At 38.1% G+C, this 511656-nt stretch overlaps 55 protein-coding genes, 4 long non-coding RNA genes, 1 other non-coding gene and 2 pseudogenes across 85 annotated transcripts; 29 read left to right on the top strand and 33 right to left on the bottom strand.

Annotated features, from left to right (window-relative positions):
- Window positions 1–5715: 5715 nt before the first annotated feature.
- Window positions 5716–8857, bottom strand: LOC145209211 (4-galactosyl-N-acetylglucosaminide 3-alpha-L-fucosyltransferase FUT6-like). The gene is made up of 4 exons (XM_080079483.1): window positions 8051–8857; window positions 7626–7808; window positions 6807–7032; window positions 5716–6676 (listed from the first exon to the last, which is right to left on the bottom strand). The coding sequence occupies exons 1-4, from the start codon at window positions 8209–8211 to the stop codon at window positions 6107–6109; spliced, it is 1140 nt and encodes a 379-aa protein (XP_079935609.1). The 5' UTR covers window positions 8212–8857; the 3' UTR covers window positions 5716–6106.
- A 1061-nt stretch (window positions 8858–9918) lies between these two features.
- Window positions 9919–13660, bottom strand: LOC145209212 (3-galactosyl-N-acetylglucosaminide 4-alpha-L-fucosyltransferase FUT3-like). The gene is made up of 4 exons (XM_080079484.1): window positions 13270–13660; window positions 11974–12156; window positions 11437–11662; window positions 9919–11102 (listed from the first exon to the last, which is right to left on the bottom strand). The coding sequence occupies exons 1-4, from the start codon at window positions 13407–13409 to the stop codon at window positions 10533–10535; spliced, it is 1119 nt and encodes a 372-aa protein (XP_079935610.1). The 5' UTR covers window positions 13410–13660; the 3' UTR covers window positions 9919–10532.
- Window positions 13661–15183: 1523 nt separating this feature from the next.
- LOC145209210 (4-hydroxyphenylpyruvate dioxygenase-like) lies at window positions 15184–20612 on the bottom strand. The gene is made up of 11 exons (XM_080079482.1): window positions 20527–20612; window positions 20412–20438; window positions 20282–20344; window positions 20121–20215; window positions 19920–20055; window positions 19476–19672; window positions 19340–19417; window positions 17803–18037; window positions 17038–17160; window positions 16384–16500; window positions 15184–15697 (listed from the first exon to the last, which is right to left on the bottom strand). Exons 1-11 carry the CDS (start codon window positions 20527–20529, stop codon window positions 15620–15622), a joined length of 1152 nt encoding a protein of 383 aa, XP_079935608.1. The 5' UTR covers window positions 20530–20612; the 3' UTR covers window positions 15184–15619.
- LOC145209209 (proton-coupled folate transporter-like) lies at window positions 20612–28478 on the bottom strand. 3 transcript variants are annotated; one of them, XM_080079480.1, is made up of 8 exons: window positions 28151–28478; window positions 26953–27293; window positions 26752–26870; window positions 26206–26394; window positions 25985–26151; window positions 25657–25897; window positions 25305–25450; window positions 20612–25092 (listed from the first exon to the last, which is right to left on the bottom strand). In XM_080079480.1, exons 1-7 carry the CDS (start codon window positions 28374–28376, stop codon window positions 25354–25356), a joined length of 1380 nt encoding a protein of 459 aa, XP_079935606.1. In that variant the 5' UTR covers window positions 28377–28478; the 3' UTR covers window positions 20612–25092; window positions 25305–25353. The 3 variants fall into 3 exon arrangements, with proteins under 3 accessions (XP_079935606.1, XP_079935605.1, XP_079935607.1); XM_080079479.1 differs by having other exon boundaries at window positions 20612–25450; XM_080079481.1 differs by having other exon boundaries at window positions 20612–25450; window positions 26087–26151.
- LOC145209215 (marginal zone B- and B1-cell-specific protein-like) lies at window positions 21492–22975 on the top strand. Its single transcript, XM_080079486.1, has 3 exons — window positions 21492–21979; window positions 22234–22445; window positions 22511–22975. Exons 1-3 carry the CDS (start codon window positions 21755–21757, stop codon window positions 22671–22673), a joined length of 600 nt encoding a protein of 199 aa, XP_079935612.1. The 5' UTR covers window positions 21492–21754; the 3' UTR covers window positions 22674–22975.
- Window positions 28479–28553: 75 nt separating the features above from the next.
- On the bottom strand, window positions 28554–32887 carry LOC145209208 (proton-coupled folate transporter-like). The gene is made up of 7 exons (XM_080079478.1): window positions 32112–32887; window positions 31216–31556; window positions 30920–31038; window positions 30668–30856; window positions 30437–30603; window positions 29927–30167; window positions 28554–29838 (listed from the first exon to the last, which is right to left on the bottom strand). Exons 1-7 carry the CDS (start codon window positions 32338–32340, stop codon window positions 29742–29744), a joined length of 1383 nt encoding a protein of 460 aa, XP_079935604.1. The 5' UTR covers window positions 32341–32887; the 3' UTR covers window positions 28554–29741.
- A 54-nt stretch (window positions 32888–32941) lies between these two features.
- On the bottom strand, window positions 32942–34961 carry LOC145209214 (glutathione S-transferase theta-1-like). The gene is made up of 5 exons (XM_080079485.1): window positions 34612–34961; window positions 34358–34445; window positions 34070–34186; window positions 33846–33982; window positions 32942–33500 (listed from the first exon to the last, which is right to left on the bottom strand). Exons 1-5 carry the CDS (start codon window positions 34721–34723, stop codon window positions 33301–33303), a joined length of 654 nt encoding a protein of 217 aa, XP_079935611.1. The 5' UTR covers window positions 34724–34961; the 3' UTR covers window positions 32942–33300.
- Window positions 34962–37250: 2289 nt separating this feature from the next.
- LOC145209207 (uncharacterized) lies at window positions 37251–42292 on the bottom strand. Its single transcript, XM_080079475.1, has 4 exons — window positions 41430–42292; window positions 41061–41173; window positions 39629–39810; window positions 37251–38241 (listed from the first exon to the last, which is right to left on the bottom strand). Exons 1-4 carry the CDS (start codon window positions 42110–42112, stop codon window positions 37636–37638), a joined length of 1584 nt encoding a protein of 527 aa, XP_079935601.1. The 5' UTR covers window positions 42113–42292; the 3' UTR covers window positions 37251–37635.
- Window positions 42293–47131: 4839 nt separating this feature from the next.
- On the top strand, window positions 47132–48403 carry LOC145209383 (catechol O-methyltransferase A-like). Its single transcript, XM_080079662.1, has one exon. It carries the CDS (start codon window positions 47309–47311, stop codon window positions 47951–47953), a length of 645 nt encoding a protein of 214 aa, XP_079935788.1. The 5' UTR covers window positions 47132–47308; the 3' UTR covers window positions 47954–48403.
- A 1786-nt stretch (window positions 48404–50189) lies between these two features.
- On the bottom strand, window positions 50190–54564 carry LOC145229583 (uncharacterized). 2 transcript variants are annotated; one of them, XM_080094936.1, is made up of 2 exons: window positions 50517–54564; window positions 50190–50454 (listed from the first exon to the last, which is right to left on the bottom strand). In XM_080094936.1, the coding sequence occupies exon 1, from the start codon at window positions 54522–54524 to the stop codon at window positions 51186–51188; it is 3339 nt and encodes a 1112-aa protein (XP_079951062.1). In that variant the 5' UTR covers window positions 54525–54564; the 3' UTR covers window positions 50190–50454; window positions 50517–51185. The 2 variants fall into 2 exon arrangements, with proteins under 2 accessions (XP_079951062.1, XP_079951057.1); XM_080094931.1 differs by having other exon boundaries at window positions 50190–50583; window positions 50646–54564.
- Window positions 54565–58357: 3793 nt separating this feature from the next.
- Window positions 58358–59000, bottom strand: LOC145229578 (uncharacterized). Its single transcript, XR_013860465.1, has 2 exons — window positions 58877–59000; window positions 58358–58528 (listed from the first exon to the last, which is right to left on the bottom strand). It is a non-coding gene; the product is annotated as an uncharacterized LOC145229578 (long non-coding RNA).
- A 5791-nt stretch (window positions 59001–64791) lies between these two features.
- On the top strand, window positions 64792–66824 carry LOC145208983 (catechol O-methyltransferase-like; annotated as a pseudogene).
- Window positions 66825–91571: 24747 nt separating this feature from the next.
- LOC145209398 (catechol O-methyltransferase pseudogene) lies at window positions 91572–93049 on the top strand (annotated as a pseudogene).
- Window positions 93050–93168: 119 nt separating this feature from the next.
- LOC145209400 (uncharacterized) lies at window positions 93169–94962 on the bottom strand. Its single transcript, XM_080079679.1, has 4 exons — window positions 94730–94962; window positions 94307–94453; window positions 93909–94013; window positions 93169–93723 (listed from the first exon to the last, which is right to left on the bottom strand). The coding sequence occupies exons 1-4, from the start codon at window positions 94827–94829 to the stop codon at window positions 93554–93556; spliced, it is 522 nt and encodes a 173-aa protein (XP_079935805.1). The 5' UTR covers window positions 94830–94962; the 3' UTR covers window positions 93169–93553.
- A 6596-nt stretch (window positions 94963–101558) lies between these two features.
- Window positions 101559–105670, top strand: LOC145204019 (uncharacterized). Its single transcript, XM_080076459.1, has 6 exons — window positions 101559–101574; window positions 101753–102409; window positions 102556–102699; window positions 102927–103034; window positions 103231–105393; window positions 105604–105670. The coding sequence occupies exons 1-5, from the start codon at window positions 101559–101561 to the stop codon at window positions 104592–104594; spliced, it is 2289 nt and encodes a 762-aa protein (XP_079932585.1). The 3' UTR covers window positions 104595–105393; window positions 105604–105670.
- Window positions 105671–107579: 1909 nt separating this feature from the next.
- LOC145223882 (vacuolar-sorting protein SNF8-like) lies at window positions 107580–109991 on the bottom strand. Of its 3 annotated transcripts, none has more exons than XM_080090298.1 (6): window positions 109873–109989; window positions 109565–109751; window positions 109235–109294; window positions 109010–109161; window positions 108672–108858; window positions 107580–108421 (listed from the first exon to the last, which is right to left on the bottom strand). In XM_080090298.1, the coding sequence occupies exons 2-6, from the start codon at window positions 109730–109732 to the stop codon at window positions 108236–108238; spliced, it is 753 nt and encodes a 250-aa protein (XP_079946424.1). In that variant the 5' UTR covers window positions 109733–109751; window positions 109873–109989; the 3' UTR covers window positions 107580–108235. The 3 variants fall into 3 exon arrangements, with proteins under 3 accessions (XP_079946424.1, XP_079946417.1, XP_079946433.1); XM_080090291.1 differs by having other exon boundaries at window positions 109899–109989; XM_080090307.1 differs by lacking the exon at window positions 107580–108421 and adding an exon at window positions 108428–108526 and having other exon boundaries at window positions 109899–109991.
- Window positions 109992–111085: 1094 nt separating this feature from the next.
- LOC145223861 (heparan-alpha-glucosaminide N-acetyltransferase-like) lies at window positions 111086–119037 on the bottom strand. Of its 3 annotated transcripts, none has more exons than XM_080090265.1 (15): window positions 118843–119037; window positions 118333–118520; window positions 118153–118268; window positions 116374–116501; window positions 115630–115754; window positions 115353–115465; window positions 114876–114952; window positions 114042–114218; window positions 113692–113817; window positions 113448–113580; window positions 113157–113289; window positions 112949–113053; window positions 112743–112888; window positions 112284–112396; window positions 111086–112119 (listed from the first exon to the last, which is right to left on the bottom strand). In XM_080090265.1, exons 1-15 carry the CDS (start codon window positions 118910–118912, stop codon window positions 111938–111940), a joined length of 1932 nt encoding a protein of 643 aa, XP_079946391.1. In that variant the 5' UTR covers window positions 118913–119037; the 3' UTR covers window positions 111086–111937. The 3 variants fall into 3 exon arrangements, with proteins under 3 accessions (XP_079946391.1, XP_079946398.1, XP_079946405.1); XM_080090272.1 differs by having other exon boundaries at window positions 115645–115754; window positions 118843–119036; XM_080090279.1 differs by lacking the exon at window positions 112743–112888 and having other exon boundaries at window positions 112054–112119.
- A 1164-nt stretch (window positions 119038–120201) lies between these two features.
- Window positions 120202–139403, bottom strand: LOC145219729 (RAS guanyl-releasing protein 2-B-like). Its single transcript, XM_080087053.1, has 18 exons — window positions 139168–139403; window positions 136872–137391; window positions 136406–136508; window positions 134921–134977; window positions 134404–134532; window positions 133061–133220; window positions 131348–131521; window positions 129704–129820; window positions 128836–128936; window positions 128529–128637; window positions 128129–128290; window positions 127776–127883; window positions 126744–126859; window positions 126179–126326; window positions 125055–125091; window positions 122550–122723; window positions 121226–121971; window positions 120202–121023 (listed from the first exon to the last, which is right to left on the bottom strand). The coding sequence occupies exons 1-18, from the start codon at window positions 139297–139299 to the stop codon at window positions 120889–120891; spliced, it is 3228 nt and encodes a 1075-aa protein (XP_079943179.1). The 5' UTR covers window positions 139300–139403; the 3' UTR covers window positions 120202–120888.
- Window positions 139404–152652: 13249 nt separating this feature from the next.
- On the bottom strand, window positions 152653–159696 carry LOC145234622 (plectin-like). 2 transcript variants are annotated; one of them, XM_080099335.1, is made up of 8 exons: window positions 159420–159482; window positions 156385–156749; window positions 156136–156195; window positions 155973–156052; window positions 155468–155900; window positions 155121–155398; window positions 153614–154949; window positions 152653–153293 (listed from the first exon to the last, which is right to left on the bottom strand). In XM_080099335.1, exons 2-8 carry the CDS (start codon window positions 156713–156715, stop codon window positions 153019–153021), a joined length of 2793 nt encoding a protein of 930 aa, XP_079955461.1. In that variant the 5' UTR covers window positions 156716–156749; window positions 159420–159482; the 3' UTR covers window positions 152653–153018. The 2 variants fall into 2 exon arrangements, with proteins under 2 accessions (XP_079955461.1, XP_079955468.1); XM_080099342.1 differs by lacking the exon at window positions 156385–156749 and having other exon boundaries at window positions 159420–159696.
- A 3025-nt stretch (window positions 159697–162721) lies between these two features.
- On the top strand, window positions 162722–174997 carry LOC145203934 (uncharacterized). The gene is made up of 27 exons (XM_080076346.1): window positions 162722–162954; window positions 163281–163509; window positions 163592–163766; window positions 163940–164052; window positions 164216–164359; window positions 164652–164866; window positions 165190–165368; window positions 165610–165742; window positions 166532–166715; window positions 166774–166881; window positions 166969–167149; window positions 167306–167472; window positions 167807–168020; window positions 168474–168589; window positions 168880–169107; window positions 169263–169506; window positions 169667–169868; window positions 170031–170086; window positions 170183–170350; window positions 170648–170911; window positions 171376–171596; window positions 171713–171910; window positions 172609–172809; window positions 173284–173472; window positions 173601–173698; window positions 173767–173917; window positions 174295–174997. The coding sequence occupies exons 1-27, from the start codon at window positions 162722–162724 to the stop codon at window positions 174625–174627; spliced, it is 4944 nt and encodes a 1647-aa protein (XP_079932472.1). The 3' UTR covers window positions 174628–174997.
- A 440-nt stretch (window positions 174998–175437) lies between these two features.
- On the bottom strand, window positions 175438–182838 carry LOC145230511 (double-strand break repair protein MRE11-like). Its single transcript, XM_080095958.1, has 17 exons — window positions 182700–182838; window positions 182582–182619; window positions 181844–181940; window positions 181434–181604; window positions 180966–181053; window positions 180756–180897; window positions 180575–180689; window positions 179947–180132; window positions 179257–179512; window positions 178572–178701; window positions 178014–178114; window positions 177736–177870; window positions 177287–177432; window positions 177071–177181; window positions 176528–176670; window positions 175954–176144; window positions 175438–175776 (listed from the first exon to the last, which is right to left on the bottom strand). Coding segments are annotated over exons 1-17 (2100 nt in total). The 5' UTR covers window positions 182702–182838; the 3' UTR covers window positions 175438–175728.
- A 1785-nt stretch (window positions 182839–184623) lies between these two features.
- LOC145215439 (rho GTPase-activating protein 5-like) lies at window positions 184624–211507 on the top strand. Its single transcript, XM_080084144.1, has 28 exons — window positions 184624–184799; window positions 185086–185253; window positions 185696–185821; window positions 186560–186718; window positions 187056–187304; window positions 187392–187563; window positions 187734–187926; window positions 188926–189148; window positions 190829–190936; window positions 191036–191160; window positions 191387–191657; window positions 191936–192099; window positions 192456–192576; window positions 192716–192983; window positions 193219–193481; window positions 197272–197531; window positions 197989–198097; window positions 198563–198734; window positions 198947–199014; window positions 199206–199313; window positions 199628–199857; window positions 200014–200221; window positions 200464–200619; window positions 203518–203704; window positions 204975–205052; window positions 207830–207967; window positions 208742–208847; window positions 210611–211507. Exons 1-28 carry the CDS (start codon window positions 184734–184736, stop codon window positions 210801–210803), a joined length of 4689 nt encoding a protein of 1562 aa, XP_079940270.1. The 5' UTR covers window positions 184624–184733; the 3' UTR covers window positions 210804–211507.
- On the bottom strand, window positions 211416–214470 carry LOC145215460 (sorbitol dehydrogenase-like). Its single transcript, XM_080084164.1, has 7 exons — window positions 214281–214470; window positions 213998–214031; window positions 212975–213302; window positions 212566–212750; window positions 212201–212388; window positions 212019–212140; window positions 211416–211673 (listed from the first exon to the last, which is right to left on the bottom strand). Exons 1-7 carry the CDS (start codon window positions 214329–214331, stop codon window positions 211523–211525), a joined length of 1059 nt encoding a protein of 352 aa, XP_079940290.1. The 5' UTR covers window positions 214332–214470; the 3' UTR covers window positions 211416–211522.
- A 1295-nt stretch (window positions 214471–215765) lies between these two features.
- LOC145215415 (uncharacterized) lies at window positions 215766–232917 on the bottom strand. Of its 3 annotated transcripts, none has more exons than XM_080084127.1 (24): window positions 232246–232916; window positions 231890–232021; window positions 231093–231249; window positions 227072–227226; window positions 226847–226930; window positions 226679–226783; window positions 225084–226566; window positions 224276–224417; window positions 223905–224160; window positions 223256–223351; window positions 223105–223186; window positions 222271–223039; window positions 221939–222208; window positions 221646–221861; window positions 220472–220669; window positions 220255–220402; window positions 220121–220183; window positions 219939–220055; window positions 219620–219796; window positions 219152–219319; window positions 218678–218779; window positions 216505–216553; window positions 216297–216403; window positions 215766–216002 (listed from the first exon to the last, which is right to left on the bottom strand). In XM_080084127.1, the coding sequence occupies exons 1-24, from the start codon at window positions 232558–232560 to the stop codon at window positions 215862–215864; spliced, it is 5532 nt and encodes a 1843-aa protein (XP_079940253.1). In that variant the 5' UTR covers window positions 232561–232916; the 3' UTR covers window positions 215766–215861. The 3 variants fall into 3 exon arrangements, with proteins under 3 accessions (XP_079940253.1, XP_079940248.1, XP_079940262.1); XM_080084122.1 differs by having other exon boundaries at window positions 221646–221864; window positions 232246–232915; XM_080084136.1 differs by lacking the exon at window positions 215766–216002 and having other exon boundaries at window positions 216339–216403; window positions 216505–216606; window positions 221646–221864; window positions 232246–232917.
- Trnas-gga (transfer RNA serine (anticodon GGA)) lies at window positions 224824–224897 on the top strand. Its single transcript has one exon. It is a non-coding gene; the product is annotated as a tRNA-Ser (tRNA).
- A 231-nt stretch (window positions 232918–233148) lies between the features above and the next one.
- On the top strand, window positions 233149–234475 carry LOC145215488 (DNA-directed RNA polymerase II subunit RPB7). 2 transcript variants are annotated; one of them, XM_080084202.1, is made up of 2 exons: window positions 233489–233556; window positions 233775–234475. In XM_080084202.1, exons 1-2 carry the CDS (start codon window positions 233553–233555, stop codon window positions 233945–233947), a joined length of 177 nt encoding a protein of 58 aa, XP_079940328.1. In that variant the 5' UTR covers window positions 233489–233552; the 3' UTR covers window positions 233948–234475. The 2 variants fall into 2 exon arrangements, with proteins under 2 accessions (XP_079940321.1, XP_079940328.1); XM_080084195.1 differs by having other exon boundaries at window positions 233149–234475.
- Window positions 234476–235526: 1051 nt separating this feature from the next.
- LOC145215480 (serine/arginine-rich splicing factor 5-like) lies at window positions 235527–237345 on the bottom strand. Its single transcript, XM_080084185.1, has 5 exons — window positions 237029–237345; window positions 236824–236949; window positions 236025–236105; window positions 235915–235968; window positions 235527–235855 (listed from the first exon to the last, which is right to left on the bottom strand). Exons 1-5 carry the CDS (start codon window positions 237238–237240, stop codon window positions 235762–235764), a joined length of 567 nt encoding a protein of 188 aa, XP_079940311.1. The 5' UTR covers window positions 237241–237345; the 3' UTR covers window positions 235527–235761.
- A 39-nt stretch (window positions 237346–237384) lies between these two features.
- Window positions 237385–238507, top strand: LOC145215506 (uncharacterized). Its single transcript, XR_013857318.1, has 2 exons — window positions 237385–238053; window positions 238110–238507. It is a non-coding gene; the product is annotated as an uncharacterized LOC145215506 (long non-coding RNA).
- A 6373-nt stretch (window positions 238508–244880) lies between these two features.
- Window positions 244881–247078, bottom strand: LOC145215471 (serine/threonine-protein phosphatase 6 catalytic subunit). The gene has a single exon (XM_080084173.1). The coding sequence runs from the start codon at window positions 247016–247018 to the stop codon at window positions 246101–246103; it is 918 nt and encodes a 305-aa protein (XP_079940299.1). The 5' UTR covers window positions 247019–247078; the 3' UTR covers window positions 244881–246100.
- Window positions 247079–248109: 1031 nt separating this feature from the next.
- Window positions 248110–256475, top strand: LOC145215385 (protein PAT1 homolog 1-like). Of its 5 annotated transcripts, none has more exons than XM_080084089.1 (21): window positions 248110–248282; window positions 248468–248555; window positions 248623–248694; window positions 248777–249011; window positions 249082–249178; window positions 249369–249488; window positions 249561–249655; window positions 250278–250464; window positions 250942–251169; window positions 251234–251433; window positions 251543–251671; window positions 251826–251970; window positions 252040–252157; window positions 252756–252853; window positions 252917–252985; window positions 253073–253149; window positions 254291–254456; window positions 254671–254745; window positions 254804–254923; window positions 255134–255216; window positions 255447–256475. In XM_080084089.1, exons 1-21 carry the CDS (start codon window positions 248244–248246, stop codon window positions 255706–255708), a joined length of 2703 nt encoding a protein of 900 aa, XP_079940215.1. In that variant the 5' UTR covers window positions 248110–248243; the 3' UTR covers window positions 255709–256475. The 5 variants fall into 5 exon arrangements, with proteins under 5 accessions (XP_079940215.1, XP_079940207.1, XP_079940237.1 ...); XM_080084081.1 differs by having other exon boundaries at window positions 248623–248700; XM_080084097.1 differs by having other exon boundaries at window positions 248114–248178; window positions 248623–248700.
- Window positions 256476–257068: 593 nt separating this feature from the next.
- LOC145234601 (uncharacterized) lies at window positions 257069–268419 on the bottom strand. Its single transcript, XM_080099314.1, has 18 exons — window positions 268233–268419; window positions 268055–268114; window positions 267441–267502; window positions 267152–267210; window positions 266920–267065; window positions 264886–266786; window positions 264598–264679; window positions 264459–264527; window positions 263978–264117; window positions 263321–263471; window positions 262814–262970; window positions 262315–262431; window positions 261174–261339; window positions 260294–260436; window positions 259557–259675; window positions 259206–259357; window positions 258725–258826; window positions 257069–258479 (listed from the first exon to the last, which is right to left on the bottom strand). Exons 1-18 carry the CDS (start codon window positions 268266–268268, stop codon window positions 258374–258376), a joined length of 3768 nt encoding a protein of 1255 aa, XP_079955440.1. The 5' UTR covers window positions 268269–268419; the 3' UTR covers window positions 257069–258373.
- Window positions 268420–270403: 1984 nt separating this feature from the next.
- LOC145203857 (ferroptosis suppressor protein 1-like) lies at window positions 270404–273395 on the top strand. Its single transcript, XM_080076233.1, has 8 exons — window positions 270404–270594; window positions 271389–271507; window positions 271635–271760; window positions 272101–272193; window positions 272263–272371; window positions 272438–272590; window positions 272658–272858; window positions 273223–273395. Exons 1-8 carry the CDS (start codon window positions 270411–270413, stop codon window positions 273378–273380), a joined length of 1143 nt encoding a protein of 380 aa, XP_079932359.1. The 5' UTR covers window positions 270404–270410; the 3' UTR covers window positions 273381–273395.
- Window positions 273396–274831: 1436 nt separating this feature from the next.
- On the top strand, window positions 274832–284184 carry LOC145203770 (ferroptosis suppressor protein 1-like). Its single transcript, XM_080076114.1, has 8 exons — window positions 274832–275009; window positions 275068–275183; window positions 275731–275853; window positions 276062–276154; window positions 276225–276333; window positions 276575–276727; window positions 276797–276997; window positions 283713–284184. The coding sequence occupies exons 1-8, from the start codon at window positions 274832–274834 to the stop codon at window positions 283868–283870; spliced, it is 1131 nt and encodes a 376-aa protein (XP_079932240.1). The 3' UTR covers window positions 283871–284184.
- LOC145236091 (apoptosis-resistant E3 ubiquitin protein ligase 1-like) lies at window positions 277512–281340 on the top strand. 4 transcript variants are annotated; one of them, XM_080099635.1, is made up of 10 exons: window positions 277512–278175; window positions 278416–279117; window positions 279193–279267; window positions 279343–279392; window positions 279523–279618; window positions 279716–280032; window positions 280180–280361; window positions 280438–280610; window positions 280822–280896; window positions 280957–281020. In XM_080099635.1, exons 1-9 carry the CDS (start codon window positions 278020–278022, stop codon window positions 280892–280894), a joined length of 1824 nt encoding a protein of 607 aa, XP_079955761.1. In that variant the 5' UTR covers window positions 277512–278019; the 3' UTR covers window positions 280895–280896; window positions 280957–281020. The 4 variants fall into 4 exon arrangements, with proteins under 4 accessions (XP_079955761.1, XP_079955758.1, XP_079955759.1 ...); XM_080099633.1 differs by having other exon boundaries at window positions 277910–278175; window positions 280673–280896; window positions 280957–281340; XM_080099634.1 differs by having other exon boundaries at window positions 277911–278175; window positions 278416–278493; window positions 278584–279117; window positions 280673–281340.
- Window positions 281336–282806, bottom strand: LOC145236137 (uncharacterized). Its single transcript, XM_080099636.1, has 3 exons — window positions 282712–282806; window positions 282502–282653; window positions 281336–282392 (listed from the first exon to the last, which is right to left on the bottom strand). Exons 1-3 carry the CDS (start codon window positions 282724–282726, stop codon window positions 281405–281407), a joined length of 1155 nt encoding a protein of 384 aa, XP_079955762.1. The 5' UTR covers window positions 282727–282806; the 3' UTR covers window positions 281336–281404.
- A 1630-nt stretch (window positions 284185–285814) lies between the features above and the next one.
- On the top strand, window positions 285815–290290 carry LOC145221983 (breast cancer metastasis-suppressor 1-like protein). Its single transcript, XM_080088066.1, has 8 exons — window positions 285815–286200; window positions 286771–286889; window positions 286945–287065; window positions 287192–287278; window positions 288804–289023; window positions 289317–289421; window positions 289691–289802; window positions 289979–290290. The coding sequence occupies exons 1-8, from the start codon at window positions 285886–285888 to the stop codon at window positions 290094–290096; spliced, it is 1197 nt and encodes a 398-aa protein (XP_079944192.1). The 5' UTR covers window positions 285815–285885; the 3' UTR covers window positions 290097–290290.
- A 2109-nt stretch (window positions 290291–292399) lies between these two features.
- Window positions 292400–296640, top strand: LOC145221967 (tryptophan--tRNA ligase, cytoplasmic-like). Its single transcript, XM_080088065.1, has 10 exons — window positions 292400–292565; window positions 292678–292795; window positions 293423–293542; window positions 293719–293901; window positions 293966–294066; window positions 294177–294289; window positions 294442–294615; window positions 294760–294900; window positions 294971–295069; window positions 296086–296640. The coding sequence occupies exons 1-10, from the start codon at window positions 292457–292459 to the stop codon at window positions 296257–296259; spliced, it is 1332 nt and encodes a 443-aa protein (XP_079944191.1). The 5' UTR covers window positions 292400–292456; the 3' UTR covers window positions 296260–296640.
- Window positions 296641–296915: 275 nt separating this feature from the next.
- LOC145221951 (GPI ethanolamine phosphate transferase 1-like) lies at window positions 296916–300697 on the bottom strand. Its single transcript, XM_080088064.1, has 10 exons — window positions 300415–300697; window positions 300242–300363; window positions 299896–299994; window positions 299596–299824; window positions 299315–299445; window positions 299117–299237; window positions 297679–299051; window positions 297433–297623; window positions 297244–297375; window positions 296916–297089 (listed from the first exon to the last, which is right to left on the bottom strand). Exons 1-10 carry the CDS (start codon window positions 300639–300641, stop codon window positions 296931–296933), a joined length of 2784 nt encoding a protein of 927 aa, XP_079944190.1. The 5' UTR covers window positions 300642–300697; the 3' UTR covers window positions 296916–296930.
- Window positions 300698–308022: 7325 nt separating this feature from the next.
- LOC145232538 (uncharacterized) lies at window positions 308023–320996 on the bottom strand. 3 transcript variants are annotated; one of them, XM_080097174.1, is made up of 5 exons: window positions 320586–320996; window positions 319452–319589; window positions 312646–312764; window positions 310253–310804; window positions 308023–310126 (listed from the first exon to the last, which is right to left on the bottom strand). In XM_080097174.1, the coding sequence occupies exons 1-5, from the start codon at window positions 320617–320619 to the stop codon at window positions 309203–309205; spliced, it is 1767 nt and encodes a 588-aa protein (XP_079953300.1). In that variant the 5' UTR covers window positions 320620–320996; the 3' UTR covers window positions 308023–309202. The 3 variants fall into 3 exon arrangements, with proteins under 3 accessions (XP_079953300.1, XP_079953308.1, XP_079953317.1); XM_080097182.1 differs by lacking the exon at window positions 312646–312764; XM_080097191.1 differs by lacking the exon at window positions 320586–320996 and having other exon boundaries at window positions 312646–312883; window positions 319452–319514.
- Window positions 320997–323328: 2332 nt separating this feature from the next.
- On the top strand, window positions 323329–346228 carry LOC145217745 (pleckstrin homology domain-containing family H member 1-like). 2 transcript variants are annotated; one of them, XM_080085093.1, is made up of 26 exons: window positions 323329–323668; window positions 330014–330076; window positions 330514–330663; window positions 332094–332177; window positions 332332–332413; window positions 332712–332899; window positions 333197–333916; window positions 334019–334097; window positions 334158–334216; window positions 335965–336006; window positions 337023–337245; window positions 340118–340449; window positions 340544–340706; window positions 340913–341085; window positions 341548–341742; window positions 341839–342108; window positions 342203–342388; window positions 342535–342632; window positions 342998–343175; window positions 343522–343677; window positions 344306–344503; window positions 344680–344867; window positions 345004–345133; window positions 345198–345284; window positions 345361–345486; window positions 345698–346228. In XM_080085093.1, the coding sequence occupies exons 1-26, from the start codon at window positions 323546–323548 to the stop codon at window positions 345785–345787; spliced, it is 4383 nt and encodes a 1460-aa protein (XP_079941219.1). In that variant the 5' UTR covers window positions 323329–323545; the 3' UTR covers window positions 345788–346228. The 2 variants fall into 2 exon arrangements, with proteins under 2 accessions (XP_079941219.1, XP_079941226.1); XM_080085100.1 differs by lacking the exon at window positions 323329–323668 and adding an exon at window positions 329766–329942.
- A 448-nt stretch (window positions 346229–346676) lies between these two features.
- On the bottom strand, window positions 346677–351001 carry LOC145203695 (corticotropin-releasing factor-binding protein-like). Its single transcript, XM_080076000.1, has 8 exons — window positions 350899–351001; window positions 350364–350611; window positions 348708–348792; window positions 348158–348318; window positions 347571–347790; window positions 347189–347316; window positions 346990–347098; window positions 346677–346813 (listed from the first exon to the last, which is right to left on the bottom strand). The coding sequence occupies exons 1-8, from the start codon at window positions 350999–351001 to the stop codon at window positions 346677–346679; spliced, it is 1191 nt and encodes a 396-aa protein (XP_079932126.1).
- A 1330-nt stretch (window positions 351002–352331) lies between these two features.
- On the bottom strand, window positions 352332–354728 carry LOC145232139 (uncharacterized). The gene has a single exon (XM_080096658.1). The coding sequence runs from the start codon at window positions 353915–353917 to the stop codon at window positions 352436–352438; it is 1482 nt and encodes a 493-aa protein (XP_079952784.1). The 5' UTR covers window positions 353918–354728; the 3' UTR covers window positions 352332–352435.
- Window positions 354729–356670: 1942 nt separating this feature from the next.
- On the top strand, window positions 356671–372595 carry LOC145221807 (uncharacterized). 2 transcript variants are annotated; one of them, XM_080088055.1, is made up of 19 exons: window positions 356671–357047; window positions 357214–357310; window positions 357817–357871; window positions 360335–360379; window positions 360586–360674; window positions 360809–360953; window positions 361087–361220; window positions 361506–361684; window positions 362174–362277; window positions 362585–363042; window positions 363127–363213; window positions 363512–364139; window positions 364282–364429; window positions 364528–364582; window positions 364867–365070; window positions 365388–365495; window positions 365589–365795; window positions 366072–368147; window positions 371267–372595. In XM_080088055.1, the coding sequence occupies exons 1-19, from the start codon at window positions 356882–356884 to the stop codon at window positions 372339–372341; spliced, it is 6060 nt and encodes a 2019-aa protein (XP_079944181.1). In that variant the 5' UTR covers window positions 356671–356881; the 3' UTR covers window positions 372342–372595. The 2 variants fall into 2 exon arrangements, with proteins under 2 accessions (XP_079944181.1, XP_079944180.1); XM_080088054.1 differs by having other exon boundaries at window positions 356672–357047; window positions 364864–365070.
- A 6578-nt stretch (window positions 372596–379173) lies between these two features.
- On the top strand, window positions 379174–385482 carry LOC145231563 (GTP-binding protein Rhes-like). Its single transcript, XM_080096348.1, has 4 exons — window positions 379174–379256; window positions 381216–381356; window positions 381854–381990; window positions 384324–385482. Coding segments are annotated over exons 1-4 (1176 nt in total). The 5' UTR covers window positions 379174–379254; the 3' UTR covers window positions 385220–385482.
- A 641-nt stretch (window positions 385483–386123) lies between these two features.
- On the bottom strand, window positions 386124–393194 carry LOC145233694 (dipeptidyl peptidase 4-like). The gene is made up of 18 exons (XM_080098471.1): window positions 393031–393194; window positions 392835–392927; window positions 392596–392690; window positions 391905–391982; window positions 391781–391836; window positions 391237–391348; window positions 390975–391126; window positions 390524–390695; window positions 390210–390354; window positions 389376–389557; window positions 389067–389205; window positions 388702–388839; window positions 388417–388515; window positions 387854–387988; window positions 387595–387728; window positions 387351–387472; window positions 386955–387093; window positions 386124–386523 (listed from the first exon to the last, which is right to left on the bottom strand). Exons 1-18 carry the CDS (start codon window positions 393173–393175, stop codon window positions 386260–386262), a joined length of 2400 nt encoding a protein of 799 aa, XP_079954597.1. The 5' UTR covers window positions 393176–393194; the 3' UTR covers window positions 386124–386259.
- Window positions 393195–411717: 18523 nt separating this feature from the next.
- On the top strand, window positions 411718–415896 carry LOC145207616 (uncharacterized). The gene is made up of 3 exons (XM_080078728.1): window positions 411718–412485; window positions 412732–412895; window positions 414484–415896. The coding sequence occupies exons 1-3, from the start codon at window positions 411898–411900 to the stop codon at window positions 415055–415057; spliced, it is 1326 nt and encodes a 441-aa protein (XP_079934854.1). The 5' UTR covers window positions 411718–411897; the 3' UTR covers window positions 415058–415896.
- Window positions 415897–420302: 4406 nt separating this feature from the next.
- Window positions 420303–422012, top strand: LOC145233086 (uncharacterized). Its single transcript, XR_013861015.1, has 2 exons — window positions 420303–420753; window positions 421200–422012. It is a non-coding gene; the product is annotated as an uncharacterized LOC145233086 (long non-coding RNA).
- An 11392-nt stretch (window positions 422013–433404) lies between these two features.
- Window positions 433405–438194, bottom strand: LOC145238205 (uncharacterized). 3 transcript variants are annotated; one of them, XM_080101308.1, is made up of 8 exons: window positions 438066–438194; window positions 437546–437661; window positions 436679–437060; window positions 436412–436516; window positions 436096–436182; window positions 435764–435937; window positions 435064–435222; window positions 433405–434998 (listed from the first exon to the last, which is right to left on the bottom strand). In XM_080101308.1, exons 1-8 carry the CDS (start codon window positions 438192–438194, stop codon window positions 434858–434860), a joined length of 1293 nt encoding a protein of 430 aa, XP_079957434.1. In that variant the 3' UTR covers window positions 433405–434857. The 3 variants fall into 3 exon arrangements, with proteins under 3 accessions (XP_079957434.1, XP_079957425.1, XP_079957443.1); XM_080101299.1 differs by having other exon boundaries at window positions 435102–435222; XM_080101317.1 differs by lacking the exon at window positions 438066–438194 and adding an exon at window positions 437381–437456 and having other exon boundaries at window positions 435102–435222; window positions 437546–437607.
- A 54-nt stretch (window positions 438195–438248) lies between these two features.
- On the bottom strand, window positions 438249–439231 carry LOC145238220 (baculoviral IAP repeat-containing protein 5.1-B-like). The gene has a single exon (XM_080101330.1). The coding sequence runs from the start codon at window positions 439161–439163 to the stop codon at window positions 438738–438740; it is 426 nt and encodes a 141-aa protein (XP_079957456.1). The 5' UTR covers window positions 439164–439231; the 3' UTR covers window positions 438249–438737.
- Window positions 439232–442064: 2833 nt separating this feature from the next.
- On the bottom strand, window positions 442065–446888 carry LOC145233077 (6-hydroxyhexanoate dehydrogenase-like). Its single transcript, XM_080097739.1, has 8 exons — window positions 446770–446888; window positions 446297–446465; window positions 445947–446085; window positions 445694–445854; window positions 445000–445109; window positions 444555–444743; window positions 444047–444196; window positions 442065–443377 (listed from the first exon to the last, which is right to left on the bottom strand). Exons 1-8 carry the CDS (start codon window positions 446860–446862, stop codon window positions 443270–443272), a joined length of 1119 nt encoding a protein of 372 aa, XP_079953865.1. The 5' UTR covers window positions 446863–446888; the 3' UTR covers window positions 442065–443269.
- A 4908-nt stretch (window positions 446889–451796) lies between these two features.
- LOC145203600 (6-hydroxyhexanoate dehydrogenase-like) lies at window positions 451797–454034 on the top strand. The gene is made up of 5 exons (XM_080075895.1): window positions 451797–451889; window positions 452124–452286; window positions 452681–452813; window positions 453753–453913; window positions 453964–454034. The coding sequence occupies exons 1-5, from the start codon at window positions 451797–451799 to the stop codon at window positions 454032–454034; spliced, it is 621 nt and encodes a 206-aa protein (XP_079932021.1).
- A 157-nt stretch (window positions 454035–454191) lies between these two features.
- LOC145209443 (6-hydroxyhexanoate dehydrogenase-like) lies at window positions 454192–455519 on the top strand. Its single transcript, XM_080079728.1, has 4 exons — window positions 454192–454296; window positions 454560–454748; window positions 454885–455034; window positions 455332–455519. Exons 1-4 carry the CDS (start codon window positions 454201–454203, stop codon window positions 455437–455439), a joined length of 543 nt encoding a protein of 180 aa, XP_079935854.1. The 5' UTR covers window positions 454192–454200; the 3' UTR covers window positions 455440–455519.
- Window positions 455520–456721: 1202 nt separating this feature from the next.
- On the top strand, window positions 456722–461005 carry LOC145203441 (6-hydroxyhexanoate dehydrogenase-like). Its single transcript, XM_080075862.1, has 9 exons — window positions 456722–456814; window positions 458128–458290; window positions 458558–458690; window positions 458797–458957; window positions 459020–459035; window positions 459255–459402; window positions 459493–459732; window positions 459955–460104; window positions 460853–461005. Exons 1-9 carry the CDS (start codon window positions 456722–456724, stop codon window positions 461003–461005), a joined length of 1257 nt encoding a protein of 418 aa, XP_079931988.1.
- A 1988-nt stretch (window positions 461006–462993) lies between these two features.
- On the top strand, window positions 462994–465692 carry LOC145203286 (6-hydroxyhexanoate dehydrogenase-like). The gene is made up of 8 exons (XM_080075848.1): window positions 462994–463162; window positions 463778–463949; window positions 464079–464211; window positions 464395–464555; window positions 464726–464835; window positions 464891–465076; window positions 465355–465504; window positions 465582–465692. Exons 1-8 carry the CDS (start codon window positions 463070–463072, stop codon window positions 465690–465692), a joined length of 1116 nt encoding a protein of 371 aa, XP_079931974.1. The 5' UTR covers window positions 462994–463069.
- Window positions 465693–466545: 853 nt separating this feature from the next.
- On the bottom strand, window positions 466546–467350 carry LOC145209598 (uncharacterized). The gene is made up of 2 exons (XR_013855127.1): window positions 467196–467350; window positions 466546–466727 (listed from the first exon to the last, which is right to left on the bottom strand). It is a non-coding gene; the product is annotated as an uncharacterized LOC145209598 (long non-coding RNA).
- A 2633-nt stretch (window positions 467351–469983) lies between these two features.
- Window positions 469984–471860, bottom strand: LOC145231172 (uncharacterized). The gene is made up of 3 exons (XM_080096326.1): window positions 471640–471860; window positions 471424–471577; window positions 469984–470198 (listed from the first exon to the last, which is right to left on the bottom strand). The coding sequence occupies exons 1-3, from the start codon at window positions 471843–471845 to the stop codon at window positions 470103–470105; spliced, it is 456 nt and encodes a 151-aa protein (XP_079952452.1). The 5' UTR covers window positions 471846–471860; the 3' UTR covers window positions 469984–470102.
- A 990-nt stretch (window positions 471861–472850) lies between these two features.
- LOC145231146 (GPN-loop GTPase 1-like) lies at window positions 472851–481006 on the top strand. 2 transcript variants are annotated; one of them, XM_080096324.1, is made up of 9 exons: window positions 472851–473029; window positions 473549–473749; window positions 475043–475159; window positions 476488–476628; window positions 476872–477018; window positions 477075–477157; window positions 478785–478873; window positions 480395–480481; window positions 480789–481006. In XM_080096324.1, exons 1-9 carry the CDS (start codon window positions 472922–472924, stop codon window positions 480860–480862), a joined length of 1047 nt encoding a protein of 348 aa, XP_079952450.1. In that variant the 5' UTR covers window positions 472851–472921; the 3' UTR covers window positions 480863–481006. The 2 variants fall into 2 exon arrangements, with proteins under 2 accessions (XP_079952450.1, XP_079952451.1); XM_080096325.1 differs by lacking the exon at window positions 475043–475159.
- A 3528-nt stretch (window positions 481007–484534) lies between these two features.
- On the top strand, window positions 484535–485863 carry LOC145208895 (uncharacterized). The gene is made up of 5 exons (XM_080079140.1): window positions 484535–484606; window positions 484690–484741; window positions 484806–484940; window positions 485062–485224; window positions 485345–485863. Exons 1-5 carry the CDS (start codon window positions 484580–484582, stop codon window positions 485592–485594), a joined length of 627 nt encoding a protein of 208 aa, XP_079935266.1. The 5' UTR covers window positions 484535–484579; the 3' UTR covers window positions 485595–485863.
- A 2855-nt stretch (window positions 485864–488718) lies between these two features.
- On the bottom strand, window positions 488719–491068 carry LOC145208991 (uncharacterized). Its single transcript, XM_080079244.1, has 6 exons — window positions 490600–491068; window positions 490468–490537; window positions 490241–490286; window positions 489837–489956; window positions 489349–489517; window positions 488719–489064 (listed from the first exon to the last, which is right to left on the bottom strand). The coding sequence occupies exons 1-6, from the start codon at window positions 490800–490802 to the stop codon at window positions 488806–488808; spliced, it is 867 nt and encodes a 288-aa protein (XP_079935370.1). The 5' UTR covers window positions 490803–491068; the 3' UTR covers window positions 488719–488805.
- LOC145208992 (uncharacterized) lies at window positions 491052–491947 on the top strand. Its single transcript, XM_080079245.1, has one exon. The coding sequence runs from the start codon at window positions 491052–491054 to the stop codon at window positions 491787–491789; it is 738 nt and encodes a 245-aa protein (XP_079935371.1). The 3' UTR covers window positions 491790–491947.
- A 3470-nt stretch (window positions 491948–495417) lies between these two features.
- LOC145224559 (uncharacterized) lies at window positions 495418–497806 on the top strand. Its single transcript, XM_080091094.1, has 6 exons — window positions 495418–495957; window positions 496085–496148; window positions 496369–496417; window positions 496494–496613; window positions 496686–496860; window positions 497044–497806. The coding sequence occupies exons 1-6, from the start codon at window positions 495752–495754 to the stop codon at window positions 497318–497320; spliced, it is 891 nt and encodes a 296-aa protein (XP_079947220.1). The 5' UTR covers window positions 495418–495751; the 3' UTR covers window positions 497321–497806.
- Window positions 497807–500722: 2916 nt separating this feature from the next.
- On the bottom strand, window positions 500723–509118 carry LOC145224549 (ATP-binding cassette subfamily G member 4-like). Its single transcript, XM_080091084.1, has 15 exons — window positions 508812–509118; window positions 508434–508554; window positions 507599–507716; window positions 506848–506980; window positions 505993–506195; window positions 505579–505702; window positions 504048–504162; window positions 503668–503765; window positions 503431–503559; window positions 503028–503135; window positions 502673–502841; window positions 502368–502468; window positions 501985–502143; window positions 501659–501851; window positions 500723–501280 (listed from the first exon to the last, which is right to left on the bottom strand). The coding sequence occupies exons 1-15, from the start codon at window positions 508995–508997 to the stop codon at window positions 501120–501122; spliced, it is 2118 nt and encodes a 705-aa protein (XP_079947210.1). The 5' UTR covers window positions 508998–509118; the 3' UTR covers window positions 500723–501119.
- Between the last annotated feature and the right edge of the window lie 2538 nt (window positions 509119–511656).

The following is a 511656-nucleotide window of genomic DNA, read 5'->3' as shown; positions in this document are numbered from 1 at the left end:
CGCGACGTCCCGGCCGTCCCGCCCATTCAGCGTTTTAGTGTCACCCCCCGCAATAACTAATTGTTAAAAAGCCGCATGCAGCCGAAAAGACGAGTTTGTGCGGCCGTCAACACGTTTATTAAAATACATGTACTGGCGGCCGTGACGTAAATAAAACTTAAACTAAATGAGTGTGTCCCATAAATTAAACAAACATTTACAGAAAATTATTTACAAATAAAAATTCATGTGTTATGAATAGAAATGATAGTAATTAGATCGTTCTTCAAAGCGTTAAGTTTCAGTCAAGGGTGGACAACCTGCGGCCGTACGGCCACATGCGGCCGCAGAGATTTTGTGCGGCCGTGAACCTGTTCATTAAACTGTATGCACTAGTGATGTAAAACTCCTTTTCCCAAAATTTTGATTTTCAAACTGCTCTTAACAGATTTTGTGTTACTGAAAAGAGTATTACCAGCCTCGAAGCCATATGCGACATACTTTTTATGTACCAAAAACGTCACAATGTAGATTATGACGTCGTAAACAGTTAAGACTGATCTTCACACTGTGCGGCTTAATCTGCGCATCAAGTTGGAAAATGATCTGGACTTTTGGGGCGTCAATAAATGATGTATGTATATGATATAAACCCAGTGGTGGGATTCAGCCGGTTCGCACTGGTTCTATAAAACCGTCTTACGAAATTTTATGAGTTCAGCGAACTGGTTAGCATTACTGGTTGCTGTCAATAGACTTTTAGTTACAGAACCGGCTAAAAATATGACTTTTGTGACAGAACTGACTGACAAAAAAAGTCGAATCCCACCACTGTAAAAACCTATTTCTTTATCTGTAATTTTGAAACAAAAACCAGCAGGTAATTGGCGGCTGTTGGTGAAATAAGGATCTGCAATGCGATCGTCGTAGCAAAAAGGTTGTTTAAGTGTGAAACTAGATTAAAAATCACAAGCGGCCCCGGGCATAAATTTCAAACTGCAATGTGGCCCACAAACCCCACGAGTTTGACACCCGGGCCCTGCCACCACTCACGACACACGTCGTCAGAACTACTCCAAGTCCACATAAAACACAAGTTGTCCAACCCATTATTAAGCGAAAGAGCCTCATGATGCCAATTTCCTACTTGCTACTTTTAATTCTACTCATCATCTACACAGCTTTATCAAAAGTTCAAAATCCAAATAAATTTTGGTTGTGCACTGAGCGACACCCCATAGTTCGTCATTATGACAAGCCTTGTTGCTGTTATCTCGCGTGTTCTTTATTACGCTGTTAAAACCAGGGAACCGGTTTGAGCGGTTAATTTCATTAAACCTAAACCGTAAAGTACATTTTTTTAAAAGCTGACAGGAAGTTGAACCTTATATTTTGTTTGGCGTTAAAATGGAACCGAACCAGCAAAAAAATGAACGCTTTATCACTTTTTGTGATCGCAACCACAACAATTATTGATTTCAACACAAAGTAGTGAAGATTAGTACGGAAGATAAGAGCGCGAGTCCCGGAAAGACTCCTGGTGTGGGTTCGGACTGGATCCGGCCTCTGGAGTATTTGGTTTCAATAGGCATCTAATGTATATCATGGATATATCTATAAAACTAAACCTTAAGTTAGCCGTGGGAATTCAATTTACTGCAAAAGTATTTCTGCAACAACATGTAGGATTAAGTTTACCTGGTTCCACAGAACGCTTAAAAATAATTTAAAGGCTGTTTGTTACATCATATATAATACTAAACGTATCAAAGCCTTCGTTATTGTGCGCGAACAAACGCCCTTCTATTGGTAATTGTGATAAAATAAATGAGTTTTGCCAGAAGAAGAGATTCTATAATTTGCAATAAAATTTACTATTCGACAGTAGCACTATCTAATTTTGAGATAGTACTCTTGCTGGTCCTGCAAAAGCGCTTAGCGGAAGAAAGTTTTAAAAACGGCGTTGTGTAAGGGCTTGAAACCTATGTGACCATTGCATTTTTAATTTTATTTGACCCGCCGTGAAAAAAAGTTTATTGACCCCTGATCTATATCTTAACACAAGATAACAGTTATAGGGCGTTTCGAAAATGGTAACTCAGCTTATAAAAATGTGTTTCAACCTGGGGGTCGCGAGCCTCAAAATGGGTCGCCAAGCACTTTTGACGGGGTTTGCGAAAACGCAACCCAACTCTGATTTTATCCGTATTAACAAAACTTCCTCCATTCTCAGTGACTTCAGTTTAGCATAGTATCTGACACGGCAGTTAATTTGGAATTTATCAACAGCATTTGCGATTATATATACTTCTGTATGATTGATGTTGGCTTTTTTACACAAAAAGCATGAAATGGTTCAAACGTTTTTGATGAGATAAGCCATAACCACAACTTTAAGAGTGGTTCTATGCGACCATTGTTAGTAAATGTATGAACATATTCTGGTGGAGGTCGAGCTGTGAAGAAAACCTCAAAAGAGGGTCGCAGAGTGAAAAAAGTTGAGAAACACTGGCTTATAAGGTGTCGCGCAGAGCACAGTCAAAATCCTTTTGGTAGTTTGATAGTGTGTTTAAAATGAGTAGAACTAAAAATAAACAGAAGAGAATTTAAACTGGTTTAAAAATAGCAAAACCAGAAAATATACATTTTTTAAACCTGAACCGAACTCGAACCCCTAAAAACAATAAAAAGTGATCACAAACCGAACCCGAACCCACATGTCAAGCAGTTCGACTCTCTGGTTAAAATCAATACTTTTGTAGCATAAATCGCCAAAAAATGCATGCGGCAGTTTTAATGGTTCGGTTTTTGTTCGGGTTGAACGCCAAACACAACCTAGGGCAGCGGTTCTCAAACTGGGGTCCGCGGTCCTTTAGGGGTCCGTGAGGCAATTTTTGGGGGGACCGCGAAGTGGTTGAAGTAATTCTAAAATCTTGTTTAGCGTCAGTTTGTGCCACTGAATAAGTTTAAATCAAATTAGAATAGAGAATCGACTGTCTCGATTGCTAAACAATAGCCTTTATTGAATGACAACTATCAAAAATGCTATTGTTCGCGCACAGTCGTAATGCTTTTTGTCTTGTCTGTCATGTCACAAGCTGTGTTTGGATCAGTGTAATTTTGCATAACTAGCTAAAATCCTGCAATCAAATTTCGTTTTTCTGAAATACACATTCCAGCTAAAGGACCGCGAAGGTTCAGGTTTTTAAGAAAATTTTGGTTCGGATGTACTGAATGAAACCAATAAAACCGATTTGTGGGTTCAGTTCCAGTTCGACCCCCTGATTTATCCAACTTTGTCTGTTGTGAGTTCTTATGTTTGTAGATCTACCACTTATAGGTCAGCCGTACATTTTACTAAATTTCTATGGAGCTTAAACGCCTTTTTTAAGCGGCGCATCTACAAAAAATGCTGACGGTAGGGCCTACTAGGGTTGGTATTAGGTATTATTAAAATAAATTTCACTTCTTAACCCTACCTCTCTTTAGCCGGTGAATTAATATTTCATCTCTTTGCGCCACCTATCGAATTTTGCTAAATGTGGGGCTGGCGTGAGGTTTCATATAAGGCCACGCTTGGCTCAATGGGCCGGTATATAACCAAAATTGTCTGAAAAATTATAAGCTGTAATCATTCTCGTGTAAAAACGATGATCTTTAAATTCCAAATCTTTCATATACCCTTCTTCGCTTGCATCGTACCTGCTGGTCATAGTCACAACTCACAAGCCTTTAAATAATATTGTCGATCAGGGTCTCTCCCACCTCGGATCTCTCCCATTTGCAATTAAAGTGACTGCAAAACGCAACAGATAAATTTTCAGTATGTATTCGACATGTGTGCAAGGTGCTTTTGCTCTGTTAGCTGCAAAATCGTCGCGAGCTCTGGATGATTTCTAAAAGTTGCAATTCCAATCGTTTTTTTCCAACTGGTGCGTACTGCGTTTGGCCTCTGCCTTGATGCGTCATGCTTTAGTTTAGGTAAGACAAGTTAAACTGTTCCCGGACCTCCGTGTTTACCCACAAATGCCCCACCCTTACTTTCTTATTATACGGTGTAGCTGCAGCGCGTTCAGCCCTTATCCACCAATTATGCTTTCCACTGTATTGCGCTCCGTAACGTTTTAAACTTGCGCAGCTATTTCCGGCTTGATGATTGTTTCACCGCTATTGTGTCGATGGTTACTTTGGTTAAGCGAACTCAACTCAACTTATTTGATCAGGTAAGATAGCCGAACCGTGCTTTAATTTGTGTTAAAAATCGTCTTTTGGCGCCCCCGAACGAGATGTTTAATCTTTAATGCGCGCCTGACTGTTTTGCTGAAAAGCTGCTGTAAATAAATTAGTTGACACGTACATTGTGGATACGGTAGAAATCATTTCCTCGATTGCTTACAAACTGCCGATAAGTTGCGAGAGAGCACAAAGTATGTACAGCACAAATAAAGTGGCACACTTTTTGGCGAGTTGTTCATGAAACGAAGACACAAAGGGAATTTGAATTTCAGACAATTAAGCTTGTTTAATATTTGTTGTTTGAAAAACTGATGTTGCCCCACCAAGACGATTCAAACGGTGTGCGTACAACATAATTAAATGCCAATGATCAGGAGAGTGCCCTTGTACATGTGATTTTTAGCGTCAATGCGCAATTTGCAAATCCCCTCGTCGAATCGATGAGTGTACAGTGTAGACTACACAATACAACATTCCGCAAGTACAATACCTAGGGATTTGCCCGGATCAACATCTGTATAACTTTCACTCTAAAAATGAAAAGAGCCCAAATTTTCTGACGTTATATTAGTTGACAGGATGTCTGCGAAACCGAGCCGAGTACAGAAGCTCAAGCTGTAGGAGTATACGAATATTCGCATGGGGAAATGAACGGCCATTACATTACTATTTCAAAAAGAAAATGCGATCGCATAAAACTGAAATGCATTACACCCAATTCGCTTGAAAGTCAAAGCGCACTTAGAACGGGTGTCAAAAGCCCTTCTTTTGAAATTTACATGTGAAAACAAAAAGCACGATTAAAACAGCTGGTTCCCATCACCAGAAGACGACATCGGCTATGTCGGTTCTCTGGTGCAGAGGCTGTGGAGTCACTAGGAGACATCGCACTTTCAGTGGAAATACTCAAGTGAGGATGCCGCCGCCCTGATTGACCTCATGCGCCTACTGATGCACAAACATTTCCAAGCAATAATATTCGTCGTTAATAAATACGGACAGTGTCGGCCAACGCGTAATACAAAACGACATTTAGTGAAGTTTGAGAATAAAATAGACTTACTATAGGCCCTAAGTGGACAAATTTTCCACGCACAACAAGTTAGTAAGTTATATGCATCTTTGCAGAGAAACAACAAACTTTTCCTTAAATTATTTTTTCAATTGTATTTATAAATCAATGAACTAATATCAAACCAAAGGAATAAAACATAAGATAAACACCGAAATAAATCGTATCAAACGAATTTACGAATAGGTGTATACATATTACATTACATTGTCAAACGAGGTAATGCCGATCTTTGCTGAAGAGAATTAATATTCGCCTGTAGTGCGGAAACTCGCGGACAATTTCCTTTTGCCAGTACGTATATTTCGTGGTAAATCTAAGGTTTTAGCATTCTGCCTGCTTTCAGCCTTGCATTTGCTTTGCTTAAATGAATCTACTTAATCCGAATCAACAAACCGCATACCATGACCAATTTAGCGTACTTAAGCTAAAGTTGTTACAATGATTTTTGATAAGCACCCTGTGCGCGCCTTAATCGTTTATCGTTTTAAAAGTTGCAATTATCAATAGTTTTTCTATGTAAGCTCGCACATACATTGACACGCAGTATAGCAATATTGTACATACAGATACCCAAGTTTCAAAAATGCGAATAAAAAGTCTGGAAAACGTCAAGTTGAACCAAACCCCTGAGTGCAATATTAAGAAAAACAACAAAAACCGCACAGCCTGACACAAAAAAAACAATCGTATCTGATACACTTGAACTGTGTGTACCCCTCACGCAAAATGAAATCAAACACAGGTAAATCTGGGACCAAAGCTGAACACTAAAATGAATACTACATGGCAAATTGAGCAACCAAATAGTCTGCCTTGTCAATGCAAACATTCGTCAAACTCTGTCGCATAAATGAATTCGGAAATTGAAGGAATGATTTTAGGCCGCGCGTCGAAATTTAGCTTATTACACAGCGCCACCTCACGGGCATTCTTGTAATTTTCAAACAGTTGCTTGGTCCTGCAGTCAGGTTTGCGCAGCCAGTCAAAGTACTTGCGATACTCGGCTTCGTTGTTATGCAAATGAAGCAGGTAGTCAACCAAAGCCTTTGGTGATTCAAAGTCCTCAGCGTGAATAAAGGACCTGGCGGGTGCCACTTTTTCCAGATCCTTTTTTGTAGGCCCCCAAACAACCGGCACCTGCGTCGCCGCAATAGCGTTGTCCCAGAACTTTTCGGTAATGAAATCCTTGCAGTGGTAGGAGCTCTCGAAAGCTAAATAAAACTTGTAGGTATCGCGACGTTCGGGTGAAAATCCGTCGATCTCCATCTTGTTGTTGAAACATCGGCCGTAGCGATGAACAGGCAAACCAGCTTCAACTAATTCTTCAACGAGTTTCATCCGAGCCTTCGCGGCGGTGGACGTACCACAGTTGCTTACCACCCATAGCTGCAAACAGAACACAGATGTTAATCAGCAGTAACTGCTTAATCAACAGTAGTAAAATTAACAACAGTTTTGGTAATCGTTGTTATATAGGTGTGACTTGTAACGCGAGGTGTAACGGAATAATACATACCGCCACTTCGTTTTTCATTGGCAAAACACGGTCAAGACGTTCCTGGGCGTTGAACAAAATATTCTGGAAAAGGTCGAGGTATGGATAATAAACGTCCGAGTCCAAACGATACGTCATGGTCCAATTGATGAAGCCATTGTCAAAGTTGGATAGACTTACTCGCTCCACGTTGCGCAAGTTACTTGGACTTTCAAGCGAAAAGTAAACAAAGAACTGCTCTGAATCCCTGTGAAAGTATTATAATAAACACTAGATCCGGGTTGTGTTGTTCTTGGTGCCCTATTGGACTTGTCGACATGACCTTTTAGGTATATTTAGGCAGTGTTTTTTTAAGGTGTTTTGGGGGACCGAAACGGTCCCCCCAATTTCTCCAGCGGTTTCCCAAAATTTGGATTTGGCTATTTTTTGGTATTTAAATGAAACACTTGCGGTCTCTTAAAACTACTTAGCGGTCACCCAAACCAAACCTTAAAAAACCTGTTTAGGCGTATTGTATTTTGGTGGCATATTAACTTAACAGTCATTTATTCTATTTTAAACTATTTCGACAGTGCTTCTTTTTGTTTTTAGATGATAAAAAACTCATGTTTTTGTACATGTGGCACATATGGTAGCTTAAAAAGTTTAGGCAACACTAAATAAATAAAGTATTTGCTGATGTGACTATATAGTACATTATAACGACTGTTTCTTGTAAAATACTTGTACATCTGTTTCACGTTGCTTGACGCTAATGTGTAAAAGTTAAAAAAATTAAGCGGTCTTGTTGACTATGCTGTCTGTTGTTTTATTTGTTAACAGCACCCTATTGTGACGTACCTATAGTGCTTCCAAGGCATTGACTCTTCATCTAGTGAAGTGTAATGAAATATTACGGCGCTTGCGTCATGGATTGCGTTTCTGTCGTAGGTGAAGTAGCAATTGTCTACCTGGGAACCGTCCTGCACTCCTTCGGTTAGACTTCCCCATGGATGTCGCCACACCAGAACCGTTTTCACTTCCCTTCAGTATATGCAAATCTCATAAAACAACACCAACAGCGCAGATTTTTTGTTAGCACTCCGAAAGACTATTATACCCAATTTCGTATACTTTAGAATTTATATCGTAGAGTAACTGACATCAATTTACGAATTGCTTTAGGTAAGATAGCTACGCCTATACCTAAATTTGGTCTGTATATAGGTCACTCGAGTTTAAGTAGGCCTACATGAAACTATTTATACCATCATATATGTCAATACCTCGCTTTTCGCGTAGCAATACTGTTACTTCTTGAAATATCAACTGTATTCTTTTCGGTGGTTTTGTGAAGCGACCAAACGATGATTATAACAACACAGCACAGAGCAGCCAACCTACGTCTGCCTACCCTAGCGCTCAGTCTTTGCAAAGATTGCAACATTATGACAAAGCCGCCTTTATAATCTAAGACGACATAGAATATGATTTTGCTAAGTACTTTACCCAAAGCGTTATTAGAGTATGGTCATACACGTTGAGCTATTTTCATCGTAGCTTAAACAAACTGCTGGTGTGCTTACCACAACTTTTCTTTTTTCTCCGTTAATTTAACCCGTCATGTAGACATGTTAAGGCGTCGGCTGGTACCGAACGCTTCACCGTAAGAGTACAGCGACATGCCCAGACAACATCTTTGTTGACTTTCCTTGGACGGTTGCGAACCGTATCTGAAAGCACTTTTGTTTGACATGGGTCGTTCTTTATCTAACGCTGAAACAAAAAAATGACCGGGCACAGGGTAAACAATTGGTGGGGGACGTTGGATTGTGATTAATCGTCCGGTTGGTATGTATGTAACCAAAACACACCCAACGCTTTTCTGTGTGTCAGAATACAAAAGCACACTCGGTGTTGTGTGATGTCCCATTTTGCTTTGCGCTCGAAAAATGTTATCCAGAATCCCTTATGAGTTAGAACTAATTTTTTAATGCTTTTCAACAATTTTAAAAAGCAAAGATTTATAGTCCCCACAGGCCGGGGTGTCAAACTCAAAGGCGCCCTATCGAAACATTTTTTACAGTGTAACATGACAACAAAAACATTGCATTATTATATAGTAAAATGTTCATGAAAGCATTACCTACATTAAAAACAATATTGTAATAAATAACAAACATATACACAGTGTAGCAGAGCCGGTAGAGCTACCAACACAGGAATTCACAGCACATACGGTTTGCTACATATCGATAGAGGGCGTAAAGAGCGCAGCTATTTTCAAAAAAAGTGAAACCGGGATATGGTTAGGGACTAAATTTAACATAAACAACTAGGTTTTTAGGTTAATTTTATTGTTATTATTAACACTATGAAACGTTGCATATACCACTAAAAAATCATTGTATCATCATGTAAAACTCACTATTCTGACAGGGTATCTCGCTTGAGTAAAACACATGACTTTTAAAAGTTTTTTCGCGGGCCGCACATAAACTTTCGAAGGTTCACATGCGCCCCGCGTTTGACACGCAGCCCCAAGGCTTATTTAGAAGGATAAACGACCAGTGTTATCAGAGGGGGCTTATTTTACGTTTGAGCAGGTAATTATACTGGAAGTTCGGACTCGACTCAAAATTATCAGCTGTACAAACTGGCCGACAATTTAAAAAAAAACGCGTTTGCAATAAACTGTTTTAGCCTATGTGCGCTTGCACATTATTGAAAATGAAAGTAAATTTTGGCCCGAATCTAGTCCGATGTTTTTAAACCTAAGCCCGAACGCAAAACCCTTTTGATTTTAGTTCCACTGTTATTTCCGTTTTGACAGTTTCGAAATACGTACCGTAAATAAACACGCCTTTATAACACCTATATTTTAAATAGATTTTATAGTAATTGTCATAAGTTTCATCACAATCCTTGTTCACTATGTAGCGAGCTGGCTTATTCCATCTTTTTTGCAGTACGGGTATTGCTCTGGAAGTAACATACCATTATTCGTGAGGTGTGTTCGAAAGTAATTAAATATTGATTTAGTTTAAGAAACTTTACGCGAGGGTCGGCAATCCAGCCCTCCATACTTGTGTGTCTTACACTTGCCAAGTGCCAACAATAAGGTCCAGATATGTCAATAAGGGCAAAGCAATAATTCGATGTGTCCTTATACAAATCAGTTTATCAGTTGGAACCAAACAATAGTGTAGTAAAAAACGCCAACAAATAAAACCGGGTCAACCGCTAAAAATAATCGAACGATGTTCCGAAGGCCCAACAACAAACAAAACGTTTTTGACGCTTTTTAACAAAAAAGTAACTAAAAGTTATATAGCGGCATAAATGAAAGTTCAGATAAAGGAAACGTACTGTGCTTTGTACTATATGGCTTTAAAAAAAAAACGTTCAACAAACAAACGTTTAGTGCAATTTTGACAGCTAACAATGGCGTTGTTAAAGAATGCGTTATGCGCCCAATTGCACATTTAACCACCCTGATAAAAATTAGGTATTTACTCCAAACTTGGTGTAAATTAAAATTTATAATGGTGAGAAAAACCACCTTTTTCTATAGCACCCTAAATGGTGGATCATTCCCCAATTTATTTTCCCACCCTTCAATTTCACCCTTTTGGATTTACAGTGAGGTAAACAGTATAGCATAAACAAGATTTCAGAAAACTAATGTAGTAAACAAAATCTTTGGTAATGATCTACAGTAGCACTTAAATAATTGTTTTATCATCGTAGAAAATACGTTATTGTTAATCATAACAGGCAATCCTTTACTTCGTTGTGAAAAATGTAACTTGTAATCGAGGAATACGTTTTGGGTTGTAAATCTGTTTTCAGTTTCCGGCACAAAGCCTGCTCATGTGCATCCTTAAAGCTGCGATACCGTAGCTTGGTTTCGCTGTCAGGAGTTTGTACCCATTTGAAGTAGGCCATGTATTCGTCATCGTGCTTGTCCAGATATTCCAAATAGTCCACCAAATCCTTGGGAGTCGCAAAATCTTCTGCGTGAATAAACGAATGTGGAGGTGCAACCTGCTCCACGTCGGATTTAGATGGACCCCAGACCACCGGAACCCTGCCAGCGTCAATTGCGTTGTACCAAAACTTTTCAGTAATATAATCTTTACAGTGGAGAGCGTTTTCAAAAGAAAGATAAAACTTATAGGCACGATGTTGTTTAAGTGTCCACGAATTGTATTCGTCGCTATTGTGGAAGCAGCGGCCATATCGATGCACCCGCAGGCCAGCCTTGATCAGTGTGTCCACGAACTCCATGCGACGCTTCGAGCCAAGTGAGAAATCACAGTTGCTTACAACCCATAACTAGCAAAAAATCAGCATAAGTCATTTCACAATTATATAATGAATCGCCGAATCACTAAGGTATTCTCAAAACCTCCACAAAACCCCTCAGTTCACTCGGTCTCACCACATTTCACAACTTATGTATACTTTATAGTTGTTATTTGCCAAACACCTAACCATTGCTGAAGTCTTATAAGGGTTTGTTTAAGAGGGGTTACGAACAAAAGTAATAGACAATAACAAAACCTTTTTGCGTAAAATGTAAACTAATGAAAAAAATATGTTTATCGTCCTTGCTGAATGTGGTTTCCATTTCTCGTTTGCAACTTATTAACGAACAACCAAAACTAACCGCCAACTCTTTTTTATCAGCAAGAAGTCTTGTCGTGTGATCTGTCGGTTTGTTAAACATATGTTCGTCATATCGTACGTAGGGGTAGTACACGTCAGCATCGCGTCGATACGTCATGGTCCAGTTAATGAAATGGTTGTCGAAGTTTTTTAGATCGCGTTTTTCGGCATGTCGGATGTAGCTCGGACTCTCGATCGAGTAAAAAACGAAAAACTGAGTGGGGTCGCTGTTATTACAAAGACGTAGTTAGCCAAAAGGGGTTTTTAACGTATATTATTTATTTTAATGTTGATGTTTATTAGAAGGGGTAATGTCATCTAAAACAAATAAAAAAACTTCCGTTTAAGAAAAAGCAACAGAAAAGTCTTCGCTTTACCTTTATTAAAATATGTGATGATGGGAAGGAATATGAAATTAATAATAACAAAACTAACAAGTTGAAAAATGAATTGATTTGAAAACCATATTCTGATTTTTGGTCAAACAGTGATCATTTCAACTTATGCCAACGATGTAACATTTCGTTTATTTTTTTACCGATAATGTTGCCAGGGTAGCTTTTCGTTGTCCAAGGACGAATAATGAAATACCACTGCATTCGCTTCCTTCAGTTTACTTCTATCATACGTGAATAGGCAATCATCGACTTTCAGACCGTCCTGTATCCCTTCTTTCTCTCTATCCCATGGGTGTGTCCACAATAACACGAAATGCTCCTGCCTGTAATGCAAAAATACCACGTGTACTACCGGCATACGGAAAATAGGTTATGCATAACAGTTCAGAGTTGTAAGTTGAGCCGGGTCGGTTGCGGGCTTTGTTTTTCACAAACAGGCTTGATCGATTGGGGCCTGATTCAAATTCTGTGTCTGTAATATTTTGTATATAATTCATATCTAACTAAGTAGCTAGTTGTTGGATATAACCTAATGACCGAAAACGCCTTGCTTGGGCCATTGTCTTTTATTTTCCATTGTGCATTTCATCTTTATTATAAGCCTGTCAATCACGCTTTAGGGGCTATTAAACGGGTTTCCTGCAAAAGCTTTGGGTTTGGGCTGAGCTTCTGGCTTATCCTTGGATTCGGGCTCGCTTACATTTCTGTAATACGCCTGCCATCAATAAAGCAATTTTCGTTGTTACTGTGAATAAACATATTGTGGCAAAAGAATGAACTACGTATAGTGTACAACAGGGTGGTCCGAACCCTGTGGGTCCCATGTGGCTCGTACATAGCTTTTGTGCAACCCACAAACAATTTGGCGACATAAACACTTTCTCTTTATTACTTTGTTACTTACAGAAACTTTAAAACAGTTGTAGCTGAGTGGTAGCGGATGTGCTTTGTGGTAATTATATTTAGGTCCTACAACATGTCAGTTAAAACAGAAAAGTCAGCCCTAGAATACAAGTGTTTCTCCTGTGCGGCCCATCAAGTCGTTGTTAAAGCCTAATACGGCCCTTTATTCTCTTAGTCTTGGACCAACCTAATCTAAAAGTTCATGATATTATATGATTTTGACTTTTGTCAACTGAAGTTAGCTGGTAGAGCTACTAATACAAGAACTTACAGGTCAGGTCTGCTAATTTCCAAAAGGTGAAGCAACGGAGCATAGGCTTATTCTATGGCAACAAAAGTCAGTAATTTGCTGAGTCAACAATTATTGCCATAGCAAAAGCCCATGCTCCGTTGCGCCATCTTTGGGAAAATAGTAGGCTTGACCTGTGAGCTCTTGTGTTAGTAGCTCCACCAAGTTAGCTTGCGTACCACCACTGTTTGGGAATTACTGTGCTACACAAAACTTCTTGGGCCGCAGTGTAAAATTTAGTTACCTTTTATTCCATTTTTGTGTGTGCTGTTCAAATCTTGATGGTATCGGTTGGGTCTTTTGCCATAAAAAATACAAGCAAATGAGAGCTATTCCGACAACCCCAACTTTCACAAAAATAGTTCTACGTAAATTAGCAAGCATAGCAAACGTACATATTCCACACCACTTAAAAAACAAAATAAGTTTTACTTTAAGCTAAACGCATAAACGTTAAACATTTACACAAAATACCTTCTCATTACACCTCTCATTTGGCCTAAAACTATTCCTTACAAGCTTAGTATGCAAATCTAGTGCCGCTTTTTGACTCAAGGGAATAATGAGAAGCATTGTATCACATGGACCATTTACCAATGCAACACAATTGTCATTTCAAGTTCCTAATTTGCTTCGTGTTTACTCTAGCGCTGATACATGTATCGAAATGCATTTCGTGAAAAAATCTTATGTAGGCTGTAACTATAAACATAGAAGCAAACCAATGATGTTTGACACTAAGCTCATACTTCATCGTGAACATTCCTGCAATTCTGCAAACAAGCAGTGTGCTGCGTCTGCGCTTATTGACTATGTTTGCTTGACTTGGTGAATGAAAACATAGCGACGCGTTCAAACCATCATCAAGCCGGAAATAGCAGGGCAACGTTAAAAACGCTATAGACCGCAAGACAGTGATTGGTACAACTGGTGAATAACGGCCGAACGCGCTGCAGCTGCACCGTTTTATAAGGCGTAATGTGACTTAGGTTCATATAAAAGAGGCTGGCGCAGAGTTGGTAAACAACACGTTGGTATTGTTTGATTCGCGGCGAATTCTCTAAATGTTGGGATCAATCTGAAACAATCTTTTTTTCGCTAACTTACAGCCTACAAACGTTTTTTGACCAAGGCATAGCTGCATACATCTTCCACATCTGCCTCATGTTGTGATAATGTGGTACCAGGTAATTTTGTAGCAGCATATCGCAAAACACTGCAGACCTACAGCAGTTAAAACAAACTGTTTGTCCAATTTGTATTGTATAGCCGGTACCTTTATTAACAGTCACAAAGTGGTATTTACACAAAGTGGGTAAACAAAAACTCTCTGTATAAAGGTCTACAGAGCAGGGGTCTGCCCACTGTTTATGCTGGCGCGACGACAAAAACTAGCCCCAACCCGTCGCGATGAAGCAACTAATTGAGTCTAATTTACTTTGACTTGTGAAAAGTGAAAATTTGAAGTTAAATAATGTCCCAGTCGAATTACGATACGCTACAATTTCAGTGCCAATATCTCTTTCTTTACTTGAAACTCAATAACCAGCACACATTACCAATCCTTAATACAGCTGTGACGTAAGAACAAACAAAAAACTCTGTAAAACAACGTCACGCAAACGAAGATAGAAAAGAAAACTAACAGATTCTTTTGGTGTATGCTGATTCTCAACGTTTGTGCTTACATTCTTATGCTAGCCAGAAACCTCAAAAATTCCCAGTGAATAAACACATGCAGATTTTGCCCAACCTTCCGTTACTGGCCAAAACTAGACGCACTAGCTCAGGCGTGTCGTGCTGCTCGATTGAACGCAAAAACATTGTCACAAGCGTATCATTGTTTATGGCAGTTATTTTAGTTTTGTCTTGCTGAAGTCTTTTTAACACAGGCAATCTAATCTAATTAAACGTTTGTTTGTACAAGAAAGGCGATTACTAGTTTATCAGCGACTAATATATCACGAGTGTACAACCGCGGCCCACTCCCTGTGCGCTGCTCTATTATTGTAACACTTTGTAACTTACTGACGATGGACAGCCATTTCCGTCTTGGTCTTCACGTTTATGGGCGTACCCCAATGTGTCAGGAAGTCTACGACGGATATGATCGCATACAAAGAGGCATTTCAACTGAACAAACAGTATCGCACAGACATGCTTGGTACGGTGTGTATTGACAGTGATTACATAAGCGCAGTTTGGTGGATTAAAAATATCAGATAAATTCTGAAAGCTCTAGGTTTAGTACGATCGTCGAATAAAAACTTTTGGACACGGCTTGCTCTCGGTGAACATTTAAACTGAACGAATAATCTCGAAATGTCAAAACCAAAGTCAAAAGGGAAAAAACAGGTATAACGGTAAAGTGCATGGGCAAGGAAAAAAACTTTTGTGACCCTAAATAGATCAAAATTCACACAAATTAGTGATGGTTTTATGAAAGTCCGAGAGTGTTTTTCCTTATTTGAAACAAATATGTTTTTCAAATCCACAAAACGTAAGGTATGCATACACAGTTACACATAAAATAAACACACACACACAGCATAAGGCTAATGTACATTTTTTTGTAATTTCATCTCTCCGTTTTGTTACACCAAGTTACCACGAGCTGCTTGGTCAATCTCAATTGATTCAAAAAGTGTCTTAAAGTTACCAGCACCAAAACCCTGCAATAAAAAGAAGCTTTTATATTTAAAACGACTTTTTTGGGTAATTTTTGGGTTAAATGTTTTCAACATTTTGACAAATTTTAATTTGAAATCCCAAGTTGACTTCATAAAACAGGTCCATTGCTGTAGAAAATTTATTGATTGTGAATTTTGTGAACAGCAGGGGGCGATTCCTATCCAACTGCCTGTTTGAAAGGCGAGAACAGACTTGGACAACTAGATTTTTTTGTCAGTTTTTCAAATTACATTAGAATTAGAATTACCATTTTCTTAAAAACTAGAAATTAAACTAGAATTCGAATGTACCATCCAACTTAAGTTTTGCACATTTTACACTATATCACAAATCTGGTCGCCATATCAACTAGTTCACTAGCAGCATTACTTCGAAAGTTGTCCATTATTTCGATCTGAGATTTTCGTGAGGCTCAATTTTTTTGACATGGCGGACAATCGCAATCGTTCAGCTCCCTTAGTTTTCACATTCCTGTATTCCCTGGATTCTTTGTACAAATACATAGAATACTGGTTTCTTGCTTACTCGATATTTCTAAATTAGATTAGAATTACCACCACTTTGCTCTAATTTGCCGAATTACATAACTACAATGATCTAGTTGTCCAAGTCTGGGCGAGAAACAACACAAGTATAAAAACCACTTAATGTAAGACGTGCTTATTACCTGGTGGTTATGGCGTTCTATGACTTCCAAGAAGAATGTGGGCCGGTCCTGCATGGGTTTCGTGAAAATCTGCAGCAGATAACCTTCTTCGTCAAAATCGATTAGAATGCGGTTTTTCTGAAATATACCGTGACGGAAACATGTTTCGGTATTTGTAAAACAAGGTTTATTATTTCATTTAAGCTTCTGTGACAGTTGTTATACACCAAGGATCAGCAAACACGCGTAATAGTTTAAGGGTTGGGTAAAACATTTACCATTTGCAACACCCTGTGGCCTGTATATGTAATACCTCAACTTCAAGAAACACTCCCACGATCTTTGCGTGAAGGCTGCAGCAAAAATATATCATATGTTGCTCAAAAACGGCGGTATGTTGTTTAGAACAGTGGTTGGCAACCGCCGGTCCGCGGCCCGGTACCGGTCCGCGAGCAGTTTGTTACCGGGCCGTAAAATTCAGGTTAAATGCTGTGAAACATTTTGCCCATGTATCCCGGGGGTGATAAACTAATTGAGCGTTTTTATTGCTAAATATTTGTAGTTTTTTTAAAGACCGGTCCGCGATAAAGTTTCCCTTTCAAAAACGGTCCGCAGTGCAAAAAAGGTTGCCGACCCTTGGTTTAGAACATGTTAATGCTGAAACTTGAAGCACACCTTAATCAGTTCCATGTCTTCCTTCACAACGGTTTTCGATTTTGATAAATTTTCTTGAAGTTTGTCGTAATAAACGTCAGGTATTGTCAGAAATTCCATGCCTCTGCTGCGGAGGTTGGTTATCTGCAGATAGTGGCGAAATGTTTACATATTGCACACTGACAGTTAAATAAGTTGAAAGCTTATTACATAAAAACGATGGACAGGTATTACAATGACGCGAGGAAACACAACTTGGATTAAAAACAAAAAAACGGAGATATTTTGTCAGCAACGGAAGTAATGCTGCAGCTTCTATATTTCTTCACGTTACAGGTTACAGCACATAACGCCAGGATGTCATATCAGTCAATCACTACAGGACATACAATATAAGATTGCGTAATACAATCGGAATCGCGATGTCGCAATCTAAAAGGCGTCAGCGAAATTCTCCGTAGCATGATTTCGAGTTTTGTTTGATTTTCAAATGTGGTGCGTGCTGTACACAACGAAACTATTTTTGGTTATCTAGCCAGCACAAGCTTTGAACGAATAATACTACTTGAGAAAGTCGCTTAAATAAAGATTTACCAAGCAGTTTTGCATTTAGCTACTTACAGACAAACTGCATCCTGGGCGGTACGGTAATTAAAACCATTCAAAAAGCAGCAACAAAAGGCATGCAACTAATGCAGTGCATTCATTTCCTTTACTCGCAAAACATTAGGCAAAAATAAACCATGCCTAAACTAATGCTTAATGACAATAACAAGTCAACCTTACTGCGGTTATAATATCATTCGTATTCAGTGCGATATGCTGTACACCGGGACCGTCGTTGTAATCACAGTACTCCTGGATTTGGCTTTTTCTTTTCCCATCAGCCGGCTCGTTGATTGGCATTTTAATTGTCTCCTGGTGGTTTGTAACTACCACTGAACGTAGTGCACTGTACTCGGTATGCATAAGGTTATCATCAATCGACCAAAACCGATGAAAAAGAAGGTTGTCCTCGTACCTTAATAAGTTCAAAACACTTTGTTTCTACGGATAATTTGGTTGGGACACAAATTACATATTGGGGCAGTTTATATGACATTAATTGAAGCACCAAACATTACTTAAATTTCATGGGTAATATTCAGGTATTTTTAATCAATTTCATGGGTTAGCACCTAAAACGAGACCTCATGAAATAATGTTATTGGGATCAGCGCATTAAAAATTACTCAGTAATAAGATGTATTTAACATTCTTTTCATAGCCAACCACAAATTAGGCTTTAGGTTTCCTTCACACAGTGTCTGAAACCATCATTTAAACCAGGGCTTCCCAAACTTTTTTGATCGCGACCCCTTTTAATCTCTTTAAATTTTTCGCGACCCTTCATGGATAATATGATAAACAATGCGAAAAAAACGTTTGTTGTATTTATTGAAACGCCGAATTCGAGCGAAAACTAAAAACAACCTACCGGTACTCGGAGTCTACTACTTTACACGTTCAAACACCGATAACTTTTACGTGCTTTAGCCTTAGTTTCTGACAGATTGTTTTGCAAATGGGCACTTGTCACAATTTCTTCGTGTGGTTTGAACGTTTGCTGTGCGTCGAGAACATACGCACGTTCGTAAAGGACGATTTACCGAGTCGGCAAGTTTCACAACGATTTAGGTTTTAAGTAATTTGTGAGGGCGGAAAATAAAGTAAAAGCAATACAAGTTTCAAATCGTGTATTGTTGACGCCTAAACTGAGCTCACCTTGAACCAAGTTTAGGCCGTTGCAGTGCTTTGAAAACAGATATTTAACACTGCTTGAAAATCGGAAATTTATTGCATATTTTTTTTCAGAGAAAGTTATTGCGCCAAACAATCCTTAAACGTTTGTAACTCTATATATCATGTTTATGCTGCATTAAAATGCCTGGGTATTTTAAAACAATTGCAATTGTTGCGTTTCAACCGACGTCTGTTCGATCAATAGCGTCAGTACAAGCGCGTTTGCGCTTGGCTGAAAACGTTTTAAAACCGACGTAACTTGAACAAAGATGCGATTTTGACGTTATACAAAGATAAAGGCCGGGGGTGTGCGGCACCCTCACACCCCCGTACTCCGCGCCAGTGTATTGATTACTTTTTGCAGAAATTGGTACAGCTCTCTGCGACCCCTCAAGTTTGTTAAGCGACCCCTTCCGGGGTCGCGACCCCCAGTTTGGGAAGCCCTGATTTAAACTACTGTTTCATTGGCAAACAAAAAATGTAATGATTGTAAAAGAAGTATTATCAACTTAACAAACTTGGTTATGTTTATGTAACTTACCATTGGACTGTGGGGGTCATTTGCAGGTCAGGTTGATTCCCAACAACATGATCAATAAAGTTTAGTCCGGCTTTGGGCCTAAAAATGAAGTAACCATTTAAAATTAAAATCCAAAAAAAGGCAAACAACAACTTACAAGGTCTTGTAAAATGGAATATCCAGGAGAGGTTTTTTGAAACCAGGTAGGAAAATGCCAGAATAATTTCCTCGTTCAACTAGTGTGTGCGTTGTGTCGCCATATGTTTGTACAGTTGCAAATGTAACTGATCCGTCATCATCACTCTCAGTCCATAAGTCCTTCACCACTTTAATACCTCTTTTGGTCTTTGTCACCTGTCCAACACCACACAAAAGAGTGTATTGTATAATTTTAAAAGAGTGTATTGTACACAATACTAATAAAGGGTAACATAAAACCTTTTTATGTCATACATATGTATGTATGTGTGTTTGTCTGCAAATCCGAACCCCTTTTCCTGTTTGGCACATAGTAACTGGGGCACTTTTTACCACAACTCACCAAATGGTGACAAAATATGACAAAATCTTGTTCATGTGACAACATAGGTATGATACTTACAGTCATTAAAGCTTCACAGTCTTCCACACTAAAGGCAACATCCTTGACAGCGTCACCATGCTTTTCCAAGTGATTCCCGAATTCCTTGTTACCAGGGTTTAAAGCCGATGAAAAAACAAAAATGATTTTCCCCTGCCTGTAATATGAGTATTTTGCTTTACATCTATTTCATTTTTGGAAACAAACAAACAATGTGCATACCTAACCACATGCGACACTATGTTTCGCTCACCAGTCTCCAACCCTTTGTAGGCAATGGGCTCAAATCCCATATGTGTGCAGTAGTAGTCTGCAGCCTAAATAATGGTTAAAAAATGTTGTTTTCTTTCATTTAACACATCCTTTTCTCATTTCAAGATCACCTGTTTAGCGTTTCCAACCCAAAATGTCACATGATCAAAAGATTTGAACTCTCCCTTTTCATGCTAAATCATTACAAGCAATTAAATACCATGAAATTATTGATACAACAACAAATAAAACAGTGGTTACCTTTCCACCCTTTGATTCATAGTATGTCTGTGAAAGAGTAACAAAAATAGATTCACATACAGAACAGTTCTATGAAGTAGTCCAATTCTTAACTAATTCAAAAATGACAACTTACCATTTTCTTTTAAATGTTGATACAACACAGATGTAATACAATGCAAAATATATATGTAAATAAGTATATGAAGTGATGTCTGAAACTTAAAAAAAAACTATTACAGTTACGAGTTACCAAGTGAACAACAGCTACAAATCACACCTCCTACCAAACATAATTGTAAAAACTATTCTAACAAACATTAAAATGTAACTTTAATAGTGATCTTTGCACAGTTTTTTATCAGTAAAATCATTTGTTGCATCGTGATGACGCAGATAGTTTCATTCGCTTCTGTGATCAAGTTTCGCCCAGCTCTATGCGTACATGTCGACCAGTGAGGAAAACATGTGCCTTTGGTGTGAACGTGATACGTCCCGGGCTTGCGGTCACCCGACAATCACGACTTAATCAGTTCTTCTGGCAACCCGCCATCTTATTGGTCAATGATCCAGACCCACCTCCAAAAATAGGGGCGTTTTCCATCGGAGGTACGACGCCCACAAACAATGCAACTTTTTAGCCACTGGAAACAAAGGTCTCAGAAAAAGATACATTAAGACACTATTAAAAATACCACTATATTTGAATCAAACTTAAAAATGGTTTAAAACCCAGAAGTTTTTAATACTCTTTGTGGCTTGTGCATCCCAAGGTACAGCTACTAACACCATAACGCAAATGACAACCAAAGTCGATTAGGGGGCGTAAAGAGCTGATTTTTTTATTTAGCGGCTATAAATGGGTTGGTTTGGGAAATAAGTTTTTAAATTTTTTACATTAGTTACTAATTTTTTGGGTAAGTTTTATTGAATTTTAAGTGCTAATACCTTACCCCGACCCTAATAGCCCTAACCGCGAGCATTTTTGGAGATATAACCAAATTGACTTTGGTTGTCATTTGCGTTATGGTGTTAGTAGCTCTACCGCATCCCAAACCTTGTTGCCTCGCTTGAGTAATTTAGTTCGCTACGACTGGCTGCACACAGATAATACCAATCGTTAGAAACAGCTGACTGACGCTGGTCCCATGGGAAGTGAAACATCGGGCGGCGGTGTTTGAATAGTTTGTTTGTACGCGACGTGTCCTTTTAAAACTTTAGTGCCTCATGTAAAAGTAGTTTTTGTTCGGAACACTACTTGCAACACAACAACGGCGTTCTCGTTTACTTGAATAAATTGCACCAAAACTGCGTTGAGAGTTTGAGACATACAAAACAAACACTAGATCAACTGAAGATACGATATGGAACGAAAATGTTTAATGTCAGCAGTATTGTTGTTGTACTGTTGGACGTGCAGTGGTCAAATGGGAAAACCAAGCGTTAGTAGCAACGACGGTACGTCAGGATCTATAAGTTTTGGACCGCCAGATTTATCAGACGAAGAAACTCAAGCCAATTACATGCCAACCAACCTACGATGTGATGCGTGCAAAGCTATTGCCAGTAGATTTTCTACAACGCTTCAGGTAAGGACATAGATTGTAATTTGTACCCCTTTACTTGCAAAATAGGCGTTTTGCAGTTCTCCAACACTCCAAGTACTAAGACCCTGTAACTATTATTCCTTCATAATGTACATGAACAGTTGTAAATACCCAACTATTCATACTTTTGTGTATTACAAGAATAACCCAAACTCAATTTCGTTGTAACTTTTTCCTCATTTACGTGCAAATACAAACTACCTACCTACCTACCTCAATTGCTTTTTTAACTTTAGGGTGTCATTGACAAATACAAGTCAGTTAAAGAAGGTAAAAAAGATCTTAGTGAAGATCGTATCCTGGAACTGTTTGAAACAATCTGTTCTGACAAGGACTGGAGCAGCTACGGGATAAAAGAAATTGACGGAGTAAAGCATCTTGCATACCCTGGTAGTGACTATGCTGATGTTCCAGGCATCATGCAGGGTGGTGGACCATGGCCTAGAAGGTAAAAACTTTTCATAAAAATACTTACTGAACCAAATTTAATATCTAAACTGCTTTATTATGCAGGTTATCAGATATGTGTTATGCTTACATTGAAAAACATGATGAGTACAAAATCTACAGAATGCAAAAGAAAGAAAACAGTTCTGGAGTCTACAAAATGATGTGCTCCACAGTGTGTAAAACTAAACATTCATCCCCGAAAAAGAAGCAAAAAAATGAACTTTAAATTCCTTGTGATTTTAAGAAATGAGATTGCCATCTCCAAAATTGTCATGTAGTTAAGAGCATTTATCACTCTATGCAACACAAATTTTATCTCGAGTTCAGCCACATCTTTAACATACACATCATTATCACCAAGTGATTCTCACATGCTGTTGCTGAATACAATCATATTACTGTTGTTAACCTAATGATCAAAAAGGTAGTGCATGAAATGTAAATCCTTATAAAAAGGTTGCGTTTTAACAGTTTGGGAAAATGTTGTGACAAAAAATATTGAAGTTACAATAAAATATTACATTTTTATTTCTGTTTTGTGAATCATTTAGATGGCTGAGATGCAGATTTTGAACTTATTTGTTGAAAAAATGTTACCAAACAAAAAAGACTGAAATGCATGTTTTGAATTGCTCAAAAGAAAATGAATACATATTCTACATTATGTAAAAACTATTGTGTTTAAACCTGTTGTAAATAGTATTTGAAATTATTTTAGCGTTTAACTGTGTAACCATACTTTACTACTCCAACCTGGACAATTATAATTTTATTTCAAGCAGTGTCAGCCTATATTTAGGTGTTAATTCAGTTTATATGGTATGCAATAGTTGACAGACAGGTTATAATGATAAGCATTCTGCAGTCTACTAATAATAAGGAAAACATTTGCAATTTTAAGGAGTTAAACATTTCCAACCATTGAGGGGCATTTTAGCAATAGACATTTAATAACCCATTCTCTGGTAAAAGTGGTTGTCAAAAATAAATCCATTGCAAGTTAAGTTTATCTAGATGTTTCTAACCTGGTCAGTATGCACAATAGTTTGTTAACATCATACTGTACATAAAATGCTTGTAATAAATTACTTGCATTTACATTTTTGTATTGCACGTCCATAAGCACCATTAGAACAAAAGAACATTTAGTCTTCACATAAATTTTTGGCACAATGAGATTTAAAATTATGATACTTGATCAGAAAATACATTTATGATATCATGGAGACAATACGCTTAAGCACATATATCCATTGCACATGCACTGTTACATATTTTGAAAAAAAACATATATTCACTATACATGGGTCTTATATTTGGAAATATTTTTTATAACTATGTTTGTTTCTGCAAGCAGAACCTAATGGGTCTCCACACATGCAAAGTAGTTAAATATGCAGCAGTAAGATTAATGCTTTTAAGTCAAACATAAAGGTAAACTAGAAGGGTGGCTTAGCACATATTGCCATTGCACATACATGTATATCATATATACCAACACTTCTTTTGTAATCGGTCCTATATTATCCACTGTCTTGTATAACCTCAGTTGTTTCTGCAAGCCAAAACTCATGGGTCCCACATACATGCAAAGTTGTAAATAACACATTTTACAAAATAACTATGATAAATTTTGGTGCTATGTTTAAACAGGGAGAAAAAAGTTTGCAGACATTATCATGTTATAGAAGGTACAAACTGCACAAGCCACATCTAATTCATTGATTGCAAAAATAAACCATTTTAGGGGCTAGTAAGGTGAAGGTGGGACTACAGGGCAAAACACATTGGATGATGTATTGTATTAACTATGTAATTTTCATTTAATTCAGACATTGTTTAAAAAAATTCACCCATTTTAGAGAGCAAGTCGGGTAAATGTTGGGGCTGCAGGGTGAAACAACAATCGATAATTATAAAATCAATCAAAACATTTTATGCCAGAAGTGCATGACTTCACAGGAGAAAAAGATGCGTCCCCTCAGGGAAGGGACACCACTATAATAAATATACATTGTTTACAAACTTAACACAATTTTGGGGAACAATGGAGTAACTGAAGGTGCTGTAGGTCAAAAGCAACATTCACAACAGAATAATATAGCGCATGAAAAGTCTGGGTTTAATCCAATTCCAACAATATAAAAAAGTTTGGCCACTTTCTGCTGCTCACAATGGTATAATCTACAAACAGTCTAAATTTCATCTAATTTAAGCAATGTTTAATAGTTTGACCAATTTAGGGGGTTGGCGGGGCTATAGCATAAACACAACAGTTGACACTTCAAAGTGGTATATTGTATAAACTGTCTGAATGTATCTAATTCAAATGCCATAAAACCATGATTCAATTTCACATTTACTTTAACATCACCCAAGATTTCCACATTCAACAAACTGTCTAAATTTTAACCATTTATAATGTAGTCTCAACTTCGAAAAAACGACGATCCAAACAACAATCCTGTGAAATTGTGTCAAAAACAATGTATGTTGTACAGTCTACCCAGCTGAGGTTTCCAGCAACAGTTGGGTAAGGTGATGATGACAGATATGGTTATCTACCACTTGTGAAAGTTTCATCCCCATCCAGTAAAAATTTCGTGGCAAAAGGGGGTGGGTGAAAAACAGTACAATGAAATACCCTGAGAGATAAAAGTTTTGTGTTAAAAACACTTTCCTCTCTAGAGCTAATAAGAAAAACAGTAAGCTACAGTATCTATCATAAAAATCAAAGTCAACACATCAATTACTCACAAGTTAAAAGATACATGAAAACAAGTTAAAAGATACATGAAAAAAACATTTTTTGTGAATAAAAAAGAAAAAAACATGATTTTTGTAAATGCAACCACACAATTTAGCTTGCAGTGATCCAACACCTACATACTGCATAAACTATGGACTTATGTGTTCACAGATATAGCATCTGGATTGATCAAACTGGAATTTTGCTCATCTGGTTTAGAAACTAGGTATGCACAGATTTTTCCATATGAAAACCTGAAAAACATGTGACCTGAAACAGTGACTATGATGCAAAAGATTGGATTTGACAAAAGTGGCACAAAGGTGTTAATTTTATACAATACAATATCACACAGCTACCAACAATCTCTACAATACTCTGTGAAACAAACTGCAAACAATGGTGAACAATACTTCTTACAAAAGAAAGCATATCTAAAAAACACAAGTAAAACCCTTACCAGAAAATGGCTAAAATCATGATGTCAATACCAACAGCCAAAAGCATAATGCTTGGGGAAAAAGTTCCAACAGTTGCTGCATACAACCCATTGAACATAAACGAGCTGGCTAGACCAGCAATTGCATCTGCACTTGCAATAAGTGAGAAAACTGAACCTTGTTCAGTGGTGTTTACCAATCTGGACATTAGACTTCTAAATATCACGGCTGAAACAGCTTGCAAGCATGATACACCAACACCTAAACACACAGAGCATTAAATTAAACTAAACAAAAACTGAAAAATCAACACTTTTATTAGGGTGAAAGCTTTAATCTCACACTTACCAACAAAAACAAGCCAAGTACATTTTGCAAAGGTTAAAACAAGCATGGAAGAAATACTTGAAAATACTGAAATTGCAACATTCCATTTTTCATCAATTCTACCTTGAGTAAGCTTAAGAAACACAATTCCAATAATAAAACCTCCTGAGAATAAAGCAGAGGAGTACCTATGAACATATGATTAGTATTTATCAACGTTAAGTGGTCATGCCATTTCTCACCCAACCAATGTATCACTGAAGCAAAATGGCGGTGAAAGTTCAAATACAGGAAGCGTATTACTAATTCCTTGATAAACACATATTTCCAGAAAGAAGCAGAGTAGCAAAGAAAGAACATATTTGGTTCGAACTACTTCAGCACGAAGCAAATTCCAAAAACCAACAAAAGGTTCAGGTGAACAAAGTTTTCTGAAATATAGAACATGAAGTCAAAAAACACCCAACCTGGATCCCAAACTTGAGTTAATAATTGGTAATATAAAGGTCTGACTGAAATATATTGCACTCCAACACAAACCTACAAAGTTGATTGTTTAAAAATAGTAACACATGGAAAAAAGAAACCTAAAAGGTGTGGAGCATCATTTTTGTCCTTGGTTCTTAAAATTAACATTTTTGAATTATGCGGCAGCATAACAGTGTAGTCAGCAGTTAAACTGTTGATTATTTGCACAGCCATCATGGTTTTAACATGTTAACAAACTTACCTAAAACATGTGTGTAAATGGTTCTTTACAAACAATATTAGCACTCATTTAAGCTTACTTTAACTTCCATGCTATAGAGTCGCATGAGGCATGAACTGACTCGGGTAATAAAAAAAGTATGTAAAAAATGGTGAAGCTTAATCCAGCAACGAGAATCCACATGGGTGTAACAAAGCCCTGCAGAAAATAGCCATTATATGTTTATGTATCTATTGATAATTTCTTATTTTAATTAAAACCTAGACAGTAAAGCACCCACCTGTGCATCAACCCAAACACCACTGATAAGACTTCCAGTCACACCTCCAACCGAAATAGAAACCTCCCCAACAGCGACACGAAAAGTTCTAGCTTTGTGTGTTGAAGTGTCTGACAAATAAGCAAAGCAGGAACCCAGAATTGCAGAGAAGTCACCACTTAGGCCACAGAAAAAACGACCCAACAACAGAATGTAAAGAGGCAGCTTAAAATGCATTGTCACCATATAAAATATCACCAACAGCAAAAGACCAGTGGTGGCAACAATCAGTGGAGGTTTTCGACCAACAACATCTCCCCATGAACCAGCAATGACTGTTGTAACAAGTGAGGGTAAAAATCCTACAGAAACAACATAATTTTGTGCTACATCCTATTGCATTTTGCATGAAAAAGATTACAATATGGGTGATTAAAATTTTTTTTACAAGTGAATGCAGTGCATTGTATACAATTCATATTACAGCAATCCAGTGGAAGATCAAATCTACTCCATAGAGGTGGAAAATGTTTTTTTGTGACAAATTTAAGTTTCTTAGAAGGCAACATTAAAAATTTTTCTTCAGGGACAAAAAACATTGTAACCTCTAGAAACCCAGCCTCTGGCAGCTGCACACACAATTTTTTTTTTAAATTACATGCCTTTAAAAATTCAATTGCCTTGCCTTGACATCTTTATCACTTGCTTTGCACAATGATTTATGAGTCAGGAACATTCATGGTCTGTGGGGCAACTTTGGGGGGACCATGAAAAGGTTCAAGTAATTCTATATTCTTATTTGGCGTCAGTGTGTGCCCCTAAATAAGTTTAAATCAAAGAAGAATTAAGAATGGACTTTCCCCATTGCTAAACAATAGCCTTTATTGCATAAAAACTAACAAAAATGCAATTGTTCGTGCACAATCGTAATGTTTTTTGTCTTGTCTGTGATGTCACATCCTGTCTTTGGGTCATTGTTGTGCGCAACTTTGCACAACTAGCTAAAGTCCTACAATCAACTTTCGTTTTTCTGAAATACAAATACAGGCTCAAGGACCGCGAGCCATCGAAATATCGGCAAAGGGTCCAATTTAAAAAATAATGAAAAAGTTTGAGAACCACTGCTGTACACCATGTATGTATCTTAGTTTTTGTCTGACCCATCCACAAAATAGTTAAAAATATAATTTGCTGTTAAATGTACAAAATATGAGCCAACCTGCAATATTTAAGTACAGGGTCCATTCACTTGCAGCAGCAGATACTTTTGCTTCTAGTTCTTTGATAGCAGGAGACATAGTTTCATTGCAGTAGTCTGACTTGTGGTTATGCAAGCCATAAGCATTTGCCCAGAAATTGTACAAATACTCTTTTGATATGATTGAATACATAACAACATCAAACATTGCAAAGAACATGATTGGTTCAACAGTTAACCTGTACATCTTTGGCACTTTATGATTCTATTATATTCTATTGCAAATACAGTTTAAACATAAATGGTACTAACAAACCACTAAAATTTTCTACAAAGCATATTGTTGCAAACCCTCTTATTGTCAAATAAGCATTATGTCGCAAGTATAAAATGTTACATTACAGAATGCAGACACACACACACACAAATTTCTGCCATATTTATTGTCTCGATTTTGGCCATACTTCTTAATGCACAAATACACATGACTTGGTAAAAATGTTACTAAACAAAAAAATGTTTGAATAAAACAATCAACTGAGAAAAAGTCATATTCATTTTGCTTGGTATTGTGCTGTTTAGCTCAGGACTAATTTTTGACAAAAAAAAACAAAAGAACTGAAAACTAAAAATACTTGGTCTAGAGTATTTTTTTCTTTTTAACACAACAAAAGTAACATAGAGAAAACATAAAAAAAATTTAGTTGGGTAAAGAAAACATACTTAAGTACTTATTTGAACGCCTGAGTCATGATTTATTAGATGACTCAGCTAAATCTTGGCTAACCTGAAAATCGTTTGCTTTTTTTATCATGGACATTGCTGCATGATTATATTTTGCTAATGATCAAAATTATGTAAAAGGATATTTTCATGAAAATTTGAAAGCTAAGTTTGGTGCGATATGAAGTTAGTCTTGCCATAGGTTTTAACAATTTAACATTATTTCATTGCTGCAAATACACTCTGTGAAATATGATGTAACAACACCCCAAAGCTGCATGCAAAAATTGAATTTTGTTTGCTGTTATAACCAAAAAATGCTAAAACAGTATTCTTTTGCAAGTAATACTATGTAAACAAAAAACAATAGGGCACTAAAAATGTTTGGGTCCATAATCTCAAATAAATTCATGTGTATTTGGTATGCTTCAGAAAGAGCACAAAATATGTGTTTACCGTGCATAATACATAGATATAATAGGGGAACAGCAGAAAAAAAAGGAATCAGAACAAATGGTAAAAACTTTTCATAAAACCCACCAAAAACTAAGTTAAGTGCACAGCGAAAAATAGGGTTACAACACTGGCATGTTTTTAAATGTATGTTTAACTCTTTAAAATATTTAAAAAAAAACAATGACAAGAAACCATATATGTAAATATTTTGCAACACAACATAATAAATACAATTAAAAACTCCAAGGTGGTGCATGCTAACAAAAAAATTTTGCCAAAAACTACTACACATTGGTAGAGGTATAAAAGCAGACAATAATCAACACAAAAACCATGAACCACAATTTTGAAATATTATTGTGCAAGCAGTTACAATGCAAACTTTTTATATGGTCCAATGCAATTGTGTAGTCAATAAACCAAAACAAACACTTCATGTTTCAACATTTTCATCCTCATCACTTATTAGATTCGAGTTTTGCTCATCCATTTTGGTCAATACATGCTGAGAAACTTTTCCATACATAAACCTGGAAAGAATGAATTACTTTTACCAATTCAGTTCATTTGTCATCAGTTTTTTTATAAAGAAATTAATTAGTAAAATAGCAATCTTACCAAAAGACAACAAGAATTACTACATCAATGCTAATAGCCAAAACCATAATACTGAAAGGAAATGTTGCCACAGTTGCTGCATACAATCCATTAAACATGAATGAGCTGGTTAGTCCAGCAATAGCCTCTGAACTAGCAATAAGTGAGAAAACTGAACCCTGCTCATTGCTTTCCACCAATTTTGACATCAAACTTCTAAAGATAACAGTAGCTGCACCCTGCAAGCAACCTATACCAATACCTGTGGAAAACAAGAAATGAAAGCAGGTTAGTTTATCTTCTTAGACCAGTGGTTTGCAAACTATGAGTTGCTGCCAAGTAACAATTTATTTATTAACGCAAAAAAGTTCATTTACCAGAACAAACTTGGTTTAGTTATCAATTATTTTGGATTATCTTGTTCAGAACACTATCTTTTTCAGAACATGGTAAAAGTTAGTTGTAAACACCATCGTCAGGCATTGCTGCCGATAAGGGGTAAACAAAGTTATATTACCAACAATGACTTACCAACAAACATAATCCAAATGCTTCTTGCAAATATTAACATCAGCATTGAAAGTATATTGGAAAAAACTGCAATGGTAACAATCCATTTTTCACTTATTCGACTTTTAGCAAGCTTAAGAAACAAAATTCCAAAAATAAATCCTCCAGTAAACAAAGCTACAGTGTACCTACAATTGCCATTTGTTTAATATTCATCCTTTGACCAAAACTTTCAATTTAAATGTAACATACCCAACCAAAGTATTACTGAAGCAAAATGGTGGAGAAAGCTGAAATGTGGTTAGTGATGTACCAATTCCATCAAATATGCAAATTTCAAGAAAAAAGCAAAAAAGTATTCCAAAAATGTATTTAGTTCGAAGAGTTTCTATTCGCAAAACATTCCATAAACCAACAAAAGGCTCTGGTGAACACAACTTCCTGTAAACAAATAGCTGCATAAAATCTTCAAAAATATCAATGATGCATTGAATGTATACTTACCTCAACTTCCATATAACAGAATCGACTTCTGGTAAATTCGATTCAGGCAACAGAAACACAGTGTATAACATGCATGAGCACAAACCCGCAACAAGTAGCCACAAAGGTGTAACATATCCCTAAAAGAAAAGACAAAACAAAGTTAAAATTTGCCACAAATCCTTAGTGGTTGTGTTTTTATTCAGTTACAATAGTTAGTGTCAAACAAGAACACACAGCGAAAAAATATGTCTTCACTTTCCTGCGTGGTAAAAGGAAAATGCCCATGACATAGTTTTACAAAAACTGGCACTAACCTGTGCATCAGCCCAGACACCACTAATAAGACTACCAGTGACACCGCCAATAGAAATTGACACTTCACCAATTGCAACTCGAAGTGTTCTAGTTCTGCGTGTTGAAGTGTCAGAGAGGTAGGCAAAACAAGAACCCAGGACAGCAGTATAGTCACCACAGAGGCCAGAAAATATTCGACCAAACAACAAAACATAAAGAGGAAGTTGGAAATGCATCGTCAACATGTAAATAATAACCAGTACCAAAAGTCCAAAGATGGACACACACAGTGGTGGTTTTCGTCCAACAACATCTCCCCATGAACCAGAAATTATTGTTATTACCAGTGATGGTAGACAACCTGCACAATTAAAATATTTTTAAAATAAATCAATCGTTACTGTGATATAATTTTATTGTGATGTGATATAATGTATGAAACTATTTTAATTGCTCTGGAATCTGGTCTAGTAGTTATGGGCAGCAATGTTAACCCTACCAAACAAACCCAAGAACCAGCCATATCGACATTAATTTTAGAGATTGTCTCCATAATTCTGCAAAATATTCATCATGAAGTCCATGCCACATGTACATTGTACACTGGTTTAATGTTTCACAGGTAACCCAACACCCTCAATGGCGCTGAGAAAAAAAGCCCTTACACCTGCACAAGTTAAGTCACGTGAAACATGAGGTCAAATTCATGTATGTCAACTAGGCATGTACTAAATGGATTTTATGTTAAAAAAAGTATCTTCATCCAAGCCAGGTATCTGGCTCAAGTGCCCCAATGCAAAATAACAATACATATATTTTAATGTAACTTTATTTTAATTGTACACTAGTTGCAATATATATTCCCAAAATACTTTCTGTCCATTTTTGAAAAATTCATGGCTAAAAAATGACCTACCTGCGATGTTTAAGTACAGTGTCCATTTACTGGATGCAGCAGATACCTTTGCTGACAACGCTTTCGTAGCTGGGGAAACACTTGTTGCATTGCAAGGATCTAAATTGTGATCATGCAGTCCATAAGAATTTGCCAAGGAATTATATACATATTCTTGGGATATGACTGAATACATTACAACACTAAGCATTCCAAAAAACAGTATCGGTTCCACGGTAACACGATACATGTCTTTTTAGTATTTATCCTAAAACATGTGGACCAAAAAAAAATTACACATCTAATAAAAACAATGTAGCTGGCGGCAAAATGCACCAATAGTTAAAAATTGTAATGCATTAGTAACGGAAAAATTCAGACAATAATATTTCAGAACATGATATTATAACCGTAACGTTTGTGCAAAACAATTATTATCCGGTTTGGTTTGCACGACCATGGTCGTTATATCCAAACCGCTAAATAGTGAAAACAAATCAAAAATAGGTCTGTTTTTGTTCCTAAGATCATTTTATAGTACTTTTTATCAGTACATATTAAAACAAATGAGCCTGACTCCCTTTATGATTACGCAAATGTGGTGAAAAAATATAACACCTCGGCAAATTCAAGTGTATCACATGTGCTCACTGCTGCACAGTGCACACTTCTTGGTCAAACAACAATTTTTGCTTGTATAACAATGACTCAGCAAAAGTTCCCAAACAACAGCTGTGCCGTCTCATGGTGAAATCTTTTTGCGATAATGTGAAGTAAATCCAGCGCTTGGCCGCCAGGTAAACGGCAAAACGCTTGTAAAACCCAACTCTTTTCTAGGAGCAACTCTAAAATACGCAAAATTAACTTTTATTGTACGCTGCTTTAAAGAAGAAAAAAAATTAAGATGACAGATCATATATTATTGCGTTCATAGCCATCAACTGGTTAATCCGCAGGTCGTTGAATTTTGTCCCATGTTTTTATTCAAGAAAAAGGAACAAATTTCAAACAAATAAATTTTTTATAAAATTGCACTGACATAGCCCTTCATTTCACCTTCACAGATGATGATGAGCATTTGCGGAAACGTTTGAAAAATAAACATAAAGCAGTGTCGATTTTTTGCCTCTGGTCCATTGTAATTTTGTGATTAAAAATTGCATAGTTAATTAAACAAGGACACTATTGGAAAATAATTAACACAACTTTATTAAAGTTTGTTTTTTATATATCTTCTTCTAACAGAGTACAGTACGGAATGTACATCATCAAAATGTGGGTTACTGTCTTTCCTTACTCGATCAAGCCAGCTTTGCAACTTTGGTCGGTCTTTAAATAAGTCTCTGCCGCTGATTGTGGTTTGAAGTAACTCACAAACTGCAAAGTGGTCCGCTACACTTACAGTTTCACCTGAAAAATTTTATAAAATGTATTCACAAAAACATGGCCTAACCGAAACAATCCAGCTGCTTTGTTTTTACCTTATTTACCTAATAACAAGAATGAAACAGTTTAAGTCCCAATTTAACATGTAATTGTAGTATTATGGATTTACATAAAGTACTTTGGAAAATTTTTGCAAGTTTTGCAGAAAAAAAGAAGGGCAACAAACTGTCTGTATTGACAAATCAACCCAGCTGAATGATATTAACTCCGCAGTACAACTAGCAATAATTTAGTTAAGTGCTTCTGCAGCATATAAGGGTCTGATATGAGTGCATTTTGTTAGTGTTTTGTTCAACAAAAAATATTTACCAGCGATAAAGTTTTTGTCCTTTAGAAACATTGACTCCACAGAATCTAACATTGCATTCATGTCATTGACAGCTTGTTCAATATTTATGGCACCAGGAAACAACACTTCGCCAAGAAATACTTTTGCAGCAAACATCCTGTAAAAACGGAAAAAAACTTGCATATTAAAAAAAATGAAAAAAAAAGTAAAAACTTGCATATTAAAAAAATGTGCAAAGACACACCTTGTGTTTGTGTGCTGCCATTCTAAGAACTCATCAACCTTAGCTCTTGCCCTTATACTTTTTGGATACAAGCAAGATGATCCATATTTTGTGTCAAGATATCGCAAGATTGCAATGCTAAATAGTTAAAAGTGTTTTATTAAATCACATTTAAACTTGAAACTATTAAAATTTTAATGAAAGTTAAAATGCATACAACTACATAAAATATTAATTTTGTGGCATTATTAAGCTTATGAAAAATCTCAATAAAATCACATACAATTGATAAAAACCATAATTGACAACCTTTCTGTCAAACATAATTCCTCATCTTTTAACACAGGCACCTTTCCAAGAGGATTCATGCTTAGAAACTCTGGTGTTTTATTTTCACCTGCAGATATGTTAGTGTTAATTTCATCTTAAGGTAAATCTTTTTCAAAACAGTAAAGATATGAACACATACACAATTTATGAAATGAGCAAAAGGCCAGTTTGCAAAATATGCCTGGCAACAACACTATATTCATACTTAAATAAATATCATTTTGATTTATTACCTTTTCTTAATGCTACAGTCTGTATATTGCAAGGCATTGCATTCATTTTAACAAATATCGCCAGGGCGCGACATGGCTGTGACATCAGATCAACAAAAAGTGTTGTAACCATGTTTCTTTTTTAAATTGCGCCAATAAAAGGCTTTTAAACTTAACGTAGTAAGTCAAGATATAGTCCAAGTAAGTGCAGATACTTGTGCGGTTATGTGCACAGTGCACACCAAAACCAATATCTTCACGCTTCAATGCATAGGGGGAATGTGCTGTTTGCAATCATTTTTGCTCCGTCAAATAAACGGAACTGTGGCTTGTCGGCTGTTTCTGCTTCTACTATTGACGTAAAAATGTGGTAACGACAAAATTAAAAATGATTGAAACTAAAGCACACAGCTAAGGTCCAATTAAACCTATCGTTCAAAGGACAAAAGGGGATTTGTTTTATTCTGATTAGCTGAACTTGGCATTTGCCATTCGTCCCGGTTTAGGGGGGACAGTCCCGGTTGGACGGCTCTGTCCCGAGTTTCCGCCCGGTCAGCAAAATATCACGTTTTTAAGGTCAGCCCACTGATCTCTTTTAACAATAGAGATGAGGCCAGCAGCCACTAAACTTTCAGTATGTTTCAGTATGCCCACTATAGTAGGCTACAGTACCCCATGGTTCCTAGTCTTTTTTTCCTTGCTGCACCCCTTTCAAATCACCCACCAATTTTCACACCCTATAGTTTTTATATTTATAAAGAATAGACCTAACCAACCTTAATGATTCAGCATCCGCACCCCCTAGGAACAGTTCTCGCACCCCTAGTTAAGAACCCCTGCACTAGTATATTTACGAGTAGGCTACAACCATGCCCAGTGTGTTGTTTTGCATAGTTTTAAATATAGGCCTAGGCTAACTAGTAGGCCTACTTTTAAAAGATGCTTAATATTAACTTACTTTTTAAAGTGAGTTCTTTCAAAGTGGTCGGAAGAGAATATAGCCTACCTTTGCATTCCATACAACTATTCGAGGTTGCATAAATTGCAAAATGATACCAGTTAGAGCACCAAGTTTTTCAAAAAAGTGTGCATAGTGTCAGAAAGACGTCTTTGTTCTAATTTATGCCGGATAAAAAATTGAAATTAATCCGGATAAGTTGAAAGGGAATGATGAATTTAAATTATGTCGGGTAAACGGAAAAAACAGAAAACGGTTAGGCTAAATCGTATTAATCGATAAAGTTTTTGGAACAAAGTAACGTTACAAAGTCTCGTGATTATTCGGATTCATTGTGGGAACGAATCTTTAATTTGGTTGAAAAAATTTGGTTTAAAAGAAAATCTAATTAAAGGAAACGTACTTGGAAATTTATATTGTTCAGTGTTTAATAAAAACGTGTGACGTAATAGATAATTTTGCCTATTCATTTTTAACCATTTGCTGGCAGTAGGCGAGGCCAAAGTAGCCTATGTATAAAACATACAGTGTTTTATATAGACTTTGGGCTAGGCTACAGTGCGAAATACCTACTCTTGAACTGTAGCCTATAAGTCAGAAATAATGCCTCTAACTCAGGGGTTCTTAAACTGGGGGGCGTGAAGGGTTCGCAAGGGGGCGCAGCACAATCTGGCTGCAAATTTTTCACTTGCAAACAATTGTAAAAGAATGCATTGGAATTATGTCGGCACTGATTTCGAAGTTATTGTTTAGTAAACGCTTCATTACTCTGAAATGGATGTCCCTGCAGTTGTACTAACCAAATTTTTCTACACTGCGGGCCGGATACGTTAATACTAATTCGCGCGTGCCGCATAGTTTACGTGCCGTCTTCTCAAGCTTAGCCCACGAGGCGAATTTTATAGGGGCGCAAAGATATATGGTCTTTCTAAAAAGCCTATTTAAAATCTGTTAAATTGTATAGTTAGTCTCTTCTTACAAGGAATGTTTGTATATTACGTCACAAGTAATACAATAAGGCAATTGTTTGCGCACAATTAACACTTTTTGTTTAGTCTGTGACGTAATAAACTGACTTTGGATCAATCCTGGGCGTTGCAATCCTATGAAAGTCGGTAATATTAATTTTACATGTCGTAACAGTAAACTTTCGTAAGGATTAGATTAATTTTTGACAGTAACAAAGTTATCAATACGTTTTGGCAAACTTAAAAAATGGGATCGCGGGCCGTAGTTTGGTGACCCCTGTACTATATAGTCGGCTGCACATTCTTTATTTGTTCGCAATTTCGCATTAGAGATTGCCTTGACTTTTAGTGCATCAACATTTTTTGGGCAACATATGCGTAGTTTACAAAAATACTGGCAACGTGGCTCTGTGCGCGCGCAAAAAAAAACTTTTTTTCGCAACTTATCAGTGTTGAAGTGGCTTTTTCTAACGATTGGAACTAACTTGACAGTAGCTTAAGGCGGACCTACCATGTATGTTGTTTTCAAAAAACAAGACAAGCATCATCAGTGCTAACCCTTTTTAGGGGGGCGTGAGAATAAATAAATAGTGTCAAGTGGGGCACGGCCCAAAAAGTTTAAGAACCCCTGCTCTAACTAATCAATACGTTTCTATTATAACACAGCCTATTGCTGTATTTTATTTCAGGAATATTTTTGGTATTGCTTTTAGTCATGAATGCAACCAAACAACCAGGGTAAAAAAAATCTTTATTTATGAAAAAGTTGCATTTAAAAAGTATCAGTCGAAAAAGCAAAACGCATTGACCGAAATTGTCAAAAAATGACTTTGTCATTTGTAATAACTCTGTAGGTACTTAACAAGAATATGGCTTCTAAAATAATAGCCTAAACTGTTAAAGTAAAGTTATAAACCAAAAAGGAATTGCCTATTTGCGAAAGTAAACCTTTGTCTTTGGCGCAACATTTTCATCAAAATAGACGCTAAATGACGCATAACTTTCTTCACACACTGACAACGCATTGCGGTTGCGGTTCAACTTCCACATCCATTTCAACCCAACTCCGATTTTATATGCCATGCAATTAAGTGGTTAATGTGTTTAAAAAAACAAGCATCACCTGTTGATGCCAAACGGAAACCCTGAGAAAATATTGTTTGGAGAGTTGTTCGTCGCACCTGGCCTATTTGGCCGCCGTTCGCATTGACAGTCTGGCGAACGTTGGTTCGGTTCCCCGTTTGTTATCATTTGGCAGGAATCGTCGCATGATATCGAATGGTCTATCAAACAACTGTGCAACGAACCGTAGTTGTATAAACGTCCATCCGACTCGCCGGGTGTTTTCAACCACACGCTGGCGTCGTGAGCAGACATAAACGTGCTTTTTGAAGCACAAGTCCTTAACTTTGACTGGAATGACCTGACAATCTGTGCTCCTTCGCTTACAGACTTCAATTGAACGCTGGGTTGCTGCGCCAGTGGAGGTGGGTTAGTGCTGTGAATTCTATGGCCGTATTGGGGGCGGCGCTGTGGCTGATTGGGCTGGTTGTAGGTTCTGGGCACTGGTGCAGGAGGTGGTGTAATAGGTGGTTCTTGTTGTTGGTTGTTCTGTTGGTCGTTTTGTACATTTGTACCACTAGAGCTGTATTGATGAATCCAACGTCTGCGCCTGTTCTTGCCGATCTGGTATTTGCTTCCCCACGACCAGCCTGGACGTTGGCCCTGTTGATCCATGTAATAGAGATATCGGTTTAATAAGCAGACATTATTTTCTTTCCTTATACTATACAGTACCAGTTAAAAAAAATGGAACAAAATGAGCATGTTATTGTAACGTTAACAATATGATTTTTCCATAACACCAAAATGCTTAAGAGTTGAATAATGTTTTAGTTTAGATATATATGCTCGAATATCGAGAAGAACTTTCAAGAAAAGTTAGACCACGTTTGCTATTTTTCAAGCATTATTGTGATCGGTTTTCACAACCGACAATCAGTGTTACGTTTTGCTTAATAGTGCTTGCGATTTAAATACTACAACTGCAAAAAAATCTCACTAAAGCGGATAGAAACTTTCGCCATACATTCATAAAAAGTAATGATAAACTGTTTCCGAGCAAATTGGCTTTACCACATATAAAAGCCAATTTTGGCGACGTCGCGAATAACCATCAGACACGTTTAATAGCAAGGTCGGGAAAGTAACATAATTTGCAATGTGGTCATTACACACCCTATCCAAATTTTTTCAAGCAATTGGAATGTGTTTTGCCGGTTGTCATGGATGTGGTCAACAATATGCAAATATATCTATTTTTGAAATGCCAATGCCATTTATTGCGCATAGTTTTCTTGGTCTGTACATTATTAAAAAAGTTAAATTAATAAAAATGTCCGTGTGTACTTTATTCCATCGACAATTTAATTTTTCGGTAAAGGAAGTCTACATAACTCGAGAGTTTATGCACAAAGTGCCCACAATTACCATCTTTTGTTTAAGGCGTTTTTATGCACAAAGTGTACCAACTGCAATGTGTTGTCAGGAGCAAGACAGAACAAACAATTACCGCGGCTGTGGTTCACCTTGATAAACGAGTTTGACCGCAGACGCCAAGAGAAGTGTTTTTTTTCTGCTGATTTTATAATTGCTCATTATCACGGAGCCGATAAAACAGCCATTGGTGCTAGCAAATTGACACATGCGTTTTGTTCAAACCTTTGTGGCAACCAAACCTCAGGCACGAAAACTTATGACTTAATTGCAGATTACAAAAAAACAAACGCACTGAAATTCAAGTTTCAATTACGAGCATTATAGGCTACAACACATGTACGTTCGTTTGGTCTTAGTAGTATTAAGCTCAGTGACAATTTATAAACCAACGTAACGCCCCGAAACGATTTTGTTACATTATAATATTTTTGTCAAGTGATTACATTAAAAACCCAGCACAAGACAACGCGAATGTGATTTACGTGTTTTCCCCTTAAACATTTTGGAGAATGTGGAATGTGTTTTTGTTTCAAACTATTTAACTAAATTCCCAGGGCACTCAATAATTTAGTGTGGAATAATATCTAGTGAATTTTTCAACTTAATAACCTACCGTGCGAACATTAGGTGGATCAAACAAACAATTTTCCATCTTGCTGAGTGACTGCATTGAAAACTGGCCACCGTTTCTACTGGTGTCAACTACGTAGTGAAGACCAGTTCTGCAGTGGATTCTCCTTGCCATAGCTTCGTTGTATGTTCGGTTCACAAAATGCATCGCGTTAATAGAAAAACCTGTGGAAATTTGCAGTGTTGATATTAGGAACAAACTTGCATAGGCTAAAAAATAATCAATAAAATTTTTTATCAACCTTTATTGTCAGATGTATATTTCTTGGGACCATATCAATATTTTGTAATTGTAGCCCAACTACCAACGTTTGACTAACTTGTTTCTACTAATAAAGGAGTAGTTTAGCGAGACCCAACTTACATTCACGCCTTGATAATTAGCGGATGAAACAAACACATAATCAATTCGCTTTGCCCCGAAGTGATGCCACCCAATAGCTTTCGCCGTTGTCAACGTGGTCACGAGGCATATGTTTGCGATCAAAACAAGGTCAATGTAAACAAAGTAACCGGAGGTGCATAATTATGGTTTCATAAGACGTAAAGCGCATCTCCGTTGGCTGCGGGCCACGAAAACACCTTTAAACCACAATTATTTTGGGAGGTGCGGTTAGTGTTAGTTGCGACCATTTAGTGTTTACTACGCCAGTTAACGACTTCCTTGTAACAGGATCAGAGCAAATACGTTGGGTTGTGTGAATACGACTGCAAAGAGGTTTATCACCGGACAAATGGCGGTTTACGGCTTGATTTCGTGGGTGTTACCGTACAGCAGACATTCTTTTTTCCGGATAGCACCTGGCTGTATTAGATCCGGCAAAAACATTACCCACCAACAACTGCAGTTCGTCGAAATTTTAAAACCACGCTCGCCGCAGGCCGCATCGCCAAATGTATTTGAATGGCGTTATATATAAGAAAACGTTAAAAATTCTACAATTGCCTCGTTTGGAGATCGAGCTTATTTGAGGGCGTTGCAAACAATTTCATTTGAATACCGTTGTAACAGTATATCGGTGGTCAAATAATCTTCTTTTCTCGGATTTAGCACGACCTGCCTGTCCACTTTACACACGTTGTGTTACGTAACCACAGACACGTTCGAAAATGCTATAATCCGATGTGTTGCTTATTGCATAAATTTCTCTAATCTCCGTGGTCTCGTTTTTCAAACGTCGACGTTGCCGCAGTGTTTACGTGTCTGCACTGTACCGAACACATCGGCGTGGAACACTGTGGCATCAATTATCTAGTGTTCGTACGTGGAAGCGCCAGGGTTGGTGTAATTAAAACGGGTTCTGAACATATTTTACAATTTTAAGAAATCCGATTTTCGTAAACATGAGTAGTAAGTTAGTTTATCGTTGTAAACTGTCATGGTTATCGAAGTTGTGTTGCTCTGTTGTACTCACCCCGTAAACCTGTCAAGCGATTTAGAGTTAAAGCCATTTGTTCGACATTTGCAAGCTTTGTCAGGTAAGCTGCGTTGCCAGCGTCCAAATAGATCCAAGACTTTTTTAATCGCCTGCAAAAAAAGTGTCACAATTTGACTTACAAATACAGGACGAAAAACTTATTTGAGAAAAAAAGTGACCAAAATGCGTCCGAAACATTTAATGTACAAGAATTGGTTTTTAACGCTAATAAACACAACTTAAAAATGTCTCATCAGAAATACAAGACATTTATATCCCGGAGGCACGCACGCATTTAATCGGGTTATCGTTTGATAGTTGGACTCAATTGCCAATTAACAACAAAGAAAATTGTCCGGCTCTTACTTGATGATGCGTTGCGCACGTTTTAGGAATTCCTCTTCGTACTTTGAGTTTAGCCACCTGTACTGTTGATTCGCGGTATCAAAGGCGTACATCAGAAGATCTGGTTCCAATATAACCAGTGATGGAATTGGCGTCAATCTTTTTAAAAACGATTCCAGCTTTCGGTCGTAGTCCTTCCAAGTCGCAATCGGAGACACCGGCTTGTAAAACTCCCAGTCCTTATTACCGTGGTGAATCTGCAGCCCTTCTTTAGGTCGCATTTTAATTACAATTACTGGAACTTGACCTTGACAGGCACTTATTTCTATTGAGTTTAGAGCCCCATTATCTTTTTCAAGTTCCCCTGTTAGCCAATAAGCGTTTCTAACGATGCGAAAGCCACTTTTAGCGCCAAGGGACTCTCTCGTTGCCAGTTTGCTTTGGCCGAGCTTGGCAACAAATTCCATCGGCGTCGATTTGGATTTCGACCACGCAATGCATTCAGCAGCTGTTTTTGGAAAACCGCCATTTCCCATTGCTTGATTATTATCCTCGTCGTAATCAGTTGGAATCGTCTCATAATCATCAATATTGCTCCCATTAGCATTTTTGTTCATGATCCACACAACAATCGCGACACCGCCACCAAGAGCCACAACTACAACAAGAAGCAGCAGCAAAAAACATCGCTTTGACATCGCCATTATCGTTTTACCATTTGTTAACCTGCAATATTTAAAAGTCGCCTGTTCATGGAGATACCTAAATTGGAGTCAAATAAAAATCACATATCCAATAGCATTTTATACGCCTACCTCGTCTGCCATTCCTTTCTGAACTGTAAATGTTTTTGACATACTTTTATATCCAGGATGTTCTATTTAAATTTGCTTCCACAACTTATATTTATCTTTTTTTAGTAATTACATCAACATTTTTGCGAGGCACCCTTGCTTTAACTAAAGACATCCGTAATGAATTTAACTTACATTTACCTCATATTTAATAACTGTAAACCAAACCACTACATGCAAATGTATATTTGGCGTGCCGTATCGTTTCATATAGCAGGAAGCGAGGTTAACGAATGGACCTGCTGAAACATTTTGTTGAGTCAACAAACAACTTTATCTCCGTGAAACGCCTAAAGTCAAAACCTACTCGCACAGCCAGCGCCCTGAGTTTTCTCCTTTAGCCAAGGGTAAGTTGACTGCATCAAACGCTTCAGTTCAGTCAGTCTGAAACAAAACTTTCTCAACTGACTTACAGCCATTATATAGCGCCCTGCACTTTTTCTATAGCACTACGATTCCCAGGTAACAGACAGCGCCAGGTCAAATATTACTACCGGGGGACAATGCAACTCACCTTTGCATGCACTGTGTTGTTAATTGTCCAGTTTCTAACAGTTACCCATTTAACTGCCGTCGGTTAATACCTACCCTGCTTAAGCATACACTGACAATACAAATGTAGGCAAATTATCTTTTGGATTTGACGTTTTGGTCAATTACCTTCAGTTTTTATAAAATGGTGAACAAAACATTGGCAATATTTACCTACATCACTCTTTGATCGCGAAGACGCATACATTAAGCTGAATCATAAGTAACGCGTTGTTACACAAACTTTCTCGCTAAGTCATGCTTTGCTTGAAAAATCTCACATATCCAAAGACAAAGTTGACGTCCGACCATTACACATTTGCTTCGGTGTTATCCTTCAAAGCGTGGGAAATTCTTTGCAAGACAGGTTTATTCCGAGTTTGTACGCAACAGCTTAACAACTGTGACATAAACGTCCTCAAACAATTTATTGCGCGACTGCCTAACTATGACCTGCATGCAAACCTTGACGCGTGCTACCATAAAACGAACATCTTGTTAATTATCGCGTAACTAATCATGTAGTAGCGCTTGTGAGCAAGTAGCCGGGCCAAATACCGTTCCGAGCACTTCACCTTTGGGGGTGCTTCGAAAACTACTAACTACTATTTCCTTGAAACTTTAAGCGGCCTAATTAGCCGATCCTCGACATTAGTTGACCAGTATGTTTCATCGCACACGGCGCCGTGGAATTAAGCCTTCGGCGAAATTCCTACGAGCAGTCTGATCAGTTTTTTGTTATTGTGACGATAACCAGGGTCAGTGCATGACAATCGGGGCATACGAAATAGAGAAGCGAAATATAAATTTAGGGATTCTGCGAAAAATTGGGCCAAAAATAATGCTAAACCTAAAAGTTTTGGCATATATTAAACGCTATATAACTTAACTGTGCACGGCTGGGACTGTTGCCCTTAATTTATATCATGATCGTCACAGTAAAAAAGTTTATTTTTCATTTTCGTAAATTTAAAATATTGTAATAATGATATGTAACGCAGTGATGATATTAACGATACTTATTTTTGTCATTCAAACGGACATAATGGAACATTACAAGTGAAAGTAAAAAGTTCGGTGCAGTGTTTTACAAATGCTGACTAATATTTTGTTTGTGTTATTTCAAGTAACAACAGGTTTTAAATAAGCTGTAGTTACAAAATAAACAAATCCATTAATAAAATAGTTCCCAAACCGTGAGTCGCGGCGCCTTTGTGCATCGTCATTTGAATTTCTCAAGAGAGTTGCGCAATCATTCGGTGGTCATACTCAGTAGACCTAAAGCTAAAAATAAATGATTTAAAAAGTGTTACTCTCTCCTGTCTGAAGTATTTGAAATCCATTATAACAATAGTTGCTATATAGATAGGCTAGGGTTGCCATTCGTCAGGATTTTCCCTGACATGTCAGGGAATTTAGTGTTTAAATCTGCGTCAGGGAGAAATGTTAAAATGTACTTAAAAGTCAGGAATTGAAGAAAAAATACATATATGTACTATTAAATTAATGTACCAACCAGTGGCGTAGCCAGGGAGGGGCCAAAGGGGCCATGGCCCCTCCCAAATTTTAAGAGTTGTTTATTGAGAAACCAAAATCCATGTTTTTTATACTTATGCAGACATGGAAAAAATCAGTAAATAAAGCATTTAGCTGTTCCGTCAAACCACAGTTTGGCAAGACACGTGTTTGGTAAAAGCATGCCTTACGCCGAGCGTTAGCAAAAAGTGGTTTCGAACAACAAATTATTTGGCCCCTCCCAAATTTTTTGGCTGCCTACGCCACTGGTACCAACGGAGAAAGTTTCTAGTAGTTGGCTACAACCGCGTCTATACCATGAAACGTAAAGAAGTAAACTGGTGGCGGGCAGTTTAACGTTACTGTTTGGTGTGTGTGCGCGCGTAACAATACCTGTTTGTTACTAGATGTTAATATGCGTTAAGTACACAAATAAAAATCAGCGTCTCAAGAAAACACAGCATTCGATGCTACATGAGAACGTGGGAAATTTCATTTCCTTAACTGTGTACCTAATATGCAGGGAACTAACTAACAACTAAAAGTCGAATGCGTGAGACATAAAAACATTTTTAAAGTGGCATTTTTCTTCAAATTTAAAAAGGTCCTTGTGACTCCCATTTACTAAACAGAAGCCTACGCAGAAAGTAATTGACAAGGATCAGAGTATAGTATGTAACGTTTTTCGTGTCGCCGTCCGTGTGACTTCCGAATATTCTAATTTATTCTGGAATAGAAGTGTTTGGATCGCAAAAATGGTTAACGCCGCGTTTCTCAAACTGGGGTCCGCGGTCCTTTAGGACATTTTGCGGGGATCTCGAAAAGGTGGAAGTAATTCTTATTTGGCGTTAGTTTGTGCAACTGGATAAGTTGAAATCAAAGTGAAAATCAACCGTCTCCATTGTTAAACAATAGGCTTTATTGCATGACAAATAACAAAAATGCAATTGTTCGCGCACAATTGTAATGTTTTTTTGTCTTGTCTGTGATGTCAGATTTGGATCATTGTTATGCGCAATTTTGCATAACTTGCTAAAATCCTGCAATCAACTTTCGTTTTTCTGAAATACACATTCAGACTTACGTTAACACATTTAGACTTTAAAGTTTGAGAAAAACTGGGTTAACGCAACCGAGATACATTTTGTCAGGGATTGTGTTTCATAAAATATGGCAACCCTAATATAGGCCTACATGGAAAATGCAAACGCCAAAAGCGTCGCAAAAGGTTATTAGTCTATGGCAGGGGTGGGCAACCTGCGGCCCGTGGGCAGAGACGCTTGGATTTCAAAAGTACCGGCAAACGAGTCCAATTATTACATATTTTTGAGCTGATTAATGCGCCTGCTGCTAGTTTTCTGCCATCTGACAAAATGTGGCTAGAATCAAATACGAATTTTACTTGTAGTTAAGCATATTTGGTAAGAAACAAAGCAAAATCACTTTCTGTGATGAACATGTGCGGCCCTCGATCCAATTTTGACATTTATAATTGGCCCTACAGTAACAAAGGTTGCCCACCCCTGGTCTATGGGCTATTTTCTTTCTCACGTTGGTCGCGGTGTAAAAGGAAAAAGTAATGCGGATGAAACAGTTTTATAAAATTTTGCAAATAAATGTAGACGCTTTTGAGAAACAAACAAACCACGCATCACATGTAATAATATTTCGATCTTCAGCTTCTAATGATAATAATATTTTGTGTCTTTATTTCGTTTTTTATGGTATGCGCTGGTGCGTGAATAGTCCAATTAACTTAAATGACTTTAATGTTATTTGATTCAATTGTAAAATAAAAAATGCTATTTGAAAGAATTACTTCCCAAATTACCACAAAATTATTCGCATTGTGCAAGTTCTTATTTGATGCATTTTTTAAAAATAATTACCACAAACGTAGCAAACCAATTTGCGGTTGTAGAGTTGGAAGCCGGAGAATTTGCGATGTCAACGTCAAAGTATTTAATATAATACCTGATGCCAGAGAGTCTTTTTATGTTTATGAATTAAATTTATAGTGTAATATGTTTAGCAACGAAGCGACCATACGATGATAAGTTTTGCAATTTAACGGTAGCCGTTTGATTACCAAATCAGCTTGTTCGACTATTCAGCACACAAACTGTGTAGCCTAAAACGTAATTCGTTCAAATGCGTTGCCGAATTATGTAGTGAACTGTGCAAATCATGTTGTGAACTATGCGATATTTCCTGTCGCACACCACAAAAATTTGGTGCGGCCAGAGTGAGAGGAATAAAATTCGCTTGTTTTACCCAGTCGTTTAAACCTGAGAAAAGTTTGAGTATTGTCAGCAAAGTTTAATGTACATCTTTAGGTTTTCGCACATAACTAGGTCATACCGTAATGTGATGACGTAAATGAGGCTAGTAAACAATACGAAACATCCTGCCAACCATAAGTGTTATGTGTTGTATTTGTTTGTTGGGGTGTAGGCTAAATGATTCCAAATTTACCTAGTTTACAGTAACAGGCAAACATTGGTTATGAATTGGCATTAAAAAACAATAAAAGCTTGGAATCGCAGTATGAACTCTTTTGATTTCTATGTCCCCGAAAAAAACCTTCGCTAAAAACTGGTAGAGCTACTAACACTAAACTTGGGCTGGCCCCCGGCCTAAGAACTTCTGGTAAGTGCCGCAACAGAGCATAGGCGTTTATTGTGCTGTTACAGCAATTTTGGTTTATGGTAAGAATAATTGCTGAGTCAGCACCATAAACGCCTATGCTCTTTTGCGCCACCTACCAGAAGTTCTTAGGCCCGGGGCCAGCCCATGAGCCCAAGCTCAGTGTTAGTAGCTCTACCCTAAAAACTAGTCATGCGTCTTACTGCTGACGCTGCACGACGCAGCACTATGTCACGCTTCAGATACCAGTCATTGTTTGCTTCAAACACGTATATTTGTGACTGATTGACTAGTGTTTTAGTCAGGATATTAAGAATTTTGAAACTGTGATTAATAACCGTCTAGCGCTAAAATATGGATCAAAAATCCATTCCACAGAAAATATTAGAACATGTACAGAAGCATGCAATTAAAGGCAATGTCAGTAACGTCATTGACACCATTGATAACTTCTGCTACAAATTTGAAAGAGAAGCAATAAACGTTGGTGATGAAAAAGGAAAATATTTGGATGAAATTGTAAAAAGTTGCAGCCCAAAGACTGCCCTAGAAATTGGTGCATATGCTGGATACAGTGCACTAAGAATTTCTCGAGCCTTACCGGCAGATGGCAAATTGTACAGCATTGAATACAATGAGCACCATGCAGAAGTGACAAGAAAAATGATTCAATATGCAGGAATGGATAACAAAGTGACTGTACTCTGTGGTAGTAGTCCTGATGTCATCAAGTCTCTTACAGTCTCTGGCTTTGATTTTGTGTTTCTTGATCACACTAAGGAATTGTACAAGCCTGATCTTTTACTTCTTGAAGAATGCAATTTGATTCACAGTGGAAGTGTAATTGCAGCTGACAACATTGTTTTTCCTGGATGTCCTGAGTATTTGGAGTATGTCAGAAATAGTCCCAAGTATGAATGTACAACATATATGAGCAAGTTGGAATATAGTGACAGGGAAGATGGAATTGAAAAGGCTGTGTATAAAAAGCAAACCTAAAGCTGCAATGCCTTGCTGATTAATTTTGTGTTCATATTGACATTTTAATTATCCATGTTGTCAATCAATCATGTATTTTCTTTTTTTATATTTAGCATGTTAATCTACTATATTGTTGCTTTGATATTCAGTTATGCATACATCATATTTCTGCTCAGGGTGCAAAAGTTCCACATGGTATCGCTTTTCAAACTAAAGTTCATTTTGCCCTTTTTAAAGATATTGATGTTCAATTTTAGATATTGATGTTCAATTTAGATTTTAAGTGCACCTCATGTTTTAAAAACTTCACCTTCTATTTAGCTTACAGTATTTTTAATTGTTGTGAGTTGTTTGATAATAATTTTACAGCTGTTTTTGTCTTGATTTTAAAAACTAACCTTCAATAACAACTTAGTATCCTTAACACAATTTTATTTTTCAATGGATTTTAAACATGTTGGTGTGTGAGTATAACTACATTTGAATTTGTAGCATTTTCTCAGTAAACATCAGTCACCACCAAATTCTGAATGATTTTAATAAAATTCAAATTGTAACAAAATGTTTTGTCAGCGCGGTGAAATCAGTGTTTCTGAAATATATTTGGCTCAGGTACTCTTCTATCTTTGAACGTTTAGACCAGTGGTTCGTAACCGGAGTTCGATCGAACCCCAGGGGTTCGGCAATGCCGAATCAGGGGTTTGACGAAGGTCTTTTTGAAGTACAATACAAATACTCGTTTTTGTCAAACTTTAGGGTCTATAGTGGCTAAAAACGGCAATTTGTATTTGCCAAATATCAAAACACTGGAAGGTTAAACTTAGGCAGGGGTGCTTTAAACTGCTCTAAACAGTTTTGGGGTACTAAAAAGAGTATTTCCAGCCTAATAACCAAATGTGTCAGACTTTTTGTACGCCTATTGTGTGCCAACAATGCGAACAAAACAGGTACCACAAGCATCACAATATACATTATGACATCATAAACACTTAAGACTGATCTCCTCGCTGTGTAGCTCAATCTGTGCACCGAGCTAGAAATTAATCTGGGCTTTTGGGGCGCTATTAGATGGTAAATACATGATATAATCAAACCAAGTATTTTTAAAACATAAATAAGCACGTAAACAGCGGCCGTTGGTGTGGTTGTGCACCCCTGCATTTAGGTTTTATTTTCTTTTTTTGACGTAACAAAGAGCATTGTTCGCGTTGTTCGTAAGCACAAACACAACGAAATTTTGTTGGTAGCAAAAACGTATTACTTCATCTTTTTCATGCTTGTGTACAGATGCTAAAAATATAATGCTTCATTTTGGTAAAAACTAAAAATTCAATCATGAAACAAGTTGTTTGTACTATTATGTCAGAATATAACAAAATGACAAACAGTAACTGTTGCCACCATAGAGCACTAATACTAGAGAGGTAACTGATTGTTCACTCAAGCGTGAAATCAATCATATCTTGTCTTGTTTAGCAAATATATCTATTTTTTAAAGCAATAAGATATTTAACAACTACATTCTGTGGAACACAGTTTTAGCTTTGCAAAAAAAATAGACAAACAAGGAATTGCGGCACTTTTTTCTGATCAACCTCTGCAGATTGGTCACGCTTGGATGCTCCGTTGCCACGTGACCATTTTCATTAGTTTTTGCTTCTAATAGCAAAGCACGTTTTAGCTTTTTTTCCAAGTTTGTACTAATAAATGAAAAGCCAAGCAGCCGGTATTTATTTTTTTGCTATGCAAAAAGTACTATAAGATGAATTTAGAAGAAGCAACATGCTTAAGGAGAAAAATCGACCTAATTGTTATTGAAATTGATCAAGAGACCAGGGCAACCAGTGTTGAATGTCCAGGAACAGCGTACATGTTGTCTCACTGCTACCAAGACCGATGTATCACCTCGAGAAGTGGAAGATATCTATTCTACTGCTGCAAAAATAGCTAAAAGTGTAACAGTAGATGTACCAGACGTTTGTACTGATGTCTGCAGCCGGCAGGTCATTCATGCAATCAACTATACAGCAATCTTTAATAAACAACAAACCAGAACTTTTGCACAAAAAATATGCGCAAATTCGCAAAAAGTGCATGTGAAGTTCTTGGAATGCAACAAGTTGTTTCTACTAATTTGTCCAACATTTATACTGCAGACAATTTGCAACACATATGTGCATGGGGACTCATTTGTTTTGTGTCAAATAACAACCTAAAAAATGGTTTGTGCCATGTTGTCCACCAGGAAATTTTATCATACCTGTAACGTCCCGTGAACGCGCCCCGGTTATAGCGCGGAACGTCACACGAGGAGAGAATTGAAACGCGATTCCTAATAGCCTCCAACAACCAGTCCACACAGATAGATGTTTTGCTGATCTTATTAGGCGAATTCTTTGAATGTAGGACGATGAAAACGAATAGGAAACGTATAGGAAACGTATCGGAATCGTTAGGAAACGTATCGGAATCGTTAGGAAACGTATCGGAATCGTTAGGAAACGTATCGGAATCGGTTTCTGCACAAAGCATGACATTAACACACTGCGCTTTAAATGCAGAAATATAGCACAAATCTTACCAACTGTTGTGGTAACCGGAGAGAGTAAATAGCACGGGTATTCAACTCGCATCAATTACTGGCACACCTAAACATTCAATTACATATATCACCACACTGCGCCTTTATGACGTCACACACAGTTCTTACCAAGCTATGTTGGGTGACAGTTCAGGATAAGTCACGCTTCACGTGAAGATAAAACAGAAATACTGCGTAAACAAAATGCAACTTAAGCACCTTGTCTAAACCCAATTACACGTACAGTACAACTATTACAAAGCGAATGACATATTAGGTCATTGCGGTTAAGTTCGCATTCATTACAATAATTCACATTTTGGAGTCATTAAACACATATGTACAAAGTGACTCACCAATAATCGTCAACACGACAATAAATAGCCTTTTCTAATTCAACCGACGCAGCACCGTGCTCCACGGAAGTCAGCAACAAAAAGAACTGAACCACGTTGTGTTATCACACAAAACTGGCAGCCGATTATTACGTCACACAACGCCATAGATTACAACACAAGTTGTACTGAGGAAATGCGGGAATCAATAGAAATCTGCAATTACTGGCAAATAAGATGTAACATACCCCCCCACAATGTACGAATCCAAGGAGTACATTTACAACACAACACACAAACATCGGCAGTAATTGCGAACACAATAAACACACAACTAATCACGCATCGCGTCGTCGCGGCATAGCAAGCACAATTTTGCAATTGGGCGTCTGAGTGCTCCAGTGTGAGTCTTGACGATCACCTGACGCACTACTCCCTTCCGATCAGGAAGCACATCGGTCACGCGACCCAGAAGCCATTTGCTCCTAGGCTGATTATCATCCGCTACAAGCACAATGTCGCCGACCGTGAAATTAGAATGTCCATTTGCCCACTTTGATCTGGGCATTAGCGTCGGCAGGTACTCGCGCGACCATCGCCGCCAAAATTGGTCGGCCAAGTATTGTACTTGGCGCCAACGGTTACGATGGAAACAGTCCTTCCCCGTAAACAGTCCAGGGGACATATTCGGCGCTGCACGTTGCAGCAGTAGGTGATTTGGTGTAAGGGGCTCCTCATCCTTCGAATCGAACGTCACCGGAACCAAGGGACGAGAGTTCAGGATGGCCTCGACCTCCACCATCAGCGTCATCAATTTCTCATCGGACAATGTCTGCTCCGAAAGCAGAGCGTTGAGAATTTTGCGCACAGAGCGTATCATTCGCTCCCAAACCCCACCCATGTGGCTGGCAGTGGGAAGATTGAAGCTCCACGCAATATCACGTTGTTGCAGATATTTGTAGATCTGCCTTTGATTCCACCTGTTCAGCTCTTCGCGCAGGATGCGCTCAGCTCCAACGAAGTTTGTGCCGTTGTCGCTGTAGATCTGGTCTGGTCGTCCTCGACGACCGATGAAACGTCGGAGAGCTCCGATAAAGGAGTCCGTAGACAGTGAATGCGCTATCTCGATGTGCGCGGCCCTGGTGGAGAAACAGCTAAAGATGCACCCGTACCTCTTTACCTCACTTCGTCCTTGCTTCACAAGGAAAGGTCCAAAGTAGTCGACACCGACCACTGAGAACGGCGGCTTATTGGCCTGCAGTCTCGCAGCAGGAAGGTCTGCCATCATCTGTTTGCCCAGAGAGCCATTTCTTCGTCGACAGGAAACACACTTGCCGAGAACACGACGAACCGCTACTCCTCCTTTGATGATCCAGTAGCGTTGCCTGAGAGACGACCATGTGTGTCCCATTCCAGAATGGCCAACCTCGTCATGCTGCTGCATAATCACCAGGTCTGTAAATCGATGGTCGTATGGAAGAATCATCGGATGCTTCACATCAAACTCGACACATGCACGCTCGAGCCTTCCACCAACTCTCATAACTCCATTGACAAGAATTGGGTTAAGCTTTCCAAGAGCCCTCTTTTTCTTTGGTAAACGAACAGGTTCGCCTTTGGCCTTTGACATCGCAGCCATAACGCCTGGGAAACTTCGTCTCTGCACATACTTTACAATCTCAAGCTCGGCAGCCTTGAGTTCAACAACGGTCAGTTGGCCAGTAGGTGCTTGATACTTGGCAGGAAACCTCCTTGACATCAACATCGATTTGAATCTGAGCAACCAGCTTACAGCCCTTTTCAGCCGATTGAGTGATGAGTATCTGGCAATGAGTCGATCCGTAGCGGATTCGCTGGCGACCAGACAAACGGTTTGAGTTTCTTTCTTTAACAAAAGAAATTCGATTGGCAATGACGACAAGTCCGGACAGGTAGGCCATCCATCTTCTTGCTCCCAGAGAAACTGGGGTCCAGTAAGCCATCGGCTGGACCTAAGGAATTTATTCACACTGAGTCCACGAGACGCCTCGTCCGCTGGATTTACTTTGGTGCTGACGTGTCTCCATTGACTAGGCCGGGAAACATCCTCGATTTTGGCCAAGCGATTTGCAACAAACACTGGAAAGCGCTTATTGCAGTTGCGAATACTTTGAAGAACCGCAGTCGAATCCGTCCAGAACACGGATTGGCATTCGTCCAGTTGCAGCTCCTTTCTTACAAGTTGATCCAACTTCGCTGCAACAACGGCCGCCGTCAACTCCAAGCGGGGAATCGAACATGTCTTCAGGGGGGCAACGCGTGCCTTGCCTATTACAAACGAGCAGTGAATGCGTCCTCGCTCGTCTACCAGCCTCAGATAGGTCACCGCACCGTAAGCTGTAGATGACGCATCTGCAAAATGGTGCAATTCCGTTTTTCGCACCTTACCAAAATCGTGGGGCTTCACGCATCTTGGCAGAACGACGTCTCCTAACCGCGGTAGTTGCTGCAACCATTTTGCCCACGATTCGGAGTCTTCATCGGAAAGAACGTCATCCCATCCCAGCTGCTTTCTGCAGAGATCTCTTTGCATAGTCTTGGCCACCACGATCACAGGCGCTGCAAAGCCAAGAGGATCGTATAAGGAACTTACCACCGACAGGATTGTCCTTCTGGTGTAGGCTGTAGGCTGCTTTACATCGACATTGAAACCGAACTCGTCCGACGAAACGTTCCATCGAACACCAAGTACCCTCTCGCAGGAGGAACCATCCACGTCCAGCTCCTTCACCGATTTAGCCCGTTCCTCTTCATCAATAGACGCGAGAACTCGCTCGCTGTTGCTAAGCCACTTGGTTAGCCGAAATCCCTTCTTCTTGAGAAGTGCACAAATACCTTTGACCAACTGAACTGCTTCTGCTTCAGTCGACACGGATTTTAAACAGTCGTCAACGTAGAAATTCTTTTCTACCGTCTCGACGACTTCATTTGGAAATTCGCTTCGCAAATCATCAGCGGCTTGTTTAAGACAAAAACTCGCACAGGAAGGGGAAGAAGTTGCTCCAAACAAATGAACGAGCATTCTGTGCGCGGTGGGCTTCTTTGACACATCGCCATCAGGCCACCACAAGAACCGAAGTGCATCGCAATCTGTCGGCTTCACACGTATCTGATGAAACATGGCCTCCACGTCGGCCACAAGAGCTACCTTTTCCATCCGAAACCTTGAAAGAACTCCTACTAAGGAATTGGTCAGATCCGGACCCTGGAGTAAAGCATCATTCAACGACTGGTCGCGGTATTTGGCAGCACAGTCAAAAACTACCCGTACTTTCCCGGGCTTGTGTGGATTTATAACAGGGTGATGCGGCAGGTACCATACTACCTCTGCAGACTGTTTCTCATCTGGAACTTCTTCGGCATAGCCCTTAGCTATGTAACCCTGTACCGTCTTTGTATACGCATCGCGTAGCACGGTGTCGCGTCTCATGCGACGTTCCAAAGAACCCAAACGATTTAGCGCCATGTCCCGGTTGCACCGAAGCGGTTGTGCGTTCGGGCGCCATGGCAACGGCAACTCATAATGACCTTGCTTGAATTGCACACTGGTTTTCATTTTATCTAAGACGTACCGGTCTTCACGCGACATAGGCATCGCGTCGGCGTTAGTATCTTGAAAGTCGGTCTTCCACATTCGCTCTAACTTCTCGTGCAGCGAATCATTGGCAACTTGAGTAAAGATGACGGAAAACAAATCAGTTGACTTGTTAGAGACAGGTCCTGCCAATGCCCATCCCAGTGGAACTCTAAATGCAACAGGTTGCTTCGGTTTTCCCTTTCGTACCTCTTGCACGAGAAAGGCCTCTGGAACGTCCAGCCCGATGAGCAGCAAAGCTTCACTGCAATCTACCTGTGGGAATGACAGGTCTCTGATATGTGGAAGCGCATCTAATTCCGCGTTTCTCGGAAACTTGTTGGCGGTAATAGGCAGACAATCAACAGCGAACACCTCGGGGAGTTCAACAGTTGTGGAGCCATCAAGCGAAGCAACAGATAAATTTACTCTTTTGCCCTCGCGCCTGCGACTGTCTCCGTTGACCGTTTTAAGCGTCACGTTGCTCGCTTCACCTCGTAGACCAAGCTTGTCTGTCAGTTTTTTGTCGCACAAAGTAATGCCCGAGCCAGTATCTAAAAGAGCGTAAGTATCAACAGTCCTACCGTTAGCACGGACTTTGACCGCAACCATCATCAAGTTGACGCTCTGTCTACCAGAGGAAGCATGACAGTCCTTTCCAATCGCCGACACAACCGAACAAACTGTCCGTTCCGGCGCAGGTCCTTTGACAGGAGACTCGTCCTCTCTCTTCTCTGGCGGATGCAATAAGGTGTGATGGGCTTCATTGCAGTCCCTGACGGTACACGCTTTGGGGCTGTTGCACTTAGTAGCAAAGTGCCCAAATCTGAAACAATTATCACAGAGTCTGCGGCGCCGGGTGACGCGCAGACGATCACGGTAACACCGGGATTTAAATTCCTCGCATTTAGCAAGCACGTGATTTCCCGAACAGCACTGACAGAGCGGGGCAGTGGGAAAATGAGAAGGTCCGGCACGAGCCTTAGGTCTAGATTCTTGTTCGCTTACAACAACATGACTGGAAGCCTTTACATGACTACTTTTACCTTTCGCCTTCTTAGCTTCGTTGCGATGCTCATCGAGCATGCGGCTGAACAACGAATTTGCAATCCGATCCTCAGTTTCCACAAAGTCCACAAGATGCTCAAACAAAGGTTCACGGCCAGTATCTCTGAGAATTTTCTCAACACGCCGTTTCCAAGCCTCTTGCATCTTGAACGGTAGACGATTCACAACAGCAATCAACGTAGGGTAATTATTCATCTCGGAATGCTCGTCAATGTCTGAAAGCGTAAGTAAACAATCGCGCAGCGACTGCGCAAGCTCGCTTAAACCAGCAGCATCGTTCGGTCGCAATTCTGGACCGTTGACAACACACCTTACACATGCATGAGCGATTATATGTGACTTGCCAAAGTGGTCGTACAGTAACTGCCTCGCTTGTTGGTACCCGTTTTCCTTTAGTCTAAAGCAGTGTTCAATCAATTTACGGGCCTTGCCATCACAATGCTGCGCCAAATACGACAATTTGGCACCATCGTCGTCGACCTTGTCGTCGATACGAGAATCAAAATTGCGGACAAACTTCCAATAGTCCATTGGATTGCCATCAAAAACGAGAACTTTAGGCTTCGGTCTGTTTATGTGCTTTACAAGTGATGCAATCTCATTGTCATGCACGCCAGTTGGCTTGACCGAATCATATGTACAAATACTATTTACAATTGGGTTTGTTGCTGTGAACGAACCTCTTTCGTCAAACGAAGATTTAATTTTGGGCGCATATTGGGACAGGGGCTCTGACGGAGCAACATAGTCAACCACATACCGCTGATCAGGAGGGCTTCGCTGCGACGTGACAGGCGGTGACGTGAACAATACGCGGCGTTGATCCCCGAGCGGCTCCTCCAGGGGAGGCGTGGTCGATTCACCAGAACCTTCCTTCACCGTCACGTACTCCGTGTTTCCTGACATCTCATCCCAAACTTTCTCCTCGACCTCTGCGGCTTGTAGCTGGTGCTGCAGTTCTAGCATTTCCATGCTGTCCTTTTGGCGCTGTTCTTCTTCAGCACGACGGATTTCTTCCTCGGCACGTCGCCTTTTCATTTCTTGCTGCTGTCTGGCCAGCTCCTGCTTCTGCGCAGTCTGCTGAATGGCAAGACGCGCGAGCTGTGTCGTTACTTTAACTCTAGTTCTACTATTAGTCGAAGAACTAGAGCGCCTACTTCGTCCGCAGAACGAGTCGTTGTCCTTTGGACTCTTATCACCGCTTCCACTCGGACTAGCTATGTTAACAGGTAAAACACTGGTAGATGGAGAATTTACCTCACGAACCCAGTGAGAGACTCGGTCATCGAATTCGGCCTTGTTTTTCCTTATGCTTGCTAGTTCGTCGGCAAGATCGGGATGCGCCTCGTAGGCAGCAACAGCATCGATAAAAAGATGTTCGAGCGCAACCAAAACCGTCTCGAGCACCTGCTTGTTGCGGTGGTCCTTCATCAGACACTCGGCGACTAGGTATTGTTCACTTAGGCGTCGACGACAATCAGCGACCGCTTCAGGAGTTGTAACGTTTGATTGGCTCATCTTGGACGGCTTAAATATTCAACAAACGGTTAAACTTGTCTTCAACACACAGTTGAAGCTTATTTCAAAAAGCAGTTGAAACTTGATTTCAACTGCAGATTGTGTTCAACACCCAGTTGAAACTTGATTTCAACTGTATTGTTCTGTTCAACTAACAGTTGAAACTTTCTTTCAGGAAGCAGTTGAAACTTGATTTCAACTGCAATTGTCTTCAACACACAGTTGAAACTTTCATGTAACGTCCCGTGAACGCGCCCCGGTTATAGCGCGGAACGTCACACGAGGAGAGAATTGAAACGCGATTCCTAATAGCCTCCAACAACCAGTCCACACAGATAGATGTTTTGCTGATCTTATTAGGCGAATTCTTTGAATGTAGGACGATGAAAACGAATAGGAAACGTATAGGAAACGTATCGGAATCGTTAGGAAACGTATCGGAATCGTTAGGAAACGTATCGGAATCGTTAGGAAACGTATCGGAATCGGTTTCTGCACAAAGCATGACATTAACACACTGCGCTTTAAATGCAGAAATATAGCACAAATCTTACCAACTGTTGTGGTAACCGGAGAGAGTAAATAGCACGGGTATTCAACTCGCATCAATTACTGGCACACCTAAACATTCAATTACATATATCACCACACTGCGCCTTTATGACGTCACACACAGTTCTTACCAAGCTATGTTGGGTGACAGTTCAGGATAAGTCACGCTTCACGTGAAGATAAAACAGAAATACTGCGTAAACAAAATGCAACTTAAGCACCTTGTCTAAACCCAATTACACGTACAGTACAACTATTACAAAGCGAATGACATATTAGGTCATTGCGGTTAAGTTCGCATTCATTACAATAATTCACATTTTGGAGTCATTAAACACATATGTACAAAGTGACTCACCAATAATCGTCAACACGACAATAAATAGCCTTTTCTAATTCAACCGACGCAGCACCGTGCTCCACGGAAGTCAGCAACAAAAAGAACTGAACCACGTTGCGTTATCACACAAAACTGGCAGCCGATTATTACGTCACACAACGCCATAGATTACAACACAAGTTGTACTGAGGAAATGCGGGAATCAATAGAAATCTGCAATTACTGGCAAATAAGATGTAACAATACCTCTTTGCCAAAATGGTATTCAGGATACATTTCTACTTGCACAATGGAGTTTAGACTTTAAATTTTTTTAATTCAACAAAAAGTGGTCTAAAAAGTCAACATCAAGCTCTATTTTATTTGAAACTTATTGGCCACCTTAATGTAACTGTCTTAAAACAACAAAAAAACATGTGCCCAAATAGTGTATATTTTTGGTGGCAATGTATACAAGTAAAATAAAAAATACTGCACTTCAAAAGCGAAATGATTTGTTTTCTATCTTCTTGTTCAATGTGAAATCCCTCCTTTGAAAACCTTTACTATACACATTTTGTTCATAATAGATTTGTTCTGGTGCACACTGCAAAAAAACCTTCACTGTAAATGTCATAACATTGGCAACAAATGTCAGTTGTTTGAAGAAAGTAGTACAGTAATTATTGGGGTTTGTAATTTTCTTGGGTTTAATAGGATTCTGAAAAACCATACAGTTTTTGCATGTCCTAGAGTAAAATGTGTCTCTTTTTGGAGTCTTGGGAGTAAATGCAGTGTGGATTTTGCACCGCCACCTGTCTTCAGCTATGCAATCATAGTTTAAATCACAAAAAAACTCCGATAAAAAAATGTCATGAGGAAAGGTACTAAAATTCAGTGAATTAAAAAAACAATGGTAGAACAGCTCTAAACAAAATAAATAACCACAACATACCTCTTACAGGGTTACAAAAGTAGAAAAGGTTCTTTGAAAACATCAGCCTTGAAATAATTGAGACAAATTTGGGACCAGAATTTACCAAATTTAAAACTTTGTCTTGGAAAGTACAATTATTTGGTTACTGCCAGTGCCAAGTGATTTTTATGTACATCCATATTGAAGTAAGCGGAACTCACGTTTCCGTATGTCACATTTTTAGTGGCTACCCGGTATGGCCAGTGTCTTGTAACCAGCTGTACTGATGAGACCTTACACGTAAAAACAGTGTGCACTATCTTCAACTTTGCCTTCATGATATTTTTTTCCAGATTGTGGTATTATAATACATATAACAGACATAAATAACCCTGACAAGTTAGTTTAATGACAATCAGGCACACGCGAGTGTCGTTTTAAGCTCACTACTTACAGCTTTTGGCCTTAAAACTGTAGTGTACATTGCTGGAAATCGGCGATTTTACCCGGAGCATCCAAGCGTGACCGATCTGCCGATATTTAGGAGTGTCGCCTCTAGTATTAGTGCTCTATGTTGCCAATACGTTTGAACAAAAACTAACTATAGTCCACCAAAGAAAATGGGTTTAAAACCTACGATGTAAATTTGGGGTTCGACCAAAGGCTGAAGAATATCGTAGGGGTTGGGCCGTTATAAAAAGGTTAAGAACTAGTGATGCACCGAACCCGACTAAAAAGGTTCGGGCCGAAACCGAATATTCGGCCATGAAGCCGAATAATTTAGGCCGAATCAGGCCGAACCTAAAATCCCCTTTCTTATGGATGTTTTCAACTAAACCTTGCGTTGTTTATTCGAGAGAACTCAATTTTGACAAACTAAAATCACTTTCACAATGTATAAGCTTTAGAAAACATCCAATATTTTGCAGACAACATGGCTCGTATTTTATAGATACAACAAGTAGTTAGTTCCTGATGTTTCGTATGGGCGAAAATGAAATTTAAGGCCTAAATTCAATGCAATAAAAAAGTTCGGTTTCGGCCGAATTTTTAAAAAAGTTCGGGCCGAAACCGAAACACTGGAAAACAGCGGATTCGGCCGAAATGTTTCGGCCAACCGAAACTTCGGTGCATCACTATTAAGAACCACTGGTTTAGACTCTAGTCTAGAATATAGACTAAGAGTATAAAAGCCAATTTAAACACAAAAGCATACATGTGATGAGAATTTAAGAAAATACTGCACGCAACTGTAGAAAACTTTTGTTTGTGATTGATTTTTTATCTTACAACAGCAGTGCAAGTGACTTGATCTACCCAAAATTGCTACTAAGAATGTAAATATTTGAATAAGTTGTCGGATGACCACTGACCAGACACCTTACAAACCAAAGCAGCAAGTTCAACTCAATTATTTGACCTCCTAAGACACGCAATCTAAATGGGGGAGCGCGAGTGGACGGGTATCATGTCTGTCCGTTTTGTTACAATACAAAACACATTTGACACCCATAAGAGCTACGGTACATACACTTTGTTTGAAGTGGTAGTGATTTGTGTATCTGCAAATATAGGGAGCACTTGTTACTAGTTTACTACGGCATGAACCGCCAACTGTCATCATAAGAAATTTACATTTTTAACATCCCATTCTTTAGAAGATGTGTTTCTGGCCTATGTCAAATACACAACGTAGGTGCGCAAAAACGGCAGCATGCGGTTTCCCACGAGGACGTCGTAACCCACCAGTGGCGTAGGCAGACGAAAATCTTGGGAGGGGCCAAATAGTTTGCTGTCTAATACAACTTTTTGCTAATGCTCGGCGTAAGGCGTGCTTTTACCAAACACGTGACTTGCCAAACTTTGGTTCGACGGGACAGCCAAACGCTTTATTGATTTATTCCATGTCTACATAAACATAAAAAGCATGGTTATCAGCTTACAACTTGGTGACAACAGTAATTTTTGTTAATTTATATATTCCTATGATAGTTGAAAGACGAAACCACAATGATGAGGGACAAAACTACACTAAATTAAAGTTTCGCAAGATACAACTTTGAAAATTTGGGAGGGGCCATGGCTACTCCACTGTAACCCACCCCCTACCATAAGCCTTCTTTTTTGAGGTTAGGTCCTGCTTCTGAACAAGAAGCAAGAATTGTCCTCGGAGGACAATCAAAATTGTTCAAACGTCCGCTTTGTGGAATGACCTGTATATGCTAACATGTAACTTAAATAATAAACATGTAACATTCTATATGTGTACCTCTATCAGAACCATAGCCTACTTACTTCTTTTAAACATATTCCCACAACAATTAATATATCGCAGAAGCGACTAAACATAAATTCAGGGATCATGCCCCAAAACTTGCCTCAGTTTGTAACCTGTGATGAAATAATCAGCACGGCAGACTGGTACGGCCCGAATAACAATTTTGCTCATTTGCTGGCAAAACCGGCGATGAGCAAGAGTATTTCATAAAAATTATACGTTCCTCTTTTTTTTAAAACAAACATTTCAAAATACATATGGGAGTTCTTTGATTGTTTTTTTTTTACTTTTTGGCACTGTTGAAACCACTGTTATAGAGATCAGTGGTTGAAACCAGACTGTTTACGTTGTACTAAATCTCCGGTGACAGAAAAGATTGAATCGAAAAGGCCTGTGTGCAAAAGGCAAAACTGATGCCTATCCGTTGCATTTAAAATACAGAATCTATTTGGCTTCATATGCATACGTTTTGTGCGCTGTTTTTATGCGTAATTATCAGGAGGTTGGTTTTCACAGGACGGAATTTAGCAATTAGTGTTGCACCAGGTACACAGTTTCTCGCATATATTTCAGCAATGAGCGTACGTGCCATAAGGCTGTTTATTATTTTGTCGAATGTTGGGCAAAAGTAAGTTTGTTTTACAAAATGAATAACCCACTGTATGCAAATAGTCATGTTCGAGTTTAACTGCAAAACAGCAAGAGTAGAAAGCTGCACAAAAGACTGGTATGTAGCCTTCTTGTAGGCCATATCGGCTATCTACGGTTTAAAATATAAAAATGCAAGGTAAAAGTCATTCCCTAATTTTAGATATAGCCCAAAGTTGCAAAAAATACTGTTAGCACGGAGTGGTAATTAAGCAGGTCAACATTTTTTTTCATAAAAAGCCTTTCGGCCCGGAGTAAAAAACACACACAAATGTGACCCTAAAAGGCCCAAACCCATCTGGCAAGCCTGGACAGACTTCAACTATGTATTGTCAAAGCGCAATGTGGTTATTAAGCCCAGCTAAAATTGACCTGGCTGAGTTTAAGGGTGATGACTTACTTTTAGGCATGTTTAGGTTGAAACTTTCTTTGAAGTAAAGTTTGCAGCAAGATTAGAACCATTTTGTCTGCGAGAATAGAGCGGTGATGGTTACCAAACTTTTTATTATTTTCATAACAGCTCTTTGCATTTTTCTCCTGCACTCGATGTTCAAACATGACATATTTTTGCCGAATACCATATTGAAGCGGTTTCCAACCTTTTTCGACGAATCGCTTCCTCAACAATTCAAAACATTTTCATTTATCCTCTCTAATTACACATAGTAGATGTTAAACCAGACCTGGGCATTGCACAGCCCGCGGCCACATCCGGCCCGTTGGCTGACCCTGTCCGGCCCGCGTGAGGTTTAAGTAAATTAAAACATCAATCCAATATAGGTTTATTTATGCCATGCATGAAATACGGCAATTTTGCTGTTATTTTGAAAAGCCATTTGTTATATATATTATTACGTAGTGATGCACGTGCGTAGGCGAACAGCTACGTGTGATGCTGGTCAAAATGGTTATAAAACACAAGTTGTTCAACCCATTGTTACGCGATAAAGCCTATAGTGCTCTTTTGTGTCAAAATAATACAGCAGGGATTGAGGAAAAACACATACATCTGATTTTTACAAACTGGAAAGCTTAAACGCGAATTTGATCAACCTAATTGAATTAAAACTTTGGGTTTTAACATTTCAGCGTAATATTGCAAGCTAACTGGTTATTTTTCATGTCAATTTGCCCGCTTATTTTTATGCAAACTATAAATATATGCATTATAACGCTCAAATGTAGAATAAAGTTTAACCAAGTTATCGTTGGTTTGGCCCTCGAACATAAGTCAGGTTTCTTATGTGGCCCCTTTTAAAAATTAATTGCCCACCCCTGTGTTAAACCATACAAGAATCATATAGATTTTTATAGACTTTACAGGTCGTATTTCCAGAGCCCAAGTGTCTATTTACAAACCACACGTAAAATGAGTAAATTCCTTCTCTCAAGTTTTAAATTTCAGTTCCTCCCCGGTTGGGAAGCACACAGCCTAATTGCAGAACGAAATCACGAGTATTTGCCAAAATTTAAAGGATTACACAAATAGTGCAGTTTATGTCATCACAGACAAAATAGAAAACACCAGTTATGCCCGAACAATCAGTTTGTTAGTTAGTTGCCTGGAATAAAGGAACATTGCTCGTTAATCGTTAATTGAAGAGTTGTAAGCATGCCCAAAAATGTTCGCCCCAACCAGAACGGACCTTACAGTACAAGCCCTAAACCCGAGAACCGCGATGGGGAGCTTTTTTTCGCACAAAGTACGCGAACTGTGCAAGAGTAAATATGTGCACATTTTTTAGAATGCCAAACGTATATGATGATCAGGATATATTTAGTTATTATTTTAACTTTACCCAAAGTTCTTGTTCCATAAACATGGAATGATATTATTAGTTGTAATTTGGGTATTTTCCTCCTTTTTTCGCGAATTGGCGTTTCGGTGTTGTTGGGGGAAAGTTGTAAAGAGGAAACGAAAACCAAAACGTCAACTGGGTCAGGCTACATCTTGGAAACTTTGATAAAAATATCTCGACTTTGAAGACAGTTCTCTGGTACGATTACCGACGTAACACCTAATGAACGTCGTTGGGAAGAATAGCTTTTTTTGTCACGAACATGTGTGACAATATCGCCACATGACGCAGCACATTGCAGCACGAGAAGCACATCTAGTTACGTTTTTAATTGAATTAAGTTTATTTCGTTTGGAGAAAAAAAGGAGGCACTATTGCATTAATACGAAGATGCACAACTTTTCCGATTCGAAGGCCCCAAAACAGACGCTTGTTTCACCAACGACCGCTTTTGTTTACAAATTACAGTAGCAAAGAAATAATCAGAATGTCCTGTCTCCTTGTGCCCAAATTAGATTTGGTTTTCTGACTTTGTATTAGATTTGTAACCGAAACGGATCACTCTTAACTGTTTATGACGTCACCATTTGTATTGTGCACATACTAAGACCATGTGTGTCCGTAGGAAAAAAATACAGGGGAGGGCAAAACTATCGTCACATCGCCGTACAAAAAACGTTATTTAAGAACAAAAATTGTCAGTGCTACTCACTATTGCCAATCCCAACCTAGCCAAATAATACTATAAACACAATATTAACTATCACTAAAGTATGTGGTACGTTAGCAAACGGAAGTGAGATTTACATATCAGACCTCATCAAATGTAACTCCAGACACAGCGAAGCTATCACATAATGGTTTTTTGACACATCCACCTATGACCCACCAATGTGGCACGTGCCTACCTCTCCTGTGAATGCCTATGACTCTGCCATACGTCCACTTTGCTTGTGATTGCAATAAATGTACCATCATATAGTTCTCAATAACCCACCCACAGCAGTTTAAAGGCAAAGCGTCCAACGGAAAAGTTTTAATTCGTATATGGATTGTATACACGTGTTTACACGGCCACCAAAACATATGTTTTAAGTTTTAACATACATGTAGTTGTACACGGCCGCAATATTCTGTTTTCGCGCCTGCAGTTTGTGCACCACTGCAACCCAAAGACGTAAAAAGATGCACAAGGTTGTACTTGTAACGTTATGGAGTGACAGAAAATCCAGTTAACAGACCATATATTTTTAGCAGGATACTTAGCATTTATGACGCTAAACGTAAATCAACAGAGAACCTACAATGAGTGAAAAAAGCGTTCCGCCTCGTATTTGGGAATATGTAAGCGGACATGCAACAAAAGGTGATGTAGACCAGTGGTTCTCAACCTTTTCAGTTTGCGGACCGGTAAACTTTCAAAACAAATTTTGCGGACCGGTGGAGTTTTAAAATCAAACCAAATTGTAATTATGACAAACATACGCAATTCAAAAGAAGCATGAAAAAATGAGAAGTTTGCTGCTCTGTTTGATATAACACGTGTGAAAAGCGGTTCGAATGAAGTTTCTGCAAGCCGAAGTGGAGTGTTGACTTCCACACGATTTCTCTGTTTGGTGTTGTAACGAGGAAAAGCTTTTCTCAGATAGGTAAATTGTACAAAAAATCAGCAATAATTTCATTGATTGGTCACCGCGCTCAAGATATTCGTTTTTAAGATAAATTCTTTAGCTTTCAGATACAACTGGTCTTGAATGAGTTGCACTTTAAACATTTTGACACCACACTTAACAGCATTGTGACGTACGACATCGTCCAAAGCAGACTCTGAACTTTGTCTTACGCCACAATGCTGCAAATTACGGAACGTGAGAAACTCTATCAGTTTAAAATGGGATATTTTATTTCTTTAATCAATGGACAAGCCTTCAACATCTTTCATTTTGCAATTGAGATATAAAATTGTAATATATTGGCGGACCGGCAGGAAAGTTGACACGGACCGGCGGTTGAGAACCACTGATGTAGACAACGTTATTGACACAATTGACCACTTCTGCTATAAATTTGAAAATCGAGCTTCAAACGTTGGTGATGTAAAAGGGAAATATTTGGATCAAATTGTAAGAAGTTGCAACCCAAAGACTGCCCTAGAAATAGGTGATTACGCTGGATACAGTGCACTAAGAATTTCTCGAGCCTTACCTGCAGATGGCAAGTTGTAGCCTACAGCATTGAAAATGACCAGTCATTTGTAGAAGTGACAAGAAAAATGATTACCTTTGCAGGAATGGATAATAAAGTAACTGTACTCAGTGGTTGTAGCCAAGATGTCATCAGGTCTTTAAAAATCTCTGGCTTTGATTTTGTGTTTCTTGATCACACTAAGGAATTGTACAAACCTGATCTTTTACTTCTTGAAGAATGCAATTTGATTCACAGTGGAAGTGTAATTGCAGCTGACAACATTGTTTTTCCTGGATGTCCTGAGTATTTGGAGTATGTAAGAAATAGTCCCAAGTATGAATGTACAACATTTATGAGCAAGTTGGAATATAGTGACAGGGAAGATGGAATTGAAAAGGCTGTGTATAAAAAGCAGGAGTGGTAATCTCCTTTTAAACCAATTAATTAGTGCTCATTTGTATTTTTTTATTGTTGTATGTAAAAAGTTAACTAAGTATATATTGGTTTTACTTTCAGTAGTTTCATCCTTATGTTAAATTTATTTGTTTTCTTCTTATAAGTGCCTTTTTATCTGCTGTTTTTTTAAAGAACTTTTCACTTTTTTATGCTTAAGCTATGTATATGTAAAAGATCAGATTTTTTCACATTTAAATCTCAATTTATGTGAGCTAAAAACATTTTCTAAAATGTGTGAAAATACTTTAACAAATTCCATTGAATACCATGCACTGTACTAATTGGTTTAACCATACTAGTAATTATTCTTTATGAAGTCGGTGTAACAAGGAATGTTAATTCAGTGTTGTACTGCATTGATGCTCTTGTGGTGCTTTGGTTATTTTAATGCATAATGTAATAAGAATATAAGAGACAAATAGAAGCGATAGTGTTATGATCAGTCAATTTAATAACATACCGATGTCATGTTTTTTTCCAGATCGAATTTTTGGACATGTGAGTCCAGTCTTCCATATTTTTTGCAAGGGTTACCCAAGTTGTTTGGAAGATATCTAACAATATTTGTTTGTATGTAATGTTATCGCCAGGTTATAGCATATTAAACTTTTTGCCACTATTACATTTGTACCATAAACAAATTATGACATAATCTGGCCGCACACAAAAAGTGGTGTACAACAGAACCACATCAGAAAATGTGTGCTCTATCCCTCTAGGCGTACCCCAAGGGTCTCAATTAGGTCCCCTATTGTTCATTATTTACATAAATGACTTTGCTAATTGTCTAAAATTTGGATCGCCATCAATGTTCGCTGATGACACAACCATCTTATTATCAGCTAAATCCAACAGCACACTACAGTGTATGGCGAACAAGGAAATGTCCAATATTAATAACTGGCTAACTGCTAATAAACTGACCCTCAACATTCCTAAAACTAAAACCATCCTCTTTCGTCAACAAAACCACAGCTGTCAACCGGTTCAAGTGAAAATCAAAGGCCATGTACTAGAGCAGGTAGATTCCATCAAATTTTTAGGGATAATTGTGGATGAAAGGCTATCCTGGAAGAAGCAGATTAACAAACTGATTTCGTCATGTAAAAGAAACTTGGCAATCGTTTACAAGATAAAACAATTTCTCAATAAAAAAGCCCTATTAAATCTGTATCATTGTTTAATTATTTCCCACATACGGTACTGCATAACCAATTGGCACCATGGGCAATCAAGATTAATTACTAAACTCCAGAATATATGTCATAAATTCCTAAAATGTGTATTTGGCTTAAAACATAAAAGTGATCTGACCAAAGTAATGGAGGAAAACTCTCTGCTTTCCATCAAGGAGCTATTCGAGCTTGAAACCTCCTTGTTCATGTATAAGTATAATAATAAAACACTTCCAGATGTATTCAACAATTTCATAAACGTTAACAACCTAACAATGCACACTCGTGCCAGCTCCTCTTTCTTAAAACCGTTTTACCGCACAATACAAAGTCAGCAGTCAATTAAATATGTGGGTCCGAAGATTTGGAATAATATCCCAGAAAAAATTAGAAATGCACCTAGCGCAAGAATGTTTGCAAATCACTTCACTTCATATCTTTTGCACAAACCTTAACAGCACCGATGTGAATTATGTAACTATCCTGTTACTATTATTATCATAACAACTGCACTTTGCTTCTAAAAGCTCCTAGTCGTAGGCACCCGAGGTCCGATACAGTGGCAAACAACCTGCATGTGTTTTGTGTTGTTGATGACTGTACAATGACCGCTTTTTAACATTATTCACTGTCACTATAGTATCACTTCTACTAACAAATTTTCCTGTTGTAAGTAACGCAAACTACAAATTCAACTGGTTGTTACCAGTAAAGTTTATCTAAACTTAACTGTTATTGCACTTCAGCGCGTGCGCGCGTATGTGTGTGTGTGGGTTTGTCTTTGCACGTCTTTGTTGTGGTGACTTGCACTTTATTTCACTTTGAAACTGTTTAAACTTATCATGCACCGCGTGCTGTGTGAACTAACCTAACTACTTGCAAGTGTGCTAATGTCTGGTAGTTGCATGAACAGATAATTTGCTGCAGTTGTTTCCACAGGCAGCTGCAACTGGCTAGGAAATGGACCACTCCTGAAGCCCTGAACCCCTCTCTGAGACGCGACAACTCATAGACTCATTTTTAATGTTATTTTACTTTGTTTATTTGTTATTTGTTTATTTATCTGTTTGTACTTTTTGTGCCAATTTTTTTTTTTTTTTTTTTAGTACTGTTTAAAATCGTCACTGAGTTTTGTGCTGCACCCTTTCTTCCGGCGCCTGAAACTATCCAACAGGGTTTCTTTGGGTGGTTTCTTTTCCTGTTGAACCCCACCCTCTTTCCCTAACACGGGTGGTTAGCTTTTAGGTCCCAACTTGACTGGTTCCACCAACGTTGCCCCCCCCAGTCTCGATGTCCAAATGCGCCAACCTCACCCTCTGATGTGAGTCCCCGTCAAATAACGCTTATAATAACGGTGTAGCTGCAGCGCGTCTTCCATCCCTCCACCAATTGTACCCTCATCTTTGTCGCGCTTTTTAACGTCTGAACGTTGCGCAGCTATTTCCGGCCTGGTGAATATTTTAGCCCAATTGTGCTGCTACGATTTTGCCCGGCGAAATAAACTCAACTCAACTCAACTCAACAGTCCTGATCTTGTCATACTGGAAACAAACTGCAACAGGAGAGCAGATATAAACAGAATGTAGACCAAAACGGTTAATTGCAATCCGCCTAATTAACAAATCCGGTTAATCGGGACAATTTCGACAATTTTAAACAGATTTCTATGTGCCAAAACAGTCCGGTTAAATACTTAACTCGGAAAAGTTTCTAATAGAGATGTACCGAATATTAGGTTTGCCGAATTTATTCGGCCGAATCAGCCATTTTTGCAAAGATTCGGTTTCGGCCGAATAATTTGGTGCGATTCGGCCGAAACCGAATCTTTTACGAGCACCCATTCAAAGCGTTAAACATGTCCTTTCTTCTTAGTACCAACGAAAATCGCGCCAATCACTATATTTTTTACCATATTGACGCTTTTCCCACTGCAGACAAAAAATCGGTAATTCATTGTCGGGTTGGCAATCATGCTTGAGACAATGTTAAACCCCACAGAACTAAGATGCAGACGAAACGCAACCATTCTGCACTAAGTGTCAAGTAAATAAACTTGTGTTTTCATGTCAAACGCGTAGCTTACGACCTTGCGTGACGTCATAAATGATTCGGTTGATTCGGCCGAATTTATTCGGCAAAACCGCCGAATATTAGGTTTCGGCCGAACCGAAATTTCGCCGATTCGGTACATCACTAGTTTCTAACATGTCATTTGTTAAGAAAATAATTCCAGATAAACAGAACGAAATTAGAAGATTATTTTGATCAACGTTGTGCTGATTTTTGTGTTAAAGTTCGCTGTTCAATGTTTTCAATAAAATATTGATCCAAAAACGTATTTACTGTTCAAAGACGCTGACACTAATGTATGTTCTCGTGTGTTTGATATGTTATTGTAGTTTCTGTGAGTTGGAAATGCCTCTAACAAAGGTTCCACAAAGATAGGTGTTGTAAATTTGTAAAAAGGTCAAATACAGAGGCGAAAGGAAACGCGTTTCAATTTCCCCTCGTGTGACGTTCCGCGCGCATATTTTCAAAATGTTTCCGAATTCGAACCACAGGGCTTTTTAAGCCAATCACAGCAGCGGAAATCTGCGGGTTGCCGTTACGTCACGTCTAGGTTGCTAAGCGGTTATTTTGACTTCAGTATTGTCGACGTTGCAAGTTTTATGTCAGTTTTGATTCAAAAAAACGTTTTTACAAGTCAGAACATGGTGAAGACTGATACATTTTGGATGTTTGAACTGAAGGTAATGTTTATTAGCTTATGTATAGCAGTAAATTATACACACATAATTTTTATTGAGTGTAAAATCACTTTTGTGCAATATATGCTTCATAAATGATAAATTATACACTCATACTTTTTATTAAGTCTGAAATAGATTTTGTGCAAAATATTTTCTATTATTAATGGTATGTGTTTGTTTAGGATAGCAACGCATCCCCTTCAATCAATCAATGTCAAAATTTTACTTTGTATATGATGAGCACTGCATGCAGGCAAGTTTGCATGGCATAAAATAGTGTATTATGCCTCATTGTCTCTAGTGCAAGCACCTATGATCAACGCAATTTAACACATTATGCATGCCATACCTTGGGATCAACAAACTGTTCCTAACCTACAGAAATGAATGGTTTAAAAAAAATAATGAATAATATTATTATTGTAATTATTATTGAAAAAAAATAATTGTACACAGTGCAGTTCTGACATAAGTGTACACTAGGCACACCATTTGCATAGTTGTTCCAAACAACTCCCAGTATTTTCAGTTTTGAATGTTGTTCTGTGCCACCAATGTATATGTTATTTTATTGTGCATGCTGGAATAAAACAGGTGATCGTGAAATAGCAAATTGAAGTAGTGTGCTTGAGAGCCAATGCAGGATTTAAAAAAAACGACTACAGTATAAAATAAATTATGAGAAGATTTACTTGTGCTAGCATATTTATTGTTTTTCTTGTGACATTGGAATGATAATAGTCCCAAAAAAATGTTGTACAGAATAGCTACCACCTAAAAACAGCTATGCAGCTGTGTCAGAAATTTATTTTCCTCATCTCACCTGATGTGAGCAGCTTTTTCTCAGTTATTTTATCTTTTCTTGTTTACACCAGTTTTTTTTTATTTGCAATCTCATGTATGAAACAAAACACCTTTTTACTTACAATGCTCTAAATTAGGGTTAGCAAGCTTGGCTATTGACAGCACTTTATATGACCAGTCTTATTTGTCAGCAAGTTAAATTAGTTTGTCTTGACCTTGCTACACAGGCTATTTATTTTCCTTCATGGTTTACATTAGTTTATTTATTTGCAACTCTTTATATGGAAGAAAACAGTTGTACCTAAATTAAAACATTATATCACTCATTTCAACAGTCCTACAAAAGTTTGTTTATTGTGCATGCAGTAACCACAGTTAAAAATAATCGGTCAACACAGTTCTATAAAGTAGATCCAATGATAATCTATTGGTATCACATTCTCCATGATAGTCAATATGTTTACTAGTACAATAACTTTAGTAATAGCTAAATGTCAAGCAAATGCCCTTTAACTTGGAGTGCTTGATGTCTCCGATCTGCCCTGCCTTTTCCTGTAGTCCATCCCTTCTCAAGGTTTTATTTGTTTTGGCAGCGCAACTGCTCTTCCTTGATTCCAGACTTACAGGCCTAAGCTCTGGTGGCTTAAGGCACACTAAGCTATAGGTAATCACTTTGGAGCATGGAAAAGTAAATTCTAATTGTTAAACAACAAATATAATTATGCATCCATGCAGGTTCTGGAATAGCAAATAGCCCAACCTACAATCCAATAAATTAATCAAAAGCCAATTGCCCCAATCTACAAACCAAATTAGGCAACAATAGTAAGCAATATGATATCTACCAGCAGTAACAATTTTATCCAAGACCATTTAACAATTTATACAAAAATGCATGGAAAAGCTGCAGGAAAAAAAGTAAAACACAAAAGGAAATGAATTTTTTGTACCAACCATACCAAGAAAATATATAATTTTAATGTCAGTACCAAAAAAAACAATGTATTTTGCTCCCAGCATTGCGGCTGCCAATTCCAAATGAATGAAGTGCTGATCTTATTTGTTTCTAATACTTTTTTAGTTTCCTTTTAATTAAAGTCACTAGAGTGCTTGGTCTTTATAAACTCAGAACACTATTAAATTTAAGAAAAGTTCTCTGCAGTGTAGTCCGGACATTCAGTCAATGGTTTATGTGATGGTCCAGCAATGCTATCAGATAATGAAGTGGTTGGATTGTTTTCCATGGCATTTGAACAGCCACCATGATCTTATGTAGATGTGTAGTGGCCAAATCACTAAAGAATTTCACAGATGGTGCATGCTCCTGCCCCAATGCAACGCCTGCATACATTTGCTTCTGAGGTGCTGATCCCTGATACATCCCCAATTGGACTACCACATCACAGGACTGTAAGTGAGACATTAGTCTGATCTAGATTGGTTGTAGAAGCCACAAACACTATGTCAGAAGATTGTAACATCATTTTGTGGATTCTTTCCATGATCGGCCTTACAATGGCACAAACATAACAAAGCGGATCTTAGCCTCAGATTCTTCAGCATACTTCTGTATAGCACAAAACAAATTTATACCACTTTATGCCCCAAAGTTACATTTACGCCAATGATCCCAGAGATGGTACACAGAGCAGGGTTTTGGATTATGGCAGTTATTAGTGACTGCATTTATTCCATCTGTAACAAGCAACTTTGTCTCATGGGTTTGTAATGTTTGAGACACTGACAATCATTGCCGAAAATACATGAAGAAAATCTTTTTTGTAGATTCACTGATCTTTAGCTAACCAAGGTTTCCGGCAGCTTTAAGCAAGTGATTGTGGTTAACTGCCAAACTTACTATACATGGATGAGTAGAAACCAACTTATGTGACGTTTAGTTGACTTGGTGTAAAGTTTGATCTTAACATCCGTAGACACAGGACACAAAGTGTTGAATTTGATACACCAGCTTCATTTTGGCAAAACTGATTAAGATGGCATTTAAAGGTTTCCCCAAAATATTTTAGGGTTGAGAAATGTTTTGTATACATTTCAGCTAGTAATAGAAACTACACAAAAAGACTTAAGCCACTCGTCCCATTCTTTTGCTGATTGTAAGGTCAATCTAAAAACCATTACTTTATTTCCTTTTGTTAATACTGTAATTTTTCTCCAAGTTCCACCATTTGCTGCAGGGAATCCACTTAACAATATCAGATGATTATTTACAAAAAAGCTTGTAATTAATTATTAAAAATGCCTTTTAAAATGCTTATATTTTAGTAATACAATGATAAAACCACGCACAACCTTAACTTTCAAATATTGTAACTCAAGGCAGATTGACTGGTTACTACGCAAGCTGTCGTCTGATTGGTTCAATAATTCGACTAGGCTGATTGGTTACAAATTCACATGACCCGGGAAAACCCGCCTTTGTGATTGGCTTAAAAAGCCCTGTGGTTCGAATTCGGAAACATTTTGGAAATATGCGTTCCGCGCCTACAACCGGAGCGCGTTAACGGGACGTTACATGAAATTTTGGAATCCGGAAGAAAACAACAACAAGGGTATACTCCCAGCAATTTCTGTCACACACCAAAGCTATGTTTGGAAACAGCATATGCGTAGCAGTCACTCTTCACGTGGAGTTATCGCATAAAAAACGCCTTTTGAATGCAACCGACGTTGCACAGTGCCTCATGCAAGCCAGAAACGAAAAAAACTAAACTACATTGCGGTTAATTGATTAAAACACATGTTGCAGTTAGGAAATAATAAAAATCAGCAATCACCGGCAAATAATATGGACAAATTATATTAGATAACCAATCTTACCTACCGTCTCGTAAGCGGAACGCCACACGCCTCCTATAGGTCTTGAACAAACTCTCCACACAGATAGGGGTTGTAATCGCAGAGACGATTGAAAACGTAAAATATGGTGTCTACATAAAAACATTGCAATAAACACTGCGCTTTAAATTTTGAAATGCAACCCAAAGCTCACCAAACGTTTTTGGAACCGGAAGAAAATGTACAAGACGGGCAGTCCTAGCAATCACTGTCACACACCTAAACATGCAATGCAATACAAGACCACAATGCGCTGTTATGACGTCACACAATCCTTACTGAAGCTTTGTTGGACGATTACAGTGTAGGTGTAGAATTCATGCTTCACGTTAGGACCTAACGAGCACTGCGTGAAGATATGCCACTTAAGCACTTTGGCTAAACTCTGCACGCTCAGGGCGACCATTGCAAAGCGGATGACATATACGGTCATCGCAGTTAAACATGCATTAATTATAGTTCACTAATTAGGTCATTCACGCTTAGCTAACGCATTAAGTAATGTTTATCTATCTTACAAAACCGTGGTTTAATTTGCTGTCTTTATGCAGGATCAAGCAGCCGAATAAATCGCCACAGGTCATTGTGACTGGCAACCGTAGCGGTATAAACGCACTGTGCTTTAGGCACGGTATTCTATCAACCCCGCCTCTATAACATATTAACCAAGTCAAAGCCAGAGTCTTTTGTGTCATTTGCCATTAGAAATTTGCCGACGAGTTTGTTTATTCTAAATTTCTGGTTAAATGTGCAAGATAGAACTCTAAAACATTCACTTCAAAACCAAAGGGAAAATATACATACATACAAATACATATATGGGCAATTATAAAATAACTGGGAAAAGCTCTGAAATAACCAACATACAAAATCGTTAAATTATTGTAAAAATCAAAGTACACAAGACTTGCAAGAGTCGTGGTACCAAATCAAACCGCACTTCCATGCATTTCCGTGTGGCAGGCGTAGGCTTCGCATATTGCATGCCTGACCTTCTATGATCTGTTAGAAATGACTCGGAACGTTTAAACTGCGGTACACTGTACACGCGTATAATGTAATAGTGTAATTGTTAATGTTAATGCAAAATATAGGCATCAAATATTTTTTTAAAACTCCCAATTATACGTTAATAAAACCACCAAATAAACTTGAGCTATAAGTTTAGTGATTAAATTCCACCGCTGCGCTGATGTTTGCCACAAGAATAAACTGATTTCTACTGTTGACCCCAACGTATTTTCCACTTTGTTTATGTTGCACAAATACGTTTTGGAACGTACTTATTCCGTGTATCGAAAAAGTAAACGCTGAGAGCGGACTATAAGTAATGGATTTCATTCGTAAAGAATTTCGGCTGGGATTTGCTTGGACCCATTTGGAAGTGTCTGGGTCTTGTAAGATACCTTCATTCCCTACTTCGCTGGTTAAAATAAAGTTCCATGTAGGTGCTGTCGTGTAAACATCCAAGAACAATGCATTTCTATTAGGACGCGGCCAGCAATATTCAGATGTGTAAGCTTTTTGAAGAATCCGCTTTTCTGCTGTCATGTTGCCAATTAATTCAGTAACAGCAGTTTTGTTTTCACAACACAGTAAAAATTGCCAAGGACGTCTTGCCCCTAGCGTTATATTGGTAGTTATTGCGGACATTTGATCAGGTTTGCCGACCGGATCAAGTGACTGCTCTTTTGCTCAAGTTTCTTGCTCGTCAGTACTTTTAGATGGTCGAGGCAATTTAATGTCGGACTCCACGTCGCTCATTTTTTTAATGTTTTTACCCGTAATCTAGACAGTGAATCTGAAAATTAAATACAGTTTTTCTATTATCTCAATGTGTTGCTGTATTGCAAGGTTACAGCGGTAAGTCAATACTAAGCAACTGATCATTTTTGCAGGTATACTGCTTCGCATAAATGTCATGTTTACAGCTTAATACGCAAAACTTCCTGACCTATGCACATAAAACCTTTGGATGCTGATCGTTTTTTTCTAATTACTGTTGCTTTCTACTGACGTTAATTCAAAACAGAGTATTTAATTTTCAGAGCTGTTGGTATCGGGCTTTTGTCATCTAAATGAAACACGCGAAACTCGGTTATGATGCAGCAATGACACTCCCACATTTCTTGTTGAAGTTACCTAATGCTTGCAAGGCAATCAATGCATTTTTCTTTAAGTTTGAAGTCGCTTAGCGAAAAAAAAAACTTTTACTGATATTTTGCTCAAACTTGTTTAGCTTATAGGGTTCAAAAGTTTTGTTTTTGACGTGACTTTCGTATGTGGGTCTGAAGCGGAAGAGAGCTATTACTTTATTTCTAAACCGAATTATCTTAATCGGATCAAATTCCCGGTTCAAAATGTATCAGAGTAGTGCACAGCAACAATGAGAGTGAAACATGTCTAACCAATAAGATGACGTTTACTTGCACGTGCATTTTAAGTGTTCTTGCTTTTCCAAGCCACTGAATTTTTTTAACTCATTTTTGTTGCATCTTATTTATTTTGAGTTGTGACTTTGTTTGCTGCTTAAGGTACAAACACAATACAGGAAGCACTGTAAGTCAAAAACAAGCAAACAGCTAGTAATAAAAATAGTCAGTGGCAAAATAAATGCACAGATTTATGATTTGTATGAATTTTTTAATTTGAGGTACAACTCAGTGAGGCTACTAAGACACTAACACAGGAACTCACAACACCAAGTTGGCCAAGTGGTTTAGCACCTTTTGATGACAAGGTCATGGGTTCTAATCCTATCTCGGTCGCTTTTGCTCCAACCCAGTGGTTCCCGATCCTCGACGGGTAGAACTAAATTGAAGTCACCAACTGCTCAAGTCAAAGAAATTAAATAAAAAGTGATCAACGGACTTGCAATAAAAAGCAGACAACTCGACGGGGGACTCATTGTGAGCGTACCGCGTTTGGGCGATGCCCGCCCTCAGCAATTTGCAATTTGCTGACCCAGCAATTATTGTCACCATAAACGCATATTTTCCGTTGTGCCACCTACCAGAAATACCCAAACCGGCGTGTTGTGAGTTCCTGTGTTAGTGGCTCTACCGTGCAACTAAAACAGCAATTTTGACGTTATAATTACTTCATAATTTTAAATACATGTGCCAAAGCATATTTCGAAACGGATAAATTTTGATATGCAGAACTAACGGTAACTAGTGCATACTAATGTATAAATAACACCAAATCGAAACTCTGTTCCATACATTTCCGTACGGCAAAACGCATTGGACTAGTCTCTTGCAGACCTAAAAGTGTTTCACACATTAATAACTAATGTCAAGCAAAAACCATGCCAGCGTATCAAAAAATCTAAACATGAACACATGTCATATTATTTAAATATGTTTGTGAATTTATTAACTCACACAGTCACCACTAACCATTATCTGATTAATCAAAGTTATCAATTTAATGATTGAATTCAACTCCTGCCTGGGCATTTGCCACAAGAATGAACTTATTGCTTCCATTTACCCCAAAGTATTTTCCGCTCTCTTTGTGTTGCACATATAACCCTGCGGATCTGTTTATCCCTTTTAATCAAGAAAACAAACGCCGATTTTGGATTACTTAAGAGTTTCATTTTCAGTGAATTTTTTCTTGAATTTGCCTTGATGTACTTGATTGTGCCTGGGTTGAATAGATAACCTTCATTTTTCCGATTGGTAAAAATAAAATTCCATTTAGGTGGTGTAATGTATGTGTCTAGAAACAACGCATTTCCACCATTCTTTCGCGGCCAGCAATATTCGGCAGTTTGAATTTTTTTAAGAACCCGTTGCTCTGTGGTGAAACGTTTAGGTAACTCAGAAGCACTTCTACTGTTTCTACAACAGAGTAAATATTGAAAAGGGTTTCTCCCTCTTGAAGAGGTAATTGCGATTCCTTTTCGTTCTTTTTCAACAGTTTCGCACGGCGGATCAGTAAACTGCTCTTCTGAAGATATTTCATAATCGTCAGTGACATTTGACGGTTGAGGCATTTCTTTGTTGGTTTGTACGACACTCATATTTCTTCAAGTGCTCTTATCCACACTTTAGGTAGTATAGATTACAAAAACTTACCTGTACTAGTTTCTTTATTCTATTAATCACAATTATCACACTCAAACAAACTGTAAGCCTCCGCAATGCAAAACTGCGCATAAAATCTTTTGTTTTAATACTGTAGTTTTCCAATCACAGTTCTGCTGTTTAATGGAAACAGCGGAACTAAAATCCAGAACCCTAAGTACCCGGCTTTAATTATCAGATACGCTTACAAAGCCCCTGTGTATTTACCACGTGCGTAGATTTTTGCGTAGAAAAGCAAAAAAAGCAGTGCAAGCAACGGCTTAAATTTGAAACAGCTGAAAATCAACAGGGAAATAGATACAAGGCTCATGATCAAACTAAACAATGAAAGCAATACATACATAATAAATTATAATCAACATTGCTTGGGAAAGCATGTTTTATGTAAGACTCACTTGGCTGACCATGCAAATCAATGCAGTGGCAATTTGAACACAGAAGTCACACAAATATATCGGTAGTACAAATCAATTAACAGTGCATTACCATTTTTAATCATACCAAAAATCTCTTTCGTACATTGCAAATTTATACAATATTTTTCTTCAACATTTTGTTCCGAAACCGAAACTTTATATATGAGCTCAAAGCAATGTAATACTATGGTTGCGGTAATGTGGCACCTCCGGGCACTTGTTCAGATAAGTGCATGGATTGGTACTTTATAGAAAAGAATGTGCTTGTTTTATTTATTCTTTTGTTGAAAACCCTTCTTGTCTCAATGAACTTCCGATTGTGAAGCGTGCGGTTTAATTCTGCACCTATTGGTCTTTTTACGCAACATCGTTGGATTTACGTTTTTAATAAAGTTTAAAAAAATATTAATTTGATAATTTTACATGCACATAATTCTGACGTTAAATTTAGAGTTTTTAGTAACGATTATCGACAGAAGTCACCAAACAAATTTCGATTTAAGATGTACTATTTACAGCTTATTTTGAAACTTAAAACATCCCTACCACCATTTTTTTTTAAATAATTAATGTTGCTTACAACCATACTGCTGTTAACATAAAGCTGAGAAATTTAGCTTCGGGGTCGTTGGTATTTTGATTTCGTTATTAGGCAAGCTTTAAATTTTCGCAAACATTTCGGGATGAGATAATAATATTAGCATTAAATACCTGTGGAGGACACATACCACCACGTACAGGTGCAATTCACATTGTTGGCCACAAAAATTATACTTCCACGGAATCAAGCACCCAAACCAGCATTTTCCGATATTTTTGGATTTACACCAACAAACTATATTTTGCGGCACAATTTGCAGGCTACGAAAACTTAAAATCGTTCAAAGAAGTTAATGTTTAATGTGCTGTAACGGACGACTGCTTTGATTTCAAATTAGAACACAATGAGGCTTTTGCTTGTCATGCACACTCGTCTTCAAGTCAGGTATTAAATACACAACGTGTTGAATTGTGCCAAAAATTGTTGCGGCATAATTTGACACTTTTCACAGCACACTGTTTGAAATTCTCAAAGAAAAAAACAGCGTCTATACTAATTCTAACCATGTCATGAACCAACTCTTGTGTCAACTCTTGTGTCGTGGTCAAAAAACAGATAATACAATCAATTAATGAAAAAAACATGGCATACTTTCTTCTTTTCGTTGGTATGCTTGCTATATAAAGCACACTTTTTGCTACTTGCGGTAATTGGCCCAACAGAGGTGGTTATTCAGATAAGTGCGTGACTGTGTGGTGAATTGGTTCTTCAAGTTTGGGCAAGCGCTTTTTCAAAACGCAATGTACACGCACAAATGACAGATTTGATTTGAGTATTTATTCTTTGCATGACATGTATAGTTGAGAGTTTGTGTCAATTTAATTGTCTTGTTATTTTTTATTATTTTAGGCAAATTTTTAGTCTTAGTTTCTCTTGTTTGTTTAATTGTCAAGATAACATCACTTTTTAATGTATTTGGTGTACAGTATTATGGTCACTGCAATTACACAACAGCAATGGTAAATTCCATAATTGAAGTTATCAACTGAAACGGCTTGAATCCTAAGCGATTGCTTTTGTGTATCTACCGGCAGGGATTTTTTAAGGTTTGGTTTGGGTGACCGCTAAGTAGTTTTAAGAGACCGCAAGTGTTTCATTTAAATACCAAAAACTGTAGTTGTAGTTGCAAGTCCAAATTTTGGGAAACCGCTGGAGAAATTTGGGGGACCGTTTCGGTAAGGTATTTTTCCCTCTGTCTCTGATCTTTCATTCTGATCCTCATCAGTTTGAAAAGTATTGTAGTCTATTGCAGGGCTTCTCAAACTGTGGGTCGCGACCCCAATTGGGGTCGCGTAATATAATTTTGGGGTCGCGAAACATTATGGGTTATTATGTGAGTCACAATAAATGGTATACGTGCGTATATTTATTGTTGAAACATCATTCCCATGTATTCAAACTAGTGATGTACCGAATCGGCGAAATTTCGATTCGGCCGAAACCGAATATTCGGCGGTTTTGCCGAATAAATTCGGCCGAATCAACCGAATCATTTATGACGTCACGCGAAGTCGTACGGTACGCGTATGACATGAAAACATAAGTTTATCTACCAGGCAATGAGTGCAGAATGGTTGTGTTTCGTCCTTATTTCAGTTCTGTGGGGTTTAACATTGCCTTAAGCATAATTTTCAACCCGGCAATGAATTACTATTTAGTTGTCTGCAGTGGGGAAAACGATAATGTGGTAAAAAATATAATAACTGACAGGATTTTCGTTGGTACTAAGCAGGAAAGACACGCTTGACGTTTCAAATGTGTGTTCATAAAAGATTCGGTTTCGGCCGAATCGCAACAAATTATTCGGCCGAAACCGAATCTTTGCAAAAGTGGCCGATTCGGCCGAATAAATTCGGCAAACCGAATATTCGGTACATCTCTAATTCAAACTGCTCTAAACACATTTTGTAGAACTTAAAAGAGTATTACCAGCCTAGTAGCCATATGCGCCAGACTTATTTATGCCTATTGTTCACAAACAATGCGAAAAAGCAGATACCGCAAGCGTCACAATATAGATTATGGCGTCATAAAAACTAAGACTGCCAATCTGTGTATCAAGTTAGAAATGAATTTAAGCTTTTCAGGCGACATAAGACGGTATATATATAAAATATAAGTATTTCTTTACATCATACCCATCAAGGGGTCGCGTAGAAATTTCTGTTTTAAAATGGGGTCGCAGAACAAGAAAGTTTGAGTAGCCCTGGTCTATTGGATGCCCACAATCCGAACCGTTAGACTTTTTTTAAAACAATTATTTCGGGGCACATATTTTATGCCATGTCCGGAAAATTATGGACATCTGGTAACCCAATCTGAATTGCCTTTTGCAATTGGGTTGCATTCAATGGTGCAAATTCTGTGCTTTAGACCTAAAAAATAATAACTTGCAAGTTGCCACCAGGTTAAAAAAGTCTCTTCTTTATGATTATACCACCTGCTAGTTGGCTAAAATGTATACCCAACATGTAGTTTGATTAACGTTTTTTGAAAGGTTTATTGTGGCTGGGCATTCGACGATTTTATGCCCTGCCGGTTGGCCAACAATATTTCCCCTTAGGTGCAATGCAGGTGGCTTCACACATTTCTAATTTCTATTTTCTTTTTGATATTTATGTTAAATTATTAAAAAAATATCGAGGAACTAATTACACAACTCGTTTTGGTCGGAAGAGATTTTAACAGCCTGTTCAAGAATCAAGACCATACGCTGTATACATCTATGGATTGGAATCCCGTCGTCAATAAATACTCAATCATTAAAATTACGGCGACATCGAAATAGGTCTGTATTGTAACATGTTTACACTGGATACCTGCTTTTGAGACATATATGTCTCTATAGATCCCTACCAAAGCTCTATTTATTTAATGCCCAACTGAGTGTGTTAAGTTCATGGTAACAAAAACTCAGTGCCATGATCGCACACAAAATAAGTGGAACCGTAATCCTGGAACCAGTGTTTTAAGCGGATCCCATTTTAAGCCCCAAACCGACCCAATCAGCCCAAACCCAACTATTTTAAAAGCAGCATGTGCGCAGACTTAGTTTAGGCCAGTGGTTCTCAACCAGTGGGCCATGGAAGCATTTTGATTGGGCCACAGACCAATCAAATAGAAAGCTTTTTTTAAGAATTTACTTTCATTTGTGTCACTACACTCAATTTTACAAGAGTAATGGCTTGGGGAGGAATTGAGAAGGAATGTTTTTGTTTTGTTTTTTGTTCTGAACCTATTTTATAGTTGTTTTCTTTCTATCTTAAAAATTTACTGGGCCACAGAATTTTTTTTGCAATGAAAGTGGGCCACGAAAGAAAAAAGGTTGAGAACCACTGGTTTAGGCAGACACAATTTGGTTGATAGGCCTACATTAACAACGAATGTATACGAAATGTTCGGTTGTAAGCAACATACACATATGCCTACATATTCGTGCTAAGAAAGAGATATTACGACGAAAATGTGTCAAAAACTTATGCTCAAGACCAGTGATTCTCAAATGCGACTCTCAGGGCCGCATGCGGCTCCCAACTACTTATTTTGCGGCTCGCACCAGACCTCAGAAAACCACCAAAGATTGCTATTTTAGCTTTCAAGGAAATAATCTTTAGTGATTTTCTGAGGTTTTCGTGTTTGCGGCTCCCTACACACTTAAAAAACTACCATTTGGCCCGACTATAAAAAGTTTGAGAACCACTGCTCAAGACCGTCCTTATTACAAAAACTTAAAACTTGAACCCGACTCAAATTGTCCGACCCAATCTCTAATCAGTTGACAAACAGCTCTGATCACATTCCAGAAAGTAGTTAATTTCTGCTGTAGTTCATTCGGCTAAAAGAGAGGGATTTAGTTGCACAAGCTCTAATGTTGGGCGTTTGATTATGTAAGATAGTATATTCCCCGTGAACCACTTGTAAATTTTTGTAAGGAATTTAATCCCCAATCTAAAGCTTTGGCGCAAAAATGCTCTGCAAATGTTAGATTTGTCGGAGAGTGGTATTTGTGCCCAGTCGTAACATCTAAAAAATGCTGATAACCTTGTTTATTATAAACAGGCAATTTCCACTTTAAAATGCAAGCTACAATAAGATCACCCAAAACAAGCATTAAATAACAAGCAACAGAGAAAATTTTCAAAACTACAACACAGGTACGGCTTTAAAATAGTGTCGGAAAATGATTACAGATTACATTTACCAGCATGTGTCAGAGATTTAAGTTTGCACAAAACGTCAACAAAATTGATGATGCATTACCTAGAAACTTATCCCAGCATACAAGAAACCACAACGCGCAAACACAATGTTGTTAAAGTAATATTTGCCAAAGAATGACATTTCACACCACACGGCCTTTGTTATGGTAGTCGATGATGTTGTAACCGGCATATGTGCAAGACCATACTGTTATAGAACACAAGGACTGCCTTAGCCGTAATACCACAGATTTGTATGTATTTCCGTGCGACGAAATACAGGCTCGATCTATATCGCTTTTGTAGGTTTGACGGACAATAATTTGATATAAATATACATATCACAAATAAAATCAAACACCAAAAATATTAAAACATAAACATATCGTCATATACTTGTCAAAATTTCTTATTTGTAGTTTAGTGGGCGAATCCAACCGCTGCGGTGACAGTGGCCACAAGAATAAACTTATTATTCTTATTTACCCCAAAGTACTTCCCGCTTGCCTTATGTTTCACATATGAGTTTGGGGACTTGTTTACCGCATTGATCGAAAAAACATGGTCGCTGTTTAGATTGGAAGTTTTATTCATTCTTATAGAATCATTACTTGAATTTGCTTTTATGTACTTTGACGTGTTGGGATCTTGGAGGTACCCTTCATTATTTGTTTTGTTGGTCAAAATGAAATTCCATTTTTTCGCGGTAGTGTATGTGCCCAGAAACACCCCATTTCCATTCGCTCCTGGCCAGCAATATTCGGAATTCGCAGCATTTTGAAGAGCCCGCTGTTCCGAAGAAAGTTGGACTTCCAATTCACGAGCATCTATACTATTATCACTGCACAGTTGGAACCGTCTGTACCAAGGTCGCCTTACCACTTGCGCTGTTTTAATGTTTGGTATTTCAGCAGTTTTACACGACGGATTAGGTGACTGCTCTTTTGAACAAGTTTCTTGCACGTCAGCTCCGTTTGATGGTTGACGAAGTTCATTGTTGGGTTCCATGTCGCTCATGTTTCTAAGAATGTTTTCAATTACACTCACAGGAGCAACAAGTTACAGTAATATACCTGCAATATATTATCGAATCATTTCATGTTAATGCCAAAGAGAATAGCAAATTTACTCTACAGTTAATATAAGCCTTCACGTTGTAATAAATGATTTCGAGCTGCAAGTGGAAAAAGTAAAGATTTCCGACAGAATTTACAATCTGGCGATATCTGACACATATGCACCTATTACACAGCACTTTTATTCTTGGGACATAAAACTTAAACTAATAGGTTACAAATCGGTGCAGCGTACAGACCGCACATAACACCTTTAACACTGAAATGGACTTACTTTAGTCACTGTCGCCTTTTAACTGCTGTACTAATATTCGTCTGAAACAGAGGAATTCCAACCATCAGATCCCTTGTTAACGAACGCTTGTTATCGGACACGCGTAAAGTCCCTGCAGTCTATTTATCTGGTACAGACGCCCTTACAGAATTGAATGGAAAAGCAGTACAATTAGTTAAAGGATAATGTTTCAGAATAATCCGAAAAACCACTTAAAATATATAACAACACAAGAACAAAATACGATGACAAGATCTTTTGAAGACCGGACGCATTGTTTAAACTTCGGCATGAAGCCGAAATCTAATATATGCGATTCTATGGTAGATACGCTTGCCATCACGAGTGGAATTCAACTACAAAACCGCTAGTATTCGGTATTTGTTACGAGATAACTGTATTTAGCTTGACGTGTTTTAGTTGGTAAGCAATTTATTTTGCAGCCTGCTTAGGTTTTATATAGGGGATTTAATTGACCACAGACGACAACACTCCGCAAATGTTAGGTTTGAAAAACTCACAACATTGCTCCGTATTTTATAATTTTATCCAATTTAAGAATCTCATTCAAGCGTCATGTTAGTCCATGCATTTCTGATCAAAATATTATCCTGTCAATTTTTATTCTAAATTTACCTAGATCTGTGTTGGACATAAATCACGCAACTTTTACTTGAAAGAATAAACCGCAACTAACTACAGTAGGCTATCCTTAATTAATTACGAATATAAAATAGTCTTTAGCAAAGTAAATGTACATGTACAAATTCGTGTCAAAATCCGTGTTTAAACAAAACAGTTGGTGTTGCAAAGACAGAGATGTAGATAGAAATGGCACTGCAAAACTAGACAGCATTACCTTTATTGCTTAAAACATATATTATATCTCACCATAAAACACACCGTGGAAGTACTAACATGTTAACGTATATTGTTTCTCCAACCAAATCATTTTCAAACAAACTACAATGCGTCAAAGTCCGATGTTGTTGCATTTGGTGATCTTGTATTTAAAAGCCGTTTAGCGTGAACATACACAACGTCCCGAAACATATTTTGTTACAAAGATCAACTCTCCAACAGCATGTAAACTCACAATAACGGCATATTCCTGTATATGAATAGCAGTGTGCCTGGCTATAGCATGGTAGCTTTTCATGCATTCCCTGCAGCAAAATAAAGGCGTGGTTTCTAAAGCTACAGGCGTACCAAGATTTGTCAAAATTGTTGATTAAAATGTTGAAATGATGTACTGTACATATTTAAGAGTTACCCATGCAATTGTCAATCTAAAAAACACTACGCAAAAGCCAAACTTAACATATCGTTCTGATGGTGGAAAAAATATTGATTGTTGTTCTAAATCTAAAGTAATAGTAGGTGCCAGGGGTCCCCGAGTTGGTAACAGTGAAGGGGTTACTGAAAAATAATTAGGCGATTGAGGGGAGATGACGATAATAAATCTGGGCCACAACACCTAGGAGAAATTAGTAATACCTCTTTGTTCGCCAAAAACAAGAAATTTAGTGAACTGAGTTTGATAAACTGGTGTTTTATTTATTGATAGGGCTTTTTGAAAAAGCTGAAAAAAATACGTGAAAAAAAAACTCTACTGAATTACGATAAAGCAAGCATTATTTGAATTTAGTGATTAAATTTAACCGCTGCCGTGATATTTGCAACAAGAATAAACTTGTTGCTTTCATCCACCCCAAAATACATTTTGCTTGTTTTGTGTTGTACATACACGTTTGTTTTCCTATTTACCCCACATATCGAGAAATTATACTGCGTTATATTTGGATTAGACGTTGATTTCATTTTCAAAGAGTTGTTGTTAGTATTTGCTTTGATGTACTTAGATGTGTCTGGGTCCTGAAGGAAACCTTCATTTGTTGTCTTGTTGGTAAAGACGAAATTCCATTTAGGCGGAGTATGGTATGTGTCCAGAAACAATGCATTTCCCCTCGGTCGCGGCCAGCAATATTCGGATGTGCCAGCTTTTTGAAGAACGCGTTGCTCTGTGGTGAGAAGTGATTCAGTAACAGACGTATTGTTTCCACCAAACGATGGAAAAGAACTACTTCCACCCTGTATCGTAATTGAGGTAACTTCAGCCAATCCAACAGTTTCGCACATTGAATCAAGGTTGCCAACCTCTTCTAAATTAGGATGAACTGGAGTACTGTTAACACTACACATGTCCCCATGTACAATATCTGGGCTTTCCATTTCAGCGCTTTTGCAGGCCGGATCAGGTGATTGCTGTTTTGGAATGTTAGAAGTTTCTTGCTCGTCAAACTCATTTGATGCTTGAGGCTTGTCCTTGTTGGTTTTTACGTCAGTCATATTTCTGAATGTTATTACCCTAAGTCTATGCAGTAATAAAATACAATAATTTTCTTGCCTTGTGTCGTTTGGTCTTCTGCACAGGTAAGGTAAGAGCGGTAAGTCAAATGCAGTCTAATTTTGTAGGGCCAATTTTGCAAAAGCGGGCAAAAATTGTACTACAGTTTAATGCTCTTTAAGTCAGGGGTCGGCAACCTTTTTTGCACTGCGGACCGTTTTTGAAAGTGAAAGTTTATCGCGGACCGGTCTTCAAAAAACTACAAATATTTAGCAATAAAAACGCTTAAAATAGTTTATCATCCCCGGGATACATGGGCAAAATGTTTTATAGCATTTAACCTGAAAAATTATACGGCCCGGTAACAAACTCCTCGCGGACCGGTACCGGGCCGCGGACCGGCGGTTGCCGACCACTGCTCTAAGTCACAAAACAAACATAACCTTAAACATTTCTCGCATATTACGCAAAAGTATTCTGAAAGTATACGTATGGATTTTAAACTCGTTAACCACAAATCAGTGCAATGTACAACTTCACGTAAACCTTTGGGCTTTGAAAACAGCCTTGCTTTAATTGCTCTCGCTTTTCAAACACTGTACTGAATTTCGTTAAAAACAGATTAATTCCAAACTAGAACCGTTGGTCTTTGGCTTTTGTAATTGGACACGTGTAAAGTCTATATGTCTTTTTTCTCGTAACGTACTCTTTTTACCCTAGACAAAACTCACAATCAAAGACTAATGGTAAAAAGCAACCGGGAAACAAAAATGTAATTTACTCAACATCACAAAAAATCAGATTAAAATAACAAGAAAAAAGAGCTTCTTTTCTATTTGTATCCAACCGTTATATGCTGCTAATTCATAAACGTTTGTTGGAAGTTTTTTACCAAATACTGTCAATATACATGAAAGGTGCAGCACTGCGGATGGGATGCCATGGTACCTTTTTGAGTAGAGACTACTTTCACTTGCGGTAACTGATTGACTTCATTTAAGCCAGCATCAAAAATTTAGTGTATGGATTCGAACCCAACCTAATCTCAGCCGAAACACAGCTCGAGAGGAATTTAGTTACACAAGCGCCAGTATTGGGCGTTTGATCTTGTAAGGACTGTATTTTGAGTGAACGAATTGTAGAATGTAAGGAATTTTGCTTTGACAGCGTAAACATATCACTGGATACTTCTCAAATGTTAGGTTTTTGGAAAAGTTGCAACCTGATATATAGGTTTTGTAATTGCGCCCTGTCGTTACATCTCATATTTGCTGTCAAACACATTTATTATTCACCACATAATTTCTAACTTACGTAAAATACAAATTACAACAACCTAACGCTAAACTATTTTTGGATAACAAGCACATGGAAATAATTTTTAACAAAACGCTATACAGCTTTAAATAGTCGGTAAGAAAATGACTGTACATTTACTAACACATGTCACAATCCCAGGTTTGCACAAAACAATTATTGTGAGGACAGAAATTGAAATTCACATGACTCTATTTATAACGTCTTTGCCGACCTGGCGGACTGGAATTTGCCAAAAATGCTTATTAATATTAGGTTTCTGCAGGTGTTAGAACTCATGATGTATATACAAGTAAATCTCACACCGAAAATATTAAATCATAAACCTGTCGTCATATACTTGTCAAAATATCTTCTTTGTAGTTTAGTGGTTGAATCCAACCGCATCGGTGACACAATTCACAAGAATAAACTTGTTCTTCTCTTTTACTCCAAAGTACTTTCCGCTTGACTGATGCTTGACATATGCGTTTGAGGACTTGTTTTCCACATTGATCGAAAAAATGTGGTCGCTGTTTAGTTTTTTCGGTGTTTCCATTTTCAAAGAATTATTATTAGAATTTGCTTTTATGTACTTAAACGTGCATGGGTCTTGGAGGTACCCTTTATTTTTTGCTTTGTTGGTCAAAATGAAATTCCATTTTTTCGCGGTAGTGTATGTGCCCAGAAACACCCCATTTCCATTCGCTCCTGGCCAGCAATATTCGGAATTCGCAGCATTTTGAAGAGCCCGCTGTTCCGAAGGAAGTTGGACTTCCAATTCACGAGCATCTATACTATTATCACAGCACAGTTGGAACCGTCTGTACCAAGGTCGCCTTACCACTTGCGCTGTTTTAATGTTTGGTATTTCAGCAGTTTTACACGACGGATTAGGTGACTGCTCTTTAGGACAAGTTTCCTGCACGTCAGCACCGTTTGATGGTTGACGCAGTTCATTGTTGGATTCCATGTCGCTTATATTTCTTGTGATGTTCTCAATTACACTCACAGGATCAACAAGTTACAGTAATATACCTGCAATATATTATTTTATTGTTTAATGTAATGGGAAGTGGTGATAAGTTTCTTTTTGTGAGAAGAATTTGCGGAAGAGCGATTTAAAAGTTTAAATTTCTAGTTTAAGATTTTTAAAGAGTCTGCTTTGTGTCCAAGTTATCAAAACACACATTTATTTTGTTTTCACATACGCTTTTCATATGTTGTTGTGTTCATGGTTGCTATTTTGAATTTACGGCTGATCAGTTGACTGTCCTTAAAAAATTTACTTGCAGTACTGTTGGGTTGAAAAGGCATAATAATGAAGGATGTAAAGTAGCAATTCACACTGCAAACGTATCACATAAACAACTTTTTAGACAAACGTACTGTTTACTTTGGAAGTAAAAACTTGCTGCGTATATATAGGCTACTGCACATAAAACCCCAACATTCTAAAAACTGTCTTGCTTGTATTCATGGGTGTCTGCAGGTGAAGACAAGATGGAAATGTTTCTATTATGTATGTTACAACAATCAAATATCCAATACAACAATCTTATCACTACAAACTCCCTCGCATCAAAAAACTTTTTCCGCCGAGACACATTCTTCAATTACTGTTACTAAACTGCTGCTGTTTGTGTGAAACAACAATTCCAGAGTCCTGTATTTGACTTATGTTACTGACAGGCGTAAAGCCCCAGTCCATTTATCCCGTACATACTGTACATTGATGGACATTGCTAAACAAGCAACAGTTCAAGTTTGTAAAAAATCAGAAATTAACAATGGAATACATACAACAATATACGACCAGATTATAGAATGAGAGCAATACCAACATGTCACACATGTATGCCTAATACCTTCTGAAGCTTGGGTGATGCACACGCTATAACCAAGGGCTTTTAGCAGCATGTGTTTTTATGACAACGAACGTAAATTCCCGCTTTAGCAAATCGAACACGATACGTCACACCATTCACTTTTCAGTACCGCATAACACAAAACATTTCGAATTCAGCAAATTCACAATACTTTACCAAAACATTGTATTGAACAACACATGTAGATGGTATGCTTGATATCTTTTCCTTTACTATTTCCAACCATATCACAAACCATTTTGTAAACAGCTTAGTTGAAAAACTCTTGTACCAAATGTTGTCACAAGACGGAAACAGAAACTTGTCATAGAAATAAAATGTGTCATACTTTCGCTGGTACTTGGCATGCTTGCTATCTTTTGAAGCACACACTTTTGCCACTTGCGGTGATGCGGCGCTTCAGGGCACTTGTTGAGATAAGTTCACAAGCAGGTTTTTCACCATAAACATTTTTGCATGTGTTTTATTGTTTCATTGAAAAGTGCTTGTTTACATGTTCGTCCCATGCCGCAACAGGCCTGGCACTTCCGCTTTGTGCTTTGGACTAAAGTTATGCAACAGCATTATTGTTCACATGTGAAACAATGCACGTGTGAACAACCGAAAACTTGTAACGTTCTTAGAGGGGATTGGCAATAATTAGTAATGCATTTTTGTGATTAGGTCGAAAGTTAGTCAATAGCTTGAAATGGCAGTCAACAGTACCCCAGCACTCTTACAGTATACAGGTAAAATTTAACCAGATTTATTTTGTGTAAAGATTGGTCATAAACCCTTTACCAATTGTTTCAACTTTTAATTGATATAATGCCTGTATTGCACTAAATATCTTGTAAATCGGGCTAACGTTTATTGTTTCATTTGAAAGGGCAACACAATCAGAAACGGCAATTTAATTCGTTAATATGCCAATAACGCAACAGATTAAATAAATTTAGCGTTGTTTTTATATTGACAGTAATATATCAGGTTTCGAGTTGTTTACAGTACAAATATTTGCCAAGACATAAACACCGCCCCAAAAGTATTTCCCTTAGGACATATTGTTTATCACGTGACTCATGTCAATACGATAATAACGTAAGAATTCTTCACATCAAAAAGTACATCTTTGCAGCTCGTTATTGCATTAGTAGGCCTATTCCTAGCTAGGTGTGTGTCACAGGTTATATACCAAGCATTTGTTATTGTTATTACGCAGATAAATGCATATGGCAGATTGTATGTTGGTGTTTGAACTTTAAGCCAGCTATTTACAGTGTGGAATAGAAAAAAAATATTAACTCGTTAAGAAATACTTTCGGTGAAGTCAAGTTGTTTGGGATTGTTAGGACTTCAGTTAATGTCCGACATTTATGTTCATTATCAAAGTTATTACCCTGTAACTTTCATTCGATGTTTTAACAAAATCAAATATAAAGGCTAAAAATATATATTAAATGCGTTTGTCTTTTTGAGAGCTACAAATAACAAGTTGCAGCAGAAAAGTTCTATAAGTTTGCCGAAAAAGTATTTCAAAACGCAAGATTTTCCACAGACTGCAACATTTCCGTACAAGAGATCGAAAAACAAAAACATGTTGTATTAAACACTTCCGTTGTGTTGCGTTCACAGATCACAAGCGTTCGTCGCGTAAACATTAGTTTTGCAATGGCCGATAAAGCAATTCCGCAACGAATACTCGAATATGTGCAGGCTAATGCTATCGAAGGCGATGTGACCAGCGTTATTGATACAATTGACTTCTGTTGCTACAACTTTGAAAAAGATGCTATAAATGTTGGTAAATCCAAAGGAAACCACTTGGAAAAAATTGTCAGGGATTGTCGACCACAGTTAGCATTGGAGCTTGGTGCTTACGCAGGATACAGTGCCTTAAGAATTGCAAGAGCTTTACCGAAAGATGGCAAGTTATTTAGCGTGGAAAGTGATAAATCAAATGTGGATGTCACAAGAAAAATGGTTGACTTTGCTGGAATGAAAAACCAAATAACTGTTCTTTATGGCAATAGTCAAGACGTCCTTCGTTCTCTATCAATAGCATTCGATTTTGTGTTTTTAGACCACTTGAAGACAATATATAAGCAAGACCTTTTGGTCTTGGAAGAACAAAAGTTAATTCACAATGGCAGCGTGATTGTAGCAGATAACGTCATTAACCCTGGAAGCCCGGGTTATTTGGAATACGTAAGAAATAATCCAAAGTATGAGTGCACCACGTTTTTTGGCAATTTGTGTTACGGCGATTTGGAGGATGGAATTGAAAAATCGGTGTACAGAGAATAAATTCTCGGATGTGATTTTGCTTTTTTTGTCGTGATACTTTTAAAACAATGTGTTAAAACCACAAGGTACGTATATAGGCAGTGATCTTTCTTTTCACATGTGTCCTTTGTGTGTATAACGTATAGCATAGCAGCCGTGTAACAAATTTATTCATGCGTATAGTGTATAATGTGGTGTGCATATAGTACGTTGTTTACTTGTATGCCCAAACTAAATATTTTTGTGCATTTCATAAACACTCGTTATACATTTAAAGCAATGTGTAAAAAGTAATATGTGCACATATATATAAGCAATCATTTTCCTTTGCACAAGCGTGGATTTTATAAATATTCGTTACGCATTTAATGTCATATGTGTAAGTAGTTATTTTTCTTTGCCCCAGTGTCCATTGTGTGTAACGTTGTATAGTAACCGAGTCGTGCGAATCTTGCAGCAATTTCTGATAATCCGGATGTTATTATACTGCCCCCGATTTGTTTTGTGTATGTTAAGATACATTCTGTTCTCATGCGATTTTCCGATGCTGCTGCACCAGGTGTTTGGTGACTTTTAAAATCAGTCTTTGTCATCATTGACGCAAAAAATGACACTCAATGAAATTACACTCGATATTGCTTTTGCTAATTATTCTTATTATAATTTATGCAAATCGGGTGCCTGTACTTTGTTCTCTAGCTTTATGACCACAGAAATAATTGCCATGTAAGCTTAATCCATTGTTTGCTAAGAATCAAGTCAGAACAATTGTTTTAAATAAAGTTTTCTATTCCAAGTGAAATTTACCTGCTGATCGACGTTTTACTTGCACGGACACAAACGTTTTTTAACTGTACCTTTGATAGTATAGCGATAGGTCTTTGCAAGCTCATCGAATTCTCGCAAACCGACACAACTACATAGATGTAAAAAATCTATATTTTAATGTGATTAATGTGAAAGTTTCAGGTGTAACGTGGTGTACAAGGGATAGTTATTCTTGTGCAACATTAGTGAGATAAGAAGACAAGCGACAAAAGTCAAGGTCAGATTAGCTAATGAATTTTGTAAAACGTTGAATCTGAGGTATGTGTTGTAAAATGGCAGGTGTGGTTACAAAATTGAATGCACAGTAACTGGCGGATATATTAATGTACGTGCTGTATATACAATCGGTACCCATGCGTTCGTACCCTTTTTGTACTTTCCGTGAGTACAAGCGGCATGACCAATACGGGTGTTGGCGCAGGGTCAGGCAACACATGCCAAATAAAGTTCGAAGCATAGAAAATAATATAAATTACAGTCAAGCAAATGCAGCGAATGCTAAGCACGTAATTGTGACGACAACAAATCCAACTTGATTTCTTCTTCCACCACTTGTCGTTGACGGGGCGGCGGTCGTTGTGATCTGGTTTGGTGTGAAAAATGATCGTGTCGTTGTTGTTGAAGGTTGAGCGACGTTGTTACATCCATCTGATTACGTGCCAGAAAACAAGGTATATCAACTTGAAACAACTTACCCATAACTTTTTTTTCCTAAACCAAATTATATCAACAGAAAAAGTGTTAAAGAAGCATTATTAGTTTGTGTTGAACTTGTAGATTGACAGTGTACTTTGTTACTTCACATAAATCTGACACAAAATATTGGTGCTTACCTGTAGTACACGAACAGGCCTGTGTGGCGCCACTGTCAACACACCGCGCCGTTCTGTTTGAACTGAGACACTGGCGCCGAATGGTAAGAAAACTGGACGGACCAGCTGTAAAATAAATAAAGTTAATACTTTCAACCAGCTCAAAGTTCCAAAAATGAAAATACTGACTTCAGACCGGAAGATTTAAAAAATACATTAAAAGAGTTTCACAGAAGCAAAAATACAGAATGCCACTCAAACCCGTTTTAATAACTTGAAGGGTCAGGAAATACAATTAGACACAAAAACTATGACTTTTCTTTGCCCTTGTTCACAATTTATTTTAGGCTATTGTTTTTATATAAGATCACAAACATTTCCACGCTAGGTTTACACGTACATCTAAGTTTTTTCTATACCTGATACAGTGTGAAATACTGCAGCACATTTGTCTGAACTTGGTGTGCAGTCCGTCAGGTGACTTGCGTCTACAATTGGACCACGACAAGTTGATCCACTCCCTGTGAACTGATTGTACTCGCACACATAACATTTGATGGAACTACCTACAAGCACATCAATCACACCAATAAAACATCAAAGATTAATCATTTCTGGTATTTTGTTGCAATTAAAAAATAGGGTAAAAACACTTAAATCGTTACTTAACACAAAAATAATAAATATAAATTTAGTCACTGTTATTTCCTCTGATACTACTTTCAATTAGATCAGAGGTTAGTTTTTGCTAGTACACATATGTTTTTTGTCACAATATTATTTAAATTTGTTTAAAGATTACTCCTATACGTAAAAAAAATATTTAATTCAAATCTATTTACCTGATGCCACCATTAACAACAAGAGACAAGAAATTCTTGCAAGTCCGTACATTTTGCAACGGTGTCTGGTCCCACTGATAACGCGATGTGATTGATGCATTCAAATAAAATGAGACTCAATTGTGGTTGGCAGGATTTATGTGCAGCAAGAAAAGGACGTATGACGTGTATGTGATCACATCGGGATGAGATGACGACGATCTCACGCTTAGTGCGCCGTTGTCACGAATTTGTGACATGCATCGGCGCCGAGTTTGCCGAAAACCGAAGTTGGCGTAACACGTCAACAGGCAATGTATTGTGACATCACTCACCAGCATTTTTGAAGTAAACCGTTTGAAATAGGTGTTTGTGCTCTTTCTGCCACCTGTCAAAATGTATTTAAATGTGCGGCTTACGTGAGTGATGGTATTAGTAGACTTTCCGAACTATTGCTATCGATATACATTATAACACAGCTATGTTGCTTATAACAAAAACCGAGGACTGTAAACGGTGGTTTTAAAAATGCCACAAAATAGAAGTTCCATACATTAAAAACATATTATTTAAACCAACGTTTTTCTTTTTCGTTGTTAACTTTGTCGGTGCATAACTTAACTAAGACCGAGCTTTTTTAGGACCATTAAGCACGAGTTCCGCTAAAACGACCCGGGCTGTGTCCTTTCGGACAGCGTCACGCAGGGCAATCTGTAAAAACCCGTTTCTGAAAAGGCAACGAATTTTCGAACCGTCATTGGCAGTCTCCGCACAAAATGAAATGTTACATCGTAACACGCTTAACCAAACCTTTTTTGGCCCCGGCATGTGCCAAGTCAGTGATCATGCATATTGGGCACGTATATAGTAGTACAGTCAGGCACATACCATATATTACTACAACTTTGTGATCTAGAAGAATTCCCCCAACTGTTAGAGATGTTTAAGGGTCTTTTTTCCAGGAAGTTAGACTTTTTTCGTGTTAAAGACTTTCCTCTCATGCCAAAATCGTTATTTTATAACCGACTATATCTGTGCAGTGTCTGGAAGGAAAACGCAGTGCATGCATTAAGCCCAAATGGCAAAGAAATCATCTCTCTTCCTAATTTGCCTGTGTTTATTTACATCAGACCTTCTCCTTCTCAGTCTTGTCATATTTCTGCAACACTGAATGTGTATTTGTCGGCTAGCCTTTGTAAATTAGTAACTAAACAGTTAGTTCAACCAATGCAATGATTGTTACTCAAGGCTTAGTTTGTAAATAGACAATTTGAAATGTCATCATCAATTTGAACCAACATTTTGGCAACCAGATATCATCAACTCTTGCCTTGCTGTTTCGTTGGAAAATTCGTTCAAAGAAAAGACTTTGCATAGCTTCTGATGTCAACCTTCTTCGAAAGCAAACTTTTACAGTCTTACATTTTCACGGCGGTCTTGATTAATGAATCCAATTTCAGTGTAACTTTGTAATCCTTTATTTGAACCGTATTTGACCACATATTTGGTATTAAGTGACTACCAATTCTATATTTAATTCCTGGTGGAAATAAGGTCGCTTTTGTCAATGGCTCTGAAACATTAAACATGAAAATACAAAATTGATTCATTTTATCACAACGGGTATTAGTTTTTTGTGGTTGTGATGGTTAATCATAACTAATTAACACCAGTATAACATTTTTCGACTCGTATTACAAATTTGCACGTTATGGGCGCCACGATGACTTTTTTTTTTTTGGTGCCTCGTATTAACTTGTACGTTATGCGCACAAGAACAACAACGACAAAACCTTGAACACCGTGTCCCTCTCAGGGATTAAATCACGTGGCACTAAAATAATATGTGCATCGTGACGTAAATGCAGAAAGTTTCCGATGACATCACGCTTGCAATAACAGGTGGTTCTCCGTGCACTTGAATACATTGTGTTGTTTTTTTAACCATGCGTTCGTGCGCAATCAAGTACTGTTGAGTTGCTTACCAACGATCAAACGTTGTGCAACGTACACGAGTCGGGTTTGCTATTAACCAAACCAACACCACGGTTTCGGTGTGTACGAAGTGTGGGGCGCCTATATAAAAAATAAAATGTATTTCGTAATTAATGCACTACTTTGGATAGGAGTTTGCCGCTTTTCGAACCGCGACAGTTGATTATCGTCAAATGCGAATTTAAACCAACATACGTAGTTGATAATATAAAAGAAAAAATGATAATATTTGAACGTGGTGTTGTTCCTTTGCTACAGAACAAATTTATGCGAGATACAGTTAAAGTTGGTAGAAAGCAGTATGAACTGGACGGAACGGAATTTTTTGCTATTTCTGCTACTAATGTTATTTAAACAAGGTAAAATTTAATTTTAGTACCACATTCTTCACACTAAATTCGATAACACAATGCTTTTGAAAAATAGGTGTTTTTTCGAAAAAATAACAATTTAAGTAAACGATATTTTTGTAACTTAAGTAAGTTGATTTACAAATAACACATTTTTTCACTTTGATTTTTAGGTTCTGCAATACGCTGTTACAACTGCCAGTACCAGTCAGAAACAGAGGAATCGTCAGCTTGTATTAATCCTGTTGCAAACAACCAACTTCCAATCGAATGTAGTGACGAACATAAGCAGTGTGGAGTTGAAAAGTCTTACTCTGGTAAATGTATCACAACCAAATGTAAAAAGTGGCCATTCTAAGTTTCTCAAATTGTGCTTTTTTGTATACAGAGGATGGAAGTTTGAAGTCAATATACAGGTTCTGCGGAAATTTCGTCACTTTGGAGGGATGCGAAACTAGTGGCAATTCCACTACTTTATGCTGGTGCAGCACAGGTAAAATCAATTTGAAAGCACACGTTTTAAAACTTGGACCTAGGCATTCGCATTTCAAAACGCACAATGACAGGTGTCAATTGGTTCCTGCCCATTTCTGTATACAAGATAATATTACCACCAACGTCATGATTTGACGAAAAATGGCGACACAAACCCTAAGCGTTTGATTGATTAGGCTAATACTAACAAATAATGTCGTCATTAGGTTGAAAATGTTACAGGACTAATCGTTTACAGTTTCTCCAATAAAACGCTACTAAAACGTCGACTTTACAAACGACTGGATTTTCTTTTACATATGTTAGTTCAAAAAACGTGTTCCAATTTTTTTACTGTAGACGCTTGCCGAGCTTTTGACAACTTACAATCTAACTCAAATGTTACCGAAAGTAACAACGAGTCAGCAAACGAGGAAACTGTTTCAACACAAGCTGAGCCTGACGTTTCACCGGGAGAAGAAGAACAAACACAATCTGAACCGACATCACCTGAATTTAGCCCACCAATAGCCCCGACACAAAATGATGAAGTTACGCCGCCAAACAATAATAATAATGAAACCCAAAACAGGGACACTGATGATCCTGCAGACCCCGCACCGGCAACGGGGGATTTAGGTGGTGAAGGCGACACCATGGAAACACAAGGGACCAACATCAGCCCAATAAGTCCTATGAATAGCACAGCGACCGGCTTACCCCCAAACGGGTCGTTTGGATCAAATGACTCCAACGGCGATGAAGCTGGGAATGATGTTTTTGTTGACGATCCATCCTTGCCCGAAACTTCTAGCAATCAAACAGAAAATCCAATCGAAGCTACGCCTGCTACAGCAAATGAAAATGATGACATCATGGAAACACCACAGACCGATATTAATCCGATCACTCCCCCCAACAATACCAACATTAGCCCAACTAGTCCTGATAACGAAACCTCGCATAATAATGAGAATACATCGTCGAGTCCCAGTGGTGACGAGTATACTACAGAAGGCACAGTGGAGAATGATATGGCCCCATCTGAGTCTCCATTGGACCCTACTCCCACCACCACAGATGCAGATGAAACAGATGATCTAATGGAAACGCAAGGAACTGACATAAGTCCAAACAGTCCCTTAAACAGCACCTCAACTACACCTTTCACCAACAGAGGTAATATGACAGAAATCCCAACAGAAGAGACAGAAGAAAGCGAAATTCCACCACAGGAAGCAGAAACGACCCCTGGTGACGTTCCTAATGCTCTTGATACACGTCATAATCAACAACCAGAAAACGAAAACACAAATGGTACTGTACCTGCAACCACCGCAAATGATCCATATACGCCGCCCAGCGAAGAAGCCAGTAATGACGACGAGCCACCTCTTGACGAACCAATCGGAGAAGAAAATCCAGCTTCACAAGAAAACGGACCAGAAAGTGATGAGTTAGCTGAGGCTCCCACCAATTCAACGCTAATAGATATGCCTGACCAATCTGACGACATCAATCAAGGAAATGGCACTGACTGGGTAGACGTCGATAACTACGAGGAAGGTAATGTTTGAAAGCTTTTTCCTAACGTACACAATTTAATAAACAGTTTTGTTTTGTTTTGTTGCAACGAACCAAAATTTATTTTTTTACAGAGGAACCAATCAGTTGCTATGTTTGCATGTTTGATTCAACCAATTCCGAAACTGGGGGCTGCATGGGCCCTCAACTGGATGCAAAGTACTTGAAAAAATGTGAACCTTACGAAACTCACTGCGCAGTATCAGGACCGACAAAAGGTATGTATTCACTATTTTAGAAGCTACATACCTTTTCAATAAAAATAGTAAAAATATGCTTTCCAGCAACTAACACATTTCATTAAGCAAGATTAACTACAACTTTTGTTAATGACGAGTTAAATCCAAAGCAAAAACACGAGTCTAGGCGTTACGTATGATCAAAAAAATATTTGGAAAGAAATTCGACATTAGCACCTGGTAAAATGTATTTTTTATTACAGCCCCAGAGAATGGAGATGTCTACTCAGTTTCAAGATTTTGCTACTTTGAAGCGACGGAAACTGGATGTCAGGAAAATGGCGACACTAGCACGTGTTGGTGTGCAAAAAGTAAGATTTACGTAAATGTGTCCTTTTTGCAGTTTTGGTATTATGTTCCAACTGAACCAGTTGCAACAACCATTGCACTGGCACAAGCGACTGTGCTATGAGGCGGCTGATATAAAATTGTTTGTCATTTGGGTGATTTTATTCATAACGAGGCAGTGTGTGACTAATCAATAAATTTGATCATCTTTGCTGCAGACGGATGCAACTCCTTCAACACGGCAAATGTTGATAACAAGGAAACAACTTCTAATACTAGCACGACTGGCAATGGTGATCAACAGCTCTCCAACACCGATTCGCCGTCAGAAAATAGCACACAGTCTACTAGAAACGACACTCTATCGCCACCGCGCGACAATTCAAATCCCACTCGAAACAACATTACTGCTGCACGACCTGGAAGTAACGACACTTCGTCCCAAAATGGACAAGAGCAACTGGATGCTTCACTCCTACCAGTGACAGCCGCAAACACAACGGATGTTATGCCAAGAAATAATAGAACTGGTCCCACCGAGAATCCCACTGATACTCAATTAACCAACAACAGTACGTTATCTCCTGGAGGTCTCAATGAAACGCCATCGGACATTACTGAACCACCGACTGATGACTCTACAACTCCTCGCAACAATGTCACAAACACCGACATCCCACCAACAGATGCAACAAATACTGATGATGACGACGAAGCACCCCTTGAAATCCCAACGATCGAAAACGAAACTAATGCTGCAGAAAATGGAACACAAAGTGCTCCTTCAGAGTCTCCTACAAATTCATCCGACATATTTGATGACACAGACCAAGGAAACGGCACAGACTGGATAGAAGATGGTGATTACGTTGAAGGTAATTTATATAAAGCTACTCAACCTACTTGAACCGCAAACCAAACTTGTTGTCATACAAAAACATGAGTAATATAGAGAAGGGTACATTTATTGTCAAGTTAGTTGCAAGTTGCAACACACAAAATTGATGCTCATTTTTTACAGAAGAGCCAATCAGTTGCTATGTTTGCATGTTTGATTCAACCAATTCCGAAACTGCGGGTTGCATGGGCCCTCGACTGGATGCAAAGTACTTGAAGAAATGTGAACCTTACGAAACTCACTGCGCGGTATCAGGACCGACAAACGGTAATCATTATTATTAAAGCTACACAACAAAAATATCAAAAAGATGCAGTCGAACTAATACGTTTCATCAGGCAAGTTTAAATGTAAACTTTGTTAATGACAAGCTAAATCAAAATCGACATCCAAAGCAAAAACACGGGTCACAGCGTTAAGGATAAAATAAGAATTTGTTTGAAAATCCTAAAAATTTCACATAAGCACCTGGTAAAATGTATTTTATATTTCAGCCCCAGAAAATGGAGATGTCTACTCAATTTCAAGATTTTGCTACTTTGAAGCGACCGAAACTGCATGTCAGGAAAACGGCGACACCACCACGTGTTGGTGTGCGAAAAGTAAGATTTACGTAACTGTGCCCTTTTGCTTTTTTGGTATAATGTTCCTACTGAACCAATTGCAACAACCATTGCTCTGGGCACAAACGACTGTGCTATGACGCGGCTGATATAAAATTGTTTGTCATTTGGGTCAGAGTTGCAAGCGGGCCCAAAATCTGAGCCCGAACCCGGCCCGAACCCGAAAGTATAAGCCCGAAGCCCGGCCCGAACCCGAAACGTTTTTGAGAAGCCCGTTTAGGCCCGAAAGTTTGATTAACAGGCCTATCCACGAAAGCCTTGCAACAAAGGATAAAGAAAAAAGAGAAAGACAACAAACACAATGAACAATAGTAGACAATGGCGTTAACAATATTTTTAAAGTAGGGTGGGCATTAGGTCAAAGCCAGAGTTACTTAGCTGAGTGATTTTATTAAAAAAATGACGGACACAGAACGTAAAGTCAGTCCCGTTCTAAGCCCGTTTTCTCGCAAATACCTAAGCCCGAACCCGGCCCGAACCCGAACCTAGTCCGAAAAGCCCGGCCCGACTTGCAACTTTGATTTGGGTGGTTTTATTCATAATGAGGAAGCGTGTGTCGCACTAATCAATAAATTTGATCATCTTTGCTGCAGACGGATGTAACACATTCAACACGTCGAATGTTGATAACAAGGAAACAACTTCTAATACTAACACGACTGGCACTGGTGACCAACAGCTCTCCAACACCGATTCGCCGTCAGAAAATAGCACACAGTCTACCGGAAACGACACTCTATCGTCTCCGCGCGACAATTCAAATCCCACTCAAAACAACATTACTGCTGCACAACCTGGAAGGAACGACACTTCGTCCCAAAATGGACAAGAGCAACAGGATGCTTCACTCCTACCAGTGCCAGCCGCAAACACAACGGGTGTTATGCCAAGGAATAATAGAACTGGTCCAACCGAGAATGCCACTGATACTCAATTAACCAACAACACTACATTATCTCCTGGAGGTCTCAATGAAACGCCATCGGACATTACTGAACCACCGACTGATGACTCTACAACTCCTCGCAATAATGTCACAAACACCGATAGCCCACCAACAGACGCAACAAATACTGATGATAACGACGAAGCACCCCTTGAAATCCCAATGACCGAAAACGAAACTACTGCTGCAGCAAATGGAACACAAAGTGCTCCTTCAGAGTCTCCTACAAATTCAACCGACCAATTTGATGACACAAACCAAGGAAACGGCACTGACTGGATAGAAGATGATGATTATGTTGAAGGTAGATTATAAAAAACTATTTAACCTACTAGAACCGCAAACCAAACTTGTTGTCATACAAAAACATGAGTAATATAGAGAAGGGTACATTTATTGTCAAGTTAGTTGCAAGTTGCAACACACAAAATTGATGCTCATTTTTTACAGAGGAACCAATCAGTTGCTATGTTTGCATGTTTGATTCAACCAATTCCGAAACTGCGGGTTGCATGGGCCCTCGACTGGATGCAAAGTACTTGAAAAAATGTGAACCTTACGAAACTCACTGCGCGGTATCAGGACCGACAAACGGTAATCATTATTATTAAAGCTACACAACAAAAATATCAAAAAGGTGCAGTCGAACTAATACGTTTCATCAGGCAAGTTTAAATGCAAACTTTGTTAATGACAAGCTAAATCAAAATCGACATCCAAAGCAAAAACACGGGTCACAGCGTTAAGGATAAAATAAGAATTTGTTTGAAAATCCTAAAAAATTCACATAAGCACCTGGTAAAATGTATTTTATATTTCAGCCCCAGAAAATGGAGATGTCTACTCAATTTCAAGATTTTGCTACTTTGAAGCGACCGAAACAGGATGTCAGGAAGATGGCGACACCACCACGTGTTGGTGTGCGAAAAGTAAGATTTACGTAACTGTGTCCTTTTGCTGTTTTGGCACAATGTTGCAACAGAACCAATTGCAACAACCATTGCTCTGGGCGCAAGGGACTATGCTATGAAGCAGCTAATACAAAATTGTTTGTCATTTCGGTTATTTTATTCCTAATAATGCAAAGTGTGCACTATTCAAGAATTTTGATCATCTTTGCTGCAGACGGATGCAACACTTTCAACAGTTTTAACAGCTCCACACCTAAGTCCGATGATGAAACGGTAAATGTTGATGACAAGGAAACAACTTCTAATACGAACACGACTGGCAATGGTGGCCAACAGCTCTCCAACACCGATTCGCCGTCAGAAAATAGCACACAGTCTACTAGAAATGACACTTTATCATCACCGCGCGACAATTCAAATCCAACTCAAAACAACATCAGTGCTGCACAACCTGGAAGGAACGACACTTCGTCCGAAAATGGACAAGAGCAACAGCACGCTTCACTCATATCAGTGCCAGCCGCAAACACAACGGGTTTAATGCCAAGAAATAATAGAACTGGTTCCACCGAAAATCCCACTGATACTCAATTAACCAACCACAGTACGTTATCTCCTGGAGGTCTCAATAAAACGCCATCGGACATTACTGAACCACCGACCGGGGACGCCACAGCTCCTCCCACCAACGTAACAAACACCGCTATCTCACCAACAGACGCAACAAATACTGGTACTGGTGATGACGAAGCACCCCTTGAAATGCCAACGACCGAAAACGAAACAACTGCTGCAGAAAACGGAACACAAAGTGCTTCTTTGCCAAAATCAAATTCCACGGAATCTCCAAAAACCGACACCAACGGAACTCAGTCACCAACAACTGAAACTGCGGCCTCATCACCAACGGAAGGTTCAGGGTTATCCAACAGAAGCTCGCCTCTCAATTCAACATCACCAAAACCTACGGAAAGTCCACCCGCAGTTGTTTCTGCTGATCCTGTAGGGACCAACCAATCGCCAACCAACAACGCAACTCAGCCTTTTACACCATCAAACAATACTGAAGTAACGTTTACAGAGCCAGAACCGATTTTCCCTTTTCCAGAGATCAACAACAACAACACAGACAGAAATACTACAAGTGAAGATGAAGGACGTCCAACTCCACTAAGCGATTTTGACTGGTCGGCGCCGTTTCTTCCACCTGAAAATAGCACATACCCTCCTGAATACAATAATCCTTCGGGCAATAACACGGTGCCTATGGAATTTGAAACGAATCCTGAAATTATAAACGCAACTGAAGCCCCAAAAGAAGGCAATAATGAAAACATCACAACACAAACGACACAAAACCCAGGAAGGAACACGAGTGGTACATATAATGGGCAAAATTCCGTTTCTTCGACTATATCTCCTACTGAAGGAAGTATAGACATACAGCAGACAAATGCTTCCAACGTTGCAGATGTGAGTGACGAAATAACACCAGCAGACCCATATTTCGTTTTAAAAATTGCCGCTGTGACAGCTCTCATTTTCGGTGTCCCGTTGGTGATGCTTTGTCAACTTTAAACTTGTTATATTTTGCCAACCAGTGCACTTTGTAGATCCAGTGTCGTTTTCGAGTCATGTCGAGCATTAATCGCGGTGGCTTAATTTTACGTAGTGGTGGGGGAATGAATGCGTAACAGTGCAAAAATAACTGTTTAGACTTGGTTGAACACTTCAAACAGCCAAATAAGTTGTCGGAGAACAGTATTAAAGACGCAATTTTGTTAATTTATACGAGTAAAAAGGGTTTAGATAAGCTATAGGTTACGATATATGTCAACCGTCACAGTCTATACAACGTCCTATATACATATTATATCAATACATCAGAAACCATTGGATCGTACAGACAAAGTGTGAATAAACAACAGAAAATCAACTTAAAGCACAAAACTGTAAATCAAACCCTGCGGATTTGTAAACATTAAGGCAAAAGGCAGAACCAGAAAGTAACAACGGTGTGTTTTGGTAAGAGCTTATTAGTCAATACAGCCGTACAATGTCGGGTTAAAAGACCTGAACGAGTTGCCAGCAGTGACCCATTGTCCTGTCACAAGAGGTCTAGGCGTACTCGGTAAAACCGTCAACGATTGAATTTGTTTGGGAGAGCCTTTCTCTCTCCGTGTTGTGTATCGCCTGACAGAGCTGAACTAGAAAATCAACAGTGATATTGGGTTTTGCAGTCACCTTTTCGTAAAACAGGAACTCTGCAGTTTTAGACGTGTTTGTCAGGCTTAAAAAGCTTTTGTGGAATCGAAATATACTGGAGGTATGAAGTTTTTGGTACTGGGATTATTCCTGTTGGAGCTAGCGATGCCATGTAAGTTATCCTTCTTTCAACCATTAGTGGTGAAACTGTGTGTTCAAATGCTTTGATTGGACAGTGTCTTTAAAAGTTTGATTGTAAAGTGTGTGAGAATAGCAGCAGACCAACCGGAATGGTATATAGTTCTTACCAGATGTTAACAAATTGACACCGTTTATTGAACCCTACCAGTGATGTTTTACAATATAAATTAAATGTTTTCAGGTTTGGCAATACAATGCTATCAATGCACTTATAACTCGGAGACAAATCAGAACGAACTATGTAAAGGACCTATGGTGGATCAATCCTTGTTAATAGATTGTCCGTCAAGCACAAGTTGTATGAAGACATCTGTTACGATTTCAGGTAATTACGTTTAATCCGGATTCATGAATATTTTATGAATACAAATATTTTAGTGGCGTTTCTATTTCAACTGCCCTTGTAATGGCCGTTTTTGAGTAGCACAGCAGTAACAGGAAAACAAGCCACCCGAAAAAAAGTGAGGAAAACTTTTAATTGTACACAAGTGTATACTTTATTTTCTTTCAAAGACTCCGCCGATATCTCTACTGTACCCAATAGGAAATATGAAACACTTTTAAAATTTATCATATTTACAGATCTTGCCACATCTGTTTCTCGATCCTGCAGTCCTTTTGTCTCCACCTCAGGTTGCCAAGCTGACGATGTTAGCAGTACATGCTACTGCGAATCCGGTAGGTCTGTGGTTTACAAATGGTTAAGCATATCGATTGGCAAACAAATTTAAACTGCCCTCGGTGTAATACATGTTGCCCAGCAGCTTTTGAAAATCCATATCAAAGCAAGTTACAAATACGAATCGCATTTTAAGTAGGCCTATGTTTTATTTTTTGAACAAAAAGTGACACATAATCACACTGCTGCTGTTGGATTTTTTGATGGACCAGGTTCTTACAGCACATTTTGTTCGTGTTAACTCGTGACACAAAGTTTCGTAAGTTGAGCAGGATTGGCATATTCTTACAAATATCTGTTGATATTTAGACCATTGGTATCGCACTTCTGTAAAAAGCGCGATATGCTATAGCAGGGGTGGCCAACTTGTTAGTCGTTAAGATCGACGAAAATTTTCTTAATTGCACACGATCGACTGATCAGTAGTAATTTAGGCTACCACTTACACAAAGCAATAACGCAAATTTCTGCATGAGATTTGATTGACAATTACCACATGTTTATATTCATGAGTTTTATTATAAAGCATCACCTAGTTCTTGCAACAATAAAACGTCGCATATGTACATATTTTTCAAACTTTTAAATCTCCTCAATCAATTGCAACTGCTTCGTTAACGCAAACATTAAAGTTGTGACGACAAACGAAAATCACAATTGTTACCCAACAAAGAGAGTGACATTTACATTATTATTGTCTCATTGCACATTTGTGGGTTGTGTCAAAATGTCAGAAGTGCTGTTTTATATTATTTAATTTGTTTTTCAATTGATAAGCTTTTGATTAGTAATGGAGAATTTAGTGCGATCGACCAGTCAAAAGCAGACGATCGACCAGTCGATCGCGATCGACGTGTTGGCCACACCTGTGCTATAGTATGTGATACTCTGATATTTGTTTTGTACTCGACTTAATGTTGGAAAATGTTTTACAGATGGGTGTAATTCATCTAACATGGCAGTACCCACCGTCGTTCTTATTTTGAGTGTGCTTCTGGCAATTATTAACTTCTTGTACGAGTAATGTGTGTTGGATTTACTCTGGAAGGAATCATATGTAGAAACTTTGCCAGCACTCGAAACTTTACCCACTGTTTGTGCAGTTTGTCATTTTTTGTAATGTAATTTAGGGATGAATTCACCCCTGTTTCCACACATGAAAAATTGTATTGTAAATAGGCTAAATCTGATAAAATCGTAATATTATTGAAAATGACTTAAGCTTCTGTCGAAACGTTTGGGAATAAAGCATGACACTTTTTTACGTTTGGGTCATCATAAGATTATTAGCAGACAAGTGTATAATGTATGAAAGTATAGGTTACAGGCAATTAACATGGTAGTCAGTGTGTTAAAGAGTTGGTAGCTAAACTCCTTCGTCAAGTCCAAGCAAGCGAATTTCATGGGAAATAGGCTGAACTATTCAAATATTCTACATCACCAACGTTTCGAAAATACAGTGCTCATTGCACAGTTCATACAAGTGCAATTCGTTTACTACAGCTTACATCGGGAAAGCAACATACAACATTTATTGAAACACCATCAATTCAACAAAAAGTTCCGTAAAATCGTGTGGGGAATGTATCCGTCACGTATGACATTGTTCAGACCAGTCCGCAACAGCCACAGCGTCACGTGACTTTACCAAAAACAGGTCTCCTCATTGGATAAGGCGTTCTTGGGCAGATAAGAAAAACGACATTTGTATCACTACACAAAACACTCAGCAACAGATGTTTGACTAGATGGTATGTGCAATCACGTTGGTATGTGGTCGATGTATTCGAGATTCTTATATTTTATTGACACAACAATATTTTTTTCAACATTTAGAACCAAAACGTTTCACACAATTCGGCTTCAACAATACAGGATCAGACAATTTCCACAAAGATTTCTTAGCGCAGCGCGGAATGTAAATCATCATTTACTATAGAATGGTTTGAATTTGACTTAAAAAGGAACAACGAAAGTATTCAAACACAACATAAATAGTGAGTCAGTTATTGTCCATATACGAGCAGCGTAAAGACTCTGCAGTGGCCACAAATCGCTGAAATGCTTGCAAGATAGGCCGCATGGAAGGTTAAACAATACTATATTGCACAAAACAGAACAACGAGTTTTTTTGTCAAGATTTGAGCTTACGATCAGAATTAAAAAGTGCTGGAAACCAATACAATCTCTGTTTATCTTTTGCTTGGTCATCCGCCCATGCCATGCCTTCTCGTGTTAAGTGCTCTAGCACTTGCTGTGTGCGCTCTGGTGACCACAACAGGGCTGACTGAACTTGTGAAGCAGAAACTTTGCCATTGGTCTGTGGTTATAAAATGTTTTTTGACATTACAGTTTGGTATGCAGTGTTACTTGAAGAGCAATTACAGTAGCTTAGACAGTGTGTGACCATATTGTAACAGATCAACTGTAGAACATTTTTCATCCATATGTATGTATTCATTAATTTTTTTTGACAGAGGGTAAGTTACTTAAACAAACACTATGACTTTTACAATATAAATTTGCACACTGCAGCAGTAAGACAGTTCTATGCAAAAACATGTACTTACTTGTTGGGCAAGATCCAATATGGCTGTGTGATCCATGTTGAGCTCTCCAGGGACTGATTGAATAATCTGTTTACTAGCCGAGCCAAGTAATGCAAAACCTGTTCCCAGTACCTTCAATTTTTTTATAGCTGTCCTGATGTCCTCTTGTGTAATATCTTGTCCATACCTTCCCCGTGTTTTCATAAGTCTTAAAAGATGTGATACATGTTAAATTTAAACACATTAATGTAGTTCAGGAAAGTAAACAAGTCAAACTGCAGACATTTTGAGCAGCCTAAGACAAAACAAATATGTCCTTTGCATGAACGCAAGCCTCACAGGTTTGCACATGAACTAACCTTTTATGCAACTCATCCATTGTCAAGATTCCTCCATTTTGTGATCGTGTTGCGATACAAATTTCAACTGCCTGAACACCAAGTTCATAATAAAAATCTCCAACACCAAGCATTTCCGACCAAAATCCTTTTCCAGATGCTAATGGGTCAACCTTTATTATAGATATGCTAGATACTATCAAGAGTTTAGATCAAATAATTGTCAAAAACATTGGGTATACATACTCCTATTGATGCACACATTTGCTGGAATTGGTGCCGGAACTGCGGATCTTTTCTAATTTCCTACAAAAATAATTATAATACAAATTCAATACATAGAAACCGTAAATCGTCAACTTGACTCCAGCCGAAGTTGCCAGATACACATTGATTTGAGTATTAACTTAGTTTGGCCTGAGTAAGTTATATTTACAGTTCTGTGAACATAGACTTACATTGTAATAATCTTACTATGAATGTTAAATTCAATAACAAATAATAAATGTTGGTTGTACATAAAGTAAAAAAACGTGAAATTTTAAAGCTAAAGCTCAACCAAACTCAAAAACTTACATTCTTGTGCTTGGCAGCAAATTCTTCCAAGTTAGTGTGAAAAGTTTCTAATTGACTGCTTAATTGTTCCAACTGTTGTGCAGCCAACTCAGTACCACGTTCTTTGTAGCGGGCACTTTCAAGCTTCTTTTTTGTTACAGCACTTGCTCCGACACCACGCCGCCTCATCACGTTTTATCAGCAGGACCTACCGATACAAGCAAACAGACAAGTTGCAATGGCAGCTAATAAAACCAGACATAAAACAATGGAATCAAGGCCCATATTTTCATTCGTGTGTTTCATTCGTTAAAACAGCATACGTTTACCGTGCGAGTCAGTTCATTATTCATACCGCGTTAATCAGCAATGCGCAGCCAAACGTGAGACCTATCATTTCTTAATTTTTCTACGAACGTGCCTACTGTGCTCACTCAACGTGTAACAAAATAATAATTTATTTGCGACAAGCAAAAGTTCTGAAGCAGAACGGAACGTAGAAGCAATTCACACTGGTTCACCACTAAAAAATTGACATGAGCAATCATAATCTATGGAGCAATAGGTTCAAAAAACTTATTTTAAAAGAATGTCTAAAAAAGATAAAATTAAATACCAATAAATACATTCTTATCGTAACCAATTACGTTATTCTTGTAAAAAAAACAACTCAACATAAAGTTTTCACATGTTAGAGAATTCCCCCAAACACGGCCCAGGAAAATTAAAATAATATGTCATGTGTGAGTGATTCCCAGTTCTCACAATAAATAACAAGGCCTTGTGACTCTTGGTCTGTTGGAAGTGTTCTCTTGAGTCAGCTGAGTCTCTTGAGTTGTATTATTCTTTACTTGGAAAATTGTTTGCTTCTTCTCAGCCCACATGATCCACAAAAGATCAATTTAGTTAATGTTTTCATTCTGGTTAGGCAACACACACCATTTTCATTTTATCTCAATATACTAATAGAACGAAGAGAAAAGAAAGATCAACGACAAAACATTGGCTTTTATAAACCGATGCTCCTTTTTCTTGTGATCATTGCGAAACATTACCTTTCCTCACAGCAAATATCAGTTTGTTTTAGTGAAAAACTTGCAAAATATTAAGCACAAAATAAATGCTCTAATGGTTTGCATGGCTATTTCGAAACAACCTGGTGTAACAAAATCGACTCTAAATCAACATATTAGTGATGTCCTTAAAGTAAGGTTCATAGAACCAATGTATTTTTCATGTCACATGCTTATTAGTTTTAACGACAAGTAGTTATTGCAACTTGCAATTTTGAAAATTTGACTTCTTCGTCCAAGCAATACAATCTGTAACTGACTGTAGTAAGTGGGGTAGATGACTAATGCGATCACAGAAATTTAAGACCACTGTTCAGTTAAGACAGTTTGTAGAAAATAACCTCACTGGCTGTGACATACATCTATCATTTTATGAAGAAGGAAAACATTGAATAGAGGTTTTAAGGCAGATAAGAGAATAAAGTCAGTCGAATCGTACTGCATATACGAAATAAACTGTGGGGCAGTCTTCATTTTTCTGTGTTTAACATTTTTATTGACATTTCAAAGCTATTTGCAGAAAAGAGTAGTTAGTCTGTGCAGAAGTTTTAATGTTTTGATTTGAAAATCAGAACGATTCCCTATGTTTTTAAAATTGTTTAGTAGAAAAAATCAATCAGCTCTTTCAAAAAAAGAAAACAAAGTTCAACAATGCAAAGTTCAGATATAAAATCCAAAACTGACAAATACCAATTCTAAAGTAATGTTAATGTTTGCAGTCAAACACAACAAATAATGGAGATATGAATGATAAATTTCAAAATTTAACAAACGGTAATGGCACAAAAAACAAGAAAAATAAGAGTTGATTGCACTTAGAAATTGTTGATACAGCAATACAATCAGTTGGAATGATAGCACTTGGAGTCATACTATAATCAACAAAAATATAAAAGACATACTGAACATAAAAATGCCAAAAATATTTGTTTGGTAACAATTGAGGGAAGAACATAATGTGCATGAGTTAAAAAAAATTGCTACACTGTATAAACTTTAAATTATTTAGGAAGGTAGCTCACACACAAAAAACTTTGTTTAAACCAGGGCTCTTCAGTTGACAACTCAAATCCCCTCGACATTAATATTGATCATTTTGCAAATAATTTGTCGCAATCAAAGTTAAAGTGTTACACAATCCAAAGTGGTTTGCAACGTAAAAAAATATCATTTATTTTATGTACATAACTTAGCATGCCATGCACATAAGAAGAAATCATCCAAGTAATTTATAACAGTCGAGTCGCCTTGGTCTTAACAGATGCAGATTTGTCGCCTTGGTCTTAACAGATGCAGATTGAATGTTGGTATTTGTGCAGAATTATATTTTAAGGAAAAACTTTTGCCTAAAACACCAGTAGGCAATCAACACCCACAAGGTTACTCCAAACAGATTCATGAAAAGCCATTCTCCATGAGTTGAAAATTCCGTTAAACCCCAACTGAATGGAACATAAGACTGAAATGTTTCATGTCCTACATAAAGCAATATGCTGTTCATGCCTGAAACAAATAAACAATATTGTGATCCCTTTATCAACTTGTGAACTTTACTCGAGGGTGCGCAACTTTGTGTTTTACAGTCAAAATAGTTTTTGAAAAGCTTATTCAAATGTGTAAATTGATGCACACGAGGTTAAGTGTGTACTTAACCACCAAAATCATACCAACAAAGTCCAACGGTGAACCAGAAAGCCACTTCCATACATCAACAACCAAATAAAAAGCCATGATAAGAAAAAATGCCATACTGGATAATGCCGTTAAAAATGTAGGTGTCCTGAAAAAAAGGATTGTCCCATCACAAAGCAGTGACAGAACACTGCTTTATTGAGGCTAAATAAAACGTATCTCTTTTTAGTTTGAAAAATACCCTTTGCTTAATTTTACCGATATATCATGTGTACGCTTTTAAAATTGGGGAAGTTAATATGTAATGTCCCCACCAGTGTTTTTTTAAGGTGTTTTGTAAATGTCCCCACCAGTGTTTTTTTTAAGGAAATTTCTCCAGCGGTTTCCCAAAATTTGGACTTTGGATATTTTGGTATTTAAATGAAACACTCGCGGTGTCTTAAAACTACTTAGCGGTCACCCAAACCAAACCTTAAAAAAAACCTGGTCCCCACCATAAATTTTTGTTCACAGGAATCCAACCATGGTTTGCTGATGCCTTGGTCAAAATTAGTGTAATAGTAGCCAAACCAACAGCCCATATAATCCAACGGATGCACCGATCTTTTGGGGTTTTATAATAAAGGAATATTTTACCGACCTGATAAAAAGAAATAAAAGGTCACCACAATCAACCACAAAACTGCTATAAACGTCATACCTGACTTCCTAAGAATACAATAATACAGCCATTAATTGAACCAAGAACCCCTTCTGGATCAAATGGAACCTTTTGTCCATTTTCAAGATATGGATAGTATATGGGCTAAAAACAAGTTAGAGAATTTGTTAGTTAACCAACAAGTTTTTAATTTTATCACCAGTTCAAAGGCTTTGATTACAGTAAAACACTGTTATGTAACACATACCAGGCAAGTGGGGTGCCCATACATATGTTTTTCACCAAAAAGCCATCGGTCAATGTGCCCAGCAGCCCCACCAACACAAGTATTGTTTATATATTTTCCACCATTTGCAAGCCCCCCAGGACCAAGATAACCTCTAAAAAGTATTGATTAATGTAAGCATTTTTCACATAAGTACACCTAACAAATTAATAAAGCAATGTGCACAAATCGACAAAACACTAACATAATAAAATAAGGGTTTTATTGTACTCTACTATCAATGTAAATGTTTCCAGATGCAGATACACTCACGTTGGGCATCCAGGAACAGGCAGTAAAAATGTCAGTAGAAACCAAAGGAGTTGGAATAGGGCTACAATCAACCATTGAGGCCAATATGGAATAATATCACGGAATGTGTGCTGCCACAAGTATTGACCATCCTCTTTATAAAAAAAGTATGAACAGTAAAAAATACAGCATTCTTCAGTAAGCTACTTTTAAAGTCTGTGCGTAGTGTACCCATCATAAAATGATTTAATTTCAACATTACTACCTGTTTTGTATTTGTTGTTTATGTGAGTCGTTGATTTGTGGAAAACAAGTTGGATTGAAAAGGCAAAGAGGTATGCAATAGCAAAACGCTGCAGTACACCTGGCACACGCAATGTTGACCAAGCACCTGTGCATGTTGAGCTATGGTAAATAATAGGGCAAGAAACCTTACATATTTAGTGGGAAGACAGAACTGCAAAGCTAAACACAAATTGCAGATTTGATTAAATATTAACATTGAGTTGCACAATTATATATTGTTTGGGAGCCTGTATCACCATTTCACATCAGAAGACTTGTACAAACAGATGGTACTCAGACATGAATCATGTAATTTCCTAATTCACTTACTGTTATGATTAATGATAAATACACCTAACCCAAAGAGTATGATAGTTCGTTTCAAAAGCTTCAGTAATATATCTTTTAAAGGTGTGTTTTTGCTTAACAAGCTGTCCACAGAAAGAGTGATGTTTATTCCCATGATGAACATGAACCAAGGAAAAACAAGATCTGCTACAGTCAAACCTGTCAAAAGTGTGGATTAGTGAAAAAACAGAAGTAAAACATTAAGCATCAAATAAACACATATTGATTACTAACAACATAAAATTATATAATATTCACATCACATTCACACAAGTATATATTTGAGCACAATTGCTTGGTAATCATGACCTTAACTTGGTGAAGTCAAAAATCAAACACTATTAAATCATATTCATTTGAAACTTCAAAAGATCACACAGTATTGAAAGAGAATCAGTATAAAACAAAAAAATATTGCAAGAGCATTTTAGAACACAAATCAAGGGTGAATTGGCATTATTTATGAACCAAAAAATTAGCAGATTATGCTGTGATTGCTAACAAGACTTCTCATACCATTCCAAGCACTGTGGCTTAAATACCAAAAAGATCCCCCACCATAGTTCACAAATATCATGATCACTATGCTCAGTCTAAACATTAGACACAAAAATACAACACACTTTAACATACAAACATAAAATGTCAATTCAAGCATACATGTCAATCACAACATTACCAAAGAACTAACAAATTTCAACTGATGCATAATATACAGAAAATTGATAATCATGAAACTTTGTTGTTTTCAAAAATGTTGTGATTGCATGAATGACATACAACTTGTATGTAGATAGCACATTTTGATTTTCCTACCATGCCAAGATGAGTGACGGAAGAACCAGTAATAGCCTCCCTTGTAATTTACAAATATCATGATAACTATGCTGAGTCTGTAAAACAGTCACTTTATTTGTGGGGAAACTGAGTTTTAGCATGTGTAGATTGAAAGTGCAAAACACAATTTGCCCAATCCACAACTCAAAAGCCAAGAGGTGTGTCACATTTTTTTGGTGAAAAATCATTTTTATGAGCTGTTTAGCATTGTAACAGGGGTCTCAAACATAAAAAACACCATGGACCTTTTTGAAGCAGAAAACCCTGAAGTAACCTGTACAGATTTAAACTTTCATGCAAAACAATTGCTTTGACAGGGATGTTTATGTCCAAAGTATTTTTGAAACAGTTACAACAATACAAACTCAAAAGTAGACCCCTGACATAAAACGAGTGTAATGCAGAATCAAAATGCTATACTAATGCACTGAAGAAAAAAAAATGAAATGTATTTACCCTCTAAAAACATCAATTGATTTTATTCTTTCTCTTTTTATTGGGACAACAATGCTTTGGTTTTCTTCAGCCCTGGTTTCACCAGTTGATTGATTAGAAGGATCACCCAAATCCTAGAAATATATTAAGATCCATGTTTTCAAATGGTTTTACAACTACAGGACACAAACAAATATTTTTTATGTGTACAATTATTTTGAAGCAATCATTGCCTTGGCCAAAAACACATGTCTCAAATCGCAACACTCTCACTGCGTGTTGCAAACAGAGGCCATACCTGTAGGGCACTTACATTAGTAACAAGTGCTGTAGTGCTTTCTGGCATAAATTTCTTGTAAATGAATGTTGCAATTGAATAGAGCACAGCTAATCCAAGAAGCACCAAAACTGCCCACAAAATTGCTGTCCAGAAAGAATTTGAATACAATATTAAAAACATGTATTAGACATAACAACATCATTTGTTTTGTTTAAGTCAGGGGTTCCCAACCGGTGGTACGCGTACCACTAGTGGTACGCGAAGGGTTTTCAGGTGGTACGCGAGTAGCTTCTGTTTTGTTCACAAAAACCTCAATTTGCAACTTTATATTTTGTTTGTCTGGTTTTGTTAACAAAAAAACAGTCCCCAGGCCTATTGTCATTGTTACGTAACTATTCCTGTTGTTTCGTATCATTACCATCTTCAAAATACAGGTCATGTCAATTCTCAACAAAAAGCATAGTTGCTACTTGCTATGAAAAGCCGAACAACGCTGCGGCACAGTGGGCGTTAATTATGTCAAATGATTGCTCTTGATAGATATATCTACTGTTTTGGTGCTTAAGATAGCGTTGAATGAAATATGATTCAAACAAATTAGTTGTTCTGCAAGAAGTGGTACCATAGAGCACTGTAGAGTGTAGATCACATTAGTGCTCTATGGTGGTACGCGTGGCAGTGCAGAGCGTCCAGGTGGTACGGGATCGTCAAAAGGTTGGGAACCCCTGGTTTAAGTGAACAAGGAATTTTATTTCAACTTACGTAGATTGCTGTTCCATGGTTTTGTTTGGACAATGACTTTGGAAACACTGCATCCCTGTTTTTCAGATTTCGGAATAAATGTTACAGCATAATCACCCCGTTCTCCAAAATGGTAATCAAACTTTGCACTGATAATGAAACAAAAAAACATATATTAAACCATATTGTGAAACTAGAAAAGTGGCTTTCTGATATACTTCCATTTTATATATTCTATACGATATTTACCAATTTACTACACTATACACAATTTTATCTACACACATGATTGTTTTTGCAAGCAAAAACGAATGGGTCCCCACACGCGTGTTTATGCGGATTTACAGTAAACCTATATGGCGGTTATTTTTATATTCTTAAGGACAATTTTTTCACAAAGCATAAACTTAACTTTAAAAGTTCCTTTCCGTATTCTTTTAGCATCATTATTGTCATACAATTACAAAAAATCGGTGAAAAAAGAACGGGGAAAATACATTCAATTTAATCTCTTGCTTTGACCTTGATATTGTGGTTCAAGTTCAGTTTTTAAACACAAATATTCCTAGAAAGCCTTAACTGTTGTATTAGACACTATATAAAAAAGTCGTTTGCTACAAAGGTATACATAACAACTTGTTTTTCACTTAACTTTGTTTCGCAAAAACGACCGTTTAATGACCTTTTGACACTGTCTTTAATAGCATGCAGTCCTTAGTGTTCAACAATACCGTTCAGCCTAATTTATACATGACTTAAGTACTGATTCTTGAATTGATTTGTCAAAAATAAAGAAGATACGTTATGACAAAAAATTCGTAACGGTGTTGTAATGCCTACAAGTTGACCTTTAGTGACCCGTGGTTATGAGACGGCCAAGCTGACAACGAACATTTAAAGACCTTTTATCGCGGCGTTCGAAAAAGTTAAGTTTATTAAATTTCATATTAATGTTGATCAACGATGTTTTGCCTGACATAAACGAAACCGAAGTACGTTTATCGAGTTCGAATTACGTCTTAGGTGTAAAACCTGCGCCAAAACTGAAAATGCGCGTGATAACTCAATAAAACGACACAGCATTACTGCACAAAAAAACAGCTGATTAATAATGACCAAAACGACTGTCTGGTAAAACGTCTGTCCAGACGTCAAGCTGAGCACTCCCGCTCTGCTGCCTTAATCGTAAACCAGTGAATTCCTCCCTTGGGACTTATATCTGACTGATAGCGTACACATATTATGGGTTGTAAAGGTAACTGGCAAAATTTTAAATACTAAACGAATACCCTGCTTAAACAATTGTTAACTTTTTCAAATATTTCTGCACCATAGGGCATGTATTTCTGCCTTAAAACTAAAACCGATTATTTCGGGGTTTAAAGGGTAAAAAATGGGTGAATCCGAAAAAAAGGAACAAAATTCTTTAAAAAACTTTACATTGCTCCAAACAACAAAGCATGAAACTCCTAGATGCTGTACTTTAGTCAGTACAGCCGTTTCAAAAATTTTACATTTTGGGGGCCTGTGGGTGAACCGCTGGGTCAATCAGGGTCAAACTTTAGGGGGATCAAATTTGGATTATTAACTAACATCTCTGTAAATTTGAATAAATTTGGAGCACTCTTTCTTGACCAAACGCGTCTCACAAGCCAGCGTTAGACAGAAAAAAGAAAAAAAACGGACAAAAACAATATGTGTCCCCTTCAGGGAAGGGGACCCATAACTACACAATCATTTTCATTTAACATAAAACATGGTGTAAAAAACTTTATTTAACTAAAAGCTAATTATAGCTACCTGCAGTTTTTGTCATTGCTGGGCTCTAAAATAACTTGTGTGGGCCACCTAGTGTCTATGAGATATGTCGTGTTAGAAATTTTCTCTTCAATTGATCCTGTCATTAAGTCAGCACACTATAGACAAAAGAAAAATTGTAGGTAAAAGAAATAGGTGTACACGCAAATAATGACTTTGTACCTCAAAACAGTGGTGTGAATTCGTGAATATGCTAAGAACGTATTCCACGCTACTTGCATTTTTTATCACTGTAAACTTAGCGGTATCAATTTTAAACTGGATGTCTTCAGAGGCTTGTGTCTTTGGTATTTCACTTTGTGGTAGTGTTGCAGCACTCATGTCAACTAGTATGTATTGATGTGCTTTCACTGCAAAAACAAAATTAAAACACTGGTTAGCAGGACTATATTACAATGCACCGTTCAAAATCCTAAAAACCACATTGAAACCAAAACATGGAGCAAATATTACATTTGCACAAAAAACTCATACTAAAATATAAAATAGCACAGTAAAGAAAAACTAAAACGGTGTGCACAAATTGTTTTATTATACTTCTAAAGTATAATTTTTTTTGACTTCTAAAGAAAACAAAAAAACCTAAAGATAATCTTTTGTTCCGTTTAGGTTCAGGTTCTCTTAAAATTATGTACTTTTCTACTATGAAATCAAGCAATAAATCATACATACCTGCCAATAACGCTGAAAGGACTATTGCCCAGTTCACAAAAGAAGTTCTTTCATTTGCAAACAAAGGCATTTCGTAATTAGATGTTGCACAAGTTCGTTGAATCTTAGAAATGTTTACAACGGCTTAAAAAACAAAACAGCCAAACGTTCACAAGACAGCAATCAGCAAGTAAACAAATACACTAAGCAGTCAGCCGCGACGCTTTGCATGCACCACTGATTTCGACTCGCCAAACACATCGCCGGTAAAGTTTTGTTTCAAACAAGACTACCGGCATTTGACAATAAATTGACCTAACCGTAGAGTAATTACTCAAATGATATTTTCACATGAATCAAACCAATACAGGGGAAATGTTTCTGCGCTCTTTTCAGTCATAAGTTTGGCACATTCTTGGTGGCAGAAATACTTGCCTTGTAGATCGGAAGTGGTCCAAAGTTTCAACATCCGATATCGTCTGGAAACACATGTCACCGGCTCGCTTTCCAGTTTCTACATTTACTGGTCAGTGTTAACTTGCTTGCTATAGAATTAAAATTATTAGCCAACAACAATTAAGGCGGCTTTTATTTAACGTAGGCCCCATCTTAAATCTCTAATAAACGTGTAAAGACTACGGTAGGCCTATATATTTTGGAGATCTCTCGCGTGCGATTTAAGCAACCTGAACTTTTTTTAGATCTCTCGCGTGCGATTTACGCAACTTGAACTACTGTTAATTAAATTTAACCAATTGAGAAGTTGTTTTGGCGAGAACAACATTTAAAATCTTCTCATATTCGAACTTTTTGATTCGTTGAGCCCTTGGACGTTAAGTCTAGATACGTTCTCTTTGGGGCTGGGGTCGGCAAACTTTTGCCTGGACCAAGGCCAAGATTACCCAAGTCGCAGCGGGCCTTAGGCCTACTATTTTTCTTTGAGCTAAGATTTGCCTACACTGCGAAAAAAAATCGCTCAGTTTAATACTAAAACCCGCCGAAGTCCTAGCCTACAGGGATTTGTCAATCATTACTTTGTGAAACCTATAGGCTAACACCGTGCTCCAATTTCAGGCCCATTTACAACTCTGCTTGAAACATAGACAAAGTTACCCAAAAAGCACAGTAAATAAAGCTTTTTCCATCCATAAAGTGTGTTTTTTAGCTTATACTCTTTGAGTTGAGGACCGCGAGGCGGATAACTCTGCTTGGCGGTTAGGATGCGGCCAGCGGTCCGTAGGTTCCGATGAAACAACTTGTAACGACCTGTGTCAATAGCTTAGAACGGATGCAAATTTATTCGCAGGCTGTCGAATTTGACTTCGGTATAGGTAACACTGCACTTGGTAACTTCGGTCGACAAGATAACAAGGTAAGCTATTAAAGTCTTCCCAAATTTATTTGTGCGAACAATGATGAGGGTGACGTTTCTTCGTCGAACAAGGGTGGCATGCTGATACGACACATCAGGCTTGTGAAAACAGAAAAGCAGAAATTATACGTTGGTGGTGGTGATGAGGTAATGCAGAAAAAGGTGACAAAACAAAAGATGTGGTCTCGTGGAACGTGAATCCAAACTGTGCTAAGAATTCCATTAAAATTGTTTTGCAGTGAAAAAACAAAATGCTTTGATTGATAGGTTTTGGAAAACTTGAAATAAAAGGTAGACCTATTCAAACTTATTTAGTGGTAAAATCGTTGTAAAGGATATAGGAAGTAGCGTTTAGGCAGCTTGTGCATAAGTGTTGCTGAAGCTATTAGAAACGATTGAAAGGCGCATGACGATAAAAAACACACAACTATTGCTCAAAACCACAAATGCACCATAGAAGGCGTTTTCCCGTCATCGGGAGCGCTGAAGAAGTAAAGAATCGTAAATTTGCGTGGTGATCAGAAATTATGTGAGTGTGGATGGGTAGGTCAAAATAACGAAAATGGTAGACTAACAACAATAAAAACGCATGATACTGAATCAATTACAAAAGTTTGGACGTTTAAAAAAGGTAATATCGAATGTAAACTGAACTCAGTGAGAAAGTCTATACGGCCTGCCGGGCATTGCTGTTGTTACGTGGCCGGCGAGGTAGCAGCGAGGGAGAGTTGTGTTTGCAAGTTGATTATCAATTGCTTCGCATTGGAGAGCTCCTCACGCAACTGCTCGTTCTCCTTCCGCAGCCGGGCATTTTCGGATGCAAGGGAAAGCTGAAAAGATATACACAAAGTTTAATTTTGATTTCATCATGCCGCATTTTACGATTACAAAATATTTAGTCACAAGCAAGATACATTTGAAAGGCATTGTAAGAAATGGCAGTATTATAACAAAAGCATTTATGATTTGCAAAATTATTTAGGAAAATCCACAAACAACACTGAAAAAATTCATCACTTTTTTAATACTTACGTTGTTGTTAGCTTTAACTGCTTCAGAATCATTGTTAGCCTGCAGCGGAGAAACGCTGGATGGGTATGAAAACTGGGTATTTCCCGGGGTATTGCTTTCCATGGCTTGGGGCGTCACTGGTGTTGATGTGCTTGTAGACGCCACAGTCAAACAACTGCAACCACTCAAACCGCTGTCTCGTCGTTCGGCCGGACTACGATCCAGAAGCAGTTCTGTGTGACGTTCATGAGACGTCATCCGTGTGACGTCGTTGCTAGCGGGAGGTGGAGAAGAATCTTCGTCGGAAGGCCGCTCATCACTTAGTTCTTCGCCAGTGCTGTCGAGGCGGTCCTTTTTAGTTGTGGCTTGTTTCACGATCGGCGCCTTGCCGTACAGAAATGAAGATACGGGAGTTACTTCGGCCTCGGCTTCTGGGATGGCACCTGGCGTCTGTGTACCAGCGTCGTTAACCAATCTCTTGACAGACGTACGTTTCTTAGATATCATGAAGTTGTGCATCTTCCGCTGCAACGAAATGTTGCTTGAAAGGATGGGCGACGAGGCTTTGCGGACAGGCGGAGGAGTCTTCGACGCCATTCTGGAGTGTCGGTGTTCCCCTGGATCTAACTTGACTCTGGTGGAAAGTACGTCCGCGGCAGCGAGCGACGTCGACCGTTTCATTTGCGAAGTCTTGCTTGTTTTGAGGTCGCTGGGGATTTCGAAAGCCTCGTCTTCTATCACAGCTGTTATTACGTTGTTTACCAAATCTGCGTCAAAAGTAAAACATTACATTCGAACATTTCGTCACACACAAAATCACTGGTCTAGTGTTATCGAATATGCAACACTAATAAGTTACTTGCAAAGCTGCGGTAGACATCGGGCAAGCAGATTTATTTAGCAAACATAGAACTATCAAAGCGGGGCGAGCACTTGAATGTATTAGTTTTCTTGTCATCTTTAATCGCACGCAAGAGATCTCAAAACGTCCCAGTGGAAAATAGTGGCGGAAACAAATGTTGGCACAGAGACAGAAGACCTATGGCTCGTGGACTGCTTGCGCTATGAAAGCCATGACGCAATTGCCCGGGGAAATTAGAAACACATGTAATGTTACTACAGCAAAACTTTTGTAGCCTAGTCATCCGATATCGCATGTAAGTGTTAAACACATGTAGCTTAAAAAAGAAACTGTATTTTTCGTTGCCGAAGGCGAACACACTCATTAATATTGTGAAGAGGGAAGAATTACAACAAGGGGTGTCATCTAATGCTTAGTTGAACCACCAACAAATAGCCAGGTATTAGTAACTTGTGTGTGAATGTAAATTGACCCCGTACTTACCACCATTTGCTGACATGTCAGATTCCGACGAAACAGAAGATTTGTCACGTAGCTTGTCGCCCTTTTTGAGCACCTGAGAGGCGGTTGCCACGCTACCGTTGCGCGACGATGCCTTTGGACGACACTCTTGCACTATTCGGCCCTTGCAATGCTTATGACAGTTGATACCACAATCTATAACGCAAAAACAAAGACTTTAGTTGTGTGTTTTAGCTTACAATCATTAGATCCTAATTTTGTATACGTTGATGCTAAGAATCCTTTGAAGAAATGGTACCCATTCAGTTGTCAATATAACAACATCTAGTCTGTAAACAGCGGACCTCTGCATAACGTACCGCAATTGTTAACGATTGTTGGCAAGCCAAATGTTGCAAGATTATTATACAAAAAGACTCAGACTGACTTTTGCCATAAACATCAATATATCTGTCTATCTGGTATTACTTCCTTTAATTCCACTCTTGCAAGCTATTTACAAACAAGCTTATGCCAAAGGCCTTGTATGACATAACATGACAAACAGAACGCCCTCAAAACACACCCTGACTGATATATAACACTGAAGAGTAATGATCTCCTTAAGGGAGTCGCATGTTCGGTTGCCATCTGCGTTCTAATGGAAAAATAACAAAAACTCGATCTTGTGTTTGCCAAGCACGATCTCGCACCATGGTCAATAACACACAGCTTTACGATGTCACAAACACATGGGCTGCCAAGAAAACCTTCATTAAAGGCGCTTGTCCGACATCGCTATATTTTGGGCACCACAAAAGATAGTTTAGATAACACAATGTGCAGGAAAGCTAGCTTTTTACGCCAAAACATTGGTGAAGTGTGCTATCATATACACTATGTCAGACGCACAAATCTAACACTAGCTGAGTTCTCTAGTTCCTACGACCACCTCAAAACTTACATCAACAAAACACTTTGCCCAAGTTGCTAAATTCAGTCACTATGCCGAAACGGAGGCTGTTCATGGCTTGACAGTAAATTATAAAATGAGCCAGGACTCGACGGAAACTGTCCGGGGAAAAAGTAAACGTGACATGCATTATAGGGCACGTTAAGACAATGAGTTAATGACGTTAGAGCGCGCTCGTGATGTCATCAGGAAGTCAATGCCCCGGCAAACGTGGAAAGCCGATTTCAGGTGTAAGCTGATTAGTATAAAGGGCAATGGGGTCATTTAAAACTTAATAATCCCATAAGGGCTGTAACTGAGCGTGTTTGTTCGAAATCCCCTGTTAAATGAGTAATAAGCTTTGACAAAAATAGCACCGAAGGGATAATGCGGAATGACGCAAGGCAATGGCGTCACAGTTTGAAATATTTTAGAATATACTACGCTTTTTATTTGCACTTAAAATGGTTTATGTAAAAAAAAAACTATTTTATGCTTTATTTAACACGTTTCTGGCCTCAGCTGCATTTTTTACAGAATGGCTAACCTGAGTGAAATTAACAAGTAAACTTAACACTAGCATCTACTTTAACCTAATTGCCCTCGAATCTACAGCCAAATAAGTCCCTGTTCAAACAAGAGAATCACCACATATGTAACAACTCAACAAACAGTAAATGAGCATGAGGTTATAAACGGACAAAACTGGTCTGAAATGCGCATCTTGTTTGTGAGACCGACAAAAGGCCTTGGGCGACAGCGGGTCAAGGTGATGAAATAAACCTTGTACGTCACGAACGCTTACCATAAAATTGTCAAGCATGTTGTTAAGATATAAAACTAAGAGGAGACACGAGACCACATACTTTCAGTGGTTACGTCAGTTCACTGAACACGCTTTCTATTTGAACACTGTTTCGTGTTTTTGGTCACCACAAGCGGCGCTATTGCACTAGTGTTTTGTGTCGTAAGCAAAATCAGTTATTCTGGGCAGGAACTTGGCCGAATGGTCTGGCGCGCCTGACCCATATACAGACAAAAAAAACGATCGGGATTCGTCCCCGGGAGAGTCCTGGGTTTGAACCCCGTGAAAAAAAAAATCAGTTATTCTGACTCAAAACTACAATATAAATCACAATCGTAGCAGTTCTGAAGACGAGAAACTTAAAATTTTACTACATTTCATACCAACTCTTATGATCTTATAGCCCAGAGATGGCGAACCACTGACCCGCGGGTCATGAAGTGACCCACCACGTGAATTCCAGTGACCCACTTGTAGTTTCATAAAATGTATACTGATTACTAAAGGTAGGGTTACCAAACTTATAAGAGAATCGTCTCAGCTCAGACACGACTGCTGCGTGTATTAAACTGAAAACTAACTAGGATTGCAAGACTTGCAGAGAAGATGAAGCAACAAGCTTCTCAGCATTGAAATTGATATATGTGACCCGCTTTGTTTTCTTTCCGAATTTTAATCTCATGTTTGACCCACTTAACTAAAAAGGTTCGCTATCCCTGTTATAGCCCATGTTAAAACTTTATTTAATTTCCCTATTTAATTCGAGACATCAAGTAAACAAATGGCTTACCTTTGCACTTCCATCCTTGCTTGACTAATCCCCAAAGCTGCAAAACAAACGGCCAAATATTCATACCAAATAAAAAAAAACAGTCGCGACCTACACAAGCTCGGAATTAATTTAAATCCTAGGTTATAACATAGGACTTCTTCCGACAGCTAATAAGCCTAAGAGCATACAATCACGCTGCGCCGACTCTGGGCAAATACGCTCTAATAACAGCTTATGCAGTAGTGGATTATGGTAGGCAAACGGTTTTTGCAGCAATTTGCAATTCGATACGTTAGTCTATTCTGGGAGCTACCCAAACGGTTGCGGCTTTTTATGGATCGCCCACGACCACATCTGCATACACGCGACCCCAAAGCGTACAGGTTCTGTTATTTCTGAAATTTATTGTTTACATCTTAACATGCGGAACCCATAATTATAGCGCTAGGGTTTTAGGACGCTTCGACAGGAATAAAACATGGATTGTTTATTTTGTCAGCGATTTTATTCTTGTATCAAGTGATACAATAGTACACTGAGGTGTTTCAGTCAAGTCTGCTATTGGTAAAATAAATTCAAATCAAGCAGGAGATTTGCAGTTGGAACTATTTATTTGTTTTTATACATATTGGACACGGGCCGTAACATAAAACAGACTGGGTATCCAATTGGGCTTCACCTAAATGGCTGCAGAATATACATGCCTAACATCGATTCAAACAGAACATTATCTATATGATGCCGTGCGACCATTGCAGCCGCCATGCATAATTAATGGCTGTTATTCATCATCCAACTCGTATTTAAAGCGGTTGCTCGAATAATGATATGCATGTGCGTTCATGTCACACACCCGAATATTATTTTAGAATGTCATGACCTTTTGCTGACGTAACGTAATGGTTAAAAGTGAGGTGCGTAGTACGATATGATCCAAGTTTAGCACTTTTGGTCTTAGGTTTGTCAGCACATGCTTAAGTGAACCTAGACTGATTTGTCAAATAACGGAATTATATAATCTTGTTTACATGTTAAAGTGCGTATTTTAACATAGGCATATCGTTTTTTGCACTTCGTTCTGTACTTGAATAAATGAACGCGACAAATTTGCATCTAACAACACCAAACCCAAATCAACTCACCAGCTTCTCGCATTCCTCACAGAAAGTTGGATGAAAGTAACTTGTCTCAACAAAATCGTGCTTGAAACTCTGTGTAAACTCATTCCGTCGAGTTGAGCTGATCTTGAGAAAGTAATCAAGCATCTCTGGCATACTGATTCGCCCGTCTCTGATACACAAAAATATAAAAATTAGAACTGTGTACAGCAAAACCAGCCAAACATTTAACTTTTCTTTAGACCCTTAATATAAAACTTATCTCAGAAGTTTTATTTCCTACTGGTTTTGCAAGATAAACGTAGGTAATAACATAGATTATATTTGAATATTGTATTGAAAAAAGCGTTTAAAACGAAACTGAGAGCAAAATGTTTTGTCTTGATGCATTGTTGAAAATTTAAATGCCGCCCAAAAAGACCGGAACAATCCAACTTCTATTGTTACCACGTAACAATGTTATTTGGCGTAATAAAAAAATACATTTTTCTACAAACTCCCCATAGCCAGGCGTCCAAAGACGGTAGTGGATGAGAAAGACAATAACACCACGACCGAAAGTGGGAAATACAGCAAAGATATGACTCACTGGTCTTTGTCAACAGTTGCGAAGGAGTCAAGGCCCGGGAAATTCTGAATAAAAGACTCGAATTCCGCTTCAGAAATGAATCCGTCTGCGTTGAGGTCGTACGCTTTGAAAACGCTCTGTGCAAAAGCATAAGAGATCAAAGCAATGGAAAAATCCCTTCGGTTTTTAATGAAATGTCGTGTGGTCTGATTTCGTATGGGCCTGTTCTCATCGTGGCAGGACCATTTAAATTTAACGGGCTTGACTTTAACAGATACTGGTGTCACAGGAAGAAGAAAAATACCCATTTATGATTTTATGAAGTGAAAAATATTGGGTCGATAAAGTTCGTAACCTTGAGTTTCTTGAGACAATGGAGCATGTAAGTATTTTTACCCCTCTTATTTCAGTTAAAAAAGACTAAAACTATTTGACCATTATTTCAATATAGAAGACAACTTCGATTTTTAATCCAGTTTTATGATATCATAATTGGCTTTACAACTCAAATTTTCGTTGCTTTAAGCTAATTGCAATGGAGGGTTGAATTAGGGCGAGCGCCAGGTATAATGAACGGTACGCACACTGCGGGAATTTTACAGTCAATCGATCATGAGTGTCAATTTGGATGGTCAGAACGGTTGTTCGGACTGACACGTCATACCCGCAAATTCCATGACTTGACTAATAGTAACTGGAAAGGATGTTGCAAGCCTTTGTCGCCCAACGTATTAAACTACGAAAATCATTTTTGTCCAAAAAATCATAACAACGCATTTCATTATGCCTGGTAACAATAGGTTTAACGCAAATACACGAACTTGATATATGATACCAATGTGTATGATATTAAATCGATGTTGGGCTAATTTTACTTTTTTGTAAAAACTTATTTGTGACATTGTTATTCAATTAGTAAGTCTACAAACAGTGACGAATCATTTCATAAACAATTGAAATAAAAGATATGATTGGTTTTCGCACGTCCTGAAAAATGTATTTTAGCCTGAACTTGGTAAACTAAGCAACTTTAAGGTAGTATTTGAAGCTTACCTGAACCATTGCGTTCACGTGTTGTTTGATGGTTTCTCTGTCGAGCTGACACGTATATCTTGCGAATTCGGCAAAACCCATGTTTACGAATCGAGATGGTGATGTACCCTATAGACATAAGAAACTTCATTGCATAAACCTGAACTGTAATGATTTTGCACATTTTCTATAGTCAGTAACAGTTACTACAATCTAGCATTTTTAAATAGCAAGTCACACTATGAGACATGGTTGGAAATTATTTCAACGCCAATCCAATCCTACTTCCTTGTTTTTCTCAACCGAAACTGTAAGATCCGTGTAAAATACGGTTCTTGCGCAAAACGACTCATTTTTCGTGCACAGACTCTTACGTTTCCCGATGTGCTGTGCTTTACATCGCGAGGTTCTCGAACGACAGAAAGTTGATAAATTTCCTCTTCACTGTAGTTGAGATACAGTGACACTCGCAAGGTGTTCACCAAATCCCTGTTTACTTCGTACGGGAATGCAGTCCTCTGAAGTCCTGTGAGCTCCTGTAAGTATAAAGTTTATTGAGGGTGTAGCATACAAAACAAAAAGCTAAATGTCACACTCGAAATTAAAAAAAACTTAATCCCCCCATAAATATAGGAATCACGATAATTACAACTACAAAGTCAATTTTGGCAAAGCTATGCTGAAAGTGATGAAACTCAAACGTATGTTCTATGGAAATTACACCGTTGCTTGGCATTTGTAAGTGCCTTGTTCATTGGTTTTGATGATGATTACCTGAAATATTGATCCAATCATCATCATTTTTCGCACGTTGATTAGTTCGTCACCCACCCGGTCTGGATACGCAGCATGTAGAGCTATTAGATCCTTCATTAAAATTCCACTGCAACAAAATCACTAAATAACACCCAAATACGACGTGCTGCATTAGGTATCAACCAAAATGTTAAGGTATATTTTAGATATATAGTTTTTAATACTCTTCATATATTTTATTAGTCAACCGTTAAACCGTTCAAGTTACTTAACCTAACCATAGCGACGATAAAATCTAATTTATTTTTTTGTTTTGTTTACTCACATGACGGGAATTTTGAATTCGTTGGTGATTTGGCCATAAGCTCGTCTGTACGCGCAGTAGTTTGCCTTCGAATCGAGCAACTCAACCAGCTCGTCCAGTGTCTGAAACAGCAGACATTCAGCCATTAATCACGTGATCGTGATACGTAAAATGCAAAAAATGGTTGGTGTCAATGCCAGATATTAAAGCACTCGATGTGTGATGCTTTGGATGAAAAATGCACATATTTTGCAAATCATTCTTTTCCATTACGTTGCGTAACGTACGGTACCAAATGCAGTCCTGGACAATTTAATTTTTGGTGAATTTTCCAGCAATAAAACTGTGTCAGATGGTACGTGGTGAAACGACGGTTGCACTGACGTGTGAACAAGGCTAAAGTGGTGCGACGAGCAGGTCTCAAACAGCGAAAATCGATCGCTTCTCAGATAAACGTCGCATGTTCAAAGTCGACGACGAATTTGGCGACAACCCTGCTCACACTGCCACATGCACCCCGAGCCGCAGTGACGTCACTACGCGACGTAAATCAATCACGTGCCGTTCTACGTGCGTCACCGCAACACGTGAACCAATATCGGTACGGTTGACGTCAAATAACCCCCCGGTTGTGTACGCTTCCGGTTAGGGTCGTAACAATAACACTGCCAGTAAGATAGTCACAATTAGGGCTATATAGCATGTAGCGTTAAACCAACTTTCACTATACGGACACCCATATAGTTACATCCTGGCTGATATGCAAATTATAACAAATGCTTCACACTCAAGTAGCACCGAATTCCATTTAGCACTCAAAGTCATCGACGCTGACGAACTTTCTAATTATGATTCTATACAGTGATTCAATATTACAATTGTTCCTTACCTTGAGCGTATCTTTTGGCACAAAGCTCATGGTTTTTTTCATCCGTGCAATAGCGGTGTGTGTAAGAGCTCCGACGATTGCCATCAGTGTATTGAAGTTGCGCATGGCGTGCAGTTTCTGCGAACAAAAGCAAGAATCTTCAGGTCGTGATGAGGTGACTGACAAATGTGACTGTACCGTGCCGAAGCAAATTAAGGCGTTAGCACGATTTTGGGCGTTCCAAAAATTGCAGACGCCCCTGTTAATATTAAAATGTGAACAACAAGTTGGTATTTTGCATTCACGTTGGTAGAATGCACGTTTGAAATGATTAATAAAACACGAACGGAAATTAAAATTTGTATGCATATCGTATTCATACATGTGGTTGAGCTTATAACGGTGGATAATGTATTTTTATAGGTACATTAGGCTTTGTGGACTGGTAAACAAATATTGCTGCATCTGTGACTTGCCTACGCAGTGTTGTGATTCTAGGTTTCTGTATCGCAGTAAAGCTTTTTGCCAACGTGGGCCGATAAATTGCATTCCCAGCATGCAAAATGTATGCACATTAGGTCAGGTTAACTCCACATAGCGTTTTTTAGCAGCTTTGGTATTGTCTGCAACTCATAATAAGATTTGTAACGCCCAACGTGTATTCCCACATAGTACTGGTGTTGCTTTGTACACCTGTTATACAGCATTTTGGTCGTAATATGGTCCTGTCTGTGAAAACAAGCTGGTGAGCCCACACTTGTTGGCAAAAAAACGTGTTGTGATTGTGGTTTTTGTTCGAAGTTCTTCTAAGGAAGAGGTTACGAAAAGTTCTAGACTGCCACATTTAGCAACATCGTGCTCAAAAGACGCACCCAGAAGCCTTTAACTATTGGCACCTTAACGCTGATGGTAAATTCAGAAACGTTCCAAGAAGAAGGCTACAATTGCCATATATAGTGACGGTACCGTGCACAGACGCGGTTTTAATTCAACAAATTTAAATGTAGCACCATATGTTGATAAGAGATGTATTGTCACGAAATTTGTTTTAACATTATTACGGGAAAAAATAAGGGGAAAGGAGCCTGCATATGGACAAGGTCTTATAGGAAGTATTAGAAGCCTGGCTGCGACAAGTAAACTCGTTTAACCGACGGGTATTTGCTGTTTAGAGTGACTTGCGCAGGCAACGACCCATATTTAGCAAAACAAGATTTGAATGGTTGGGCTGAGGGCGAAACGGGAGCCGAAATTAATAGCACCGCTTTTCGACGAATAGGTGTGAGAAACAAAAACCCAACTTCGGCGAAACGCTGAACAAACGTGCGTTCCGATAAATGGACCAAACTTTGGCACAGTATGCTTTAACAAACAAGAACCATATAGGGATACTTATTTTGTTGTTGACAAGCTTTTTAGGCGTTCTTTTAAATGCCCGAAAGTACTAAATTTCTGAAAAAGGTCTTACTGCCTGTTTGAATTAAACTTGTTTGCAACACACAAAACGTGACTCACAAATCGCAAAAAAGTTAAAGAGAAAAGAGGATTACAACATAAATAAATTATTTTACATCTTTTGGGTTTTGCCCTTTCGCACGTCAAAACACATGATACAAAGCGTATCAGCCACTTTTTGTCAACCTAAAATTACAAATAACAACAAACCTTTGCGATCTCGACGAATTTCACAACAGCCACTGCCCGCTCCTGTGGTTTGACATGATCCAGGACCATACACTGAACCCAGTGTGTGATGTTGTTAAAAAGGAAAACAGCACGCTCCAATTTCAGGTTGTCCTTGATCACACCGTGCACTGCGTAGTTGTGGAAATCGGTCAGCTGCAAAAACACGCGCGGGGTGTTATTACGATTGTATATGATTTTAAGCCCTTCGCTGCAGCTTGCCGTGTTTAAAATGCCATGTCAGCAATTCACTTCGGTTATATTATTTACCGTTAGAGGTTTGATACACTAATCTTTGAGACAAATACCAGTTCACTTGTGCTGCAAATTTAAGCAAATGCAGTTTAGGTCAAGAGATACAGGTTAGACATTACCACTTGTTTTTTAGGAAATTAGTCACACACAAAAAACGCTTTGTAAAAGTTACACAGTCACGTTCACAGCCCTTATATCGACCAGTGACAACTCAACAAGCGTGCTTAGTGCACTTTGATTAGCTAACGAACAAATGCGAATTTAACGGCCCAAATACATGTCGTTAACATAATTTCACATAATTTTGGAGGTGAAAATTAAATCGATAATAAAATCGGAAAATACTTGACGTGTCCTTCAAATCCCTTGAGTACACAACATGAAATCGGCAAAGAAAATACAACAAGGGCCACGCCTGTTGCGCAGCAAGTAACAGCTCGCGACATATATCACCAACTTGTTTTGCCCATTTAAAGTCTATATTTAGCTGGGTGGGTTTTATCAGCAACAGTGGCAATCGTCCTGTCATCGCTCTCACTGTTTTTGTTGTGCCCAGCAGTCCACCAAAGCTTGGCCACAGCATCACAAGCTTATGCATAAGCATCGCTAGATTTCTCAACATTACGCAATGACTCCGTTCAACTTGTCATGGGACTTTAGATTTGTTGTGATGCACAAGTTCGGAAGTTTTTGCGTTCTTGATGTTGTTTACAGTTTTAGTTCGAGTGACACGCCTTCAATGGTTTCGAAACAAATAGAATTTGTGCAGACATGCGCTGTAACTAAATTGGAATGTTCATTTTTGTTCTAAATTTGGAAATTGTTATTTTATAGCAGCAAGACTTTACAACGTTTATCTAAAAAGCGGAAACGTGTGAAGCATGTTTATTACTTTATCAGAAATTTTTATGCTTATGTATTACCGTTGCATTTAATAACAACAAAAAATGTGGTCAACACAGATGGCGCGAACGCGTGTACTAAAGTATAATAGGTGGATCGAATTACGTGTTAGCAGCTTGCACGTTAACTCTCGCGGACAGGAAGACCTGCATTTGTTCTGCGTCTTTAGAAAACGTAGCCTAAAGTAACTAAATGCAGCAAACCCGCTGGGAGATCGATTAGGGCGGGGGGCATCGATTTTTTATGTTTGGCCAAGTAGAAGAACAAATGTCAACGCACCGATTAGGCCTTTTCTGTCTGGACCTTTTTTGATGACAAATTTGGTTTAAATAGAATTACATTTTTAAGACCATGGTTTACAACACTGTTTCATTTTCGCAAAATACCACAACCATTTGTTTAAAATCCAGAATATTTAACACAATTTTCAACAACATTCTAATTGTGGAATTAAAAACAACAAACCGCAGCCAAAAAACTTTAAAGTAATTGCATAACAACATCGCAACATAAATAAAAGACTTTTTAACTACCCACCGTAAGTCTTCTAAAACTCTTGTACTCAAGGTAGGAGATGTGTATTGCCAGTTCCTCTGGTTCGAGATGGGTAAAGACAAGCGATACCTTCCTTCGTTTGCGGTTCACCTGATTGGGTCGGATTGACAGGTGTGCGTCGGACATCCATTTGTAGGAACCCCTGCGACCAAACAAGCAAGCTTATTACATTTACAAGACACTAAACTTTACAGTAGCTGTCTTGATTAAGTTCTAACCCCTAAGGGTCCAAGTAACGAAGTTAGCTCTACCTAAAGGTCTTTTCCAGTCGTTTCATCGTTTCTCTCTTCCTTACAATGAACAAGACTGTACTTGTTGGATCCACAAAGCGTTGACAACTGCGTGCAGCTGTACTTTGCTCGTCCTTATAAATAAAACTATTTCGGCTTGGAGATTATATCGTGAGCGCAGAGTAATCAACGCGGCACGAAATGGCGCAAGTTGCTGTTTGCAAGCCACCCAGCACAATCCAGGGGAAAAAGGCAAGTTGGATAGTTCCAGACTGGCTTCGCGGAAAAAGCAGCGACCAATGCAAATGTTGTTGTCTTTTCTTGCAGTCAGCAAACATGCGCCATCCGTTAAGGGAACGGCCCAAACACTGCCACCGTGACGAAAAAATGCAAACTAAATCCGCAAATACCATTGTTTTCGAGAACTTTTTTTAAAAATAGAAGGCGTACCAAGAACTTAAATGTTGGCGTTGATGACGACCGAAAATTTATAATCAGATCAAGTTTCGTCGTTATGACCATATGTGTAAAACTTTTAACAAGCCCTTTTTCAAACAGCTGTGGAAACTGAAAATCTTCAAACTTTGCTTCAAATCACTTACTTCGTTTAATTTTATCGCATTTTTGCATGCTTACACAAATAACTGTGTCACCACAAGAAAAAGAAATATCTGTACGGTAAATGTCAAAACATTTTAACAAACAAATAACACGTGTTAATTTGTACCAATTGCTGTTTCTTTGCTTAGCGTTATGCTGACGGCGCAAAGTACAAAACCAACAACTCATAAAATAAATATTTAAAGTAGCAGTTAATTGTTAATTTTGACTGCTTAGCAAACTAAATTTCGCAACCAAACACTAGTGATATTTATTTTCATTTGAAGAAACTATGTAAGGTTTATCTACAGGTTAACTTGTTCATGCGTTTGGTGAAAAACAAAAAAACATTGTCATCCGACGAAAAGATTAAGGAAAAGATTGGCCTAGAAAATCCGGGGGCGCCCAGAATGTGAGAAAAAACAACAGTCGTCAAAAGCTGCCAGGTTCAGGAGTTTAAAAATGTTAAATGAAATCTTTTTATAGTGGACCTACTTGTTGCGGAGGTCAATAGTGGTTGTATCTACATCTGGATCGTCAAGCGACATTTCCTGCAGCTCCTGTAAACCTCGAACCAGGTTGTGATCAAGGTCAAACATGTGAGGAAATTCGTGCAACCAAAACCTATAAACAAAGATAAAACCCGCTCAATAATATGTCACTTTAAAAATGCCCAGGCAACAAGTGGTTCGAATACAAATTAGGAACCTTTATAAGAACAAACGCGTGTTCGGAATGGAAGCCAAGAATTAAATCACTCAATTGACCAACCCCGCTAATTATAAGTTTAATCCTCGCACAAACTTAATTGGTACAAATAGGTGGCCACCTTCACCAACACAACACGAAGCAAGTAAGTTTTGATTTTAAGTGCCTTTGTGCGAAGTATTTCCCTAATTGTCTTTTTGAAAATCCCAGCAATAGATCAATAGGGATTCTACGCTACTTGCGTAAAATCCAAATAACCAGCACATTTATTATCATAACCGCAGCACTTTGTCGTATAAATTACCTGATTGCGAAAAAGACAGACTTCTTCATTTCATATGAGGTACTTTCCTCTTCATACGTGGATCGCAACAAAGAAAGTCAAGGAACAAAACATTTCTACTGATATGTGAATCATCACACAAACACAGTTCCGCATACGTTACCCATTGTATACAGCGCAGAACGTGAGGTCGTTTGTTTTTGCACAACAACTTTATTGAACGCAACGCATTCATTTTTTTAAGCGAACAAGATCCCTTTACTTAAACGTGACCACCTAAATTTGCTTGATCAAGCTTTAGCGAAAACCAGGCGTAAACCACATGTGAAATGAAAATCCTATCAGGAACAATAGCGAAAGTATACGTGATAAAAATCAACCTCGCTACATCCTCAAAATGCACCTAGATGGCGTTTCGTTTGTATTTCAATCACCATGCTAACTCGAAACCGAATTTATGAAAACGGCGGCGAAATGAAGGAGTTAGTATTCACGGAAGCGGGAAAATAGGGTCGTGGTTTCCATTTAGAAATATTCCCCGTGTGGATGAGCAAAAACAAAAATTCCCGACGTTGCAAAACGCGTTTGCTTTTAATGGTTCGTGATTAAGCGTGGATTGCATCAATATCCTGCACAGAATTTATTCGTGCCGATTTGCTCTATCTTGGAATTTGTTTCGCATTTTAGCTGAAGCAATATATTTGTGCTCGTGCACTTAGTACATATACATCAGGATTAGTTTTCCTCATGTGGTAAAATATTCTTACAAGGGGTTGGGTTTTGCAAAGTTAAAGGTCAAAAGTCTACCATAGGATGTGGGACAAAAATCAGAAATTTGGGGACACACCTCTTTCGTGCTATTTTTGGCGACAAGACGTACAAACTCGTCAAACAAAACAGGTAAGATAATCGTTAGATTTGTTGTTGCAATGAACAGAAACGGCTTTTCAACGATTTTTTTGCAGTCAACGCTTGCCAATTTATTACGATAGTCGATTTAGCGCACTGTGCATTGGACGTTGTTGTTATGTGGCGTGTTCATATCCGAAAAGGGCTATTGAACGATCAAAACTTTTTTTTAAGTTTCGTAATGCTGGGACTGTGGAGTTATGAACGTTCACAAAGGGACGAAACTAAGCTAAAAAGTTTCGGTTTCCCTCCGAATAATCCTAGCAACTTCCACGCGCGTTGCAACCGCATTATACTAATTCACGCTTTAACTAACGAAATGATTGCCTTATAGTGTAAGTCTTCCAAAATTTATGGTGAGTTTTAACGATATGAAACGCAATTCTGCTGAAATTGGAGAAAAAAAGGAAGCGGTTATTTTAAAGTTTAAACTGAACGTATGTGGGGACAGATATTACTAATAACATACGAAATACAAAGATCTATCTACACATAAACGTTAACTGGGCAAAAGGCTCGATAGGCCTCTGAAACCAGCGGTTCAAGTTTCCGGGTTTTTATCCGTTCAACTGCTTTTAATTGCGTTAAAAAGGATATAATTGAGTAAATAAAACAATCAGCTGTTCTGACGTCATAAACCAGAGGTGGGTGAGAAGCAAAACTCGCGGGAAATCCTCATTACGGCAGTTTCCTTCGGGATCTGTGGGTGACATCAGGTATTTTTAGAACTCCAAAATAAACATTTAAAGATCTGTAAAGGTTGTCTAGGCGACGCCGAATCGAAACTACAAGTCCAATGCGTTTAACCAATGCAATAGTTGTTTTTTTTTAAATACATTGTAAGCATATTTTTATCATTTATGTTTATACATGCTGCTTTTTTACAAGCCAATTGGGTGAAAAAATAAATTTACCTAATGTATACAAGGTAACCATCACAACTTAATTTTGAGACATTAGTTACACGTGCACATTCCGTGCAAAACGATCCAGTGTATAAACATTAAATGTGTAAGTGACTCAAAAAGTATTTACAAACCAACGAAAAAAGCAAACTTCTCACCAAAACACTCGGCGCATCTTCGTACCAAAGACTCAACACTTGCAGGATGATTGTCCTCCTCACGGGAATGTCCGTTCTCAGTAGTTATTTCACCGTTTGCGGATTGCCGATGACCGACACAATTCGAAGTTTGCCTGGCCACTGGGGCGGACGTTTCACGCAAACGTCTGTAGCCCGGGTACGACATAGCTCCTGTGGAGCTGGTTGTAGCTTTACGTGGTTGTACGTAACTCGGCTTATAGTTTGTGCTCCGGCGCCGCAATATGCTAAGGACGGTATCTTTAAAGCGATGTCGCCCTTTGTTGCTTGATGCGACGGAGAAGGAATGACTTCGGCTTGAACGCACCGACGATTCCGATTCGCTTCGGAAGCGACCAGCTCGTATTTCTGGAATGTGTTCGAGCGACCCGTCGAGAGACGTGCGTGGATATGATCTACGGTGAAGCTTGGTTGTGTGATCCGAGTTTTGTCTTGATGTTATGAAGGAAACGCGCTGCGCGAGTGGCGAACCGGTGCAACTCTGGGTAAGAAATACAAAAAGGAAATTTGTTTGTAAAAAGTGTTGCGAAATGCAACAACATAGTATTTCTTGGACGGCGCAAAAATCTCCAATCTCACAAATACCATTTGCTTTGACGTGCAACAAACTAATCCAATATCCAATAAAGCACGAGCGTCGGAGCAGCAATGACGACATTACCACGCGGTTTTTACTTATTTGTCCACCATTAAGTCAAGCTCTTCAGTCGTTTGGATCGATTCAAGACACCCGGTCAATATTCGGGTGGAGCGGTCCCGCTCGAAATAAGATAACATCACGCCCACAATACAAGACTAACTATCATGGAAAAACGAGAATATGTGCATGAATTCTAAATGATGTGCAAGGGCTTCGATTTTTCAGATTTTTACAGCATGTGTTATGCAATCTTTCGTTAATTTGAAATGATTGAGCACAACCACGCAGGCATAGGCGCCGAGTTTTACAAAAATGCAAGGTGGCGGACGTAAATTATGACGTCACTTTTTGTGACGTAACTAAAGCGTGCAACCACACGAGCTCCAACTCAAAGCAGAAAATTTTTTTTAAAGAATGCAACGTTCGTTAAAGTCTTAAAAAAAATTATTACTGATGTTCATTTGAAACACTTTGCTTTAACGTTTTGATTGGTTTAGCAACGCTCAGAAAATGTTTCGTCAAGATGTTGCTCTTGTATCACCTAAATAACCTTTTATTACAGTACAATATAATGGCCATACATTCACTGCCAACAATTGTGTGTTTGACGTCATAAAGAAAGCACTGACCAAAACAGGTTGCAGTTTCGACACGTTTTGTTGCTTTTATGTCAGCATGCTTGTGTAAAAGCAAAATTATTGCTAAATTTCCTCAGATTTTACGATGTTTCGTATTATACCGCTACAGACAAATCAAAATATCCACGGTGGCCGCCACCGTGCTTTACAATCCCAAGGTGGCGGCGCCACCCCGCCACCGCCCACTCGGCGCCTATGCACGCAGGTATTTGTCACACGAGGCTCATTACATTTCCAAACGAAAATCAATTTTTTAGAGGCATGGCATAAACACCCACATTTGTTTTTTTCAGTATGAGGTGTAATTTTAATAGCGGGTGTTTCCATTTTTTGTCTACAATCAAACCCATTCACCAAGAAAACCCAATTTTCCCGCTCGGACAGAAGGCCAATACTGTATTACCGAAAACACTTCCTGGAAATGCGCGTCTTTTAAATCCGTCAAGCGCAAAATAACAAAAAAATTGGATGAAGGGCAGGTAACATACATATCTTACACCACAAAAGGAACCAAATCTACTTTCGTTTTTACAACATTTTCGTTTATCAGTGTACTAAAACCAGTGATAAAAGAACTCTTGTAACGATTTACAACCACAGACAATAGCGTAAATAGAACGCCTTTATCTTGTCGCAAATTCTTCGTCCAAAAACATATGGTAACGCAGATTAGAGATTGTTTCTAAAAACAGCGCACTTAAATGATAATTATACATCACTGCACAACCGATACAAAACGAATCGACTTGGTTACCATATACATTTAAATATTACCTTCATCAGCAAGTTTGTATTACCAAAAACTTTGTATGCAAAAAAACATTAGTTGGACAAACCGCACATTTAAATATAACATCTAAAGGAAGGAGGCCGTCGTATATACAGCGGTCGGGTAGTTTTTTTTATTATTACGTCCCCTGACAACGATGTTAAACCGATTTCATTGATTGTTGTTTGCAGTCTTATTTACATCACTTACAGGGATTGGACGTTGGTTGATCATCGATGAACGCCAGGACTTATCCATGGCCTGTCGTTGATAAACTGTGCATTCGTGAGGCGAGGTGTCAGTGCCAGTCCGCGAAAGGTACTGAGTTAGGTTGTACGGCATAATGACACAACAAATCCAGATGTGTTTTTCACAGTGGCTTTTCGCGCCACATGTATGAATAAATTGTATGTGCTAATGTAACAACCTATAGCATCTGCGTTCAACACCAACGTTATAACACACTATCAAAGTCACATAAACTTTTCGCTGAACTGTACTCTAATGGTGGGACATATGCGCCGTGTTTACCATCCAATCTTTCAATCAAATGCACCTGATATCAATCATTCAGTTACCTTTACGTCTTTTTCGCATTTCACAGGTACTAAACCTACTACTTAAATGTACTTTAACCTTTGTGTTGTGACCCAACATCTCTGTACAAAATTAACTTGCTGACTAAACTGACACAACAACAAGCTGGTCGCACGTGAACGACGCCAGCAGTGACCGTGACTTGATAATAGGTTGTGACATGAATTACTGAACGTAGCTTTAACCTCTCTGCATTAGTGCACTGCGCGACAACAGGTTGACCTGGGCACAGGGTAAGTGCAACACGCCGAACATCTGGCGTTGATTCGCTCCCTTTCTTTCTACCCCTTTTGCCCCTAGTATTAACATGTTCAGGTCAACGCGACTATTCAGATGTTTCTGGACTGTCTGTACATTATTGGCTTTCTTTGTTGCCACTCGCCCATTGGCATCAAGCTAACTACATTACGGTTTACAGCAAGCAAGCTATAGTCTGAATGAATCTCGTTACAGCGAGGCAGCAGAACCACAGACATTCATGATATATGTCTACACGGTCCAAAGCTTCCTTGTTCTGGCAACAAAAGCGGCAACCTGTCGGGAAGGCGAAATAGCAATCGATGCTCCCGATAGAGCAGTAAGCCGCAAGTAAATGTGATACACCCTTGCTGTTCCTCTTATCCTGTGCTTAATGGATCTTGCAACAGCATTTCACACTATAACTGCTTTGTGACTTGCGACTGTGCAACATAGCTTGAAAACAACAGTTTGAAAAAAGCACCGCCGCCTACACCTCGAGCCTTTCAGTCCACAGGAAACGCGTTCCACCACCGTTGCGGCAAACACAGTCCTGCTTGCAGCATAATATCATGTGCGATAGTTTTGATTACATAATTTGCTGTGGAGAAGGCGTGATGCATTTCTCTTTCAAAAGCTACGATGTGGCTGACAAGTATTACAGTTAGTACCCAAATTTGGATTTAAAGTTCAAATTGATTAACGTTTATTCAGTTATATCTGAAAAGGTCTGATCTGCCCTTAATGACATTGCTTCATATTAGGTGAAACAATGAACACAATGTCCCTGCATACATTATCACCAATATTGCTGTCTGTCATTTAGTACTTTTCGGTAAGTGATCAATAGTCACATCAACGATCAAAACATTGCGACGTACATGCGCTGTTCAGCATGCACACCATGAGTAACTCTTGCGGCCGTGTCACACAAGTTTCCGGCCATACAGAGAGTGTTGTCCGTCCTGTCACAACCGTATCACTGGTCATGCCTGCCCACAGTGTCGCAAGCTGGTGATTTGTGCCTGTTACCTGGTCCCAGTCGGTAAACATGCACCGATGACGCGTCAAGGGCGCCCGAAATGGAAAACTAATTATAGCCCGAAAATTTACGTCCCGGCCCGGCTATTGTTGCTAGCTATTGGAGACATGTTGACACCAAACACTTACTGGTGACAATTTTAGAATTACATCACTTTTTTGAAACGCTATGGGTTAGTGCCACTGTGATCAGCTGTTTCGATTATCGTAAGGTCATCAATTACGAGACTATATAACAAGTTACGTTTTTTAAGCCAATACTTTCTTTTAATACATGTTTTTAACATGTGGTTCCAAATTAAAAATTACAACGTTCAAAGTCGATTTTTGATACAATTTTGATAAAATCTAACGCTTCCTTTAAGCCTCTGCTCATTTATCACCTTTATCGGTATATTTTATCTGCTTTCTTTGCTTTTTGCCTCAAACATTTTCCACATTGAGCTTATCTTCGACCTGGGACTTATAGCTCGTTAGAAATTTTGCCTCGGACCAGAAAACTTCAAATTTAAATTGCCGGCAAACTAGCGTGATAAAATCTTAAATTTCCTTTCCTCTGAGAAACCTGTTATCGGTTGATAAAGATTTTATATAATGGTCATCAAAGATCACTATATCTAGGTTATGGATTTTGCTTACTGTAAGTTACTGGAATACATTGGCTGATCACAATGAGTGTTGACTGTTGACAGAGCAAGGAGAGCAACTTAAAACATCAGTTTGACACTCACTTATCTGTTGAGCGTTGTTCAATTATTATCCACCACGTTAGACCCTTTAGCCGTACATACCATCAAACTACTCTAGTTGGCCTTATAGCCAGTATCAGCGTTCTAGCAATACAAAGTCTACAACGACATACGTTTCTCTTGGCACAATTTGGGCCATTTTTAATTATTCATGGCTGGGGCAAACGGAGTCCAAACTAACACGTGTGCACACAGCGCATATACAACGTTGCTAACATCTCAAAGTGGCATAAGGTCAATGAGGGCAGAATGAAGACATACGACTGTGTATGTAACTGCTGACGAATACAAAAGACGTGTTTCCTTCGGGCCCACATTGAGCTAAAGCATCTTCACTAATTGTCTAATTCTGACTGACACAAAAATCACTTAATAGTTCTGACATTAATGCTATAGTTACTGGCTAACACTATTATCGCTAAGTTGTACACACCATTTTTTTTTTAAATTGAAGTTACGCCTGAATCTTGATTTTAGTTCTATACCAACAATCGCAAATAAGAAGCTATAGATCAATACAGGCGTTGCGTATGATCGCACGCTTAGTCTAAGCACATTATTTGCCACATCGGTCTTTAGCGTGACCAGTATGACGGTGTCTTGGGCGACCATAGTAAATTAGGCTTCCGGTCTGCGCGACCCTAATAAATTTGCTGGTCGAGGCCTTTCGGGGAGTTCCATGAACAAATCGTGCCATGTGCATGCGCTGTTGGACTGTAACTGTTCGTGAAAAATATACAATACGCAAAAGAATTCAAAGGCCGAGTTTGCGATACGTATGCGGCCTTTTGAGAAGAAATGCCAAACGGATATCAGCATTGACGTCACAGATTGTACGAATGACGTTGCGTAACGTCTAGTTCACCCAGGTTTACGTGACTAGAGTTAGTTGAAAAATTGTTTCAAAGATTATTCCATAAAATGACCTGACCTTAGGCGATTAATACGAAGTTAAAGCTGGTAATTCGAAGTGTTTTTGTTTCTTTTAATCAGTTTGGAAATTTGCATATTTCACACTACATGCTAATCTTTACCACGATGTATTTATCTAATACAATAATACGTGCATCTAAACATGCGCGGTTAGCAATTTGGTTGTACGTTTCCATAGTTTGTAGTATATTAAGTTTAAAGAAACGTTTCCAACAGTAATATATTTGAAAATGCTGAACAGGCGTTTTCGTCCACCAGGTTGCATATTTAACAAAAATATCGTTCAACTGGTGTAATGTTAAACAAAAATACTAGTTGTTTTTGTCCATAACTTGAATCTGATATTACAAGTGAAACTCCATCAAAGTGTATGACCTAAAAACAGTATGAAATGCTTACTTTTGCTCAAGAAACGGCTTTGAAATGGGTAATTCATGCTCAAAAATGCATGCACCGTATTTTTGTGTAGCAGCGACACCTAACGATCAGTGTAATTAATACACAGTGCCACTGGACGTTGTAGCAAGCTGCAGTGGCGCTCAAACACTTACGTTCGTTTCATGTGACGGAAGAAATGCTTCGTTTACCTCAAATAAAATCAGGAACGCCCAACACTTGACTTAGTGACTAACACAAATAAACTCGGTATGGGTGGAAGGGCGAGTCGAAAACTACTGCCCTAAACTCAGCATTTTTTGCAAAAATCCTGGTAATGTCGTATTGCCAATTTACTATCATAATCCTGATTTCTTAATTTTGCACTGCACATTTTCGGCGTAATTGTATTTCCAGTATTTTTTTACTTTTTAATACAACATGTACAATTTTGCAGCATTTTGATATAATTTAGGATATACGCATTACAAAAAAACGTTGCTTCTGAGGAGCTTTACTTACATTGCTGAAGCCTTGTCCGTGGAGGCGTTATGTTGCGAAGTGGGTCGTAAATCCGTTGACGCTTTGCACCAAACGACGTCACAGAATTTTACAGCATCATTAAATCACCACGCTAAAACGCCAGCATTATTATTGCTTGACAATGTTCGCGTCCTGCAAACAAAAAGTAACGGTGTAAAAGCATAACGTAAACTGTTACAAACGTTCCTTGGGAAATACTGATTATAGCTATCAGTATGTGTGACGTCATACCAGACCGACATATTCAAAATACTTTTCCCTCTGGTTTGCTCAAAAACTAGTTCTCGTTCGAAAGACCAAAATACCGGTATCCATTTTTAAACGCCCTTGCTAAAACTGTGTTGTTCTATTTAAAAGCCCATTAGTTTAAAGTAACAGGCATCGCCCTGTTGTTACCCTTTGAAGGCTATCCGGACAAAAACAACCACGTCTATTTCGGGCTCAGGTGTGACACACATGTCTGTAATTTGTTGACTAATACGACTTAAATTTCAAAACAGCAATTTTCCCTGTTTTCTAAGCTTTCCCCAGTAAGAAAGGCTATAAAACTCAATAACTTAAAAAACGAAACGATCTTCTGCTTAGCACAAAACTGCAAACATACTTTCAACCTCCACCAAACAATAACTACAAAAACAACAACAGTATATGTCGTAATTGATCCTAAATAAAGTGACAAGCTGCAAGATTTATACCATAGCTGACTGTTCAAAAGTAAACAACACTGACACAGAAATTCACCCGGTTTTCTTTTGTATCTTTACTAGTTTATTTGTCGATGTTGGCGCCGCGCAAACAACCCCTGGCAACCAGATCGTCACTGCACTTGTCGTGCATTATTTATAAATTGAAAACGATCAGTGTGACTATAAATCATTGGAAATGTCACAACACTTTGACCTTGAACGTCCAACATCCGCTTTTAGCTTGTGGTGGACCCGATTAAAATATCCGTATACAGCACTAACCGAAAGGTACAGTAGTTAAAAAAGTATGACTAAAAGTATGGCTGTATATTCTGACTGCGGGGCAACGTTGTATCTAAAGTTCAACAGACTCTCCTTTCAATATCAGTAGTTTTCCTTTTTCGACAAGCTTAACTTTTTGACAGATATGCTAACGCTCTACACTTGTATTTTCCATGTCCATACCGTGTGCAGATATCAATTACCCTCTACAGCAGTATGTAGAGGAACGACTGAATCGCTACAGGCGATTGCGGAGTTTTAAGACTTGAAAGCGAACATATCTTATGTTTACAGTCGACCAACACAGGCGGGCCTGCTTCTGTGCGAGCAGACGAAAAGGCGCAGATAAAACATCCATTGCTTGCCGAAAAGAGCACCAGGTTGTTGACTTACAAGCTTGTTTACCATGGTACAACTGGAAGTAACTATAACTTGGTGCTGGCATCGGAATGTCAAAAATGAAAGTTAAGACTGCAATTCAGAAATAAATAACATGAAAATCTTTGTTGAAAAGGCAGAAATGCGCAATTAACCCTGTAAAGAAACTATGCCTGCGTTTTTCTATGTTTCGTGTTTGTGACCGAAAGCCTGTTAATAAATTAGTGGTTAAGCGGATTATCTACGCACGGAGCGTTGGTCGTACAGGAAAATTGTTTCTAGGCGCCAGATATTTTAAGTTCACTACCATTACAGGCGCAATAGACGATTACGCAAACCAAAAAAAGGCTTTTGTAATCTATTTTACTACCTACCTCATATAAAATTTCGTTCTGTTTCGAAGTACGCTTTGGAAATTCCAAGTACCCCTAAGTTACAAGTACCTAACTTGAGCCCTTGCTACCAACAGGTTGTTTCCACATTATGTGCTGTTTAGATTGATGGTTTACAACAGTGACGTCTGGTTGCCCACATGAGTGTTTACTACGTGTGTCGTAATGTCGAAGAAGCTGTGTCACCTGGTGTACACGTACTTGTAATTTAACAAGTAACCTCTACTCTACGGTCACCAAAGTTTCAAACGAACTCTTGTAACCTCCAATGGTAATGATGAGTTGTATGACACGTTATGCTAGGAAAGGACATACATAACACGTCTAGTTAAACGGGGGCAACTTATTCGTCCAAATCACTGAAGCATGAATCAAATTCTAACCGCCAGAAAAATAGCAATTTTTCTGCAAATATACATGCATATTGAACTTTTCACAAAAGGTCAAAACATCTTGAACTGTAAAGTCAAGCAATGCTGTGAATAAGTGAAACAAAACAACATATCATACGACCGCTAATGTTTAAACACCACAATTCACCACCCCAAACACCCATTAGCTTTCATCGTAACTACAAGCAAGGGCTTTATGTGGGGTCTTCGCCCACCTATTTGAAATCACATGATACGTAAAAGCTTAATCTCTTTTTCGACTTCTTGTAATGGCTGAATTCTAAAATCACCGGAAGGTCAAAATGCGACTTCAAGTCATGCCTGTCTGCCTTAACAACTCACTGTTTCAAACCAACGACCGGACAAACATAGTCACTCCGCCATCTGCACTGTGAACTTCAACGTCGCCGCAATAAACAGTCGAATGGCAGCGTTTGGGCGACGGTCCGACAAAGGTCGGAAACAATACTTACGTTCTGTAGCGTGTAATGAATTGTGACGTCAGGCGCCCTGTGAGACCGAGGAACAAGCGCAAATCTTAAGAAAAAAAAATCGGGTTGTCTTGCGAGTCGGTACAGCGCTGTTTTGGTCCACTGAAGAGCTGCGGAAAGCTATTAATTCCCGCGAGTGCGCGTGGGTAATTTCCGCGCATTTTTGCATTAATTTTTATGTCACGAAAAATGGACTATGGTTGTGTTACCCAATACCAATATTCTTTGCTTTTAGTGAAGTAACACATTTACAGCTAAATTTGGCATTGGCAAGAAACAACTAGCTACATTTTGCATGGTTTAACTTCCATATATCATGTTTACAAACGCCCAAGGTCTGTATTGTAAGCAGAAGGTGTTTAAGGTATGAACATCTAACAAAATGAAAAATAAAGTGCTACTGAACTTTCCTGTAACACTTCCATATATAGCTCAGAAGACGCCATGCTCTGTTCAGACTCAACTAATTATGCTCCTGTTTCTACAAGAAAAAACCTCTATACGTAACTTCCGCGTTTTCAGCATAAATGCATTGTGCACTCTTTTTTCGTTTCGATTTTCTGCGAAACTGGGACCATGAGCGTAATCGAATTCTATATGATCTCCCCGCAACCTTATTAATAAACCGCAGCCAAGCCAAACGGCTCAGCACGGTTACCAGCATCCGTCTTTTGACAAGATGATTAAGGTGGCGGTGCGACGAGAGACCCATGTTCCCCTTTGGGAGGTGGAAATTTACGAGAGGCAACCTTGGCAACGCACAACACAACAACGATGAGATCAGGAAACAAGTCACCTCGGTATGATTCAGACGGGTCGACAGCGGAACAAAGCCAACTTACAAATTGTGTCAAGCCTGACTTGTCATTCTCAATCTCTCTGGCTGGTGCGACTTCCTTTTGTAACCAAACATTGATATGAAAAGAGGCACGTTATCTGTGCTTAAATGTGCAACAGCATATTTCTTTGACAATCGAACTGACAGAATGTCTGAACCACAAACAAGTATTCTGCGCATGCTTGCAAAAAAGAATGAGGACATGCCCCTGCAGGAAAATATCATTCGTGGTCAAACTAAATATTTCTTGGAAAAATCCGGCCGGTTATGAGTCAACCCCAGTGCAATGTCTTTAAACACGAAAACATAGTGCTTACTTCTCTCACCTAGCCCTGCCTTGGTTTAACTTGAACATTTACTGAAATAACTAGAATAGTGGTTTTCCTATATATTGCCAGTTTATATATACTACATCATATTTAACGATGTATCACATACACCACTTAATATATTTACAATGGATATATATTTGGCACCTACATTTCATTGGGTCCCGATGTTTTTCCTGGCACTTTATACCATAATTGTTTCTGCAAGCATAATCTAATGCAGTGGTTCCCAACCTTTTTTGTTGCATTCCTCCCTTTGCCCATTTTCGAACTATTCATTCCTCCCAATAAGACGAAAAACAAATATAACATAAAAAATTATAGCAATTTGAAATAGACCTTATAATAAGGGATGTCCATTTCAGAATCCTTTACAACCGGTTTCAAATGTGAACCGGGTCCAAATTATAATGAACATAATAATGTATATACAAAAATATTCTGTAACATTTCCAATGTTAATTTTTTTACAGTTTTTATGAAATTCCTCCCCTGAACTCATAAAATTCCTCCCTAGGGAGGAATTCCTCCCCGGTTGGGAACCACTGATCTAATGGATCCCCACACATGTGCATATGCGATTTTGTAACAGTAAAAAAAGGGCACAATCATTGTTAAATTGGAATAGTGGTTTTCCTATATATTCAATTTTACAGAAACTGTGACATATTTACGCACCATTCATTATAATTGTACGGGATATATATTTGATGGATACATTCAGTATAGTACCAATACTTTTGTGGCCTGTTATAACATAATTGTTTTTGCTAGCAAAAACCAATGGGTCCCCCCACACACACACATATAGGCCTATTTTGAATTCGTAACAGGATGAATGGCGCATGCATATGCTAGGTAAGAATTTGAATTGCACAGATGACATTTGTCGTATTAAAGAAATAATAATAAACTTTTGTTTTGTAACAGTCACAGCCCTTTGTTTGTTGAAGTATGATTTTTAATCCGCACATAGCGTTCCCTGGCGCGGTTAAGTTTCTACATACCAACAATACTTAGCTGGGCTTTTTATGTCCAAAACCTGTTCTGAAACAGTTTTATTAACGCTTTCAGTTTGAGAAGTCACTTTACACAGGTGTAACAAATCGTGCTGCGTTGTCGCTCTGCGTTTCGAAACACGAATAAGTTGACCTACATTAACGTTTTCAGCGCAATATAACTAACATCGTAACATCGTTATTTCAACCAGTGAAAAAATGGTCAAGTGACGACCGCGTTCATGCATGAAGCAGAGGCATTTTTTCCATGCGCCACTATCATCAATCACTCCCATTGCGTCAGCTGTGCACTGAGCAACAGGCAAATACAGTCATGACGTCATACACATCGCCTGGCCCTGCCGTGACCCCGCAGCGTTAACGTTTACAGTGCAATATCACTAACATCGTAACATCTTAATTCCAAAAAAGTAAGAAAATGGTCAAGTGACGACTGCGTTCATGCGTGAAGCAGAGGCATTTTTTCCATGCGCCACTATCGTTAATCACTCGCATTGCATCAGCTGTGCACTGAGCGAGCACAAATTTGACAAAAGACAACATATAAAAACATATTTTTACTATTACTGAGCCGATTGCACTGAAATTTTTAACAGCCAACAAGGAGAACCCTATACACAGCTGTTTAAAATTTCAACAGGTTAAGTCTTGTATTTCTGACCTCATTAACATGATAACAAACAAAAAGAAAAAAAAATATAGACAAAAACAATATGTGTCCCCTTCAGGGAAGGGGACCCATAATAAAACTATTACATTAATGTAAGAACGCAGACCACCCAAGAGTAGAACGTGAAACAATTCTGATGTGCAGATGTGTTTCGTTTTGAAGGCAGCGGTGACAGAAAAAAGGTCTTGGACATTGGGCACAAGCTATCTGGAGTTAAATCTATTTTTATCATCCCAGGTCTGTGATTCCTTTGTCATTCTCTGTGGAATTATGTCTGAGAATCAAACAAGGGTGCTTTGGAAAAAACATTTAGTTTTAAGTTTTACTCGAATATTTTGTTTGTCGCTTTGTATGAGTTTAAATCTGTGAATTGTGCATATAAGTCCACTCTTGTTGTATCTGATTACATCTTGTTTGAAAAGTTTAGTAGACAGGTACACACCGTGGTGGTATGTCGAAAACTACAATAACATTTAATTAAGGTACGCACCAAACTCTAAAGCACCACATACCGGACTTCTGATAGTCAGGTTACTTTCAATGAGTTAAAAGAACAAATGTATGTGCAAGATATAGGCCTTCACCAAAAGTTGATTCGAAACCATGGGTGTATGCAGCAAAAAACGTGAATTTTGCGAAAAAGGGACATTGGATTAATATCGTTAATACGTCAGCTATTAAGGAAGTTAGCAATCGCAGCCGGCAATGTCACAATTTTTGCAAAATATTGCATATAGCTACAGTTCCAACATGTAGCAAATCACGTATTCTTAACGCATGTAATCGAGTCGTGCTTCAAATTCAAAAATCGGGCACATGTCAGATCAGACTGCAGATGACAAAGTTGTTGCTACGTCGATTCTGCATAAATGGCAAGGTTGCTATGTGGGCAAAATTTTAGTAAAAATTTAGTACTATACGGTATCATAGCATTTTAGGGAGATAATAAATTGTCCTTTGTGAGGCTACTGACTTTTTAGCCCGAGCTATGGTCATTTCGAACCCCACATACTGAACAGCAAACACTTTCGTCACTATAGGCTAGCCAAAATATACGTTTTCGTTTTGTATTCGTTCATCTGCGTCAAACGTGAATTCTGCTGGAGATCGTAATGGTTTGCGTAAAAGGTTATAAGATTACAACTTCTTTCTGTTTGTGTTGTTTTACGCGTCATATCGAACTACGGTACACAAGTGTGGCTACGGATGTGGAATTTGTAGACATCCGATGTATAAGACTGGGCGTGAAATTAATCATCCCACCGTCACATTGCTTTACGTAGTGTGTCAATGTTTCGCACAATGTTAGGTTACTAAATAATAATATGTGAATACATTGTGTTATTGGTGATACAAATTACTTTCTAAACATGTCCTTAACCTCGTACTGTCAGTCAGTGTTTTTTTAAGGTGTTTTGGGGGACCGTTTCGGTCCCAAATTTCTCCAGCGGTTTCCCAAAATTAAATACGGCTATTTTTTGGTATTTAAATGAAACACTTGCGGTCTCTTAAAACTACTTAGCGGTCACCCAAACCAAACCTTAAAAAAACCTGCTGTCAGTTATAGTTAATAAGTTGACAAAGGTTAAGAACCAACATATTAATCAATGAACACATTAGTCAACGCTAAATAGACAAGCGCTAGCACTTTGAATACTGTTACGCCATGACCTTTCTTAGGCATGTGACCGAAATAGCATGTTCAGATTAGCATCTGGTATTTATGGATACGGGAAAGGCTTCCATATGGGTTCTTGCCCTTCACTGTCGTCGCGACGTTAACTGTCTTTTAAGTCAATCCCCGGCGAAAAGAAACCACATACTGACTGATCGGGTTTGCTTACTAAGGTGAAACTAAACACAGCTATATATTTCCTAGACGCCACATTAAAAGCACATGTCAATGTCCTCATTGCTGCTTCGTCGATATATACGTTCCGCAAAACCGCAGTTTTTATTAGTCACGCTGTCAATTTAATATTCCACGAACTGAAAGAGCTAAGAATAGGAAAATATATGTTACATTCCACTGACAGAAACATAAATGCAAAATGATCGAATACAAATGGATCAATATCGCGATGAGCCACGTTTACGAATCTGCTTCCGGCCTTTAACCCTGATTTCGATAACATGACTGGTCAAAACATTTATAACGTGAAATAAGTACTGAAACGTATTTCGACAAACATATCTAACATTAAAAAAAATTGAACTACAAATCGTCTATACAGTATTATGCAACATTACGAGCCAAAGCCGTACTTACTCTTAGACAGCATTTGTACCCGCTCAAAATTAGTTTTTTAAACAGGTTGGCATTCTATGACGTGGTAGATTTGTTTCCGGAACACAAAGCGAAAGCTATAAACTGTTTGTCGGAGCCAAGCACCAATCGACCTGGGAGCAAGATACTCTCAAGTAGCAAACGCCTGTCGCAAGCACCCGACCTTTTGTACACCATTCTTTCAAAGCAATACAAGGGCTCGAGAACCGGACGCAGCAGTTGTTTTAAATGTAGCTCATTTGGTATGCAAGGGAAAAAGACACATTAACACACCAAACAAACTATTTTCCACATTTAGTGATCGGTTTATTGACGTTCACATCAAACTAGGTAAGTTTGCTCATCAAAACAAAGCCATATCTTAGTGGTTTACTTTCAAGTTCGACACAATCCATTAATAAAATACCTCACTGCTTAGTTAACTAGGTTACTACTTGGTTAACTAAACAAGCTACTACATGCTGTAACTTGCAGGTATTTGCACTTGTGTGCGTAACCTAAATCAATCCTCCGCACCACATTAGTTTCACTTCATCTAAACGACTGGAACATGCACTCGCAGTCAGATCACACGCCAAATGACACAGCTTGTGTTACGTCACAGTTCGAACGTTAAGTGAAACACTTCGCCCTGTCAGATCGTTGGTCAATTGATACACCACTTCAAAGAAAAAGAAAGATTTTAATTAAATATAAACACAAACACGTAATAACTCATGTTATTATATTGGTGGATTTATGTTTTTGTTTTGTTTTTGTGTGTTCGACCATTAGGGAACACCATTACTTCTAATATTACAATGTTATTGTTTTTCAGGAAACCGAGCTAAAAACTTCCAAATCTGTAATATACTAAATGTGATATTTTCCGTGACAATAAGGCAAGAACATACACAGTTAGTCGTGAACATTTAATCATATACCGACTACCGAGTTTACCTAACAGCTTTTGTAATTCACTTGACATTTTAACAATGCTCGCAAACAAATCTTGATCGAAACGGGAAAAAAGCTATTGGCACCCGAATAGTTTAACAGTAGTGATGAAATGTTTGCTTCCAGTTTCTTGCCCTGAACAGTTCAGTCCTGCAGCTATTGTTCGATTAACTTTAACTGCATCGACTAACTAAAACAATAACCCTAATGTCTCGAATCCGAAGGGCCTTAGGGCAGCCTTTGTTTAACACCTGCTCGCATAAAACAATGGACTACGGTGGTTACCAGTAGCACTAAATAGCCTTACTGCAAACGAGAAATCAGGCTTGCGTTCTATGAAACGGGTGCTGTTGCCTTATCGTGCATGACGCTTACTCTGAAGTCTGAACTGCTTCATCCTGACATCGAAATGCATTGAACCGTGCAGGCCCCACGACTACGCAGGTTTGACCTTTTTTCAGAACCGAAAGTGCAGATTTTTTGCAGCTGCTTTCCACATTACCTAATGTAATACCTGTCGTTTTAATGCATTGGATTGGTGGTTTATTTGCATTTACAAGTTCGCAAATATGGAAAAAGTTTAAAGCAACTTTACATTTGAAACTTTTGTATCATTTTTATGATCAATGGCTGGAAAGTAGTCCGTATCAAATTAAACCACAAAAAATGATCTGATTTGAAAGAGGATAAACAGTCAACTAATTCGTGTTTTTTGGATTAGAAAGGTTGTATTGCATTACATAGTTTACTAGCTAGTAGCTACAACTGGCACATTTGAAATTGACAATTTAGTACGACGTGGAACTCATCAGTTGTACTTTCTGCAGTGCAACCAAATAAAGTTGGGACGTAAAGCACATTAGCATCGTCTAGCGAACAAAAACATTCACGTATAGCTTCGTTCACTCCAAACACCTTCACTCTTTGACAGTTCATTGGCAGTATCACGGTCTATGACATTCGCCGATACGGCTTGATCCACTGAGAGGTGACGGTTTGTCAAAGGATCAGTTACCATCACTTTTCGATGGCGGTAAGCACCCTTGTGCATTGCAGCAGCCATTGGGGCTTGGTCTTTCACCGGAAGAAGTAACATGTTTCCACGTTTACGCTTCTTTTTTACGCAGCGTTTCATCAACTCAGCGTAGGTATTGTTTTCACCTGGCAAAATGAATTTATCTTTTAGTTTTGCTGAACGATTTATGCGAAGTATAGGCGTATTACTTTTTTGGTATACTATCAAATAATGTTTTGTGTACTAGTAAGTTATTTAAATCGTGTAAGCCAGATAGCTATATTTGTTCATTCCAAATTACATGCTAGGTCTTCGCAAAACTTTATTGCTACCTGCAATTCGATACACCGCCCCTGGCGGTTGAGCCTGGGGTATTATGGAGATAAAATATTTGATAACGACTCGGCTAAGTTTATTGTGTTCAAAACAGCCAAACTGCAAACAGTTTTGTTTTTTGCAAAATTACCTGTATTTGGATTGTAGTACCCCTTTAAGTCAGTGTTACTGGTGGTAAGGATATCAGCCATACGGTAATCAAAAAGCCCTCTTTCCAAAGCAACAGTAGTTGGGATGCGGTATCCAGCTTCTGGGTCGATTAGTCCGCCTGTAGCTAACTGTGCTTCCAACATTCGGATCCCATGGATCTCAATCACCATGCCTTTTTTCATGGCTTCAAATAGCGATATTAATCGTTTCGTTCCCGGCTCTAAGAATCCATGTACAGCCTGTTCGGCGTTGTGAAGGGCACTTGCGTATTCCTTGTCGACAATGCCTGCGCTTACCGCCCTGTCAACTGACATCTTTTTTCCTGTAAATGGATCAATAATGCTTCCAGTGGCAGCCTGCGCTTCAAGCAATTCAAGCGCAGTTCCACGACGCAGCAGGCCGCTTTTTACAGCCTGGGAGATGGTCATAACTTGGTGGTTAGTTTTGTTTAAGACGCCAGCTATGGCATCCTCGCCGACCAGGAAAGGCTGCAAAATATCGCGAAGCTCTTCTTTGTTGATCTTTCCTGCGCGAAAGGCATCCAAAATTGGGTCTTCCACCAGTCCAGCGTCGATAAGCTCCTGAAGCGTTACCTTTTTTCTGAACGCGCTTCGAAAGGTCAAAAGATCAGGCTGGTAGCGAAGGTCTGTTACTCGTGGTTTTTCTTCTATGTACAAAAACTTCAACCCGGTATCAAGGTCGCGAATACACTTGCTTAGCAAATCAGCGTAGTTAAGTTTCATTCGAGTAGTAGGATCAAAAAAGTCCATTAACTCAGCAGGTGTCCTCAATGCGTGAGCGGTTTCGGCGTCGACCAAACCTTTTTCCTGTGCCACATCCAATGAAAATCTGGCTCCTGTCCACGGATCGATCACTCCTCCAGTTGCGACTTGGGCCTCGAGCAAGCGCATTCCTTGGGCTTTTGGAAATATCCCTCTGTTCATAGCCTGGCTTAAGCACACAGTCTCAGTGGTTCGTGGATCCAAGTATCCATAGTAAGCTCCCTCGGCGGCAACAAGCGTTTGTTTGTAGTGTTCATCGATTATACCAAGATCTATCGCTCCTTGAACGGAAAACTTAACACCGTTTCTTGGGTTAACCACACACCCTGTTGCAGCCTGAGCTTCGAGTAGCAAAAGAGCGGTCTTCTTTGGTATGAGACCTTTGTTCATTGCTTGGCATATAGTGAGTTTTTCTCCTGATGTGACGTTTATAACTCCAGCCACTGCATCTTCCGAGATCGCCATCTCGTCTGAGCCGTCATCTGAAGGAAGAGACGATGGACGAAATAGGGCGCTATTTAAGTTGTCTGATTTCTGTAAAACAGTATAGCATTTGCTGTTTTTTTTTCATAATTACTTTTTAATAGAAAAAGAGTTCATGATTGTACTTTAAATTTACCTCATTAATCCCGCAACAAAATCATTCCATATTTAATCCAACGGTTATCGAATTGACCTTTTACAAATTGAAACAAATGGACCAACCTTTCTGTTGGCAACGTCAAACACATCATCATATTTTGAAGGAGTTTCATATCTTCGAATCACTTCAATTCCGTCGCTACGTTGGCTGGCGATTCTTCTCAGTTGTTCATCTGATTCGTCCGAGGACGACACCGCACAGTCGTTTCCCCGATCAAGAGCTCTACCATTTACTGTTACTTTGGGAGCCGCCTCGGAACCTCTTTCTATCCTGAGAGACAAGGTTATTCCACCACCGACATCTATGGACGGAACACGAGAGGCTTGCGAAGGATTCCTCTCTGCCAAGACAAGAGGAGTAATAAATTAATGTGATAATGTTGGCTCTGTAAACGTAAACATTTTAGTACCTATAGATATGGGAGGTGAAATTTCTTCCACAACATCTTGTGGTTCATTCACAGCCACTGGTTCTTTTTCTGCTTCTTCAGGTTGATCCTCCAATACTACATTCTCTTCCACCTTAATCTCGGGATTGTCTTCTTTTTCTGAATCACTCGATGAGGAGGAGGACTCACTTAAAGAACTGCGTCTTGACAAGACCGGAGGGGCCTCCATTTGCGGTTCAACCTCTACTTTCTCAACTACAACTTCTGTAACCGGCTCCTCCTCGACTTCTTCCGGTTCGGAGGACGAGTCCCGGATGTCCTGCTCAGACTTGGTATCCTCCTCTTCTTCCTCATCTGATGATTCGTCTTCAGAGGACTCTTCTTCCGACGAGGATGAGCTGTCAGGTTCTGTATCACATTCCGATGGTGGAGATTTTACTTCAGGAGAAGGTTCCTAAATAAATCACATTTTGCAAAATCGAAATGCAGAGCACCTATAAGGAGTTTAAGTTTGTTTTCTATGTACCTCCTGTTTTTCTGGCACCAAATCGGTTTGACTCTCTGCGTCTGTTTGTGTTTCACTTTCAATCACGCAACTGTCCTTGTCTGAAACAAAATCACCAAATACCACATTTTGACAAAATTGCAAAAAATAATCACACACTCAGGTACTCAGATTTAGAACTTACCTTTTGGTTCGTTGTTTGGCCCATATGTACCAGATGGTATCTCGCTCTTGTTTCTGGGACCTACAGAAAAAATAACACTTAAATGAGTTTAGACTTAGAAAGGTGCGAAACTAAAATCGTTTGCAGGATAATTAAAGGTACTTTTACAGCTCTGTGTTTTCGCAACAACCGTTTAAACGAGCGACGAAGCAAAAAATGTATTTGTACAGACAAAAAAAATGACTTTCATGTTTCAGCATTCATGGCTACCTTTTTTGTATTGGGCATTTAACTTTCGTTGCAAGTTGTTGAGTTTTGTCAAGGTTCTTTCGTGCTTCAAGGTTAACTGTCTGAGGTCACGTTGTAATCTAGTCTTCTCACGGGCCTCGTTTCGACTGCGTTGCGTGAGCCACTTAAGATTCTGTTCAATGGTCGCGTCAACTAGACTGACCAGTCGTCGAGCGACCACGTCACGAATGTTGTGATGTAAACGCCCTGTCACTGGTCCAAGAGACAAGGTATCCAACATCGCTGCGTGAAGGCGCAGTCTCCATTCTCTTCTGTCTTGTGTACGATCTCCTTTTAACCAAACTTTACTCATGCTCTCTCACAGTTTCATCTTTTTTGTGGTGCAACTTTTAATTGCAAATGTATGAATGACAAAGCTCGTTTTTTGTCAAAACAGACTACTTCGAGTAAAACTTGTGTCCTTGCAACAAATCAATACTTGAAGATTGATAATTTTAAGCGACATTTACTGATACTCGACATTTACTAATGTAGCAATAAATCTTCGTGTTTTAAACTTTAAGGAAACATGCAATTCAGTGATAATAACAAATAAACCCGGTTTTAAGACTGTGACTACTGATCTGCAATCTAAAAACGTTCACTGCTGAGAAAATTCAATTTGTTCCACTGCCCAAGGCAAAACCAGCTGCAATTTGACGCCAAGTGCAAGAAACCTTTCAGATATTTTTTGAAGCTCTGCCAAGTTGAATTTCAAAAACGATTGTTGATCTAATTTGAAAGCCTAATGTTTTTCAATTAAGTTACATTTTTCTTTCCCGTTTTGCTGCCACCCAAGCATTTGCATTACAGGCGTTAATCGCCTGAAGCGAACGTTATCGCAGCATCAAAGAAATTCTGGTAAACTCACAAAATGACTGCCACCATGTCGAAACTAAATTGATAATAACCTTAAAGGTACTTCTGGTTAGATAAGAAACAACAACATTGCACCAAAAACCGAAAAATGAAAAATGCACGTTTAAATGTTATTGCATATTAATGTAACAATCTATGAACTTAGTTTTATCATGAGTATATTAAATGAATAAACATTGTGAAAATGGTAAGTAAATAACAGTTTTGTTACGAGCCTTAAAACTTTTTAAAATTGACTAATAAAATTATCTTTGATGTCCGTGAAATGCGCAAATTTTGCAAAACAACGATAACAATAACTCGGTAGTGCCATCTAGCGATTAGTTTAAAAAAAACACTTTTTTAAATTTATTTAGCCTGTAAGGTTAATCGAAGAGGCCGAAGGTAGGGTACCTGAAGGGATGGATGGAAATAAGGCTCATTGCTTATATTTTTAATGTACGAGAAAAAAAGTTGACGTTCTTATCTTATTTGAAAATATAAGCGTAGTCGATCCACAATGATTTACAAAGTTTTGAATCTGTTAGTTCTGTATGATGGTTGCTACCTACGACCAAAACTTTAAAACTGTTCATTACGACTTTTTATAATTGAAAGGTGACTGGTATGGAAAATGTTTTCTCGATTTCTTAGAGAGATAAAAATACAAATAGTAGGTTTTTGGAATGCGATGTTTCATTTAGTTTTTATTTGGTTTCTAGACCTTCTAGACTAGATTCAAGCATAAAAATGTTGGGCTTGTTAACAGCATAGTTATGTATTATTAAGAACCAAATTTGTATTTTTTTAACAGTCTACCTACAAAAACGAAACTTGCAAACTTCCGAAAGGTCTAGTGCTTGTTTACTATTAATTTCTGCAACCATCATATCAAGTTTGATCTGAAACTCTTTGACGATTTTTTAGTTGTAGCTTTTTAAGGGTCTTGCTACCTGCAGGTTCATTGTTTGTTGAAATGTGTTCACCGCGGTGATATTACAAATAATTTAAATTTTTTTAGTGAGACAATAACTACTTTTTTAAAGAACTTTTAAAGTTTTGTTCAAATCCTTGCAGGACTCCTAATAGCGAGAATTTAATTGATTGCGAATCGCGCTGACAATTAGGGATTATCTTGTATACATGACACCTCCATCGGGACGTAATTATGACGTTGAAGGGTTGACGTTGTTTTGATAAATGACAGGGCTATTGACAATGCCACGTTATACTTTAAGATCGTCATTTGCCCACGTCCATTGCCACAACACAATATTTACGTTGCTATTAAATAAGGAATAATGCGAATTAATTACAGTGAATCGTGACAGTTTGAACAACGTAATTTCCTTCCTTGAGTTCGCCAAACACAACTCAGCACATAACAAGTACCTTTGGTCTGTATCAAGCAATTTAAATGTTTTCAACACAAGAAAAAACACGTGTACTTGTCCTTACACAGAAAGTCTGATTTTAACAATCTTGTAGACGTAAATTTTTAATGAAGTAAAACACAATAACATTTTGTTCGAAGACATTGTGTTGCGGTGCGTGGGTTACACACAAGTTTATTGTCTAGTGGGCGTTTCTTGCCATGCATATCTCTTGGAAACGCCTGTAATTTCGGCCACTTTAGAACGATGTCTCGTTTACCTCCGCCATCGTGAAATTAATCTAATCGTAAAGGATCTATACCAGCACAATTACCATTACCTTTCATGACGGGAATACTTTTACAAAACGGTTACCACGTTGTCTGTATAATGCCTAGTATGTTTATTTGTGAAAGGTTGTGTTAGGAATGTGAGCTTTTAGATTTGGAATGTAAGCTTTAGATGTCTCCAGGCAGTTACTAACATAAACTTTGTACTTTAAACGTCGTGAACTTTTCTCAATGTGATTCCATACATTTCCATTTAGTCAATAAAAAATGAGCACTTTAAAACACTTCAATGACAAAATCTCTTTCACTGTTTTATATATAATTAGGAGCCGAATTTGCTGTTTGTCAATCCAATGGTATTTTTGGGGGGTCTCCCAATAAAACGTAAATATAAAAGACTTATCAACTGTTACAAAACGACAAAACAAAACATTCTGCAGACGTTCAGGACATTTATAATTACTTTAAGATAACATCAAAATTAAAATCAACTTACCACCATGCCTTCTCCATAGCAAGTACCCGATCACAAAAATGATGACGACCAGCTCAACTGCTAGAATGCAAACCGCCGCTAATATCCCAGGCGACATTGGAAGCGCCATTTTATGCCGATGTTTTGTGTACTACTTTCAAAAATACTTGGAAACAAGGGAAAAGTATCTTCTCACAGATTTGATTACAAATGCATATTTCAGCAACTTAAGTTAATGTTTTCAAGCAAAACTTAACTTTCAACCCTGTAAAATATAAACGACGACTCAAGTTAAATTTCACATGAAAACTAGGCCTTACTGCACTTGTTTTTCTACACATTGCTAAAACGTTTTAGCGCAAAATATGACTGATTGCGATTTCTCGTGCAAGAAATCTCAAAGACTGCTCTACTGCAACAACTGGCACAAAACTCATTCATTAAAGAAGATAAAGACAGGTCACTCAACTACATCACTTCAAATACGGGCTTTACCCATGAGTTAGAACCAACGTCCGTAAGTAACAGAAAGGAAACACTTTATGCGCCACGGGTAGTAATCATTTGCCGTTGCCGTGGGCGAACTTGTCGTTTTCGTGGCAAGCACGATGTATTGTATATGTCTTGCACTGGAAAAAAACGACTCAACTGCTATAATTTAAACAAGTGCTGCTTGGCGGTAATACAATCCCACTGATTATATGCAAACATACATACTATTGGTTAAATACCTGGACAAGGTTTGAATTACTTTGCAACTAGCACTGTGTTATCCTTGAGATTCTACTCTCACCTGTCTGCCTTTTCCCGAAAATAGCAAATGATTGATTTTGTTTTACTCACTATGCCCAAAATGTGTTAACCAAATCATATCAAGATTTTTCGTCTGCGGATTATCACTGGTAAACCAGTAGTGTTATAAACCTATTCGATTTTATCCAGCAGACACGGGCCCTTAGGCCGATGAAAGACTTGCGAACCGGCTCGGTGACTTTGCCTGATTTCATGAGCTGTTCGTGACCGCAAAAACTAACAAACGGCTGTGATTATAATTGGCAGCCACCACAAAATTCTATCTTACTGCTCGCGCTGCACCTATCGTTGCTCTTAGGTTAGTTCTGTATTGTTACATGCAAAGTTTTTGAGAAAAACATCACAACATCGTCATCTTGTACTAACGGTATACTGCATGTGCATAACTAATTTCCTTTTTTCGCAACGTTGTCAATGTATTGTCTCAGATTTTGGGGTTTAACACTAACATTGTGACGTCACAGAAAGCATCTACTTGATGCAAAACACCCCCTCATGCATGTACACAAGAACGATAACTTATGCGTCGGCACCAAATGACAGTAAAATTTTCAGAGTTTCCTCTGTTGCGGAAAATCTAGGCGTTATGTTTTCCCCATCGGCACACGTCAATTTACGATGGGAACTGACTACTGCCGGTACCGTTGGTCGACAACCGAGCACGATTGAGAAATTACTGGCTTTCGTCGGTCGTGGCTTGCCAAGTTCTTACCGCCGGCGAAGGATTAATTGCTTTATTAAGACAAATCAACGCATCTTTTTATGGCGTTATAAGCGTGTAGTAAAGCTGGCAAATTCATTGTTAAAAATGAAATCTAATTTAAACTAATTACAGTGCATTGATATGAAACGTTTTGTGGTAAGCTACTTTTACTTTATGTTTTAAAAAAAAATGATTTGTTTACTACATTATTTGGTATATTTTAACTTTTTCTAGTCTTTCAATGTTCATACGAACAGTGTTAACCGGAACGAAATAAACAACCTTGACGGAAACAGAAACATATATACTGGAAAACAAGGAACTGCAAAAACTTGTTTACCAATGAGTACATGACGTAACATTCATGATATTGTGTTGCGTCTAATTTTGATTCTTAAGAAACATCTGATACCGAATTATTATTTTTATTTTTATTTTTACATCTTTTATTGCCTAAATAACTTTATTTTATTTTATTTCTTGCTTAGAACTGAGGATGCCATTATATCGGCGAAATCGATATTATTTATTTACAATACATTGCAACACGAAAAACACGGATTGATTTAGGTGTACTGAAAGCTTCAGTTTACTAAGTTCTGATACCGAATGATAGTTTTTTGATTGAAAACTTTAAGATAAAAAACGCTGTCTCAAATTCGTTTTGGTCAAACAACGTTTTATTACAAACAGACAAGTCGGTTAAAATGTCGAACTACCAAGCTACGTCATTATCGGGCCATGAATTGTTTTCTTCTTGTTCACTGTTCTCCAACGTAGGATCGAGTTTTTATCCATGTTTCACTGGAAGTTGCAGCGTTTTTGGACATCTAACGAGCTACGTTTTTGCTTGTTCTTTTTTTTGGTTGTAAAAGAAGATGAAAATCGTAAACAATTTAAAAAAAAATTGGTGATAAGCAGACAATTATAAATCATAGCTTTTTATTTGCATGCTAAATAGTTAGTCGGCATAGATTGTAACCATACACCACTGGTGCTAAACACGCTGTAACCGCAGCAATAAGTATCAATCAAACCTGGATATAAATAAATACACCGTTACCCCGCTACAGGACGATAAGTTTTGGCTTCCATTGTGCCATGTTGTAATATGTTGCATTGTATAGTCGCTTACAATCCCTCCTGTATCTTAGCGACAGTGACGTCACAGTTTAATGAACTCGAAAATGTCACGGTCAAAGTGTAGCAGTAGTAGGCACTTTTATAACTGCGAACAAGTGCACATAATGCAACTTATTTCTCAGGTTAGTCGGTTGTAGATAGATTTGTTAGATCGTCGCAAGAAGGTGTTTATTTATGTGGTTTTGTAGGTGGCTTTTGGTTGCGGTTTTAATAAGGTGTTCATTTGTTTTGTTGAAGCAATGTCACATAAGTTTAGCGTTCTTCCTGCTGAGAAAAAGAAAAGATTGCGCAAGCAAATATAGCTGTTGAAAAAAATATAGCTGTTGTTGCAAAAATTATCCGTGACACACTTATAATACTTGCCAATCTGTCCCATTTAAACCCAATAAGGCGTTTAAACTTTTCAGTAGTCACAAGTGGTCGTACATAATTGAATTACCTTGAGTACGAAACCCGTTTAACATCAAAAGCCAAACCGTTTTAGTTTCCTTTCAGAAACCCTGACCATTATGATGGCGCAAGCAACATGGAGTTGCGCATAAATGTGGTCCTGGATATAAATTCGCACCTGTAACAACAAATGGTCTGCTTTCCCGAGCTGACTTAATTCCGTTAATTGTTAAACAATAGTCGATCGCGTGCCAAAGTTATTGCTGAAGAAAACATGCGCCGGGCAACAAAAGCAACCGAACAGGCCCAACTTATTCACACCACAACTGCTAGATGCGAGGGAATGTCGTCCTCAAGTGATAGTGGTTCCGATCGAGCTTCCAGTCGGAGGCGAAAAGGCTGGCGGCCGTTTGAGAAGAAATCGTCTGCGGAGCCAAACCGTCCAGTGACATTGACCGAATACACAAAGTTTTCCACTAACGACGACCCGATTTATGAATATGATGCGTAAGTACAAGTTAGGTGTAATGAGTAGGATTAGGAAGAGGTAATTTTTGGACGTGCCTCCGTATTTTTATGTTTTAAATGATACATATGTTCTGTCAATGGTATCTATTCTGTTACGGTGCACTAAAAGTGAAGTGATGAGATGGGACATTAACAATTCCTTTAGTTTAAATCATTCAATGATTAAAACTAACATTCGTATTGCACAATGTCAAAAAAATATGTCACACAGTTCAATCAAAAATCCTGTGTATTGCGACAAGAAAAAATTGACAAGTATGCATTTGCCGAATATATCTGTTGTTGTTTGTAACCCGTTGTTGCAGTGGGTCAAGACCGTCAACCGCCGGCAAGCAATCGAACGAAGTCTCGTTCTCAATCCCGAAACGGAAAGTTGAGTTTCCTCCTCAGGGTGACGGAGAAGTAGGTTACAGCCAGATTTCCGATTTTGCTCGGGACCCAAGGCGGAGGAAAAGTCAGTGGGACGAATACTTAAACACATCAAACTTACAAGCTTCGATACAATCGGGGGTGTTCAAAGTCACTTTGCATCAGGTAAAGTGGCGCTTTTTGCATTTTCCAAGTTTGTAAAATCACCAGTTAAACAAATTTGAATTTAATAGCCGCTTCTTTTAAGCTTGCACGAGATGGAGAAGCGGAAACACTCAACTCAATGTTAGATGCCGTTCCGGAGCAGCAAAGAAGACGGATTCTCAACACATCTACAGACGAGGAAGGAATCACTGCTCTTCATCTGGCAGCAAGACACAACCACTACGATGTCTGCAAACTGCTTATCGGATACGGATCAAGTAAGATTAAAAATTTTGTCAAAATTCTTTTTAGAATTCATTTGTTCGGAAAAAACGAAGTATTTCCATCATCTGCAAAGTGTATAGGTTTTTGGGTTATAAAGAAGGTTTTTTATTGGCATCATGTTAAATATACTTTTCGTTTTTGCGATGCAGATTGTCATTGTTTTCAGATGTTAACGCGAAAACGGAGAGTCGCGCCACGCCAATGCATTACGCCGCAAGATACAAGCCAAAGCGGCATGCAATCACTAATTATGAAAACATTGCTAATGAATCAGCCTACGTAAACGATTCGCAGGTAAGTGGGAATGGGAACTTGTCGATGTGAAAATTAGATGTTATTTCAACGCTAGTCAGGCACCTAAAACACACACACTTTCAGTCCCCCTTTGGGGTAAATGATTGAAATGCCGGTCCTTCAAAGTTGTCCTTATTTGATTTTGCAGGCCGTCATTGCATTATTGTCCGACAGTGGAGCTCATGTAAATTACCAGGATATTGAGGGACAAACACCTTTACATGCAGCAAGCATTAAAGGCAATGATGATGCCGTGAAACAGCTTCTCAAGTGCCGCGGAGTTTCAATTGAGGTAATTTAATGTAGACATTGTTAAATATCTAAATACTGTTTGTTCAATTTTAGTGTAAGTGTAAACTAAACAGTGGCCAACACACTGACCTTTGAAAAGGTACCATTTTGTTTTGAGATAAGTCTATCGTTTATATACGTATAGTTAAGCGATTACTGTGCAGGGATTATTCTTTTTAAACTTTAATAAAATGACGCTTTTAATTTAACTTATTTCATAAATGTCGCAAAATAATAATTATCAATGTGCAGAGTATTGAACTAGAATCTAAAACGCTGTATCTTGTTGACAGTGTATCGATCTTCAAGGCATGACTGCTTTGCATATGGCAGCAACTCATGGACATGAGAATATTGTAAAATATCTTATTGAAGCTGGAACTGATCTTCACAGCAGTGATAATGACTTGATGACTCCTCTTCACTTTTCCTGCTCGGAAGGCAGCATCCCAATCGTTAAGATGATTCTGGAGGAAGGAGAGAGACAAGGAACGATTGAAAGAGTCAAGTAAGACTTAGTAACTTTAACAACTGTAAGGCAGACCTGTTGAACGAAATATGCAACGATAAAAAATGAACTGTTTATCCATTACCAAGAAAACATTTCTTTTTGTTGTTGTAGCTTATTACATTGGCTAACATTTAACGTTTGTTGACGTCTTAAAAAGCATGTCAGATTAACCATTTTTAGTATGAACGGTCCAATTTCAATACTGCCTTAATTTATACTCTTTGCTTTATGTAACTTGTGAAAAAGGCCGGCAGTCAAAACGCCTATAGTCTGATATGTCTAGCGATAACTAAACAAAGTTTGACAAGATTTATGTGCAGAAAGATGATGACACGAGTGGACGCGGGAGGAAACACTTGTCTTCATGTTAGTGTGAGCAAAGGTCATCTTGAAATGGTGAAGTATCTGCTGAGCTGGAGCGGTACGAATGAGATTGTCCGGTTTGTGAATATGGCGCGATCTCACAACGATACGGCTCTTCACATCGCCGCCTCGCAAGGTATTAAAATTTCATTGACAGTACAGCAGGGTGTCATGAAACTTTTTAGCATGAGAGCTATTTATAAATGTAGCCATCGTAAAATACAAAACACACATTTATTTTCAAACATATTGAGGATTATTTAAATGGACAATGTGTGTTGATGCATCTTGCATAATCGTTTTTCGGGTCCCTATCATTTTAAAATCCACCATTACTTCACAAAACAAATTTGTTAGAACAAGCTGTTTTTATTCAGGCCATCTGGAAATTGCTCAAAAATTGATTGACAGCGGAGCAAATGTGAATAGACGAAACGACAGCTTGCAAACTCCATTGTTGCTTGCCGCCCAACACAACAACTTCATAATTGTCGAACTGCTCCTGCAAAAGTAAATCAAAATATTAAAATTATTTTAGATTAAATGTCGGGTAATTCGTTTGGTTTCTAAACCACATGTCTTAAAATAGGTTAGTAAAAAAGTTTACCACTTTCGTATACACTAGCGTATTTAGGGGGGGGGGGACAAGGTGCCATGGCCCCCCCCTCAAGAAATTTTGGCCGGCTGTTTTAGTATTAAATCTTGTAATTTCAGACAAAACTGTGAATAGCAATGTGCGCTATTTTGTTTAATGTGCGTAACGCATTGATGCTCGTCACACATCTCAATAAACAATGAATGCCAATCCAGGCCACTTGGCGTCCAACTGCGCGTATGACGTTACAATGGATTTTATAATAAGTTTGTTACGTCACACTCATACAAGTGAAGATAATTCACAATATGATTAAGAGGCAACCACTGTTAGAAACAACTGTGTCGAGAGTTAAAAAGTGTTACATGAACACGATCGAATCGTGACTATAACGTTCGTTACTTACAACAAGAGTAAGGGCTTCACAGGGCCTTAGGCTAACCAGCATTTAGTTGATATTGCGAGTTTAATAGGCACAACAGGTGCTAACAGAGAGGTCTACACAGTCTACCGCAAGGTGGCGCACTTATCGCCGCAAGGTGGCGCACTTGTCACCGCAAGGTGGCGTAATATATTTTATGCTGTTGGCCCCCCCCTAAAACCGATCCTAGATACGCCACTGTTCGTATAGCTTCTCCTTGTTTATAAGTTTTTTTGAATTCAATTTGCCAAATTCGTTAATGATTTTTCGCATAACTTGACAGAAATGCTGAATTGGAAATTCGCGACAAGGACAATCTTACACCTTTGCTGGTTGTGACCAAATATGGTCATCTGGAGACGATTTCTTGGTTGATTGAAAACGGTGCTGACATTTCGGCGACGGACAAGAATGATAAAAACTGCTTGCTTCTGGCGGTAGAGGAGAAGCGAACCTATGCTGTTTCGGTAATTATTTACACACTTTTTAATCAAGGGTAATTTGTAATGAGGCATCTGTTTGCAGGAATTGTTAAATTACGACTCAGTGCGAAGACTGCTGACGGAAACCGACAAAAACGCCAACTCCGTTCTTCATATTGCAGCCAGAAAGGGATACATTCCTATTATTAGGGTACGAACAGATATACCCTGTAATACCAAATAAGTACAGCTTATGCAAACTTCGAATGCGTTTGGTCACTAACATGTCCGTTTCCAGATTTTGCTTGAGAACGGTGCAAAGATCGACCCGAAGAACGAAGATGAAGCAACGCCAGTCCACATAGCTGCTATGTATGGGCAGCACGTTGCACTCAAAGAGCTGCTCGATCACGACAAGACTATGCTTAACAGCTTGGATGAGAACGCAAATACTGCTTTGCACCTTGCTGCCATCGAAGGTAACGCTATATAATGAGCTAGCAACGCAAGCGTAGATAAAAGAAGCAAGATTGAATGGAAGACAAAAGTGTAAATAATAAGCATATGTAATACTGTTTAGCATTTTTTTCAGTTTGGTCAATTTTGTTTTGTGTTAATACTATCTCTGCATATAGGTCACACCAAGAGCATTCAAGTTCTTTTGGAGCACGGTGCAAATGTGGGACTGAGAAACACCAAACAGTGGACAGCACTGGACTGCGCGTGTGCGAAAGGATGGGAAACGGCTGTTGTTGAACTTTTGCATGCTCAATCACTGATCAATCCTCCACGGGGATCGAGGGTAACGCAATGCTATGTATGGCTTTTATATCCTTATCTGAAATCACATGTGTGGGGACCATATACCCAAAATATGTTCGTGATACGTTTTCGAGATTTCAATTTGCTATTTTCAATGTAATTCATAAAATATTTTTAAGCGTAAGTCGGGGTTTTGTTTGGAAGTAATTACGAAATATTTAAACGGTTTCACAGCAGCTTTCAGCTTTTCGACTGGCGGGTTATACAATGTGCGTAAAAATCAGAAGAACAGCGAATAAATGCGCTTGGGGGTAGAATACATTTCTCATTCGTCAGGACCTTGTAAACTTAAACACTCCTCAACCTGTGCACAGACTACACCACTTCACGAAGCTTGCATCAACGGTCACGTGCAAGTGGTCAAAATTCTGTTGGATTGGAAAGCAGACGTAGGAGCGAATATCGCTGATGGAAGGAATCCGTTAGATTGTGCGATTGACAGTGACAACAGGGAATGTGTGCAGAGTATTCTGACTCATACCACTTGGAATGTCGCACTGCGAAACTCTTATGTGGATCCAATGTCAGGTACACCATATTCCTAACCTGGAGTGTGGTTTAAGTCGGTGCAAAAGCATGTTTTGGGGGATTTTGAAATGTTAAAGAAACACAGTAAACTTCGGTTAAACCGGATCTTTGCCTAAAATTCGGACAAAACCTAAGGAACAATACAAAAATTTACTTTACATAAGGAACAAATATGGTTTGTAATGTGGTAAGGCCTGAATCAATCGACATCAGTTAATTCGGATCTTCGCCTAATTAAGGACAAAAATGTTTTTATTTAAACGGGCCCGGATTAACCAAGGTTTACTGTATGATAAAAAACACACAAATATAACTAAACCATGCAACACAATAAACTATTTAGCTGCATCTGTTCGCATCGATAACTGCAAAACCTGTTACACACTTAAAAACGTATACCACACCGTAGGAGTTGGTTAGTTGGTAAACGTATTCTTTAACTTTATGTTACAGATCACGTGACAACGCCGACTCGTAAACTGATCATCAAAATGCCAGACATGGCAGAGCTAGCATTCAGCAGATGCATTACCAACAACATGAAACCACCCGATGATCCTAAATTGGAGGTACAGTGTAAGAAGAAGTAACATAAAGCATTAAAGAACAAAATTCCGAGAACAAAAATAAAAACTTATATGTCCACATCAATGCTTTATTGGCAGTAAACTATCGCGTAGAACATAAACTAGAATACGCGCATCTAACACCTTTAAACTTAATGATACCCATTGCTAAAACCAATTACAACACACTACCGAACAATATGTGGTGCGCTTTTTCTGGGTTATGCTGCCACAACGGCATGTCAGCACTCAATTTAAACGTGACATGTCCCTAATTTTATTGCAATGTGCAGGTTACACTCGATTACGAGTTTCTTGACGACATGTACACGATATTGGAATGGGGACACCAAAAAGATTTCGTGGACGAAAAGATTCCAGAAGTCAGTACAAAAAAGACTCGACTTTGGAGCAATGCTGGTTACGAAGCGTTCAATGATCAGGGTCATCTTACCAAAAATGCGGTAACCTATGCCGAAGACACTGGTGTTTTGCGACACAATCATCCTCTCAGCATCATGGTAGGTTATAGGATGTAGATTGAAGTGACATTTTTTTCTGTTAAACTTAATGTTACTGGACACAACTTCTTCGGCGCTGAAGGTATTAAAAAGTTGTTTTTTAGCAGTTAATGTACGATGGGCAAATCAATTTACAAGCAAACACATTTTTACAGGTCAATCGCAAACGCGAGGGCTTGCTTCAACACCCAGTGGTTACCGCCCTTCTCCAGTACAAATGGAACAAGTACGGAGGATTGGTTTACTACAGTTCCCTCATCTTTCTCCTCTTTTTCGTGGCACTCCTCAACTGCTACTTGTTGCTCATTCCACCTCCTTACGCCGTTGATTTCCTCAAGTCTCTTGCCAACCGACGATTCTACACTGAGTTCCATTCCCAACACATCGTCAACTACACCGGTACATACGTTGAGAATTTTAGGTCATCGTAGTTTAATGCTTGCAAAACGCAATGGTATTAACAGTTAAGGTAATCAAAGACTGCTCAAGATTTAAGCGTCAACTGCAATGTTCACTAACACGCAATCCGTTGTTTATGTACACTAATCTATATTTACAGCCCCGGAAACTTGCTACAGCTTGATACAATCTGGAGCCGAATACCGAGGTTTTGAAAACACGTCGGAAAGTGAAAAGCCATGTTTGCCGTGGGATTCAACCAGTACCAACTCCCAGTTGTTTCCTGATGCCGGACTTGATTCGAACTATTGTCGCAACCCTGGAACGCAGAGGAGCAAGCCTTGGTGCTATACCAACTACAGGTAACCACGTTTCCCAGAAACATATGCAATGAATTTTTACAGTGGTTAAACTATAAATGTTTTAGTTTACTTGTGTTATTTTCTTTTAATGTTTAGCGGGCAAAATCCGATACTATAGGGCCGTATAGTTTAACTGAATTTACGTGATATCATTTTACGCAGTGACACTGATGCGGCCATGAGAGTAAGAGAAGAATGCAATGTTACTGCATGCAAAAGTAAGTTTGTCGTTACCTGTTTAAGTTCTTTATTATTGACCACTTCACCCATCGAAAGTCAAGAGAGTGTGTTTAAGCATCGTTTTGTCTTTGCAGTTTATGTTCATGGAAACAACGTCCCACTGGGAACAACCTGTCAGTTCCCATTCCTGTTTCAAGGAGCTGAGTTTTCCAAATGTCTTGTCCACACAGAAGGCTGGTTGTGGTGCGCGTACACCTACGATTTTGACAACGACAACGAAAAATGGGGAGAGTGCTCTGAACGTATGTTTAAAGTTTCAGTTTCGAAAACTAAAAAATAATTGACCGCTCTACAACTATTAGCTACATAAATCAAATGTCCAAGACAAATCTTAAACATGCTATACTTTTACCAGTCGTTCGACAAATACTTGAATGTTTATTATAATTAACATTATAACGTGACAAACGTGTGCAACCGTTAATGGTAAATGACTCAAAAGTTACGCTCGTCTTAGCCTGCCGAACAATTTATTGCTCGTCCAAGTGAAATTTTACTACCACTGTAAACCTCACATGATTTGTTAAAACCTTTTGCAGAGGATTCTTTGTGCAATGTTGAGCAAGAACAGAAAAAACCGTGTGGAGCTCCGGGTACAGATCAGCTCAACTGCGAAGCACGTGACTGCTGCTTCGTTACACATGACGTAGGCAAGCCAACCGAATGGAACGAATGCTTTCAAAAGCTTGACCCGTGTAGTGACCGCAGCACTTACTGTCCAGTTTTCAAACAGAGTGGTCTCTGCATCCTAAATCCAACCCAGATGGAAACCAGATGTGCACGAACTTGTGGGTTTTGTAATGGTGAGTGTGTAGGGTAAACCAAGAATGCTGTTCAAAGCAATCACCCAACAGGAAGGGTTGTTGTGACGTATTAAACGAACATCAAATATTTCTCGAATGTTTTTTCGGCATAACACGCGAAACACCAAAATGTCAGAACTAAAATAGGAACGACAAGAAGCAAAGCCCAAAAGACTATGATCTAACGTTTTTCTCAAGTGGACGTCTAACAAAGTAACATGCGCCAAATGGACCAATTTATTTGTTTGTTTTTAATTTAACACTTCAAACCACAAATTGTTTGATTTCAACACTTTTAAGCGTAAACTACAAAAAATGCGAACCACCCTCTACATTTACCAAAAGCCCCAAATTAGCAAGTTTGTTCATGAACCAAATTATAGAGTAAAGACGTCTGATTAAAAACCATGGGATAATAACGTTTTGTATATATTGGCCAATTAATGATGTTTTATTTTGCTCAGTATCTGAAGAGCGGGAGGAGGATTCAGAAAACAAACGGTTTCTCTACCTGATGTCAATCTATCCTGAGAACACGTTTGATCCTCGTTGGAAGCCCGGATGTTACTATGTGAGAGGGGGAGCTCAGCAAAAGTGGGGTGATCAGTGCATGTACAAACAATCCTGGCAGGATCCGATCCGAATTACCTTGATAGCAATGTGTGCAATAAACCTGGCCCTACTGGTAAGAATTGCACATTTTAGCGATTGTTTTGGTTTTTGTTATGAATCATTGGTTCATCGTATTTAGAAAACATATAAAAATGAATCCAAATGTGATCTTAATCTTATATTTTGTAGCTCCTTCAAATCTGGAACTATCAATGGGAAGCATTTCAGCCAATCTTCTTTCTTGAAACTGTCCTCTTTCTACTTTGTCTTTTCCTTGCCATCGACTTCATGCAATTTGATCTCTCTTACACTCGCGAGATGGAGTCGGAGAGACCTTCCTACGAACCACTTATTGAGACCTTTCAAACTGAAACTGGACTGCGCCAGGTAAAATTGTCAGTTATATCTGCATGCAAACCCTTGCCTTTTGTTGAATATCTAGCTGAATAAGCTGGTCGCTATTTTAGTAACCTTTTCATGATTTGTCAAAGGTCTAACTTACTTGTAAGGTAGCCTACATAAACCAGAAACCCGATCGAACCCAAACGCGTTTAACATGCAAATGCAATCTAAAGCCCCCTTGGAGTGCAAAATTTAATCAAAATTTTAATTAGTCGACATTTTTTCGGTTAATGCGCTCCGACACAATACAAATTATGGTTATATTACGAACAGAAAAATTCAACCATTGTTGTTTCATGTGCAATACACCTTAACACACTGATCAAATTACGATAAACGGTAAATTACAAAATACAACATAATTACGAGAACCAATAAAGTTTTATGCTTTCCAATGCAGAGATCAATTAAAGTTGTTTAGGGTTGAAAATTATGGCGGGTAATTTAATTACTCCTCTTTTGTTCCTAAATTCGGAATGACGTAGCAATTTGACACATTGACTTCAAAGGTACATTCAACGAAAACTAATCTAGTTTTATATTTACGTGTTGACCAACAATAAAGCTCACGTGTTCCTCTGACTCGTTACCCTGAGTTTCTCCCAGTGCTCGAAGCGATAACATAAACGACATATCTGTATAAGTTACTGTTGGGTTTTATGTTTTACATTTTGTGGTTTCAGAATTGGCAGTGGCAGTGTGGAGTGATGGCACTCTTCCTCTCATGGATGGATCTCCTTCTCTACATCCGGAAGATACCATATCTCGGAATTTATGTGGTGATGTTCAACGATGTGTTCAAAACTTTCGTAAAGTTTTCGCTTGTCTTTCTACTTTTCATTCTGTCGTTTGCCTTCACATACCATACATTGCTACAAAACCAGGTAAGACTTGATGCTCAAAGCTTTTCAATATTTGTACGTTCCCAATTCGTTAACAAAAGAAAACAAAAACGAGGTGTGTGTAAACACTATTCAACCCCTTGGACCAATCTGTCGCATTCAGAACAGGGTCACTAACTACGTTTTAATATAATCGACAGCAATTTTACAGAGTTTTTCTATAAAAGAGTCGTATGCCACAAGCTTAAAAAGATTCGGAACAAATAATTTGCAGCCTTAAACAAAAGCGGCCAAGTGATAACAAAAGATTGCCACAGCGGTCACAAAGTTATTTCCAAATGAGTGATGAAATTATTGTTTTTATTAGATAGAGGTGATGTAAGAGCACAAGTGTAGGATATTTCCGTATTTTGTCCCACAAAACGATACAACCACTTTATATTTATCACTAATATTAACTGCTTTCGGCAATTAGACCAAAAGAAACTTAACATGTTTCTATGTGTCAATGAATAGGCACAGTTCGAGCAGCCATTCAGTGCTATCCTGAAAACCACGGTGATGATGGTTGGTGAAATCGACTTCGGTGGAATTTTCTTCAACAGTGTGAAGCAATATAACCACGACGTGAATTACGAAATCGTCACTTATGTCATCTTCAGCTCGTTTATTATCGTGATGATGATCATTGTTATGAACTTGCTGGTAAGTTCGAATCTTCTGCATTAAAGGCCCAAGATACGTGTGCTAATTTCATTTGACGAATTTTAGTTCGTAAAGTGAATCAAAATACCGAAAAAATTTAAATCAATGAATGTGTAATTCAATAATAGGTTGGTTTGGCTGTCGGAGACATCATTGAAGTAAAGGAACACGCTACTTTGGAACGTTTGAAAATGCAAGTGGAACTTGCTTTGGAAGTTGAATTCAGGTGCATATTGACTTGTGGAAAGTTATCACAACTATCACCAAGTCATATATTTTCGTTATCTTTCACAGCGTACCGAACTTTCTGCGCAAGCGGTTTGTCCGAAAAACTGAGGTGATTTTCCCGAATCGATACCGCAAGAGCAATGCCCTTACACGTGCGTTGTTTCAAAACAGCAGCCTTTCGTCAAAGAACATTGTGAATGCCATGAACCCGAATAAAGTAAGCGTGCATGTGCTCTAAAAAACAATTATATTAAGCTACAAGAATCTTGCAACAGAGTTGTAAGTCGGTGTTTTCACTTTGACTTCGGGCCAAAAATAAGGATTTATTCGGCCCCGATCGAAACTCTTTCATATTTGTTTCTGTTTTACCTCTTTTTGATGTGCATATGCACAAGATTTGTATTAATTTGTAGCGTATAGCCGTACATATTATACATCTTTATTGGGATCGAGTTCAGACTTATATTAATTGCCGCAGATTAAAATAATAAACCTAACCTAAAACTCTGTTTTAAGATAGTGGCATATTGCTTTGACGTATTTGCTACACAAGCCATACAATATGCTGATAACTTTATGATATCTTCATTTTAGTCGGAGACAGAAGAAATTCGAGAAAACGTTTCCCAGCTGAGCCACTCAGTGCGCACGATCCGCAACAAGACCGGCGACGTCGACCAGATGATGCGAGAGATGATAGGAGAGATGAGGGAGATGAAAGTTTCCATGGAGACAATGGCATCGACTTCCACCGCTCGACTTGACGGCACTGATCCCACCATGAGACGAAGTCTGAGAGGTTCCTCCAGACGGAAAGAGAAGGAAGTTTCACCTGAGAGTCTTCACGTGCCGCCACCGATCGTTCCTCAGTTTCTGGAGGTTGATAACGGTTCACGACCTTACGAACTTGATGACATCACGGCGTGATTTACACGTCGGAAACATAAAAATACTTTTATTTATTTGATTGTAGCAACAGTCTAACACGAAGAGAAGACAACTGCGTTCGGACGTCTTGAGCGCAGTTGTTTGTACAGATTTCAAACCCATTTTTTTTAATTACTAAGTTACATGAAATTATATCGCTTACTTTGACATAACTTATGCTGACTGCAGTACATCCAAAACATCACATTTTATTTAAATTTTATCCAAGTCTTAAAAATATAGCTTACATTTCGTTTATTTTGGCCTGTAGACCTAGGTTTGGTAAAAACGTTATATTTTTAATAATAGCCAATATTCTTTCACACAAAGCACACAACAGTACGATTTTTTTATTGTGCAACGTTTTTAATCATGTATATTGTAACATTTTTGTGCAATAAAATATACATATTGTAATGTTGAAATCTTCTTTTATCGCTACCCTCAAACGGGTTAGAGCAGACGAAGATTTACCAGACAAGTGCATTGCTGATCTTATTTTGTTCAATCTGATGTCAAAGCAAAATAGCAGTGTAATTCTTCTCCCATAAATGAACTTAGTAGTTCCAAAACTTTAGGTCGTCGATACTTTCATAAATTGGGTAAGTATAATACTCTTGAAGTTTAACACCAATTTAACGGCGATTTTTAATGGCAGGCAAACATCTTTTAGTTGCACAGCCTAGTTGGTTTTGGAAAGCTTTATTTCTGTTTTGTTTCCCCCGTAATTTATACAGACTTAACATATTGTGAGTATGACTTTCTATCTGTGCCCCTGAAACTAACTTTCAATAAAATCCAGATATCTGGTTATCAAAGCAAAAGCGAAAATTGTATTTAATTCTACAATGGAACGAAATACACACGCTCAGAGAAACACTGCCCAGAATTGCACCTTAATATTTTCAAGCAGTAATTTTTAGTTCGACGCTACTTTGACACAATAATAAGGCAAGGCACAGATTCACATTCGGTATTAGATATGGCATAGCAAAAACAATAGGGCAGTATAGTTACATCGATCTCAAAACCTTAGGAGATTGGCAACACAGTTGAAGAATTACGACACAAACTAGACATTATGTGATTGCCTGTTTGGTATCACCTCCTCCTCTTGGAACTTAACTGGCTAAAGGGATTGCTCTCCTCCTGAAAATCATGTTGGTTAGGTGTGGTAACAAAATAACAGTAAACATAAAAAAACTTTCTGTCAAATAGCAAAACATGCTTCAATACTTACATCCCTAAAACATAATCTTGATTTCCAGAAATAAACCTAAAAATCATCAATGCGACTCCACAGCCAAAGGCTCAAAAACAACTTACATCCGACGATGAAACGTAGTTGACTCCTTTTCCCCTGGAGCGCTTCGTGGACAAACTTGGTCTAGTTTGGTTTGGTGCGCTCTTTCGCGATGTTGCCCCGTTTGTCGAGTCGTCATCCAACATTATGACATCATCTTCAGGTATTTGTTGGGTCCTTTGCGAATGCTGGGCCTGTGACTGTCTCTGGAACGCTACAAAATGCATTACTTGACACTTAGGGGTGTTCGTAAAGATGTGCGTTGGTATTTTGCGATTGTTCCACTGACAAATTACAAGAATGCCATCTAAAAGCCAACGCTTGGACTAACCCAAGGTCTCTGAAACCAAACTTTAGTAAAACTAAAAATACTTTTACAGTATATTTATTTTATCTCCTAAAGCATGTTTACGCTCTCTGGATGCCTCTTGAACAAAGAAAGGAAAACCTACGCATGTATACAAACCGTTCTATAATAATCCAATAACCTATTCAATTATTTTACTTTAGGCTACACTTTGCCATTGGATCATGTAGTATCGCTACCATTTTAGACAGATACGAGTTCAGAAAACCTAATAAAAAGTGGTGTCACACCCGACATTATAGTGTTTCCTTGTCCGAAGAAACTGTTGTTTGAATTTGAACTTCGTGACGTTGTGGTAACTGGAGCTTTTTTGCCTCTAGCTCCACCTCGTGAGCCACGCCCACCACGAGAACCACGCCCCTTTCCTCGACCACTGTAACAACGTGCTGTTTGGGTTAGAAACAATTTTTTCATAAACTTTCAAATTTAAACAGTTGTTAAATCAAAGTACATGTACGAAAATACATCGTTTATTTACAAAACATATATTTTGTTGTTGGATGTTTCGGTTTTTATTTGGGAAATTCAGTCACTGGCTTATAATGAAAAAACGCCACATATAAATTTTAGCCATCGTGCAACATGAACACAAGCCACGCATGTCGCTACGTTAAATTTCGTGATGTCAAACATTTGGTTTTTAACACCAGCATCATTCGATTATCTCCAAGTCATCTGGCAGAACAAATTACTTATTAACGACAGACTGCTGGTATTTATCCCAATAGAATAAGGAACAATGCTTGGCCATATGAATCAAGTAAAGCACTTACCGCTTAGCAGTGGAGGTCACAGTGGGTCCCGTTATGTCATTTTCATCAACACTAATTTGTTCCTCGTCTGACGAAACCGTTGGTTCCTCCTCACCACGTTGTCTGCGTTCTCTGTAAAAAAGTATCGCGAATTAATGACGACAAATAGATTGCATGGTTATTACACGCTGATCAGTAGTTATAGAAAGGTTCAAAACTATTTTTATGAAGACCTACTCTTTTGCTCGCTCCAGAATAGCTCTTAGTTCCTCTGCCTCATCCGACTGATGTAAGCTTGATTTCTCCTGAGTGATTCGTTCTTTCTCTTCGTGATATCGGCTTATTTCCAATGTGATGTCGTTCTTACTTAGACTAGGTTGACTCTGTAAAACACTTTTTTGTTGACATTTGGTTAAGAAACGTCATCTTTTGAATCGGCTTCAACGGCAATTCTTGATAACAGTTACTTGTTTTTCATCGCTAAGTGAAAAGTTACGCGGAACAGTGGATTTTTTCGCATACTGATAGAATGAGCATGTATCAATTTATATCCGCACAAAAAGAAATGCACAAAAACAGTGAAAGTGCCGTGAAACAACTCAAATGCCCCTTTAAAGTCACCCACTAACGGTAAAAACTAATCGAGAGAAAAAAAAACTATCAGTTAGTAACTGACAGTTACTTACTTCTTCGATGTGTTGTTTAGTTTTATTGATTTGATGATTACACAATTGTAGTATTGCGTCTTTCTCCTGTTTGTTCACATATTCACTGACAGCTTGACTTACACCACGAGCTGTCAGCAATGCCATTTGATCTTTCTACAAACAAACAATGCATACAGTTTACCGAAACAAGCCATAGATGTATAAGAAGGACTGTATCTGTACATTAAAAAGAAACTGTGACAACCAATACAAAACCTGTGTACAAAAAGTTTTATATTCGAGTTTGTTTGTCAAACCTTTTCTTTTGTGTTGAGATATTCTTGCACCAAATCCTCCATTTTGACTTTCTCCACGACCTCAGCTCCAATCATGTCATCCATGTCTTTTACATCCATCCCTATTAACGGAAACGATGAAGAGAAACCTTTAAGTGATTTTAACGAAACCCCAATCAGGCCTGAACCCGAATTGAAACAGGAAAGCCTAAAGCAGGCCAGAAAGATGCAGAAATTGCACAAATGATGCCGAATGCAAAGTGAGGGCTGAACTAATCCCGGTTCATTTAACTTATCGTGAACTGGGCCCCGACTTACAACTATGCTAGAAACGGTAAAGACAGAAACATTTTTTTTGTCAACTAAATTGAAAACTTTTGCATGTCTACGTCAGAAAATCCCCTGAGCGCTCGGCCAAATGATTCCGAGACTTATTTTATATAGTCACTGTACAAAGTTTAGAATTTTAAAGCATAGTTGTATTTGCAGCACTAAAGTACGTGATACAGATACGTCAGTATCCCTGCTTCACACTACATACCAGATTTAAAACAGACACAAAACTACATGAAAGTTCACCTGATCCATTTTCTCGCTTCACAGATTTCTTTAGAAAGTGAACGATGTTTTCTGGGTTCGCGACCCTTTCAGCAAATTTTCCACCAAACCGATGTTGGCTGAATGTTGAAAACCCGCCGCTGTAGTCAATCTAAAACAGAAACGTAGGACACGTAAAAAGCTGTCTTTTCGCTCAATTTTACATAGGACTTAGTTTGCAGCGTGATACAGAATATGTTATTGTATTATAAAGCAATGAATGAATGACGTTCAGGTGCCGTTTGAAAGCAAAATTCCAAACACTATCATCTGATTGCAAGTGTGGGTCAAAATATAAGTAATGTAGAGTACCAAACTTATTAGAACAGAAACAATATCAATTTATGCAACAAAATACTGTATATTTTAAAACATTGACAGAGGTTTGTTTGTTTCATTTTTATTCCCGGTGAACAGGCAACGTCTGGATGCGTCGAGCTGCCTATTAAGTAAGTTGAATCATCCATTTTTGTTGTTTTCGGCTTAGGCAATTGGTGACTTTAATTTAGTTCAACCCATCGGGCTCCAGTGAGTTGGTACAACGCCGCTCAGGTTTGTAGCTCAAAGGAAACACCACCGAAGACAAGTCGCTTGCTCTAACCACACAGCCATCTTGCCAGTTACAGGGTCTAAACTACGATTTAGAAGTTACAAAATTAAAACCCACCCGCAATCTTATCAAAGGCTTCAAAGGTTGTTTGGGATGACCTGATCTCTCGTCCTCAGCCAACATTAGAAGTTGCTCCACTCTTTCCTCGCATAGAGCTCTTGCCTGCTCCTCCAGGTCTTCATCGGATGCTACTCCTTTAGTGGAAATTCGATCTGAAAGTTTTATTGTCTCTACATACATTTGGCGCGGAGTTCGTAGTGGAATAATCTCATGTTTCATCTCACGGCCGCGAATTTTCAACACAGCAATGTGCCTGAAAACAAAAGCAAAGTTTTCATCAAATTTATATAGCACCAGTCCAGCGATTGTTCAAAAAAGAAATTTGGCAAAGAAAAAGTACAATTGCTTATTTTAAATATAAGCCTTCTTTACACAAGCAACATAAGCTTAATTCAACAGGCCTAATTCCCCCCCAAAAAAATAAACTTATAAGTTAACATTTCTAATAGAAGACGTTAGGTAAACCAATAAAATTCTGAATTTTTTTTTTTAAATCTCAAATTGTTGACAGATAAACACTGATCCCGCAATATCATACATTTTTCTTGGATCATAACAAATGGATGACCCACTGGCAACCCCTAAAGACATTGTTTTATTGACATGCATCTAAATTGTAATGTTTGTCGAAAAAAAACATGAAGCACACAATGCACCCTAGAATCTAATACGAATTTAAAAACTTACTTTGGTTTTGATTCTCCTTCACATAATGAAGTGGCTACTGAACTTCCTGGTTGCATGACAAAAAAGTTTTTTATGCTGTTCCACTCGGGTGTAATCCTACATTCATGTTCATGTCCCCAGATAATCAAATCGAAAAATTCGTCAAGAAACTGTTCAGGTATGTAGTTCGTTGGGCCATGCTTTGCTCTGCACAATGATATGATGTCAAAAGTACAATATAAGGTAGGTTTCCAAGTGAGAACAAGTCTGATTTATTTTGTGTTGTATGCTAACATAAGTTAATTTCAAAACAATTGTAGTCATATATTGTATAACAAAGAAAACTGTGCCAGAAGTAAGCTGTAGAGTGGGTTACATTTTCTGACATGGCATTCAAAATATCTGATTCCAACCACTTGATCTGTAAAACTGACTTAACAAAAACAAATGACAATTTCAGGTAATTGCCTTATTTACAGTCAATTTGTCCTACTAAAATGGTCTAAAACTTTGTAATCTTTGAAAACAAGTTTCTGAGTTGCCATTATACAGTTCATCACTGTTTTTATAATTATTTAACTTTGAATCCACTGACTCTACAACCTGAAGAAGAAGTTTCAAAAGTAGTAATTTTGAATAGTGTACAAACCTGTTCTGGTGAATAACAAACATGTTGAACCAATCATCCTTGTCTTCTTTTGGTCTCAGCATTGTGACAAGTCGTTTAGTAAACAATCTGTTCAGTCTCTCATCTCGAATCGATCCTTATGAGTTTACAAAAATTGCATTTTGAATACAAAATAGTTTTATAATTTATGTACTATACCTACCAAGTCCAAACAAGGCCAGTTTGGTTGACCCTTTTCTCAACAGAACTGGAGAAATGTTGATTGCATCTAGCTTTGTTTGTTTGCCAAAGTGATTTAGTAAGCCAGAGACACTAAGAATATCAATAGCACTAAGTTCTCCAGCCTGGAAAAACAAACAATATGTTGTCAACTGAAGGTTGCACTCTTTTCAGAAAACAAAACCATACTCACTCCTGTTGGATCATCATGATTGCCATGAATGCTAAAAACTGGCAACCCAATGTTCATGTTTGGGTCTTCGTAGTTTACTGATGTGATGCTAAAAAATGCAAATGTTTATCTTACAAAACATGTTATGTTGAATTACATGTATTTGTTTCTCTATTATTTCCAGACATACATAACATTGACAGTCAAAACACATATGAGGTTTATTTGACCCTGACTAAACATAATTTAGTACACCACACCTAGTTTTAAATTAGATATTGTGTGGGGGCCTTTTGTTTGTTTTATGTGTAACAAATTACTGAAAAGCAATCAAACAATAGCTATGGTTGTCCTCAAAAAATAAAAATATGCAATGCAAATCTCATGTATAAAGCAGTTCTTGAGAGAACATGAAACAGTGAAAACTCAGTTTGTGATTCAGTATGCAATAAAACAGAAGTTGGTACAAACTAAATCATCTGCACTTACGAGCTTGAGGTGTGACCAAAATTTACAGATTGATCACTAACTACTTCAACTTTGCATGGTCGATCACCTAGGCAATATTTTCGGAACAATTCCATGGTTCTGTGCAGTGTTTTTCTCGATGGTTTGTTTTCATGAAAAAGATCTCCTCCCAAAAGTAGAAAATCTACTTTTCTAAAAAGTAATTCATATTTTTAGGGATTTGTTTTAGTTTGTAACTATGTTGCAAACACAGCAAGTTAAATACACAACACATAACTATCTTGGAAACGAAGATAAAAAAATTTAGACAGTTTAATACCAGATACGGTAAACTCATGTTACACTACAAAGCAGCAAATTACTGTGATCTGTGACTTCTAATTATTTTATACATTTCCATGTTATTTCAAATCGAAAATTAGAACTAGTACTCGTGTTTGGCTGTCTTTAGTATTTCTTCCAAAGCAATGAATGAGTCATCTCCTCTTTCACTGCTTTTTTCCATGTAGCCCACATGGATATCAGTGGCTATATGAAACAAAAAATATAAACCTTTGTTTGCAAACAAGGTTTTTAATGTTTTTATTTTAATTGCATGATTTTTGTAAAACAAGAAACATGACTTTCCAACATTTTGCAAATTTATACTACACCCTATTTATTCGGTGGTACTAAATACAGCATGTTATATGACATGTGACCGCATGGTATACCACAGGTTATCATGCAACAGGAAGTTGTGAAGAACTTGAATATGCTTTTACGAAAATTTAATTTTGCGGACTTTTGAAAGCGTTAACGGTTAGAGCTATTTGGGTTACTAAAGGTTTGTAAATAAAATTGACACTATAATCTGGTATATTTTACCCTTGTTGGGCTTGTATTCCCACATTTCACATACAATGCAGTATTTTGAGCGGAATATCATGCGGTAGTAGTACCACCCCGATTTATTGATTGACCACAGTACTTCACAAATAATTTGCTTAAATTACATCAGATATATATTTGTTACTTAATTTTATTTTATTGCCTATTTTTATTTAACAACTTATTTGTTTCTGCATGGTAACTGCAAGCAGGTTATAGGCAAGAAAAGAGAAACGAAAGTGTATGTAATTTTGCAAAACAATTTTGTTTAATAGACCAAAAAATTCACACTTGCTTACCCACAAGAATGGACATAACATTTTCGTCTTCGTCATCCCTGCACAAATAACACAACATTAAATACTTTTAACTGCTTAATTTTTTTTTATTTCCCCAATAGATGTTTTGTATGCTTACATGTATACGTTTAGCAGAAATTCGTGTGTGCTTGTGAAGTTACTGATATGCTAATACAATACCAAACCTATCCTAGTAAGCTGCGGTAGACCAAATAAAAATGCACATTGTTGACAAAAACCCCATGACAAAACAAAACATGTACAGGAAACAAACATTACGATCGTAACACCACAAATTGACAATTCGCAGTTATCGATTTTGGGGATTACCCAACAAATGAATTGTGTCACTAGGGGAAGTAAAGTACAAGAAATTTGTTGTCGGAAAAATTTAATTAAAACATGATATTGTCTGAAAACAATTTCGAGGAACAGAATGATGTTTGAGTTTCAGTGCTCGCTGTGTAATTGCCTATAACAATTTTCGGTGTTTAAATGATAAATTTGGATTATTTAAAACTAATAAAAAAAATATTTGTTTTGAAAGCCAATATAGTTTTTGACCTGCCAAATAGTGCTTTCTTAGTTTTTTTTGACAACATACCACAGTCCTTACGTACGTTTATGTATGTAAAGACTATGAAGTATAAATAGGTTAAAAATATATGTTGAAACACCTGAGGCGTTACGTACTTGGTCACATTACATTGCGCAAACACAGAGTAAAGAACATGTTCACATCACATGCAACAACGTTTGCGACTTGCGTTTGCCAATTCCACCTGTAAAAATGCTGACTGCGAAATAAGTTTACGAAGTATGTTTTTGCTTACAAGTTGCTAAGTAGCGGCGTTTTAAACCGCAAACGTAGGTAGGTAACGGGCTTACTGCCAAGCATCAGTATAATGTATTATGTATATGTTGCAAGAAAGGCTGGCTGCTGGCATCACATCACACAGTTTTGTATTGTGCTGCGCCTTTCCGATGTGCATATGGGCTGTCAAATTAAAAATGTGTGTGAAAACATTTTGTAAATTCTAGTACTTAGAGACAGACCATAAAATGTTAGTGCTTAGTGTAAAAAATGTTGGATTTTGAAACAGTTTCTTAAATTTCAGGAAAATCATTTTTTTATTTCTGTTAAAAATGAAATTGTGCACAAATTTAAACCACTAAGAAACTTCTGTTGTGTGTTACCAAGCCATATTTTTTTGGAAAAAAATGTAATACTTTTAATAGACAGCAGCATTATAGACTATGGAGTCAAGCACCATCTTTAAAATGCTTGTGCATCGACATTCGACAATATTTCTGTGTCTCATTTTTTAAATGTGTGTCAATTTAAATACTCAAAATTATAAATTGCTTTACTGTTGTGATTTGTTATTGACTTTGTTGGATAAATTTACACAAAAAGTCTGCTTCAACTAAAGATGACTGAAGTTCAATCATTATTTAATATCCTGTTTATTAGTAAACTTAATAAACAATGTCACTTAAATGTAAAAAACAGTGATTCGTTATTTTTTTTAATTCTTATTCGTTAGTAAATGAATTTTTAGCATCAAATGTTTATTGTTACAGTCTGAATTGTATGAAATATATATATAAATATATTTACAGTACTAATTACCAAATAAATGCTGCACAGTTTTTGTTCATGTTTGTTTAGAAAGGCAGTTGGTGATAATCAGCAATTGTTGTTTTGTCATTTACGGTGCAAATACAAATCAATCAAACTGTGCATCCACCCCTCAAACAGGGAATGATTTATGGCTTGGTGAACTGTGGGAGAATTGTGAGCCAAATGCAACAGCAATAATAATAATATGTAGAAGATTGCAATGTTTGTTTGACATGATGTCTGTTTCTCCAAACACTATTTTACACATATAGACACTTGGGACACCCTGTATGTAACATATGTGTTAAGCTGCGTTTATTAACATACATACAGTTATAGAAGAGCTCTACAAACTTGATGTACTTTATGTGTGTAATATACATACCAACATACCTACAAAGGAACAATTTAATCAATAAAATTCTGTTGTTTCTGCAGGGTTTGTGGCTTAAATGTTAGGTGTTTAGACTACAATGGATGAATAGTTGTACAGTTTCAGAACATCTGTGGTGAATTATTTGTGAAAGCATGTCCAAGGAAAAGAGAAAATCGGTGTTCAATATTGCTGTGGTTGGTCTTTCTGGAACAGAACAGGTTGATATAAACATCTTAACAATGGATTGGTCTTTTCTTTGATATCTTGTTCTTTTTGGAGTGAATTTTGGGAAAACTGTTTTTACCAAACATATAACCAAATTTCATCTCATGATCTCTTTTTGATCATTAGGCTAACAAATCAAAATTTTATTTCAAAAGTCTTTCAATGTGCTATTGGCCCTACTGTTAATGCAGTTAAAAAACTGTCGGAGCATAGGGCACAATTTGGGATTACCTTATCAGATATGTGTTTCTATATTGTTTAACTTTTTTTTATTTTCAGTACAAGGGGAGCTGTGGTGTTGGCAAATCATGTCTATGCAACCGATTTGTTCGTGAACAAGCTGACAATTACTACTTGGACCACACTTCTGTTTTAAGTCAATCTGATTTTGGTGGCCGAGTGGTCAATAATGACCATTTTCTTTACTGGGGTGAAGTGAACAAACAGGTAAGTGTTACTAAGTCAACATTTACTGATTGTGTAACTACTTAGTTTTACCCAACCCATTAAATTTGAAAGCTAAATAAACCTAGTATAATTGTTTTGCCAAAAATTTTACAAACACTTTCTTGGTATTTATTGGGAGGGAAATTACTAGGTGTAATGAACCATAAATAGTTCAACATCTAGACATCACTGGGGTTTTGGTTTTTCCAGTAAACACAGCTTTTTTCCCAAATTAGGTTTTTTTAAAGGTAGACAAAATCGTACAGGTGATTCATCCTGCAGATCATTACACCAGCTTGATATTCTACACCTGAAAAGCAAATATCAGTGACCCTATGTCTTGTGACATGTTGGTTTTGTCTGACCATGAGTCTTTTTGTTGCCACATTGTCCCGGTTTACGGCTATCTGATTTTTGAGTCATCACTTGTAAACAATTTCAGGATGACAGCGGTTTGGACTACAAGTTTAATGTTATCGAACAGACTGAGTTTATTGATGATCAGACATATGAAGCTCACAGAACCTCTTCCAACTTACTTTATCACAAAAGATGTGCTCAAACCAAGGTATAGCTTCTGACATTTATAAAATTTAAATTTAAGCACAAGACAATTTAAACATTGTGGTTTATTTCTGATAATCTAATAGTTCTTCATGGAACTAAATTTTCCATTCAGGTAGCTTACCTACAATGACAATGGTAAATGTCCAAATATAGTAATATTTTGAGATATTGTGTTGTGTTTTTTGTTGATAATATTTAAAACTGTGGGTTGTGTACATATATTTCTCTTTTGTCAGCAAAAGTAAAATCTGATTTAGTAAATTCAAAAAAATAAGGTAGCAGTGGAATTGTGTTTTACATGATTAAAAATGAAAGTGGATTTCAGAGACAAACATTTGTCTGCAAACATGCCAATTACCCAACTACTTATTTATTTTTCCTCTCAAAATCACATTAAAAGAAGAAGATAGATCAGTTTATCACTGCCTATTGTGGTGAGGTTCTGTCCACAAGTGTTGTCATCAAATGCCTCCAAACATAGCAATAAACCTGGGAATGGAATGTGTGGCATGTCCAAATTAATTTCCTGGCCATGCCTAAAACTTTAATTATGGATAAATTGCACACAATATAGCCTGAATTGTTTGTTTGTATTCATGTATTTTTATACTGTTCCTTGTGATAATTTTATTGACAAAGAAAAATTGGCTTCATTGGCAAAGGTCGTAACTAAGACAAATTGTTGTGGTCTTGCATTGTCTAACACGCACTATAATCAACCTTTTGCGATACTTGTTAGGTTTCTTCTGCTGAAAAGATGATGTACATATGCACTGATCAACTTGGAATTGAATCAGATTTTGAAATAAAACCTATGCCTGATGGCAAGTTAGCAATTGATGGTTTTCTTCTCTGCATTGATGTCAGTCTAGTGGCCAACCGAACTATTGATGACCAGGTAAAATTAAAAACTTTTACTGTATTATTTTTGAAACAATATTTTGGTGTTTATGTGGTTGACATTGTTCTAACCTTCATGACATTGCCTTTCAGCAAAGAATATTAGTTTCCTTGTTTGCACAACTGCTTTTTGTTTACTTTCCCACATTTATAATCTGACAATCTATTGTGTGCAGTAGCACTTTAAAGCGAAACTTAACAATGGAATTCTCACAATGGAAACTCCGCGTTCTCTATTGTTTTGTTATATTGGCGTTTTCTCCACAGATGTGACGATATAACTTCCAAAAATCAGTAATATGACTTTTTGTATAACATGCTCTTTATTTTTTTAGATACGGTTTGTGCAAACTTGTCATCATTATGTTGCCAAGACTAAAAAGCCAGTTGTTTTGGCGTTAACGAAATGTGACGAGGCAGTAACTGCTTTTATTACTGTGGCTGAAAAATTTGCCTGCTCGCCACAAGGAAAGAAAAGCAGTGCTCTGCCAGTAATCGAAACATCTGCATCAGAAAATATCAATGTCACCCTGGCTTTTGTGTATCTGGCTCAGTTAATCGATAAAAGTCGCTCCAAGTCGAAGGTAAAGTCACATGTTTCTCATGAAAAAATTTCAAAATGTAGCATTTACTTGTCATACAAAAAGGTAACCATTTATCTGATTAAACAGATCATATCGTTTGACGATGCTGCTCAGGTAAGAAAAAATATACTTAAAGCTGCAAAGGAACAGTTGGAGAAACTATTGGAGGACAAAGTGGAAGATTATCATGAGTCATGGCAAACTGCCCGACAGAAGTTGGAAAATGAAACACAATATCGTCAATTTGTTGAACTAGAAGGTATTACAATTGGACAATTTCAGGTTGACTGGGGATCTACAAAGAATGAGGGTGCTTTATGTATTGAAGTTGCAAAGTGTATTGTTTTAAGTTTTTTTCCAGCCTTTTATTTTATGAGGATGTTGTTTCAGTCTGCAATTATACAATTCCAACATATTTTTGTTTTTTAGGCAAGAATGCTGCTTCCAAAATCTTTCGGAAACATGTAAATCACTTGAAGAACAACTATTGTTTGGAGTTGCAGGGAAAATATCTCAGTTACCTGCCACGAGCTTTGAAAATTATATTGCCTGATGCCCCAGCAATTAGAAACACGTGGAATGACACTGTCAGTGCCATGTCGAGGAGTCCGAAGTTCGAGAGGTAGGCAAATAGCTAATCAGTATACTTTCTGTCGTAATTCTATGACATGATTACAAAATACTGCTTATCACACATATTGCAATTTTCTAAGCTTTCATTGTATTGCAAAATATTCTTGTAATGATTTTCTGCAAACAAGAGGGTATAGTGACAAATATCAGCTTTTATCTATCACAGCTTATGGTTGCTAAAGCAGTATGCATGTGGAGCAAGTATGTTTATCATTGCATTGTGGCCACACAATAACATGGCAATATTGCTAACTTTAATTTGAACAGACTTTAAGCTGGTAATAATATAGCTTGCCTAGGGGCAATTGTGGCCTCCTGCTTGGTGACTTTATACTACCATTGTTAGTTTATAAATATGACCCATGGCAGACATATTACAGGTCTAGACTGAAACTGCCATTTTTGCATGTTTTTTACTGCATAATTAGGATTCAGTGGTTTTATATAGTGAACAAACCCACATGACACAATGAAAGAGTGACATAATGTAAATAGGCTTGCAAGGTGATAACAACCGGTTTTCCATCTTATCGTACTACTTTCAAAAATTAGCCTTTGCTGCCAAGTTACACCTGCTCCAAGCTGTCAATCATACTCATGAATGTATGCTGCCATACTTGTATTTATGGGCTATTAGAACTTACAATAGTCTTTACCCTTTATTGCTGTTTTTTCTGGTCAGGTGTGGTTTTGTTTTTCAACCTATGTTTTATTTATTTGGTTTATTAGCTATGTACATTTGCTATGCGCAAACTAATGTCTTATCCACTTGCCTAACACAATGACAAGTTTAACCACACAACATTAAGGTGACAACACATAAAATTTGATGACAGATTAGAAAAATGCGAAACTTAATTCTTTACTTTAGCTACATACATGTGCTTTTTAAAAAAATAGACAATATTTTACAATTGAACGATATGTTTGCAAAAAAAATTTTTTTTTTTAATTTTTTTTTTTTAAGAAAATTCTTTTGCATCTGCAGTTGGATTATACCTTCAGAAGAGCTCCACATCTATGGAACAGGCTTACCATGGTATGAAACTGAGCACATGTCCTCTCTGGAGGATAGGAGAATCCCTTTCGAATTGCTTCAGACAGCCGAGGCAGAAAGGATGTTTGACATTCATCGTAAGGAGCTGGAAGCAAAACAACACAGGTTGGAATTAAAGAAACAGTTCCGAGACCTTTTGGTGGAATCTCCTCAGGTAACTTTTTGATAATACTGAATTTGCAATTTGTGCTGTAGTTGCTGCACTGAAGGTTTTGCAAATACTTGCATTGATTAATATCTACATTAAAAAAAGTTTTAAATATAGTGCTCCGTCAAAAGTTTTCGAAAAAAAGTGTGGTAGCAGTATTTTCATTGTATTTCGTCAGTGATTTTATAGAGGCTTTAAAGTAGACAGGACAATGCTCAATAATTGAAACAATTAACAAAAGCTCACACTAAGCACATGTTTGAGTACTTGTGAGCGGCACTGAAAGTGTTAAAGTATACTTGCAGTAAAACCAAAAAAAAAACGTACTCCAATAGTCTTATTTGCTTTCCAAGCAGACAAAAGCTCAATACCTCTTTAAACTTGCTATGCTGCTGCTCTCCAAAAACATGCAAGCATAGCAATAATTCTGCTCAATGCTTTTATTGTTGTTCCATACAGGAACTATGATTCAAATTTTGGCATGTTGAAAAAGCAGAATGTCTGCAATCACAACCTATTGACAACTGATCACTTTTATGAGTCATAACTGATATGATAAAAGTTGCATTGGCCAAATACTGATATTATGTACCATTTTCTTGTTGTTATGCTAAAGTTTGAGCTATAGAGTGTATGTGTCAAATGGTTCACCTTTATGAAATGTTTGTGTTTGTGATTTTTCGCCCATGATGGTTATCTAAACTCAAAGAAACTGTAGCATGTTTTCGAGCTGCTTTCATTGAAGGCATTTTCATTAAATTTATTTAGTAAAGGTGTGATAAGGTTTATTATATTAACTGAGGACCTAAAGTTTAGTGACACAATGCAATGGTAAAACCATATTAGGAAATGTGTAAGAAGTTTCCTAATTGTCACAGTTAACAAGCAATAACACATGGATTTATCTGACGAAAATTCATGAAATCATTTTAATTTTTAACCATTGCAGAGCATTTTGTTGTGTAAAGTATAGTAAAGGTGAGTTACTGTTGCAAGTTTGGTCACATGACCCATTTTAGTTTTTTGTTCATTTTTTTTGTTTGCTTGGTATTTTATTCCTTTTTGTTTCAGTCTATGTTCATTTTTGCCATTTTTGTTGATGGTTATGGGTGATATTTTTAGACAGTTTTATTGATTTACCCCTTGTTTAAAAAGGTTGATGATATATAAAAATCTTTGATAAAATTTGTTTTAAGGAAAGAATATCCTGTAAAGTGCTTGTTGATTAGGTTGGTTTTACAGGTTTTATATCTGATTGAAGCATTGTTATTTGTCCCTTTTTAATATTTTTAAAATTTGTTTTTGTTGGGAATGAAATATGTGCTGAATTGAAAAAAATAATGCATTTGTGCTTCTGCCCAAGTGGTTTAAAAATGTATTGAAAAAGTATACTTTTAACCCAAAATTTAGCCATTTAATTTTGTTTTACCATGATTAAACAAAACATCAGTAATCTCAAATTCAATTTTAACAACAAAAAATAAGATAGATTTCCGAAATACTGATACTATAGTCTAATTAATCATTATGTTAGCTTAAATTTGTCTTATGTGTGAATTTTACAAGTTAGTAGCAACAGACAAGTGACATTTTAAACGATCATTGCTGATCTAATAATTCTACACTAGCATTACATTTTACCATTTTAAAATGTCAGTTAAGCATTTGATTTTTTTTGATACACAGGTCACACCAGGTAGAGAATGGGGTGATGTTGTAAAATTCTTCAAACAATACGAGTTTCTGTCAGAAATAACAGAAACTGAACTATCGTCAATTTATGAACAATTCCAGGTAGTGATCTATTTTTGTTGTGTCACTAAAAACAAAAATATCTGTGTATTTTTATGGTACCATTACCTGGACTTTTCGCAATTTTGTTTTGTTTCTAAGGCGGAAATTATGGAAAAGGCTAAAGAAGATTTTCAAGAGCTTTTGTTTGAAAAGTCAGAAATATTTGTTTCCACTGTCAATACAACGAGAGTTGGAATAAATGATGCTTTAAAAGAAGACCCAAGGTAAATGTCATGTTTCTGACTGATTAAAAAATTTTCGAAAGTCTATGTAATATATTTTAAATCTCAGTGAGCATATGTGATACTGTGCGGCAAATAAATCTCTAAGTGTTCAAGGAGCTTGTGTGAATGCACATCCACATGTACTTCACATAAAAAGCAGTCAAAATTTAAAAATCTTTAAATATTGCTTTCACACAATTTACCAACATTATTTGGTACATTGCAGATACATTAATATGGCAAAGCTACAAAAGGAGCGAGAGGAGATTCTGACTCGCCACATCACAGAGGCACTTTACCCCCCAACAGACAACTGGGGGCCAAGGTGTTTAGGAAAGGCACTTAATGCTCAACGGGCCTTAAAACCATGCAAAAATACAGAGGATCAGCTGTTTCCACCTGCCCTTAGATGGCAGCTAAAACCTGACTCGAAGACATTAAACATTGTCCTTTTGGGAGCAGATGGACTGTCACAAGATCTTGCTAATGAGATAACGGTAGGTTGAGAATTATGTTTAAGTTTTTAGGCAAAAATCTCAAAGGGTGTCTTATCTGTAAAATTGGTTTGGAGCATGGCAAGAACTTGCTGACATAAAACCTGTTTAGTCAAACTTCTGTCAGTTATAATGTGTTTCTATGGAATGATGATATCCTAGTCTGACTGCATCTTAATTGGGTGGTAAAAAAAATAGGAAAAACATGCATTTTCCGCATTTTTTAAGGCAAGAACATGAATCAAAATACCGAAAACATTTCTACTTGAAATTTTTTACAGGTTGGACCATTGTCTAATGAAGAGTACAAATTAGATGGTTGTGTTCATGATTTAAGTCTCAGGCCCATTTGTGGGGATGTTACTCTTCCATCCAACACATTCCAAACGTTGTCATTCTCCCCGCATGGATGCATTGCCGTTTATTCAACCATAAAATCTCTGCGGTAAGTACATGGCCAGGGAAGGGATTATGGGTGCTTGCCTAAAAGCCATTGTTTTTCTTTGGAACATTCTGTAACAACTGTTTATATATGTTTAAAAAGGTCTTTTGTAACATGAAGTTGCATTAAAAAAGTTCATGTTGCTGAAACAATCAATAATTTTTTGTTTTTATGTAAATACAAGTAGTGCATTTGATATATACTATGGTTTATTGTCTGTAGTGAGCACATGTTGGTTTTTGGCGATTTCTGTAAAAGCACAGTTTGATATATGCTACATTTCAAATAAAATTTTTGTGTTTTTGTGTGAACCAAAAATGTTACTCTTCATGTTTCCTCCATATTTTTGTCTACTTTAGATACATTGAAGAGAGCTTAGAGAAGATGGTTGTGCCAAGTCTCGAGTCAAATCACACACCACCATTTCAAGGCCTGCCCATATCAATATTGCTTGCATGCTATGCAGATAGTGATAAACAGGTAAACCATATTGCTACAAAAGTAGTAATACTTTTAGTCAGAGCAGATTTTACACAAAATCTTTCCTTCTTTTGTAAAAAGTCCAATATTGTTTGCCACGACTTAGTGCATATTGATTTAACCCTTACATTTATTTCAGACCCACCAATTAAGAGATGCTGGAGAGCGACTTGCTTCTCGCATTGGGTGTCCTTTTATTGATGTGCTGGAACCTGAATATGCCTACAACCGTCGTTTCCATGACTCCCAGATCATCATGGCAATGCGATCACTGATCGAGGGAATCAAGGAGAGGGCTGGAAGTGGAAGAAATAGTTTTGCTGATCTGGAACAAGCTGGTGGAGGCTTAGGGATAGATCCTGGGATGGAATCTCCGGATCTTCGCATCATTATGTGCACTCGTCAAGGTAATTTTGGTTTATTCCAACCATATAAAATGTTTTTGTCGACTCTTGACCATAATTGCAAAGATTTTGTTGGATTTAGCCAACTTGACCCAAACAGATGAACTGTAACACCATGTTCAATAAGAAAACTAAACACTAAAGACTAATGTCTTTGTGCAAGTAGTTTTTGGAAGGTGTCCTATTTATAAAGTAACTGATAACTGATCTTGACTAACTGATTCCTTATATTTTACAGATGATCTACCAACTGCAGAGGTAGCTTTGGCCCCTCTTTTAAATCACTCTTCATTTCACGATGCTGGGCAAGAAATTATTGAAGGTGAAGAAACCGAGGATGCAATTGTCGTGGTGACCTACCTGGGAACAAAAAGAAGGAGAATTGCCATTACATTGACATCTTATCAAAGTGCTAGGAATCTAATGAGCCAAGGAAATCCCATACATGGATTCATCTTGGTTTATGATACACAACGGAAGAGCTCTCTGTCTGTTATGAAGGTAAACCAAACTTTTACTTAAACTAGAAGAGTGGCTTTCTGATATACTTCCATTTTATATATTCTATACGATATTTACCAATTTACTATACACATCATTTGATCTACACATATGATTGTTTTTGTAAACAAAAACAAATGGGTCCCCACACGTGCGTTTGTGCAGATTTACAGTAAACAAATGTTGCGGTGATTTTTAGATTCTTAAGGACAAATTTTTAGAAAGCATTAACCCAACAAAAAAATTGTTCGTATTCTTTTTGCACTCTTATTGTCATGTAATTACAAAAACATTAAAAAACGTAACAAATACTTTAATCTAATCTCTTGCTTTGACCCAGATATTGTCGTCCAAGGTCGGATTTTGAACACATTTTTTTTAGAAAGCTGTAACAGTTGTGTTACAGACACTTTAAATTAAAAAGCAATTTGCTACAAGTGTATACATAACAAATTGTTTTTCAGTTAACTTTGTTTTGCAAAACAAGTACCATTGACCTGTAGTAACCTCTCAGTGTGCACACGCCAAACGACTGTTTGACTTTTGACACCGTTTTCAATAGCACGCCGTCCTTGGTGTTCAACAATACTGTTAAGCCTAATTTATACATGAGTATTGACTCCTAAATTGATTGTCAAAAAAACGCTACGTTATGACGAAAGAAAGGTCTGAACTGTGTTTGTAATACCTACTAGTTGACCTTAAGTAACCCGTGATCATGCGGCGGCCAACCTGACAACGAGCATTTAAAAAAACATTTATTTGGCAAAAAAGTCAAGTTAACTTTTTCATCTTTACTTCGATTAACAAAGTTTTTCTTGACATATACAAAACCGAAGCACGGTTATTAGGTTTAAATCACGTCATAGGTGTAAAACCTTCGCCAAAACTAAAAACGTGAGTGATAACTTAATAAAATGACATAGCATTGCTGTGCACAACAGCTGATTTCTAATCACTGAAACGACGTCTCGTAAAACGTCTGTCCGACGTCAAGCTGAGCCCTCCCGCTATCGTAAACCAGTGAGTTACTCTCGTGGTACTTCTGCCTACAGTGTCTTTCTTGACCAAACGAGCGTTAGACACATTTACGTTTCGGGGGCCTGTGGGTGAACCGCTGGGTCATTCGGGGTCAAACTTCTAGAGAATCAAGTTCAGATTGATAACTAAGATATGTCCAAATTTGAATCAATTTGAAGTACTTTTTCTTTACCAAACCAGCGTTAAAAAATGTACGTTTCGGGGGCCTGTGGGTGAACCGCTGGGTCAATCGGGGTCAAACTTCAGATGGACCAAGTTTGGATTAATATCTAACATGTGTCCAAATTTCAATAAATTTAAAGCACTTTTTCTTGACCAAACGAGCGTTACAAACGAGCGTTAAAAATTTTACGTTTCGGGGGCCTGTGGGTGAACCGCTGGGTAATTTGGGGTCAAACTTCAGGTGGACCAAGTTTGGATTAATATCTAACATATGTCCAAATTTCAATAAATTTCAAGCACTTTTTCTTGACCAAACGGGTCTCACAAGCCAGCGTTAGACAGAAAAAAGAAAAAAAGAAAAAAAGAAAAAAGAAAAAAAAATACGGACAAAAACAATATGTGGCCCCTTCAGGGAAGGGGACCCATAATAATTGTACTGTTATTAACAAATATGTAGCTCTTGCAGCAATTTTTATTATGGGTCCCCTTCCCTGAAGGCAGACTTGGACAACTAGATTTTTTTTCGGTTTTTCAAATTAGATTAGAATTAAAATTAGAGCATCTCCTTTTTTTGCAAATTAGATTAGAATTAGAATTAGAAGTTTCTCAAAATCTAGAAATTAAACTAGAATTAGATTTAAGCCAACCAACTTTAGTTTGTTTCAAATTTTAACTTGTAGATTTGCACATTTAAAACAATACAATTCAGTGCATCTGAAAGAGGGATGTTCAAGGTAGAATAACGAATCCTTTGGATTCGAATCCAGTTAGATTCGAATCCATTTTTGCCGTTTATATCGGGTAATTGGAACCGATATAAATATGTGCCAAATTTCACTGATAAATGTGTTTCAGTGATGTAGTTTGGTCTTGTTAATTGCATGGTTTTGTGCGCTTTGGTTAAAAAATGCATGCTCAGATCACATGCCTAAAAGTGCCGTTGGACAAACTAGCGATTTTGGGAAAACTGTGAATTAGATTAGAATTAGAATTAGAGCTTACTCGATAATTCTAAATTAGATTAGAACTAGAATTACCGCCATTTTGCTCTAATTTGCCCAACTAGACAACTAGAATTATCTAGTTGTCCAAGTCTGCCTGAAGGGGACACATCTTGATTTTACTCGATTTTTTTTTTTTTTTTTCTTTCCTCCCTGAAGTTTGTCCACCCTCTTTTGCCATGAAATGTTTGATGGATTTGGATGAAACTTTCACAGATGGTAGATATAGTTATGTAGATGTGCCATCTGCTTCGTTTGTCGTGATAACCCCAGTATTTACCCCGCTAGCCCCCAAAATGTAAAATGTTGTTGGTGCGCACCACAAACGTTAGTGTGATGTTATAAAGGCAACCAGACATATGTTACTTGTGTTTGTGGGTTGTTTGGTGGATGTTTTTGCAGTTGACAGTTAGAGGGGTGTTAACAGCCTTATGACGTCAGAAGAATTGACGAATGTTGCTAATAACACCTCTAGTGGTCAAAATTTTAAACATTGTCAGAATTGGGTAAAATTTTACATGACTGGTGAATGGGTGTGATTTCATATTTTATACTTTTGGGTGTTGAACCCCATCAGTTACCCCACTAACCCCTAAAATGGGTGAGTTTTTTAAACGATGTCGGAATTAGATGAAATTTTGACAGCTTGTATAATTTGTCATTTTTAGGTTTCAATTGTTGTGTTTAACCCTGTAGCCCCAATATTTACCCCTCTAGCCCCCTAAAAGGGTGAATTTGTTAAACATTGTCCGAATTGGATGAAATTTGGACAGCTTATAGAGTGTGCTACTTATAGTTGTTTTTTGTTATGTTCAACTTTGTCGCCCCAGCATTTACCCCACTAGCCCCCCAAAATGGGTCAATTTTTCAAACTATGTCTGAATTAAATGAAATTTGGACAGCTTGTACAGTGCACCATTTATAGGTGTTAATTCTTGTGTTTAGCCCTGTAGCTCTATTATTTACTCCACTAGCCCCCAACAGTCATGTGCAATATGCACTGATTTGTGTTATAGGAGCTTTTCTCACTATTTACCACTTTTTTTCTCAGATAGACCATAAAATAGAAAAACCTTCAAAAATGTATGAATGGACTGAATTTAATTAGTTTGTACTCCATATAGCATATTTATTTATGCACAGTACTGATCACTGTGTTTTACCTTACAACACCTGACTTTCTCATGGTTATCTCTTGAAATGTATTATTTACAACTTTGCATGTGTGGGGGACCCATGAGTTTTTGCTTGCAGAAACAACCAAGGTTATAAAAGACAATGGATGATATGGGACCCAATACAAAATAAGTGTAGAAAATATGTGTTATAGTGTATATGCAAGGGCAATATGTGCTAAGCCACCCTTCTAGATATAACAAGTAGATGTTTAGACGTTACATGTCAGACATCTTCACCAGGGTGATAACATAAATTAAAACACAAAGTTGTTATCAAGCAACAAAGGCAATAAAGCAGACACAAAAATAGCAGTTGTACTGTTATGTTTTGAAATGTTGTTATCAGCTAAAAAAAATATTAAAACGCAGTGTTATTTCGCTAAACTTAACATACACCATATTATGCAGGTCTTTGCCACCAACACAGCCAGTGCATATCCATCACTGATACTTTGTGTTTCACCAAATGAAGAGCAACCAGCAGCTGCTGCCTTCTTTCGTCAAGACACTGAAGCAAGACAGTTGGTTGTCGCTGGCAACGCTCTTGCTGATGAACTTCAAGCCAAGTTTGTAAGTGCCTCTTCGCGCCACAAGAGGCAGACAGAGGTTTACAGCACTTTCTTCAAAGATGCTTGGGAACACAAGGAAAATACCGAGGCGATACACAGGTAAACAACATGCCTGTGAGGACAGTTACTAAGTAGGCACCAGTATTAAATGTGTGCATATAGGGGCAGATTCCCATGAAATCGCAGGTGTTTGCTCTTTATTAAGCAAACATTGGCATAAGGCAGTAAGCAATGGTGGTCATGTAGAAATAAGACTACCCAATGTTTGACCATGACTTTTAACCACGGTTGAACTAGATTCATTGAAAACGTTATGCTTCGTTTGTGTAAATGTAAAATGTACGAAGTAATTTTACTACTATGCTGGGCTGCTTAAGTCAAATTTATGTGTTTTTAGACTAACAAAAGCTTTAGCACAAAACTCATGAAATTATCATTGTTTTATGTTCTTTGTAGAAAAAGGATTTTGTCAATAAATTTACCATCACACCATGCAGAAATGCCCCCTTAATGAAGTCTCAACATACTCTGTTAAAGACACACTTTTTCATTATAGGATCAGTCGAATTATTGTGGAGGAGGACCAGGAGTTAAAAGAAATGGATGAGGAATCAATTCTTCCCATACCTGCTCCAAGATCACGTTCAAGAGTTAGTGAAACAAAGGTAAATATATAATTTTATTTCAATCAAGTTTACATGAGAAAAAAACTGTGGGGTATATTTTGATAAACAGGGACACTGGCCCACCTGGCGTGGTTTTGTTATTGTATTACTATTTTCACAAGTTTGTCAATTTCATGTAGCCTTTAGTGGGGCTGTAAAATGAAACACACCAAAATAAACAGTCAACTATTTGCTACCAAAAGACTTTCACTTTGTTATAAACTGCATGTATTCGTCTAAACTGCATATGTTGTGTAGTGATAAAGTTCCGATTTTAGAATCATAAAAATCAATTCCTTTTGTGTTGGGTAAAAGGTAACAACCACAATTTTGACAATACAAATGCCCACCAACCCTATTTAAACACTGTTTATTTTCCCACCTTGTGATGAAATCATCTTTACAACCAATAATGAAAGTTAATATTTAACATTTCCTAATAACACAAGTTCTTTACTTTTATAGTCCAGCAGCGTTGAGAATCTCCCTGTCAAGTCTATGTATGAGGCACCTCGCACTGAAAACATCGTTACACCACCAAGCACTTTGCGTTTCAACATTTCATCACAGAGCAGCTATACAGAAAGCCAGGGAATTTCTGATCCAGGTCACGCCACTCCGGCCTCAACTTGGTCAAGTGAGTTGTTACATGAAAGTAAAATCAATTGTTTTGGGGTTAAGATATTGTGAACTATACTCAGGCAGTAGGTAACTGTTTTTGAAAAGGAAGAAAAAATGTAGTTAAAGATTGAAACTCATATTATTGAGGTAAAACTTTGCTTTTTAAGAACAATTAGAATGAAAGTATTCTTAGCACAGTATTGTGGGTTGAAACTGTTTTATGTTTAGCTGGAAGTGACGAATACAAACCTGAAACTCCAAGAACAAGTCCAACTGCAGGCCTGCTTGATAATGAGGTAAGTTACATTTATTGTCTGCATTTTTCAGGAGTATCCAGTCAGGCTTTGTATTTACCAAGTTGAAAATTATTTTTTTGAGTTGTTTTTGATAGATACACTATGACCATGCATATTTGCTTTTTGTAATTCAAGTCTGTACAACACTATTTTGCAATTACTTGCAGAAATTTCAAACTTTATTTGTTTAGCAAATGCCTGACTATGAATTTGACTCTGCATTGCGAACCACACCTAAACCAGGAAAATTGAGGCCAGAACTTCTGCATGCAGTTGAAGTTGGAATTAAAAAGAAACCTGTGAGACATTTTTTTTGTTTTAAGACCACATTGGAGCATACCTGACTTTAAATTTGTGTTGACAGCAATGTTAGGTTTGAATCATATGCTGTAGCAAAAGGGGTATGAAAGTTAATTTAAGAAATGCCCTGTAAAAACTAAATAAAAACCTATATAAAAGATGTAGTAAATACAGTTTTTTATTCAATACTTTCTGTAAAATTCACATCTGACATGTGTCAAGCTAACAAAAAATGCATGATAACTATTCCCTAGTTTTCTAACTTTTGATCCATTCGTAGCTTTTTAAAAGATCATTTCAAAAATCTTTTCAGGTGAAACATGCAGGACTTATGCATCAGAGCAGCTTGCAGGATCTTCAGTCTTCAAGCAAACATAGTGACAAATTCCCAAAACAAAATTTGGAGTATTTCGACATGCCCAGACCTGACCCAACACATTTGGGCCTCAAAGTGCTTCCTGTGGGACCGGAAGCGTTCCAGACAAAGTCTAACACTGTCACAACACCTACTGCAAATGGAGTAAAGATTGCATTGCAGCCTGGGTAAGTTTTGCACCATTATTAGGTAAATCCGTTTGTTGAGGTTATTTTCTTGTGAAAACTATTTGGATGTCAATTAGGTGACAAAGGTTAACTCTTACATTCTTAGTTTAGATATTTGCATTCTTGGTGAAAGTTTGAATCTTTTTGTCACAACAGGAGCTCTGGTCAGAAGCAGCTTCCACGCTCATCTGCAATCACATCCTCAGGACTTGGGCGAAAATTCACTAAAAATGGAAAGCGCCAACCATTAAAAAGTGTAGACATTGATTCGACCCCAACTTTTGCCCAAACACCCCCACCAACTTTGCGACCATCTCGTCATTCAACTGCTGACCTTTTGGCCATTGTTCCAAATGAGAATATTGTAAGCCACTTTGAATATTTACTACTGATCTAAAGTGTGTTAAGTTTCATGTAAACTGCATACAAATGTTACAAGTGTTAGATGGCATGTGTTTTTTACATGCCACAGTACTGTGTTGCCTTATTTTTAAATTTTGCAGTTTCAATTAGTTTTCTAAACACTACTGTTACAAATATTCAAACACTACTATAACTATATGCTGTTAAAACATTTTTATTGGGTATTGTTTTTGTTGTTTCCAGGGTGCCATGAAACGTGGCCTTGCTTCAAGTCATGAAGATTTACTTCATTTAAGTCCTTCTGTCCCGTCATCTATGCCAAGTTACCATGGCAACACACCCAAGGAAGAAAAGCGACATAAGCAAAAGGAGGAAGAAAAACGCAAAAAAGAAGGAAAAGTAAGTTTTTTGTCTACAATGGAAATGTTTCTGACAAAACCTTTGCTTGCTTCCTTGATTTACCAACTGACTTCAGAACATAACTTTTGTAGTATTTTACATATCACTGTGGCACCTGTTTTATCTAACTATTAATCAACGCACTTTTAAGGACTTTTGCTATGTACTTACTAAGTGCTATTTCAAAGTGTGCGTCATGTCAGTGTTACCCGACTTGCAGCTTAGAACATGACGCAGTGCCACCCCATAGCAGGTGACATCATAACTGAAGCAGTCCAGTTGTGTGTGAATTACTATGGACTAATTTTGTCGTCTTGACGTGGATTTAGTGGGGAAGTCGTATGAGGCGATTGCTTCCTACACAGTAGGTCATTTTGCAAGGGCCAATGTGAGCCTTTTTCGATTGTGCTGCCTAGGCAAAAATCCTTAATGATGTTTTAGCTTAGTTGGCAAATTCAAAACAATAAATCAGTTTTATTGTGCCATGAGGAGGATAAGAATAGCCAAGGTTTTATTGTTGTTGTCATCAGGATAAAATTAGTATTTAATTTAATAGTGATAGACCGAGGTATGGAACAGGTCAATAGTGATTAAATTTGTCACGGTGTCGTGTTTCTGATACAATGTGTTTTCCTATTTTCTGTTCCCGAATGAATACGATTGTCTCTAAAGCAGTCAGGCCGGGTCCAGCTAATATCACAACTGCGAGGTAACCAGAGGCTTGCAATAACCCACCGACATCCTGCCATTGTTACGTTTTTGTTGGCTTGTCTGTTATGCTTGTCGCCTATAAGGTTTAGTGCAGCCATATGCGTAGGTGCAGTAGTTTGGTGGTATCAGGCAAAGCTTGGTAGACAGTCGCTTCATGTCCTTTCTTTTAATTATGATTTCCTACATGTGTCGACATCTCATTTGTCATCAAGTCAGTAAGTCTGTGTGCATTAACGCAACTTTCAGTCTGCTTGCTAGTAGTAAGCCTCTGACAGTTTTTTAGCTTTGTCGGATTTTAACAAACCAAGGTTTTGTTGTTACAGTAAAACAATTGTAGGTGTTAATTTATTTGCTTGTCCAATATAGACAAGCGCTAAAAAGTATAAATGCTTATCAAGTCAATCATGTATGACTCAAGCGAAATGAAACATATGCAGATTCTCGTGAACTATGTTTATCTGCAGGTAAGTTAACATAATTAAGATCAGAACATGAAGGTTCGCAAGTTAAGCTTCTACACAAGTTTCAGTTTGTTAACTGTTTGTCAATCTTTAAAGTGTCATACAGTTTATACTTTTTTTTTTTTTTTGGTGGGGGTATGGGAAAAACTGCTGTTTTTTTCAGGTTTTTAAAAACTGACACTTCAACTGTTTTATTCTATAAATATGTAAATTTATTATAGGTACTGCAACTGTTCAATATTATACATGTAAATATAAATTTTACTTCAGAATGCGAAAGTGTCATTACAAGTGGTACTTGCCACATAAGTTTGCAACTTTCAGTCTTGAAATATCTCAACTTTCTTTTCCTAAGTGTTTAAAGATGTTTGCAGGTAATGCTCAGAGAAGGACTAGAATTTATGCATGTAGATTATGATTAAAAATAATTCATGAAATTAGACATGTCAAGTAAAACAGAAAAATCAAAATCATGTGTCAGGTAACAGCATACATTGACAATTTGTTGCACCCATGATGGACACATCAGTCAACCTATGTAAATGATTCACTTCCATACACTGTCTTATGTTACTGGGGCTAAACAGTTGTGTGATTGACTCAGACATCTTTCACTCTTTAAACTATTTCTCCCCAAAGTTCAGAACGGTTAGCTGTCTTCACTTGTCCCAAGGGAAATTAATATTTGTTTAGGCAGTTGTGAATGAGGCTTGGGTCTCTTGAGGGTTTTGTGAAAGAATGTGGTTAAGATTAGCAAAAGTATGTTTTTAAAATAACAAAACAATTGGATTGACTAAAACAGCATAAAAGGTTGGCAAACAATAACCATAAGTAAGATAAGAAATCTGAGAATAAACGACATGGAATTTTGCTTTTGTGGTATCTTTTCTCTTTAGGTGAGATGAAGTGTCTGTGCACCTAATGGTGTGTGAATGTCTATGTATCATTTCTTCACTTGCCATTGATTTATTGCCCCAAGGCCAGAGAACAAATCAGGTGTCTAGATTTTGGGGGCAAGCCAACTAACCTAGTTCACAGTTTTATGGGGGAAGATCTGTGCTCATTTCTGTTGCATAAAAGCGGAGGTCAGTCAATTCACTGGAAGGTTACAAGTCCACATGCGCACTTTTGTTTAAGTGTATGTGAGTTTTATGTCAAATAATTGAGGTTTAGTTTAGCAGATCTGATTCAATGCACTATTTATTTAGAGCTATTTAGACAAATTATGCAGAGATTTAAATGAGTGTGTTCCAAACAGATAGACAGATGATATTGTGTGTATTGATCAAATTATAAAATTTATTGGAATGACGTGGACATTTCAACCAACTCAAATGCATGCACAGATTACAGTGAGTAGCATAAAACAAGCAAAAAATACTTATGACGATCTTACACATTTGTTTTCAAATTTGTTACCCCACAAACAGTTGTTTTAGAATCATTTCTATCACACTTGGCACATTTATGAGTTGTTTTGTTGAAAAACAAGCTATTGCACAAGTCTGCAACATGCCCATTGGTATGATTCATACCGCATGAAACGTTTTTGCATTTAATATTTGATTGTGTTACTAATAAATTGTTTACCCTGGGATTTTCTAATTAGACAAAGATTTGTATTTTAACTCTCATGTTCTAAAATGTGTATTTTTGCACTATATGCTTTACAGTACCGTAATATACACTCATTGTGGTTTTGTTTTCACCACTGCGTTTTTTGCAGGAAAAAGAACAGAAAATGCGAATGAAAATGAAAGGGAAAAATCGACCTCCACCTACATCACAGGCCACTGGCAACAAACATACACTGTCGGATTATTTCAACAAGAGATTGGACGACACCATTCAAGGCCTCAATCATATGATACCGCTCTTTGTCGAAAAGTGCATCCGATTTATTGAGAACTACGGTGAGTCAGCGCGTCTGTGTCGGCGTGTGAGACCAGACAAGGGGAATAAGTGACTGATAACGGTCAATGTTGTTTTCTTAATGAGACTGTACATCGAAGAGAAATGGCTTAAAGATCTTTGATAGACTGTGGTAAGCTTGATCGAAGTTTGCGTCTTTGTTAAATACCTAAAAAGACCATTATTTTGAAATGATTTCTTCAAAATAACGTTAGATTGCATAAACAACTTATGTTAGCATTGTAGCGAGTGTGCTAGGCAAAAAAATATCACCCGGCGTATGTTTGTTTCCAAAGTTCCTAAAACTTTTGGTTGCGAGGTTTTGTTGCAATATGCCTGTGGTTGTGGTTTCCTTGCGGTATTAAAGCTGGTTTATACGTCTGAGTTGGCCTTTTGGCTCTCCGACGTTTTGTAGAACCTGGACACGTGGTTCCCTTTTCAAAGCAGTTTTTGGATTAGACCAGCAGTGGTCAACGAAGCGTTTGCTACTTTTGGATCAAATAAACTGTTACATTTTCATGTTCGTAAAAATCGTAGAGCAGTATGCGTTGGTCAACGTATTAAAAAGTGGGGTTTAGCACACCTTTTGTGTGCAGCAACAACAGTAAATTTAACAGATAGAAAAAGTGGATGGCAAAATCAACCAAAACTTCCAAACAGTATCGTTTGAACAGAAATGTTTGGTCTTACAACCCAAAACCCAGGCAAAAAAACTTTCCCCAAGAAATTCATGATTGACATTATTGACGTCACGACTTCCGTTCGCTAGTGCGTGACCGCTTTTCGAGCGCATCGGCCATTCTTTGCGCCTCACTTGTAACCCATTGTTGACACTTGATGCGAGCAATTGTTGCGTCTGCGCTCGTTTGTGACGTAGAAGCCGCAGTGAAGGTTTTTCCTAATATGTTCGTAACGCGGTTGCTCTACGTCATTTACCGCCACGAGTGTTAACGAAAAACGCTGCCATTGTTGCGCCAAAGTTGCGTTTTACCAGATTTTGTAGGGGATCACGTGCTTGTGTAATAAGGATTTCGACTTTGGGACTTCCTATTTCTGATTGAGTGCGAAACCTACATCAACCAATTTAATGTTAACATAAAAACTATGACAATAAAAACCTGTTTAGAAATACAATTTAGTAGTTACGATACCTTTTGCCAGAAATGCACAGTATGTTTTGTATTGGTTTGTGGCCAAAAATTTTAAGTTAAATCAAACTGCGCATGTCCACACGAATTTTTCAAAAATGAATAGTTTCTTTTTTATCTGAAGGTCTCTGCACCGAAGGATTATATCGAATACCGGCCAACTCCAAAGAACGGGAAATGCTCATCAAGAAGTTTGATGAAGGTAAAACGTTTTTTAGCGTTTTTTACTAGAAAATTTTAGTTAGCACAATTGTTGTCCTGCATATTTTGGGCAATCCAAAATACTAAAGACTTTAGTTAATATTTTTGATCGTTTTTGACTGTATGTGGATCAAGCACACTGTGGACATGTATGTTTTGGTACAATAGTTGTCTGATGGTGTCATGAAAAATCCCTGACCGTTTTGGTTCATAAGGTGAAGGTGCTAATGCACGTTCTTATTTTTTTTCATTGTTAAGACGTGCTGTCAGTAAGTAATGGTCAATGAACGTAGGAACATTGGCGCATGTATCTCCACAGTGCAGAAATTATATATCAGCGCGCCACACTTAAAATGACATTTTCCCCCCAAACGGCGTATAACCTGTGTAATTGGCAGTGCATCAAATTCGTGAACAAGCTTCGTTAGGTTAATTCACACAACTACAGCTCTTACCCTCTCGTTGTGTATTCTTGTCACATAACGCTGAAAGTTTCAACAGATGATGTATATGTCACCATACAACAGTAGTGTAAGTGACTATTTCTGTCTACTTATGACAAATTCAAAGCGGCTACGGCAAAAACGATGTTACACCTACAATAAACAATGAGTTCGAGCGAAACTTGGCCGAATGGTCTGGCGCGCATGACCCATGTACAAAACCTGATCCGGTTTCGTCCCCGGGAGTATCCTGGGTTCGAATCCCGTGAACGACAAAGGGCAATTTTCAGTTCTCGGACTGCCGCCTGATTGTCGAAAAATACAATAAACATAAACAATGAGTTACACCAGGGGTCACCAAACTTTTTTCACTGCGGGCCGGATAAGTTTAATAATAGTTTAATAATAATTCGTGCGGGCCGGATAGTTTACATGCCCTAGCGCCGTCTTTGCGAACTTAGACCGCAAGGCGATTTTGATAGCGGCGCCAAGATATGGTCTTTCTATAATCTCATTAAAATCTGGTGATGCGACTATTAAATTGCATAGTTAGTCTCATCTTACAAGCAACGCTTGTATATTACGTCACAAGTGACCAAAGAAAGCAATGGTTTGCGCACAATTAACACTTTTAGTCTTGTTTGTGACGTAACAAACTGGCTTTGGGTCAATCCTGGGTGTTGTAATCCCATAAAACAAGGTAATATCAATTCTACATGTCGCGACAGGAAAACTTTCGTAAGAAGTAGATCAATTTTTAAATGTTACAAAGTTATCAATGCGATTTGACAAACCAAAAAATGTGGTCGCGGGCCGGATGAAATGACCTCGCGGGCCGTAGTTTGGTGACCCCTGAGTTACACTAACAACGCTTGAACCTATAGCAATGGTTCCTAAAAAGGTCCGAAAACACCTTGCATTTAAACAGCGGACGGCATCCAAAGTGTGTTTCGGCAACTATGCAAATACAAGTTTGCCCCTAATCCAACCGCCAGGGAACCGCATGACACCGGTTTAGCTACAGTTTCTTTGAGAAAATTTGCATTTGCACATAACTGTATGTAAATGCCCTGCGACTGCATGTTGCCGTTTAGTGAACTTTAAGTTTCAGTTGCGTTGTTTAAACAATAGTGTTAAATATAAATATACCAGGAATAGGATTGTGCTACTAAAATAGACTTGTGAATGAACATTGCGTGGTGAGCCAAAGACTATTGTGTGATGTATTTATCATAAGAAGTGCCTGCGCAATAATCTGAAAACAACTTTCTTAATGTTTTATTTTTAAAAACACTCCGTTATATCCATATACCCCACCTTTTAATAGGACATTTACCACATCCGCCAACTGATTTGCGCTTATGCGGGTTTATGTGAAATCTTTTTTGTGACAATTCATGCGACCCTCAGCTGTTGTCACGTAGTTTTGTCCCTATGCTTTGGAACTCTGTTTCATTAGCATTAAAAGCATTGGAAGGTCATCACCACACCAGCTTGAGAGTTACACAAACCATGGGCATAGTTTTGAAGCAATGCAAAATTTACTCTCAAATGTTCGACTTTCCACTTTTCGATATTCAAGAATTTTGCAGATAAATGCTTATGTGTTAAAAATGAATTGCTTCAAAATTATCCCCATGTTTGTGCAACCTTTATCAACCATCACAATTAGCACCGCACTGTAAACACAAATCAACTTGTATATGTGTTAAAAAAAATTTATCGGAGCAGTTTTGCTTGTTGAGACTAGCTTGACTTTTCGTCACACAAATTGCCACAAGTCTTTAAGATAATCGCAATGTTGTGATGATCAGTTCTGTTGGTGCACATTATGCAGAAATCCCACCCACTTGTGCTTTGACACGGAAACGTGGGTTTGTGTTTTCCGTTTGGCTTTAAAAATCCTACGTTGTCTTCTGTTGAACGGTCTCACTGCCACTCTGTATATGCGTTGGTTTTATGTGAGACAACCGTTATGTCCGGGTTTGTGGGCGAACAGAAGCTTAAAATGTAACCTTGGAAGGGATTGAGCTTGTTTGTTGCATATTTGGGTTTATGTCATTTTGATTAAGGACATCTGGCTGAACCGAAATAGAAACATACGGGTGTGTTTGGCATAACAATTTAGCCAACCGAAACCTTGTGTTTGGGTGCGTCACTAACACGAAATCAGAGCAAGAAGGTTTATCGAAATATAGCGCTTTTCACATTTGAATTCTCAGGCTGTTTTGTGCTTCACCTTGTCTGACTTAAAATAATGGTTCTGATGATTGAGTTAGATACCTTGTTTTTGTAACATTTGATGGTACTTTATGGCGTAAATTTTTCCTTTCAGATAACAATTACGAGTTCGTGCCTTCGGAGGTATCAGTGTCAACTGTAGCAGGCTGTGTCACGTGGTTCTTCGGACACAAGAACTTGCCGGACCCGCTTATTCCTTATCAACTCCACGACGAGTTGGAGGAAGCTATCAGTAAGTTATAACATACAGTTAAAACCACTAGAATTAGTCATTTAACACACGCAAGTTTCCATGGTTACGTTTTAGATTCGCCTCACTGCATATATCCAGGAGTACATTTTCCTAATTAAATCATGCACGTATAGGGTCATAATGTCCTATAGCAGATAAATGGGCCGCATATTCATTGAAATCACTTTTTTACTTGACTCATCAACAAAGAAGTGACGTAGAATATGACAACACAAACTACGTCATCTCATCAAAGTGTAGTGCCAAGTTCCGCAAATGCGTCATTGTTGTGAGTCTGGATCAGTTTCTGTTGTCGTTAGCGTGCACTCGTCTTTAAATGCATATTACAAAAATAGACTGTCTCCAAACGAAAGAATGTATTTCCATGGCATGTCTTTCTGTTGTTTAGCCTACCCCGCGTGGGAATATTGTTGTGTGAGAAAAGATAAAAATACATGATATGTTCTTATTTGGTAATTGGAAATACCTATATTTTCAAGCCCAGTCAGACTTTTAAAATGCAAAATTAACCAATTTGGTAACAAGTTTGCACGAGGATGTAGGGAATGTACGACGCATGAAGTTACCACGCACCATAGTATAAAATATAAAATTCGGAAAAGCAAACGGGACGCCAGATGTATCGAAAAACCCAACCCAACTAAAAGAAAACAAATCCGAACAACCAGTCTGACCCAGAACTCTTTTTTGCCTACATTCTTAAAAACATATTAACAGTTAGTTTATGGAAATAACCAAGTATCTTTTTTACAGAAATGCCTGATCGTTCCCTGCAACTATGTTCAGTGCGTGGTGTCGTCCGCAAACTTCCTTACTCCAATTACGCCACATTCAAATTCCTCTGTGCCCACCTCAAGCAGTAAGTGTTTTAGAGCTATTTTTATTAAAATGCTTTGCATTACGTTCATAACATTTTTTATCACTGCAGTGACCCAAGGGTACCAACAATTTAGGCGTAATTTATTGTGACTTATTTGCCATAGCCTAAGCATATGAGGTATTCAGTACATTGGTTTGAAAAGGGGCGCGCCGGTCCATCCCACTTATTCACTAAAAGTAAGGCATTCCACAACAGTGCATGTGTTTTATGATCATTCAGTTCTGCCAAACTTTTACCAGTTTTATAGACCTCGTACATTGTCGTAACCTCTAAAGCCAGCTTAATCTTCACAACCAATTTAATGTGACATTTTTACAAAGAATTACTCGCCATGTGCACTGGCAGTGAATGACATTTCTTGAATATTAATTTGACCTGTAATGCTGCGATATTTCACGAAACCTTCCAAAGCGCAGGTTTAGGTAACAATCGCCTCGCGTGACAGTTGACTAGGTGCCAAGTTTTGCAAGTGCGTATTTGGCAGGGTAGCTACATGATCGGAAATAGTTGTGTAGGAATCCTGGAGCGACAACCCGTGCCCCCATTTCATCGCTGCCAGTGTTGTGACTTAATTGCGATTGAAGTTGTTCAAACAACTATCCGATATCCTTTCCTGGACAAGTCCCAGGAAGTCGAAAAGGAAAAAAAATGTACAAAGTGACCACTTTATAAGGCTGCAGTGGATTTACGTTTCAAATATTGACCCTTTCTCCATACCTTCTGACATGCAAGGCTTTCGTCAAAATAAATTATTGTAAACGGCTAAATTATTGTTATCAAAAAAATTAACAAACGTCCCCAAGCACAAGGCATGAACAGAAAACATTTTCAAAGCTACACATTCAATACAAACTTAGTATTAAAAACATAACAATTGGTGTGGATAAGAATTACTATAAGTTCGACACTGATGTTGCGTTTAATATATACGTTACAAGCAAAAAGAATAAACTATTCAACGTATCACATTTGGTATTTGTGGATTTTGATTCAATGGAGGCGGTCATAGCGGGCGAGGATGCGATGTTGCAGTGGTAGTGAAAATAGTAGGATGTTATTTTTCAGCCTCGCTCACGTGCCAGTAAACTCGCATAACACAACCCACATCCGACATGAATGATCGTGACGTGCGCGGGACATTTTTGGGAAAACGCGAGACGCGTTAATCGATCCTTTTGGCTAAAAAATGGTTCACAAAATTTGCAGACGCTTGATTGTTCAATTGCCCTGACATTATCGGAGCACCCTTTAGTTAAATGATTGATTGTCGTACAGACGTCACCATAAAAGAAACATTTTAATAATTCATTACCAGCATTATCAAATATGTAAAATAGAATTTAGACGCATATGAATACTTTTTTTTGATTAAGATGCGTTTTAGAGATATGTCTAAAAACGTTTTGTTATGACAAAAATGCTTGCTAACTTGCTCACCAGGCATCAGCAAGATTTCTGGCGTTAGATCGTGTATTTCGGTTTTAAGCCATGGGACGACTGCTGGGCAATTGCAATATTTAAATGAGAGCATTAACACCTGCCAAGTTCTATTATTATGAATCATGTATTGTTTTGTTACATTTCACTAACGTTTATATCCGTGGGAATTGGGAACGAATGCCAACTTTAACGTTAAGGTTCCTACTGTTTTATTGAGTCAAAGCAGAAATGCACTGAAATGTTAGTAAAAAATTAAGAAAAATGCTTCTTTACTTTAATTTCCTTAATGCGATTTTTTGCAGTGTCGGCGAAAATGAGACCAAAAACAAAATGTCGATTGAAAATCTAGCAATCTGTTGGTGGCCAACACTCTTTCGTCCGGAAGTGGACAGCGCCAACGCAATGGCGGGAATCACAAAAACCTGTCACAGGGACGTCCTGCACACCTGCATAGAACAGCACGCATTCATATTCTGCGGCCAACAAGAGGTGTGAGACATTGAACGAAGAAATATGTTAGGCTATTCCCTACTTCGCAAGGGTACGACGCAGTAGCGCGGCGAATTTGCGTCGAACGGACGGTGCTTGTGGCTTTGGATCAGCGCACTGGGCGCTATTGTTTTGTTCAAAATTTCCTTGGTTGAATATCAGTATCTTTTGGGGTGTTTTTCTCTAATTTGTTTCAGACTGTTTCTTTTTGATTTAGAAATTGATGTGACGTTTATTACGCACATTTTTTTCGATCTCTGACGTCACGCTTAGTTTTGGTATGATGATTCCGACTTTTCCAAGTTCATTAACAAGCGTTACTGATTCATTCCTTTTAATCACTCGATCTAAAATATACGGACTGTGGCTGGCTTTTATGACGTCCGAATTTTGCTGTAGTGTGGTTTCAACGTTTTGCAAAAAATTTGCTATTGAAAAGCCAGTGGTAGTAATTTTGGGTCCCCAATAATTAATCTGTATGTGTAGTGGGTTGATTCCGGCTTGTCGCATTGTAATTCACATAGCCGCATCATCAGTCTCTCAATTAACTTTACCTAAGCAACGAGGAAACGCGTATTGAGCATAGTGCGTAGTGGCTATAGTTCGTGCTTCGTGCAATTCTTGTTCACAATCAAAACTTTTATTTGCGATTGTTCCCCCTCTTCTCTTTGACGCCATTCGCACTAACGCCAATAAAAACATGCAAATTATCGACATGACTTTATTCAGCAGCGGATCATGACCTTGATTGCCCTTTGGTGGGGATCACTCGCAGTGAGAAAGGCTTCGTTTGCAGATTCCAAATCAAAACGGTGAGTAATCAGACGTTGTACGTCTATTGCTTTAGACGACACGAGTTCAATTGCCTCTGGATATCTGTTGAATGTAGGCTATACAATGAGAGGTAAACAAAAACGTGGTTTTCAAACTTTTTTGACGCAAGGCGTTTTCCCGCGCCCCATGGATATGCCGAATTACATTTTTATCTGTAAGACGCGAAAGCCTTTTTAAAATTTAAGTTTCACGAAAACTACTATGCCAGTTTCGGCCGAATTGTTCGGTCCTGTGACCAAACTTACCGATTTGGCCTTAATGCACTTTCAGAAAAAAAGGCTACGATGCCTTTGTTGCAAAAACAGACCACCCCCCAACAAAATGTAGGGCCTGCCTACATTGTAGGCACAAAAGTACTCTCGGTTAGCTGGTATAGTTATAGATTACGTGTTTGCGTAACGAAATATGCCCTTGATGTCGATCTCGAATGTTCCAGCTTTAACCATAGGAAGTGGAACCTCCGCTGATCCTCTTCCCACTAACAACACAGATGCACCAGGCCGACAAACCTACACAAACACTATTTTTTAGAACTCCTTAATGCAAACAAAAAAAGCAAAATTACTCACGTGGACCGCTGTTTTGAGACTAATATCAGCACCACTGCACTCAAGAGCAGCATGACAACCGTCGTCGTTGGCAATGGTTTGCAGTTCTGTGGCAAGAACTGCCACATCTTGTAAAGACTTATCAACGCAGTAGGTCAGGTCGGCAGCACCAAACTCAGAGGCGATTTTTAAGCGATGAGAATCAATATCTGGGTAAAATATGTTTAAAAAGGGCACATTTAAAATTGTTGTTAATGCAAACTGGATACATATAAACGAAGTTTAGGATCGACTCGACTAGGGTCACACGAGACAAGATTTCTAGCAAACCTAATTATTTAAATCACCAAATTAGTAAACCAGATTAAATTTTACCGGACATTTACCTACTGTCAGCACTTGTGTGGCTCCTCGTTGCTTTGCAACCAGCCCACAAAGTATTCCAATAGGTCCGGCTCCAAATATAATCACGTGACTTCCTTTTGAGATATTAGCTCTTCTGCAAGTGTGAATGGCCACACTCAGGGGCTCAAGCATTGCACCTTCTTCGTCGGATATATTTTCAGGCATTCTGAATTCAAAAAGTCAGCTATTCTTTTAAAATAAGGAAACTTCGCAACGGGTATATACGGGCTTTGAAAGTAGGCCTACATCATTTACTTTTTACGACTGGTTTGGTTACATAAAGCTATTTTCATGGGTTTAACCCTTACAAATAGACATACAGTTCAAACGTTCTATAATGGATCAGCCACCCCAAAAAACGAAAAGGTTAAAAGAACCCTTAAAACCTACTTAAAACAGAAGTCCGCATCGTGAACGTAATACTGGCACAGATTTCCATGAACTGGTGGGGTTGCACAAAACCTCATCTTTTTACACAAGTTGTATCTTTTTGATATACAGTGATCACACTGTTTGCACGATATACCAGGTTCAATTGCAACCCTGTCGCCAACAGCCAGCGTTTTTACGTTTTGGCCAACTTCCTCAATAACACCAGCAGCCTCATGCCCAATCACCATGGGAACCCCGTCCAAACTGAACCTTCCGCATTTCCCGTAAGCCCAATACTTAAGGTCAGATCCACAAATTCCCACCGCTGACACAGCTATTAAAACGTCTGTAATACGCAAAATTTTAATTTTTTTTGTCATAGTCTTTTCACTGTCAGTGTCAAAAATGCTAACGTGGTTTACTTGATACAAATACAACATCATAAAAACCAGTTTTATCTTTTTGGTTGCATTGCCCAGACAATGCTTTATGGAAATCTTGCGCAACATACAATAAACAGGAGTTGTTTTAAAATAAAGCTTAATTCTGATTATCACATTAGGCTATATGCAGAAATCATCAGTTCAATAACTTGTTTATTTGTGTACTTTCATCTGCAATTTGCTTTTATGTTACACTAACCCAGGGGTTCCCAACCTTTTACTATCTCGTAGGCCTACTACTTGGACGCTCTGTAGGCCTACTGCCACGCGTACCACTTCTTGCGGAACAACTAATTTGATCAAACCATAGTTTATTCTAAAGAATAATATTGACCTACTCAAACAACACTAAAGCACCACAACTAATTTTAATGAGGTTCTGTGTTTGTTTACTGTCCACCAATCGATCGATGCGCGGTGTAAATTTGCTAACAGCGCATCGACAGTCATTTCGGGGCGCATCTAGTTTTTGTGAAAATAACGGAAGCTACTCGCGTACCACCTGAAAACCTACGCGTACCACAGGTTGGGAACCCCTGCATTAACCTAACGGGAAAACACTGACAAAACCCAACTTCAACCAAACTGGACATCTTACCATTAGGTCCAAGTTCGGGAATTTTCCAATTCTCCTAAAGCAAAATAAAGCTTTGTTAGACGTTTAGCCTAGCCTACCTATCCCAAGCGTAACACGAGAACGTAGGCAGAGTTCCTCTCAATATAGGCTATTGTTACCGGACTGAGTAGGCTAACTCGTTTCCCATTACAGCTTTAACCTTTTGCATATAATTAATCAAATTTATAAACATCAGCTTATTTGAATCATAAATGTTATATTAAATTACAGTGCATATATGTTTAGTATACTAAACAAAACTTACCAAATCGATGGTCTTGTTGCCTCGGACGATTGCAGCCACGTTTTTAGACATCACCAGCTTTGGCTTTAAACCCAAATGTTTCTTTTAGATGCATCCCATGTCTTGTGGCACTTTGGCAAGTTAATTATTTACACTTAATTACACACTGATTCAATTAAACACAGTGCCTGTGGATTCAAGAGTTTTGTGTGTTATAGTTCGTAAACATACCAGTTTACCAAGTATCATTTTTGTTGTTATATAGTCTTGGGTTTAGGTACTGTCTGTGCAAAAGTTAAACGTAGGCCTACGTATCCCATAGCCTATTATGACGCACAAGCTGTTTTCTGGGACCTAAAACGTGATTCCCAAACATAGGCCTATCAGGTAGGCTAACGGTTTAATTCATTTGTAGGCAACGTAAATGAATTGTTAGTTTGTTTCATTTTTTTCGGGGGAGCGAAACAATAGGCTAATCTAAGCGTTCTGCTAACAATATCGAGCTACTACAAATCTTCAGATAGAATATACCGGATCAACTACTAGACATTTTCCCAACTTTGGGTATTGGTGACTTTTTTAGCTTTTTAGATTCGGTGTGAAAAACTTCGTCGCTACAATTCGGTAACCACCATTCAAAGTTTCGACTAGCAGGACAACGAAACTTGCTAAAAGTCAAATCATCGTTTTGCTTACACTTATGAGGACACATGCAGTCCTTGGTCATCTCAATAGCCTATACCTCACAGTACACCAGTATTCCACGATTGGACAAACATTATTTTAATGCACTCTGGAAAGTCATCAGAGCGTTCCGCGGAAAAATACAGTGAATGAAAGAGGTCTTTGTGTCAATATGTGGAGATTTCCAGGTTGAACATTTCTGGCAATGTTAAAACATTCTTCGGTGATATGTGTTGTATAACCTAGCCTCTATTATATTTGCTGCGTCGGACTTGGTAACGTCATTTTTATTTAACATAACAGTCATTAGTTCCACTTCCGTTTTTGTAATGATTGGCACCAACTAAAGCCGATTTTGTTTCCGCCCAACTGCAAAGAACCAAACTGAATGGTCTAGCAACACTGGTAAGTGGATGTTTTCTCCTGGATTTCAAACTTTCACTTAGCTTATCAACGTGTCGCCTTCCACCCAAGATCGGCTCTACAGCCTACGTGGCCACTTTGCAATTTTTTTGCACCGTTTGCTTTTTAATTGCTTGCGTTAACTGGAAACCTATTATTTTAAGCCACTTTAACGCTGCGTCGCCTTAAAGCAAGCCAAGCAACAAAAAACGATACTTGCGTCGCAACGCCGCGATTATTCTGCACCACATGTTGCCAAGCGCATGTAAAAATCGCACATAATTTTCGACTAAAGCGTCAATTATTTAAGCGACAAAATAACGACAGTTTGGCGTTTGGAAAATATCCTAATCCGCTGTTTTACACATAAAATATTGGCCGCATCGCAAGTTCCTGGGACACAGTTGTTTCAGTTTCTCATCACACGTGAACGAACAAAGTTTACTGTACACTGGTTCACAAGAAACAGAAATTGAAATAAACAAAGCAAAGTATACATGTGAGCAGCGTGTAGGTTTATATAAACTTGGTCCGGTTTAAAGCACGGGTAGCGTGTGTATCGTCCATCATGCGTGACCAGTCAGTTTGACCGACGACAAAACCAACATCGCGCATCCGTTGCTGGGTTTTTCTTTCGTTAAGATCCGCCCAACGAACCTGTGCAAAGAAAGCGGCATTTTGACAAAAAGTTTCACGGCTAACACAGGCTAATATTATTAGGAAATCCAAAGTTGGTTTCCGATCATACCAAATCCAAATTCGTTTGATTCCGTTGATAGTTGATAACTTGGACGAAAAGCGATTTAAAACTAGAAACGCTCGCGCGGAAATACAAAATTTAGCGTAAGAAATAAGTTAAGTGCTCCGTAACGTTAGAAAACGCAAGCAACCGAGTTATTATCACGCTGAGCTGCATCGACCACAACAAAAATCCAGAAAAAACGCAGGTACCCGTTTTTTTCCAGGAGCCGACTCTCTCGACTCATAGTCGTCCGGCAAACTGAGAAAGTCCTCCATGCTACGTTTGACTGATTTCTTCGCGATTCCGTCAAGTTTGTCTATGATCCAACGAACGAAACAAATTGTGGGGTTAGGTCGCGAATTTTTGTACTGACATACGTTCTGTGTGTAGGTTAGTTAGGTATGTTATGAAACCTACCTAATCTGGCAGCAGTCGATTCACTTTCCCACTTGCTTTTCTGGATTGCCTGAGAAAGGGTTCAGGATTGAATATAGGCGATATTTTCACTTCTACAAAAAACTTCCAAAGCACTGTTGATTAACTTGTTAGTATTTAGCTAGAATATAGAGTAATATTTGTACACAGGAAAGGTCTGAGTAAAATGGTGCCAATGTCTAATAGCAGGCCCACCAAATTTGTCTTGTGTTATGGGCCACATTTACAAGTAGCAAATTATTAAAGAGCACACATTATTTTACCAGTTAAATATTAAAAGTTTATCCTTTATGTTTGTTTATGCCTTTAGTCTATTTACGAACATAATATCTATCATATTTCAATCATGAATTTTCACATTATGTACATAAAAAATCAAGGCGCAAAACACCACTTGACTTTTTTCTAAACTCAAGAATTTAAACACAACTTTCAAACAAAATAGGGGTCAAGCAAAATTTTTGCTTGATACAACAAACAGACACAAAAGATCTAAATTGATTTTTACATGCTTTTTATAAAAAAACATACGTTCACAACTATATGCTACGAAGTAGTGAGATTATGATTTCCAAATTTTTTTAATATGGGTAATTTACAAAATTCGAAAAACATTTAATAGCAACTATGATTTTGTTTCAATCCAACAAAACAATTTCGATCAACAAAAATGTTGGAAAATTTGCTTTAGAACTCGACATACAGGGCAGTTCAAGAGACAGCAACCAACAAAGCAGTTTTTCATAAAAATGTTGGTAAACTTTTGGTTGTAGTTTGTTTGTATTCATCCACTAACAAAACCATGTGGTTTAAATAGTTGAAAATATTGTCAAATCAATCAAGTGGCAAATCAATCACACATTCTTAAATAGTTTTCATGAGCTAAATTTTACGAATACAATAAAGTTAATTTGCTTTTACAGTAAAAAGCAAATAATAACTTTGTATTTCTCAAATTTGTGTGACCAGTTGTCAGTAAATTTGCTGTTTTAGCATGCAAATTTGCAAACAACCACCAAAAGAACAATGACTTGAAAAAAAGATTTTGAAGACATTGACCATCAAAGAGAAGAAACCATAATTATTTCATATGAATTTGGAACACTTCCTTTGGACAAAATTGAAAACAACTTGTTTGATTTCTTTTTTTTTCGCTTAAATCTGATGCACTTTCAAACAGTTTTTCATTGTTTTATTTTTAGGTTCCTGCCAACTTTTGAAATTTATACTTTTCAAATATTTAACAACTAAATCTTTTGTAATAAGATTACATGAAAAACCTGAAAATATTGTCCATATGCTACATTGTTGTGGGCTATATATGGTACATTAGTCAGATGCAGTCCACTAAGTGGATTTGCAGCCTGTACACATCTTACACATTTTTTGATAATTTTAACAACTCTTTTGGTGTTTTTTTGATTTAAGTTTAGTTTTTTTCTGGAAAACATTTATTATAAGTATCAAAATTGTTTTATTTGTGCATACATTTAATTTCAAAAAAGTTGGCTTGGTTAGTGGCATGTATGCTGTGTAATCTCGTTGTGTGCACAACATAACAAATAGTTTGAATTTGTCTTTCTGTTGCTGAATAATTAAACTCCAGAGGTTAAACCAGTTATACCAAAAAATAGCTGTGACATCGATTTAATTTCCACACAAAATATTTGAAACCTATTACCTTATGTTGAAATACTTTTGCCACTCAATATGCTCACATACTTTAACCACCATACTTCAATTTGTTAAATATTGTACAAATATTATTTAGGTTTGTAAAACAGTTTGTTGCAATTGGTGCAAGAAGCAAGAAAATTGTGAGTTGCAACACAACATTACACATTGCAAACAATCTAAAAGTTTTGTGTCACTTTTCAAAATCAGTCATAAGAACATTTATCTGCAAGTTGCACTAAAGTGCCTCTAAAACATTATTAGGGCTGGGCAAACACCCAAATACTCGGTACTAAACAACACAATTGTTTATGTCGAGATCTATGAATGTTCAGTGCTTCACTGAATCTGCTGAATGTCATGTGAAGACAAATAACAAAAAAATAGTTAGCTACAAACCAACAGATTTTACTTACCTTAAGTTGCTCTGACACCACTTGGTTGTACAATAAAATACAAAATACCTGAGCAGAATACTTACTGCCTCATCCTTCTCTACATCTTGAGATGACGATTCTTCTTTCAATTCGTCCTCATCATCAGGTTTATCTGTTTCTTCCTCAGAAGCATCACCCATCTCAACCTAATTTAATTTTTTATAACACAAGGATTAACAAAAAGCCGCATCAAGACAAAAAGCATCTTAAATAAATTTTAAGTTTATATCAATTTCTTGACCAAAGCATGAAAACAAGGCTGTGTTTGACATAAAAAAAATAATTAGTTTTAAAATTAGTAAAAAAATAATTAGAATAAAAACTTGTGATGGAATGTATGTATCTTTAGAAACTGCATGTTTAATATCATAACTCAGTCAAATCTGTTAACAGTGCAAGGTTGTAATTGTGAAACATAGGCCTGGGTAGACATTACTGCAATCTGCAACAGTTGTTTTGTTTTGTTTAGTGGATTCTAAACACACACACTTATTATTTAACAAACTAGATTGAAATACCTCCTGGATTTCTGAGTCTTGCACCATTAGTCTCAAATCCAGTTTGTTCATGTGAATGGCAGTTTCCTCCCAAGCCTTATTGATTTTCTGAATCTCAGCCAGCGTTCGTTTGTGAATGTTTCGCCGTGCACACACATGAGGGTCACACTTTATTTCAGCGATGTACGCCTAACAAATAAGATATTAATGGTTGTTGTTTGGTAATCAAACTGTTTTCTTTCATTCTTTTTGCAGCTACTAATTAAATTTCTATTTTGGGTATGCTAACATGCAAAATATTAAAACAAAAATAGTTAACAACTGTTTTGGTTTCTGAGTTGATACATAAAAGAAAGTAAACCAACAATTCCAGTAATTTACTTTTCATAAAAAACATATGTGTTTGATTACATTTTATAAAATATGTTTCATGCCCAAGTCAACAACTAATAACTTGGGTTGATAAACTAAGATCCAAATTAAACACACCTCAAATCCTTGGTTCTTAGCAGCATCATAAAATTCAGAAAAGTGTAGAACATTTTCATTCACAGCATCAACAATGATAAAAGAGAAAAACCCATCATCAAGTGTCTTTTTAAATGAGCGAAACAGATTTGAGCGATACGAAGCTTCCATTTCCGGTTCATACTCATATTCAAACACCTGCGGTCATACAATTCAAAGTTTTTATAGCAGCTGACAAAAATGTACAATGATAAAAACAACACAAGCCACGTACAAAACAAATGTACCCTGTGAAAAAAGTGAACTCTTTTGAAAAAAATATTTTGGTGATTTATTTTACCTTCTTCTTAACTTTTTTGCCAGTGTCAGGGTCTTTTTCTAGTTTCTCTACTTCAGCCATAAAGTAATCATCCAGACCTAACACACGAGGTTTAACACCAAATGTTGTCTCCTTTTCCTGCAGGTAATTTAGGTAAGTAAGGATCATAGGATGACGCACAACACAAAAAATATATAGCATACTCTTATCATTTTGGCAATGTGTGTCTTCCCACTACCTGGCAACCCTCTCAGAATTACAACAATCTGAAATAAAATCAAATAAGTACTTTAGTTTTTTGTCACAGTAACAATCATTTCTAATTTCAAAAAACTACCTTTGCAGGTCTTCTCATTCTGCCAGGCATATCAATCAGATCAGCTATATTTACAAAAGCTGGAGCCAGAAGTTTCCTTTTAATGCTAGCAGCAATTTCAGCAATTGGTGTTCCAGTGTTTGAGGGGGTGCCTCTGCCACTTGATGATCTGACATTAAAAATTAAAGCATTTAAATTTTGAATTGTGAATAATACACACAATACACTGCATATATACTGTGCTGGACTTGGTGGAAAAGGTCGGTCCCTGACATGGGGTGGAAAGGGTCGATCTCGGTTTCTTCCATATTGTTGATTGTGGTCCTGTTTAGGAGATCTTTCTCTGAGGTTCAAATCACGACCAAATGGATCTGGGCCTCGCTTTATGGGGACATCCCTTCCAAATCTATCTCTGTTACCCCTCATTGGAGGTGACCTAGCACATATTCACAATACATTTGTGCATAAACATTAACATATTTGTTTGATTAGTGATTATTTGATGAAGCATCACAGCACATAAGGAGCATAATAGTGATGGACGGATATGAACTGTTTAAGGCCAATACCAATTATCGGTAGTAGGCCGATAACTGATATTTAAAGCCGATATATTATTTGTTTGCAATAAAAGGCCTTAATTTGTATCCATAGGCGCCGAGTAGGCGGTGGCTTTGCCACCTGGGGTTTGTACAGCACAGTGGCGCCACCATGGATATTTTGGTTTGTTTGTAGCAGTATCGTACAGAACATCATAAAATCTGAAGAAATTAGAAAACTGCAACCTGTTTGGGTTAGTGCCTTGTTTATGACGCCAAACACACATGGTCATTATTGTGTGCAATGCGAATGTGTTGTAATAAATAGTTATCCCCGGTATGCTATGGGAAGTTTGTTGGGCTTCTAGTTTGAGCTTTCGTTACACGCACGCATTAGTGACGTAACATTTTGTGACGTCATACTTCACGTTCGCCACCTTGCGTTTTGTAAAATTTATATGTCTGTACCCTTTTAACAGCAAACAAAAACTTTGTTTGAAATGCGAAAGTTGGGTGATTGTTTGTACAAAGTAACAAAAAAAATGTAGTTCAGAGGTCGTGCTTCGCTATAGGTACCTAGCCATGTAAAAACGAAACTATCGAAAGTCAGGTCAGAGATTTGAAGCTTTTGACGTCAATTTTCCTTGATACCAATCAGTGACTGGGAATGCTTAAGGCAAGACACAGTTGTGTCAAGCAAAAATGACATATCTACAAACATGCCGTTTTTTGGGGTCCGATGACAAAAAGACCGATGCCGTGGCGAATATCGGCGCCCACAATCGGTCTATCTATAGTGCATAATAGTTAACCGATTTAGAAGAACTTGATCAAATTTTCCCAGGCAGCAAAAGGTAGCCTAGAAAAACGAACCTTGAACGACTTCTTGATCGATGAATAGATCGAGGTGGTGTTCTTCGCTCAAATCTTCGTTCTTGCCGTCTGGGTGAAAGCCTTCCAGACACCCTCTCCCGTTTGGGTGATGACCTTTCCCGGAAAGGTGATCGGTTTATCCGTCGTGGTGGTGATACTCGCTCATTGTCAAATTCACGATCTTCAACCCTCCAATCCATTGGTGGTGAGTTTCTCCTGCTAAAGAACGAATACCATATTTGCACTCCATATGTTACTACATACATTTCAGAAAACCAATGGACACAACTTACTTGTGGGGTGAGACCGAACGACGATAAACCTCTCTATGATGTGGTGGTGAGACAGTTCTAAATGCTGGCCCGCGTGGTTCATATCTTGGTCTTCTATCATGGTGTTCAAACTCCTCATCAGGGGGACCACGGAAAGGACCACGAGCATCAGGGTGTCGTCTTCGTGCATCATCAAACTCACGACCGCGGCTGTCTGATCTCTTGTCAGGGTGATCATACCGGGGAGGAGATCCAAGGCCTGATGGCATTCTGCGCTCATCGAACGGAGATCTAGAAGATAAACGCACAATGTGAAAACTTGGTCACGAGTTTATTAGGTAACACAAGCCAACCTTCGCCGTCCTTCCATCAGCCTATCATCCTCAAGCGGCCGCCGTTCATCCCTTTCACGATAGTCATGCCTGCCCGGTGAATATCGACGTCTTGCCATTTGAAGCTCCCTCTCCCTTTCCAGCAACAATTGTTCACGTTTTCGCAGGTCGTCTTCAATTGCCCTTAATCGCTCCAAACTTCTTTCACGTTGTTCACTTCTCTCTTGGTGTTCTTTCTCATATCGCTCTCGACCAAGAATTTCTTGATGACGTTTCAGTGTTTCAAGGTCATCATGTAAGGCTTGTCGACCACGTTCTATCGAATCGCGTTGACGACTTCTGCCCCTTTCGCTTGGTGATCTATCCTGAGACTTTCGATCACGATTTTCGGAGTTTTCACGTGAGTGTTTGTCATCCACGGAGCGACGATCACCCGCTGGTTTATCCTCCACATCTCGCTCCCTATCCTTACCCAACTCTCTGCCATCAATGTCAAACAACTTCTCTTCTTCAGGTGGTGGTGAAGGTCCTCGTGGGCCAAATGGGCGCGTGGGATGCCTCATTGGTGACCAACCTGGACCAAATGGGGGGCCTGGACCCATAAACGGGCCGCCAGGGCCCATTGGGGGTCCAGGGCCCAGTGGACGACCACCTGGCCCAATTGGTGGACCACCAGGTCCAATCATACGCATATCTGGTCCAAATGGTGGACGTCCAGGGCCCATGTATGGTGGACCTCGTGGTCCCATTGGATGCCAAGGTCCAGGTGGGCCAAAAACGTCAAAGGGTCCTAACAGTTTTTACAAATTACAATCCCATATTCAACAGGTTAACACAGACAAAACAAAAACCTACGAGCAGCTAAAGCACTCATCTCTAACAGATGCCTCTCTTCCGCTCTTCGTTCTTCAGCCCACTGCATTTCAAGAGTCTGATTCTGAATACCATTGGTGTAAAATTTAGCTAGTGTTTTCAATCCTAATTTTATGTTGAGCTAAACACTCACATATGATGGATCCAATCGCTGAGCCTCCTCCAACAATTCACGGTCCCTTATTGCCCTAAGCAACAGCTCACGTTCAAGCTGAGGATCCAGCTTCATCTGCAAGTAATGTAATGATAAGTATTAGGAAAAGATTTAGTTAAATACGTCAAGCAGAAACTTTTACTGCAATCGGAAATGTTTATCTGCATATAAGTTCACAAAACTTGTTTTTTAGTGAACATTAACATGCATGTGCATTTGTATGGATAACAAAATTTTCGGGGTAAATTTAACAAGCATGTATGGTTTACATTAAATCAGTGGTTCCCAACCGGGGAGGAATTCCTCCCTAAGGAGGAATTTTGTGAGTTCAGGGGAGGAATTTCATAAAAACTGCAAAAAAATTTTACATTGGAAATATTACAGAATATTTTTGTGTATACATTATTATGTCCATTATAATTTGGGCCGGTTTACATTTGGAACCGGTTGTAAAGGATTCTTAATTGGGCATCCCTAATTATAAGGTCTATTTCAAATTGCTATATTTTTTATGTTATATTTGTTTTCCGTCTTATGGGGAGGAATGAATAGTTCGAAAATAGGCAAAGGGAGGAATGTAACAAAAAAAGGTTGGGAACCACTGCATTAAATCAAATCAATAACTTACATATTCTTGCATCAACAGATCATCCTTGATTCCTGCCAGTTCCAGTAATGTGTCACGACTACTGGTTGCTTCCAACAAAGGATCAGCAGTCGGATTATCAATAGCTGCTTTGGCAAGTTTTGGGTCCAAGCCCAGTCGTTGAAGAAGTGCTGCTTCAATTGCCTCCTTGTCCAATGTATTGGAATCTGCACCGCTGCTAGTTCCGGGTTGGTCTGCTTTGTCAGTTAAATCTTTTCTTTCAATGTCAGATGTTTCACTTTGCAACAAATTTTTTACAGTGCTTAAATTCATAAACCTTTGATAACACACAAAACTGTGCCTGTGAAGTACAATTTTTTACTATGGTATGCAACATACAACACAAACCTTACCTAGGTGACGGTTGCTTTTCCTTTACAGTTTTTACAGCAGACAAGATATTTTGCAAGTCCAAATTGCTCAGCTTTTTTGCCCGATCAAGTATTGCATCACGGTCTACTTGTGGCTCACGAGCTGATGCCTCCTGTGTTCCATCTATACAAGGCAAACAAAATAGTGAGAACGACAAGTTGCAAAAACACAACCAATTGAGACAAAAATTTGCATGCTATATTTTTTTTATTTGTTTGAATCATGGGCCTCCATTACAATATTTAGGTAATTTTTGGAATCCAATCATTACCAGTTTAAGGCAAAAAAGAATTTAGTGACATGTAATTTCTATTAAGATGAACATAAATTCATAACTGGGATCAGCCCTGAAGCGTCGATGCAGACCAGCGATCACGGCACACTCATATGAGTGATCCCAGTTATGAATTTATGTTCATCTTAACTGATACTGGTCAATCTGGCGATCCCCTACTACAAAGCTGACATGTGCAGCATACGAGGCAGGCAACGGTGCTTGTGATTCGACTTTCGGCGGATTCTCCACTGAGCCTGCGTAGCTCAGTTGGTAGAGCGCGAGTCCCGGAAAGACTCCTGTCGTGGGTTCGAATCCCACCGCAGGCTAGATTTTTCTAGCCTACGCCTTGCCATATGGTGGTGAATGCTTGGTGACCGGCTGATTCGGTATGACGCATTTAATGGGCCTGGCGTACTGTGATGTAATTTCTATATTGTTTAAACTTTTTTGTAGCATTAGTTTAAATACATCACACAACCACATTAATGTTGTAGTAACATCAAATTATTTACCTTGTACAGTTTCCCTTTTTCCCTTTATAGCTTCGAGATTTTGTTGTAACTTTTTTAAATTATCTCCTTTGAAAAGTGGATTGTTTGCCAAAATATGTGGTAGGCTGATTTTGCTTCCTGTCTCAGATGTTGCATCTGGAGAAGTTTGTGTTTTAAAATCATGTGCTTGAGATTGCTGGTCATCACCACCAGAAGATGTTGAACCCTGTTTTAAAAGATTTGGTCGCTCTTTGAACTGAGCTTGCCCTGGATCAATTTTAGACTCTGGATCTTCCAACACAGGCCTCTTCACAGATGAGGTCTCAAAACTACCATCACCAAATTCAATGTCATCTTCCTTAAAATTTGGTTCATTTCCAACTGGAGCCGAAAACCGAGAACCCTGTTGAGAGGTGGGTGGAGGAAACCTTTGTCTCATTGGTGATTCATCAGGAAATTGTGGTCGCATTGGTCTACCAAATCTTTTTTCATTGCTGCCGGGAAACCTTGGTCTAGGACCCCTAACTGGCATTTGATTGTGTGTTGGAGTTTCATCATAATTCTCTGGATGTTCGTCGAAATGTTCCTCATAATTGTCAGAAGGTGACTGGTGATGTCCTTGATATCGAGGACCTTTAGGTCTAAATGGCATTCGTCCTTTAGACTGGCCCGAAAAGCGTGGTCGTGGACGTCGATGTCGAGCCGACATATTTCCCCTTTTGTTATTTTCATGTGCTTCAAAGTTTGAATCAAAAAACTCCTGGTCTTCATTACGATATTCCTCTCCTTCTGGAAACCTCGGTCTTTGTTGGTTAGGCAAAAAACGAGGCCTTGGCTGACCTGGGAATCTGGGACCATGCTGATTTTGAGCACCAGGAGCTCGAAATCTTTGATTTGGTGGCATTCGTGGTCGAGGACCATTGTTGTTTTGACCCATTGCATCATGTGCATAGCTATCAATATTTTGCTGGTTAAATTCATTAGTATCATTTGGGTTTATCCCTTCAACGTGTTCGGCAAATCCCATTCTTGGTTGTTGCCTATTATTCTGACCTGGTCTGGCTTGCCTATCATTCACAAAGTTATCTTGTTGCATTTGTCCATGTTCAAAAGGTGGACGATTAAATCTGGGCCCCTGTTGATCAAAATGTGGGCGCTGGGGCCTAAACTCATTTGCACCTGGAGTATTAAACTGCATTTGGTTTGAATTTTGCTGCTGAAACTGGGAAGTTGGTGTTCTCGGTCTCTGTTGATTCTCTTGAGCCATACCAGGATTGATATGCCTGAAATCAGGTTGTGTCTGTGAAAATTGCTGTTGATTACCTCCTGGGATGTTGGGGCGAAGAATATTTGTTTGAGATGTTGGGGTTTGAAATCGAGCAGAGTTTTGAGATAATTTTTGTGAAAGGTGATGCTGAATCTTGTGGATGTTACCACGAAGCCTCTCTATATTGGCTTGGTTTTGTGTCTTCTGCTTTACCATTTGATCTTGCCAAGTAACCCACTGATAAAACAAAGAAAGAAATTTGCAACAACATATTTTTAAGGGAAAAACATATATTTTACAAAGTACAAGAGACAAATAAACAATTTATTATTGTTTTGAAAGTCCGTACCTGTTTTTCATACTGAGCAAACTGGGACTTATTAGGATGGTCCTTATGCTTTTTCTTCCAGTCATCAAACTGCTTATGCCAGTCATTGTATTGTTTCAGAAACACCTAAAGCAAATTATGCTGCTTAACCAAAAAAAAAATTTTTTTTGGCAGATGTGATATTGGCACCTGCTCTTGTTGTGTAAGTTTTAAAAGTTGTTGCTGATATTGTGCAAGGCATATTTGTGGATCTTCTTTGTCACTTGATACCCACTGGCAAACAATAAAGCATAGCAAAATTAAACACAAGCATAGTTCAAAAATTTTTGATTAAAAAAGGGTTGTTAAAATCGAAATAAGCATCAGTTTACAAATGAGGTTTGAGTGTTTAAACCTATTAAACCATCTCACAACCTCTGTGACTGGTGGTGGAGCACTTGGAATATCAGAACCACTTGGCTGTGACATATCAGATGGTTTCGAGGTTGGATTAGTGAGGGTTTGGGGTGCTGCTATTTCTTTTTTCTTCACAGCGGGCACAAACTCCTTTTTTATTTGCTTCGCAGTTTCTGCAAGTAAAATTCTGTGTTGTGTTTTCATGTACACATAACTAATGCTGTTCTGAGTGTACCAAATAAGCCCTACTAGGGTTGAATTATCCGGATATCGGATAACCGGTTAACCGATTAACCGAAGGATTTTTTGTTATCCGATATCCGGATATTTTTGTGTCGGTTAACCGGATAACAAACGAATAGTGCCGCGTCAGCGTTTTATGCATTTTAACATAATTTTAGAAAACACGCAGTTAATGTGCAGTGGTGGATGCAACGAACGACTTTATGTTTATCCTACATATTCCCTAATGTTCAAATTCACAAGAAAATTTACGTCACACTAATGAAACGGTAAATACATCTATTGTAAGGTGATTGGCTCGGAAGGATAAATTTTTAGATGCGAAAAAAAATGTTCGTTTAGTAACAATGCATTGTGGGACATCTCCATACATTTTGATATGAATTTCCCACAATGCACCGGGTAACTTGCAACGAAACATAGCTAACTTGCAACGCAAGTAACTAAGTTGCCGCAAGTTAGCTATCTTGCAAGTTTTTTGTTTGTTTTCAAAACGGCGTCCCATACTGCTTAAGCAGTAAATGCGTAAATTTAATATATGCTGGACAATTATGAACACTAAAACGAAATCGGCGCCACAATTGAATGATGTTGGAATAGACTTATTATTATCCGGTTAAACGGATAGCTAAATTCAAAATATCCGTATATATCCGTTATCCGGATAGTGGAAATTATTGATATCCGAACCAACCCTAAGCCCTACACATCAGTGTGATTTGTTTTTATAATTTACAATGAAGTAGCAAACTATACATGTATGGGTCGCGACCCCAAGTGGGGTCGCCTAAACTTTTTGTGGGGTCGCAATAAGTCGTCGAATTTAATTTATTGCATTTTAAAATTGATAACAGCAAATGAAACTAATATTATGTTCTTTTAGATCGCAACTTTTGCTCTTGTTTTGTAGTACAGCTTGCTACCTCCTGTTGCAATTAAATTGTGGTAGTGAAAAAACAGAAAATGCCTTTATCGCGTAACAATGGGTTTGGACAATGTGTATTATGACTCAACACTATAAGGTTGTCTTATTTAAGGTGACACCAGAACGAGTGAATAGTTATTTATGCAAGGTACCCAACTATGCCAAATTTTTCGAATCCCGTTTTTAACCATGTGGCTGTGTGAAGCAGGATTTAGTGCAATGAGTGTATTAAAAACGAAACATCGTAATCGATTGGGAGTGGAGCATAACATGCGGTTAAGCTTGTGCAAAGTCAAGCCGCAGCTTTAAAAATTTGTGGACAGTATACAGGCGCAACCATTTCACTAACAGTGCAAACTAAATGTTGAACAATTTGACAAGTTTGTGTTCCAAAAATTGGGTTTATGTCTTTAATGAAACGCCTTAAAAACTTTTTTCGTAATACTTTCGTATCGCCATATTTGTTGGTAATTATGGGTCCCCTTCCCTGAAGGGGACGCATATTGATTTCACTCAGTTTTTTTTTTTCTTTTTTTTTTCTTTTTTCCGCCGAAGTTTGTCCATGCACTTTTGGCATCAAATCGTTGATGGATTTGGATGAAACTTTCACAGATGGTAGATATGGTCATGTAGATGTGTCCTCTGTTTCATTTGACTTGATAACCCCAGTATTTACCCCGCTAGACCCCAAAATGTAAAACGTTTTTGTATGTTGCTGCGCACCACAAACGAAAGATTTGTGTGGTGTAATGGTATAATAAAGGCACCAGTACACGTGGTACTTGTGTTTGTGCATAACTTGGTGGACGTTTTCACACATGCCCAGTCAGAGGGGCACTAACAGCCTGATGACGTCAGAAGTGTTGAGGAACGTTGCTAATAACACCTCCAGTGGTCAGAATTTTAAACATTGTTGGATTTGGATAACATTTTACATGACTGTTAGATGGGTCATTGTGGTTTCATATTTTATACTTTTGAGTGTTAAACCCCATCAGTTACCCCACTGACCCCCTAAAATGGGTGAGTTTTTTAAACGGTGTCGGAATTTAGTGAAATTTAAAAAGCTTGCAGAATTTGTCATTTATAGGTGTCAATTGTTGTGTTTAACCCTGTAACCCCAATATTTACCCCTTTAGCCCCCTAAAAAGGGTGATTTTTAAAACATTGTCCGAATTTAATAAAATTTGGACAGCTTATAGAGTGTGCTATTTATGGTTGTTGTTTGTTATGTTTAACCCTGTCGTCCCAACATTAACCCCACTAGCCCCCCAAAATGGGTCCATTTTGTAAACAATGTCAGAGTTGAATGAAATTTACATAGCTTGTAGAGTGTGCCATTTATAGGTGTAGAACGTTGTATTTAACCCTGTTGCCCCGACATTTACCCCACTACCCCCCAAAATGGTTTAATTTTTTAAACAATGTATGAATTAATTGAAACTTGGACAGTTTGTAGAGTGTACCATTTGTTGGTGTTGGTTGTTGTATTAAACTCTGTAGTACCTATTATTTACTCCACTAGACCCCCTACATTCAAGTGCAATTCACCATTAATAGCAGCTGATTTTTGTGTTTTGGCCTGTTTTGTCACTATTTAACACTTTTTTCTCAGATAGCCATAAAAGAGAAAAACCTTAATAAATGTATGAATGGAATAAATTTAAATAGTTTGTACTCCATATAGCATATTTATTTGTGCACAGTACCGATCACTGTGTTTGACGTTACAATGCCAAACTTTCTCAATGTTATCTCTTGAAATGCATTATTTACAACTTTGCATGTGTGGGGACCCATGAGTTTCTGCTTGCAGAAACAACTAAGGTTATAAAAGACAGTGACTGATATGGGACCCACTGGCGTAGAGTACGGGGGTGCGGGGGTGCCGCGCACCCCCGGCCTTAACCTTTATATAACGTCAAAATCGCATCTTTGTTCAAGTTACGTAGCTTAATTAAAACGTGTTTCCAACTAAACAAATGCGCTTGCATTCACGCCATTGATCGAACAGACATCGGTTGAAACGTAACAATTGTAATTGTTTCCCAATAAATGAGCATTTTATTGCAACATAAACATGACTTATAGACTAACGTTTTAGTATTATTTGTCGCAATAACTCTCTGCAATAAAAAATAAATATAAAAATTGTTAATATATTGCTTCCTAAGCCGAGTTTAATGTCCGTTTGCAAAGCTCTGCAACGGCCTAAACTTGTTCCAAGGTGGCCTAAGTTTAGGCGTCAACAATACATAGTCGCCTATATTTAAAACGTGAATTGCTTTGCTTTATTCCCCGCCGTAACACGTTACTTTAATCGTTGTTAAAATTGCTGATTCGGCAAATCGTCCTTTCGTTACATCAGACGTTATTAAACGCACAGCAAACGTTCCAATCGAACCCACAGAAATTGCGCCAAGTGACTATTTGCAAATTAATGTGATAGAAACTACATGCTAAAGCAGGTAACAGGTGGACCGTTATTTGGTCTTATGTGGAACAGGCATCGTTTTTTGAAGATCAAACGGCGCACCCCCGGTATTTTTTAAAACTCTACGCCTATGATGGGACCCAATATAAAATAAGTGTCGGATGTAAATATATGTTAAGAAATAGGTCACAGTGTATGTGCAATGACAATATGTGCTAAGCCACCCTTCTAGTTATGTACAGTTTGTGTAATAGTTCTTTCCGTTCAGCATTACTTAAAATATTTTTTCTCAGTGTTGAAAAAAATGGGGTCGCATGTAAATTCTGATTTCATTTTCCCTTAAATTGGGGTCGCCTATAAAAAAGGTTGAAGACCACTGTCTTAGGTAATACCTATGCTTGGGCATGCATGGTTAATTAAGATAACCATAAAAGTACCTGTTGTCTTTTTTTGCTTAGACACCAGTTGAAGCTTGTGTTGCCAGCATTCAACTTGCTGTTCTTTGTTTAACCCAAGAAACCATGCCTCCTTGGTCAACCTCTCCAGTTTTGCTTTGTCACCAGCATTCAATTTTACCAGTTCGTCCACCCACCACTGAAAAACATTTCATTTGACAGGTGTAAAATAGGAATAGGATTAAAATTACATTTTACTGTGTCATAAAAGAAGGGTAAACTGATTAAAAAAAAACTTTTGGTTCAAAATAGTACAATTTGATTTTTCTAGATCAGTGTTTCCCAACCAAAGTTGGGTCGCCAGTTTTTGTGACAATTAGAGCATCTACATTTCGTAGCGTTATTTTGTTATTTCCCAAGGCTATGAATTGTTTCCCAATAACAATTTCATGGCTATTTGGCGTGATAGTGAATTTTTCTGTTTGTGATGTCATAATGTTTGTGTGAGATCGCTGTTAAGCGTTGTCTGGCTCATAATGCTTTGAACCAGCTCTAAAGTTGGCGGAAAAACGAATAATTTTTGTTTGATGTTTTTTATTTTTCAAACTAGCGTAGTAATTTTTGAAAAACCTTCCTGATTTACAAACAAAATACAACCCAAATAGTAAGAATGCATCCATGGGTCGCGAGAAGCCACAAAACAAAATTTTGGTAAGTATTTGGGTCGCGACAAAAAAGGTTGGGGACCACTGTTCTTTGATCATTGTTTTGTTAACAATGCATGGACAGATGTCAAGGTCTGTCAAGAGAAAAAGGGCTGGTAATGCAATGGTAACTACCTTATCCTCCGCTTCAGGAGGAGGAGGCTTGGGAGGAGCTGGTTTATCTTCACTTGGTGGTGGAGGTGGAGGAACAGGGGCAGGTGGAGGTGGCTGTTTTGGGGGAGGAACATCAGGAGGTTGTACAGGACCCTGTATTGATAAAAATAAGTAAAACAAAGTATAAAGTTATTACCAATTAGACAGAAATAATACTTAATTATTGTTAGCCTACTAAGCCTGGTTATCTGACATAATAATTTAATTTTAATTACAAACCCTCAAACACAATAGCCCTACTTGTAGGGGCTTAATGGGCTGGGCAGAGGCAAATCAGATCTACAGCGAGTGTAGTTTTACACATTACTGCAAAATACCTGCTGGTTGTTCATTTGATATGCTGCCATCATCTGTTGCTGATACATATTTTGTTGCTGAGGCACAAATTGTTGATGGTACATGTTTGGCTGGTTCATCATTGGTCCCATGTCTCCTTGAGCGTTCTGCATCATTTGCTGCTCAGGGTTTTGGTTGTGCATCATTGGGTTGAAGTTGCCCCCTGCCATGTGTGCCATGCCCTGCATTTGGCCATGGAAGTTTCCATGCATCCATTGCTGGTTGTGATGTTGGTTTTCACCACCAGACTGTGAAGGTAGTCTCTGCTGCCTTATTTGGTTCCATCCAGGCAACATTTTGAAATAGCTACAACAGCTTTACATACCCATTAGGGAATGTTACTAGGGTTTACAGATACCTTTTGTATCCTTTGCTTTGTAGTTTTTTGGTTAGTAATAAGAAAAAGTAAAATATTGGGTAGGAAATAACACAATGGTGATATTTTTCACATTAGCAAAAACAGCTTGGCTTTATTTGAATCCAATGTAATTATTCCTTGTACTACAGGGGTAAGAGTCAACTCAAGACAGTCTTCATTTAACTATAATATAGTATGGCTATCCTTTCACAAACCAAGAACAAAAACGATACAAGCTAACAAATGCAACCAGTGGTCTGACAGTTCGCTTTACGGGCTATAACAGCTACCACAACTTTTAGTCAGCTGTCATTAACGAAAGTGAGAATGAGAACCTGGCCTGCTTTCTTCCGCGGCTCCGCGGCGTTCTATCGATCCCGTGTGTGCAAGGCGCGGGCGTTTATTTCGCGCTCATCCATTCAGTCCTCATGGTGTGTGCCACTGTGCCACGATCTTGAACACTACAGACGCAAACCAGCCCTTTTAGTATATAAACACATTTTTTGTGTATTTTTGGTAAATTTATTAACAAACAATGCTACATGTTTAATGTTTAATGGCTACTATTGCAAAGGAAAGATACTTTTTCTCGGATGACTCCAACGCTGATTCCAGACTAAGCTGTAAATTAAACTAGTATACTATAAGCGTTTATAAGCGTGTTTTCTGTTTTGTTATGGTTTTGTGTTTGTTCTGGGCCAGAATGATGTTGATATGAACCTTTGGCAAGCAGTTCATGTGTGTTTTCAAACCGTCTTTAATTTCAGCAACCGTTACTCGAAAACTTTAAATAACCATATGTAATCATGTTTTATCACATTTCATTGGAGCACGAAATCTTACTTCATCCAAGATATTTTGGTCCCAATTTGCTGGAAACTGTGAAACAGAAGCTTTTTACCGAAGTGGAAGGAACATGCACCGGAAAACATGGGTTTGTCATTGCAGTCACAACTATAGACAACATTGGGGATGGTGTTATACAGCCCAGCCGAGGCTTTGTTTTATACCCAATCAAGTACAGAGCAATTGTTTTTAGGCCCTTTAAGGGTGAAGTTGTTGATGCAGTTGTTACGCAAGTTAACAAAGTAGGACTATTTACGGAAATTGGACCTATGTCATGCTTTATATCACGTCATTCCATTCCTGCAGATATGAAGTTTGATCCAGAATCCCATCCCCCTTGTTATAAAACTGATGATGAAGACATTGTAATACAACAAGATGATGAGATACGACTTAAAATTGTTGGAACCCGTGTGGATGCTAATGACATTTTTGCTATTGGTTCATTAATGGATGACTATCTTGGGCTTATTAGTTAAAAATGAATATAGGTGGTTCAGTTAAAATCAATCTATTTTGAACTGTTTTTGCACGTGTATAGTGTGAGTTTAAAAGTGATGATTTGGCTAATCTGAGATATATACTCTTTTTTGGTTCTATATGTGACAGGCATACATTTTTAAGGTTTAACTCACTGCCAAGTGTCATCTACATTGCTTCGAATTGATTTGACATGCAATTTGCAAAGTATTGTACTTTAAAGCACATATTGTTCTAAACCATGCTACGATTCTTGTTCAGTCATGGCACCAACTTAAGCAAAATGGACAATCTGAAAGACATTTCTATGTGAAGCTTCATTTACAAATTTGTAGTCTTCAGGAAAATCTTTTAAAAACTGTTTTTTTTCTTGCAATAGAAGTGCTGTGTACAGCAAACCATTACCTAAATTCATGCACGTAATCTTAACTACAGTGGTGTTTGTGGCAAGGATCACCACTTTACAAGCTTGTAAGCCAGATGTGGCACAACATTCTGCCACAAAATACAAATATTTACAAATGAAAGTTTATTTATATCAGTAAACCAGTCCACTGCAGGCTGAAACATTATAGGTAACAAATTTAAAAAGAATGTATTTTGGGAAGCAAGAGTTTCACATTGAAGCAGAGTTAGAAGCGGGTCTGAAGTTTGACCCATCCCGAAAGTTGTTAAAATAATGCTGAATGTTAAAAGTCTTTACCTGACTAACAACTCATTCTGCATTGAAGATCATCATGCTTGTTATATTGAGTATTCTTTGTACAGACCAGCTTTGGTACGAACATTCCAAAGCAAGGGTGCAGAACTCACGTGCGGTTGCATGCCAAACTTTCTCAGGCGTCGAAGTCACACCATGTTCAGGTGATTGCTGGCACCATCTTGGATTAAACAAAACCACAATCATTTGCTTCATGGGAGTAAACAGACTGACAAATGACAGTAGGGCACTAAGTATATGAACTAAAAAATCATAGCAACTGAAAACACTTTACACTAATTGATACCAAATTTAGCCTCCTGTCTAAAGCTAAACACACTGATAAATGGCAGATGGGCATGAAATTTATAAACTGTTCAGTCATAGTAACTGAAAACACTTTAAACCAGGGGTGGGCAACCTGCAGCCCGCGGGCCAAATGTGGCCCTTGATTAAAGGTTGTGCGGCCCAGAGAGACCCTTGGATTTTAAGTGTCCTGGCAAACGAGTCCAACTATTATATACTTTTGAGCAAATTAATGCGCATGGTGCTATTTTAATGCGACCTGGCAATATGTGGCTAGAATCAAATGCGAATACAACTTGTAATTAAGCATATTTGCTAAGCAACACAGAAAAATCACCTTGTGTTATACACAGGTGCGTCCCGGGATCGAATTTTGGCTATTGTATTTGGCCCCACAGTAACAAAGGTCGCCCAACCCTGCTTTAAACCAATTGACAAATTTGGCCTTGTGTTTCTGTTATGCACCCCTGTCCAATGATTTGTAGAAGGATTTCATTGGTTTTAAGACAACTGCAATCTTTATGAAGTAGTTCTTCATGGCAAACATTTTTGCAAAACACCAGGTACTCACATAAAATCAGATGTTTTGTATTTAGCGATACATCAGAGCTGCAAAAGCTGTGTGGCTGTACAAATAGTAAAAAACATTTGACAAAGGTCAACTACCAATTGGAATAGTAACATAACTCCAATACTTGTAAACTCTTTAGCCCTGTTTGTATCTCGGTGTATGTATAAGAAATATAGTACAGTCAAAACCATCTGTACAGACTGCCCAATTAGTCAACATTAACCAGCAACAGTGCTTCATGATCGGCTTCTGCTTCTACTATCTCTTCCATTAATGGGACTTGGACTTCGGCTTCGGCTTATCGAGTGCTTACGCACTGGAGACAATGACCTTTGAAGTTAAGGGGAAAATTAGCCTTTTTCTAAAAAATAGAAAGATAAATATATTACCTTCTTGGACTGACACTGTGATCTCTTCCATAAGGTGATCTACTGCCACTTTTGCTGCGAAAGAAAATAATGCTAATATCTTACATGAAAAAAATTAAATGGTATTTTACCTTCTGCGATTACGGCGGGGTGAGCGACTGTAACTTCTCGAGTATCTTTCCCTGTTTCGACGAGGGCTTCTAGACCTTGACCTACAATAAAAAGTAGCCTTAGTATAGCAATAGCATTACCCAAGAATAATGATCTCATTATTTAAAAAATTTAAACGTGCTTTAATCATCCTTTGAGATATTGCAAAGTTCACTGGAAATTAGTAAAAATGTAAATTTTGTAAACAGCTTTCTTGGCAAACAACACATTTTTGCAATTGATCTGTAAATCAGAAATTAATTTACATTCCATGTACACAAAAAGCATAGACAAATCGGGGGCAGCACCATACTTTGATGTAAGTCAGATAAGGTGTTTATGTCTAACATGGTGAATCCAGGACCAAAATTGCTTCGATGTATATACTAAAGTGGGGTGCTGTGCGATGCAGTGTTGGTAAGAGGATCGTTGATGCCAAAACTGCTCAGTTGCCGATGCATTACGAGGTTGGGTCTAGTAGTTATAGTTGATTGTAGAAGACAGGTTGTGTGCGAAGAGGCGGAGTTTTATATAACACAAATAAGCGTTGGTATATGATGCGGTGTGGCAACGAAAGTAGAGTAGAGCCTGAGAAAATGGTTCAGAGAGTTAATGTCTCAAAATTTGTCAAAAGTAGACAACATTACAAGATAAACCTGATAGAAGTAGCATTCCACCACAATAAAGGCTAAGGGATATTAAACATGTTAACGACGTTCAAATCAAAATCAATAGGTAATAGTAAAGATCTTTATGGTAAGATTTGGAGAACAGGCCTACCTGTCATAACGACGACGTCGATCATCATGATCATCTCTACGACCCCCACCGCGTCCACCACGTTCATTACCACGCCTGGTCATACCATTGGACATCTCCACTCTGGCTCGAACTCCACAGATCGTTCTACAATCCAAAAACATGTATCATTAAAATTACCCTCTTTAGATGTGGCTTAATTTTTCCGTCACCGCTTACGACTTACCTTCCATCAAGAGCACGAACTGCGTCTTCCGCATCTCGATTGTCTTCAAATTCAACAAATGCAAACCCGGGTGGATTGCGGGCGACCCAAACGTTTTTCAGTTGCCCATAATAACCAAACACCCTTTCAAGTTCACTTTTACTCCCTTGGCTGCCAAGATTTCCCACGTATACTTTGCAATCAAGAGGTCCAGAATTTCTAAACGACGCCATATTTTCTTTTCAAACCGTTTGTCTTTTCAGTTGTAAGAACAGCAACGTAACCAGCAAAACGCTCGACGCAACTTATCGAAATGCTTGACAAGCGCATTTCTGCCGATGGCAACCGCGCATGCGCAATAAGCGGATTGACATCAAATTTGTATTCTTCCGACTTGTTCTTCTTTTTGTTAAAGGGCCCCGGCAGCGGCGATGTGACTTTTTCTACATTTTAGATATTTAGAATTGCCAAAAATCAGGGATTCCGAATCACTAATTTTTTTTGTCCTATGATTTGTCGTTTTCGAGATATTCAATCAAACAACGAGCTCTCGAGCGACACCTTGGTTTGATATGTAGCAGCGATTGTTACGTCACCTCGTACCAACTTCTAACAGTGGCGTTGGTCAGCTGTTGTTTTTATTGCTTGTTTTAGCTTTGATGCGTACATTTTTCTATTGTTTACAACTGATAAAATTAACGTAGATACTTAGTTGACAGTTAAGCAATAAATAACAACTGTTTGCTTAAAAAGGTAGGTGTTTTGTTGTTGACAAAAGGTATTTTCCACGTAACAGAATTATTGTAGGTGTTTATGTACTAACTATGTGATAATGGAGGAGTGAAAATCATGCGTTTGCTGCCATGAAATTAGTAAGTGCAACAGCAGTTAGCCAAGTTCAACGAATATTCTGAGTCGAATCTGCTTTGTATAAAAGCATATCCTGGATTTGAATCTATATGTCTCAACGTGTATTAGAAGCAGCATGTTATCGATTTAAACGTCAATTGGGAAATCATGATGAGGGTAATTAACACCCGTCACGAGTAAGTTTTACTGTACTAACTACTAACATGCAACTAGCAACCTCTATACGTTACAGATATACTGCCTACTAAAATTTGTTGAATGGTGCTGGGGAAGACTTCAGAGTTACGTTGCCAGACTGACAGCCACTTGTCAACTAATATATAAGTTGTGAATTCCCTTGTGATGTTGCTGCACAACAATACATGTGGTTGCATATGCTTTTCACCCAAGGTCCCAACTCTTTGCAATAGGCTTTGTTAGAAAGTGCTGTCAGTTTCTTTTGGATTTCTGAATTGAAAACCATAAACACAAATATAGTGGTGTATGCTCATCTTTTATTTCTATCATACTTGTAGCTACATGCCAAACATAATGTTTTGTTTCTGACGATTCTTCACTAATGTATTTAATGATTTGTGGATGCCTGTCAGTCACAAAGGCTTTAATAAACAATCATTTGCTTGTGATGTTTTCAATGCATCCCAAGAATCCTTCTTTTTCCATATCATTGCTGTTTGCCACTTCATTGCTCTAGAAAATATTATGAAATTCAAAGATCCATCATTCATCATTGTGTATGTACCAAATTTGTGTCCAGGGAAATCTGCAGTTAATTTACTTCTGGTACACCATTTAAGAGGTAAAGAAGTTTTCCTTTACACACAATGTATTTTGGTTCATAGCTTAGATTGGGTGGTTCCCAAATGAAAATATATTGATATTATCACACCTTTTTTCATAACCACACTTTTTTGTTATTACCAAGTAAATGGCATGACAATAAACTAAATTAGTATGACATAATGGTAATATTAAAGACTATCATGTTAAATGAGATTATGTCAGAAAACAATTAATTAAAGCATACCATATGCTACTTTTCTTACAACTGCTCTCAATGCCATTTCTTGCTGAAGAAGACTGTTCTAATGAATACATGGAATGGCATTTGGCTTTAACACCAGAACTTTTGCCATACTCCTGTCTGCTGCATTTTATTTGTGAAACATTCATCTGTGAAATGTAGGCTACAAAGAACACTGTATTTCGTTGGTCCCTTTTTTTCACGTTAACAAATTTAATCCAAGCTGACCGCAATCGCTTTATATTTGGAAAGCGAAAAAGTGTCAAATTGCTGGCCTTTTGATTTCCTCTTGAATTGCAACCATAGAAAGAACACACTGCAGGCATTTTTGCACACTTGAGTATAAAAATGAAAACATTTAAACACCAAAATACCTAAACTGACTAACGTAATTGGCGTCGCAGAACGTTAACAACCACCGACTACAAACAAGCTCCAAACCAAGTTGGTACGAGGTGACGTCACATGGCGTTTGAGCTCAGTGACAAAATATCCGCAAGGTGTCAGTGTTTTTAGATTTAAAACGTAAATATTTGACTAGTAACTTCGATTTTTGTGGTTTTAAATCTGAAATCGTGTTTATAAAAATACGACAAACAACATATTAAAAAATAATTTTCCGGTGCCGGGGCTCTTTAAAGGAAGCCTTTATCGCCACAGTTAAAAGGTAATACATATTCCACGTAGGGGCAAGAGGGGGCACTTGCCCCCCTTGGAATTTCAGTGTGCCTCAATTTAACATATTTAGCAGCAAACCTAATTAAAGTGGCAGCGTGGGGATTTGTGACATCGTTCAATGCTTTAACATTTAAGCAACTCAATTGTGAAGTACACGATTTATGGCTTCATATGTAACAAATTCTTGATGCGGTAAAGTATCAGCCAAAATTTGCCCCTCTTAAAAAAAATTCTGCCGGCGCCCATGATTACCAACCTTAAAAAATCGCACCACTTTTAATAAAACCAATTCCAAATCTGTAAAAATCGAAATCTGGAAATATTTTTCTAAAACACTTCACATGTACGGAATTTTAGGGTCTACTGGACAAAGGTGGCAAATCCCTCATTAGGCTAAAATAGGGGTGGCCAACCCGAGGCTCGCGAGCCGCATGCGGCTCTTCGCCTGGTTTAATGCGGCTCTTAAGTTGTTGTCGAAGTTTGGGGTCATTGTGTATATTTGGGTTAGTATGTGCATGGCGATCTGGTACAAAAATCGTTAAATTTAAAGTAAAGCTTTAACCATTTTGCTTTTGAACAAACTTATTATCGGTATGGCCACAAACCTTGCCTTAAAACTGCAACTTTATGGCTTGGTTATGATGGCATATATTTAATTGTGAACAATGAATGATTGCTCATTGTTGCGTACATTGCGAATGAGACACGAAGCAACAGCAATATTTACAACAAATGTGTTCCAAAGTAAATAATGCTTCAATCCGTTGTTTTTCGGGTTATGACGAACGTTATTGTTTCAAAAACTTGTATTTGCTGACGTTTCGCCCACCAGAACGGTAGGGCTTCTTCAGAGCAATAAACGAATAATACAGCGGGCACAGAGGCGAAAGTGTACAAAAAAAGCGGGATACGATGAAGAATAATTACATTAGGACAGCGCTTCCCAACCGGTGGGCCGCGGCCCACTGGTGGTCCGCAACGTACTTTCTGGTGGACCGTGAAGCTTTTCAAACTATTACCATACCAATATAGAAGTTAAAAAAAGTTACACAGTTTGTGTGAACGTACTTTCAAATTTAACCTTTTTTCGCAAAAATATGATATTATTCACTAAGCCGCATAGGATTTCACGTTAAACAAAGCTTTATTACGCAAACAAACTGCAATTGTCGCGACAGTTGTACTAGTTGTAAAATCTTGCTGTAACTGTCATTGTTAGCTTTATTTGGTCTTTGCGTAGCTACAAAATGAATAGTTTTTTCCCCAGAAAGTAGTAGTGAGCTCATAAATCATATCAAATCAGCAAGCTCAGGCTTCACATTAACAGAAGTATTGCTTGTGCGGTTATTATTTTTTTGTCAATTTTAGTTCTTTTCCATTGTGGTTTTGTCGCAATATTAAACGGTGGTCCGCCAAAAAAAAATTTTTTTTAAATGGGCCGCGAGCTGGAAAAGGTTGGGAAGCACTGCATTAGGACAAAGGCTTTCCGTGAAAAGTTTCCGTGAAGAGTACAAAATGACAGGGCGTAACTAATGTCCGATATTTGATGGGAAAATCGGACGCAAAATGTCGCGGAAAACTGGGCTCAGGTTTTTACCATCGTTACGATTTAAAACATTTGAATTATATGGGAAAGTTTTTGTGTTTAGCTTCGTAATGACCTTTCAAGTTACTTGTTTTTGTTATGATTGACCGAAGCTGGACAAACAAGACACAACAGGTTTACCTCCATTATCAATGAATGAAAACTCCTCCTCCCATTCTGTTGTAAAAGTTATATTTTCCTGTTTATCATTCTTTTTTTACAGTTATTTCTCAACAACGTTTTTTTGGGTAGACTTTGCAGTTATTGCATGTGTAACATTAAAGAGTCGCAGTCAAAGGCTCAAAGAGCCTGTACTGACCCTTAATGGGTAGACAGTTGAACTTGAAACACTACCGTATATCTGAGTGTTTCCCAACCTATGGGTCGCGACCCAAAGTTGGGTCGCCTGAACATCCTGGGGCGCTTGTTTTAGTGACAATTAGAGCGTCTACTGTTTGACGCCTCGTAGCGTTGTTTTTATATTTCCAAGGGTTTTAAATTGTGGCCCAATAATAACTTCAACTTGTGGTGATAATGGTTAAAACTGTTTGTGACGTCATAAAGTGATGTGTTAGCTCACAGTTGAGCGTTGTCTGGCTAATATTGCTTCCATTCAGCTCCAAGTTCGGGCTAAATGGAAATGTTTGGTCGTAAAAAACAACAGTGTTTGCTCGTTATAAGTTTATTGATTTGCTAAACTGGCGTAGTAATTTTCAAAAAGCTTTCCTATAATTAACAGACAAAATACAACTAAAATAGCATGACCATGGGTCGCGAGAAACCACTAAACAAAATTTTGGTATGTATTTGGGTCGCGTTAAAAAAGGTTGGGAACCACTGGATATCTGACTCCTATAAACAAACTAACCGCTGTTTAACTAAATTACTAAACCTATAAGACGCCAAACTGCAATTACATTCCCAAATCTGTATTTCGACAAAGCATTTCACAACAGCGCCACTTTACGGTTAGACACGCAACACAAATGCCAGAACGCCAACGTGAGAGCTATCAACTGCTCTGTTATGCCCATGTACCTTGTTATACACCAACGCACTATTATGGTCTGATTTTAAGCCTAAAATACGCTGATTATATAGCGTTCAGGTCACATATTGTTATGCGAGCATAGTTGTAAAAACCAGTGTTTCATACCGGAACGGAACGGAACGTTATACCGGAACGAAATAAATAATTTTTGGTCCAAATACCGGAACGAAATACCGAAATAAAAAATATTCAAAATACCGGAACGGAACGAAATACCGTTATTTTTTATTTCGGTATTTCGTTCTAAAAAAATCCAGGATAGTTGCTTCAAATGCTTCGTTCATCAATTAAAAATCATCGTTTTTATTTGTTTTAATACAATCACAGTCAAATCACTATGACATCTCTTTTGTCATACATGTTATGTGACGTAATAACCACCAGACAACCATCTTTGTTTGTTGCAACTAGCTTATACTCCGTTTGGTTGACTTATTTTAGTGTTGGTAAGCAATGAGCATTGATATTTAACGTCATTAGATATTTTAGCCTGTGTGTGGAACTGTCTTTAGAAGACTTTTGTAGGTTTAAGTAGTGGAATAAGTGCGGGTTATGATTGGTAACATAACAGTGATACATGTTACGATTTTCGTTTTTATATTATTGCCAGGATATTTTAGATTAAGGGATGGGTCGAAAAAGAACAAACCAAGCGTGGAATTTTTTTACTGAAGTAAAGAAGAAGCAGAAAGTTGAAATAAAATGCAGGCATTGCGAATTTGTTTTTGAAGGGATGGCTCATGGCGGAAACATGTTAAAACACATAAAAAATGTCCATGCTGATGAATGGATTGACTTTCAAAGAAAAAAAAGTGCCATCGCAAATAAGAAAGCTGAGAAACTTGCCAAACAAAAAAACTTTTTTAAACCAAACAACAGCCAGCAGGCCGACAAAATATCTGTAAATGTCCAATTTCAAGCATGTCCAGAAGACATTAAGCAATATGCTATAGAAGCGGTCACCAAAAATGGTCTCCCTCTTTCAGTGTTTGAAGCGTCTGGTGTCAAAAAAATGTTAAACCCTCTTCTAAAGTCAGCAGATCTCACACTTGGCCGCAACAAGATGAGAGATTTGACGATCGAGGCAGCTCAACACAAACGAGAAAACTTAACCGAGCAAATGAAAGGTAAACTGGTTTCTTTGAAAATTGATTTGGCTACGCGCATGGAACGCCATTTTATGGGGATTAATGTTCAGTTTGTCAACGGGAGTGAACTTGTTTTAGCAACATTATCCGTTCAAGAGATGACAACTCGTGCCAGAGCAGTTGATTTAGTTCCGGTTATAATTCAAACTTTGTCGTTGTTTGGTGTCCACATGTCGCAAGTTTATACACTAACCACTGATAATGGCAGCAATATGATAAAAAGCGGTTGTTTGCTACGTGATCTTGAAGAAGATGAACAGAACAGCAGTGACGAAGAAAATGATGACAGTGATTGGCAAAGTCCCGGAACCGACAGACAATTGCTTCAAGAAATAGAAATGTGTTTGTTACAAACAGATACGTCTAGAGGTGGGCCAATTTCGGTGAGATGTGCTGTGCATACGCTACAGTTAGCTATTTTAGACGCCTTGAAAGATTCTGTTGCAAACAACACGATTGTTAAGGTAAGGGCTGTGGCTAAAATTCTCCGAAAACCAAATGTTCGTTTGGCTCTCAGACACAGAAAGCAAAAAATGGCTGTTCTTGATGTTGAAACACGGTGGGGCTCGACATACATGATGTTTCGTGGTGTCCTAGACTTGCGAGACACAATTGACGAAATAAACACGCAAGGTGTTCCTGTTGCAGGACTTTGCTTGTCAGAATCGGAATGGAACAATGTACGTCGCATTGTTGATGCATTGAAACCGGTGTTCGACGTAACCAAGATTTTACAAACCCGAAATATTGCTGGAGGGGAGTTCTATGCCCACTGGATTAAACTAAAGACACAATTATCTGATTATGATAATCCTCTTGCAAGAAGTATTGCCAACAATCTGAGAAGCAGGGAAAAGTGTTTGCTTGGCAACGCAGCTCTACTTGCTTCAGTATATGTTGATCCGAGGTACCGTTGTCTTCTCTCAGCTTCCGAAAAGGGCGTCGCAAGAGCACAGCTGCACGAGATGTGGTTAAAACTAAAAAAAGTTACAGACGACAGTCAACTTGAAACGAGTCCAGTCGCCAGCACTTCCAGTGAGCAAAACAGTCCGGAAGGATACCAAAGAGCTGGGAATAGAGGATTTGATTCAGAAGATGACCTAATTGAAAAGTTGTTGAAAGCAAAAGATTTGGAGCAAAATACTTACGGAAACCTTCCCAAGGCGACCGAGTTCAATGACGCCCTCGACGTGTACGAACAGTCCAAGCGGGTTGACAAAAAGGAAGATCTTTTTCAGTATTGGAACAACAGCTCTTCTATAATGAAAGCAGTAGCACAAGTGGCAGCGGGGCTACCAGTTACACAGGTTTCGGTAGAGAGATCATTTTCTGGGCTTAAACTGATTCTGGAAGCCAAACGCAACCGCATGAAAGGGGACATCACTGAAGCAATTATGTTGTTGCGAAATAATGTGTGATATTAGTGGCAATAATAAATTCAACTTCACTCTCCTTCACTCCGTGTTTGTGCGGTTTGTTTTTGGTAGAAAAAGCACAAGGACCGAAATACCGAAAAATACCGTTATAATTTTATTTCGGTCAGACCGGAACGAAATGAAAATATCGGTCCAGAACGAAATAACGAAATAAATAAATTCCTCAGAACGAATAACGTTATTATGTTTCGTTCCGTTCCGGTATGAAACACTGGTAAAAACGTACGCCCGAGAAGAATAACTAAGTTCTAAACCGTAATTATTCATTAAATTGATTATAATTTTCGTTTCTGTATACAGAAACGTCCAATCTAACATGGCTGGAAGCCGTTTAAGACGTGGTTCTCGCTAACACGTAAATTAGCGATACAGCAATAGCCTTAAGCCGGTGTATGACCAGTGCGGTGATTAGAAAACAGTTTTAAACAGGTTTAATAGCCAGTCAAGCTTTTGTGTACAAAAAAGGCATTGAATAAAATGTTTGAATCTCAAGTTCAAAGTCCGATACAAGCCGCAGTTTGGCCACCCTGTCCTGGAAGCTTTTGTTCGGTAATGCGGAGCTCTGTAAAAAAAATCAACAAAAACCTCTTTATGTTTATTAGGCGTTTAAACTAATGGCAGAGTAGGGACCATGAATCTTGAATTGCAGGTCCCTGCTACAAAAAATGGTATCTGGACAACAGGAAAAGGCATTTTGGGGACAAATAGGAATGTGAACCATAGTGTTTAGCATAGAACTCTAAATATTTTCAGATCATGTTCATAACTTTGAACATACAATCAGTTTTTCAACCGTTTTTCAGTGCAATTTTCTGAGAGAAGGTATTCTGAATGGGATATTAAAATAATAGTGCAAAGATTACATTTGCCTAAAGAGCTAGAAGTTTACAAAGTTAATAAATAATGATCTTACTTAAGTCAAAATTTAAAATTGACCGGTTTTATCATTGATATATACTCAGTCCATACATAATCGTCATTCCAGATTAAAATATTTAGGAAACACATGCAAATAAGATGCAAGACCACATACATGAATTTTTGCATCATTCTGTCCAGAATTAACAAAGCCTACGTAACCCAACAGTAATATGAGGAAAAACAGTTGACATTTTTAAAACTTCAAACACAATTTATCAATGGAACAGGAACTGGGGTAACCACAAAAAACTAGCATAATAAACACAGGTGACAAGTTGACAACAGGTAAAAATGCAAAATAAAATGTCTCTGAACGAAGAATCAGAACATGGTTTGAAATACACAGTGGAACATATTTGTTCAAACTCATTTCAAATAAATCACAGAAAATAGGGAGTTGTGTTTCTCTCTGGAATAACTCTCATGTTGTCAGGAACAGCATGAAACAACTTGGCCTCTTTTTCATCTTTTTCCTTGATGACAAGAATAGCAGCAATGTTTCCACACCGGTAACAGTAATTTGGTGCAGACCACACAGTAACAAGTTTCTCATCAAACATGTACTTAAATCCTTCATGGACCAGCTGATGTGCCCTGCATATCAACGACAGACCATTCAAATGTACGAACTCATTTGTAACCTTGGCTCCAAACAACCATCCAGCACCACGAGGTGAAACTGCCCACGTTTCAACATCTTCAGGATCAGACCACACTAAATCACAAAAGGCACCCTTGTGAGGAATTTCCTGTTGGCGGTCAATGGTGCGAATTTGATCGAGAGTTTTGATATCTGGGGAGAGTCCACCATGAACGCAAAGTATGGTTGAATCTATTATTGCTGCAATGGTTAGCAGATCAAAAACCTTTGTACAATAGCGCCAGGCATTTGCATTTCCATATTTGGTTTGGCATTCATCATAAAATCCATATACTTGGGTGATCTGTCGACTTTCATGATTTCCTCTCAAAAGCGTAATTTTGTTTGACCACTTTGCCTTCAGTGTAAGTAAGTAAGTGAAGGTTTCCAAACTGTAGTACCCACGATCAACAAAATCTCCCATAAACACATAATTTGTCTCAGGTATTTCACCACCATTTTTGAAAAGTTCCAACAAATCATAAAATTGTCCATGAATGTCACCACACACAGTCACAGGTGTGCTAACTGGTTGAACATTTGACTCCTCAAGTAACAGATCACAAACGTAATCACATAGTCTCTTTAAATCATATTCTGGTAGGTATTTGCATTCTTTTGCAATCTCAATCATTTTATCAAGGTCAAATGGAACCATGTTGTCCTACGTTCATAAACAAGCTTATGGACACATACCTGCAAGATTGTAATTAATCTTTAGTCATATGCTAAACGTTCAGTATCCACACCAATCTTTTTTTAACATTGGTTGTTACAATTAACAAAATCCAGTAAATCATGCAGGGATTTATTTGAGCAATATTTTGAATCATAGACTTTTAGAAGTCGTTAATTACAAACTCCCGAGAAATAAACACGACCAATCAGCATTCACAATTCTATTCTTTGTGGTATATTATGTGTCAATTGCAAACAAATATGCTACAGCTACACGCAAAGCACAATCACATAAACATGTCTGATAACTACTAAATCTCAGGAATTTTAAAATATCAGTTTTGTGCCTTTACTCTTTAGTAAATGTGTTGTATACGATTTTCCTTAAAATTATACACTACAGCAGCTAAAACAATAATTTTGCTACACATTACACAAACAATTAAATCAATGGTGAGTCCATCAAAATGTGCTTATCTTACGTTATTGATTTTGTGTATATAATTTTTAATATTTTGTCATTTACTTTCCGTAACATCCACTCCCTTGGACAACTTGCAAGGTTAACTCAAACTGAAATCCTTGATGTTTTTGCACGGTTCAATGACTGTTGGCGGTACCAGAGGTCAGAAAAAAATGAACATTTATTTTTTTGTTTTTAGTTGGGTTGAACAAATATTGAAAATTTACACCAATATTTAAAGATCTAAAGAAACAAATTTGTTTGTTGTAGAATATTAAAATAACACAATCCTTTTCACTTTCTTTTGAATTTTAATCAGTAAAAATGGAGGAGAGCAAGTGCAGAGCGAAAAGGGAACACTGGTTGGCTGGTGATAAATTTCGCTAGTCAACTGGTAGACCAAGACCATATATGACTAAGTTCTGAGTTGAGTGTAGAGTTAGAGTAGACTGTGGAATGTAGATCAGTGGAAGGACGATAGTGAAGAATATGAACCTTTGAACTTTTAATGTATTGAATAGTTTAAGAGATGAACACAAAATATTGTGTCATATTTTATCGTGATCCACTGATCCGTATCTTAATCTTTCTATTACTATATACCGCACTCTTCTCTTCCAGATTTTTAGGATAGGTGGTAAATTATTCTCAATTTAAACAGGCCTATGTGCAGAAAGGTAATTTTACTATTAAATTTACACTTTTTGAGAAATGAAACTACACCTCAAAGTACTCCATAGAAATGAGCAATGTTTATCTACATTTGGACCCATCATTGCGGGTTCGTATTTTTTTCTGATGTTAATGAATAGTTTCCTGTATTTTCCACAAATAGAAATTAATAATTTGTTACAAGCAGGTTTCTGGTAGCAAATTGTTTTTTTCCAATAGAATCTTGTTGGTTAAATCATTATAACACAGTATTGGCCTGAACAATTGATTGATTTTGAATCTCTTATGTTTTAGGAACAGAAAATCCTAGCACCGAGTGAGGAAGATGGTAAGCTAGACATTGACATTCATAATGAGGATACGTTTGGATCAGGAGCAGTAGGTATGATACAGAATGATTTTTGTTGATTCCTGAACATGGGTCTTATTTTGCCATGCTTTTCTTGCAGAGGAAGATTGGGAATGTGATCACAATCAACTAGTTCAGTTGGATTTTCCAAAACTGGACATTAAAGCACAAAGTGCAGGCAACATTCTTAGATTCTGCTATTCCAAGCCTTCAATTACAAATACTTGAACCTGCAATGAATTTCATATTTGTAGAGAAACCTGTTCCCAATGGTCATGGAAAGGATATGGATGCCTTCACATTTGGTCCCTTGCTTTCACCATCCCAGCTTAATGATGAGGATATTGAATTATCAAATCAACAACTTGCTGCAGCAGTTGAAGAACTTGTCCTCAACAGTGATCTGGACCAGGATTCAATTGATCCAGCTATTGTCAGTTTAAGAAAACAGTCTCTGCCTTCCCCTAGTGCTATCCCAGGAACTTCACAGTAAATTCATTTTATCTGCAAAAGTTAATCACTTTTTGCAATTTTACTAAAACATTAAATTATGTTGCAGGCATATGGCTTTTCCGGGTTTACCTCAAAGATTTTCTAACCCCAATGTAACAGCATTGTTTGGAAATCCTCCAACTCTGTTTGATTCGGACAAAATGGTGAGTATATGTGTTTAGACAAAAAGGTTGTGATCTGTTTTGGTAATCGTAGGTTGATGGACTTTTTTGTACTTGGATAATTTTGTAAATTCCCATGTTCAATTCACTTCTGTTAAACGTGTTTTTGTTATTAAAATGCTGGTCTACTTTATGTGCAGTTTTTTTTGGCCTTATTTTATTTTTCTTGTAGCACCACATTTGGAATGAAACTTTTCAGCAAAATTCACAACAGGCTTTCCAGCAACAGCAACACCTTCAAAAGTTGTTTCCACAAGCACACAATTCTAATGATCAAATGAAATTTTCACAGGTGCATTTTAATCACATTTTCTAAAATCTGGTTTGTTTTGTCAAGTAAATCTAATTTAAATTCAATTTGCAGGTCAATTCACCTGATCATTCTCGAGCTAATGTGTCAACACCAATAATTTTGAAAGCAGAAGATTTGGAAAGAGAAATGCAAGCATCACCACCAAGGTGTGAATTTTACAGTTTGCTTTTTACAGCTGTGCTAAATGCTTAAAATAAGGAAAAACGGAGTTTTTGTAGCACTGTGCATAGTTTGTTAACTCACATAATATATAACAGCTTTTAAAGAAACAAACTATTGTTGGATGTAATCAGACTTGTTTTAATTCTTGCTTAAACGGAATTTGTTTATTAAGAACCAAACATAAAAGTACTAGACCAGTGGTTCCCAACCGGGGAGGAGAGTTCAGGGTAGGAATTTAATAAACACAGTAAAATTAATTTTACATTGAAAATGTTACAGAATATTTTTGTTTTTACATTATTATGCCCATTCTGATTTGGATCCGGTTCACATTTGGAACCGGTTGTAAAGGATTCTGAAATGGACATCCCTAATTATGAGGTCTATTTCAAATTGCTATAATTTTTCATGTTATATTTGTTTTTCATCTTATGGGGAGGAATGAATAGTTTGAAAATGGGCAAAGGGAGGAATGTAACAAAAAAGGTTGGGAACCACTGTACTAGACTAAGCTTTACACAAAAGTCAATTTTGTAACAGACGGAGGGCAGTTAAAAAATTGGTCAAGAAATGTCTCCTTACAAATGATTTTTTATTTTTTCACAGAGTTCCATCACCACTTTTTGGTGTAAGTATACCAAAAAGGGAGAATGGGGATTTTGAGGATATGCAAGATCGTTCTTTGCCAGCCAGATCAATATCACCAGTATTTGGAAGCCCCAAGCCAAACTACATGCCAATTGGAACTCCTCCCAAACATATGATTATGGATATGATGCACCAACTTGAACAGGTGAGATTTTTATAAATCGTCCAAACTTACTCTACAACTTGATTTTTAACATAATGACTTTTAATTGTATGGTCATAAATCCTAGTAAATTGATTTTGAAAATCTGTTTTTAGCCTGGAAATAACTGTTTCCTCACTTGTGATTTATTGTATGGTTGTCAAATCTTTGTTGTTTTGTTACTTTTAATTGTTTTGGCCCCACTCACAACAAATAATTTTAGTGTGTCAGTCAATAAATTTGTTCAAAAAAATTGTTTATTACATGTGTTTGTAACAGATAACATTTTAATGCGATAGTTAGGAACATTTACAGTAGCATATACAGTATTTTCAAGATATTTTGTGTAATTTCATATTTTCGTCATTGTATTCCTATTTTAGGTACGAAGCTTTGCTTGTTTAAATATGCTACAAACATCAATACATGATTAATGAAACATAAATAAAACTTTCAAACGCAACTGCGACAATCTTTTAGAAATCCAAAGACCCAACATCACCAGGTTCAAGTCCTCATCTTTTTGGAGGCTCCGGGCAACTTCAGCGGCCTCCACCTCCTCCAGGCATTCCTCCGCATCAATTACCCTTCTTTTTGCAAGCTCCGCCTCCCACAGGTGCACGACTTCCTGGGCACATGCCACTTGGTGTGCCTCCCGGTGCTATTCGCATGATGCCCCCAAGAGCTGGAATGCCTTTTCTGTCACCGGTAAGTTGACTTTTGAACTTTGTTTTGATGAAGCATCTGATGTATTTTCCTTTTTTTCTTCAAGGACATTATGCATCGCTTGGGGCTAAGACCTCAACACCCTGCAGTACATAGTCCTATTGGCTCGCCAAGACACTTTCCATCACCACCAGCCCACATATTAGGACACGGACCTACAGGTCCACCTGTAAGGATGCCACCAGCAGGGCTAATTCGCCCTGGAATGCATCGACCAATTGTTGGATTTGGCCACAACAGACCCAGGTGCAAGAAATTGTTCTGCTATTTGTTCGTCATTTTCTGCTTTTTATTGAATGATGGCCAAGTTCATATTTAAAGAGTAGATGTGTATGTAATATGTTTGTTGCAACAGGATGCCAGGAATGGATCATCCTATGCGACTCGGTCCAGGTCACTTGCATCCTGAGCACAGCAAATATGTAAGATTAAGGGAACAGAGGCGAGGTAGAATGGACAGAAGAGGTTACAACAATCAACAGAGGTAGGTATAGGCTGCAGCATTTGTATGCATTTTGTGCTATTTTTTCATCATTGATTTTCTTCGTGGATAATGCACCAAAGTGCAGACCATAAAATATTGTTCAGGAAGACAACCTTTAAAAACATGTTTTCTAGTTGTTTTGTTTGTTTCATAGAATGCGTCCTAGAGAAGGCATGATTGGTGTGCCGGGTGATCCCTATGCTAACATCATGTCACAGAAAGAAAAAGATTGGGTGATAAAGATACAGATGATGGCGCTACAGAGCGATCGACCAGAAATTGATGACTACTATTACCAGGTATAGTATATATGCCTCACAATTCACTTACATTATTACTGCAAATTATAATTATTCTTGTAATTTTAGAACTATATCGAGCATCGCCTACAAGATGGAAAGCTGAACTTGGATGATTCAGGCAAAGTCACCAAGCGACTTATAACTCCTACAAAACCTAATCTTGACAACAGAAAATATGTACCAGGTTCGGTATTTGCTGTTGCTACTAGGGATGGGCCGAGCCGAGCCAGAACCCGAGTACTCGGTACCGAGCATCGCTGTTTTTAAGGCTCGGTGCTCGGCCGAGCAGTTGCACAAGCATACGTAACTAGCGTTCTAAAGGGTGTCTATTAACAAAAACGAAAGATTTTTCAAATGTACTAGATGGTGGAAAACACGAACTTTGTGGACATGTACAGCTTAATAAAACACCGCCCCGGTGACGTAAGAGACCTTGTAGAGCTAAAACGTAGAAAGGGGATTTTTTTGTGACGTCACAATGCACCGAGCGTGCTCGGCCGAGCACCGAGCATTAAAGTGAGATGCTCGGTGCTCGACCAAACAGAACATTTGCAGTTTTGGCACATCCCTAGTTGCTACCATGGCAAATTGCCAATGCATAAGAATTTACCTTTAGCATTTAGTTTATTCAAGGTTTTTCTGCATAAAATAGTTTAAAAGATATATATTCAATTCAATGATATGAAAAAATACAGACATAAACACCAACACCAGTTGTCTGGCTTTTTAGTCTGATGGTTATTTAACACAGTTGTGTAATGACATACTTTATACTTTTGCAGTGCAATTTACAAACTCACTCGGAAAACTGACTGCTTCTAGTGTTTACAATCCTCGACAAATCATTGACATTGCACCAAGCCAGGAAGAGGAGACTGCAGTAAGATGGCTCTTTGTTATGTTGTGATTATCATGTTTATATTTATGCTTTGCTTATTTTCAGAATCAGGAAACACCCGAGAGCAGGCAGACCTTAAGTAAACGTTTGGTAATTTACAAAACAATAGAAAAGGTTAGTCTGCACCGGCTAATAATATATTTTTTGAAAATATTTCCTTTGAAACCGTGAATTGTTTGCTTGACACATCATGATTTTTAGGCATATGTATTGGTGATATCTTTGGAGGAAATTGGTTTTCAGTTGCTTGCATTTAATGAAATGGATGATGCTGAAAGGTATACTGAAATGTAATTTACTTAAGCTTCAAATCATTGTTTGAAGTTAGCATATATACCCGTTACATAATGTATGATCATGAAGGTTGGTAGTAGATCAGAATCCACTTTTGTACTTACCTTGTTTCCTTGGAACAGTTACATGAAAACTTCTGCTTTGTCTACCAGCTATTAGGGCCAGCCAAAACTCGGTACTGGAGCGTCTGGCCGAGCATTTGCACAAACTGACTCAAGCATTAAATTTTCATATTTATGCCTTGCTAACATATTAAACTAGTGTTCATAAGGGTTTCCAAGTAAATTAGATGGTGGAAAACGCAAACTTATGGGGCCTTGGAAAGCTACGAAAATAGAGTTGAATTGGGAATATTTGTGACGTCACAATGCATCACGCGTGCTCGGCTGAACACCGAGCATTAACGTGAGATGCTCGGTGATCAAACAAAACATTTGCATTTTTGGCCCAACCGTACCAGCTATGGTCACAAACAAGCGATATTTTATGAAATGTTTGAGGCTTCAAATGGTAAATACTGAACAAGCGTTTCATCCACCAGGTAGCATATTTAATAGGGATGGGCCGAGCCGAGCCAGAACCCGAGTACTCGGTACCGAGCATCGCTGTTTTTAATGCTCGGTGCTCGGCCGAGCAGTTGCACAAACTGACCCGAGCGTTAAATTTGCATATTTATGCCCTGCTAGCATACGTAACTAGCGTTCTAAAGGGTGTCTATTAACAAAAACGAAAGATTTTTCAAATGTACTAGATGGTGGAAAACAATAAAACAATTTAATAAAACACCGCCCCGGTGACGTAAGAGACCTTGTAGAGCTAAAACGTAGAAAGGGGATTTTTTTGTGACGTCACAATGCACCGAGCGTGCTCGGCCGAGCACCGAGCATTAAAGTGAGATGCTCGGTGCTCGACCAAACAGAACATTTGCAGTTTTGGCACATCCCTAATATTTAACAAATTTGTCGTTCAACTGGTGTAATGCTAAACAAAATACTAGTTTCAAATACTGTTACCAACACCACTGTTCATAAATTGTGGTCTTATATACATGTATATGTAGTTGAAATGCCCACTTTTAAAACATGAAGAATGTTTAACACTTTATATCGATTTTCCAATTTACAGAGAATTATTGGAACTTGAAATTAAGTCCAAAACTGAAACACTGGAGGAAGTCTTAGGTTTCAATGAAAACAGTCGTTTTAGAGTCCATGATGACCCAGTCTTCCAAGTTGTGAAAATCAGGAAAGGGAAAAAACTTATCACCCGAGCTATGAATTTTCTCAAGCAAGTATGTACCATTTTTAACTGAAAGGCATCTAACTTTTGTATTTATTACTTCTTTTGGCACTTAACTTTTTTCATTTTCAGTAGGTGTAACAGTACTATTTTGTTAGAAAATGTTAGCTGTTAGTAAGGATCTTGTTTTGTTTGTTAATGCATGTTTCTCCATGTAAAGCTCTTCTAAATCATCAAAAACCAACAGATTACATTATTTATTTCAGGATCATGCAATTCTCGTGGTACAGTCTGTTTTTTCACATCTTGCCATATTGATTAAACGAGATTCAAGAGATGGGGTAAAATGTAAACTATAAACCCTTTATTGACCCACAAAAACCATATTTTAATTTTCAGGTGTTACATGAAATGTATGCCCCCATAAGCAGAATCTTGTCATCATTGGACTTTAATCAGATTGTATCTCTATGTTCTATGCTTTCAACTTTTACTTTGACTGCAGCTGTCAGGGATCAGGTCTGTTATGTGATGTTCACCCTTTAGCTACCAACTAAAACATTTTAATTTTAAAATTTAATTTTCCAGTAAAATTTAGCAAAAAAGTTAAAATAAAGTTGTTAAAAGCTTAAATTTTGTAAACAAAGTTTTCTTCATAAAGTTCACTGAACCAGAAATGTGAAATTTACACAAAGCTTTGTCAAAAGAGTTTTCAATATTTTGTTGCAGTTTGGCGTGTCATTAATATGCAAACTTCTGTACTGTGGTAAACAGCAACAAGGGTTTGATGTATCAGAAAAGAATGAGCAGTGGTAAGTTTTCTGATGAAAGTCATTGACAATGTTGTTGTTGATTAAAAAGTCAGAACACAGTGCAAGCAAACTCGGACATTGCAAACATTCTACTGGTATAACAAATAAATAGTTACAATGTATTGGTCTTGTCAACCTAAACCTGCGTTTTGCGTCATGGGACATCTGCTTTTTGACATCAGACGAAAAGCTTAGTATGATTTCATAAAACAGCTATTTTTTACCCCCAGGCTAAAATTCGTCAACGGGGTATCGGAGGTTATGCTGTCGGTGACCAACCCCAAGGGAACACGACAAGTTCGCCCCAATATACCCTCACCCCTGTTGGAAGATTTTCCTATCGACGTTTTTGAGATCCTGGCAACCGACTCTTCGCCAACCACACCAAGCGACAAACTCAGAACGTCCTTTGACCAGTTAATCGCCAATAAAGACAACACCGGGCTGGAAGGCGTTACTCAGCTGGAAGCGGAGCTTAACAGGAGGCCATGAAGTGCTTTTAGTAACTTAAGCCAAATTACCTTAAGATAATTCGTAGGTGCACTGCTGAAACTAACGCGTTTTTGTTTGCCTTTATTCGCTATCCAAATCCAATTCAAGAACAGCAGGGTAATACACAAAGGGTTTATACCGACTGAAAATGACAACTGATTCCCTGCATAACGAGATTTGTTTACCTTGAATCTTTTGCGTCCACATCAAATTCGAAAACATGAAATGTCAAGTTATATCTGTTTCACGTTGGGTCGCATTGGCCTTGACCCACTTTGTACATATTTGCTTTGTCTTGGTTATCCGTAAGACATTTGTGCACCCCACTTTGACTATCACTTTCACGTTGTTAGAAGCGTTTAGTTTTTTACGTAATGTGATATTTATGTTATTACCCGATTTAGGAAGAATGTTGTCAACTCGTGTTGATTTTGATGAGTTTCATTGTTTTTGTGAACCTTGCGGTAATTGCAAGCCCTGCCGGTTAAATTCTTTCGTGTTTCAACTTGTAGATAAAACTATGTCCACTCCTTATGCGAAGTTATTTGCCTTTTTTGATGTTTGTACATGAAAACGAGTTTTGACGCGGGTTTTCGCCGGAAAGTCTTCACCGATTTACCGCGGAAGTGAAATAAGTTATGCTTCCTGGATGCCCGCGTCAGTAACTCGTTTTTTGAGCACCAAATTTGTTGACTAACCTGTGCGTTGATAGCACTTTGTTTCAGCCAAAAATTTTGCTACAGTAATAAAAGGTTAATTGATGATGATTTGGTGCTGGATTGAATTGATTACATTCAGAAACAAACCAGCAAAAGTTGCTTGAAATGCTCAGAGAAGACATGGTGTGAACAATCCTCCGGTACTACATAGGTGTTGATCAAAAATGCTTATAAAGCTTCACAAATATTGTATGTCTTGCCGTTTGAAAGAAAACTCGTTGCTGCACAAATTGCTCAATCGTCATTAAAATCTAAATGTTTTTAAACGCAGTTGTGTATCACTAAACGTGGGTTTTCAATTGATACATTTAAATTGGTTCGGGGTTGATTTTCTGAGTAAACTTACTTCATTTTGGACTTCTGGTCAAGTTTGCACATCAGACAAAGTCGTGAAACATTTAAGATACATTTTTTGTACATTGGTCTGGATTTGTAAAAACTATTTTTAAGAAATGTTTTGCACACCAAATTAAAAGATAAATCTAAAGTAATTTTGGCCAGTTTTAACAGGTTCCGCAAAGAAAAAACTTTTTATCTACATTGTTACCGTAAGTAAAAATAATAGCACATGTCAGCAATCTCATCCGTTTGACAGTATAATTTTCCTAATGTAACTCACAGCTTGTGCCGTCGAGACCAGAAAATGTCGTTTGTGTTTTATTAAACAAAACACGGCGTTCGCATTTCAAACACGGAAAGAAACACACCTTGCTGATTTAGCATTTCAAAGGTAGGTGCAAAATTCTTTCACTAAAATACATAAATAGAAGCATACATGCCATCCATGCAACCTGCGACACACTAACGATGTTGAAAACGTGCTAGGATTGTGTGGGTGCAAACATACGTGGTGGGGACTTTACAGAACTATATGTAAAACGTAATCACAAAACCTAAACGTTGCCTTTTGTTTGGCCTAAATCATAAGTAAAAATAGCAGCGCTAAGGTACATTGCTTCACATTAATAAAAAAAATACTTATTGGGCAGAATCAAGTTTTTGGTACACTAAACTTCGTTTCATTATAGATTTCTACATTGATATGCCATTCATACGTAAACAAGTGACAAATGTATTTCTATACCAGTGCTCTTCAACCTTTTTTGGTCTGGCGAACCCTTAAAGTTGTTGTGATAAACTTATGCGCCATGTTTCCTTAAAATCAAAACTTTTGACGTAAACATTTTTGATCAAAAACTTTTGCCGTTAATTAATGTGAATCTGCACTGTGCGCAAAGCGTCTTTTGAAGTAGATATTCCTCGACTGCACTGAAAGTGTTAGACATCAACATTTTAAAAAAAGAAAAGGTTCATTTATATATCAATTAAAACCTACACCCTATTATCCTGATGGTCAAAGATTAATGGTTCATTAAAAGTTTGTGATGCACCCTTGTATACCCTTTCGTACTGGTGCACCCCATGCATATTTTGGTGCACCGTGCACACCGGTTGAAGAGCACTGTTCTATACTCAGGAACATTTGGGACCATCACATTGAGCAACTGCTATCATCATGTTATCATGGTGAAAAGGGTAAAGCTACTACGGTGTTTTTTCACTTTGTTAACGAGGGCCGAGTATAATGTACATGTTTGGGGAAAAATGAATTGTTATATATTTCTTCAGCACGTAAACACATAACGCGTTTTTCTGTAGTGCAAAAAAAAACAACAAAAATGGACAAAAAAAAAACAAACAAATATGTGAATAAAACTTTGGCAAGGCATCCGAACGGTAAATAGAACGAGAAAGCGTAAAAATACAAATACCAGCCCTGCATCGCCACGCTTTAGTTCAGTATATGATTTTGGAACACTGTTGGCCAGAAGGGAAGATGATTTGCACATGCACCCCATTAGACATCCGCAGGATCAACCCCTTGGCGGGATCATCGAAAGCAGTTGACTCGTTGACATAGGATTTGCTACAGAACGTTATTTTTTCTAGCCCTTGTTCCTGATGATATTTAGTACAGCATTGACCAGCTCACTGAAGTAATGTACTGATGTAGGCGGCACGTCGTTGAGCGCTTGATCGATTGCCTGGCGACTAAACAATTATATTGTATGTGTTGTGATCAAAATCATTGAGACGCTATTGAGCTTTTTCATATTCCTTGAATTGTTATTTAAATATTTACCATCAGTGTTGTAGGTCACATTATTTCACCTACTTTCCAAAATGACTTGCTTTTATATTATTGTCAAAAAAACACGTCTTCGTCATATGTTACACACAGTTGGGTACAAATTTGGGTCTCACTTTAAAATAGGCCTATTATCCCCAAAACTTACTCCAATTTGCCAAACCAGGATGGAGAATCATGGAAGTGAAAACTGATTGGATGAAACGAGGCAGTTGCATCACTGTTCGCGAACACGAATTCAACTTGGAAACTGATAAGAAACACATATTCGACTTGTAAAAATAGGTTTTCACCTCATGTTAACTGCTAACGGCGTAACATAGCAACAAAGTTGGTTCATTGTGTTTGTATTCACATTTTCGTTTGAGTCACCACAATTAGGACTAGGGATGGGCCGAGCCGAGCCAGAACCCGAGTACTCGGTACCGAGCATCGCTGTTTTTGATGCTCGGTGCTCGACCGAACAGCACATTTACAGTTTTGACACATCCCTAATAATTACCAATGCTTTTGCGCCACCCATCGGTACATACTAAAGTTGTCCGATGTGAGTTCTTATGTATATAGCTCCACCCATACAGTGAGGTCAAACATATTTAGTTCAGGGCAGAATTAACACGCTGACCCACCTGCAGAAGTTCGGTTGGTCGCCGTCAAAATCAGCCACGATTGAATTTTCGTTGAACATTAAACCGACGTTGCCATACATTGACTGCACCTGATCTATTTGCTTCAGCAAGCGTTTTGCTTTCACCGCATGGATTGACACAAAGTTAATTGCCTGTAAAGTGAAGTTATGTTAAGTCCTTTTTATATGGTGTTTTTTGTTTGTATGTGTAACTGGACAAAAATAAAATATGTAAGTAATAATGAATTTTAAGGCAGCCAAATCCTTTTCTGGTGAAAACCACCAAAATACGCTGTGCTTTTTCAACAATAAAAAATGTGTTGCGAGTTTAAGTACTTTAATTGATACTTACTCTGGTAACATCAGTTTTATTAGGGCCTTTATCCAGTAGCACAGTGGGAGTGACGATGCGCATCATCAGCGATATCACAAACCTGTAGTTTGTTTTCTGTCTGCGTGACAATCTTGCACCTGTTTATGTAAAACATATCCCCGTTATTTGATATTATTGCGCAATGTATACATTGTCAAAATCAGACGATACTTTTTTTCAAAGCAAACCACGATTGGGGCGGTTAAAATGTTTTCCTCAGTAGTAAGTCGGGAGTCACGACAAGCTCTTTGTCCACATCGGCGTGATGGGGTATTTTACTGGGCCACGCAGAAACAATAGATTCAAAGTACAAAATGCAGATTTCAATAACTACTATCACTTTTACTCTTATGTGCCAAAACATTACCATGCAACATACTAACAGCGTCAAGACGATTGAATAAACACATCGTCATTTTATTAAAGCAAAAAAGTACGCAAAATATTGCCAGAAATTACAGTGGTATTTCGTTCAAGAAAGTATTCGTTTTATGAAAGGTGATTGCCATAAAACTGACACTAGATTTGGCTTCGAGAACCACAAGCCACAGCCTTTTATTCCATAAACAACTATAAGATAAAGCAAAAAAACTATTTTCCCTGATTTTTTTACAATTGGGTTATTCAGTTGGTGGATAAAACGAGTAACGTGGTATCATTTTGACGTGTTATGTATCGGGGTCGGAAAAATTGGGAGGGATGAGCTACTTATTCACCTGCTAGGTTCTCCAATATTTCGTATTTTTCAACCTTATTCGGGTCACTCGTTGAGTGAGAAGCTCGAACGAGGAGACTGTTTCGGAGAAATGAAAACTCGGCCTTGTGTTGGTATTTCCCCGTAAGTTTCCACTGCGAAATTCTAAAACAATATTGTGTTATCTCAACACATTTTCTTTGATAGTGAGGACCATTATAACAATTGACAGACTAACATAAACGTAAGTGAATATTTCTACAACCCCCTTTCAAAACATTGCATGCATGCACAACTAAGAGCTAACGTATTCTCCTTGACTGGGACAGCATATTTCTAAAACCAGTTAACAATTCCAAAAGAATGTCAAACACGTGAGTTTCGGGCAATACTAGGAATTATTAAGTTAGTTGCGTCAGTTAAGTTGCAGTTCATGATCAGACTTGAATTAGATATAGCAGAAAGCTACCCGGCGTATCATCTTAAAGTTCCGTTGTATCACAGGTTCAGAACCACAGCTTCGAAGGAAAGCGGACAAGAAATAAATCTACTGTTTCCCCAGATTTATAAGAAAAAAACTCCATCCCCGAGCTTAACGCATTTCACGACTGTGCCAGAACCCTGCCTTAAAACCCGCAGAAGTATTGTTTGTCACAATTATGGGCTAATGTTTGTGCGTGTTGGTACATAAAAATGTTATGTTGTTCGGAATTGATCGGTTAAACGACGTTGAGAAAGAAATCTAAAGCAATAGACGGCAAGCCAGTTGGATTACTAAATCCGATTAACGTTCTTTTATCATAAACTGTCAATGAAGTTCTTTTTAGTGTAGGACAAAACTAAGACGACGACTTTCTGGAACTGTACAAACTCTGTTAATGAAGATACATGTGACTTCTTACTTTTGATGAAGTTTTATATCTTCTTTAGCTGTTTTGTTTCTTTCCCCCAAGGTCGACTCCCTTCGAACCCGCTCATCAATTGAATCCCACAGACGATCCAACTTCTCTTTTAAATCCTTTTTCCTTTTCTCAATATCAGCTTTTTCTTGTTTAGCGGTTTTGATTTCTGTTCAATGGACAGTACAGAGTTGGGTTAGATGAGTGATAAGAGTAACTCCACTCACAGGGAGTTTGTGCTTGGGAAAGTTGGATAAAAGTCTTTAAGGTAAATAATAACCCGTGACACAGAAAATACATTTGGCACGAAACAGGAATTGCTAAGCAGATTACTAAACTGGCTAAACTTTTAAACAACAAACAGGAACACCATTGCTGAAATTGTAACAATAAAATTCGAAGTGTATTCATTTACTTTGTGATGCACCAACCAACAAAATATAAAAGAACCGAAAGTGAAGTTTGTATAGACATTTTAAAAAGTGCCATGTCTTAGTAGAGGGCATGTGAAACACATCAACGGGGTTAGAGGTAGTGATGTACCGAATCGGCTAAATTTCGATTCGGCCGAAACCGAATATTCGGTGGTTTTGCCGAATAAATTCGACCGAATCAACCGAATCATTTATGACGTCACGCGTTTGACACGAAAAAATGTTTATCTACCAAGCAACTAGTGCAGGAAAGTTGTGTTTCGTTCTCATTTCAGTTCTATGGGGTTTAAAATTGCCTCATGCATGATTGGCAACCTGCCAATGAATTAATATTTTTTATTACAGTGGGAAAAACGATAATGTGTTGAAAAAGATCAACATTGACGCGATTTTCGTTATGTTTGTGCTTAATTATGTTTGTGCAAAATTGCGTGGTACCTTAATAATCAGAAAAGACACGTTTAACGCTTTAAATTTGTGTTCGTAAAAGATTCGGTTTCGGCCGAATCGCAACAAATTATTCGGCCGAAACCGAATCTTTGCAAAAATGACCGATTCGGCCGAATAAATTCGGTAAACCGAATATTCGGTACATCTCTAGTTAGAGGTTACAGTGTATGGCTTCAGTTTCATAAAAGTCTAATCCACTATGCAAGAGCATGAAACAAACATCAGACAGTAAAATCAAAAGCAGTAAGCCATCAACTCACTTTGCATGAGATCGTTTATCTCTTTTTCCTGTTTCTGAAAACATGCGATTTGGTCTGCTGTAGGGAGTTCCCCTCTCTCATGGTGGATTTGCAATTCTTGTTCCGCAATTGAATTGGCTGAAAAAAGTAAAACAAATTGCAATTTTTCAAACCATCATAAACTGCATGATAGTACAAAAAACAAGTGCTAGTTTTTATGCTTGTGAAAGGAAAATAAAAGTCTTAACGTTACGTAAAAAAACACCGTTAAAAAAAGTTCATCTCTTGCCAGGCAATTGTGCAGTAGTATAAGCGTGGAAAGGGTTTAATTTTTTTTTTTTTGCTGAAAGCGAAACTATCCAAAGTAATAGTCAAATACTTATTTGTTGTAATATATACATTTTCAGCACAGAATGATGCTTATCTGGCAAAGGATAATCCGGATGTCAGGTAGATAAATAGGCAATAATCAAATAAGTACTAGAATTTGCATAAGTCTTTTCACATTGTAGTGGGTTACCTGCTTCCAAATCTTCAACAGCTGTCCTCATTAAATCTTCAATTTTGCCATATTGGTTTATCTGGTTGACAATGGGTTCAAGATGGTTGGTGTATGTCTCTTCTTTTATATTGGCAAGTGCCTTGTTTAATTTTCCCTTGTCACGCTTCCACTCAGCCTGGGATAATACAACAAAAATTTACGACAACTTTAATAGCAGTTGTCTAAGCTGTAAAGTCATATAAAGAAAAATTAAAGTACACAGTATGTTAAGAAACTAGAAAACCCTTGACAACAACCAAGTAGCTATAAACAGTTTCAGAAGCTAAAATAGTAAAGGGTTTCAAAGCAACAGTACAAATTTCATATTCTAAAATTCAACTAAACATGTGCCAAAAAAAGGGCAGTACGATTTTTTTTACTTTGTTTACATAGTATGTAGAAACTAGTTTTAATGGTGTTTAAAGTTTTTTTAAATGTTTTAGGAAGGCATAGTCATTTTTTGAACTTTATTTTATTCTGTCTTACTTTGGCAAGTTGTTTACACCTCGATGCAAGACTCTCCACCTCAGTCCTTAAAGCTTCACTTTCTTCTTCTGATCCGAATCGAATGCTTCTCATAACTTCAGTGTTGTTAGCCTGAATCTGTTGCTCCATTAATTCCACATCTTTTGAAAGACTAAACAAAACAAAAAAGAAAATCTGTTTAGATAAGTTCTTTAAATCACATGATTATGTTTCACAAATAAGGGAAAAAGGGCATTTCAAAATTTTTGCACAGCTCAGAACACCAATTAGAAATAAACTTCAGGCTAAAATTATCCCAGCAGTACTACATCTTTTATCACTGACATAAAACAGCATAACTTTTCTATTTCTATAAAAGAAGTTTTGTTGGCTTTTTAAGCTAGTGGTGCTCACAAACAGAAGTACGCGTTAGAAAACTTAAAGAAGCTTTTTTCTATGTGATGTTGAAATTGGTAGCAAAATGAAAAAATCAATTGAAATGCAAAATATTGCACCAAAGGAGTACTTGACTGGGATTTCTTGACAAAGCTTATCTCACTCGAGAGGGATACTAATGCATGGGCTTAATTCCCAATAACTCAGAAAAAATATTTTTTTAATTCCAGTCAATAGATATAACAGGCCTTTGTTGGCAACAATTTGAACTTAAACACAAACCTCTCCATTTTCTGTTGCATCGAGTTCAGAAATTGGGTGTAAATGGGAATGCTTCGAGCATGAACAAAAACAGCCGTTGCCAACTCGTCCAGTGTCTCTGGTTTCTTGTGAGGCACTAAGCTTTGATGTCGCTTGTCTCTCTAATGAACAAAATTTTGCTGTTTACTCACCAATGGACTGTTCTCGTGGGATACTAAGTGGTAACTAAATTTGTTCCAAAATAACCATTAAATTGTTGATTTTTGCAAAGGCTTCAATACCAAGACAAAACTGACATACAGAAAGTTGCATCTGAAAAAACAACCTTTGAAAACCAGAACAAAACATTACACTTTTAAGTTCCTTAAGAATTTTAACAGGTCTGTTGCAAGTTGTCTGCAAAAAAAGATGCAAATGTATTGGATCAGTGATTGCACATTATGAGTGGACATAGAAGTTTCTAAATTTATCAATGACCACCGAGAAATTTAAACCAATATACCTTGATGTAGGAACCCAAGCGTATGTCAGTGTAGTTTTGCAAAAAATCTTGTATTCCAATACTGTCCGGCTGCAAAAAAGTAACCACAATGTTACAATGGCCATACGTCATAAACTAACCCTATTTGTGGGTGACTTACTAAGTCCTTTTGTAGTTCCGTCATAGATGTGAGCATGAACAATGCATCTTGTGTGGAGGATATTTCTTGCGAAGAGGATTCACTGTAGACAATTTTGCAAAACATAATTATTCACAACTTTGACAAACTTCTTTTCAATGTTTTGATTCAACTGATTTTGCGTTTAGGCAAAAATCAACCTACAAAATAAACTTGTATCACATGTTTATAGATGAAGACCAATTATAAACATGCTTTATTACATTAAAAATATAAACCAAACAAAATTTTAAATCCAAAAATCCTAACCTTTCTCTAGGCTTGGTGGTTGGTTCAAGCTCTTCACTCGTGCCACACTCCTCCACCGAAGCCACATTATCAGAAATATCAAGACACAGCTTCTTACTTATGTCAGAATCAAGATCCTCATCTTGGTTGTCTTTATTTAACTCAGATATGGACCTTTTTTCCACTTTTGATGTTGAACCATAAACGGGACTGTTCTCAAACAGTTCACATTTTTTGTCTTCACAAGTTTCAAGTGGTGAAAATTTAAACATGTTTTCCTCATTCTTGGACTCCAAGATCGAATGTGAAGAACACTCTTGCTCTTCATCATAGCACTCCTCAGTCAGAATTTCTTCAGATGCAACCAAGTCATTCATGTCATCTTCAGCAACCATGCTAGACGACAGCATTCTATCAGTGTACTTCTCTGGTGATTGTAGTGACACAAGTTCATGTTCCTTTGGGGAGTGGTAAAACGGTGGACTGGAACTAGCAGAAGCTGAAAGGTTAAAACTTTCATTGTCATTGTTTTGGTTAAAATGACTTGTATCTAAAGTCCTGCCGAAATTCTGAGACGACTGTATTATGTTGCGCTTATACAATCCCATTGAATTTCTTGCCTTGGACAGCTTCCTGAAATGCGTTGACACTTCCTGGTCTGCACCATTACCTGAGGAGCCCATTGTGTCTGTGTCGCTTTTCTCATTATTGTCCACAGTAGCATCTCTACTTTTTTGGCTGCTTACATATAGTGTATCAGTTGCGATTACCCTGTTTTCTGGTGATAACTCTACAATGCTTGATTCACCCTCTTTTGGATCAAGTGCCAGAAACTTGGCTATTTCATTGCCTGCATTTGGATGAGTGTCTGGAAATGTGGACTGTGTCATGGTAAATTCCATAGAATCATTTGTAGCAGCAGCATTTTCACTAAATGCATTTGATGACAGAAGTGGTGGGTTATCATCTGGATCCAAAGAATCACCTGCAATGTTTGTGCCTGACTTCGTGATTACACAAGTAAACTCCATGTCATTTTTGTCAGTACATACTGAGGTACGGGATTGGGTCAAACCACTTTTAAGCACAGCAGTGTGAGAATCAGATATTTTTTCTGAACATGTATCAGAAGGTGTTGTCACATGTTGCTGTATTACTGATGTGATTTTACAGGTAATCTCCATATTTTCACAATTGTAATCACCAGTTTCATTTTCTATGCTCTGTTTTAACCCACTTCTCAGTGATCGATTTAATCCTTTTGCTTCCTGTAACCATGAAGGTCCTGCAAATGAGTGATCATTATTTGCCAGTAGACTAGATGTTGAGGGAATTTGTCTTGTCAAATCCACAGTTTCATCAAGAAAAACTGTGTTGTTTAGTTCCTGGTCTTCATTACTGCTTTGCAACATGAATGTTGACAAAACTGAATTGTTGACAGGTGTTTGAGCACCAGTATGCCTTGCTGTCAGTGGAGGAAGTGATTTGTTTGGCATACTATCTGTCAAACCAATGCTCGAGTGCAAGGTGCTGTATCCTTCACTTTCACAAACTTTCAAAGGACTGGACTGTGATAAAAGTGGCATTGTAGCAGCTCTGTTGTTTGAGCCTCCTTGAGTAGTTGTGTGCAAAAATGCAGGTAGTGGGGCATTATCGAAGGTCTCTGTAATGCCATCATCATCATCTTCATTCATGTAATTCAATGGAAAGCCAGGCTCTTCCTCATTAATTTCTTCTTTTACCATATATGTTGGCACTACAGGTGGTTGTTGTAAGGATATCATAGAGTCGCCATTAAAAGGAACTTCCTTTCCAGATGCAGAATTTATGTCACTTGAATCTGAAATCATGGATTGTGGATGGCTCAATGCAGTAGAAGTCACCATAGTCAAATCCGTGTTTGATCCAGTTGTTTCATTTAGCTGCAACAAAAAAGCTTAAGATATTGAGGAACAACTTATTTAGTTTTGATAATGTTCAGGAGTCATCAGGACATGTTGTGTAACAATCAACAAGCAAGTTTTATTACTAAAACTTAGTGCTAAAATGGCATACTGCATTTGAGCTTGACGCTGGACATGTTTGCTGCACTAATGGTGCCAGAAGAAGTGATGACAGACTGCTTGCATCTGGTTCTCCAGACGGTTTCTTGGTGGGAACAGCGCAACTTAGCTTTGATGCATCACTAATGTTGGTTGTATCTTGTAAACAATGAAATCATGTCAGTAACAGTATAATGTATAATGTATATTATATATGTTATAAGGTTGTTGTTGTTTTTCCTTACCAACATGGGAGGTTGGATCAGGCCACTTCTCAGCTATATCAGCAACCCTAGAAATTTCCCTAAAATGAACAAGAAATAACTATTACAAAAGGAACATAACATCAAAAATACAGATAAAAAACAAATGTATCGAAATTGTAAAAACATTTCTACAATATAGTAATTTTTTTATCCCTAATTTATCATTGCAGGCAGTGAGTTAATGCTTGATAGATAATTTAAACCTTTTGAAGTTAAAAACAACATTTTTACATGACATTTAAACATTGGTTGTCAGGTAATAACTTACTTGACTTGGTAGGTGTTGGCAAAGCTCACTCTACGCTTTAAACCTTTTCGGTCTTCTTCAGTCTGTAAAAAATTAAACACAAATAAATACTGCACCATTTATAAGGATTTGAAATTAATACTCAATAAAAAAGTTGTAGTTGTTATGTTGCTGCCGAAAATGTTGTAGCACATGTTTACCTCAAAGTCCAGGTGGGTGGTATAAGTAAGGTTTTTTACTGATTTAGGAAAAATCTTTTTTGAGAAAACATGGGAACATTTTATGATGTAATTGTGTCTCAAAATTCATCTTTAGTAGGTTTTGTAATGAGAATGTGTAAAGTTCAAAAGATTTTATTGCAGCCCTGTCAGGTGGTTGTTTGATTTCCTTTTTATTTTGGGGGACTAAATCATTTATATATATTTAAACTTAGGTCAGCACAATGGCTCTAATTTAAGTGGTGCATGCATCTTGTGCAACAAAAATATACATTTTAGAACAGTAAAATTGTTCAGGCAAACTGGAACCAAACAGGATTGAGAGGGTCTGGAGAAATCGGGTTTCTAGTATAAGCACCACACTTCCTGTCACAGAGTTGGGTTTAATTTAAGAAAAGAGGTTTAATTTAAGCTCACCATGCTTATGTCAACAGCATTAGAGTCAACATCAGCTAGAGATTTCCGACTTTTTAATATCTGTGAAAACAAAGGCTTAAGATGCAGCAATCAGAACAAGAACTATTACAGACAAACATTATAACAAAAACATGGTCTTGGTCAAGTGAATGCTGTAATTTATGAAAGAATGCTGTACCGATGATCTTCGTTTCTTTTTATGCCTTGATTCCATAGTCTAATGGGCCCTCCAACAAGTAAGCCACTTAGCTGCATCCAATAAAGTATTTTGTAGTTGTTGTGCAACAGAACAAAATCACACATAAGAAAATAGTTTTTTGATAAAAATTACAAAATGCAACTTAAATTCAAGGAAACAAACAAAACAGTAACTTTACAGTAAAACTGTGTGGATTATTTTATCACCATCAATGCATAGCAGACACAAGTATTTATATTTACACGCATTTTATTACTTTGATCCAAAACCAAATTATATTCCGTCGCAATTTGTTCGCTACCCGAACCCGACGTTAATTCAAAAAATGCTCGAAATTTTGTAAAACTAGAGAGTTCGTTTTCACAACTTTTTATCTCCAACTCAATCCAATTGGATTTATGCTAAACCTGCTAATCCTGGCGGCTGGAGCCAAGCCAAATCCTGAACTAAAACTTGATTGTTGACAACCACAAGAGGAACAAGAAAACAAATAAACTTGAAATGCGAAACAGCATCTTACAAGTTACAACCACTAATTTGTTCGAATGTTTCAAATTTTATTTTAATCTCAAACTGCAACTCTGTGGTAACGTGTCATACTGTTAAATAGTTCCTAAAAATAGTTTCAAGACCTCGAAAAACATTCAAATTAATACTTTTGTACTAATCGTTGTGACTTTTTTTGCACAACTTATTTTGAGAAAAAACTCCCGCTTTATACGCTCATGTTTAACGTCCGAATTATTTCTACCAACTGGGGAAAAACCTAAAAATTATTTTTTGATCTCACCAATTCTTCTATTTAATGTGTGAATACTGGTTACGTTGGGGACCAAAAACTTAAGACAATAGATTTCGTAACTAAATTGCTTTTTTAACTTCATCAAGCTGATGCTGATTGTGATTTTAAGGGAAATAAAATTTTAAATACGTTGCACTGGCAGTAAGTTTTCATGTCAGTTACATGTATATGTCGCTAATGCTTAAGGGTAAAAGTTATCCAAAGTTTTATCAAAAAACTCGTTGCAAACTGATTGGAATGCATAAGTTTTGCTCCTCGGACTGTAAAAGTCAGAAGTTACAAATCGAGATTGGCAATCAGCGTGAAAACATAGGCCGATCAACTTTAAACTGAGTTTGTGTATAATTTTCCGTAGTTGCCTCAACTGAAATAAAAAAAAACATACCAAAGCAGGAGGGTTTAATCATTAACCCCATTTTACGAGGTCTGATGGGGGTTAAATCTGAGAAAAAGATACTGTTGGTACTTCTAATTCGTTTGTCCCGAAGGAATGTTAGATTACACAGACGCAGACAAACAGCAGTGTCAGCAGAGCATCGGCTATCGTTAAACAGCTCCCAAGTGTGATGATAGTCTTGGCTAGCTACTTGTTTAGCCTACACCCAGTTAGATAGCCTTTTCATGCCGTGATCATTGCAATGGTTGCTGTATGGGTAAAAGAAGTTATTTAGCCTACATCACTGCTAATTAAGCTAAACATGGTATTGTTTCTTTGCATTAGTTCGCTTGAACAAGAATTCAGAGTAGCCTAGGCCTAATCGATAGAGTTGGGCAAAGTATCTGCAGTGTCACCTGTCAACACGTTCCGCCGTGCACTTAGTACTTGTTCAAAGTGTTTTCCAAAACCAAAGTGTGTTACTAAACCATGCAGCAAAGTTCAATGCTGCGAATATCTTTAACATTTTTAAAATTGCAAACGCCTTAATTACGGTTTGGCTCGAGGCGGTAGTTTTGTGGTATAGGCTACTAAAGCAAAAAAATCGCTTTTGCGGTACAAACCTCAATTCATGCAAAAATGTCCACCGAAATAGATAATGTGTTGCATCCTACACTGGAAAAGTAACAAATCCTACTTAGCACAAGGTTTACTTTAAGCTTATGTAGGCTAGGTAGCCTACTGGCAGGGCTAAATAGTTTTTTTTTATAACTTTAGCGCACTTAGGATGAAGCCTGACTGTCAGATAGACGTTTGTACTGCAAATATTTTGAAATGTTTTACACAATCGTTTGAACAAAGATTTACAGACAGTGTGTAACATTGCACGGGGCAGACACTATATACTGCACAGTGAATTTTAATGTGTGTGTTTTTCATAGTTTCTTTTAGTCTGACAAATTTGCACTCTGAAAACGGAATGGGTGCCGTTACTTCCGTCCCGTTTCAAGACGACATGCACGTGGTAATAGTAGGAGGAGGCTACGGCGGAGCATATCTTACCACCCTACTCAGGAATAAGAACTTCTGTAAAGTAACCGTAATTGATCCCAAAGATTCCATGATTCACTGTGTCGCTGCTTTACGAGCTTGTGTCCAGAAAGGTAAAATCGACACATGAGATGTTGCGACCTATTTTGCTTTTTATAGACATCTAATGTTTTAGCAATATCAGCTAGTAATTGAATCCTGTTTAATTAACACGCTAAACATAAGGTTGCACGTGAGTTTTATTTTGTTGTCTAACCTGAATTAAAGTAGAACGCCACTGCATTTGTATGATTACAATTATGTTATTATGAAACTATGACAGAATTAAGCCAATGTATTAATATAAACACACGAAGTACAGGGATTTTAACGGTAAAGCGAAATGCACAGTGGAGCTTCCTACTCCAAAATTGTTCACTTTATATTTACTGAAGACGAGTCAGCAATATTTAAAGAGAGAACGACATTTATTCAAAAGAAGATCTGGTCAGTTTACACCCGACTTGGCATTGTTAATGGGGCCAAGCTAACAGTTCTAAAATATGCGTGCATAGCAATTACGGGCTTGTCCACCAACATGGCGCTACCAATAAAGTTTACAATTACGAAATCGCGTGTTAAAGACGTTGATCTAAAAACAGAGATTACCCAAAAGACCATTTACCCAGAGTAGATCAGTTTGGACAAATGCAATTGATGGATGTTAACTGGATGTTTGTGTGACCGAATTCTTGTCACAAATTCAAATGTTCTATTGACAGACAAACCGTGTTATGTGACGTACAACCATGTCTACAATCGTAAAATCCGTGTTACGAATGTTTGACTTGAACATTTGACTTGAATTTTTGACTTGAACATTTTGCCAACCGCTATTTCTTAAGACTTCATTGCGATTTCATTGCAGGATATGCTAAAAAGGTGTTCGTCCCTTTGAAAGAAATCGCAGGCGATTCATTTGTTCGGGGAAAAGCTGCGAAAATTGATCACGAAAATAAAACGGTCATACTTGAAAGTGGCGTGAAGGTTGGTAAATATACAACGTAGCTTTTATAACAGCGTGAGTGCATGGTTATGTTTTTCATATCAGTTGTGTAAACAAACGTTACGATATTGTATCCCTGTTGTTGATCATCCGTTTCCTAATGTGCAGATTACCTACACTCATTTGGTCATAGCTACGGGTACAGTTTCGCCATTTCCCGGAAAAATTGTTTCAACTCATCCGAACGTATCTATTGAGGAAGGTATAAAAGTGTACGACGACTTTGTTGACGAGGTAATTCATTTTGACAAAAAAACTAAAACTGTAAATGTTTTTGAAAGTTTATTAAACTAATCAGTCATTTTTGTTTTCAAAAAATGCCACAAAAAGAAAAAAAATGGCTCCACCATCCTTGGACATATTTCACATTATCGCAAAATTGAATAACTTTAATTAATGGAATCGTTGCTGATGATAGTTGAGTAAGCCTGCTTTACGTCCTGGTTGATTAGATTGTTTAGTAATTAAATTGGCCAAAATACAGTAGGCTATGATCATCATCATGATCATCATCATATTTGTTGATTGTTTACAGCGGTAGAAATACATTTTACGGTCTTTTCTGGTTTTGCAGATTGCAAAGTCGAATCATGTAGTCTGCGTCGGCGGAGGACCAGTTGGCGTGGAATTAGCTGGCGAAATAAAAACCGAATTTCCTACACACGAGGTAAACGGTTCAAAACAACCTCTACCTCAAGTTTTGTGAACGAGACTGATGGCTACTTTTTCTTTGTAGGTTACGCTAATTCAGTCAAAGAACTACTTGGGATCAGAAAAGCTGAAAACGGATGTAAAGGAAGCAATAGTAACTGGGCTTGAAGAACTAGGAGTTAAGATTATGTTTGGTTAGTAGTAACAACCAAAATATCACTACAAATCAAAAGCTCTCGGTTATATGCCTATACTTGCAGGTGAACACGTACAAAACATGAACGAGCTCAGTTTGAACAAGTCGATGCAGGGTCAAGTTGTAAAGACAGAGAGTGGAAAAGGCATCGTTGCCGATTTGGTAATATCATGCGTAGGAAACCGTACCAACACCGATTTTTGCAAGGACGTATTTGGTAAGCTAATGCATTTCCAACGTAGCATTTTTTAACATCAAAAACTCTGTAATAACTTTCACTGCAGGTTCATCGTTAACGGATTCCGGCCAACTCCAAGTCGATGAATTTTTTCAAGTCAAAGGTCAAGAAGGCGTGTATGCAATCGGTGACGTCACAAACATCGTGGAAGAAAAATTGTGTTACGTCGCAAAATACCACGCCGAATACTTGACTGAAAACTGGATTGCCGATGCGTCAGACTCTAAAAGAAAACCTTATGTTCCAGGTAGGCTTTTAAGTTTATTATTTCCACTTGGGTACACATCGCTGGTAAAACTAAAAACGACATAAATTTGAAAACGACCAGGATTTTTATCAAATGGCTTCTGACTCAAGGGTGTTTACAAAGCTATGACATTTTTGGCCTGCTTATAATTATTTTCTTGTTCCAATATGGCGGGGCTAATACGACTAATTTTCAGTAGAAATGTAAACAAGTAAGAATGACCACATTTCACGTCTTCTTTATAAGGCAACGCTTGTAAAGCTGAAGATGTTATCCAACATTTTCTACTATAAGTAAGTGTAGCCTAATTTAAACGTGTTTACAAACCTTTCACTGGCGTGTACTAAGGATATTTTTCATACAGGTGATTTTATGATGTTGGTTCCGTTGGGTCGTAATGGCGGAACGGGGCAAGTAAAAGGATTTACTCTTGGAAACGTGATGGTGAAATATCTGAAAAGCAAAGATCTTTTTTCGTCCAAGGTCTGGGGAGATGTGGGTTTAAAACCACCAAAGACTTAAACAGCGCATAGTTGACTACATTTTACGTTGATGTATCATCCTGCTACGCCACTGAGATTTTAATATGTATCAAACTTTCCCCCTTTTTTTAATGTTTTTGGTTGAAGTTATAGAGAAGCAACGTAGCTTTAAGTCATCGTGTTGTTTCACGACGTATGTCCTCCGTTACTCATGTCACCTTACTAAAGATACTACGTTTTAATAACATAAACTAACAACGAAACCCAACAACAGGCAGAAAATTCCACTAACTTTTAGTAATGTCGTATGTTTCGTTCTTTCCAATCGTGAGTTCTTTCAGCAAAAACAAGCTTCAATTAAGATTAAAAAAATTTCGATTCGCATTAAAGTACTGCCTAACAGCGGGTAAATGAACGAAGAAAGAATACCATGATAAATGAAGTATTATTTAAAATCAGATTTTAATATAAACTGTGTGTAGTATATTATAAATCACGAGTCACCAGAGACTCAGTACGACAGATGGAGACAACGGTCGCATATAATAACAGACTGAAAACTTTGACAAGTCTGAAGTCGTCCACCGTTTTAAGTATAATTACTCAGGTGAAATATGTATGTCTAAATAAAACGGTGGACGACTTCAGACTTGTCAAAGTTTTCAGTCTGAGATTTTAATATAGGCCGAATGTTAATATTTACTGCAGGAGTCAAACTGCACAATCGAAGTTACTCCTATTTAAGCGAAAACCCCGCATTATGTTTCTTTTCTGTCTTGGCCTGCAACTCATTTTAGTTTTTTTGTGAAAACGAGGGTCGTGAGAGGTAAAATTTTAAAACTATGTAAAATTATCTTAATGTTTGTGCGTGTCAAAAAGAACTGTGTGTGTGGTTTTAATTCCGCGTTAAAACCACATCAGCCAAGACAGACGCTCGACTTTTGAAACTTATACGATGCTTTTATTACCACAAACACATATCACATTTCGAGTCCTTTGTACGCATATGTCGAATACCCGGTTTGTTTTTATGGCTGGCATTGTCAAGAAAGGTCGCTCATTGGCTTGAAGTGCCAACTCAAGCAAGCAACTTAAGTGGCCCCGCTGCCTACGCGAAATGGCTGTGTAATCTTGATAGAAGGCCTACAAAGTCATTGTGACCGAGTGCTTGGAAAAACTAACTTACTTGCTGAATATAGATTAGGAAAATATAGATTCTGGTGCTGATATCTCTAAAACAATACATTTCTAGGCATTTATAGAAAGTACAGCTGACAAGCAACATCATCAAAGACAGATTTTAAGCCAGATCTTAGCTAAAGTAATGGTGGTCTCTCTTCCTTTTGTATATGGTATCTGAATCTGCATAAAGTTCTTAATTTTTCAGGCATAACTCTTCATGTTTTACAATAGCTTACTTTTAAATCTCCAACAAAGTCAGGCCTAAAAAAGAAACAAGTTTATTTCTTCTCTATAACTCACACCGGTATCATGGGTTTTGGTAATTCCAAGCCTAAAGTCCCGCACGTTCTGATAGTTGGTGGTGGCTACAGTGGGACGCGTCTGGCATTCCTGTTACAAAAAGAAACCGTTTGTAAAACAACTTTAATTGATCCGGGAGAATGTATGCAGCACAATGTGGCATCTGCTCGTTCAATAGTGGAACCGGGTAAGTGTGAATACAGTTCACGTAAGAAAAATATTATTTTCAATTTTATACTTTGCAGAGTTTGACAAAAACATGTTTATCCCGTTTAACAAGATTATATCCAACCACATAAGACAACGAGTGACTGCGATTAAAAAAGACAAGAATGTTGTTATGTTGCAAAATGGAAAAAAAGTGAGTGTCAGCGTCTCATCCTGTACCGCTGCAGTTAAAAAAAACGTTTGTTGTTGTAATGTTTTTTTACAACTCAAATATTATGGCAAACAAATTAAAGCCAAATGCCACATTTCGTATAAAATTTAGCCCGCGTATCAAAGCATGTAGTGGTTAGGCCGGAACATTGACAACATTTAGCATTGCTATTTCGCTAAAATCCGCTAATGTTTGGTGCTGTGCCTTGCCGTGCTATAATCTTGATTCCCCATTAATTGCTCTGCACATTCTACGTAGCTTGATATCATAGCAAAGTGCATTTGCACCATCACTTTTTCGAGCTTGTAACAATAAAATCATATCGTTTCGGAGTGCATTGGCCATAAGAAATCTTTATTAATTTAAATATATGGGGCCTCTAATAAGTTTATGAGCAAAAAAAACGTGGATATGCCTATAGCAAATAACTGGAGTCGAATCCAATCTCTATTACCTGATGCTACCACAACTAAGTTTTATAGAGTTATTAAAGGTGTTTAAAAAAAGAACTTCTGAAAACATTTTTCAGGTCGCCTACGACTACTTGGTAATAGCCGCTGGAGCGTCTCAACCATTTCCTGCAAAGTACGAAAACAAACAAGATGCCACAATGGAGGGGGCAAAACACTTGTACAAAGAGTTTACAGAAACGGTAAAGAACATACGCTGTTATGTAAAATGAAAGCACTTCCGTGTTGTATGGAGTTGCATTTCACCTTGGCTAAACTAACTTTCCGGCTTAAATAGGACTTTATTTTTAAAAGCGGGTTAGGTCGGTTTTGGGGTTGTACTTTCGGATTCGGGTCCCGTTTTGAGCTTGCTCACAGATCTGCAATAAACTCAAATACATAATTGCATAGATGAAAAAAGCGCACCGCATTGCCTGCATCGGGGGAAACACCTTTGCTTGTGAGCTAGCTGGAGAAATTAAGACGGATTATCCTGACAAACAGGCAAGTGGATGTTGATTACCAGTGATTGTAATGGATACATGCTGGTGTGTTATTGTGTGTTAATTTACAGGTTATCATCATTCATCACAAAAAGAATCTGACATCACCACACGTAAATCAAGAGTTTCAAGACGAGTTAAATGAAAAACTGCAACGAAAAGACGTTGATCTGATGCTAGGTCGGTTGGTGTGGTTCAAACTGATATTTGCGGTTATTATTTTTTTCATTGATTGTAATCATGACTTAAAAAGTGCAATGTTTCGGGGATTTGAGTGCTACGTTTTACGTTCCAGCAAACTTTACTTTTATGATAAGGGAAGTGGCGTTTTACTTATGCCGCAAAAGATATTTAAACAGCTTATACTTTTTAGCAAAAAAAGTGTTTGTACAGTGGAAACTAACTTGCCAATTGCAAACAGATCAAAGTGTCACCAATACAGATGATTTAAAGTTTAACGAACTTCTGGAAAACCAAAAAGTAAAAACATCGAATGGCAAAGAAGTTGAAGTGGACCTAATTGTTCCTTGTGACCAATATACGATTTCCAGCGATTTCTGCAAACCGGCACTAGGTAAAAAATTCACATCATGCACATAATAGATGCATGATCAAAAGTTTGCACGGAGTTGTTTTGCTTCAGAAAATGCGCTGCTAGATTCGGGAGCCATCAAGGTTGAGGCCAACTTACAAGTTCAAGGTTGCAGCAATATTTTTGCTATTGGTCATGTAAATAATTGTGATGTGGAGAAAACGCCGCATACAGGACAACAGCAAGCTGATTTGGTGGCAGCGAATATTAAAGCGTCAATAGAGGGAGGCAAGCTGGAAGAATACAAAAAAGGTAAGATTTAACAATACAGTTGAACTACTTTCACGTAAAACCTTATACTAATCATATATATGGCGGCCGCATCACAGATGCTTAATTATTTCACCAACAGCCAAGAAATTGATTTACATATTTTACACATGTATGTATAAACATCAAATGTCGCCCCAAAGGCCCAGAATAAATTTTAACTTGATGCACAAATTACACTGACCAGTGTTGCGATTCGTCTTAACTGTTTATGACGTCACCATTTCTCCAGTGACGCTTGAGGTGTCTGGGTTTTCGCATTGTTAGTACACAATAGATTATGGGGCGCCGTTTGTAAAAATATTTGTTGTCATTTCCATTCAGATTTACCTAAATCAAAACGGAAATGCCATTCCGCTTTAGTTAAATCAGAACGGGAATAACATTTTCATTCCGATTTAGCTAAATCAGAAAGGGAATGTCATTCCGATTTAGCTAAATCAGAACGGGAATAACATTTTCATTCCGATTTAGCTAAATCAGAACGGGAATGCCATTCCGATTTAGCTAAATCAGAACGAGAGTCACATTTTCATTCCGATTTAGCTATATCAGAAAGGGAATGCCATTCCAATTTAGCTAAATCAGAACAGAAATAACATTTCCATTCCGATTTAACTAAATCATTACGATTTAGCTAAATCAGAACGGGAATGCCATTCCGATTTAGCACTGAACCATGACGAACTAAGTGATGGACCGAACCATTATAATCAACAGGGTGTTGGGGCTTAAATTACATGCTACGTTTCTGATTTCGTTCAGAAATCAGCTGTTCATTGACAACTGTACCATTTTATAAAAAATATAACCAAACAGGTTAGGACTGATAGTGACAAATACGGTTAAACATCAGCAATGCAGCGAACGAACGGCGTGAAAAATCTCGGTTCCAAAACCAGAAAAAAAATATTTTTATGTGAACTCCCGGTGGGTGTAACATAGAAGGTACTCGTTATCACGTAGGATTTGTTTCAGTTCGTTTTTTTGGGCGAAACGATAATATGGATGCAAACCTGCAAGAGCACATAAAAAAAGCTGTAGGTGACTTTGCTGCAGCAATTATTGGTACTGTAACCAACAATTCGGATTCTCCAACATGCTCTTCCACAACTGATAAAATTGGACCAGTGACACCCAACCATGAACAACCATCAAAAGTAAACTAAATTTCAATTCTGCCATTTGATTTACATTAGGTAACACCCATACAAAAATAAGTTATCTTTAGGCCAAACATTTTTACACTCCCAAATGGTTCTTGTTGGATTAATATCATTCAGTATTTGACACCTTAAAAATTAAAACAAATAAAAACTTTGTGCCCTGTAGGTATTTTTTGCATTTAAATGTATATAATCACTAGCATTATCATTTAAACATGTTGTACTTTAAATTAGGTGACAAGGCCTGGTGGAAATGAAGCAACAAAGCTGTTGTTTATAGAATCTGACAGTGATGATGACGATTTTAGAAAGGTAGTTTTGTATATGACAGTTAGTGTTTTTCATTCGGTTAATTCGGCTATTTGGGTTGGTTTTGTTGAAAAAAATAAAAATGTTTGGCAGGATTACAAACATTCACTACCCTCGTGCACAAAACAAAGAGGATCTAGGTATGTGCCAACCGCAGTAAAAGGAGGTAGAAGACGAACAAAACCAAAAACAATGTATTACACCCGAACTATAATTTGCATACCTGCAAATATAATGGAGCAAGTACAAAACAACTCGCACAACATTGCGTTTAAAATACCAAGAGGAAAAAACAGAAGTGAACTTGCTGCTATTGGGTTAGTTGCAAAGATTTCAATAAGTAACAGCTGGTCTGAACAGGAAGTAAGAAGAGAGATTTCAGATGTTTTCAAAAGTCAATTTACTCCATTTCAAACACCATTATTGTCAAAAGATTTACTACAGTTTGATTATCTCAGCAATTTGCCTGGTTTGAAAGTACTTGTTAAGCCAAAAGTAAGTGAATCATTTAGATGGGATGCTGCTGCAGTGCTTTCACTCGGTAAAAGCATTATTTACGTCACTGTACAAAAAGAACACCAACTTTTGAAATCCTCCATGAATCTTTTGACAGAAAAAACTGTTGAGGTAATATGAGTATGTAAATGTCAAATTAACAATCATAAAACAATAGGGAATGACAATTTTATAAATTTATTGCAGAAAGGTGACAAAACATGTTCAAACATTTCTTTGCATAAATATAATTCAGTTTTAGATGAAGATTTCAAGTGTGGGGTGAGCAAAACTTTCTAGTTAGATTTTCTAACATTTCAAATTATTTTTTATTGCAAAAATATTTTGTGTTTACAGGAGTGCTCAAATACCAAACCTGGCACATGTCAGACACCTTCTTTGTACATGTAAGTGGACACTTAAATTTATCTCTTAATTTTTTGTGGTTATTTGTAATTACTAAAATTGACTTGCACACAACAAAATAACTTCAGGTATGTTTGTGTATTGGTTACCAAATTGCACTTATGTTGTTAGGGATTATGTAAACTTGATATCTGAGGAAATTGATGAGGACACTCTGATTCAAGAGGCAATTGAGGCTTCATTGCTAGAAACCCCAAACAAAGATAGGTACATGTTTCAGTGTTAGTTTTTTCGATGAGTTTGGAATTTGACACATGGTAGCAATATTTGGTACAAAGAAGGTTAATTAACTGTGTTTCTGAAGGTGCCAAGTTGAGGAATTATCTGCTCATGAGTCTATAAGGTGTATTAGAGACAGCATCGATGAAAGTCAAGTAAACTTCTTTAATGTCAATCGCCAAAATGTTCTGGACTGTGCTGTCCGTGCCATAAAGCGAAAAAGTTTTTGTGCTAATGCAAGAATGAGTGTGAAATTTAGTGATGATATTGGCCAGTCTGAGGGTGCTGTAGATGCAGGTGGACCTACCAGAGAATTTTTAAGATTAGTAATGCAAGCTGTGGCAAACAGCATAATATTTGAAGGAAATGAAACAGCAAAAATTCTCACAAGAAATGAAACAGGTACATAATAGTACATTAGATATACCTTAGTTCTACAGTTTGTTGATTAGCAAACAACTTTGTAAAATGTGTACTTTTGTTACGGTATATTGAAGCAAATTAAGAATGAAAAATACTACCAAATTAATAGTTGTGTTTATTTTATAGCAATTGCCAAGGACCTGTATTATGTGTATGGGTGTATTATCTCCCTTTCAATCATTCATGGTGGGCCTGCTCCACGCTTTTTTTCCCAGTTATTGTATGATCAAGTTCTTGATAGATCAAGAAATTTTTTGGACGCTCTTGCAACTATAAATGACCCTGTCTTGTTTTCCAAGTTAACAAAAGTAAGCGCTAATTCAATTGTATAGTATTTGTATGTTAAACTGTCAACTTTGTAAGATAAATTCAACTTGTCAACAGATCAAAAATACTGATACAGTAGAGGAATTAAATGTGGCATTGTCAGATATGGATGATTTCTTGTCTATTTGTGGTTCCATTACATTTGTGAAGGACCTGTCATGCAAAAATGACATTGTTGAAAAAGCAATTAAATTTTATACAGAGGATCGCCTTACCGAGTTATTGGCCAGGTATGGCTTAAAAGCAATGATTTATATTACTGAGACAGTAAGAGGTTTTTGTTTATTTCAAGGTTTAGACTTGGTCTAATGACACATAATTTGCTACATAAGGCAAAATTGGCACCAAATGGATTTGAGGATATTTTTCTGTGGCAAAACAATAAACCATTGAGTGGCATAGAAATTGTTGACTCAATTTTCATCAATTTAAATCTATCAGAACCTGGAAGCAACGAAAGATGCCAGGAAAATCGGGCGGTTTCCTTCTGGAGGGATTACATACTGGATGTTGAAGGTATTCACATTCAGCACATTAGCATACAACACATGACTTGTGTTTTGACTTTCATTTCAGATGGGGAATCTTTATGTTCAATAAAAGAAATTTTAATATTTGCAACTGGGGCAGATCAAGTGCCTCCTCTTGGTTTTTCTCCAACTCCATCCATTGAGTTCTCGAACGAGTCTATGTACCCTTTGGCAAACACTTGTGCGAACATATTGACTGTACCCACAAGATACAGCAAGTATGAAAACTTCAAAGAAGCAATGGATTTTGCAATCCTGAATTCCCCCGGATTTGGTGTTGCTTAACTGAAATATAACACAAATCTACCCTGATATTTTGGATCCTTTGAAATGGCTAGTTGGGTGTTCTTTTGTTTTTGATCTTTTTTAGCCAGTGCTTTTCTGGTCACTACCTGGATTTAAACCCGAAATAAATGACATCTTGCTGGCACATTTTTGTGTTGTTTTCAAAACATGCAAATCAAAAAACTGTTACATTAGTTCATGCATCAAATTTACACTACCAAAGCATTGTGTTGTGTCCGGATTAAATATTCCAACGTTTTATTGACTGCATTTTTATACAAAATAATTCCATCTAGATTAGAGTTTTGCTGCAATAGGTCCTGTAGCTCACTCACACATTCATGTGGTAAATGGGGAATAGCGTCTACTTCAACAGAACTTGTACCTGGGCATACAATATCCTCACTATCTATTTTACCAGTATCGTTTAAAGTTTGCAGTTGAAGTAAATGTAAGTTAAGATGAAACAACTGTTCAGGAGTGCAATTTTTTTCAGTGGAAAGACTGTGCTTGTTCCAAGCATTAACAAACTCCTGGATTCGCTTATTAATGATGTGGCAAAACACAAAATGTAAACAAAACAAATCTGTATCATTTGTTGGGTCAAGCAAATTACTTTCTTCAAGAAAGAAAAAGTCATTGTAAAATTTATTTACAACTTGTGTGTTTATATCACGGTTGAACCTTTCAATGCGCTGGTTATGGACAGAGCTTCCAGTAATAACTGCATGATAGTTCTGATGCTTTTCTAGCATGTAATTCCACACTTGCACATTTTCTCCTCCATAGTCGGATCGAACATGTAATGGTAAACCATATTTTGCTTCAGCTTCCTTAAACAATTTTAACACTACAGATGATCTGTTATTGGTTGAACAGTGGCAGAATGTAATGAGACGACTAAAGCCATCCATAGCTGCATGTATGACAAATTTCCATCTTATGAGCTTATGTGTTCCATCTATGTGCCAAATATAATTAGGACACGGAACAGTGTAGGTCCTTCTGCTTATTGTAGTCAGCTGTCTTGCATGGATCCCCTCGCCATCAACTCGGTGAAGACTCTGACGCAATCTTTTTCTTTGGATACGTATACCCTGTGATTGAAGATGACCCTTCATCATTGCCTCTCCAGCTGCTGGGTGGTTTTGTTTTATGTTGCGGACTACATCATCCAACTCATTATTGGTCAACGAACTGCAAAATAAATACCCGACCTTGAGAAAATGTACTTTTTGAACCTGTGTATACACATTGATCAGATACAGTATACTCATTTAGAACCAAAACAAAGTTCATGATATACCTGTACTGATTAATATCCACATCGTTTTCTCTCATAACCCTTTTTAGGGTTGGTCGGGAAATTTCCAAGATTTTTGCAATTTTTGTAATTGAGACTTTAAGTTGCAAAAGTTCCAACAACCTGTCCATCGGAACTTGCTTTTTTGGCCTTCCCTTGAAGTAGAATAAAGAAAATAAAAAAATGCTCTTGCATGGATGTTACCAAACTAACCATAATAAAACACATGCAGGTCCGCCTCTACGACGTCCACGTTCCATATTTCTGGTTTTGGAACCGAGATTATCCACACCGTTCGTTCATTGCATTGCTAATGTTTAACTGTATTTAATTGATTACAATTAATTGATTGCAATTTAATTGATTGCAATTAAATAATATGTTACAGTTGTCAACTAACAGCAGATTTCTGACCGGTTGCGAATTAGACAAACCCCGAAACGTTGCATGTAATTTAAGTCCTTACACCCCGTTGGTTATTATGGTCCGGTCCATCACTCAGTTCGTCATGGTTCAGTGCTAAATCGGAATGGCATTCCCGTTCTGATTTAGCTAAATCGGAATGGCATTCCCGTTCTGATTTAGCTAAATCGGAACGGAAATTTTATTCCTCTTCTGATTTAGCTAAATCGGAATGGCATTCCCGTTCTGAAATAGCTAAAACGGAACGGAAATGTTATTCCCGTTCTGATTTAACTAAATCGAAATGAAAATGACATTCCCGTTCTGATATAGCTAAATCGGAATGGAACTGTTATTCCCGTTCTGATATAGCTAAATCGGAATGGCATTCCCATTCTGATATAGCTAAATCAAAATGACGTGGTTCTTTACACATGCATATTTTTACAAAGGGCTTCATTATTTGGGCAAAAAAGGCTTTTTAGAAATGTCATTGATATTTTTACAAACGGCGCCCCATAATAGATGTACAAAAAGTCTGACACATGTGGATATTTAGACTGGAAATGTTCCCCACAAAATTCATTCAGAGCGGTTTAAAAATCTAAAGAGAGTTTTAGAATTTTTTTACCAAAGAGTTTTATTTGCGTCACTGCCGTCACCTTTATTTTAATTTACATGTTCACGGCCGCAGGTTGTGCACCCCTGCTACAGGCTAACTCAAAATTTGTGTTAGCTTTTGTTGTATTGTCGACATCTTAAGTTGGTTCGCTTTTAATTTTTAGCGCTGACAGACGTTTAACTTGTGGCAGGTGACTTGCATTTCATTGTAACTGTTGGTCGTTACGATGGAGTAGGCACGTTTGGGCAAGGAAAACTTCTTGATGAAGATGAATGCAGAGAAAGCAAAAGCGAAGATCTGTTATCAAAACAGATTTGGAACCAAAGGGGCCTTGAACTTCCTGATTAACACAAGTGCCAGCGCCAATGCAGTTGTTGGCATTTTCAGTTACAGTTTGCCCAAACGACCTGCTCAGGGAACGAAAACATTGCATCGAAACTATATGCGCAAGTATTTCCTTAAAAAAATGCTTTAAAGTACAACGTTAGTTTTTAAACACTTTCATCAAACTGTTGCGTGCTGATCCAGTGTTTTCGTGTCGGTGTCGATCACTTTATATTCGATTTTTAATTTCTATGAAATGCGTCATTTGTATTTTTGCCGCTGATGCACCCAACCGTGTCGAATTTGTAAATCCTAACAGCGAAGAAATTGCTCAGATTCAGAATTAGGGTTCCTCTATTTCCCGGATTTTTTAATTCCCGGGAATCGGGAAATATTTTTTTCATTTCCCGGGATTCCCGGGAATTCCCGACTGAAAAATGTGCCGATTTTTTGTGGGTAATTAAGTCATTGCAATCGCAAAATTAGTTTATTTTCGCTGGAGGCATCTAATTAGCCATGATTTTGTCGATGAAACTATATTTGCAATCTTGTTTGAAGGTAAACAAGATTCAGAAATTACGAAAAATAAATTTGCTTTTTCTAGTACCGCTGGGTGGCGCATTTTCGCGAAAATAATTCGCCACCTCGTATAAAAACGCTTACTTACTTTATCATTAAAATTACAACACGCCGTATTTTCGTAACAGCTAGCAGAAATTTAAACATTTCCGTTATTTTTTTACAAAATTAACACGTTTTTGCTTGTTTGTCTGTTTCCCGGGAATTGAAAACAAATTTCCCGGGATTCGGGAACGTAATTTTGCCGGGAAATCCCGGGAATTTCCCGTCGAGACATTCCCGGGAAGGAACCCTATTCAGAATAGAAAGAGAGATGTAGGTCAGCAGAGCAGACACAGTTACAATTTAGATTAACTTTATTACATAAACTCTGTTCATTAAACTACACATTTTGTCATGTTTGAAACACGTGTCAATGTAATATGATGACAAAAGTCAAATAATATGCAACTAAAATTGTCAAAGAAAATATTCTAGAGGGTTTTTTGAATAAATATCTTCAAAGTAACTGAATGGAGAGCCTGACTATAGGAATTTTTGTTACAATGATAACTGGCGATACCATGAAAACTAAAAATGCTTAAAAAAAGCTTAAATTGGGTATTTTATGTGTGCCATCAACATAACATAAAAACATGTAAAAAATGCACCCTAAAAACAGAAATACATGTAAGCAAAGTTTAAGAACCAACTGTGTTATATTACTATATTTGAATCCAATGGCATGCTTGTGTCTTGTGTCAAGTGTGGAATGTCTGCACACTGCACAGACAGCACATGTTATAAACTGCAGTTATATGTTTACATACATATGTTTCTGATTTGGTCTTGCTTAGAGTTCCTTCTCGAGAAATATCGAGTCTCGATTCTCGAGAAATAAATAAAAATTTCTCGAGAAAAATTTTTTAGCGTGCGTTGCCGCTAAACTTTCACCTTTCCCAGGCAGTAGTCACGCCTGGTTGCGTTACTTGCGTAAGATCTATAACAGTCGCTTCGGTTTTTGCTGGTTTGCTAGCGAATCACTACTTGCGATCACTACTAGAAGCGAAAAAACGTACAATCGGAAATTTTTTTGTTTGTTTTTGTTAGAAAATCGGCTTAAATAAAAATTTCGAGACTCTCCACATTCTCGAGAAATGGATTTTTAATTTCTCGTTTCTCAAGAAACGAAAAAGTCGAGAAATAGAGGAACCCTAGTCTTGCTTAACTGGTTGCAGTTTTTTATGTGAAAAAGTTTTTTTAACATAAAATATTATATCTGTTTACTTTACTGTTGCCCAAATGCATCAATTCAATTTGAGCACAGGGAGAAGATTTACTTAAACTATAATTTTTGAAGTAAATACTGAACTGACAGTTGCAACATATTGTTGATGTTACAACCATGTAAAGTGACAAATTACCCTTTTTGAGTTACAGGTTTTTGTGGTATTTGTAAACGTATTTACTTAACTAAAGAAATGGATGCAGAAAACTCCAATAAAGCATTAAATAAAGATGAACTTAAGAATAAAAGTTCATCTTACCAGTCCGAAACAGAGGCTAGCAAGGAGAAATCAGCCACAGAAGAAGTGTCACAAATTCTTACAACATTTTCCGCCTCAGTTTCTGATTTTGGGACAGCATCGAAGTCTTTTGAGATGACTTCTAGCACACACAATGTGATTAAGTCTCATACAGAAAACATGCTGGCTGATGAGCAGACAGACCAAGGTTGCCATGAGCATTCTTCTCCACCAATCTCTTCATCTTCTTCGTCATCTTCTGATGAAGATGTAAGTTGATGTAAACAAACTAACATATGCCAAAATTTAATAGCTTTGCTAAAAATTATTGTGGCCATGAATCCATCAGATACATTTTTAACTGCAAGTTTGGTGTACACAATGCTTTGCTGTTGTCAACAACATGACATGTTTTTGTGAATATGTAAAGGTTTGTGTACAAAGCTTCTACATGGCCAACCAATTGCACAGAAGAAATAATAGTATCTTAAAACTAATTAAAAAGTGTGTTTTTTCGTGACAGAATTTGGTTGTAAAAATTTATTGCATCTGCAATTGAAAACTGTATCCAATCATTGCTTGATAAAAATTTCTTGGATAATTGCTACAGCATTTACTTTAGGATACCATAATGATAGAAAAGTGTGGCTTATTAAACTTATCAGACAGAAATATACAAACCTTAACGTGTTACAAAGCAAACTTGTGCAATGAAATGTTGTCAGTAGCAAACAAAATTTGAAAGTTGTCCATTTTATGTCAATACTTTCACATAACTATGACCTCTTTTTTATTTTTATTTCAATGGCCCTTTATAATGCTTGAATGCATGTCATGTAGGAAGATGAATCAGAAGCAGAAAGCTCTGAACTTGATGAAGAGGAATGCAATAGAAGAAGATCACAATGCATAGGAGAGATGACTACAATAGAAAAGCAGTTCATGGACATCCGTGACCAGTAAGATCTCCTTTTTATCAGCATTGTGCTGTCCTAATATTTGAAATTTGTACAGGCTCTACAGGGAACGACACACACAGATTACTAAAAAACTCAATGAAGTAAATTCTGGCACAGCTCCAGAATATTTGCAACAGGTTCAGGCCTTAGAGAAAAGCAAACAAATTAGATTACAGGTATAAAACACTAGATTTTTCGAGGGCATTTTTTGTCACCAAGTTCAGAAAGTAATCTTGTTGGTGGTAAAATAACATGAAAGACTTGACTAAGCTGAAAAGAAAATTCGTTGTGTATTTTTTTAGGTTTCTGATTTACAACGAAGATTAAGGGTGGAATCCTTGCAAACTGTGCTGGAAGCTGACAAAAAAGCAAACACACAACATCTCAATGTATGTACAAAAATGCTACAGTAATATTTATGGGTCCCCTTCCATGAAGGGGACACATATTGTTTTTGTCCGTATTTTTTTTTCTTTTTTCTGTCTAACGCTGGTTAGAAAGAGTGCTTTAAATTTATTCAAATTTTGACATATGTTAGTTATTAATCCAAACTTGATCCTTTAGAAGTTTGACCCTGAATTACCCTGCGGTTCACCCACAGGACCCCGAAATGTACATTTTTTAATGCTGGTTTTGTAACGCTCGTTTGGTAAAGAAAGAGTGTGTCAAATTTATTCAAATTTGGACACATGTTAGTTATTAATCCAAACTTGATCCTCCAGAAGTTTGACCCCGAATTACCAAGCGGTTCACCCACAGGCCCCCGAAACGTAAATGTGTCTAATGCTCGTTTGGTCAAGAAAGACACTGTAGGCAGAAGTCCCAAGAGAGTAACTCACTGGTTTACGATAGCAGGAGGGCTCAGCTTGACGTCGGACAGACGTTTTACGAGACGCCGTTTCGGTGATTAGAAATCAGCTGTTTTGCACTGCAATGCTATTTCGTTTTATTAAGTTATTACTCACAATTTAAGTTTTGGTTTCACACCTATGACATGTTAAGGTTTCACACCTATGACATGATTTAAACCTAGTAAGCGTGCTTCGGTTTCGTATATGTCCAGCAAAACTTTGTTAATCAAAATAAAGATGAAAAAATAAACTTGACATTTTTGCAAGATAAATGTTTTTTTAAATGCTCGTCAGGTTGGCTGCCGCATGACCACGGGTTACTTAAGGTCAACTAGTAGGTATTACTAACACAGTTCAGAACTTTCTTTCATCATAACGTAGCGTTTTTTTGCAATCAATTTAGGAATCAATACTCAAGGCATGTATAAATTAGGTTAAACGGTGTTGTTGAACACTAAGGACGGCGTGCTATTGAAAACGGTGTTGAAAGGTCAAACAGTCGTTTGGCATGTGCACCCTGAGAGGTTACCACAGGTCAATGGTGCTCGTTTTGCGAAACAAAGTTAAATGAAAAACAATTTGTTATGTATACACTTGTAGCAAATTGCTTTTTAATTCAAAGTGTCTGTAACACAACTGTTACAGCTTTCTAGAAAAAAAAATGTGTTTAAAACCTGACCTTGGACGACAATATCTGGGTCAAAGCAAGAGAATCAATTGAAATTATTTTGTTCGTTCTTTTTTAATGTTTTTGTAATTATATGACAATAATAGTGCAAAAAGAATACGAACAAAAATTTTCATTGTTGGGTTAATGCTTTCTAAAAATTTGTCCTTAAAAATCTAAAAATCACCGCAACGTTTGTTTACCGTAAATCCGCACAAACACGCGTGTGGGGACCCATTCGTTTTTGTTTACAAAAACAATCATATGTGTAGATCAAATGATGTGTATAGTAACTTGGCAAATATCATATAGAATATATAAAATGGAAGTATATCAGAAAGCCACCATTCTAGTTGTAATTCAAACACCAAAATACCAAATTAAACATGTTTGTAGAATGAGAAAAAAATGCTGACTGAGCAAATTCAGTCAGAGTTTGATGAGAAAATCCATCGACTTGAGGAGGATCGCAACAACGTTGATCTTTCCACTGAACTATTTGCCATTGAGGACTTTGATATAAAAATGGGCAAGAAACTGAAAAGGAAAGAAGAAAGTGAACAAGTGTTTAGTTTTGGACCCACAAAGAGAAGAAAAAAACCTGTCACTGTTACAGATATCCTTTTTGTTGTCAGGAATCAAATTTTAACTATTGCATATAAAATAAATCTGTTGACATGTGTATAAACTAAACAGAGTAAATCTGTCATTTTAATAAAATCTGTTGACATGTATAATATATTCAATTAGATGTATTTCATAATAATGTTGTTTAAAGACAATATTGTTTAACATGTGTGTTTTTCTGTGTATCTAGTTACCAACTTGATAAACAACATAGTAAATCTACTCCAATTTTAAGGTTTTTCATGGGATTGTTAAGTTGTTTCCTTGACAACCTAAATTTACGCCCCTATATTGTTTACATGCTCAAAGATGCAGATATTGTGGATGACTGGACAGCTATTAAAATGGCATTAAGTATGAGTCAACGACACAAAAACACATCAAAAGGTATATATAATTGACTAGTTATTTCGCGTTCTTTTTATGCTTTGGCTTGAAGTGTTTTCATTAGAAAATGGAAGTAAATGCATTTTGTTTTTGACACTACTTGAAAAGCACTATTCAAATTTGTTTAGCTACTTTTACTTAAGGTACAGCTACATGATGTCTAATTGACTTCATAAAACATTTGTGGTAGCTCGCAATATTTTTGCAAATATGCTTACAGTGTGTATTTACCCTACTTTCACTAAGTTTCATTTGTCATCACCAAACAGGGTTTAAAAAACGTCTACCTTGCCGATATGAAGATGGCAAATTGATTTATGCTGGCAAGCATTTCCAACAAGGACAGTTGGTAGCAATAAAAAATGGAGACACAACTACAAGGTTAACAACAAGATTCATCAATAACAGTTTTGTCACCTAAGCTCTTTCTGGCTAAAACACCTAAAGTTAATTTGTATCATTAGTGTGATGGGTGATCTGTTTTAAAAAGATGAATGAACTAAACTATATTGCACAAAATGGATTAATTTTGGTCTAAAAATATAATTATTTTTCAGGGGAACAATTGTTGGTATCAGCCACAGTGATGTTTTAGTGAAACAGACCAATGGCACAAAATCCAAACTCCATTTTCACCAGTTGCAACGAGGAAAATATTCTCTGCAACACAGGTGATTGGGGAGTATCTTAACACGAAAAGCGTGGGAAGTTGCCAATGCTAATTGTAGGGCAGATCAAGGAAGAGATGAGCCTGGGGGCGGAAGAGGGTGCTGCACAAAAGAGCGTTATACTTGTTTTAAAGTGGCAGATGTTGATTTGCTGCATTCTTTCACATTTGTTGCTTACAATAAAACACACTCATCATGGAATGCTTTTCTTTTTAGGTACTGTCAACTTTAAAAAAACACTGGCTATACGCAGTCTTTGTGCGACAGCAGAGACCTGCTGCTGATTCGCATAGTAAAACTGAACGTTCCCAAAAAAGTAAACATGCCGAATTCCAACCGTCTGGTGTAAATTCCGCTTTGCGAAAGTTCAAAGTGAGCTTCTCAATCTCCGCGTGTGAAACCCAACCGGAATCTCAGACCAGCTTGTGTCTTAAGAAACAATTAAAGTCATTGTATAGCTGGCGATTTGGATTCGTTCGCAATGTTGCGACATCCTAATCACAGCTAATGAATGTTGTAAAAGCGGAAAATTTGGTAGCAGGATCTGAGTTTGTGGCTTTTTCCAAACCAGGCCTTCAGGCTACGCAACGTTTAATGCAAAGCAACCAACACACCATAGCAAGATAACGTTTGATGCTCTACAGCAGTGGTGGGCAACCTGCGGTCCTTCTTTAAAGGTTGTGCGGCCCGCAGAGACGCTTGGATTCTAAAAGTACTGGCAAACGAGTCCAATTATTAACTATTTTTGAGCGGATTAATGCGCCTGTTGCTAGTTTTCTGCGACCTGGCAAAATGTGGCGAGAATCAATTACGAATTATACGTGTAGTTTAGTATATTTGGTAAGCAAGTTGAAGCAACAAAGCAAAATTACTTTTGTGTTATACACAGGTGCGGCCCGCGACCCAACTTTGACATTTGTAATTGGCCCCACAGTAACAAAGGTTGCCCACACCTGCTCTACAGTCTAATTAGTAACGACATGTAGCCATAGTCTTTACATACCCTGAAAAGACTTGATGTTGTTTTTTGATATTTTCGTGTCGACACTCGACACCTGCCTATCTTTGATCAACGAAGCGTGACGTGGGCCATGTGTGTGTGTGTCGGCACGTGTAGTGTTCGTCTGTGTTATGAGGTGTCCAGCTGTTATTAGCTCAATTATTTGTTAATTAGTGGTGAACAAAGTATCGGGTAGGGTTTGGGTTAAGTTTTACGATCAGATCGAGGATAGTATGATTTATAGTTTTATACTTAGTATTATGTACGTTTAAAAACGAAACGATATCGTATTTCAGGATCACTTTCCGGAACTAAAATTAGAACTTTCGTTGTTGGATGAATTGGTCGTGCACCCTAAAAGCGAATAGAATGCCATTTGTAATGTTTCGTCATCCTAAAAGGTTACTGAATAATATGTAAACATAGTATTATCTGTCACAGACGGCTGGTGTACGAGTTACACTCCTCAATAACCAGTAAGGATAATAGTCAGTAGTCACCAAGTATACTGTTAAACAAAGTAACAAACTATAGATCGGTGAATACATTGCAACTGAAATGTTAAATATATTTTACTAAAAGTGCACAGTAAACTTCTACTTATGTTATGTCAAGTTAATATGATATCTTTTGCAGAGGCCAGCGCCAGTATACACATGAAAGAAGTGTTTTGAAATGAATGTATATTCGATACAGGAATCAGCCCAAAAAGAATTTTAGTTCTACCAGCACAAAAAGTCTTGGGAGTTTTTGCGTTATTCATTTAAATTTGTAATATTTTGTAGGTTAGATTGCAAAAAGTTGTCCATATTCTCCAGTCTGCTGAGTGTGGCAGCTGCACGCGCGATTTTTTTTTGAAAAAAAATTTTTGCACGCCAAGTTTTGGGGTTTGCACGCGAAAGTTTTGCACCAAAGGCATTTAATTGGGCTGTCTTGACCTCTTTTACTTGCTTTGCGCCTGCTGAAATTGGTCTTGCATGTGAACTTACGGGTTGTGCACGCGCGCATGCGGGACATGTAGGTCCTGCACACACGAGATCTCGTCGGGAACTGCCATGTTCTGCAGACTGGCATATTCTTATAGTGTAAACCGGTCTTTGATACTCTTACTCGGTATCAAAAACTGAGGTCAAATATTTCGATACCGAGTACGAGTATCGATACTACTGAAATTGTTCGATACCGAGTACCGGGTACTCATCCCATCACTAATGACAAACGACTTTATGTAGATGCCTTGGCTGTATCATTTTTATGGGTACTATCCATCATGGCAATTACTGCATAATAAAATTAGGTTTTTGGCTTTTAACAGTTGTTTTTTTTTGCAGATTTTGTGCATTGCTTTGATTTAATGTTACATAATAATGACAGAAAATGATAAATCGAGTCAACCTAAAGTTGAGCAAGATGTTGTAAATCCATGGGAAGTTCAATCATCAAGTGACAAGGGTGTTGATTATGACAAGTTAATTGGTATGAACCACACAAACATTTAAATGTTTAAAATGCAGTGTATAAATGACTGTATTTGTCCATTGCCCATTTAAGAGATTTGCAAATTGCATGATCATAACTTTGTATTTAGAGCGTTTTGGATCATCTAAAATCGATGATGCTGTATTGGCGCGATTTGAGAAGATTGTCACTGCTAGAGGCAAAAAAGTGCATCCGTTTTTGAAACGAGGCATCTTCTTTTCTCACAGGTCAGCAGGTTAACAATTGTTGTTGTGTAATGTCATCCATATTAATATACTTTTTAAATGTACACATTGCATTGAAACCTGTGAGGTAGTATGCAATGATGTGTAAAAGAAAACCTTTAGGGCCGATAATAATTATGTCCCACCACCCATTACCTTGTCAGTAGCAGTTTTTACTTCACATTTAAATTTTTAAATAATGAGGAAACCATTTGTTTAACGGAGTAGGTATTAGTGGTTGTTGGTAGAACCATTTGTTTTGAACATAGGAAACATTAGTGGTTAGTGGTAGTTACTGTGTGTTTATTTTGAAAATGCCAGTTGACTGTGCTATTTACTGGCTTTGTTTATCATTCAATTATCTAATCTGACTGCACTATTTGCAGCAACTCTGTTTTTTGAAACGTTGAAACTATTGCAACGTATGCAGTTTGATTTGATCTGCCTAGAAATGAAACCACAATTGGAATAGCTCGCAGCTCTACATCCCACAGTTAAAAGCACCTCACATGAATTAAAATTCATATCATCCCCATACGCCCCACAACCCTTTTTCAGTGGACCATAGTAGCCTGTGGGCTGCAGGTTGCACAAAGCTGCAAAACTATCATATTGTGTGTTAATCCTCAGACAGCTTGATGAAATCCTGACACTTTATGAGCAAAACAAACCATTTTATCTCTACACTGGAAGAGGTCCTTCATCACAGGCAATGCATCTTGGTCATCTCATTCCGTTTGTTATGACTCAGTAAGGGTTTTGTACATTTGTACTTATTTTGTGAATAATACAACAGAATTTTAATTTAATTTGATAGTAAGGTATTATTTGCAGCATTCAGTTTGCTGTCTTATTCAGTTGTCATTTGTCAAACAGTAATGCAAAATCCTGTATAGCAAAATTCCAATTTGTTTTACTTTTGGTAGATATTTGCAGGAAACATTTGATGTCCCTCTCGTGATTCAGCTTACAGATGATGAAAAGTTTTTGTGGAAAGACCTAACACTTGAAGAGTGTGAATCGCTTTCTTGGGAAAATACCAAAGACATCATTGCCTGTGGATTTAACCCTGAAAAAACTTTCATATTTTCTGACCTAAACTACATTGGGTTTGTTTAAATACTTTGTTGAAAGGGTTTAGTTCTACTTTTGTGATTTATTTCTAAACTTCAGGTCAAGCAAAGAATTTTACTGGAACATGAAGAGAATTGAAAAATGTGTCACCTTTAACCAAGTGAAGGGAATTTTCGGATTTGGAGACAGCGATTGCATTGGTAAGAATGGTGATTGTTGTTTAAATTCAACAGGAACTGTTGGAAATGTATTTGTGAGATGCATCTTTTCGTTGATGTTTACAAGCGTCATGTATTTTATATTCCAACAGGAAAAATAAGTTTTCCAGCAATTCAAGCAGCACCCTCCTTTTCATCCAGTTTTCCACATATATTTAATGGAAGAAAAGACATCGCTTGTCTAATTCCATGTGCAATAGACCAAGTAAATTGCTAGTTTTACGAAGCTATTCATAGTTGTAACAACGCTCTACCAATAGTTACATATTTTGTATGCTTAGCTGTGCAGTGGTTTTATAAACACATTTTAATTGAAAAAAAAAGAGAAACGATTAAATAACTTCTTGCTGCTTTTAGGATCCATACTTTAGGATGACCAGGGATGTGGCTCCACGCTTGCATTACAGAAAACCTGCTCTGTTACATTCTGTTTTCTTTCCTGCACTACAAGGGGCACAAACAAAGATGAGTGCAAGTGATCCCAACACATCAATTTTTTTAACTGACACTGCAGCACAAATTAAGAAAAAGGTAATAAAATAAAGCCTAATCCACTTTTAGAGTGTACATTTCAACAAAATTATCTTGGAGCTTGTGTATATCTTTTAAAACATAGGCTACTTAAGCTATTTGCTAAATCATAGTATTTGCATTGGGTTGGTGATTGTTGTTCAGATAAATAAATATGCCTACTCTGGTGGGCGAGATACGATTGAAGAACATCGTCAGTATGGTGGAAACTGTGATGTGGATGTTTCATTCCAATACCTAGAATTCTTTCTTGAAGATGATGAGGAGTTGGAACAAATCAGAAAAGTAAACTTCAAATAATGTTTGCAAAAAAATGTGTTGGCTTTCCAAAAGGTAACATTGTTTTTTTTTTAAGGATTATTCATCAGGAAAAATGTTAACTGGTGAATTAAAGCAAAGGCTAATCAAAGTTCTTCAAGATCTTGTAGCTTTACACCAAGAATGCAGAGCCAAGGTAATTTCCTTTACCTAATTCAAAACACTTGAATCTGCCCATTAAGTTCTAATTTGTATTAGGACAAGAAATGTGTGTTGCAGTATTGGTAAGCACAACTGATATGCTTTTCCGAGTACACTGGTGTCAAGCCTGTAGAATGAGTTTGTGATGTTGACTATTTTGAGGCATCCTCTGCTGCGCTGTCTAAGACGGTGGTTCTCAACCTTTTAAGTTTGCGGACCAGTAAACTTTCAAAATAAATTTGGCGGACCGGTGGGCTTTCAAAATCAACCCAAAATGTAATTAAAACAAAAATATGCAATTCAAAAGAAGTAAAAATTCAGAGAGGTTTGCTGCTGTCTGTTTAATATCATACATGGTAAACGCGGTTCTAATAAATTTTCTGCAAGGCGTAGTAGAGCGTTGACTTCCACCCTATTCCTCTGTTTGGTCTTGATAAGAGATAACAACGAAAAGCTTTTCTCAGATAAGTAAATTGTAAAAAAATCAGCAGCAAATTCATTGCTTTGTTACTGCAGTGTATTCGTTTTTAAGCGAAATCCAAAATTGTGACAAAGTCTTTATGCCTGGACAGTTTTTTGTTTAAAGAACTTGATAATACTTTGTCGTTTACTCTGCTTAACTTAATTTTGCTAAATTTCGTTGAAAAGTTTTTAGCTTTCACATACAACTGGACTTAAATGAGTTGCACTTTTAAACGTTTTGGCACCACACTTACAGCAGTATGACGTACGACATCGTCCAAAGTAGACTCTGAACTTTGTCTTTTGTCACAATGCTGCAAATTACGGAACATGAGAAATTCTAAATCGGTTTAAAATTGGATGTTGTATTTCTTAGGACAAGCCTTCACTATTTCGCATTTTGTAATGGAGACGTAAAATTGTAATATATTTAGTGGACCGGCAGGAAAGTTGACGCGGACCGGTGGTTGAGAACCACTGACCTAAGAGACATTCAAACTTTCCGTGTTTCTTTTTAGAGTAAGAAAGTAAACTGGCTTTATTTTCCAGGTGGACAAAGCCGTGATTGATCAGTTTACAAGGCTGGATAGATACAAATGCTGTGAAGATTTCCCACCATTACCACAATCCTCTGGTAAAAAAAAGAAAAAGGGAGATAAAAAGCAACTTTCGGAGTCGGTACAAGAAATGAAAGTTGGTGATTGTGCCAATGGGAAATCATAAATTCTTTTTTTTTTCAACTCTTCTAGCTTCTTTGGTTTTAGATTTAATTTATTCATAAGGGTGGCAATGTTGTAGATGAAGGTTGGAGTTTTATTATTTGTCAATATTTTCTCTTTGCAGTCTACAAATATACACAAAACTACATTAATTTTTAAGGGTCCTTTGTGTGTTGCAGTGTAATTACTTGATCACACTCTAAAAACGTTTGTGTTCTGTAGTATGAAAAAAGAACAAGCCATTTTGTTACGTCATCATCCTCGCAATTTTTTTACTGTGGTTTTTTGAACTCAGTACATTGCACTTGAAAAAGTTGGGGTGGTCACCCCAGAGTACTGTTGTTGTGGAATGATTTGTGTTAATAAACAAATCTTTGCTATTGGATAGTATGTGAAAAAACTACTTGGATGGACATACAGAACATTCCTGTTAAATTCAACAAAATAGTTTGTGTGAAAGGACAGGCGATACTGGTTTAAATTAAAAATCAATAATGATAAACATATGTTTTACAAACCCTCTCTATTTTAAATGACTTGATTCATTACATTTTTATACAGCCATAATGTGTGTACTAATTGTTATTATTTGCTTTTCTCATGGTTTGTTACAATTTGGTGTATTTGCCTAGGGTTGCACCTAAATCAAAACCCTGTACATAACAGACATGCAATTTATTTATTACTAAACGCTAAGTAACAGTGGTTGATTTTAAAACTTGTTAAAAACTTTGCTCCTGCCAAAAAGAAAAGAATGGAGATGATCATGGTCATGGTAATAATGTAATGACTGATGCTAGTACCAATGTCCAACCAAGAACCTTCATCTTGCACCTGTTAAGAAGTTTGGTTTAAAAAATATGTAAACAACCAGGTTTTATTATGCACATACAAGCAATAGGTTTTATCATGCACATTTTTCTCTAACACAATGATGCTAATTTAAAACAATGCCAACTGTAAATATATGGATATAATTACTACTTACCAAATAGAAAAAATGTATGCTCATTAAATCACTGATCATCAAAACGAAGCAGCACAACTGTGTAAAGTGAGTTTTTGTTGCCACTGCAATGCTGCAAAATGTACATACAACCAAAAAGTAGGGAAGCAATACCTAGAAGCAAAAGAATGAATTAAAACTTTGATGGTTTCCTTTATCAAAGACTAATACTTTGTAAGCAAGCAGAGCTCCCATTATGGTATGGTTGAACACAGTGATAAAAGGAAGTACGACACTGTTGTCAAAACTGTTGATACTGGCTATGTTCCCCACTCCAAAAAATGACAGTACAGCAAAAAACAAGAGCATATAACAACGCCTGGTTGTATGAAATGAAAGTTCCTGGTGTTCAGTACTGTCACCTAAAAAACAAGCTTGAATTACTTTTTAACAAAGTTTGTTTGGGAACAGCCTTACCTAATTCCAAAGTATTTTGTGTAAAGTCTAATTCATCCAATTTTGACATTTTTTGTCCAGACCCCACTTCTGATATCTCAAATTCCACACGAGTCCACAGAGCAAGCAGGATACATAGGGTAATACAGAACAACCCATCATAGGAAAGACTGATTAAAAGATAAGTGGAACAATGACAAACGTAAATGCATAGCATACGGTGCCACAATTTTGTTGATTGAAAAATAGGGATGAACCAACCACCCAACAAAGTTACCCAGCTGACAACATGTATCAACATTGAAACTTCCCCATACACTGAAGACATGTATAGCGCAAGTGGAGACATAATTCCACAGGTAAAAGGAAGAATGGACAGCAAGGAAAGGGCCCTGCTGCTGATTCTTCGACTTGAAATGTAACATAGCAATGCGCCCAAACCACCAGCACACACAAGAAGTGCGGCATTTGGACTTCTGCCCACAACAGGCAACATAGGAAATAATGATAAAATAAAACACATCACAGCTGCATAATATTTCACTGAAGTGACTTTCAGTTTGACGAACAGAAATGCAAAAACAAGAAGCTCAGCACTTAATATGTGTCTGTAGAAAAAACTTAACACCAAACTCCATGTGCCCATCAGGCCAATACATGCATAAATAAAAATTCCTTTTAGTACTGGCTTGTTGCCTTTCAATATTGTCCAACAAACCTGAAAAACAGTTTGTTGTGTTACGATGTAATACCAGATAGGTAAAGGAAGCAAGCAATATAAATAACTAGATAATGGAACTTGTGACATGTAAAGATTCACACATATGCAGATACCAAACACAACAAATGCATAGAATAAAGAAGATGGGTGGCTTTTCTTTCCGGTAGGCTTCATTTTTTCGACTTGGCTTTGAATGAAACTAACTTGCTGTAAAACTGTGCAAAGAGACACAGCCATCCAGCCGAGAAAGCTTAATGCTACAGATAATGAGAGTATCAGTCTGTGATATGTGTGATAGTACTGCAGACCTTGTAAAGAAAGGTTAATCAACTTATATGACAAGGTCAAAGCCTGGTCATACTTCTTGGCAGAAATAAAATCTATAATTTTGCGTGTCATATCAGTTACTTCACTGTCACTAAGACCCAAAAATGGTGAAAAAAATAATGACTTCTGTTTGGTCATCTTCAATTTTACAATAAATTGTTCAGCTATTTGCTGGGCATTAGCCAAGAGGAGCTTGCATTTGGATTCCAAGTCTACTGAAAGATAGTGGACGGGCAAGACTCCTACAGAATTTACAGGGACAGGTAACCCCAAAAGCAATGACATTAGAGGGGCAATGTCTGCTTGGTTTACATCAACCTGGTAAGTTGGATCCAACCCCCAGGACCTGCAAAGATACATAAAATTTACTTATTACAGTCACTGCATTAATAAAAGTATTCGCTGTCATACCTGGTCAAATCGATATCTGATTGTTCCAATTTTGCATTGTATTGCACATGTTTTGTTGCACCTGAACCCCACACAACCAGGGGTGTAAGAGTTTCAGATGGCAAACCTGCTCCATGCGATCCTATACAGTAAACAACAAATTTATAGTAAACATCTGATCACTTATATAAGTAGTTAAGAAACGAAAAATTTATCCACCCCAGTCAGTCATTCCATGATCAGAAGTAAAGACATAACTTGTTTGTCCATCACCCTTGTAAAAGTCTTCAATAATCTGAACAATCCTTTTGACTCCCTCATCTACTAATCGAATGTTCGACAAATACTCTCTGTGGATAACCAACTGTACATAAATTTACAGAAAAAAATTTTGGACCTGTTTTTCAAGAACTTTACTTGTGGTGATCAATCATTGTTGGTTTTGTGCTTTCAATGATGGAAATTTTAACCACAAAACTTTAGCGACAAACTTTACCTACTTTGACATTGGTTTGTGACTGTGTCCATTTGTATCAATGCCTAACAAGTGAAGAAAAAACACTATTTTCTCATCTGACAACTGCTGTTTTAGGGTTTCGTTTTCTTTAGCTGATTCGAAGAATTTGTCAACTTCATCAAATACCCAAGTATCAAGAAGTGAGGAATCATTTCCAGCAAAGTTGACAATTTCCGGAGAAAAACAATTTATGTGGACATGTGGACCAGCTCCTGATTAAAGCAATGCAATGAAATGTTTACCTCATGCTTTTTATGTATACAGACCTTGTAATCAAAAATACCTTCTGAGAACATTGGAAGAATATCTGCACTTCCCCAAGAATATGTAGATTTGCTCTTATTGAAAACACTGTCAAATTCAACAGGATTCTTTTTCCAGCCTGATAGAAGCAAGCATTATGATACCCTTACATAAGTTATAAAGTATTAACACTGCAGTTTGTATGTTACATTCATAACTAAAGCATACTTCTGGTTAATATATAAAGAGTATTGCTGACTTTAACTGATGTTCTTAGGAACTTTATACACAAACTTAAAAAGTAATGTAATTATAAACACAACTGCCAGACATGTATTCTATATACCTAGTACTCTGGCAGTTATGTTTTTTTAAACTGACATTACCTTTCAAAATTGCACTGACATCTTCATAAAAGCCAGCAATAAGTGCAACATGGCCTGGCCGGGATTCAGTCGGAACACGTGTATGTGACACACCCCATGTTCCTTCCTTTTCAATAATATTCCTGCAAAAATGGATGCTGCAAATAGGTTGGTATACTTATCAAAACACTTACCTTAAATATGGCGCTCTTGTTTTCCCGTTTTCGTCTAGTTCAAAAAACTTGTCAGCGCGAAGGCCATCTCCAACAAAAAGTACAAGTCGTGAAGAAGGAGGTTTAACCGAAGGAAGGTATTCTTGCATTCCGTGAACCAACGGCGATTTAAAGTATATGTCGAATATTGAAGCAAAAAGTATCACGTGGACAACGATGCTTAAACCAATAAATAACCAAAACTTCATTTTTGATGCTGCTGAGTTTTCAAAAAAGAGCACAAAACTTGAAATTGAAATTCAACAGTTTGTGTTGAATTGAGCTTACTGAACCGTGCTAGGTCATACACGAGTAAGCACGGGATTCCAAAAAAGAATCAAACAAAACATATTGTTACGGTAGGTATTTTTTTGATTTCAGACCAAAACTGAACTTCAAAAATTAATGTAATTTTTATGAAATGAAATAAATGTAATTCTTTTCCATGCCGCGTCGATGTCGCACACCGTGCAGCTACTAGGCTAGGTAGGCAGTGGTGGGATTCTAGGTAGGCTATCTCAAAAGTCATATTTTTCTGCCGGTTCTGTTACAAAAAGTCCATTGACAGTAACCAGTCATGCTAACCGGTTCGCTGATCTCATAAAATTTCGTGAGACGGCTCTATAGAACCGGTGCGAACCGGCTGAATCCCACCACCGCATGTAGGCCTATGCAACAATTTAATTACAAAAATTTACCCCGTTTTGTCGGAAAAGATAAAAAGAAAAAAAGCAAATGAGGTAAATTACCGCATAAATTTTGAAAAATTAACCCGAGTAAATTTGGTGGGTAAATTTCAAAAACACACCGGGTAAGTTTTACCGGAAGCTCTTCTAACAACGTTTGTGACTTCGCGTGCGCAATGTGTTTTGAAAACTTGTTGGTAGAAACTTGACTGTTGATGAAAGGCGTAAGCTACATAAAAGAAGAACGTAGTCCAGGAAGCTGTTACACCTAAGCGACGGTAATTTGAATCCCGGGATATGTTTTATTACTTTAAAAATCCCGGGATGTGCTTTATTACTTTTCAGGGTAGCCTAAATTTTTCTTCATGTGAACAGAGGGCATTTTAGAGTAGGCTATAACTTTTACCCTGAATGTGACGCCAGAAACTGAAATTTGACGTAAATTTGGAAATTTACCTGCCCATGTGAACAGGCTCTATGGCGCAGCTTATGTAGGCCTAACTTTCGCTATAAAAAACCATCGACAGTAGGCTACATGCAGATATCTTACGTTTTTCTGTTATGATTAGGCACAGCGAATGTCAATTATCAATGGGTTGATCGTATGTTGTGTAAACTAATGTTGTTCGAGATCTTTCGTCAACAACAAAAATGGATACCGCAGCAAAAAGATTAGAGGCAGGCGACCTCTTTAAGTTCATTCAGTATTATGTTTTTGGTTTGTGTTGCGTTGTTTAAGTTTGCTTACAATTTATGATTTTGTAAGACTGTTGCTGAATTTGTAATGTTTAATGATGCAATTTTGTAGTTCGAAAAAAAATATGTGCAAAACATTATTCACGGGCTTTGAAAGTTTTAAGTTATTTATGCAATTGCTTGTGTGACAGATATTACAAGATCTGAGATCAATCTTTATTGGGTGGTTAGGGTAAACTATGCTGGATTTTTGCCGGTTTAAAACCACCTACATGGTGATTGTATCCGAAAAATCTAAACGCAAATTATTTGCAGCTTATATCGCCCAATTAGTAGCTAAATCAAGTAATGGTCGAAACATATTTAACCTTAAATGTTTGAAGTGGTCGATAATTTTTGTTATATTTGTCCGCGTGGTGGCACTGTTGAACAACGTTTTAAATTATAACCGCAGTTAAGATTTTACTTCACAGCTGTTGTGATTGTGATGGATGCTGATTGTAAGCGATATCTTGATCAGTGCTAAAATCGTGTCATGATGACTTTGGCATTTTCAGGACACATAACAGCCTAGAGCAATTCTCTCATATCCCTAACCAATGTCGCAAATATTTTTGTTTTATCATTAGTAAAGTTTAATTTATGTTAAAAAAAATTGGTGCATTTTATTTTTGTATTGTGTGAAACTTTAAAGGTCGGTTTCAATAAGTCGTCTATTAACGTCTAAAAAGATATTTTATATTGTTTACAATTTTATTGGTCAAATTGTAACGTAGGATTTGTGGGCTACTGTGCAACAAAAGCAACAAACTCCACCAAACAACGTTGTTGTTGTTGTTGTTTTTACTCTGGAGAATAACTCAATTTGTTTGTCTGCATGTGGGGAAAAATCCATCCATAATATTTGTGGAGAAACAATCTGGCCTTGGAAAAACCGTGGTCGTCCAGTGGGTCGCCGCGAGCCATTTCTCCGCAGGCGTTGCACACGAACCCTCAGCAAGCAGCACCCGGCACTGGCGTTTGACCGCATTTGCGTGTTTGCTCTACCTCTATTTGTGGAAAGCCGCTTTTGTTGGCTCACGCAAGCTCAATAGGGCGGGACGACGTAATAAAAGAAACAGGAGCAGTCACGAGAAAGGTGCACAAAGTGCGTACGTACTCGCTCTTTTGTTCAAGGCTCAAGCGCATTGTTGGTTCGAGTTCGCTGCCCCGTGGACGTCACTCTATTCAACCGTTACAAGGTGTTTGCTAAACTGTTTTTGCACCAGGGAGAAATAGGCATTGCTTTGCTGAGCAGAAAATAACCTGGTTTTAAAATAAAATAGTTTGAAGAAACGGTTTCACAAAAGATGGGAAAACGTACAAAGCTGTAAATTTCATCTCGTTCAATACAATATTTAGTTAATAATTTTTTTTCGTTCAACTGGTGTAATGCTAAACAAAACACTAGTTGCTGTTTTCAAGAACTTGTATTTTAGTTGACGTTTCGCCCACCAGAACGGTAGGGCTTCTTCAGAGCAATGAATGATAATACAGCGGGCACAGAGGCGAAAATGTACAAAAACAGCGGGATACGATGGAAAATAATTACTTAAGGACAAAGGCTTTCCGTGAAGAGTTGGGTGTGCTAGAGCAGGGCTACTCAAACTTTCTTGCTCTGCGACCCCATTTCAAAACAAAAATTTCTACGCGACCCCTTGATGGGTATAGCCCAGTGGTGCACAAGCTTTTCGCTATGACAGCCGCATCACAGATCTTTATTTCACAAATGGCCGCTAAATGCCTGCTTGCTTTGGTTTTAAAATTACTGATTAAAGAAATACTTATATTATATATGTATATATACACCAACTAATGGCGCCTAAAAAAGACTTGACACACAGATTGACAATCTGAGCTTTTATGACGTCATAATCTATATTGTGACGTTTGTGGTATCTGCTTTTTCGCATTGTTTGCACACAATACACTTAAATCAGTCAGGCGCATATGGCTACTAGGCTGGTAATACTCTTTTAAGTTCCACAAAATGTGTTTAGAGCAGTTTAAAAATCAAAATATTTTGAGTTTTTATTGACGTCACTGTCGCCAGTGCATGTATTCTAATAAACATGTCCACGGCCGCACAAACTCGTCTCTGCCGCCAATAAATGTACGCACATATACCATTTATTGTGACTGACATAATAACGCATAATGTTGCACGACCCCAAAATTATATTCCGCGACCCCATTCGGGGTCGCGACCCACAGTTTAATAAGCCCTGTGCTAGAGAATATTTAGTGTCGAATTAAATATAAAAGTACCAGGTGTTTTGTTAATGAACATCATTTTTCGTTTTGTCCAAACGAACTTGAGATTTTCCCAGCTTACTTTGGATCTCACAAATACATTTTCATAAATGTAGATGTCATTATTACAACGCAAATTTCCACAAATTTTTACATATGCGAACAATGTAGCCTACGCATGGCGTTGCGAGGAGTAGTGCTTAGCCAAGGTTAATCCCAGCATTTGTTTGTCTCGGTCTCAGGCACGGACAAAGTTAGCAATCCCTAGCCCGCAATAAAGATGCAAATTTAATTTGATTATGCACCAACCGCAACTTAATGTATCAACACTTTAAACGTTTTGAAATATATCCCTGGCAACAACATTATTTAATTTGCTGTTAAAAACACGAAGTGTCTGCAAAAATAATAAACAAAGGAGATTTTTAAAGTTATTAGAAAAATTTTGCGGTTTGAAAAAAACAAACATTCTTTTTAATGTATGTGAGGTTTTTATGAGGTGCCAAAATTTCCTATTTTTAAATTTCCAAACTTTTTTTCGTTTTTACTTTACAGGGTAAGTATTAAGTAATGTTTATCATGATGTCCAGACAGAATATTGCTTCGGTTTGAATCCTGTAAACTTATTTTTTAAATGTAATTTATTATTCCATGTTGCCTTTTAACGTTCTTATTTCCAGTGTTTCGTTTTTGATAATATTTAAAATGATTCTGTTTTCTTGAACATGTAATTTATTACCTTCGCTAATTGCCCACAACCGGATGCCGAATCATAAAAGGTGCGGTTTCAAAATTCGGTTATTCACCGCTCATATATTGCTGACTCATCGAAGAGAAATTGCGTGGGGGTTTAAAGGTCGTGGGTGTGACGATTGCCCCCAGGGGCTTCAAAATAAACAACTTTTCGGATAAATGCCAGGAATTCGTAGAATACACCTTTTTCAATGCCACAAAGCAATATGTTGTGTATGCTGACTTTTGGAGAAATTCTCCCGGCGTGAGCTTGACAACAGCTTGAACGAGAAGCTTACACATATTTACCCGTGCAAAACGACTACAGTGCACACAATGGAATTGGTTTAGCTTCAGCCTTTTTCTCTCGAGCATAACCCAGTCAATATGTACCGTCCTTTTGCTTCGAGTTGCGTAAGAAGTGCCTATTGAGCTTTGGTCCGCTACGTCACAAACAACCTGTTTGTTGTGTGACGTTTATTTTCTAACAGTCTGGCAATCTTCACATGGTCAGCAAGTTGTTTGCGTTCAAGTAATAATCGCCTTTTCAGGAAATGAATTAGCGGGAATATTGGCTTGCGTGTGAAATCTGTGTCAACTTTAGGTGTTCATTAACTTTTGGGGTTTTTGGTCATCCATTAACATATATGTGTTCAACGCAACTTTTATGTGCAACAAATGTGCCAGTTCGTAAAAAACGACTAAAATGGTCACGTTTAACAATGTATGAGCATAATTTTATTAAAGTCATACCATTACTTTTAGGAAGAAACAATACTAAAGCATTTTTTTGGTAAAGTTGATTACATGTCAATACATTTCTTCAACCTATACTTCCTGTATCGCTTTACGCCACTTGCACCGAGTTTACGCAATAGACCGCAATCGATGTGATGAATTGATTTGTGCAGCTCTGGTGTGTTGGCTTGTCGTTGAAAAACTGCTTGATATGCCGATTGCGACGTTGTTACTCACAAGCTTGTGCAAACACTATCTACGGAAATGCCCTTCGCAGTTTCTAAAAGGCCTCGTAGTTTCGCTTGATACACATTCCTTTACAGGAGCTTTTGTTATAAGGAAACGAAACTCTTTAGAGCTTTAAAGTTAAACGATCCAATGTTGTGGTATGCAAAATTCTCTTAAGCCCTTTAGATATATGTTGTCAAGAGTTTTTTGACTGTAGATTGTATAGGACAGTTGTTCTCAACCTTTTGTGGACTGTGTCCCCTAAAAGTAACTTTTGGGCATCGTGGTCCCCTTCATGTAACCCTGTAAGACCTGTGGTCCCTTTAAAAAAAGTAAATGACAAACTCGTGTCGGAATTCGGTACTAATTTCGGCTTGAAATATGTCGAATAGAGTACACAAGAATCCGTAATCATAAAAACCTCAATATAGACAAATATTATGTGAAATAGTCGATTAAATGAGGGAATAAAGTTATTAGCAACACACACTTAATTATGCACATTAAAAAAATAAAATAGCTTTTAGTGAGTGTTTCTGGTGAACCTACACCCTTCCACTCACCCCCCGGAACATAGCCCGTGCCTCCCTGGGGGACCATGCTCCCTGGTTGAGACCCTGGTATAAGATATAGTAGAAAATAAAATAGAACATGATGTATACGATATTACCCAGTTAAATTTTTCATCAAAGTTCATTTCTGTATTTGACACTTTTAATCTCAGTTTTTCACTTACTGAGTAATATATGTATCGCAATGTATTAATGCTCACAGTCGTGGCAAATCTATCGAAGTCCGATGTTTTACAGATTTATCTCTTATTCAATGCAACGTCGTAAACAGACTTTAATGATAATAAGTTGTGTATTTTTAAATTCAGTGACGTTGTTCGTCAGTGAAGCCTGGCACAAGAGCAAGGTCGCGGTACACTCTGCGTTGTTCAAATTTCGTAAGAACTATACTAGAAAGTCCTTCCCCGAAATGCGAATGCGCCCAGGGCAAGGTTTATTCATTGTTTCCAGCCTACGTAGTGACAAACGTTGTAGCCAAAGGCTCATAACAATTTATGTTAGTTTAAAAACGTGCTTTTAACTATTTTTAGATCATGCTTGGTACATCTCGCAAATTTATTGAAATTGTGTTTCCTGATTCGACAAAGTGCGGAGATGTGTACAGTGACGTACTAGGCTGTTACGTCACGTCAAATTTGCCGTGCCCGACGTGGCAAGTTTTACATAATCTCACCGCCGTTCTGATTTTGCTGACAAGTCAGAAATTGGTGTGTCTTCTTCGAAACGTTTAAACTCAGACAAGTCACTTTTTTCTTAGTTTTATGCCACACAAAACTCCAATAATAAGTGAAACAGGGATTTTTGTTTTTACTAAATGTTTAAATTAGTGATTTCACTCTTCCCGACCGGCAGGCGTTTCGTCTACGTTACTCACTTTTATTTGACTCGTACCCACCGCTAATACCAATAAGCGTTGAGCCGTCTTTTCGTAAAATGTCCAAACCATCCTTAAAATACTAAAGTCATGCACGTTTAGTAGTCTTTTGTACCACTGCTTTGGTAATATCAGCATGCACGGGTTAACGACACTTGAAAACACGACGGGCGTGAGTTCTGCACGTCACAACCGAGGTTACGCGTCACGGTTCGACGAACACAGCTTGTTTTGAACCTGAGAAATTGTCACGAGTTAGAATTCAAACCGCGTTGGAAAGTACTGCGCTCTATAAGAGATGATGGTCTTCTGATTTCGTGCGTTACCAGGTTATAGCTAAAGGTCCTTTTAACCTAATTATCGGGCGGAAAGGTTTGTGTCGCTTTAGACGTCGGGCAAATTCTCCTCACCCTTGTTTACACGGGGCTCGTGTTACAAATAACTGGTTAAATGCGACGCAAACAAAGGAGCTGTTTTGGATCTAAAAACACACCTTTGATACGCACCCAAGAAAAATCATGTGGACGACGTCAATAAACTGTAGAAATTCGATACCTAGCAGATGGACAATATCTGGTTGCCTGTATTAATAACAAACTCCATTTGGAATGAACATCACAATACAAATAAACGCCATCGCCCCAAAAACAGGTTTCCAAACTTAATCCCTTTTTATAGTAGCTGAAGCTGGAAAACAAACTTGGGTCGCGCTGTTATAAAACCATGAACGCTGTGTACCTGCCCGACCCCTACCACGAAAACACGTAAGCGATTTTACATAAATAGTTGCGTGTATTGACACCATTTGGTAGGAAGAAAAACAGGTCTCAGAACAAAGAAAGTAAACAGGCAGAAAAGCATAAAACGACTCGTGTGTCCGAATAAAAATAAATAAACACGGATTGGTTTGTGCATACAAACGTTTAACCGACAAAAACATTTGTGGTCAGTTTTACAGATGTTTTTTTATGTACTGGAGTTTTACAGTGTAAAAAATATTTGAAAAATTCTCGTAATGTTTGAGGGGCATGATCGTGTCAATCGACACCATGTCCACCCGATACTCACGTGATGTCACGTGACGCAGTGATGACGTAACCACTTCACCCTTAACAATGTTTTGTTTGAGAATTCTCAAGTGGTTTATTTGATTTAGCCTATGTTAAGGATCAAAAGGGTGTAAAACATTGTAAAAAGACAATTCTATTTTCTTTGTGGATTTTCGCTCACAGAAATTTAACAGATGTTCGAGAGTGCTTTCTCCTAAGTGTGTCGCGTCAAGCGGCCAGATAAGGTGGCGATAACTTGGTATTCGATCACTGCGTACGATCAAATAACGCTTTTCAAAAATGTTTTTGTTTAATTGTTGCTACGCCATGGTTAGTTGCGGGATGTACAAATGTGGTTTGTCTTGCGACAGAATTTCAACACAAATAACGTAAAAAACGTGCAAGACATTAAAAATCTGCATGGAACGGTTTGACGAATTTCGTTGTCGGCAATGAGAACGGCAATAAATAAAGTTGGACTGGCAAGAGTGATTTTGAAAAGAACACCCATTATGCAGCAGTTAAACTGTGGATACTCAATTAGGGAAATAAACATATTACACGTGGGAAAACGCACAGAAAAGATAAGTAACTTGAAAATGTACACCTTAACATCATATTGTGTCAGCACAGTATTTTTTCGCACGTTACAGACGTCAACCTTAAACAAAGAGTAGTAGCATTACATCATGACTTTTGTAGTGAGCATAGGCAAAGCGAATACAGCACTGGGGGTGTTATAGCACTCAATAGGCAATGCGAAGCTTAACCAATCATTTCAACTGCCTTAAAACGACTTCGTGAATAATACAAAAAAAACGACGCTTGGTCATTGCATGGACATTCTCAATTGCGAACGTCCTGAAATAAATGTTCAAATAAAATTGTCTTGTCCCGAGCTGTTTAAAGCGCAAGGAGCTTTGGTGACTGCACCGAGTCTGGGCTCTGGTGGCTCTCGCTGGACGAACTTCGTCTGTGTGCCGCCGCACAAGTGTAAGGCTGTTGCTGGTGGCCTTGCAGTGCAGAAAAGGTCATACTAGCTGTGTAGGATGGAGTAGGTGGATGTCTGGGTGGGTAATCCTGCATCGAGGAACTAAACTGGAAGTTGGTGTCAGTGGTCGCCGTGCTGCTGTTCATGCCCGGTGTACTGGGAAAGGTAAATACCCCGGTACTCACAGACGGGGTGGCGAGGGTGCAAACAGGGGTGTTAAGGGGGCCATCGTTGAGGGTATCTAGCGTATCCAACGTCATATTGGCGTAGCGATTGCTCCTTGTTGACGCGGGAAAAGCCTGGCCGTGCTGAGAAAGGTCGGTTGGATTTGGATTGCTGACGAGGGACTGGCTGCTGGCGCTGACGTCAAAACAAGGCTCGTTGTGTCGTGAGACTGGGGGAGCTGCGGTGATGACGGAAACCGCGGCGGCATGAGCTTGTTCTTGCTGGCGCGCTTCATGCATCGAAAAGTAGGAACCGTGGTGTGGCGCATCGTCCATCACCTCTGGCGGCGCAACAAGGGATAGTTCTGGCATCGATGGTACGGAAGAGGAATCTTGCATCATACCATGGTCTTCATGTTGTATCATGCTGACATCGGGAACGATTCCAGCCTTGCAGTTTGATGAGTGAGCTGCCAAGATGAATTCGAGGTGTTCCTTCTCTTGCTGCAGGGTCATGATTTCTTGGTGCAGAATATTCTGGCTTTCCTCCAACTGGTCGGTTTCTCCCTGAAGACGGTCAGTAAGCTCACGTCGACGATTTCTGCACTTGGCTGCGGCCACCTTGTTTCTCTCGCGACGAATGTGACGTTTTGTAGCTTCGGCAGGTGATAACTAAACCAAAACAAGTAAAAGTTAGATTGATTGTCATCTATAGCATTTTTTTATTTATTTTAAGTCATTCAGACAAAACATCGTAATTGTGCCACATAGAAAATTCAAAGTCCATATTTAACTTACATCGTGGTCAGGGACTTTTCGTTTGCGTCCAGGTGTTCCTTTCGGCTTTGGCTGTCCAGTGGCAGTTGTAGCGCCCCTCTTTTGCATACGTTGCAGTGGAGGTGGTTCCTGGACACCCTGGAACCTCGGGTGCATTTGGTGATGCGAGATGGTGGCCAATGACGTGGAGTTGTCATCGATCATGTGATGTCCGATTTGGTGGGGGGAAGAGGGTTGGTTGTGATACAGAGGGGGAAGACCCACGTGTGGTGACGACACCGTGCTCGGTGGGGTCAAGGTTCGAATGTCTACGTTACTGGTTGTGACGAGCCACTGAAGATCGGGACGGCTGATCACTGATGGAAGGTCGTGAGGATGAGGAACGGGCATTTGAGCTTGGTTTTGCGGTTCACCGTATGCTCCTTGGACCCCGACCATTTGCTGGTGCTGCTGCTGTTGTTGTAGATGGCGAATGTCGCCCGAGCTTCCGAAATCGCCCGGCGACGATGACGAAAACTGATGAGTTGAAATATTGGCTTCCGGAACTCCTTCGTACGGGTAAGATCGGTAGCCCTGCGCAAACAAAAAATAGATAATGATTAGCTTGTTGTTTACATGTAAAGTTTGGTTTGAGTCAGTTAACCAACATCAAGACATAAGTCGTAAAACTTTAGCGAGAAGATATATTTATTTAGCAGTTTTTCGTGAGAAAATTACGCCACGGACTTTGTGTCAGGTTTCACCGGCGATACGCAAAACAAAATAGCACCAGCGTGACTAATCACATTCCAACGTACGCGAGGAAGTCATTCATGAAATGCATGGGGCGTAAAACAAAACTTATACTTCCGCATTCCAAAAGTGGAAAGTTCACAGCTCTAAACGTTACAAGGGCGGTCACCCTAATTCCACACGCGAGTTGCGTAATCGCCTTCCCAGAAGTTCACTAGCTGTCTACAGCTAAGGGCCAATAACAAGCTTGGGCGCAGCGTGAACTCGAAGAGCCTCGTGCGCGATTACAGCGACGTAATTACAGCCTTTGTGACGTCAATACCTTTTCAACAATGCAAAAGAGAAAGGTGGTGCGCCCTCATTGAGGGTCCCACTGTACGGATATAAACCGTGATTTGGATTATTTTGTGGCTCCTCGTGAAACTTTGAATTCCATTTTTCTCCTTTTTACCATAATTATTTTCTGTAACTGGCGGCTCGCCCCCATTGACAAAGTTGTTAATTTACACGTGATTACAATGTCAATTGTACGGCTTGATGACCGGACAAAACAATCGACGGGGCTATATCGCAAGTACACTCGTACCAACGGTTCAAGGACCTGACCTGGTTTCCTGAAAAGGGGGGCTTTTGCAATCATTGAGACAAACTACAACTCTAGTATCGCCTTAAGCCTAAACGCAATTCGACTTGTCGCAATAATATGTCCGCGAGTTTTAGCGCACAAAACAACACCTCAGTTCGCCGTACACATAGTCCTCCTGAATTGCGCAACTGGCCTTTTACGAACAAAATACCTCGTGACCTAACCTACTAAAACAGTTTTTTTATCTTTTCGCCATGACGTCATGGGAAAGCACCGCAAAACGATCCAATTAGTGCGTCAAGGGATTTCAAAACTCCGAAACGCTGACTTGAGTGAAATCTACCTTTGAAGTGTGTTCTTCTATCGGTTGTTTCAATTTGCGGTAAAATTTCCTCTTACTGTAAAGGGCCGATCGATTGTCGATCTTTTAATCCACTTGCGTTGATACGGCGGGTGACAAACAACTTCACGAAGTATAAAAGTCGTAAACAAGCTCTCTTAACCTCTCTGGTCGAGCAATACTGCTACTCTGCCTAAACGTATGCTCTGGAAGAGTGTTTATGGGCTAGCGCGTGGGGAAAAAGGTAGACGAGAGAATTTGACGAAAAACATCTTCTCGCGGAACGTTCGAGGCGGAGTCACGTGCCAAATATCGAGTGCCTAAAATGTTTTTCCTCAACGTATTTGTTCTTTGTTTATGATGAGAATTGATAACTGGCGATAGTTGATCTCGCTTTAAATAATGTAGGCGGACATCTTCACTTTCGGGGACCAAAAAAATCGAAGACACTTTTGCCCACCCACTATATTTATATTTGAGATGATTTTGCAAAAAAATAAATCATCGGAAATCCTTTTCGTGGGAGAAAAGAACTTTTTTTGACAACGAATTTCGTCAGACAGTTCTTATACTTGAAAATGGACCCTAGAAGTCACGTAAACTACCTACTAATGACGAAGTCCTATTGAAGTGCACTCCTAATGCTTATACTTCATGTTGGGTACGCTAGGTCGTAATTAAACAAACTTAACGTCTCGAAAAGAAAATTTTGACCTCTAGAATTGTTTGAAATTCGCCCATTCCAAGTTTGCCTACCTGATTAACATTGTATCCTGCCTGGGTCTGAAATCCTTCATCGCTTTCGAAGCTTTGTTGGTGAGTGGTCGGGCAGTTCTCGCCATAGACCTGGCTCAGTTCTTGAAACATACCAACGCCTATCATGAAACAATCACGTGTTTTGCTCGGAATAAACAATTTTTGCCTCAGATCAGTATTGCAAACAGATCAGTATTGCAAATGTACAGTATATCAGAAATCAAGTAAATATTTGGTCCTGCGAAAATAAGAATATCCGGTTGAAAAACAAATGCTTTTAAATCCATGACACAGCGTTTTATGGTAATGTCCCACTGTGACGTAACAACTCTTATACTATCTGCTCTCTAGCTCCACCTGCCAGCATTCCGGTAAAATCCTATCCTCCTACGCAGTAACGTACATCCGCTTAACGTATGACTCATCCTTGAGCTATGGACCTGTATTGACACTTGAACAACTGACGAAGGCTCCGGCGCACCTTTATATAAGACGTCGAAGTTTTCAGGTGCGTTTTTCTCGTGCGCTCTCGAATTCGGTGACGCACACGACGGCGCTCTTTACGCAGTGTAGAAAACCAAGCACGTCACTGTTCTGCGAGAGAACATCGGACCATTTTCTCCATACCGGCGCAAAACGAGACGCACGCCCTCGTTTCGTAGCAACGTCCACACAAGCGCCGTAAGTTTTTTGTTCAGAACAATTGCGACGATGTCGCTTTTCGAGTGTCTGAATGTCTGGCGGTGCAAAAAAGTTTGCAGGATGCTAAAAATACCAACTGACATCAACTATGGAAATTTTTCCAAACGCCGATAATATTGTTTAATCGTCCGTGAGTAAATGTCGATCTGATAACCCTACTGTGGTAAACGAGCAAAGATAAACAAACTAATCCAAATTATTACCAAATAAAATTACTGCAGTTTTATTTGGTAATTATGTGGATTGACAAGTGAGTGTATCATATGTTGTCAACTAATAGCCATGTATATACAACTGATAAATAATTTAGTTTTTTTTTTGAAAACAAAACAATCGAGACAAAAATGAATTTCCATCACAATAAAATTTTATTTGTTTTTATCACCAACAATATGCAAATATCTATTTTGATGGCTCCAAAGAAATCTAATATTAAACAATCGGGTCAAGTTATAAAAAGTCGAATCGCTCGCGAAAATGGACGAGGCGCGTGCGTCGCATCGATACCAGCGTGCGTAAGACCTTTGGAGAACAAGCAGAGCGTGGCGACGTATTTGCGTCAACGTCATTACGCACTTACGTAAGTGCCCCGTGGGAGAAATAATGAGGAGTAGGAACAGGGAAGAGCTGGAGTGGGAAAACGAAGTCCTCACTCGCCTCAATGCGTTTTTGCTCGACGATAATTTCGTAGGCCCACATTAGAGCCAATTGTTGCATTTTATGGCATTTAAAAATCATCTTTGGATTAGCTGTTTTCTTGTTTCCGTTATGTGCCGAATATTTTGGTCGATTTGATGTTAGGATTATTGTGCAAAATATCTATTACACTCCAAGTTGTTGACGCAATTTATTCAATGAAAAATACATATTTATCTTTAACGAAAACCTACCGGGGGAAAATGGTCATTCAGGATTAAACAAAAAAACATCAATAACTTTCGTTTATTTGCGCTTTTTTTTACTTTGCACCCTTTCCAGGTCAATTTAACCAAGACAATTTTTTTAGGATATAAACGGCTTCAATAACCGCATTTTCAATGTTTTAAATGAGGCGAGGAAAAGGTCAACCCCGTGTAATAATAGTACACAAACGAGTCTACTCCCGAAATACACAGGCAATTATGTTAAACTGTTAGGCAAATCACATGGTTCAAAGAAGTAAGTTGCAATCATGAAGTGTTAAAGGCGTGTTCACTTGACTTTTTTGGCGGTTTCGTTTTTATATTCTTTATAGTGGAGAATATATTTCCAATACAAGAATTTTGCATCGTCATGCTGTGGTCAGGTTGTCTTAAAAAAGTATGGCCTGGCTCGTTTTGGTAACGTTACCACAGCAGGGATTTGTGGTCGAAAATCGACAATCAAGTTATAGGATTGAGATATAAATAGTTTTTAACTGTACACTGCGACGAAAAGCAATATTTGGTTATTAAAGGTGATGTGACATTTGCGACTTCCTGCGTAAACGCGGCCGGATGCCAAATGCCATTGCCAAAATGTCAAGGCAAACTGGTCGCTGCGTTACCCCTATCTGGCCTCATGTCTACTGATGTTACGAACTGCATGCACGTCGATGTTTTAGCTGTTTAATTATGTATGAACGGGAGAAAACGACGTTCTGCGAAATTCTACGTGCGAAGTATCCATTCTACATGCGAGGTATCCAGCGGATTGCAAGCAAAGTTACCCGATTTGGCTGTTTGTTTACTCATCCGCCTATATAGTTAGCTACAAATATGACCCAAAAGCGGACAACGCGACAAAAATCCCCATCAATTACAAAGTAACTAAAAAAACATTTTAGCTAAATTTAGGGCCGATTAAAAAGATTTTCTCTTAAAAATGCAACTGCGTATCACAAATACGCCTTCCCAGCGTCATAACTTGTTTTCCCGCATTCTACGCACGTAACCTTAACGTTTGCGTCGCATCGCCGCAGGCTTGCATTGTCTGCGTCAAAACCACCGACACAAGCCATGCATGACGACGCACGTGCGTCAACGTCACTATGCTGTGCGACGACGAGGGGAAGCCCCTGGTTGAAGAGAAAGTTCGCGGCGCTGAGAGTGTCTGGGTCGCGGTTTCTGCACTCTGATCGTGGGTGACGTATTACGTGACATCACAGGCTGGTTTTGTTACCGGGAATTTTATTTGTTATCAAAGTGTTTTTGTTAATTGTTGTAAAAAATTTGCAGTTGTAAACAGCGTTCACCTACATTTGCACTTGAAAACAAAGTTTATTCATTTTTAGGATTGAAGTATTGCTTACTTCAAAATTTAAAGCTTTGCAAACTATTTGTGAATTATCGTGGAGGTACACATAATCCCTATGAAACAACTTGTTAGCGTCATCACGTTGTACAAAACGAACGAATATATTTCTTGCCTGTACATCTTTTATTTTAGTTGTTTTATCAGAACTTACTGTAGCAAAAACATGTTTTGATAAAATGTCCTTATGCAAGTGCATACACAGATGGCCTTTTCTGTTTTGTGATACCAGCAGTTATGTTAAAAAATGCCGAAAACTGAAAAAAAAATCGTTTTTGGTACTAGGAGTCTGGAATGACCTTGCAGGTTTATGAAACGTCATGTGCCTTCGAAGCTGAGTTATTTTGGCGCAATTTGTAGGCACCTGCGGTATGTGACAATAGCTTACAAGCGTATATGATCGTGTAGCACGACAAACGCCCGAGGCTGTGAACTTAGACGAAGCGTCAACGCCATTTGCGTCCTCACGCATTTGCGTCAAGTTCAGTACGCGGGCAGGTCGTTGGTGCAACCTAGAATAGCAGCAACGACAGCGGCAAACGCAAGCATAAAGGTTAGCAGTCAGTTTCTTGCGCCAGGTCTTTGGTTTTAATTTAGGAGAAAACAGGTGTATTTTGGCACGGGTTTGGTTTTTATGATGTAACAGTTTGACACAAGTGTTACATAAGGCAAAGTCCTTTTTTGAAAGAGCCTTATGTAACACTTTTGTCAAACTGTTACATAAGGCTCTTTTAAAAAAAGGACTTGTTGTACGGTTTACCAGAGTAAAAATTACTGGAAACACGTGGTGAAATACGCAACAACGACCTGTTGTCCGTATGTCATGTTATATTTCGGGTAAACTTTTATTTGTGTGCATACAGCGGCTTTATCGTAGTGTCAGTTCCCTTGGTGCGTATAGGCGGGCGGATTAACGCGCAGTGCAAACTTCTTGTTTATTTAATGTCGACCGGCACCAGGCAAAGTAAATATTACGTAAATATCAAACCCAAGTCACGCAGGGAAGACGAAACTGAGTTGGTCGAACTCGTAAATTCGATGCGGTTGGTATTTGTGGTTTTGTTTCCACGTGTGAAGTGATGCAATGCTAGCGGTAAGAGGAAGCAATTGATTTTGCTGATTTTGAAGTCACCACTATACAATTAACACAACAGAGATAAAAAAACTAACAATTTAAAAAATAAATTCAGTGCTATGATTGTCGAATATTTTTAACGACCATTTTTCTACAACATTCGGCAAACATATTTACTATTTTTCACTAGTTCTGTTTTCCAGTGTCAAGTTTGAGGGAGTTCTAATCAAAACCAACAAAACAACAATTTAGTTAAAAACAAGTGTAGAATTTGCTTAGTAAGCCGCTTCCACCTGTGATTAACCGCATAGTTCATTTTGTATTCTGGTCTAAATCTTTATTTAGGCCACTTTGCTTGGCTGCTGACGAAGCTACAAAATCCGATACATACGCGCGTAGTTCGATCGTTTAGTCGTTGAGCTGATGTCAGTTGCGCATAAGTCTGTTCACAAATATGTCATAAAGTGGTTGCTCATACGCCATACAAGCCTCGGGTGTTATATTAACGTCAACTCTTACCGCAACATGAGCCAGAAAAACTGACTACCAATTTTATCTTCCCGCTTATGTAGCGATTATCTGAAATGTATGTTTGTCTGCAGTTTTGGATTTTTGTTGCTGTCTTTGTGCTCGGCTAATACAAGTTCAACGAGTTGAAAATACATTGTCCAAGCCCTTTTGTTTTGTTCGTTCAATTTGATGTCTTGGGCAGCAGTGCCGTGTTTGTTTGGTACAGAAAAATGTAGAAAAATTTAGCGCCAAAACATTTTACTGTCAAAAAGCTAAACATTATTGCCTAAATTTGAATTTCTGTTCCCATGATACCACAATTTTGAAAGCACATCTGCCATTTTAACTCCCCTAGCAGAAACATCCGTTTATAATTCAAGCAATTATGTTAACCAAAAAGCCATCATGGCAAACGCATGAGATAACGGCGATCTAAATTCACCAGGGATGCAATAACGTACGCTTTGATCTGTATTGTGCAAGTGATTGTAGCCTAAATCTGTCTCCGAGCGCAGGAAATTTCTGTTTTCCCGTAGCTATATGACCGGACAAACATATGGTGTAATGCTTTAATAGTGTGTATGGTAACGTGTAAACACTAGAAAAATCGGCACTACTTCGACAGCTGACTTGCCGAACTTGGATATTTCGTCAACGCTGCTGGTGAACTATTTTTGGCATGAAAAGTTGACACGGCAAACTTAATCAGCTGATTCCATTGTGACGTTTAGCCATTGTACACACAGCACGTGACACGCCGCAGGTACGTGTGTGGCTCTGTCATATAGCACACAAAGGACTGTGTCAAGTTACTTTTGTCCACAAATCACCTCACGCACTGGTGGGACATGGAGACGAGGGTAACGGCAGAAATCAAACAACAAACAACTTTGACGTTTTGCGTAACGAAAGTGGGTCTGTTTTGGATTTGTTGTGGAAATCACAAGACCACCCGTCGTGAAGTTTAAGGAAAAGTTTCCATATTATTACAGGTTTACCATATTACAATCGGGAGAGACTACTGTGTGGTTGGTCGGGAACGCAATTTTTCCCTTGTAATGAACTGCGTCACGTGGAAAACTTTTCATCTTGGTTACGCGGGAGTTTTAACATTTTTCGTTCAACACCCCAGTAATGTTATTTTAGCAAACCCCGCTTGTGCAAAGTCCGAATTAGGCAGTTATATGTTTATCGAATATACCAATTTGGAAGACAGACCCTCAAAACAATCTAAAAGTCCACGGAATTTGCGATTGGATGCAGGGAATCAATACCAATTTTAACAATATCAATCCCTATGCGCATGCTATTTCGGGCGTGGTAAGTGAAATTACTAATGCGATAGATTTGAAGTTGAAAGCCAAAATAACACGATTATTTAAAACTTAGGTCAAAAATTGGCAGGAATTAAATCTGAATCTTAAATACAAAACAAGTGGTGCAATTAAATAAACATATCACTCCAATCACCAATATTAACAATCAATTTTTATAGTCCTCCCTCAAATAACCAATTCTAATATGACGGAGCAACCATTATGCCCACAACGCAAATTATCTCTTTAAACCGTGTGCTTCGTCTAAAACGCACATCAGACCAAAGGCAGCCTGTTGTTTCTCATTAGTTACATTTTCCAGGCTTCTACAAAAGGTCATTGACACACAGGACGGCAATGAAATGGCGGTTTTTGTAAAGTCGCATCGCGAAAGGTCTCTTTTCTACGAATGTGCTGGGGAGGTCGAAAATTTCTAAGAAAATTCTATAAAATTGTCATGAATCATGCTTTTCTCTTGCTTGTGATCTGCGTGTGGATTAAGAATATCTCGGAATGGGAATTTGTCAGGCAGATTGGCCCACGGGTTCAACATTGGATAAACAAGTTTAAATGTAGTAGAATTATAATTATTATACAATCATAATAAAATGTGTTATTTTACTCTGTGATGTATAAGAGAGTTCTAAAAAAATCGAAATACTTACAAATTGAAATGTGTGCGCATTGCAGCAAATAATTTATTGACAAATATTTTGTGTAAACTTCTAGGCAAATCTTACTATAAGTTTTCGTTACTTAATATCGCAACATTTTATACTCTTCAAACTAAGCTGTTTTCTGTCGAGCTGACATAACCTGACTCAAGGGCGACACCTATCAGCAACGCGCGATTCTGTACAACGTCTCGTCTGATTTACTCCTAAAGTGAGTGAACAAATATACGATACTCTACATCTACAACGTTGACCCACCTCTGGGTGGCGCATATCTGATAAGTGATGATGCAATTTCCGCCTCCCGTTGCCGAGTGATCCTTGACAAATCCATGACGTCAGTTTGGCTGGCAAAGGCGAGCCTGTGGGCAAGATAATGATCCTCATCCCCAGTAACTGAAAAAAGTCAACAAACGCTAGTCAAGTTTGCTTTTTCACATTGCTACTGTTTATGGTGTAGTTTTGGTGTTCATGTAGAACAGATCGGGGCAAAAAAACAAAAAACAAACACACCATGGTGGCAAGTTTGTTTGCGTGTGCTTCTGCAACCGTAAACACTCCACAGTTATTCATTGTTTTGTGTGAGTCACTGCGCAACGAGCTCGCAGAACTGCGCCGCTGGCCGTGTATACCTACAAGTGTTGATGTACACAGTTCGTTTCCGGTTGCTCTGCCCCATAGTTGCGACTGTTTAGTTTCTGTTTATATCTAGCCGTCGATTTGTTTTGTTGCTCTTTGTACCGCAATAAAATGTCGAAATCGCATAAAATGGTGCGTTTTTTTTCTGCCGCATACAAAGAAAACTAAAACCGTTTGAAAAGTGAGCATCGAAACGAAATTACTGACCAATACAATTTGCAAGATTTATAACCGTTGCACAAAACGTTTACTACCTTAACAGCAGCGAAAATACACTAATTTGTTTTCATGGATGTGTTTAAAAATACCTATACTATATGTTCAATCCACAAAGTGGTCAAATTTGACTTTCACTTTTTTGCTTAAAAATCTCATCCAGGTGTCGAATTTTAATTTTGTGTTCCTCAATAACTAAGAAAATTAACGCATAAACTAATATTAATTACGGGAAAATCCTTTCATTTAAAGAAAGCGTTTTTGAGATTACACCGTTAAATTAAATATTTACTGGATGCTTCTTTCAGGTCAAGCATTTTAAAGTCCATACTCCATAACTTAAGAGCCATTACGTAAAGTCGCTCGTTTTTATTTTGTGGGGAAAGTAGCACGCTCCTTTTGTATGTCGAAAATAAAAGCAAAACGATTTGTTCTATTGATTTGACCACCATGTTTGGTAATACCGCAATAACATTTACAAATATTAATCATCCGAAAATTGTAGACTAAGGAGAAATGTTAGTAACATCCACCAACCTCCTGTTCCGTATATGCTATGATAAAATGCCATTCGTCAAGCTCCACCTGTCTTACGGGTGCTTCTATGATTCGTCGTGTGTCTTATTTCACACCGCTGGGATCGTGACTCAATCCGCTGTACTCTCACTGCAAATCGACGATTTCGCTCAAAAACTTCCCGCAGCCTTACGACGAACCGATGAGTCTGACTGTAGTGCTCACCCAGATAACATATTGCGTCACTGCAGAACTGCTGCACAGGTGTTTCAGCTATGACTCTACCTTTGTTCCGACTGAATGTATAAACGTACTGTGATTCTGCGGCTACGCAACGGCCTTTAGGAAACGAACTACCGAACACCGGGCTGCTTTGATGGCACAATTAACTCGCCGTGCATGCGACGAACGAGCATTGTGCGTTTCCTCGTAATAACGGAATTGTAATCGCGCGTAAAATGCACACACGCTGCCTGCTGAAGAGCTTTATTTGTTTGCACCTCTGCTGGTGTTATTATACGGCGACGTCAAGGCTCTAAAGAGTTGGTAATTGAAAAATATTAGGCGGACAAAAAAAAGACAATTCCTAGAATTTACCCGTTTTTAAAGATGTTTTCCAAGACATTTCTTAGGCTAGAATTGAACAGATTTTTCCAACAAATCATCAACAAAATGCTGAACGTGAATGATTAGATTACCGCTTTTTGTGCAGTGGCCTTACATTTTCATTGTGGGCTAGATAAACTCCGATTGGTTTGCACACCTGATTGGCCAATTTTAAGTATATGTTGTCAGGACACAAATTGTTTATTTTCCTTGTTTTTGATCCAAATCAAAAATGTACCATACACAAATCACGCATGGTTATGGCATATGTGACTCAACGCCGACATTTAAGTGTGAAAATCGAACTTTGGATGTGTTTCGCCGTTAAAACGCCGGTGCCGGCGGATATGATGTAACTCGAAGCCGGACGCAAAGCGTGCTGAAAGTGTGCGAACACGATTATTCGAGCTCACGCGGCTATTGTTTTAACTCTATTATAGCGACTTACATCACACATCAATGGCTAATCGGCCCATTGTTTTACTTGGCTACAATTTCCATTAGGAAATCCGAAATTTAGGTATCTTTTTCAATGCGCGATGCCAGTTTGCTGTATCGCCTTTGGCTTTGTACTTTTTTAATTCTTGATTGCAAAGACGAAAACGTTTGACGACGATATAAAAGGATTTTTCACACAGATCTATAACAGTGATACGCCTATAAGGACTTTTTTTCATTAAACCTGAACCGACCCCAACTGCAAATTACATTTTCTTAAAAACCTGCACTGCGTGGAGTTGAACTCACTACAACGGCCGACGTTGAGGCAACGTAAAAGAGGAAAATTCCGTCGCCAGAGATAAGCAAAAAAATGGACGAGGCCTATTAGGCTACATTTTGGAAATATGCGAAACAGAACCAAACCAGTGGAGAATTCATGTATTGTTCCATGCAATTACCGCCACCAAAGTTATTAGTATAGAACAACATATTTGGTTTATGTTAAAATAGTAATGAATGCTAAAACTTTTTATCGGCGATGAATTTCTCCGAGTAGATTAATGCGGTTGCGTTGTCAGCCACGTAAAGGTTTCTAGAGTTGCCAACAAGTGCAAATAAACATTTTTTATGAAATCGCGCTTTTATAATTGAAGTCACCAACTGCCTAAAATTGAAAAAATCAAATAAAAAATTATCAACGGACTTGCAATAAAAACAGGAGCTCGACGGCGGACTCATTGTGAGCATAACGCATTCAGGCGTTGCCCGCCCAACGAGGATAAAAATGAAACAAACAAACAAACAAATATAGGCCTAGGCTACAAATATTTTTCCCCACAAACATATAGGCTAGGCCTACACTTCATGTGGAAAGTGAGATATTAACCATTTATATGTATAAACTGCTTTCAGTGGACTTAAATCGACTCAAAAACTGCAAACCCGTTCGGGTTGGGTATTTTGCCCAAACTGCACAAGATCCGAACCTGAAAACATGTTTTTGTAAAAACTAAACTGAATCAGAACCTAGCCTAGGCTACATGTCAAGCATCAGGGTTGGACTCCCTTGTTGGGCTATATTTGACTCTACACTATTTAAAAAACAACGAAAGTATATAACTTATGTGTTGAGAAATGCTGTTACCTTTGAGAAATTGCTGTAATAAATCATCTTTTCTATTGCTTTTTACAACCAACATTTCCCAAAATGTAACAACATTTTATACAGGAGAAACCGTTATCCTTTAAAGACAATTGTCTGTTAAAGTCAACGCTAATGAAAGCACACCTTTAAGCCGATTGTGGTATTCTTTATTTAGGAATCCGAAAATAAACCTGCTAAAAGGATTTTATAATTTTACGAAGCCGTATATTGCGTTAAGTTTCCAACATAAATATGACCGGTGACGAGAAAATATATTTAATTTTCTGTAGAATAGCGTCCTCTAGTAACAATTAAAATTGTTTTTACTTCCAGATGGTGTCGCTTACGAAACGCATTTGTGTTGTCGGTTTTCTTTTTTCTCTTTTGGTCTGATTCCTACAAACCAAATCACAACGTTAAAGTGGTCGTCGTTGATGAAAGTCTGATGCCGGCTTGTTTTAGGTTCGGCGTTTGCTTGAAAGGAAACTTGATATCTTCACGCGGCTTAGCTACTCATGTGTTGTTGTGATGTGTTGAAGTATGTCTTAATTTGTTCATAAAATAGGCGTCAACAAGAGTATACATTTTGCAGATTGTTGATAAAAAACTAATAAAAGTACAACTGTAGTTTGCTGTAAGTTTTACTGGCCAAACAAGAAATACACTTTGCGAATCAGCAAATATGTATATTGGTTAGGGAATGAGCACATTTACATGCAGTTTTAACAGTGTACAAAACCTGGCTGGATTTTTTTGATTGTGTCTCTGGGATTTCTTTTGCCAATGCAATATGGAGAGCAGGGATTCACCACTCACTGCGATGGAGTGGAAAAAGATGTATCTGCAGATGGAAGGAAAACTAAAACAGTTTCGTATCCAAGCAACAAACATCAAGTTGAAGCTTTCACAAAAGGTTGGTGATTTGTTCCGATTTAAAAATGTTCATCAAATCCAAACTTTATTAGAGTGCAGTAAAATCATTCTGCCCAATATTTTATGATGGTTTGATTAGTAGAAAAGCTTTGCAACTAGGTGTTTTTTTGGAAAATAAAGAGATTTTTATTCGACATGTATAAGTGAAAACAAGCTTTTCCATTGTGGTGAAGAATGATTTATTTTTAACAACACACAGCCAACAAAACATTCCATGTTACAATATTAAACATTTATAGTTAAAATTAATAATATGAAACATGTGTGAGACTTTTCTTGCAGCAGATAAAGGTATTTCAGGCATTCTTGAAATGTTTGCTTATCCATTTAACAAAGTAAACATTAAATAGACAGTGGCCACTGTCAATTTTTAGACTGCTTGGTTGCCAACATATTTACTTATCTGAAAAAAGATTTTTGCATGAGTTGTAAGCCTTAATTTTGATTTTCTTGCATTGGTACAAACTGTGACTTGTGTGCCTATATCATTTTATTTGCTTTGTTTATGCAAACATTTGGATGTCCACCGTCCCTAGTTAAACAGACACATGGCCTTGCATCAGGTTTCAGAAAACTAAAAACAGCAATGGTTAAAAGTTTTTGACATGGCTGCAATGTTAGGAAGTCCAAAGTAAAATAGGTATTTTATTGGTCAGACTAAGACATCCATACATATGGTAGATGCTAAAGAGCACGTTGTGTCAGCCGGAAAGGGAAAAATCAACAAACCGTGACATTCTTACATCCCAACCAATGTCACGTGACGCCACAAGGAAGCGCGGATTAATTTAATGTGCACCGCTTGTCGACCCTGTAAGTCTGCCACGATCTTGCCGGTTTCCTGTTAGATGCGCAATCGCTATATACCACTATACCTGTCGTACAGCACCTTTAGTGGTTCAGGCTGCTACATGGAACCAGCACAACTAGGTGAAGCATTGGTTTTTTGAAAATAAAATTTGCCCTTTCGCCGTTTTGTGCAGCCAAAGACACGTCGATTTGTTCGCTGAAGGCCCCTATGATGGTCAACGTGTAACTGTATGTCAGCGTCTTAGAAGCTTACAATTGTCGGATTAAGTTTGGCCATCTGTCATTTTCTTACAACGAGAAGGATTTCTTTTATTGATCTGGGCCCCTTCCACCCTGGCAATTGACCGTTCGTTAGAGTCTCGTCGAATGTTTGTAACCGTTGCGCCCCACGGGGATAAACATCAAACGTCTTGTCTTTCCTGACCAGCTTTATTTTAGCCGTGAAACACTGATATTGGATTTCGGATGTTTTTTTTCTTTTTACCAATGTGCTAAAATTTAACAACTTTTCACTTAGAATTCGTTAGAGCCAAAACAAACGTGTCAAAAGAAACTTTGCCGTCTAAGTTTATGACAGTAAAATTTTCACCATGCGTTTGGGCCCGCAGTTGTTACACTTTGTGGCAAAACAGCTGCCTTTTTAGTTGTAGGCCAAAGCGCAGTTGGCAACAACAAAGCGAACTAACTTCAGCTGTCCGTGCAGCTTTGCGCCCACTCTATGTATCAGATATCGCACGTTGGAAAGAAACTCTTGTCAGCAAGAACCCAAGGCCATAACCTCACAGGGAGCTCGGCCGTCATGCCCCTTTGCATGTCCGTCACCTGTTAAAAGCATGATTGCCACCGCCGCACATTCAAGTGCCTATATTCTACCCCAAGCGTGAACTGTTCCATTAGTAGCGAAGTAGTTTGTCGCATGTCTAAGGCATTTCGGCGAACGGTGTTGAAACAGTTGCTAGTTGGGTATTATGCTACTGCATAGTCAGTTTACTTGGTGCAGATGGGCAATTAGTTTCATCAAACTGTTGTCATTGGTCAGGCTGTTCATTTGCAATCAGTGAAACTCATACAGATCACCTGGCAAATTTCGTCTTTGTTTTTATCGCGACAATTGGCTTTATCTAAAGCGTCACTTAGGATTAGCCAGGGCAAGCCCTTCGTCGTATCTTCCAGCTGTGTCATTAGTTCAAGTGTCTCCCTTTGGTTCTGGGGAAATTATCATTTAGTGACAGTTAAAGGATGTCTGACATTTAATACATCAGCATTCTAGTGTAGTCAATTTTCTAGCAGCCTTAATTGTCCGAAATGACCACGACCGAAACAGACAGGTCTTAGTATGTTTCCTATTTGTCTACAGGTGCTCTGTTCATTGCTTTAGGTGTTTAGTTTGCCTTGGGTCGGTCGTGCCGCTGTCACCACCCGCCGCGATTGTATTTATCTAATTGATTTATGTTTGTTTAGAAAGCGCCTTCCAAATCGCCTGCTCCGGTTTGTGCGGCCGATCCTAGTATTTGGTTCCCACCAGCGAGATTACATTATAAATTCAGATTTTCGCCAATACGAAAAGCGTTGGACTTGTTGTGAATCATCCAACATAAACATAGGGCTTATATCACCACACAAATCTTTGTGCTTTGACGAACTTGCGTTTCTTGTTTGGTCAACAAGTTTAGTTCTCTTTACAACACCCACGCACTTCAGGCAGAAAATCTGTTTAAAATGTTGGGTTTCCACACAAGGCAATCCCTAAGGTTCTAAATCCACCGATTTTATTTCGCAGAAAGCGTGGGAATAAACCCAACCCTGATCGACTAACAATACAAGTTTATACCACGTTAGTATTTCTACTCTAAATCACAGATTTCCCGAAGGCGTTCAGTATTTTAGCCGCAGAATCAAGGCTTGAATTTTCACAGGAAAGTTGCACTTTCCCACACACTTTGACCGGGCAAGTCTGCCAAATTTGTAGATCGCGTCACTCTGCGGCTAACCTAAAATGCAGGGCAAGTCCCACTAGTATCATCGTGTTTGCCACCATCGCAAGAATTTGTTACTTTGATGATTTAAATTCCACCTCTATGTACCTATTTCTAAGTATGCGGGTTCTCCTGTTTTACATGTGTTGTCATTGTTGACAACATATCTATCAGCATCCCTATACAAGCGTTAGTTGTTTACTAATCTACGATTTCTACGATTTTGTTAAAGTTAATTTTCAATACAAGCAACCCAAATTGATTGTTATGGTCCATTTTTTTAATTTCGCGTTTGTGTAGTTGTGTTAGCATAAACATGTTACACAGTGCAGAACCGAGTTGCTCAGAACAACTTTTTACGCCCTTTAGGCAACAATGGAGCTCCCCGGCCCTTGCGCGTCATTAGCACTTGACTGTGAAGCAATTTCCAAGGCGACCAGGCGGTGAGACGCACTCCACAGCACGATCAACTCCTTTGCGGTCCGAGTTTCGGATATTTGCCGAAGAGAGCCGTGTAAACATTCAATAGTGAACTGCCGTGGATTTGATTTCGGCTAATATGCGAAACGTGAAATCGAAACGGCAACACTCAAGTACACTTTTTGGCACTAGATTACCTTGCAGTTGATTTTTTTAATTCATCGGTGCGTGTGGTTAAGGACTCCCACTCTTGGCAAAAAACGGCAGCTTTAGCTTTTATTGACATGATGTAGTGTGGCGCGTCAAAAACGATAACAGTCAAGTAAGGTTTCAGAAAAAGGGCCTATGCATGAACTAATACCGCGAAAAACAAACGTCTACAGATGACGAGGGTTCCTGGAGACTTTTACCTGTAACTTTACAAGCTTAAAATCTTTTTGGGGAAAGGGCAGCAACATGTAGTCACCTCGCGTTTTATGTTTATCGGAGCTTGCATCGTAAGCTAGCGACTCCACGAAACACGTTATCCGTTCGTCGCCGCGACAAGGTTTATGGTGACGCTCTTTTGCCTTTGTTCCCATTATCTGTGTCGCGCGTCGGTGCTCGACGTTGGTGGCTTACCCCTGTGTACTCCGCACGTCCTGTTTGTGGTGGCTTCGCGCTGTAGAACAAGGGATTCGGTGTTAAACAAGCGCACGAAGTGACTTCGATAACGTTGAGAAATTTACTCTGCGACACAATGTTTGTCGTTATTGTTGCGTGAGCAAGGTGGTGACGTAATTTAACTCAGTTATTTTTCCCAATACACGACGAGCGAAGAGACAATCGTTGTTGTGTTTTGTGTTGTTGCCCTGTTTTGCGTATTGCAACCGCGCTGGATAGAATGACGATGATTTTCAGAGTTAAATGTCATGGAAGTTGATAAATTTGTTCGCATTGCGTAGCGTCTGTGATTTATCACGGCACTCCATTGTTTTGTTTTTTCGAAATTTCAACTGCTTTTTTTGTAAACCAACAAACAGACACCCCTGTTGACTGTTAAGATGGCAATATCGAAAGAAATTTTGGGCATCAATTCCATTACGACTTTTTGAGTAGCATTTAAATTTGGTATATAAAATAACCGAAACTCATCATAGCCTCACTTTCTTTAATAAAGATATTACCGCGCTATAAGTATTATGTCCTGCATTTGTCTTTTCGTCCCTTTATTTTGGTGTACAAGCGTAGACCGTTACTTGACGTGATGTGTGGGTTTGTAAATGCTCGCAGACTTGCAATCCCCAGTTCCCACGCCTCGTCACGTTTCGACTCTCGCCTGTCGTGCGTTTGTGAAGTGCGCCTCGGACAATAGCCCTCAGCTGCCCTTCCTGCTGTCCAGTTTGGTCTGACCCCTTGACCTGTTACGGTTTGCCGAGAAGGCTCTTTACAATTGGACTGCTGCTGGATTGGTTTATGGACCAGTTTTAGTGCATGGCAATTCAAATCAAAATTTTCACACATTGTAGGAATGCGGAACATATTTAAATGGTTGTAATATGTTTAAAACACTTTTTCTGAGAAAACTCGCAAACTTGTTAAGACGTCCATAAGACGACGAGAGAGCATATGCTAGTAGTTGCGGTTTATTACACTGTAATTTGCTTCACCTGTCGCAAAAACACACCGCAGATGACGACATTCAGTGGCCGATGATGTAATGCAAAAACTATAAATGGGTGTCAAAGCTACAAACCCTATGAGACTACATCAGCAGGCGCTGTTTACTTCAGTCTCGGGATCGATGTTTTGCACAACTCGACTTGTTTTCCCGCTGGTGAATCCAGGCGACCTTGTCGACAGCCTTGGCTATCGTAAATCAACGCTTCGTTTAGTTTGGGCCAGTTACTGTTGATGGTCGGTCGGCCAGTTGGCGAGTGTGATGTGTTGGCAATAAATGTGTCGCCGCTCTTTTTCCCGTATGTTTACAGTTCCATGACTGTGCGACGTTTTTAGTCTGAAAGTGGTTCCTAACTTCGAATAAACCGTGCTTGAACACAAATATGTTTTTGTCTCCTTTTTTGCTTCATCTCACAATATTTTGAGATATATCATTCCAAAACTTGAAAGAATACATCAGATTCACGCACGTGTTTGCACAAACAAAACGACTTTCTTAGTTTTTTGGCTTCGGGGAGTTAGACTATTAGGCTTGAAATTTTAATACAGTTGTACGTGGCAAGTTTCGCCTAAAGATTACTACGAAATCCACTTTGATTGTGCTTTGAACAACAGCAACCTCACGTGCCCAAAACATCGTACACGCTTCATAGGTTACGGTTGTATTTCATTGGCACTGGCAATTGTTTAGCTGTTTGTTTAGCAACGAGCAAATCGAACTTCACAAGCTGTATTCACAAACAACATGGCAGGTCTATTGGGTTAATCTGATTTTCCGCGTTCCTGGCAAATGAGTTGAGTCATACAAACCGGTTTTAATTTGTTCGCAAGGCGGCTACTTTACGTGCAAAATGTCACCACAGGCCGGAGAAAGCGAAACAACATTTAAGTTTAGTCGGATCTAATCTTTGAAGTGCGTGTCAATGTATTTGCAAAGTGTAAAACTGTAAGTACTTTAACATACCCATCGGCGAACATAGTATTTTCTTGCAAAATTTTGATCCTTTTTTGTTTAGGTTTTGAAATACACCTAGCAAATGTATTGAATATATTATTTGTGTGTGCAATTTGCATCTGCGCTTAAACGCCCGACTCATCAGGGATTTACAGAAAATTCCATGAGCGACACTTCTTTAATGGCAATTGCGTTGTATTGATTTTTCGCAGGTTTATAGATCAAGTTTTTCTGAAACGAAACTGTTTAGTTGTATTTTATACCCCCATCCAGATTTCCATGAGCATCTTAGTACCTAATATTTGTAAACACCTTTAAAAGCAATTGTCCACCTAACTATCACTTCAGCCGCTGCTGACTTAAGCGCACAAGGCTTTTAATCACCTCATAATCAGTACCTAGTAACCGTCGTTACGAGACAAGGTCACTGGGAGGTAACGATGGCAAGTTGTTGTATAGAACTGCTGACAACATCTGTTCAAGGATGTTTGCTTTGTATTTGTAGATGGAAGAGCTCACAGTAAAATGCGAGCAGGCTGAGGCCAAAGCTGAAGATGCTGAATATCAGGTATGTGCATGTTGCAATCTTGTCAAGGGAAAAGTATTAAAAGGACATAAATTTTAGCCCGGAATTACACTGTATTTATTGCCATACAATGATAATAATTGCATTCTCTTTGTTTGCCTTGTCTATAACCCATTTTTCTGTAAATGTGTTGCGAAAATGCTTAAATAACACCCATGGACCTGATTGGACAATGTGAAATTATATTTTGTAATATCACAGCATTTAATTCGCCATATATATCCGGTATTATTACCATTCACACATAGCCATTTCCCGTAATATATGCCAATGATTTCCGTTGCTAAATTACCAACCTGCACAAGGGGCATGCAATATTCAAATCCATAAGCATCGTCCCCCGATGTCACCTCATTTAAATTTTCTCCATTCTGACCAAAACCAGTGCATTACAGTAATAGTGTCTTCTCTTGGTGTAGTTAAACTTGTTGCGAGAGAGTCTGGCCGGAATCCCTGGTGCTGCGGATCAAGAAGAACGCTTTTGCCGAGAGAAGATGGCTGAGATGGAGCGGGCTTGCCTTGAAATGCAGGAGCGTAATGCCGTGCTGGAAAAAGAACTTGAAAATGAGGTAAAGATGAGCATCATTGCAATGACTATACAACGGTAACGAGAGAAATGTCCGAAATCTTGAGGCCTGTGCTTTTAAATTGTGCCTTGCCTATCCCTAAAACATGAAAAAGGCTTGGAATTATGACATAATTCATTGCTACTTGTCCTATAACAGATAACAAGTTGTTTAACACGAATAATTGTATATGATAGGCAGCGCAAGTAAAGATACAGGAACAAAAAACACGTTATAGTCCAGATACAACAGATGTTCATGCTAAACGTCATACACAACCAGAACATACGGAACTTACTGTATGCGGGTGTTGGTCACTGATGATCTGTAAAGGTGAAATCCAAAAATCAATATGCTTTGTCGGGTCGTTTCCTCTGTAAGCCAGAAGGCACAGATTTCACCTTTACGACGCCGACTAATCGATTCACTTTGATGAACACGAACTTCCTTTTATTGGAGAAACCACAGTTCCAGTATGAACATTCACCACAAACAATAGAACGATGTTTGTCGTAAAACCAGGGACAAATTCGTGTACTTTGACATGTTTTTGCCAGTTTTACAAAAAAAACTTCTAGGACGTAGAGCAGTGGTTCTTAAACTTTTTGAGCACGACCCAAATCTGAGTCTTATGTACATCTTGCGACCCAAGACTCAAACAACAAAAAATGTATTTTTTATTTCTTGTACTCATCTTTGAACGCTAACTGTTACATTCCAAGATCACCTCCTATCATTGCCCGTGCCTTGTGCGTAACAGTAAATTTGAAGGCTATTGTCTGTATGTTGTAATGATCGGTTCATTTTGCTGAACAACGTGGTCGAGTGAGGCTGTATTTGGCTATGGTAGTAGTACTATAGCTGTGTGCCATCTAAACTCTCAAAAAACCACTTACTTGTGATGCAATACTCCAAGGTTACGAAGATAAAGCCAAATAAAATGCCTATGATACAATAGTTCAGTCATGACAGAGAATTGAATCAACAGCGCGACCCATTTTTTGACCCTGCACGACCCATGTTTGGGTCGCGACCCATACTTTGAGAACCACTGACGTAGAGCAAGTGAATTGCAATGCTGTTTAGCGCATGTGTTGTAACGATTGAGCTTCTTTCATCATTCGCAAGTGCCAATCTTACAATAAAGCAAAACAAAGTTTATGTTCTATTGACATACCCTTTTTCACATCTTACGTGTTGCTTGATCCATCACAATGCATGGACAGACTTCCTTTTTATTAATCGGCGCTATCATTTCGTTTAAACGAGTTTAAATGTACAAGGAAGCGTCTCGCCTTAATAAGCGACTTACGGTCGTCGTTGACGTTGTTGTGCTTGTCGTAAGCCTGCATCGATGCATAATCAGCGCATTGAACTCAGCTTATGGTCAAAAATCCTATCGAATCCTGCATGAGTGTATGTTGTGTCGACAGAAATACTTACGCAAGTTGGACAAGGAGACACTACACGAGAAAGCTGTGCGGATCAAGGAGTGGGTTAGCCGGGCACTCGGAACAGTGAGTTTTTGAAATACTGCAAATTTTGTTGTTACACTTTTTAGTAACTTTCGCCCCTTCTGTCATGTGTTATGTGTGCCAGGGTTGTTTTGTCCTGAAATATGTGCTCGTTTTGCTTTTTAAATTTCGTTTCAATTAACTAAATTAATTGTAGGCCGAAAAAGAGAAAAAAGAACTGCAGGAATCTAATGAGCGACTTACAACCGCTGTTCATGCGATGCAACAACGTATCACTGGTACCTCTGCCCACTTTTTATATCATTGATTTTCAAATACTGTGAAGATTTGCGAACTTGAAAAAAATAGTTTTAAAAATTTGCTTTTGCTTTTTAATTCTATATTGTCAAAAACGCCAAAGTCATTTGTTTTCCGCGTTGTGTTTTGTATTGGACTCTAAATTCCCTTTTCCAAATGTTTCTAAATGTCTTCACATAAAATCATATGCATAAAATTGGTAATGCTGTAATGACAGACGCACCCATTTTTACCCAGTATTATATGCCATTATTCATACTTTTTCATTTTACTTTGCAGAACTTCTAGAAAGTTCTTCGTCCCCTTCAGCCAAGCGACGTAGCGATCCTCCGTCACCTGACAGGTACGCTGTACCCACTATACGCTCCGGTGCGTCCGGTCACGTGACACCACCGCCTGTCGCCGATGACGCTCTTTGCTCTCCTGGGATCAAAAGCTGGCATACGAATCCCCTATTTGGAGACTCGGTAAGAATAAGGTTGACCACAATGTTCTGCTGAATGGAACTTCTTGAAGCGTGGATCCTTTGTTACCACTCTTTTGACAAAACAACGCATTTTTCGCTTTGTACCCATGATGCTTGTTTTTCCACCTCTGAACACTGCCATATCACGATTCGTCAGTTTTCATTATTTGTAAAAGGACTAAAAGTTGATTGTTGAAAACAAGTTTATGTATTGTAGACTTACATGCTGTTTTAACACTCCAGTCAAGTAACATCTATCGAACCACTGGGGCGACGAAAACCATTTGTTTGTTTGTAGGCGAGTGACGATCTTCCAGACGAAAGTCACACCACCACACCGCTACAATCCCCCTCTCCCCTGTTCATGGAGCTCGACCACTGTGACCCTGAAAATCCGAATCCCTCCAATTCCTCGCCAAGCACTGAATCCGTTGCCATGGAAACAAAGCCGCGCGCTGTATCGGTAAAAGTAGCTGTCGACCTCTCGCCTGGCGCTAATAGCGATATAAAGAAGAAGTCCTCGACTCTTCCAATGACGAAAACGCACGTTACGTCCTCTCCTACGTCACCACCATCTTCACGCAGTACGCCCGGCAGCGGACACACCCACAATATTATGGGAACGTTTGGGAGTATACGGAGGAGGTTTAAGGGACTTACCGATCACCACCAGAGACATAGGAGCCATGAGGAGACTCCGCTCCCATCTAGTAGAGGAAGAGAGAAGAGGGAGAAGCAAAGGTCAAAGTCTAAGAGCCCGGCTCCTCGGAGCAACTCCTCCTCCCGACTCCGCTCCTCGCCAACCTCAGTTCCTGGAATAAGTACAGACTCAGGAGCAAACTCTCCCTCGCTTCCAGCTATACTTCAAGAGGAGGAGGATATGGTAATTGACCCACCTCTTCCACCGCAAGCTCCCTTGTTTTCTTCCTCACTTCCCGCCAACTCTTCAACTTGGAAGGGTTTACATAACAACAACAGACCGCCAACTCCACCTCTACATCACCGTCTTCCTAGTTGGGTAAGTACGTTTTACAACACCGGTCAATAAAATTCTTTGCAATTGTATGCTATTGAAATTAATAGGAAATTCGATCAATTTTAACTTGGTGTGTTTTTGTAGGAGAGCAAAATCTACGACATGACGAAAACTGGATTTCGAATTCCCACCAACGTCTTCGGCAGAACCTCCTCGCATAAGCGTAAGACCTAAATAAGTGGTGATTGTTTGTTCAACCTAAATAGCAAACTTTGTTTCATAGATTCCCCGAATATCAACTTTAGCTCAGAAACCGGCGAATTTGTGCATGTCGTCTACAAGGTTGGTATAAGCGCAAAATTTTTGACCGTGTGGCTCATGTGGAATACTTAGGATCAAAGTTTCAGTGGTGTTTCGCCAGTATAATGTCAGAACTAATCTGACTTCCTCATGCAAGCTTCGTTGCGCAAAAAACATATGGGAGTTTAAAAATATCATGATCACGTCTATGTATTTGCTAACTTACGATCTTTTTGTTGCAAAGAACGTATAAAATAGAAACTGAAACTAGTTGTGCATGTAACGTAGAACAATCTGAAACCACTGTTTTAGATTCTCACCAAAGCGCAGAAAGCCCAAATTTCAAAAGCATTAAAATCGACGCGCCCTTCCACGTCTGGCAACTTACAATTTGTCATTTTAACAGCTTACAACGAGCGTTTTGGTGGGTAATTCGCGATTCGAGATCATTGTGCGGCGCAACCCGATCGTGTCGTGTTTGTTTTGCATCGACACGCAATCGGGACGGAAGTTCTCGACCCGGCGTGTTGTCTTCCTCAAATTATTCGCTTCCAGCTATATACCTCGCGCAAAATGCGACCACTCGAATCGAACCGCAACGCGGACCAACTCCTGCCTTTCATGCAGGTGTTAGCGGATCCGATTGAATGATGCCGTTGCCACAACTTTTGCAATGAACAAATGTTAAGCTTGCTGCATAAGCTGGTTTGCATTCGTCAATGCTTAAGTTTAATATATTCCATTTAACGAATAACGCAGGCTTTTGCACAACCGTATTAGACACTGGTTTTGCCCATTTTCTATTGTGATGTTTGACTCCATTGCAAGTTTATGGCTGATTCTAAATGATAGGTTTCTTATATTTTAAAAATAAATAAGTAAACTAAAAAAAACATATTTTTACCATCGGTGGTAACTTTTTAATAACTACAACATTTTCGTTGCCACGTGGGGCCATTACGTCAGCGCTATCGTTGAAGCGTGTCAGATATCATCGTGGCATCTGGCAAGTTGCGTTCACGAGAACAACAGTAGCTTTATATTTCACCATCCTCCCCGACTGTCCGGTTTCCGCCAACAATCAATGGTTACTGACCCGTGACGGGGATCATGACCTTCCATGTGCTAGGGGTACTTGGAATCTCGGCGAAGCGACTCAATTCGTAGAAGTTTTAAGCACTGTTTTGGGTTGCTAATGTCAGTTATTAATCGAAATCGTATATGAGTCGTGGTCGATGTTACCCCTTTTTGACTTTACGTGGTGAATCTCTAATTGAAACTAAATTCGGTTTGGAAAGGGTATTGGGTCTACAGCAACTTAGGAACATCATATATAAACTGTTTTGTAGATTTATGACAAACGGATTGTCTTTTTACACATCGACATGCTGTTTGCTAAAAGTTGACAAGATGCCAACACCCTTTTCATGAAAAATCAAGATGTTTTGTCATTTGAACCTTTTTAAACAACCAAACAAACAACGTTAAGTAATATTCCAGCAACATAAAAAAGTAAGAAAAAGGCGTTTCCATCCGCGAACCAGTATTTTTTGTCAAACCCACCCATTCTCATTCAACAGAAAAGCATTTTATCAAACAATATTGCCTACTTGGTTGATCTATCGACCATCGACGCCGTATTGTGATACAAGTAGGGGTGTGGCGGTAATATCACCTTTGTACTTCGTTCTTTTGTGTTCCCGCTATTATTCGGTTCTTGTGGTAACTACACAGACATGACGACCAACAAAGTCTCATCTGTATTAACCGACTTTTTTGTGTTGTTGTAGGTCCAACCTTTAACCGTGCCTGTTTACACGAAGATTAAAGGGGTAAGTCTGTGTTTTTCTACCTTGTCTTATAACCACCCATGCAGATTTTATTTAAAATACACTTAATCAAAGGATTTATGCCGAAAGTTCTTTTTCAAACGATTGCTTTGGTTTTTAAACCTCTTCAGATTTTTTTTCGTAAGAATCGATAAAATTGGAAAATGTTGTCACTAGGACACTTCGTTTCATATAATTATGACCACCCGTTTTTTTTCCTTGTTAATTACCGTGCTTTGTGGGTAGCCGATAGACGCCCATACGTTGTAAGTATAAGGTGCTTTTATATCACCTTTGACTTCAGGAAAATAGAGTATATTGTCTGGATTAATGTCCATCCGCTACCGAAACACAAACAGTTTTTGTGTGTGTGTGATTCTTATGTACCATATGTAAACCTTATGCACAACAATGAGTTTAACAAAGCACACAGTGTTACATGTTTAGTAGGCCTTTACATAGCAAATAATACAAAGCCTCACCTTCCATCTCCCAACATTCAGCATAAGTTTCATATCAACATTTTGGCTGTCGCAATAAAGAGATTGTCTGTTCTCATCCTGTCATTTCAAGAACCGATCAATCTAAATAGCAGCCAAGTAGCATTCAACCATTGATAACATTTTACAACTCTCCTGTCCAATGGAATGCAGTGCAAGTGGTCGGTTTTGTTTGTTCGCGAATGTTTGTAAATACTTGTTCCCATTTCGACCTTTCCACTCCGGTTGTACACAGCTTGGAGGTTGGCCAGTTAGAACAACAAGCTATGCTGGGTTGACTTTTCCTGTGCATTCGAGGGCTGTTGCAATTGGAGCATAAAAAGTGATTGGACCTTTCAAACAGAATATGTCGTGGACCCGTGTTACCTTTTTGTTATTAGTCTCATTTTTTGTTTTTTTAAAAGATTATGAAAGGTTTTTAAGGGCTAAAAATTGCACACAGGAATACTCTTTCTCGCCATGCATTGTTATATATCAAAACTTTTTAAACTTGAGGTTAAATTTACTTTTTTTGAACAGAAAGCAACTCAAATTCGGCCCATGCCTTTCACTGACGCGTCTGACTCATCCGATGACGACAGAACGCATCGTCCCATCCCACGTCATCTTTCACCACGTCATCACCACCAACGTCCTTCCAGGAGTCTTACAACATCAGGAGAGATCGTCCTCTCACCAACATCCGCAGCAATCCAGCAGCGGAAAAACGGCAGTCCTGGACTTACTCGAGCATTTAAAAGAGGTTGGTGATTGGTATAATATTGGAATAATCAAAAATGTTTTGCACTATTACGCTGTTGCTGTTGTTAACACATTTATAATAGAATATGCTGAAAATGGCGCAATTTTTTTTAAAAGCTGAAGGAAATACTACTTTTTGGATTTATAAGATTAACGGCCTATAATTTTAAGTTTAAATACTTTCATGATTGATGGTGTATAAATCGTTTTCTTTGACCCCCAAACAACAACAACTTCTTGCGTGGGATCCAAGGCCAAGAAAAACACAACCAATAATACAAGCGCACCTTTTAGTAGTTTCTTTTCATCACAATGAAAAAAGAACGTAAAAAATCTCCATGTGGGGTCCAGCTGGTAACACGACACACTTCAACGTGAACTCTGCATCACCCACGACAATCGTAAACCGAATTTTCCCTTGACCCTGGATTTGCACAACACAGACTTGAACTTGGCCATAACCGTCTCGCTTACATGCATTGATTTGCACGCGATTTGGTCGAGCAACAAAGAAAGCATTGTGGCTTATTAGGCCGCATGTTCGGCTTGCTGTGTTTGTCGGAACCCGATTTAGCTGCTGCGGTTGCTGGGAAAGCGGATAATTGGAACAAGGCTATGCGCCGTCGCCTGTTTCTTCTCCCAGATTCTCCGTTGGTTATTAATCGCCTCGATACAGTATCGTACATTCGTTGTGTGTTTGAGGACAGTTACCAATGACAGGGCTTTTATTGGGAGTCCAGGTAAAAAAAAGGTCGATTGCTCGGCTTGTATTCATGTCGTTAATTTATGGTTTGCTATCCACAAAGGCATTTATATTTACCAACTTGTCAGTCAAATCAATTCTTTGCCCCGGAAGGTTTACAAAAGCAACACAATCATGTGGGTTAGAAAAAACGTTTCTTTACCTTGTATTCATTAGGACGGCACAATGCATGTGTTGAAAACATACTCACGCTTTTGAACTTAATATCCTCAACAGTCGGAATGTCGCTATGGAAAATCCCTCGAGCAGGTATTTTTTATGAAAAGGTGTTTATCGCTGTGGTGTAAAACTAGCAAATCAAACTTTCAATCGACCAAACCCCACATGGAAATTCCAAGAAGAAAATTTTTGGGGCTTCAATCTTTCCATGCTCTTCCAATATCGATTGAACAAGCTTTAAATATAAACGTGTTGAATAAAAACTATATATTGGCGTTTAAACCCGATCCAAAATGACAAAAAGCATGTTTTATTCGCATAAACCTCAATGAAAATCTTTTTATAAAACTCGCTTTGATGGTGTATGACAAGCGCTTCTGTTTTGCTACATGGCCAATTTTAGAATGACAATATTGCATTTACAAGGCATTGCGCACAACATTTTTAAGCACTTGTTGATTTATCCGACGCCGACAGTTACTATCAGTAACCATGGCAACCTCGACCGTTTGCTGGTGGTCACACAATGTTTTCCCATGCAGAGAAAACTGTTTATTTTTCGGCGATATCTCTTCAGGACATCGGTTGCTTTCATCGTGTGGGACTCTATACGTCATACGCGTCGCTTGTTGCCTTTCAATGAGCTGATTGTCATCTCATCACAATGGACACGTTCCTTGTGTCGAGCCAGGCACCGGTGGTTGTTGGCGAGTGCTGTTAGCGATTTTTACATAAGCCGGGAATTTTTGTAGGCGGGCAAACAAAGCGTCGGGGGCCTGGAGGATTGTTTTTGCGATGCGGATCGCCACTGTTGTTATGGCAACGATTAGAGCGCCGAAACGTTAAGTCAACAGTAATTGGCGTAAACATTTTCTAAAACAATCAGAAAAACAACTTTTGCACTGGGCATGCTCATCCACCAATCCGCTTCTATAGCCTGTTTTTATTTGTAAGTAGTTCAATATGCCAAATGTAATATATAACGCAGTAAAGTTTTTGCAGGTATATGTTAAAATATAACCTTTTTAATCACAAACATTACTGCCAAGGTAGGAATACATCGTTTAGACGTTTCGACAATCTCTTTTGTCATCATCAGTGCACTGAATAAACTACTTTTTAAGTCCGTGTATAGTGTTCCTAAGTATAACCTTTTTGTTTGGGGACATGCAACTGGCAAGGTGTTTGCTACTTACTGTGTTGTTTTTAACCAGTTGACATTATTAAATGATTCAAAAACGTATGTGTTTCAGTGACTTTAAGTAAAGTCCTTCAAAATATCTTAACGATAAAACTCATAACCAACCCTAATTAGTCCTAAAACAATGCAAGCTTAGGCGACACTATGGGTTAATCCCCACTACAGCCAGTCTGCAGTTGATACCCAACAGTCAATGGGTAGAGCCGCGCCCTGTTAAAGGAATGATGGACGAGAGTGGGACGCAGTTTAAGTCGACGCTTGTAACCAAATGTTGAAGCAAACATCAGTTGACCGATCTCTGTTGCTTCCACGGCATTGTTGCCGCGCACTAAATAGTTCTGTGCATTAATGCGTGAACCTCCGTGCTTCCCTGTGTGCATGTGGTTGCGCGGCGGTTTACGATTCCCCTAAGCTGTTTTTAGATTGTGGTTTAGAATTCGCTGCCGAATGCCCACAGTCGCCGCTTTCGTCGTTACCGATAAGACGTTTTACTTTATTCTTGCACTTCTAACTTATCAGGGATTTGATCTATATACCATGTTTTAGCCATCATCGCAAGATTAGGATCACATTTTCAAATTCTGTTTTATTGTAGTCACTATAATTCGAATTCTTTTCCGCAATTGAAATTGAAATTCTTTACTCTACAATGGAATTTTGCAATTAAAGTTTTTTTATTGTTTGGTCTACAATGGAATGTTTGAAAACTGCTTTATCGAACTCGTGAACATTTGCAAAATTCTTCTACAGCCAATTCCCAGCAATCCATGGCAAGCTCCGAGGGTGATTACGCAATTCCTCCTGATGCTCAATTTCCCTGTGCGGCTTCACTCGCCGCAAGTGATAGTTCTGAGCCAGGCCACAAACTTCTTAAGACTTCCAAGCACCAATCTACATCGTCAATTCCGAGAACGAGCCCAACGAGTCCGAAACCGCCGGCTTGTGAAGCTGAAGTTCCGGCAACGGAGTTCAATGGCGGTCCAAAGTGCGGTTACCTGACAAAGCTCGGTGGACGGGTTCGTACTTGGAAGAAACGTTGGTTTATGATGAAAAATGGAACACTGTACTATTACAAATCTCCGGTAAGTTTAAGGGCCAGACTTTTCACTGTCGTTGTTGTACATTGCTGTATTTTTACAGTGTCAATAGAGTGTAGCTATCAAAATATTTTTGCAGAATGATCTAAACCGGAAACCTCAAGGTCAGATTCCCCTGACCGGAAGTAGTGACGTTAAAGTGACGCAAGACGAAAACGATTGCACGTTTCAGTTGACCTGTGGCAAGAAAACGTATTACCTCACAGCTGATTCATCCAACTGCGCACGTGACTGGGTCAAAGGTCATTAGTAACTCATTATGTTTTAACAATGTGTTTGTTCTCTCCAAATTTTAGGACATTAAAAAACATTACCATTAAGAAAAACAAGAAATGACGTCGATAAAAATGTATTTCTTATCAACTCGATACTAATGAAACAAACGAATATTAAAACTATTAAATGCATTGTGAACAAGCAAAAATAATTTTATTTTGCTAAATTTTAGCTGTTCGTGGTGTCTTGACGTCAGGGCATACTGTTAGCTCATCGGATTCTGGCGGTGACACGTGTTCGGTCACTGGGTGGCTCACTCGCACAAGCGGTGGGAGCAGTTGTCACGTGTGGGCGGTGATGCGTGACGGCAAGTTAGAATTCTTCGAAAACGATGGTGGAGACGAGGTATTAGTTTGTTGTCAATAACAGCAAGGTTTGTTGTTATAAAGTAGCATCAATTCGTCGCAAATGGTTTTTGAGTGATTGGAACAGAACAGCACATTTGGCTATAAGCTAAAGTCAAACAAAAAAAACTGATTCGCCACGTAGGAAACAAACTGAGCTTAATTGCGACATCGAGTGGTAATAATGAATACACTGTCTAATGGTGTCAATAACCGATTTTATTGATTTATTGGAGCAAATTGTGTGTGTATATTTTAAAAGATATTCTTGTTTGTATGTGTTGTTTCAAAATTGCTCATAAACATCAGAATAATTAATTTTCCCCGACGCTGTATATAAGCAGTTATATGATTATCTCCACGAAAGTTTGAACGATTCAGTTTCGTTGGGCAAATATATTTGCTTTCCACAAAAGATTTTAAATGCGCCTTTTTAAGCATTTTTTATCTTTCAACTTTTCAGATGCCGATTGCGCGCTTGTCATTGGTTGGTTGTACTGTGGAAGCTACTCGTCTTAACATTCAAGCAATGATTGGTCTCGGTCACGCTCGACCGCACTCGCCTCCGCCTGCCCCAAATCACGTGATCGTGGTTCGACCAAGCAGCAACCGCGAAGGCAATGACGTGTTTCTGTCGTTCGAAACAGAACCAGAAAAGGTGGAAAAAACAAAAACGCGTCCTTAGTATCTGTGTCACCATTGATTTGATTGCGACCAATATCATGAGCTCACAATTACATTTTTTTTGTTTCAGGCCAACTGGCTTCGAGCGCTGACGTCAGCGGCTCGTACGTCATCACACAGCGCGTTGCGCAAACATGATTCGTTTGAATCCACCATGGGTTCGGACTTCGAACGGCTACTTGTAAAATTGGTTCAAGCGGACACGAAACCAGGTCAGGGCGGGGCCGCGGAAGCTGTTTGGCGCCACCCAGTGCTGTCCTACTCAAAGCAGGGCATCGGCCGAGCTTTGACCTCACTGTCTTCTGACGCTTTACGCACTGAAGCGATAAAGATTTCTAAGGTTGGTTGAAACAGTGTTGAAATTTGAACTGAATACTGAACATTGCTACCCTGTGGTTCATTTAGGGCTTTTTTTACTTTGTACTTTTTTGCAGTCGATACAATTATTCTCGAACGTTTCCCTTGACGCGGCGTCGGCAGACTATCACGTGACTTTGGCTCAGGGAATCGCCCAGTCGTGTCTTGCTCACGTTGAATTAAGGGACGAGTTGTTTGCTCAACTCATTAAACTTACAAACCGCAGGGAATCGAACGATAGTTGGGACCCTTCACTACTGCAGGTAACTAATATGAACAAATCCATATACATTGCGAATGAAAAATTTATGGGTTTTCCACGTGTACTGTACTAGGGTCAAAACAATTACGTTTTAAGTGTAAATAGTGGATTTGCTATATGTAAGGCTTTAATGTTTTGTTCTCACAGTCATGGAAACTAATTTCGCTGCTTCTGCCTCTATTCTTGCCACGTGACAAATTGCTGCTAGTCCTTCGTTCTCATCTCCAACGTCACTCCAAGTCAAAGTATGTAGTGTTTGTTACAACAGGCACAAAGGTGCTGACTCTTGGTTGGATGCTTGTCGTATGGCGATCATTAGCTCCTGTTGTTGTTATTTTAAAATTAGTGTAAAGTTACAACAAACAGTACAATAAATTGCATTTACTTTACTGGAGCTTTCAACAAAAAAACAAACATACATTTTAATAGGCACGACAGCAAAAATTGACCATTTTATTAGTTTGTTGAGCTGTTCAACCATTGTATGTATTGAATTGTTAGTGTTTGGCTACAAAGTCATAATATTACTAAAATTGCATATTATCAACATGCAAAAAATATATTACCAGGCACCTTTATTGATTTTATAATTTACTTTATTGTTTTGCAGGACTGAAGTGGGTCAGTATGTAGTCTACTGTCAACGTGCGATGGACAGGACAAGTTTACTGGGTGAAAGGTCAGCGGTTCCATCCCGCACCGAAGCTCTTCCCATTCTGCTACAAAACCCTTACCAACATTCACGACCCTTCAGTGTACCTGTGCATTTTGCCGACGGCTCCTACCAGGTATAACACCTGCAAAATGTATCACCACCTTTCTTTTAGTATTGGTTCGTCACTCTTAGTGTAAAAAAATACAGCTAGGAATGTTAGCAACTATAAAGTCACAAGTCAGTAACAAACTGACATAAAATTCCTTTGTCGCAACGTACGCCTACCGTTGTTGACATTTTCGTGAAATTGACAAAATAGATTGGATAAGGCAACGTAAATTAGACTAGTTTAAGTCGAGTCCAACCGTGCTACTTAAAACCGTAACTTGATTAAACTTAAAATCGATCGGTTTAAACACTGAATAAATTATTTTGAAAAAAATTACGAATAATTACGTAGCAACTTTGACGTCACACAGGTGGTGAGCTTCGACGGATCAAGCACTGTCAGTGACTTCACGCGCCGCGTCACCATTCTTGGCGAACTACGTCATCACACTACGTCAGGATTTGCACTGTGCGTGGATGACCCTGATTCCGTCACAGCTGAGCATTATATCGAACCCTCAGCGAAGGTAACGACATGAAGGTTACATGTTTTACGGTTGAAATCGATTAAATAACTGCCATTTATCGATTCTGTGGAATGTACGTTGCTTGTGGTTTTATGGGTCTATTTATAAACTGGATTTTAAGTTGGATGATGTTGGTTTCGCTGGAAAATTATCTAAAAATTTAAAAATTGCCCTGTTTGGACAAAATTGAGCTAGAGATTATGATCAAGATGAATTTGTACAAGCTTTTCTTATCAAACTTTTTATTTGGATTAGGTTTCTGTACTTTTGTGATTGCGGGATATGCACAAGGATTTATGTGCCCACATTGGTTTAAATAAACCTTTAACGTTATATGTACAACACATTATTGTTCTCTGTTTTTTCACCATGCCGAACGCATACAATTGTGTTTAAGGCGAAGAAGTCCATTAACACATGTGTGACTGTCTCTCCAAGCCTGGCTTTGTAAATAAATCTATTTAGCTTATACACCACACTTTTGACATTTTTATGCAGAACTGTGAATGTTGTGAACTGCTACCACATAAAGTGTTTTTACAGAAACCTTAACACAAACTTTCATACAACTGTTGCGCGTTGTATGTAATACCCGGTACCTAGGCTAAATACACCTAACTTTGCACAGATATGTGATGTCATATCAACTTGGGAGAGTCAATCTCGGCAGAGCGCAGTGACGAACAAGGGTATATCACCACAACCACACGATGGCGCTGGTGAGCAAGTCAGAGCGACTGCTCGCTTTTCTTTCCGACGGCGTCTTACCTTTAAGGCATACAGACGCACGGAAACGGAGAAAGAAAAAATGCTGCTGGTTTATCAGGTGAATGGTATAAATAGAATATTAAACTTTCCCAAGTTAATGGGTTACATTACGTAGTAGGTACATCGTAAAAGAGACGTTTTACGTCACCAATCATAAGGCTGAATCGGTGAAGACGGTAACACCGTGTGGATATACACATTGCGCCCTGCTAAATGTTTTTTTTTACTTTTTAGATCGCTGATGACATATCACGTGACCGATTTCCGCTGTCACGTGACCTCGCTGTGGAAATGACGTCACTCGCTGCTCAGGTTCACTTCGGTGACGTATCGCGAGCACCACAAAGTGACAGCTTTGCCTACCTAATAAAACGTTTTCTTCCTGCTCGCTACCGTGAATCGGCAAGCAAACATCAGTTGAAGTGAGTTCAAACTTTTAATTGTTTATTGTCCATAAACTGAGAAAAATACAAAATATTTTTTTTGTTTTGCTCATAAAAAGCCTCGTGTTTTAAACAAAAATGGTTCATACCCATAGTTTTTTTTTTAATTTTTAAGACAACTTCGCGAAAGGATAAGTGAGCGGTGGGTGGCGCTAGAGGGAACCTCAAAGTCTGACGCCGCTAGAATTTTTCTCAACACAGCTCGAAAATGGCCGTTATGTGGAGCTGTTCTGTTCCTTGCCAAGGTTTGTCCGCGAAATCTTACAAACCTTTGCCAACAATTTTAAACATGTTTTATTTCCACTTTAGGTTGAAACAAGCGGCAAACACAAGGGCGACACCGTGTGGCTGGCCGTGTCCGAAGATTGCTTGAGTGTCCTCAACCAGAAAACAATGGTGGGTTTATTTAATAAATCTAACAGTTGTGGTTTGCATAGGTTTGTAAGCATGGTCCATTGTTGTGTTTTTGCAGGAAGTTGCGGATAAATGCGAATATGCAGACGTTGTGACTTTTGGAGGTTGCAAAGACTTCTTTATGGTAGTTGCTGAAATGGCAGGAGTCGCAAGAAAACTGTTTTTTGCTCTGCCTAAAGTCCAGGTACAGTTTTTGTAAAACTGGTGCTTTAATACTTTTTGAATAAAGGGTTTGACCTGTTTTAGTTTTTTGAATCAAACCTAATAATGCTTAATTCTCAATTGATAAACCTAAACCATTGAGGAACCATCGTGCAAGAACCTAAAAACCATCTGGAAAGTAAAATATCATTATGTGTCTCCAATAAATTTTCACACATCCTTGTGCTTTTTAGATGTTTGAACTTGTCCGCTTGATGGCAGACTACATGAATGCCTCCCCTAGCTTCGGCGCAAAGCTCCGACCGCGCAAGGCGTCATCGTGATGTCACAAAGCATAACGTCACTGTCAAGTTTTCAGCCCCTATTCCATCTAAAGAATCAGCTTACACTAACAATAACTGAGATTAAATCTTTTCAGTTGAAAAATATTTCCATTGCTGTTTTTTCCACACAAGGTGCTTTTGCTCAGGAGCGACTTTTGTGCTGTTTTACCCGAAATAAAGCTTTGTCAGTAAATTAAAAAATATATTTGAGCCCCTAAAGATTACCCAACAAGGCGTTTTCCGAAAACCGACAATTTCGGGACGTAGTAAATTATAAAAATGTTTGAAGCAAAGTAAACCATTGTTGGAATTTATTGTGTCGATGTGGTGCAACTTATTTGTGCAACAAGAAATCTCCCATCACCTCAACAAAACCGGCCGTTGCTGTCGTTTGTCATGCAGTAGCTTTCTATTCGTTCAAATAAACGTCCCTTGCTCGTTTGTTTTGAGGGTAAATTTTGACTGCTGCTGAAGAAATACAAGTTTACTAGAAACTCTCGACGGTTTTTAGCGAAATCCGCAGTCCTTTCTAACACACTGCTTTTTGCAGATGTGTAAAATGAAACACAACTGTAAACAAAAGCTTGACTCGGTATGTGAATCCACCTAACTCTTGACTTTGATACATTTTAGCCTTTTTAAATGACATTTGAAAAAAAAACTAAATTGTAATTAACAACGCATCTCTGTTTATTGATCCTTGTTCAAAAGCAAAGGTAATATCAGTTAGAACAGGTTTATTTACAAGGTTCGATCCTTACAAGCTGTCATCAGTAAACAAACAATTATGATGGCATTTATTTGCGGCCTTATAAGCGTGTTATCGCACCTTAAAGAACAAAATGACACTGAAATAATTTTATTCACTGTACAACCCGTCACACAAGGGTCACGTGCAAAGTTCGGCCTTCAGAGCTTCTTCGTCAGCCAACCTTGAATAGGCGAAGCGAATGAAGTTGCCACTGTGACCTGGTGACGTCATACGCACTGCGGCGTGAACTTTGTCAAGTATCAATTTCCTTTCAGCTGCAAAGAACAATTCTAGTTGTAAATTTAAATGTGCGAAACGGTTTTGCGCTTTCAATCGGCATAAAAATGCCATTTTAACGCTTGATTTGTTGTAAAAGTAAAACTAGTTGTCCATAACTAAAACAGTGGTTACTTCATTAACATTAATAAAACCAGCTTGGAAAAAATCTAACCGTTTTCGTGGATTGGAGCTTCAAATTTTTGCACCAACGTCATGGCAGAAGGATCAAGCGAGTCTCCTTTCAAAACTTCGACTGTACCTTTATTCGATTGTAAATTATCCTAAAAATATTACAAAAATCTGCATGAAAGTTGAATTATAAAATCTAATTAAATCTTTGTTGATTGTGTTTTAATGTTAACTATACCAACTTGTGACAATTTAATTTCTTTGATGATGAGAACCGATGCCTGTAAAATCGAAAATGTGCAATTCTTTTCCACGTTGGATGTCATTTTATATTCTCCCTCATCGTCAGGTGTCAATATGTTGCACTGTTCTGCAACAGGTCATAAAAATTGTTGTAATATCTCTTATACGTTAGCTGCAGACACTGCACAGTGTTTGGACCTAAACAGTCTCATCAGTGCAGCTGGTGACAATACATTTGGCGTGTATGATAGTGTAGCCACGTAACAGCACCTAAGTTGCATAACAAAACAACATTTCACTGCATTTGCTACATTACACTCTGTTGGTCAAACAAAGTAGAAGTTGTAAGGCGCTGGTGAACTTTCAAATACATTTACCCACCATTTGTCGACTTAAGTCTACGAAACCGAATAGACAGTCGGCTTCCTGCTAATAGACGAAACTGAACGAGAGCAAAATTCTGCATTGATGTGAACTGCCAGGGAGCGTTTTGGTGTGCTCTCTGGTGGCTGCAATAGTCTTTTAGTCTGGTGTTTAGGGAATGCTCATGATCCTCCTCGCTAGGAAGGAAACGGTCACGCGCCATCCATCCATCGAATATCTGAATTGGACACAAGCAGCTGAAACAGTTTTGTTATTAAACGAATCTCCCGCAGACAATAAAATGTATAAAAAAAAGAAAGATTCTTGCTTCTGATCAGGATAATATTGGACTGTTTCATAAAAACAGATAAAAAGCATAAATCGTTTCTTCTAATAACAAGCAGATTGTAGTTTGAACTTATTTGTTTTAGGATATGTTAGTACAATTAGAAGTGCAATTCATTGTTAGTGAAAAAGTGCCCAATGCAAAAATGATGAAATCACTCAACACACCTAATAACGTATTCATTTTCTCTTCAAACATCCATTAAATGAGGAAATTTTTTTATATAGGTATTAATCCATAGATTTTCACAAACTCCTACTTCAACAAATTCTCCCTGGTCGCAGTTAATGTCGACACCGTGAACTTCCAACGAGAGAAGTTCGTCAGCATCGCCGATAAAGTAAGCACCACACAGAACGCGTGCTTCTTCCTCTTGCTCAAAATTCAAATCCGAATTGACTTTTATCATGTCGATGCATTCTGCATATACCGTTGACAAACAAAAGTCAGAGACAAATAGAGAAAGAATTTATTAACTAATGTTTATACAGGAAAGCAGTTGCAGCAGAAGAGAAAAAACAGGTTATATTAAGAAAATGAAGTTATTTTTTCGTGGTTTGTTAAGTTCAAAATCACTCAAATCATATGTAAGTTAAGAACTGCGTATAACAAGACGCATATAACAGTGTTCAATGTCATCCAGTTAGTTAGTACCGAACACAATGCTGAACGCCATTTGAACACGCGCAACCTAATTATCATTTAAACAAATATGCAAGTAATTTATAAGATTTTAGTTTTCTGACAACTGTTTGAAGACCCACCAGACGAATTTAAAGTTTTATAAGACAAAACAGACAACAACTCACCCAACTCACGAACGTCTACGAATCCAGGAACTGTTACAAGAGATGGTCCGGGCAGTGTAAGATAGTTTGAATCACTCAAAACATTCTAAAAGAAAACCAAAATCTTCAACTACGGCATTCCAAAGGTTACAATTGTAACGTTAACGTAGCGAATAAGCCAACACTTTCCGCTTGTAAAAGTCTAAACCAATTTTAAAAGTTACATTTTACTTACGTCGGCTCCAACTGCCGTTTTCCAAACGAGTATAAATAAAACTGTAATTTGAATCATTTTGTCACGAAACTTGTAAGTATAAAACCGGTGGGAACAGAAGATAAAACGATGTACACTCTCCAATGAAACTCCTCGAATGCCACTACTCCATTCTAAAAGTTTGCAGGTGAAATTTGCGGCTGACGGGTGGTTGCAAAATACGTTTCAATAAATATGTGCAATTTTCCGCCCCACTATGATCCCATTCACGCCCACGTCTTCCACCAATCAGCTCATAGTTCTTTTTGCAAGTGACCTTGATCCCGTTTCAAGGATATGCACAAAAAGCGTAAACAAAACCGGATTCCATGCTTTTGTAAAGCAAACATTCCCAACTTTGTTTAAGTGGTTGAGACTACAAACAACTTTAAAGCATGTATCGATAAAAAATAATCACGTTTTTTGTGTAACTTTTTTTTACCAACATTAGCACCTGCCTTTTGCGTAATATTCTTTTTTGTTGTATTTTGGTTTCAGGATGATTTATCACATAAAAAAATGCCATTTATACACAAATTTCAATTGAATTGCGCTTCATTAACGATCATAAAGTCACTTCGATAAGATTAATTCAGCCAGCATTTAATAGTGATTTGTTTAAAGTTGGGCTTGTCGTTATCGTGCAGAAACGAGGTGTGGTTACTCAATATCAAAACAGACTGGGTAAACACATCATCAAAAACGTACAAACACATTTTAAAAAACGGTAACACATCACTCGTTTTTTGCCTCTGTGGTATCCAACAGAAATTCTAATGTTTGAAGGTATGTAGTGTAGATCAGTGGTTCTCAAATGGATGCATATAATGCAATAAGAAAAAAACCTTGTCCGAGTTATAGGCTATTTGTTTGTTAGCTGTTAGTTGTTTGATATCACTTCCCCATACTTCTAAAATTGATGTTTGATGTCAATTTTTTATTGAAGGAATATGTTTTAAGCCAATATGCTTGTGGATGCTTTCCTTGTCCTTACTTAACAATGGACTGGGCCACAATATTCATTTATTCGAACTGGTGATCCATGACCTGAAACGGGTTGGAACCACTGGTGTAGATGGATATTCCATGGATAAGCCTTTCTGTTCACTCTTTCATCTTCCGATTACCCATCGGACAATCGTAGCATTGTGTGCGAACCAGTCCTGCCTGAATTGTGGGCGCCTGTATTCATGAGGCTAATCCGCCGGATGTTTTGCCCGGAGCGTCGAATGTTTGCCAAACGCAAACCACAGAGGGATGATGAGCCGCACATATATTTACATGGCAGTAAATTGTAGGCTGCCCGGCGACCTGCTGATGGTGGGCTTTCAGGATTTAACTTTTTTCTGGGTAAGGTGTTCCGCGGTCGACCGTGCGTGATAGGTTTCTCCTGCACAGGCGGTTTTACTGCAATTAGGGCAGACCGGGTCTGTGTCTTGTCGTTGATGGATGGGAAGAGGCATTCCGCGTATCTCTAGGGCATGACCACAAGTATTTGAGCTGGGCCGCTTGGGCTTGGTTCCGTCGTTGCCTAAAAGGGTAAAATGCCGGCAGTCTGGGAGCTGATAATCGTCACCGGTGGCCAAAACTAGTTCAGCTGTTGTATTTGCTCGAAGCAAAATCTCTACTGTGTAGTCGTTAGTTAGTAAGTATTGGCCATTTCTGGCATTAGCTAGATGAGAAAGATTCACTTAGTAGAGAAAGCATGGGCATTGAAGTTTGTAAGGTTTGAATCGTCCTAACCATTTTGGATTTTTATAAGTTTCTTAGGAAATCTTAACTAATGGAATATTGGTGGAAAACAAGTAGGTCGTGCTGAGTAACAAGCCATTCCGGACACACAGCCTGAATTTATGGAATTAGGCAAGCACTACTTGGTGCTCGTTCTGCTTTTGTCGATACTTATTCAAGCAAACAGCAAACCCGCTCAAAGTGACGCGTCCAGCATGAAACACTTACTTAAAAAGTTAAGAAGCGTAAGATTGCAACAGGAAATGACAAATTCCACAACGCATGAACGACCTTTGTCACTGAATATTCCAGTTGAACATTTGTCAGCCATGTTGAGGCACGCAAGTCAAAAAGACAAAGAAAGACAGGACCAATCACAAACCAGGCGAAGGAGACATCGACATCGTGTAAGAACGCACAGAAGGCGAAATTCTTCTTGAGTTAAAATTACTGGCAAAGAACCAAAGTTATAAACCATTGGTCCCGAATTCTTGGAAGGCCAGTGATTCATCACAAACCAGTTTATCAACGACGGGTGTTTCACATCACGTGACTGACATATCGATGACCATTTCAGTTTTTATTACTCTTATTTGTTGAGCATTTGCAAGATGTATTTTCAGCATATGTGCCATCACACACAATTCAAGTGTTTTGCATGTACACGATGTATCAGCATATGTGACATTTTTATTTTTTGCGCTTCTTTATGCTCACTTTTCTCACGATTTATTCCTCTCCACAAAATACATCAAACAAAAACGAAACGTTTGTAGGAAGAAGTTAACTTAAACAATGGAGTAACTATGTAAGAGTATGTACCGATTCGGGCAGGATAAATAATAGCCTACTTTTTTATAGGTCATGTTATTTGCGACAAACACATAATTGATGCAAATGTAGAAAGGTTAGCTCGGTCTTCAACAAGTTTAATTCGAATTTTGTAAATAAAAAGACCGTTTATGCAAATAGCGATTCTTTGCAAATTACAAACCAGATAATAATGCAATCAGGTGTATTAGCTGTACCAATACATTAAAAAAGGCCAAAACTGCTTTGAACTCCCAATGTGATCGCACCGTGACCAGTGGCAACTAAACTTTGTTTACATCACGCAAAATTACTGCACAACACTTGGCACCAGTTTATTTTTCGTCTGTTGCCCAGTTGCCAAGCAACGGGAAGTATCATCGAAATTATGACCACCGAAAATCGATAAACTGCTCATATCGCCCAAGTGTACCTATATCACTTCGTGTGCGCACGCCAGCTCAACCGCAACGGCGCATTGGCAAGGTCAAGGGCCATTTGCTCAAGGCCGAGTGCATTTTCTTCTATTGAACTGCCGTCTCGAAAGTGCTTGTGCGTAATATTTCGCTGTATCTTATTTGCGCAAGTCGTGGCAGATTTCTGAAAAGACCTACGAAGTCTATGCACTGACGTTTTATTTCTCGTGCTAAACGTATAGATTTTTGTATTTCCAAATGGTTGAATTAAGTACAACTACACTCCTGCAGTGGGTTCTTGCAGTTGTTCATGTTCAAGGAGCAAATGTCGTTGCATAGATCCATAACAAATTCACGATTTAAACTTATATTGGGTAACTGATTGTACTTACAATCTGACTAAAACTGACTCTGACTTAAAAAACAGACTCAAACTCTCGAAAACAATCTTTATTAGGCTATATATGTGTCTGTATAGCGGTCAGTACTTTTTCAGATGCCTTTACAAGGTAGAAAAGCAAACATTAACGATAAATCCATTACTTAAAATTATTTAAGGACTCCGATAATGGCGGTAGATATTTGTTATACGCCCGCCTTCGTGGAGAAACGTTATGGGTAGCGTTTTGTGATGATTTCCCGTTTAAGTCGTTTCCAATATTGCCAAATACATGTTCACTTTTGGTCTTCTCGTCACCACCGACTGTACCAGAATACAAAGACGAGGAGTTTCTTGCTTGTTGCGTTTCTTTGGCCGCGTCAAAATTTTCCCCTTGCCCTTCGTGACGTCGCCGCGAACGCTTTTTGTGGCGCTTGGGTGACGTAAAAATATCTACGCTTACGTCATCTCCGCTCGTTTCATCATTCTGCTGTTGTGTTCCCCTGACTTTTTCCAAATGGGAGTTCCGCAATGCTCCCAGCAATCGGGAATTTACATCGGGTCGTGTGGCTCCCGTAAAAGTTGGGTCATATGCGTCACCTGACACTGTACTCATGACGTCAGAAGCGGCCCGATCAGTCAACTTATCTAGAACTGACTCGGTATTTTGTAAACGGTTCTGCCTCCGTCTTGGCTTTCTCAGTCGAGTCAAGTCATACTCTGTGTCGTGCGTATGCAGATTGGACTTTGTTAATTCTTGGTTGTCTGCAAGCGGACTCAACTTTGACGGTTTCGATGTCAGGGCGTTTTTTTGCGGTATAATTTCCACAGTCGGTTTACCATGGATTTTGTTCTCGCCACAACTTAAGGTGGAATCGAATGCAAGTGATCGTTGTCTTCCAGTCACATTAGGGGAACACCGATCGCGCAGGGTTAGCTTTTCGATTGGTGAAACTACTGCAGGACTGTTTCGACCCCGTCGTGTTAAACGGCGTCGGGAAGTTTTTGAGCCCCCAGTAGACTGCTCTGGAGCATTTAAAAAGGAATCAACCGCTTTTGGAATCCCATCGATGTCTGAGCTGAAATTCTTGGTATTATTTAGACTTCTTCTGCTGTTGCGTCCTCTGGTTCGTTTTTCAAACCCAAGTTCGTCCGACATATCAGAAAAAATGGACGCGTCGTCGGTATTTTTGCGTTGTCTGCTGATGTTAAGTTTTTCTTGTAGTCCATTCTTTACAGGACTGTCGTCTTTGATAATCTGCTTTTCTGTTGTTGACTCTTTGGTAAAAGTTGGGCATCGTTCCAATTGGTCCAGTCTTTTTCGTCTGGAAACACGCTGTTGTTGACCATTATCGTTGTTCGTTTTATTCATTGAGTCGCCTGTGAAATCTTCCAATGCCTCTCCTTCAAAAAGTCTATTTGCATGTGACTTTTCACTCGCTAAAATTGCAGGCAGTGGTTTCAAAGAAGAACCTTGGTTAATAACCGGGTCCCGTAACGCAGTCAACAGCTCTTGTGTCGATCTCTCTAGTTCAGTATCACCTGTTCCAAGCCTCGTACGACGACGCTTTTGTGCTTTCACTCTTAAATTGGGTGACAGCAAGTCGGGCGACTGCGACGAGCCAAAAACGTTTTTCGACATACTGTAAGTCTCTGAAGGTAGCAACAACAATGACGGCTTAACGTATGCTCACAGGTTAATGCATTATTTAGTAGCCCTAGAGAAAAAGAAAAGCTATGCGTTGTCGATTAAATGCCATGGCACGGTTTGGGTTTCATAAAATATGAATAACGTCTCGTAGCCTACTGCTGGCATTGCAAAACTTGGCTGCTTAAAATGTGAAAAAAAAACAACGTTCAACAACGCTTGCCTATCTACCCTTAACTTTGCGTTACTGGGTATAAATTTTGGACATAACCAATCTTCTACTTTTTAATGTTAACATGCAACTATATCAGCCTAGGCTAGAAACTTTTCTTTTAAAGCTGTGATATGTTTAAACCTCCTAAAACTCGTGCAAACGTAGCAAGCAAACACTGATGAAAACAAAGAATTACTCACATAGCTATTAAACGCAGCCACTGCACTTTTAGTAAATAACCTTTTCAGCCTTGAGCGACGGTTTGTGCATGACCATTGATCCATTACAACTTTCCTGTCACAGCTCTTTAGCCAAGCGTGATTTAAACGAACGCAGTTCGAGCGCGTTGCCTGGCACTGGCGATCGAAAAGTAGCAAAACGCGATTAGACAAAAAGGTAGAGTGCCAGTGCGCGGATAAAAGGATCATTCTGTGGGAGTAGCAACCCTGGGGCCACTGTTAATGCTCGGCAGTACGCTTTCGAGGGCCCTCGTAGTTTCTCCAGCGCGTTAAAAACGCACAGACTCAGTCGCGATCCCAAGTCGAAGAGATGTCGCATTGGACGGCCGCTCTTCAAACAATGTGAATTTTTGCCATTCACTTAACTGTCCGGTCCAGGTCCAAAACAACAATCGTCATATTTCAAAACGCCGAGTGTTTTTCGTTTCGTCAGCCGGTGTCCACTCTGTGCATTTTCTGGGCCTCTGTGTTTGTCAAAGCTCTCGTATCCGCTTAAGCGTGCAAACAAAAGTGGCCAGCACACAAATAGCACAAGCGGGGTTAAAATTATTGATTAAAAATGTATGTTGTCTTAAAAGCAACAACGTTGCGATTTTTTTTAAACAACACGATGATTGATGTTGTCATTTGATATGGACGAGTCATGCAGATGGATTCCGTTTTTGTTGATTCAATTTAGGATATGTTTATGTGACTTGGTTCAAAGTTGATTTGTAGACATGCAGTACGACAAAAATGCGCTATAAACTACACATGTTGCCACACTAACAGAAAATGGCCCTCAAACTTTATAGGTTTCTGACACAAATTTTGCAGCCCCCGAAAAAAAAGTTGTAACTTGTTTAAAAGCTGAATGTGTACATCAGAAAAAAAGGAAAGCTTAGGTCACAAATGAAAGTTTACTTTTCCATTTTCCCCCCAAACAAGCAGAAATACTTCCAGTCAGTAGGATTGTGCACGAAGCATGACGTTTTATTTGTAACTGGTGATAAAAAATAGGAGCAATGGTAATCCATATATTCTTAACGCGACGAATATTACTTCAAATACAACACAGAAATTTTTTCACGTTTTACAACAGTTATTTTTCAACCGAAAATTATCGATTTTGTTAAAATCACAATATCGTTAATGGAACATCGGTTGTTTTAGACACCAGTTGTTTTCCAACCTTGGTTTAAATCTGGATCGTTTTTTTCACTTTTCATTCCACATTAGCAATTTTCTATTTTGGGCGCATTTTTGAGATACGTAGTATAGGTGCACAACTTAAAAAATCATAGGCTAAATTACACATTTTCAGTTATTTAAAATAGGATTCCACGTATACGTATATCCTCAATTTAACCTAATGCATGGTTTTCAAAATTCGGGCATAAAGGCTTTTTTAGGCAACAGAACTATTTGAATTATAATTTATAAACTGATTTAAGTTATTACGTTTTCATAGTGGTTAAAAAAAGCTTTTGCACTCTTCAGCTGAACGTATATTTCCAAAGTTTTCAGCTTACAGAAACAATAAACGAACTGAAATGCATCTTAAAAGCGCTACATATGGCTCCACGTTTGTACATTTTTTGTTTAAGTATACGCCGTTTATGTGGGCCATTTTTAACCAATAGAGATCCAAATTTGACCCATGGACCCTTTGTTGTACATCCCTGTAGCAGTTGATCACTTTAGAGTTTAATTCCAACATAAACATTTTCCCGACACTTTCCACTGGAAGTTTTTCAGACCAAAAGTTTTCAGTTTCTCTAAATGCCGCAAACCATTAGAGCTGACAGAAGACTAAATGTTTGTTTTGTCCAAAAAACAACACATGCAGCAATGTGAACGATAAAATTTGCATTGCATAACTTCCTTATTAACTTTTCAATGTTTTTCGATTCTATTGGCAAACGAGGCTGCTGATGGTCAAGAACAAATTGTAAAAAGCTTTCCGAAGACAAAATGTAATGAAAAACGGCTGGCTTGACATATGTCAGTATCAAACAGACTTCAAAACTTCTGCCTAAACTGATTTTGCACAAGTTGTCACAACAGCATCTTCCGTACAAACTGATTGTTGCTGCAAATATCGCTGATGAAATCATCAAGATCACAATCAAGTTGACAAAAGTAACTGCCTTTTTGTTAGAGCAATTAAGCATTGTTTAATCTAAGAAAGGCATTCAGTACTTTGAGATAAAATAAAGTTCAATTTTTCAATTTTCCTTCTTATAATGAACAAGAATCGCTGTTGTGACGTAACTTTTCACAACTTACGGCTGTTGCGAGACTAAAACTAGCGGTAGCATCACGTGACTAGTAATGTCCACGGCCACGCTCGGTGGAAATTTGCTGTTAAATAAAAATGCTGTCATTTTTTGTCTGAGTGTTGCCTTGACACCAACCATTTAAAAGAGTTGATTTGTTCTGTGACTACCGAAAAGAAATTACAGAACTGACAAAAAACTTTCGATCTTCTTCGATTGGAAGGTGACGGAACAGAGGTGAAGAAAAATGTCGGCGATTCATTACAAATTTTCAAGCAGCAATGAATACAAAAATATTACTTTTGATGGCATTACAATTTCGCTTCTTGATTTGAAACGTGCTGTCATGGAAAAACAGAAACTGAAGAGCACTGAATTGGATCTGCACATAACAAATGCTCAAACATTGCAAGGTATGAATAAAATGAAATATAGACTTGTTTTTTTTGTAACATTACAATGTTTGAAAGTCCTGTTTTATTATTTCTTGTTTTTTAAATTCCTAATTGAACTATTGTTGATGGTATTGTGTATTCTACTGTGTGTATATTTTTTACAGTGTATTATAATATTTTACAGTGTACAAAGATGAATCTACATTAATTCCAAAAAACACAGCAGTATTGGTTAGAAGAATTCCACTTGGACCAGTGCGTGATTCTAAAGTGTACATTGTGTAAGTAAGAATACATATATTTTTAGATGTTTTTACAGTGTGCAGCTATTTCTTGGAAATTTTTTAGGGGCTACTCTAAAATACGCAATCTACTAAAAAAAACTAACTAAGATGTTGACGGTTAGGGCTATTAGGGTCTGGGTGAGGGTTTATAACTAAAATAACTATATAATTTAATCTCAGATACCTTTGGGGCTTAATTTTCTTACAAGTGTTAACATGCGGCACCATACGGTATTTAGTACCACTCTCAACACACATGTGAATATTAAGCCTAAACTGGGCATCTAAAACTAAACTATAGTGTTATTTTTATTATAAACCCTCACCCAGACCCTAAAAGCCCTAACCGTCAACATTTTTAAAAGTTGCATACGTTTTATAAGTAGATTGCGTAGCTTGCATATTTTAGAGGAGCCCATTTTTTAGTGTATTTGTGTGACTTTTGAAATACTGTTTTTTTTCATAAAGCGAAATCAACTTAACTGTTTTATTTGTTGCCATAGAAAAAGACATGACAGCAGTTCACAGGCAGTTCACACCAGCACCAAGGTTGTTCAAGTATGTAGAAACATTTTTTTACATTTTATGCCAAAAGCCTTTTTTTCATTGTGATGTTTTTCAGTGAATGCTGCTAACTTTGTTTGTTCATGTTATTGTGAAATCAGAATAAATTGCAGTTAACAATTTGAATTAGTAATGCATGTTGTAGTGCTACTTTGCTATTAATGTATTGTAAAATGTGTTTCTTGTTTTTGCTTCCAAGTGGAAACTAAAATTAAAGTTGTATTTTTTATGGTTTTTCTTGTAAACAGTTTTTTAAAATAGCCTGTCCACTGTTTGTGAAAGTTTTTACATTGTTATTTGTTTCCATGTTTATTAATTACTTCTTCTATGTGCTTTTCTAATTACACATGGCAAAATCATAAATGTTATGGACTTTTACTTGTTCTCTTCTGCGTCGGTGGTTGTTTTTGTTGATTTGGGCATTGTACTATACTCTGTCTTTACCCAACAATGAGGAAACCCTGTCTGGGTGATTCTTGGAGCTCTGGTTGGGCAATCTTGATTTCTGCACATGCATATGTGTAGTGGAGTTAGAACATGGTTGTACTGCCATAATACCGTGTGACAATGCAATGCTTGTGAACGCAGTTGCACAAAAATGTTGCAGGTGTTTGGCATGTAAGTTGTGACAGTTATAAACTTTTGTATCGGATATATTTTTGTGTTTCTTGTGCATTTGGACATATTCATTGTGCTGAGGATTTTCATTTGGAATAAACTTTTGTGGGCAACAAAGTGTGAGTTGCATAATGCCCAGGCTTACATTGCTTCAAAAATAGTACATTATAAAAAAATAGTTCGTAAATTTACGCTGTCAATTTAAAAATCTAATTTGTTTATTGCTAATTTAATATATATATGTACGTACTTAATTTGTCATGTAGTGTTTTTACATTGGCAGACAGGATGGTGCTAAACTTTGTATATTAAGCTTGTTTAATAAGATTGGAATAAATATCCTTTTTTGTACTATTTTTTAGTTAGTTGTGGTGTTAATTGGAATGGGACTCAAAGCCCTACTTTTTTTCTTGATAGCATCCGTCTGTCTTGCCACCTTCACGGTTTCTTTTGTTGCAACTGGACTGAGTTTTTGAATGTTTTACATTTATAATAAGTTGTAAGGTTTACAATGATCAACCTATCATGTGATTTTAAATAGAAAATCACGCTTTTTGGCACAAGATTAATAGGCCTTTTTTACTTCTTTTAATAACTAATTTTGACTCCTAATTAGACCTATAGGTGGCCACACAATGCGGGTTATATTTTTTTCCAAAAGTTAAACACAATAGACAATTTGCATAAAGAATTTTATTTTAACCTGTAGATTTAATAGTTTTTTTCTTCATTTGGGTGTTGCTTTAAATCAGGGGTGGGGAACCTAATTAGTACTGCGGGCCGCGTGAATTGCACGACATTTTCGGGCGGGCCATTTTTTTTAAATTTTGTTTAAAAATAACCTGGATACAAGTGGTTTTACATTTCATCGCTTCAGATTTGATTTTTTCTTTGCTGTCACATGTTTGCAACAAACAAGACATACGGGCTTATCACTTATATTCGACTAAAAATAAGAGTTTGTCAATTCCTTCTTAAACACCCTAGCTCCATTATACCGATCTGTATTTTTTCCAAGAATATATTTTAAATAACAATATAAGGATCCACGCTAATAGCTCTAAAACCAATTTAAAACTAACACCACATGGCAAATGATTTGTTACTGCAAGTAGAGGCAATCGAGTGACTGTTACGTCACAAATATAGCAAGTGGTTGAAAGTGTGGCATTTTTTATAAGTTTGGCGTCATAATGTGGGATGGGGAGATTACCAGTAATGTCGAAGTAAATTTGTACATGAACATTTTATTTTTTTGCTATGTTACATACTGTACTTTACAAAATTGTGGCAAGGGCCATATTAAAAAGGCAAGCGGGCCGCAGGTTCCCCACCCCTGCTTTAAATAATGACATGTTTAGTTGTATGGTGCACATTATATATTTTTTTAAAAACTTCACAAACAGGTACATTATGTTGCTGTTTTGGTGAAGTAAAAAGCACATGGGTCAAAACTGACTCTTTAGTAATTGTGCAATACCATAAGATATAATTCAGTACCACATGAGCCTAACTATACACAACCCTGACTAGAATCCACAAAAAAGATCAGATAGGTATGACTTATCACAACACAAACAGGTCAAAACAAATCATAAACAATCATTTATAAAAAGAAAGCAAAGTCATCCATTCCGGGGAAGTTCCAATGATGTTCGAAGCCGAAGCAAGGATTGTCCATTAAAGTTAACATCTTTGCAGTATACTTTGTTGCAGACAGTTATATCTTCATTTATAAAACCCGTTTCATGTTTTTTATGTGTTGTTGGTGTTTTGGGTTGTAAAAAGTGTCAATGTAAACGTTTCTTTTGTACATCGCAATCTTTGTTTTTAATTAAGGAACCAGAAGCTCAACCAAAATTGTCTTTTGATGAACTTACCAAGGTAAATTTAAATTTACCACATTTGTTTCTGTGTTGACTGAGTTTTCCATGATAGTTGTATAGCAAAAGTTACATGAAATGTTGTAATACTACATTACTTTTGAAAGCAGCATTGTTTTATTTGCAAAACCCATCAATTGTGTTTAATAATTTATCGCTTCTGTTAATTGACAACAAAATTGACCAAAAACTTTTAATCATTCCAAGGCAAGCAATTTGGCTGAGGCAAATGCTTCTGAAGAGGACAAAATAAAAGCAGCAATTCACCAATCGACAAATGAGTATGACCCATCAAAGTAAGTTTGCAACCTTGAAATAAGTGTTTTTGTACTTTTTTTTGTCTGGATATATTGTTGACAGTATTTTGTTTAAATTTGTTTAACAAACGAGTGTACTAATTATATAATTTCTAAAAATATTTCTTTTATAGCTTTTATCGTCCACCCAAGTATGGGTCTTACAAGTACAATGTCTCATCAACAAGTACTGCTTCCACTGCCGCAACACCAAGCTATGTACGATGTTATCGGTGCAACCAGCATGGCCATTATTCCATGCACTGTCCCCTGCCAAAGGTAATACATTTTTGCAAACTAATAGACAAAAGGCTTTTCATACAACAGAAGTGTTGGTAAAATCATTGAACAGATGATAAACGTAGGCTGTTAGTGCAATTAATAAAGATTGATATTGTGTTTTTTAAACCAGACTGAAGTTGAAAAAGTCAAAACTATGCGGCTTGCAACTGGCATACCTCGTAGTCACATGGTTGAAGTGAACAAGGAGGCCAAGGGTGCTATGCTCACATCAGATGGGCGGTATGTTGTTCCTGTAATGGACAAGTAAGTGACATGTTATGTGCAAACCCCTAATGTAAATATACGATATTTTACGTTTTTGTGTATATATATCATGTATTTCATAAAATTAAATGAAAGGTTCTAACAACAATAAAGAGATCTGAATTATCAGTAAAAATAATAAGACTGTCTTATCTTTGACCAGCTGCTTGCCAAAGGTTGCCATTCTCCTTTTTGAATGGAGCTGTTTTTATATCATTCAGTGTCTCAAATCTATATACACCAATTTAAAACATGTAGGTGTCAAGCAAATTCTTTACTTTTCAGAAAAGGATATGACATAGGAAAGAAAGAGAAACCTCCATTTATTCCGGAAACAGTGAAACCAGTTGAAGAAGAGGAAGAAGATGAACCGATCCCTGATGAGCTGATCTGTTTATTATGCAAGGATCTCTTGGTGGATGCTGTTGTCATACCATGTTGTGGAAATAGTTACTGTGATGACTGTGAGTTTTATTCAAAAAAATTCGTATGCACATGCTTGTTTTTTTTATTGTTGTTTGTTTTCAAGCTTTTTCTCAAACTATCGCATTCTCTTACAAACTTCAGTACTTCGGTTCAAGATAAATTTATTATTAGTGCTATGTCAGGAAAACAAAAACTTAAGTTAATCATCCAAATATTCATTTATGTTTGCGAACTATTCACTCGTACATGATATATGAACAGTTACAGTTTATCACATCAAAAAAAACAACAACATCAAAATGTCTAGTTTGTTATCTATGATACAGTTACATTACATGTTTATGACATAGTAACATGTAAATTAAATGCAAAATTAGAAAATCAACAAATACTTGGTACCAAACATTCGGGAACTTACACGGCTAAACTCATCCTGCTTGACTTAATAAGATGCTATTGTTTCGTAAATAAAATGATATTTTTTAATATAACCTACTGGAGTAATTTTCAATGTAGTAAATATTTAGGCATCCGAAATGCGCTGTTGGATTCAGAGACACATCAGTGTCCAACCTGTCATAAAGAAAATATTTCCCCAGATTCACTGATCGCCAACAAATTTCTCCGACAGGTGAGCCTTGGATTCATCTTTGTTTTAAGTTTATTCAAACACTGATAAAGATTCACCAATTGTAAACACAAATAAAATTTTACAAACTCAAAAATAATTTAATTTAAGTGGAATGGGTGTAACAATTGTTGATGTATTTAATAAACATTCCAAGCCAAATCCACTAAACATTCACTGTGTACAATAGAGATAATATTAAGTCGAAAGTAGTATGGAATAAATACTGTGTTGGAAAATTTATAAATCTCTATATTTGGAGTTACTGTGTACCTTGAAAATACTCGAAACGCCTTTTTCATGTTTTAAGGCTGTAAACAAGTTCAAAAACGACACAGGAATTGCTAAGAAGAAATCAAATGCCCCTGTGTGGCCTCGGCCTGCACCTTCTGACAAACCTAAAACCAAACCGACCTCTGCACCACCTACCAAAGTTTCATATGGACCTCCTCAGTCAAGAACTGAAAGTCGCCTGCCTGGACACCTGGGTGCTTATGTAGTCAAGGCAAAGGCTGAGCAAATTGTCAGCAGACCTTACACTGTTGCTAAGAGACAGATGGAGGGTGGCTCATCTCCACATGACCCAACACAGCCAATCAGAATTAAACTGGCTCCAAATGAGAACAGCAGTGATAAGGTTGAAACCACACCAGGCCTAAAAGAGCCAAATGCCCAATCAACGCCAATTGATGCTCAAACACTGCCAAGTACAACTCCACAAAGTGACAGCTATACTTTCAACTCAACACCTGATACTGGTGAAGAAAAGTAAGTTTGGTTGAGCTTACCTAAGCATGAATTTACTGTGATTTTGTGATTGTTATTTATTCCAAATTTGATTTTTTTGTTAAGACCTAAGCCTGTCCCTGTGGAGCCACTTCCACCAGGAATTTCACCACCTACTGCCAAAGTTGTCAGATCACTGATTGAGAACGCAATGTAAGTTTTTGTCTGCTTTGCAACTACAGTACAACCTTTTGTTATAGCCCTATACCAAGTGGTCCCTGTAAGTTTGTAATTTTAAAGAAAGTTTTAAACTTCTTTTTAGTAATGCCATACCTATCTTTTAAGCATTTGTCAAAGCAGCTTTTCTGTGTATGTAATTACATGTCATTAGGCTTAATGCAAACATTCTGTCATGCCATCTGTTTTGTCTATACTTTTCTAAGACACTTTGTAAACTAAAAGTTTATTCTCTGTGACTAATTACCTCAAGTTAACAAAACTTGCTGTTTAGTAAAATGGAACCAGCAACCACCACTGCATCATCTCTTACTGGAATTCACCCACTTTCTGAGTCTCATCCTCCTAAATCATCCAGCCCAGCACTATTAACAACAGCTGATTCAGGATCTTATACACCTGAAGACAACTCCTCATTGAATAGCACTTACAATGAACCTGAAGGTCCAGAAGCTGTCAACAGCTCTGTCAGTAACATCACATCCATGGGTCAAGACCAGGCAGCTCAAAATGCCCTTACACCAAATGATAACCTTGCAGACTCACAAGGCTCTAGCCAAAGTGCTGTCGCGTCTTTGCCCTCGATGCCACCAGCTCTTGAGGTGAAACCTGTACAAGTAAACCCTCCCAACTCTGAGGGCTTAGGATTGTTAGGAACCGCACCATCATCAGCTTTGTCCACTGTTGTATTGTCTGACAGCAAGCGGCCATCTGCTAATGTGTCACCAGCCCTTCAGCCCCCAGTGAGTCGACCACCCTTACAACAACCACAAGCACCCACACCATTACCAACACCAGCTCCAAATTTAACAAAGCCACCACCAGTTCCGATGTCTTTGCCACCACCTCCCTTGATTCCACCAGTCCTACCTCCAGGTTTAGCCAACATACCACCTCCAAATGTAAGTAGGTTTAATCATAGTTACCTTTTAAGCATATGCAAATTTCTTTTTCATAAAAAGGGGTTAAAAAGTTTGTGTTCACTTTCGCACTACTATGTGTTTAAGTATTGGATTAATTTGTTCAAGCAACAATTCTCTGCAGATTCCCACATCAGGGGTGAACATCTTTCAACATCCACCCCCTCCATTTCCATTCAATCTCCTTCTTCCTCCACCATCAACATCTCAACCTCCACCTGGTTTTCCTCCTGGATTAGCAATTCCTTCTCTTGGTTCTGCTCCACCCCCTGGTAAGTTTAATTGCACCATATTACTTATGTCTTTGTGATTCTTCTGTTTCATTTTTAGGGTAGGCATGCATGTAATTGAAATGATCTTTTTCACACAGGCCTTCCCTTGCCACCAGGAACTGAAACTAAATCAGTTGGATTTCAACCTATCAGGTACAAGTTTGTTGTTTGTATACTTTGTAACACTCCACTCCATTTTAAATCTTAATGCTCAGCTTGTTGTAGCGGTAAGAACTGTAATTAGTCATTCGTGTGTATGACATTCGTATATACCAACCTGTAACGGTTATCTGCATCATGCATTATGGTAATGAAAAAAAAGCACCAACTCAAATAAATGAATTACAAAACCACAATACATTACAGTTTTTATGCGGTTTAAATACTAGTGAGCTTAAGTGTTGTATTGGTGGTTAAGGTTGTTTTTTTTGTAGCAGTAGCAGTAGACAAACTGACCACCATTCGCGACTTCCACCGGCTAGGCACGTTCGAAGTCCGGTAAAAAAACGCTCATCTACACGATCTCCAAGAAGGCGACAAGATCGTGGATCAAGAAAATCAAAACTGGACATTATGTCAGATGAATTCGCGGAGAAAATGTCGAAAAAGCGAACTAGTGACAGGAAACGTGGTCGTCGCAGGTAACGCAATCATTTTGTTGTGCGCCATTATAATTCACTCTATCGTTCGGTTACCCGTGTATATTGTTGGCAACTTACTTCTACTCTCAACTCGCTCTAAAGCTGTGGGTTTATTGCTGAAGGAATAGAAATACAGATTTCAAATAGTGAGTTCTAGGATAAGTGGTTGTCCTTCCTCGGCCAAAAAGCACTTTTATTGTTATCGTCTGGACCTTGTTGTTTGGATCAATGCATTCATATTCTTGTGTCGTATTTTATTTCAAACCAACAATGAATATCGTCTGTTTGATTAATAACACCGTTTAATGCAATTGTAGATCCCGTTCAAGATCTGCGAGTGTAACTTCTGGATCATCTTACTCCTCATCTAGTTATTCCTCCTCTCGCTCATCAAGCTCCTACTCCTCCTACACTGGATCATCCTGGTAAGACTCATATTTATTTAGAGCTTTTATTGGATACTTACAAAGCTTTCGTTAGGTCAAAAATATTTCTAGAGCAAATGAAATTATGTACAGGTCTAGCAGTTCGTTTTCGGAGAGTGTCTCGCGATCGCCTTCTCCACGTCACCGTCGCAAAAACAAAGCTAAGAAGAACCGCGGAAGACGTCGATCCAAGTCATGGTCGTCCCCGGTAAAAAACAAGTCGAAACCTCGCAGACGTCGCAGCGTAACTCCGAAGAGAAACGACTCCCGTCGCAGGCGTCGATCTGCATCGAAAGAGAGGTATGGACAGTTAGTGATGTGAATGTATTAATTTTTTGTTGATAATTTGGTTATTTAGGTAACACGTGCCCAAACATGTTAAGCTGTGTACGAAATAGCCATACGACACGCCACATTTTTTTTGTAATCTAACACGTTTTCTACATTACTAAAATGCCTTCAAACAACGTAACGCCGCAGTTTGATGGTTAACGCATTTAAGTTGGTGATTTTAAACAACGGTACTTACCCTTAGTTCTGACAATTTTGTGTTTAATACGGTATTTAATTTTGCAGAAAACGAAACCGCAGCAGTTTTACTCCACCTCCAACTAGACGGGATCGGCGACGTTCACCGCGTCGTGGCGCTAGAGATCGGTCTCGAACTCCACCTCAGCAACCGAACATGCGACCAAGTCGACGGGATGTCCCTGGTCAAGGCTTTCCTGCAATCCCTGTGATCAGCACCAATCAAGCGCAGCTGATACCTGGTTTGCCTTCAAAGGAACAAGCGGATTACGAGCGAGACCAGGCGCTCTACGCACACTACAGGCAAGCTTACGAGCGAGATTGGTACGAACGAGGTATCATGCCTCCACCTCCATACAATCGCTTCATACAGCCAAGATTCTCCCGATCCCCGTCGCCACCTGGTACTGGAAATCGAATCCTGCCACCCCCAGGTACAGAACCAGTCGCTCCGGACTCTTGGAATACACAGAACCGGCTTATCACACCAAGCGGCCTTCCAGCTTCTGAATTATATGAGCTCCAGAGCCACATCCTACGTGAAGAACAATACTATGACGATGTACAGGCCAGGTTGCGTGCTATGGCTGGAGGAGGTTACGTTGAACAACCACCGCCTGATGCACAAGACGATCGGAGAAGACGAGGACCAAGGAGGAGATATGATGAGGACCGGGGTGCTCCATCTGGAAGGCAAAGAGATGGTCGAAGGGACAGCAGGGATAGGTATTCTGGTTCACGTTCGCGGGATGATCGTCGCGGTGGAAGGCGGGACCGTGATGATGTTAAAGACAGCAAGCATCGCGGTGTGGAGAGTAAAAATAGAAGAGAGAACGAACTGGTGGAGGGAGATGCAACTCCTGTGCGAGATGAAAGACCTCCACCATCTGTTGAAGAGGAATTGGCGAAGAAAGCAGAGGAGAAAGCTGCGCCTCGTCGCGCAGGGGACAATGTAAAAATGGGTAAAGTTTCGACTATGCGGAGAGGCAGGTCTGATAAGCAAACTGTATCTAATCAAGCTGATAAAAGCAGCAGTCGCTCGGAAAGCAAGAACAGGCAGCAAAAAGATTCTGATTTAAACGTGAAAGAAGCAAAAACTGAGTCTCGAACTTCGAAGCAAGATTCAAGAAAAAATGATCGAAAATCTGATTCCAGAAGATCGGATCAACGGAAAGCTAATGAAAAGGAAAAACCTCGTGACTCTCACACTGAGAAAAATGAGACCAAAAAGTCTCACCAAACAAGGACTGATTCGCAGTCCAGAAAATCGCATCGTGACTCCCCGTCGGAGAAAAATGACAAACCTAAAGAAAGAAAGGAGCAGTCTGCGAGAGGAGGTAAGAAATCAGAGCGAGAGCAATCCAGAAGATCTAAAAGAGATGTCAGTAATACAGAGAGGCTTTCGTCGCCTAAAGATGTTGCCCTCAAAAAGCAGAAAGAAAAAGCAAAGAGTCCGGTGCCCCAACCTGTTTCAGAAGAAAAACCCAAAGTGCAAGAAATTGAATCTCCCACCGAGAAAACAGAATCTTCGGAAAAAAATATCCCAGACGATCCCACTGAAACACCTACAGTCGAAAACAAACTGTTACCGGAAGCTGCACAGGCTTCAGCCGAAGGTTTGGGCGGCGACGTGAATTCAAACTCTCGTTGGAAACCCGTTACGGAGGTTGTGTCTGATCAGAATTTGGTCGAAGCCTTTAAAAAGCAAGAAGTAGCACCTTCCACCCAAAACGACGAGGTTAAAAAAGGCGACGACGATCGACCACCGTTGGATAATACGGACTTACGCAAGGTGGTGCCAGAGAGCTTGCCTGAGTCAAAATACGAAAAAGAGCTGTCACCCGAACCTGTCGTCACCGAACAGCATAACAACGAAATACCAAAAGAAGTTTCAGTAAACAACGAGGCCCCTGCGAAAAGTAAGAAAAGCTCGAAACGTAAAAACGAGAAAAAACACAAAAAGTCCGAATCATCAAAACGAAAAAAACGCGCGGATGTGGCTGAGAAGAAAGATGCGGAAAGAGTCAGGCTGGAAGAAGAAAAGAAAGCAGTTATTGAATACGACGGTTCCGCTCCTCCGCCTACAGGTGATGAACTCATCAAAATCACGATTCCAAAGTCAAGGTGAGAATCATTTGTTTATAAATTTTGTAGGTATATGATGGAGTGCGAAAAAAATAAAGTCCCATCAGACAGGCTGTTTGGCCTCATTCTAAAAAATACATTTCATGTTCGTCATTGCTTTTCATTTTATTTTTCACTGACGTACGTAAACCTCAATACTACGTTATTAAGCATTTGGCAATATCGCTGCTACCAGACAAAGGTTATCAGGGGGTGCATGCGCACACTTAGTGGGACACAATAATTCTGCAACATATGACATTTGTTTATCTTGCATTATATCAGTGAATGCCATAATTTGGAAATTCGATTCCACAAAAAATGTGCCTTTTCATTTACACAACACTATTGGGCCAGAGTTATTTGCCGTATACGTTGACGTCTATGCAATTAAAATCAGCTACATGGGTGAGGTTTTACATCAAATGTAGAATCGATAATTTGGTCAGGTCTTGCGTTAAAGTGAAATCCCTAATAAGACATCCGAATCCTGATTGTTAAGTAATATGGGTCCCCTTCCCTGAATATTGTTTTTGTCTATATTTTTTTTTCTTTTTTTCTTTCTAACGCGGATTTGTTCCCACGTTTTGGTCAAGAAAGAATGGTTCAAACTTTTTCAAATTTACACACATTATAGATATTGGTCTAAAGAGGGTCCATGTGAATTTTGACCCCGTTTGATCCCTCGGTTCACCCACAGCCCCGCAAAACGTGAAATTTTTAAAACGGCAATATATTAAGTTTTAGGCCAGAAATACAAGCCCTAATGTGCTGAAATGTTAAACAATTGTTTGCAGTAGGTTATTCGTTTAGTATTGAAAAATTTGCCTTAATCGGCCAAATAGTTACTTTTACAGCCCACAATATGTGAACACTGTCAGTCAGATAGAAGTCTCAACTCTCAAGGTAGTAATTCACATGTTTACGATTAAGGCGTGTGAATGCAGGGCGAGTGCTTAGCTTGACGTCGGGACGGACGTTTTACGAGACAGTCGTGTTGGTGATTAGAAATCAGCTGTTTTTGCGCAGCTATGCTATGTCGTTTTATTAAGTTATCAAACACATTTTCAGTTTTGGAAAATTGTGTTTAAAAACTGACCTTGAACGACAATATCAAGGTCAAAGCATGAGATTAAATTGAAAGTATTTTTCCTGTTCTTATTTACTGTTTTTTTTTGTAATTATATGACAATAATGATGCAAAAAGAATACAAACAAAACTTAAGTTGGGTTAAGGCTAAAGTTGGTTAAGTTTTTCCTTAAGAATCTAAAAATAACCAGGATGTTTGTTTACCGTAAATCCGCACAAACGCGCGTGTGGGGACCCATTCGTTTTTGCTTGCAAAAACAATTATATATGTAGATCAAATGATGTGTATAGTAAATTGGTAAATGTCTGACAATGATTGTGCCCTATTTTTACTGTTACCAAATCGCATATGCATATGTGTGGGGACCCATTTGATTATGCTTGCAGAAACAATTATGTTATAAAGTGCCAGGAAAAAGATAGGGCCCCAATGAAATGTAGGTGCCAAATATATATTCATCATAAATATAGTAAATGGTATATGTGATACATCGTTAAATATGATGTAGTATATATAAACTGGCAATATATAAGAAAACCACTATTCTAGTTCAACTTAATTTTTTTCTTTTGTGTTTTAAAAATCGCACGTAACCGTGATGTTAAGGTCAGACTAAGTCGGCATTTTTTCAAGAGAATGTTTTATCGTATTTTGACCTTTAAATGCTTTTATATTAAGAATCTGCGCAAGCAACCAAATGCACGTTGTACATGGTAAATTGATCTGCATGGTTTGTACGTCCAACCCATTCTCAGTCTTGTTGCGCAAGCGAAGCAAAACCGCTGTGCGGGCGTGTTTGCAGAAAGAAAGGTCATTGTTGGCGGGAATTCATAGAACACGCGACCGCCAAAGATCGTTTCATTTCCCCCCTGTGCGTTTGCGCCCAAGCCCGCCAATGGAAAAGCTGTTTGTAACGAGCAGCGAGCGCCAACCTATGCCACGTACCTGTAATCTGATGCGCGGGCGGGTTGTCGTATGCGTTTTGCTTTTGTTTGTTGTTGCATGCAGTGTTATCTGACGTGCACTCAATGGTCGTTCGTTGCTTAGAAAGTACACTGATCTCGATAAGGTTCACATAACATGTCGGGTTTTGGTTGGTTTCCTTCATTTAACAAATATCTCCCTAAAATAGGAAACGGATTTAAGACTAAAATTGTTTCAGATGACATTTTACTACTTTTCAATGTTTGAGGTTAAGTAGATTTACAATTTTTGTTCGTCTTAAGTATGTCATGACAGTTCCAAGGGAAAAAAATGCTCAAACCTTGACAATAAAACAACAACACTAACGTCGGGACTTACTTTTGCGCACGGTCCAACACCCTCTTACCCTTACAATGACAGGCCGCGTCGTCTGTTGTGGTTTGGTTTTTCCTCAATGCTGACGTGGATCGTATAGAATTGACAACTACGTGATGTAATGCAACTGTCATATCTAGTTTTTCCCGGTTTTGTTGTAAACAACATGTTTACCCACTTGACTTATTGACGTCAGTTGATTCGTTTTGCATACTTAATTTTTAGGAATAAGTATAATCACTACACTGCGGCCTGCAAATTTCCACAGAATTGCATAGAGTTGTTTGTGTCAAAAAATCAAAACAACTCCCAGCTATCGTTGATTTATATATTAAGCTGTGTAACACGACCCTTGCTTTATTTTTGTCTGGGATATTTACTCTATTGATTTTTCTCTGTTATAGTGTACGTCTAATCTAATAGATTCGCTAGAGTGTTGGTGAATATCCACGTACGACAAACAAAAATAGTGTTTTTAAATTGTGGCACTCCTTGTCACGTGTATTTGTAATGCTATTGTACCATGAAAAATCTTTCTTTCAAAAAATACAGTCTTCAATAAATATTTGTGCTGACTGCGCTATAAGTCCATACAACAACACCTAAAATAGCTTTTCACTTTTCTGAGTAATTTGAATGTTTATTAGGTTTTAAGCTCTTTGTCCGAATATTACAGTAGAAAGCAATATGTACTTTTAGGCCACGGATTAAATTTGTTGTTTATTTCAGATGGGAAGAATCTGATGACGAAACAAAACCCCAGACACAAAACTCTGAGGAAAAACAGCAGATGAAACCTGCAACGAAAGGGAGAAGGATCAAGATTAAGAGAAAACCTCCGGTTGAAAATGTCGCAGACGAGACAAAAACTGCTTCTGACGATAAGTCTCCTGCAAGAAAGGTGAAGGAAAAATCGGACACCGAGGCAAAGAAACCACCACAAAATGACGTTCCAACCACGGAAAACCACGATGCCGCTTCAAAGTCGGATAAAGTTGTGGATGCACGAATGGTCATCACATTGCGAAGAAATTCAAAACGCGAGGAAGACACTCGACCTAGAAGAGTTTCCTTGGAGGGCCCCCCTGGTGATGGCATTAAAGAGTCAAGTGTACATGAAGACCCGTCCTCAAAAGACAAATCTGTGATTGCCTTGAAGGGCAAATCCATCAAGGTAACAGCGATGCGCTCTTCGCGACGTGAAAGCGAAGACTTTGTCAACGACGACGTATTAGACCTTTCCCATCCTTCAGGCCTTAGTGATTTGGCATCTGAATCCGAGCAGGTGAAACAGAAAGCGGCGAAAAAGAAAAAGAAAAAGAAGAAAAAGCACAAGAGTCGGCACGGGACAACAGATGAACCGGCCGATACTGCGAGCGACCGTCGCCCGACAAAAGAAAGTGACGACCTGACGCCTGAACCGCAACGAAAGTTTGTCATTAAGAATGAGTTTTACTCAGATAATGAAGAATATGAACCTAAAAAATCGCGCAGCAGTCGAAAGTTGGAGCGCAAGGAATCAAAACGCAGCAGCACAGGTAAACGTCACCACGATTCAAGTCGCGACCACAGTCAACGGCGGGAACGAAAACGGCATCGGCGTGAACGTAGCGAATCGGAAAGTGAATATGAGAGCGAACAGGAGCGGGAACGAACAAAACGCGAGTCGCGCCGCGAAGGACGCCACAAACACGATAAGCGCCACAAGCGAAGGCACAGGAGACGCCGTGAAGATTACGAGTCGTTCGGGTCATCTTATGACGACGAGGTGGATCACAAAAGATCTCGACGATCGGTGTCTTAACTTAAAGCGAAAACAATCCAATTTCATTTATTTTATTCCTTTCGCATGTGTTGACTAAATGAGATTTGTAAAACGCACCTTGAGGATTCAACGAGCTTAGCGAATATTTAATGCTTTGTGATATCTTGCAATTTATAAGTTGTTAAATTATCACTGCTGTGCGTTATCTTCGCCACGTTGAAATTTCATGTTGTGCTTGAACCACGAATTTCCACACACCTACTTAAGTTGAAATACAGTTGCAACACAATGTTTTTTCTGTGTGAACAGTTTACCAAAGGCGACTTAGTGCACTGTAGTATGGTGTTATCAATAACGCAAGTAACACTATGAGGAATAGCAAGCCAGGCCTGTTAAACACAAAACCTAGTTGTGGACATTGGCCCAAACATTCGTCTAATTATCGATTGCTCAAACTGAAGATGTTAGGACATTTGGAATTGTTAGGCAGATGCAGATAGTCTCTTTGACTAATGTAAAAATAAACATTTCCAGATCTGTCGTTTCACCTGGAATAGAGAAAAAAGGTTTCTACCAAAATTTCAAGCCTAATTGTGACGAAGCTACAGAAACAAAAAGCAAATGCTACGAAATTTAAAATACACCAAGGAGACAAATCAAGAGATTACGAAGAATGAACAGGGATTTTTGACATAGCCGATACTATTACTGGTTACGCTTTGCGTTGAGATTTTAAGCAGAACGCCGTTCCGGCAATAATTTTGTTTCTGAAACGGCGTTTCGGATTATTTACTTTCGCTTGTTTCACCTTACTTTTTTGGGACGAATTGTGAAAGATAAATTGAGCTATAGGGGCATGGTTTAGTAACCGCTACCCCACAATTGTTTGCTAGAGATCATCAAACTCTTCTCACCAATCCTGGAACTTTTTTCGAACTATTCCCGGCCAGGCCTGTTACTTGACAAATTATTTTGTCCGTACAACAATCTTTTGAGGGATTATGATGATCCTAGTTGACATGTAGTTGGTGATACGCATGAACCGCTTCACTTGGTATAACACGTCTATAATGTCAGCGTTTTAATAAATAAACACAGATGTAACTTGTCGACCAAACTGTACACATAGCCTACTGTGAGGAATATAGCTGTTTGATAAGGTTTAATAAACTATCCACTTGTCTTGTGCAGTCAAGAAGTCCTGCTTCAATATCCGTCAAAGTATAGGACGAAAAAGCCACCTATAGTTATCCACACTTGAGAAAGTCTCGTTAAATTCCATAAATTCTTGTGTAACACAAAACGTCCAAGTTGTTATTTTCACTTTCACGTATACCATAGGTTTTGATTTTAGGTACGCTACTACGCAAAAAATACAAGTTTATGACAAACAGTTTGGGAAAATTAACAGAATTTTTAGCTCTTCCGGCAGTTTTTTATTGTAATATGCCAACGTTTCGATGTCCCATACGAAACACCTTCATCAGGGTAATGACATACAATGCAAACACAAGTTATTATAAAGCGAGTTTGGGAAAATGTTTATGGCCTCACAAGTTCGTGGCGCAGCCGTCAGCAAACCTAAAAAACCACTTTTGTCCGTTTACCATAAGTTTTTCGCATCATTTGAATATTCTTTCCTGGCATTCAAACCATCGACTCTTTATTTCTAAAAAAAAATTATTTCAATGGCATTTTATGTACGTCACATCACTAACAAGGTCAGAATAGAGATGAAAAATTAAAAACATGTAAAAATCTAGAATATCATAGAAAATGTAAAGACTTTTTTTCTGTTTATGTCAATCGTTTAGTCAATTTAAATACGCGTGTTTTGTTTTTTCCGTGTTAACGAAAACCACAGTGTAGGGCACAGTGTGGGGCAAAACTGTGGCTAATAACCTTCGTTATTGATTAAAAGAGCTTTTGCATTGAACGTTTCATTACAAATTGGCTGTGGTCTTCATTCAAAATACTTGTATGAATGTTTTTGGTGCGTCACGAACAACGTAAATGATGACGTATTCATTGTCTACCTCTATGCTGTGGGTGCACACTTTTTACGTAATTGACGGGCACATCACAGGTCTGTATTTGACCACAGCCGCTAGAGCCTCTACGATTTTTGTTTCTATCTCACCGTTGTGAAAAAACATGATTTGTCTATTAATATCTAATTTAGTGGTGCTTGTGGGTTTAGAATTAGTTTAATATATTACTTTTTCTGTAAGGGAACGATTTTTCGATCTTCTAGTTTTATTTTGCACAATGAGATTGCAAAGAGTTTGTTCCGTGTGTCACGTATATGCCTGTAATATAACTTATACTTTGATCATTACCCCTTTAGCAAACAAAAACCAGACCGAATTAATATCACACGATATAGGTTTGATCAGTGCCTGGCGGCCCAAATGCATATTTTGTTGTGTATGTGTACGGCCGTGTAAATTTGTTTTTTGCGGCCGCAGGTTTTTCAAATCTACCGTTTTTAAATTCGACGCCTGCAGACACCAGAAGAGATGTGTATTGACATCATTGGGCAGTTGTGTACAAAGGTCAGAACAAGAAACTGCATCTAAAGAGAAAGGTGCATTTCCAATAAAATCTTCATTTTTGAAGGCAGGGGTCAGTAAGGCTGATCATCCGTCCCACAACATTATGTTATAATTAGGTTTGAAATTTCGGGACTTTATTGGAAACTCGATCGTTCTGGTAGAAAAATTATTCTCCTTAATTCCGTCGAAGTTTATCGGTGTCTCTAAAACCGTACACTTTTTAATTGGACTTTGAAACCAATTTTTTGGGTATTACAGGCCAACTTTTAGAGAATTAATATTTGGTTGTTGTCTATGCCGCTAAACCGTAAACCGAACGTAAACAAATTACTTATTGAATCCTAACAATATTTTCACCTTATTTTTTTTAATTTAGCCTTTTTCAGACACTTTGAAAACCGCCCCTGATGAACGCGATAGTCGAAAGAATTTACGATTCTCATCTAGTCATGCCCAATGTATTACACTCTGGAGTTTTATCAATTCAACACCTCCAAGCGCCACAAAGACTTGCTTTGGGCAATTTAATTTTTGCAGTTGTAAATTTAGGAAAAAAATCATTCAAGTGCTAAAAAACTTGCATCGATTTGTTATTCTTTTAACTAACTATTAATTTCTCAATGATTTAGTCCAGTAGTCCCCAACCCGTGTAACTTTACAAGTTAGTTTATCATTTTCTCTATGATTTAGTGCAGATGTCTTCCCCAAGTGCTAGGGTCGCCTAAAGTTTTAATAAAAAAAAACATGTAACTTGTCGACCAAACTATACACATAGCCTACTGTGAGGAATGTTTAGCTGTTTGATAAGGTTTAATAAACTATCCACTTGTCTTGTGCAGTCAAGAAGTCCTGCTTTAATATCCGTCAAAGTATAGGACAAGAAAGCCACCTATAGTTATCCACACTTGTTTTGATTTTAGTTGTTTTGAGGTTTTGATTTTAGGTACTATACGCAAAAACTACAAGTTTATGACTAACAGTTTGGGACAATGTTTATGGCCCCACAAGTTCGTGGCGCAGCCGTCAGCAAACCTAAAAAAAACACTTTTGTCCGTTTACCATAAGTTTTTCGCATCATTTGAATATTCTTTCCTGGCATTTAAACCATCGACTCTTTATTTCTAAATTTTTTTTATTTCAATGGCATTTTATGTACGTCACATCACTAACAAGGTCAGCATAAGCTGCAGACAGTGCACACTGTTTCGACCTATAAGGTCTCATCAGTGCAGCTGCACTGATGAGACCTTATAGGTCGAAACAGTGTGCACTGTCTGCAGCTTATCATTTATTGGCTCACATGCTTTTACAAGGTCAGCATAGAGATGAAAAATTAAAAACATGTAAAAATCTAGAATATCATAGAAAATGTAAAGACTTTATTTTCTGTTTATGTCAATCGTTTAGTCAATTTAAATACGCGTGTTTTGTTTTTTCCGTGTTAACGAAAACCACAGTGTAGGGCACAGTGTGGGGCAAAACTGTGGCTGATAACCTTCGTTAGTGATTAAAAGAGCTTTTGCATTGCACGTTTCATTACAAATTGGCTGTGGTCTTCATTCAAAATACCTGTATGAATGTTTTTGGTGCGTCACGAACAACGTAAATGATGACGTATTCATTGTCTACCTCTATGCTGTGGGTGCACACTTTTTACGTAATTGACGGGCACATCACAGGTCTGTATTTGACCACAGCCGCTAGAGCCTCTACGATTTTTGTTTCTATCTCACCGTTGTGAAAAAACATGATTTGTCTATTAATATCTAATTTAGTGGTGCTTGTGGGTTTAGAATTAGTTTAATATATTACTTTTTCTGTAAGGGAACGATTTTTCGATCTTCTAGTTTTTGCATATTTACCATATACGTTGTTACGCTTGTTGCTGTAGATTTATTTTGCACAATGAGATTGCAAAGAGTTTGTTCCGTGTGTCACGTATATATAACTTATACTTTGATCATTACCCCTTTAGCAAACAAAAATCAGACCGAATTAATATCACACGATATAGGTTTGATCAGTGCCTGGCGGCCCAATGCATATTTTATTGTGTATGTGTAAGGCCGTGTAAATTTGTTTTTTTTTGCGGCCGCAGGTTTTTCAAATCTACCGTTTTTAAATCCAGCACCTGCAGACACCAGAAGAGACATGTATTGACATCATTGGTCATTTGTGTGCGACGGTCAGAACAAGAAACTGCATCTAAAGAGAAAAGTATTGGACTAAAATATTCAGGATTTTAAGACAGGGGTCATATCATCCGTCCCACAACATTATGTTATAATTAGGCTTGGAATTTCGGAGCTTTGTTGGCAACTGGACTGTTCTGGTAGAAAAATTATTCTCCTTTCTATATTGGGAGAAACGACAGATATGAAAATGTTTCAGTTCTGGCATCCAATGATTACAAGACGAATGTTTCTTTGATGGTTCAATGTCCCTAACTGTGTATTGTATTATCGGGCTTGTCATTCCTCATTTTGCTGGGAAAGTTGATAAAAGATAAAGTGACTTAAATTGAGAGCAATAGCAGTGTCATAAAAACCGTCGAAGTTTATCGGTGTCTCTAAAACGATACACTTTTTAATTAGACTTTTGAAACCAATTTTTGGGGTATTACAAGCCAAATTCTGGAGAACTAATATTTCGTTATTGTCTATGCAGTGCTCTTCAACCGGTGTGCACGGTGCACCCTAGTGTGCACCAAAATATGCATGGGGTGCACCAGTACGAAAAGGTATACAAGGGTGCATCACAAACTTTTAATGAACCATTAATATTTGACTTTCAGGATATTAGAAAAAAAGATGTAGGTTTCAACTGATGTATAAATGAACCTCTAATTTTTGTTTAAAAATGTTGATGTCTAACACTTTCAGTGTGGTTGACGTATATCTACGTCAAGAGACGTTTTGCGCAAAGTGCGGATTGACGTTAATTTATATCAAAAGCACTGAAAGTGTTAGACATGATGATATGCAAAATGATTTTTCATATTGCTTTTTACCTCACTTTACCTCTTAAGTAATCAGGGTGCATGAGTTTGTCACGAAAACTTTAAGGGTTCACCAAACCAAAAAAGGAGCACTGGTTTATGGCGCTAAACCGTAAACCGAACGTAAACAAATTGCTTATTCAATCTCAACAAACATTATAACCTTACTTTTTTAGTTTAGCCTCTTTCAGATTCTTCGAAAACCTTCCCTAATGAACGAGATAGTCGAAAGAATTCACGATTCTAATCTAGTCATACCTAATCTTTTGCAGTCTGGAGTTTTATCAATTCATCACCTCCAAGCGCCACACAGACTTGCTTTGGGTAATTTAAATTTTGCAGTTGTAAAGGAAGAGATTCAGACAAAGGCAATAAACTTGCATCGATTTGTTATTCTTTTAACTTTTACAACTAATTATTTTCTCTATGATTTAGTGCAGATGTCTCCTCCAAGTGCAGGGGTTGCTTAAACTTTTTCTGGGGTCGCTATAAATCACATAACTTTTGCTCATGTTTTGCGGTACAGGTTTCTACCTCGGGTCACAATTTAACCATTGTGGTGCAATTTACAACAACAGAAAAGTGACGACAGAAGTCTATGTAAAACACTATAGTTGTCCAACCCCATTTTAAGGCGAAATAACCCCATGGACGACATTTTGTGTCCAAAATAATACAGTGGGTATTGGGAAAAGCACAAAAATTGTCTGATATCTGCAAGCCGGTGGGCTTTAACGGGAATTTAATTGACCAAATTTAATAAACCGTTTTGGTTCTATCATTTTATTCGTAATTACTTGAAATATTTTTTATTCGCAAATGCTGATTTCATTTTCTTTTAAATTGGGGTCGCTTTTTAAAAAAGTTGAAGAGCACTGATTTAGTGCAACACGTCTGAAGCCTTGTTGCGAAACAGCCAACAGGTCCTTGACCCAACCCATCACAATACCATAGAATAGCGCACGTGGAAAAAATGAGTTGCGAAAAAGGGAAATAGCGCAGGCTTCCAATAAAACGGCGCGACAGAAAAACAATATTAGTTCAGGCTTGGTGGTTTTCGATTGGCGGTAGATCGGTGATTTTCTGTTGCGTAGCGTTTAACGTAAGATGGTTGTTTGTTATGTATATTAATATAGGCTTCATAAACCGAGGAACGAAGTTGACTGCAAACTGTGAATGTCAATTTACAGAATAAGCAAGAATATAAATAGTAGCACAAACTGTGCTTTAGTTTCAATGAAATGTTGTTCGGTTATTTCGGGTTATTTGTTGTTACGCAAAGTATATAACTAAAGCTTGTATTTCTGTAGTGCATAATAATTAAGCTGAAAATTAACTGGTCTAATCCGGAAGAACATCAAAATTGTTTCCAACAAGTGAAGCCGATTTATCAAGAAACATGTAAGTGGAAATTTGTGTTGTGTGATTGTTGTTTATAATGTTTTGGTCCAAACACGGACGCAACTTGAATACGAGCAATAAATTCTCTGTAATTGGAAACATTTGTTTTTTTAAGCGAAGTTTTCCGGGCATTTGTTTTACCTTATCAAATTACTAAGATATGTTTTTTCGTTTTCTCTGATTGATTATTGTCAACTACTGAATGAAATAGAAGACAGATAACTATAAGGTACAGGAACATGCGTTTTAAAGCACGAAGATAATTTAGTCATTTTTTTAATGGAAAATCTCCCTTGAACTAGTTGCAAAACCTTGCATTAAAGATTCAGCTATTGACGCATTACTATAAAAAACTTGGAATAATAACTTTTTGGTTTTTTTTTTCTACGCTGATAAATGTGGGCAAATAAAGATAAAAGTTTCGACTATCAGCATCGTGGTTAATTTCATTTGTTTGTGCTTAATATTTAGTACTTTGATACTGGTTGGTTTTATAGTTTTTTTTTCAATAACACAATATAACTTTTACTGTCTTACAAATACTTACCGACAAACTGGTACGTGATGGAAAAATTTTCAAAAACTTCAGTTAACAAGCACGCATCTTATATATCATCAAAGAGGTGTAAAACGTCGTCACCCTATGAAAAAGCATCTTGCAGTTGCGCTGTAGCATTTTAATGAACACGTTTTCTGCACCGTGAATGCCACACAATAGAGATTAAAAGATTTGCTGTTGGCTTTTTGTTGCAATGCGGTTAAATATCAGACGTTTCCATCCTATGTCCTTTGGTATTGTGGCCTAGCGAGCGCTATTTCGGGATGGGCTAGGTTTTCATGCGTGTGCAATGTGGTGGGTTTTTTTTGCACAGAACAATGCCATTTGGCAAAATATTAAACGCTGCAATGCGTTCCACATTAATGCTGTGGGAGTTTCCAAAATATTTTAATATAAACCGAAACAGATTTAGCTCGTCTGTATTGTTTTGCCTACCCGAAGTCATATTAATTTTAACATGACACAAACAAACTTTTTATCCCGAAACAATTTTCAATCTTGCAATGAACCCGTATCGACAGGTTGCCACGGAAAACGTCTTTGTTAATCTTGTTAGGCAAAGTAACACTTTAATTATTGATGCATTGCTAACTTTCCACGAACTTGGCTTGAAAGCTAACACGTAACTACGAAGATTCCAGTAACACGCGTCTGTGCTGCACAAATTCTTGTAACATGTAACACTGTGGTTAAAATGGCCGTATGTATCAATTTGTTTACTATTATGCTTTCTTGCGCGGTTTTGTACCAAATTCATCAATAAAAAAATCACCAAATGTATAACGCCCACGCAAAGGATTCTTGGGACAATTTCCAGGGAAAGGCTACTTCAGTTTCAGACTTGAACAACGGCGAAAGCAAAACAAACTTTGCGTGATATTTCAATAGGCAGTATAGATTCCAAGTCGGCAGAATTGGAAGACCGCATAAGCTCCGGCTGATTTGGCGGATAAGCCCTTTTGTGTTGTAAATCCACTATCTGACAAGGCGTAATTACAATTTTCACATGTTGTAGAAGTTATTTTTGATTATGTTTTAATGTGAAGAATTCAATTTCACATGATTGTGCGTAAAATGAATTAAGGAAAATGGTGTAGCTTTAGCTTGTCACAAACGCTTTTTATTTTGTTGTTTATCCAGTCAAACCGTCAGACATGTAGGTTTATTTATATCCAAATCGAAAACTGTAAAGGAGAATGTCTGGCTATATATTAATTTAGCCCTTTTAGGCTGGTCGAAATTAAGGTAGTGTAAAAGGAAACTGGATGAAGACCATCAATCTGATTTTTCGTTATGATTATGTTCGACGGTTGTTATGTGCACCAATCAATACCACCTGCTCGAGAAACACCATGAAGGTTTGGATTAATGAACAAAAAATTACGTTTGTGTTCTCGCAGGTCTGATATTCGCCGCAACGCAATGCAAGGTACCCTACCAGTGCCGGTGGCTGGACAAAGGAAGCTACGGATGATTGTGCTGGGCGCATCAAGAGTTGGAAAAACGCAACTTGTGTCACGGTTCATGGGCACCCCGTTCAGGTGAGCTTAACCACTCATTTTCCTCATCTGTGCACTGCAGCGTGCAAAATTTATGGTTGGATGCACAGAAGTTGGCAGCTGCTGTAGTCTAAAATCAGATTCCCTTAACCATGTTTAGAATGCATTATTTTTCTGTTACCCTTTACTTTTTTCAACGGGAAAACCTCATGAAGATTAAATATTCAAGGGGTTGCATTTTTACGGATTGGAAAATTGTTTCACATGGAAGTTTAGAACGTGCTTTAAACATATTGTGGTCTTGTTCGGTAAACCGTCAATTGCTGATGAGTGCACTTATAAACGTCACGAAAGGCCAGCTTATCGACCTATTAACTTGTAAAGTGGATCCATTCAAAAACGGCTTTGCTGAATGCATTTTTGATAACAAAGTTAAATTTAGGATTGCTTACTAATTGGTTAGTTGCCTAAACTAGCTATCGCGGCACATTGCATTTCGATCCATTGTATAATACATTTCATATTGTTTATTCGTGCAGTGAAGCGTACATTCCGACTGTGGAAAATTTTCACCGCAAAATGTACACGATCCGAGGTCACACGTACCAACTCGATATCCTGGACACAGCAGGAGCGACGATCAATCCTTTGACACAAAAGATCACGCTCATGACTGGTGAGTACAAGAGAGCTTTGTCACCATTCTTTGCTTGTCTATTTGCCGCTTTTTTGAGGTGAGCAGATTGTTGCGAGTTTGCAATCTTGGTGGTTTCAAACCAGTCCGCATAGTTTCCCTGAGAATAATTTACCTTGATGATTTGCAAAGCCGTGGTGCATGAACGTGAGGGATTGCCGCTACAAATCACCTCATTGTTTAAACAAACAAAGGCAAATCCATTTCCCAGATATCTGATTTTATTGCGACAAAAATCGACTGTAGGGGCGTTGACGCGCCATCTGCTCGTAACAAATTTGAAAAAAGGTTATGTTTTTAAATGTTACGACCACGTTGTTACATCCTGCAAAAGGACAGCTGGGGGGCAATTAATACGTTTATCGACCCCTTTATCCGACATTTAGTTATATCCAGTCCATAGGTGTGAGACAATTTACACCTGTTTGCGCACAGCCATAGAGCGAACTGCTACCAGGAGAGGAGAATGACTTTTGATAAATAAGGAGACAAGAGCTATGCGGAGCTCCTTGGCTCAGTCGCTTCATTCCGCGTGACTGCTTTCAGAGAAACGATGAACAAATTCGCTGAGCTCAAATATTGATTCTTTCACTACCCTCGATTTATCTGTTTGCACCCCCTTATAAATTCGCTTCGGCAGAAACAAGTTCCAACGCTTGGTTTTCTAGATCCGGCAAATAATCCGTGTGAACGTTTTTTTACTCGGAAAAGTCTATCAGAAACTCGAAAATATTAGCAGTACACTTGATCGCTGTTTGCAAAAAAAAATGGTATCACCTGCAATTTTTTAATGTTAAGCATGGACGTATTTTTGAAAGAATTTTATAAAAACCTAATTACCAGAGGGCTGTTAGTCGGGCAAAATCGGTTCTGGTTTTAAACAAGGTTTGTGTGGTTCAAGTGGTTTGACATGATCGATTTTAAATAGATTTAAAGTGTTTTCCTAATTTAATCGTAAGAAAGTAATCTTGATCGTTGTACTTCGGAAAAATCCATACAAAAATCGGAAACGAATTTCAATGTTGAGAAGGCATCAAATCGATTCCTCCTTAATTAGTGATGCTCATCGACCTAACAAGTTGTAAACAATCATCCCCTACATCCTTCATGAGTGGTAAGGATGTTTATCCCTTTGGAGAAACGCAATTGTCACCAGACACGTTCAATTATTATTGAAAGGCCGCTCACCCTTTGCACACCACATTCTCGGTCCTTCCCCTGCGTTCTGACGAATCGAAAACTGTGTTTGTTGACGCCCAAGGTCCCGGACCCCGCCAAGAGAATCGCCTCTTTGTGAGTCAACAACTCTATTCACGTGCGCGCGTGTTCAGCCAGGCGTGCAGCTTTCGTCATCGCGAAACAACATCCGTGAATGTTCGCACCTCGTTGAACTGTTGCGTCACAAACGAAGTGGGATAAAGTTTACTTAAATTTTTCAAAAGATTGGGTACTTTGATATTTGCAGACTTTAGATGTGATTCACGTAAATGATTTGTAAGACTAATGTTTTAGTCAAAAAACACTTGTGCGCAAAACAAGGCTGTTTTGGTGCACCTGTAGGTCACATTGTACCTTGAAAATAGCGTTTGGATCATATTTCCAAAAGAAATGTTTTTTGCCAGCTTTCCACATGAATCACTTCGATTTTCCGAAAATATTTTCAGGTTAAAATAGGATTTTTGTCTCCGTGACCGAACGCATGTCACGGGCAGGTTTTTTTTAAAGGTTTGGTTTGGGTGACCGCTAAGTAGTTTTAAGAGACCGCAAGTGTTTCATTTAAATACCAAAAAATAGCCATATTTGCTTAAACGAATTATTTATTAGGCTACTGGCAAATTTTGGGAAACCGCTGGAGAAATTTGGGGGACCGTTTCGGTCGCCCAAAACACCTTAAAAACACTGCATGTGTGTAAGGAACACTGTTGTTTTGTTTTGTTTTTGCCTAAACCAAAACCCAACCCAATCCAATAGCGGTTCGCGTATCTGGACAATTTCCCACGTCAGTGGGTTTTTGGCAACCTTTAGTCACGTTAGCATTTAGTTCCTGCATTATCATAAGACCAACGATTTGTGGTGATCTGATTAAGCCTGCGGTGTAAAAGTGAGGATGGGTCTTGAACGCCAAACTTTGTATTTATGCCCCAACATACAATCCTGTTTGTTCGGTGATGCCTTATTCAAAAAAATAATTTTGTGCATGCCGCTGCAAGTTAATACGCAACGTTTTAAACTTTAAATTGCAAGAAAATTAAATAGCTAAACCAACAACACATCGATACATATTTTTGCCTTTAACCCAGAATATTCTATTCCAGGCGACATGTTCCTTGTTGTTTACTCTGTAACATCTGAGTCGAGTTTCGAGTACGCCAAAGAGCTGGTGCGTATGATCGAAGACGCCAAAGACTCGCTACACAACGACGTTCTACACAACGGAAACCGAAAGAAAAAACACACCCGCTCGTATACACCTATTATTATCGCAGGCAACAAAGCTGACATGGAAGAACAAAGAACTGTCCCAGTCTCCGCCGCAGCAGACTGGCTCAAAGGAGAACAAAAAATTGCCAAACACCTTCGCACACATGTTGACGTGTCCGCACGTGACCTTGGCAGCGTTCAGGTCCTCTTTGAACGTCTCTTCGTGCTCGCACACTTGCCGCTGGAAATGAGCCCAAACATGCACCGCAAGGTGTCAGCACATACCTTCTACGAAACCACTGCTGCGTCGGTGGCACTTCATAAAAAAATGGGCAGTCCTCTGTTTAACCGAAGCCAGAGCGAAGACTGCTCAGTGAAACGAAATCGCAGAGTATGGAATTCAATCAAACACGGGCGTAAAAGCAGAGGTTCGCCACCGTCTCCCGGTTCAAGCTCTTCGGGTTCAATGTTTTCTGGTAGTTCCGAGGATTTTGAGTTTCTCTCATCCGATGATGGAAAGCAAGATACCGCTCCTGCCACTTCGTCTGCTGATGCTGTGGCCACTATATTTCCGAACCAAAGACGCCCAAGCACCACCACTGAAGTAAACATTGCTTTAAGTAAGGCACGTGTGGCTCATGCCATCCCGAAGTGCTACGAGTCAACGAAAACTCCTCGTCCTGCTATTCCCCACCACGTGATTTCTGATAAAATTGACTTTCCCAACAAAGAGCACTCGTCGGCATTTCAAAAGCTAAAGAAAAGGTTGGGTAGAATGAAGAGCAACTAACAATATATACCTGCTCGTTCATGGATGTCTGACCGTTCATAAATTTGTGTATAATGACGTGCACTTCACGCCAGAGTTTTTCGGTGACAAATTCAAACACAGACCGAAACGTCTGGGGTATCAAAAGTGTTGTGTGCTTTTGGGGAATTGGATATAGTGTTGGGAGAAACCTATGATACATACTTGCCCCTTTTCGTCTTGTGTTGCGAATCGCTTTTACAATCCATTGTAAGGAAGTTTGTTCACTAATAAACTACGACAAAAGTAAACTTGATTTTGTGCAAGCTTTTTATATTTTTGGGCAAAAAATATGAAAACGCAATGGCGTCTAGGTATACAGAAATAATTGAATGGCTTTAGATAACTTGATGATGATTCAGCTAGGGCTTTTTTCAGTTATGGGATATTTAATAGAGTGTATAGAGTGAAGGTTGCGTTAATAAACGTCAAATCAACAAAAAACCTTTTATGGTGGACGGGTGCTCATTACAGTTTTCTTGAAAACCGACTAGGTTGAGAATTGTATGTTGCAAATTTGCCTACGGTTTTTCGTTGACAGGTGCGCTAATAAAACTGCGGCGTGTATACATAGACGCGATGCAGATGCAAACGTTGGCTTTGAACAATCTTTTTTTTTAAATCACCCCTGATTTCACGCTTGCTACAACATTGAATGCTCTAAATCTCCTTCTTAAAATTTAATTTTGTTAGTTTAAGATAGCCGGGTTAAAAACTAAATGTTTTTACAATCATAAAAAAACTTCATAGCTACTATAACATAACGAATCTTTATGTTTAAAATGTTACTGACACCATCTTTGCTTTAAAGTTAGTTTAATGGGTATATATGTTAAACAAATCGTTATGTAATTTTAGTTCTTTTTGGTGAGTTAAAATGCCTAATTAAAATGGATTTTTTACAACAAGAGCTAATTAAGAGCTAACATTTTTTATGACACAAAGTTCAACAAAAAACGAATTAAAACGTGAGAAAAACGAATTGGTCTTGATTGTTTCTGACCATAAACCCAAGTAAGTTCCTACGGCAAATTAAAGCAACTTTTCATTTGTCGCATTATCATCTTGCAAATTCTCTTATATCCGTTTTGGACCTTCCCCATTGTGTGATCATTATCGGCGGCAAAAACCGCTCCGAAATCGACGTCATTTGCGATGAGTTGTTTAGTCAGACGTGCAGAGTTCTGGAAATGAACGTTGTCATCTCTGGTCCCATGGATCAATGTATATTGATGAGTCTTGAAATTTTTCAGGTTGTACAATGCCGAGCTCTTTCGATAGTTTTCCTGTACCCAAAATATTAGGTTGTATTATACACTACAAGCTGTTAATAAATCTCGTGAGTTAACACGGCGTCCTAAACCTAAAAGTTTTCAAAAAAATATTATGGACAGTGGTCTCAAATACAATGAGTTATCCAGGGTCTTGGGAAAACAAATATAGGTATGTGCCGACACCTTGCGGTAAAGCCGAAAAATGTATTTTTTGTTTTCTATAAAGGTCAGACGAGACCTAAATCCCGAACTCCTTATCCAACTAGTAAACTAAACCATGACCCTTAAACAGGTTTCAGGTAATTTTTTGAGGGGTTATTAGGCTTTAGTTTATAATGAGAGACCTTATTACAAAAGCTGGATGCCACTTCAATACGACCAGGCTGTCATGCCTTAGCATAAAATTGGCAAAAGTCAACGATTCAAAAAAATATACGTTATACCTCGTTGTCTTTCGGCTTATGCATGTAACGTTCGGTGTATATTGCGTGATAAAATTGCCAGTCCGTCACAGGAGCAACTGCATATCCGCACTTGTATACATTGTCGGAGTCGGCTTCTATTACTTTGGTTGTCGCATATCTGAACAAAACAAGTGAATGGTGTAAGCCACCAGATAAATTAACAACATCAGAACAGAAGGTGTATCCTCGGTGGATGTTAGCAAATCGATGGATTAAGTTTTAATGTATGACCGTTCTGCTGAATCGTTGTAACTAAAAATTGTACTTTTTAGTAAAACATATAAAGTTCTTCCCTAAATACTCTTATTATAGACACCTTAGGAGTTTTAAAGGTGCTAGGTCAAATGTTTTGTAAATGAAATTTTTTTAGCTTACCCTCCGTATGACCATCCCCATATTGCAATTCGTGTGGGGTCAATAAAACTATATTTTTGGGCAACAATTTGAGCTGCTGAAATCTGGTCCATCGATTCAAATTCACCCAAATGTTTGTAGACCTAAATGCATAAATGCTTTGTTGCTCAAAACTTTTTGTAAAATTACAGAAAAGATAATTATGATTTTCAGTCGTTAACCACTTGCATACGATCCTTGCACAGATGCAACCCAGTATACAAACCAGGTGTCTTATTTCTTCTCCCCTAAACCCGCTTCCACGACCGTCAAAATTCATGACCACCACATCAAGAGAACTTGACACAAAGTCTTTCCACCTAACCGAGAATCGATCCTGAACCTCTTGGGAAGCTGGGCCTAAAAGATATAACAAGATCACTGACATTTTGTACATTTACTAAAATATTCACAATTTCTTGTTTATTGACAGAAAAACGTGGTAAAAAGTTAATATTTACGTAGAAGAGAAAACAGCAACTTACCTGAGTAAACCTCCACCAGCATGGGGTACTTTTTGTTTTTGTCCAAGTTGGGTGGAATATAGAGACTGTAATACCAATCTCCAATCACCCCTGGCAACTGAATAGTCCCGTACACCACCTCACGAAAGTAATGCTCTAAAATAATAATTTAATAACTAAACTCTATTGATGCAAGCATATTTTTTCTCAGTAACACAAAACATTAATCTATACTACCATCTAGCGGAAAAAAATTCAAGTTTGCGTGAGAACTCACATCAAAATAGTTTACTTTGTGCCGATAGGCAGCACAAAGAGATTTGCAAATAGTTAAAGCAAACAGTGTTAAAATGCTGACAGTTAGGGCTATTTCGGTTGAGGTTTTATGATAAAAAACAAAACAAAACAATAAACCCTTAGTTCATAACCCTTTCCCAGTTTCACCGTTAATATAAATCACGTTGCTCTTTACGCCATCTATCGATATTTAGCAAATTTTGTTTGTCGTGAATTTTGATATTAATAGCTCTACATCGTCTATGAGACACATAATGTATGTTTTACCTTAAAGATGTTTATTATACCTTGCAGTGTTTTCTCTAGTTGTGTGTTATTTTTAAGGATTCGTACAAACTGATAATTTCCTTGTTCGTCTCTTTTATGTACGGTTGTGAGAGGAATTCCTGATAAAAAAAAGTAAATTTACAAAGATTTTCACCAAAAATATATGTTGCGGACCTGTTTCACCAAAAATATATGTTGCGGACCATCATACGTTGACTACCATATCAGTGTAAAATAGTTTTTTTTATGTTTCTAGGCTGGAATCAGTAATGCAAATTGTAAGCAAAGTAGTCATGTAGTTTTACCGTTTCCCGTTCCGCCGCAGTTTATTACAAGGAAGCTGCCGTTTTTGCTGAAAATTGGATTTACCCAGTTACAACGATCGGGAAATTGTACGTTGAGTTGACAAGAGACGCAAGTTCGGGTAAAGTTTGAGCCACGAGCTAAAAATAATGTCAACGGTTAATATTTTTAAAGATGTATAAAACGAGTGTAATTTCATTTTTTGAATTTTTGAATTTTTAATTCATAAAGATTAAAGTGTCATTTAAATACACAAAAATTATAATAATGTGTCAAACAGTAGAAAATCTAGAAATTAGACAAAAATTACAATGCAATCCTAAAGTGCTTTCACTGAATGAAACCACAAAAAAACTTTTGAAAATACCTTTCACTTTCCACAAATGCCGGATTCGCGGTAAATCGGTCCCCGGAAGAGACTCTCGCTCCGTGCTTAAATAATACACGAAATCCCACGTGCTATCGTAGGTATACACAGAGGTGTATCCGTAACGAGTATCAGTCACCTGTAAAAAGCAAAATCAGCAGGCTACATTATTTTTGCAACCAACAACTCGTAAAACCACATGTAAAAAACAGTAAGTTTTACCCACTGTTCAAGTTCTATGACAACACTGGTATGTATTAATATAAATACTGATTAATTTATCCAATTTATTACAGAGGAAATGAGCACCTCAAAACTCCCATTTGTTCTCCAATCAACTTTGTTTTCCGTCACATTAATTCTTGCAAGATGAAAAAATCCATGATTGGACTTTGTGGTGAAATATTCTTCACTGTTTAATGATGGAAAGATGTGAGAAACTTTGTAATGACCAACCCATCCCGTTTTACTTTCCTCCATCATTGAATCCACTAAACACGAGACATAATAATAAAAGTTTTTTAGCTTGCAAATGTCCTGGTTGAGCAGCAGATTGAGTTTACAAACGTTAATTTTTTTCTCCTGTTAGTTTGTGCCATCTTCCAATACGCAATATCACATGTGGCTCATAAAAGTTTCAACTTTACCAGTTTTGTAAAACCAGGATTGCGTAAGGAACCGCAGAGCTAACTTGGAGTGCTTATGCAAAAATAAAAGTAAGTTTGTCTTGTATTTAGAAATTATTTGTTTATCAAAGCCTATATGACCAGATATTTAAGATAACGATCATGCCTTTTTGTTCACTTGGTTTTGCACTGTCATGCGTATTTTATTTCTTCTGTTTTATTTAATTTGTGGCACGTTTTTAGCAAACCCTTTTTTTGCATGCGAACAATTGCTTATAAGGCACAATAAAAGGCAGAAAACCCCTCTGTTTCACAAAGCGGGCCTATTCTCTAAATATATACTTTTTGTATAATTTATACTTTATGCAGGAAAACTTTTATCGATCACACTAAAAAAATGTTCACATTTTAGGCTATATCCCCCCATCAAAATTTAAAGACAGCGATTAAATAGTACAAATTGTCAATATTTGAACCACACTTTAAAAAAATCGCGCAAACGAAGTAGCGAACTAACCATGAGAGCATGTAAAGTCAGGAGCGACGCAGCTTTCTGACATGGATTCGTTTTCAAGTCGATTCTTCCATGTTGGGGAGAACACCTTGTTTCCAATCCAAACAGCTGAGTTGAGATAATATTCCTTCCACAACCCAGTTACAATCTGGTAAATTGTGGTTGGCATGTGAAAAAAACACAACAAATTTAAGAACAACAATCGTTTAGATTTCATTAATTGTTAATAACCAAGTCTAACAAACCTTTTTATTTTGGCCTTGTTATGGTTGAAGATTGTTTATTTCCTATAAAACATGTAGAGTAAGGAATCTTACCGAATGTGGGTGAACTTTAGATGACTCCCACGACTCTACGTTGATAATAGTGACAGTTGTGAATGGAATGTTAGTTCCAGCTTTGGGATAAGGCAACCGTTGCATGTGTGGGTAAGACGAATTTGTACTGTATATCGGAAACTCAAACGGAGTCACATCAGAGTCATTAACTCTAGGATGAGAACATTTGTGTCAAACAATTGACGCCAATACCACTGTTTTTCAAGTGGTGTAGTTTATAGTTGATAAAACTTACCCTGGAACGTTATTTCGTGTGGTTCGTAAAACAATGTTTACATTTTCTGGTACGAAATGCGTAAGATAGTGCCAAACCATCAATGCGATTTTTGAATATATTTTACATAAATATGATTATCAATTAACTTAGTAATTGTTTTACACCGTACATATTTTTGTATAAGACAAGTTTAGTTGTAAGTGATAATCATACGTGGCATAAGCAAGGAATTTTCCGTCAGGTGACCACCAAAGGAGCGCATCGTCATCTGCAATTTCAATCCAGAATAACCAATCGGCAAGACCGTTAAATATCGATTGTTCATCACCCGTACTAGTAAGCTGTTTCGGTGGTGAAAACTCGTCCTATTAAAATAACCAGAATCTTCAGCGTATATTTGTGCGGTATTTGAGAAACGTTACTAATCTAAAACCATTAATATATTTTGTACCAAATTGTTTGGGCTAAACATTACCTTTACAACGTAGACATTGAAGCCTCTTACAAAGACGAAAGTGTGGTTTACTGGGGACCATTTGAACTGCTGTATTCCGTCAACAGGAAAGAGTGGAAACATAATTTGGGTTCTAAAAATTGATAATTAGTATTAAATTGTTCAATGCCTAGTATTTGCAAAAAAACTACAAAGTAGACAGAAATGGTTAAAGCAAACAAGGAGATTTACGATCACGGAATTGATACAAAATTACAGAATATGTGTTCAAATTAATATGGAGCATCCCATGTCAATAACAGCTGATTAAATATTGTATAATTCCAATACAAATCCCAAAAACTAAATTTAAAAGCTTCGGGAATAAAACGACTTCAAAACATTGAGTATAATCCCGAGTGGCACATATAAAACACGGCACAACAAAACCAAATGTTTAAATGTTATGTTAGAGTTTCTGTAAATAAGTAAGTTTTATCCAATACATGATGTTGTTTGAAACCAAAGTGGGCGTATTTCCCACTATTTTACATGATTAAAACTTTTATTCATCGACCAATCTTACCCCGAGGGTACTTCAAAGAAGGAAACCGAAAATGTTCTGACATAATGTGTATAACCCTGAAAAAGTAAAGTCACTTCATGGTGCAAAGTCGACAAGGCAAATTACAATTATCAAATAACCTTACCTTGGTTCGGTTGTGAAAAATTGACATGATTAAACCATCTGCAGAAAGTAAATACCAAAATGGCCCTGATAAGCCAGTCTGTAAAAAAGTCAACGATAAGTATGACCACACTTCAAGAGTTTTTTTAACTTCAAATCTTGTGGGTATATTGTTACCAATTGCTAGTTGATTCAATTTGACCACAAAATGCAGTTAATTTGCTACATTGTTTAACACATTGCATAGACCAGTGATCTTCAAACTCTGTGCTGCGGCACACTTTAGTGCACCCCAAAAGATTTCCAAGCGTGCCGCAAAAGTTTCTCTATTTTTAAGTTTAAACATTCCCAGGTGTCTTGTTTTCTAAATGCGGGAATATATGGCAACGTATTAAAGCTCATTTTTTTCTTGCTTTTCATAAAAGGCAATCTTATCCACCACAATAAAGTTACATATATTAACTATTTTTAACAACTTTTATAAATTGGCCTGCTGTAAGTGAGCCGTGGAATGAAAATTTAGTTTGTTAATGTGCCGCATGGTTGAAAAGTTTGAGAACCACTAGCATAGTGTATTGAGTTTAGTCGCAGCGTTACAGTTACAGAAGGAGGCTGTTAACACTGGAATGTACACAAATAAGACGTTCCACGACGTATTGGGGTTTTGCAAACGATGCGAGAATCTTTGCAAGTACCTGACGTAGAAAACCTACCCAAACACTGGAGGGAAGAATCTCAGTTTTATTTTCACTCTCAATGTTTATTCTTACAATAGAGTGATCTGATAGTTTGTCAACGTATTCGTTGCCTAAAAAGCAAAAATATAACAAAAATATATCTGCGTTATTTTTGTTTTTAATTTTTTAATTTTTTTAATTTTTTAATAAAAAACTTTAAAAAACATTCTACGACCATACGGGTGTTTAATGACGAGCAGCCCTTTTTGTTTTACCTGATATCCAGTAGGGATAATAGCTATTTGCCCAAAACTTGCCGTCCATAAATTCATCAAATTTCATGTACTTTTTCTCTTCCGATGCCGCTGCTGCATTAAACAGTATATATCACATCACTTGGATTTCGTCAGCCTCATTTGAAGTTAGCAAAGTCATCTAAAGTTAGATATTTGAGCGTGCATAATTCCTTACCTCGTTTCACTCTTGTAGAATGGTGAAATCTCGGTAATTTATGATAAAGGACCAAAAGTAATATACTGCTGCAAATTAGGATTGGAATACTCCACTTGCCTTTCTTAACCTTTAACAAACTTTTTATGGACGTAAACGGTTTCATCTCACCTAGATTAAATCAATTCAGCGACGCTAGAGAAAACTAATGTATCCCTGGTATTGTAAACACGTTTTAATACAAATTATTATCGAACAAGAGATCATTGCAGTCTAGCGATCTGTTGCCGTGCTACGTCCAAATCTCAACAAAGTGTAGTGATATACATTTCCAAATGGGACACCGTTTAGTATGTTAATAATTAATCGAATCTCACCATTTCGTAAACAAATCTTCAATAAAGTTTCACTTTTACATGCTGGTTGTTGGTTGTCAGCAACTTTTTATCTACAACCAATGAACTGATATCTTGCCTGCTGCTTGCAATCATTCGACTTCATATGTGTTTTATTATATGGCTTGATGTAGGTTGTTATGGTTGTTACTTGTTACTGAGAATAAGTATCCCTCAACCATGTTACAAAATCTTGCGGCTATTTTAGGCAGAGAAAAAAGTTTGCTACTAAACGAGTTATGTGGTCAAAAGTGTTGAACGTTATTAAACTGTATGAATTTGGCACTAAAACTAACAATACTGTGTTTGCCGTTTTTGCTGCGCAAGACTAGAAATACGTGTTACTCTCTAAATACATGTGTTTTTTTATTATATCGCAGTAGATTACCTTATCTTTGGGAGCTTGTTCAATGAATGCTATAAGCTGCCACTCCCCTGTGCCATTTTTGGTTAACTGTGATACGGAATGAAATATATTCTTCATGAATTTTATTTCGAACATGCGGGTTGTTGATTTTAGACCTCTAAAGCAGGGGTTCCCAACCTGTGGTACGCGTACCACTAGTGGTACGCGAAGGTTTTTCAGGTGGTACGCGAGTAGCTACCGTTTTTTTTTCACAAAAACCTGGATTCACGAATTTATATTTTGTTTATCTGTTTTTGTTGACCAATTGGTGGACAGTAAACAAAAATCTCATTAAATTTAGTTGTGGTGCTTTAGTGTTATTTTAGTGGGCCAATATTATTCTTCTGAATAAAATATGATTCGAAGTGGTACGCGTGGCAGTACAGAGCGTCCAAGTGGTACGAGATCGTAAAAAGGTTGGGAACCCCTGCTCTAAAGTGTTCGTCGGCCCTCCTTTAAACTTTAAAGATCATTTGACATACAATGAGTACACCTCAATTTTGTCAAATATTATGGTAAGGCGTACATATGATAAAAGATTTTTAAATGTCTTTATTTTAAATGGTCCCGTCCTTCAGAATTTTTTCTCAAGTGTTTTTGTTTGCAAATTTAGAAAGTTAAGTGGTTGTGTTGGAAACACAATTCCCGAGCAACTGAGTGTTTGGTCCAAAATGTGCTGTAAATTTGTAAACAATGGTTTAATTTGTCATTTTTTCAGGTGGTAAAGAATTTGTTACTTGCAAGTTACGACGTTGCATTCAGCTTAAAATAGGTAAATAGCAACACAGTTTAAAAAACAAATATTTCTTGTCGATGTCCGTCGATGTATCGTTTCTCAATGCAAGATGTAATATGTTGCACAAACTTAGGTTGGCTGTGAAAAAGGAAAACCAGCGATTACAATCAATTCTTGGAAAAACCTATAAACCGTCCCAGTAACCGCCTCCCAATTTGACGTAGGAGTTCACATAGATCTCGAGCGGCCACTGGCCCATGTTGCCCTGGCAACAAGTCGACAGGGAGAGCGCGTCATGGGAAAACGACCTGCTGTACTTCACACATTATGCGCATGGCAGGTTGGCGATTAGGCAGCTAAAAACCTGGGTACGGTTGCGCGATGTTTACAGCACACGCGACGCTGTAGGCTGTTTTGGTTCGACTCTGTCGTTTGGGGTACGACGAGTAATTCGAGAAGAAGCCGATTGTCTTTGGCGCTGGGGTCCTGTGAGTTCAAGTCACGGGGCTAGCGATTTCTCGTGTGAAACGCAAAACCGCGATTCTTGAGTGCAAAGGTGAAATTGATAATCAGCACTTCACTTTTTGCCACATATTTGGTATCGCAAAGTATTTTGAACATGCCGTTTGTCCTTCTCAAGAATTTTGAACGTTGTTGCTGATAATGTTACCGTTTTATCGAGATCTTTTATAGGATTTTGATGATGATTTACTGGTTCAAAACCCAAACGTCTATGGACGATTAGTTTCCCGTTGAAAAGAATAAAACCCAAATATAACAACTTTAACATTAAATGTACTATCATTATGGCGGGCCGTAGTTGGGCTACAACCTTAACAAGTTAACTTATAAATAACTTGGCATTAATGATAATTTATGAATGAAACTGCATTTAGCTTGTTTTCGATGTTTTTTTTTGATAAAAGCACGCTATTGAATACCCGAATAAGTTTTCCGAAATTTTCCTAGTGTATTGCAAGCAAGCAGTTTCGGTCCCATGTCGGATTCTAAAAATAAAAGATGGATCCATTCAAGTGATGTGGAAGCACGGTCTGTGCGCTTAAAAAAGCTGCGAAGATTTTGCGACAAACGTGTTTGTTACGAGGCTTGACCTGGTCCTACAATCCAGCAGTGGATCACAGTTGGTTAGTCGTGAGCGAATTGGATTGGATGACACAACAAACGTCGCAATTGACAAATCACTTCAGTGCGCAATGAAGCCATGACGGCGGGGCCCTGGATGTTATGCGACAACGCCGTCCTCTGTTCGGGCCCAGACCCCTGAAAAAACGGTCTCAAATACAACACTTTTGTTAGGCAGGTAAAAGGCAGATAAATCACATAGCCTGCTATATGCGTAAAATCCATTTTCTTAGTTTTAGCAGATTGAAGGGGACTTCTGCGGAACCCATCAAAACATCACTATGTAGATGGCCATAGAAGGATCATGGACTTTCAGCTTTTCAGCTTTGGTGCAAATGGGGCTTAACGTACCTGGCATAGCGGTAGCGACCCGGAGGCGGCATACAGTAACGCGATACACCCCGTTAGAAACCGGGCACTTAACGCCTGTTTCCACACAACACTGCAAGGCTATGGGAAAAGCGCCTTGTTGGAGGCTCAGGGTGGTGAAGGGCAAACACCAAAATGCCGCGACAAACGAGGATTGTAGATGAGGCGCAGCAAAGTTTATGATATCTGTTATCGGCGGCCGATTAGTCGCTTTTTGTGGGTGGGAGGATATGCTCAAACTTCATTTTAAGTTCCTCTCATTTCCTTCACATTTTAACATGCGTGAAGGTCAGTCTAAAATCATAGCTTACTGACTTCTTTATTTGTTTTGCTATTTGCTGACTAAGCGTGAATTTGCGACATTTAATGTCAGGCCTATTTGTTTCCCACAAGGTTTATCATTCTCGTGGTAGGCCACAAAAAATTGACCAGAAATGTTTAAAAGACCACTACAAATCATTTGGCAAAATCCGGCGAAAGGTTGCAGCTGTCAGGAGAATCAACAGACTGACTCACCAGAATGAAAAATAGACAACCCGATCCAAATCACTATTTATCGGCTTGCAAACGTGAATGCAAACACATCTGGCAACATTTTGCACGCAGCCCAAAAGCCTCCTGTTTGCTCTAAGATAATATTCACTCAATTACGGATCCCCAGTTAATGGTGTTAAGTCCTTCAACTGCCAGAATCGTGAAATTGCGGTGAGGATAATTAATTTCCGCTGGCAACGTGTGAGTTCAAGAATGCCCACAGTTGCGGCTGAGCGGGGCCATTTTGCAGCTGAGCGCTCGCGAAACCTAAGGAAACCGTTGCTTAATGAATTGTTTGCATTGCGCTGACTAATGTATCACCTGGAGGTCTCTGGTCGCTTTCGTGCGTAGAAAGGACAAGGATGACGTCTACCCCTTCACAGGTTGGTATGGCAACAAGCAGTCTCTTAGAATGAAAAGCAAATAACCTGCATCTGTGAGGAAGCAAACGGGACCAATCTGATGGAGCAAGTGCATAGTGGTGGATGTTCACAACAAGTTATAGGGAAATGGTGTACAGTTTGCATTGGTGAAGGACAGACATAAAATACTTGTGCTTATGCTTATGCCAGTGTGGGTGGTGCCACTTAAAACTTAACTCATGTGTGGCGTTGGCAACTTATCTACAGTACTCTTCAAAACGTAACCTCTTGACTGGTTTTAACCTGAACGCATGGAACTGATGGTAGCCATTTCAATTAAGTGCACTGCTGGAAATAAACAACAACATGCGTAAAAGTTTAAACATTTGTTTTCAAATCTGCTTTGTCGGTAGGTGGCGCAGTCGGCGCAGCAAATCACATTTGGAAATTTGCTGTAAAGTAGAAAGCTTATAATGGCCTGACACCAAAATGAAAACATTTTTCCACTTTTAAACGGCACGATGTACTTCAAGGGCTCCTTAAAATATACGTGTACAAGTCAAATAATCGTTTTAACTAGTATTTGACAATGTTAGAAAATTCAGCAAGTTTTAAAATGTAAATAGACAACAGTGTCTGTAACAGATCAATATACAAGACAAGGCACAAAATATTAACCACGCAGGTGCAATGGAACCACACACATCCCGCCACGATTTTATATCAAAACCACGAGTTTCGGATTCCGGCATTACATTCCCGATAACTAGCGCCACCTCATCGTGTGTCCGGAGACAGGGTGGGCTGATAACACACGAAATTAAGTGCTAATATTGCCACTGCTGGACGAAATTTTAGCGTAAGCCTGCAGAGAGCGCAGGGGAATAGCCAAGATCCGACCACGACTTGACAAGATAATTTGCTGCGTAATAAACGTTATTCGGTTATATGATACTGTCGGCGAAGAGCTTGGGGTAGCGGGCCCATGAAAAGTGGTGCCAGCAATAAGGAAATATTCGGTTTCCAGTCTGTGTTAATATTGGAGTTGTACGATTCGCAGTGTCAAGCTTACACGACAGTCTTACAATTACAAAGTTAAATTGTGTGAGCAAAAGACAATATATTTGCAGGATATTATAAGACCGCTGTTGCTCTTGGCAAATGACCGCCAAATATTAGAAATAACTATTCGAGAAGTAAAAAGTCGCTGGACTGGTTTAAAGAATGTACGTGAGAAAAGCAACAAGACCAACACACGAAGCAAGGTAAGCTTTTGTCTAATTTTGCTGGAGCACCAAAAGCTCACAAAATTAAAATAATTCAGAAGCAAATGTATGCAAAAGTTTCGTGGTGAAGCATTGTTTAGCAGCCTTTTGTTGAATCCTAATTTATCAAGCACTTTTTCACGATAAATAGCAAATTTTAAAATATGCAAACAATATGGCGGATGGATTCTGTAGTTATTGTTGTATGCGCGTGCATCATATGAGCACATGCAAACAAAATGGCTTGCAAACGCAGGTGCGCCTACCACCGTACATTATAGGTAGATACAGTATTTTAGATGGGTCCAGGTCGAGAAGACACACTGTCGTATGGTTGACGATTTAGTGGCTCCTAAAGCAACAAACCCTTAAGCGACAATAGGCACTTTGATGTCCATGTAACGATATACGTCCTTACAAAATGATTTCGTCATGGCGTTAAAGTCGGTTAAATTTAGGGCGTAATAATTGTAAAACAATAAATGTGCAATGTTGTGTGGTAGCACTTGGACGAGTGACTCATATTGTAGTGCATTTTTTGTTCCTCCCGGCGCATGCTTTGAACTTTAGGAAATGATCTACGCAGTGTCACGTACGTGAAGTCTAAAATCACAGTCGCGGGGCAGTGAGTGACAAGCACAACTTCGAAAAGTCACTGCGAGCGAGTTTAAAAATCGCCAAATTCGTTGTAATATCTTGTAAACGTCGCTTTGATGTCGGCCGCTCTCCAAACAAGGCCAGGGACTCTTGCGCGAGTTACGCTCCCGATCTGGAACCCAATACGAAACAAAATTGTTCGGAAATTCGATGCCCGTTCGCGACGATTAGCGACGGAACAAAAATGACCAGCGGGGACGTAATTATGACGTCATCAAATGCGGACAGTTTTAATGTTTGGCATTTCGCTGCCTTTGCACGTTGTTTAGAGCTATGCATTGTATGCAGACTTTTTTCAACGCTCTGTGCCACTTGCATTGTCCAAAAATGTCTTTAAAAACATCGGGAATAAATAAACATGTAGAGCAAAATAAACAATAAAAGTAAAATTAATAAACGAGCAAATAAACATGTTAGTGCCTGATGGGTAAACACATTGCGATGCGTCATTTCGCAGACCTTAAACACTCTAATTGTTTTTATTAGATGAAAATTAAATACAATTTGAAAGAACAGAAATCGTCCTTAGACAGGTCATGGAAATTTCCAGATAAAGCAGTATTCAAAATGTGTTTAAAATGTTCACAACAAAGTAGTCAAAAAACAAGCATTATACACAGCAAAGTAATTAAAAAAAATTATATAACAAAATTTAGGAACCTTCTCGTAAAACTATGGGGGTAAACAAGTCTGTGTTGCATTATGCAAAATGCAAGGATAACAAGGAAGACTTTGTTGTTGCCGTTGTGTGGTCGCGGAATTACCATTGCTTTGGTTGTTTGTCAGGCAACAATTTTGCTTTGCTTCGTCTTGTTAAGTGGCATGCTGTAAAACACACAAGATGAGACTAAATAGGCAAAACAACTGTGTACGCAACCACATTAAGCAGTGTGAAGTTATGGCATGGTTACGCTTCACAACCAAAGTTCGACCGTTGTTTATATATTTTTTGGCATAACAATTGTGTAATTCCTTTGTTTCACAAGCATCAGCGAACGTTGAGCCTGGTCGTACACAGCAGTCTGATGTAGCAACGACAAAGAAATTCTTAGCAATTATAGTTGCAAAGTTCAGCGAACAGCATTGCACAGTAGAAAGGTGTTCGCGTCACTGGCAAAACCAAGAAAAAAAATTGATGCAAACTCTTCCAATTATCTCCATGGTTCATAAAGCATCGTTCAAAACTGCATTGGTCTGCGTATACAACAGTACTTAAATCAAGGCAACGACCTCGGCGACATGGGTAATTTGCTCGGGGTAAAATGACCTTAGTCGAGTTGCAAATTCCAGACGTAGTTATAAGTGAGGAAACGAGTCCGGAGACCCTAGATAGCTTGTTTTGTCACGCTTGTGAAGGCTAAGAACATTAACTGGGCGACCTACACGCAAATGCGTCGCGCTATGGCAATAATTCCGAAACAAATTCCACTTATGCGCGAGGACAACAGGAAGAAACGAAGCCACTTCAAACAGTTTTCTGGGATTATGTGAGGACAAAACAGGCATCGTGAAAATAACTGCGTGTGACCAACTAGCTGCAAGAAGGTCAGCGCGCAAACAAAAGCACACAAATCTGTAACCTAGACGTGATCGCTTGTTATGGCATGCTGCTAATATTTTAACCCAAGCATGTCGTTTTTTTTTCGCCGCAACCGTAACTAAACAAAATACCTAAAACGTCTGAAACAAAAGCGTCATCCCATGCACCTAATTTTTGCAAATCAAAAACACCAAGTATTTAACGCTGTTATGAAACAAAGCCAATAAAGTTTGTTCATTGCTGAAAATTGAAGAGCTTTTTGGGGGTAATGTTTTGACATCCCATGTGTGAATTTTTTTTTTTTTAAACTGTTTAAAAAAACCACAAGCGTTTATGAGACCAATGCCACAAGTCACATTCTAAATCCAAGGCTCCACCTGCATGAAGCGCTAAACAGTTGTGGAAACGCATAGTTCCGGTGATTAATCCAAGCTCTGTCAGCAAAAGCAATGAGCGTCGGGGTGAGGAGATAATGCCTCGCCTTGTTGTCAGAGCTAGTCGTGAGCCGGTGTCCTATTACCGGGGTGGCTTTTAGCCTTCGCCCCGGACAGGGTTTTAGGCACGGCCCGCTGGATTTTAACGCCTGGATGCCAAAAGACCAACGTCGTCTCAACGCCATCTTTTAACCTGTCATTTTTCGGGCGCAAGAGGTTAGAAAATAACCTTAGCCGACGCGTGAGGGTCCGTTAATCACTCTACGGACGATAGAATGCCGGAGAATTATGGCAAACTTGACAATCCGCGTTAAAGTTCACCATTGAGCGATGTCTTTGAGAGTATGGAGAATGAGCGGTAGAACTCATATTGCGAAAGATTTAGTCTTGTAGTTGACACATCCTTTGTGCACATCTTGCATCTAAATTCACTTGCGGTAAAAATTTTATATCAATCAAACTGTAATAAAAAATTAAAATGGATTAAGTCAACAACGGTACAGTTACATTAAGTTGCCGTTAAGTGTTTGGTTTGATTTTAACGTGTAAGTTGTTATACAGGCTTCTGGCTCCAGCTTCATTTTTCACGAAAAAAAAACATTGAATCTTATTTTTTCTCATTCTTGGTGAAAATAAGTTTGTATGGCTGGTGGACTAAATCAAACCACGTGCATTGTTTATCGATCTTAGTTTTCATTCGCAAACAATTTCCTTTGTTAATTTATAGTATCATACTTTCATTTAAAAAAAGAACCTAGTGTCGTATGGACAGGCTATCTGGAAATTCCTAATATTCGTAGATTAGCTATAATCAGGGATCGTGTTCTGTGGCTTGCGGAAGAACGACCGGTAACTTTACACCAATCGCGGAGCGAGATCGAGACTTAATGGATGGAAAAATCTGATAAAACGTCCACAATGATTTTTTCGTCCCTAACACCTCGTTTCACCGATGCGAGTTTATTTTTCCATAATGTTCATTGTGAAAAGTTTAAATGTTATCGAAGTCCTTCATCAAGTAATGTTGATTGTGGTTGTACGATGTCAATCTCCTGAAAATTGTGACAGTCATATCATAAAAAATGTGTATGTTCCATGATAGGCCAACTATATTGACGTCATCCTATATTTGTTTTCTAAATTTTGTCAAATAAAGCAAAATAAACTTTCTTTTTAAAATATTGGTACAACTTATTTGTAAAGACGTCAAAACTTGAATTAAAGTAAAATTGTCTCCCCAATATAGTCTTCAGCATGGAAGAAGTTAGTATTGGCATAGATATGTTTAAGCAGGTTCGTTTTGCCAGGCTTCGTAAGATAACGTAAATCCCTAAGGGCTCGGCTACTATTCCTCCGAGGACCCGATCTTCCGCGGTGGCGATCTGTAGAGCAAAACTGCGATGTAAAATGCTCCTAGGGGAGCAGGTGGCGACGGAGGTCGAACAATAACTACGGTACGGAAATGAAGCAAAACCACCACGACATACAATTGTTTGCTGTAAGCGGTATGTAAGTAAAATTTTATGGCGGGAAACCGGTGTCTATGCACCGTCGCAGGTTCCGTACGATTATGTTATGATGCGGTCGCTAATACGAGAGTCGAAGTTTACGGATCATCGCCAAACTCTTTATGCCATGAAACAGGCAAAGGCAAAGCGCGTGATCTCAAAACCGAAAGCTGAGTGGCGAAAGCAGAAAATAATAGTGTTTCCCATGACCGAAAGTCTGCTAAGTCTGACATTAGCTCAATAATGCGTAAAACGGTGATGTTTCGCTGTGCTAACAAGGCCAGCAAACAGTTTAAAGCAAAACAATTTTTGGACTTTGTGTACATTTTCTGCTGAAGAAACCGGTATGTGCATTTTCTAGTGACGGCCATTTTTCTTTCCAACTTGGCGCTTGCATTTTAAACCATTTTCTTACAAAAAACATGTTATCTCTCAACAAGTAAAATCAACAGTACTTAAAATAGTGCAAATTAGGTGGACATTTTCACAATGTATGACATTTGGTTTTAAAGTGCGATAATCGTTGGCCATTTCATTACCTTGTTCTACAAATTTGTAAATGTAATTTTTGATTAGTACATCGCCTGCTTTACAGTTCTATGTTTCTAAAGTGGGTAACTTAAGTTATTATTTCGATGAGTAAACAATTTCAAAACTAAGATAATTTAAAAAAATCCAAACGATGATTTAACTTTGTCCTATAAGTGCCAAAATTTAACAATATTGCATGGAATAGTTTCTTGCAATCAGTCACAGTTTGAAAAGTAAGGTAAAAAGAAGAATCTATAACTACCTTTTTTGGATGAAAATGTAACCATCTTAGTATGAGTGATGATTTTGTATCGATGTGTGCAAACCCAGCTGCGATTTGATCTGACTTAAAACGAGACACCCAAGGTGGTCGATAGGTGGCCGGATTGACAAACACAAACTGGGGTTTGGCAAAAGGCTGGAAATTGATACCGGATCAACCTTGAAATTACTGCATAATTTTTCTTCATATTTGTGCGAGTTTTTGACACGTTTCATAATACGAGCGTATGAAACATAAACAGTGGTTTCTATGAACAAATATATGAAAAAAAAGAAAAAGAAAAAGAATGTGCGTTTGCAATTAAACAAGCTTTTGCATGTGTATGGGCTGGAATTAAAATGGAAATCAATGGCGTTCCAAATCATACAAACAGGTCAGGAATAGAGTTAAAATACAAATGTCTTACACTGTAACGTAAAATGTTATTAACACTTTGTTCCATGTTATGAAATGCCCGTGCTGTTTTTATCGAACAAGGTATTGCGATTTGGTGAGAACAAAATACAAACTTTCTCAAACGCAAGAAGTAAAGTTTGTTGCGAAGTGGAAAACAAGTTTTTTTTATTTAATATTTTTGCACGTTGTTTTTAACGTCATATGGAAATGCTTGGGAGACCAGCTGATTCGATACAGCGCCTTCAATGGGCCTGACGTACTATGATTTGTTTTCAACAGACCATCAATTCATATCCCTCTTTCAACCTCTTTCGACACAGTTCTTTGTTTCTACTTCTCACCAGCAAAATCATTTTGACAAATCACTCGAGGCTTAACATCTGTGACCCACACTAAGAAAACCATGGCGTCCCTAAAAAGCAAAACACCTTAATTCCCGCACGCTAAGTATTGAGAGCTATGATTGATTTGCAAACGAAAAAGTAAACCTCTTGTTACCACCAATTCGTCGCTTCAACGAAGTTTTGATCCACCAAAATCCGTCAACGCAAAGCGGCTAAAACCAAAGCGAAAGACCGAGACTTTGGCGTCTCTGCTTAATGCTTCATTGCCACTGAAGATCTACCCTTAAACAAATGTCAACTTTGTTAACCATACCTAAAATGTACATTACGTCATTTGCTTTGATGTAAGCCTATTTCCAACCTGCAGGAAAAGTACCAGGCTGCCTAAAAAAGCCGCTAAGATTTAATGATCGGTTTACCAGCATTGACATGAAAGTGCCGAGCACATTACGGTCTATATGATGTGATAATAGGGCTTATCCCTGAGTATGTACACAGGTAACAATTGCCGCTATTTATCGGCACTTTCGTATCATTAGCGAGCACTGATGCCCAGTTAGTGGTTTATAATGTTGGTTTGTATCGTGGTGGGTTCAATGGTGGGCCACATATACACAAGACATTAAAAGTTTGCGATTCATCGAAGAGAGAAGTTCAGAGCAGCTCAGTGGGAAAATTATAACCGGACGTTTTTTGAAGAGAAAAAATAAAATATTGCAATTTCACGACAGAAAAAACAAGCTTACCGACAAATCACTTTCAAGTTTTTGACTTCAAAGCTTCAGACTAAAGTACGGGGGCGGGGCATTACACAGAAAGCTCTTTTGTGTATGTGCTTACTGAAGAGGTATCCTATAGCGTATCCGTGTTCGTGGGCTGCGCATTTGAAAGGCCATTGGTAACGTTATATGCTTTGCTCTGCCGACGTTTTAATTTCGATGCAGCCTGATTTCGTGACAACTGGAAACGTCTAATCGTTTGAAGTGTTTAAATTTTACGGCATGTTGTCACACCGCAGGTCTTGTGGAGTTCTCAGTGCGCTGCAAGCGGTCCAGGGACGACCGGTATTGAGTTTCTGCTACACGTTTTGTTGCCTACGATTAGAGCGTCTTCCAAAGACCGGAGAGACACAGGATAGGGGGCTATTAAGGGCTGGGGGTTAATCGCATTTTAACATCCTATCGATGACAGGGACGAACTGATTAGCGACAACTCAGTGGCCCCGGTTGTTCTGCAAGGTTTGCTTAAAAGATGATCCCAGAAAAAATCCCCCTGCTTCAACACTACACTGGAGAAAGTCGGGCATTGAAAGCAGAAACAATGGTGTTGGTTTTATTTTTGTAACACAAAGGCCGTAAGTAAATTGTAAACATTCATGCAGCTTGCTAAAGGAAATAGGCGTAGCCATTTTGCACATTTCCACTGTAAAACATAAAAAATAAATGATGCCGACAGATAAGTGTTTTATTGCTCAAACAAAATTATCCATAAGCTACAGTCTATACATAAAGTTTCCGAAAATTTTAACGAGTCCCAAAATATTGTAAATGAAATTATCTAGGGAAATAACACATCCTAAATTTACAGGCATTTTCGTTGCTTCTCTCATATGGTAGCTTTCAACAACTTAATTTAACTTTACATGTCGGAGCATCAGAATGGCCTATTGTGCAATAATGCACCTTCACAATATAAAACTTTTCTGTATTCGTATGATTAGCCATCCAAAGCATTCGTGTCTTCGACCCCAACATATCACACTGGCAAGCTTTAAACTTTCGTACTTAAGACATGTCGCCATTTTCTACAAAGGGGCGCATGCAGATAAAAAAACTGGAATTTTTGGTAGGTTGGTGATTTCTATTTGATCATTGGTATCGATCCCTGAAACTCGATCTCACTTCAATTAGTTTTGTCGTGTGATATCACCTGCTTTGATCTCACCGCCGACTAGCGCGAATTGCTGCACAATTTCTAATGAAATCATCATCGGGCTGTCGTGACTGAATAGAGCTGGGAACACGGATCGAGCAAACGGTGGTATTTGCGGTTAACCCGTTAGTTTTGTTGTGATCACGGAATCGCTTTGGCCTACATTACATTGTAACAAAAAACAATACAGAAAACAAACAAAAGCAAAAAAACGCTTACACACATCTTACCCCAATGGCTAAAACAACACTCGTTCGAACACAGCATGGTGGAAATGCTAAAGACCTTGGTTCTGTTTAACACATTTGTATGAATAAAAAGTATTGTTTCGAAAGAAAGCTCAAAAGAATAATTGTGTTTATTTTCCTAATTTGGAATTATGACAAACGTGCATGGTGAAATAGCGCTCCTTTACTCAAATACGGCGTAGTTTCCTAATATTTGGGGTGGTCATTCCTGACATCACATTGCCCTAAGTCAACGAGCATCGGTATGTCAACGCCCACACCATGCTTTCATAACAACGCAAGGAAAACACTTCAGATTATTCACTAATGCGCCACGCTTACCTGCTCACCAACAGCCGATCTGACATATTGCAAATCACGTGCCCGTCACGGGTGACCTGTCGCCAATGGGCGCGTCGCAAGGCAGTGACAGCTCGATGTGGGTGACGCACTCGAGTAACATGATGGGAAAGTGTGTGGAACGGCCAGGGGTCACTCTGAGTCATATAATATCGAAAGAAACTCTGCTCGCTGCCCACGTCGTGGAGTCGCAATAGCGATACGCTTACGTATCCATTACGAATGACTCGCAACACTCGGCTTTGTGTTCGCAAGTCGAGACACTGAATAAACCGATCGGGTTTACTCCTGTCGTCGGGGAATTTTCTTGTCCGACTGGTTTAACGTGGACTAATGGGTGAAAGCCCCAACTGGAACCAGAGGTTAAGTAATGACGTGCTAATAAAAGCTATCGCTTTCAAATGCCCTCGAAAGGTGTTCGAGACCTACAAGTTCATTTAATAAAATTACACTAGTGTACTCTAGCAACAGCAACATACATACCGCGTTTTGTCAACCTTGTTCAAACCTAAAACTATAGTCAATCTAGATAGAATTTTATTCATTAAACCCCATGTAAATACAAATCTCCATCTTACATTCATAACTCGTAAGCCAAATAAGCTAAACTGTTTCCCACGGTAAACTGCACGCAGGCAAACAGGGGTTTGATGTGATGAGTTGTGGCCGCGGAGCTGGACAACGATCGATCGCTTTCAGGGGATCAAAGACTTGAGCGACCCAACTGCCTCAACGCGAGTTACAGTCTCATGTCAGAGTCACCAACCCACGCTTAACCAAGTATGTGACGAGCTGTGCGCTGAGATCAAAGCGGGTGCACTGTTGACAACAAAATTTGTTCCCTCAAACAGACAGAATACGGCCTAAATCTTGGCTGTTTACAAAACAATTTGGTTTGTCCATTGAGTCTTTCACAGGCTTACTTGTGGGGCGATTCGGCTAATGTGTTTTAGGGGATTACTCGTCAAGACCTGGCCGATAAAGAGCAACAAAATAGCGCACAGAGGCGATTTTCTAAAATGTTAGTTTTGTACACACATGGGCTTAACTCCGTCCGGACTTTAGAAATCCCCAAGGCCGGCTTTCAACACGCACAAACTCTCAGAGAAATTTCGCCATTATTTTTCTCTCCGCTGCGATTCCCCATAGCGCACACAGAACTGGACATGTGGATCGGATGCTGCCTGATATATTTCACGGCGTGTAAGCGTGCAGCGATAACAACAATACTAAGACTTGTGTTTAATTTATGCGCATCTCGCATACGGCGGGCCGATGGAAACGCGAAACCTGAAACCTCCGGCTGAAGACGATATGGAATGGATTCAACACACGCCAAACACATGGCTTTCTCAGTCGCTATTGGTCTTAAATTTCACTGCATGTGGTTAGTGCAATTTTGTGTGTAAGAGACAGCACAGCACAGCTAGTAAAACAAAATGAGCTGGCTGATATTGCGCGCCGCGATTTTAATTGGATTATGCTCTTCCACGCAAACACAGCCACGGACGCTAAACACACAAATGGAAGGGGTCCGGCGAGAAGCGAAGGGTCCAGCGCCGCTTGATGAATCACGGTTAATTATCTTCTCGTGGGAAAGTCACCCCGAGCCGCCGCGCCCGCCCCACTCTGGCCCCCTGGGAAAATAATTCGTCTTCTCCCGAGCAGTGACTGCGATAAGAGATAAGAAAGAGCTGGGGCCTTCAGGCTGCGAATGCTATTAGCGCCTTAAATGGCGCGAGCAAGACGCCGTGACGGGACAGTTTCTTACTTGGGCTCAGGCTCTCACTATGGTTCATGCGCGCGTAGAAATACAAAATAAACACCCGCTCTGGTCGGTGTGAAGTTAGAAGTATTAGGGCTAGCAACAGTTTATCTCGAGTGACGCGTCCGTCAACGCGCCATGATCCCATAACAGCCGATTTCCTTCGAGCTTGGCGAAGGCGCCCCACTTCTCGAGTTGGACCCGGTTTTCAACGGGCGGAGACTCGTTAGACACGCCGAAAGTTTTGGCGTAAAAATTTGTGGGATTTGACTTTGCTGGCCTCACCGCACCATCGCTATGCGTTATGTTGAGTAGCGTAGTCGCCCCTTTTGAGCGAATTAGTGAATTAGCGATATTTTTGTGCATGTGGGTGGCGGCGTCTCGTTAAAGCGATGGACTGTAAGGATGAAAGGAGTCGAATCAGCCCTGGAGGTGTGAAGAACTATATTAATTAGCTCAGAATGACTCATCGGCGGTTTATACTGTTGAAAAACAAAACTTGAAATTGCGGTTAGCTATTGCCTATTCAACCAGAAAGGTTAATACAGCGATTATTATTAAAGACCTTGCAGCTTTCAAAAAGAGATTTTATAGCATTTTTGCAATACAATTTAAGTATTACCTAAAGCCTTTGTTGTGTATACTGTCTTGAATATTTTCCAAGCTACGGAACATTCCTAATTTCAAGATTACTTTGTTCAACTCCTAAGTAGTTTCATTGTACATCACCATTGATGAGGGTTTAATCATCCAGACGATATTTCCCAGAGAATAGACTTAGATACGCGGCATCTGCTTTGATTGGCAATTAAATGCTTGTAACACGGTGTTTGGCGCACGTCAGGATTATGCAATTATACAGACAGACCGCGCGCATCTTGGGAAGGCTGGATCGAGTGGCAATTAATATAAACGCAAATAAATAGGATTAGGTCACCCGGGACAATGCCGAATTCGCAGAGGCGACAAATTCCCTTTGCACGTACAGAAAAGAAAACAACGACTATAGGCAAAGATTTCACTCAGGGAATTTTCTCACTTTCATTTGGCCGCCCCTTGTGGATTTATTTCATGCGTCTGATGTCAGATAAGGTGATTAGTTTTGCTAAACGGGATGTTTTTCTTTCCTCTTTGTTAGCCCACTGATCAAACGTGCATGCAATGTAAATGACTGTCACTTCATTAATCTGGTAACGTGTTTTTGATCACACAAAAAAGCCGACAGTACCCTAAAGTTGCTGTCATATTTAATTAGTGTGCAATGTATTGTTATTTGAGACTTTCAAGGTTATAAATCTATTTTTAAAATGTATTAGTTGTTTTAAACAGTAACATAAAACGGCTTTGCGTGTAAACTATTGCAACAAAATGTATGTTACAATTTATCATTGGCTACTAAATTCAAAACAAATTTGTTGCAACTAAAAACTGCAAAAAGTCAACTTGTTAGCATGTTTAGCTGGATATTTGCACAACTGAATGCAAAATGTATGCAGTTGGGAAAATGGCGGATTTGGTTGACGCGTATTGGCACATAAGCAAAAAAACAGCAACGAGACGCAAAACTTGTCGCTGGTCTGCAAGTTACTGATGCATAATGCATGGCTCAGCTCGGTGTTTTGCACTTCGGTCTAAATTTGGGGCAAACGGGGGCACTCTAAGAAATGTAATTATTTGTTGACAGTTAAATTTATTATTTTGCTAAAGGTTTGACAAAATTATCAAAGAAATAAAAATTACGTGTTCTAATCTTTCACTAGGAGATAAAGTTTAGTTTTCCGTTTAGTTTACGTTTAATCCTTTCTGTTGTATATTTTTTGGCTATAGATAGGTTGACAAAACTGGACAAAAATTACCTACAAAATCGACAATGTCAAAAACTAATGCAACGCGATAAATCATGAACGCTAAATTTAAATGCAATACATAACAGCACAAAATACTGCAAATTCTTCAGAACGAGCGCTAACCTATAATTTAATAATTCATAACGCATTTTACCAGGCAATATATTGCAATTGTTAGAATAACAACCGTTGTTGAATAGTGAAGCTTGCATCAACATCACAGTGTAATGTAACATCGTATGAGACCGCGGAATTAATGCTTGTAATTCCCAGGATCATACGATATCTTCCTGACAGCGGCTTTCTCCCAATAAGCGAAGCTCAGAGATTTAATCTGCGCCAATTCAGGTTTATCGCAAGTATTTTGTTACCGCTCAATACGTCCGAAAAACTCTCGCGCTAACAACAATTTGGTTTGATTTGGATTTTACTATTTTGCAAGTTTGAGGGCATTATCTTGTGCTTTTAAGAAGTATGTAAAATTACGTTCATAAATGGTTGGATTTGCCCAATGGTAAATTCTATCGACCATTACCCCGCTAGATGGCAGCAAAGCATACCTGAATCCATTCCGGTCCGGTCAATCCAAACTCGAAAGTGGAATATAAGATTGCAAACGCTTTTTGTCGATAATTTGCGATGACAAATAAACACAATCTTTACTTCCGATTTCGAAAAGTTTGCAAAATCTTTATAAATGTGGTCAAGTTTGACCGAGTATTACTGCTATTAGTCGGGCACGTCGAAATGTCAAGATAGAAAATAGAAACTAGCTTTTGGTTAAAAAAATTAAATTTACAAAGACTGCGATAGAAACAAAATTTATACGGAGAGTAGTAATTTGTAGTCTGGTTGTATATAAATTGTGCAGTATATACTACCACAGATACATGAAAGTCATTTTACATTGGCAAACAGTTGTTTTTTAAAAAACGTGTGCTTGTATGTAACATAACGAAATTGCGTATTAGGAAATATGCAAATCGAAACTAAACAAGCGTCTTTCTGAAAATGGCGCACGCGGCAGCGGCAGGCCAAATTTGTAGAAAGCGTGACCATGCAGAACCGTAAGTGAGCAAGTGGGCACACGAGACAGTTTTCGGGAGAGGAAAAAAGCGAAAAAAGCAAGAGAAACGACCAAAGCAGCAAGTTCCCGAGATTGATTCAGCGCGTCGTCGAGCCGATTATAAACAAGGGTTGGGACGACCAGCGATTGTCACCTTTTGTTGTCGATCGTCGATTGCTTGTTGTTTTTCTCGCCACAGTCGAATTTCTCTCGCCAGTTCGCTATTAATGTGCTGGATTGTGACGGAGAACAGTTAGTTGCGAGGTGTTGCCACCTGAGAGTGGACGTTGCCAAGAGTGTGGCATAGAAATCGAAATTTATCAGCAGACTTTATTTTTAGGAAATAAAAGGAATAACAAATATCGTTACTGAAAATGATGATTGTAGAATAAAAGAAAGTAACTGAGGATAGAATCATATGAGAATGATAGCAAAATAGACAGCACCGATGATTAAAATGCAAATTATTTTAAAAAAATCATGTGATTTAAAAGTTTTACTATTTTTGTAAGAGAAGTAAGTTTTACTAGGTGTAACGGAAGCGCCATTTTCGAACAGCGATGCTAATTGAATATTGACGAGTAAAGGGTATAGCATGTCTCATAAACCTATTTTTCTTAAAATTTCAGATCTGCGTATATGCCTTGTGCAATTTAGTACATCTCTAAAACTAAATACGTCGTCTATGCCAAGCTCTGTATAGCGAATCGGCACATATTTAAGCCAAGATTTTGACTACGGTGGTGACGGAACCAAATTACTTGACAACCTCTTCGCAGGAGCCAGCAATGGCCGCCGCACTAGCCATCAATCCTTACCCGGCAATGCTTCCGCAGGTAGTGCAGCACCCTTCCGCAGTCGCAGCCGCTGCTGCAGCGCATTTCTCCGCCGTTTCCGCCGGTCCAAGTTCTCACATCAACCACAGCATGATGAGCAACTACGGCGGGATGCCGGCACCTGTTCCCCCGCCGAGTTCACAACCCGGCTCCGGGCTCTCATTCGGTTTCACCCAGGAGCAAGTGGCCTGTGTTTGCGAAGTGCTACAACAAGGAGGCAATATTGAGCGACTTGCAAGATTTTTATGGTCTCTTCCTGGATGCGAGCAGCTGCACAAGAACGAAAGCGTCCTAAAGGCAAAGGCAGTTGTCGCATTTCATCGCGGCAACTTTCGCGAACTTTACAAGATTATCGAAAACAATCAGTTTTCTGAACACAACCATCCGAAGCTGCAACAACTCTGGCTCAAATCGCATTACATCGAAGCCGAAAAACTGAGGGGGCGACCACTTGGTGCTGTTGGAAAGTACCGAGTGCGGAGGAAGTTTCCTCTTCCGAGGTCAATCTGGGATGGAGAAGAAACAAGCTACTGTTTTAAGGTGCGTGGAAAGTATTGAATATGTTGTATCATTTAGTTTGTTTGAAGACATGCTCCCATGTACATTAGAGGTGTGACATGAAACCACAAGTTGCATAAACTTTAAACAGTAAATGCGATTCACAATATTAGCATTCAATCTATTAAGAATATTTGTGCATACAAATACAACACATTTTAATGATGTTGCAAGTTATTGGTGCCTGTTTTGGAGTTTACATTTACCCTTTACAATTAATTTTTGCAGGAGAAATCCAGGGCCACTTTACGCGACTGGTACACACACAACCCTTACCCATCACCCCGTGAAAAACGTGAACTTGCTGAGGGCACAGGATTGACTGTAACCCAAGTCAGCAATTGGTTTAAGAACCGGAGGCAACGGGATCGAGCAGCCGAAGCTAAAGAAAGGTGGGTCTTCAACACTTTCAACATATTTTGTTATTAGTATTAAATCACATAGAATTGAAAAGAAACTAGTAACTAGCCTCTTAACCGTCCTCACCACAACATTAGGCAATGGCCTACAATACTAGCAAACGCCAGTTCGTCGTGGCAAACTACAAAATCGACATGGAACACAAAAAGGGATCGAATTCGATGCCTTATTGTAGCTTGGCCAGCAATAGAATTAAACTTTTAAGACAATTGTTGTCCAAACCACGACACAATGCGAACGGTAACTTGAGACTGAATGAAAAAGCCGCACAAATTACTTGTCCGACATCGTTCAACACGGTTATGAGATTTCCAGGCGTCTCAATAAACTTTCTCTTGTGTTTGGCGGTTTAATTTCCAATGGGTAGTAATCTAATTTAAATTTGAAAACAGAGACAGCGGTACACAGGCTTAATAAGATCAAATTTGTGGCGCCTGTGTGTAAATTACAGGCCAATACAAACGACATCATCCAAAAAATATTCATTTGGGAAATGTTTATTTCCAGGTTTAACAAAAAAATTATGAATATACAAAAACACTGTTTCTGTAATTTTGGTAGGGTGTATAAACTTGTTTTTTCTTCTGAATTGAATAGCACGAAAGCGTCAAATTAGGGGTGGAGCATAACACTTAACATCTTTGAGAATAATTTACTTTTGTGACAAATGTTTCTAGCAAATCGAATAAAAAATATACAAAATTATTAATTGCTATTGACTTCAAGCTGTAATAATGTCATCAACAAAACACAGAGCATTCAGCATGTGCATTAATGCCGAACAACAACAAAAACGATTTGGGTTTTACAATTGCAAACATCGCATTATTTTACCGAAGTTGTAGGACGTTGGAGTCACAAGAGCGGCGACGCCATTTTGTTTTTTTAACTTCGTCTAGCCCGGTTGCCTTCGCGGTCAGCGCGGAATCCAGGCTTCATAGACCGTGACTCAGTCCCGCTCTAATGCTATAATGGGGACGTTATCCTAAAAACATCAACTTATCAATTGAATGTAATAATTATCCAGTCATGTGTTTAAGCGTAAAGAGAAGACGTGAAATTTTAATGGTTTTTGTTTACATTGCACTGGGTGGCATACATCGCATTTAAAGCAAACAAGTTAAATACAGACATGCAACAAAACACTTATTAGTGACATTCCCCTATTTAAACCATACATTAGGGAAGTAAAAAAATAAGACAAAGTACAAACAAACTGTAAAATACTTTAAAAACTGTCAATGTTCACAAGAATGTCTCAGGCATTTCTACAGTCCGCTGTGTTTGTCAAATCATTTCGTTAACTCAAAATCGAAACACAAAACTGAGATGGGAACAACATACAGTCAAATGATTATTTATTTTGAAATCTGTAAAATTTGTATTTCTGCTATACAAAACATGAGCAAACAAATATTATGTAAGCAAATCTAAACTGCACTTTTTTATTCATTGTTGGATGTAGGAACTTAAACCTTAAACAAATCATTCGAATATTTGTCTTACTCTGTGAAAAGAATTGCAAACTACATAATTTAACCCTGGCAATTTTTATTACAGAGATGGTAGCGACATGTCTCAAACTGGAATGCCACTGCAAGCTTCGGGGATGGGCACACCACCCCAGCAGGGCCAAGGAGGCATTGATGGCATGGGGCACCCTGGTAGCATAGCTGGCGATGTACTGGAGCCAAAACCTTCACTTGACAACATGTCTCATGTTGCTCACCAGCAGCAAGTCATGCACCAGCAACACCAACATGAGCAGATGCTGCATCACCAACCCCAGCACTCACATACGCCGCCGCATCACGCCATGAACCCTCATCACGTACCCCCGCCTCCTCCAATCATGCCGCCTCACAGCATGATTATGAGCACTCTTCACGATCCTCACTCACTCTCGCAACATCACGCGGGTTCCGGAGGTGTCCCGGGCCATTACACCGTGGCCAGTGGTGAGCACGCAAACGGCCACATGACCCCGCTGCAACATCCTGACATGTACCAGCCACATCTGCCGCAAATCCCGCATCACATGACCGCTGTTTCAGCACATGTACCTGTGAGCAGCATGCACGAGTCTTTAATACATGGTATGGCACCAAGCAACGCAGTGGAAATGGGAACGTAGCTTGCTACACAGAACAAAAACGCGAACAAAAACCGACAATCATTGTTGTCATATTCCATATGCCGAGCAGTTAGACCAAACTAAGTGTTATATTTTCAAGAACATGCTCCCAGTTTGCCACCCGGGTAAAACGCAGTAGCCCACAAAACTGTAAGCGAAGCCCCCATTGAAGCCATTTATGTTTTTGCTGAAGCTGTAGGTGTGTTTTCACTGTATGTGTCATATATAATTCATCACAATGGCCTATATGACCATGACGCCGGCTGCGACTAATTTTGTATGCTTTTACTGTGCGTTCCGCGAATGACGCCATTGTTCTTTGAGTCCGGTCACCAATTATACGAAATCAACGCTTTGTACCGAGCGATTATTGGCTCGGAAATGTAATGCAATCTGGGCATCAGCTGCTCAACCCTCAACAATGAAAGCTACTGGGTAGTCAGTTGGGTAATTGCAAACGTTCCATATTTGTGCACAGAGTTTTACAAATATATTTTTTGACTTCTGCTGTAACTTTGTGTCTGCGCTTCTGTATGTGTGTCATGTGACCATCATTCCGCCTAAAGTTTTGCAATGCATTTGGCAAACCACACAGAGTTGGTAGTTTTTCACGGATGAAACACATTCCTCCCGAGTAATTCCATGACGTACTTTATAAGTAATATTTCATTTTTAAGAAAGGCCAATTTTATGTATTGCATGCCGACCAACATTTTGATTTTATTTCAACACTTCTTGTTGTTAATTTCTCATTCCTTTTTGTGACGGCTAAATGTTAAGCGTTGATCGTCGTAGCGTACATGCAGCACTGTTTAAAAATAAAAAAATGGTTGAACAAATTTTTGACTTTGGTGAATTAAGTTGGAAACATTTCAGCAGCCGCATTTTCACACAAAGAAATATATTTCTTATATATATGATATAGCATCGGAAAATTAGCAACAAATAATAAAAAGCAGTGCGAATTCAAAGAGCAAGTCAAACATAGTAGTTATTGAATAAGGTTTAACAAAATTAGTTTGCAAGCTACATACTGAACCTTAGTAACATAAAAGCATGATAAAAACACAAAAGTATTTTAAGTGACAAGAGTGCGCTGAGGTCGCGATAAAATTTTGTGAAACTATATCCAATGTGGAACAAGGCATACTTTTGTAGTTTTAAAGTTTTACTCTGCGATAAAGACGTATGGGGTGCAATGCCTAACCACAAAAGAACTCGAAAGAATACTGGCATAACTTTGTGCCGAAGATTAAACTTTTGGGTGTATCTGTAAAAAGATTTACCAGGGTTCTGATTGTAACAGTTGTTCAAGAAAACTCAAAAGAATTTTCTTGCAGGCAATACGTTAAATCTTTTAGTACGCAACTGTAAGAAATCAAAAGTTATCAAACAAAATAGCCACTGTAAGGGTACGTGGGAAAGCTAGGGTCCATCTCTTCACCAACTATTGACCGATCGCACCATTGATCAGCCGCATAGACAAGCGTGCATCGAGCGTTTGATGCGCAATCGATCATGCGATCTGCGCACCTTGTGCATGTTTGCTTGGATTCGCTCTGTTTTGAGCTCCACCGGACTGCGGAGGACAAACACTGTCTTTCCGAGCGTCGAGTTGGTGAAACCCTGCACAAGGCAAATAGCCTCAACACAAAACACTCTGAAAACAGTTTTAAGGCGAAGCGGATGCGTGTTCCGGAGGTGGGTTCTTTTATCTCTGTTTTCTTATATTGGGGCCAAATTGGCCGATTGATATCTTTGTTTAGGAGTTGGAAACTTCACATTGCAGTTTGTAGAATTAAAAATAGACAGGTTAAGAACATACACAATGATATTTGTTGGTGCAAATGGAAGCTTCATTTTGTATAAATCTGAACTAAATATTACGAGCAGGAAAATAATAAAAAGAATCACATACGAAACAAATTGAAAAACAATTTCTCAGTGTATCGGGCCTGAAAATCCACAATGCAGCCCAAGAGGAGGGAAGGGCATGACGTTACGGAGTATACTTCTATACATAAGGACTTGTAAGCTGGCTATACATACGCTTATACCAGAGATCCTTTTTTGCTTTTATTATACGAATCAAATACATCATTCTGACCGCAACATGATACATAAATATCAATTTCCTAGGGGTGAGTTTTCTGCCTATCTACTGTCTTTATCGGTTTTCACCTAACATCGACACGGACACGGGAGAATGCCAGACGTAACCTTTCAATCTTACAACGATTTTCACCCGACTCAGCGGCGTCGCGTTTGCGATTTAAGAAGTAAAATATATTTTTGAAAATGAAAAATTAATCGGCGCACGTGTCTATGTAGCTAGTTATATCGGAATCGGCTGCACATGCAAATGCAGGTCCATGTGTAAACAGAAGCCGCCCCGAACAGTTCGATTTATAATTCATCGTTTGGGCAACAACCAATCAGACCCTTGATATTCTAAGCTTGTAATATGGAACCGCAGAGCTATCGTGTTTAGGGGAGAATATCAAACAAAATACGGAACGCCGTGTGAGACCTGGAATAGTATGACAAGCTGGGCGTTCGTCAGATATTGATGATGTGCGAAAACCAAGACGTGACCCGAAAGACGACGAAACTTGAGAAAAATAGAAATTTCAAAATAACGAAAAAATGCCAGTGTCCTCCAATGAAGCTCAGGTCGTTGTACACCTTTACGTCGTTATAAGATTAACACCGTTTCGATTGAACCTTCTCAGCGGGTAAAGGTATGACAAAGGGCTCGACGTGTGCCTCGTATTACCCGCCGCCGTCAAGCTGATAATATGGCGCTTACTCTGCTGGGGACATTACTTTCTATTAACGCAGCAATTTACAAATCGATGCACAAATCACTAATAAAAGTATTTTGATTCGTCAGACGAAACTTCTACCCAATTAATAAAGTGTAAAAACGTGTTGGGAAAAATACAGACAGCAGGTTACATAAAGTGATCGTATTTTTTTTAATAGAAAAGAGGCTGAAACATATAAAGTTACATCAAACAGCCCAAAACCGCCTAAAAGCAAGTTTCTCACGACTGCTTACGAACTTCCGTAAGGAAAACCTTTAGAAGTGCATTTGTCAGCACTCCAAAAGCGAGAACCCAGAAATATCAAGGGTGTGAAACTGCACAGAGTTTCGCTGGACACACGACCAGGATGGACAGAAGCCGACAAAAAACGTCACTACTGATGACCGCCGTAAACAAACAAATAGACATCAAAGCGTCGCGGCGGATTCAACCTTTGAAGCGACTGATCGATGGCTTCTCGTAATTTTCCCCCCTTTCGAGTTGTCACGTCAAGGCCAGACCGAATCAAAAAGTAAAGCAATCGTCTGCGTTTCTGCGACCAATCCACTTTCGTTCGTTATGGCAGTAGTCACGTGCGAAAGTTACGTTTGATAAATGGATTTGGTCGCTTGTGGTCGGTTGCAATAAAAGTTTGTCGCCTTGGAAATGTTTGCCGAATTTTTAAAATGTGTATGCGGGTTGCCATATCGTTCTTATTTTTAGGATTTATCTTTATTTAATGAATAACATCTTAGAAGACGTTACTTTTCTAATTTTTTTAGATCTTTTTTGTTCCAGTTAAATGCATTTATTCTACCTTACAGTAGATTAAATTACACACTCTTATTCTAAAATACACACTCTTATTCTGAAAAATGTCTGTCATTTTCTTGATAGAATTTATCTGACTTTTTTTTGCATAAGTTTAAATAATTTTCCCGTCCTTTTTGGTTTCGTAAATGTTTTGTTTTAATACAAACTTTTGCGAAAACAACAAACTATTTGTAAATGTCAATTTGAGAATAACTTTTACTGCATGGAGTCTATTAAAATGAACATGTTACAAAGAGTGCATATGAAAAACTATAGGGGGGGCTCTGGATACATTGCAGAATCCTAATCATTCACTGCTGCCCACAGTTCTGATATCTGACCCAGATATGTCGCGAAAACAAAACGTCAAAACACAGCTGATTGACATGAAAACGTCATAAGGCCATGACTCACAAAATTCAGGGACGGACCGAACGACATTCCTAATGTCAAAAGTCTTTACGAAGCAAAAAATGAGACCATATAGCGATATGACATAGGTGAGGCCTACACTACATGTCTGTGTTTGTGTGCGAGACGACGTTCTTACCGGCGTCGGGAGCAATTACCAAGCAAAAGGATGGCGCTTGAAGAGATTGTTGATCACGATAAACCATATAGGTGGACAAGTTGAAGGGATGAATAATGCGGACTTAACGAGTGCCACGTGCGAGGCATGCTGCGAATTAAAAGCCGATTTCACGGGCAAACCGAGTCTGCCTGAATAAAGTAGCTGTGGAATAGTTTATGTCCCCGTTGAATTGCTTGACCGCCAATAGTAAAGCCATATTGGGAAAAATACATAAACTATCTACATCGACAACGAATAGTGGAGAAAAAATGGTCAGTAGGACAAAATAGACAGGGTGCACGAAAAATTTAAAGGCCTGTACGATTATAGACACAAACTTGTTTAGAAGTTTTCCCAATCTCAACCCAATTTTGTTTCTTTCAAAACAAATTTTCCTGGTCATGATATTATATTTTCAGTCCTAAAAAACTATACCTGTGCGGTCGAAGTGTCGAAACATGTGAAAAAAATGACACATATTCGATGAAAATAGAACCAAAGTAGCCACCAGTGACCACTGTATATCGGCGGCGTCTAGTGACTTTCATGTCGCCTGTAACGGAAATTAGGTAAATCGGAGGCAATTTTAACAAATCTCAACCAATTTGTCGCCTACGCTGACCGCGATCGGTCGAACTCAAACCAAATAACGATTGACACATTTCCGATCTGTGACATCACATGCGGTGACGTCACAGGTTGGAATGAATAAAAAAAAGAAAATTTTCTATAATTTAGACTTTAGAGCGTAATTTATTGGTTAAATGTGGTAAGTTTGTTTTAAACAATAACTTGACATAAGTAAAAACTAAATATAATGTGTTTTTTTAAACAGCGATTTTCTGTGAAAGAAAGTAAAGCCAATTGTTTTGCTTAATAAACTGTTGGTGCTTATAAAAAAAGCTGTGAAAGACTATCAGCTTACAGACATGTTTGACTTTGTGGCTCGAAATTCGCTTTCTGCAATGTACATTTATGAAACACGACATTTATTTTCCTAAAATGCTTGTGTGGAGATTCAGTTGCGATTGCAGATCAGTTTAAGATACAATTCTGTTTCCAATAAATATGTTTTTAGGCCACCTTAGCCATGTGTGTGACGCTATAGGAGACAATGCCTTTACAAACCCAGGACTTTTGCATTCTTGAAAATCTCAATGATTCTGCCAGTGACGAATCTGGGGTGTCGTGTTGAAATTCCCCACATCGGGGTCGCGTGATATTACCCCGAACATATTTACCAATTCGTCGCTTGTCAAAAAGAAATTCGCAAAAACCGATGACATCAGAGAACAAAACGCTGGGGAGAATGCTACATTTCGCTTAATTCGGAGCGTGACGTGTCGTAGGTGTATTGTTGAACAGCGAGAGGTGACAATAGATGGAAGTACTTGTATCCTGTCTCATGTGATTTCGTTGCGGAACTATTCGGAAACAGGGGCTTGCCACAACACGTGCAAGTTGATACAATGTGTGTAAGGTGTCACATTTGGCAACAGAAAGAGGTCAGTGACAATAAAACAGTAAAATCACAAAGAAAACTGTTCAGCACTAACGCAAAACATTTTATATTTGCAAGATTTCCTCACAGGATATTTGAAACAGACTGTATAGAACGTCCAAACAAACGTTTGTTTTTGTAACTTAATAGTTCTATGCAAAGAAATTAAATAAACTGCCCTTCTCTATTTGTCATCTGACTTCTTCTCTATTAGTACTGACATATGTCATAATCATTACTTTCATTAAAACTGGTATATATCTGCCTTTAAGAATGTCGATCAATGCCAAACATAAGAATTCGAACACAATTTTAGGAATTTTAGGTCACAACCGGATAGGAAATACTTGTTCAAATTTACGGATATAACTATTTATTTTTTCACCAGAGTTTGTTACAATAGGCCTCAGTTTATGCTACTACGATACAAGCTTTTACTGTGCTTTGCAGGCCACCGAGGAAAGGAATGACGTAAGAGGTTTGTCACAAAGACACGATTGTTATTCACTTTCATTTGGGGTTTCGCTGCACGTTGGCTGGCCAACGCCCAGGCTCGGTTTTCAAGCAACTGTAGATGAATTTTAATTACAGGCCGGGGGCGTGTTCGACCCGAAAACAATATCTGAAACCCCTTATGACGTCAAGCACGAGAATTGCAAAGCCTCGATTACAGGAGAGCACGCCTCTTGCGGACATTGTCAGAATATTTCACGTTCACATGAAACCAATCAGATCACATGTAGCCGGTTTCGGACACTCTACTCCCCACTGTGATCAATGAACGATCAGATCCCTGTTGTCGCTTACAACGTTTGATGTGACACAAGACTTTCTTGTCTTCGATGCAATGGAGACGTCATGGGAGAAGAAATGTGAAGTGGTGTGAGGGTCGCCCCGGCAGAGTTGGTTTAGTTTTTGTTCACACGTTGCTACCGGTCGGTGACAAAACGCGGATGTTCACATGAGCCTGACAATGTTACCATGTTTACGTTTGAACTGCAAGGAAACAGACGATACGCATAGTTGAATGTGCAACAAGTAACGTCACTTTTTTGCGTAAGTCCGATTCTGTTTTCGTAGAACGTTGTATTGCACATCTTTCTGTATAATTTCTCTGTATTGGTTGGTAAGTTTTAGTGCTCGTGATAAACCATGTAAATATGCCTACAGTCAAAATGAGTAGCTGAAATTCGAAATTTCTACATTTCGTTCGCAATAGATTTGCAATGTCATTTTAAATAAACCTTAAGCTGCAGCAACGCACTTTAGTCTGATTTTCAAATATCCTGCAAACAAAATGGCGATACTGATTGCGTCATTAGTAACACTCGCGCACCGTATAAGTTTGTTGATACCTCAAGTGACAAATAGCATTCACGTCACGCCAACGTCAATCTTTCTCGTCAAAAACCACAAAAACGTCGCCAGATCGAAAACAAGTTGACGAGGAGATGACTCTCGGACGCTGGGATGCGACGTGACAGGCAGACGGGGACACACGGTCTTATCGTCGCAATCGGCAATTTCTAACAGCAGATGATCCTAGTCTCAATACTGGCCACAATCCAGAATTCCAAGTCTGCTACGGGACATCGGTCGAACTTAGGTAATTCGGGGCTTGCTCGGCAAACGGATCACGAATCGCAAAGAGCAAGCTGATAAGCGACGACTGCCCTTAGGGCGATTGAATGTTGACTGCTAGCTTAAAATTGCTTGTAATGGCAAATGATTGGAGCGACAAATAAAGTTTACCGGTCGTAAAGGAACACACACACGCCAATAAACGGAATTGGTTAACATCGATCGCTACGAGATTTAGTGAACTTTAATAAGGGATTGGAGTAGAAATCGCATTGAAACGTTAAAGTTAACATCGTCATTAGGGCACAGAGATACACACTGGCTGGCGCGTAAAAGCGAAATCGATCAAATCTCCCTGCTGTTGATCACAATCTTGTGCTTCGCATGTTGGGGCCACCTTATCGTATCATCCATCAACGGTAATTCGCTGCAGCGGTGCACAGGCAAGCGGGGCAGCGCCATCGGATATATGCTCTTGTAATTCACAGGCTGCGACACGAAATTACATGTGAACGCAAAGGTATCAACTCGCTATCTAAGATCGAGCACGGGTGCGGCAAAAATTAAAATTCGAATGTGGTATTTTTCCACAGGCCTCAAGCGACCCAGCATAAAGGTTTGCGGTGCTACAAAAATACAGTTCCTTTCTACGATTTTGCATTTAACCATACGGTGATATAAAAATCGGAACGTCGCAAGGCACGATTATGATTTCATGAGTGATTCGCGGTTTATAATTCGCTCGCAGAGTATGCCGGCGGCCGCCGCGCTATAGAAAAGCAAGTAATGGCCATCTCCACTGTCATTATGTTGTCGAATTATTTTGTAACGGCCGGAAAATGGCGAAGATAATTTTCGTCCACCGTCATGTAGAATTTGCGTCGGTTTATTGCCGCATTAAGCTGTCCGTCATTTGGAAAAGAAATCTTTTTTGAACGTTTAAAATTGTAACAATATAATGTTTTTGTTAAACAACATTCAGAAAAAAAAAACAATTACGACAAAATACTGCTTCAAAATATTAATTTCTGCAGAGTAAAATATTTATTTGCCAATAACTATTTATTAAAACAGGCCAACGAATAGAAAAATGTAATCTTCGCTTTGGAAACTAACGTAGTTGCACCAGTGCTAGATAAAAGCATGCTGCTAAAACTGCAAGTCGCTACTTTGTTTACGTCACGTCAATTACGTGACTAACGAAAACAAACCGATTGTCGCTAATTAGCACCTGGCCATGCGGCGCTTTTGTGATTCATGATTGACTTGTTATGACGAAACAATGGAGAACAAAGCAGCACGCGCTCACGGCGATCATCAAGGAACTAAGGACCGATGCACATTAGTTTGTTTTGGTTGCTGGTCAAAATATCGTCTCAACGCTTTGATCCATTGCTTCCTATGCATGTGTACAAATGTTGACGACTCCGGCGGAAATACTCCATCTCATGGCAATTTGCGGATAATGCAAGAGTTTCTTTGCGAATGGCATTTACCAATGCATGGTTTCGGAACAAAGGTACTAATTTTTGTCAATTCTGTGTTTAATTCAAATTAATATAAATAAGGTTGCTTTTAATTTTGCAAATAAATTTTGTGTTTTAGGTTATGAGCAGAAACATTACCAGTGCAAACATAAAACATCTTTAATACTTTGATCATACTGTATAAATTATAAATAAACCTCTTTTGAAAATTTAGGAAAAAAATTAACCCATTTAAAATGTAACATTATGTAACAAAAATCACAATCCATCAACATTTTCGCGAGATAATGTCGACAAAGCTGTGCCAACTGAGACTGAGGGTGTTCGCGGCGTCTTGACCCCTATTTCCGATGGTCAGTTTGGCACAAAACAGTTTGAAACAATTTACACGGATTCTTGAGCACCCCACGTCAAGACTTGCTTGAAATGAAGACATGGACTCGAACAAATCCGCTAAAGTTAAACTTATGGCGCCTGTGGTTAAAAAATCAAATTGTTCTTCATTAGTCGGACAGGTTGAACCGCAGGATAGGATTAAAGTGTTGCGCATTTTGGTGGAGGGCCGAGGTGCAGATAAGCAGGGACGAATCTTAATTAGCCGTGCCGGGAGCGTGAGAAAGCATGCGTAGACCGGCAGCGGAAGCGAATCATCTTCGATTCTTCAACGACTTGAACGGAATTCTTCGACCATAAACCGCTGTCTGACACGGGAAATGAAAATAACTGACATTTTGGCTAGAATCGCACGACTGGACTCGTTTGAAATAAGAAACGTGGTTATTCGTTTCTAAAATAAGTTTCTGTTTCCAAAGCAGACTTGTAAACTAGACTCTGGAAATTTACGAAATATTTTTACAACAGATATGATTGAAGGCTTAAATGTTTCGTAAGTGTGTGGATTTACGACTCAAATATATTTGCACCCATTATAAAGTTTCTCTACAGTCACAAGATGAACTGCGCCATTTTATTTTGAAATCACTGGTTGCTTTCAGTATATATTTTGCTTCCTTTCATTTGGGAAATTTAACAACGTTTCCATTGAAAGTTTGCAAAACAGGCGTTGGCGCTTGGTCGGGGAAATACGATATTAAAACTAAATCGCTTTAATTGCCACAAATGAACTGCCAAGTGGTAAAATTTTAGTTGCACTTGTTTACAAAACAAATACCACACAAGACATACAGTACGACCACGGCAGCATCACCGGAAAAGGTAAGTTCAAAGGCGGTATAGTTGGCAAGTTAAACAGACAACGGTTTAACTCTGTGTTTACGCTGACATTGTCGTTCGCACGCATGAATTACAGTCTCCTTGCACAGGAAGAAACTAAAAACTGCCGCGCCCTTACAATGATCCATACCCGGCACGGTTGGCTCTAGAAAGCCGGCCCCGCAGACAAGCTCCATGCTCCCATGCACCGATTTCACTGACCCGAGAACGACACGTCAGCCCGCGGAGCCAGGGAATGACGCAATCGGGTGCCTGACTCGACTTTGCTTGTCACATTTTGACAGTACAAAGCAAGTGCGTTGAGAACTTGCACGAGTTCAGTAATTAAACACGTCGATGGGAAAGACAAGGAGCAAATGTGGAATTTGAATCTTTGGTATTTTTAACCGATCACTGATAATAATTAACCTAGATGTACCGAATGGACTGGCACGAAATCGCTAAAATTTAACCCACATTTTTTTGCAAGTAAAAAGTAACAATGGTTCAATAAGTAAACCACTAATTATTTCGATGTTAAAGACAAGTAAAATTGCTTGGAAAGTGGAGTTTAGATTATGACCGAATCATACATTGGAATTCTTTTTGCAAATTACAATAAAAGTCTTGTTGGGTGGAAACATAATTATCAAATTGATTTGAATAAGAAGTTTTTTGGTCTATACTTGAGTAAAGCAAAACATAAAATCATAACAACATTAACATTCCAGGATATTCAATTTCGTTCTTTTGGTTCACCGGTATGAGGATAACGAAATGTAACCGTGAAATAACGTGTTGGCACAGACGAAATGACCCAAACCGAACCTCAAATCTGAAACCAACCAACCTTTTCGAGAAGTTAAACCAAGTAACTACATGTTTTTACAAAAACGATTTATGCTAGGATTCGTTCAAAACTTTTGTTATTTGTTTCGTGGGCTATTGTAATATTGAAGCAACCTATCTGGATAAAAAGCGAAATCGAAAACAATTCTTTTTCTTACAGAAATATTCCTAAAGCTTCTAGCTTAATTGATTACCACGCTGTAATTTTAAAGAGCAAAATATTTTTGTTTGTTTTAATAAATATGTGTGGCAAAGTTGTACAGGACTTTATCTTTATAGATCAGACAAAAACACGTACAATGCAGTTACAGCAGAATGTTGCTATTAAAACAAATCGTTCAGAAAACTAAGAAATTTTACAAATATTTTGCTAAACTTGTTTTCGGAAGTAATTACTTGAAAAAAATGTTTTTTGGACATCACTTCTCCTTCAATCAAAGAAAAAATGGTAACATTTTCTTGACGGCGGTATGTCTTTTAAAAAAAATGACGTATTAATTTCCAAAAGTTAAAGATTGGTGGCGCCAGTAACTATGTCGTTTAAAATTGTCCAGCGACAAATGTCTTCTTATACATACACATAATGAACGGTGAATAATACATAATGTGTCATTTTCAAAACATTGCTTCATATGGCACCATGTGTGTGGTCTTCGTTTTTGTTGAGTGTGACATGAAAAATGTCGAAGAGTTAAATTAACGTGATAACAACCCAGAATTCCGAAATAACACTAAACGCAATTGTATTGGTTAACCTTTGTATGTAAGTGAATAGGCAAAAAGTCACATCCAAAGTGATTCCTTTTGAGCATTTAATAAAAAAATAGAATAAATTGAAACTAAATTATGTATTTAAACGTTTTTTATAATGTGTTGATAAATCGCATTTAGCTTAGAATTTGACAACTACTTTTCAGCTGTTACTAAAAAAATTCGCACATGGGGCTTCAATAAAAATAGTTTCCATCGAAAATACACGACAACAAAGGGCTAGAAAATAAAGAATTTTAATGTCATGGTACCGGGCAAAGGGCCACAACCTTTCACGAGGTGTGGTCTTTTTCACAGTAGCACTCCTGAATTTATCAAATCCTATTCGGCAAGCGCATGCGTCAGCCCCATTGCAAGATGACCCACGTCACCTGTTAAGACTTAAGTTGAAGCTGAAGCAGTCGGAGGTAATTTGCTTCATCTTTGGCGAACCAAAGCGTTCAAGGGCGAATTTGTGATTAGGAAGGTCACCTAAGAGCCTGTGACAGTTTCCATGTACGATCCCGGGCCAGTTTTCCAGGTTTCGCTTAAGGGCGTACAATTACCTCGATTAGGCTGCGTCGGTGCCACGCAATAGTTCCGAGTCGACTAAGACGCTAAACCCATAAAAGTTCGGATTTCAAACGCGCGCGAGGGCGGGGCGCTATCTTTGTCCCAGGGCGTATAAGGTGACGCGTTGGAGAGTTGTGAGCTCCCGCTATATTATATGAAAATTGCACTAGCCACATTAAAAATACAAGGCCGGAGCTCTGATTGCCACCACTTACACTGTAGTAACTGTCAGCGAGGCTACCGTTTCAAAGCCCCGCACGCCGGTAATTCCGAGTATTAGAAAGATCACTCTTCCGCCTTTGTGGCAATTGCGAATATCAAGGGTATCACTTGCACTTGGGAATAAAAGCATCACTATATGACGTAATATAGGCTACAGAAAATCCTTTGAAACACGATTTAAATTTAGGAACTTTTTACTGGGAAATTAGTTTATTTATTGCACCCGGGTAAGTTTGTACGTCAGAGATGATGACAAATAAGATTTTTCTGTGAAAATAACTTTGTTTGTGTATTATATGTCCATTACCTGCAAAAACTTGTATTGCGTTGTTCAGTGTGTACGCTTTGTATACTGATATCACAACATACTATGTTTTTTAACACATATAAACTATAAGCGTTCACTTTTTTGTACCTGCGGCCAGCAATTTCGTTGAACCTCCACTCGTGTAACTGCTTTCTGCTTTCTTTGATACGCACGAACGAAAAAGCAATACGTTTGTCACTAAGCTGATTTGCAGTCGATGGTTTCTTGGATCTTCGACTATATACGTGCTTAGAATACCGCAAAAGGTTGTTTGGGAATGCTTTAAGCAGAAATAAGTGTGGGGTGATATTTGGATATTCTATATTTATTTTTGCTTTGCCCGAAGGTATGCATTTGAGAAACGCAATGAAACAATTTAAAACAATGAAGAAGGATAATATTCAGGTTCATGCTCTTTCGGTGTATTTACTGTGAGGCTTGGAGGACCTTCTTTTTCACCACGACGTTATTTAGTTTAACTGACAAATAGCGACCGCACGTCCGCTTGCGTGAAACGAGGCCCATAGCGGAAATAATGGGCAAAATTATCGCCATACCTAAGCCTAATAAAACTGTAGTTCGCCGTCGGACCGACACAAATTATATCATCTTGCCAAAAGCACACCGATCTATAGTGCCCCGATATAGGCGTTTTAATCCCGCTCTTTGCCCAATGCCAGTCGGTGTTGGTGGGTTTTGCCAGCGCCCGAGTTGTGCAAACATCGTTTAGGCGGCGATAAAAACCCTAACACGCCTGTAGAACAGTGGGATAACGGTCTAATTGCGTTAAAAATCCGCTGCGATGAGCTGTGTGGTATTCAATTTTGAACCATTACCCCCAATCATGGCATGTGTAGACACAGGTTGTCGGCCGCAACATTGCTGTGATGGTTGTGCGGAATGTTTATAATTCATTTTTTAAATCCACTGCAAAGGTAATAGGTCAGTAAATCCAGAAAAAAGGAAGGGAATAGGTATAATTTGTGAACATTTTTCACTCCTGACATTTTTCTTAAAATAGTTTGCTTTAAATAACAATAATTTTACATAACAATACAGAGTTTGCGCCCACTAAAACGGTTTGGTGCATTGCATATTACACAAAAAGTTAGTATCTGATATTCGAGTGTCATTACGTAGGCGCACAAATTTCTGCAAAAACTTTTAACGCTTTATTTGTGGTGTAAAATGTTAAGTTTTAAGATGGATTTGAATTAATATCGACATGATTTTGTAGACAAATTTACTCACATATTTCTTACAACAAAACTGTTTTTTATCTAATCACATTATGTTGCAAACTCCACGGTCACATATTGTACGTCGTACAGATCGAAACACAGGCTTTTGCTTTCCTTAGTTTTCAAGTGTGATAAAACCGCACTTGGAGTAGATAACAAATCAACGTATCAACTGTAAAGCGCTCAAGGATTTTCCCAAACGCATGGATGGATCGAGTAATTGATCCCAAAGCCGCGTGACTGACAACTCACAACAAGAAATCCATAAATACGTAAGAGCTTGGCGTCACGGGCAGTCTGCTTTTATCGGAAACAAACACTTTAAGTTGCAACGCCAGGCCGCTAAATGCAGACTGGTAATAAAAGAGAAACATAGGATAGCAATCTATTTTTCCATGTGCCAGACTTGAATGCAGACATACGTTATGACGTAATACACCTTAATTTTACCGTGTCTAAAGATACGACGTTTGAAAGATTTTAATTACATTCTGTTGGCCAGATTTTAATTTCCATTTTTTAAGCCAACAAGCGAGCATGTATTTTGTTCCTCCTTGTCAATAAACTTTGAACAAATATCGAGGATACATTAAAAATGTACCACTTGTAAAACTTGTTTTCAGCCAGGCAAACGCTTGACAGCGGTGGACGATAATGGACTTGCCCAACTTAGCTCGCACCGCAAACAAGACAATCAACACCAATCCCATGTGTAAACTGACCTCTGGGCACATTGCACAGTTTAAAAAGCACCTGATGTTTCATGTGGATGACAGTCGAAGAGATGGGCCGTTTTAAGCTTTGCATCGCACAACAACTCCGCAGCAAGAAGGGCTGGAATAGCGATCAGTGGGTTCGTGTTTTTTAAATTTCTACGACACCACAATGGAGGTGCCGTTAACGTTAGTATTTGTGGTGATAATAGTGCTGCCTGCCCAGGCGGATAGGGGTTACGTAGTGAAAACACGAGGGTCAAAGTGGGGCGACACACTGGAAAATTCATAATCTGCTGAATTAAAGGCACTCGAACCGGGACGTTAAACCAATACAGTTCAAGCTTCCAAATTTGTTTTTTTTAGTGAATTGCTCAATATTTTTTTCACAAGTACTTCGAAGCAAAACAGCGGGCAACTGCTCACATAATTAAGCTTATAATGCAACAAATTTCACAAATGACCATAAAACACGTGGGCATACTCGAAAATGAAACTAACAAACAAACTATCTTGTATGTTTGAATAACTGCCAATGTTGAAGGAGCGACAATATATATTTTCTCCTTTATTTGAAAAAGGTCGTGTTATGATTAACAGTGAAAAAATAGATTTGAAATTTTCCTACAGTTCCGGGTGTGGTTTAGCCGAAATCTCAACAGTCGCCCAACTGATTGTCACCAAACAATTTTGCTATCCACGGATCGAAGAATGCGCACTAATTGTCCATAAACAAACAGCACGGCGCCTATTCCAAATCACCGAGGGCCAGAAGTCTTTCCCGGTGGGTCCAGGTATTTGCAAGAAAAGTCGCGTCTAAGCACATCTTCGGTTTCAGCGAGTCGCGCGGGCGTGGGAAACGGCAACACCAGGTGCAGATTGGGTTTAACTTTCGCGCCAGTTCCCGGTCGCATCAGTGGCTACCCGCGCACCGACCATTCCCGTTCAACAACCCGGCACGACCGCTGCCCCGGTCCCTCAATTCACATGCGCCCGACTCTCTGTTTGATAGAAATCGCGCACCGCAAGGTCCTTTCCAAACTATGCCTGCATCGGTGAACAATAAAAGGTAATTTAATCGGTCAGTGACGTGTGCCTGACCGAAAGCTTCGGGTGCGATTTCGTAGTAAAACTGAATGAGGAAAATTTTTTGCGGACATCACAAGACAAAATAGTTGGGAAGGAACGAAGACCCAGACACGTCATTGGTCACAAGGAGTATGTTTTGTAGGGTGACGATTCTATGCAATCTATACAAATCCGCAACAGTGTTGAAATAAGGGTACTATGTTAACAGTCGTTTGCACAAAAGTTACTTCTGAAAGATTTAAATGAGTGAAACTGGTTTCGAAGGAACACAACGCAGTACAAACAAATGACAGGCCCTGAGCGTTATATTTTCCAGTTGCCTTTATTAATCTTATAATTACATTAATACCAACATAAAAATATTCTGATGTCACCAGTTTCAAACACAGTAATTCAAATTAAGTTATATTAAGCAACTAATTATCCTTTCAAAACGTGATATTTTTTGTAAAAATCTTTGTTAAAACGGGAAAACGCTTTGGCAATGCACAATTTTCAAATGGCACCGTTTTTTTGGCAAAGGGGCCGATCACGTGTGAACAGAACAGCACACAGCCTGTCCTCCTTTCGTTGCCGTCAATGGACAAAAAAGCGGCAAATGCGATTAGCACGGAGTCAACCTGCCAAAACACCGGGCAACCGATGACAGAAAAAACACAAAAAAGGCCCCGCTGGATGAGATCAATCCTGCTCGAAAGAGATAAACCACGGGCAATGTTTAAACTCGGCCTCAGTTGCCGCCTAACGATAACAAACCTGAAGCCAAAATGTGCGAAATACCTGCCTCGATTAGCCCGACTCAGACCTTCTACTGTTGTGTTACCCAATGCGGATATGCAAGTGTCGGTAACGGCTTGGTAAGGGTTCACTTAATACGGGACTTGCAAAAGGTCGGGACAGCTTTCAAGGCTTGCATGCCGCCGCTGCTTTGTTGAGATAACTGTGCATATTTCAACCCGCCTCAAATGCGTTCTCAGCAATGAAACAATTCTTTAAAACAACAATCTTTTAACGGAGATATTATAAGTGTTGATTGTGATATATATATATATATATATATACATAGTGCAAGCAAACAAACGATTAACTTGAGAAACAGCACCAACACCAATAAACATTTTTTTGAAAAAGGTAATCTATTGAATGTCTAAAAAGTAATCTGGGAAACATTTAACATCCACTGGGATATGGTATTGTACAGTCAAAAAATGGTTAAGATAAAGTCTTGAAAAGTGTTCGAGCTGTGGACAAGATTTTAACCAAATAATACTCAAAAACTGGTTTGGTGTGCCATTTTAAAATGTAAATGACACAAAAAGGTACAAGGTTGACGTCAATGGCATTACGAAATATTAACGGATTTATTTGCACATTATCAGCCTGTATAAACTAAACATGAGCCTCGCCATTTTGTCCACGGAAAAGTACCGATTCCATTAAAATAGTCGCAAAAATTTCACTTTTGCCAAATAGAGGGGGAAATTCCTGAGTTTTTTGTGACACACGTGCGAGGATTTGAGAAAACCTTTTCGTGGATGTGGCAAACCTTAACTGACTTTTCTGAAAAGCCCAGAGAACAAACGTAAAGCTGTTGAACACGATATAACATTTCTCTGGGAAAGTAAAACAGGAAATTTGACCCGGCGATCTTACGTCACTGCACAAAGACATAATTGGTGTTGTTTCAATATTTGCTGCCCATTCACAAAAGACAGAGGAGCGTCGATTTCGGCGTCCACTCCACAGCACAATTAGCTGTACGATATAAATTACCGGTCGAGTTTTTTCTATGCTAGCAACCAACAACAGCATTAGACCAATGAAACCAAGGCACATGAGGCGTTAGTGAGGCCAATTCAATAGGATTTTTGTTTACCGCCGGTTAGGCTTGTGATAATCAGTTGAGCAACGCGTCAGTTGGCCTGTATCGTGGATCGGCGACAGTTCCGATTGGAGCTGTGGTGTCAGTGATCACATGAGAGGATCTGATTACCAACAACCTATTGTGCACCCCGGCATTGTGCTGCCGACTAATAAGTGATGGCGACTGAACCGTTTTGGAAGAACTCCTCAGTCGACAGATGAGGCACAAAGAAGCGCGGACAAAAACAGGAATTTTTATCCGATAACATTTCACCGCCGGAGCAGGCCACAACCCGATACTGTTATGTTTGTTACCCAGCACTGGGCCGGACAATGGGCTGCGAATCTGCGCTGAAACAAGGCGATGCGTCAGTGGGAAACTCGAGCCTGGTGGAAGTATTTTGAAGGAGGAAAGGGGGTTGGGACAAAAGATGATTTGCGCGATAATTGATTGAAAAATCTTCAACGTTTCTGGGGCCATCGAAAGGCTTGGATGAAAACAACTGTTGTTGCTAGGGAGAGTATCAAAATCTAGCCCAACTGGGAATTTACGTTGAACATATACCAGGGACGCTTATTCTGCACAACGGCTGCAACACAAGCAATTGATGTCGCATAACGTTGCTTTACGTCCCGATCAAAAAAATAAGAATATGGCGCCCCGGACCAATACCTTTGTGCGCCACCACATCCCTTAGTCGAATTGTAGTATAGCCCATACGTGGAAAATGAAGGCATATTTCTGGTGCCCATGGAACCAAAAGGAAACAATTTGCATTTAATTTTATTGACAAAATAAACCTTTGATTTGTACAAAACTTGTCCTACATTACCAAACACAGTTTTTGCACTTGACAGCGTACGCAGGTACACACTTCAAACTGAACTGTTAAAATAACGGAAAAAAGTAGAATAAAAGAATAACTACAAAAGCATTTCTCAGTAACACGTGATAGCAAATGATTGTGGAATCAACGTAACATGAGCAACAAAAACGCGTTTTTACTGAAGACAACCGAGCAATAGCTGAATCCGTCGTCTCCCTAGCAACGTTTTATCGGCAAATTAGTGATGTTACAAACCTGCCGTATTTCGTTACACCAACGAACAAGAGAGCCGTTATTACATGGGGTTTTGAGTCAAAACCCTCACTCAACACCGTGGGCATTTTATACGGCAACAGAAAACGGATTCCTTCCTGTTACCGCGACACGACCAGTAACAATAATCCGCATTGCGAAAATTCCATCTGTTGCCGACCCCTACTGAACGAAAGAGCAAACGCTGAGAAAGTAGCTCGGTGTGGCTTTTGTGGTTAGTTGCTGTTATAAACTTAGTCTGGGCGTCAGCTAGATAGGCGGGTGTTTGGGCCACTAACACCTTTCGCCAAAGGAAATCGCCTCCTTTGAATCACCATTTGCTGGTATACGTCGCAGGATGCTATGGAGACCCGAGAAAACAGAAGAACAGGTGGCAAACGCGATAAGGTTCCGCCTGACCGTTCATAGAGCACAAAGGTTGTTTACGCGTTGACAATCGCTGTTCGTTTGTCGGTGTAACAAAGTATAGGACCCCAAAAAATGCACAAAAGAAATGCATGTTGGGTTCCCAAACCTAAAACGCAAGAGCAAAAGACCAACCGTAAAACACGTAAATATGCAAAAGGTCCAAAACAACAAAAATAAATAGAGTAGACAAAGCGAGAAAATTTGTTTTCATGGATTGATTTGTACGAGTTAAAGCAAAACTGGTAATTTTGTTGTAAAATTAAGTTAAAAACCGGTGATGGTTTAAATAGCGCTAAACTTCAAAAACTATATTAAATTTAACTATGCGCTTGTTTCTGTACACACCAAAATGTTATCTAAATAATTGCAATTTATTGTCTTAGATTTTGGCATGTTTTTAAACCACGGACGTATGGTGATGAAAATAAAGACCGCTTTACTATTACTCTCTACCACCGTGCGCGTTTTAATACATCGTATGACCAAAAGCGACAAAACAAGTGCCATTTTTAAAAACATGTCGGGCAACAGTTCTTGCCAAAATGTGTTACAAAAGCGTACAGCGAATCAAGAGTATTGTCAGTCTCTATCTTCCATACTCATATCAAAATACTGCAAAAATACGCGGATTAACGAAGCATCAAACCCAAATTGTTACGTTACTGCTGTGGCCGGAACAAGTATTGCGTTTCCATTAAGTTTGCTGTTCACAATTATAGTGAGTTCTTCGCCACTGAGGTGCTCCATCTCCCGCAACTGGTCAGCAATCTGTAGCGCCCTCGTGCGGAGACGCTGGATCTCGTTTGATATTGGAATGGTGGGGCTGTGGGCAGGTCCCCCTTTTCCCTTGGCGTCTGGAGCAAATGAACGATGCTCAACATAAAGCATATGCACAGGACAATTTTTTTAACAGGCCCACCATGTGTATAATGACATATTTATTCAAAAAATGCTGACCACTTGACAAGGCGAGCTTGAAACTATTCTCCATGCTGTTGACATATTGCAGCAATGCTTGGACTTCTTTACTTATTTCATGTTCTTGTTCCACTCTCACTTTGGCCAGATGTCCAGAGTCCTAGGTCAGAACAAACTCATGTTACAATCGGGAACTAACCTAGCAATAATGAACCACAACAATTTTGTAACATTCCCTACAAGCTCAGCTGGGGATGCTTGGTATATTTGGGTAATGTCCATCACTTAGTGTGATTAAGTATAAACTATAGAGTTAATTATTACAGTTGGAAAACTTGCTTGTCTATGCAACAGAAACTTACATAGGAAGTCTGAGTGTATCAAGCACCTGTGTGTTGGTGCACAACCAAAATACAAAAGTCACTGCAAATTTGGGGTTTTTTATATGTAGGACTTATTACAATGAAAGAAGTCAGATTCAGACTTGTTGTGGACTCCAATGTCCTGTGTACTTTAATAAACACAGGTAAAAAATGATCCTTTACATTCGCAGCAGGCCCATAAACCTTTTAGGGAACTTTTGACAAACTCTACATAGCAATGAGTGAAAATTTCCTAACACGATTTTTAAGTGGAACTAAAGGTATTGTACATCCAGGTTATGCAAATCCATAATCCATGTCTAACACTACACCACTTACTGTTTTGGCCAGTTCAAGCCATTCTCTTTGCTTGTCATAAAGCATGGACTTCACTTGTTCAATTGAAGCAGCAGTACTTTCCAAACCTTCTGTCAAAGCATCAATTATTGGGACATCGGAAGAATTCATTGAGGGCAAATATTCCTCTTGTATTTCGTCATAAGCTGCTCCATGCTGTAACACATTGTTGTGTACAATATTACCAGGAACTTGATTTTAACACACGAAAATGAAAACATTTTAATGTTGCTATTAAATTTTCATGGTTCCATGATAAAACACCAAAGGCTACAGTGACTAGAAATGTCAATATTAGGGGGTGCAATACATACCAGCCATTGCCAAAATTTTGGTTCCATATCTTTCCATTTGTTATAAGCTTGAATAATTTGAACCTTTCGCTCCATGTCTTTTTCACACTAAACAGTTTAAACTTATTTAAACTGAAGCACAAATGACATGAATATGTACAGTGCAAAACTTTGAAATTTAATACTGATGTTGTATTTCTAAATAGCTACCAATCTGGCATTTTAAGCAAAATTTTAATAATTGTTGAAGCTGATGCACACAGTTTTTGTTAAAGTTATTTAGTGAAAGGGAATTCTGACATGCTGTGTTCAACAGTAAAAAACAACAACACATTACCAGTTGAAGTATTTTGGAGTGCTTGAAAAGAAGAGCTTCATTTGCTGTTAAACTGTCAAAAGTAGTCTTTTCTTTGGCAGTTGCTGAATGTGTCTGTTTTTGAATCTAATAAAATTTTAATATCACTACACCAATATGCACATATCTTTGACACAGTTTGACCTTTTTCATTAAAATCAAAGTTTGATCTTGAAAAACTGATTTAAATTAAACCTTACTTAATGTTAGGTTTTATTTGAACAGCAATTATATAAAATAGATACAAACCTGTGCATCAATTTTTGCAGTAAACAAATAAAGCGAATTAAGAGCACTCATTTTCATTTCAACTTTTCCTGACATCCAAGCTACATGGTTTATTTGATCTGCAACTGACATGGCATCAAATTTATCATGCTCCAATTTTGGGCCAATCGTACCACTAAGCATGGTTTCTAAGCCACTGATGTCCAAATTTTCACTGCTTTGGAATGGAGAAGGTATCTTCACTTTGTGCTTTTCACATAACAAGATAGAGAATATGTCTGTGGGTTCAAGTGAAGCACGATATATTTGTGTCAATATTTTTGTGATGTGAAGAAGCCAACCAAAACACAAAAGCAATTCCAAACTTGTCAGGTTGGTTTTTAGCATGTGTACTCTTGGATACCTACAAACAGAAAGTCATTGGAAGGAACTAAATTTTATCTCACTAAAAATAAAATCACATTACTAGGAGCTTATTTTACATGCAAAACAATAACACAAGTCTGGAAACATGCATGTTGCAAACTATATCTATGTTATGGCATGTGGCAGTTGTCTCTTTTACATCCATATCCACATGTGATAAAAAACTGGATGGATTAAAGAGTTAAAAACAAATATCAAACTGCTAGACAGCATATAATGGTAGTATTTTTTATTCATATCCCTATAAAAGTAACGGTGTAGGTGCGTTTATCATCTTTCCACCAATTGTGCCCTTACCTTTGTCGCGCTTAATAACATCCCAACGTTGCGCAGTTATTTCCGGCTTGGTGAATATCTTAGCACGATTGTGCTGCTACAATTTGTATCACCAGTGAAATAAACTCAACTCAAAACAACTAACATCAAAAGTGTTTATGCAAGCTATGGGCAAACCAAACTTACCCACTGTTCTCTAACTTTTCAATTAGGGCCTCTTTCATATCTGCATCTAAAGGCCCTTGCAACTTAGTTTTGTCAGTAGCTAGCATGATATGAACCAACTTCAACATTTCATCCACCTAACAGGCATAGTTGTTAAAACAGTTTGCTGCATATATTTATGCACACATAAAATAATAATCCAAAATATATTGTATATTGTTTGTAAATATTTTACATATTCTTACAAATACAGCTATACTGCCAGGCATAGTATGAAGTTTAAAGAGATCTTCTGGCAAATGTGATGTGTGAATTACCCTGATGAAGAAGACGACCTGTACAGGACGTCGAAACATCGGAATAAAATCACATTTGCCAGAAGAGCTCTTTAAACTTAAATACAACCATGTTTGTGAAGCAGTTATTACTTGTTATGACACTTGGACAGATGCAAGCTCATGGGGACTAAAATATCTGATGTGTGCAAATGAGGCCAAAGATTAGCTTTTGAGGTACAGCTTGGTAAAGACTACAAACTTACAGCTGCAGGATTGTTGTGTTTTGCTTGTCGAAAGGTGTCAGGATTTACATGAATAGGATTTGGTGCATACTTCAAAAGTCGGCACATTAGTGTAATGCATTCTTTTATGGATGGATTACTTGATGCCATTCCAGGTCATTTATCTAATTTCCTCCTAATAGTAATGAACCTTCATTCTACATGTCTAAAAGCACAGGAAAAATAGTTTACATAGAGTTCAAACAAAATATAGTGCAAACAAACATTTGTAAACAGTATTTTTGAATGTTCTTCAAAAACATTTGTAGTGAAGAGATGATTAGAGTTAAAAAACTTTTGTATTTAAGGCAGTATTTTTTTATTAACAGAGCATGCATTCACCCAACATAGGCACAAACTAACGACAAAATAAAATGTGTAACATTCAGTATGCAACTGCCTGTCGAAATCTATGATGTAGCAGTTTTCACCTAAATCTTGTTTAATTAAAAAAAACTGAGTGCAACTGCTTTATGATTTAATTTTGCCACACCTTACAACGCAACACCACCATAGAAGATTTTAACATTTAAAAATAACTATTAGAGACAACAGCAGGACCAAAAGCATATTAAAAAAACTCAGTTGGGGAGCTTTAAGTTTCAAAAGGTACATAAAAGAGAATGAGTAATATATATGTCACAAAATGGTATTTTATTTCAACAGTTTTAATTCTTGGAACTTTGAGTCTTTCATCTTGTTTATTTCACCAACACAATCGCTACATTCTTTTTGTAATTGTTGCATACTTTGCTGGAAGCAGAGTCTGACAAAGTTTTCAATCTGCATGTTCTGAACATCCTTCACCCTCTGGAGTATAAACGGGCAATTTGGACATCGCTTTGAATGCTCTTGCTCTGGTATATCCTCTGGTTCCCAGCCTTCTAAGTCTTTAAAACACATAAAACACCGTGCCAGGTCAGGTTCGCTTTCAGCATGGGGTCGATAAAATCCAGCATTTGCCAGATTCTCAGCAGTACATTTTGCTCCATCTTGTTCTGTATAGGGCCATCCAGCAAAAGTAGTCAAGCGGTTTTGATACAACATCATGGAGTGACTGTCAACTTCAGAAGAATCCATGATAACAGTAACAGAATATATTTTATGATAAATTTATGTTGACAAAACTGCAATAGAAGAAAATATTTATTTTGCATCTAGTCATTATAATGGCAGGTTGACCTTAAACAAATACAAACGTACAAAATTGTCTCTAATCGCAGTTCTAATGTCTCATAGTTAAACTGTGTTACCATGGTATAAATATGCATATTTATGCGATTGCAAGTCGCTGCTTACAAAGTTTAATACCCTACAATTTGTTCGACTTACAATTGAGGGCAGCTTAAAAGCGGGGACGGCCTACATTTTAAAATTATGTCGGCTTACAAATTACAATCAAGTAAATACGTTAGGCATCTTTCTTGGGAGCAGCAAAACAGAACATAGCAAGTACACTTCATCTCATTTCACAATTATATTCAACTCACACAAACAAAATCCGCAATTCAACAAACACTTACTGGACTTGAAGTTGAAAATTAAAAAATGGGCGCCATAGACTCGCAACACTTTGAAAGAGACAGCAGAAGAAGTAAAATAAAATAAAAATACAAGGGACATGGTCGAATGAGCAAGGGTGTGGCCTGGTGGCCCTTGCGCAGACATGAAAAACTTGATCGAGATCGTTTTCGGGATTCTGTAGTGCCTGGGTTCAAACCGAGGCGACAATATTACTTTGCATTATTTAAAGTTTGGCATCTGCACAAATCAAACTATGACACAGTAGTGCCAGTCAGGGCTGCCACTGAGAATTTTAAGATATCCCAAGGTTACCTCACCAAAAATCCCAAGGTTTGTCCAAAAATCCCAAGATAACCAAAAAATGGCAAATACACAGTTTAAATCCTAGCTGGCGCAGGCAACATAATCTATATGGTTACACCAGGTCCCAGTCATCTGTACTTTTGAAAAGACGCTAAGAAATACCAGAAAAATACAAAAGAAAAATATATTTTTTGTACATGTTTTTAGTGGCACATAATACACCGAAAAGCCTGTAGCACTAGCCTGACTCATAAGTTTTGACAGAGAACTTCGATCAACTTACACTTCTTCGAACACAAAATTGATGAAGCACTGTTACGTAAATCGTTACATAAAAAGATGATTTTTGCAAATGGATATTTTTTGTTCGCAACAATAGTATTAATTGTATCTTAAACGTATTAAATGAATAATTTAAAAAAATCCCAAGGTTTAAAAAGTTTTTCCCAAGATCCCAAGCTCAACACTGAAATCCCAAGATCTTGGGAAAAATCCCAAGGAGTGGCAGCCCTGGTGCCAGTGAAACAAAATGAGGAAACGGGTTGATGTGCAGACAAATGCAAAACACAATAATAAAAGGACGTAGCAGGTGAAAAGTCGCAACTCGATTGATAAGACAATAAGACACTCACTCCAGAACCACTATATTGATAAACAACAAGATGTGTTTACAAAAAGTTGCGATTTAAGTTTTTTCCGTGTTTGTTTGAATTGTGTGGCAATAAAATCAATGACAATTCCCGCATTTGTACACACCTCAGAGCTCTGACAGAATCGTTAATTGAGTTTTTTTGCTTGTGTGTAAAAATATACTTAAACAGTTGATTTTTAAGTATTTTCTCTTGTTTGGTCTTTACTGGGTTTTGTGTATGCTGGGCCACGTGAAATAACCTTTCGGAAAGGGTAACAAAAGCTAACATTAAGAAAAATGTCAAACGTTAATTTTCAAACTGCACACGACATTACAAACATCTTATTGGCCCCGTCGACACCAAATCTTTTTCAGGATTTTGGCTTACACTAAGTTTGTTTTTGTTATTTGTTTGATTCAAAACAGGAGTCTTTAACCGAACAGTTTGATGCTTAACAAAATACATGTTTAGTGTCATCAATTTATTTCTGGAATGATATACCGAAAAACAATTTGACGGCAATTAATATTCGAAAAAAGAAAGAAATCACCATAGAACTGCTGCTAAATGATAATGAATGAATGTTCAGTAACAAATTAATAAAAATCAGTTTCGACAACCATGCTTTTGTGTGTAAAATTGACATGAACGGAAAAATATGCACAAAATTAAGAAAGAAGCACTACATAAATAAATAACACATCAATAGGCTATTAATACTCTAAATTGCCCGCCAAGTAGGCCTAACATTGGATGTTATTTATCAAATAAGCCTCCTGTTTGGTTAACTTTCGAGACGCAACTGGTATACAGCTGGTTGTTACGTTCCATGTTTTTTCCGTATAGTTATTGGCGAAATTCAACAAGGTGTGATATACTGATATTGCGAAAATCAACATGGTGTGATGGCAACACAGACAAAGACTAATTCCCGTTTCCTATGAAATGTGATCACGTCTCAAATTGCACGCTGTATGTTTTGCCAACAGAAGGCAGGATGTCCTGTTCTTTTGCACACGGCTCGGTTTTCTCGGATTGTGACAAAAACGTTAAGGCTGTTGTTAAACCATCTAGAACCATGCATTTCAAAAATAAATGTATATTTTCTCGTAATATAAAACTAAAGATTGCAAATATTTCTTTCAGTTCCGAAATGCCGGGTGGTTTTTGTTACGATTTTTACACAATTCTAAATTACAGTAGCATTTGCAAATAAAATGTTTAAAAATGCTGTGTACAAGTAGGGGGAGATGCGGGACCATTGAGCATGAAGGACCTTTGGGCCATCATGCGTTTCTCTCAAACTGGTCGCTGTAACGAGTTCTCAATCATGCGTTAAAGTACTTGTGTTGCAAGAGTTTTAAAGCTGTAACAGCAAGAAGGTCAGTCACTTACAGAAGAAACTGTGAGCATAACTAAGTTTTCGCAGCTTGAAAGTAAATATTTTACTCCTTTACATTTTTGTAATTTCTTTACAAGAGAAAGCTAGTTAAAACACAAACTTTGCAGGATATTAGTTAGTCAATTGTAGCGTTAGATGAGCATTAGTATTTCTTAAGTTGATCTGTGTAACGTAGTTTAATCAGATAAGTTCGTAATGGTGGCAATACAGGACCATTGGACCAGTTGTTCACAGGACCATTGGGCATGGCCCAAAGGTCCTTTGACTTTATACCTTAATAGCGTTAATACATGCGTTGTGCTTGTGGGTTTTAAGTATGAATTTTTGTGTTGGGCCTATGTATTTATGTTGCATATTAAACTGTCAAAAACCTTTACACAAATGAATTGTTATATCAATAGAGTCTGATATTAGTCTAGTAAATTATATAACCTATATCAAATGCCTACTTTAAAAAAAAATAAAGAAAAGTATAGACATTATACTGACTCTAGCTTGAGAAAAGCTGTTCAAGAAGTTTTGGATAAAAAATGTAGCACCCGAGAAGCCGCTTTCAGCAACAACATTCCTCGTGCAACAAAGATACATCAAAGAGGCGAAATCTACATCAACCCCTAACTTAAGCAGTTATGACTTGTGAACTGTGATTTGGGCGGGAACTTGGCCGAATGGCCTGGCGCGCCTGACCCACATACAGGCATAAAAAACCTGATCGGGATTCGTCCCCGGGGTATCCTGGGCTCGAACCCCGTGAACGACAAAGGGCAATTTTCAGTTCTCGGACTGTCGCCTGATTGTCGAAAAATACATTGAAAAAAAAGTGATTTCTTGTATTTGTGGGCCTATAAAGCTATTGATGCTGGTTGTATTTCGTTCTTTTGATTACTATTAGATTTCTTTTTCAATAAAATTGTTCTACAGTACTTTCAAACACAACACTTAATAAGCTCCCTCATGCGTGGATTAATGGTCCATATCACATGAAAATACTGGCCCAAAAGTCCTTTATGCGAGGCTCAATGGTCCCCAAGGGTAAGGACCTTTGAGCCATATTTTTTGTAATTTTTAAAACGGAATATCTTGCCAACGCATTTCCAAATAAGAAAGTTATGCCCTTGTGTAAGTGTGTTAAAACGTGTAGTATTACTACAGGTGTTCAAATTTTTCTTTCGAACTCAAAGAAATAGTCATGAAAAACTGAATTTTGGCCCAATGGTCCCACATCTCCCCCTAAGTTAGTAAGTTATTAAAGATAGTATAGGCTACCAGCAAAACAACCAATAACAAAGCGAATGAGTTTTTTAAAACTATATCTTCGTGGAGCTTTAGTCGAATTGTATGATGGCTCGCCCTTCAATTTTTCCTTTTTTCTGCAGTTCGAGTGCTTCGTTTATTTCGTCAAGTTTGAAATAACTGATTGGTGGACAAGTCATCTGTAACAAAATAAATTTTAATAAGAGAGTATTTATGTTCTCTTGCGTTTTGGATCGTTGTAATAGGAAAATCATTTTGATAATACTCAACCGTCTTAAGATGAACATATTCAAAACTGAAATCAGCTCTAAAATTGCCATTTATGTTACCCAGCGATCACGTTCAGTAGCTCACTTGGTAAAAGGCGAGTCCTGAAAAGGCTTCTGTCGGGGCCCGGGGGTTCGAATCCCACTGCATTGTTTGGCCTGTGGCTTCTTTCGGTGTACAAATTCGACAGTAAGTCAATATGCCTGACTTGCTATGATATGCATATCAGTGTGCGGTGATCGCTGCATGAACGCTTCTAATCTCTGTTTTGAATTAATGTTCATCTTAACGGATGAATGGTCAAACTGGCGATCCCCAACTACGAGCTGGCATATGCAGTATACGACACAGGCAATGTGATTCGACTTTCGACGGGCTTTCACTAAACCTGTGTGGCTCAATTATTAGCGCACGAGTCGCGGAAATAGCTCCTGTTGTGGGTACGAATTCCACCGCAGGCTAGATTTTTTTGGACTATTTCTTGTCAGATTTACTTTAACAAAATAACTACCACCTTACATAAATGCCCACTGTGGAATATTATTTTAAGCAGAACTATTTTAATTACAGTCAATTCTGACCTTGTTCTCAGCAACTAGCGTGATCAATTTCTTCAGCTGTTCACGAGATCCCATCAAACTCCCTTTGATTTCTTTTGACCACATTGATATGTCAGGCGCTGGATAACTTCCGGTTCCACCTCGAAGTCCAACCATCACCATCGTTCCATTCTAAATATATCGTATGTGTTCTGATTCACATAAACACAGCCGTAGAGCATGACAAAAATATCTTGCATTGATATGAGCTTATTTAAAAAATTAGGCTAAAAAGCAGTGGCGCCTGATAGGTTAATTACACGGAAACCTGTAAATAAGAAGCCAAACAATTTTATTAATATTGAAATCAGGTATATCTCTTATATGCACTTAACTGTCATTGGTAAACAAGCGGCACAAAACATGTTTATTATTTCCTTTTGTAACTTTGCTTTAAGAAGGTAAGGCGATACGAAACATCGCCAAAGGGATAAGGGGCAAAAGACGCCATGAAGCAAACTGATCAATATAAATGTGTTTATTTGTTTACCGGTCGAAGGCTCTGGTAAGCGATGTTGGTGCTTTGAGGTGTACCGACCATATCCAACACTGCATCGAAACCTCCGTTCAAACCTTTTTCCTTGGTTAGAGCAACCAAATCTGCAACACTTGCGCCATCTTTCCAAAGCACCTTGTCATCGCAACGATGAATTTTGCAAAACCGCTCAAGTCGTCCTTCCTGTAGTAAACCAAGTTTGTTGAAAGGCGTTTTGTAAATACTGTGTGCACTAGTCAATAATTTACTGTAACTACCACAGCCTATGTAAGGGGCTAAAGCAGTGGTTCCTAACCTGGGGTTTGCCGACATAAATTAAGGTTTTAAAAGAGGTATTTGTCTATGGGTTAGCACAAACCTGATAAATTTATGAAAAAGTTGTTTGACTAAAAAAGTTATAAACCACTTGAACAAAGGTAAGAGAAATAGTATAACTTACGGATGTACTGCTGATGACAATCTTAGTCTTTTTCGGTAAAAAAGCTCTTGCAATTTGGTAGCACCAGGCGCTTAGTCCGCCAGTTGACGTAATCAGTAAACTGGTTTCTCCTTTCAATTAAAGTTCGGGTTGAAAACGCTTCATAAAGACACATTTTGCCACTGGCAATCTGATACAATAGGTTTTGCAAATAAAGTACTCTACCTAAAAGTGTCAACCGATTTAGCAGCATATAAACGCTACAAAAAGATGACTGAGTGTTTGGCGCAACGGCTACGGTTTTATTCTAATCCTGAACACTTGCGTTTTCGTAAGTAAGAAACATTGGTGACATTGCTTTAACCCAGTGTAACTATGAGCTGAACTGTGTTAAAGCCACCAACTCCAAGTCGGAAAACAATCAATCTTTTTTTTACCAATTTGCATAAATTCAGGCAGTTTGAAGACGGGCATTGTGAGAACAACCCGTTTACTTTAAACCAAAACCTAATTATCCGTTGTCCGGCCACCGATTATACAATAAAACAAACAATTAAACGGCTTAAGCCCAATTGGGCCATTTTTGTATTCTTTTACGATAAATTTAGTATGATTTCAATGACTGATGTGAAGCCTTGAAGAGCACATGTCCGTTTTTAAATGGGAATGTACTCTCCATGACAATTTTGCGTCAAAGAACAAATGATCATTTTACCTTCAAGTTTAACAATATTTTCCAAAAGTGGCTTGATCGAATCTAATGCGCCATAACTGGTCAAACCCGCACAGCCCAACATACATCCGACTTCAAGTGGAACAACATCAGGTAACTTCAGTACATCTTGAGCATTAAACACGCTGACGAACGTGGCGTAGCTACAAGTTGCAAAAAATATAGGTTCAAAATTATATTCATATCTTTTGTGTGCATTACTTTTAAAAAAGCACAATTTCTGACAAACACCTACCCTCCTGGTGTACCTATTCCGTAATTTCCTCCTAGTCTTTTGGCGCATTTATTTGGTGCATACTGGGCACAATATCCACAGGTGTTGCAGCCCCTGCAGGAGTATACAACCACAGGGTCTCCCAGGTTAAGAGCAGATCCTGAAAGTAATCACACGAGGACAGGGTAGTTGCTAAAAATGCTTGAAAATAAAATTCGGACGCGCAAATTTCAGTAAACTTTGTCTAAGAAAAAACATTGTAACATATTGGTTAAACCTTTGTCGGCCACATTAAAGTCAGATCCTAAAAGTAAACACATAAGGACAGGGTGGTCGCAAAACAGTTTGAAAATAAAATTCTTTAAAAATACCTGCTGGTTGTTTTTTTCCAATGGAATAGACGATGCCGGCAATTTCGTGACCAAAAGTTATCGGAAATTTGTAAAAGAAATCGGATAGATTAATTGAAACCCCTTCGCCAAGTGACACAACATCACCCCACATCATTATATCGGATGCGCAAATTCCAGTAAACTTTGTCTGAGAAAAAACTTTGTAGTATGTTGGTAAAACTATTTCTTTAAACTATAGTTGGTTTCGAAAAGAAATCCTAACTTTTTTCACAACTACACTTATGGTAGCAGATTGTATGGAATTTATTGGTTTTAAATCCGAGCAAGTATGTTTCGAATCTTGCAGCGTGTTTAAATTAACAAATGTAAAGTAAAAAGTACGTTTTCGAATTCCACTTTACTTTATAGAGATATTTCTTTTTTACGTTGTTTTGGGGACATAAATTGTGCATGTAGCTTGTTTGATAATCGCTGTTTTTGTTTTGACATACTTTCACAACGATTCCCCCATCCGGAGCATCGGGTATTGCTGTTTCACTGAAAACCAAAGGCTCATTGGGTTTTACTAATTGAGCTCGGTACATGTTTAAGATGGATCCACACAACAACCTTATTCTAAATTTAACAGAAAACAAAATTTACATTTAAATTTTTGCAATCAAACAATAACTTTTGGCTAAAAAAAAATAGTATTTTAGTATATTACATGAGTACATAAAACGTCGCGACATAAGATTGTAGACAAAGCTCTACAAGTTTATCGCACTACACTAAAGTTGAGGTAATTATGCTAAGTTTGTTGAAGCAAACAGTTCATGTATCTCGACTCGAATCAACTCTATATAGAGTCTATAGATCTGCTGTCTGCAAACGTTTCCACGCAAAAGCACCAAGTTTTGCAATACACAGTAATAAGCAGGTGTACTACAAATAATGAGTGTAATTTTCATCAGCAATGCCTGACCCGAATTTTCACATTTGGACTCATTTTTTCTTCTCGTATCCTATAAAACCTACGTGACACAATGGGCACAATTCGTGCAGGGGTTTCATGCAGTTTTCACGTGCGATATCACGCCATTATTTAAACGTGATATAAAACGTCGAGACAAGATATAACTATTCTAAAAATGCTGATCCATGATGTGTTTTTCTAATCTCCGTGTAAGGACTTACGTGCCAAACACGGATTTTTCCAGGAAGCTAAAAAGTATGTTTGTGGAAACTGTTTTGTCTTGAAGGGTTAGCAAGCTAGCGGTGCACAGAAACCTACAAGACAACCACTTAAAGATACTGACTCTACAAAAGTCAAGAGACAACGTAGTCTTATTTCACAATAAATCAACAACAAGGCTGGTCATACTTTCTTCCAATTTATTTGTATTTTAATCAATTTTGGAACTAAATGCTTTTCTCCATGTCTTCAAAAATGTAAAAAATTTAGTCACTCAGTTTAATCTGCAGCAAAACAAACTTTAACCACAGGAAATTATGTAACATTCTATAGATTTTCTGAACAAGATTTTGTAAAAAGAGTTTATTGCACAAGCATTGCTTTTTATGCTAAAATACATTGACTTGATCAGAGTTCAAGGGTAACCTTCAACCATAAGGTTCGAACTAACCACGTCCTTTTCAGTTCATAATTAAATTATATGAGATTTTCAACAATTCAACATTCAACAAATCGTTTTTCAACTAGGCTAAAGAATTGCTAGTTGTGGGGCCAATCTAATTTATAGTTAAACCAACTCGAACGTTCAAGTTTTGTCAATATTTTCACGGTTATAACTAGGGTAATTATTTTTTGACCTAAAAACGAAAAATTTTGACCTACAAATAGAAAATTTTGACAAATTTTGACCTTAAAAAACTTTTTTTTGACAAAATTTTGACCTATGAAGAATTCAAGTAGTTAAATTACGCATTATCGTTCAAAAAGTTAAAATATGGCTGGGCTAATTTAACTAGAGCGAAAGAATGTTCAAAAGTCTAAGAGAAGGGCAAAAATCTGAACATAGACCTAACCTATTCTGAAAAGGGAATGAGTTAATTAAAAATCACTGCCAACTACAGCTAAGACACAACGAAAATTATTCAATACATTTGTATAAACGAAAGATACATGAAGTATCTAAAGCAAAACCGAAGCAAGAGCTGCACCTAACCTGCAGCTGGAGTAAAATGACTTAGGACCTACCAAAATTTTGCACGTTTTGAGGTGTGTTGAGCATCACGCCATATCAACCTAATTGTTTTACTCACTTGATGGTTTATGATTCGCAATAATTGGGGCAATGAGCCAATTACAACAGTATAAAGTAAGCTACAAGGTGTAAAATGAATATTTCACTGGTAGTGCAACCTCTACAACACCACGACAATGCAGTTTGTAAACAATTTTAACTTTGTAAACAATTTTGACTTTGTAAACAATTTTGACAATTTTTGACCTATTCTAAAAATTTTGACAAAATTTTGACTTTTTTTGACAAGTCAAAAAATATTTGCCCTAGTTATAACCTATACACATTCTTTCACAATGTGCAAGTATTAAGTTTGACATTCTATGAAACTACATTAGCAAGGTCACAACCCAAATTTGTAACAAAAGTTATGATAATTAGTGGCTTACTACATTTTTAGCATTCGATATTGTATTTACGTTATTTTGTTCTTAAAAATGGCGATAGAGACTAAACCTTATAGCCGCATCTTGTACCACGACAATCTCAAAAATTATGTATCTTGACTGGACAAAGCTTTGTGCTGTCATGCTACACTTTACAATTAATATTAAGCAATTGAGGGGATTCTTCCTCCTTATCTATCTCGCAACATTTACGCCCTTTCTCAACTCATTGCACTGGACTTTCAAGAACACATGCTAAAGTAAACCTCACTCCATGTCAAAATACTTATATTTATGGGAATATATTATTACCACAGATATGAACTTTACAAGCAGCTGGATCAAATGCAAACCTGCCAAAAACCTTTATATTCCTTAAATAGTTTGCATTTAAATAGTCTGTGTTATATTATGTGTCTAAGGCGTTAATTTTTGAGTAGTGATGAAATTTGTAATACAATGAGTGCTCGCCAGTTTGTTTGTGTTTTTGGGGGGTTATGCATTTAGGAAATTAAAGTATTTCCGGAATTACTTAGACTATACAGCAAAAATTACATTCAAAAATATCAATAAACTGTGTTGGTACATTTTTTGTTCCTTTTAACTATATTTTTTTTTCGTAACAGCTTTCTTTAATAACGATTTCTTTGTTTTCGACCCTTCATCTTGGAATAAACTATATGTTCCAATAAACCAGCGGTTCCCAAACTGGGGTCCGCGGTCCTTTAGGGGTCCGTGAGGCAATTTTTGGGGGACCGCGAAGCGGTTGAAGTAATTCTATAATCTTATTTGGCGTCAGTTTGTGCCACTAAATAAGTTTAAATCAAAGTAGAATTGAGAATCGACTGTCTCCATTGCTAAACAATGGCCTTTAATAAATGACAACTATCAAAAATGCAATTGTTCGCGCACAATCGTAATGTTTTTTGTCCTGTTTGTGATGTCACATGCTGTCTTTCGATGATTGTTATGCGCAATTTTGCATAACTAGCTAAAATCATGCAATCAAGTGAATCAACTTTCGTCTTTATGTAATACACATTTAGGTTTAAGGACCGCGAATGGCAAAGGGACCGTTTTGAAAAAAATATGAAAAAGTTTGGGAACCACTGCAATAAACCATCAAACAAAAGCCAACTGTTTTGCTCAAAGAGGCTATGTTGTATCAAACAGTTAAGAAATTTGGGATTTGAAAAATATTTTGCATAACATTTTCAACTGTACACACTGCTGTCTTTCCCAGAGTATATTTACAGTCATCAGAAATGGTTGTTTTTTGCTACAACCCATAGGCGCCGAGTTTTACAAAAATGCAAGGTGGCGGACGTAAAATATGACGTCACTTCGTGTGACGTCACTAATGCGTACAACCACAAGAACTCAAACCCCAACAAACTTTCCATAGAATGCAACGTTCTTCAAATTCAGAAAAACACGATATGTTTGAAATAATATTTAGCTGGCAGTTTCAACACGTTGCTGTAGCGTTTATCATTGGTGTAGCAACGTTTAAAAGATGTTCGTCAAGTTGTTGCTGCTTTATATCACCTTAGGCTTAGATAACCATTTATTACAACACATTTGCATTTTACACAACAATGGCCGAACATTAACTGGCAGACAATGGTGTGTTTGACTTCATAAACAAGGCACTAACCACAACAAGTTGCAGTTTTAAGTAGTGATGTACCGAATCGGCGAAATTTCGATTCGGCCGAAACCGAATATTCGGGTTTTGCCGAATAAATTCGGCCGAATCAACCGAATCATTTATGACGTCACGCGAAGTCGTACGCTACGCGTTTATCATGAAAATATATGTTTATCTACCAGGCAATTAGTGCACAATGGTTGTGTTTCGTCCCTATTTTAGTTCTGTAGGGTTTAACATTGCCCCAAGCATGATTGCCAACCCGATAATGAATTACTGGTTGGTTGTCTGCAGTGGGAAAAACGATAATGTGTTAAAAATATAATGATTGGCGCGATTTTCGTTGGTACCAAGCAGAAAAGACACGTGTAACGCTTTAAATGTGTGTTCGTAAAAGATTCGGTTTCGTCCGTATCGCAACAAATTATGGCCATTTGCAAAATGGGCCGATTCGGCCGAATAAATTCGGCAAACTGAATATTCGGTACATCTCTAGTTTTAAGCCACGTTTTGTGCCTGTATCGCCAGCACGTTTGGTTGAAAGCAAAATGGTTGCTAATATTCTTCAGATTTTACGATATTTCGTACCATACCGCTAAAAACTATCCAAAATTTCCACGGTGGCCGCCACCGTGCTTTACAAACCCAAGGTGGCGGCGCCACCCCGCCACCGCCTACTCGGCGCCTATGCTACAACCTATACTTACCCGTAGAAAATGAATGACCCGACCCTGCGTTTATAGATAAAGGAACTCCGAGAAAGAATGGTGCAAAATTTAAACTATAAATCGAATGGCACATAAACGAGAAAGTAGTTTTTTGTTTGTTGTTACTGTACATTGTTGGTTTTTATAGGGGATGCAACATTTTTCCGGGTAAACAGCCTTTGCGAATAATATTCAGATAGTGTTGACGGCAATCTGTTATTGTGTACCTATAGATATATAAGATAAAAAAGGACTGAATTTTTCCAACTTACGAATTTAGATCACACCATGCTCTAATTTAAAAACGTTAACTTTATCGTCAGTTAACAGTTTGGGCACACACACGAGCCTGTCGCACTGCTATGTCTTGGCAAACACTGTGATCAGGACTTTTTCCGCAATACATGTTTGCAGAAGTGACGTAAAACGTTTCTAATCCCGTCGATAACACACGAAAACTGGTTTGGAAAGGTAGCTACGTTAGATTTCTTGACAGCAGCGACGGACAAGTTGAAATAATCAAGAAAAATGAAGAGGGCAAAGATTGTAAAGCATAACGAACCGTTCGAATTTGAAGAATTGGACATTCCTGTTCCACCAGCGGATGGCCTTGTCGTAAAGGTAAAATTTTAAAATAAGGTCATCTGCAATAAATATCAATTTTTCGTGCAAACTTTTGGCTCAAATGCAAAAAGACACCAGTAAACACTAAAATTAGATACTCATTGTATGCATTTATCACAAAAATATATATTAATAGCATTATTTCACTATAATTCGCCAAGAACACTTTGAAAAGTGCAAATGAAAGGGCCAACTAAATTTTGGAAAAATGTTTGTCTGATGTAATTCCAGTCAGCGTATAGTGGAATGTGTCACTCTGATATGAACCACTGGAAGGACAGAATCGACTTGGGCGGGGAGATATTTCGTGTTTCAACAAACCCAAATTACAAGGCCGTTCCTGGCCATGAGGTTGCTGGCCACGTCTATGCAATGGGTGAAAACGTGGCAAAAGGTGAGACGTCAGTGGCAAACAGGGTCATGCAACCGCAGCAAAACCAATACTGCCTGCAACAGGTGGTACGACGTGTTTGCGATTATTTTGGGTATTTTTCAAACATATAACAAATTTTCGTGCGAGTGTACGATTTTGCAAACGCGATGTAGAGTGTTTGCAAACACAACGTGGCCATGACTTAAACCTTGTCATATAGAAACCGTTGTGACGTGCTTCACATGTTCAAAGGGACAAAATGGGTTTCTCCAGTAAGATGGGAATGTCAGTTATACGTGAAAAGAGTTTTGTTCAAACTGTGCCAATTTTGTCGTGTCGCTTTCATAATACACGTTCAGTGCCTCTATTGTTCCACAATGATGTTGACTAAACACTTAGTGATTATGGTTGGCAGAGGGCGTTTTGAAGGTCGGAGACCGCGTGGTGGTTTATCCTTGGATGGGATGCAAGAAGTGCGGCTACTGCTTGAAGGGTTGTCCTAACATGTGCGACGTTCGATCCAACATCGGATATGACCATTACGGAGGGTCAGTGTGCAAAAACTACACATTATTAGGATAAATTAATCTTCTGAAACTGCCTTTTTTAAGTCCGCAGTCCGTAAGTTTTGAGAAGTATATTTAAAGTGTACATTTAAGAGGAAAAAGTTTAGCCTATTCCCGCCCGCTTTACTTTATTATAGTTTTGTCAAAAAGAAGCTTTTCGGGATATTCTACTGACTCTGTGTGTAACGCTCGCCCGCTTATAGCAGTTCACGTATAGTTGGGTCACGTGATCGCCACGCCTACCCTATATCACTGTAGATTGCCACAACTCAACCAAAGTGGGCGCCAGTCGAAGTTTGTCCCAGACACCGGAACACAAGGAACATGAGACAAATATTTGCCACAAACACAAACTTGCGGTCTGAGCTTCCTTTCGCTTGCCGTTGTTTGACAACGTTGCAAAATAGCAAGAACGTAAATCAAGACTTGTATTGTTGACTATTGATAAGATTTTCATGGACGTCATGTGTTTGCTCAACGCGCGTCCTATGAAATTTAACGCGCCTTTCAAAATCAAAATTACAACTTTTTTGGTGCAAACTTGTGTAAAACCGCATGATAAATTACTTAAACCACAAATTAATCACATTCAGCCGTAGATTTGGTATCAAATTATATTTAAAGGTATTCTATAATATTTCATGTAAATTTGAGGCGACTTCACAACGTTGTGTTACTTTGCGTTGTGGTTTTGTTTTCATATTGTTTTAGAATTATTACAAAGAAAAAATTACCAACACTTAACTGATACTTGTCAAATCAAACCAAAGATCAGCCGAAATACAATTACGCGAAAAAGATTTGCCGCAGGTGCTGGGTGGCCAAAATGGGTACATTTATAAGTCTATCACACATTTAATAGTTACTAGAAAAAGCCTATTACAATCACTGTTAGTTAAGAAAAAAACGTTTACTACACAGATACTCCACTTTTGTGCTTCTTCCACACTCAAAGTATGCATTAAAAGTCTCGGAATCAGTTCCGATGGAAATTGCGTGTTTGCTTGCTTGCTCAGGGATCACGGCTTACAACGCAATGACTGCAGCCAAACAAGAGATAGAGAGTGCGACGGAATTTGAGGGTCAGTGTAGTACCTTGTGGTTTGAAAGAACAAGTAAAATCTTGTTCCAGTTACCGGAAATTATTTGCATGGACCCCCATCGCAATGCATTGAATGTAACATAACCATGAAACACATGTAACATTTCTAAGTCTTAGTGTTATCAGAGTTTTAGAAATATTCTTCTGAATACCAAAGTTAACATATGTACACTAAATAAAACGCCTTTAGCGTTTAGAGTTTTAAAATAGACTTTGAAAATAACAATTTCATTTACATGTTGCTTACGTGTAGGAAAAGCCAGCTTGATGATTGTTGGAGCTGGGGGCTTAGGTCTGTGGTGCCTTCAAATCTGCAGAGCTACTTTTCCCAAAACCACGAAAATTATTTTGGCTGATGTTTCGGTAAGTTTAGTTATTAACTTAACATTGGCTTTAATAAAAAAACTCAGTCTAAATCAAATACTACACTTCCAACATTTTCTACTGTGGTACTAAAATGCCAGCTGCAAGCATTGTTTTGTTCACTTTTTTAAGTTTCTTATTTTCTTACGTGGCTGCAGTAGTAAAATTGATTCATTATTGCAAAACATGACAGCCATCTTTATGTCTTAAACTATTTGCAATAAATATTACCTTAAAGCGTTTGTGCCCTTTCGTTTTAAAAGGAAGGTCAATTGTCGGTGGCAAAAGACCTCGGCTGTGACGACACTGTTCTGTGGTCACGTGACGAAAAAGAGAGCGTGTTAGTCGAAAGAACGAAAAGCAAAAGTTTGAGAAAAGACGGGTTCAACGGAATCATAGATTTCGTCAACACCACAGTCACTTTCGAGCGCGGGTTTAACTGTTTATGCAAGGTACTTGAAAATATCCTATCGATTGAATTATCGCTTGTTGCTTGAATGTTATTATCATTGACTGTATGTAGCCTCAGTTTCTGCTCCCCGTATTATACATGTATTAAAACTCGAATGTTTCTCTTGGAATTATTAGAACGGAGTAATGGCTTTGGTTGGGTTGTTTGGTGGTGGGGCGAAGCTTTCTCTTCCGAAGACAGTTTTCGGTTCAAAACAGATAAGGGGTGTGTACACTGGAAGGCGTCAACACTTGGAAGAGCTACTTGCAATGATGTCTAAGCACCAGGTATAATGCAGCATTCATTTTAGTTCAAAACAAATCAGTTTTTTGTAATATCTGCCTATCAAACCAACGCGGCGTAGTAAAATATGTAACTATATGAATATATGCATGCTAACATCCAATTATTTATAATGCAATCTATAACTTCAGTCTAAAGAAAACCTACAGATTGCGAATGTTTTTTTTTACATTTTTAATTGGTAAAAATGCCAAAACAGGCCACTCTGTAATGTTTTTGAATGTCGTGATTTAAACCGAAACATTTTTTAACCGTGTTTTTCATTTAACTATTGTGTTTAGATTGTTTCGCCGCCCATAAAATTCTTTCGCCTGGAGGAGGTGAACGATGCGTACAAACTGATGGATCAAGGAAAGATGAAAGGGCGAGGCGTAATCAAATTTGAATAGCCTTTGGAAAGCTCTTGTGTCCATTACGCAATATACATCCATTTAAACCTTCTGTGTAATGTACAATATTCTGCATAAGGGTAGCCATATATCAAAATTAAATTGTTTTGCAATCAAGGTGGTGCTCACGTATCCGATAGAATTAAACAACAGAAATGCAGTATAAGTGGACTTGAGCAATTTGCAGCAAAGAAAGTAGTTTACATTTGTGTAAACGAATATACATGCCATCCACCAAAATAACATAATTTAAAGAAAATAGTTTTGAAACTGTGACCCATAAATACTTTAAACCGTAGTTTTAGATATTCAGTCAAACACAATGTGTTCTTGGTTCGTATGAAGACTATTTCCTCAACCTTTTCATTGCGGTAGGTTGTGTTTTGATGTGTAGGAATTTGAAGCATAGTACACACGCCTTGAGCTAACAAGTACTATATTTACTGACCGCTGAAGCTCCATTCAAACGAACTATTGCTGAACAGGCAATAAATGAATGAATCTGCTGACAGCTCGACAAGACATCGGAATTTGAGTCGCAAACAAAACCTTGTGTGTTTGAAGGTACGATGTAGAAAATGAGTCCCGCGTTTTTGACACTACAGCTACATGTGCGATCGGAAGAGCTATATTTTTCAAATGCTTGCGTAACACGCACTGTAATCGATAAACTACGTGACATGCGTTAATTGATGTGGATAAATTTGCACTCACAGATTAAAACTGCTGGTAATGAAAACACAGCAGGAAATAACGACGTTTTTGTCATGAATCATTACTTTTTATTACTTCTCTTTTCTTATCTATACCATTGTTTAAAAATCCAAAAAGTTTGCGATTTATGAAAAACGCAAAAACCATTGGACAGCTTCACAGTTGCTCTGGAGTTTGGCTGCTGAACGTATATCCTTTCAAAGGAAACTAAACGATAATATAAATTAAATCTGAACAAGACTCATGTCAAACACCCAATCAACATCCTAACCAGTTTTTTCACCTATCCAGTACAGTTGGTCGCGCAATATTACATGCAGCGGTTAGTGCAGATAGCGTGTGCGTTACTTTGCTTAGTGAGGCATTGACAATATAGTGCATGTGGTCGCCAAATTAATATTCTACAGAGGCGGGAATATAGTAAGCATTTAACGGAGTTTCTATTGGAGGTTCGCAGTGGGCGTAAAACCTCGAGCAAGCAGGCAAATATTTGTTCATATCCTGCGTTTGGTTCATCTCCGGCAACGAGAAAGTTGCATGCGGCAAACTGCATAAGTCAGTAATTGCAATGGAGCAAGCAAGGATTGTGACAGCAAGTGAACCGCTGCAAATTGAGCAAATTGATCTTCCATCACCACCTCCTGATGGTTTGATTGTAAAGGTAAGTTCACTATTATAAAATGTAAAGGTGTTATCATAAAGATTTACCAAGGTATATTATAGTAGCAGATAAGAAGACTAGTAATTAGTGTACGATGGTATGCAAAAACAGTAATTGGGTTTTATCCTGTTTTTAGTGAATCTGTTCTGTATTAGAAAGCTTTCATTAAAATTTCTGACCCTATTAATTTAATTTTTTTTACTTACCAGCGGGGTGTGACAAAGATAGGCTTTACATGCACTTACATTAGGCCTATACGTGATTGTGGTAAAAACGGCCCATATACTTTCTAACTATAGTCATACCGGAATTCCATAAGTTTACATTTTGTTACTGTCAAACTTTAAGAATATTCACTATTAAAACTTCGTAGGATGCTAACAACAGAAAACAAAAAAATTTAAACAACCACGTAAAGTGTGAGGATGAAGTTAAGAATTGAAAATCTACCAACACCATACCTCACGGCAGACCCAAATTTAATTTTTCGATAAGTACAACGAACAAGTAAACTTGACATTACCTACACTCTCGTACAGGATAAATGGGTGTTCGGGGCTCAAAACACGAATCAAAGCTATATTATAGCCAGGGTTGCCATACTGTCCTTATTTCTAAGATTTATCCTTACTTTGAAAGGCAATATCTAATTTATTGCTGTTATTTTAAAATGTACTAGCTTTGAACTTGAGTCCTTATTTTGTCTTACTTTCATCAATTACAATTGAAGTCCCTACTACAAGTAAAACTAAACCAACACCTGAGCTGTTATTGGATGCACGATGTATTTTCTACGAACACGAAGTTGCTGGAACAGATTGTTTTGGCAAAAAATATAGCATGTGATTTAAATTATTTTAGGGTATACACTTTGGGATTATTGAAATTTACCAATGCAAACGTTTATTTTAAATAACTTGATCATGTTTCACTTGTTAGCAGAAAACATGGCTACATAATCGCATTAGAAATCAACGTTGAACCAACGTTGAATATGCTGCTATAGTTTCGTTTAGTTGTTTATTCGGTAACTACGGTAGTTATTTGACATCGGTTAAACCGGCTGGATTTTATTGTTGTACAAGTTTGTCAATTCATTATCTGATTCATTTCAAAAATTAACCACACGTCAGGGATATTAGTGGGGTTATAGCGAATCAATACAAGCATTTTCATGCTGCAAGGTATACATTAACATGCGGTGGGATTCGAACCCGAGACATGAGCTTGTTTGCCGTGGTCTATACCAGTTGCAATTGGTAAGGCTCCTGTCGCTATAAATATCCGTATATTTTCATTACTGATATGTTTAGACCGCCTTCACTGGAATTTGTCATTCGGATCTCCACCAATGGCAAGACAAGATCGATTTGGGCGGGGCTGTGTTGAAATTTACTAGTTTTCCGGGGTACAAAGGTGTAGCTGGACATGAAATATCAGGAACAGTTTATTCATTGGGAGATAACATTAAACCATGTAAGTTTGCAAACTCCATCACTTTATTATGTTTTTGCTTTTTACTTTCTTTAACTGCCAGCAAAGATTGTTCAATTAAACATACCCGAAGGAACTTTATTGGCCAGTTTCTGTGGTAAGAACTATTTACAGTATTCACAGTAGTCAACGTATTTCGTAGAAAATTGATATTTTACATAAGCAATTACTTATAAAAAAACTAGTGATACATCAAGCAAACATACCAACATCATTTCGAAAAAAAATCAATCAGATATGTTTCTTTAGCTGACGATCTTCAGGTCAATAATCGAGTGGTTGTTTATCCCTGGATTGGATGTCAACAGTGCCAGTACTGCATAAAAAATTGTTCCAATATATGCGATAAACGGCTGTACATCGGTCTACTTATTGCAGGAGGGTAAGCAAAGGGTTAAGTAAGTTTTAAATCATTAATTGTTTGTGCAAAAATCCCCCCTTTAGAGACAAGAGTGCATGGTTTGAATAGATTATACGTTTTTCTTTAGATTTGCTACATATGTGCAGGTACCACATAAGCGTTATGTGGTAAAAGTGCCAGATTCTATCCCAATGGAAATTGCCTGCATGTTACCATGCTCCGGTATAACTGCTTACAGTGCTATGGCTGCTGCAAAGCCAGATGTAGAGATGGTCACGGAATTTGAAGGTAATTTGATATTTTGCGTTGTACTGCAAATTTGGTTGTAAGTGCAAAACCATTTTTTTAAGACAAAAAGATGATCAGGTATAGAACAACATTGGTTTTAGCATTTATACAGATATATTAGGCGTAATAATCGTGTGTCCTTCCAGGTCAAGCAAGCCTGATGATCGTTGGAGCTGGTGCATTGGGTTTGTGGTGTTTACAAATATGTAGAGCATCGCTTCCAAAAACGACCAAAATCGTTGTCGCAGATGTAGCTGTAAGCATACTAGTTCATATTGTATATGTTGCATAATCAAGATACAAAAATGTTCACAAGCTAAAGATGTTTTATCGAGCTGTAGGAGGGGATAGCGTGTTTACTTATCTGCCAACGCCAAAAGGTTGGAATGAAGAGTTTAAAAACCAAATTGTCACGTCAAACCGCGCTTATATGATACTAAGTGGGGTGATTTTCTTCTTGTAAAAAATCATGCATGACATTGGCTTCAAAGCTCAATTTGACAATTCATAAATAAAATTCCAATTGGTACAACAGCTAAATTTGTATCATATTACAAACCCATGTTGCTACACTGGCTTATGTAAGGAGGAGAAGCTAGCAGTGGCGCGCCAACTCGGATGTGACGATACAGTTTTGTGGTCACGTGACAAGGATGAAAAAACGATCATGGAAGATACAGTCAAAAAGAGCTGCTGCAAACAAGGATTCATCGCAATCGTTGACTTCGTGAACACTACAACTACATTCGAAAGAAATTTTGGCTGTCTCAGAAAGGTAGCACATGTTACACTGTTCCTTACTCATGTACAACTTAAAAATACAAACCGTAGCTATGATAAATAATTATTTATAATTATTTATATATATACTGATTATAATCAGTTTACAAAAAAATGGGAGGCTTTATTTTTTTTAGTTTTTTAAAGTTTGCTAACTTCTTTAACTAGTAGGTAAAGGTAAATGAATAATCCGCGTTTTCAAAATGTTAATTTGCAGAATGGAATTCTTATCATGGTTGGTTTATTCGGAGGGGGTGCGCAACTCTCTCTTCCTCGGGTGGTTATGGACTCGAAAAAGATCAGAGGAGTGTACACAGGAAAAATTGACCACTTGCGTGAACTTTTGCAAATGCTTACAGAACATCGGGTCAGTCAAAAGTGAAGCGATCACAGCCTTTTGTAATATAAACTAAAAAACTTTTACTAATATTTCGGTGAAACGTATGACATCAGTACCATACCATCGTTCTTTTAAAAGTGACAAATCTGTGACAAAACGATGTGTTATTATCAGCCAAATCGATTATTCACAGCAAATCGTACTTTATAAAACCACAAGCTTCGCACGAGACTTTTTTCAGTAAATAACGGGAACAAAATACTAGTGATGTACCGAATCAGCGAAATTTCGATTCGGCCGAAACCGAATATTCGGCGGTTTTGCCGAATAAATTCGGCCGAATCAACCGAATCTTTTATGACGTCACACAAAGTCGTACCCTACACGTTTGACATGAAAACAGAAGATTATCTACCATGCAATTAGTGCAGAATGGTTGTGTTTCGTCCTTATTTTCGTTATGTGGGGTTTACATCGCCTCAAGCATGATTGCCAACCCGACAATGAAATACTGATTTTTTTGTCTGCAGTGGGAAAAGTGTCAGTATGTTACAAAATATAATGATAAACGCGATTTCCGTTGGTACTAAGCAGAAATGACACGTTTAACGCTTTAAATAGGTGTTCGTAAAAGATTCGGTTTCGGCCGAATCGCAACAAATTATTCGGCCGAAACCGAATCTTTGCAAAAGTGGCCGATTCGGCCGAATAAATTCGGCAAACCGAATATTCGGTACATCTCTACAAAATACACTAAACGCAAATATTCCGTCAGATTGTTCCACCACCCATCAAGTACTTTCAACTGAACGAAGTAACTGAAGCTTTACAAATGATGGACGAGGGGAAAATGAAAGGGAGAGGAATTATAAAATTTGGCACCATTTCTCCCACAACATCAAAGGAAACTAATGAAGCTAAGATTTAAACAAAGTATCGATTTATTTCCGTTTTCAAGCAAAATAACAATCGTAAAATGATGTGCACTCAATATTGCTTATGACAAGATTATCTCAATGTACTATGTCGCAATTTTTTCTGTATATTTTGTATCGCTTTGCTTGAGAGCAGTCAAATCACTGATTTGAAATCAGTGTCTACCGCAGAGGTTCCCAACCGGGGAGGAATTCCTCCCTAGAGAGGAATTTTATGAGTTTAAGGGAGGAATCTGTAAAAATCATAAAAACTGTAAAAAAAATTACATTGGAATATTTTTGTATCCACATTATTATGTCCATTATAATTTTGGCCGGTTCACATTTGGAACTGGTTGTAAAGGATTCTGAAATGGACATCCCTAATTATTAGGTCTATTTCAAATTGGTATAATTTTTATGTTTTATTTGTTTTTCGTCTTATGGGGAGGAATGAATAGTTCGAAAATGGGCAAAGGGAGGAATGTAACAAAAAAGGTTGGGAACCACTGGTCTACCGTATTTAACACGTAAGCCAGAGGTCACCAAACTGCGGCCCGCGACCACAATTTTTGGTTTGCCAAATCGTATAGATAACTTTGTAAAATCAATCTACTCCTCACGAAGGTTTTCCTGTCGCGATATGTAGAATAATACTACCTAGCTTTAAAGGCTTACAACGCCCAGGATTGATCCAAAGCCAGTTTGTTACGTTACAGACAAGACTACAAGTGTCAATTGTGCGCAAACAATTGCCTTCTTTGTTACTTGTGACGTAATATAAGTATTGTTCGTAAGATGAGGCGACTTATACAATTTAACAGCCGCTTTACCAGATTTTGAATGTGATTGTAGAAAGATAATATCTTGGCGGCCCTATCAAAATCGCCTCGCGGGCTAAGTTTGGAAAGACGGCGCTAGGGCATGAAAACTATGCGGCCAGCGCGAATCATGTTTAAACTTATCCGGCCCACACTGAAAACAGTTTGGTGACCTCTGACGTAAGCAAACAAAAGCTAATTTCGGTCACACTTTGAGCATTGGATCTGTTTTGTTTGCAAGTGACGGTGTTTATGCTATTAGTTGGCCAGCTTGTAAGTTACATAAGTTTACCAGCTCGAGTTATTTGATTGTACTTTTCGTTGTAAATAACAAAATAAAGATCATAATTTGCCAATATTGTGTCGAAGTAAAAAAAGTGAGTCAGGGGGCGAAATGTGATTCGGTTTTTCGATACATGCTTGGGATTTTTACTTTATGGTGACATAGTTTGTAAATAGGTGACAATCAACAATAACAAAATCATAACACATTAAAATAGTTCTTATGTCTTTTTTTCTAAATTAAAGCATCACAGTTACCGAAGAAGGTTTCAACAATCAGTTTTTCACGTCGAACATAAAATAATGTATCATTCAAAGATTCTGCTCAAGTGACAAATAAAAAAATCCGCTTGACGCGTTGATGTTTTGTGTCAACGAAATTGAACTAAGTGGACTTTGTGAGAACTTGGGCTAAAAATACTGCGTTTATTTGTCACATTGCACTAAAAAGTTTGTCTTAAGGTTTTAGCAAAACAATTAAGATGAGTTTTAATGAAATTTTAATTCAAATGATCCGGGATGCCCCCATACTTATACAATTTTAAAAACAAATATTACAAGGACCAAATTAAAAAAGACAACATGTGGACCAAGATCAGCCAAAATACAGAACGCTTGAACAGCATGTGCCACGGCAACCGCGAGTTGTGTGCAAAGGTCACCGCACGACGCCAAACGCGACGGGACGTACCAAATGCTGTTCCGCACGGCTGACATGAACGCTTGAAGCAAACGCAGTATGTCTGTAGAGCCCTCGAACTAAATGCAGACCAACACTATTCAAAAAGGTTGATGTTTATATTAGCGATACTCAAGAGTCCTTCATTCAAAGTTGTTCACAAGCTGCATGCGCATAATGCAAACAGGATTCGTTGCTTTTATGTGATTGCGTTTTTGTAGACATCTATACATTTATATTTATGCTTATACTTGCTGGCGATACGTATGAAACAGTAGCAAAAAACTAAAAGTAACATGAAGAAGGCAGAAATTGTAAAACTACGGGAAGCATTGAAAGTTTGCATAACTGACATACCGGATCCTCCGAGGCACGGATTAGTTGTCAAGGTATAATTTGTTATAAAACGTATAATTACTTTTAAACGTTTACATGTAGCCTATCACTTCAAACAAATGATACTTCTGACAAATGTGTTAGGTTTTGAAAATGTGTACCTTTTATACATGTTTTGTAGTTGTTTTTAGGGTATAGTATTTTATAGGGCTAGCACTACTTTTACACAGAGTACTGATATCCGATCTGATACCCGACTCATATAAAATGCATTTTTCACTTTGCTTTGTATCCGTACAACAAAACAAAAATGCAATTAAAAATAAAATTATAAAAAAGATGTCAAAAAATTCAGAGAATGCAAGATGTGTTGCTAGTCACAGTTAAATGTTGTTGTGGGTAGAGCTACCAACACTGCAATTTGGCTGACGCCCGGTCTGGGAATTTCTGGTAAGTGACGCAACGGAGCATAGGCGTTTAGGGTGCTGACACCATAAATGCCTATACTCTGTTGCGCCACCTACCAAACCGGGCGTCACCTGAGTTCCAGTGTTAGTTGTTTTACCGTTGATGTGTAGGTCTGCATTAACGATTCCAAAGCTGTTTTTTTATGTCCGTTTATTTTTTACATATTTTTACACGCAGTACTACAAAAAAAGATTTTTTAGATATCCTACAGTGGCATTTGTCATTCGGACATTCTCCAATTGAAAGATGAGGTGGATTTCGGTTTTGAGAAAAAAAGGTACTCCGCAAATCCAAAATACAAGTTGCCAATATCTCCAGGGCATGAGATGTCTGGAATCGTTCACTCGATAGGCTCAGATTTGCAAAACAACGGTTTGTCCAAAATGTTTTCACATTATGTAGCTGAAAGGTATTTAACTTATTTCAACACTACGCAGTTTTACACATTTGGAGGGCCCCACTATTGCATGAAACTTAAAGACAAGAATTTATGTATTCTAGGCAAACTAAAGATTGGGGATCGAGTTGCAATTTATCCCTGGAGAGGATGCGGTTCTTGTCGCTTTTGTGATCAGGGTAACTGCAACTTTTGCTCAGTAAGAGACACCTGCTACGGATTTGGAATTCCTGGCGGGTATGATGCGTATGTAACTTGTTCGTAAAACAACTTCGATTTCAATACATCATCATGATAACATATGTTACACTTTTTAAACCTATAAAAAGCACAAAATCTAACCTTCTTTAGCAAATAGTAAAGTGTGCTTTTACTGTTTGTAAACCGTTTCTACCTTTTTGCAATATTGTTTCCTTTCAGATACGCGAGTCACGTTGTAGTGCCAGAAGCTCGTTCAGCAATTCTCGTTCCAGATGCGGTGCCATTGGACGTTGCTTGCATGTTGCCTTGTGCGGGAGTTACAACATACAACGCAGTTAGTCACGTAAAACCGGTTATTGAAACACTCTTAAAGTTTCAAGGTATGATTGTATATGTCTCTGCACTAAAATCACAGGTTTGAAAGCATTGATAAACAAAATAGCAGCGATAACATGCACTGTAGTGTTTGTTTTACGTCACAACAACGGTAATAATAATCAAGTCACGTATTATTTTTAGTTGCTTTTTTATCCTTGCTCTACTTTTGCAGATAAAGCTTCTCTACTAATCGTTGGTGCGGGAGGTTTGGGTCTTTGGTGTTTACAAATCGCTCAAGCTGTTCTGCCAAGTAACACGAAGATTATAATAGCCGACATATCAGTAAGTGAATAAAATGTTCTTCACATCTCCATCCAGTAAGGGAAAAATTCGACAGGAAGAGAAATTGGCTACAGCCAAATTACGTGGTTGTGACGACACGGTTTTGTGGTCACGTGACTGTGTGGAAGATGACGTCGTAGCAGCAACAAAGGAAAAGGGCTTGCGCGGAGGATTCGATGCCGTCGTGGACTTAGTGAACTCAAAGATCACATCTGAACGAGCGTTTAACTGTTTGTTAACGGTAATTGTTAACCTCGCATAACAATGTTTGATTCTATACTCTAACAACACAGAATTTAGTACGGATAAAAATGCCCATTTCCCAAAGTAAAAAAGGTTTTATTCAATTTTCTTGTGGTATAAAGATACAAGACATATCAAATGAATTAGCTTTTTGTGCCATACGATAAACATATTGGCATCAAATAACTTTACTTTTTTAGACAAACTGTAATCTAAGCCTATATGTATCTCTAACGACATAGCAAATTTATAAGAAAAGCTAACTTCATTTTGCAGTCTGGAATCCAAGTCATGGTTGGTTTGTTTGGTGGTGCAGCCAACTTTTCTCTGCCCATGATCGCACTGGACTCAAAACGTATTCAAGGAATTCACGTTGGCAGTTTAAACCAGTTGAAGGAACTTATGGAGTTGGTGGCCGAAAAAAAGGCAATTTTATTAACTTGCTTGTTTGGCTTCTTCTTGCTAACAAGATGGTCGTGGTATTAAACATCTTTTAATTGCAGTTGACACCACCACCGTTACAATACTTTGACCTGGACGAGGTCAATGATGCCATCGACTTGGTAAAACAAGGAAAAATAAGAGGAAGAGCCATTTTAAAGTTTGGTGTTTAAAAACAGCTAAAAATAACTGTAAATTTCGATGGTGTGTAGTGATGTGTTTATTATGTAGGTTGCATGCTACAGGAGCGCACTCTATAGGCCACTGTATCTTTAAATGATTCTATAGCACAACAATCACTTTTAGCTTTACAGTATCTCTTTCAACCAATCAACCCCAAACTACACTTTAAACTCTAAAAATTCGCAGGTTCCATAACCCATTCGCAGGTGCAGCGACCACTAGTTTGTGCGCTATATCTATGCTGTCAATGTACGTAAAAATTTTTCGAAAAGGTGTATCTACAAATAACAATATTCAACACAGTATATCTGAAGGAATTTTTGTTCATACCCAATGCACCTTACAGACAAACCTCGCTTGTTGTTTATATGAGTGCTCGCAATTTGTATGTTTTGATTTTCAACATACGAATAATTAAAGCTTGTTGAGCCGGCCGAGCACATATAAAGCAGTTTGTAAAAAGCAAGACATTCGGAACAACGTTCCAAAGAAACTAAAAAATAATGGTTTGACTCATTAAAAATCATATCCGTTGTATGTTTGCATAGTGCATACGTACAAATTTGTACCAGAGGTTTCTTTAGAATGGAGAGGACCTCGCGCCCCTAAACATTTCAAGCCAATCATTTTTTTGGAGCTTTTTATGCAAACTAAGAATTAGTATTATGAAATGACAATGTGGTTTCCGTCACTGTTTAAAGTAAAAGGGATTTGTTGATGGGCGTTCGTTGTAAAGGTTTTGTTTGCAACCCTGACAAAACTGGATACAGGCTACCACTTTGGCGACACCCCGTGGTTTATTGGTGTATGGTTTATTTCGAAAGCCAGGTTGAAATTCTAAACAGTTGAAAAGTTCAATAAAGTATACTTAATAGCAAAGTTTTATAGACTATGCAAATTTTATGGAATCCAGTCTATGCAAAGCCTCCGTTGTCATCTGGTCGAAATTTCTTCCACTGGGATGCGCTCCAAAGTGCTGGACCAAAGGAGAATGTGCACATCACAGTAAATCCGATTGCCAAATCCTATTAATTTAACACAGTGTAAGTTTGAAATATTCCAAGCTACATTTTTTCACCTAAGAAACCGATTATTTGCAAGTATTAGCTTTCACCCCTTCTAGATGAACGGAAATTTATTTATTTTGCAACAATCGATTAAGTTTTATGAAAAACATTAGGTCATTAGACCGTCCCTTTTAGTCCTTTTAATTTTGAGACACATATTATAGATTTTGCCTTAACAGCATCATCAGTATCTGTAAACAAGCATAACAAGCTGTATCGGTAAAACGGTTCGCAAAAAGGTTCATTATAGTCTTTGTCCACCAAGCAACGAGAGCTGTGTCTTAAGTTAGAAGTGCCAGATTTGCTTAACAACTGTCTAAACTATGTTTAATCAGGTAAGATAAAATCAGGGATAGATGCACCTGCCGAATGAAAGTTACCTTTCCTAAAGTACGATCGAAATACAAAAATGAACATAACAATCACCATTGGTGTTGATGGGCTCTGAGGAGGGCGAATGTGTTGTCTTCCAACCTCAGGATGAGACAGTCTGGGCCATTCTGGACGGGTAACCTTAGTTCGTTTAGTCACGTGAGTTACCAGCGAAGAACGGACTAGTCTTTGGAATAACATTCTCAATGGCTATTCCTGGTTAAAAAAATATTGTTTTAGTCCAGCAGGATTAAATTTGCTCAATGGTTCAGCGTAAATACCAAAAACTTGCAGTCACAAATGTTTGCACCACAAGTTTTGCTGAACTGACTACCTGTTTCGCCATTTTATACATGTAGCTGTGCTCAACTATGTTCATGTCGTGTTTTTGACGATCATCTTTCAGCACATTAATGGAAAAAGCTACAACTCACAGGCCACCTTCAGTTCATCAAATTTTCATTTGCGCTGAAACTTAGAGCAGCTATTTTACTGATACAGCATTGATTTCTCCTTTTCACAATTAAATTATTACGAATCACACAGTCGCTGGTAAACTGCTTTAAACAACCCAACAAACTAAACCACTTTTACTCTGTAGCCATACTTGGTTCATATAACAACCAACTCTAAGCACACACATGAACGCCCATACAATGCAAAAATTCCCAGCTCAAAGAGGAACAATCAATCGATTGTTTATAAAGAACGTTGACTCTGGCGCTTCCTCCAGTCACGTACTCACTAGCAGTGAAGGTGACTGTGCTGGTGAAAAAAGGTTAATTTTGGCTGGCCTATGTGTTTTATTAGGGATCACGAATCACGGTGAAGTTGAACGCAAACAAGGAGCTTGTTTGAATTAATGGCGTTGGCTGTTGAACTACATTTGTTGCTTGACAATGCCGGACGTATGCTGCAAATAACAATTTTTTAGCCCAATCGTGAATGTTAAAAGCTTAATTTTCCAAGGGATGACGTGTACTGGATGAAGACGGCTAGTTCAAGTGTATGTTTAGGTAAGTTCATTTTTGCGGAGTATAACTGATATACGTTTGCAATATGTACGAAAACTATTTAACAGATGACAAGTAAACTGATTTAGCAAATTTTGAACGGTGCAAAAGTATCCGACCGATATATTGTGAAAATTTGTTTGACAATGCAAATACTGTACATTTATTTTTTCTCTGTAGCTTTTAATTGCGTACATTGGTGTAGACGAACTTTGGCAGATCTACGTTATCAAGACGTGCGTAAAATGCCCGTATAGCCTGGTCCGAACCCGAATCGTTTTTAAGAACCTATATTTGGCCCGAAAATTTGATTGACAGGCCTATTCCAGCAATTAGCGACTTAGCTAGGTAATTAAATTTTTGTTAAATTCCATACATAAGCCCGTTGGGTTAACCAATTTCAAGCCCGAAACCGACCCGACTTGCAACTCTGCTAAGTATGCAGTTTTGTAAAGTTTGGTTTCGAATCAATACAAAGCAGGAAGTCGAACCGGAACCCGAACCCGCAAACCGGTTTGAGCGGTTAATTTCATTAAACCCGAACCGAAACTGAACCGCCAATTACGATTTTCTAAAAACCCGAACCGGAGTTGAACCCCATATTCTGTTAGGCGTTGGACCCGAACCGGAACCGGAACCGAATCAGTAAAAAATGCAATATGTTTTGCATTTTGTGATTTTTTTTCAAAACAACGCACTGAAGAATACTCGAGATAACACTTATAGGGCGTGTCAAGAATAGCAGTGCACGGGCAAAATTATTTTGGAGTTTGGTAACGCCAGGCGGATGGTGGGTAGAATTAAATTGAAACGAATGAAAATTTAAACCGGTTTAAAAACCGCAAACCGGTTCGGACCGGATAATTTGCCCAAACGGAACAAAACCCGAACCCGAAAATATACATTTTTGAAAACCTGAACCGAACCCGAACCCTTAAAAACAAAACGAAGTGAACCAAAACCGAACCCATATGACAAGCGGTTCGACTCCCTGATACAAAGGGTGATACGCTGTTTTTCATTACTTAGCCTGATTAGACTCCTTACCAAACAAACATTGCTTTGCACAATGATTTTCATGCAATTAATTCAATTTGTCGCAGACCAAGCCGGTTTCAAACAAGCATTCTCGCGTCTTTAAGTGAGCTAACATTCAGGGGCATAAACTTGTTCACAATTTTAATGCGCTATTTAAGTTAAGGTTCGACTCCCTGATACAAAGGGTGATACGCTGTTTTTCATTACTTAGCCTGATTAGACTCCTTACCAAACAAACATTGCTTTGCACAATGATTTTCATGCAATTAATTCAATTTGTCGCAGACCAAGCCGGTTTCAAACAAGCATTCTCGCATCTTTAAGTGAGCTAACATTCAGGGGCATAAACTTGATCACAATTTTAATGCGCTATTTAAGTTAAGGTGATTCCAAACCATAGGAAAACACAAGGCTTTTCGCAGGCGCCGCGGATTTGCCTAATGAGCCGCTGACCGGTTTTGATAATTTCTGTAATAAAAGTTTGATGTGAAAATCATAAAACAGAAGGCTTCTGTCCATGTTTAACTAGAATGTTCCTGCTTTCAAAACTAAGGAGCACAGTTTAAACAGCTAGCTACATTTTTGGTGAAGAACAACGCCGGAGAATATAGCGTATCACTGGAATCTGTGCACTGTCAGGGCAAACGTTTTTCTGCATAATAATTTTCTACAGATACACTGGATGTCAACAATTGTCGCATTATTTACAAATAATATCACCAAAGGTGCTCCGGTGCTAAAAATCCTTGATAATATAATGGTGTTAGACATGTTTTTGTCTGGACACAACAGAACTTTTGAGTATATTTTATTCAAGTAAACACGACCAAAAGTTTTCCGGTCAATTTTTAATTTCAGCAAGTCAAAGCAAATCAAACAACTGGTTTTAAACAAAAGGTGTTCAATAAAGTTATTCTGCTGGCCTATATTTCTGCCAGGACTTGACCATGTACATTGCGGGTCCAAAAGTGAATGCTGTCATGGTGACAAAACCTATAAAGAAGTCCTGGAAGAAAATGGGAATAATTAGATTCATAACGTTAAAAATGAACAAAAATATTTGGAAAAATGTTGTGTTCTAGCTTTTTGGTTCAAATAAAACATTTAATTTTAAACATTCTAAACAAACATTCCAAACTTATCATACTATTGTTTTAAATTATATCTTTATATTTTAGGGTGAGCAAAGTAAAACTTAATACATTTTTATTGGCATTTCCAGTTTAACAGTAAATCTTACATTAATGAGGTTGTTACCTCACGTTTACACTTAGTATCAATTATTTTTGTTACACACTGTACTGCAACATGGTGATGTGCAAACATTCAAACCAGAATGGTTTTTAGCAGTCACAAAGACATCCAAGGAAATGGTCTATATTAGTGTAGTTTATAGATCTATGTGCATCAAATTGTGTTATTATAACTAATGTGTTTACACTATGTCTTAAGGTCAGTAAGGATAGTGTATTTGCAATTTATATTCACCAACAATGAAACATAACTTTCCTTATTGTTGACTAAGATACATTGCTCATAATCATCCTTTGTTTACATTTTTAATATGAGTAATATCAGAAAAATGTTTAAATTACAATATATATAGTTGTGAGCAATAGTACATCGAAAAAAAAACCTAAATAGTGTAAACTCACTAGTTATAATAACACAATTTGATGTACATTTGTGAAAGCATTGAGCCAATAAATGATGAACTCTATTTGGCTAGGTACACCTTTACGAAGCAATATAAAGGTGCACCAAGTGATATAAAAGTGCACCAAGTGATATAAGTGTACACAGTGATATAAAGGTGAACCAAGCGATATTAAGGTGCACCAAATGTTATAACGGTGCACCAAGTGGTGATAATAATGCACTAAGTGATCCTGTATATTTTTGATGCACTTGTATTGACACTGCTGTACAAACTGATTTTGTGACTCTGTGGTGTTTTTGATTTTCCTCAAGTAACTCTTTATTAAACAATTATTGCCATCTCTAGTAAATTTGCACTTTTTACACCAGGCCCTCTTAATTGTGTTTTTGAATGTTTTTATTCTACTAGGAACAGATAAATGTAATTTCATAAAATAATATGTTATGTATTCCAGAAGGCTTTGTAATTAACCATATATGTGTAATAAAGGCGCAATATGAGCAAAAAATAGTGAATTACTATACCATTCAAACCCACAAAAATAACAAAAACGTTGCACTTTACAACATACCGTAGGACTGAATGGTTGTGCAGCATCTCTGGAATGAAGCACACCAGTTCTAAATCTTGGGCCATCTGGACGAGTTACTTTTGTCCTTTTTGGAACGTACGAGATAGCTAGTCGGGTAAATTGCCTCAACATTGTAAACAGAACGCCAATTGTACTAAACCACAAAGCATGATTAAGTATGTTAGGACAAAAAAGTCGCTTAATAGCAAAACTTACCACAACGACAAGAAAGGTTTTTGTTTGAAAACTGAAAAGTTTCGACCTTCAAGTCTTGCCGATACTTGACTCTTTTCAGCACTTTGGGTCAATGTCTGCAAATCCGTAATTTTCGCTGTAACGAATAACACATAGATACAAAACATTTGATAATGTCGTAAAACTGTCGTAAACAGCTTGCATTTATTGTCCACATTTGATTCCATAATATATTAAAAGGTGGGAAATTTATAGCATAATAAACAAATGTCTCCAAAGGAACAAACGAGCATTCGTGTACGAATTTTGTAAGTGTAGGCTACACTGTTTGGGACTGACTGCGAAGTCGCTGAATTTATCACAAAAAATTACTGAGAAATGTTTTGTCATGATAATTTTCATACAGCTTACCACAGATTTGTATACCTTGCAATTTTTATAGCTTGTAACTGTAACAGGACCCATCAGAGCGTGAAATCTTAAACCAAATTCGGAAAGCACTGTTTTGTTGACAGTTCGGAAGTTCGGAACACGTGTGTTTACCCGCAGTTGTGTTGTGCAATCTAAATTTTTAGGTGATGGCAGCGACTTGTAAACTTTTGTCAGCATTGTTTTCATAACTTTAGATATAAAATTTAGCGTTTGTATATGTTTAGGTAGGGTTTTTAAGTCTTTAGCACACATCCAGTTTAGCTCTTATTTGCATTCTTACTAAAAACTTATGTTCAAACCACATTGGATTTTATGGCACATTTCGTCGAGATCTCGGGTGTGCACGAAGAATTTTCAGGTGTGCAAGTGTGCGCGAAGAAATTTTAAGGTGTGCACGAACCAGTTAGGTGTGCACCTCGACAAAAAAAGCTAACCGATTTACAAATATTTAACAAAATCTCAAAATAACCGTCAAATGCAATTGCGCCACTGCGGTTAACTAATGTAAAACGAAAATTTCGAAGGGAAATTTTTTTCTTAAAGGGAACAAACACACCAGGTGTTGCAACCTAAAAAATGTCTCAAGTGTGCAATCAAACTTGAAAAAAATAGTCTTGGGTGTGCACTGCCATACTATCCATACTGGTGTTCAAACCTAAATTTGGTTTTAATGTATGCTTTCTGTGCAACATCACTTTTTTGTGGTCAATGTAAATATGTTTTCTGGAGATTGGCTTAGTACTTGTGATTTATTTGCGGTTGCAACTATGAATAATGTTTACATTACATATACGTATATGCACATATACATCTTGTTCTAGAAATTGAAACTAGCATATATATAACACAATAATATTGAAGCCTGCAAATAATGGGGGAATCTTCAACAGCATCTGATGGAGAGCCCATCCAGCATGGCCAACCCACTGTGCTAATTGTGTTGGGTATGGCAGGATCTGGAAAAACCACTCTAGTCCAGGTAAACTTTGCAAACGACCATATGTTGGGAGTGGCATGTTGTTGATAGTAATACCAACTGTTTATTTTAGACAAAACAAAAAAATGTATGACATAATATCATATTGATTTAAGAACAGTTCGAGGTGTGTCTACTTTCTGGGATACTAGCTAAAAAAAATTCTTATTTTTGGTGCTTAATTATTTCATGTGTTGGACTGAAATTATTTTATTTCACTACAGACCACATATTTGCAATATTGTTTAGTGACAACAAGTCTAAATTTAAAAAAAAATCGTTTTTTTAGTACCTCTAGGTAGCGCATTTTCGCAAAAAATAATTTACGATCTCTGTAAAATTATGCACTCACTTTGTCATTTAAATAACAAATCACTGTACTGTGGAAACTGCTAGAACAATAATTTAAAAAAAATTTAAAAAATGTAATTTTGCCAGGAAACCCTTGTACAGTTGGAAGTAAAGTTTATGTCCAAACAATACGACCAAGACTGTTAGCTTTTTTTGATGCATTATATATAGAGATTGACTGCTCACCTTCATTCCAAACAACTTCCACCCTATGTCATTAATCTTGATCCAGCAGTGAGTGAACTTCCTTTTCCTGTCAATATTGACATTCAAGACACAGTAAATTACAAAGAAGTGATGAAACAGTATGGTTTGGGTCCGAATGGTGGAATCATGACATCGCTGAATTTATTTGCCACCAAATTTGACCAGGTATGTGTATTTTAAATGTCAAAAAAGTGTAAGATAGCACGAAATATTTTTTAACTATTGGTTTAATATCCTACTTTGCTTGTTTATTTTGTCTGCAAAATGTGTCATTGCTGGAATGGAACTGTTATCAATTAAAGGTTTTTAAAATTTGTAAATACTATGAGATATGAGATGTATCATTACTATTTACTAAAAAATGATTTCAGACATCTGGTTGTTCTCAAGACCAGGGGTCCGCAAATACCTTTTGGTGCGACCCTAAAAAAATTGCTCTAAATTATCGCGACCCAAGCATTTTGTTAGCATGTAAGTTTGAGGAAAATACTAAGCAACTAGATATCAATACTAAGACTGCTATTATGCTTTTGTCAGTTGCTATTTTCTTGCACAAAATAAAGCGAAACTCAGCACATAAAACAGTAGGTAAACGAACGTATTTATTCAGCAAAATGGTAACGGAAAAGCATGACTACTTGCGCAGGTACGCTTAACTTATTGCATTGTGATATAGACTGTATGTAACAGTTACGTAGTCATATGTAACAATGCAATAATAATTAGGTTGAAAAAGCTGAAAGTTCATGAATACTATAGATGCGATGCTTATATTCATGGAAAATTTAAAATATTTTGCGACCCAGACCCACTATTTGCGGACCCCTGCTCTAGACAAGCTTATTTTCCCATTTCGACTGTCCGTTTTCAGATAACCTACTTGCTTAAATAAACTGTGGTCTACTTGTAACATCATAGTTGCTCAGCTATTTCATCTTAATCATCTTGGGGATGTAATTGCAAACTGTATTTTTTTGTTAATTGGTACAAAAGGTTAGAAACATGTGTAACATTGCTTTGGAAAATTGTCCATGATTTAATTATTAAAGTAGACTTTGCAGGTTTATAATACTACACACAAAAATATTTGATTATATATTTAAAATTGGGTAGAAAACACTTGTCCACAATTTGGTAATATTTATGCTACCTAGAGGAACTTGATCATTCAACTCCAAGTTTCAAAATATAACCTTAAACCTCATTTTGGATTTATTACTACATGACATTGCAACAAACTACTTTACGTGCTGGTTTAATGTGAGCATTAAGCAAAGCATTATTCATTCGAACCCAGACATTGTTCCAAACACATGTAACAAACTTTTTCAGTTTCTTGTTTTAACCATAAAGTTAAATACAAACATCATTTCTCATGAATAAAGATGTGCCAAAAATGCACATTTAGTTACATTTTGCGCAGTATCAATGTATTAGTTTGGTTTTTCCAACTTTTAGGTTATGAATCTTCTTCAAAAGAGGTCTGCTGAGGTCAAGAATATTGTGATTGACACACCGGGACAGATTGAAGTATTTACATGGTCAGCTTCTGGTGCAATTATAACTGAATCTCTGGTACTTCCATGTTTTTGTGAAATGTGTTGAAATAAGTAATCTTTAATTTACTTGTAAAGCTTCCATTATTGTACTGTATAGTTTAGCATAGGTACGAAATAAGTTTCTTGCTGATCAAGATTGCTGCTACGCATTACAACCGGCCTATGGTTGCAATATATTAGCGATATTCATTATTTGTCCAATTTGAAAGTTTAGCTCACATGTGGTTTATTTTTCTAATGTTATTCTATTTGTGATCTGAATTTTTTGAAGGCATACAATGTAGATGCTAAACTTTGTCTGAACAAGAACAAACTTTACCCTGTTGTAAACATGCCATTTTGTTTATCTATACCCGTGTTGGAAACGAAAGCCCCAAGAGTTACTAAGTTGATCTCAAATGCAAGCCCCTCAAAATTGATCAAATGAACAAACAAACTGCTATTTAAGCAAATTTCAATCCCACTAAAATTCTGTGCAGTTGATCTACATCAGGGTTATTCAACGGGGGCGATATCGCCCCCCAGGGGCCGATTTTGTCTACCGAGGGGGCGATGTTGACAATTTTGGAAGTTGGGGGGCGATTTGACTTCAAAAGGGGGCGATTTCAACATTACTGATATTATAAATATGTACAAGAACTGTGAGACTTAGCTAACTTTAATTTACAAGAAGATATAATTCGTCTTGCAAACAAACACCAGGGACGAGGGACGCATCAGCATAAACATGCTGCTAACTGAATACTTTGTGTTTACTGGGGATTGTTTGTACTTTTTGATCTCGAAAGCAAGGTTGGGCATTCAATTAGCCACAGGGGACACTTTATTGAGGCTATGTGTGGTGACTGGTGAGAGGCCATACTTTTTAAATACAACGGTAACAAGCTTTACCTCACACTTGTTTCGCTTTTATAGATCTACACAAGCACTTCCCAAACATTTAAGATTTCTCATTTAGGATTCTCTTCTACTGAGTAATGCCCCATTGTTTTCAACAAAGGGAGGCAATTGTTTGCGCATAATCGTAATATTGTTTTGTCTATGATTGAACAGATTTTTCTTAGATGCGTTTAAAGAATTGCGTGAAATATAGTTGGCGTGCTGTAGTACCAATTAAATTATTTGTTAACTGAAACTTTGACTAAAGCTTTCGTGTTGCTAGGCGAAGCTAACCGCCCGCATCTGCTCAAAAACTTTTATACAAATAACAATCTCATAGGGGGTCAATTTTGAGCCGGTGCCTTGGAAAGGGGGCGATTGCACCAAAGAGGTTGAAGACCCCTGATCTACATGATTGCAGCCCAACGAATTAATAATTCTCAAACACAGTGTATTTCGTTTCAGGCATCCACCTTTCCAACAGTTGTCATTTATGTGATGGACACAGCAAGAAGCACCAACCCTGTCACATTTATGTCAAACATGCTTTATGCCTGTAGCATCTTGTACAAGACCAAATTGCCCTTTATTGTGGTTATGAACAAAGTAAGTATGTCTATGGCTTACACCAGGAGTGCAAAAGCAGAGCCAAAAATTGCACAGTTTTATAGTGGATAGTGCTGAGTTGAATACAGAAGTTACCCCACAAAATGTTTCATTTGAAAAATATGCACAAACAGTGAATAAATATAGGTATGAATGTATCCATTTCAAACATTCATTGATGTGTGTGAATTGATAAAATGGCAAGGTATATTTATTAGTTTAACAATTGTTTTGGTTATTTAGACTGACATTGTAGATCACAGTTTTGCAGTGGAATGGACTACTGATTTTACAGCATTTCAGGATGCATTAAATGCTGACACCAGCTACATGTCAAACCTTTCCCGATCAATGAGTCTTGTACTGGATGAATTTTACAATACCCTAAAGGTTTTTACCAAAATTTGAATTTGTTTAAGTGTACATTAAAATTTTCCATATTGCAGCTGGTCGGGTTCTCAGCTGTTACTGGCGCAGGGACTGATGATCTTTTAAAGGCAGTTGAAGAGGCACACGAAGAATATGTTAAGTAAGATATTTGTCTGCATTGCATTCAAAGTGTATCTTGTAAATTTTTTGAGTTTTTACAAAAAAGTTAATTATGGGTCCCCTTCCCTGAAGGGGACACATATTGATTTTACTCAAATTGTTTTTGTTTTTTTCTTTTGTTTTCTTCCTTTTTTTTCTTCCCAAAGTTTGTCCGACTCGCTTTTCCATCAAATGTTTAATGGATTTGGCTAAAATTTACACAGATGGTAGATATAGTTATGTAGATGTGCATCCCACTTTGTTTTTGTTGATAACCCCAGTATTTACCCCGCTAGCCCCCTAAAATGGGTGTTTTTACCCAAAGTTTGTCCGACTCGCTTTTCCATCAAATGTTTGATGGATTTGGCTGAAATTTACACAGATGGTAGATATATTCATGTAGATGTGCATCCCACTTTGTTTTTGTTGATAACCCCAGCATTTACCCGGCTAGCCCCCTAAAATGGGTGAGTTTTTAAACAGTGTCAGAATTGGCTGAAATTTGGATTTCTTGTATAGTATGCCATTTATAGGTGTCGATTGTTGTGTTCAACCCTGTAGTCCTAACATTTACCCCACAAGCCCCTAAAGTGTAAAACATATTTGTATGTTACTGGGCACCACAAACGAAAGATTTCTGTTGCTCAATAGTGTTACAAGGGCAACCAGTTGTATGTTGCTCGTTGGTGGGTTGCTTGATGGACGTTTTTGCGCCATGGCAGTTAGAGGCTTGTTAACAGCCCTATGACGTCAGAAACATTAACGGTTGTTGCTTAAAACACCTATAGTGGTCGAAATATTAAACATTGGCGGATTGGGCTGAAATTTTGCAGTACTACAATGATTGAGTCATTGTGGTTTTTATATATTTTTTAGTTTGTGTGTCGAATCCAATTAGTTACCCTACTAGCCCCCTAAAATGGGTCAGTTTTTTAAAACGTTAAATAGGACATACTTCAAACAATATCTGGGCTGAATCTAATTTTATAGTTTGTATTCTACATAGTATTATCATTTAAGCCCAGTGCCGATCACTGTGTTTTACCTTACAACACCCGACTTTCTCATGGTTATCTCTTGAATTGCATTATTTTCAACTTTGCTTGTGTGGGGACCCATGAGTTTTTGCCTGCAGGAACGACTAAGGGTATAAAAGACGATGGCTAATATGGGACCCAATACAAAATAAGCATAGGAAATATATTAATGTTTTAAAATAGGTTATAGTGTAAATGCAACAGCAAAATGTGCTAAGCCACCCTTCTAGTTGTTTTTCAAATTGGTTGCTATTGATATGGAAATATTTGTATTAAAGCTATTAAAGAAATTATTAATTTTGACTTGTCTAAGACACAAAGTTTTTGCACAGAAATAGGTCTTACACATTAACCTAACAACATAATCTGCTAATGATGCTACCCGAACCTGTGGTTGTTGTAAAACTAAGGAGAAATGTATTTTCTAAGATGTTGTCTTTCCAAATAATCAAAAATCTTAAAAATGAACAGGTCAACCTTGTATAAATATAACATATATACATACTTACAGTCCGCACTATTAGTAAAAAAATTAAACTTTTATAATGGCAAACTGATAATATGTACTAATGTAACATATCAATTTGAAAGGGAGTACAAACCAGAATATGACAAGTTACGTGAAAGGCGCATAAAAGAAATGAAGAAGAAAGAGCAAGGAAAACTACCCACTAATGCAGGTAAAGTGGCATTAATTAAAAAAGATAATGGAAATTGGATCCCAGCGTCATATAAACTCTGAAGTGGTTCTTAACCTTTTTATAACGGCCGTACCCCTACGATATTCTTCAGCCTTTGGTCGAACCCAAAAGTTACATCCTAGGTTTTTAACCCATTTTCTTTGGTGGGTCATAATTAGTTTTTGTTCAAACGTAGTGGCAACATTTACTGTTTTTCATTTTGTTAAATTCTGACATAATAATACAAGCAACTTGTTTCAGGATAATTCCGGGAATTTTTAGTTTTTACAAAAATGAAGCATTGTATTTTTAGCATCAGTACACAGACATGAAAAAGATGAAGTATATAATAAGTTTTTGCTGCCAACAAAATTTCGTTGTTTTTCTGCTTACGAACAACGCGCACAGTGCTCTTTGTTACGTAAAAAAAAGAAAATAAAACCTTAGTGCAGGGGTGCACAACGTTTTTGCTAGGACGGCCGCATCGCAGATTCTTATTTCACCAACGGCCGCCATGTACCTGCTTTTTTGTTTTGAAATACTTGGTTTATATCATATATATACCATCTAATAGCGCCCCCAAAGCCCAGATTAATGTCTAGCTTGGTGCACAGATTAAGCTGCACAGCGGGGATATCAGATTAGGTGTTTATGATGTCATAATCTATATTGCGATGCTTGTGGTGCCTGTTTTATTCGCATTGTTTGCACACAATAGGGAAAAGTGTGACGCATATGGTTATTAGGCGGGTAATATTATTTTTAGTACCACAACGTCACGGCCGCCTGAACATATATTTTAACAAACATGTTCATAATCGCACAAACTCGTCTCTGCGGCCGCATGGGGCCGTACGGCCGCAGGTTGTGTACCCCTGCCTTTGGCAAATAGAAATGCCTTTTTTAGCGACTATAGACCCTAAAGTTTGATGAAAACGAGTATTTGTATTATACTTCGAAAAGACCTTCGTCGAACCCCTGGGGTTCGATCGAACCCCGGTTAAGAACCACTGCTCTGAAGGATGTACAATTTGTATATGGCAGGGGTGGCCAAACTGCGGCTCCCGAGCCGCATGCGGCTCTTTGAGCCTTTGATTGCGGCTCTTTAATGTTGCATGCATTTCCCCAACTTGCCGAATTGTTTAACCCGATGATAAAACAATGCATTCTATTTGCATTCATTGATAGTGGAGGTAAACCTGTGTGTCTTGTTTGTCAAGCTTCGCTCAATCATTACAAAACTAGTAACTTTAAAGGTCATTACGAATCTAAACACAATTTCCATTACATCAGCCTAATTTCAAACAACTTGCAGCCCAGGTAAAGACTCACATTATCACCACATAACAATAATCATTATTTGATAGCCTACTCTTCATTGTGAGTGAATAAATTCGTTTTCGATTTTTTGCGTTGCGGCTCTTTTAGAACTAAGTTTTGTGATCTGCGGCTCGAGCATGAAGCGGGTCTGGCCACCCCTGGTATATAGGATCACTACATGTATTGTTTTGATATATTTAGAACTGGTTGCAGAGCCAGGTATTGTAGTGACCCGTGGCATTGATGGAGCTGGTGAAGATACTTCAGACAGCTCTGATGCTGATGCAGGTTGGATTAAAGCATTTAGTTGAATAATATGGTGTAAAACTAAGCTGAAACAATCTATTTGTGTTTGTTTTAATCCAAATAAAATAATACTGCAACAGATGACTGACCAAATATGAACTGAGTGCAGTCTACTTTTTGTTGTTTTGAACTTATGGTTTGATATCTACTTGAGGTTGAAATGTTATAAGTGACACTTAATTGACTTCATTGCACTGTTACACAACCAATAGTCCGTGTTACAACCAATCCACCCTATAACAATTTTAAACAAAAAGAAAAACAATGTTATACTTGTGTTTTCTAACAGATAACGAGGATGCTGAAGAAGATTCTTTCATGAGGTTTTTAGATGCAAAAAAAGCTTCCGCACCAAAGACGTGAAACGGGAGCTGTACAGGAGACAGTATGATCCATGACATGATTGCACCACCAAGTGGTAATGAAGAAATGGCAAGATGCTGAGAATGGTTACAACGATGTCTGTAACAGCGTGACAATAAAATATGTTTGTTTGATACTTCAAAACTGTTGTTAGCTGTTTAACTGAGAAACACAGAACTTAGGTCGAAGAAACAAAGCTCGGCATATTTTTTATCTTTTGTGAATGTCAAAAACTTTGTTTCTATATGTCTAATAACGTAAATGTGTTTAGTTGTACGGTCTTAGCAGGAACAGAAGTAAGATATGCTTGATTTTAACCTTGTTTGCACGCTTTGATGCAAACCACTGGAAATGCGTGGTTGCACAGCAAAGATCCTCTTTTGTTGGTTGCATAGCGTTTCGTTTAATAACAAACTAGGATAGGCAGTGTGTTGGAGCGTTCAGTCACGGAACAGTGCTCTTGTGTTTCAAAAACATTCCAAACCTTTAACTTGAGCCTATCACCTATATTTTAAAGCACAGTATTGTTGTTATTGGTTTTTTTTAAATCCTATTGCCTTCACAGCAACCATGCGGCACTTGAGATGCTAATATCATTCTAAACTATATGGTACTTTTATTGCTGAAACCATTTGTACTTTTCACTTTCATGTAAGTTATTATACATTTCACAAATGCGATAAAAGTTTGTTTGCATAGAAATATCATCCTTTTTACAGTGGAATGCTGTTTAGTTAAAATCTAATACTCGTAATTGAAACTTAAAGCTCGAATCACCCAGTCCGTTGCTTGGTGAGTGAAGACTAAAAATCCTTATAGCAATAGATGTAAGTTCCGACAAATCACTTAGTCGTTCACCCTTTGGTTTTAAAGATATATATATTTCGCTATTACAGCATCGTCAGTATCTTATTCAAAAATTCTATTTGAATAAGATACTGACGATGCTGTAATAGCGAAATATATATATCTTTAAAACCAAAGGGTGAACGACTAAGTGATTTGTCGGAACTTACATCTAGTTAAAATGTAATGAGTAATAGAATGTACAAATTGATCTTTCAAGCTTGAAGTTGTGGTGGTCAGTTTAGAGGCACTGATCGTTTTAAGGTTTACCTTTCTTGTCACCACAATCTATTTTTTAAATCAAAGAAAATGATAGACGTTACATTTTAACTGCATTTAGGCAGCAAAGTTCAACTTGCGCGTTTTGTTTGCAATCTATTTAAATCGTATTTGTAATCACTTACAAGCAACCTGTGTTGTTTGTTTGTTTTGTTTTAATCTCCGGAAAACAATGTCTAATTGCATACCGAGCCTGCTGTCGGGCTTTGTGCTTCATTATTTTTTACTTTAGGTTGCCCTTGATTTTGTTTCCTGTTTTTGCCAGTTGGTGACATAAATTTCGTACCTACGATTACTTTTTACCGGATTTGAGCAGAACCGTTAGCGCAAAATGTCAAGACTTGATTAGAACTCGATCGCAATTGTTCTTAACACAAGGTGGCCGGGTTGCTTTAGAACTGATCCAGGGCTTCCAAACTCCCTAAAACTAACCACCACAACTTGTCTGGTCTGTTTTAGGAGACCATGTACATGCCAAAAAACGTATCGGCATCTTGATCTGTAACAAGCTTAGTATGGGGACTTGTACGAGTTTCCACATATAAGTTACTATTCTTGCTCAGATTAAGAACTGCCCCGTGGTATGAAACTTTATAACTACGCTTTTGTCCTTTTTCTAGCCCTCCCAAATAGTAGTTGTTTTCTAGAACAGTGGTATTAAAGGACGCCCCCGAAGGTTGTAAATGTGTGCTGTGTCGATGCAGAGAAGCTCTTCCTAACATGAAAAAATCATTATTAGGCATTTGAGAAAAGAACAACATGTTATAAATTACCACACGATGTTATCGAATTCTTTACTAAGATTATAGTTAATTGTTCGACTCTGTTGGAACATACAGCATATCAGATAATTTCGTATCGCTTACTGTGTCGACTATAGTTGAACTTGACTTGACTGTATACGTAGTATCTTCCGGTCTTCGGGACTGTTAAAAAGTTTTTGGTGAGATTAACCCCGTGGCAAAGAAAAGTCTTCCCTGCTTCTTGGTGCCTCCAGTATTTGACCATTCGTTGAACTCCACCTAAGCAAATAAAACGTATCATATTTAACTTTTGTCCTGTCTTCAGGGCAATGCGTTTTTCACAAATATCCTCGAGTTTACTTTTGTTGTTGTCATAATGGTAAGTGTTGTCATTAAAGCGTCCTACAAAATTCACATCCCACCTTTTTTGGAATGTTTGTGTTTTTTGAAAGCGGTTACGTGTCCGATAGGTCTTCTTACTTCTAAGTAAGCATCTTGCGCTCCTTCCATTTCGCCATGAATCAATTTTCGCACCACTGACGTAAAACAAATCAAAAACGGTAACTTTCTAGTATTTTATTCCGCTTTAAACTCACACCAGATAAAAACATCACGTAATACAGATGTGGTGTATCTTTCAATGCATGTTCATTACCTTTGAGGGAGTCGTGTGTTTCCGGAATGACGTCACACTTTTTTCGCACGTCATGAAAAATCTTTTTCACCTTCTGCAATAGTAAAACAAAAGCGCCTGAATAAGAGAAGGTTAAAAACAAACCCGAACCGACCAAAACTACGGATAGCGGGTTGACAAAAAACAGGAACTTAGCCTACATTGTGTGCCGCTGGTCCCAGAGGTTTTGGTTCCGACTTCAAAGCAGCACTTAGACTTGCTTCTTGGCTATGAAGGTTTTTTATTGCAGAATCTGTAAAATGACGATGTTAACTATTGAAAAATTTAACGACCAACTTTCGCAGTGCCATTCGAAACCGCGTTTTAAGTTACACATTTGAGGTGTTTGTCAAGCTAATAAAGCTTAAAATACACAGCCTATACTGTTTCCTACACCGCTGTTGGTGTGTGTACCAGGCATTAGCATTTACAAACTTGCCAGCTGGAGCTTTTACAACTGCACATCAGCAGCTTGAGCTGTTTTAAACAACAATTAAGATTTTCTTTTTATAGTATAGCTTACCCAAACGTGATGATAGTGCTTCTGATTCTTTCCAGGCTATATGCAGTACAACGCCATAAGCCAACATTACACAAACCAGAGAACATACAGAAAACAGCGACTTTAAATGTTTCATTTTGAAACGCAACGTTAGTTACATTCACACAAGCTTGACTGTCCCAGTCTTTGAAAGGGAACGACAACAACGATATATTTATCGTTTGCCCAAGAGGAACTATCAACAGCCTTCTTCACTTCGAAACACATTGCGTACCTGAACAACTGCGACTTAAACAACTAGTCAATCCGACGTTTGCAGGCATGAATCATGGTGACAATCAAGGATAAATCGAAGGTTGTGGACGACGTAGCTAAATCTGCTTTTATAACAAGTGTATTTTACTTGGTCGTATTGGTGGTAGTAGCAGTTTACGCAGTAAGCATGCAGAGCTACTATAAAAACAAAATTGCTGACATAGAGAGTCAAAATTGTTGGGAATGCTGTAAAAACGAAACCTTCAGTTTAACTATATGCAATCATTGTAACTTAAGGTGAGTAGACTTGAACTGTGTTAGTTTATACAGTAATGAAACCGTTGGTTGAAACGATTTTTTTGTATTCTAGCCGAAACGTTTGCAGTCTGCTTGTGAATCGAAGCTTTGCAGGCCCAAACATGTATTCTGAAGCCGAAATTGAAAAGGTGGCAACACATGCAAGCGTAGCTTTCAACTGAGAAACATTATGATGTTTGGCTTACGAAACTTATTTTGTTTTGTCCAACAGATTGTCGAAGATGAACAAAGACGTATGTTAGAACATTGGAAAATAGATGAGGGTATAAGAAACAGAAAACGTATGTCTTTGTTAAGCTTTAACCATTTCCAACGTAATTTTTACAGTGGGAAAAGCGTTAAAAGAAGACAAGAAATACAAAGATATCAAAGCAAACCTGTACAACACCGTTATTGGCACTTTACGTCGCCCAGCAGCTCACCTGACTTGCAAACATTCATCGACTTACTTGCAACCATCTGGTACAGTTTTAAATAAATTGCTTTTGCATCTATGTGAATGTAGAAAGCCATTATACCGATGCATATACATTTGGTTGCATGCACTACTTTGTACAACTGCGAATGCTGTGTCTTTGTTAAGGTTCATATCAATACATACGAGAATGGCAAACTGGCGAAGGGGCGGGAACTGTGTTTGTCGAGGGCATTCGTTGCAATTCTACTACAGGTCAGGTGACTATTACGAAACCGGGAAAGTATAGCATTCATTTGCACACATCATTTGAAAAACAGCGAAACACAACGTAAGTTAAACCTAGTTATTCAAACTTAGTCATGTTTGTTTTAATTAGAATATTCGGATCTGGGACTTTAGCCTGCATGAAAAATTCATTGTAGAGTACTTACTTTATAAGCATCTACAGGAAAGGAAATTGCGAATTTGTTCAAGAAGTGAATTTGCTGGATCGTGCAACATACAAGCTAACTCGATTGCTGGAAGCAAGTAAGCTATTCGGATGTGAGTGTGATACAAATCGTCGTGAAACTCTTGACTCAAGTGTAGTCCGTGAACTCAACGAACACGACACTCTCGAAGTGAGACTCAAAATGCCGGAGCACACAAAACTCCTAAAACAACAACATGAAACATACTTTGACGTGATTATGGTGTAATCACTACACTGTGCACTGTTAGTGCGTTATTCCGGTCATGATTTGGTTTTGTGAGGTTTTTTTTAGTTTTATGGTCGAGGTGTATGTTGTGGATATGCACTCCTGCTTTATGAGCATTTGTTCTCCCTTTTTTGTACATGCATATGAGGTTTGGCACAATTGCATTTAAATCGCATGTGATTTATTTTCTAAATGCAAACGAAATTTTGTATTTTTTGTGAATACGTGGTACAATTTTATTCGCAATAAAGAACACCTGCCATTGTCAACGTCCCTCTTCGTGCAAAAACAAAAACCTGTTATTTGTGTAATGTTGCACATCTTGTTCGAAATTCTCCACTATGAGGCGTTTTATATGTTTTGAAATCGGGTTATTGCGAATATCACGGTCTTCTGTGGCGGGAAGTAACTGCAGGACATGTCTAAGGTGAAACCTCTTTGATGTAAGTATATAGTGCAGTGGTCGTCAACCTATGGGTCGCGACCCCAAGTGGGGTCGCCTAAACTTTTTCTGGGGTCGCAATAAGTCGCTTTAATTTATTGCATTTTAAAATTGATTACAGAAAATAAAACTAATATTATGTTCTTTTAGATCGCAACTTTTGCTCTTGTTTTGTGTTACAGCTTGCTACCTCATGTTGCAATTAAATCGTGGTAGTGAAAAAACACAAAATGCCTTTATCGCGTAACAATGGGTTTGGACAACGTTTATCTTGACTCAACACTATAAGTTTGTATTATTTAAGGTGACACCAGAACGAGTGAATAGTTATTTATGTAACGTACCCAACTATGTCAAATTTTTCTATTCCCGTTTTCAACCACGTGGCTGTGTGAAGCAGGATTTAGTGCAACGAGTGTTTTAGAAACGAAACATCGTAATCGATTGGAAGTGGAGCATGACATGCGGTTAAGCTTGTGCAAAGTCAAGCCGCGGCTTCAAAAACTTGTGGACAGTATACAGGCGCAACCATTTCACTAACAGTGCAAACTAAATGTTGAACAATTTGACAAGTTTGTGTTCCGAAAATTGGGTTTCTGTCTTAAATGAAACACTTTTGTATAGTCATTTTTCGGAATACTTTTGTATCGCCATATTTGTTTGTAATTATGTACAGTTTGTGAACTTGTTCTTTCGTTTCAGCATTACTTAAAACATTTTTCTCAGTGTTGATAAAAATGGGGTCGCATGCAAATTCTGATTTCATTTTCCCTTAAATTGGGGTCGCCTATAAAAAAGGTTGAAGACCACTGATATAGTGAATGTAAGTAGCACACAACAAACAGAGATGATTTGCCGAAGTAGTCAGATATATTTGCAATGCTTGTCATTAGTCCGGACATGAAATCCAACCTTGCCAAAAAAGCGTAAGCATAGTCTTTGCTTTGAATTGGGTTCCGCTACTGTTGTACTTTCTTTTAAAAGTTGGCCTTGGGAGAAGGTTAAACCAACTTTATTTGTGGTTCCGTCGAAACACAACTCACGTATGTCTAGTGGTCGACACATTAGTTTTTCTGTCAAGAATGAATTAAACACAAAAACAAAGCAAGGTGTGCTTAAGTCAGCTTGTGCGTGACATCAGACTAGCTTAAGAAACAACCAACGTAATCTGACAGTTGTGACAAGTAGTAATTTATCTGTCTACTCTCTATTGACACAAACCTGAAAATGTGGTAATGGTTGTCGCATGTGATGCGTCGAAGTTGCCAAAGGCTTGTGTTGTTACGTCATAGGCGATACTATAGTTTTCTCGTGGGTAACCAACCGTACAGCTTTTGTGTCACTGGTTTTTATTTGTGCGTTTTAGTTCCCTATTTCGGCAAAACTGTTCTTTCGCTTTGCTTTTGAAAAGCCTATAGACATTGGTTGCGTAAAACCCCCAACCGATATTCTCTCATTCTTTACCATTCGTGTAGTAAAATTTCCCCGCAACGCAACGGTTCCTGGGGAACGATAATAAACTTTATGTTCAAATTAAATGAACGCCAAACAGTTTATAACGAAGACCGCCAAATAGTCTGTAACGGGTGTGTTGGCAAGCTGCGTCATGCTGAGTCTAAACATTGTAATAAAACACATGTTTTGTACCATCATTTCCACATTAGGTTTGTCACATCATGCCCAGTACTTTATTGGAAGTTTACTGTCTGTGTTTGTCACACATCAATACAGTTGTTGACCGAAATGGCAGGAGTGTTTGCAGTCGCTCGTGTTCAAAAACTTAAACGGTTGATTGCTCCAGTTTTTGCAAGACGGACTTTTTTGCAAATACGCGCAAACAAAGGCCTTAGTGCACAGCTCGGCGTAACTTAATGCTACTTACCTTATAACTGGTTGGCACATTTTGTCATTTGATTGATAAAATTAATTGTTTTATCCGTACTAAAACTTTTGCAGGCATTTCTACACCCTGCAACGGGGTATTTGTGTAACGGTAACGAAAAAGATTTGGAAAATGAAAAGCAATTAAAAAATAATAATTGCAAAAATTAATTATTGGAGCTTTCTTTCCAAATTATTGATTACCGCGAACAAGCAAAACTTTAGTTCCTGCCAACGAAAGTCAACAATACAATGTTTGATTAGTGGCGCAAGGTTCTCCTATTTCAAAGAGTGCTGTTACGGCAATTGCACCAACACATCTTTACGCCCACGTTTACAGCTCAGATGGAATTACCCGTTCAAAGTTTACAACTCTTTTCAGAACCTCATATCAGTATACAAGTTTCTGTTCCTCTTTTTAAGTACGGTATTTTTAGCTTTCTGTACTTTCTGTAAATAAAGCCGGCCAGTCGCAACCTTTACATTTAAAAACCTTCATTTCAACATATTTACCAGCTTCGATTGCAAGAAGTGTTTTAAAATGGACTATAAATAGTTGATTGTTTTTGATATAACAAGTATTATATTGAAACTTTACATTGTGCCCAAATTTTCACGTATGTTATGACACGACAAACCTCGTCATTTAACTTCTGTAATCATAATAATGATTAAGTGTATTTAGCACAACTGCTGCAGAAAGAGTGAAACTCCAATATTACTACAATGGTTTGCGGGGAATTTTTGAGCAACCTAACACTTTCAATCAGGCATGTGTATTTTGTCAAATATTAGACAGCATCCAATCGTTCCGTATGTATTTGGCGATTGCAAGCACAAAAATATCTACATGCTGTGAAGAATGAAGATGCCGTTGGTAAAAAAACATTACACTCTAAATATTCCAAAATATGTTTGTGTATCAGCGTCACCGATGGTCACGTGATCTGGCATCTGGTAGACGACGGTCAGTGTTTCATTCTTCGCAAGCCGATAAACTCCCATAGTGTCAAGGGTGAAGAACCCAAAAGGTTTATTTTGCTGCAAACTTGGCAGTTTTTGATTTGTTTTTCTGCAATTTGGGACCGTTTCGCTTGACTTGATTAGTACGCCCGTTTTTCGGTTGACTTGGTGCGACAATTGACACCTGTGTAAAAACACGTTTTTTTACACAACTATGTTAATGATCATACCTTAAACTTGTTGGTCAAAATACAACTTACACAAAGCATAATCACTCGTTCAGATTGTGTTGTGTTTTTGTATAGAAAGCAAAAAGACTCTTGCTTCAAATCAGTTAAATATTTAGAATGTTTCTTAAAGGGGGGTACATGTAATCATTTATGCTCAAAAATGTTTAATATTTTATAACAGTTCGTAAATCTTAGTTTTTTATTTATAACAGTTTGAAAAATCTAATGTTTAACGTACTTTTCTGATTTTGATCTTGATGAAACAAACGTGGTGTGCAGATATACTTTGTACACTCCGTCAACCGTTACGTTCAGGTGGGCACTATTGTTGCTGTACATAAATGGACTAGAAAAAGCAAAACGGGCTCCCTGTTGCCACTCCCATGAGTTCATAGTGTATACATCACCTAAAAAAGTCAATAATTCGATAATAGAAACATATCGACACACCAATAGCACTTCCTTGTAGTGGGGTTTAATATATATTATCAGAAAAAAATACGGATTTAACTTCCAGTCCATGCATTTGGATTTGAAACAGGTTTCCTTTTTTGATGCATTATTTTCATTACGTGGCTAATATATTTGATCCGGCCTATTCTGCGACAGCAGGGCTTCAAATGTGCCAATATGAGTTGTAAAGCTTACAAATAAACAACGAATGTAAAGATAAAGTACATGTTTTATTACGAAGTATTTTATCACACTGAGAACAAAAAACGAAACCTGTTTTCTTTGGTTGTCCTTTGGCTGTTAGATGTCCATAGGTCAGTTGTGGAGATGTAAGTTGTTTTGAAAACTCTTTTATATGTTTCAACACTTTGTTGCTGCCGAACGCTTTTGGGACTAAGAAAATAGAAGTGTTTTTTTCAAGGATTTTCCGAACGGGTTTTTGTTTTGTTTTTTTGACCAGATTTAATTCTTTTAAATGTTATTCTGAAATCAATAACGTTTGTGGTAGCGATCACAATAAACAAGCGACAGGTTCACCAAAGAAATATAGGGTTTAACTCCGGTTCGGGTTGTAGAGAAATAAAAGTTACTGTTCGGATTTTATGAATTTAACAGCCAAACTCGTTCGCGGGATTATATTTAATTCCGGTTTGACTCCTCGTTGGCCTCATACTTACCCTTTATATCGAAGTTACTTCCCTTACTTATCCTTTTCACCACTATCTGAAAACAACAAAATTGCCCGGTAATGCAAAGTAAGCTATGTCATCGTTGAATGGTTTCATACAATAGCAAAGAATGGCATTGGTTTTATCGAGCTAAGTGTCCTCGAAAGTTAAAACAACGAGCGCTAATTTAGACCAAAAAATACTATTTGTTTCATTATAGAAAGCAATATGTTTACCTCGGTGATTTTCTCGTTGTTAAAGATAACACGTTTTTCAGCAATGCTGTCGGTGTTAGCCATTCCAATGCTGTAAACAAAATTAATTTTATTTGGTTGTAAAGTGTAGTTAAATACATACGCAAAACTTACGGTTTTCCATATTGTGTGCAATTGGCGTTTTCGAGGCAGAGATATATACTTGCCCTCGTGTCTTCTGCTTTTTGTAGCGTAGCGTCATATTCTTGAAACTGCTTGCTAATACTGTATGTGACTACGACCAAGGGCGGAAAAAACAGCGAAGACAGAATGGCAAACACTGAGCTATATATAATTATCCCTTGTTTATCTTGCATGTCATTGAATTCTGAATTTTGCTGTCTTGTATACTATGATGCATCAAAAGTGTTAACTTTATCTTGTCTACGGTTAAATAAAAAAATTGAATTTTCTGCTGGTCGTCGTGCTGGACGGACGTGTTTTTGGAGCTGCTGCAATTGCTTAAAGTTTCTGTATTTTGCACGCTTTATATTGATGACTTCGTAGTCAAAACTTCTAGGAATATCTCCTGTAGCAAACGTCGAAAGATTTTGGTGACACAAATCATGAATAACGTTACAGTAAGGAAAAGTAGAACTGATACAAGTGCTGAACTAAAAGAAAACTCTGAGCCCACAATGCGTGACTTGTTTAACCTGATGCAATCTATGGATCGGCGCCTGACCTCAATTGAAAACGACCTGAGGGAACGCGTCGGACAAGTTGAAACTAGCCTCGAGAATGCGCATCAACGCATTGATGAGCTCGAAGGCAAAGTAGCTTTGTTAGAAAACAACCTCAGGGAAACGCAACTTCAATCGAAGCAAGAGCGTGTTATGGATGAGCTGCGCTCAAAAGAGTTTAATTTACTGTTTCATGGCATCCCGCAATCTAATGATGAATCTCCAGAACAAACTGAACACATTGTTCGCACGTTTTTAACCGATAAGCTGCAGTACCCACATTCTGATCTAACTAAGATTGAATTTAGTAATGTACACCGCCTGCCGCACCGCTCGTCTTCTACGGCGAATACTGGACCTAGTGATTTGCCCAAATCTCCACCAATTGTCGTAAAGTTTATCAAAATGTCGGACAAAAGAAAAATTCATTCTCTTGCTGGTCGGGCCCGGTCTTACAACGCTAACATTACAAGGCATCTACCAACTTCCATGCAATCGCAAAGAAAACTCCTGATTCATCATGCCAACAAGTTCTACAAGCAAGGGAAAACAATTAGATGGAAAATTTTGCAAGCAGATTACTGTCTTTTTGTCAACGGTGAGCGATTTACTGATATCTAGCTCCTTTTCTTGTGTATAAATGTCTCATTTCGTAGGTAGTTTAACTGTTTGTCACATTAACGCTCGTAGTATATTTGCTCATAACTCATCCGTGAAATTGGATGAGCTTCATGCCATTGCATTAAATCGTGGGTTTGACATTATATGTATTACGGAAACATGGCTTGATTGTAATATTAGTGATGAATGTTTGTCAATTGATGGTTTTCCGTATAGAAAAGATAGAAACAGACACGGTGGGGGTGTCATGAGTTATGTTCGTAATGACATTTTTTGTGAGCGCATGGGCGTGTACGAGACCGATGACTGTGAAATAATGTGGCTTAAAATTACTACGCTTCCCAATTGCAGTCCGATTTTGCTGTGTGTTGGTTACCAACCTCCCGGTTACCGCAAAGCCCGTAGAGATATTTTTGCGACAACATTAAGTACCACACTTGACCTTTTTCAGCAATCCGTAAAATACAGTCTAATTGTAGGCGATTTTAATGAGCCAAATGCCACTATTTTTAATTCTTCTCTCTATTCCACTGCAACACAACGAGGGTTTGTGCAACTAATCGACCAGCCGACTAGATTTAATCATATTCTTGACTGGATTCTAGTAGACAACACTGAGTATGTGTTAGAAACTGGCGTATTACCTCCCCTTAAAAGTTTGGATCACTGCATGGTTTATGCGTCATTCAATCTGCCTCGGCATACTTTCCCCAACCACGTTGTTTATAAATGGGATTACGCGCACGGTGATTTTGATTCGCTAAACAATTCGCTAATTGCATATCCCTGGGATGATTTGCTCGCCAATTCACGCTGCGTTGACGATGCTCTTTACAATATAACGGATGTAGTGAATCAAACATGTAATACGTTTATTCCGCTTTGTTCACATAAATTAACAGCAAAGTGCAAACCGTGGATAAATTATGAAATCAAATATCTGCTTCGTCAGCGGCATCGCTGGTTTGTTAAGTGGAGAAAATTTGGTAATTCCCAACACAAATTGCAGTACAATAAAATTAGAAATGAATTACAACGTAAGATAAAGGTCGCTAAAGCCAATTACCACTCGCACATTGTTGATCAAGCACGCTTAGCATCACCTTCTTCCAGGCGGTTTTGATCACTTACAGAAAAAATTCTAAATAACAGTTCACACAAAAGCACAATTACTCCTCATTTCTCTCACAATGGAGTTAACGTATCTAACGAAGCTGATAAAGCCAAGCTCCTCAATAATCACTTTGCTTCAATCTCGACGTTACCTTTGCATATGCTCTCAATGCAATTACCCCCAATGTTAAACACAGCCACCTTATCTATATCTCCGTTCGAAGTAACTTCGTTCGAAGTTTACCAAGTATTGCGCAACCTAGACCATACAAAATCTTCGGATCCGTTGAACCTCCCTAACAAAATTCTTAAAAAATGCGCTGAATCTTTAGCATTACCATTTAGTTATTTATTCACTTACATAATATCATCGGGTACTTTTCCTAGTGAGTGGAAAAAAGCTACGATAATTCCACTGCATAAGGTAGGGTCTAAAAGTGACGTGAAAAACTATCGTCCTATTTCGCTGCTGCCTTCCCTGTCAAAAGTATTTGAGAAACTTCTTCACAAGCACATTGTCAACTTTTTAGAATGTAATAAACTCCTTAACCCGACCAATTCCGGCTTTCGCAAAAACCACTCCACTATAACCAATCTTCTACACCTAACTCACAATATTTATGCCAACAAGGAATTAGGAAATGATTGCAGAATTGTCTTTTTAGACATTTCCAAAGCGTTCGATCGAGTTTTGCATCATGGGTTGCTGCAAAAGTTACAGCAAGTTGGCATAGATGGGAACCTACTTACGTTACTTCGGTCGTATTTAGATGGTCGTTTGCAAAGGGTGCGCTTTAACAATGTTTTCTCTGATTTCATGCCTACCAACGCTGGGGTCCCACAAGGTTCAATCTTGGGTCCATTGCTTTTTTTAATTTACATCAATGACATTTCCAACAACATAACTTGTAACATCTCGCTTTTTGCTGGTGACACAGCACTCTACTTCTCCGATAAATGTCCAAATAAACTTTGCGAAACGTTACAGCAAGATCTTAATCTACTTGACAAATGGGCCTCCAACTGGGCAATCACATTTAACCCATCTAAATGTAAAGTGTTATCCTTATCTAAAAAATCCACACATCCTACGATTTATTTCAAAGGTTGCGCTTTGCCGGAGTCTTCTTCCCACAAATACTTGGGGCTGTTGTTCACACCAAATTTATCCTGGCACAGCCACATTTGTTCCATTTGCCACAAAGCACGAGTGCAACTAACTCGCCTACGTAAAATTTCCGGATTTGTTTCCCGTCACATTATTTTTACACTTTACAAGTCCTACGTCCTTCCTTTACTTGAATATGGCGATATTTTATTTGACAATTGCAATACCTCGGAAAACGTGCAATACGACTCGGCAAAACTAATCCTAGGATGTATGAAAACCACGTCGCACAATAAAATATTACGTGATCTCGGCCTAACACCGCTTTACGTTCGCAGAAATGTCCACGCCCTGCTTCAGTTTTATAAAGTTTTACATCGCATCGGACCTTCTTATTTGCTTGAATGTGCACCACATTTCGTCAAAGACGTGGTTTCTTACGACCTTCGTCATCCACTTAAAATTAACTCCATTCATTGACGCAGCAATCAAAAGTTTAACTCGTTTTTTTGCAAGTCCACTCGCTTGTGGAACGAGCTTCCACAAGACATTCGCTGCCTGCAGTCATTTTCAGCATTTAAATTTAAACTTAAAAGACACTTCTTTACACCGGCCAAATTCACTGCAGTCCATTGTATGCTAAGACTTGGTCACAGCCCACTGAACATAAACCCTAAACATTATCGTCGCTGTGCTTGTAATGGTTTAGAAACAACAACACACCTATTCCTTCAATGCCCATTATCAGCTCGTCCCCGAATTGCTTTGCTATCAACATTGCAGAAAATTTTTTCTGCAGACACCGAGCTTAGTGTACAATCTTTTCACAATGGTGCTCCTCAAATCATCCTTCGTTATATTTTGTTCGGACATCCCGGTTTAAGCAAAGGGAATCTTTTGTTGTTTTTCAATGCTGTTCAAGTTTACCTGTCTGCTTGCAAACGATTTTGATTTGTGTACTGTACTTTTTTTACTATGCTGCTTTGGTTTGCTTCTTTCCACTACTTTATTTTATTACTGATGACCCTGTTTTCCATTAATGCGTTTCGTCTTGTTGCATAACGACACGACAAAGGGCAATTTTCAGTTTTCGGACTGTCGCCTGATTGTCGAAAAATACAATAAAAAAAAAATAAAAACAATAAAAAATTACAAAAACTTGCGAATATTGTGTGTAAAAGCACCCTACATACTGTCTTAAACGAACTCTCGTATAAGCCCTCTGCCAAAAGTACGGTTTCCGACTCGGGTCGCGTACGGTTGCGGAACTAGTACCAGTGCGGTAGGGGAAATACCTACAGGTGAACCTTATAAGCTCACGTTAACAAAACAACGTTTGAACAAAAGGTTGAGAACTTGAGATTAAATAAAAAATAAAAATGAGCCTACTGTTAAACAATCAATGTTTTGTTAAACTAGGTTTTTGCAATGTAGATACTTGCAACAGCAACTGCTCAAAGATTTTTTTTATTTCTGGAGCACCTCGCGCCCAAGTGACATTTCTGCACCACTGAGTTAAAATTTTCCATTGCTGGAAAAGAGGAACTGGTATTGCCACACCCCCACCACACCTACAAAAATGTAGTTTCAAAATAGGGGTTTTCCGCCTTTGTTAACGGTCTTTTTTACATTTTCGGTTCCTGTGTATTGTTGTGCTGCAAAGGTTGTGATGGTAATTTCTTCCTATGATTGGGTGGATCTAAAGTTGAAGCCTACTAGGCATTAAAGTCAATGCAAGATTATGACTGTGTCGAGTTTGATAACATTTTTTAAAGCTTTTCTTTGTACATCTGTTCTGTTTGTTCCTCCGCTTGGCCTCACGGTCAAGTACAGCTTACGATGGACTAAAGAAATGCACGACTCATTACAAGCAGCCAAGTCGAAAATCAACTGTATTAACTGTTGCATATTTCAGGATGCCATGGAATGTGAAATGTGTTCTGACAGGTTAACAAAAACATGCTTTGCTTTTTTTGTTTTATTAAAAGTTGGTCAACTATGAGACAGGTTTTACTTTGTTAAAACTAATCTGAAATGTTTAAAGTGTAGATGTTGCAAATTTTGTGTTTTTTAGAATTCCTTGTGAAACATCTGAAACTCATACCCGAAAACTTTTTTCTGATGAAATGATTAAAGAGGTATTTATTTATCAGTAATTTGACCTCTTTGAGTACAATTCAAAATTTAAATGCATAAATTATTAAAATTGTTTAGCTGATAAATAATGAGAAACCATCAAATTTGTGAAAACTGCAGTAAAACAACAAAAAATAAATCCCTTAAAAAGTCGGTGCAAAAATAAATGGGTTTATATGGTTCATTATTATTACTCAGTTGTATTTGCATGTTAACTTTCAGATGGTCAAAAAACAGATTTCAAGGGAAAGTGGAAAAGTGAAGACAGAATGTAATGGCCATTTATAAATAATTTGTCTAAATATATAGTTTAATAAACATAAATTATATTATAATATAATTATCAGTGCGCAAGAGATTTATTAACTCACACCTTGCTGTTGAAAACCTGGAAGATCTTGAGTTCAATATCATCAGTCCAAACCTGCCAATTGCACATGTTTATGCTGCTGGTCAGCCACTACATGGTATTTTGTTAATGCAAATGTAATTGTCACTACAGTATGCTGTTTTTCTTACTTGTTTGCATATTTTTTAAGAAAATGGGCACATGGATAATTGGCAGTGGAGTATTGGTGCTGAAAAAACTTTGGAAACTCATCCAAACATGATGGATAGCATCGGTGGAAATTTAGTTGCTCCTATAGGTGGAACATACATTGTATATGTTCACACCACATTTGTGTCAAATTTACCAAAAGGAAACAAAACTATGTAAGACCTTTTTGACTGACGATTAGGAATTTTTATTTCATTGCCCTTTACTTCCTTTTCACATAAAATTATGTAACATAAACCATTTTAAGCATCGTAAACTGTATTTTTTATGATTCCAAATATAAGTAGTGTGTGAACCTCTTGTTTTGTACCTGTACAAATTTAATTGTGTTTTTGTAGGTGCACAGTCAGCCATGAAGTCAGAAAAAAGTTTGATCAAACTACTGCACAGACACAAAGATTACTAAAGTCTGAAGAAACTTTGCGATGTGATGTTACAGTGTATCATAAAAGAAGGCGATCAGACAACAAACTTATAGGTTTTCAAACACTACACTCTCAGGGAACTTACAGACTGGAGAAAGGAAGCAAACTAAGTGTTCATTATTCAATGCCACAATATGTTGATATTGGAACCCTGTTAACTGAGACATATTTTGGAATGTTTATGGTGTAATTTAAATAAAAGTGTTGTGTTGTTGATCTGAAAAGCACTTACTGTTTATGTATTAAAGCTGTTGACAATATTTTTGTAATTCTTATTTGCAGGAGGAAAAAATGGTTTTAGGTTTTTCACAATGTGCTTTTAGCATGAGCAGATTTCAATTTGGGAAAGTTTTTATTTGTGCTTATACCCCATTCTAATTATATTAATAAATTTATACTATAACTGGTAAAAAACTGTTATGACTTTACAGTTGCCTTTTTTTATTTAGTAAGCTGAAGTGCCAACTATTTGTATTCTCTGGTGCTTTTTATTGTATTGTGTCTGTGGTCTATTGATTATTCTTTTAACTTATCGTGCCATTTGTTTATTGTTCGGCCATATGATGGTGAATTATTGGTTCTATTAATACTGTTGTTTTTTCTCATTCTTCAAGCAATTTGAATATAATCATAAATGACATTCAATGAATATGACTTTTGTTGGGCATGGAGATTTCTTAACTTCTGCTTTTTGCTTTACACCGAGAGAAACTGGGCTGTATAGTTGCATATCTTTTATTACCAACGCGATGTTTCGGTTCCTGTCTTGCCAACACGCAACACTGCTCATATATTTACAGACTCCCCATGACAAATCACACTTGCCTCACCTAGAAACAAGAACTTTAGGTCTGTTGTTTGTTGTTTGTTGTCACACACGCTGCAAGCGGGAGTTGTCCACGTTAAAAGACATCTGCCCGAGTGCAACAAAACCCAAATCAGTCTGCTATTTTATGCAACTGTTGTCTCCATCTTACGTACTACGTCTCTGGTGACTCGTGATTTACAATTTACAAATATATATATATATCTGCGATATTTGACAGAAAATACTCTGGTAAAGTGGTTTGTATTTATTGAGGAAATTAACTAAAAGGCTTTTCATTTTTAATGAATTACGATTTCAGACCCTCCCAACATGGTAATAAAAAATACTGTTTTACGCATTACCACAAAAGACAACACGATCATGAGGAAAATGATTGCAGAAAAGTATTGGTGGTTTTCTACTTTAAATATTCTTGCCAGACCTATTCAATCAGCACCCTAGTACAAGCCAAGGTATAGCAGCAATATTTAAAAGTAGGGGAGATGCGGGACCATTGGGCATGAAGGACCTTTGGGCCATCATGCGTTTCTCTCAAACTGGTCGCTGTAACGAGTTCTCATTAATGCGTTAAAGTACTTGTGTTGCAAGAGTTTTAAAGCTGTAACAACAAGAAGGTCAGTCACTTACAGAAGAAACTGTGAGCATAACTAAGTTTTCGCAGCTTGAAAGTAAATATTTTACTCCTTTACATTTTTGTAATTTCTTTGTAAGAGAAATCTATTTAAAACGAGAAGTTTGCAGGATATTAGTTAGTTAGTTGTAGGGTTAGATGAGCATTAGTATTTCTTAAGTTGATCTGTGTAACGTAGTTCAGTCAGATAAGTTTATAATGACGGCAATACAGGACCATTGAGCCAGTTGTTTACAGGACCATTGGGCATGGCCCAAAGGTCCTTTGTCTTTACACCTTAATAGCGTTAATACATGCGTTGTGCTTGTGAGTTTTAAGTATGAATTTTTGTGTTAGGCCTATGTATTTATGTTGCATATTAAACTGTCAAAAACCTTTACACAAATGAATTGTTATATTAATATAGTCTGATATTAGTCTAGTAAATCATATAACCTATATCAAATGCCTATTTTCAAAAAAAATAAACAAAGAAAAGTATGGACATTATACTGACTCTAGCTTGAGAAAAGCTGCTCTAGAGGTTTTGGATTGTAGCGGTTGCGACATAATTTGTGCAAACTTTGCAATATTTGTTTACCAAAATAGCTCGTTTTTGACTCGCTAGCTTAAAGGCTGCGAGGAAGTTAAAATGTATAGCATCCAAATCCCACTGTATTGACAAATCATGTTCGGACTTTGTAATATTTCCTGTCGCAGTTAATTAGGATGTAAATGCGACTTTGTGATCTTGTGTTTGCGAGCTTTAACCGTATGTTTTGTACCGCGCTGTGATTGGACGCTGCTTTGTGTGGAAATTGTGCAAGAGCCAATGGCCAGAGCATAGTTGTGCAGTTTAATGCCACGTGTTATGAATTGATAAAACGCACCGCTAATGTAATTGGTCACAACAGTTTTAACCCAATAGCAGTTAACTTAATTTGCTTGCTGTCCAAAATGGTTACTTTAGAGTAATGTGTTTGTTGTTAGTAGAACTTGAAATTATGAGTAAAGGTTGTTATTATTACTTTCTAACGACTTGTTTTGTTTCTTAAACATTCTATTTGAATAAGCATGTTGATTGAATAAACAAACTGAGGTGCAAAACCCTTGTTGATCGAGACTCATGACATTGATTGATGAAGAAAACTCAGAAAGTGAGGACGAAAGTACAGGTAGCCTTTATCTACCACACGTAATACCACTTGGCGTGCCACCGCGCCGTCCGCTGGTTTATTACAGAAACGTATACAGAGACTGGTGCGCTAGACTGTTTGTTCTAGCAGACTATTTTGAACTCCCGCCTAGGGAAGAATTCATTGAAAGTGTTTTGACTAAAGACATTGCCGTGCAAATAAGTTCATTCAATACCAACCGAAGGTATATTACCACAACGTATAGCTTCAATCAACTAATCATCAGAGATCCAGACGAAGCTGATCGCTATCACGATCTATACGCTATACGTAAATTTACCAACATAAGCGCTGTGTTGTTAAGCAGGTTACGAAGGCCATTTACTACACCTTTGTACCCACAGGATAAAAAATGTAGCACCCGAGAAGCCGCTTTCAGCAACAACATTCCTCGTGCAACTTTGGAAAGATACATCAAAGAGGCGAAATCTACATCAACCCTTAACTTAAGCAGTTATGACTTGTGAACTGTGATTTCTTGTATTTATGGGCCTATAAGGCTATTGATGCTGGTTGTATTTCTTTCTTTTGATTAATATTAGATTTATTTTTCAATAAAATTGTTCTACTTTCAAACACAACACTTAATAAGCTCCCTCATACGTGGTTTAATGGTCCAATATCACATAAAAATATTGGCCCAAAGGTCCTTTATGCGAGGCTCAATGGTCCCCAAGGGTAAGGACCTTTGAGCCATATTTTTTGTAATTTTTAAAACGAAATATCTTGCCAACTCATTTCCAAATAAGAAAGTTATGCCCTTGTGTAAGTGTGTTAAAACGTGTAGTACTAGTACAGGTGTTCAATGGCAATTTTTCTTTCGAACTCAAAGAAATAGTCATGAAAAACTGAATTTTGGCCCAATGGTCCCGCATCTCGCCTACATACCCGTTGAGTTACTGTACACTGCTATTCAATAATAGTTGGCTTTAAACCTTATAGAGGTCATCTCTTTGGTTCATCATTACATACTTTTATTGGTGACTGAAACAAAAACGGCAAAAGCGACAGTGGCATGAAAAAGTAACGAACGCAACCAACATATTGCATTGATATATTTAACGACAAATCGCGAATCTGTACATAAAAAGGTGTGAAGAAGTGTAAGTAGCAGCTAGTTACCGCTGATGGCAAGTATTCTATGCATGCAAAGATAATCAATATTTGCAAGCTTTTTTTTCGTACATTGTGGTCTATCGCGACTTTTCTAAACAACTGTACAGAGACAAGTATGAAGCTGGAGTAAATACAAATTAATGAACATTATATTTACATGTCACTAATGTCTTCGTAAAAATAGCAATAACTGATTTACTTAGGCCTATATACAGCTTTAAGCGCGAGTTAAACTTTCTTATTTCTCCAACCGAACCCGCAACCGCAAGGTCAGGTAGGCAAGGAATCTCAGTCCAAGGAAAAAGATACCAAGGATTCCAAAGTCTAGCCAGAGATTGTCTTCTTCAACATCCATCTCCTGGAGGACTCGGGTTGTGTCTTGAAACTGACATCCGATTCCTGGTACCCCAATATAAAAACAGGGGTTATTTTTAGTTTTCATAATTTAGCCTTTTTACTAGAATCAAACCCAAGACTATAACGTTAATTCAAATGTATGATGGTCAACGACCACGCCTTTCCCTAGTACCACCGATTTCCTGTAATAATTACATATGTGACGCAACGCCACCCAGTGTCGAGTTTTGTTACCGATCTTTACCGATATAGTCAGTATAAAACAACCTACTATGTGGCCATTTAACACGTAAGTAATCAGCCAGGTCTTTCTGAAATATTATTTGAACTTAAAACTAGCTCCGGGAGTTCTATACACAATGTGTTGGCAGATTATGAAATCTGTTTTTATTACAGCCGTAACATCGTAAAATTATTTGCCTTTGTCATTGTTGCATTGCAGTTCAGTGCGATTTAAACCGTATATTGAGATGAGGATTCCCTCAAATCCGTATCGCACATAGGAGCTGTAGCTGAGCCATTTCAGATACCACGGAATCGTCTCAAAGCGAACAAAAAAGCCAGAAAACAAAAGCACTGGAATAGCTGTGATTGGTCCCACAAACGTAGCGACCTGCAGAATAATAGAAAAGCTTTCAGAAAGACTTTTTGCAACTTAGTCTTTGCATGTACGACGGAGTGTTTAATGTTTATAAAGTTGTCTTTGCTGTTAACATCTTACTTAATACCGACCAAGCTCAAATCACCTGCAAGGATGTTGACGCTGCGCCAATAAGAAGCCCAAGTGACTGCGCCACAACTGAGGTCATCACGAAGAGTGCTAGAAACAAGAGGAATCGTTCGACGTCATAAGGTTGTGACGTCATGAAGTATACAATAGTGCAGTAAAATGTAGGAAAGATCACCTAAACAAGCAAAAAAAAACGTTCGGTTGTTAATTCCTAAACAAATAAATGCCTGCGAAATGTAAAATATAATCTAAATCTTAATTTTTCGATTTCGTTTTGTCTGAATAGCAACATGCTACAGCCTGCAGCCCATGTAAAGGCGATAAAAAGTGTTTTAGCATGATGGCTTATGACAAAACGTCAGTGTTTGCGATCTTAGACAGATCAAAAACATGCTGTACCTGGAAGGGAATGTCGGCAAGAGTCTTGGCGATGTAATAAGCTTTTAAAGAGTACCAGTAATTCATATGTTCTCTCATAAAAACAGTCATCTCCATTGGAACTACAAAAAGGCACATTATAAGTTAAGAAAGGTGAAAGCATTGAAGTACTGAACCAAAACACTCTTTAAACAGTTTTGACTGTAACTGTTTAAAAGTGACAAACAATTTGTACTTGGCACATGAAGTCAATATAAACAACATGATGACAATATGATATACTTTTTTGTTTGTGGTGGTTGAAATGTTGAAAATTTTGTACTTACAGGTGAGTACAGTTGGCATGAGGGAGGCAAACATGACAAAAAGCACAGAAAAGAATAGAAATCCTGAATTATTTAAAACTTTCTCCGCGTTGTCGCCAATATCAAGGTACAAGAGGCCGATCATCACACCAATAATCACGTGACTTAAGAAACGAATGTGTGTGAGCATCTGAAACAAAAAAACGGTTGATTGGTAAAAAAAAGTTTCAACCAAATTAAGGCAAGCAACATACAACAAGGGTTTAAGTAGCCAAAGTTTTTAGGATGATGCTTAAAGCCCAATTTATAAATTCAAACAAATGTTGCGAAATTGTTTCATTCTAAACTGACATTGCTAAAAAAGGAAACTCATTACCTGGTCACGAACGATGGAAATAAATGTTCTTTTGAAAAGAATTGCGAACTGAGTCAGACAGCTTGTATTGAAGGTCTGACACGCTGACAATTCCAATTCTGTCTCGATCTGTGTAAAGTAAATGGACATAAATTTAGGTATTTTTGTTTAGAAACAGGTGAAGAAAAATGTGTTTTTTCCATTGGCTGCCATTGTATAGCCTTGATCGCTACTATAAACACATCGAAAAAACACATTTTTAAGTTTGCATTATTGTTGTTTTATACCAAACACATTTGATTTTTGGAAGAAAAAAATATTTTTCAAGATTTTTGAAAATCTTTACTATTGTTTTCTTAGTTTAGCCAGAACAAATTTCGATCATGCGCGCTGGCTTCCCGTGAAAATATTTATGGCGACTTACATTTTTGATGGTAACTTGATGGGCTGGCTTGTCAATTACTTGCATCACGATGCTGTCGTTTGCGTTTTTTATCCACATTTCTTCATCCTTTGATGATGACGAACTTACTACTTGACTGTTGTTGGCTTTCTGTGTACAATCAAAGTTTGTAATTTAATGGTAAACTAAATTACCTTCTCAAACAGGTGTTTTTTGTCAAGTATCATTCAACCAATCAAACGTTTGTATTTATATCACCTGACATGTGTCGGCATAATGTTCGCATTTTCCGGCATCAACAGCTTTAACCAGGGTTGGATTGACCTTGCCATATTCACCAGAGGCAACCTCAATGACTGCAACAAAACAAACAAATTTGATTGAAGTGATACTGGTACATATTCGCTTTGAAACATGAGGGAAAATGTGAAACCGTAATTGAGGTCTAAAACATACGTGCGCAAATTAACAAACTTAGAATTTCCGCATTAGAAAGGAAAACAATTTATTTTTCTTCAAACAGGTATAGCACAACTTGAGGTAAATTTAATATGTATGAAGAAGTATGCGATCCGATTTAAATTAGTTATTGTTTTAACAGTTACTAGTCAATTTTGTATATATTGTGTACGACTTACTGTAATCAGCAGGGTTGTGGTATTGTGGGCAACTCAGACCGTTGTCTCTGAGAAATGGCAAAAGACCTGGTACATTTCCGTGATACAAGCATTGTCCGCTTCCCAGAATATAAAGCTGAAAATATAAACGTATATAGGTCGAGGTAAACATGCATGGAAATGTAAGATTAATTTTTATGTACTATGAAACGTTTATTTAGTTGGGTTTATTAACTTTTGTTTGCTTACTTTTGTTTGTGGCAGTGAATATAGAAAAATAGGTTTATTTTTAAAACTGTTCGTCTTCTATTAATCTATAGCTATAATTTGGCTAAGGCATATAATTATTTAATTTTTATGTGACCATATAGCCCAGGGGTGGGCAAACTTTTCAGCGCAAGGGCCGCATTCAAAAGTTCTTAATCTTATGGGGCCGCATTGTATTTCACCAACGGCCCCCCAATTGCTTGCTTGTTTTTTTTAATAACTGGTGTAAAGAATTGCTTAAAATGCTCATATTAATAATTTCTAACTTGGTGCATAAGTTTAACTGAACGGAGCTAACTGTTTATGACGTCATAATCGGTATTGTGACGATTGTGGTGCCTGTTTATTCGCATTGTTTGCAGACAATAAGCGGATAAAAAGCCTGGCGCATGTGGTTCTTAGGATGGTAATCTTTTTTTAAGTCTCACGAAATCTGTTTTTAGCAGTTTGAAAATCAAAATATTTGGCAAAATAGTTTTAGTTACGTCACGGCAGCCAGTACATGTATTTTGACATACATGGTCACGGCCGCACAAACTCGTCTACGCGGCCGCATGTGGCCGTACGGCCGCAGGTTGTGTACCCCTGATTTAGCTTAAAATATTAACATAGTATATTTTCAGCTATGTGCAAATACGTTTGTTGTCACTTTGTTTGCACAAACATTGGTTGAAACGCTACAATTAAATAAAAAAATAAAGCATTTGTTGTAAACATAGCATGTGTTGCAACATAGGCTGCATCACGTTTTTTTGTTAATAAATTCCTTGCGCCAACATTAAACAAAGCGAGCCGCTTTTAGTATCCATCTTAAGTGTCGTGGTCTGTGTTAATGATTCTAAACCCGTGTTTAATGTCCGTTTGCAATGTACTGCAACGACCTAAACTTGATCCAAAGTGACCAAAGTTTTGGCGTCAACAGTACAAAGTGGGCTGTATTTGAAAACGTGAATGGCTTTTACTTTTATCGAACGAAGAAATTGTTTCAAGTGAATATTTGCATGATAACGCAGACCAATTCACGTAAACACCCCCGGTATTTTTCAAAACTACGCCTGTGGTTATAATACTATTCAGCGTTGCTCGGAAACTTGCTGTTTAAAATTTCCCAACATTTGGCGGGCCGTAGTTTGCCCACCCCTGATATAGCCTATTGAAAAAAAAAAGATTGCATGCAAGCATTGGTACTTCTGACCTTTAATATAACTTCAAACGCGTACTTGTTGTCAACAACTTTATGAGTACATGTTAGCGTGCTAGAACAGCGTAACTGTAAAAATTTTACCATGTCAAACATTTCAAATAGCTTTGCTGATGGTTGATGAATTGTACAGATGACGGTTCTTCCTCCCATCGCAAGTGACTTCAGAAGGGAAAGTACTTGAAAACTTGACACACTGTCAAGACCACTAAAAAAACATTTTGGTGACGTTTTTTTGTGGGAAATTTTTCGACATTGAGTTGGAACAATTCGAAACAGCAAAAATATATTATTATTTCTCTTGGGTAGAATATTTGCCATAAAGCGCAACGAGGCAAAGAGCACAAATGGTGGAAAGATGGTAAACGGGTTTCAGGTATACACCGTTTTACGTTGCCTGGACTATTTTATAAAAGGAACCGAAAAAAGTGACTTTTGAACCTTTGGCATCAAACGGTGCGCGCTTTTATTTCAAAATGGATCAACCACGAGACAAACCTTGTTGGCTCATCGAAAAGCATGACCGGCGGGTTGTTCACAAGTTCCAGGGCGATTGCCAACCGTTTCCTCTGTCCACCGGAAAGGTCCGAAGTCCGAGTTTTTCTGCATGGCATCAGACCCAGAGTGCTGAGAATCTCGGACACAATTTCCTGCTTTCGTTCACCACTAGTCTTTCTTTCCAGTTTAAGATTGGCTGACACCTTCGAAGGGTGAAAAGGTTACCAATCATTTGCCCCATATTTTGTATCATGTTTGATGGACTTTGGAATTGGCGAGGGGTAATTTAAATAAACATGTTCTGACGCATGATTGCGTAATCGAGTATACTCCCACACAAAGCTAATGAGCAAATTGTTTCAATGCCTAGAACAGGGGTGTCCAACCCGTGGCCTGCGGGCCACAAGGTTCTGAGTGACCCGCGCGTTGTTTTCGAAACGACTTATTTTATCAACTTAATCGCCTACGTAATTTATGGAGACGTTTCAATCCGAAAAAATGGCATTTATTGTTTGCTTTATTTCTTTGTTAATGCAGTAATACACAGCTGTACAAGTTAAACTTTTATTGCATCACAATGCACATTGTTACGCATGCGCAAAACGCAGAAATCCCATTTGTAAGAATACAAATTAGCAGTAAACAGTCAAGTGCAGTAAACAGTAAACATTCCCGCGCAATCATTCGTAAACCACATTTGGCCCTTTGGCTAAAAAGGTTGGACACCCCTGGCCTAGAATTTACGCTTATTCGACGACAAACAATCCCAAGCAATTTTGGTTGTGTTACCTACCCATCGTTGTATGTGATTGCAAAGTTTTGGTACTAAGGAACAATATGAGGCAGACAACTTACCATCATCGATTCCATAACAGTGAGATGTGGAAGAAGTCGATCATCTTGCATGATGTAACATGACTGCTTTCGAAAAGATCGCGAATCTCGTGCACGGCCGTTGATCAAAATCTCTCCTTTCATTCCCCGTTCTCTGCAGAGCAAAACAATATTACATGACGACATTTGAAGTGTTTTACGACAAAAATCTCTGCTTTAATCTGTTGGTAAGGTGACCTTCGCCGTGGGTTGAAACATACTTTTAATATGTTTTTGCGCCATCAGGGAAAACCTGTCAAACTTTTATGCAGTAAAAAGATTTGGTATTATGATTGTATTTGTTTATCAAGTTTTTCAAATTAATTTAATGGTCTGAAGCAGGTGTGCACAACCAGCGGCCGGAAAGACGAATATATGCGGCTGTGAACATGTATAACACAACATACAAAATGTTTTAACCAACATTGCATGGCAATACAAAGATAATCTTTATCGTTTTTTTTAACTCGTCAGCTATTTGTCCTCATCTTTGGCACAGTTCTTTTTAACTGTCAGTTATTTTAAGCACATTTACATGCAGTCAAAAAACGTGTGACGTAATCACAACACGAATTTTGAACTTTAAAATGAGCTGCAAGAAAAATAATATTTTTCCAAGCCCTCTGCTTAAAATGTTTGTTAAACTAATTTAATACACTTGTAATTGCTAAATGACCTTTCGAAATCATTGAATAAAACATGTTTAGTGTCAAGAACGTCGTGGCCTGCTTACCTATATCCGGCAAGTAAATTCATCAGGGAGCTTTTTCCTGCACCAGACGGACCCAAAATCGCAACAAGCTGGCAAGACGAAAATTGTCCTTTAAGGCACTTCAGAATACATTTGTAACCTGTGGGTGTTGGTAAAATGTAAATGTTGAGGCCGTATTAACTTGTAACAAAGGTTTAAAAGACACGGCTTCGAGAATCGTGTCGTCACAGACATGCTTTGGCAGCTGCTAGCGCAAAAGCAATCGATTTTCGGGTAACTAACGTTCAATGAACGAAAGTAACCTTTTGTTAGAGGTCAGGAGAACTACATGCAGACAAAACCAACTCGATGACTGACGTAACGACGCGCAATTCATTTTTTATGAGCGTCTGCAAATTGCTTTTTTTCATCTACGAAAATTTGCTTTTGCCTTTATTGATCAATACTTTATTGAATGTATTTAAAACTGCTGACTTACTCTACCAGTCATTATGGGTTTGTTAAAACATTTCAATAATCATTGTAAATAACTTGGGTGTGTAAGATTGTATTTGTCAAAGCAATAGACATGGCAATGCACAGAAGCAATCAATGCCAAGTGTTTCCTTGCGGCGCTTGCCAGAGGTTACTATGTGTCAATGCCCTACAGTAACCCGACTACCGCACACCGCAAATCTTTCCTGACGTGTATTAGCACGCTGCCGTTCGTGGGAAATACGTGCAATGAATTGGGAGTTAACATTGAAATTATTTGCTAATGAGCAATTCTCATAAACCTTTTGAACAAACACCTTTAGGATGTGATCAAATTATTGGTCTGTTTTAGACAATGCGCATAATCAATCCATCTACTTACCCTTGTTTTTGAATATTGATCCTTCCCTAACCGAATAGCTAAGATTGGAAAATTTTATTTCAACTGGTTTCCGCCGAGGTAGGTGACCAAACTTTTGAGCGTCGGTGAGTTTGTTGTCAACCTAAAAAAATACAAAACGCTGGCTATAAAACAACTTCACATGCCACCCCAGTTAAAACATTTAGTTTAAAATCTATCTAAAATATGTTAAAGAAGTTTTTACATATGTATGTCACGTAATTTGTAGCAAACTTAACTTTGCTGTCAAACACTTGTTTTGTGACGAAAAAGGCGGAGCCTCTTTATTTTCGAATGCATTTTGAATGCAGTAAAATCCCAGCATGCATTGAGTTTGTGTTCGTGAAACAAATCAATGACCTTTTTGATCAGCGCCGGCGTATGATTTGGGCGCAGTAACGGCGAACCGCAATCTTCGGACTTCGAACTCTGCGATTTCAACGCAACGCCACACGAATTAGGGATGTCGTTGGTGGTCGTCATAGAAACCGACGTGGCGGCTGGTGGGGAAATGTTGGCGTCCTGGAGTGAGTTGGACGCATTCATGTTTGTATTATTTTGCAATGGCGGAAGCAATGTACAATTTGAATTGCTCAGGCCAGTGCTTGTACTTTTATAAACTTTCCAAATGTTCTAAAATAAGAAAACGTTCTACATGATTAGTTCAAACTTTATTGCTTACTTTTTTGGTATCGATTTGCACAGGGTATGTACACTTCAAAGCAGATTTGTTCGGTGATTAAACTGTTCACCAACACTTACGTTACACATGATAAAAATAGCACCAATGTCGCGTTTCTCGGTCACGATTATAAACAGTATCCGTAAAGACCTTTTACATTTTAAAAACATATCGTTGTTTTCTACCATAAATTTCGGCTACGTTTGTATGCCGTTGAGAGATGTAACTATACCGACAAAAAACGGACAAGCAGCCATTTCTTTAAATGCATACTTCTGTCTGCAATGTCATTCAACAGTCAACTACGCCTACAAAAATGATAAATATGTCAAGCGTAAAAGTTAGATTTGCCGTTGAAGTATCGCCTAACATATACATGTAAACATATGTGTGCTTATGTCATGCGTAAGTTTGGTATACTGAAACTGCGTTAGATTGGTTATTTAGAGTTAGGCCATTGGTCCAAATCCGTTGTGTAAGTACAAGACTAAAGATTACGCTACTTCACCAAATGCAAAACATCATTTTACGTGACAAACTGAAGTAATTATGTCTGCAATTAATGGCATAAAATTGGCAAGATAGCCAGCAAAAAGGCGTTGAACAAAAAGATTTATTTGCAACTATGTCTTTTCTTTTGATTAACATAAACATCAAAATGAATCTGTACACTTCACAAATTTACAAAGCTGTTTATTCTAAACATACGAATACATCGAGCAATAGCGTATTGCTGACTGCAGCATACAAATAAGCTTTTTGATCGGCGCGAACCCTCCTATCCACAATACAGGTAACATAAATTATTCAAGGCCGTCTACAAAACACAACATTCCGTCAGTTAAGTAAAAACTCAGATATCTTACATTGTACAGGCATTTGTTGCCACACATGACTAAAATCATTGTGAAGCATGGTTGCCATTACCTACCGGTGGTCCATTGTTGTGCTTTATTGCAAACAATCAAAATTATGGAACGAATTGACAATTGAGGGGACACGAAGCGTACAAAGTGTAAGTGAAGAGGTTTGCAAATTAGCTCGAGGAATAATTGATGGGTTAATAGTTAAATTCACGTTTTATTGCTCCCCTTACAGCTGGAGAAAGCAGAGAGGACATAACCATGGTTTCTGGTGTTGAATGTCGCAAAGTGCTATATATTCGATAGATATTGCTGTTTTATCTGCCAGAACAACACATTTTGTGACAGCAAGGCTTTGCACAGGAAAATTAGCTAACTTTGCGCAGACAATAAACAGTTCTTTAGATTTAATTAACAGAAAAAATAATGTTTACTTTGCGTGTTTACAATCCACCAATTTAGACATTTGTTGGCTTTCAAATTGAATGTAATGATCATGTACTTAAACTTTGTTCAGTTTTGACTCAAGGTGGTCCCGCAATCTAATATGGTTACTGTAGTTGAAAATATAAAAGTATTCGTAAAGTCTAAAATTTGGCAAGTTTATGTGACAAACGATCCAGATGAGTTAAATTGAGTTTATTTAGATCGTTCCTTATTGTGACTAGAATCGATTTGTTACGTTCAGTGATCATAAAACTAAGTTATTGATCGTTGAAGTAATTGAATTTCAACATGTGACGTTATCGTGCAGCTACAGATACAAAAACAAAAGTTTTATCAGCAGAATTTTTGGACCAAATCTTCAAACAAAACAGTTTCGATATGCATACATTTTTAGAATTATTTATCACTGACCATACATGTCTTTTTGACTAACAAACATAGCACAGAAATTGCAGTTGATCTTAACACCAACAGTTTTCAAACGTCACTTACTGCACAGCACTTCCCTACGTCTGCTTAAAATAAACTGTTGTACCGCTTACGGTGTCGACAACAGCAACAACAACATCTACAATTTAATCTTGATGGTCTAACATCCCACGAGTCTGTCTTGTAAACACAATACTCCATCTGTATTCCACTGTCACTGTTATGTCTGGGCGATCAATACACGATGTGCTGTGCTGGTGCTGTGCGAAAGCTTTTGAACGTATTCTCCCAAACCGCGTGCGCGAGACCTGCGTTGAATCTCAATCACAGGGAAACTTTCTTTTCTTCGCCGGCTCTGCATGATATGGCAACGGGTTGCCAAGAAAATGAAAACAATCGTCGCTTCTACTTGCAAAGATGATACGATGGTCGCAACAACTGGCTTTCGCACCTTGATTTTTAAACTTCGCTGTTAGCTTTTGTACACAAAACACCAAGGTCTGACATACTTAATTTACTTTAACGCATTTCACTAAAAAGTTTAGTTGTATCTTCAGTGGAAAATTCAAATAATAATTTACGAAGCAACAGTGCTTCCTATTTAGAATCAGTCAACAAACATTGTTTAATGTTATATAATATGGCCAAAAGGGCATCAACAGTTCTTCTGCAAATCAACGGTTGTAAGATAACATAAAACCACGTAAAAAAACAATTAACATTACCAACACACCAAACGGAAACAGCAAATTGCTACAAGTGCTTGCTAACTACGCAAGGTCTA

The sequence above is a fragment of the Phallusia mammillata genome, chromosome 1 (assembly GCF_965637545.1).
Source record: "Phallusia mammillata chromosome 1, kaPhaMamm4.hap1.1, whole genome shotgun sequence".
NCBI classification, from domain to species: Eukaryota; Metazoa; Chordata; class Ascidiacea; order Phlebobranchia; family Ascidiidae; genus Phallusia; species Phallusia mammillata.
The sequence above is the reverse complement of the archived record's forward strand: the minus strand, read 5'-3'. Positions and strand labels throughout refer to the sequence as shown.

What these genes read in the sequence shown, in the direction of transcription:
- LOC145209211 (XM_080079483.1), bottom strand. Translation starts at nt 8,211, where the DNA reads ATGTTGCAATCTTTGCAAAGACTGAGCGCTAGGGTAGGCAGACGTAGG. An exon ending in ATGCCTTGGAAGCACTATAG is followed by an intron (nt 7,033 to 7,625) that starts GTACGTCACAAT and finishes ATACTTTCACAG; the next exon opens with GGATTCAGAGCAGTTCTTTG. An exon ending in CAATGAAAAACGAAGTGGCG is followed by an intron (nt 6,677 to 6,806) that starts GTATGTATTATT and finishes TTCTGTTTGCAG; the next exon opens with CTATGGGTGGTAAGCAACTG.
- LOC145209212 (XM_080079484.1), bottom strand. Translation starts at nt 13,409, where the DNA reads ATGCTTGCTAATTTACGTAGAACTATTTTTGTGAAAGTTGGGGTTGTC. An exon ending in ACACAAAAATGGAATAAAAG is followed by an intron (nt 12,157 to 13,269) that starts GTAACTAAATTT and finishes TTTGCATTACAG; the next exon opens with GCAGGAGCATTTCGTGTTAT. An exon ending in CTACCCTGGCAACATTATCG is followed by an intron (nt 11,663 to 11,973) that starts GTAAAAAAATAA and finishes TTGTAATAACAG; the next exon opens with CGACCCCACTCAGTTTTTCG.
- LOC145209210 (XM_080079482.1), bottom strand. An exon ending in ATGAATCAAAGGGTGGAAAG is followed by an intron (nt 20,345 to 20,411) that starts GTAACCACTGTT and finishes GTAATGATTTAG; the next exon opens with CATGAAAAGGGAGAGTTCAA. An exon ending in ATGACCCCCACAGTCCAATG is followed by an intron (nt 18,038 to 19,339) that starts GTAAGTTACATA and finishes GAACTTATTAAG; the next exon opens with GTACGAGGACAACCTTCTTT.
- LOC145209215 (XM_080079486.1), top strand. Translation starts at nt 21,755, where the DNA reads ATGGAACGAAAATGTTTAATGTCAGCAGTATTGTTGTTGTACTGTTGG. An exon ending in GATTTTCTACAACGCTTCAG is followed by an intron (nt 21,980 to 22,233) that starts GTAAGGACATAG and finishes TTTTAACTTTAG; the next exon opens with GGTGTCATTGACAAATACAA. An exon ending in GGTGGACCATGGCCTAGAAG is followed by an intron (nt 22,446 to 22,510) that starts GTAAAAACTTTT and finishes TTTATTATGCAG; the next exon opens with GTTATCAGATATGTGTTATG.
- LOC145209209 (XM_080079479.1), bottom strand. Translation starts at nt 28,376, where the DNA reads ATGTACAGGTTAACTGTTGAACCAATCATGTTCTTTGCAATGTTTGAT. An exon ending in TTCAGTGATACATTGGTTGG is followed by an intron (nt 26,152 to 26,205) that starts GTGAGAAATGGC and finishes ATATGTTCATAG; the next exon opens with GTACTCCTCTGCTTTATTCT. An exon ending in ATGATTTTAGCCATTTTCTG is followed by an intron (nt 25,451 to 25,656) that starts GTAAGGGTTTTA and finishes CATGTTTTTCAG; the next exon opens with GTTTTCATATGGAAAAATCT.
- LOC145209208 (XM_080079478.1), bottom strand. Translation starts at nt 32,340, where the DNA reads ATGTATCGTGTTACCGTGGAACCGATACTGTTTTTTGGAATGCTTAGT. An exon ending in ACTGTACTTAAACATCGCAG is followed by an intron (nt 31,557 to 32,111) that starts GTAGGTCATTTT and finishes TTAATTGTGCAG; the next exon opens with GTTGTCTACCATCACTGGTA. An exon ending in CATTTGGATTATGTTTGTTG is followed by an intron (nt 30,168 to 30,436) that starts GTAAGTCATTGT and finishes TGTTTTCCACAG; the next exon opens with GTATTGGTATAGGTTGCTTG.
- LOC145209214 (XM_080079485.1), bottom strand. Translation starts at nt 34,723, where the DNA reads ATGGTTACAACACTTTTTGTTGATCTGATGTCACAGCCATGTCGCGCC. An exon ending in GAATTATGTTTGACAGAAAG is followed by an intron (nt 34,187 to 34,357) that starts GTTGTCAATTAT and finishes TTAACTATTTAG; the next exon opens with CATTGCAATCTTGCGATATC. An exon ending in TGGCAGCACACAAACACAAG is followed by an intron (nt 33,983 to 34,069) that starts GTGTGTCTTTGC and finishes CCGTTTTTACAG; the next exon opens with GATGTTTGCTGCAAAAGTAT.
- LOC145209207 (XM_080079475.1), bottom strand. Translation starts at nt 42,112, where the DNA reads ATGGCGATGTCAAAGCGATGTTTTTTGCTGCTGCTTCTTGTTGTAGTT. An exon ending in CGTGCGCAACGCATCATCAA is followed by an intron (nt 41,174 to 41,429) that starts GTAAGAGCCGGA and finishes CTTTTTTTGCAG; the next exon opens with GCGATTAAAAAAGTCTTGGA. An exon ending in ATCCACCTAATGTTCGCACG is followed by an intron (nt 38,242 to 39,628) that starts GTAGGTTATTAA and finishes ATGGATCAACAG; the next exon opens with GGCCAACGTCCAGGCTGGTC.
- LOC145209383 (XM_080079662.1), top strand. Translation starts at nt 47,309, where the DNA reads ATGGATCAAAAATCCATTCCACAGAAAATATTAGAACATGTACAGAAG.
- LOC145229583 (XM_080094936.1), bottom strand. Translation starts at nt 54,524, where the DNA reads ATGTGGAAGACCGACTTTCAAGATACTAACGCCGACGCGATGCCTATG.
- LOC145209400 (XM_080079679.1), bottom strand. Translation starts at nt 94,829, where the DNA reads ATGCATCAATCACATCGCGTTATCAGTGGGACCAGACACCGTTGCAAA. An exon ending in GTTGTTAATGGTGGCATCAG is followed by an intron (nt 94,454 to 94,729) that starts GTAAATAGATTT and finishes ATGTGCTTGTAG; the next exon opens with GTAGTTCCATCAAATGTTAT. An exon ending in GGCCTGTTCGTGTACTACAG is followed by an intron (nt 93,724 to 93,908) that starts GTAAGCACCAAT and finishes GCACGTAATCAG; the next exon opens with ATGGATGTAACAACGTCGCT.
- LOC145204019 (XM_080076459.1), top strand. An exon ending in GGTATCAGGACCGACAAACG is followed by an intron (nt 102,700 to 102,926) that starts GTAATCATTATT and finishes TTTATATTTCAG; the next exon opens with CCCCAGAAAATGGAGATGTC. An exon ending in CACGTGTTGGTGTGCGAAAA is followed by an intron (nt 103,035 to 103,230) that starts GTAAGATTTACG and finishes TCTTTGCTGCAG; the next exon opens with ACGGATGCAACACTTTCAAC.
- LOC145223882 (XM_080090298.1), bottom strand. Translation starts at nt 109,732, where the DNA reads ATGAGGCGGCGTGGTGTCGGAGCAAGTGCTGTAACAAAAAAGAAGCTT. An exon ending in TTGCTGCCAAGCACAAGAAT is followed by an intron (nt 109,295 to 109,564) that starts GTAAGTTTTTGA and finishes TTATTTTTGTAG; the next exon opens with GAAATTAGAAAAGATCCGCA. An exon ending in TATTGGATCTTGCCCAACAA is followed by an intron (nt 108,422 to 108,671) that starts GTAAGTACATGT and finishes TTATAACCACAG; the next exon opens with ACCAATGGCAAAGTTTCTGC.
- LOC145223861 (XM_080090265.1), bottom strand. Translation starts at nt 118,912, where the DNA reads ATGCCTTTGTTTGCAAATGAAAGAACTTCTTTTGTGAACTGGGCAATA. An exon ending in ACCATGGAACAGCAATCTAC is followed by an intron (nt 115,755 to 116,373) that starts GTAAGTTGAAAT and finishes CTTTCTGGACAG; the next exon opens with CAATTTTGTGGGCAGTTTTG. An exon ending in CCGTCACTCATCTTGGCATG is followed by an intron (nt 114,219 to 114,875) that starts GTAGGAAAATCA and finishes CACTTTTGACAG; the next exon opens with GTTTGACTGTAGCAGATCTT.
- LOC145219729 (XM_080087053.1), bottom strand. Translation starts at nt 139,299, where the DNA reads ATGCCGTACAACCTAACTCAGTACCTTTCGCGGACTGGCACTGACACC. An exon ending in ACGTGAACGCAATGGTTCAG is followed by an intron (nt 126,860 to 127,775) that starts GTAAGCTTCAAA and finishes GCTTTTGCACAG; the next exon opens with AGCGTTTTCAAAGCGTACGA. An exon ending in TGACATGTCAGCAAATGGTG is followed by an intron (nt 121,972 to 122,549) that starts GTAAGTACGGGG and finishes CTTTTGACGCAG; the next exon opens with ATTTGGTAAACAACGTAATA.
- LOC145234622 (XM_080099335.1), bottom strand. Translation starts at nt 156,715, where the DNA reads ATGAGTAAAGTTTGGTTAAAAGGAGATCGTACACAAGACAGAAGAGAA. An exon ending in TGGTGCCAGAAAAACAGGAG is followed by an intron (nt 155,901 to 155,972) that starts GTACATAGAAAA and finishes TGATTTATTTAG; the next exon opens with GAACCTTCTCCTGAAGTAAA. An exon ending in TTGACGTTGCCAACAGAAAG is followed by an intron (nt 154,950 to 155,120) that starts GTTGGTCCATTT and finishes ACTGTTTTACAG; the next exon opens with AAATCAGACAACTTAAATAG.
- LOC145203934 (XM_080076346.1), top strand. Translation starts at nt 162,722, where the DNA reads ATGCGCCGGGCAACAAAAGCAACCGAACAGGCCCAACTTATTCACACC. An exon ending in GCTTATCGGATACGGATCAA is followed by an intron (nt 163,767 to 163,939) that starts GTAAGATTAAAA and finishes CATTGTTTTCAG; the next exon opens with ATGTTAACGCGAAAACGGAG. An exon ending in GCCGCGGAGTTTCAATTGAG is followed by an intron (nt 164,360 to 164,651) that starts GTAATTTAATGT and finishes TCTTGTTGACAG; the next exon opens with TGTATCGATCTTCAAGGCAT.
- LOC145230511 (XM_080095958.1), bottom strand. An exon ending in TTTGGTCACACCTCAAGCTC is followed by an intron (nt 181,054 to 181,433) that starts GTAAGTGCAGAT and finishes TGCATTTTTTAG; the next exon opens with CATCACATCAGTAAACTACG. An exon ending in ACTGGCCTTGTTTGGACTTG is followed by an intron (nt 180,690 to 180,755) that starts GTAGGTATAGTA and finishes TAAACTCATAAG; the next exon opens with GATCGATTCGAGATGAGAGA.
- LOC145215439 (XM_080084144.1), top strand. Translation starts at nt 184,734, where the DNA reads ATGTCCAAGGAAAAGAGAAAATCGGTGTTCAATATTGCTGTGGTTGGT. An exon ending in ACCGAACTATTGATGACCAG is followed by an intron (nt 186,719 to 187,055) that starts GTAAAATTAAAA and finishes TTATTTTTTTAG; the next exon opens with ATACGGTTTGTGCAAACTTG. An exon ending in AGGAGTCCGAAGTTCGAGAG is followed by an intron (nt 187,927 to 188,925) that starts GTAGGCAAATAG and finishes TTGCATCTGCAG; the next exon opens with TTGGATTATACCTTCAGAAG.
- LOC145215460 (XM_080084164.1), bottom strand. Translation starts at nt 214,331, where the DNA reads ATGTCTAAAAACGTGGCTGCAATCGTCCGAGGCAACAAGACCATCGAT. An exon ending in CACACAAGTGCTGACAGTAG is followed by an intron (nt 212,389 to 212,565) that starts GTAAATGTCCGG and finishes TATTTTACCCAG; the next exon opens with ATATTGATTCTCATCGCTTA. An exon ending in ATATTTCGTTACGCAAACAC is followed by an intron (nt 211,674 to 212,018) that starts GTAATCTATAAC and finishes TACATTCAACAG; the next exon opens with ATATCCAGAGGCAATTGAAC.
- LOC145215415 (XM_080084122.1), bottom strand. Translation starts at nt 232,560, where the DNA reads ATGTTGCCTGGATGGAACCAAATAAGGCAGCAGAGACTACCTTCACAG. An exon ending in TTTCCACCAAGTCCAGCACA is followed by an intron (nt 220,403 to 220,471) that starts GTATATATGCAG and finishes TTTTAATGTCAG; the next exon opens with ATCATCAAGTGGCAGAGGCA. An exon ending in CTAAGAACCAAGGATTTGAG is followed by an intron (nt 219,320 to 219,619) that starts GTGTGTTTAATT and finishes CTTATTTGTTAG; the next exon opens with GCGTACATCGCTGAAATAAA.
- LOC145215488 (XM_080084195.1), top strand. Translation starts at nt 233,429, where the DNA reads ATGTTTTATCACATTTCATTGGAGCACGAAATCTTACTTCATCCAAGA.
- LOC145215480 (XM_080084185.1), bottom strand. Translation starts at nt 237,240, where the DNA reads ATGGCGTCGTTTAGAAATTCTGGACCTCTTGATTGCAAAGTATACGTG. An exon ending in GTTCGTGCTCTTGATGGAAG is followed by an intron (nt 236,950 to 237,028) that starts GTAAGTCGTAAG and finishes TTTGGATTGTAG; the next exon opens with AACGATCTGTGGAGTTCGAG. An exon ending in CACAGTGTCAGTCCAAGAAG is followed by an intron (nt 235,856 to 235,914) that starts GTAATATATTTA and finishes TTAACTTCAAAG; the next exon opens with GTCATTGTCTCCAGTGCGTA.
- LOC145215471 (XM_080084173.1), bottom strand. Translation starts at nt 247,018, where the DNA reads ATGGTTCCATTTGACCTTGATAAAATGATTGAGATTGCAAAAGAATGC.
- LOC145215385 (XM_080084081.1), top strand. Translation starts at nt 248,244, where the DNA reads ATGAGCAATGTTTATCTACATTTGGACCCATCATTGCGG. An exon ending in GAAATGGATGATGCTGAAAG is followed by an intron (nt 253,150 to 254,290) that starts GTATACTGAAAT and finishes TCCAATTTACAG; the next exon opens with AGAATTATTGGAACTTGAAA. An exon ending in CTGCAGCTGTCAGGGATCAG is followed by an intron (nt 254,924 to 255,133) that starts GTCTGTTATGTG and finishes ATTTTGTTGCAG; the next exon opens with TTTGGCGTGTCATTAATATG.
- LOC145234601 (XM_080099314.1), bottom strand. Translation starts at nt 268,268, where the DNA reads ATGGAATCAAGGCATAAAAAGAAACGAAGATCATCG. An exon ending in AAAAGAAACGAAGATCATCG is followed by an intron (nt 268,115 to 268,232) that starts GTACAGCATTCT and finishes TTGTTTTCACAG; the next exon opens with ATATTAAAAAGTCGGAAATC. An exon ending in ATAAAACTGATGTTACCAGA is followed by an intron (nt 259,358 to 259,556) that starts GTAAGTATCAAT and finishes TTCACTTTACAG; the next exon opens with GCAATTAACTTTGTGTCAAT.
- LOC145203857 (XM_080076233.1), top strand. Translation starts at nt 270,411, where the DNA reads ATGGGTGCCGTTACTTCCGTCCCGTTTCAAGACGACATGCACGTGGTA. An exon ending in ACGAGCTTGTGTCCAGAAAG is followed by an intron (nt 270,595 to 271,388) that starts GTAAAATCGACA and finishes ATTTCATTGCAG; the next exon opens with GATATGCTAAAAAGGTGTTC. An exon ending in ACGACGACTTTGTTGACGAG is followed by an intron (nt 271,761 to 272,100) that starts GTAATTCATTTT and finishes CTGGTTTTGCAG; the next exon opens with ATTGCAAAGTCGAATCATGT.
- LOC145203770 (XM_080076114.1), top strand. Translation starts at nt 274,832, where the DNA reads ATGGGTTTTGGTAATTCCAAGCCTAAAGTCCCGCACGTTCTGATAGTT. An exon ending in CGGATTATCCTGACAAACAG is followed by an intron (nt 276,155 to 276,224) that starts GCAAGTGGATGT and finishes GTTAATTTACAG; the next exon opens with GTTATCATCATTCATCACAA. An exon ending in TTTCTGCAAACCGGCACTAG is followed by an intron (nt 276,728 to 276,796) that starts GTAAAAAATTCA and finishes GTTTTGCTTCAG; the next exon opens with AAAATGCGCTGCTAGATTCG.
- LOC145236091 (XM_080099632.1), top strand. Translation starts at nt 278,020, where the DNA reads ATGGATGCAAACCTGCAAGAGCACATAAAAAAAGCTGTAGGTGACTTT. An exon ending in TCTCACAAGAAATGAAACAG is followed by an intron (nt 280,033 to 280,179) that starts GTACATAATAGT and finishes TTTATTTTATAG; the next exon opens with CAATTGCCAAGGACCTGTAT. An exon ending in CTTACCGAGTTATTGGCCAG is followed by an intron (nt 280,611 to 280,672) that starts GTATGGCTTAAA and finishes GTTTATTTCAAG; the next exon opens with GTTTAGACTTGGTCTAATGA.
- LOC145236137 (XM_080099636.1), bottom strand. An exon ending in GTGGATATTAATCAGTACAG is followed by an intron (nt 282,393 to 282,501) that starts GTATATCATGAA and finishes TTTATTTTGCAG; the next exon opens with TTCGTTGACCAATAATGAGT.
- LOC145221983 (XM_080088066.1), top strand. Translation starts at nt 285,886, where the DNA reads ATGGATGCAGAAAACTCCAATAAAGCATTAAATAAAGATGAACTTAAG. An exon ending in CGTCATCTTCTGATGAAGAT is followed by an intron (nt 286,201 to 286,770) that starts GTAAGTTGATGT and finishes CATGTCATGTAG; the next exon opens with GAAGATGAATCAGAAGCAGA. An exon ending in AAAACCTGTCACTGTTACAG is followed by an intron (nt 289,024 to 289,316) that starts ATATCCTTTTTG and finishes ACCTAAATTTAC; the next exon opens with GCCCCTATATTGTTTACATG.
- LOC145221967 (XM_080088065.1), top strand. Translation starts at nt 292,457, where the DNA reads ATGACAGAAAATGATAAATCGAGTCAACCTAAAGTTGAGCAAGATGTT. An exon ending in ATTCCGTTTGTTATGACTCA is followed by an intron (nt 293,543 to 293,718) that starts GTAAGGGTTTTG and finishes TACTTTTGGTAG; the next exon opens with ATATTTGCAGGAAACATTTG. An exon ending in CAGCACAAATTAAGAAAAAG is followed by an intron (nt 294,616 to 294,759) that starts GTAATAAAATAA and finishes ATTGTTGTTCAG; the next exon opens with ATAAATAAATATGCCTACTC.
- LOC145221951 (XM_080088064.1), bottom strand. Translation starts at nt 300,641, where the DNA reads ATGAAGTTTTGGTTATTTATTGGTTTAAGCATCGTTGTCCACGTGATA. An exon ending in TCATGGAATGACTGACTGGG is followed by an intron (nt 299,238 to 299,314) that starts GTGGATAAATTT and finishes TTTACTGTATAG; the next exon opens with GATCGCATGGAGCAGGTTTG. An exon ending in GCATACATTTTTTCTATTTG is followed by an intron (nt 297,090 to 297,243) that starts GTAAGTAGTAAT and finishes ACTTCTTAACAG; the next exon opens with GTGCAAGATGAAGGTTCTTG.
- LOC145232538 (XM_080097174.1), bottom strand. Translation starts at nt 320,619, where the DNA reads ATGGCATTTTATCATAGCATATACGGAACAGGAG. An exon ending in CAGGATACAATGTTAATCAG is followed by an intron (nt 310,805 to 312,645) that starts GTAGGCAAACTT and finishes TTGTTTGCGCAG; the next exon opens with GGCTACCGATCTTACCCGTA. An exon ending in GAAAAGTCCCTGACCACGAT is followed by an intron (nt 310,127 to 310,252) that starts GTAAGTTAAATA and finishes GTTTTGGTTTAG; the next exon opens with TTATCACCTGCCGAAGCTAC.
- LOC145217745 (XM_080085093.1), top strand. Translation starts at nt 323,546, where the DNA reads ATGGAGAGCAGGGATTCACCACTCACTGCGATGGAGTGGAAAAAGATG. An exon ending in TGTACTATTACAAATCTCCG is followed by an intron (nt 340,450 to 340,543) that starts GTAAGTTTAAGG and finishes ATATTTTTGCAG; the next exon opens with AATGATCTAAACCGGAAACC. An exon ending in TTGCTCTGCCTAAAGTCCAG is followed by an intron (nt 345,487 to 345,697) that starts GTACAGTTTTTG and finishes TGTGCTTTTTAG; the next exon opens with ATGTTTGAACTTGTCCGCTT.
- LOC145203695 (XM_080076000.1), bottom strand. Translation starts at nt 351,001, where the DNA reads ATGGCTGACAAATGTTCAACTGGAATATTCAGTGACAAAGGTCGTTCA. An exon ending in TAGACTTAAGTCGACAAATG is followed by an intron (nt 347,317 to 347,570) that starts GTGGGTAAATGT and finishes GACCTGTTGCAG; the next exon opens with AACAGTGCAACATATTGACA. An exon ending in AAGAAATTAAATTGTCACAA is followed by an intron (nt 347,099 to 347,188) that starts GTTGGTATAGTT and finishes TAATATTTTTAG; the next exon opens with GATAATTTACAATCGAATAA.
- LOC145232139 (XM_080096658.1), bottom strand. Translation starts at nt 353,917, where the DNA reads ATGTCGAAAAACGTTTTTGGCTCGTCGCAGTCGCCCGACTTGCTGTCA.
- LOC145221807 (XM_080088054.1), top strand. Translation starts at nt 356,882, where the DNA reads ATGTCGGCGATTCATTACAAATTTTCAAGCAGCAATGAATACAAAAAT. An exon ending in GTTGTTCCTGTAATGGACAA is followed by an intron (nt 361,221 to 361,505) that starts GTAAGTGACATG and finishes TTTACTTTTCAG; the next exon opens with AAAAGGATATGACATAGGAA. An exon ending in CGATCTGCATCGAAAGAGAG is followed by an intron (nt 365,796 to 366,071) that starts GTATGGACAGTT and finishes TTAATTTTGCAG; the next exon opens with AAAACGAAACCGCAGCAGTT.
- LOC145231563 (XM_080096348.1), top strand. An exon ending in TTCATGGGCACCCCGTTCAG is followed by an intron (nt 381,357 to 381,853) that starts GTGAGCTTAACC and finishes TTATTCGTGCAG; the next exon opens with TGAAGCGTACATTCCGACTG. An exon ending in AAAGATCACGCTCATGACTG is followed by an intron (nt 381,991 to 384,323) that starts GTGAGTACAAGA and finishes ATTCTATTCCAG; the next exon opens with GCGACATGTTCCTTGTTGTT.
- LOC145233694 (XM_080098471.1), bottom strand. Translation starts at nt 393,175, where the DNA reads ATGAAACCGTTTACGTCCATAAAAAGTTTGTTAAAGGTTAAGAAAGGC. An exon ending in TTATCCCTACTGGATATCAG is followed by an intron (nt 392,691 to 392,834) that starts GTAAAACAAAAA and finishes TTTGCTTTTTAG; the next exon opens with GCAACGAATACGTTGACAAA. An exon ending in ATAAGCCGAAAGACAACGAG is followed by an intron (nt 386,524 to 386,954) that starts GTATAACGTATA and finishes TTTTGGGTACAG; the next exon opens with GAAAACTATCGAAAGAGCTC.
- LOC145207616 (XM_080078728.1), top strand. Translation starts at nt 411,898, where the DNA reads ATGGCCGCCGCACTAGCCATCAATCCTTACCCGGCAATGCTTCCGCAG. An exon ending in AAACAAGCTACTGTTTTAAG is followed by an intron (nt 412,486 to 412,731) that starts GTGCGTGGAAAG and finishes TAATTTTTGCAG; the next exon opens with GAGAAATCCAGGGCCACTTT. An exon ending in GCAGCCGAAGCTAAAGAAAG is followed by an intron (nt 412,896 to 414,483) that starts GTGGGTCTTCAA and finishes TTTTTATTACAG; the next exon opens with AGATGGTAGCGACATGTCTC.
- LOC145238205 (XM_080101299.1), bottom strand. Translation starts at nt 438,194, where the DNA reads ATGGCATCAAGTAATCCATCCATAAAAGAATGCATTACACTAATGTGC. An exon ending in CTGCAAAAATTGATGCACAG is followed by an intron (nt 436,517 to 436,678) that starts GTTTGTATCTAT and finishes AAATTTTATTAG; the next exon opens with ATTCAAAAACAGACACATTC. An exon ending in ACTCCAAAATACTTCAACTG is followed by an intron (nt 436,183 to 436,411) that starts GTAATGTGTTGT and finishes TAAACTGTTTAG; the next exon opens with TGTGAAAAAGACATGGAGCG.
- LOC145238220 (XM_080101330.1), bottom strand. Translation starts at nt 439,163, where the DNA reads ATGGATTCTTCTGAAGTTGACAGTCACTCCATGATGTTGTATCAAAAC.
- LOC145233077 (XM_080097739.1), bottom strand. Translation starts at nt 446,862, where the DNA reads ATGTACCGAGCTCAATTAGTAAAACCCAATGAGCCTTTGGTTTTCAGT. An exon ending in TGGAAAAAAACAACCAGCAG is followed by an intron (nt 446,086 to 446,296) that starts GTATTTTTAAAG and finishes GATTACTTTCAG; the next exon opens with GATCTGCTCTTAACCTGGGA. An exon ending in GGAATAGGTACACCAGGAGG is followed by an intron (nt 445,855 to 445,946) that starts GTAGGTGTTTGT and finishes TGCAACTTGTAG; the next exon opens with CTACGCCACGTTCGTCAGCG.
- LOC145203600 (XM_080075895.1), top strand. Translation starts at nt 451,797, where the DNA reads ATGAAGAGGGCAAAGATTGTAAAGCATAACGAACCGTTCGAATTTGAA. An exon ending in CGGATGGCCTTGTCGTAAAG is followed by an intron (nt 451,890 to 452,123) that starts GTAAAATTTTAA and finishes ATGTAATTCCAG; the next exon opens with TCAGCGTATAGTGGAATGTG. An exon ending in GAGTGCGACGGAATTTGAGG is followed by an intron (nt 453,914 to 453,963) that starts GTCAGTGTAGTA and finishes ATCTTGTTCCAG; the next exon opens with TTACCGGAAATTATTTGCAT.
- LOC145209443 (XM_080079728.1), top strand. Translation starts at nt 454,201, where the DNA reads ATGATTGTTGGAGCTGGGGGCTTAGGTCTGTGGTGCCTTCAAATCTGC. An exon ending in TTATTTTGGCTGATGTTTCG is followed by an intron (nt 454,297 to 454,559) that starts GTAAGTTTAGTT and finishes TCGTTTTAAAAG; the next exon opens with GAAGGTCAATTGTCGGTGGC. An exon ending in CAATGATGTCTAAGCACCAG is followed by an intron (nt 455,035 to 455,331) that starts GTATAATGCAGC and finishes TATTGTGTTTAG; the next exon opens with ATTGTTTCGCCGCCCATAAA.
- LOC145203441 (XM_080075862.1), top strand. Translation starts at nt 456,722, where the DNA reads ATGGAGCAAGCAAGGATTGTGACAGCAAGTGAACCGCTGCAAATTGAG. An exon ending in GGGAGATAACATTAAACCAT is followed by an intron (nt 458,291 to 458,557) that starts GTAAGTTTGCAA and finishes ATGTTTCTTTAG; the next exon opens with CTGACGATCTTCAGGTCAAT. An exon ending in ATTTTGGCTGTCTCAGAAAG is followed by an intron (nt 459,733 to 459,954) that starts GTAGCACATGTT and finishes GTTAATTTGCAG; the next exon opens with AATGGAATTCTTATCATGGT.
- LOC145203286 (XM_080075848.1), top strand. Translation starts at nt 463,070, where the DNA reads ATGAAGAAGGCAGAAATTGTAAAACTACGGGAAGCATTGAAAGTTTGC. An exon ending in CTCAGATTTGCAAAACAACG is followed by an intron (nt 463,950 to 464,078) that starts GTTTGTCCAAAA and finishes TATGTATTCTAG; the next exon opens with GCAAACTAAAGATTGGGGAT. An exon ending in CGTTTAACTGTTTGTTAACG is followed by an intron (nt 465,077 to 465,354) that starts GTAATTGTTAAC and finishes TTCATTTTGCAG; the next exon opens with TCTGGAATCCAAGTCATGGT.
- LOC145231172 (XM_080096326.1), bottom strand. Translation starts at nt 471,845, where the DNA reads ATGGAATCAAATGTGGACAATAAATGCAAGCTGTTTACGACAGTTTTA. An exon ending in AAACCTTTCTTGTCGTTGTG is followed by an intron (nt 471,578 to 471,639) that starts GTAAGTTTTGCT and finishes TTTGTGGTTTAG; the next exon opens with TACAATTGGCGTTCTGTTTA. An exon ending in CACAACCATTCAGTCCTACG is followed by an intron (nt 470,199 to 471,423) that starts GTATGTTGTAAA and finishes ATTTTCTTCCAG; the next exon opens with GACTTCTTTATAGGTTTTGT.
- LOC145231146 (XM_080096324.1), top strand. Translation starts at nt 472,922, where the DNA reads ATGGGGGAATCTTCAACAGCATCTGATGGAGAGCCCATCCAGCATGGC. An exon ending in CAATTATAACTGAATCTCTG is followed by an intron (nt 475,160 to 476,487) that starts GTACTTCCATGT and finishes ATTTCGTTTCAG; the next exon opens with GCATCCACCTTTCCAACAGT. An exon ending in AAAACTACCCACTAATGCAG is followed by an intron (nt 478,874 to 480,394) that starts GTAAAGTGGCAT and finishes TGATATATTTAG; the next exon opens with AACTGGTTGCAGAGCCAGGT.
- LOC145208895 (XM_080079140.1), top strand. Translation starts at nt 484,580, where the DNA reads ATGTATTCTGAAGCCGAAATTGAAAAG. An exon ending in CTGAAGCCGAAATTGAAAAG is followed by an intron (nt 484,607 to 484,689) that starts GTGGCAACACAT and finishes TTTGTCCAACAG; the next exon opens with ATTGTCGAAGATGAACAAAG. An exon ending in ACATTGGAAAATAGATGAGG is followed by an intron (nt 484,742 to 484,805) that starts GTATAAGAAACA and finishes TAATTTTTACAG; the next exon opens with TGGGAAAAGCGTTAAAAGAA.
- LOC145208991 (XM_080079244.1), bottom strand. Translation starts at nt 490,802, where the DNA reads ATGCAAGATAAACAAGGGATAATTATATATAGCTCAGTGTTTGCCATT. An exon ending in AGGACAACCAAAGAAAACAG is followed by an intron (nt 489,518 to 489,836) that starts GTTTCGTTTTTT and finishes TGACTTTTTTAG; the next exon opens with GTGATGTATACACTATGAAC. An exon ending in TCAAGATCAAAATCAGAAAA is followed by an intron (nt 489,065 to 489,348) that starts GTACGTTAAACA and finishes GTTTTTACACAG; the next exon opens with GTGTCAATTGTCGCACCAAG.
- LOC145208992 (XM_080079245.1), top strand. Translation starts at nt 491,052, where the DNA reads ATGAATAACGTTACAGTAAGGAAAAGTAGAACTGATACAAGTGCTGAA.
- LOC145224559 (XM_080091094.1), top strand. Translation starts at nt 495,752, where the DNA reads ATGACTGTGTCGAGTTTGATAACATTTTTTAAAGCTTTTCTTTGTACA. An exon ending in TGGAAAAGTGAAGACAGAAT is followed by an intron (nt 496,418 to 496,493) that starts GTAATGGCCATT and finishes TATAATTATCAG; the next exon opens with TGCGCAAGAGATTTATTAAC. An exon ending in TGCTGGTCAGCCACTACATG is followed by an intron (nt 496,614 to 496,685) that starts GTATTTTGTTAA and finishes ATATTTTTTAAG; the next exon opens with AAAATGGGCACATGGATAAT.
- LOC145224549 (XM_080091084.1), bottom strand. Translation starts at nt 508,997, where the DNA reads ATGAATGCGTCCAACTCACTCCAGGACGCCAACATTTCCCCACCAGCC. An exon ending in AATTTACTTGCCGGATATAG is followed by an intron (nt 506,981 to 507,598) that starts GTAAGCAGGCCA and finishes TTTGCTCTGCAG; the next exon opens with AGAACGGGGAATGAAAGGAG. An exon ending in CTGTTATGGAATCGATGATG is followed by an intron (nt 506,196 to 506,847) that starts GTAAGTTGTCTG and finishes CACCCTTCGAAG; the next exon opens with GTGTCAGCCAATCTTAAACT.